The sequence below is a fragment of the Sciurus vulgaris genome, assembly GCF_902686455.1.
Source record: "Sciurus vulgaris genome assembly, chromosome: 6".
Lineage (NCBI taxonomy): Eukaryota > Metazoa > Chordata > Mammalia > Rodentia > Sciuridae > Sciurus > Sciurus vulgaris.
In genome coordinates this window covers 112,748,137-113,250,916 of record NC_136466.1, presented here as the reverse complement: position 1 = coordinate 113,250,916, position 502,780 = coordinate 112,748,137, and the positions used below count along the sequence as shown (strand labels likewise).

At 36.6% G+C, this 502,780-nt stretch overlaps 6 protein-coding genes, 2 long non-coding RNA genes and 2 pseudogenes across 27 annotated transcripts; 4 read left to right on the top strand and 6 right to left on the bottom strand.

The window, feature by feature from the left end:
- Positions 1-153,546: 153,546 nt before the first annotated feature.
- Positions 153,547-190,436, top strand: POC5 (POC5 centriolar protein). Of its 7 annotated transcripts, none has more exons than XM_079145212.1 (13): positions 153,552-153,735; positions 157,789-157,884; positions 162,441-162,582; positions 163,590-163,673; positions 167,030-167,235; positions 169,003-169,179; positions 171,046-171,150; positions 173,246-173,425; positions 176,279-176,432; positions 178,516-178,829; positions 180,904-180,927; positions 184,749-184,925; positions 188,969-190,436. In XM_079145212.1, exons 2-13 carry the CDS (start codon positions 157,801-157,803, stop codon positions 189,110-189,112), a joined length of 1,791 nt encoding a protein of 596 aa, XP_079001338.1. In that variant the 5' UTR covers positions 153,552-153,735; positions 157,789-157,800; the 3' UTR covers positions 189,113-190,436. The 7 variants fall into 7 exon arrangements, with proteins under 7 accessions (XP_079001341.1, XP_079001338.1, XP_079001337.1 ...); XM_079145211.1 differs by having other exon boundaries at positions 163,587-163,673; XM_079145215.1 differs by lacking the exon at positions 171,046-171,150 and having other exon boundaries at positions 153,547-153,735; positions 163,587-163,673.
- Positions 165,533-166,399, top strand: LOC306664401 (small ribosomal subunit protein uS5-like; annotated as a pseudogene). Its single transcript has one exon. The product of its transcript is annotated as a small ribosomal subunit protein uS5-like (transcript).
- A 3,184-nt stretch (positions 190,437-193,620) lies between the features above and the next one.
- ANKDD1B (ankyrin repeat and death domain containing 1B) lies at positions 193,621-283,373 on the bottom strand (the record flags this gene model as incomplete). Of its 3 annotated transcripts, none has more annotated exons than XM_079145219.1 (15): positions 193,621-196,261; positions 197,300-197,431; positions 200,167-200,368; positions 211,807-211,902; positions 215,516-215,614; positions 218,839-218,937; positions 221,459-221,557; positions 229,357-229,455; positions 235,656-235,754; positions 236,739-236,837; positions 244,764-244,868; positions 244,975-245,073; positions 252,624-252,722; positions 254,787-254,890; positions 283,354-283,373. In XM_079145219.1, the coding sequence occupies 14 exons, from the start codon at positions 254,832-254,834 to the stop codon at positions 196,200-196,202; spliced, it is 1,437 nt and encodes a 478-aa protein (XP_079001345.1). In that variant the 3' UTR covers positions 193,621-196,199. The 3 variants fall into 3 exon arrangements, with proteins under 3 accessions (XP_079001345.1, XP_079001344.1, XP_079001346.1); XM_079145218.1 differs by lacking the exon at positions 283,354-283,373 and adding an exon at positions 264,997-265,204; XM_079145220.1 differs by lacking the exons at positions 254,787-254,890; positions 283,354-283,373 and adding an exon at positions 264,997-265,138.
- On the bottom strand, positions 252,689-354,344 carry POLK (DNA polymerase kappa; the record flags this gene model as incomplete). 8 transcript variants are annotated; one of them, XR_013764694.1, is made up of 18 exons in its annotated part: positions 354,123-354,343; positions 353,636-353,779; positions 353,164-353,358; positions 327,491-327,658; positions 324,716-324,835; positions 315,799-315,951; positions 312,596-312,727; positions 304,098-304,251; positions 301,497-301,721; positions 299,623-299,747; positions 297,878-298,044; positions 294,298-294,330; positions 290,504-290,600; positions 288,357-288,528; positions 285,280-286,209; positions 283,354-283,396; positions 254,787-254,890; positions 252,689-252,722 (listed from the first exon to the last, which is right to left on the bottom strand). XR_013764694.1 is itself a non-coding variant. In XM_079145194.1 (18 exons), the coding sequence occupies exons 5-18, from the start codon at positions 327,623-327,625 to the stop codon at positions 265,165-265,167; spliced, it is 2,733 nt and encodes a 910-aa protein (XP_079001320.1). In that variant the 5' UTR covers positions 327,626-327,658; positions 335,861-336,048; positions 353,164-353,358; positions 353,636-353,779; positions 354,123-354,344. The 8 variants fall into 8 exon arrangements, 7 of the variants coding, with proteins under 7 accessions (XP_079001320.1, XP_079001318.1, XP_079001322.1 ...); XM_079145194.1 differs by lacking the exons at positions 252,689-252,722; positions 254,787-254,890 and adding exons at positions 265,165-265,411; positions 335,861-336,048 and having other exon boundaries at positions 354,123-354,344; XM_079145192.1 differs by lacking the exons at positions 252,689-252,722; positions 254,787-254,890 and adding an exon at positions 265,165-265,411 and having other exon boundaries at positions 354,123-354,344.
- Positions 273,834-275,100, bottom strand: LOC306664396 (large ribosomal subunit protein uL4-like; annotated as a pseudogene). Its single transcript has one exon. The product of its transcript is annotated as a large ribosomal subunit protein uL4-like (transcript).
- A 353-nt stretch (positions 354,345-354,697) lies between the features above and the next one.
- Positions 354,698-461,887, top strand: CERT1 (ceramide transporter 1). Of its 3 annotated transcripts, XM_079145210.1 has the most exons (18): positions 354,698-355,091; positions 359,175-359,309; positions 384,855-384,971; positions 408,279-408,386; positions 409,372-409,510; positions 415,544-415,627; positions 425,164-425,321; positions 430,074-430,166; positions 435,745-435,831; positions 438,257-438,349; positions 438,862-438,939; positions 448,290-448,385; positions 451,257-451,389; positions 452,519-452,589; positions 455,174-455,302; positions 456,002-456,131; positions 457,011-457,147; positions 460,527-461,887. In XM_079145210.1, the coding sequence occupies exons 1-17, from the start codon at positions 354,996-354,998 to the stop codon at positions 457,136-457,138; spliced, it is 1,875 nt and encodes a 624-aa protein (XP_079001336.1). In that variant the 5' UTR covers positions 354,698-354,995; the 3' UTR covers positions 457,139-457,147; positions 460,527-461,887. The 3 variants fall into 3 exon arrangements, with proteins under 3 accessions (XP_079001336.1, XP_079001334.1, XP_079001335.1); XM_079145208.1 differs by lacking the exon at positions 438,862-438,939 and having other exon boundaries at positions 354,857-355,091; XM_079145209.1 differs by lacking the exons at positions 456,002-456,131; positions 457,011-457,147; positions 460,527-461,887 and having other exon boundaries at positions 354,857-355,091; positions 455,112-455,230.
- On the top strand, positions 390,235-391,688 carry LOC306663921. Its single transcript, XR_013764590.1, has 2 exons — positions 390,235-390,555; positions 390,608-391,688. It is a non-coding gene; the product is annotated as an uncharacterized lncRNA (long non-coding RNA).
- LOC306663457 (cAMP-regulated phosphoprotein 19-like) lies at positions 399,932-405,111 on the bottom strand (the record flags this gene model as incomplete). Its single annotated transcript, XM_079143794.1, has 2 exons — positions 399,932-402,091; positions 405,088-405,111. 2 exons carry the CDS (start codon positions 405,109-405,111, stop codon positions 401,744-401,746), a joined length of 372 nt encoding a protein of 123 aa, XP_078999920.1. The 3' UTR covers positions 399,932-401,743.
- On the bottom strand, positions 457,962-460,520 carry LOC306664411. Its single transcript, XR_013764699.1, has 2 exons — positions 459,301-460,520; positions 457,962-458,429 (listed from the first exon to the last, which is right to left on the bottom strand). It is a non-coding gene; the product is annotated as an uncharacterized lncRNA (long non-coding RNA).
- A 10,092-nt stretch (positions 461,888-471,979) lies between the features above and the next one.
- Positions 471,980-491,745, bottom strand: HMGCR (3-hydroxy-3-methylglutaryl-CoA reductase). The gene is made up of 20 exons (XM_079145362.1): positions 491,619-491,745; positions 486,915-487,102; positions 486,328-486,439; positions 485,952-486,039; positions 485,428-485,512; positions 484,404-484,509; positions 482,709-482,815; positions 482,487-482,603; positions 481,920-482,080; positions 481,557-481,804; positions 481,266-481,444; positions 477,048-477,242; positions 476,549-476,707; positions 476,244-476,401; positions 475,528-475,633; positions 474,844-475,014; positions 474,364-474,504; positions 474,111-474,269; positions 473,589-473,743; positions 471,980-473,439 (listed from the first exon to the last, which is right to left on the bottom strand). The coding sequence occupies exons 2-20, from the start codon at positions 487,077-487,079 to the stop codon at positions 473,385-473,387; spliced, it is 2,667 nt and encodes an 888-aa protein (XP_079001488.1). The 5' UTR covers positions 487,080-487,102; positions 491,619-491,745; the 3' UTR covers positions 471,980-473,384.
- Between the last annotated feature and the right edge of the window lie 11,035 nt (positions 491,746-502,780).

Here is a 502,780-nt window from a genome sequence, read left to right as displayed (position 1 = left end):
ACATTGTATCTAAAACATGAATCAAAGAAAGGCTGAGAGAGCTTTTAACTTTCCTTTTGTGTGTCAAAGTGGCAAAATGTTTTCATGTTTCACAATATTAACCTTTAAACAAGTCAGGTTCTAACTTTTATAAATACATTTATATTTGAAATTCTTTATCTCAGTGTAAAAAGTAACAAATTTTACATATACCCTATTGATAGCAGGTCCTATAATAACATTAAATGATAGAAATAAATCCCCAATAAAATTTACTCTTTATAAGTTTAAGATTACCATTACAGACAAGTTTAATCTGGAGAATAGCAGAGCTTAATAAATTCCTTGCTTTAAAAACTTGTGTACCTGAAAAATATGAAAACATTTAATATACAACTAGTGACCATTTCACAATTACCTTGACACTTTTATCTTACCAAATTTAGTTTTTAAAGAAAAATTTAGACTCTGTAACACAGTACAATAATCTAACAGTTGTTTAACCATAATTGTATAAACCACAATTTTTAAGACTAATTGTTCTAAAGAATAAAACTTAATAGACACAAAGTTAAGAGTAAATTAGTGTTTCTAAAAAATCCTTGTCATTTTACCATATAGATTAAACTTTGGTTTATATCAGAACATTGGTATTTCACCTTAGGAAAAACCTTAAATAACTTTAGCTGTCTCACACACATACAACCAACTTAGTTTCATGCAAACTTGTTGAAACTTGCCCTTTACTTACACAGACTTTTTTACACTTACTTAGACCCTCATGTATTTCATCACACAAGCACTTTCTAACCCAGAAACATTTCCGTTTTCCTTTTACTAAATATATTTCCATACCCAGAACCTTTTATTTTCTCTTTCCTATTTGTTGACCCCTTTTTGTTCACATTCTGAAACAACTCATGAAATTTCTGAATTTAGATAAATTACTCTATTTTAATAAGATTAAATATTTTGTTGTTTATAGTACTCTAATTGAAGCACTGTTGAAACTTTTGGAACCCTTTGTATATAGAATTGCACTTGTTAGGACATAACTCTTAGTAACTTGTTTTTAGTTTAGTGATGACACAAAGCAAGTTTAGACCCTTTTATTTACCAACCTATGAAAACACCAATAATGTTTAAGTATGATACCCCATGGAATTTAAGGAGTTAAAAGTACTTGATGTTATTTAACAATTAGCATTTTAAGTTTGTAATTAATCCGATGTCTCTACAAACACATTTGAGTAATCCCATACATGTTAACTCTAATTCATTTATTCTGCAAAAACCAAGATATCAGACATGTGTCCTGAACAGTATGTGCTGTCTCTTTCCTGTTGAAGAAAAGTCCTAGAAACAATTGATATTAGACATTTTATTAACATCAATATTTTATTAGCTTGACCACTTAGAGACTTGCAAGTTATTTTCAAAGACATTTTACTTTTATTGGTTTACCCAATTTGAATTGAACCCTTAAATCACGTGAATTAAAAGTATCTTGATTCATTTTTAAATTTTAATTTTAGGAGCACTCAGTTTTGATACAGACACAACATGACATCAGACAGCACGACATACAAATAACACAAAATCAAAGGCCTTGTAACTTTATAGGTGAATCTCCATTGCAATGTAACAGATGTTCAAAAACTCTAGTTGAATAAAAAATAGAACTGATCAAAAAAATCATGAGCTCAAAAAAAAATATAGAATTGAAAAAAAAAAAAAAAGAGTCCTGGAAAAATGATACAGCCATTTAGTAAGGCACCATAAAATTTACTTTTGTGGGAGTTTAGGTAAGGCTCTTTTTTACCTTCTTTTTTCCTTGGGTTTGAGACCGGTCTCCTACTGAGCCTGTAGGCTTCCTTTATTTACATTTCAATGTAAGCCTTGACTGAGATCTGGAAGGATCTAACAGGTTTTAACAGAAACCTTGTGCCTAGGGCATTTTAGCCATTTCATCCGGACAGGTTAGATGTCAAAGAAAATTATGAGACCTTATTTTCCATTACTTTTGAAAATGAAGCTACTTTGCTAAGTTCCTCACTGAGATATGCCATTGGTTATTGAGCTGTCTATGGCTGCCTATCCAGGATTTATTTTCCCCTTTGTGACAAACACGTTAAATCTTGCTTCATAGGTAAGCTGAGGACAGGAGCTTGAAGTAAGGCTCCTTCTTGATATTCCTGGGGCAGAATTTTGTCCTATGGTGGCTAATTCCTGTAGTATTGAACCTGTTGATGACATAATTAAGCTTTATTTTTTGAGATCTTATAATTCCTATCAGCTAAGAAGTTTAGGAGTTCTGTAATGGCCTTTTGATATTCCTCCTGGGTGGAGGCACATAAAGGATGTCATTTACTTACTGGAGAACAATTACAAATGTTTTATCTCTGAATTTTGTTAAGTCCTTAGCTAAGGTTTGTCCGGAACAGGTGAGGGCCATCTAAATCCTGAGGCAATACTGTCTGGGTTAGTTGAGATACAGTATCTGGTTCCTCAAAGGGAAACAGAAATTGCCATTCAGAGTCTAGCATAAACAGGAAAAGTTATCTTTTAAATCTAACTTAGTAAACCAAGCAGCAGTTGGAATCCAAGATAAAAGTGTATGGATTAAGAACTACAGGGTGGGAGAAATAACTGCTTCATTATTCTAAGGTTTTGGACTAGGCAGTTTGCTTTTTAACTCCTAAAATGGGCAAATTGCATGGACTATGGCAAGGCATTAAAAGTTTCTATCAGTTTGAATGATCTATAATAAGTCCTTTTTCTTGCCTATATGTTCCCTTTTCTTTCCTTTTGACGTCTATTTAAAAAACGGAAGATGCAAGCTGGAGAAGATCATCTGAGGATTGATCAGGGCCATGTGCCAATTTTTGTAATTTCCTCTAAATACTTGGGGCTGACTAAATGATAAATTTATACTTTAAAAGTAGGTGGCCCTTTATGCATTCAGGATTCAGAGTGGTGTGTTTTCTTATTGCTTTCCTAAGTCTCTCCATGAAAATAGCAGGACTTTCCTGAAGGCTGCATAATAGTTTTTTAGGCATCCTACTCATTATTCGAATCCCAGTTAGGATGGTTTCTGTGAACTGCCTGTGCTCTAGATGGTTAATAGCATAATTTTCCAGGTGAACTCAAATACGTGGCATAAGTTTTGAAACATCTCAATATTTATTAGGATCCTCTGAAAGCCTCCTTAAATTTGTCTGTCTTAAGTTGGAAGGGTCCCCTCGATTTTCCTCCCTTAGTAGGGGATTCCTCAAGGCTTTCTCCTCTCATGGTAGAAATTATTGATGTCAAACATGGTAACATATGAAAAGCACTTTTCTTGATCATTTGCAATTTAGCAGTACACAGGCTAGTGGTGAACCTGGCAATACTGTTGAGAGAGAAGCTCCCTTCTGAGTTAGAAATATTAGGGACGTCTCCCTAACTTTGAGCTTCCTTACGGTCCAGAAAAACCCGTTTCTCACTACCTGGCTTTGCCAAAGTTATTTCTGGCCTTCTTCAGCAAAGTGCTAGGGTCCTAGTTTGCCCTGTGCTAGAGACCCTGGGAGGATTCAGACTTAAGGGCATTACTGCTTTCCTCCTGCCACTATAAACTCCTAATTACGAAAAACAATGACAAAAGTAAAAAGTGTGCCTTTTGCCTATCTTTTTGCCCTGTAGACTAAAGGAATCTCCAGAGGGTGAGGGGACATCTATTGGTTGTTAGGCGTATAACGCCCTTTGCTTGGAGGGTCTCATGGGAGGGGTTTTTAAATGTGTCCCTCTTGCAGCTTAAAGAGAACATCGTGAGCACATTTAAGCATGGGAACAGTAATGGGGAGACTCTAGTGTCTAGACTAGTGAAGGCTAACTATGCGAACAAAGGGAACCTGGGCATTTTCATACTAATCATCCCAGGCCTTAATCCTACAGTTTGAATTCCTAATGTCTGACCTGCAAGGGAAGGGGAGCATCCAGGAGGGAGTGGATGTGGGGGAGGGTTGTGCACTGTGTGGCCCATACGGAGGCAAAGGTAATTGGCGCTTTCCCTCAGTGCCATTGTCTACCGATCACTCTGGATACCCCTCAGGGCTGTCGGGAGGGGGAGTCCGGAGAAGGAACCTTTGGGGTCCACCCGAGAGTAGCCCGGGCCAAGAACCCCACGGTTGTTCCAACCCTTCCTCCACCTCCACGCATCATGGGCAGATCAGGACTAGGGACACCATGTACTGGCGGCAATTGCGCTCCGGGCCTGGACAGAAAAGTAGGAAACGGCTTCAGCACAGTCCAACATGCCTACAGAGCAGGTGATTGGAAACTCGCCTGGGCCGGGAAACCTCTCACCCAAGTCTTAAGAATGGCGGCTGCACTAACTGCATTTAAGTAGCCGACGGGTGCCCATTTTGCCCTCCAAAAATAAAGAGACAGAAAGATGCACCTCAAACAGATGTGGGGTGCCTGGAGAGAGAAGCTTACTTACCTTGGTGTAGATCTCGGTGGGACCTCCAAATCTGATACCGCCATTTACCGGTGATGAGTTCTGCTCCTTCTAATGTTGAAGATTGAACACTAGAGAAGCACACCAAGGCAAGCATATTAAGCAGGTTTTATTTAAAGGTAATAATACAGACTTCTCCCAGCAGGAAGAAGGGGGCCATGGCTGATGTTCTAAAGTGCCGATATGATGTTTCTTTGTTCTCATTTACCTCTAAGAATTTTTTAATTTCCTTCCTAATATCTTCTGTTATCCATTCATCATATAATAGCATATTGTTTAATCTCCAGGTGTTGGAGTAGTTTCTGTTTTTTACTCTTTCATTTATTTCTAACTTCAATCCATTATGATCTGATAGAATACATGGTAGTGTATCTTCTTGTATTTGATAACATTAGCTTTGTGGCATAATATATAGTCTATTTTAGAGAAGGATCCATGTGCTGCTGAGAAGAAAGTGTATTCGCTCTTGGTTGGATGGTATATTCTATAAATGTCCATTAAGTCTAAATTATTGATTGTGTTATTGAGATCTATGGTTTCTTTGTTCAATTTTTGTTTGGAAGATCTATCCAGTAGTGAGAGAGGCATGTTAAAATCACCTAGTATTATTGTGTTATGGTCTATTTGGCTTCTGAAATTGAGAAGGATTTGTTTGACATACATGGATGAGCCACTGTTTGGGGCATAGATGTTTATGATTGTTATGCCTTGCTGATTTATGCTTCCCTTAATCAGTATGAAATGTCCTTCTTTATCCCTTCTGACTAACTTTGGCTTGAAGTCCACATTATCGGAAATGAGGATGGATACTCCAGCTTTTTTGCTGAGTCCATGTGCATGGTATGTTTTTTCCCATCCTTTCACCTTTACCTATGGGTATCTTTTTCTATGAGGTGAGTCTCTTGCAGGCAACATATTGTTGGATCTTTCTTTTTAATCCAATCTGCCAGTCTGTGTCTTTTGATTGAAGAATTCAGGCCATTAACATTCAAGGTTAGTATTGAGATATGATTTGGTTTCCCGGTCATTTGGTTCATTTTTAAAATTTTATTTCTTTATTTATTTTTTTGACATGACTTGGTTCCTCCTTTATTTGACAATTGCGTTAGGATAATTCCTCCCTTTGCTGATTTGCTTCTTTGTTTTTCATCTCTTCCTCATGGAATATTTTGCTGAGAATGTTCTGTAATGCTGGCTTTCTTTTTGTAAATTCTTTTAGCTTTTGTTTATCATGGAAGGATTTTATTTCATCGTCAAATTTGAAGGTAAGTTTTGCTGGGTATAAGATTCTTGGTTGGCATCCATTTTCTTTCAGGGCTTGATAAATGTTGTTCCAGGCCCTTCTAGCTTTTAGGGTCTGGATTGAAAAATCTGCTGATATCCGTATTGGTTTCCCCCTGAATGTAATTTGGTTCTTTTCTCTCACAGCCTTTAAAATTCTGTCTTTATTTTGTATGTTAGGTATTTTCATTATAATGTGCCTTGGTGTGGGTCTGTTGTAATTTTGTGTATTTGGAGTCCTATAAGCCTCTTGAACTTGATTTTCCATTTCATTCTTCAGATTTGGGAAATTTTCTGATATTATTTCATTGAATAAATTGTTCATTCCTTTGGCTTGTTTCTCTAGGCCTTCCTCAATCCCAATAGTTCTTAAATTTGGACTTTTCATGATATCCCATAGTTCTTGTAGATTCTGTTCATGATTTCTTACCATCTTCTCTGTTTGTTCAACTTTGTTTTCAAGGTTAAATATTTTGTCTTCAATGTCTGAGGTTCTGTCTTCCAGGTGTTCTATCCTATTGGATATGCTTTCTATGGAGTTCTTAATTTGGTTTATTGTTTCCCTCATTTCAAGAATTTGTTTGTTTTTTTTTTCCAGTATCTCTAACTCTTTATTGAAATGATATTTTGCTTCTTGTATTTGCTCTTTTAACTGTTGATCGGTGTGATCATTCAATGCTTGCATTTGCTCTTTCATCTCATCATTCAATGCCTGCATTTGTTCTTTCATCTCATCATTTGCTTCCCTGATCATTTTAATTATGTACATTCTGAACTCCTTTTCTGTCATTTCTTCTGCCATGCTGTCATTGGATTTTATTGATTAACATCTAGATTTGTTTGGGGCATTTCTTCCCTTGTTTTCTCATATTGTTCAGGTATCAGTGGACCGCTGAGATATTGCAGATTTCCTCTATTGACTTATAATGTCCCTGAAGATTTCTAGTATATCCCCTCTTAGCCTTCCATAGGCTGAACTCTTGGAGGAAGTTGATAGTGCGGTGCTCCACAAGGAAGCTGCCTCTCTAGGGGTGGTGGCCTTCAGGTGGGGTATATTCCCTGCTAGTGGGCAGAGGTGCCTCCACTTGTTGACCAATGGTCATCCAAAGGGGAACTAGGCTGCGGGCTGAGGCAAGGCCTGTTTGGGCCTGTGTCTCTGGTTTTACCATCCTTGTGGGAAAACCTCACCCGGCAGGGAAGACTAACCCGGTGGGGAGGTCTCGCTGGTCAGTTCCCCTCCTAGAGGTTCCCCTCAATCCACAACTACCACTGGGCTGGGCTGCCTTCCTCTGCAACGTTCCCAGGGGCCCGGACCTACCTCCTGGGCCTGGGAGCCTCATCCTTCACAGATGAGTCTCCTTAGGCTGCCTCTCCTCAGAGAATCTGCCCGTAGTCTTGGAACCTTCACTCCACCCCTAAGCGTGTCTCTGTGAGGCTCTTCCACCAAGAAGCCTCCTAGGTCCTGGGACCCTGCTCTGCACCTAATTGCCTGGCTATGTGGCCCCTCCTCTGAGCAGCCACCTGGAGCCCTGTACAGTCACGCTGAGTCCCAGTGACCTGCCACATGCCTCTTCCTCCAGACAGCCGCCCGGTGTTCTGGTGCGGTCACTAGGAGTCCAAGCAACTCACTGCCCACCTCCTCCGCCTGCCAACTGCCCATAGCCCTGGGCAGTCACTCCGAGTCGAAGTGACCCGCCCTGTTCCTCCTCCTCCTCCGGGCAGCCCCCCGGGTGTTCAGGAACAGTCGCTCTGAGTCCAAGCGACCCACTGCATGCCTCCTCTGGGCAGCCACCCAGAGCTCTTGTGCGGCCACTCCGAGACCAAGCGACCGACCACATACCTCCTCCGGGCAGCCCCCCGGTGTTCAGGAGCGGTCACTTTGAGTCCAAACAACTCACCACTCGCCTTCTCCTCTGGCAACCGCCTGTAACTCTGGTGCAGTCACTCTGAGTCCAAGCGACCCACCGTGCTCCTCCTCCTCCTTCGGGCAGCCCCTTGGTGTTCAGGAGTGGTTGCTCTGAGTCAAACAGCTCGCCGCACAGCTCCTCCTCTGGGCTGTCGCCCGGAGCCCCAGTGGTTGCTCCAAGTCCAAGCGCTGTGCTGAGCGGCCTCCTCTACGATGCTCCCAGTTGTCCAAGTTCACTGCTCCAGCGGGGGAAGGGGTGTCTCATTGGGCAGCTCTACTTCACAAAGTTCCTGTGTTCTGGGACTACCGCCCCATTCGGGACGCCTCCCCAATGGGAGAGACTCACCCAGTGGCTTTGAGTTGGTCCCAAGTCTCTCAATATCTCTTCTTTTGAATCCTGAGTCCTGGGGCAACATGAAATGCAGCCACTCTCTAGTCTGCCATCTTGAAACCCTCCCCCTATAAAATATTTTTAATTTACATTTGAAAAGTACCACTTATGGATAATATCTGGTGCAAAAATTACTTTGTGTTGATTTGTAAAAAGAAGTTCAATTCTAAGTTCACATAATTATAGACAGAATTTTAGTTCTTTTTAAATTTAATTATTTTCCAATTGATATGTATATAAACACAAAAATTGTACATATTGATGAGGTACATGTAATGTTTTGATACATGTATATATTGTACAATGTTTAAATCAGGTCTAACACATCTATTTCCTCAAACATTTATCATTTCTTTATGATAAAAACTTTCAGAATCCTTTCTTCTAGCTTTTTGAAACATACAGTAGTCACTGTACTGTACAATAGCACACAAGAACTCCTTATTCCTAACTGTATATAAGCAGGTTTTTCACCTACCTGAAATTTCAGCAAAATATTCAAGGTATTCATAAGTTACAAAGATGACATCTTTTATTATAGGAGGCTACCTTATGCATGGCAAGAAATCTATTATCCCTGGCCTCTTTGCCTACTAAATGCCAATTTGTATCTCCCAGTGATTGTGTAAACAACTATTACAGTTTGAATATGAGGTATACACTGAAAAGCTCGTGTTAGCCAGTGCAGGAATGTTCACAGTGAAATGATTAGATTATGAGAGCTTTAGCCTAATTGGTGAAGTAATCAATTTCATGGACTAGTAATTAATTCAATTTGAATGGAATACTGGGTGGTAACTGTAGGCAGGTGGGGCATGACTGGAGGAAGTAGCTCCCTGCAGGAATGCCGTTGGTGATTATATTCTGTCCCTGGCTCCTTTATCTCTGCTTCCTGGCTGCCAGGAATGAGCTGAACAGATTTGCTCCACCATGACCTTCCATCATAATATTCTACCTCACCCCAGGTACAGAACAATGGAGCCAGCTGATCATGGACTGAAACCTCTAAAACCATGAGCCAAAACCCTAAGTTGTTCTTGTCAGGTATTTCAGTGAGAGCAATGAAAAGTTAAAACCCCTCCCCCAATTTCTCAAATGCCCTCTATGGGTAGTGCCATCCCTATTGAGCATCCCTGCCCTAAATGTCCTTTTAAATTATCAGTAAATGTGCAACAACCCATCTCTTCTTTGGGAAACCTTTTTTCTATATATGGCATGGTTGTCAAGGAATCTTCCAGACCTTTCTACCTGCTGGAAAAGCTCCTGAACCACTACTTGAACCCAAGCCTGCTTCTTGCTCCTATTCTCTATGGCTCCTATTCTCTCTGTCCTCTTGTGAGTTTTGCTACCCCCTCATTCCTCAGAGTTCTATTTCTTCCCTGATTGGTTGGAATGTAAGAGAGTCTTGCCAGCTTCCCCTCTTCTTCCTGAGGCACCGTGGTGAAAAGCAGTCTGACGTAGAGCAGGAGCTGTCAGGGGCATTGCAATGGTCAACTTCATGTTACTATAATAAAATACCCATCACAGGACACTTATGAGGTCAAGAGAGGTTTATTTTGACTCGTGGTTCTGGAGTTTCAAGTACAAGAAAGCAGCTCACCATTGGTTTGGGCCTCTAGTGAGGGTGGCCCACTGTGGCCGATGCACAGGTACCAGTGAGTGCTCACATCTTGAGACAGGAAGCAGAGACAGGTGGGAATGGGTAAGATCCTACAGTCCATTTCAAGAACACATCTCCAAAGACCTAAAGAACTCTCATTAGGTCCTGTCTCTTAAAAGTCCATAACCACTCAGAACTGCCACCCTGAGGACTTAGACTTTACATATAGGGCTTTGAGGGTCATTACCTACGTTCATATTGTAGCAGGCGTTAAGGCACACATGCCTGAGTATGAAGTCTGGCTCTGACACGAACTGCCTCTCTCCATAATCACTGTTATTTAAACTTTCTGGACCCCCTTTCATTGACTATGAAGTGGGAGTAATAATTACTACTACAAATTCAAGTTGGAAGAGTAATTGAGTTAATATATTTTTCTTTTCCTTTTATTTCTAAAGTGACTTAACAAGGACAGTGGGGAAACAGAGTACTAGCTCATGATCTAACCGGTGGCAATGTTTGCTATCTGAAGAAACATACCTGGGTACTAAGTCTGGGTACCAGAAATGTCCTCTCAGAGTCTGTGCTTCACACACAGTAGTGGGACACAGATCAAGAGAATCAAAAGAAAGTCAATGATCAGAAGCTGCTCTGCATGCAAAGTACAGAAAAATCATCAAGCAGAAATATGGGTAGCATTAGAACAAAACCCATTGATAGAACCCATACTGAGTCTAGGGTCTTCCCATATGATATCCTATTTCATCCTCTCATCTTATTAATCATCTCTTAATTCTGCCATCTGAGTATTCTCAGCCCATCTTCAGAGAACCAAACTTTCTGAGATTGAATTCTGCTTATTAGCAGTTGACCTCAGCAAATCATGTACCCAACACTCAGCCTCGGTTCCCTCATCTTTGAAGTAGAAGCAACAATTTACCTATTCTGTAGGATTTTTATGAAGAGTAAGTGAATCAATGAATATAAAGCATTCAAACAATACTAAAGCATAGCCAAACCTGCGAAAGCCAAGGTGAACCCCGTTTCATAGGTAGGTGAGCTATCACACAGAGAAATTGAGCAATGTCCCTTCACTGAAAAATATTAGGCATCCCTGGACCCTAATTAAGGTTTGAGGAGAGGCCATGGGGCAAGTGTTTACTTGAACTCTCTAAAATTTGTTTAGTCACAAAGAGACACACTGTGGAACAGTAAGCAGAAAATTCTTTGTATGTGTCACTGCTCTAGGATGAGAAGGTTATATAAAATTTTCACATGTTGAATCATGAATGCCTTACAATACCTAAAATAGCCTTTATTCTATTGTTAACTTGCTTTTGTTGCCTGGAATTTCAAGTATTATTTAACTTCTAAAAGGTTTCTTTTTTCATTACTAATTGCACTGTGAAGATTCAATATTGTCTGTGCACAAGAATAGAGTACATTGTCATTAAGTTCTCTACAATATATATTAAGTTCATCATTTAGGTAAATTTGCAACACAGTTAACATGTGCCAGTTTTATATTGTGAAATAAGTCCCTCAACATTGCCTATGAATAATACCTCCAAGAACAGAAGATATGTCTTCCTTAATGGACATACTGAGTTGCTGGTCTATGACATCAGAGTGTTGCTTCGGTAGGGTCTTATATAGCCATGTAAAAACAAACTGCATTATTTGTTATTAGTTAAAATAGTATCTAATTATGCACAGTTTGATATCAATGATATAAAAGCAATTATGGTGCAATCAAGCAAAATGGCATTGTTGGCAGGTTCCACTTATCATTCCTAAATGACCACATTGGCAAAAATCAAGACTTTATTATTAGTGCCACTATAAAACCAATCAAATAGTCCCCTTTAGTGTTTCTGAAAAGTTGGTGCTCACACCTGGGGAGCATAATTAATTCTCGATGTTGCTTTTCAGTTTCTAGTCCCCATGAAAACCTCTGAAGACTTAGGGTTTATCCTCCCAAAGTTTAATAGGACTGAAAATCACTTTTATTAAGCTCCAATCTTTAGCCATAAGAGTTTGTATTTTCTCACATAAATCCTTAATTATCAGACTGCCTGGTAAATGATATCTTGTGACAATTCACTTGAGTAGAGTGCTCAAATAATTTTCTATTTCAGTCAATTCTATCACAGGGTAAAACAGAAATATAACTTGCTATGGTTTGGATCTTCGACGCCCCCACCAAAAGCTTATGTGTTGAAGACTTGGTCACTAGTACAGCAATGTTCAGAGGTGGGGTCTTTGGGAGGTGATTGGATCATGAGGACTCTGACCTCATGAATGAAGCAATCTGTTTACAGATTTATATCTAATAGTTTGGGGAAGGGACTCTGTTACAAAAGTGAGCTCTCTCTCTACCTCCTGGCTGCCACAGGTGAGCAGCTTTGCTTTACCACATGCTCCCTGCCATGATGTTCTGCCTTGCCACAAGCCTAAAAGCAATGGAGTCAGCCAGCCATGAACTGAAACTTCTAAAACTGAGCCAAAATAAATCTTTCCTCCTTTAAGTTGATTTTCTCAGGTACTAAGACACCTGAAAGAATTCAGTTTATTGAAAACCTTTCTAAAATATATGGTGTACCTCAAAGATTTAATAAGTATACTAATAAAACAATAGCTAACACTACGTAGTACTTACCATGAGCCAGTCACTGTCTTTATAAATATTAATTTGATTCATCATCACAGAAAATCAAGTAAATAGCTACTATTTTTCTCTTCCTCTACTGGAAAAAAAATGGTTAATTTTTTCAGACTAATTGACTTACTCAAGGTGAAATAGATGGATTAAGTTCAAATGAAGATTGAAACTCAGCTCTCTGACACTACCTATTTAACCACTGTGGTAGGTTGTATGGCCAGTGTAGGGTTAATGTTTATATATAAAAGTTTGTTAATGATTTAACATTGTATATTACATGAGGACCACCATGATGAACATCAATTCCCATTAAAAAATAATACAAATAAAGCAGGGTGAGAGGTTAAGTAAAGGGCATGTGCTGGGGAAGGCAAGAAAGTGGTTTAGGGCTTGAGCTCAGTTAATTTGGGGGTTTTAACAAAAGTATAAATAAAAAGAACAAAACTTCCAGTTATTCCATTAGCAGCATTTTATAGGATGTCTTGCAAGTCTTTTTCTGTACAGTATAGATGCCTTTTTAAAATGCAAAGGCAGTTTATAGTTTAGAGGTTAAGCAGATTCTGAGAAAGAAACAGAACTTTCCTAAAATCTCTAGACTTCGGCTTCCTTATCTTCAAAAAGTTTATAATTAGAACTTATATTCGTGGAATCATAGGGAGATATGCAAAGTACTGAGTACAATGCTTGGCACATAGTAAGCACTTCAGAAGAGTAAGACATTGTTTTTAGCATCAGCTTTACAAAGCATTTTCAACTTGCTTTCCTACCCAGGTACAGATTTTGAACTTTTTCTCACTTCACTACATATTCTTCAAAATAATTTTAATTTTTAAATTTTTATTGATACACAAAAACATGAAAACTATACATGTTAATGAGGTCCAATGTAATGTTTGATACACATATACATTGGTTAATGGTTGAATAAGGTTAAGCATATTTATCTCCTCAAACCTATACCATTATTTGGTGGTGAAATCTTTCAAAATACTTTCTTCTTTTTTAGTGTACAGTATATTGTTATCTATAGTCACCCTACTGTGCAGTAACACACCAGAACCTCTTGCTCCTGTCCACCTGTTACTTAATACCCATTCATCAACCTTCCCCCATCCTGCCCCCACTCTACAGCCTCTGGAAGCCAGCATTCTGCTCCCAACTTCTGTGAGATCAACAATTTTAGATTCCACATGAAGGCGATCACCCACTACTTGTCTTTCTGTGCCTCACCATAATGATCTCCAGTTCCATCCATATTGTTGCAGATGACAGGGTTTCCTTCTCTTTTATAGCTGGACAGTAGTATTTCATTGTGTATATGTACCATATTTATTTAGGTACCATTTTTATTTAAGTTTCAAATATGGAACTCAATTGGGTTTTTTGCTGTGATTTTTTTCCTGACCTCAGATTTTTCTTTATGATCACCTTGCTTAATAACCACTTCCCTATCATGTTAAGATCACAAATTTAAAACAACATTTTCCCCTCTGTTTTTAACAGCAGCAGTAGTTCATAAGAAGACATTTGATCTTGTTCTTCATCCTGACCCCTCTATTAAGCAGTAATATCTTTGCATCTATCTGATGGAGTTCATCTGCTTTCTCATTCTTAAAGAATCATCCGTACTTGTTTAGTTTGGGAAATTGAGATGGATTCTGTCAAAGATTATTTGAATTTTTGTCTAAATCTTTAAATTCAAGATAAAAAGTAAAGATTTAGATTTAATGTAACTTTCCATTATGAGTATCAATACTGGACACCCTGGGTCACTAAGTCAAAGATCACTAAACCAGAGCTAAAGTCAGAGCTAAAGGCAGAGGCAGTGAGAGCAGTCCTCAGGCTGACGCTGGGCTCCTGTGTTTGCCCAGCAGCCAGGAAATAGCTGCAGCCATGCCGCAGTTCTGTTTGGCATGCTTGTCCTCATGAGGAGCCAGATGAGGCTCTTCGTCTGCAACAGATGTCTGTGTTCATTGTAAGCCAGAAATAAAATCATCCTTTGCCCCACTGAGTGTGGCATATCCCTGGGGTACATTTCCTCTCCTTGTCACCCTTTGCCAGGCTATCACATCACTAATCCTCCTAAATAGGGGATGGGGAGGAGGTTCTACCAAGAACTCTCCTTCTTGACTTTTCAGTCTTCAAAGGAGAGCCTGGATTCATATTAGTCTCTCCTCCAATTCAATCTGTGCCACAACCAACACAGATTCTAGCAAGTTGGTGCCGCCCTTTCATACATTCCATTATCAGTTTCCAGTACTTCTCTTTGACTTTTATACTCTTGGAAGTGGAACTCTAGGGAAGTGATGGACTTTTTGTCTGTGTTCCACTAGTTTCTTTTCCAGGAATCCCTTAATTTCTTTCTAGCCTGCACTTAAGGAAGTGCTACCGTACATTGCTAATGGGGTGAGGAGGAGACACTTCAACCTTCTTTAGGAAATACAAGCAAAAATGAACTCCTTCACTTAAGGAATCTAGCCGAAGAATTTTTCTAATGTTAATATGAGATCTTCCCAAGCTATCTTTCTTTTTCCGGTTGAAGAAAAGAAAGCAGAGAAACTCAGATGACGGCTATAGCAGGAACTCCACAGATCTTTTTAACTTACTGGACTCACTAAAGAATAAGACTTAGTCCATTCCTTCAGACTATGCAGATATAATGCATTTCCTCAGGTTTGAGACAAAGGGTTACTTCCAGGTATAGTAAACTCTTGAATTTTGAGCCTATTGATAGAATTCAGGGTGAATTAGGGGAAAATTGTATTGATGAGATGGTATTCAAATATAAGATTATTAAAGAAATGTAAAGGATTAAAGAGAAATGTAACCAAGTGTATTCAGAAATTCTTTCTAGTTAGAACCTGCAAAACAATTATTTGCTTTATTGGTTTAGGTTTCACTGGGTTGACAAAAATATTATTTCTGGTAAAGGAAAATTCATAATTATGATATGACTCTCCCAGGCAATGTCTATACCTTTATGTTTATGCCAGGAAACCAGAGATGGCCTCTTGGTGGAGTGCTGGGCCTCTGTACAGGGACTGGCTAAGAAGCAGGAACGCGGAAAGCAGGTCCTTTGTAGCAGCAGGATGGGAACCAACCTGACTTCTCCTTAGCTCTGCCACCACCCAGCCTGAATCCTCACCTCCCATTCCCTTCTCAACCCTCAGCATTGTGTTTTTCAACTTAAACCTTATAAATTAGTAGATTTGAACTGGTGGTCATGTGAAGAGAAAGTTTTCAAGTAAATCTTGATAAGCAAGATCTCTTACTATCTTCTGTTCCTGGAGCAAGTATTTCCTGGAACAAGCAGCTACATTTTGGTGGGTGGGAGTCTAGTCCTGGAATTGTTGAGCACAGAGACCCCCCTCTCTCTAATTTTCTCCCCTCCAACCTACCCTGCGTACAGTAGACCATTTCAAAACACAAATCTGTTGACATTATTTTCCTGTTGTGTCATGGTTATTGCTTTTAAATTCCCTCCTATAAGTGGCAGGGCTGGGAGGGATGCAGTCCCTAAGGAATTCTGTATACAAAAGTCTCATGATTTGACCCTAATCTTCCTTTCAACCTCACCACTGTCTATCTGCTCTGACAGACCCAGGTTATAATAGGAAAGGAAATTCTAGATATATCAGCACTCAGTGCCTCATTTTCAAGTGCTACTTCTCTACTAGAGATGAGTAATGCCAAGGACTGTTTCTCAAAGAGGGTGCAATTCTCTGCAGCAGACAGCACAGCCTTGCTCGCAAACCCTGGGGACCCATTCTGTGATTCTTCCTCTGCAACTTGCCATAAACATCACAGTCAATCTTTTCCTACCACCAACACCTCCCACACTTCAAGTGGCAGTACTACTTGCACAGCAGCCTGGACCTACTACAGAACCCTGTCTTGTTCTAGATCCCACTCAAAACTGGACACCTTCCATTTTACTCATCACATGTACTGGAGAAGTTTCCTTTAATATGAAATATGTTGTCTCGGAACCCAAAAGGCTTTCAGGCCCTGTGTTTTTTTATTTTGTAGTAGGGTTACAAGTTGCAACAATTTGTCTTGGAGGAATTTTCTTGGCATCTGACAATGGGCCTCTGAGAGCTTTACCCAAGTATGAGATCCCCAAATCTTCATATGGCTTGTCTCCTGCCTTCTGGAATGAATGTGCCTTACCCAGGCCACCGCTTGCTCATTCTGCCCAATCAACATGATGTAATGGATCAATGTGATTTTCTGCAGGATGACCACACAGTCCCCTCTTTGGTCTACATTTTAATAGAGGGTAGAAGAGTTAACATAGTCCTATGGTCAAATTTTAAATAAGTTTTCACCCAGCCCATAAGAATATGAATAATTTCTGATTCTCTGTTTTGATTAAAATGGGAAAAAATACCTTTGACAAACCAACAGCCAAATACTGTATACCTAATGAGGGTTACTACTTGAACTTGCCATTCTCCAGGATCCAACCAGTTGCACAGGGCCATATTAGCAAACTAAATGAGGCGATGATAGGGACCATCGCCCCTGCATTCTTTGGATTTTAACTGAGGCAGTATTCTTTGTCATTCTCCTGTGGAAAGACTAGGTATTATTCAATACCTTTGATGGGATATAAGGGACCTGGGGCTCTTTCAGAAGTTTCATCTTCATTTTCCTTTGTGCTCACTTTTATCCTACAGGAAAAGAATGCCAAATTGGTGTTACTCCATGTTAGCCAGGATCCCACTTCTTGTCTGACTCCCACATGCCCCTACTCTAACAATGGGCCTCATTGATACTTTCAGTGTCTGTATTCCAATATCAGCTCATACCATGTTTCAAATAGCCCTCGAAATACTTATGTACTATTCTTTCCCCAGTGTACAATTACCCTATTGAATTGCCATAGGTGTTTTTTTTCTAGAAAAGTAGTGGGGGAATCATTGAAGTGTATACCTGTCATGTTATTGCAGAATTCTTCATTTTGGAGAGCAAGTCACTTCATTCAATCGGTTCCAGATGAGGAAGTTATCTCAAAACTAAGAAAGAGCAAGAATCATGAGCTCTCATTAAAACAATTGCCCCCAGTCTCCCAGTCACCCATCCTGCATTTCTTCTGGGAGTACAAATTGAATAGTACCTTCATTTGCTATTGTCCCTCTAGTGATTCTGTGTTCTATTAATCATCTCTAAAACTTTCTGTGGGTCAGGTTCTTTTGGTTTCCAGGCTAATAATTATGATCATTGCAAACATTACTCTCTTCAATCAGGCTTCTGGAGAATAAATTGATGTTCCCTGACCTATGTTACTTCAGGGCCCTATTAACCACAACCACATTGCTAGCAGTGAGCTTTCTTTAAAAGACTTTTTACCAACAGCATTACCCTCTGAGGACAGGCACCACTGAACTTCTTAGAAATGCCAATGACATGTTCTCTAGCACATTCCTAATGGTCTTTGTGAATGGGTTTTTCTTTAGATCCTCCCATGGAACAACCTTTGGAGTGTCTTTTGAATTCCCATAATTTATCCATTCTAGCACGCCTACTTCCTTAAGTCTTTAAATTTCTTCCTTCGACCTTTGTCACAATGACTCAGGCATTTCAGCTCTGCTCAGTATGATCTATCACTTTCTCCAGACTTCTGTGAATACCAGAAATGTGTCCCATCATCTGGGGTCTTTGTCAAGATATTAAGTGCTATATCCTAAGAAAGTGTCTCTCTGTCAACAAATGGTTGTTGACACAGTCTCTCCAGATATCTTTAAAAATCCAATCATAAGGGTGCTCTCCTGGTTCTGTTGGTACAAACTAGTTAATTCTCACCCTTTCCCCAGAGTGTGATCTCTTTCCCTGCTTATCAGACCCAGCATGCCTCCAACTGGGTTATGCTAGAATTTAATCTAGGTATATGCCTGGCAGCTAAGAGAGGAGGTGGGGTCTCCTGAAGAGAGCACTTGCCAGCATGCTGAGAACAACCCCAGTGTCTCCAAGCATGTAGAAGTATCAGCTTGTGATTGGGTAAGGTGTGCTGCCCTGCAGAGCTGAAGTTTTGGGGGAAACCAGAGAGCCAGATTCCTCAAGCACATCCACCCAGATGTCCTCATCCCCGTTTCAGGGTCCCAGGTTTTCTACGCAGGAAAAATGAGTGTAACAGGTATAGCAGGTCTGCCTTGCTTGATGATTTCTATGTCTTTGGGGATCTTTAATTCTATCAATCCCTATATCTGTCCCTCAGGTATGTCAACTTTTCACTGCAGGAGACAACAAATAGTACATAAGAGGTACTATTTGTTAAGTGGATGGATGGATGGATGGATGGATGGATGGATGGATGGGTAGGTAGAAAAATGAGTGATATTGGACAAGCAGAGGTGTAAAAAAAGTATACAGGGCACTAAAATGTCTTAGTTTTTATTATTTCAAAATAAGGCAAAGAATGTAGATAAGAAGATATGAAAGAATCAAAGTCAATTTTTCCAGAAGAAAATAGACCTCCTTAGCCCTTTCTTGTGTCTTTGTATCTAATAAATAATAACCATGAATTATTCAACAAAACATTTCTTGATATTGTTTGTCATGTCTCTCATAAAACAAAAACCATAAATATGATATATAGAATTAACATGAAAATTATTTTGCATAGAATAATATGATGGGGAAATTCGAGATTACAATGTTTAGAGCTAGTTATAAGATGCTTTCTTTATATAATGAACAAAAAGTTGAATATGTCCCAAGTTTATATTTGTTATTTATTGGAAATTGAAAGCTTGGTATATTTTAAAGACATCTTAGTAAACAAACTGATTCAGAAGAATAAATCAGCAGGAAAATATAGTTTGGGGTTATGAAAAACAGTAGGAAAGAGTGATTTTAATCTGCTCAAAATGCTATTTGGACACAAAATCTTGTTTAGTAAATGTTTACTATCAGAATGTTTGTCTTCAAAAATATCTCAGGCATTAATGTCACAAAGTGAATCAGAACCAACTAGTTGAGTGACACAACAAAATTTGAAGCCAAGACTGCATGAAAACACATCTGAAGAACAACTGAAGATAAAAAGAGCAAATGAAAAAGCTACATGTGAAGAAAAATGAAACTTATTAAATGCCCTACATGAGCAAGCAGATTATCTGCAAATAGTATGATCTTTACCTTTACCTTTATTATTTAATGTTTCCCATATTAAATGCAAAGGTATTTAGTACATAAAACTCATCACTTTTGTCATTTTGCTATAATTTTCTGTTATATTTATGCTCTTGAGAGCTTATCTGCTGCTTCTCTCTGGAATGTTTGCTTCTCTGCATCTCTTCCAAGTCCAAATTCAAAGTCATCACGTTCATAGCTTGAAATCAGCCATAGTGGTCGAAGCTACCACAGAAACTGGCAAACACTGCCCATCAAGGGTTTTCTTTGTTCAGTTGTTGAACATTTATCAGCACAGCCTAGCAACATTCTTTCTGGCCATAAAAACTTGGGAAAGGTCTTTGTTCTCTCTGACCAAGAACTAAATACTTACATGCTTTGGAATCCATGTGACAGATGATCTCTGAGTTTGCACCAACAGTTATTTGATATGTCCCTTCTTCCATGATTCCTGAAGCCGAGAACTGTACTATGCCAACATCAGAAAGCACAGAAACTGTTCTGATCAACAAGAACCAGTTTCGCTTCATGTCCCACGCTACTTGTCACCTAAACTTGTCAAAACAGTTCATCTGAAATTGATCTCTTTGTATATGGTATTAAAAGCTTACAACAGTAAATTTTTTATTTACCCCTTCCTCTCTTTTTGATATCTTTATTATGCATTTATGCTGGTTTTGTTTTAAATAATCAAATGACTTTTAAAGATATAAAGAAATGTTTAAAAATTTGTAATCCCAGTGGCCTGGGAGGCTGAGATAGGAGGATCACGAGTTCAAAGCCAGCCTCAGCAATAGCAAGGTGTGACGCAACTTAGTGAAACTGTCTCTAAATTTAAAAAATACAAAATAGGACTGGGGATGTGAATCAGTGGTCAAGTGCCCCTGAATTCAATCCCCAGTACCAAAAAAAAAATTGTACATTTATCACTTATTTTACTGTTTATGACATTCTTCGCTTACTATTAAAGATTGAATTTTTCTATTGATGCCATTTCTATTCAACTGAAAATGCTACTGAAGAATTTTTGTAGTAAAGATTTTTAGGTGACAAATTCTCTCAACTTTCATTTTCCTGAAAATGTCTTTATTTCACCTTTATGTTTGAAGGGAAATGTTTCCACTGAATATGAAGCTCTAGATTGAGATTTTTTAGCACTTTAAATATGTCATTCCACTATTGTTGTAGTTTGACTTTTTCTTATGAGAAGTCAGTCATAATTCTTGTCAGTGTGTGTTGTGTCTTTTTTCCTTCTGGTTGCCGTTAGGACTTTTTAACTTACCTTTGTTCTCATTGGTTTGACTATGATGTTCTGGGAGTAATTTTCTGTGAATCTATTTTACTTGGGGTAAATCGATGTTTACTTGCCCACACTTTCACCAGTGCCTCTGTTTAAATCAGTCAAGTCCCCTGGGATTTAGCAGACTTTCTCCTCCTACTACCAGTATCCAGTCAATGCTTCTGCCCTGAAGCTGCCAGAGCATACCACTCATGTATGAGGGACATTTTTCTCCCATAATCAATTTGTAAAGGCTTCCTGACACCCAACATGCTTCAAAAGTCCCACAGGTGAATTCCATGTTGTCTGGACTTTTCTATGGTGTTACTATGGGCAAAAAAGTCTTCCACATTCTTTTACATTCCTGGCTGAAATAGAGCCGCCTACACCAGCACACTTGTGAAAAGAATATGGTCTTTTGGATTCAGAGAGATATGAGTTTAAAACTGAGACTTTATACTACTAGCATAATACATAGTTCAGCTAGTTGCTAATATACATATCATCTAGTTGACAAACACTCTTTAAGAGATGCCACTGAAGAATGAGTGACTGTTAAATAACAATTTTTTCTACATTTTGCTGGGTCACCTTGTGGAATTGGAGCTCATAACCACACCAAAACTGAATACCAGGCTGTGTGCTAGCTGGTGATTCAACAATTAAATTCTGACCAGTGTTAGGTAGTCATAGTAACAAATTGGTCACTTTGTTCTTGGAAATGAAAAGTGATAGCCCACTCAAAAAGCTAATTTCATATTGTTCATTAGAAAAAAGAAGAAGCTGCAGTTTCAAAGCCTGTCTTTAAGAGCCTAATAAAAACGTAAGTATTTTGTTATTATTAAAATGAGTACTTTCCACAAAGTGTCATCTTTTTCTGCAGGTATATAACCTGAATTGACAGAATGTCAACTTGCCTGAGAAGTGAAAAGCTAAATCACACCAATCACTGGAACTGACAGCCTGTGAGCATATTTATAAAACATGGATTTTAATTCAGTAAATCATGTTGTACAGAAAGAAATACCTAATAATCACTTGTTGTTCTATTTCTAACATCCCATTTTATTTGCTAAATCTGCTTAATAGAAATTTGCAGTAAATAGAGAACCACCAAACATTCACTAGGAACAATAATCTCTGAGCCTCTAATTTCACCTTACTGAAGACAGAATTCGTCTTCCATTCATTGACATATTGAGATTCTGTGTTAGGAACTAGGCATATAGTGGTTAATAGGACATTTATGGTCTCTGCCCTTAGATAATTGACAGTGTTCCAGACAGACAGACATTGAAACAAATCATCACAATGAGAATGAATGCTACAAAGAACTAAAGGGTGGGCGGAGAATATAGCTCAGTGGTAAAGTACTTGCCTAGCATGCAGGAGGCCATGCGTTTAATCCCCAGCACCTGCCTGCCCCCATCAAAAATAAGTAAAGGGTGTTATTGGAGTGTTGTTATACTAAAGGCTGTCCTAATCTACAGACTCCCCTCCAGGAAAAGAAGTTTAATCTCAGAGGCCAGAGGATACCCAGGTGTTAGTAGGCCCCCATGGGCAAAGGGCCTCTCATGCAGGAAAAAGAATCTAAAAGGAGAGAGCTGACTTCTTAGTTTTATTCCTCTTCACCTCCAGATGTCCTAGGATGTTTGATGGTCTAAACTCCATGCACCCAACTCTCTTAATGAGCTGTCCTTTGAATTAATTTCCTTTCCATCTAATCTTGAAGCATGTCCTTGACCAGGGCTACTCCGAGTATGATCCACTAAGCAGTAGTAGCCTGTAGGAAATGCAAGTTCTCAGTCCCCACCTCTGTTAGTTCTCCAGGCCTGCATGACAAACCACCATAAATGGGGTGGCTTAAAAACAGTAATATATTCTCTCACAATTCTGGGAAGCATAAATCTTAAAGATGTCGGTAGGACTGTGTCCCCTTCAAATCTTTTGAAGGGGTCGGAAGGTAAGGAAAGATTTTTCCTTGCTTCTTCCAGTTTATAGTAGCACCAGGCATTCCTCAGTTTATGACTGCCAAACTCTAATCTCTGCCTTCATATAAGAGTCTCCCTGTATCTTCTGTATCTTCTGTTGTTAGATTTACCAGTCAGATGATCCAGGATGATCTAATCTCAACAGTCTTCATTATATTTGCAAAGATTCCATTTTTCCATATAAGGATCACATCCATAGGTTCCATGTGTTAGAATAGTAATATATCTTTTTGGAGACCACCATTAAAGACTTTACACAATTATTAAGTCAAAATCCTTGGGTATAGGACCCAGAAATCTGTGACTCAACAAAATTTTCAGGCGATAGTTATGGTATTAAAGTTTGAGATTTACTAGACCAAGTTCTTGTTGCTTGGCAGGGTTCTGTTATCGGATCTTCTTTGTCAACCCTCTCCTGGTGCTGGTTTCAGAGGAAAATCTTTGCAGGAAGCATGAAATATTTGCTCTGGATTATTGAATGATGACATACTCATACAATCTTCAAATAAGCATGTATTTGTAATGGTTATTTTCAAAAGACCCTAAGAATTAACATTTTCCTTTTTTCATAAATAAAAGAACATTTATTTAGGGCTTGATGAAGAATGTCCTAATGTTAGGGCAGACTACTTAGTGCAAAGAGCATTCCTTATATGCCAAAAAATGTGGAAATCAAAAGATGAGAATTTTCAAGGAAAACATAATTGAACAGCATCATTTACCATGTCAAGGATATCTCTTCAAAAATAGAAATATTCTTCCTTCATAAAACCATTAGCCATAATTCCCAGGATTCGTGATAAAAATAATAAAAATTATGAATGTGAGATTTTAAAGGTTTTTAATTTGGGAAAAAAATAGAAGAAAAGAAGGAAAATATGTTATATTGTAATCCCATTATCCTTTAAGAGTTTGCTCTTAGTCCAAGGTCAAGTCTGTTAACCATTTGAAAAATGAGCCAGGTCTAAAGGTTAATTGTATTCTAAAAACCTACAGTGGTCTTGAAATGTCAAATGAAAATCTTTTTAAACTTCCTCTATCTTTACAAGCTCTTAAAGATTCATAAAGCATTAGTGCTGACCTTGTGATGTAGTTAAATTCCATTTACTTTTCATACAGAAAACTCAGTTTGCATGTGGTAAATATTAGAGACAGGTGTTAGATAGGTGGAGGGATGGAGATAGATAGTAGATAGATAGATAGATAGATAGATAGATAGATAGATAGATAGATAGATAGATAGATAGAAGAGACCAACCCAAAACAAACTGATAAAATTGAAAAATCTAGTCCAAATATTGTGTCCAAATATTCAGAAATATACACCCAGGTACCTCCCTACAAATGTACATCACACTTTTAGAAGATATAACCAGTGGTCTATTAAGGTAAACTTTTAAAGCTTGAGATTGTTTTGTGTATGTAGATCTTAGATTTCTATTCCTTTTCTAATATAAATGTGTATATGTGATTGTGGTTTTGTTTCCCTCACTCTGATCAAAACCTCCTCATCTGAGACTTATCATTCATTATCAGTTGCTCTTCCATTCTTCATCCCCACTACGGTCTAAGCTTTCTCCTTCCATGTGGAATTTGTGATACAAGTGAGTCTGCTTTAAAAGTTCCAGCTATCTCCCTAGATCTTCCCCTGCCCCAGTTTATCCACTCAACAACTATTTATTGAGCACCTACTTTGTGCCCGACATTACAGATACACAAGTGAATAAGGAAGAAGTTCTACCCATGTGGAACATTTTCTCATGGGGGATGTTGGGGATAGAAGAGGGTGGTGGGGTTAGGGACATGAGAAAAGCACTGGAGATTAGAGATATCATATATTGTAATATTCCAGACTTTATATGCCAAAATTTTAATAAATATTATCTCAAAAACCTCATGACAATCCTATAAGGTTGGATATTGAATATTATATTTTTGCAGATGATGAAAATCAGGATTATTAAGTAATTTGACCTGAAACACCTAACTGGTACTCAATAGAACCAAGGTTCAAGGAAGGACTTCTTGTTTCCAGATAGCCAGCTCTTGGTCATTTCACCAGGCAATACCATATGGGACAGACACCTCAATTCACTCAGACTTGCCTCCTCTTTTGCCTCCTCCCATACTTACCCCTCAACCCTTTCAGTCCTGAGGCACATGATCAGGCTGATCTACACAGGTATGAATTCAACATGGTGCAAAGATGTTCAATTTACTTATAAAACTCAGTAGAATTTGTTCCCCTTGTCAATGTCAAACAACTTGGAACAAGTATTGTCTGTATTTTCTCAGTCTAGCAGTGATTTTGTCTCAACCAAAAGTGACTTGTAATCCAGTCATTTATCAAGCTAAACCTTGATGAACTGAATATTCTTCTTCCAGCCTTCTCTTTGGGGAAGTATCTGAGTCCCAGGGAAGCTTTTGAGAGCACTACAGCCTTGTAGGATATATGTAACTTCTCTAGGTCATGTCTCTGCTAGTACCTACTGATGATGTGGTGTGTCTGCTCTCTTGGTTCACAGAGGATACAGCGATACTTGGGGCAGAGCTTAAAGCTCTTAACCATGTTTCCCTCCTTGTCCTCTGGTGCTACCAGTCCTCTGCATTCAACTCTGTGTTCCATGTGATCCCTGGCTAGACGTACATGAAGTGTTCTTTTGGTGATACCTTCTTAGCCCTGCAAGGTGACCTCCTGGCAGACTTACCAGCTCTCGCTCTTAGCTAACTTCTGTATCCTCACACTGGGCCCAAAGAATAACTGATCTCAGGATCCGTATGAAAAGTTGCCAGGAGGGGGTTTGTTTCTGGCCCAGTCTTCCATATACACCATCTTCAGTTTTGCCAAGCTTTCCTCGCTAGGATTCCTAGGTATAAGAAAGATTTTAGAGAGTGGAGGCAGATACATGGGTGGAGTTCAAAAAGCATAGTTCCTACACTGCTCCGAATTCCTCCCCCCGCCACACTTTCTATAAACTTTACTCTTACTGGGAGGTCATTTATTAAGTATGGGTGTTGGTGGCCAGAAATATAAGCATGTTCCTTCAGTTCCTCAAATCCATTTCTCGTCTCCTCTAGCTTATACCCACCTCAAACTTAGAATGAAAGAGTAAGTCAACTTTCTTCTCAGTTGTGAGCTTTTCCTACATCAATAGGTCTTTCTGACAAATGGAGAAAGGCAGGTAGCTATACAATACGGACTTGAAATAGTGCAGCAATTAGTGATTTGAAATACTACCCTGTAATACTAATAACATATATTTAACTGAATTCTAGTTTTTAACCACAGCAGGGACAGATATAACCCTTAAAAGTAAAGTTATGTGCTAAGGGTCTACATAGACTCTATGTTTTCTGAAACAGCAATATAGATGTTTGGTTAGTAGCCAGAGGTAAAATCAGGGATAGGAGCCATAAGAACATTCAACTGAACATTCAGTGCAAATTTTGATACCCACCAGTTTAAGAAAAAAATTATCTATGGTGTTTGAAAGCATTTAGAATCATTCAGGATGAAAAAAAGAATTTTTGTGATTCTTCACCAGTTTTTACCCTCAACTGTTAAAAAAAAAAAAAGCAATATGAAAAGAGATACAGAAAAAAATAGTAAAAAAAATGACAACATACAGATAATCATTTGGAAGCCTTGCTTTGTTCAAAGACAAATAATGATCATAACAAAGGTGGCTTACCTTAACAGAATTTAAAAGGCAAGTAACTTGAAATAAAAATTGCAGGGATTTTTAATATGTTGAGTTGCTTAGAGAGCAGTCCAATGCAAATTTGTGAGATCAATGTTTTCCCGGCAGAGAAGCAATTACATTTAAGAAAGTTTTAAAAGATGGTTACCAAGCAACTACACTCAGCCTACGCACATTGTTCATAATCTCTGGTAAATTATAGAAAATGACAGCCTGTCATTATAGAACAGAGACATACAAAAATTAGGGCATTGTTATTCTGTGTTCCTCCCACAGGAGAAAGATCAATTATATCTTTGGTACAATGATTAGGTTAAATAACTACAATAGATATTAAATGTTAGCATGTTGTGGTATAAATGTGTAAAAAGCCCAGAAGTTTTTCAAGGAACGACCCTGGTAAGCAGGCAAGCCCTCCCTTGGCCTGACTTCACATCCCATCTTTCCAGTCATATCACGGGCAGCTCAAAACACTCCGTTGGCAGCATTTCAAGTGGATCTTTGGTAGAAAGACTGTAAGAAAAATACACATATAGGTATAACTAACAACTCAGAATTCTTCATTCTTTCTAATAAAACGATGATATTTTTAATATGATAGTCTTTGATGGTGGCATTTTAGGGACTGCCTGCCATTCCTATAGATGAGATGATCATTATGTAACCATAGGTAAAAACAAAATACCCTAATTTAAGATTATTAGGAAAATACCTACTTTTCTGGGTAACAAAATACTTCTTTTTATTGGATCTTTTTAGTTATATATATAGTAGAATCCATTTTGACATGATTATAAGAGCATAGAGTACATCTTGTTCTAATTCGGTCTTCAGTACCTTTTCTTCCCCTTCCCTCCCCTCGCTCCCTGCCCCCTTCTCTCTGTTGTTCTCTCTACCACTCACCCACAGTTTTTTTATCATTGATTTCCTGTGGATGTACATGATGGTGAGATTCACTGTGGCGTGTTCACATGTGAACACAGGAGAGTTAGGTCAGATTCACTCCGCTGTCTTTCCTTTCCCAAGCCCCCACCTTCCCTTCATTCCCCTTTGTCTTTGCCACTGAACTTCTATCTCCTGCCCCCCTTATTGGGTGTTAGCAACCACATATCAGAGAAAACACTTGATCTTTAGTTTTTGGGGATGGCTTATTTCACTTAGCATGACATTCTCCAGTTCCATCCATTTACTGGCAAATGCCATAATTTCATTCTTATTTAAGGCTGAATAATATTCCATAGTGTATATATACCACATTTTTGTTATCCATTCATCTGATGAAGGGCACCCAGGTTGGTTCCATAGCTTAGCTATTGTGAACTGTACTGCTATAAATGTTGATGTGGCTATGTCACTGTAGTACCCTGATTTTAAGTCCTTTGGGTATAAACAAAGGAGTTGGATGACTGGGTCAAATGGTAGGTCCATTCCAAGTTTTTTGAAGAATCTTCATACTGCTTTCCAGAGTCATTGCACCAATTTTCAGTTCCATCAGCAATGTATGAGTGTATCTTTTTCCCCACATCCTCGCCAACATTTATTGTTACTTGTATTCTTGCCATTCATTGCCATTCTGATTGAAATGAAATCTCAGTGTTGTTTTAATTTGCATTTTCTAATTACTAGAGTTGTTGAACATTTTTTCATATCTTTATTGATCATTCATATCTCTTCTTCTGTGAAGTACCTGTTCAGTTTCTTTGCCCATTTACCGATTGGGTTATTTTGGTTTTTGGTTTTTTGGTTTTTTGTTTTGTTTTGTTTTGTTTTGTTTTGTTTTGTTTTGTTTTGTTTTGTTTTGTGTGTGTGTGTGTGTGTGTGTTATGTTACTTGTATTCTTGATAACTGCCATTCTGACTAGAGTGAGATGAAATCTTTGTAGTTGTAATTTGCAAAGCACTTCTTTTAAAAAGTATGCCACTGAATTTATAATCATGTGATCAACATATTCCAAATAAGTGTTCTCACGTTACAGGGAAAACCTATTGTCCACATGTATTTTAAAATTTCATCAATTCCCTTATTAATAAAAATAATTCCTATGGTTGGGTTAAATCAGATCTTTACTCAGTTATCCATTTCCATTTCAATATGCATTATAGAACAATCCATCTTTAGAAATGATGAGGTACTTTCTCTTCTTGCTCCCATATCCCACACCTCTCACTAACCTATAATGACCAAGTTCAGGTGGAAACAATGAACCCTCAGAAGCTCTTTCTTACTGCTCAGCAACAACCATTTCACACAACTGTTTCTCTCTAATATTTCTAATTTCTCACACATGCAGTCAAAATTCTGAAGATAGAAGAAACTTGTTGTGCAACCCAGTCCATTTTGGAGCTATATTATTGTTGTGTGAAACTCTGTTACTGACCCTCTCTCCAGGGCTATGTGATTTTCTTTCATTCCATTTCACCTTTTCTCTTCATTGTGTCTCTGCTTGATTGATGAACAGTTTTCTCATACTTTCTGGCTCTTCATAAGCGTGGTTTACCAGGGCCTTATCTATAATTCATGATATTCTTTCATCTCTATCTGACACTTCTATCCAAATCATTTCTTTATATTCCTTGTTCAAATTTTTGAGGAACCAAAAACAATAGACCCAGTTCATCTTTTTAAGCTAGACCATGTTAAAACAAATAATAATGATAATAATAATAATAATAATAATAATGGTAATAAAAACACTGCCTAGCCTTTGGGTTATTGATTTCAAAATTCTTTGACACTCCATCCAAAGATGGGATCTATCTGTCTCCTCCCCTTGAATCTGGGTTGTGTGAACACAGTAGGAGTGACACAGTAGGATTCCAGGATCAGACCTTAAGACACCAGCAGCTCACTCTTGGAATCCATCCAGCACAGTTTAAGGAAGCCTAGGCTACACAGAGAGTCCAGGCAGGTGTAATGACTGAAATTCCAGGCAACAGCCCGCATCAACCGCTGGAACTATATGGGTAAAGCTGCCTGTAAATGACACCAGTCTCTAGTCACTTAATCACTACTAGCCTTCAAGTCTTTCCTACTAGTGTGTCAAAGATCATGGACCTGTGATAAGCCAGACTCTGTGCCATCTGAATTCTTCATCCATAGCATCTGTGAGCACAATAAAATGTATGCTTGATACCTCTAAGCTCTGGGGCCACTTGTTATATAGCAATAGAAAATCGAACATATTTTGGTTCTATTAATCAATTATCTCTTAGCTGTGTCACAAAACCACACACTTCGGTGTTTTAAACATTTTTTCTTTGGAAAAGCAAAGAATATTTATAATTACTATTTCTATTTAAGTACAGAGGAAAAGTAAGGAAACATATTTTGATCCTGAAACTTGATGTTTAGTTTTATATTTGTGATCAAGCAGTATCCTCAAATTTCTAATCTGCATTTTTCTTTTAATATCATAAGATTTTTGTTGTCATTATAACCTTTTAAATCATGTTCCCCTTTTTTTATTTTATGACAAAAAATTAACAAAATGAAGAGAAAAATTAAAGTCAATAATAACACAAGCATTTTTCCATTTTTATTTAGCATCTTACTGTTAATAACAAAACATTTTATTAGTTATTTATTCTGTTGAAGGATGATCATGATTAATTTTAATCTATTTTTAACATATACACAAAAACATAAAAGTTGTATATATTGATGGGGTGCCACATAATACATGTATATATTGCATGAGATTTAAATCAAATTAAACACATTTACCTCCCCAAACCTCTATCATTCCTACGTAGCAAAACCTCTCCAAATTCTTTCTTCTAGCTTTTTGAAATGTATACTACATTACTGTTATCAATAGTCATCATACTGTACAATAGCACACCAAAACTTCTCGTTCCTCTCTACTGCAACTTAATATCCATTGATCAACATTTCCCCACCCCACCATTCGGCTCTCAACTTCTATGGAATCCACTCTTTCAGATCCCACACCAGTGAGATCATTTTGTACTTGATTCTCTGTTCCTGACTTATTTTGCTTAGCATAATGATCTCCAGGTCTAGTCAAAAACATTTTATTTTTATAGTAAAATTAGGCAGCAAACAAATTTAACTATTTATAACTGTAAGGTATAAAGCCGCCTGCCTCTCCCATTGCAGGAATTTCCTGCCTCCCAACCACTTGTCAATCTGCACTCCGCCGGCCTCTTCCATTACAGGAATTTCCGGCCTCCCCACCACCTGTCAATCTGCGCTCCACCCGCCTCTTACATTACAGGAATTTCCAGCTTATGCTGCTGCCATTTTCCTGCCTCCCACGTTACATCCTAACATGCCATTGGTTCATCAGTCAGCCTGCAAGAATTCTCCTCTGCAATTGGTTCCTTCCAGCCCGCGAGATTCTAATATCTAGGAGAAGCCATACGCCATCTTTCTCTTTTTTCCCTTCTTTTTGCCCTGAGCGGATGTGAATCATCCGCATAAATAAAGTCTCTTGCGTGAGATCTCGTGTCTGCGGAGCATTTTTTCTGGGAGCTACTGGCGAGCCACAACTGAGCCAGCGACCCCTAACAATAACTAATTGCTTCTTTTTATTTCAAGTTTATTTTTGTTTGTTTTGAGAAAAGTTCTTGCTACATTGCCCGGACTGGCCTTGAACTCCTGGGTTCAAGCAATTCTCCAATCTGTCTCAAGTTGCCAGGACACATCATTGCACTCAGAAAGATTTTTTTCCTTAATTTAAAATAGAATACATAAAACAGACAAACTTGGTGGATTTGATATAATTTTTCCCTGTTACCTCCTGAAATCCCAGTAAAAAGCGATGAAAAGAACTTAAACACTATCAATCCATGAAAATAGAGAAATAATGACAGCAGATGAGAGATGTCAACAAAACCTAGAAACTGAAAAAGCAACAAGTGAGAAGTCATCTAATAGACCAGAGGAAAATGAAAACACAATCTGTAACGAGACATTCAATAAGAAGTAAGCTAATACATGTCAAAAATTTGGTAAGTCACTGAACCTTGGAAGTTCTCAAGAACTGGTTAAACTAGATTCTCACTGAATCCAGCAGTTTAGGTTGGGCTGAAAGCAAGAGGAGTGATCAAAAATCTTTATAAAGAGTCCATAGAACCCTGGTGAACTTCACCAGCTCATCCAGATGGGTCAAGAAGAAGAGCAGACTGGGAATCAGAATATCAGGAAATAGATCCAGAGAGACACTGATCTGGAGAAGATCAAACACAATGAATACAGAGATGAGATGACTTATTAAAAAGGCAACTATACAAACTGAATCTGAGTCCCTAATGAGCTCCTAGGATAGTGCTGTCAATCCTATGTCACTCCTGGCAGGAAAGTACACACACACACACACACACACACACACACACACACACACACATACATATGTCTCCATCCACCTCCATAGAATCGCAGAATAGCAACATATGTATACACATGTATGCGTGTATGTAAATATATGTTATATGTATAAGATTCCCCTTAGAGTAAGGTCTAGACTACCTATTTAATCACACAATTTGGGGTTCTAATTTCAAGAAGGACCTAGAACTTCCACTCAGCACACAGAATTTCTACCAAGTATTTTAGGACCTCATTTTAAATATGAATGGCAGTCACTGATTACAAATCATATGAAGAAAAGCCTATTATAAAACACAGAGATCACAAAGATTCACAAAGAAAAAGAACTCTGAGGAAAGGGAGAAAAGGCAGAAAGAAGAAACAACAAAACCTTGTAAATAAAAAATAATAAGATTGTTGGTAGAAATATACATTAGTACAACCATTATGGAAAACAGTACAGACGGCTCAAAAAATTAACCTGATCCAGCAATCCCACTACTTGGTACATGTCCAGAGGAAATGCAATCAGTGTGTTGAAGAGACATCCGCACTCCCATGTTCATTGCAATGTGTTCACAATAGCCAAGGTGTGAAATCACCTAGGTGTCTTTCAGTGGTTGAATGGATAAAGAAAGTTTGTTATAAACACACAATGGAATGCTATTTAACTTTTAATAGAAGGAAGTTGTGTCATTTGCAACAATATGGATGAAACTAGAGGACATTATACAAAGTGAAAAAAGCCAGACACACAAAGACAGATACCACATAATCACACCTATATGTGGCATCTAAAGAAGTCAAGCTAATAAAATCATGATTACCAGTGGTTAATAGTAGGACGGGGAGGTGGCTGGTGTGGGGCAGGGGTGCTGAGATTGGGAAGATGTTAAGTAAAGGATACAGATTTTCAGTTAGGAGGAATGGTTCAAGAGATCTACCATAACACGGAGACTATTGTTAATAACAAATAACGTACTGTGTACTTGAAAATTGCTAAGGGAGGGGCGTTTCAAGATGGCAGCCTAGAGGGTGGCTGCATTTCATGTTGCTCCAGGACTCAGGATTCAAAAGAGGAGATATTGAGAGACTTGGGACCAACTCAAAGCAGCCAGGTGAGTCTCTCCTGTTGGGGAGGCATCCCGGATGCAACGGTAGTCCCGGAACGCAGGGAACTTTGTGAAGTAGAGTTGCCCAGTGAGACACCACTCCCCCCGCTGGAGCAGTGAACTCGGACAACTGGGAGCGCCGTAGAGGAGACCACTCAGCACAGCGCTGGGACTCAGAGCAACCATTGGGACTCCGGTGGCTGCCCAGGAGAGGAGCGAGGAGGAGAGCTGTGTGAACTCAGAACACCAGGGCCTGCCCTGTGGAGGAGGAGGAGGAGGAGTGCGGCCGCTTGGATTCGAAGTGACTGCACCAGAGCTACAGGCAGTAGCCAGAGGAGGAGCTGCGCGGCGAGCTGTTTGGACTCAGACCACTTCTGAACACAGGGCCTGCCCTGAGAAGGAGGAGGAGGAGTGCGGTCGCTTGGATTCGGAGTGACTATACCAGAGCTACAGGTGGTTGCCAGAGGAGGAGCTGCGTGGCGAGCTGTTTGGACTCAGACCACTTCTGAACACCGGGGCCTGCCCTGAGGAGGAGGAACGCAGCGGGTCATTTGGACTCACAGTGACTGCATTAGAGCTCCAGGTGGCTGCTCAGAGGAGGAGGCGATTGGTAAGTGGTTTGGACTTAAAGCGACCGCTCCTGAACACAGGGGGGCTGCCTGGAGGAGGAGCGCGGTGGGTCCCTTGGTCTTGAGTGGCCACACCAGAGCTCCGGGTGGCTGCCCAGAGGAGGCGTGCAGCGGGTCACGTGAATTCAGAGCCACTCAGAACGACCGCTCGTGAACACCCGGGGGGTTACCTGGAGGAGGAGGAGGAACGGGGCGGGTCACTTTGACTCGGAGTGATTGCCCAGGGCTACGGGTGGTTGGTGGGAGAAGGAGGCACGCAGTGAGTTGCTTGGACTCCTAGTGATCGCACCGGAATACTGGGCGGCTGTCTGGAGGAAGAGGCGTGCGGCGGGTCTCTGGGACTCTGAGCAATTGTACGGGGCCCCAGGTGGCTGCTCAAAGGAGGGGCCACAGCCAGGCGATTAGGTGCAGAGCAGGGTCCCAGGATCTAGGAGGCTTCTTGGTGGAAGAGTCGCACAGAGACACGCTTAGGGGCGGAGCGAAGGTTCCAGGACTGCGGGCAGATTCTCTGAGGAGAAGTAGCCTAAGGAGACTCGTCTGCGAAGGGTGAGGCTCCCAGGCCCAGGAGGTAGGGCCAGGCCCTGGGAATTGTGCAGAGGAAGGCAGCCCAGCCCAGGCGGTAGCTGTAAATTGAGGGGAACCTCTAGGAGGGGAACTGACCAGCGAGACCTCCCACCACGTGAGTCTTCCCTGCCTGGTGAGGTTTCCCCAAAAGGACGGTAAAACCAGAGACACAGGCCCAAACTGGCCTTGCCTCAGCCCGCAGCCTAGTTCCCCTTTGGACGACCATTGGTCAACAAGTGGAGGCACCTCTGCCCACTAGCAGGAATTATACACCACCTGAAGGCCACCACCCCTAGAGAGGCAGCTTCCTTGTGGAGCACCGCATTATCAACTTCCTCCATGACTTCAGCCTACTGAAGGCTAAGAGGGGATATATATAGAAATCTTCAAGGACATTGTAAGTCAATAGAGGAAATCTGCAATATCTCAGCGGTCCCCTGATACCTGAACAATATGAGAAAACAAGGAAAGAAAATGCTGCAAACAAATCTAGATGTTACATCAATAAAACCCAATGACAGCATGGCAGAAGAAATGACAGAAAAGGAGTTCAGAATGTACATAATTAAAATGATCAGGGAAGGAAACAATGAGATGAAAGAACAAATGCACGCACTGAATGATGAGATGAAAGAGCAAATGCAGGCATTGAATGATCGCACCAATCGACAGTTAAAAGAGCAAATACAGGAAGCAAAAGACCATTTCAATAAAGAGTTAGAGATATTGAAAAAAAAAACAAACAAATCCTTGAAATGAAGGAAACAATAAACCAAATTAAGAACTCCATAGAAAGCATATCCAGTAGGATAGAACACCTGGAAGACAGAACCTCAGACATTGAAGACAAAATATTTAACCTTGAAAACAAAGTTGAACAAACAGAGAAGATGGTAAGAAATCATAAACAGAATCTCCAAGAACTATGGGATATCATGAAAAGTCCAAATTTAAGAATTATTGGGATTGAGGAAGGCCTAGAGAAACAAACCAAAGGAATGAACAATCTATTCAATGAAATAATATCAGAAAATTTCCCAAATCTGAAGAATGAAATGGAAAATCAAGTTCAAGAGGCTTATAGGACTCCAAATACACAAAATTACAACAGACCCACACCAAGGCACATTATAATGAAAATACCTAACATACAAAATAAAGACAGAATTTTAAAGGCTGTGAGAGAAAAGAACCAAATTACATTCAGGGGGAAACCAATATGGATAACAGCAGATTTTTTTAAATCAGACCCTAAAAGCTAGAAGGGCCTGGAACAACATTTATCAAGCCCTGAAAGAAAATGGATGCCAACCAAGAATCTTATACCGAGCAAAACCTACCTTCAAATTTGACGATGAAATAAAATCCTTCCATGATAAACAAAAGCTAAAAGAATTTACAAAAAGAAAGCCAACATTACAGAACATTCTCAGCAAAATATTCCATGAGGAAGAGATGAAAAACAAAGAAGCAAATCAGCAAAGGGAGGAATTATCCTAAAGGAATTGTCAAATAAAGGAGGAACCAAGTAGTGTCAAATAAATAAATAAATAAAATTTAAAAAATGAACCAAATGACTGGGAAAACAAATCATATCTCAATACTAACCATGAATGTTAATGGCCTGAATTCTTCAATCAAAAGACATAGACTGGCAGATTGGATTAAAAAGAAGGATACAACAATATGCTGCCTACAAGAGACTCACCTCATAGAAAAAGATACCCATAGACTAAAGGTGAAAGGATGGGGAAAAACATACCATGCACATGGACTCAGCAAAAAAGCTGGAGTATCCATCCTCATTTCAGATAATGTGGACTTCAAGCCAAAGTTAGTCAGAAGGGATAAAGAAGGTCATTTCATACTGCTTAAGGGAAGCATAAATCAGCAAGATATAACAATCATAAACATCTATGCCCCAAACAGTGGCTCATCCATGTATGTCAAACAAATCCTTCTCAATTTCAGAAACCAGATAGACCATAACACAATAATACTAGGTGATTTTAACAGGCCTCTCTCACTGGACAGATCTTCCAGACAAAAATTGAACAAAGAAACCATAGATTTCAATAACACAATCAATAATTTAGACTTAATGGACATTTATAGAATATACCATCCAACTAAGAGCGAATACACTTTCTTCTCAGCAGCATATGGATCCTTCTCTAAAACAGACCATATATTATGCCACAAAGCTAATGCTAGCAAATACAAGAAGATAGAGACACTACCTTGTATTCTATCAGATCATAATGGATTGAAGTCAGAAATAAATGAAAGAGTAAAACAGAGAAACTATTCCAACATCTGGAGATTAAACAATATGCTATTATATGATGAATGAATGACAGAAGATATTAGGAAGGAAATTAAAAAATTCTTAGAGGTAAATGAGAACAAAGAAACATCATATCAAAATCTCTGGGACACTATGAAAGCACTACTTAGAGGGAAATTGACTTCATGGAGTGCATTTAATAAAAGAAGTAAAACTCAACAAATAAACGACCTAACACTACAGCTCAAAGCCCTAGAAAAAGAAGAACAGACCAGCACCAAAAGTAGTAGAAGACAGGAAATAGTTAAACTCAGAGCTGAAATCAATGAAATTGAAACAAAAGAAACAATACAAAAAATTGACAAAATAAGTAGTTGGTTCTCGAAAAAATAAACAAAATTGATAAACCTTTAGCCACACTAACAAGGAGAAGACGAGAGAAAACCCAAATCACTAAAATTCGGAACGAACAAGGAAATATCACAACAGACACGAGTGAAATACAAAACATAATTAGAAGCTATTTTGAAAATCTATACTCCAACAAAATAGAAAATTTCGAAGACATCAACAGGTTACTAGAGACATATGAATTGCCTAAACTGAAAGAGGAGGACATACACACTTTAAATAGACCAATTTCAAGTAATGAAATAGAAGAAGTCATCAAAAGCCTACCAACAAAGAAAAGTCCGGGACCAGATGGGTTCTCAGCCGAGTTCTACAAAACCTTTAAAGAAGAGCTCATTCCAATACTTCTCAAAGTATTCCATAAAATAGAAGAGGAGGGAACCCTCCCAAACTCACTCTATGAAGCCAATTTCACACTAATACCTAAACCAGACAGAGACTCATCAAGGAAAGAAAATTTCAGACCAATATCTTAATGAACATCGACACAAAAATTCTCAACAAAATTTTAGCAAATCGCATACAAAAACATATTAAAAAGATAGTGCACCACGATCAAGTGGGTTTTATCCCAGGGATGCAAGGTTGGTTCAACATCAGGAAATCAATAAATGTAATTCACCATATCAATAGACTTAAAGTCAAGAATCACATGATTATTTCAATAGATGCAGAAAAAGCATTTGATAAAATACAGCACCCCTTCATGCTCAAAACACTAGAAAAAATAGGGATAGTGGGAACATTCCTTAACATTATAAAGGCCATTTATGCTAAGCCCATGGCTAATATCATTCTAAATGGTGAAAAACTGAAAGCATTCCCCCTAAAAACTGGAACAAGGAAGGGATGCCCTCTTTCGCCACTTCTATTCAACATTGTCCTTGAGACTCTAGCCAGAGCAATTAGAGAAACCAAAGAAATTAAAGGGATACAAATTGGAAAAGAAGAACTCAAACTATCCCTGTTCGCTGATGACATGATTATATATTTAGAGGAATCTGGAAATTCCCCCAGAAAACTCAGAACTCTAAGTGAATTCAGTAAAGTAGCAGGTTACAAGATCAACGCTCATAAATCCAATGCATTTTTATACATAAGTGATGAACCTTCAGAAAGAGAAATTAGGAGAACTACCCCATTCACAATAGCCTCGAAAAAAATAAAATACTTGGGAATCAATCTCACAAAAGAGGTGAAAGACCTCTACAATGAGAACTACAGAACACTAAAGAAAGATATTAAAGACCACCTTAGAAGATGGAAAGATCTTCCATGTTCTTGGATAGGAAGAATTAATATTGTCAAAATGGCCATACTACCAAAAGTGCTATACAAATTCAATGCAATTCCAATTAAATTCCCAATGAAGTACCTTACAGAAATAGAGCAAGCAATTATGTAAATCATCTGGAAGAATAAGAAACCCAGAATAGCTAAAGCAATCCTTAGCAGGAAGAGTGAAACAGGGGGTATTGCAATACTAGATCTTCAACTCTACTACAAAGCAATAGTAACAAAAACAGCATGGTATTGGTACCAAAATAGAAAGGTAGATCAATGGTACAGAATAGAGGACATGGACACAAACCCAAATAAATACAATTTTCTCATACTAGACAAAGGGGCCAAAAGTATGTAATGGAGAAAAGATAGCCTCTTCAAGATTCTCTTGGTGCTGGGAGAATTGGAAATCCATATGCAACAGAATGAAACTAAATCCATATCTCTCACCATGCACGATACTAAACTCAAAATGGATTAAGGACCTCGGAATCACACCAGAGACCCTGCAAATTATAGAAGAAAAAGTAGGTCCAGATCTTCAACATGTCGGCTTAGGACCAGACTTCCTTAACAGGATTCCCATAGCACAAGAAATAAAAGCAAGAATCAATAACTGGGATAGATTCAAACTAAAAAGCTTTCTCTCAGCAAAGGAAACTATCAGCAATGCGAAGAAAGAGCCTACAGAGTGGGAGAATATCTTTGCCAATCATACTTCAGATAGAGCACTAATCTCCAGAATCTATAAAGAACTCAAAAAACTCTACTCCAAAAATACAAATAATCCAGTCAACAAATGGGCTAAGGAAATGAATAGACACTTCACAGAAGAAGATCTACAAGCAATCAACAAACATATGGAAAAATGTTCAACATCTCTAGTAATAAGAGAAATGCAAATCAAAACCACCCTAAGATTCCATCTCACCCCAATTCGAATGGCGATTATCAAGAATACAAGCAACAACAGGTGTTGGCGAGGATGTGGGGAGAAAGATACACTCATACATTGCTGGTGGGGCTGCAAGTTTTCAGCCACTCTGGAAAGCAGTGTGGAGATTCCTTAGAAAACTTGGAATGGAACCACCATTTGACCCACCTATCCCACTCCTTGGCCTATACCCAAAGGACTTAAAATCTGCATACTACAGAAATACAGCCACATCAATGTTCATAGCTGCTCAATTCACAATAGCCAGATTGTGGAACCAACCTAGATGTCCTTCAATTGATGAGTGGATAAAGAAACTGTGGTATATATATACAATGGAATATTACTCAGCCATAAAGAATGATAAAATTATGGCATTTGGAGGCAAATGGATGAAATTGGAGAATATCATGCTAAGTGAGATAAGCCAATCTCAAAAAGCCAAAGGACGAATGATATCGCTAATAAGTGGAGGATGACACATAATGGGGGGGAGGGAAGGGTTAGTGTTAGGGTTAGAGTTAGGGTTTGGGAGGGGGGCAAGTATGGGGGAAGGAAGGAGTGTATAGAGGGAAAAGAGGGGTGGGAGGGGTGGGGGGAAGGGAAAAAATAACAGAATGAATCAAACAACATTACTCTATGTAAATTTATAATTACACATGGTATGCCTTTACGCCATGTCCTAGAAACAACATGTATCCCATTTGTTTACAATAAAAAAAAAAATACAATATAAAAAAAAAAAAAAAAGAAAAGAAAATTGGTAAGGGAGCCAGGTGCAGTGGTGCATGCCTATAATCTCAGTGACTCAGGAGCTGAGACAGGAGGATCATGAGTTCAAAACCATCCTCAGCAACAGCAAGGTGCTAAGCAACTCAGTGAGACCCTGTCTCTTAATAAAAAAATACAAATAGGGTTGGGGATGTGGCTTAGCAGTTGAGAGCCACTGAGATCCTTTCCTGGTACCCACCACACCCCCGCAAAAAAAGAAAAGAAAATTGTTGAGAGAATAGATTTTAAGTATTCTCACCACAAGGACAAGTAAATTATATAAGGCAATATATATGTTAATTAGCTTGATTTATCCATTCCACAATATATACACATTTCAATTATACCTACATACAATTTTATTTGCAATTAAAAATAATAATAATTAAACATTGTATTGGAAGGTCAGTGTAAACACAAGAAAAAAAATTAATGATATAAGATTGAGGGGAAAAAAGTCAGTGAGAGAAAACATTACCTCCATAAGAACAGAAGGATATAAAAGAGGAATGAGCCAAGAACAATTGAAGCTCCCTGAAATAAAAATATTAACATACTTTTTCAATTAAATTTTAAAATTAGAAGATAAAATTAAGAAAGTTTCCTAGAAAGAAAGATTTAAAAGACAAAAAGAAGGAAAATGCTGGTGGGGAATAAAAGAAAGAGGAAGTGCAGCATTCAATCCAATTCATAAGCGTTTCAGGAATAAAGAACAGAAGAAATGAATAAAAGGATGTCTTCAAAGAAATAAAGCACATTAAAAAGAAAAATCTACCTAGCATGTTAGGAAGCCCTGCATTCAATCCCCAGCACCACAAAAAAAGAAAGAAAAAAAAATCTGAAAGGCATGAGTTCCAATGTGAAAAGGTCCATAGTTTGGACAAACAGTGAATTACTATGACCCTCACCAAGGTACATTATGATCAAATTTTAGCCCATTGGGGAGAAAGAAAAGATCCAAAATTTCCAGAGCGGGGAAAGAAAAAAAAGGCTCACCTAAGAACAACACTCACATCCCAAAGTAACAGTGGAAACTAGAAGAAAGAAACCAATGTCTTCAGAATACCCGGAAAAAAATATTTTCAACCTCAAATTCTTTGCCCAAACAGTCCATCGTCAGTAATCATAAAGGAAATCAAGTTATGCTTCATCAAAGAATAAGACAGCAGGTGGAGGATATAGGATATCTAGAGTAGGAGAGAGGAAACAGGAATTCCCAGGATGATGCTGAAGAATAAAAGGGAGAAAAACAGTCTGCTTTCTCTTCCTTTTGCCATTGGGTTTCCTGACAATGCTTCTCATTGACTCTCCAACAAACAGGGCACCTTGGAGAACTCAGCAGGTGGGCAACAGACAGCACCCTTGTTAGACTACCAGAGCAAGTGAAGGATGAATGGCAGAGCTGAAGCAGATTCCCCAACACTAGCACAGTCCACCTCTAAATAACATGTTCACAATACACCATTTCAGTTTTTCAATTTTAAACCTTACCTATTGACTTCCTCTCATAGAAACACATAGTAGAACTTAGAAGGAAACTTATAGCTTTGAGTTTATAACTTAGACTAGAGAAGGTCAAAACATAAAGCAAAAATTATAAAATTTCTGCATGGAAACATAAAGGAAAACTTTTATGCTTGCAAAAGAAGAAATTCTTACATAGGAAAGAAAAAGCAAGAATCATTAAAGGAAAAGTTAATTTCATTAACCTAATCAAAATTTAAAATGAGTGCTTTTCTAAGTCGTAGGCAAATGCAAACTAAAACTATATTGTTATTCACTACACTACCAGAAGAACAGCTAAAATTAATAAATATTGAATATGCCAAATATTAGAGAGGATGTGGAGCAACTAAGATTCCATTCATTGCTAATGGAAATGCAAAATTGCACAGCCACTTTGGAAAGCAGTGTAACAATCTCTTATATGGTTAAACTTTCTCTTAAATAAGACCTGGCAATTCCACTCCTAGGTATTTACTCAGTTTTTTGTCCACAGAAAGAATTGTATGAGAAAGTTCACAGAACCTCTGTTTATAATAGCCAAAAACTGGAAACAATCCAATTGTCTACAGATATATGAATGGATAAGCAAGTTGATCTATCCCTGAACCAATACCTCCAGGTTTTAATAACTACAAATTACATGTTAATATCTTGCCTGGAAAGTCTTCATTCCTTATTATTTTTTCAGAATTTTTCTTCAAATTCTTGCATATTTTTTCTTCCAATTTAATCTTAGAAGGATTTTTTTCAATCCCCTTCAGCCACAGTAACTCTCACAAGTCTATAAGAGTAAATTTTGGACAAGACTGAATCTTTCTCTCCAAAGATAAAGCATCATCTCCACTTGGTCAGGTATACTTGAGGAGACAGAACTTCTTTTATTTGCTCTCTACCAGATCTATACCAAACCTCACTTCCACTTTCACTTCAGGAAACTGAACTTTCTTTTTTATTTTTTGTTGACAGTAATAAATATTTTTTAAATTATTTTCATTTGTGTATATAGGGTAATGTCTGTCTCACTACTGTCCTTCCCATCCCTACCTTCCCCACCCCTCCCCTCACTCCCCTCTGTACAATTCAAAGTTTCTTCATTCTTCCCTACCCACCTCCCACTATGGATCAGCATCCACTTGCCAGAGAAAACATTTGGCCTTTGGGTTTTGGGATTTTCTTATTTCACTTAGCATGATATTCTCCGATTCTGTCCATTTACCTGCAAATACTATTATTTTATTCTTCTTTAAGGCTGAGTAATATTCCATTGTGTATATGTACCACATTTTCTTTATTCATTCATCTGTTGAAGGGCATCTAGGTTGGTTCCATAGTTTAGCTATTGAGCTGCTATAAATATTATGTGTCTGTCACTGTAGTATGCTGATTTTAAATCCTTTGTTATAGGCTAAGGAGTGGAATAGATGGGTCAAATGGTGGTTCCATTCCAAGTTTTCTGAGGAATCTTCATACTACTTTCCAAACTGGTTGCACCAATCTGCATTTCTGCCAATAATATGTGAGTGTACCTTTTCCCCCACATCCTTGCCAACACTTATTATTCTTTGTATTCTTTATAAGCCATTCTGACTGGAATGAGATAAAATCTTAGAGCAGTTTTGATTTGCATTTCTCTAATTACAAGAGATGATGAACATTTTTTCATATGTTTGTTGATCGATTGTATTTCTTCATCTGTGAAGTGTCTATTCAATTCCTCAGCCCATTTATTGATTGGGTTATTTGATTTTTTGGTGTTAAAGTTTTTTGAGTTCTTTATGGATATTAATGCTCTACCCGAGGTGCATATGGTAACGATTTTTTCCCATTCTGTAGGCTCTCTCTTCAAATTATTGATTGAGGAAACTGAATTTCCTACTGAGTGTTTTATTCCACAATTGGTGCTTCAAAGATGATGGGATTTGGGAATGATCAAACCCATTGATCATGTGCTCAGTGCGAGTTCTTCACAGACATGCTCAGCATTAGAAAGCATATTTGTTACCATAACTGAACTTAGGTTGATTGAATTCTATGCTCATATATTGTGCACCAACTATGTGCCAGCCAAGGTGCCAATTTCTGTGAGGAGTCAAGTCAGGGGCCCCGTTGTCACACACCTTTCGATCTATTATGGTGGCTGTCATAAACCAAAAGCAAAATGTTCCAAGGACACAGGCTGCCTGGGCACAGAGGAAAGAGGTATGTTTCGGTGAGAAAAAGAGCAACACTGTACAGACCAGCTTTAATGTTCTGTATAAAAATGTCGATTCAACGTCTTGTATTTTGTTTCGATCAAACCTGAGGCCTAGGAATTTGCTGAACTTTGTGTCTTGTGATGAACTTGCTTCACTGCTCTTCAACTGTAAGATTTAGGGAACTCAGAGCTTGTGATTTTTGTTTTGCAATCATATTTTTCACACTACTTGTTTAGGTGGTGATTCCTGGAGCTAAAAATAGAACCTGCCAACAAAATTTAATGGAGAAATGAATGCAGGAGTGAATGGTGGGGCAACTCTCCATTCAACATTTTATTGTTAATTATAAACTTGCTGCGGAATTTCAGTTCCTAAGGAAGCTTAAATTTTGTTCTAATTAAAAGAGACAAGTGGTGTGTATCAGGAGCAGCTGCTCCAGAGAGAACTTTTGCTAACAGTCATTTTCAAATTATGCATGTGCAAATGCATTCAGTTTTGCTACTTTTCATTTCAATCTCGATAGTGGGATTGAAATGTCTTCACATAGAATGTACAGGAAAATTGGTTAATATTTCAAAATTTATTGTGCAAAGCTATGCAGGATAATCTCTCCTAGGAATTTAAATCTTGGGTGGAAGTACTAAAATATGGTAAGTGATGCCAGTGTCCCCCGAGAGCCCTACATATATCTGGTAGCAGATTGATAACACTGAATCTCCTCCTTCATGAAAAAAGAAGGAATTGAAAAACAAAAGCAGCTGACATCTATTCTGGATCTAGATTTTCAGCCTATCCCTGTGATGTGGCTGCCAGCAAAGTCATCCATGTACTCACTGAAAGGCACATTCACCATTACGGTATCACATAGCCTGTTGCTTCTGGTCAAGGAGCTCCATCTGCAAGGGGAAGGGGCAATGGGATCACTATTTAATATGACATGTTGATGGTGGTTAATTTCACATTATATAAGTTACAGAATTCTGATGTGAGATTTGCAGAGCTAAATGAAGCTGGATTGGAATATCAGCAAGTGATGAAACTTAACCTGTCTACCTTTTGGGAAAGGACAAGTATACTTTCAAGCATATGAAGAGAGGATTGCATTATATAAAGAGGGAGGAGGTTTCGTGGGTTTCCTACTGTTGTTTGTTGCTTTACTTTTCTTTCCTTTTTTCTTTCAGAATTTAAGTATATGCAGTAAGGTGTGCTTTGATGTTGGACAGCCAATAGAGTGGACTGTAGTGGGGAGGAGGGTGTCAGCATTTTTAGCTGCCCGACATTTTGTATCCCTTTCCTATGAGTCTTAGTGGAAGGCACATGACCTAGAGTATTTGACCTAGGGGAGAGTGTTCAGCTTCAGAAAGTAAAATTTTCACTGTGCAGATAAGAATGCAAGAAATGGAGCCATGGAAAAGTTTTTCTAGTGTTTGTCTCAACCACCTGTTCTAATATCCAGGGCCAGCAAAGTTAGAAAGAAATACTTCTTAATTCTGTTATGGATCCTATTTGTGAGACCTTTTCCTCATCTTGCCTACGATTAATATATGTTACTTCCCAAAATGAGGCAGTAACTATATCTGATTAAAAAACAAACAAAACTTGGTTGACGAATAGTAATTGAGCAACACAGGGGCCATTTTCCCATAAGTTAAGTCATGCTTTTTATACCATGCTTGACCACACAGGAGGCCTTAGGCATCACCATGTAAGCTGGGCCCAGGATTTAAGCTATACAGAGCCCCCATAGTCCTCATGGCATAAATGTTGCTTCAATTTAATAAAGTTACACAAAGTTATTAGTTCTGTACTGATAAATGTAAGCTGAGGCTTGGAACTTTCTTAGGGAAGCTGTTCATACCTATGCTCTGTGGCTCCTTTAGCACCACAGCCTCTCTGGACGAGTCAGTGAAGAAAGAGGAATGGTACCAGGATGGAATCAAATGCCCATCATTTACCTTAAGAAAAATATATTGTTTTATCACCCCATACCAATCCCCTGCTGAGATCTGGGTATAGCTTCAGGATGAGGGTAAGAGGCAACTACTGTGCACACCACTGTGTAATAAAAGACAAACATTTTACATTTGACTCAGCCATTTTGATTTTATGCTTCCAAAGAGCTGCATTAAAACAGCATCATCAAAAGTCCCCTGTGTCAAAATAACCTAACCAAAACCATGGGTCCAAATGGCCGCTTCCCTCCTTGTCCTTACAGCCACTGCTGCTGCAGGAAAGCTGTGGACAGCTCTGAGAAGCAGCTCCCTGACTCTGCCCTCTCCATTGAGTGTGTTAACTGTGCTCCAGGGACAGCGGTGTCAGGGACATCTGCCTCTCTTTAAACTTCCCTTGGTCGGGTTGTCATCTGTAGGTGGAGATGCCCTTGCCATCTAGTACCCCACAATGGGTATGTAACTGCAGCCACTGTTGAAAACCAGAGGTGTGGCTAAGTGGGAACTGGCCTCCTAGCCTATCTCCTTCCTCCCTCCACACAGGGGAGAAGCCCTCACAGATGGACCTCACAGAGAAGCCTGGTGGCGTGGGATTTGGGGAGAGTGACTCAGTCCTAATCCACCGGCCCTGCTCCCTCCTCTCCCCACAGCCCTCTTCCTTTAACCCTGTTACCTCTGGTGTTGCTGCCATATACGATCACAATCCAGCTTCTCCCCTGGTATCCACTCCAACTCCCCAGAAGAATAGACAAGTCAGTCACCACCATTTCCCTCTCAGTCTTGCAGCCTCCACAAGCCCAGCTGTGTCCCACCAGAGGGCTTCTGTTGGTCCCACTACCTCACTGTGCACAAAAACAAGGGCAGATTTTGCTGGTTCTGGGCTGGGGAGGGTACCCTGAGAGGCAGAAGGCATCTTCCACTCCAGGTTCTAGCTCATTTGCTCTTAAAGGATCTAAACTATTAAATATATTTTGTAACCACAAGGGTTAATTTTCATCCTCAAAAGCACATGATAAATTTATAGCATAATTTTGATCTTATTTCACATGAACAAATATCATGATCGTATTACAATGAGAATATTAAATCCTCTTGTCCCCAGTTATATGACAAAGCATCCTACATTAGTTGACCAGAAATTGTGCCATGCCTACATTCTCTCTAATGACTTGATTTTCTCTAATGACTTGATTTTCCCCTATAGTCTAACTATAGGGGAAAGAGAGAAGTTTAATTTGCTCCACTGCATGTATTATGGCAGTCTGACTGGACATGACTTTTTGTCGAAATGTTATAAATTTCAAGTTTGTAAAATAGTATATGATCCTACTCCAAAACTTCAATGTGACTTCAGTGTTCTCAGTTTTATAACGGGTTATCACTGAAGAAATCACCTGAATGGTTTGCCATCAACCTTCAGTATTCTCACATTTTCCACATTTGGTGTTCTCTGCCATTTAATATGACATCCTAAATGTTTCATCTTTCAATACTTAAATAAATCTATACAACTTGAATATGAAATTTTCAGTATTATAATCTTTTGATTGTCAAATGATTGTCAGCCCTGAGTGGCCAGGAAACTGGCCAGCAGCTGCTGACAATCCCATCATATTTTTCACAAGATAATAGCATTGCCTTGAGATGCTGTAGTCAAGACATATAGAAAAGAATAGAAAGACTGAGGTGTTTAGAGCAGATTTAGTGCATTTTTTCTGGCAACAGAGAGCTGTTACTATAAATGTTCCTCAGTTATTTGCAAAGTTCCCTATAACCTGACTACCTCATATAAAAAGCAGCAGTTTAATGGTGTTCTGATATTTCAACACAGAGAAAGTCTCCATAATGGAAGTTTTCAGATAGCAATAGAGGTATCAAACCCTCACCTTTGATTGTGAAATGTAAATCCAATGATGGCACTTAGAAGCACACTTCCATAAGCAAAGTCTCAGTCCTAAACAAAGCAGGTGAAACTAAGACCTTCCTCAGGCTTATGTTTGGGATTTCCAGACTAGCAGCAAAAGCACATGAGTCTTCTATTTTGATTACTTCAAAATAGACTAAACCTGTAAATCACACACACACACACACACACACACACACACACACACACACACACACAAAATGGTGAACACAGAACACTTTTACTTGTCCCCTAAAATACCATTTTACATACATGCAGTATTCAGTTTGCCGCTGAAGAAGCTTACCAGTAGAAAATCCCTGCCAATTGTTTCTAGACTATGACTCTAATTAAACTAAAATATGTTTTGTTAGAAAACAGATGTTTCAAAAAGTAAACCTTAATTTTAAAATGGTTTTAGATTTACAGAAAATTCAAGAAGATCTTATCAGAAGTTAACATGTGGGTATTATTTCCCATATCATTAACATATTATGTTGGCATGATACATTTGTTGCAAGCAATGAACAAATGTTGTTGCATTATTATTAACTAAAGTCTATCATTCATTCAGATTCCCTTAGTTTTCACCAAGTGTCCTTTTTCTGTTTCAGGGTCTTTTCTAGGACACCACATTATATTTAGTAGTCATGTCTCTTTTGGCCCTCTTGGCTGTGACTTTCTCAGACTCTCCTTGTTTCTGATGTCCTTTACGATTTTGAGGAGTACTAATCAGGCATATTGTAGGATTGTCCATTATCTGTTTGATATTTTTCTCAGGAGCAAACTTTTGGGGAGAAATGTCACAGAAATGAGGTGCCATTCTCATCACAACATGACAACCGTCCATACTATCACTGTGATTTATGATCACAGATGTTTACCTTCAGCATCTGGCTGAAGTAGCTTTTGTTAGGTTTCTCCACTACAAAGTTATTCTTTTTTCTCACCCCTTTCTACATTGTACTTTGGAGGGAAGTCACTGTTCACAATCCACATTTCAGTGTGGGATGTAATGTTCCCTCTCCTTTAAGGCAAAGGACCTACATATATTATTTGGATTTCTTCTGCACAGGAAATACTTACTTGTTCAATTCCTGTGAACAAGTATAGCAGGATCAGAATGGTTGATCTTTCTCCCATGAGGCAGCTTTATCAAATAGAGCAGTGCTTACATATACTTCCTTTTGCTTTTAGCTTATAGATTCCTCTCATTTCCAAAGTTAGTTAGAACTGTACCTTTTTTCTCTACCACCTTGAGTGAAGTTATTTCAAACATTTATAATCCATTCAGTTTCTCTCATCACTTTCTCTTGTTCTCATTCTGTGCTGGCATCCCCTGATCTCCTAAATGATTTTTTTAAATTTATATACATTAGGTTTTACTTTTTATTCTGTAAAGTTCTATGGGTCTCAACAATGCATAATGTCCACAATTTCATTATCATATAGAATAATTTTCCATCTTCAATCTCTTGCACATATTCATTCCTTCCCTATCCCTTCCAATCCCTGGACACTACTGATCTTTTAATCATTTTATTTGTGTAGTTTTGCCTTTCCAGCATGTCAAAAGTTGGAATCATACGGCATGTAGCCTTTTCAAAATGACTTCTTTCACTTGGCAATACACATTTAAGTTTCCTTCACGTCTTTTGATGGCTCAATTGTTCATTTCCTTTCAGCATGGAATAATATTCCACTGTATAAACATATTAGTTTGTTTATCCATTCACCTGTTGAAGGACATCTTGGTTTTGCCTAGTTTTATGGAGATGTAAATAAAAATGTTGTTAAGTATTCATTTTGTATGGATGTTTCCTATTCATTTGGGTAAATACCCAGGAGCATTATTGCCAGATCATATGGTAAGACTATGTTCATCTTTGTAAGAAACTGCTAAAATTCTTCCAAAGTAGCTAAACCATTTTGCATTCCTACAGCAATGATTGAGAGTTCCAATAACATTTTGTTTAAATTTTGAGAACAATCAAACCTTCAATTACACAGAATCTCATTACTACAGAACAGCTCTGTCATGGGGATTAGGCAGACATTCAGTCTCTTTGGCTCATGCCTTCTTGGAAATGAACAATGAATTTCGCCAACTGTTTAAAGGTGGCATTTATGTTTAAGGGAACATAAAAGTGTAATTCTTTTTCTCTCTTTCATAGCCACAGCAGAGTGTATTGACCAGCTTCTTACTATAAAAGGTTACTGGAAAAATTAAGCCAATAGTTCTATAATTAATGTCGTACATACCAGTATTCTATCAAAGAGGAAGAGGGTACAGCATTAATATCACCATTTAATTTTTTTATTTACATATTTTGTTGGCAAATCATATTAGTGGAATTTGTTGTTACATATTTGTACATGCACACACTATAACAATGCGGTTTGGTCAATTCATTCCCAGTACTTCCCATCCCCTCCATTCCTCTCTCACCATGGTCCCCTTCCTTGCCCTTCTATTTTCATGAGACCCCTTCCCAACATCACCATTTTAAATATAAGGAATTTCAGGAATTAAAACAGACTAGGTGATTGTCTGCAATTGCTAAATACAAGATAAGTAGAGAAAGATGTTACAATTATGGGCCCTTTACCTAAGTCTGGGGTCAAAATTCTGCCTTTGTTATTTACTAGTCACATGCCTTTAAGTAAGTTTCTTAATCTCATGGCCCTGATTTTCCAAATGTAAAATGAGAATAACAATAATATTACTATTTTATAGTTGGAATCAGTCAGTATACAATCACTGTCAATGCCCAGCCCCTTGTTTCTATCCGGGTAACTCTGAATTATTGAGAGTTCAGGGTCATTCCAGCTCCTGAACTCATAATGGGATCAGTAGAACCATCTGCGGCAATGGTATTTTATTTCAACAGAATCTTCCCAATCCTACTTTTCTCATTCCCTTGTGAGTATTCTTCCTAAAACCTCTTCTTAATAACTGCCTGCATACAAATCTTTGTCTCAGGAAACCTATACACCTAGCATCCTCATCATAACTACTACTATTGTTGTTGTTTATTCCAAGGCCCCGGATCTACTCCAGATGGATGGCTCTGTGTGCACTGCAGCAATACATCCTGCGCTCTTCATTTGAAGGATCACTTTCCCATGGACAGACTCATACTCCCCGAAGGATGAACCACATGAATTGGTCAACCCAGCCCAAAGTATTGGTCCTCTTCTTAGCATAGCTAGTGTTCATGGAGGATGATGGAGCAAAGATGCAGGAAAGAGATATTGAGCTAATGAAAGTTCCTTAGTGCAGCCTTGCCTAAACTAAAAGAATAGAATTGAAAGTGAAATTCAAGGGAAGAGTAATAGCAAAAGGCAATTGATCAGAAAAAACCTCCATACCAAGAAAGCAGATATAACTGGAAGCTGGTTATACAAATAGTGAGTTAATAGCTCCAGAGGATGGAGTATTTGAAACTGCATTGATTTGTACACAGCCAAGGCCCACAAAAGAACCCGAGAGTGCCATCCATGCCTTGGAATGGAAGCAATCTGAAGCACAGGGAAACAAAACCAAAACAAAACAAACGAATAAAAACACACACAAACAAAAACCTAATGGCACTGGAGTCTGACTGACCACACAGAGAAGAAACTGTTAAGTGTTGGAGTTCAACGATTCCCTTTCTTTGCTGGGAAAAAAAAAAAGGTCAACTGCTTCCATTTAGCAATTTACAGGATATACAGATATTTTGTATCTACAAATATACAGAATAGGTCATGTTTTCTTTCTAAACATTCATAAATATTTCTATTATACTTACCCATGTCATCCTGTTTAGTGCATCACTCCCAGAAATATGTGGGTTCACAATTCCTATCAAGTTAAAACTTAGGTCTTTAAGAACAGTAATAAAAGAAACCTCAACACTAGCAGTCAACCTGTCGAAAAAAAAAAAAATTTTTTTTCTTACTTGGATGTCAGCTTCTCTTTTCTGAAGACAGCTTTAATTACCTGATGACTACATTTCCAGAATTACTCTGAATAGTTTTCTGGAATAGTGCTATGAGGGTGCAAACAGTAGACACTGGGAAAAGTTGTGTTCTAAAAAAATTGACACATTTGGTGATCTTTAGGAGTATACTACTTGCAAAGAGTCAATTTCCAAATTTATAAAGATCCTCCCATTTAACATTTCCATCTCATAACCCATACAAAATATATTTATGTTTAAGATACTGTGCCCCTCAACGAATGAAATGAATGGATAAAGAAAATGTGTCATATATACACAATATATTACTCAGCCACTAAGAATGATTTTATGGCATTTGCCGGTAAGTGGATGGAACTGGAGACTATCCTGCCAAGTGAAATAAACCAGTCCCAAAAATCAAAGGTCAAATGTTTTCTCTGATATGCAGAAGCTAATGCAAAATAAGGGCAGGGGTGGATAAAAAAAAAAAAAAGAAGAATAGAAGAAAGACCAGGGGAATGAAGGAAGTGAGGTGGGATGGGATAGGGAAAGTCAGTGGAATGAATTTGCCCTAACTTTCCTAAGTATATATATGATTATACCATGGTGAATCTCAATGTCATGTACACCCACAAGACACTAATTTAAAAAATTAAAGTACATCCACACACTAAAAAAAAAAAAAAAAAAAAAAAACTGTAAATAAATAGCAGAAAGATCAGTAGAGAATAGAGAAGGGAACAGGGGCAGGGGAGGAAGGGAGGGGAAGGGAGAATACTGGGACTGAATTAGAACAAATTTTATTCCATGCTTTTATAATTAAGTCTGTTGTCATGTATAACTAAAAAGAACCAATAAAAAAGAAATTTAAAAAATACTACATACAAAAGAAATACATGAAAGTGTGGAGACAGATAAGAGATTTAATTAAAAATGTGAACCCAGATGTTAAGCCAGCTCTGCTACCCTTGAATCCACAAGACACAAAACTATCCCCTCTGGGCTGGCCCATGGGCTAAAACCCAAGATCATAAATGTGTCTTCCTTTAGAATGAAACAAATTTACTTTTGCCAAGTTCAAGTTTCTCTGTAAAGACCAAGAAGAGGGCATTACTAAGCTTAACCAGGGAAGCCAAAGATTTCATCTGCTAGACTGCTGTGGACCTGTTAGAGGTAATGATGTCTCACTACCTTGAATGCCAACAGGGTATGACACAACTGAATGAGGAGATGCAATGCTGAGCTTGAGATCGCCCAGAAGCAGAGGCAGGGTGATGGGTACCTAAAGTGGAAAACAAGGTCCAGTTTGGCTTAATGTGACTCGTGGAGCATCAGAGGGAAGGTACTAAAACCAGTGGCACCCATTAATGCTTGGTTTCCCACATGTAAAAACTAACCAACAGAGATAACACATATTAAAGTACTTGTTCACAACTTTAAAAGAAAAAAGGCTAAAAATCTTTATTTCTGTAACACCTTTTCCTCTGATGAATTCAGAATAATTAACGCCCACACCTAATTAGTCTTCACAGTTTGAGGTTTCTCATAATTGAGATTTTCCAGGGATGCTATTCATGATTCATATAAGAGATTCTAAAGGCATATTTTTTTTTATCTAATCAGGTCACTTCAGTCCACAGTCTGGTGGGGAAATATGGTCCGCCTTGGGATATCATGAGGGTTCTCAGAGAGGGCACAGCCTCAGGACTTTGATAGGAAAGCTTCTGAGCCAAGGCCCTCATCTGGCAGTAGCCTCTGGGGTTCTGTAGTGAAAGGCATTGACAGACAGAGGTCCACCTTAGTGGAGAACTCTGGGATCAGTTATTATGTCTTGCGCCAACAGAGAACCATTACAAATTTGATGACAAACTTGGCCTAAGAGGTTCTCCTAGAGAAGACTGTCCCAGCTCTGACAATCTCTCCACGTTGCCAGCCTTTAGAGCAGATCAGACCACCATACATTATTCCCCAAACATGACTCAGAAAAGCTGGGCTAGGACCAACATTGGTGCACAGAAGAGAGGCATGGGAGAAAGGTGTCCAGCCTATGGTGTGGGTGGGGTTTTGGGTCTCCTTTGGGTATCTTATTTCTTCTCAGGTAGTTAGAAGTCTTTTTTTTTTTTTAATTTTTTTGTTGTTGTTGTAAATGAACCTCTATTTTATTTATGTATTTATATGTGGAATTGAACCCCGTGCCTCACGCATGCTAGGCAAGTACTCTATCACTGAGCCACAACACCAGCCCCAGTTAGAAGTCTTTTAGTACAATTGGTAAGCCATGAAAATTGATCCTTACTAGTAAGAGAAAGGCCTGCATGTGCTATGGGTACTCCCATTGTGGTGTAGGGCCCCAGGGAGTTGCTTACTCCTAAAGCGCATTGCTCATTCAGTGTGTGACCAGTATACAGTTGTCCTTTGGTACCCTTGGGAGATGGGTTCCAAGACCATCCACTGACACTAAAATCCACAAGTGCTCATGTCTCTCATATAAAATAGTACAGTGTTTGCACGTCACCTACATACATCCTTCTGCATAATTTAAATTGTCTCTAGATTATTTACAATATCTAATACAATGTCAATGTTGTCTAAACAGTTGTTTTACTATATTGTTTAGGGAATAATGATGAGAATAAAATCCAAATATGTTCAGTAAAGATGCAATTTTTTTCTTTGAATATTTTTAATCTGCAGTGGATATAGAACCTGTGGACATGGAGGGTTGACAGTGTTAGTTTCAAATGCCTAGTGTGACAACTTAGAGGCTTAAAGCAACTTCTATTTATTCTCTTATACCTTTGGCTCTGGAGGCTGAAAATCCAAAATCAATTTCACTCAACTGAAGTTAAGGTGCTAGGGGGAAAGGCACACTCCCTCCAGAGACTCTAGAAAAGAATTTATGCCTTTTCCAGCTACACTACTTGCATTCCGTGACTTACCCCTTTATCCATCTTCAAAGCCAATAGAAGAGCGTCTTCAGTCTTCACATTGTTGTCTTCTGTAGTCAAATCTCTCTTTAGCTTTTGTTCTTTTTAACTGAGGATTGAACCCAAAGGTGCTTTACCACTGAGCTACATCCCCAGCCCTTTTAGTTTTTAGTTTGAGATGGGGTTCCACTAAGTTGCTTAGGCCTTCGCTAAGTTGCTAAGGCCAGCCTTGAATTTACGATACTCCTGCCTCAAACTCCTAAGTCACTGGGATTACAGGAATGCATCACCATGCCAAGCAACTGCCTCCTTCTTATAAGAATAATTATTGATTTAGAGCCCACCTGGATAATCCAAGATAATCTTCCCCATTTCAAGATCTTTAACTTAATCACATCTGGAAGATCTCTTGCCCTATTCAGTTGATTTACAGGTTCCAGGAATTAGGATCTGAATATCTTTGGGAGCCATTATTCAGTCCCCAGCCTTTACCACCCTAGCAAAATGGAAGTGGGAATGTGGGGACAGGGAAAGCATAGGAAAGGAAAGAAGAAGGAGCATTAGGACAGGGGTGTAATCAACCTAAGACTGAATCTGTATGACTGGAAACAGCAAAGAATTCCATGTTCCTGACTCTATGCTCCTGATTCTTCTAGACAGAATGATGCTCACTGATGAGGCTTAAATCCATTTTCTTGTCGGAATTACAGGTATTCATTTTTCCTAATTATAATACCAATATCTGTTCATAGAAGAAAATTGTCACTATTAATAATTTGATATAGCTGGATGCAGTAGCACATGCCTGTAATCCCAATGGCCTGGGAGGTTGGGGTAAAAGGATCACAAGTTCAAAGCCAGCCTCAGCAACTTAGCAAGGCACTAAGTAACTCAGTGAGACTCTGTATCTAAATAAAATTAAAAAAAAAAAAAAAAAAAAGGACTCCCAAGATGGTGAACTAGAGGAAGGCTGCATTCCTTGTCACTCTGTGACTCAGGATTCAAGCAGAGGAAATACTGTTTGTGAGACAGCCCTCACTGCCCACCAATCCCTTGCTCTTTGCCTCCTCTCCTATTTGTCTGCCACAATCACCAGCCCTTTACCAGTATATGGCCTGCCTTTTGCATGCAGATCCCTTGCTGATCACTGCCGACAGACCACTGGTTGACCGTTTGCCTGCCCATCACCCACCACCTGACATCCACCCACTGAGCACCAGCCATTTGCCAGCAGACCACCCACAGACCACCCACAGAGCATTCACTGCCCGTTGCTGCCTGAAGTCCATTGTGAGGGTCCCACAGGTTTGGTTACATGTGGCTAACATCATCTAGGGACACCAGTCCGGGCTTGGGAGTCCAGGGCCAAAGGGCCTTCAGGTTTGCCACCGCCACTGCCTCCATCTTGGAGTGCAGCTACCTTCATCCTGGGACACAGACCAGGGCCTAGAGATATATTTTGGGGGTACCTGCAGGTCTGGTTGCACCTGAGATATTCCTGCTGGATATTCTTGTGGCTGTCATCTGGCTGCCTCTTTTGGGGGGCACTCCTTTGGGTGAGCACATCCCTGGTGGTCTGTCCACAAGTTGGAATGGCATTGAGATCTTGGGACCACAGCAAGGCAGAGCCTGGGGAAGCTGAAGCCCAGGTCCATCAGATTCCAGCTGGGTCATTGTGGGTCAGTCTGGGCCTGGTAAGCCTGTGGAAAGCCAGAGACTGGGGGCAGTTTTCCGGGGGGTGGGGGATCACAGGTTGGACAAACTGGAGAAAACCAGGCTCTCTTCAGCTCAGTGAGTCCTGAAGTGTGCGAGGACTGAAAGGCCCAGCTACAATGGATGGGAAGACTAGAAGAGGGCATGAGGGCATCTTGCTATCCACTCACCCAGCTACCCAGTTTGACAACCACCCAACTGGAGCTACCTTTAAACTTCAAGCAACCCCACCTATCAGGAAGCTGAAAAAAATATTTGAAAGCCAATAGAAGCAACTGGTCAGTTTTCCACAGAGAATTTCCTTCCCCACCACTCACATCGCTGCCATCTTTGATTCCAAATATATTTCATGCATCAATTTATTGAGGAATGGGATGTTGGAATCATATATTACACTTTGGTTGTGTTTCTTATATTTTTACTTTTTTAAAAACTCTGTATATGTTTTTTTCTCTCACTTATCTGTCTCCCTGGATTCTCTTTCTCACTTCTCTCATACTAACAGTGAACCTCCATTAATTCCTCCTTTGCTTTCACTATAAATTTTTACCTCTATCTTCTCACCTTCTCCCTCATAATCATCACATCCTATACTACTTCTGTTCCCCCTTTGATCATCAGTTGAAACTGTAAGCCCTTTTAGCAAACATATTGTTTATAGTGTAGAAAATAATTGAACACATCATTTCTGTTTATCGTGAAAAAACTGTACACACCTAAATAGGAGCTATTTGGCTTAAGGTGGTATATTGTTTGCATTGAGTGCTGTTAATATTGGTCTCCCTCTTAAAGGTGAGGTACTAGAAGTCTTCAGAGGCACTATAAGACTACAGGGTAGAAACTGTACTGCCTCTGATTCACACAACTACATGGGAAGACAAACAACATGAAAAAACAAGGGAACTAAGCATCCCAAACAAATCAATGTGTTCCAACAATAGAATCTATAGACAACACAGTAGAAGAAATGTCAGATAAGGAGTTTAGAAGGTACACGGTTAGACTGATCTTTGAAATAAGGATGGTATCAGAGAGAAAATATAGGAAGTGAAATGCACTTCAATAAAGAGGCAGAGATTATAAAAAGAAATCAAGCAGAAATCCTCAAAATGAAGGAAACAATAAACTAATTAAAAAATTTAGTGGAAAGTATCACCAACAGACTATACCACTTGGAAGAAAGAACCTCAGACAAAGAAGACAAAATATATACTCTTGAAAATAAAGTTGACAGCACAAAGAAAATGGTAATAAACCATGAACAGAACTTCCAAGAAATATAGGACAACATGAAAAAAAATTTTAAGATTTATTAGAATTGACAAAGGCATGGAGATACAAACCAAAGAAATGCACAATCATTTCAATTATATAATATCAGAAAATTTCTCAAATCTGAAAAATGAAATGGAAAATCAACTACAAGAGGTTTATAGGACCCCAAATGTACAAAGTTGCAGCAGGATCCACACCAAGACACACTATATTGAGAATGAGTAACATACAGAATAAGGATAGAATTTTAAAGGCTGTGAGAGAGAAAAAAAAAATTACATATAGAGGGAAACCAATCCAGATCTCAGCTGATTTCTGAACCCAGACCCTCAATGCCATGGTCCTGGAATAACATATATCAGGCTCTGAAAGATAATGGATTCCAACCAAGAATTTAATATCCACCAAAACTAAGCTTCATATTTGAAGATAAAATAAAAATCTTCCATGATAAACAAAAGTTAAAAGAATTCATAACTAGAAATCCTGCACCACAGAACATTCTCAGCAAAATATTCCATGAGGAAATGAGAAGGAAGAAAAAAAATGAAAAACAATGAAACCAGCAAAGGGAGGAACTACACTAATGGAAAAGTCAATCAAAGGACAAAGTCAAGTTAAAAACCAAAATAACAGGGAGTACAAATCATATCTTAATAATAACCCTAAATGATAATGGCCTAAATTCATCAATCAAAAGATATAGACTGGCATATTGGATTTAGAAGAAGAAGAAAAAAAAAAATATATATATATATATATATATATTGCCTTCAAGAGACTCACCTCCTAGGAAGATATCCACAGACTAAAGGTGAAAAGTTGGAAAAAAACATATCATTCACATGGACTGCATAAACAAACAAGGGTTTTCATTCTCATATCAGATAAAGTGGACTTCAAGCCAAAGTTAGTCAGAAGGGATAAAGAAGGACATTTCATACTGCTTAAGGGAATCATATATCAACAAGACATAACAATCATAAATATGTGTAAGGAATTCCACGAAAACCACGCCGGACACGGGAAATCACAAAAGGGAGTTTATTAAGCAAACAGTGTCTCCCTGCAGGGTAAGAGAGAAAATGAGAGGAAAAGAGAAAGGAAAGAGAAAGGGCATACCCTAGAGAGAGTGGAAAGTGAGGAGGAGAAAGAAAGCAAGTCAGGAGGAGAGAAAAGCAAGAGAGAAAATATGGTGGTGAAGCTATCTTTAAGAATCCTGCCAAGCTAATAGGGGACCAACAATGGAGAAGGATACTTGCAAGCTGACTGATGAACCAATAGCTAGCTAGGATGTTCACAGACTGACAGTAGTTGAGAGGCAGGGAAAATAGCTGCACAAGAAAAGGCAGGGAAAGCAGCTTTGTATTACAATATGTATGCCCCAAACAATGGAGCATCTATGTACATCAAACAAACCATTCTCAATTTCAAGAATCAAATAAATCACAACCCAATAATACTGGGTGACTTTAACACACCTAGACAGATCCTCCAAACAAAAACTAAACAAAGAAACTATAGAACTAAATAATACAATCAATAATTTAGATTTAACAGCCATATATAATAAGTGTATTTCATACATCAAGTGAATATGCTTTCTTCTCAGCAGCACATGGATCCTTCTTTAAAACAGACTATATGTTATGCCAAAAAGCAACTCTTATCAAATACAAAAAATAGAAATACTACCCTGCATTCTGTCAGATCATAATGGAATGAACTAGAAATAATCCATAAAATAAAAAATAGAAGCTACTCCAACACCTGGAGACTAAATAACATACTGTTGAATGACAAATGGATAGCAGAAGAAATCAGGGAGGAAATTAAAAAATACCTAGAGGTAAATGAGAACACCAATACAACATATCAAAATCTCTGAAACACTGTGAAGGCAGTGCTAAGAGGAAAGTTCACTGTTAATTGAGCTTATTAATTAACAGAATAGAAAGTCAACAAATAAATGACCTAACATTACATCTCAAAGCCCTATAAAAGAAGAACAAATCAACACCCAAAGCAGTACAAGACAGGAAATAATTAAAATCAGAGCTGAAATCAATGAAATTGAAACAAGAGAAATAATTCAAAAACTGACAAAACAAAAAGTTGGTTCTTTGAAAAAATAAACAAAATTGATAAACCCTTATCTACACTAATGAAGAGAAAGAAAGATAAAACCCAAATAACTAAAATTCATGATAAAAAAAAAATATCATGACAGACACTACTTGTATTAATCAGGGTTCTCTAGAGGAACAGAATCAACAGGAAGTATAATTATAAAAGGGGATTTAATAGATTGGTTTACACGACCAGAAGCTGGATAATCCACAATGGCCGTCTGCAACAGGAGAGCTGGAAGAACCAGCAGCTGTGCAGTCCAAGAAGCAGAAGCACCAGAACATAAAGATCAACAGTGCTACCATAATCTGAGACCAAGGCTTCTGGAAACTACCTGGAGAATCACTGGCAGAGTCCACTTTGGAAGAGTGAAGAAGCGAGAGCCTGATATCCTCAGATAATCAAAACAGTAATCAAGAACCTGTTCAAGAAGAGCCGAGCTTGCATCTGCATCTGCTTCCTTGTTCTTCCAACTCATTCCATCCTATTGGGAGGTGCTGCCCATGCTTAGGGAGGGGCTCCACTTCAGTTCACTATCTCACATTCCAGTCATTCCTGACACGCCCTCACTGACACACCCAGAAGCCTCTTAATCATTGGCATTTCTTAATCCAATCAAGTTGACAATTCAGATTTACCATTACACTACTGAAATACAGAAGATAATTAGAAACTATTTTGAAAATTTATACTTCAATAAAATTGAAAATCTCAAAGACATCAACAAATTTCTAGAGACAAAATAAACTACCCAAACTGAATCAAGAGGACATACACAATTTAAGCAGATAATTTCAAATAATGAAGTAGAAGACGCCCAAAAGTCTACCAACCAAGAAAAGCCCAGGACCAGATAAATTCTCAGCCAAGTTCTAAAGATCTTTAAAGAAAAACTAACACCAATACTCCTCAAATTTTTCCATGAAATAGAAAAGGAGGGAACCCTTCCAAACTCATTCTATGAAGCTAGTATCACTCTAATACCAAAACCAGACAAAGACACATCCAGGAATGAAAACTTCAGACCAATATCCTTGATGAATATAGATGCAAAAATTCTCAATAAAATTCTGGCAAATCACATACAAAAATATATTTAAAAGATAGTACACCATGATCAAGTGGGGTTTATGTCAGTGATGCAAGGTTGGTTCAACATGGAAGTCAATAAACATAATTCTGCACATCAATAGACTTAAAGACAAGAATCACATGATTGTCTCATAGATGCAGAAAAAGCATTTGCCAAAATATAGCACCTCTTTATGTTCTAAACACTAGAAAAATTAGGGATAGTAGGAACATACCTCAACATCATAAAATCTATTGATGGAAAGCCCAAGGCCAACATCATTCTAAATGGAGAAAAATTGAAAGCATTACCCCTAAAAACTGGAACAAGACAAGGATGCCCTCTTTCACCACTTTTACTCAACATTGTCCTTGAAACTCTAGCCAAGCAATCAGACAGAAGAAAGAAATTAAATGTATACGAATAGGTAAAGAACTCAAACATCACTATTTGTTGATGACATAATTCTATATTTAGAAAACCAAAAAAAAAAAAAAAACAAAAAACAAAACTCCACCAAAAATCTTCTAGAACTAATAAATGAATTCAGCAAAGTAGCAGGATATAAAATCAATACCCATAAATCAAACATGCTCCTATACATCAATAATGAACCCACTGAAAGAGAAATTAAGAAAACTACCCCATTCACAATAGCCTAAAAAAAAAAAAAAAACTTGGGAATCAATCTAACAAAAGAGGTGAAAGACATCTACAATGAAAATTACAGAACGCTAAAAAAAGAAATTGAAGAAGACCTTAGAAGATGGAAAGATCTCCCATGCTCTTGCATAGACAGAATTAATATTGTCAAAATGTCCATTCTACCAAAACTGTTATACAGATTAAATGCAATTCCTATTAAAATCCCAATGACAATTCTTCATGAACTAGAAAAGACAATCATGAAATTCATTTGGAAATATAAGAGATTAGAATAGCCAAAGCAATCCTTAGCAAAAAAGAGTGAAGCAGGAGGCATCACAATACCAGAACTTTAACTGTGCTACAGAACTATAGTTACAAAAACGGCATGATATTGGCACCAAAATAGACATGTAGACCAATGGTACAGAATAGAAGACACAGAGAAAAACCCACATAAATATAGTTATCTCATACTAGACAAAGGCACCAAAACCTTACATTGGAGAAAAGACAGCATATTCAACAGATAGTGCTGGGAAAAGTGGAAATATATATGTAACAAAATGAAATTAAACCTCTATCTCTTAGCCTGCATGAAAATCAACTCAAAGTTGATCAAAGGCTTAGGCCCGAGAACAGAGTCCCTGTACCTAATAGAAGAAAAAGTAGGACCAAATCTCCACCATGTCAGCTTAGAAAGTGACTTCCTTAACCAGATTTCTAAAGCACAAGAAGTAAAATTAAGATACATAAATGGGATGAATTCAAACTATAAAAACTTCTTTTCCACAAAAGAAACAATCAATAATGTGAAAAGACAGCCTACAGATTGGGAGAAAATCTTTACCATATGCACCTCAGATAAAGTATTAATCTCTAGGATATATAAAGAACTCAAAAAACTTAACACCAAAAAAAATAACCCAATCAATAAATGGGCTAAGGAACTAAGCAGACACTTCACAGAAGAAGAAATATAATTGATCAGTCAACATATGAAAAAAAGTTCATCATCTCTAATGATTAGAAAAATTCAAATCAAAACTACTCTAAGATTTCATCTCACTCCAGTCAGAATGGCAATTATCAAGAATATAAGCAACAATAAGTGTTGGCGAGGATGTGGGGAAAAAGGCACACTCATACATTGCTGGTGGGAATGCAAAAGGGTACAACCACTCTGGAAAACAGTATGGAGATTCCTCAGAAAACTTGGAATGGACCCACCATTTGACCCAGCTATCCCACTCCTTGGCCTATAGCCAAAGAACATAAAATCAGCATACTACAGTGACACAACTACATCAATGTTTTATAGTAGCTCAGTTCACAATAGCTAAAACCAACCTAGATGCCCTTCAACAGATGAATGAATAAAGAAAATGTGTTTCATGTACACAATTCAGCCTTAAAGAAGAATGAAATTATGGCATTTGCAGGTAAATGGGTGGAGCTATAGAATATCATGCTAAGTGAAATAAGCCAAACCCAAAAAAACAAAGGCTGAATGTTTTCTCTGATAATTGGATGCCAATCCATAATGGTAGGGGGGGATGAAGGAACTTTGGATTGTGTAGAGGGGAGAGGGGTGTGGGAATGGGAAGGATGCTGTAATGAGATGGACATTATTACCCTACATACACATATGACTACACTATAGGTGTGTCTCTGCACCATGTTCAGCCAGAAGAAGAATTTGTGCTCCATTTGTGTACAATGTGTCCAAATGCATTCTACTGTCATGTAAAACTTAATAGAACAAATAAAAAAAAAAAGGTTGGGCATGTGACTCAGTGATTAAGTGCTCCTGGGTCCAATCCCTGGCACCTAATAACAATAACAATAACAATAATTTGATCTATTCCCAAACTATTCCTGAGCCCATCTTTCTTGAATCAAGTCCTTGGAACATTTTGGGTTTAGCCCTGCCAAAAAATTCGTACTCAGAAAGTAAGTCTTCACATTTGTGTTGTATTGATGAAAAGACCAAGATATGAAAGTTTCATCCAGCATTATTCATTTGAACCAAGAGTTAACAGTCTCTCCCCTCTCATTGTTGTCTTCTAGTTGTAAGCTCAGGGGCATGGCTAGTGGCCAAACAAAATTGGACAGAAAGTGGCCAAAGCAAGCTTTATTGGAATTTGGCTCTCGGACAAAATTCCCAGCCCCCCGGGATACAGGTCAGGTAGTTAGCCCGAGAAAATTGCACGTGGCCGGGTTGCCCAGGGTCTTTATAGGCGGGAATGGTTGGGGGTCCTTCTGAGTGACAGGTGGAGGTAAAGGTCAGTGGAGTTTTCTTGCCCGTTTGATTGGTCGCTGTGTGGCGCACTGCCCTTTGCCTCAGTTGCTCCACTCTCTGTCATATAGTCGCCCAAATTCCAACCTAACTCTAGTCATCATAAAAGACTTCTTGGTATTCCATATCCAATTAAACACTTCTAAATTCCTAGTTGGGATCATAACAATCCATTTGTTACCCATGTTGATGGCACATCAATGTTCTGACCATTTTTTCCCAAGTCATAAATCAACACCTGCCTTTCCTGAGTCAGAAGCTATATTGCTATTATAAATCACAATGGAATACAAAAGTGACCAATTATTTAGCCTGTCAAATCTCTGGAGAAGAGTAGAGTAAGGATTAGCTTAATTCTATTATTTTGTTCTTGTTGAGCATACTCTTAATAGTTTAGAAAAAAAGTTAGCAGGTATTTTTCCTCAACTATTGGTCAATTTGAATCTCACCTACAAATAAGAATAATCAACTTTAGTGATTAGGCAATAAATCAATAACCACAGTGCTTCTACACTTTAAGGTGGATTCCCCTCTTTGCTAAGCTAAAAAAAAAGACTCACAAAGGACTGGGAAAGTGTTTAATGATGTGGAAATTGAAGTCAATCATTTGATCTGAAGAGATCAACACATTCTCCAGTCATCCCACATTAACTCATTGTTCCTGGGATGAAGAAAACTAGAGATCTCAAAAGTGAAGAGGGCCAGGTCCAAACACCCAGTGTGCAGTAACTTAGAGATCATCATCACTACTGGGTAAACAAGGTCTTACCTCATGATGGCAGGACTACCAGTACCCCAGCAGAGAAGATTCCTACTTGGAGGTATGAACCTACTAGGAAAATAAAAAGTCTGAAAATAAGCAATAAGGAACAAAAACCAAGAGGCAGAAAAGAATTTTAAAAGGAGGGACCTGGTGGGTCTTCTAGTCCTGATAGGACCTGGAACTGAACAATGAAAAAGGCCCAACATATTTATTTAAGGGGAACTACATTAAAAGATTTCAGTGTGGCAGACTTCTTGAGGAAAACAGGATAAAGACAGGAAAAACAAGTTGTTTGGGGCTGAGGAGGATGCGCCGGCCTCCGTGGTTTGAACCTAGGACTGTGAACTCGGGTAGGGTGTCAACTTTAATCCCAGCAATATGCAACCAGTGGATTCACACCAAGAGTTCTCAGAATAGCAACCCCCTGCCTTATGGCTCAGACAAACCCATCATTCATACCCGGCTTCCAACAAGGTGACCCCTCACTTTTCAGCCTGTCCTTCCCACCCTGCTGTCCACAGTCTTTCTTCAGATAGATTTCAGTTCATTTGAACCCTCTGAATCACTGCCTTAATTCCACCCTTTTTCTTTGAGGGTATTTCTGATCACCTTGTTAGCATTTGGACATCCCAGACTGGAGTAAAGGGATGGGATCCCAAGCAACAGCCAGCTGTAATGGGCATTTAAAACATTCTGGACTCAATCAGACATATAATGCATGAACTCAGATTTCCAGAATCAATCCCTTCTGTAATCAGTGAAATGTAATTTGGCAGCATTTCCTCTAAAGTAGAAAGTAGACTCGAGTGAAGGGAGAAAATACTTCCTGCTAGTCAAACCCATGTCCCTTGAGTACTTTTGTGACACAAAAAGTTTATGTGGACCAATAGTCTGTGGCATCCAGCAACACTGAGACTAGCTATCTAACAGAAGTCTAGAAGTTGACCAAACTCCAAAACAAATTAATGTGCAGCATCTGGAAAAAGAAAGAAAAATTCTATAAGGCACCTCCAAATAGCTTGCTTGATTTACTTTCAAAGATAACAGAAGAAAGGACAAAATGCATAAACAGGTGGGAAAAAATAGCTTCTACCATGAATAAGACTCTCACCAGGTCCTTAAATGTTACCTTTAACGATAAAGGCAGTGAAAACTGAGAAAGGAAAGAAAATTTCACACAAGTAAAAAGTTTCTGAATAATCACTGTTAGTTTATAACATTAAAAAGAGTAACATTATTATTACCCATACAAAAATATTTAAGGAGTATTTAAGTAGTATTGCCTTGAAGAGGGCTTTGAAGCATTAGCTTGCCTAGGGACCCACGTCTCAGTTTAGCTGTCTCTAGATCTTTTCTCTGTGATGTGCTTACATGTTCTCTCAATTTTCATTTATAAATGGCTAATCTGACAAGTACAATCTCTGCTGCCAAATCACTGGGCTCAGATCATAGCTCTGCCACTTTCAAATTGAAAGACCTTAGTTAAATTTCCTAACCTCTGTATCCGTCAGGAGCCTCATCTGTAGAAGCTGATAATCATACTACTACTGTGTGTAATTATTGTGATAACTAAATACTCTATACATGCAAAGTGCTTTAAAGAATTCCTGGAAACTGGTAATCAGTCAGTAAATTATAACATGGATGATCATAATAACTTCGGTGATACATGGATTTAGCTCAATTTTACATTACTTTATATTTCACCATAGGTTGATACTGCTTTAAAAATTGGTTTAATGAGATGTAACTGAAATATGACAAGCTACACATATTTAAAGTATGCATCTGCTTTTCTTTGTCAAAGGTCTTTGGGTTATTCTAGATATTCTGCATTTTCATATAAAGTTTAGTAGCTTTAGTGAGATAATCTACATACCATAAAATTCACCCATTTTAAGTATATAATTTGATGATTTTTAGCATATTTGCAGTTTTACATCTATCACTACAACATAACTTTAGAGCACTTCTCTCACCTGAAGACCAAACATCTTGCCCACTAACAGTCATTCCTCACCCCCACCCTCACATCAACCACTAACCCATTTGTTCTCTACGTATTTTTCTATTTAGACATTGCATGTAAAAAGAAATCTGTAATGTAGTATCTTTGGTGCCTGGTTTATTTGTTTTAACATAATACATGTTTTTAGGTATTTCATATTTAAATTGTTTCAGTACTTCATTCCTTTTAATAGTCAGATAGTATTCTATTGCATGGATATACCACATTTTGTTTATCCATTCAGTAGCTGGTAAATATTTGGATTGAAATATTTCTGCATTTTGGCTATAATGAGTAATGGGAATACAAAACGGTACAACCATTTTGGAAAATAACTTGGAAGTTTTATATATTAAACACATACTTATCATATAATCCAATAATCATACTCCTGGGATTTACCCTAGAAAACTTAATGTTCACACATAAATCTATGTAGGGATTTTGTAATGGCTTTATTTGTAGTAGTCAAAACCTGGTAACAAGCCAATGTCCTACATATAGTGAATGGAAAAGCAAACTGATATATACATACTATGGAATATTACTCAACAAAGGAATGAATTATTGATAAAACCAAAACCTGGGTGGATCTCAAGAACATTATGCTAAGTGAAAAAGTATCTCAGAGGGCTATATATTCTGTTATTCCACTTATATAATGCTCTCAAAGTAAAACAAAAAAAAATCACAACAATGGGGAACAGATAAGCAATAGTTCAGGGGTTGGAAAAGAGTGTGAGAATTAAAGGGTACATGAGAGCAGAGGAACTGCGCCTGCCTCCTTGCTGACTCAGCACACCCTTGCTGGGGCTTCCCAGCTTCTTTGGAGGCTGGTGCAGGCATTTTGAATTATTCCTGAGGGCATAGCCATCATCATTGGAAGGGCAGCTCCCTTCCTGAGACACCTACAGAAGACTGAAGGCCCTTTGATAGGTACCTCTATTTACTCACATCCTACACCCTTCCCCATCCTCTTGTTCACAACTAGAAATACTGTAAATAGTAATTGAACTCATCCTGTTTATTACAATAATGTGAAAGTCTTTATAGGGGCTCTCTGGTTCAGGGCTGCATTTTCTCTGTTTGGGTGCTGCTATTGTTGATCTTCAAAGGTGTGATCCTGGAAAATTGCAGGGTCACAATAAGCCTGCAGGGGGAAAACTTCAGAACCTCAGATCTTCACTGCTAGAGGGGAATATACAGAAATAATGTGAAAAAACAGGGGAAGAAAGTGTCCCTAACAAACCAAGATGCTATTTTGATAGAATCCAATGATAGCATGGCAGTCGATGACAGAAAAAGAGTTACAATCTGCATAATTAAATTCCATGAAGCAAAAGACAAGATAAGAGAGTAAATGCAGGCAATGCATGATCATTTGAGTAAACAGTTAAAAGAACAAATGCAGGAAGCAAAAGAACAATTCAATAAAGAGATAGAGATTCTGAAAAAAAAAAACAGAAATACTTGAAATGAAAGAAACGATAAACCAAATTAAAAACTCATTAGAAAGCATCACCAACAGAATAGATCTCGTGGAAGACAGAATCTCAGACAATGAAGACAAAATATTTAATCTTGAAAATAAAGTTGAACAAACTGAGATGTTAAGTCATGAACAGAATCTCCAAGAATTATGGGATAGCATGAAAAGACCAAATTTAAGAATTTTTGGAATTGAGGAACGCATAGAGAAACAAACCAAAGGAAGGAACAACCTGTTCAACAAAATAATATCAGAAAATTTCCCAAACCTGAAAAATGAAATGGAAAATCAAATACAAGAAGTTTACAGAACACCAGGTGCACAAAATTACAACAGATCCACACCAAGACACATTATAATGAAAATACCTCACATATAAGATAAAGATAGGATTTTAAAGGCTGTGAGAGAAAAGTGTCAGATTACATATAAAGGGGAACCAATACAGATATCAGCAGATTTCTCAGCCCAGACTCTAAAAGCAAGAAGGATCTGGAACAATATATTTCAAGCTCTGAAAGAACACAGATGCCAACCAAGAATCCTATACCCAGCAAAACTAACCTTCAGATTTGACGATGAAATAAAATATTTCCACAATAACAAAAGTTAAAAGAATTTACAAATAGAAAGCCTGCACTACAGAACATTCTCAGCAAAATATTTCATGAGGAGGAAGTGAAAAACAACAATACAAGTGAGCAAAGGAAGGAACTACCCCAAAGGAAAAGTCAATCAAAGGAGAAACCAGGTCAAGTTAAAAACTAAAACTAAGCCAAAATGACCAGGAACTCAAGCCATATCACAATAATAACCCTGGATGTTAATGGCCTAAAATCAATAATCAAAAGACATAGACTGGCAGATTGGATTAAAAAGAAAGACCCAAAAATATGCTGCCTTCAAGAGACACATCTCATACAAAAGGATATCCACAGACTAAAGGTGAAAGGATGGGGAAAAACATACCATGCACATGGACCTAGTAAAAAAGCAGGGGCCTCCATTCTCATATAAGATAAAGATGACTTCAAGCCTAAGTTATTCAGAAGGGATAAAGAAGGACATTTCATACTGCTTAAGGGAAGCATAAATCAGCACGACATAATAATTTTAAATATTTATGCCCCAAACAATGGAGCATCTATGTACTTCAAATAAACCCTTCTCAATTTTAAGAATCAAATAGACCAAACACAATAATAGTGGGGGACTTTAACATATCTCTCTCACCACTGGATAGATCCTCCAAACAAAAACTGAACAAAGAAACTATAGAACTAAATAATACAATCAATGATATAGACTTATGGACATTTACAGAGTATTTCATCCATCATCGAGCAAATATACTTTCTTCTCAGCAGCTCATGGATCCTTCTCCAGAATAGACCATAAGCTATGCCACAAAGAAGTCATTAGTAAATACAAAAAATTGAGATACTACCTTGTATCCTATCAGACCATAATGGGAATGCAATTAGAAATCAACAATAAAATAACAAACAAAAACTACTCATACACCTGGACACTAAATAATATGCTATTGAATGATGCAATGATAACAGAAGACATCAGGGAAGAAATAAAAAAAAATTCTTAGAAGTAAATGAGAACAGTGATACAACATATCAAAATCTCTGGGACACTGAAAGCAGTACTAAGAGGAAAGTTCATTGCATTGAGCTCATACATTAAAAAATAAATAAATAAAAAGTCAACAACTAAATGTCCTAACATTACATCTCAAAGCCTTAGAAATATAAGAACGGATCAACATCAAAAATAGTAGAAGACAGGAAATAATTAAAATTAGAGCTGAAATCAATGAAATTAAAACAAGAGAAACAATTCAAAAAATTGACAAAACAAAAAGTTGCTTCTTTGAAAAAGTAAACAAAATTTATAAACCCCTAGCCTAACTAAGAGGAGAGAGAAAACCCAAATTACTAGAATTCGTGATGAAAAAGGAAAGATCGCGATAGACACCATTGAAATAGAAGTACTTTGAAAACCTATACTCCAACAAAATAGAAAATATTGAAGACATTGACAAATTTTTAGAGACATATGATCCTCCCAAACTGAACCAGGAAGACATACACAATCTAAACAGATCAATTTCAACACCAAAATAGAAGAAGCCATCAAAATCCCACCAACCAAGAAAAGCCCAGGACCAGATGGATTCTCAGCCAAATTCTACAAGACCTTTAAAGAAGAACTGATACCAATACTCCTCAAAGTATTCCAGGAAATAGAAAAGGAGCGAACCCTTCCAAACTCATTCTATAAGACTAGTATCACTCTGATACCAAAACCAGACAAAGTCTTATCAAGGAAAGAAAACTTTAGACCAATATCCCTGATGAACATAGATGCAAAAATCCTTAACAAAATACTGGCAAATTGCATACAAAAATATATTAAAAAGATAGTGCATGATGATCAAGTGGTGTTTATCCCAGGGATGCAAGGTTGTTTCAACATCCAGAAATCAATAAATGTAATTCATCACATCGATAGACTTAAAGTTAAGAATCATACCATAATTTCAATAGATGCTGAAAAGGCATTTGATAAAATAGAGCACCCCTCCATGCTTAAAACACTAGAAAAAAATATGAATAGTAAGAACATACCTCAACATTGTAAAGGCTATCTATGCTAAGCCCACAGCCAACATCATTCTTAATGGAGAAAAACTGGAAGCATTCCCTCTAAAAACTGGAATAAGACAGGGATGCCCTCTTTCACCACTTCTATTCAACATTGTCCTTGAAACACTTGTCGCTGGCTCTTTGCGGTACAAAATCCGTGGATATCTGTCACCGCTTGCAGCAACAACTTACACGGATCTTATGGATGGTGGACTGGAAACTGAGCTACTTCTATCTTTCTCTTTAGTGCACTGCTTTCTTGCTTGTTTGTTTATAAAGGATAGAGGAAATGAGGTTTACTTGCTTTGAGAGGAGAGAGAGAGAGACTTCGCTTATCAGAGAGAAAGAGACTTTGCTTAAGAGAGACTTTGAGAGAAGGACAGGCTTTGCTTAGAGCTTAGAGGAAGAGAGACTTGCTACGCCTCACTTAAGTTCTGCTGCTTCCCATTGGTGCGTCCTGCATCCTGTGAACTAAGGGTAAGTATACCTAAGGTGGTTTAGTGATGCGTCTCAGTTCTCCGTTCTGCGATCTGCCTTCCGCCGCTGCCTCTACTCGCTGCTGCCGCGTGTGTTTTTCCTTTCTTCTGGCTGCTGTGCGCGTGTGTTTTTCCCTCTAGCTGCTGCCGCACGTGTCCTACTAGCTGCTGCTCTGTGTTTTCTTCTAGCTGCTTTTCTGCTAATGGCTGCTGCGTCTGTCTCACTCCACCTACGCTTATATCACCTCCAGGAGGCGGAGAGCAGGGCCATGCCTCTTATGCAAAGATCAGGCACAATTAGGAGTGCTTGAGAACACATGCGCATACATTGTGTGCGTGGACGATAAAATCACCTGAGTGTGCTTATGTCAATTAACCTCCTCGCTGCCGATGTGATCAACATGGCACAGCCCCCAACAACACTGGCCAGAGCAATTAGACAGACCAAAGAAATTAAAGGGATACAAATGGGAAAAGAACTTAAGCTGTCACTATTTGCTGATGATATGATTCTATATTTATAAGATCCAAAAAACTCCACTAGAAAACTTCTAGAACTAATAAATGAATTCAGCAAAGTTTCAGAATATAAAGTCAATATGCATAAATCTAATGCATTTTTATTCATAAGTGATGAATTCTCTGAAAGAGAAATTAGGAAAACCACTCCATTCACAGTAGCCTCAAAAAAATAAAATAAAATAAAATAGTTGGGAATTAATCTAGCAAAAGAGGTTAAAGACCTATTCAATGAAAACTACAGAACGTTAAAGAAAGAAATTGAAGAAAACCTTAGAAGAGGGAAAGATCTCCCATGTTCTTGGATAGGTAGAATTAACATTATCAAAAAGGTCATTCTACCAAAGGCACTATACAGATTCAATGCAACTCCAATTAAAATACCAATGACATTCCTCATAGAAATAGAGAAAGCATTCATGAACTTCATCTGGAAGAACAAGAGACCTCAAATAACCAAAACAATCCTGAGTAGAAAAAATGAAGCAGGAGGTATCACAATGCCAGACCTTCAACTATACTACAAAGCAATAGTAACAAAAACAGCATGGTATTGGCACCAAAATAGACAGGCAGACCAATGGTACAGAATAGAAGACACAGAGACAAAACCACATAAATATAGTCACCTCATACTAGACAAAGGAGCCAAAAACATACAATGGAGAAAAGATAGGCTGTTCAACAAATGGTGCTGGCAAAACTGGAAATCCACATGCAGTAAAATGAAATTAAACCTCTATCTCTCACCCTGCACAAAACTCAACTCAAAATGGATCAAGGACTTAGGAATTAGACCAGAGACCCTGTACCTAATACAAGACAAAGTAGGCCCAAATCTTCATCATGTTGGCTTAGGATCAGACTTCCTCAACAAGACTCCCAAAGCACAAGAAATCAAAGCAAGAATCAATAAATGGGATGGACTCAAACTAAAAAGCTTATTCTCAGCAAAGGATACAATCAAGAATGTGAAGAGAGAGCCTACAGAGTGGGAGAAAATCTTTTCCACATGCACTTCAGATAGAGCACTTATCTCCAAAATTTATAAAGATCTTACAAACTTTACAACAAAAATACAAAGAACCCAGTCAATAAATGGGCCAAGGAACTAGACAGACACTTTACAGAAGAAGACACACAGGTGATTAATAAATATATGGAAAAGTGTTCAACATCTCTAGTAGTTAGAGAAATGTAAATTAGAACAACTCTAAGATTTCGTCTTACTCCAATTAGAATAGCTATTATCAAGAACACAAAAAATAATAGATGTTGGAATGAATATGGGGGAAAAGGCACACTTTTACATTGCTGGTTGAGTTGGAAATTGGTGCAGCCACTCTGAAAAGCAGTATGGAGAATCCTTAGAAAACTTGGAATGGATCCACCTTTTGACCCAATTATCCAACTTCTTGGTTTATACCCAAAGGACTTAAAAATCAGTGTACTACAGTAATACATCCACATCAATGTTTATAGCAGCTCAGTTCACAATAGCTAGATTGTGGAACCAACCTAGATGCCCTTCGACAGATGAATGGATAAAGAAACTGTGGTATATATATACAATGGAATATTATTCATTATTCAAAAGAATATTATAGCACTTGCAAATAGATGGAATTGGAGAATATCATGCTAAGTGAAATGAGCCTATCCCAAAAAACCAAAGACCAAATGTTTTTCCTGATAAGTGGAGAATGATATATAATGGCAGTTGTGGGTTTGGGAAGTAAGAAAAGAATAGAGGAACTTTGGATTATGTCGAAGGAAATGAGAGAGAGGTGGGGTATGAAAAATGGTGGAATGAGACAGACATTATTACCCTATATACATGTATGATTACATGAATGGTATGAATCTACATCGTGTACAACCATGGAAATGAAATGATGTACCCCATTTGTGTACAATGAATCAAAATGTAGTCTGTAAAAATTTAAAAAATAAAAAAGATATCAAAATATAGTTGATTATTTGCAACATGTGGTATGACTTTCATATATTAAAGCATAAGTTATTATTTTTCTGACTTATTACTGTTAATATTGGTTTATCCTTAAAAGCACTTTTTTGCTTTGACAGGAGAAATACTCCTAAATTATTTATTCAAAATGTATCATCACTCTTATTGGATCAGTGAACTGAATGACAGCTCAATTTGAGGCAGGCAAAAAAAAAAATCCTTTAGGGAAATCATATGTGGTTTTGGCAAAAAAATTATATTGCCTTTCAGAATCGAGATCATGTGATACTGAATGAGAAAACTGTAGGAGAATAAATAATTGTGTGAGAGTAACATGCCTGCTCACTGAAATGAAATGTGTTTAGTAAGCAAGAAACAAGGGAAATGAAAAGGGGATAAAAATATATTTTAAACCAATTCAAAATAAAGTTTCAGAATTTAGGAAGCTTGAAACTAATGCTCCCAAAATTTAATTGCCTGCTCACTGAGATGTAGAAAGTCTCCATAGATGGTATAAGTAGAAATTGGAATAATTGCTAGAAAGCAATTTTGATGTAATTATCAAAGAAAGCAAGAGAAAAAGAGTCTTAAAAATGTTCATATTGGGGCTGGAGTTGTAGCTCAGTGGTAGAGCACTTGCTGAGCATGGGTGAATCACTGGATTTGATCCTCAGCACCACATTAAAAATATATAAATAAATAAAAGTTAGAGTCTTTAAAAAACAGAAGTTCATATCTTTTAATATGGTTAGGTTATTCTAGGTATATAATCCTAATGAAATAATATGAAAAATGGTTGGAGATATGTACACAACAATGTTAACTGCAGCACTCCTCATCAGCAAAAACAGGAATAAAATAAATTAAATATCTACTGTATTTCAAGCAATGTGCTAGATGCCAGTGGCTGAACAAAACAGGTGTCAGCAAGGAAGTGACTTTTATGCTGATACCTGAAGAAGTGGAGTTGTTCATCAACCAGAGTCCAAGAACAAGTGTTCACATGAAAGGAAAAGTCACATGTCTCTCACTGTAAATCAAAAATAGCAGTGATTAAACTTAGCAAGTGTTATGGTTTAGATATTAGGTGTCCCCCAAAAACTCATGTGTGGGACAATGCAAGAAAGTTTAGAAGTGAAATGATTGAGTTTTGAGAGCCTTAACCTAGTTAGTGTATTAACCCACTTATGGATTAACTGGGTGGTAACTATAGGCAGGTAGGGTGTGGCTGGAGGAGGTGTGTCCCTTGGGGGTATCTTTGGGATTTATATTTTATCATGATGAGATATCGCTCTCTCTCTCTCTCTCTCTCTCTCTTTCCTTCCTGATGCCATGTCCCCAGCTCCTTTCCTCTGCCACACACTTCAACCATGATGTTCAATCTCACTTCAGGCCCTGAGGAAAAGAGACAGACCTCTGAAACCATGAGCCCCAAAATAAACTTTTCCTCCTTAAAATTGTTCTTGCCAAGTCTTTTGGTCACAGCAATGAAACAGTTAAGACAGCAAGGAAGTCAAGTTAAAAGGGAGGTAGGCAGAGAGCTAGGCTTCTTGCACAAAATAGCCAAGACATGAATGTAAAGAAAAAGTTCTGCTACTCCAGTGCACACATGAATGATTTAAAAAAAAAAAAAAAAAAAGCAGTTTTCTTGCTGATATGGAGAAAGTATTAGTGGCCTGGAGAGAGGATCAAACCAGCCACAACATTTCCTTAAACCAAAGCCTCATCCAGAACAAGACCCTAACTTAATTCTGTGAAAGCTTAAAGAGATGAGAAAGCTGAAGAAGGAAAGTTTGACGTTGACAAATGTTTGTTCATGTGTTGGGGGCTATGCCATGTGGACTACACCAAGATGGCGCCTGGCAGCCAGCCAGAGGTTGTTTTGATCACATCGGTGGTGAGGAGGTTGATTAACATAAGCACACCCAGGTGATTTATCATTGGCTATATTCAATTAAGTCCACGCACACATCGCGTGCACAGGTGTTTTAAACTTTACCATGATTGGACAGATAGCTCCTCGCCTAATCTTCGCAAAATTGGCGTCAGCCCTACCCTTCACCTCCTGGAGGGGATATAAGCTGGCTCTCCTCGAGCGCCAGTGTTCCCGGGTTCATGAATCTTCAATAAACCCTTCCAAATTCAAGAGCCTCGCTACTCGCTACTCATTTGTCTCCCACGCCAAATTGACTCTGCTGGATGCCGTCATTCATGAGGTTTACAGACAGAGCCATCTCCCCTAAACTAAAAGTGCAAGGTGAAGCAGCAATTGTTTATGGATCCAGAAGATATGGCTAAGATAATCTATGAAGGTGGTCACACTAAATAAGAAATCTTCAATGTAGATGAAACAGGCTTAGATTGGAAGAAGATGCCATCTTTTTGGGGGCGTGGTGGGTACCAGGGATTGAACTCAGAGGCCCTCAACCACGGAGCCACAACCCCAGACCTATTTTGTATTTTATTTAGAGGCAGGGTCTTACTGAGTTGCTTAGCACCTTGCTTTTGCTGAGGCTGACTTTGAACTCGGAATACTCTTATCTCATCCCTCCAAGCAGCTGTGATTACAGCCATGTGCCATCGTACACAGCAAAATGCCATCTTTTAGAGCTAAGGAGAAATCAATGCTGGCTTCAAAGCTTCAAAGAACAGACTGACTCTCTTGTTAGCAGTTAATATAGCTGGTGACTCTATAAGTTGAACCTAACTCCTTTACCATTCTGAAAGTCCTAGGGTCCTTGAGAATTACACTAAGTCCACTATATTGTGCCTGTTTCTCTGGAAGTGAAACAACGAAACTAGGATGGCAGTACATCTGTTTCCAACTTGGATTACTGTATATTTTAAAGCCAATGTTGAGACTTATCACTCAGTAAAATATATATATATCATTGATGATGTACCTGGTCACCCAAAGGTTCAGATGGAGCTAGACAAGATTAATGTTGTTTTCATGCCTGCCAACACAACATTCATTCTGTAGCCTATGGATCAAGTAGTAACTTGAACTTTTAAATCTTCTTACTAAGAAAAACATTTTGTAATGTTCTAGCTGCCACAGATAGTGATTCCTCTGATGGATCTCTGCAAAGTAAATTGAAAATCTTCTGGAAAGGAGTCACCATTCTAAATGCCATTAAGAACATTTGTGACTCATAGGAGGTCAAAATATCGATATTCACAAGAGTTTAGAAGAAATTGGTTCCAATCCTCGTGGATGACTTTGAGAGGTTCCAGACCTAAGTAGAGAGAGTAACTGCCCATAAAAAACTGACCTTCATCAATAATGTTAATGTCTCTCTCTCTCTCTCTCTCTCTCTCTTTTTCCCTCTCTCTCTCATAGACTTAAAAGAATGGAATATCTGGGAAGGCAGATGTCTCTTTCTAGACACCTCACTTAGTTACATCTTCCCCTTCCCCCAAACCCTGCTGCTTCTCTTTGCTACTGGTAAGTCTGATTCATGTACTTGGAAATTCATCAGGTTTTAATAATTGTTCTATTATGTAGTATGTCAACATAAGGGGGAAGTTATACATATATACATAACCTTGTATGTAGTATGCTACCATCTGAAAAAAAAAAAAGGTAGAAGAGAAGTCGAAATATGAATGAGATTTTGTATGTTTAGAATATCTCCCAAAACTCACGCAGGGAACTGGTAACATTGGTTCACTTTGGAGAAGGTTGATAGTCAAGGGTAAATTTTCTCTGGGTACCCTTTATGAAGGCTTTCAATATTTTACCATTTAAGTATTTTACCTATTCAAATGATTAATAAAATGAAAATTGGACAACTTGGGAAGGCCATTCTAGCTCCAGAGTTCTCTAAAAAGTCAGCAGAGGCAACCCAACCACTCTCTACCCAATCTTGCTTTCTTGTATTTCATAAGTATTGACTCCAAGGCCACTTGCTAATAATAAATACATGCTAAAAACATGAGAAATCAGAGTATGCTTCCCATGGAGTCCATTTTGAGACATTAATCTTATACTCAATCTTTTGGCAGTTTGTAAAATCAGCAAAAGTAAGATATTTTAATTAACTGCAGTTGGTTTAAGTTGTCGCATTTTTAATCTCAACACCTCCTCCGTTAGACTTCTCATCACATTGTGCCATGTTAGAGCACCCATGGGCATGTGGGGATACAGTTAAATTTGAGTTGGAGGTACGATTCACCTGGGTTGTTGGGACACAGTTATGTGAACACAGGCACTTCCCTTGTAGACAAGTCATGGACAATTATCCTGCTGTGGGAATGGTTTCTAGAAATAGTCCTAACACCCACTGTGCAGTGTCATGACACAGCAGTTGCCAGGGCAGATATCATATCCAGAAGTGAACATCATTCTATGACACTCATGGAATTTGGCAGGTAGTAGTGGAAAACAGTGATCTCTAAGGATCTGGAGCCAATCTGTGGGAAATGCTTTTAGCATCAGACATATAGAATAGTAAGTAAAAGATATGATTCCCATCAAGGCCTGGTCAAAGTGGAATTTCTCTCCTATCAGATAGCATAAAGCTCATAATATGCAAAGACAATAAGGACAAATGATGATGAACTGGCAACTGAGTGTCACCTGTTTAAAGAATATTTAAAATTAGTTACTGCAAAATAAAACATGAAATAGCCTAAAACATAAGTTCATGTATAAAAAAAACTTGACAATTTTCCAATATTTAACACTACTAAACATTACACATTACCAATAATGAGAAGTGAAACTGAAACTTTTCTGTTATTATAAATTTTGATCAACCATGATAAAGATTAAATTGTCTTTTTTATTTTCTCTACAGAAAAATTATATTACAAAATCATTGTCATAGGAAGAGTGTGGTTAAAGATTATGCAGCCAAAAATAATGTGGGGGGTGGGGTACTATAGAAGATGTGTCAAGCAATTAGTTCACTAAAACACCATGTCACATTTCCTGGGTTTTTATGATATTTGTTTATTTTTCAGCTTTTATAATTTATCATTTGCATTCATATCTTCTCTTCGTCTAAATAAATTTTCACAGTTGCCTCTGGCTATGCATTCTTTTCCTTGAAAGATCTTAAAAATTTCATTAGTTTTCAGGCCTTACAAAATCTAGGTTCACCCTTGAGAGCCTCACTTTGAAAAGAAACGTGTAAAATATGATTACTACTGCATTAGAAGTCTATAACAGCCAGAATCTCTCTCAAGATAGAAACCCTTGTATTGAGAAAATCTTGTGTTTCCAGGGTAGGCTGGAAGCTATAGAATAAAATAACACAGCATTTTCCTGAATATTAGTACATGCTGCTCAGGCATGATACAATGATTGATGGAGGAATTATTAACATTTCTGCTTTCACATCATTTACACATTCATTTTATTCTTTTAACTATATCTTATAGTCAAAGGCACTGTGCAGTAAAGTTCTAAACAGTGCTATTTAGCAATCAAGTGTGGTATACAGCCTTGATAAAATTCCCTTATTGTTCCTATTTCTTTTTCCCCTTTTCCATTCCTATCAAATTTACAATCTCCAATTCATATGCATTAACTAAGATAATAAACATATGCCATAAATGTTACCAGGTAAGATGTGAAAAAGAAATAAAAGCCTCGTGTTTCCCATGATTGTTGACATGATAAGACAATGGGTGTTGTGATTCTCATTGGGAGATGTCATATGTTTCAGCTCACACATTTGCATACGAACTGGTCCCTATCAAAACTGGATGGCATTGTGAATTGAACAGTGTGAATGTGCATTAATATTACACTGAACAAGAAGAAAACAAGACATCTCTGGTTCTATCATGGCAAACAGAAAAAGTCTAATAGCAGGAGTGGCAGATTCTGCAGGGTTTCTGTCAGTATTCATTCTCCTTCCTTACCCTCACTATCCTGATTTTCATGGAGTGGCCATGTATCCAGCTGACAAACTATTTTGCTCATTGTTCCTGGAAGCCAGCAGTGACAGAGTTCTGACAAGAACATATTGCTGGGTGGGGCTCCTGGGAACACTCTAAAGTGAGCAGACTCAAAAACCTCTTTTGCCTTTCCCCTTATTTCTATCAGGAACTCAGAAGCAGCCATCTTCCAACTAGAATGCAACAAAAATGAAGTCAAGAAGTCACACGACCCCTGGCTCTGCAGGTGGTGGAAGCGTTGCTGGCCTCCCCTGGAATTTTTGTTAGGTTTAAAATGCAAATCCTTACTTGTTTTGGTCAACTCTAGTCCAGTTCTGTCATGTGTAACTATATACTAATTCCCATCTGATACAAGAGATTGAACTCTATGCTTCCTTTTCTTAGTCTATTTATGAATACTTACTAGTCCTAAAAACTAAGATATTTAGAGAGTTAGTTAACTCAAATTCTGCAAAGTATTACTAACACCTACTTCTGCTTTTTCCCTCTTTCTCCCTCTCTTCCTTTTCCTCTCTCTTCAAATGCCTAAGTCGCTGGTCAGTGTGGTCCATGGAGCATCTGAATTACCTGGGGCGGGGATGGAGGTTAGAAATACAGGCCCCATCCTTGCCATTTTCAATCAGAATCTGCACTTTAACAAGAATCCAAGTGATTCATAAGCCCATTAAAATTCTAGAAGCCCTGCCTTAAAGTATTACATTGCTTTTCTACCTTACAATTTCTGTTCAGAGACAAAATTCTAACCTAACAGTCTTTGGAATAATCTTATAGGTTTATTGTGTTGGATTTAATTTTCATATGTAAAAGACCATAAGGAAAACTATTGCATGCAAGGCTACTCTGAATATCCTACCAAATGGACATTCTTCTCCACTGAGTTAGATCAAGAAATCTTTCTTTTCCTTTTCTTATTTATTTATTTATACTGGAGATTAACCCAGGGGAGCTTTACCAGTGAGCTACAGTCCCCATTTGCTTTTGTTGTTGTTGACAGGGTCTCTCTAAATTGCCCGAGGCTGGCCTTGAATTTGCAATCCTCCTGCCTCAGCCGACCAAGTCACTGAGATTATAGGTGTGGACCACCAACCCTGGCTAGAACAATAAATCTTGATGATAAAATGAGTTCTCTTGGCAAGGACATTTTAGAACTGTTATTTTAGTAGTTTTTTCTGAAAGTTCCAATCCATTTACTCCACTGTGACCATCACTACTCTGAACCATTACTGGTAACATAAAAGTTGTTAGACCCTATTGCTTCTGACCAGAGAACTATGATTACATAATTCCTCAACTGAGTTTAAGGAATCTGTGGACAGTAACCTTATCAGAATTGTCACCCCTCATGTTTCATTATTCTCAAGTCAATAATCAAGCCATGCCAGAAGAATGATACATCTTCTAAAGAAGATGGTCAGAAGCAGTTTATTGAAGCAAATTTCCCCTAAAGCTTGCTAGGTTTCTCTGCACACAGATGTCACTCTGTTCAATACTAAAAGGGTAGCTTGATCTATTCTTTCCTAGATTAAATCCCTTTCTATTGAATTGAAGGTTTATAGGACCATTTTATATGATATCCTGTCTTTGTCTGCCTTCATTCAATTCTTTCAATGAAATTGTCTTGTTTTATTTTTTTCAAGTTAAAAGGTAACTAGGGATAGAAGGAATTCATCTCAACATCATAAGGCTATACATGACAACATCATACTGAATAGGGAAAAACTGAAAGCATTTCCTCTAAAATCAGGAACAAAAAAAGGATGTCCACTTTCACCACTCCTATTAAAACATAGTACTTGAACATATAGCCAGAGCAATTAGATAATAAAAGAATATTTAAAATATACAAGTAGGAAAAGAAGAGGTCAAGTTATGTTTGTAGATGATATGATCCTATACTTGGAAGACCCAAAATTCCACCAGAAGATTTCTAGAGCTGATAAATTCAGCAAAATAGGACACAAGATAAACACAAAAGTCAACAGCTTTTCTACACACCAATAATGAACCTGCTAAAAAAAGAAAAATAAGGAAACCAATTACATTCACTGTAAGAGGTTTAACTTAATCATTGCATTAATCCCCACTTTGGGATTAACTAGGTTTTAACTGTAGGCTGATAGGGTGTGACTGGAGGAAAGTTCTAGAATGTTCTTGCCAAGAGAACTCATTTTTTTCATCAAAATTTATTGTTCTAGCCAGGGGTGTCCTGAGCCACTTTCCTCTACTACACCCTTCCACCATGATGTTCTGCCTCACCTTGGGCCAAGAGCAATGGAGTTGGTCATCTATGGATGGAAACCTCTAAAACTATGAACTCCCAATTAACCTTTTCCTCCTCTAATTGTTCCTGTCAGATCTTTTGGTCATAGCAAAGAAAAAACTGGCTAAAACAGATGGAATTGGAGAACATCATGCTGATTGAAATAAACCAGACTCAGAAAGTCAAGGGCCAAATGTTTTCTCTCACATAAAGAAGGGAGAGAGAAAAAAGGAATTTAACAAAAGTGTGGCAGGGATCTCATGAAAATAGAAGGGATATCAGTAGAGTAGAGGTAGGGAATTAAGGGGGAGGGAAAAAGGGAGGGAAAGGAGAACAAGAGAATAAAACTGAACAAATTATGCTATATGCATGTATGAGTATTAATTCCATTTTTATGTTAAATTACCATGCACCAATGGAAAAACCAGAAGACTAGAGAGAGGAAACAGGTGGAAGGAAGAAGGGAGGGAAAGAGAAGTACTGGGGAAAGTATTGGAGCAAATTGTTATGTGCATATACGAAAATGTCACAATGAACCCCACTGCTATGTATAATTATAATGCACTAATAAAAATATTAAAAGTATAAAAAAAATGGAAGGGACACTAGAGAGTAGAGGAAGAGGATCTGGTGAGAGAGGAGGGGAGGAAATGTGAAGATGTGGGGTAATAAGATTGGTCAGATTATATGCATTAAGAATATGTCAGGCAGTTGCGGAGCGAGCGAGCAGGTGAGCCAGGCTGCCTACATTGTGGAGGTAGGCGGCGGGCAGCTATCCTGCCCAGCCAGTAGGTCAAGGAAAGACGACATAACTGAGCAACCCCACCTGACCCCTGCACTTAGGTTGGTGCCATCACTGGCTGGTCGCAGTCGCAGAGCGCTCGGGCGGGTGAGCCAGGCTGCCTACATCGCGGAGGTAGGCGGCAGGCACCCAACCTGCCTACCTTGCGGAGCTGGGCAGCGGGTAGCCAACCTGCCCAACCACCAGGCCAAAGTCAGACACCATCACTGAACAACCCAGCCTGACCACCTCACCGAGGTTTATTGCCATCCGGAGTTAGCCAGAGGCTTCATTATAGGCTGGTGCAGGCATTTTGAATTACTCCTAAGGGAGTGGCATTCATCTTTGGTGGGCAACTCCCTTCCTGAGACATCTACAGGAGGCTAGAGGACCTTTGACAAGACCCAGGAGCCAAGAAGAGGAGGTATTGAGAGACATGGGACCAATCAGGGCCACCAGGGAGTATACCACACCTGAAGGCCTCCACCCCTAGAAGGCCAACTTCCTAGTGGAGCACTGTATTATCAAGTTCCTCCAAGAATTCAGGCTTCTGAAGATTAGGAGGTGAGTTATTGGAAATCTACAGAAACAATATGAGTTAATAGAGAAAATCTGCAATATCCCAGATTTTCACTATTAGAGGGGTAGATACCTGACCAATATGAGAAAACAAGGGAAGAAAATGTCCCAAACAATCCTAAATGGTATAGCAATAGAATCCAATGACAGCATGGCAAAAGAAATGTCAAAATGGGAGTTCAGAAAGTACATAATCAAAATATCATGGAAGCAAATGAGGAGATAAAAGAGCAAATGCAGGCATTGAAGGATGAGATGAAAGGGTAAATGTGGGCATTGAATGATCGCACCAATCAACAGTTAAAAGAGCAAATACAAGAAGGAAAAGATCAATTCAATAAAGAGTAAGATATATTGAAAAAAACCCAAACAGAAATTCTTGAAATGAAGGAAACAATAAGCCAAATTAAAAACTCCGTAGAAAGCATAACCAATAGGATAGAACACCTGAAAGACAGAACCTCAGATATCTAAGAAAAATATTTAATCTTGAAAACAAAGTTGACAAAATAAGAAGATGGTAAGAAATCATGAACAGATCTACAAGAACTATGAAATATCATGAAAAGGCCAAATTTAAGAAATATTGGGATTGAAGAAGGCTTAGAGAAACAAATCAAAGGAATGAACAATCTATTCAATGAAATAATATCAGAAAATTTCCCATATCTGAAGAATGAACTGGAAAATCAAGTACAAGAGACTTATAGGACTCCAAATACACAAAATTACAATAGACCCACACCAAGGCACATTATAATGAAAATACCTAACATACAAAATAAAGACAGAATTTTAAAGGCTGCAAGGGAAAAGAATCAAATTACATTGAGGGGGGAACCAATACGGATATCAGCAGATTTTTTCATCCAGACCCTAAAAGTTAGAAGGGCCTGGAACAACATTTTTCAAGCCCTGAAAGAAAATGGATGCCAACCAAGAATATTATACCCAGCAAAACTTACCTTCAGATTTGATGATGAAATAAAATCCTTCCATGATTAACAAAAGCTAAAAGAATTTACAAAAAGAATGTCAGCACTACAGAACATTCTCAGCTAAATATTCCATGAGGAAGAGATGAAAAACAACGATGTAAATCAGCAAAAGGAGGAACTACCCTAAAGGAACAACCAAATAAAGGAGAAATCTAGTAGTGTCAAAAAAAAAAAAAAAAAAAAAAAAGAGCCAAATGACCAGGAATACAAATCATATCCCAAAAATAACCCTGAATGTTAATGGCCTGAACTCAACAATCAAAAAACATAGACTGGCAGATTGGATTAAAAAGAAAGATCCAACAATTTTCTGCCTGCAAGAGACTCATCTCATAGAAAGAGATACCAACAATTAAAGGTGAAAGGATGAGGTAAACCATACTGGACACATGAACACAGCAAAAAAGCCGAGTATCCATCCTCATATCAGATAATGTGCACTTCAAGCCAATGTTAATCAGAAGGGATAAAGAAGGACATTTCATACTGCTTAAGGGAAGCATAAATCAGCAAGACATAACAATCATAAATATCTATGCCCAAAACAGTGGCTCATCCATATATGTCAAACAAATTCATCTCAATGCCAGAAATCAAATAGACCACAACACAATACTACTAGTTGATTTTAACACACCTCTCTCACCACTGAACAGATCTTCCAAACAAAAATTGAACAAAGAAACCATAGATCTCAATAACACAATCAATAATTCAGACTTAATGAACATTTATAGAATATACCATCCAACAAAGAGCGAATACACTTTCTTCTCAGCAGCACATGGATCCTTCTCTAAAATAGACCATATATTATGCCACAAAGCTACTGTTAGCAAATACAAGAAGATAGAGATACTACCTTGTATTCTATCAGATCATAATGGATTGAAATTAGAAATAAATGACACAATAAAAAACAGAAACTACTCCAACACCTGGAGATTAAATAATATGCTATTGTATGATTAATGGATAACAGAACATATCAGGAAGGAAATTAAAAAATTCTTAGAGGTAAATGAGAACAAAAAACAACATATCAAAATCTCTGGGAAACTATGAAAGCAGTTCTTAGAGGAAAATTTATTTCATGGAGTGCATTCAATAAAAGAAGAAAAAATCAACAAATAAATGACCTAACACTACAACTCAAAGCCCTAGAAAAAGAAGAACAGATCAACACCAAAAGTAGTAAAAGACAGGAAATAGTTAAAATGAGGCCGAAATCAATGAAATTTAAACAAAAGAAACAATAGAAAAAATTGACAAAATAAATAGTTGGTTCTTTGAAAAAATAAACAAAATTGATAAACCCTTAGCCACACTAACAAAGAGAAGAAGAGAGAAAACTCAAATTACTAAAATTTGGAATGAACAAGGAAATATCACGACAGACATGATTGAAATATAAAACATAATTAGAAGCTATTTTGGAAATCTATACTCCAAAAAAATAGAAAATCTCAAAGACATCAACAGGTTTCTACAGACATATGAATTACCTAAACTGAACCAGGAGGACATACACAATTTAAATAGATCAATTTCAAGTAATGAAATAGAAGAAGTCATCAAAAGCCTACCAACAAAGAAAAGTCCGGGACCAGATGGGTTCTCAGCCAAGTTCTACAAAACCTTTAAAGAAGAGCTCATTCCAATATTTCTCAAAGTATTTCATGAAATAGAAGAGGAGGGAACCCTCCCAAACTCATTCCATGAAGCCAATATCAGCCTGATGCCTAAACTAGACAGAGACACATCGAGAAAAGAAAATTTCAGACCAATATCCTCAATGAACATTGATGCAAAAACTGTCAACAAAATCTTAGCAAATTGCATACAAAAATATATTTAAAAGATAGTGTACTACGATCAAGTGGGTTTTATCCCAGGGATGCAAGGTTGGTTTAACATCCGGAAATCAATAAATGTAATTCACTATATCAATTGACTTAAAGTCAATAATCACATGATTATTTTGATAGATGCAGAAAAAGCATTTGATAAAATACAGCATCCCTTCATGCTCAAAACACTGGAAAAAAATAGGGATAGTAGGAACATTCCTTAACATCGTAAAGGCCATCTACGCTAAGCCCATGGCCAATATCATTCTAAATGGTCAAAAACTGAAAGCATTCCCCCTAAAAACTGGAACAGGGCAAGGATGCCCTCTTTCACCACTTCTATTCAACATCGTACTTGAGACTCTAGCCAGAGCAATTAGACAAACCAAAGAAATTAAAGGGATATGAATTGGAAAAAAAGAACTCAAACTATCCCTGTTCGCTGATGACATGATTATATATTTAGAGGAACCAGAAAATTCCACCAGAAAACTTCTAGAACTCAAATATGAATTCAGTAAAGTAGCAGGATATAAGATTAATGCTCATAAATTCAATGCATTTTTATACATAAGTGATGAATCTTCAGAAAGAGAAGTTAGGAAAACTACTCCATTCACAATAGCCTCAAAAAAAAAAATAAATAAAATACTTGGGAATCAATCTCACAAAAGAGGTGAAAGACCTCTACCATAAGAACTACAGAACACTAAAGAAAGAAATTCAAGAAAACCTTAGAAAATGGAAAGATCTCCCATGTTCTTGGATAGGCAGAATTAATATTGTCAAAATGGCCATACTACCTAAAGTGCTATACAGATTCAATGCAATTCCAATTAATATCCCAATGATGTACCTCACAGAAATAGAACAAGCAATCATGAAATTCATCTGGAAGAATAAGAAACTCAGGATAGCTAAAGCAATCCTTAGCAGGAAGAGTGAAGCAGGGGGTATCGCAATACCAGAACTTCAACTATACTACAAAGCAATAGTAACAAAAACGTCATGGTATTGGCACCAAAATAGACAGGTAGATCAATGGTACAGAATAGAGGACATAAACCCAAATAAATACAATTTTCTCATACTAGACAAAGGTGCCAAAAATATGCAATGGAGAAAAGATAGCCTCTTCAACAAATGGTGCTGGGAGAATTGGAAATCCATATGCAACAGAATGAAACTAAACCCATATCTCTCACCATGCACGAAACTAAACTCAAAATGGATTAAGGACCTGGGAATCAGACCAGAGACCCTGCAGATTATAGAAGAAAAAGTAGGTCCAAATCTTCACCTTGTTGGTCTAGGATCACACTTCCTTAACAGGACTCCCATAGCACAAGAAATAAAAGCTAGAATCAACCACTGGGATAGATTCAAACTAAAAAGCTTTCTCTCAGCAAAGGAAACTATCAGCAATGTGAAGAGAGAGCCTACAGAGTGGGAGAATATCTTTGCCAATCATACTTCAGATAGAGCACTAATCTCCAGAATCTATAAAGAACTCAAAATACTCTACTCCAAGAATTAAAATAATCCAGTTGACAAATGGGCCAAGGAAATGAATAGACACTTCACAGAAGAAGATCTACAAGCAATCAACAAACATATGGAAAAATGTTCAACATCTCTAGTAATAAGAGAAATGCAAATCAAAACCACCCTAAGATTCCATCTCACCCCAATTAGAATGGGAATTATCAAGAATATGAGCAACAACAGGTGTTGACGAGGATGTGGGGAGAAAGGTACACTCATACATTGCTGGTGGGGCTGCAAATTAGTGCAGCCACTCTGGAAAGCAGTGTGGAGATTCCTTAGAAAACTAGGAATGGACCCTCCATTTGACCCAGCTATCCCACTCCTTGGCCTATACCCAAAGGACTTAAAATCAGCATACTACAAAGATACAGCCACATCAATGTTCATAGCTGCTCAATTCACATTAATCAGATTGTGGAACCAACCTAAATGCCCCTCAATTGATGATTGGATAAAGAAACTGTGATAGATAGATAGATAGATAGATAGATAGATAGATAGATAGATAGATAGATATAGATATATAGATATAGGTAGATAGAGATAGATAGAGATAGATAGAGATATATACATACTGTGGAATATTACTCAGCCATAAAGAATAATAAAATTATGGCATTTGCAGACAAATGGATGCAGTTGGAAAATATGCTAAGTGAGATAAGCCAATCTCAAAAAACCAAAGGACAAATGATCTCACTGATAAGCGGAGGATGACACATATAGCGGGTGGGAAGGGGGCAAGAATGGAGGAAGGAGGGACTCTATAGAGGGATAAGAAGGGTGGGAGGGCTGGGGGGAGAAAAAAATAACAGAATGAATCAAAAACTATCACCATAGGTAAATGTATGATTACACAATTAATAAATAAATAAATAAACTATGTTTATTTAATATGTCACAATGAGTCCCATTATTATCTATCATTGTGGTGCACCAATAAAAACCAAAAAAGAAGGGTAACACATTCAGACAAAAATTACCTTTGTTAAAGCAGTATTCTGGAAGGGAAAAAAATTAGCTGACTTTGCCTACTTTGAGCAAGAGAATTTTGACTCTAATTTACAGAGAAGAACATTCAATTCATTATACATACCTATATGAAATATTTAACTTTGCCTTTATAGTGCCAACAAAAGCTTCACTGAAACAACAGAGTCCAAACTGTACAATTTAATCAGAGGTTTTTAAATGCTAGTCCAAGCAACCCCGAGAAGTTGCTTCATTAGATTAACCTGGGAGAAATTTAAAATTGATAATAGCTTTATTGAGATACAATTCCCATTCAAAATGTTCAACTCAATGTACATTCAGTGTCTTCACGGAGTTGTGTAACCATCACCACAATCAAGTTTAGAATAGTTTCACTGCCCCATAAGGAAACCCTGAACTGTTAGCAGTCATTTCCATTTTTTAAGACTTCACAGGGGTTGGGGAGATAGCTCAGTCGGTAGAGTGCTTGCCTTGTAAGCACAAAGCCCTGGGTTCACTCCCCAGCACCCCCCAAAAAAAGAAGATTTCACATCTTTATTAAATTGTCCTATAAACAATGGGGCATTTAAATTTATACAAATCTTCTATTAGTTCCCAACCCCATTGTTTCTTGTTTTAATGTACACATAAAAACTGTACATGTTCCTATGATCCCAGTGTCCCTGGAGGCTGAGACAGGAGGATGGGAAAGTTCAAAGCCAGTCTCAGCAGCAGTGAGGCACTATGCAACTCAGTGAGACCCTGTCTCTAAATAAAATACAAAAAAGGACTGGGGATGTGGCTTAGAGGTTGAGTCCCCTGAGTTCAGTAACTGGTACAAAAAAAAATTGTACATATTTACAGGGTCCCATGTGACATTTTGGTACATGTCTACATTTTGTAGTATTCAAGACAGGGTAAGCTTCTCTATCTACTCAAACATGTACCATTTCCTTGTGGTGAAAACATTCAAAATCTTTTCTTCTAGTTTTTTAAAAATATGCAGCACATTATTGTTAGATATAGTCACCCAATTGTTCAATAACACACCAGCACGTCTTACTCCTAATTATAACTTAATGCCCATTAGCCAAAATTTATTCATCCGTCCCTCCCCCCAACACTCTCTCCAGTCTCTGGTAACCATCATTTTACTCCCAACTTCTATGAGATCAACTTTTTAAAATTCCACATATGAATGAAATCATGCAGGGGAATCGTTTTTACAATACTGATCTATTAGAGTTCAGATGAGGTATACCCCAAAAACTCATGTGTGACACAATGCAAGAAAGTTTAGAGGCGAAATGATCAGGTTATGAGAGCCTTAACTAATCAGTGCATTAATCCATTTGAATGGGTTACTGGGTCATAACGGTAGGCAGGTAGTGTGTGGCTGGGGGACAGCCTTAGGGTTTATATTTATCTGCTTCCTGTTGCTGTGTCCTGAACTGCTTTCCTCTGTCATGTTCTTCTACCATGATGTTCTACCTCACCTTTGACCCAGAGCTGTGGAGTCAGTTACCTATGTCGACTGATACCTCTGAAATTGTAAGCCGAAATAGACTTTTCCTCCTCTAATTATTCCTATAAGTTCTTTTGGTCAGAGTGATGACAAAGCTGTCTAAAATAAGATCCTAAAGTTCTATCATCTGGACTCATATTTTTGAGGCTAAGGACGAGATCTGGAATAGGCCTGTCTTACAGGCTCCACCAGATTATCCTAATGCACAACAGCTGGGTACATACACAAGAACTCTAAATGCTACTCATTTGGTTCTGGCATCTACTTCTTACTCCTTCACACCACAAATTGGTAACTGCTCATATAGAATATCCATACTGTATTCAACAGAAAATTGTTCCTATAAGAACCAATTAACAAAATGAGAAGAAAAAATTAAAGTTTTGTAAAACACTGATTTTAAATAAAGGTAGACCATTTTCTTTTCTTTATGTCTAATGTATATTATAAATCTCTACCTGGGAGGACATAATAGAAGCATTTTCCTAATATACTTGACCATTGAGCCCTCTTTTCAGTGTGACATATCATAACATCTTGCAGGTCTGGTGTTCTAAAGTCCACAGTTCAGGAAACTGTCTCAAGCAGAGTGGCTAGAAGTGGTGTCTGGGATGTTGCTCTCTGGATCCTCCACTGGGGGTCCCATTGTTCTTGTCCCACTCCCCTACGTTATGCCTCCCCTGTACTTATTGTTTCCTTCTCTCCCGAGCTCTTGAGTTTAGTCACACACAGCTCTCTATTTGTTCATACACTTGCTTGTGCCTAGTCACCGAAGACTCAATCACCACAACTGATGAGCACTGAAACGCTTTTCTTCCCTTCAATTTCCTTCCCTTCAATTTGCTCTGCAATATTCTTATGGTGGTTGTGTTGACTGGACCTCTCTGATTCATATATTCTCTCTCTCTCTCTCTCTCTCTCTCTCTCTCTCTCTCTCTCTCTCTCTCTCTCTCTCTCTCTCTTTCTCTCTCTCTCTCTCTCTCTTTCTCTCTCTCTCTCTCTCTCTCTCTCTCTCTCTCTCTCTTTCTCTCTCTCTCTCTCTCTCTCTCTCTCTCTCTCTCTCTCTCTCTCCTTCTTTCTCATGTTCTTTCTTGTATGCTGAATGGACAGCTGAGAAGGAACACTCCATTCAAATTTCTCCATCACGCTTCCTGTCTGACATCATTAAACACCCACAGGCAATACCACCATACCGTAATTTTCATTCTCCATTGTATAGATGAAATTAAATATTGTATGGGTGAAACTAAAAATGTTACAGGAACAAGAACTCATTTCCCATCAACCACAACCTGAAAATTCATAGGGTAACTTAAAGGAATACAAGAGGGAACAGAGCCTATTATTTGGATGGAAAGGTGCTAGAAGATTTCTTTAGACAGACTATACCCTTCATATAATGAGAATTAATGTCCTAGTCAGAAACAGCCATGTAGCCATTATCAGCTTCCAATGTTATAGTTCTCTCTCAGTTCTACTCATCTTCTATCACCGTGGCAATCCATAAGACAAAAGGGAAATCAAGGAAAGTTTCTGAGCTTGTCTTGACCAGGGGTCTTTATATTCCTTTGACACTGATGCCACATGTGAAAAACACACATTCCTCACAGTTCTCAGTCCATACACTACTTCAGTAAAATCTACAAACAGTCCAGTGTGAACAGTCAGGAAATGAGAAAGAAAAAAGAAACAGCAAAACCATCGTGGAATTACATAACTACTCAAAACCATGCTGCCCTGTGGAGGTAATGTCAGAAAACATGAGAGGGAGCAGGTCTGAAAGATGTTATCCCTCCGTTTTGTTTTAATATCAGACCCTCACATAGTTAATATGAGAGTTCTGTGTGTTCACCTCATAATTCCATAGACCCAAAAGAGATTACAAAAATCAAGCCCTGTGGAATCTGGGACCTGCAAGAGCACGAATTGATTGGTGCAGCATCACTGTGGTGATAATGCTTGAAATTATTGGTCCCAAGGTGACTTGATAACGGATAGTAGCAGAACCATTAACAAAACTCCTCTAGAGACAACTGGAACTGATGGCTCAGTTATAGCTACTAAAGACAGATGAAACCCCAAGAAGACAGGAGCTATTTTCTCTGCTCCCTGTGAATACTAACATATTATCCCTTGGTCTCCACACTTCTCCAAAATGGACCTCACTGCCAAGTTATCATCCAGTGGAATTGGAGGTGGTTTTATAGTTAACTGTATTTGTATTTCTGTTCTTGGAAGACTCATTACTTGTTACGATATTTTGGAGGTGGTGATCCCAGAGAGCTTGTATTATAATGAAAGACTGCTTGCTAAAGCCCTGCCTTTATTCCTCATTTGTCTTTCACTGTTTCTTTACCCAATATTGGAATAACCAAGTTTCAGTTATAAATGGACTGTAGCCACAAAGAAATGAAATCCTTATTGTCAGGACTATGCAACTAGCCAATGACAAATAGCAGTTAAGTCTGGAAGCCTGGTGACATCGATTGAATAAACTCACCCTTTGTCAAAGAAAAATACACCCCACACATTATGTTTTAGTCAGCTTTTTCACTGCTGCAACTGAAAGACTAAACCAGAACAACTGTAGAGGAGGAAAGGTTTATTTAGGGGCTCATGGTTTCAGAGGTCTCAATCCATAGACAGCAGGCTCCATTCCTCAGAATTAGAGGTGAGGCAGGACATCATGGCCGAAGAGTGTGCTCACCTTATGATCAGGAAGAGGAGAGAGACTTCACTTGACAGATACTAATATATATACCCCAAAGTCACAACCCCAACTAACCACTTCCTCCAGTCACACCACACCTGCCTCGTTACCACTCAGTTAATCCCATCAGGGGCTAATTCTTTGATTAGGTTAAGGCTATAACCCAATCATTTCTTCTTTAAAACTTCTTACATTGTCTCACACGTGAAGTTTTGGAGGACACCATATGTATGCCATAACATATTACAGAGTCAGGAATAGAAAATGCAAACTCTGCCCCCAGTCCTGGGTAGACTAACTTGTAAATTAGAATATAGTGGTGAAGATGATGCTCCTCAAATTTTCTGGGTGCTACAACCATGAAAATGTGCTGGATCTCTTGCTATAAGGAGCAGAATGGACCAACAACCCTAGCTACACCCCTCTGAATATATCATCACATCAGCACTAAATCTGTGCTCCCCCCAGATGGCCCCAAGTCTTGACTCTGTCTAAGACACTAGTGCAAGTCTGTTCTTATAGGATGCAACCTCCTCTAAGGTGACTTGACCTGGAGACATCAATCCACCTGACACCTTCTTAGAACTGCTCTGCCATCTGAATTCCTTCCTGCCAAATCCTCCTTCCTTCCAAGTCTTCTTCAACAGGAGTCTGGTCTGCATCACAGTCTGTAGGCTGTCCCCACCCACTCCTGTTCTCTCTCTCCCCTATATCTTTCTCAGACATATTTTCTAATAAATCTCTTGCAAATCTATCAGAATTTTGATGATCAATTCTTAGAGAATGCAAATTGACACAGATTCTACACTGTCGATTTTTCAAAATTGATTTTATCTCCTTCAAAATCTTTTATTGTATGTAATTTTATTTGATTCGTGTAATTGCTTATAAGGTTTTCTTGGTTATCTTTCAAGAACATACAAGTCTCTTCCTCCTGAAATGAAGAATTACACTCTACGAGTATATGTGATCACATACTACTAAATGAGAATAAGCTATATGGCTCATTCATCCAACAAATATTAAGTTGCTTCTATGCACACATCTCTGTGCTGTACTCCCTTAAGGATATAGCAGTGAGCAAGATAGAGTCACTATCATGCCTTTATGCCATTTACAGTTTAAGAATCAATTTTTAAACATCACAATTGTTTCATGCAAGGTAAGAGAGAAAGGTTTCATTTCATTTTGCTACACGTGGCTTTCCATTTTTCCCAGCACCATTTGTTGAGTAGGCTACCTATCTTCACTGACTGTTTTTGGCACCTTTGTGTAGTATGAGATAGCTATATTTATGTGGGTTTGTTTCTGTATCTTCTATTGTGTACCATTGGTTTACATGTCTGTTTTGGTGCTAATACCATGCTGTTTTTATTACTATAGCTGTGTCGTATAGTTTGAGGTCTGGTATTGTGATGCCTCCTGCTTCACTTGCTAAGGATTGCTGTGTCTATTCTGGGTCTCTTATTTTTCCAAATGAGTTTCATGATTGCTTTTTCTAATTCTATGAAGAATGTCATTGGAATTTTAATAGGAATTGCATTAAATTTGTATAATGCTTTTGGTAGTATGGGCATTTTGACAATATTAATTCTCTCTATCCAGAAGAATAAGAAGTCTTTCCATCTTCTAAGGCCTTCTTCAATTTCTTTATTTAGTGTTCGGAAGTTTTCATTGTAGAGGTCTTTGGTCTCTTTTGTTAGATTGATTCCAAAGGTCTTTCTTTTTTTTTTTTTTTTTTTTTTTTTTTTTTTGAGGATACTCTGAATGGAGTAGTGTTCTTAATTTCTCTTTCAGTGGATTCATTACTGATGTATAGGAATGTGTTTGATTTATGGGTATTAATTTTATATTATGCTACTTTGCTAAATTTATTTATTAGTTTTAGAAGTTTTTTGGTGGAATTTTTTGGATCTTCTAAATGTAGAATCATGTCGTTGGCAAATAGTGATAGTTTGAGTTCTTCTTTACCTATTCATATACATTTAATTTCTTTCTTCTGTCTGATTGCTCTGGCTAGAGTTTCAAGGACAACATTGAGTAAAAGTGGTGAAAGAGGGCATCCTTGTCTCGTTCCAGTTTTTAGGGGGAATGCTTTCAATTTTTCTCAGTTTAGAATGATGTTGGCATAGGGTTTAGCATATATGGCTTTTATGATGTTGAGGTATGTTCCTACTATCCCTAGTTTTTCTAGTGTTTTGAACATGAAGGGGTGCTGTATTTTGTCAAATGCTTTTTCTGTATTTATTGAGATGATCATATGATTCTTGTTTTTAAGTCTATTGACGTGATGAATTATGTTTATTGATTTCTGTATGTTGAACCAACCCTGCATCCCTGGGATGAACTCCACTTGATCCTGGTGCACTATCTTAATATATTTTTGTATGCAATTTGCCAGAATTTTATTGAGAATTTTTGCTATGTTCATCAGGGATATTGGTCTAAAGCTTTCTTTCTTTGATGTGTCTTTGTCTAGTTTTGATATCAAAGTGGATCAAAGCCTTAGGCACTAGAACAGAGACCCTGCCCCTAATAGAAGAAAAAGTAGGCCCAAATCTCAACCATGTCAGCCTAGGATCTGCCTTCCTTAACAAGACCCATAAAGCACAAGAAGTTAAATCAAGAATCAATAAATGGGATGGGTTCAAACTAAAAAGCTTCTTCTTGGCAAAAGAAACAATCAATTATGTGAAGAGAGAGCCTATGGACTGGGAGAAAATCTCTATCACATGCATCAAAAAACAAATGATCCAATCAATAAATGGGCTAATGAACTGAGCAGACACTTCACAGAAGAAGAAAAACAATTGATCAAGAGACATATGAATGCTGGGGAGATAGCTCAGTTGGTAGAGTGCTTGCCTCGCAAGAACAAGGCCCTGGGATCAATCCCCAGCACCGCAAAAAAAAGAAAAAAAAAATTAAAAATTAAAAAAAAGAAACATGAAAAAATGTTGAATATCTCTTGCAATTAGAGAAATGCAAATCAAAACTAAGATTTCATCTCACTCCAGTCAGAATGGCAATTATCAAGAATACAAGCAATAATAAGTGTTAGCGAGGATGTGGGGGAAAAGGTACACTCATACATTGCTGGTGGCACTGCAAATTGGAGCAACCACTTTGGAAAGCAGTGTGGAGATTCCTTTAAAAACTTGGAATGGAACCGCCATTTGATCCAGCTATTCCACTCCTCGGTTTATGCCCAAAGGACTTAAAATCAGCATACTTCAGTAACATAGCCACAATATTTATAGCAGCTCAATTCACAATAGCTAAACTATGGAACCAGCCTAGGTGTCCTTCAACAGATGAATGGATAAAGAAAATGTGATATATATATTTATCACATGGAATATTACTCAGCTTTAAATAAGAATGAGATTATGGGATTTGCTAGTAAATGGATGGAATTAGAGAATATCATGCTAAGTGAAATAAGCCAAACCAATAAAACCAAAGGCTGAATGTTTTCTCTGATAGGCGGATACTAATTCACAATAATGTGGGGGCAGGGTGCTAGGGAAGAATAGAGTTACTTTAGATTAAGTAGAGGGGAGTGGTGGAAGGAGAAGGGATTTCGGGGTAGGAAGGATAGTAGAGTGAAACACATTATTTTGATAAATCACACATAAATGGAGTGTAATTTCTCATTTTTCTGATTGTACGTATTGTAGGATCACATTGTTCATGCAGTCATACATTACATGCTATGTACAACTAATTGTACAAATTAGTCATGTACAACTAATTAGAACAAATGAAAAAAAATAATAAAAAACCACAATTATGATAAGAGATACACAGGAAAGGAAGGATCAAGGTATCATTGGGACAGGGGCTAGCCTAGGGAACCTAACTTTGGTAAGTGGCATGGGAAGGGCTTCTATAAGACTTATCATTGAAACTTGGTTCAAAAGGTTGAATGGACATCATCTGTTAGGAGTGGTTGATCAAATGTTGGGGGCAAAGTGGTGTTGCTGAATACATGGTAAAGGGCAAAACCCTTGATCTGGAAGCATCTGGAAGCATTCAAAGAGCTGTAAAAGGACCAGTGTATCTCAACAGTAGAGAGCAAATGGGAGAGAAGCACCTGGCAAGGCTGGAGGGGCAAAAGCTGTCACTAAGTACTTCCCTGAGGAGTTGCCAAGATTTTGCTTTAAAATACCTATGAAAAATTATGTATCCACTCACACATTGTCAATTCACATCTAAGTTTTCTCCTTTTAAATCTAAATTGTTGCAAAATATTTGATTTCTGGAGTATTATCAAAATTGATATTTTGATAGAAGTAAGAAACTATGTTACCAAGGAATAGCTTAATACCAAAGCTATAATACCCAATATCATTCACTGAAAAGATGTATTATTAACAAGCTCATCTTTAACACTCAGAAAATTATATCATTCTTGTTTCTCCTTGAACTTGCATTTTGATTCCATTTTCCCATATAATATCTTAATATGACATATATTTATACTTTCACTGGTCACTTTTCATCTTTCTCTGCAACAAATATAAGTCTCTTGAAGATAAAATTTTCCTTCTGGGTTAAACTATTACTACTATTATTATTAATATATAGTTTCTCAAAAGCGATATAAATACATTTTAAATTTTACACATAAAAAGAAAAAAGTTAGAAAAATTTTCCTTAATGGGATAGATGAGAATATTTTTATTTCTTTCATGTTTACTTACTGCTAGACAAGATAGTGTTCAGCATCAATTCTAATGTGTATTTTTAATAAGTTCTGAGAATCTTTGTTCATATGTATAAATAGATGGAACTGGAGCAATACTTGCTGTAGAAATGTCAATCAACTCTTTGAACTTCTTCCACTTTACATGCCAAAAACCACACAATGGCACATACTTAAATATTATTTTTGTGCTCTATTAACTGACAACTCAGTTATATTTTCCTCAATTTTATTGAAAGAAATGGAAACCATCATAAATTGTGAAGAGATTTGTTACCATCATTAGAGATATCAGTTTCTTAATTTCTGGTAAATAAATCAAAAAAAGGTCCAAAATTTAGCAAATGACTATCAATTATACTTAAGTCTTTTACTTTGAAGCATCTTCTTTAACCTAACATACTCAAAACAGGTTAGGAAAATTAAATATTGTTAATTACATTCAATATTTTTAACAAGCTTTTAATAAATTGAGTTCAGGATGCACCTTGAAGTTCTAAACAAACTATTAACAGCAGTACTTTGAAAATACCCATCACATAACCTAATTAACAATGTTATTCTTCACTGTCAAGTCTAATAACCAATCAGAATTCTGACTTTATTTTTCATTTCAAATAACTGTGACAGCATCTCCCTTTTGAGCTTTAATGGTAGATATTTACATAGAGAGGCATGGAGTCCTCAAGAGGACTGAGCAGCACCTCAGAAGGCTGAGGCAGGAGGATCATGAGTTCAAAGCCAGCCTCAGCAACTCAGTAAGGCCATATCAAAATTTAAAATTAAAAAAAAAAAAAAAAAAAAAAACAGGGCTGGGGGATGTGGTTCAGTGATTAAGTGCCCATGGGTTCAATCCCTGGTATCGGAAGGAAGGAAGAAGAAGGAAGGAAGAAAGGAAGGAAGGAAGGAAGGAAGGAAGGAAGGAAGGAAGGAAGGAAGGGAGGGAGGGAAGGAGGGAGGGAGGAAGAGAGAGAAAAAAATGGGCAAAGGTAAACTCGAATAACCATCATCAGCTACATGAAAAGTAGCTTGTGTGGTCACCAAGGGCAGCAATTTACTTTCAATCACACCAGTCCAATTTAATTCACCCATAAAACCCAGCTAGAATTTGGTCCATGTCCTTGCAGAACTTGTGTTTTCACTGAGGAAACAATTCATATTCTTATCCATATGAAATTTAAAACAGAAAATATAGAATTATAGTCCTTCAAAAGACAAAAGGGGTACCTGTGAACTGGTGTAATCAGAGCAGTCTTCAAAGATCCTGATCTGATACTTGAAGGACAGGTTAGATGGAAATACAGCAGTTGAGGAAGAGGGAACAGTATATGGAAAGGCTTAGAGGTGCTTCCAGGATTAGTGAAAAAAACAGTTAGTCAATTATAGTGGCTTTGAATTAGAGAACAAAGTAAGAAAATGTTCAGATTATAAAGAGCCTAAAATAAACCCATAAAGACTTAGGCTTGATCTCACTGGCAGTAAAGAGCCAGGGAGCCTTGTGCAGAGGACAGATAGAAAGACCACAAAATATCTTATGTTCTGTAAATGGGGAACTGCAACAGAGAGACTAAAGGTTACTAAGAAAACATTGCAATAAACTGGGTGTTAGGAGGGTAGTGAGGAGTTTAGGTGATGTAGCCAAAAGAGCACTCAACTTCAACTTGATGTCTAGGGCCAGTTCTGCACTGACTTCATTATTCTGGAAAGTTCACTTAATCTCTTTGGATATTTATTTTTTCCACTCCAAGGATCCCTTGAGGTTAAATGACATTTTTAGAGACTACAACTAGCTAGCAAGATGCCAATAGGCAGGAGGGTTTCAAGATGGCGGCCTAGAAGGTGGCTGCATTTCATGTTGCTCCAGGACTCAGGATTCCAAAGAGGAGATATTGAGACACTTGGGACCAACTCAAAGCAGCCGGGTGACTCTCGCCCATTGGGAAGGCGTCCCGGATGGGACGGTGGTCCCGGAACGCAGGAAACTTTGTGAAGTAGAGCTGCCGGTGAGCCACCCCTCCCCCCGCTGGAGCAGTGAACGCGGACAACTGGGAGCGCCGTAAAGGAGGCCGCTCGGCACAGCGCTGGGACTCGGAGCAACCACTGGGGCTCCGGCGGCTGCCCAGGGGAGGAGTGGCGAGGAGAGCTGTGTGGACTCAGGACACCGGGGCCTGCCCTGAGGAGGAGGAGGAGGAACGTGGCCGCTTGGATTCACGGTGACTGCACCAGAGCTACAGGCGGTTGCCAGAGGAGAAGCTCCGCGGCGAGCTGTTTGGACTCACAACGACTGCTTCTGAACACCGGGGCCTGCCCTGAGGATGAGGAGGAGGAAGAGGAGCACGGCCGCTTGGATTCAGAGTGACTACACCAGAGCTACAGGCGGTTGCCAGAGGAGGGGCTGCGTGGTGAGCCGTTTGGACTCAGACCACTTCTGAACACCGGGGCCTACCTGGAGGACTAGGAAGAGGACGAGGAGGAGCACGGCGGGTCGTTTGGACTCGCAGTGACTGCATTAGCGCTCCAGGCGGCTGCTCAGAGGAGAAGGCGAGTGGTGAGTTGTTTGGACTTAAAAGGACAGCTCCTGAACACAGGGGGGCTGCCTGGAGGGGAAGCATGGTGGGTCGCTTGGTCTTGAGTGGCCTCACCAGAGCTCCGGGCGGTTGCCCAGAGGACCCGTGCAGCGGGTCACCTGGATTCAGAGCCACTCAGAGTGACCTCTCCTGAACACCCGGGGGGTTACCTGGAAGAGGAGGAGGAACGGGGAGGGTCCTTCGACTCGGAGTGATTGATTGCCCAGGGCTACGGGTGGTTGGTGGGAGGTGGAGGCACGCAGTGAGTTTCCTGGACTCCTAGTGACCACACCGGAATACTGGGCGGCTGTCTGGAGGATGAGGCATGTGGCGGGTCTCTGGGACTCAGAGCGATTGTACAGGGCCCCAGGTGGCTGCTCAGAGGAGGGGCCACATAGCCAGGTGATTAGGTACAGAGCAGGGTCCCAGGATCTAGGAGGCTTCTTGGTGGAAGAGCTGCACAGAGACAGGCTTAGGGCGGAGCGAAGGTTCCAGGCCTGCGGGCAGATTCTCTGAGGAGGGGCAGCCTAAGGAGATTCATCTGTGAAGGGTGAGGCTCCCAGGCCCAGGAGGTAGGGCGGGGCCCCTGGGAACTTTGCAGAGGAAGGCAGCCCAGCCCAGGCGGTAGCTGTAAATTGAGGGGAACCTCTAGGAGGGAACTGACCAGCGAGACCTCCCCACCGGGTGAGTCTTCCCTGCCGGGTGAGGTTTCCCCACAAGGATGGTAAAACCAGAGACTCAGGCCCAAACAGGCCTTGCCTCAGCCCGCAGCCTAGGTCCCCTTTGGACGACCATTGGTCAACAAGTGGAGGCACCTCTGCCCACTAGCAGGGATTATACCCGAACTGAAGGCCACCACTCCTAGAGAGGCAGCTTCCTTGTGGAGCACCGCATTATCAACTTCCTCCAAGACTTCAGCCTACTGAAGGCTAAGGGGGGATATATATAAAAATCTTCAGGGACATTGTAAATCAATAGAGGAAATCTGCAATATCTCAGCGGTCCACTGATACCTGAATAATATGAGAAAACAAAGAAAGAAAACGCTGCAAACAAATCTAGATATTACATCAATAAAATCCAATGACAGCATGGCAGAAGAAATGACAGAAAAGGAGTTCAGAATGTACATAATTAAAATGATCAGAGAAGCAAACGATGAGATGAAAGAGCAAATGCAAGCATTGAATGATCACACCAATCGACAGTTAAAAGAGCAAATACAGGAAGCAAAAGATCATTTCAATAAAGAGTTAGAAATATTGAAAAAAAAACAAACAGAAATCCTTGACATGAAGGAAACAATAAACCAAATTAAGAACTCCATAGAAAGCATATCCAGTAGGATAGAACACCTGGAAGACAGAACCTCAGACATTGAAGACAAAATATTTAACCTTGAAAACAAAGTTGAACAAACAGAGAAGATGGTAAGAAATCATAAACAGAATCTACAAGAACTATGGGATATCATGAAAAGGCCAATTTAAGAATTATTGGGATTGAGGAGGGCCTAGAGAAACAAGCCAAAGGAATGAACAATTTATTCAATGAAATAATATCAGAAAATTTCCCAAATCTGAAGAATGAAATGGAAAATCAAGTTCAAGAGGCTTATAGGACTCCAAATACACAAAATTACAACAGACCCACACCAAGGCACATTATAATGAAAATACCTAACATACAAAATAAAGACAGAATATTAAAGGCTGTGAGAGAAAAGAACCAAATTACATTCAGGGGGAAACCAATAAGAATATCAGCAGATTTTTCAATCCAGACCGTAAAAGCTAGAAGGGCCTGGAAAAACATTTTTCAAGCCCTGAAAGAAAATGGATGCCAACCAAGAATCTTATACCCAGTAAAACTTACCTTCAAATTTGACGATGAAATAAAATCCTTCCATGATAAATAAAAGCTAAAAGAATTTACAAAAAGAAAGCCAACATTACAAAACATTCTCAGCAAAATATTCCATGAGGAAGAGATGAAAAACAAAGAAGCAAATCAGCAAAGGGAGGAATTATCCTAAAGGAATTGTCAAATAAAGGAGGAACCAAGTCATGTCAAAAAAATAAAGAAAGAAATAAAATTTTAAAAATGAACCAAATGACCGGGAAACCAAATTATATCTCAGTACTAACCCTGAATGTTAATGGCCTGAATTCTTCAATCAAAAGACACAGACTGGCAGATTGGATTAAAAAGAAAGATCCAACAATATGTTGCCTGCAGGAGACTCACCTCATAGAAAAAGATACCCATAGACTAAAGGTGAAAGGATGGGGAAAAACATACCATGCACATGGATTCAGCAAAACAGCTGCAGTATCCATCCTCATTTCAGATAATGTGGATTTCAAGCCAAAGTTAGTCAGAAGGGATAAAGAAGGACATTTCATACTGCTTAAGGGAAGCATAAATCAGCAAGATATAACAATCATAAACATCTATGCCCCAAACAGTGGCTCATCCATGTATGTCAAACAAATCCTTCTCAATTTCAGAAACCAAATAGACCATAACACAATAATACTAGGTGATTTTAACACGCCTCTCTCACCACTGGACAGATCTTCCAGACAAAAATTGAACAAAGAAACCATAGATCTCAATAACACAATCAATAATTTAGACTAAACGGAAATTTATAGAATATACCATCCAACTAAGAGCGAATACACTTTCTTCTCAACAGCACATGGATCCTTCTCTAAAATAGACCATATATTATGCCACAAAGCTAATGTTAGCAAATACAAGAAGATAGAGACACTACCATGTATTCTATCAGATCATAATGGATTGAAGTTAGAAATAAATGAAAGAGTAAAACACAGAAACTATTCCAACATCTGGAGATTAAACAATATGCTATTATATGATGAATGGATAACAAAAGATATTAGGAAGGAAATTAAAAAATTCTTAGAGGTAAATGAGAACAAAGAAACATCATATCAAAATCTCTGGGACACTATGAAAGCAGTACTTAGAGGGAAATTTATTTCATGGAGCGCATTTAATAAAAGAAGTAAAACTCAACAAATAAACGACCTAACACTACAGCTCAAAGCCCTAGAAAAAGAAGAACAGAACAGCAGCAAAAGTAGTAGAAGACAGGAAATAGTTAAACTCAGAGCTGAAATCAATGAAATTGAAACAAAAGAAACAATACAAAATATTGACAAAATAAATAGTTGGTTCTTCGAAAAAATAAACAAAATTGATAAACCTTTAGCCACACTAACAAAGAGAAGACGAGAGAAAACCCAAATCACTAAAATTCGGAATGAACAAGGAAATATCACAACAGACAGGATTGAAATACAAAGCATAATTAGAAGCTATTTTCAAAATCTATACTCCAACAAAATAGAAAATTTCAAAGACATCAACAGGTTTCTAGAGACATATGAATTGCCTAAACTGAACGAGGAGGACATAAACAATTTAAATAGACCAATTTCAAGTACTGAAATAGAAGAAGTCATCAAAAGCCTACCAACAAAGAAAAGTCCGGGACCAGATGGGTTCTCAGCCGAGTTCTACAAAACCTTTAAAGAAGACCTCATTCCAATACTTCTCAAAGTATTCCATAAAATAGAAGAGGAGGGAACCCTCCCAAACTCACTCTATGAGGCCAATATCACACTGATACCTAAACCAGACAGAGACTCATCAAGGAAAGAAAATTTCAGACCAATATCCTTAATGAACATCGACGCAAAAATTCTCAACAAAATTTTAGCAAATCGCATACAAAAACATATTAAAAAGATAGTGCACCATGATCAAGTGGGTTTCATCCCAGGGATGCAAGGTTGGTTCAACATCAGGAAATCAATAAACATAATTCACCATATTAATAGACTTAAAGTCAAGAATCACATGATTATTTCAATCGATGCAGAAAAAGCATTTGATAAAATACAGCACCCCTTCATGCTCAAAACACTAGAAAAAATAGGGAGAGTGGGAACATATCTTAACATTGTAAAGGCCATTTATGCTAAGCCCATGGCGAATATCATTCTAAATGGTGAAAAACTGAAAGCATTCCCCCTAAAAACTGGAACAAGGCAGGGATGCCCTCTTTCACCACTTCTATTCAACATCATTCTTGAGACTCTGGCCAGAGCAATTAGACAAACCAAAGAAATTAAAGGGATACGAATTGGAAAAGAAGAACTCAAACTATCCCTGTTCGCTGATGACATGATTATATATTTAGAGGAACCTGGAAATTCCCCCAGAAAACTCTTAGAACTCATAAGTGAATTCAGTAAAGTAGCAGGTTACAAGATCAATGCCCATAAATCCAATGCATTTTTATACATAAGTGATGAATCTTCAGAAAGAGAAATTAGGAAAACTACCCCATTCACAATAGCCTCGAAAAAAATAAAATACTTGGGAATCAATCTCACAAAAGAGGTGAAAGACCTCTACAATGAGAACTACAGAACACTAAAGAAAGAAATTAAAGAACACCTTAGAACATGGAAAGATCTTCCATGTTCTTGGATAGGAAGAATTAATATTGTCAAAATGGCCATACTACCTAAAGTGCTATACAAATTCAATGCAATTCCAATTAAAATCCCAATGACGTACCTTACAGAAGTAGAGCAAGCAATTATGAAATTCATCTGGAAGAATAAGAAACCCAGAATAGCTAAAGCAATCCTTAGCAGGAAGAGTGAAACAGGGGGTATTGCAATACCAGATCTTCAACTCTACTACAAAGCAATAGTAACAAAAACGGCATGGTATTGGTACCAAAATAGAAAGGTAGATCAGTGGTACAGAATAGAGGACACAGACACAAACCCAAATAAATACAATTTTCTCATACTAGACAAAGGTACCAAAAATATGCAATGGAGAAAAGATAGCCTCTTCAACAAATGGTGCTGGGAGAATTGGAAATCCATATGCAACAGAATGAAACTAAACCCATATCTCTCACCATGCACGAAACTAAACTCAAAATGGATTAAGGACCTGGGAATCAGACCAGAGACCCTGCAGATTATAGAAGAAAAAGTAGGTCCAAATCTTCACCTTGTTGGTCTAGGATCACACTTCCTTAACAGGACTCCCATAGCACAAGAAATAAAAGCTAGAATCAACCACTGGGATAGATTCAAACTAAGAAGCTTTCTCTCAGCAAAGGAAACTATCAGCAATGCGAAGAACGAGCCTACAGAGTGGGAAAATATCTTTGCCAATCATACTTCAGATAGAGCACTAATCTCCAGAATCTATAAAGAACTCAAAAAACTCTACTCCAAGAATTCAAATAATCCAGTCGACAAATGGGCTAAGGAAATTAATAGACACTTCACAGAAGATGATCTACAAGCAATCAACAAACATATGGAAAAATGTTCAACATCTCTAGTAATAAGAGAAATGCAAATCAAAACCACCCTAAGATTCCATCTCACCCCAATGAGAATGGCGATTATCAAGAATACGAGCAACAACAGGTGTTGGCGAGGATGTGGGGAGAAAGGTACACTCATATATTGCTGGTGGGGCTGCAAATTAGTGCAGCCACTCTGGAAAGCAGTGTGGAGATTCCTTAGAAAACTTGGAATGGACCCTCCATTTGACCCAGCTATCCCACTCCTTGGCCTATACCCAAAGGACTTAAAATCAGCATACTACAGAGACCCAGCCACATCAATGTTCATAGCTGCTCAATTCACAATAGCCAGACTGTGGAACCAACCTAGATGCCCTTCAATTGATGAGTGGATAAAGAAACTGTGATATATATATATATATATATATATATATATATATATATCACAGTTTCTTTATCTATATACAATGGAATATTACTCAGCCATAAAGAATGATAAAATTATGGAATTTGCAGGCAAATGGATGAAATTGGAGAATATCATGCTAAGTGAGATAAGCCAATCTCAAAAAGCCAAAGGACGAATGATATCGCTAATAAGTGGAGGATGACACATAATGGGGGGGAGGGAAGGGTTAGTGTTAGGGTTAGAGTTAGGGTTAGGGAGGGGGGCAAGTATGGAGGAAGGAAGTACTGTATAGAGGGTAAAGAGGGGTGGGAGGGGTGGGGGGAAGGGAAAAAATAACAGAATGAATCAAACAACATTACTCTATGTAAATTTATGATTACACAAATGGTATGCCTTTATGCCATGTACAAACAGAGAAACAACATGTATCCCATTTGTTTACAATAAAAAAAAAAAAAGAATGTCAATAGGCAAGGGTCTGTTTCCCACCACTCTTGCTTGAGCCAAACCAGCTTCATTTTTATCTGCTTTGTTTTTATTTTTATAAGTAATTTTGGGCCTTCTATGTAACATTTGGAGGAACGTTTCTGCTGCTTAAAATGTGTTGGAAAAAAAAAAACTGGACTACAGGCATCCCCTTCAAAGACATTAAATTCTGAGATTCTTGAAGAGAGCAGTTTTATATGAGAAGATTTGGTAGACCTGGTAACTGATTGGACAGAGAAGCAAAGACAAAAAGTTGTCAGAGTAGATTGGACAACTGGAAGACAGGAAGAAAAAAAATGAGTAAAAGAAACAGGAATTAATTCCTAGGGGAATACAAGTTTTCCCTAAAGTGCATATGTGTCGCTGGCTCTTTGCGGTACAAAATCCGTGGATATTTATCACCGCTTGCAGCAACAACTTGCACAGGTCTTATGGGTGGTGGAGTGGAAACTGAGGCACTTCTATCTTTCTCTTTAGTGTACTGCTTTCTTGCTTGTTTGTTTATAAAGGATAGAGGAAATGAGGTTTACTTGCTTTGAGAGGAGAGAGAGAGAGACTTTGCTTATCAGAGAGAAAGAGACTTTGCTTAAGAGAGACTTTGAGAGAAGGACAGGCTTTGCTTAGAGCTTAGAGGAAGAGAGACTTGCTATGCCTGCTAGCTGCCGCCACTTTTCCCTACTAGCTGCTGCGTTTTTCCTTCTAGCTGCTGCTGCGCGTGTTTTGCTGCTTCCTTCCTGGTGCGTCCTGCATCCTGTGAACTAAGGGTACATCTACCTAAGGTGCTTTAGTGATGCACCTCAGTTCTCCGTTCTGCGATCTGCCTTCAGCCACTGCCCCTACTGGCTGCTGCGTGTGTTTCCCTCTAGCTGCTGCCACGCGCGTCTTCTTAGCTGCTGCTCTGTGTTTGTCTCGCTCTGCCTACGCTTATATCACCTCCAGCAGGCGGAGAGCAGTGCCACGCCTCTTACCCAAAGATTAGCAAGACGCTAGATGTCCGAGCAGGCACAATTAGGAGTGCTCGAGAACACATGAGCATACATTGTGTGCATGGACGATAAATCACCTGAGTGTGCTTATGTCAATTAACCTCCTCGCTGCTGATGTGGTGAACATGGCACAGCCCCCAACACATATGAAGTGCTAACTAGTTTTCTCTTCATTGTTTTCCTAATCCTCACAAAGTAGGTCTTTCCCTATAATCTATAACATCCAGAAAAAAAAAGAAAGAAAGAAAAGAAAAGAAAAGGGCTGGGGAGATAGCTCAGTTGGTAGAGTGCTTGCCTTGCAAGCACCACGCCCTGGGTTCGATCCCCAGCACCAAAAAAAAAAAAAAAAAGAAAAGAAAAAAGACAGTTTTCTTCCAAGCATAATTTAAAATATCATATCACCATTATCTAGAAACAAAGTTGATAGAATCTCCAACTAAAAATAAAATTTTTAAAGAATTTTTTAAATGCATGATTAGGTAAAATGCTTTTACTTCAGTTGACACAGTTGGTAATGATATTTGCAATAAACCAGTAGGGTTTAAATGAATGGTCTGAATTTTCTATTTCACACATGTAAATTAAGTCAAACCCTCAAGAAGCATTTTTCTAAAATATTTCTTTTAAAATAAAAGATACATTAATTTGATCTAGACTTCTGAAATGGTTCCTTTGCCCGGATTATTCATTCTACATTCTGTGTGCTCTATTCAAGAATGCTTTGAACAAATTGAAACTAAAACCCTTCCATGTGTAAAGTCAGCATATATTTTAAATTTTCTTTTACAATTATAGTATCACATGCAACTGGGAACAAAAGCTACAGGGAACAGAGTGTAATGGATCATGATGACTGTTTTAGAACAGCTTGAGCCTTCTTGTAGCCTACAAGAAGGCTATGTGAGCTGAATGCAGAAGCATAAAAACGGATTTTACTGCAAGCCACACAGTTGGTGGGGAGGGGGCAAATATGCTTTTTTTTTTTTTTTTTTTTTTTTTTTCATTTACAACAATACAAGGATTCCCAAGTTAAAGGATTTACCCCAATGAAAAAATGTGTTACTCCCCAAGCCCCCCATTGTGTGCATTTCTTCTTCATATAAATACACACAGAATAGATTCTAAATCATTAATATATTTTGTTCCAATTGCTCACCACTAATGCAACCAATTGCATTTTTTTCTATCTTTTTACTGATGTTATGGTCCTTCTCTCTTGTAAATAGAATTATTTCTGTAGCAAAACCATTGAATTTTAATGCTTGAGGCAAAAGAGAGGTCAAAAGAGTGATTATTTGATTCGTTGTCTCCATGTTCTAAATGTACCATACTCCTGTTTGAAATAATTGTATTAAGGACAGAAGAAGAAGGAAAGGAGGAAAATGTACCACAGTTTCATTCTATTCTAGATTTTAACATCCTCTGTGTATATTGCCCTTGTCCTATTTCCTTGACAGTAACTCACTGAATACAGGCCCTTGTTCAAATTAAATCTTCAAACTATGCCCAGCATCAGCAGGACCTTAATGAGCAGAAACCTCCCTCGCCCTGGAAAATCATATCCTCCTTTCAGTGTAACTGGGATGATATCCTTCAATTCCTTGCTGAAGGATTATAAGCTAGTGGAAATGAAGAAGATAATGACCAAGAATATTTGGCATTTGGCAAAGCTGTTCTGCCACTAAGATGGTCCCACCCAAACCTTACTCACAGGCTGGGAGCCTGCCATGGTCAAATGGACTGCTTCATCAGCCACTGCCAAAAGAATGCCACTGTCAAAAGGCTCCTTGGTTGCTTGAGAAGCGGGATAGACTGAGAGATTTAGTCACTCATCAAGCATATTTATCTTTTTTCTTTCAAAGATGAAAATAAGACCCTTTTCCTTAGTCCCATTTCTCTTAGTCTGAATCCTCCCAAGCAAAACCTTCACACTTTTTCTTTCTTTCTCTCTCTCTCTCTTTTTTTTTTTTTTTTTTTAACTGTGCTGTGACTTCCCAACCATTTCTGATGGAAAGACATGAACAAGAACTTAATGGTGCAGAACAAGCAAGTCGGTCCTCTCTGCAGTGCACCTCATCACAATGAGAATATGCTCCCCATGACTCAGAGTGAATCAGATGGAGAAAAAAATAATAGCACCAAACTGCAGCTTAAGAAATAAATGGCAATGTGTGACGTGCAGAAAGGAGACTGCGCTGCTGATCATGGCTACCCAAGAGCTAGTCATCTGCCTGCTGCATTCTCAAAGGAACAGTTAGAATGTGGAGCAGCTTTTCTCCCAGAGGAAATCAAAACACTGTTATTTAGACTCCTCTGGTAAAATAAATCATTTACCTCTATTCTTCAAGCTACATGCTATATCAATGACACGGGTATCTGTCAAAACCTGTTCTTTGCATTTATACTTTAAACTGCCCTGTTTTTCTGCCCTTTATATGAAACCTGAATATATGGATATGTACACACACACACACACACACACACATATGTGTTAAAGCAGCCAGCTCACACTGACCAGGACCTACCCTCTCATTCTGTTTGCTACTAGAATTTTCCTACTTGCCAGCCTCCCCTCTCTCCTCAATCCTGTTCTCCCACCTCTACAGTCCAAATTCCATGTCCAATCTTTACTTCACCCCACAGTTGATGAGCGATGAAGTTAATGGTAGGGGGATGAAGCTGCCAAGGAAGGAGAAGGGAAATAAGGACAAGGAAACTTCACTGAACATCTGTGCTTTTAACCACACCCCTGTACCCTCTGCAGGAAAGCTAGGAGAAAGAATACCCCACTCTTTGCTGCTCCTCCTACCTAGCCTCTCCCATTCCTGTCTCATAGTTGACTGGTTCAACCACAGTTGTGAGGTAAGAGAAATAGAGAGACAGAAGAGAGAAGAAGACACAGGGTCCAATATGCCTCCTCTATCCCCATGTCTTGGCACCGTGTAAGTACCTTCGGAAGAGAGAGGAGAGGCCCTTAGCTAACTGAGATAAAGGTCTTGCTCTCTGTCAGGAGAGAAGCTCAGAATACAAATTTACTTCAGTTTCTTTTCTTGCACACCTGAGTTTGCAGCCTGAGAATCATATCTGGTGCTCTGGAAGGAGGATGAATCTTCAACAGGCTAAGAAAAATTTACTTGAAACCAACAGCCAACACAATGACAGTAAAACACCAGCAGCATCCCCATTAAAAATAAGGGTCCAAGCAAGAAAATACACTACTATTCTTCTGTAAAACTCAATTTTAAAAAATAAAGGCATAGAAATAAAAATAAGCACATCACTAGAAACAAGAATATAAAATCATTATTTGCAGCCCATATGAAAATCAATTGAAAATGTTTTCGATTAATTTTTTTATATATTTCAGTAAAGTAGTCAGACAGAAGATAAATCATGAACCAAAATTGATTTCCAAGCACGTATGAGGTTGTTGGAATGAACCGAACAACTCTATATAACTACAAAGCTTTAATTAAAAAAATACTTTAAAAGTTACATTTTTAAAATGTTTTAGATGTTTATGGACCTTTACTTTATCCATTTATTTATATGCAGTGTTGAGAATCTAACCCAGTGCCTCACACATGCTAGGAAAGTGCTCTACCACTGAGCCACAATCCCAACCCTAAAAGTCACAGTTGAAAGAGAGATATCACATTCAAGGATGGAAAGACTGAAACTAATGATAATAAAAGACACAAGAAAGGATTTGAAGGCAACCAGAACAATGAGAGTTATTAATATTTTGCTATTTTTTAATGAGCATCTACTATGTATGCCAAGGATTATTTAAGGTGTTCAATATTTTTTAACTTTCATTTCATCTTTCCAATACACTGATCAAGTATTGTTATCCACATTTTATAATGTATGTTAGAATACAAAATTAAAATTTTATACATTTTGATACCTTAACTCGGTAAAAATGTCTGGATTTCTATCATAATAGCTTATAGATTTAACAAAACACCTAAATAAAGTCCATGGAATTTTCTTAACATGTTAAAATTAAACTTCTGAAAGGTTATTGAGGGTAAAGAAAAAAATTTAAAGAATACATCACAGAAGAATGAACAGAGAAGTAAAAAGAGAAACAGACACTAATATATACAAATTTTAAATATTTGGTCAAAAAAACATCACAAATGGAAGAAGCATTGATTGTATTTAAATTATGCTGATAAAATTGACTATTTTAAAAATTGCTCCTTGCTTCACATCACACATCAGACTAAGTTCTAAACTTCTAAATAATTAATTTTCAAAAACACACATCATCATAAACTTGAAAAAACTATATAAGAATAAATTGAGAATAAAAGCAAAACAAATAGCAAATAAAAAGTTCAGTGAATTTAACTATATGATAAAATACTGTATAAAAGTAAAAACACTGGGGCAAATATTTGTAACATATTTGACAAAGAGTTAACAAGTAAAAAAGTTACATGAATCTAATTTTTAAAAAGATAAACATCCCAATAGAAATATGGACAGGCCATTGCTGAGCTAGCCGGCCTGCCAACCCCCACGCCAGGGTTGGACGCCATTGCTGAGGCTGCCTGCCTGCCCCCCTACTGCAGAGGGACACTGCACTTGCCTCTGTGCTCACTCAGCGGACCCTTGCTGGGGCTCCCCAGCTTCTTTATAGGCTGGTGCAGGCATTTTGGATTATTCCTGAGGGCGTGGCCATCATCATTGGAAGGGCGGCTCCTTCCTGAGAGACCTACAGGAGACTGGAGGCCCCTTGATAGGACTCAGGAGTCAAGAAGAGGAGGTACTGAGAGACTCAGGACCAACCCAGAGCCACCAGGTGAGTCTCTCCCACTGGGCAAGTCACCCTGGATGGGTCAGTAGTCCCAGAATGCAGTGAACTTCGTGGAGTAGAGTTGCCCAGTGAGACTCCCCTGCTGGAGCAGTGAACTTGGAAAACCGGGAGCACTATAGAGGAGGACCAGCAAGAGGCTTCAGCGCAGAGCGAGAGTCCCAGGCCTGGACAAGAGGTCCAGTCCCCAGGGAACATTGTAGAGGAGGGCCACTCAGAGAGACAGTCCCTCCCAGGGCCAGGCCCCCCAGACCTGGTGGTAGTTCTGGGCCCCAGGGAACATCGCAGAGGAGGGCTGCCCAGCCCAGTGGTAGTTCTGGATGGAAGGGAACTTCTCACAGGAGAGCTACCCAGCGAGACATCCCCAATGGGTAAGTCTTCCCCGCCGGGCGAGGCTTTCCCATCAGGGTGGTAGAACCAGAGACACAGGCCCAGACCAGCCATGACCCAGTCTGCAGTCTAGCCCCCCTTTTGACTGACCATCAGTCAATAAGTGGAGATGTCTGTTCCCACCAGCAGGAAATATACCCCACCTGAAGGCCACCACACCTAGAGGGGCAGCTTCCTTGTGTATCACTGCATTATCAAGTTCCTCCAAGACTTCAGGCTACTGAAGGCTAGGAAGCAAGTTATTGGAAATCTACAGAGATAATATTAGTCAATAGAGGAAATCTGCAGTATCTCAGAGTTTCACTACTAGAGGGGTAGATACATGACCAATATGAGAAAACAAGGGAAGAAAATGTACCAAACAAACCTATGTGCTACATCAATAAAATCCAATGACAGCATGGCAGAAGAAATGTCAGAAAGGGAGTTAGAATGTACATAATTAAAATGATCAGAGAAGCAAAAGATGAGATGAAAGAGCAAATGCAGGCTTTGAATGATCTCACCAATCAACAGTTAAAAGAGCAAATGCAGGAAGCAAAAGAATATTTGAATAAAGAGTTAGACATACTGAAAAAAAAAAAACAGACAGAAATCCTTGAAATGAAGGAAACAATAAACCAAATTAAAAACTCCATAGAAAGCATAACCAATAGGATAGAACACCAGGAAGACAGAACCTCAGACATTGAAGACAAAATATTTAATCTTGAACACAAAGTTCAACAAACAGAGAAGATGGCAGGAAATCATGAACAGAATCTACAAGAATTATGGGATATCATGAAAAGGCCAAATTTAAGAATTATTGGGATTGAGGAAGGCACAGAGAAACAAACCAAAGGAATGAACAATCTATTCAATGAAATAATATCAGAAAATTTCCCAAATCTGAAGAATGAAATGGAAAATCAAGTTCAAGAGGCTTATAGGACTCCAAATATATAAAATTACAATACACCCACACCGAGGCACATTATAATGAAAATACCTAACATACAAAATAAAGACAGAATTTTAAAGCCTGTGAGAAAAGAATCATATTACATTCAGGGGGAAACCAATAAGAATATCAGCAGATTTTTCAATCCAGACCCTAAAAGCTAGAAGGGCCTGGCACAATATTTTTCAAGCTCTGAAAGAATATGGATGCCAACCATGAATCTTATACCCAGTAAAACTTACCTTCAGATTTGATGATGAAATAAAATCCTTCCATGATAAACAAAAGCTAAAAGAATTTACAAAAAGTCAGCACTACAGAACATTCTCAGAAAACATACCATGCACATGGACACAGCAAAAAAGCTGGAGTATCCATCCTCATTTCCGATAATGTGGACTTCAAGCCAAAGTTAGTCAGACGGGATAAAGAGGACATTTCATACTGCTTAAGGGAAGCATAAATCAGCAAGACATAACAATCATAAATATCTATGCCCCAAACAGTGGCTCATCCATGTACGTCAAACAAATCCTTCTCAATGCCAGAAATCAAATAGACCAAAACACAATATTAGGTGATTTTAACACACCTCTCTCACCACTGGACAGATCTTCCAAACAAAAATTGAACAAAGAAACCATAGATCTCAATAACACAATCAATAATTTAGACTTAACAGACATTTATAGAATATACCATCCAACCAAGAGCGAATACACTTTCTTCTCAGCAGCACATGGATCCTTCTTTAAAATAGACCATATTCTATGCCATAAAGCTAATGTTAGCAAATACAAGAAGATAGAGATACTACCTTGTATTCTATAAGATCATAATGGATTAAAATTAGAAATAAATGACACAATAAAAAACAGAAACTACTCCAACACCTGGAGATTAAATAATACGCTATTATATGATGAATGGATAACAGAAGACATCAGGAGGGAAATAAAAAAAAATTCTTAGAAGTAAATAAGAACAAAGACACACCATATCAAAATCTCTGGGACACTATGAAAGTAGTACTTAGAGAAAGATTTATTTCATGGAGCGCATTTAATAAAAGAAGAAAAAATCAACAAATAAATGACTTAACACTACAGCTTAAAGCCCTAGAAAAAGTAGAACAGACCAACACCAAAAGTAATAAGACAGGAAATAGTTAAAATCAGAGCTGAAATCAATGAAATTGAAACAAAAGAAACAATAGAAAAAATTTAACAAAATAAAGAGTTGGTTCTTTGAAAAAATAAACAAAATTGATAAACCCTTAGCAACATTAACAAAGAGAAGGAGAGAGAAAATTCAAATTACTAAAATTCGGAATGAACAAGGAAATATCAATACAGACACATTTGAAATACAAACATAATTAGAAGCTATTTTGAAAATCTATACTCTAACAAATAGAAAATCTCAAAGACATCAACAGGTTTCAGAGACATATGAATTACCTAAACTGAACAAGGAGGACATACACAATTTAAATAGATCAATTTCAAGTAATGAAATAGAAAAAGTCATCAAAAGCTTACCAACAAAGAAAAGTCCGGGACCAGATGGGTTCTCAGCCATGTTCTACAAAATCTTTAAAAAAGAGCTCATTCCAATACTCCCCAAAGTAGTCCATGAAATAGAGAGGAGGGAACCCTCCCAAACTCATTCTATGAAGTCAATATCACCCTGATGCCTAAACAAGACAGAGGCACATTGAGGAAACAAAATTTCAGACCAATATCCTTAATGAACATTGGTGCAAAAATTATCAACAAAATTTTAGAAAATTGCATGCAAAAATATATTAAAACAATAGTGTACCATGGTCAAGCGGGTTTCATCCCAGCAATCTAAGGTTGGTTCAACATCCAGAAATCAATAAATGCAATTCACCATATCACCAGACTTAAAGTCAAGAATCACATGATTATTGTGTTATGAGCAGAAAAAGAATTTGATAAAATATAGCATCCCTTCATGCTCAAAACACTAGAAAAAATAGAGACAGTGGGGACATTTCTTAACATTGTAAAAGCCATCTATGCTAAGCCCATGATCAATATCATTCTATATGGTGAAAAACTAAAAGCATTCCCCCTAAAAACTGGAACAAGGCAGAGATGCCCTCTTTCACCACTTCTATTCAACACTGTCCTTGAAACTCTAGCCAGAGCAATTAAACAGACCAAGGAAATTAAAAGGATATGAATAGGAAACAAAGAATTCAAACTATCCCTATTTGCTGATGACATGATTATATATTTAGAGGAACCAGGAAATTCTACCAGAAAACTTTTAGAACTCATAAGTGAATTCAGTAAAGTAGCAGGATATAAGATTAATGCTCATAAATCTAATGCATTTTTATACATAAGTGATGAATCTTCAGAAAGAGAAGTTAGGAAAACTACCCCATTCGCAATAGCCTCAAAAAAAAAAATTAAAATAAAATACTTGGGAATCAATCTAACAAAAGAGGTGAAAGACCTCTACCATGAGAACTACAGAACACTAAAGAAAGAAATTCAAGAAAACCTTAGAAAATGGAAAGATCTCCCATGTTCTTGGATAGGAAGAATTAATATTGTCAAAATGGTCATACTACCTAAAGTGCTATATAGATTCAATGCAATTCCAATTAATATCCCAATGATGTACCTCACAGAAATAGAACAAGCAATCATGAAATTCATCTGGAAGAATAAGAAACTCAGGATAGCTAAAGCAATCCTTAGCAGGAAGAGTGAAGCAGGGGGTATCGCAATACCAGAACTTCAACTATACTACAAAGCAATAGTAACAAAAACGTCATGGTATTGGCACCAAAATAGACAGGTAGATCAATGGTACAGAATAGAGGACATAAACCCAAATAAATACAATTTTCTAATACTAGACAAAGGTGCCAAAACTATGCAATGGAGAAAAGATAGCCTCTTCAACAAATGGTGCTGGGAAAACTGGAAATCAATATGCAACAGAATGAAACTAAACCCCTATCTCTTACCCTGCACAAAACTAAACTCAAAATTGATTAAGGACCTCAGAATTAGACCAGAGACCCTGCATCTTATAGAAGAAAAAGTAGGTCCAAATCTTCATCATGTTGGCTTAGGATCTGCCTTCCTTAACAGGACTCACATAGCACAAGAAATAAAAGCAAGAATCAATAACTGGGATAGATTCAAACTAAATAGCTTTCTCTCAGCAAAGGAAACTATCAGCAATGTGAAGAGAGAGCCTACAGAGTGGGAGAAAATCTTTGCCACTCATACTTCGGATAGAGCACTAACTTCCAGAATATATAAAGAACTCAAAAACCTCTACACCAAGAATACAAATAACCCAATCAACAAATGGGCTAAGGATATGAACAGACACTTCACAGAAGAAGATCTACAAGCAATCAACAGATATATGAAAAAATGTTTAACATCTTTAGTAATAAGAGAAATGCAAATCAAAACTACCCTAAGATTCCATCTCACCCCAATTAGAATGGTGATCATCAAGAATACAAGCAACAATAGGTGTTGGAGAGGATGTGGGGAAAAAGGTACACTCATACATTGCTGGTGGGGTTGCAAATTAGTGTAGCCACTCTGGAAAGCAGTGTGGAGATTCCTTAGAAAACTTGGAATGGAACCACCATTTGACCCAGCTACCCACTCCTTGGCCTATACCCAAAGGACCTAAAATCAGCATACTACAGAGATACAGCCACATCAATGTTCATAACTGCTCAATTCACAATAGCCAGACTGTGGAACCAACCTAAATGTCCTTCAATTGATGAATGGATAAAGAAACTGTGGTATATATATACATTGGAATATTACTCAGCCATAAAGAAGAATAAATTTATGGCATTTGCAGAAAAATGGATGAAATTGGAAGATATCATGCTAAGTGAGATAAGCCAATCTCAAAAAAACCAAAGGATGAATGATCTCACTGATAAGCAGATGATGATACATAATGGGGGGTGGGAGGGAGGCAAGAATGGAGGAAGGAGGGACTGTATAGAGGGATAAGAGGGGTGGGAGGGGTGGGGGGAAGAAAATAAATAACAGAATAAATCAAAAACTATTACCCTATGTAAATGTATGATTACACAAATGAAATGCTTCTACTTCATGTACAGAGAAACAAGATGTTCCCATTTATTTACAATAAAAATAAATTAAGCAAATGGTATGCCTTTACGCCATGTACAAACAGAGAAACAACATGTATCCCATTTGTTTACAATAAATAATTAATTAATTAATTAATTTTAAAAAAGAAATATGAACAAAGACTACAAACAGCTGACTTGCCAAAAAAAATTTTCCTATTTTCTACTTTTGTTTATGTCAGAAATAGATGTCAGTTTTGATAAATTATATCTTACTAGGAATAAGGTTATTGCATTATTTTTTAATTCACTGGAATAAAATTTTATAATATCTTCATACACTTTTTAATTTCTATAGGATCTAAAAGTGATATCCCATTTTAATTCCTGATATTAGCAATTCATAGCTTTTCTTTTTTTGTGTTAATATTCTAGCACAAAACCAACTTTTGCTTATGTTGATCCTTTCTATCATATGTTGATTCTTTCTATATTTATTTCATTAATTTCCACCTTTGTCTTTCTTTTTCCTTTTTTTTTTTTTTTTTTTTTTTTTTTTTTAGTGCTGGGGATTGAACCCAGGGCTTTGTGCTTGCGAGGTGAGCACTCTAAACTGAGCTATCTCCCCAGCCCTTCTTTTTCCTTTCTTTGGATTGAATTTGCTGTTCTAACCTGCCCAGATGGACTCTTCAATCATTAATTTTCATCCCTTCTTGTTTCTTAACATATGTATCAGGTATTACAAACTTCCCTACAGGAAAGGAAAGCTACATCTCTAAATTTACTAAGTAAGTATAATAATTTGCCCATTCATGAAGGGAAAGTCAGTTAACTAGGTGAATTAATTTTTTAATACCAATAATAATGAAAAGATAATGACAAAGGAGACAGAAATTTTGGTTAAAGGTAAAAATGGCTATAGTAAATACAGATAATAAAGCAAAAATTTCTGAAACTAAAAGAAGGTAATGAGATGATTTTTCCTAAATATGAATCAGATTTTGTCTTTACTTCCTTCTTAAGGAAGGTAGTTTCACAATAGATATCCCATCCTCTGTTTTTTACTTTGTTTTGTTTTCTTGATACTGGGGATTGAACCTAGGGTCACTTAAACACCAAACCACATCCCCACCCCTTTCCATTTTTTTTCTTAATTTTGAGACAGGGTCTGGCTAAATTGCTAAGGGTCTTGCTAAATTGTTGAGGCTGGCTTTGAACTTATGATCCTCCTGCCTCGGCCTCCAGAGTTGCTGGGATTACAGGCACGTGCTACCACATCCAAGTCCCATCCTATTTTACTATTCATGATCCCTATTAGCAACATGAATAATAGTTTGTAAGATCATTAAACATAGTTCAACAGTGAGGACACGCAAGAGATATTTCTGTTGACATTCCTTAAAATTTTGCAGAAAATGATGAACAGAGGAAAAGAGAAAGATGCCTACAATAACTGAAAGAAATTCACATCTACCAGTAAATAAATCTGTCTACTTTTTGGAACACAGCTCTGTTACACCACACACACACACACACACAGGCACATGCACATGCACACACATGTGCACCAGAGTTTTCAGAAAAAAATGAAAACATTTAAGTTGGAACTGTTATCTTCCAGAAGTGCATTCTATTCTCTCATGTTGTCTGATAGTGGAGTCTCCCAAGGCCCAGTCTTTGCTCCTCTTTCTTTCTTGATCTATATCCCTGTCCTTGTTGACTTTACCCACACTTGTGGTTTTAAATGTCATCTCCCAAATGCATATCATACCAAGATTTCTTTTCCAAACTCCAGACTTTGTACACAAGCATGTGCAGTAGACATCTCAAATTTAGAAAACAACTCACATCCTCTAAGATCTGCTCTACTAGCAGGCTTTTCCATCCTGGTTAACAAAAACACTTTTATCTTACCCTAAAGTAAGATCTTAATATAATTATAAAAAAATAAGATATTACCATTAACTAAACTACAGACCTTATTCAGATTTCACTAGCTTTTTTGTGCACTCTTTTCCCTGACTTTGGTGTCTAGTTAAGGGAAATGTAATTACATGTTTGGATTGGTTTTTTCTCACCTTTTTTTTTATTGGTGCATTATAGTTGTACATATTGATGGGATTTGTTGTTACATATTCATACATGCACACAATATAACAATATAATGTAGCCAATATCACTCTCCTGTACTTTCCCTCTCCCTGCGGGCCTCCCAGAGTACCCTACCATTATTCCTTCCAACAACATGAGATCCAATTGTTCCACATCCTAACTTGCAGTTGGTATGGTATTTTTTTTTATTTTAGGTGTTCTAAGAGGTGTGTGGTAGTGTTTGGTGGTGTCTTTGTTTCCCTACTAGCTAATACTAAGCATCTCTTCATGAGCTTGTCATCAATTTGATTAAATATGTGTGTTCGACTCATTTTTTAATTATTTCCTCAGTTTTTATTGGTACATTATAGTTGTACATATTGATGGGATTTGTTGTTATATATTTGTGCATGCACACAACGTAACAGTACAATTTGGATGATATCACTCCCCAGCCTTTCCCCACTCCCTCCCTGCCTCCTATCCCTTGGCCCTTTTCCTCTACTGATCTCCCTTTGATTTTTTTTTAATTGTTTGTAGTTGTAGATGGACAGCATGCCTTTGTTTCATTTTTTTATATGGTGCTAAAGATGGAACCCAGTGCTTCATACATGCTAGGCAAGTGTTCTGCCCCTGAGCCCTCCACCCTGTGATTTTTAGGAGATCCAACCTGTGTTCAAATCTTGTTCCTATCTTCATATGGGACTCTATATTCTGGATCATACACATTTATATTCTGGATAGTATGTTATCATGCTTTTGGTGTCCTATTTTAAAACTCTTTTGCCTATCCATAGATAGTTCTTCTTCTGTCATTTCTTCTAAATTTTTTTTTAATTTTGCACTTGTATCATTGGAAAATTGAATTAATTTTTGAGATAATAAGAGATTAACTTTCCAGTTGTTCAAGCCAATAACTTTGAAGTTTATCTTTGACTTCCCTCTTCTCTTACACCCCACATGAAAACCATTAGGAAGTTTTACTGACTCTACCTTCTCACCAATTCCCCATCTACCACTCCTGCCTGATCCACATCATCTCTTTTTCAGATTTGCTACACAAGTCTCTTACTAATCTCCATTTTCTAGACTTATCCTGTACAATCTATTCTCATACTAGTAACAAAATTGATCTTTTCTTTTAAGTGTAAAAAATCAGAAATCATTCTTCTACTGAAATTTTCAAATGGCTACCTTTTCCCTACATGATCTGCTCACCCCTTTACTTCTCTGACCACACATTCTGGTTTGTTCCATTCAATCACTCCACTGTCTCCTCACTGGGAATAGCCCCACTTTATAGTCTTTGTCTGGGGTGCTCCTTTAACTGATATTCCCCCACCAGATAGTGACATCGCTAACTCCTCACCTCCTTTCTTTGTTTAAACGTCACCTTTGCCTTGAGGCCTACCCTGACCACTCCAATCTTTCAACCTCCTACTGTCACTCACCAGCACTCCCACTGGCTCTTCCCTTATAGTACTTTTCATTTTGCCTATAGCACTCATCATCTCTAATGCATTTCCTCATTTATGGATTTATTTATCTATTGTCCTGTTGTCTACCATTCCCACCCCAATAGAAAACAACCTTCATGAAAGCAGTTTCTTGTTTTGCTCACTGACAAATCCCATGCACTCAAATATGCCTCGCAGTGAAAGGTGCTCAGTAAGTCATTTATTGAATGATAGAATGATAGCAATTTTTAAATCAGTGATTCTCAAAGTATGGCACAACACTTGGGGATTCCCAAACACTTTCAAGGGATTCACAAGGTAAAAAAAAAGTTATTTTTATAATAATACTGAGATGAGTTTTGCCTTTTTCACTGTGTTGACATTTTCCCTGATGATACAAAAGCAATGATAGATAACATTGTTGTCACTTTTGAATCAATCAAGCAATAGCACCAAACTATTTTAGTAGTTGTATTCTTCAGTGCCTTACACTCACATTTTAAAAGAATAATAAAGCCAATTTCACTCAGTGCCTTTAAAAATTTACTAAAAGGTGTCAATTCTCCATCCTTGAGCATATACCTTTTAACACTCTGTTATGAAATGGGAAGTACTCACAAAGCACTTTGCCGCATGCCAAGCTACAAACGAGTTGTGTGAGTACTGAAGTTGCAAACTGAGCTGGACACTTTTTTCATGGAATATCATTTTTTCCTTTTAAAAAAGCACTGACAATGTATGATTATTCAGATTTGGACCTTAATGGATATTTTACTTCACATTTCAACCTCTTTAAGGAAAACAATAGGCAATATTTGTTGCCAATTCCAAAAACCAATCTTTCGATACAAATTAGAATACTTACTCTAATTTAGTTTATCCATATCCTCCACCATGAGTTTGTCAGCTTGCTAACTAACAAGTTTTTCTGTTTTAACTTAACATATATGTTTATAATTTTAATTGCTATGTATAACTTTATTTCCAGAGCTAAGGGATTAGGGTGTGCAATGAATCCCAAACATAAAAACATTTGCTGATGTACAATTTAAAAGGAATAATTTTGAATAGTATTTAATTTAATATGGTCAAAGTCTTATGTTTTAATTTAATATGGCAAAAATCAATAGAAGCAACCCAAACAAAACCTGTTAAATTCTTTAATAATTTTTAAAAGTGTAAGGGCTCTCGAAATAAAAAAATGTTTGAAAAACAATTGATTTGTCCAAATCATTGTGTGACACTCCTTGCTCTTTACAGCCCTAGCTGCTTTCATGGGTATGGATATGAAAGGTCCTGGCCCAATGATGCTCTATGAATCGTTTACTTTTGTTGTACAACTAAGGGTTGCTTTTAAAGAAGTATATCTATAGCTGAGATCATTGTTGGGTCTCTGATCTTTAGCAGTGATCAGGAATTTGCTGCAATACTCACCATCCAGAAATAGACCTTTGGGATTTCCAGGGCTTGACCTCAGATACTATCTCATGGTTTTCTGATAAATTCTCAAAGGAATTACAAGAACCATTTGATTTACTATAAAGTATGTTCCCCTTTATACTGCACATCAGCAAGTATTTTCATGTTTGGGATTCATTTCACATTCTAATCCCTTAGCGTTGAAAATAAAGTTATACATAGCAATTAAAATTATAAACAAATATATAAATATATATGTGTGTGCACATATATACATGCAAATGTGTACATATAATATATATGTATTTATATATAAGTACATAAACTGACTTGCCAACTTTTTTTTTCATGAAATAAATTTCCCTCTAAGTACTGCTTTCATAGTGTCCCAGAGATTTTGATATGATGTTTCTTTGTTCTCATTTACCTCTAAGAATTTTTTAATTTCCTTCCTAATATCTTCTGTTATCCATTCATCATATAATAGCATATTGTTTAATCTCCAGATGTTGGAATAGTTTCTGTGTTTTACTCTTTCATTTATTTCTAACTTCAATCCATTATGATCTGATAGAATACATAATAGTGTCTCTATCTTCTTGTATTTGCTAACATTAGCTTTGTGGCATACTATATGGTCTATTTTAGAGAAGGATCCATATGCTGCTGAGAAGAAAGTGTATTCACTCTTGGTGGATGGTATATTCTATAAATGTCCGTTAAGTCTAAATTATTGATTGTGTTATTGAGATCTATGGTTTCTTTGTTCAATTTTTGTCTGGAAGATCTGTCCAGTGGTGAGAGAGGCGTGTTAAAATCACCTAGTATTATTGTGTTATGGTCTATTTGGTTTCTGAAATTGAGAAGAATTTGTTTGACATACATGGATGAGCCACTGTTTGGGGCATAGATATTTATGATTGTTATGCCTTGCTGATTTATGCTTCCCTTAAGCAGTATGAAATGACCTTCTTTATCCCTTCTGACTAACTTTGGCTTGAAGTCCACATTATCGGAAATGAGGATGGATACTCCAGCTTTTTTGCTGAGTCCATGTGCATGGTATGTTTTGCCCCATCCTTTCACCTTTAGTCTATAGGTATCTTTTTCTATGAGGTGAGTCTCTTGCAGGCAACATATTGTTGGATCTTTCTTTTTAATCCAATCTGCCAGTCTATGTCTTTTGATTGATGAATTCAGGCCATTAACATTCAGGGTTATTATTGAGATATGAATTGGTTTCCCAGTCATTTGGTTCATTTTTTAAATTTTATTTATTTATTTGTTTGACACAACTTGGCTCCTCCTTTATTTGACAATTCCTTTAGGATAATTCCTCCCTTTGCTGATTTGCTTCTTTGTTTTTCATCTCTTCCTCATGGAATATTTTGCTGAGAATGTTCTGTAGTGCTGACATTCTTTTTGTAAATTCTTTTAGCTTTTGTTTATCATGGAAGGATTTTATTTCATCGGCAAATTTGAAGGTAAGTTTTGCTGGGTATAAGATTCTTGGTTGGCATCCATTTTCTTTCAGGGCTTGAAAAATGTTGTTCCAGGCCCTTCTAGCTTTTAGGGTCTGGATTGAAAAATCTGCTGATATTCTTATTGGTATCCCCCTGAATGTAATTTGGTTCTTTTCTCTCACAGCCTTTAAAATTCTGTCTTTATTTTGTATGTTAGGCATTTTCATTATAATGTGCCTTGGTGTGGGTCTGTTGTAATTTTGTGTATTTGGAGTCCTATAAGCCTCTTGAACTTGATTTTCCATTTAATTCTTCAGATTTGGGAAATTTTCTGATATTATTTCATTGAATAGATTGTTCATTCCTTTGGTTTGTTTCTCTAAGCCTTCCTCAATCCCAATAATTCTTAAATTTGGCCTTTTCATATTATCCCATAGTTCTTGTAGATTCTGTTCATGATTTCTTACCATCTTCTCTGTTTGTTCAACTTTGTTTTCAAGTTTAAATATTTTGTCTTCAATGTCTGAGGTTCTGTCTTCCAGGTGTTCTGTCCTACTGGATATGCTTTCTATGGAGTTCTTATTTGGTTTATTGTTTCCTTCATTTCAAGGATTTCTGTTTGGTTTTTTTTCAATATCTCTAACTCTTTATTGAAATGATCTTTTGTTTCCTGTATTTGCTCTTTTAACTGTCGATTGGTGCGATCATTCAATGCTTGCATTTGCTCTTTCATCTCATCGTTTGCTTCCCTGATCATTTTAATTATGTACAATCTGAACTCCTTTTCTGTCATTTTTTCTGCCATGCTGTCATTGGGTTTTATTGATGTAACATCTAGATTTGTTTGCAGCATTTTCTTTCCTTGTTTTCTCATATTGTTCAGGTATCAGTGGACCGCTGAGATATTGCAGATTTCCTCTATTGACTTACAATGTCCCTGAAGATTTCTATATATATCCCCTCTTAGCCTTCAGTAGGCTGAAGTCTTGAAGGAAGTTGATAATGCGGTGTTCCACAAGGAATCTGCCTCTCTAGGAGTGGTGGCCTTCAGGTGGGGTATATTCCCTGCTAGTGGGCAGAGGTGCCTCCACTTGTTGACCAAAGGTCATCCAAAGGGAAACTAGGCTGCAGGCTGAGGCAAGGCCTGTTTGGGCCTGAGTCTCTGGTTTTACCGTCCTTTTGGGGAAACCTCACCAGGCAGGGAAGATTCACCCGGTGGGGAGGTCTCGCTGGTCAGTTCCCTCCTAGAGGTTCCCCTCAATTTACAGCTACCACCTGGGCTGGGCTGCCTTCCTCTGCAAAGTTCCCAGGGGCCCGGCCCTACCTCCTGAGCCTGGGAGCCTCACCCTTCACAGATGAATCTCCTTAGGCTGCCCCTCCTCAGAGAATCTGCCCGCAGGCCTGGAACCTTCGCTCCGCCCCTAAGCCTGTCTCTGTGCGGCTCTTCCACCAAGAAGCCTTCTAGATCCTGGGACCCTGCTCTGCACCTAATCGCCTGGCTATGCAGCCCCTCCTCTGAGCAGCCACCTGGAGCCCTGTACAATCGCTCTGAGTCCCAGAGACCTGCCACACGCCTCTTCCTCCAGACAGCCGCCCAGTATTCTGGTGCGGTCACTAGGAGTCCAAGCAACTCACTTTGTGCCTCCTCCTCCCACCGACCACCCATAGCCCGGGGCAATCAATCACTCCGAGTCAAAATGACCCTCCCTGTTCCTCCTCCTCCTCCAGGTAACCCCGGGTGTTCAGGAGAGGTCACTCTGAGTGGCTCTGAATCCACGTGACCCACTGCACACGTCCTCTGGGCAGCCGCCCGGAGCTCTGGTGTGGCCACTGGAGACCAAGTGACCCACCGCGCTTCTCCTCCAGGCAGCCCCCCTGTGTTCAGGAGCGGTCGCTTTAAGTCCAAACAACTCACCACTCGCCTTCTCCTCTGAGCAGCCACCTGGAGCTCCAATGCAGTCACTGCAAGTCCAAACGCCCTGCCGCGCTCCTCCTCCGCCTCCTCCTACTCCTTCGGGCAGGCCCCGGTGTTCAGAAGTGGTCTGAGTCCAAACAGCTCGCCACGCAGCCCCTCCTCTGGCAACCGCCTGTAGCTCTGGTGCAGTCACTCTGAATCTAAGCGGCCCCGCTCCTCCTCCTCCTCATCCTCAGGGCAGGCCCCGATGTTCTGAGACCACACAGCTCTTCTCGCCGCTCCTTCCCTGGGCAGCCTCCGGAGCCCCAGTGGTTGCTCCGAATCCCATCGCTGAGCGGCCTCCTTTACAACACTCCCAGCTGTTCGAGTTCACTGCTCCAGCGGGGGGGGGGGGGGTCGCATCTCGCCAGCAGCTCTACTTCACAAAGTTCCCTGAGTTTCGGGACTACCGCCCCATCCGGGACGCCTCCCCAATGGGAGAGACTCACCCGGCTGCTTTGAGTTGGTCCCAAGTCTCTCAATTTCTCCTCTTTTGAATCCTGAGTCCTGGAGCAACATGAAATGCAGCCACCCTCTAGGCCGCCATCTTGAAAACCTCCTGACTTGCCAACTTTTACAAACATTTCTAATTGGAAGCCAGGAGGCAAAAATACCTGAGTAGTTTTCTCCTCTGCAAATCCACATGAACATCAGCCATCCTTCCCCAACACCCACCCATGGATATTATACAGCAAGAGCCACTGAAGAGGGCCGGCACAATTTCACCCATACTCTGGTTTCAGAAACTATCTTGCTAGTTGATATTAAATCAATTTATATAATGTTTCAGGAGATTTTTTTTTTAATCATCAAGTTGTGTCTCTCCAGTTTTTTCCTGATAATAGACATTTTCTCCTTGTCTTCAGGTTTTGCCAGTTCTGAGTATGTATTTCAGTCAAAACTCTATTCCTCCTAACTTAAAATAGCTTAAGCAAAAAGAAGAAATGGGAAGAAGCAGAAAAAAGGAAGGAGTAGGAGAAGAAAAAGAAAAGAAAAAATAGCTTACAGAAGGAGTGACTCAGACGACCCTGAGGTCAAGTTTAAGCACAGCCAGATTCAGAAACTAAAGCCTCCAGAACTTTTTGTCTCTGTTTGGAGGCATTCTGCAGGCATCCTGCCTCCTGGCATGGGGAGTAGACAGGGACCACCATCAGCCGGTCTTACATTACTCAAGACTGCAGAAAGAGAACCCATCCTCCCACTATCCATGGTTTTAATTTTCTCAGTCCCACTGCCTCTCATGCATGTGTGCATACACACACACCCTGATTGGCCATGAACGGATCCTGTTTCTGCCACAATGTGCCCAGCCAAATAATGTACTCAAGATTGGTCCACCCCTAGTCACATTGCACCCCTGAAAATGGTATGTATATTTGTAACCTGTGACACACATGCTCACACACATGCACTCACACACACACACACACACACACACACACACACACACACATGCTACGTGGATTTGGGAAGAGATGGATCAAAAAAAAAAAAAGATGTAAGCTGATATAAACAGCTCTCCACTATAAAATGAGACAGAGCCCCTCCTTATTTATACTCATTACTTCCACAGCTGAGCATCTTTTAAAGACATTATAAAATTGTTACAAACAGGCAATGACTGTTTTCAAAATTCAAAAAAAGCATTGTTTTCAAAATCATTGCTGCATAAATTCAAGAACCTCTGATCTGAGGACGTGAACTAGTGCAACACTGGAAAACCATCACCAGTCACTCACCCCACCCCTACCTGACTATTAAAAAGAGAAAAAAAATTCAAATTGGTGGTGTTTACATTAGAATAAAAGTAAGAATAGGTTGAGTTAAACAATTCATTGACTAATCATTCAGGATATAAGCCAGAAAAGGCTACACAGATAGGTAGAAGGTAGATCTACTCAATAGCAATTGTTTTTCTTCCAGAAACATTGTGGAGTAATGTTTCTAGATGCTAGGATGGTTAAAGGAAAGCCTTAGCAGTCCCTTAGCTCATTCTCAAAATGAAAGTCTTCCCACTACAAGGCTGAGAACAAGGGGCCATTTTCATGTCAGTGTCTCGAGCTGCGGTGGATAGAGCCGGTGGCCCAGCCACTTCCCCTCACCCTGACCCCTTCAGTCCATGTTGCCTGACTGCCACTTTATCAGCACCTGCATTTCTTTGCCTGAGAACTCTTCTTTGGTATTTCTTTTATCTGACAAAATAAACTACTTTGATTTGAATCCTTGTTTCAGGGACTGCTTCTGAGACTTAAAGTCATGACTTTTTTATTCTTTTCTGTCTCCTGACATAGAAGAAGCCCCTGAGACACGTTGATCACATCATGTTTTTATGTATATATGAATATGCCACAGCAAAACCCATCATTCTGTATAATAATGTGCACCAATTTTTAAAAAGTAAAAAAACAAAAGCTAATCCAAAAATAAGTGGTCATATATCGGGTGGGCCGTTCGTGCTTTTCCTACACTTTGCAGAACATGTGCAATATGCCATGTATCCCTCGGTCACTCTCTGACTAACTTAAATGAACTAAAGGACCTAGATGAACAAAATGGAGAAAAGTTCTATGAATCTATGCACTTGACTCCCACATGAAAGCATCTGGAGTCAGCCTCCTGCCCCCTAATCCCCTTCAAAATCAAAATGCTAAAAAATGTAAAATGAAGTTAGTGAGGGAATAACCAAGGTCATCTGGCTCCTTGAATCAACCTTAACCTACCTGAGTTCAAATGAACAGATGATTAGAAGAAAATGCATGTGGGAGGGAGGGAAAAGAGAGGAGAGAGGAGGCAGACATGTCATTTAATAAATGGTCCCCAACTGCTACACAGCTTCATTTTCTGATCTCCTCCTTTGTGTCTGTACACTTTAATAAACCTCAAGGGCAGAACACCCCTTGGTGAATTGACCTGCATAATTATCAACTACCAAACCTGTAAATTATATGCTATATGTTCTGCTTAAGATGGCAGGAAATCAAAAAAATGTTACATCTTGAAAAAATGTTATTTAATTGGCTAAAAGAAAAGATAACTCTTGAAGGTTTAAGCTCTAGGCATTCAGAAAATTCATTCTAACACATCTTTTCCCCCAAAGTCATAAATGCCGCTCACATTTTGCTCTAGAATACTTCCCCTCCATTTCTTAATGAAATATTTTAAGGATAAGTTATAAAGCACTGTGTTTCACATGTTATAAGCATTCATTTAAATGATGTTTGGTGAATTCTATACTAAATGAGCAATTTATAGACAGAAGGTATTTTACTCACAATTCTTATAGATATTCAGTGTAGATGCAAATATACAAATGAAAGCCTACAAATATTGAACTCCTGTCACAAAAAAAATCAGACTTTAAAATACCAATTTACCATAATAGTCCAAGCAATTCATGAAAATTCATTGTCAGGGAAGAACTGAAATGAGTCAGGAGAACAATGTGTTCTTTTCCTTTTACTTCAATTATCTTTACATAATTCCTAATTTTGTGATGAGACATTTTGGAATATTGATTGCTTTCTTAAAAATCTACTGATTATCTCAGTACATGCCAGAGGCTCTGTCAGGTATTTAAGAATTATGTAGGAAAGAGAAGTTCTAATAAATTAGACATAAATCTTAATTTTAAAATTGAATTATTTACTATGGAATACATACTTTTTACTTTTTGGGAACTTGACAGATTTTAAATCAATAGTATCCCAGAGATATTTCACATTTAAGGAAGAGAACAACAAATCCAGCTGTCAACATATGTAACTCCAGGGATCCAAGGATGACTGTGCTTCCCTCTGTATGCACCTTTATGGGTAGTGGTTTGGTGATTATACTGCGTGACCAAAACCATCTGCTTTATAACATTTAAAATTGTACCATTAGCCCCCCTTCCCAAAATATGCAGCATTCCTCTGATGAGTCTATTTCTGTGTTTCCACTAGAAGGTGGTCAACTTAAGGATGGGTTGCTTAACAACATACTTAAATATGCCCTCCTAAGAAACAGAGATTGGAAGGAGTACAGGACAAGGTCATTTGGTACAGGACAAGGTCACTTAGTTATGAGAGTAAAGTACTGTGGCCTCTGTATTTCTGTGTGATTCTTCATTGGCAAGGTCCCATTATTCATTTTTAATGCCTTTCTTCCTGTAATGGATGCTTCCATCTGGTTTTTGTACATTTTTGTTCAGTTTAAATGTTTTATAGAATCAAGGGACTGAAGTATTGCTATGATGGCTCCAACACAGGTGAAGAAGAGCCAAAGAGTTGGTTTCACCTTGACCTCAAAGGCCCTCAAAGAGCAAAAACTAAATGTTTCTCCACTTGAATGATAATTGTGGTGACTTCTCTGGGCTCCATGAATATAGATAAAAATAATTATTCAGGGCCGGGATTATAGCTCAGTTGGTAGAGTGCTTGCCTCACATGCACAAGGCCCTGGGTTCAATCCTCAGCACCACAGAAAAAAAAAAAAAAAAAAAAAAAAAAAAAAAAAAAAATTATCCAAACTGGAAACAGCCAAATACCTATCTACAGATGAATACAGAAACAAATTGCGGTCTATCTATACAGTGGAATACCACTCAGCAATAAAAAGGAATAAAGTACAGATATCCAGAGTACCATGGATGAATTTCACAGACATTACACTGAGCAAAAGTGGGCAGCATAAACAAAGAGTACATACTACATGATTCCCCTTATATGAAACACTAGAATAGTTAAAGCTCACTTATATTTTTTTTTTCTGGTACCAAGGATCAAAACCAGGGACACTTAACCCCTGAGCCCATCCCCAGTCCTTTTTATATTTTATTTAGAGACAAGATTTCACTAAGTTGCTTAGGGCCTTGCTAAATTGAACTTGCGGTCCTCCTGCCTCAGCCTCCCGAGCCGCTAGGATTACAGGTATGTGCCTCCCCACCCAACTTGGAGTGATTTATTAACAGAGCAGTGTTTCACTGGTACAAGGGTGTAAGGGACTGACTGCAAGGAAGCACAGTGATCTATGGAGAGATGGAAATCTACATTTCAATTTTGACAGTATTTTAATAGGTATATATTTTTGTCAAAAGTTATCAACCAATACACTCAAAATATGTAAATTCCATTATAGTAAATTATACCCTTAAAAGTTGATTTAAAGTAAGAATATTATTAAAAAGTGATGAATAAACAACCTTTTTTATTTTTTTACAAAAAGTGTTTTTAAATCTCTATTTCAAAAGTGTTACTCTCTGGCCACCACCTTCTTTGCCTCCTACTCACTTCTTATGTTAATAATGTAAGAATTTTCTGAGCCCAGGGAGCTTGCCAGTTTTTCACTCTCTCTCGCCTAACTCATGTCCTTCCTTTTCCCCTTATGCGTCTAAGATTCCGTGGTTTATCATTAGAATCATTCCACTGCACCCTTCACCATTCTTGCCCAGCATTTTAATTGGATAAACTGTATCTCAGATTAGGTCACCCTGCCTACACACACCTGCCCCTAATCAACTGAATGTGGTTGGAGAAAACCACATGGTATAGTTTAGAAATGAGGTGTCTCAGAAAGCTTATGTGTGAGACAATACAAGAAAGTTTAAAGGTGAAATGATTGGGTTATAAGAGCCTTAACCTAATCAATGTATTAAGCCATTTGAATGGATTAACAGGGTAATAACTGTAGGCAGGTAGTGTGTGACTGGAGGAGGTGGGTCCCTGAGGACATACTTTTGGGATATATATTTAGTCTATGGTGAGGGAAGTCTCTCTGCTTCCTGATTGTCATGTCCTGAGCCGCTTTCCTCTGCCACACCTTCTGCCTCGATGTTCTGCTTCCCCTCAGGCACAGAGCAATGGAGCCACTGTCCATGCACTGAGACCTCTTCAACTGTGAGCCCCCCAAAAGATTTTCCTCCTCTAAAATTTTTTTTGTCAGGTCTTTTGGTGACAGCAATGAGAAAGCTGACTGAAACACCACACAACCAGGTTAACTGGACTTATTTTAAAGTCATGACCACTAACGCCTGGGGGTCCCTAGTGCTGCCAACATTGCCCGATTCAACCCTCGGTCCCCTTTCTCAACAATTATTTCAAATATTGTTTTCTTAACAACAACTCAAAGTTCAATTATCTCTCTCCTTCCTTACTATCACTGTCGACTCTACCTCTTATTCCTCAAGAAGGTAGAAGGAATTAGAGAAGTTATAAGCACAACCACAACACAAAATCCACGTGTCTAGGCCCTTATATTCCTGCTATAGTCAATAAACCATCTGTACTCCTACCTAATGCCCATCCTTTACCTGGAGATTCAGTCTCTCTCACTTATCAGGGACATTGCTCTAGCAAGTAGTCCCTGTCCTTCAACATCAGGGTCTCTGACTGTTCTAGACATTTCCAACACCATATAAACCATTGTAATATCTTCCATTATCAAAAAAATCTTCCCTTGGACTTGAACCCACTCCATTTCCTTGCTTCCCTTCACAAAAACACTACTCAAAAAGTAATTTCTATCATTACACTAAAATTGCTTTTGTCAAGGTCATAGTTTCTTCCAAATAGCCAAATTCCATGGCTTTTTCTTGACTTCAAAGTCACAACTGATTTCTTTCCTTACCCTCCAGAATTTTTCTCTCTTGGTTCTTCTCCTTTTATAGTCACTTTTTTTTTTTCAGTTTCCTTTGCATCTTTTTCTTCATTTCTCAACCTCCAGACTTAGAAGTACCCCTGACTTAACCTCAGGAACTACTTTCTTCTCTTTCTTTAATAATCAACCATCCCCATGGGGGAAGGGAACATTTTTCCCTTTCTACTGTGGAAAGGAAAATTTTCCTCTAAGTGCTAAATTGATCCACTCCTCCATCCTCCTCTATATTTATGGCTGTAACTCACCAAAGCCATTGGGATAACTCCAGAATGTCAGCAATGTTCTGTCCTTCGGGGAATATAGCCCTTTCCCCAAATCTCTGCACTTATTAGCTAAGAATAATGTCAACAACTCAGGAATTGCTGGTGCAGAAGAGAGACCTGCATCTCTGCTGCTCAACCACTATGGATATTAAGTACTAGAATTATGGTGTCTAAGAGAGTAGTGACCCAGAGTCATCCTAGAGTATCCAACTTAGCGCTAATAAGTTCACGTTGAAGAGGCTAACATCAGTGTATACTTGTAAGCTGAAATATTATTCAGCCACAAAGAAGAATAAAATTATGTCATTTGCAGGTAAATGGATGGAGTTGGAGAAAATCATGCTAAGTGAAATAAGGCAATCCCAAAAAAACCAAAGGCCAAATGATTTCTCTGATAAGTGGATGGTGATACATAATGCAGGGGGCAGTAAGGCAAGAATGGAGGAAGGATGGATTGTGTAGAGGAAAATGAGGGGTGGGGAGGGGATGGGGGAAAGAAAGATAATAGAATGAGACAAACATCATTACCCTATGTACACGTATGATTACACAAATTGTGTGACTCTACCTCATGCACAACCAAAAAAATGAAAGTTGTACTCTATTTGTGTACAATGAATCAAAATAATAATAAAAAAGAAGAAAAAAGAATTTCATATATACATACATACAAATATACACACATATACACGTATATGCTAAGCATGCACACACACACACACACACACACACACACGTATGTTTATATTCCTTAAATTTATTTTTGATAGCTACTTTAGTTCTCAAAGCCACTGACAGATGGGGCATCTAGACTCACCTTGTATAGGCCCTAAGAAGAAGGGGCAATAGAATTCCCTTTAGATAGTGCATTTTCTAACTCTTCCAAGCTAGTAGTATTAGAACATAAGATGCAGGGCTTATTTTTTCCACAAAAGTCAACCCTGAAGCCCTGACTGGTAGGCCCATTAACGTTTGAACTGTCTTCTAACAGGCTTCTTCTTCACTTCAACCTTATTCTGTCTCCTGTTCCATACAGTATGTCTTAGTATCTGCTTGGTATCCTATAGTCACATTAGGCGGAATTGGTAAAACAAGCATAACCTTCAACAATACATCTATTATACTGTCTTCCATCCCAAAATGTATCAATGAGGTAGAATTGGTAGGAGAGAACTAATGAATGAGGGGAGACATTTTTTCTCAATCTTTGCTCACGTCTTGCTGGGAAACATATCTGATATCTGTCACCACTCACAATTCTGACACTTATCAAGTAATGGTTTTTTGAATATGACTCCCCAAAATGATTCGGCAACTTAAGAACATAGTAGAAAAAAGTTAATAGCACACACACAAAAATCACAATTTAATATTAAATTAGAAGAGCACATTATGACACTGTAGTAATGCTCCCAATTGTCCACGTACATAGATATGTGGAATTATTTAATCAAAGTTGTCTTTTTCTGCGTGGTAAGCTTATGGGTTGACTGGTTTAACATTTCTCATGTATACTCATGCACCTTTTAATCTTTTCCAAAGCCTCTATAGTAGGCATTTATTATTTTTTAAAAATATTTTTGAGTTGTCAATGGATCTTTTATTTATATGTGGTGCTGAGTATTGAACCAGGGCCTCACACATGCCAGGCAAGTGCTGTACTATGAGCCACAATTCCAGCCCCCATTTATTATTTTTTAAGTAAAAAAAAAAAACCTAGATTTTTTTTTCTCCTTAGTTTTGCTGAATGCGTAATGCAGATGTGACACTAGGAAAAGAGTAAATAAGTAACAGAGAACAACAGGTTCATTACATTACCATGGCTCTTTTAGATTTCAACTGACAAAAACCAAATCAAACAGCTTAATCAAAATTGTTTAAACACAGCTGAATCAGAGACTCAAAAAAATGTTATAAGGGATTGCAGGTTCTCCATTTCTCATCTCATTTCATATTCTTTGCATGTTGCCTCATTTTCTCCTACTATAGGCAGCTTCCTCTAAGTGGCTGGGGAGAGCAGCTTACATAATGCATAGAGCTTGCAATCCCAGTGGACAAGAGACCCTCAATTCCAGAGATCATACAGCCAAATCTCAGATTTGCCCTGCTTGGATCATGTGCCCATATGTGAACAGGGGACAGGCAGGAGAGTATTCTGATTAACCAGGGAGAGGTCACCTGCCTTCTGTGGGGCAATGGAGAAATGGGGAGAGAGAAGCAAACTGGTACTGGCCCCATGCTAAGCTTTCCCCATAATAAAGAGGGATTCCACAGCTAGAAGAGAGATGGGGTACTAGTTGGACAAAAGCAAAACTACTTCTTTTTTAAAAGAGTTATATTGAGCTTAATTTAGGTGTTTCCTGGGATAGCTCTAGTCCTAAAGATTAAAATTACTCCTCTCCTATTTATAAAAAGCATACTTATAGATGTAAATATAGAAATGTTTTACTTTTACTCAGTTGTATTTGCTTTATCTTATTTGTTGGCTCTATTTGAGATTGCAATTATTATTTTCTTTCTTCCTTTCTTATTATCATATGAAAATTTCCCTAGATTTATAACATGATAACAGTTTTACAAGTTACACCCAAATCTGTGTCTTCTCCCTGTTCAAATATGGGCACATGATCCAAGCAGAGCATCTCTGAATCTTTCCTGAGGTTTAATTGATGTATGAATTCTGAGAGTGAGAGTTTCTTGTTCACTGGAATTGTAAAATCTAAGGACAGTGTAACATGGTTTCTCTAAGTACGGCAGAAGCTACCTATAGTTGGAGAAAATGAGATAACAGGAAAAAAATAGCATGTCCACTCATTCCTATTTCAGTCAGGGTTTTCAGTAGCAAACAACAAAATCAGCCTTGGATGGCTTAAATGAAAAAGGAATTAATTAAGAGCTAGTAGGTGGCTCACAGAAGCTCTGGTGCTGAGCAGTCAGGAACAATGTCCAATTACTCTGCAGGAGCTGCTACAGCTAAAATGCCCCAGCTGCCACACTCAGTTTCTAAGCCATGACTTGTCAAATGCTGACCAGCTCATGTGGTGATGCTCAAGACCAGATGCTGGACTGGATGCTCCTAAAGAGTCCAACACCTCTACTGACCTCCTTGCCAGACAAGAAATTCTATATGCCCCCTTTCTTCCACTGCTCAGGAATCAAAGTCACATACAGGTGCATCTGATGGGTAGAATCCAAGACACACACCTGTGCCCCTGTAGCAAGGGGATCTGGGAAAGCAAATTTCCTGCTACAACCTGGAGAAAAGGGATACAAATCTGGAAATTTCCCAAACATGAGAAGACAGTTTAAAGGGCACTAGGCAATCAGAAACATCCATAATAACATATGTCCACAATAACCTCTACAGGAGAAATTTCTCTTTTGTCCTTCCTCTATTTTACAGTTCCAACAATACTCAGAAGACCACATGAAATGGAGAGCAATGATACCTGCCAAGTACTGTAGAGCATGCTGCTTCATGGAGGAATATGTTACTGATATCAGAATAATGCAATTAATTGTCCTTTATTTCTTCATATCTCAAATTCAGTAGGATCTAAGCTGATATCCTAACTTCAAAATAATAAAGGTATCTATCTATATGAAAAAATATTTTATGCAAATCATTCATCTGCATCAAAATTCAACCATTTTATAACTAAAAATATTGTATCTTGAAAATTGGATTGATCCCTTGATTTTTGACAGGTAAAATAGTCTGATCATTTTAGTTTCAAAGAATAATTGTACCTTTTACAGCTATTCTTATATGTACTAAATAGTCTAATAATATTAACTTTCAATATGATCACTGCTATCCCATTAAATAAATGCCAAGGTTTACTCTTGTCTGGAAGGATACATATTTATTTCTATGTACCTGTTGACAGTATAATAAGAAATTTCATTTTTTATTCTTCCCCATCAGCAGCAATCCTATAAATCATGCAAATCTTTGAATCTCTGACTTAAATCCAGAAAATTGTGTTCATTTACCCTTTCACGTCAGATTATTTTCGAATATTTTCTTTGTAGAATCGCTGCATTGTTTTTCCTCCTGCAATGACTTGATGTCTGTGCAGGCGTGGGTCACACTGCCACCTGGTGTGGCTGGGACAAACTTCTTTGTACTCTGAAGCCAACAGGGCAGGGACACACACTGACCCTGTGCTGCTGAGTCATGCCGCAGGCTGAACTTTGTTTTAGAGGCATCTATAGGCCTCCATAAAATGAAGAGAGAGATTTGAATCAACTGCAACCACAAATCACTTTATAGTAAAGAGATGAATCCATAAGTATTCAGCTTTTTTTGTTTTTTGTGATGCTGGGGATTGAACCCAGGGCCTTGTGCATGCCAGACAAGCACTCTATCAACTGAGCTATTTCCCCAGCCCAGTATTCAGCATTTTTAATTCAGTTAATATTTAGGGCTTACCAAACATAAGGTCTGTGATTGGTGCCACAGGTGACACAAAACTAGGGAAATGTAGTGCTGGGGATATGCCTCAGTGATAGATCACATGCCTAGCATGCACAAAGCCCTGGGTTCCATCCCCAGTACTGCAAGAAAAGAAAGAAAGAGAAATCAACAATGTCCATGAGAGAAAATGGACAGTTTTTATACTCCATTATGGTAGAATTTTTCTCTTTAGAAGAGGAAAGATATTTAATTAACAATACTAGCAATTAAATTTTGCTTTCCTCAAAAAGTAATTCCTAAATTATTATATTTGATAACTATACTGCCATTAAGTTTCCCTCAAATCCTTTGCCTAAAAAAAAAGATAAAATCCACCTATAGATTTTCCATAATTTTAGTAAGACAGGATTATATATAAATTAATTCATATTATATATGCATATTAGCATTATCATATAATTAATACTATGTTTATATATATATATTATTCACTGTCCACAAATGAGTTAACACTTTATTTTTAAAGCTTTTAAATGAATGCTCAGATAATCTATGTGACTGCTAATTCCTAGAAATTCAGGAAATCAATCTTACCTCTTCTTTCATTTTCATGGTAAAAACTAATGCCTTTATTCTGCCTATTTTTCTGTCAACATCTTCAACTATAATTTCAATTATTTGAATTATAACCTAGACAGGGTTATCATAGTCTCTTGTAATTTAAATTTAAATTTTAATTTAAAGAAGAATATATTCTTGACGTGACCACCTCCCAGTAGCACCACTAGCTGGGGACCAAGCCTTTAACACACAAGCCTTTGGGGGACACTTTGGATCCAAGTTATAACAACCAAAATTCATTATCATTTCATTAAAATTTTTTCATACTGGAAAATACTCTGCCTGAACCTAAAACCTTGGAAATTAAAGCTGGATTTAATTTAATTTAAAAATGAATTTAAATCCACAACCTAATTGGAGCCAATTTATTGGATTATGAAGATGGTCTAATTCGCCAAGGTTGTCTGTACCAAAATGCTTTTCATTTAAAGGACTTAGATCAGAAGTATGATCAGGAATTTACTACAGGGTCAGCATTTCCTATTTTAAAATACATGGTGAAATTTTATCATTATTTTTTATATACACATTAGTAGAACTTAAACTACCATATTTTTAATCTAAATTTTTGGTGACATGGTTTAAATGACTTTGATAGTGTTTTATAATCAACTGTGTTAAAACAATAAAATCTAAATATTATAGGTTCCTCACCACCACCATTATTTGTAGCAAAATCATTATGCCATTGTCTAGTAATTTGAGGAAGATAATAAAACGAGTTAATCAACCCTACCAACATAAAAATTTGTATCTGAATAGTTATTTGGAAGCATTACTTTAGCAGAAATTGCAAAGTCAGTGACTTAGGTGATACTATTTCATTTTTCTATGAATCTCATATATTGACTGTAGAGGACAGATTCAGGGCCACCTACCTGGAGCTTTCCATTTCCTATTGCCACACTTATTGCTCTAAGATAAGGCACTTGATTATCTTGCTCATGAAGATTAATGTCTCCATTAGCCAAAATTAATATAGCCCCAAGTAGTAAGCAACATGATGGAGCCTATGAGCTGGGATCCCCAGTCTTCTTTTACCTATACCCCACAAATTCTGAAATGGAAAACACATTAAGACACACCTGAAATCTGTATATAGTGAGATTATTATGCCAACTCATGCAGCAACTTGTGTAAGATTGGTGGGTATGCAGGTTCACAATCGGCTGGGAGCATGATAGCTCCAGGACATGTCTCAGAGCAGGAAATACACATCTGTTTCACGCCAAGCTTACCTTGTCTGCTCCTCTTCTGCCAGCTCCCCATTAATTCCCTAAGCATTCAACACATTTTTATGTAGCTTCCTCTACATAAACAAGTATATCACTACTCCTACCATATTGCCCTTTTTTTCTTTTGCATTAGCACTCAAGAAAAATACACAATAAACTCTCTTATTCTCCTTGAATCTATAGCTTTGCAACAGTATTGTTTTCTACTTCTTCATTACTTGTGAACAGTATTTCAGCCTTATCATGAACTTGTAAATGACCTGACTGCAAAGATACATTTTCATTTTTCTGTAAGAAAATGTGTTTCACATTACAAACAACAGATTTACAATTGACCTTTGGAATGTGTTCCCATGATTGAGGGATTGTGGAATGTGAGGCAGAATGATTGGCATCACCTCTCACACACAAAAGGGAACAGAAAAAAATGTCCAAATGGTGTGATCAAAAAAATGAAACAAGTTCTACCACACATTTTAAATCAGATTTGGAATACTGGATCTAGCCTCTCTTTCCTTCCCTCCATTAAAAAAAGGAGTGGATGGGGATAGAGGGAAAAATGGTATAAGGGAGGGAGAAAGCGAGGGAGGGGAATCATAATTTAGAATTACAGGGATCCTTATTACTGAGCCAAATACCCCTGCAAACTCACCCTAAAAATCCAAAAATACAGCAGTTGTAAAGTACTCAAAACATCAGAGGGACTCAGTTTTCTCTGAAAACTAATTACTTGAGCTCTCACAGCAAGTTCTAGATTGTTTTATAGGAAAAACAAATGATAAGGGTAAGGAAGTTTTTTTATGAGTAGAAGATGCTAATGGTGAGACTCAAAAATGAGTTTTCACAATTAGGAAGAACAGAAGGCTAATAATGAGAGCCAAGAAACAAACCCTCTTCTGCAATAAAAGGGCCAGGGGGTGCTGTGTAATAAAGTGCAACTGTGACATCCAAAGAATCAAAATGTTCTGAGTACACGCCTAACACACTGCCAAGCGGTGAGCTGCCTCGTGGGTACACCACTGCACTGATGTTCTCTGCCATCTACCCTGCATTTCTGCCTCTGTTCTGCCTCAGTTGACCATGTTCAGTGAATCCATTTTTTTCATCTTTCAGTGTGTAGAGGGATTTGGAATAGATTGTGTAGTCTGGCTACAGCAGTTCTATGTGAAGACATGCTTTGTGAGTCACTTGCCCAAAATTAATCTATTGCCATCTTTCTGCCTGAGGTCAGTTTCCACCATCAAGTCACTTTTCTGGCTTAGAAAAATAAGAGCATTGTTTCCAGAAAGGCAAGTCAGTGCTCAAAAGTTCACAGGGCATGAGACCTCCAGCAGCTTTGCCTTCTAATCTGTGGAGATTAAATTACTTTCAGTCATTTGTAACCTAAAGAAATAGTCCAGACTGAGGAAATGTGACAAAGGCAGGCAATTCTAAATGAGGGATAAGTGAGATAAAAAAGAAAAGGAGGAGCCAGGAGCGGTGGCACACACCTATAGTCTCAGCACTCTGGAGGATGACAGGAGGATTGCTTGAGCCCAGGAGTTCAAGACCAGCCTGGGCAACATAGCAAGATCCAGCTCAAAAAGAAGATGAAGGAGGACGAGGCAGAAGCAGAGGAGAGAAGAAAAGTTGTGAGTCTAGCATCTGATGGAAAAATGGCCACAGTTTAGCTCATAAAGAAACAAGGACACAGGGATCATCACAGCAGCCTTGATCTACATGTGGGCCCTGTCGAGGGCTCTGTTCCTAAAACCTGTCTGCACCTTTACCCCCATTTCCTTCCTTCTGGACTTTCCTTTTTATTTATTTATCCCCACCCCCACCCCAGATTGCAACTTTAGGAACGTTAGCAGAGTTCTTTTAGATCTCATCATGGATCTAATTTTCTCCACCATAAAATGAAAATGATGAACCAGATTATGGTTGGTACCTTGGACAAGAATTTTCAGTGTTGAAGATCAACAAGGTGAGGTATGTTCCCCAAGAGTCCCAGAAAAACAAAGGTGAGGAAAGGGAAGCCTGTTCAGATGAATCAGGGATTACCTGAGGAAGAGCAGATTTCAAATCAGTTCCCTAACCCAAATCCAGATTAAAAAAAAAAAAAAACCACACCAATTTCAACTCTTTCTACCAATAATGGTATATAGTCCAGATAAGCTCCCCAGCAGGCACAGGCACCTAGAGCCACCTCAGCTTTATCCCTTTATCTTGGGGAAGTTTAGACCGAGATCTTATTAATCCAAAACCAATGTTCTTTCTATCTCACTTGGTTGACTTAAAAGTAAGCAAGCTTTTTGTTTGCTTGCTTGTTTGACTGTTTTTGCAATACCGGGGATTAAACCTAGTGCCTTAGACATGCTAGACAAGGAAAGTGCTCTACTGATTAACTACATCCCTAGTCATTTTTAAATATGTAACTTTATTTAGTTTTTTATGTTCTGCTGGGGATTGAACCCAGTGCTTCACACGTGTTAGGCAAGTGCTCTACCACTGAGCCACAACCCCAGGCCCCAGCCCTTTATATTTCAGTTGAGACAGCATCTCAAGAAGTGGCTGCATTGATCAGTTTTTCATCGCTGTGACAAATACCTGAGAAAATCAATTTATAGAAGAAAAGATTTCTTTTGTCTGACAGTTGCATATGTTTCATGGTTGACTTGTTTCTTTGCTTTGGGCCTGAGATGAGGCAACACATCATGGTGGAAAGGCATGTTGGGGAAATTTTCACCTCGTGGCAGCCAGGAAGTGGAGAGTAGAGAGAGGAAGAGGACAGGGACAAAATATATTCTTCCAGGGGATATCTCTGGTGACTACCTCCTCAAGTTTCCATGACCTCTCAGTAATGTTATCAGAAGATGGCAGACTAGAGGGTGACTGTATTCCATGTTGCTCCATGACTCAGGATTCAAGAAGAAGAAATTTTTTTTTTTTTTTTTGCCTCCTTCTTTTTTTTTTTTTTTTTTTTTTTTTTATTATACACAAATGGGATACATGTTGTTTCTCTGTTTGTACATGGCGTAAAGGCATACCATTTGTGTAATCATAAATTTACATAGAGTAATGTTGTTTGATTCATTCTGTTATTTTTTCCCTTCCCCCCACCCCTCCCACTCCTCTTTACCCTCTATACAGTCCTTCCTTCCTCCATACTTGCCCCCCTCCCTAACCCTAACTCTAACCCTAACACTAACCCTTCCCTCCCCCCCATTATGTGTCATCCTCCACTTATTAGCGATATCATTCGTCCTTTGGCTTTTTGAGATTGGCTTATCTCACTTAGCATGATATTCTCCAATTTCATCCATTTGCCTGCAAATGCCATAATTTTATCATTCTTTATGGCTGAGTAATATTCCATTGTATATATATACCACAGTTTCTTTATCCACTCATCAATTGAAGGACATCTAGGTTGGTTCCACAGTCTGGCTATTGTGAATTGAGCAGCTATGAACATTGATGTGGCTGTATCTCTGTAGTATGCTGATTTTAAGTCTTTTGGGTATAGGCCAAGGAGTGGGATAGCTGGGTCAAATGGAGGGTCCATTCCAAGTTTTCTAAGGAATCTCCACACTGCTTTCCAGAGTGGCTGCACTAATTTGCAGCCCCACCAGCAGTGTATGAGTGTACCTTTCTCCCCACATCCTCGCCAACACCTGTTGTTGCTCGTATTCTTGATAATCGCCATTCTCATTGGGGTGAGATGGAATCTTAGGGTGGTTTTGATTTGCATTTCTCTTATTACTAGAGATGTTGAACATTTTTCCATATGTTTGTTGATTGCCTGTAGATCTTCTTCTGTGAAGTGTCTATTCATTTCCTTAGCCCATTTGTTGACTGGATTATTTGAATTCTTGGAGTAGAGTTTTTTGAGTTCTTTATAGATTCTGGAGATTAGTGCTCTATCTGAAGTATGATTGGCAAAGATATTCTCCCACTCTGTAGGCTCTTTCTTCACATTGCTGATAGTTTCCTTTGCTGAGAGAAAGCTTTTTAGTTTGAATCTATCCCAGTGGTTGATTCTAGCTTTTATTTCTTGTGCTATGGGAGTCCTGTTAAGGAAGTCTGGTCCTAGTCCAACAAGGTGAAGATTTGGACCTACTTTTTCTTCTATAATCTGCAGGGTCTCTGGTCTGATTCCGAGGTCCTTAATCCATTTTGAGTTTAGTTTCGTGCATGGTGAGAGATATGGGTTTAGTTTCATTCTGTTGCATATGGATTTCCAATTCTCCCAGCACCATTTGTTGAAGAGGCTATCTTTTCTCCATTGCATATTTTTGGCACCTTTGTCTAGTATGAGAAAATTGTATTTATTTGGGTTTGTGTCCGTGTCCTCTATTCTGTACCATTGATCTACCTTTCTATTTTGGTACCAATACCATGCCGTTTTTGTTACTATTGCTTTGTAGTAGAGTTGAAGATCTGGTATTGCAATACCCCCTGTTTCACTCTTCCTGCTAAGGATTGCTTTAGCTATTCTGGGTTTCTTATTCTTCCAGATGAATTTCATAATTGCTTGCTCTATTTCTGTAAGGTACTTCATTGGGAATTTAATTGGAATTGCATTGAATTTGTATAGCACTTTAGGTAGTATGGCCATTTTGACAATATTAATTCTTCCTATCCAAGAACATGGAAGATCTTTCCATGTTCTAAGGTGTTCTTTAATTTCTTTCTTTAGTGTTGTATAGTTCTCATTGTAGAGGTCTTTCACCTCTTTTGTGAGATTGATTCCCAAGTATTTTATTTTTTTCGAGGCTATTGTGAATGGGGTAGTTTTCCTAATTTCTCTTTCTGAAGATTCATAAGAAGAAATATTGAGAGAGCCAGGGTCAGTGCAGAGTCACCAGGTGAGATTTCCCTGCCAGGGAGGTAGGCCCAGAGAGCCCGGACCAGTGCAGAACTGCTGGGCGAGACTTCCCTGCCAGGGAGGTAGGACCGGAGAGCCAGGTCCAGAACAGCCGGGCCCCAGCCTGCAGTCTAGTGCCCCTGTAGTTGACCATCTGTCAATACGTGGAGGCACCTTGCCCACTAGCAGGGAATATACCCCACCTGGAGGCCACCATCCCTAGAAGGGCAGATTCCTTTTGGGGTCACTGTATTATCAAGTTCCTCCAAGACTTCAGGCTACTGAAGACTAGGAGGTGAGTTATTGGAAACCTGCAGGGACACTATAAGTCAATGGCAGGGGAAACTGCAGTACTTCAGATTTGTACTCTAGAGGGGAAGATACCTGAGCAATATGAGAAAACAAGGGAAGAAAGTGTCCCAAACAAACCTAGATGCTACATCAATAAAATCCAATGACAGCATGGCAGAAGAAATGTGTGAAAGGGAGGTCAAAATGTACATAATTAAAATGATCAGAGAAGCAAACGATGAGATAAGAGAGCAAATGCAGGCACTGAATGATTGCACCAATCAACAGTTAAAAGAGCAAATGCGGGAAGCAAAAGATCATTCAATAAAGAGTTAGAGATTCTGAAAAAAAAATTCTTGAAATGAAGGAAACAATAAACCAAATTAAAGACTCCATAAAAAGCATATCCAATAGGATAGAACACCTGGAAGACAGAAACTCAGACATTGAAGACAAAATATTTAATCTTGAACACAAAGTTCAACAAACAGAGAAGATGGTAAGAAATCATGAACAGAATCTACAAGAATTATGGGATATCATGAAAAGGCCAAATTTAAGAATTATTGGGATTGAGGAAGGCACAGAGAAATAAACCAAAGGAATGAACAATCTATTCAATGAAATAATATCAGAAAATTTCCCACATCTGAAGAATGAAATGGAATATCAAGTACAAGAGGCTTACAGGACTCCAAATATACAAAATTATAATATACCCACACAGAGGCACATTATTATGAAAATACCTAACATACAAAATAAAGACAGAATTTTAAAGGCTGCGAGAGAAAAAATCAAATTACATTCGGGGAAAACCAATATGGATATCAGCAGATTTTTCAACCCAGACCCTAAAAGCTAGAAGGACCTAGAACAACATTTTTCAAGCTCTGAAAGAACATGGATGCCAACCAAGAATCTTATACCCAGCAAAAATTACCTTCAGATTTGATGATGAAATAAAATCCTTCCATGATAAACAAAAGATAAAAGAATTTATAAAAAGCCTGCACTACAGAACATTCTCAGCTAAATATTTCATGAGGAAGAGATGAAATACAACGATGTAAATCAGCAACGGGAGGAACTACCCTAAAGGAATAGCCAAATAAAGGAGAAACCAAGTCGTGTCAAAAAAAAAAAAAAAATGAGCCAAATGACCGGGAATACAAATCATATCTCAATAATAACCCTGAATGTTAATGGCCTGAACTCATCAATTAAAAGACATAGACTGGCAGATTGGACTAAAAAGAAAGATCCAACAATATGCTGCCTGCAAGAGACTCATCTCATAGAAAGAGATACCCACAGACTAAAAGTGAAATGATGGGAAAAAAATATACCATGCACATGGACTCAGCAAAAAAGTCGGAGTATCCATAATCATATCAGAAAATGTGGACTTCAAGTCAAAGTTAGTCAGAAGGGATAAAGAAGGACATTTCATACTGCTTAAGGGAAGCATAAATCAGCAAGACATAACAATCATAAATTTTTATGCCTCAAAAAATGACTCATCCATGTACATCAAACAAATCCTTCTCAATGCCAGGAACCAAACAGACCACAACACAATAATACTAGGTGACTTTAACACACCTCTCTCACCACTGGACAGATCTTCCAAACAAAAACTGAACAAAGAAACCATAGATCTCAATAACACAACCAATAATTCAGACTTAATGAATATTTATAGAATATACCATCCAACAAAAAGCGAATACACTTTCTTCTCAGCAGCACATGGATCCTTCTCTAAAACAGACCATATGTTATGCCACAAAGCTACTCTTAGCAAATATGAAAAGACAAAGATACTACCTTGTATTCTATCAGATCATAATGAAATTAAAAATCAATGACAAAAAAAAAAAAACAGAAACTACTCCAACACCTGGAGATTAAATAATATGTTATTGAATGATGCATGGATAACAGAAGACATCAGGGGGGAAATAAAATTCTTAGTGGTAAACTAGAACAAAGATACATCACATCAAAATTGCTGTGACACTATTAAAGCAGTACTAAGAGGAAAATTCATTTCATGGAACACATTCAATAAAAGAATAAAAGTCAACAAATAAATGGCCTAACACTACAGCTCAAAACCCTAGAAAAAGAAGAACAGATGAACACCAAAAGTAAGAGAAGACAGGACATTGTTAAAATCAGAGTTGAAAATCAATGAAATTGAAACAAAAGAAACAATTGACAAAATAGAAAGTTGGTTCTTTGAAAAAAATAAACAAAATTGATAAACCCTTAGTCACACTAACAAAAAGGAGAGAGAAAATTCAAATTACTAAAATTCAGGATGAAAAAGGAAATATGACAACAGATACTATTGAGTACATAACATAATCAGAAGCTATTTTGAAAATCTATACTCCAACAAAATAGAAAATCTCAAAGACATCAACAGGTTTCTAGAGACATATGATCCACCCAAATTGAATCAGGAGGACATACACAATTTAAATAGATCAATTTCAAGCAATGTAACAGAAGAAGTCATCAAAAGCCTACCAACAAAGAAAAGTCTGGGACCAGATGGATTCTCAGCCGAATTCTACAAGACCTTCAAAGAAGAGCTCATTCCAATAATCCTCAAAGTATTCCATGAAATAGAAGAGGAGGAAACCCTTCCTCAATCTATGAAGGTATCACCTGATACCAAAACCAGAGACACATTGAGGAAAGAAAATTTCAGACCAATATTCCTAATGAACATAGATGCAAAAATTCTCAACAAAGTTTTAGCAAATTGCATACAAAAACATGTTAAAAAGATAGTGGACCATGATCAAGTGGATTTTATCCCAGGGATACAAAGTTGGTTCAACATTCGGAAATCAATAAATGTCGTTCACCATATCAACAGACTTAAAGTCAAGAATCACATGATTATTGTGATAGATGCAAAAAAAGCATTTGATAAAATACAGCCTCCCTTCATGCTCAAAACACTAGAAAAAATAGGGATAGTAGGAACATTCCTTAACATTGTAAAGGCCATTTATGCTAAGCCCATGGCCAATATCAGTCTAAATGGTGAAAAACTGAAAGCATTCCCCCTAAAAACTGGGACAAGGCAGGGATGCCCTCTTTCACCACTTCTATTCAACATCATCTTTGAAACTCTAGCCAGTGCAATTAGACAGACCAAAGAAATTAAAGGGATACAAACAGAAAAAGAAGAACTCAAACTATCCCTATTTGCTGATGACATATTTATATATTTAGAGGAGCTGAAATATTCCACCAGAAAACTTCTAGAACTCAAATATGAATTCAATAAAGTAGCAGGATATAAAATCAATGCTCATAAATCTAATGCATTTTTATTCATAAGTGATGAATCCTCTGAAAGAGAATTTAGGCAAACTACCCCATTCACATTAGCCTCGAAAAAAATAAAATACCTGGGAATCGATCTAACAAAAAAAGGTGAAAGACCTCTACAATGAGAACTACAGAACACTAAAGAAAGAAATTAAAGAAACTCTTAGAAATGGAATAATATCTGATGCTTTTGGATAGGCAGAATTAATATTGTCAAAATGGCCATACTACCAAAAGTGCTATACAGATTGAATTCAATTCCAGTTAAAATCCCAATGACATACCTCATAGAAATAGAGCAAGCAATCATGAAATTCATTTGGAAAAATAAGAGATCCAGAATAGCTAAAGCAATCCTTAGCAGAAAGAGTGAAGCAGGGGTATCACAATACCAGAACTTCAACTATACTACAGAGCAATAGTAACAAAAGCAACATGGTATTGGCACCAAAACAGACAGATAGATCAATGGTACAGAATAGAGGACACAGCACAAACCTAAATAAATACAGTTTCCTCATACTAGACAAAGGTGCAAAAAACATACAATGGAGAAAAGATAGCCTGTTCAACAAATGGTGCTGGGAAAACTGGAAATCCATATGCAGCAGAATGAAACTAAACCCCTATCTCTTACCCTGCACAAAACTCAACTCAAAATGGATCAATGACCTTGGAATAAAAGCAGGAACCAATAATTGGGACAGATTCAAACTAAAAAGCTTTTTCTCAGCAAAGGAAACTATCAGCAATGTGAAGAGAGAGCCTACAGAGTGGGAGAAAATCTTTGCCACACATACTTCAGATAGAGCACTAATCTCCAGAATCTATAAAGAACTCAAAAAACTTTACAACAAGAATACAAATAACCCAATCAACAAATGGGCTAAGGAAATGAGCAGGCACTTCACAGAAGATCTACAAGCAATCAACAGATATATGAAAAATGTTTAACATCTTTAGTACAAGAGAAACACAAATCAAAACTACCCTAAGATTCCATCTCACCCTAATTAGAATGGCGATTATCAAGAATACCAGCAACAATAGGTGTTGGCGAGGATGTGGGGGAAAAGGTACACTCATACATTGCTGGTGGAGTTGCAAATTAGTGCAGCCATTGTGGAAAGCAGTGTGGAGATTCCTTAGAAAACTTGGAATGGAACCACCATTTGACCCAGCTATTCCACTCACTGGCCTATACCCAAAGGACTTAAAATTAGCATACTACAGTGATGCAGCCACATCAGTGTTCATAGCTGCTCAGTTCACAATAGCCAGATTGTGGAACCAACCTAGATGTCCTTCTATTAATGAATGGATAAAGAAACTGTGGTATATATACACAATGTAATGTTATTCAGCCATAAAAAAGAAGAAAATTATGGCATCTGCAGGCAAATAGATGAAGTTAGAGAATATCATGCTAAATGAGATAAGCCAATCGCAAAAAGACAAAAGATGAATGATCTCTCTGATAAGCGGATGATGATACATAATGGGGGGTGGGAGGGAGGCAAGAATGGAGGAAGGATGGATTGTAGAGAGGAAAAAGAGGGGTGGAAGGGGTAGGGTGAAGGAAAAATAACAGATTGAGACAAACCTTATTACCCTATGTACATGTATGATCACACAAATGGTATGACTCTACTTCATGTACAACCAGAGAAATAAGTTGTACCCCATTTGTTTACAATGAATCAAAATAAATAAAGTATTTAAAAAATAATTCAGCTATGAACCCATCAATGTATTAATCCACTGATTAAGTCAGAGCCATCATGATCCAATTACTTCCCAAGAACCCCACCTCTGAACACTGCTGCATTGGAGAACAAGCCTTTAACTTATGAGCCTTTGAGGAGCACTCCAGAACAGTTATCCCACACTCGGTTTATACTCAAAGGACCTAAAATCAGCAAACTACAGTAACACAGCCACCTCAATGTTTATAGCAACTCAGTTCACAATAGCTAGATTATGGAACCAACCTAGATGCCCTTCAACAGATGAATGGATAAAGAAACTGTGGTATATATACACAATGGAATATTATTCAGTCATAAAGAAGAACAATATTATGGCATTTGCAAATAAGTGGATGGAATTGGAGTTATCATGCTAAGTGAAATAAGGCAAGCCCAAAAAACCAAAGGCCGAATGTTTTCCCCTGATAAGTGGAGAATAATATATAATGGGGGTGGGGAAGTGGGGAATGAGAGAAGAATGGGGGAACTTTAGAATATGTAGAAGGAAATGAGAGGGAGGGAGTATGAAAAATGGTGGAATGAGACAGACATCATTACCCAATGTACATGTATGATTACACGAATGGTATGAATCTACATTGTGTAAAACTATAGAAACGAAATGATGTACCCCATTTGTGTACAATGAATCAAAATGCAGTCTGTAAAAAATTAAAAGCTAAATTAAAAAAAAATTACATAAAAAAAATAGTTGTTCAAGCTGGCCTCAAACTTGGAATCTTCCTGCCTCAGTCTTTTGAGCAGCTAGAATTATAGGCATGCAGCACTGCACCCAGCAATTGGTTAGTTTTTTTAAAAAAATTTCCGAATGCTTTTACACACATTGCTTCCCAACAATTTTATATACCTATCTATACAGATGTACATGTGGTATTAGTTAAAGGGAACAGATTGACCCCGAAACATAATGATAGGGGGTGGGGGGATGGGAAACAAAATTTGTCTGTTTTCTTGTTTACAGAACTAGCAGAGGAGTTCTATTCCATGTGGTCATTCAGCCCAACAGTGAGAAAGGAGAATAAGGCTTGAAGAAAGCACACCCAATGTCTCAAATCCCAGTTCAGGCAGTGACACACTTCACTTCTACTTGCATTAATCCATGGTCTCACTTATCTGAAAGTCAGGGTGGAAAATGTTGTCCAGTTAGGCAGGCATACACCCACCTTTGGTTATTTTAATATGAACTAGATATAAATTAATAGATTGATTTAGGTTCCAGTTTAGGTTTAGATTTAAATTTATATATGTTCTATTATTTTCTTAACACTGAAGAGATAAAACTTTATACTTATAAAGATTATGCAATTTTCCCAGTTTTGCACCTAGTAAGTGGTAAATTGAGGGACTCCAACATACACCTTCTGCTATTTGGTGGGGTTCGGCTTACAAGAGCTTTGAATGCCTGCAGTAATATGGGAAACTTGAGAAACAAGTGACACAATCCAATCCAGTGACATTTTAAGAAGATAATTTATGAGCAGTATAAAGAGTGTAATGTAGAAAGAGGAAATAAAGGCATGCAATCAAGAAACACCAAGCCAAATTCAACAAAGGCTTAACCAAAAAGAGTGGGGATCAAAAGAAGAAAGACACTAGAGCAAATCTGCAGTAGTCAAGCTGCTGGTTTTCCTGCCACTTTCCAGCACCTTCTTCTCAGTCTTCGCTGATTCTTTCATTTGCTACCAAATCTCTAAACACTAGAGAACATCAGGGTTCAGTTATGAATCCTCTTCTATACCCACTTTACTTCATTCGCCCACACTTTCTCACCTAGTTCTTCAGCTCTAAATAGTACCTTTATCAGTTCTATATTGCTATAATAAGTCCACATAACAAACCACCCTAAACACAGCGGCTTTAAACAAACACTCATTTAGGTTGTGACTCTGCAGGTTTACTGAGTGGTCCTGCTGGTCTTGATTGGACACACACCACTCTGGATATCAAGTGGCTACAGGGTGATCAGATGGTTTTAGTTGTGATGAATGGGACAACTGGCTGTACTATGTGTCTTTCTTCATTCCGAAGGTTAGTCGCCACATGCATTCATGGTTATAACTGAGGGCAAGAGCAAGCCGAGGCAATCACACAAACATTTTAAAAGTTTCTGCTTGCATTGTGTTAGTTAGCACTCTCCAGATCATTAGTGGGAAAACCGCAAAGTTACAAGGCAAAGGACATAGACACAGGAAAAATTGGAGCCATTTTTGTAATTCTCCACAGTATCTATGTGCAAAAGCTTTGAAGTTTATATTCTTAGGCCCTGAACTATCTTCTGAGTTCTATGTCCAGTGGACAAATAGACAATTCATTTGAATATCTCCCAGGCATTTCCTCTGTCAGGCATATTTTAAATTAAATTTTGACCTTCCACTTTCAAAACCTGCTCCTCTTCCAGTGTATGATAATGCTGTATGATACTCTGATAATGCTGTATGATATCAACACTGTATGATAATGCCATCCAGCCAGTTGCTCAAGCCTGAAACCGGTAACTAGGGCTCCTTGACACTTTTATCTCTTTCTTCTCAGATAGTCCATCAAGTCCCGTCAACACTACCTCCAAAATTATCTCATATCTGTTTGTTCTCCATTTCCCTTGCAATTCCTCTAGTCCATATTGTTTTCATCTCTCCTTTGAACATCTAAAAACATCCCATTGAACTTGAAATAAAATCTCATACCCTTAACAAGTCCTGCACAGTTGGTCCTCTACCTCCACATATAGGCCCCTCCTCTGCCACTTTCTTCTCATCCACTAAGCTCGAATCTAACTGGCTTTTGTTCCTTGGTCAGATACACTCTCTTACCTCAAAACTTTGGCTATGCAGTTCCCAACAGTACATATAGAGTGATAAGCATATGGACTCCAGATCTGCTCTTGTAACTGTGTGATCCTAGGCAACCTACATAACCTCTTTGTGTCTAGTTTCTGTATCTGTAAAATGAGGATAGAAATAGCACCTATGTCACGGAGATATTCTAAGAACTGAGTTGATGAGTACCACAGTATAGTTTCCTGAACATACTAAGCACTATATGTGTTTATGAGATAAAATAAGTTCTTGACTGGATAACTTCTACTCAGTTATGTCTTTATTTCTCCTTATTTGAGAAAAAATTTGTAATTATTTATTCTTTATTCTTGTTTATTTATATCTGGTTTTTACAAGTAGACTCTAAATTCTATGTGGGCAAACCATATCTGCTTTGCTGACCACTGTATCCCTACATCAACAAAATGCTTCACACATGATGGTTGCTAAATATTTGTTGGATGAATAATTACAAAGAGTTCAAGCTGGCAATTAAATTATTGTGGGTTTGTTGGGTTTAAATTCTCTATTTCTAGGAACCTTTGGGAAAGAATCAGTTCTAAATTTGATCTCTTTCTTTCTGTAGCTTCAGACAAGAACGGGTTTGGCTTACCCAATGCTTTTTTGCGGAAGTCTTCCTCTAAAAGGGAGATAAGGAACAGAAACTTGGAGCCTATAGCAGGATGGCACATGAATAGTAAATGATAACAATTACAGTGAATGGGGTCCACCAAATGAAAATCAAATTAAAAAGCAGATATTAGGATGAGGTATGATTTTTATCCATTAATAGCAATCTGTCTTTTATAATAAGTATGGGGAAAAGAGAAAACAAACATCATTTATGCCAAAGAAATTTCTGGTGGATCTTCTTACCTCATGGTCGAATAAGTAGACGTCTAAGTCTACCGACAGGAAATAAGTGAGACCCAGATTATTACACTTTTTATTATTATCTACAGAAGAAATCTCATCTTCCAGGTAACAAAAGGAGGTAAATTCACCAAGATTATCTTCTTTTTTCTTCAGATTGGAGTACCCCAGGGCTGGACCCCTTACCACCTGGTTCTTATGTACTAGCAATATCTATTGCCAGTACAAGCTGAAAGACTAATTTTTTGTCTATGTGACTGGTGCTTAAAATATATTAGCTCGTTTAATCTCCCTACTACCCTTTTATGTGGATAGAAATTATCCAAGGTGACAGTAAGTAAGAGGTAGAGCCAGATTGCGATCTGACTGTAAAGCTCAATACTCCGCTAAAGTGCCTGCCTTTGCCTTTAGGTCAGAAATTTCTTAGAGCATAATCCGCACACCTCTGCATCAGAATTAATGGCAGTGTTTGTTAAACATTCAAATTCCCTGTCCTTATCCAAGACTCGAGGCATGGGTTCCGGATTTGTACTTCCTCAGGTGATTCTGTTGTAAGGTAGCTGTGGGCCCAGAGGATTCTTACGCAGACTCAACCATGAGGACTCAGCCTCGGCGGCCGGCGTTGCTGACAGCCAGTGGTAACTGTCCGGACAGACATCGGCAGCCTCCAACCAAACCAAACCTGTCCGGGGAGCCACCGCTTCTGCAGAAGGGCACTGAGCACGCGCCACACTCAGCCCAGGGCGCCAGGCGGGGCTCCCTAGGACCCCGCCCCCAGGAACCAGTCCGAACCAAGGGGCGGAGCTCTCTTCAATCTCCTAATTCCGGTTTCTCCCGTTGCAGCCCAAAGCCCCGCCCCCGACCCGCGGACCAATCAAGCCTCAGATTGCTGAGTCTGGAGGCCAATGCACAGGGCTGTCTTTAATTCCTCCGTGCAGTTTGAAACTGTCAGGTTGGTACTAAGGTAGCAGCTGGGCTTGCTGTGGTTTCAGCGGCGACGCAGCGAGGAAACCAGAGGGCGGCATCGAGATCTGGTGGAGCGCCCAGGCAGTGGGGTAGTGGCGCCCCGGCGGGCCCCGCATCGCTGGCCGAGGTATGGAGGGGAATTTAAAGTTCATCGACCCGGGAGACCCTGAGGGCCTTTTCCCCAGGAGCGGATTCAGCGGTTGTGCCTCAGGGTCCAGACATTTTTCCCTCCGAGTTGTCCGAGAAGAAAGGATAGGAGGGAGGGATGCTAAAGTGAACCAGTTACTGTCGTCGTAGATTCTGATCATTTAAAAAGCAGGGGGGAAATAACCACGTATAACGCTTTATTGTTTTAAATACTGAAACAGGACTAGATTGGAAGGTGATGGAAGAAAGCTTATATCCCTTTACTTACTTGCGACTGTTTTTTCCCTCTCCTTCTAGTCTCTGACCTGAAGACGGGCTAGCACTCTCCCCCCTCCTTGCAGCAGCTAGGACCAGTGAAGGGCACTGGGATCGTAACCTTGCTGCCAGTTTGCACGTTAGCTCTTTTTTCCTCTGCAGAATTTGAGGTTACATTTGAATTCCCGGATCCCTCCTTCCCTGTCAGCTGGGTAATTACCAGGACATTTTATCTGTGGAACTGAGAACCATTTAAAACTTTTTTCTTGTGGATTCTGATACCTTATGTTAAGGAATACTGAAAATGTAGTGAAATAATGTACATTTGCCACCCGTTAAAGCAAGTTTAATTTTTCAGCTTTGTTTCTGAACCTAGAAACAGTACGAAAAATGCTACTGGTTGTAGGATTTTGAATTAATTGTCACACCTTGTTAGCATAAAGCAGGGTAGCTGGCAAACAGCAAATTTCCAAAAGAGTAATCATTACTTTTTGTCGTCCAGTATCTATATTTAAGAAACAGTGTTTGAGATTTGTCCATACTTACCAGCTTATTCATTTTTTAACTGATTGGTATCACTTCAACTCCCTCCCCTTACTTACAGGATCTGCAAACAAATCCTAAAGGAAAATGTGAATGACAATATAAAAGAACCAGCTTACCACAGTGGAAGTATTAAAGTCAGTAAAGCAGCCATTCCTTGCTGCAGATATGTGTTCATTTGTTCCTCTCTAATTGGCTTAACTAAAGACAGTCATGCTGAGTTTTGGTTTACTTACCATGCATATACTCAGTAATGCAGATTAAAACTGAAGTTTTCTTTCCACAATCTAGTTGCAGCCTATGTTTCCATTCTCATATTGCACTTTTTTCTGTATCTGCCCTTTCTAGTTCATTGTCCTTGTCTCTCATGTGTTTTTCATCCCTCTGATAGAGACCTATTCCAGTTCCCACGGAAATTGTTCAAGCAAACGTCCTAGCAACTATTTGATTACTAAATTCAGGGCAGTGCTCATTTTTCTTTGGCATGTGACTGACTCATCCCTTCTGGAAGTCTTTGTGATGCTGCTCCCATAGTTCTGCTCTTCTGACTTCCTTTTCAGATTTCATTGCTGACTCTTCTTTTCCACTTTAAATATTAGCAGCTATGACTTAAACCCTCTTCTTGCTTGCAGCAGTGGTCCTTAACTTTATTAGGGTTATGATCCCCTCTGAACACATACATACTGGAAGCTTATTTTTTAGAGAAATGCACATGTGCATTTATGCTAAAAATGCAACTCAAATATATGATCCTCAGCATAAAGAATTTTCTCACTCCTTGTAATAGATCTTCTCATCCATTCCCATTTTTTGGCAGACCCCATTATGCTAATGATTCCTCAAACTGGATTTCCAACCTATACTTCCATTACAGAACTCCCATATTGCTTCACTTTACATTCATAGTACTTTACATTCACATTTTAGTAATCATAAATGGCAGTCTTTGGAGTTTTGTACTGTATAACCTGTGAAGCCATACACAATTGTCCCTCAATTTTAGTATGATGGATTGACTCCAAGAACTGCCCCCACAACACACACAGAGACAACTAAATCTGTAGATGCCCAAGTCTCTTATGTAAAATAGCATTGCAGGGCTGGGGTTGTGGCTTAGTGGTAGAGCACTTGCCTAGCATGTGTGAGACACTGGTTTTGATTCTCAGCACCACATATAAATAAATAAAGGTCTGTGGACAACTAAAAAAAAATTTTTTAAATAGCATTGCATTTGCACATAACTTATGAATATCCTTCTGCATGGTTTAAATCATCCCCAGATTACTTAGAATGCTTAACACAATGTAAACCCTAGTTAAATAGTTGCCATGTTATATTTTTTAGGGAATAATAACAAGAAAAAAGTCTGTACACTGGGCGTGGTGGCACATGTCTGTAATCCCAGTGACTTGGGAGGCTGAGGCAGGAGGAGAGCAAATTCAAAGCCAGCCTCAGAAACTTAGTGAGGGGCTGGGGAGATAGCTCAGTTGGTAGAGTGCTTGTCTTGCCAGCACAAGGCCCTGGGTTCAATCCCCAGCACCAAAAAAAAAAAAAAAGCAAAGAAACTTAGTGAGGCCCTAAGCAACTTAGTAAGACCCTGACTCAAAATAAAAAAGGGTTGGGGATGTGGCTGTTGTTGATCACTCCTGGGTTCAATCCCTGGAACTTAAAAAAAAAAAAAAAAAAAAAAAAAAAAGAGGAAGAGAAAAGTCTGTACTTACATTCAGTACATATGCAATTTTAAAAAAATACTTTGGACCCTTGGTTAGTTAAATCCACATATGTGGAACCTATGGATGCAGAAGGCTGCACACCTGCAGCTTTATCCCAGTGCTTCAGAGGCAACTTGAAAGGAAGGAAATATTGATGGCTTCAAGGTTTCTGGCTTAGGTAACTAGATGGAATGATAGTGCTACTCACTAAGGTAGGGAATATAAGAAGATGAACAAATTGGGAGGAAGAACAACTAGTTTAATATCAGATATGCTGGGCAAGAAAAAATACTCAATTCCAACATAAGTGAGTTTATAGTATAGTCAAATGCATGAAAGGTCAAAGAAAAATGCTTCCAAAATATCCCCAGTAGGGCCTGTTTAATAACTTCTGTAGAATAAAGGCCTAACTTTTTAATATGACAAATCATGCTCTTCCATGATCTGATGGCTCCTTACCTTTTCATTTCATCCTTAGCCAAGCCCTATTTGTACCCTTTGCTTCAACCTTACCAAACTTCTTGTTGTCCTTGGTATTTGTGCCATGCCTCTTTATCTTTGCTGATGCCACTTTAGTGCCTAAGAGTATCCTTTTTATCTTTGATCCATCTCCCAGGATGAGACCTACTCATCTTTCAGTTCTCAATGCTTGGGCCATCTTTTCTATAAAAACTTTCCTTGGCTCCTTTCCCAATTCCTTACTCATATAATCCCACCTCATGAAAAATTACTTCCTCTGTCTCCCTACTTTGTACCTCTGTTATTTTAGGGTCTAACAGCAGGTTTTTCATCTCATTTATGTTATATAAATGTAAATATATAAATATTTGTGTACATATGTCTATAAGTGTATATATTTATGTTTACACGTGTATAGACTTGAATACGTATATGTGTGTGTGTGTGTGTGTCACACTCCACAGATGGTTTATAATACAAGGACTTCATTTCACAATTCCTCACCAATGTCTTAACATTAACTGGTGTTCAGATAGTTTAAATAATCACTATTTGTCTTTAAAGTACATTTATTTATTTGTTTTTTTAGAAATTTCAATGATTTTTCTGTATGTGTATTTGAATATGTTCTGTATAAGCTTGCTTTTCATAATATAATATTCCCAAAAGGTAAGTTTCCTCAGAAGGGAATTTATGCAAATTGTTCATTTTTTTGTTGGTTCAGTTTCTCACAGGAAATCACATAGTACTCAGGTTGTCACATAGTGCTCAAGAACAGTGATCACAATCTATTCTCAGTACACCCCACTGGGAATCTCTCTGAAGCATTTTTCTTTGATTTTGCATGTATTTGATTACATATAAATGTGTTGGAGTTGAGTGTTCTTTTCTTGCCCTGTGATTTTTGCCTATAAGTTCTCAATATAGTAAATGAATAGTTTTTTTTAAACACATAACATGAAGATTGTTTGTAGGTTAGAATACTGTTGTACTTATATATATTTAAACCATTTTAATTTAAATATCAAGGGAAAATACTAAAATTAGCTTCTATCATTTTATAGTATTTTTGCAGAATGTCATCAGATGAGGACAAATCCTCACTTCCAGTTGTACAAAATGACTCTGATCCAGGCAGTTCTGTCTCTACAGACCTTCAGGTAAGAAGATATGTCATGACTTATTTTATTTTAAACAAGTGATAATTTATGGGAAAAGCAGGCGGACATTTTTCATTCATTTCATTTACTTTGGAGTGTCTCAGATTGCAATATCAAACTTTAGCAATTACACTTTACAGATTTTTGGAAGTTACTTCACATTTGCTTTAACTTCAGAAAAAATAGTCATGAACTCATCAAACATGTTTTTATACAAAGAATTCAGCTAACACAGTGAAAAAAAAAATGTTTTCTGAATCTTCTCATTTACTACCTGTTATATAGCTTTCACTTTTAATGCAAGTTAATACAGTGTCCAAGCCATCTAAAGTTCTGGAGCCCGAGAGTCCCTTGTGTTCTACTTGTTCAGGTTCTAATCCTTGTTGCCACAACATTCAGCACAGTCTGCTGCCCAGGACCTGGACATTGACTGATAAATTGACTACAGAAGGTGTAGTGTTTACATGAAATATTTTTTATTTCTTTTATTTCTATTTCATCATCAAAAACACAGACTAAGATTACTATATATTTTAAATGAGAGGATATTGATCTGATATACTCTAAGTTTTAGTTCCATCACTTAAGAGTGGAAAAGCTACACATCGTGTTTATATATAAGTGTCATTGATTGTGTATGAGATAAACCAGAAAAATTATTTTATTGAACAAATGGGTTCTTTTTATTATATGAAATTATAAATATAAAAATGGAAAAGTACTGAAAAAAATCTGAACATTTTCTAGGATGAATTGGTCTAGAATTGTATATAGATATGTCATCTTGGCCTTCCCTTTTGATGGTACATTTCCCAGGTAGTGTGCTATCTTTTGAAGTAACAGTGTATTTTTGCACCCTTCATCTCTGCTTCATCCAAACTTCATTGAATAAAGAACTTATTAATTCATTTTTACTAAAATATGAATATCCTGTCAAGTCTTAAATTGCCATTTTTGTCTAGAGTCAAAGTTTTAAATCAAAAGAATAAATATTGGGGTTGAGGATGTTGCTCAGTGGTATAGCACCTTTGCCTAGCACGGCAAGGCCCTGGGTTTGATCCCCAGATCACAGTTGGTCATTCAATCTATGAATAAATCTTTAGAGTGTAATTTGAGAGAGGTAAAGGGAAGAGCCCCCTAGACCTACCAGAAGTCATTTTATATAATTGGTTACCTGCTTATAATGTCAGTCCAACTGAGAGTCTGTTTATTAGTAATCCTTAGCTACTGGTTGTTGATCCTCCTGGTGGACTAAAGTTGAAAGCCTGTGTATATTCCCTGTGATTTCAGTGTTATCGTTTTGGATTCTAGTACTAGAAACACTTTTAAATAAAATATTAAAAAAACTTAAAATGTCACAAAATAAATACTTTTACATATATAGTAAATATGTAAAATCAAACATCTAATACAAAAATCCCTCCCAAATTAATATTCCTCTTAAGGGATTTTTGGTCACCATCTATGTTATGTGATGGCTTCATAAAGCAGAAGATGGTAAATTCTGAGGCATGGGCAGTATCCATGGTGCTTATTTTATGGTGATAACTTCCCATAAGCATAACTCTGAACTGTGGGCAAGTTGCCCTAACTCAGGTGGTTAAAGTATGGTTTGAGCTATATTTCAAGGTCATATCAATGCAGCCATTGGAAGTTGGGGGTCAGCCAAAATTAAAAGCTTTAGTTCTTACTCTAGTGTTATTACTTACCTTGAGACAGGTTATCTTTAACAATTTAGAAAAGCAATGTTATTTATTTTAATCCTTAACTAAAAACACCCCATCTACATATATGAAACTCAAAAGTAGTTGTTTAAATAGTTTATTTTTCAAATCTTTCTTTAAAATAAGTCAGAATACTTATCATTGAATATTATTGATGTATACCCATTTATCTCCCCTTTGAGTCTTAGTGATTATTGTGAGAACTTTAAAATATGTATTTGGATTTTTTTTTCTTCTTCTTTTTTCTTTTTTTTTTTTTTTTTTTTTTTTTTTTTTCTTCTTCTTCTTACTTCTCTGTTCCAGGACAGAAGTCACACTAGGGAAGCCACAAATGAAAGCCACTGACTTCCACTTTCCCCTCCCTGCCTACTGGTTGTGGAGTAGTATTAAGCTAACCTACTGAGCAGAGCTGATTTGGCTAAATCTAATTGTAACTGCCACCAGAGGGAAGAGAGCCTAAAAAGATTATGGATCTCAAATATAAGATAGCATTCTTATTAGTCAACTTGGACTAAAAATACAATAGAGGGCTGGGGATGTGGCTTAATGGTAGAGAGCACTTGCCTGGCATATGTGAAGCCCTGGGTTGGATCCCTGGCACTGCAAAGAAAAAAAAAAAAAAATAGATAGGTAGATAGATAGATCTGGGGACTGAAACAACAGAAATTTATTTCCTCAGAGTTCTGGAGACAAAAGTGCCAACTCAAGGTCCAGCCAGTTCAGTTTCTGGTGAGGTCTCTCTTTTGGCTGTCTTCTCACTCTGTCCTCACATGAACTTTCTTCAGTGCAGTAGGTGAACATGAGGGAGAGAGCACAAGCTCTCTGGTATTTCTTCTCGTAAGAACATTAATCAGGGACCCATCCTGTGACTTATTTGACCTTAATTACTTCCATAGAGTTCCCATCTCCAAATACGACCACACTAGATTTTAGAGCTTCAGCACATGAACTTTGAAGGGACACATTCAGTCCCTAACATCCATACTTTTATATATTCTTAGCCAAAATCAAAAGGTTGTTTGAGAAATATAACAGGGGTTTGGTTTGGTTTGGTTTGGTTTGGTTTGGTTTGGTTTGGTTGTTTTGTTTTGTTTTGGGTTTTTTTTTGACTGCTTTAACAGAAACAAAATAAGAGTGTCTTGAATATCTTAGTTTGTTCTCCTGTAAATGTCTGAACTGGTGCATGGTCCTGAGATCGTCTGAGGACCTGTGTCTTCTCTTGTTGCTCTGCCATGCCCTATAGGGTATTGATTGTGTTTGCATTATGATTGTGTTTGCTGACTCACTAACATTCTTAGTCCATGGGAAGACAGGAACAGGAGCAATCAGTTTCCTTTTTAAGGAATTCACCTATAGCTGTACACATCATTTCCATTCAAATCCCAAAGACCAGGTCTCTTTACCATACCTAGCAGCAAGGAAGGCTGGGAAATGTAGCTGGGTGACCTTTTGCCCAAGTCAACCCCTGGGACTTTATTAACCTAAAAGGAATAAAGGGGAAATGGACCACTAGCAGTCTCTACCATAGGAATCAGTAAATACCTTATGTATAACCCCAACTTATCAAACTCTTTGGGAGTTTTATATTATTTTTATATTAATAACTAGAAAACATGTTTCAATAAGTATATTTTTTAAATTTAAGGGTATTTAAAGAATGATAGTTACTTTCATCAACATAAAAATTGAGTTGTATTTTGATATTCTAAATTATTTTTTTCTGTTAAGAACCTTCTGCCATAATGATAACCATAAACTAAAATACTGAATTTTATTTTCTGTCAGAAAATGTTAATTTAAAACTCAGAAAAGTCTTTTTGTTGTCAGAAAGGGACATCACTAACAAAAAGAGTTGATTATAGCCAGTTGCAATGGCACACATCTGTGATCCCAACAACACAGGAGGATAAGAAAGGATTGCAAGTTCAAGGCCAGCCTGGCCAACTTAGACCAAATAAAAATAAAAAATAAAAAACGGTTGTGGGTGTAGCTCAATGGTAGAACTCCCCTGGGTTCAGTCCCCAGTACAGGAAGGAAAAAAAAAAAAAGTTGATTATAGCAATATAAAGGGAATTCTGGGTGATTGAATTTTCTAAAGGTTCTCTTTGGGATGTCTTTATTTCTCTTCTGTTGTTAACATATACTTTTAAAAAAAAATCTGTATTTGCCATATCTAATATTTACTGAATGTAAATATCTATGTTAAATATATAATCTAGGTTAACCCTCACTCTTTTACATTAATTGCCATAAAGACTAACAGTTTTCAAACATTTTTATTTAGTTTCAACATAAAAAGCAGATTAAAACAGAACTATATAGATTTATAAGCTCAAATTTTGACATTTACTTTTCAAAATCAGTGAAACCAATTTAGCTGCTTGATAAATGTGTATTTGAAATTAGATGGAGATATAAAGCCAGTGCAGGTTTATGAGCTGAAGTATACAGTTTGCTTCTTTTATTTTGTTTGAGTTACATAATATCAAGGTAAAGTTCCTGATTCTCAATAGGAGGAGGTGAAAATGGTAGCTTTTTAGTTGCATGCCTCATCTTCAGTTAAACTGATCTGAAGCATAAGGAAGAAATGATAGGAAATTTTGATTGTGTTGAATCACAAACAGAATCTATCACCTTTTCAAGCTTCTAAGATTACATTTTTAATCATAAATGTAAAAATCACTCAAAGGACTCAAGCTTAAAATAAGTACTAAAACTCTATTGTGATAAGAGTGTGATAATTATAGTAATTAAATTTATTAAAAAGATTCAGTCAGGTTGAATATTTTATGCAATATAACTGTTAAAATATTGACTATTGGATTCTCACAGGAAGAATATGAAGAACTGCTTCGTTATGCTATAGTGACTCCAAATATCGAATCTAGTGCATTACAAACATCTCATCCTAAGGGAGAAGTGGTGCCAGATGTTAGAATTCCTACTACAACTGATAATAGTCTTCATAATCAAGGTTATGTATGTTTTTTAAAATATCTCTTGGTTTATTAATGTTACTGACTTATGACTATGAAAATGTCTTTCCAGATCAGCAATTCTTCTCATCAATATCATGTGGGGGATCTTTTTACATTTTACCATGTTATTCTGACCAGGATTTTATTTTAACTTCATTTAACTCTTTTATAAAAAGTAATATAGTTAAAGCAATACTATAGCAATTGTATGTCTCTTAATAGAATATGTTGCATCTGAGTTCTTGTTCCACAGTTTTATGACTGGATTAAAACTAAATGCCCTAACGCTGCATTAAAGATGGTCCTTAGGTATCCCTGAATCCCTCAAGTTACTTTATGAAACACATTCTAGTACTGTGTCAGCAGCATTTAGGCATAGAGGACTGTTCATGGAATTCTTAGCACAAAGATGTACCCATTTATGAGACTGTGTCAACAACAGAATTAATAGCTGATACAAATGAGTGAAAGGTAGAGAAATGAGGATAAAACTCCTTTTACCTCTCCATTTTTTAGTTTCTGATCCTCACCCTCTATAGACAACAGTGTTTCATTGCTCATCAGTCTTTAGTCTATTGTGTTCGAATAACAAATAGGATCACAGGACTAGATCCTTAAAAAAACTTTTTTAAATTCTGATAAAATTTTCTACTTAAATTTTATTATCTTCCAAAGATAAGAACCTTGGGGTTTTTTCATTCTGCATCAGTGGTCTAGATCATGTTTTGATTACATTGAGTACTTCAACTTGCATTTCCTACTGAACAAACCCAAAGCACTACATACTCTCTTATACATTTAAATAGGCAAATCAGCACTGTAGCTTTGTAAGCCTCTACCCTCAAGGGATTACCAAAACTCTGTCTCCTCTCATGTTGCTAGCAGTACTGCTGGTGTTACTATTGACACAACTTACATACTACTGCCTTCTTTAATTAGGTGTATATGATTAAGCATTTAAGAGTAAGTCCATTTAATAAAAATAAATCTTTCATTTTAGCAGGAAATAGCCCTGCAGTAAGAGAAACTGCAATGGAAGTTGGAAAAGGATGTGATTTAAATATTTCCACTCATTCAAAGATAGATGGTATGACTTTTCCTTAACTTGTTTTTATTAATATGTAACATTTTGTGGTTTGATCAACATTATCAGTATCACAAGAGAAATAACATCAACATATTACTTATTGGCAGTGCTAATGTTGCTAATTTATTTTAAATGATAATATTTATAATAACTTAGTAAGATTCCAAAATAGTACAATTAAAACAGGTTAAGGAAGCATAGTGTGCAGCATTCTGTTTTAATACTGCTACTTTAGAAAGCTAGTAGTTTTTTTTTTTTAATATTTTTAGTTGCAGATGGACACAATACCTTTATTTATTTATTTGTATGTGGTGCTGAGGATCAAACCCAGTGCCTTGCATGTGCTAGGCAAGCACTCTACCACTGAGCTGCAGCCCCAGCCCAAAAGCTAATAGTTTTAAAGATTTAATGGGATGTTAGACAACTTGATCAATTTAAATCTTTTGTAATCCAGTGCACTATTTCCCAGCTTTCAGATATATGTGTACCTAAGTAATGACTTTTGTCATATCTTTTTACCATCCGTTCTCTCATCTACTGTTTCTCTTTATGTATATTCACTCTTTAGCTTAAATTCATTTTAAAAGGAAACTGTTTCAGTTGTTATTGAATATAAAATTAATATACATTTGTTACAATGTGAATGTAATGGTTAAAAAAATACATTGAAAACAAAGTATTAAGTTTTATCACAACATTGTTGGTGGTGATGTGTTGGGCCTGAAATCAGCTTTTTTTTTTTTCTTTTTTGAAAGGAGAGATTAGCAATATTTATGGTCTCTAAGTGAAACAAAGTATTGCAGAAATGGCAAGGTTTTTGATATTTAAAATAAAATGGAGAAATGAGTTTTTCTGAAACATGAGGCTAGAGAAAACTAAGGTTTTAAAAGCATACTGGAACCAGATTGAGAATGCTTTTTAAAATAAAAATAGAATGTTTTCCTTATGTGATTCAGTGTTACTTTATGTGGAAACCATTTAAGCCACCATTTTAAAAATGCCTCTACCCTTTGGTTTCCTTACTTGTAACAAGTCCTTGACAGTACAACCTCAGGAAGGCCTTCTAAGTTCTTAAGTTACATGGTCCAATTTCTTAGAGGGTACATATATTTTTATTTAAACAATTAAAAAACTACAGAACTCCAGCAAGTTCTGTGGTAGTTTTGTCTTTTTGTTATTGTTGTAGATGAACACAATACCTTTATTTTATTTATTTATTTTTATGTGGTGCTGAAAATTGAACTCAGTGCCTCACACGTGCTAAGCAAGCACGCTGCCACTGAGCATTAACCCCAGCCCTAGTAGGTTTGTCTTCTATTCATTAAGGAAGACAGCAAAGTCCTTCAATCCTGGCTATTAGAACACTTATAACAAATACGAGATACACGAAAAATGGTGATAGCCTCTAATTCCAAGCATAAATGTGTGACAAAAATGTTAGACTTTCTATTTTGTGCTTTTTAGAGATAGCAAGAGTTCTCTTTCTGCCTCTGACTCTTCCCCACATCCATGTATAGAAACAAGTGATGGGAGTTACATATATATGTACAAATGCATAGAGAGTTGTATGTATTTCTCACCCAGCAGGTTAAAAGCTAAAAGGGTGCCTTACAACAGAGTATCTGGTAAACTAAAATATTAGCCCCTTTCTATTTATATTGTTTAATCTTATCAGTATTAAGACCTATCCTAGCGTTACCATATTTCACCACATAATCATTGCAGATTTTATGCCAAATATTTGTGCAAAAAAGAGGAGTACAACCATTATGTGAAGCTCTTTTTTTTTTTTTTTTTTTTTTTTTAATGTACCAGTATTACTTCAAAATAATTTAGCTTCTTCTCTGGGAAAACACCAAATGGCGGATGACGCCAGTGCAGCCGGAGGGCCCGGGGGCCCGGGAATGGGTGGCCGCGGCGGCTTCCACGGAGGCTTCCGCGGCCGGGGCCGGGGCCGGGGCCGGGCCGGGGCCACGGCACTCGCGGAGGCAAGGCCGAAGACAAGGAGTGGATCCCGGTCACCAAGCTGGGCCGCCTGGTCAAGGACATGAAGATCAAGTCCTTGGAGGAGATCTACCTCTTTTCCTTGCCTATCAAGGAGTCTGAGATCATTGACTTTTTCCTGGGGGCATCACTGAAGGATGAGGTTTTGAAGATCATGCCTGTACAGAAGCAGACTCGTGCTGGCCAGCGGACCAGGTTTAAGGCATTTGTAGTTATCGGGGACTACAATGGTCATGTTGGACTGGGAGTGAAGTGCTCCAGGGAGGTAGCCACTGCTATCCGAGGGGCCATCATCCTGGTCAAGCTCTCCATTGTTCCTGTGCAGCGAGGCTACTGGGGGAACAAGATTGGCAAGCCTCACACTGTTCCTTGCAAGGTGACTGGACGTTGTGGTTCTGTGCTGGTGCGGCTCATCCCTGCCCCCAGAGGTACTGGCATTGTCTCAGCCCCTGTGCCCAAGAAGCTGCTGATGATGGCTGGTATTGATGACTGCTATACTTCTGCCAGGGGCTGCACTGCCACCTTGGGCAATTTTGCTAAGGCCACCTTTGATGCCATCTCCAAGACATACAGCTATTTGACTCCCGATCTCTGGAAAGAAACTGTTCACCAAGTCTCCCTATCAGGAATTCACTGACCATCTTGTGAAAACCCACACCAGAGTCTCTGTACAGAGGACCCAGGCTCCAGCTGTGGCTACAACATAAAGAGTTTTTATACAAAAAAAAGAAAAATAAAGTGAATGAAAAAAAAATAATAATAATTCATTGCTAAACTGTCTTTGGGGCAAGATTAGGATGCAGTGGTGATGATTATGCTGTGAAATACTTTAAACACAAAGTAGCAATAACCTATATAGAATCATTCTGACCTTAGTCAAATATTTAATTCTTTCTGAGCTTTAATTTTCTCATCATTAAAATAAAGATAATTATACCTACTTCTTAGGTATTGTTAGAGTAACAAGGATAGCACGTGTTCTAAGAGTTAACCTTTCAGTATTTTTATTACAGGAACTTCGAAAGCACTTAGTTAATGTTAACATGATGATATGGATGGTAATACTTGCAACTCAGGCTGGAGTAGGATAAATTAAAGAATCCTTATTTGGGATAAGGGTCATTTGTTGGGGTGAGGGAAATGTAGGAGACATCTCATGCCAGTTAGTCCTAAGTCAGTGATAATACTGAAACTTAACACAGCCAGATTAAGGTATACCTGAAAGGTAATTTCTCTGTATTTTTCTCAGCCTCCATAGACAACAGACGTCTTGTAGCCTTTCAATATGACTCCCTAAAAGTTTGGCAAGTTTTTAATTTGGCTCGACTACGACAGTTTTTTGTTTGTTCTAGGATCATCACCAGTGTTGTCACCAAGGAAGCCTTCTCACCCAGTCATGGATTTTTTCAGTTCACATCTTCTAGGTGACTCTTCCTCATCAGTGTCTAATTCTACTCATACAGACGCCCATGAAATAGCTATGGGCGATAGTCTTGTTTTTGATGAAAACCTTCAGAAGATGGAAAATATACTTGATCTTTGGAGTTCAAGTCTTAAGGTATTGGCAGTGTTCAATTACAATATGCAGTATAGTAGTTTTACTCTTGATTCTATTTATTGTCTTTTAAAAGTTTATCTAAAAAAAAAAAAGAAGTCTCCAGCTTCCTGAGAAGATCAGTACAGTGTCTTAGATCCATGCTTCTTGGTCTTCAGTGTCCATGTGAACCATCTCAGGGTCCTGTTAAACTATAGCTTCATATCAGTAGGTCTTGGGTAGGGCCCAAGATTATTTATTTCTATTAAGTTCCCAGGTGATGCTAGTAGTTTAGAAACCACACTGTGGCAGTTTTCAGAAGTTGTTAAAACTGTTCTCTATGTTCCATTGAATTTCTCAGATATTTTGAAAGACTTAGCTTTTGTGTAACTGACACCTGTTGAGCTTTTATCACATCACAGTTCTAACTGATGGAGGCTGGCACCCATTGTCCCAGCTATGGGGGAAACTGAGGTGGGAGGATCACTTGAGCCCAAGAGTTCAAGACCAGCCTGGGCAACACAGATAGACCCTATCTCAAAAACAACAACAAACTGAGCATGCTGGCACATACATACGATTTCAGTCACCCAGGAGTCTAGGGCAGCATGATCACAAGTTCAAGACCAACCTGGGCAACTTAGCAAGACCCTGCCTCAAAATAAAATAAAATAGACTGGGGATATAGCTCAGCGGTACAGACCCTCTAGGTTCAATCCCTAATATCACAATAGGTAAGTAAGTAAACAAACAAATAAATAAATAAATAAATAAAGCAAATCTTAGAGATGACTAATAGAAATGTTTCCTTTTACGTAAAACAAAAGTTCCAATTTTAGCAATATATATTTCATTTTTACCCACTTTTATAACAACTACTACATATAATGTAAATCTGTAAAATTAATTTTTTTATTTGGTGATATTAATGGCCTACAAGTAGTAGTATGGCAGAAGTGGCAAGTTTTTTGTGTTTTCAAAAACATGGAGAAAATGACAGTTTTTCTGAAACAAATAGTTTAAGAAAATAAAGTTGAATATTTACATACATGAAAAAATTATGGTTGTGTGAGTTCTGAAGAATTCATATTTCTCTGTATTTGGAACTTCATATTCTAGAAATAATGTTTTAGCATAATTTTTACCATTTTTCTCCCCTTGAAACAGGTTTCATATTTCTAATAATAGTGTAAGTCCATTGGAATAATGAATAACCAACATTCAAATTGTTTTGTGTTCAGTAAACCTTATTTGTTATCCAAGTTGTATTTTTTAATAACAAATGATTATTTGGTCTTTTATTTACACCAGTAGGGTAAAAAGACAGCAATTTATCGTTAAGGTGACCATTGTGATAAATGGTTTGGGGAAGAAAGCTTCAACTCCCATGGTTTCCACTACACCTCTGTCTAAATAAAACTTGACAGTCATTAGGCTCAGCTTAGCCTATAGTCTTAAATTTCTTTTTAACCTGCTCCATTTTAATATGGACATTTAAGTCCTTGAATAAACAAAGAGGTTTAGTGAATGAGACCTGAAAATTTTTTTAAATGACAAGACTTCATATCAAATAACTTAAAATAGGAAAAAAAAATCCCCTGATGTGGTGAATGTGAACTACGTAAGAGCCATGACTGTTGAACTTATATCATCAGTGTGTCATTATTTGCATTTTTTTTGATGACTCATGTTGACTGCTTGTTCTGACTTTTCTAAATGTTTCTTAACTTTAGTTTTAAGAAGTGGTATTAAGGAACAAACTACCTAATTGTCAGTATGTTTATTTTTCAGACAAACATTTTATCTGAACTAAGTAAATGGAGACTTAATTTTATTGACTGGCACAGAATGGAAATGAAAAAAGAGAAAGAAAAACATGCAGCCCATATAAAACAACTATACAACCAGATCAATGACTTGAAGGAGCTGCAAAAAACCTTTGAAGTTTCCATTGGGAGAAAAGATGAGGTCTTATTGTTTCTATCTCTTTTTAATTGAGATTCAGTAAATGCCTTGCTAGGTAGTATATTCCAGGAACTAATGATTATTTAGCTCATACAAGATACAAAAACAAAATCATTTCAGAAACTGATAGAAAATTAAGTACATAACATAGGATTTAGTCTTCCTATTAAATATACCAGTATATTGTCATTTGACCTTTGCCTTTTTTAAATTTTTTTTTATTTTTTCTATGTATTCTTAGTTATCTATGGATCTCTGTTATATTCATTTATTTCTATGTGGTGCTGAGAATAAAACCCAGTGCCTCACATATGCTAGGCAGGCGTTCTACCACTGAGCCACAACCCCAGCCCTCACCTTTGCCTTTGACTTTGGTGTTCTTGATGTTTTAAGTGTCTACTAAATGTAGGTACATTTGTCTTTTTGTGTTTGTTTTTTTTCTTCTAATCTTTTTTTTCCCTTAACTCCCCTTAAGAGAATATTAAGGAATCAGCATTACCCACATTTTATACTGTTCAAGATAATATTTTAAGTATCCCAGATTCTTTCTATGACATGTCTTTCTTCCTTGATGAAGATAATTCAAGTCAAAAAATACTTTTATTTCACTTTCTGTTAGCTTCTTAAGAACTTGAGAGTAGAGTTCAGGTCTGTTATGTTTTTGCAACCAGACAGCACCTTGAACAAAGTGGATGTGCCCTGACAGACCCCATATCATTTTTGGATAAGATGGTGGCTTTCAGAGAAGGACAACTCAAGGCACACACCTCAGCTGCTTGTCTACACAAGCAGTTCAAGTGCTTCAGCAAGTCAGATAAAGATTATGTTTTTTGTTAAATATGCATTGCTTTTACGTTTACAGTGTATAATGTAAATTTTGAAAATTTTATGTTTTTTGAAACAATGGATATTAATGTCTCTATTACCTTCAAAACCCTGTTCTAAGGTTTTTAAATTTTTTTAAATTTAATTTTTTATATTTTGAAGTATCATACAAAAAGTTATGTATTGTTTAGTTAATGAAAATGAATAAAGCAAACAGCCATGCATCACCATCCATCTTTAGAAACAGAATATTGTACCCCTTCCTCCTTTGTAAAGAATAGGAATAAATGTCTGCAATTTACTAAGTATCTTTTTAATGTGGCCATTTTTATAAATGGCCATTTTTATAAGTATTTTTAAATATTTCAGTTACTCATTTCTTTATAAGAGAAAATATTATCTTAGGATTTAAAAAACCTTCATAGATTTTTTTAAAGGACACAATAACATCCCTGAAGAAGTGCATCAAATATCACTATTATTTGCTTTTAATAATTTGTTGAAACCATAAAAATCATTAAACAGTTACTGATAAATTTATATATCCAAGGTAATAGTTGAGACTAGAAAGATATTTAAAATCTGGCCCTGCTCACAAGTCTAGGGAATAATAACTTTTTTGAATATGTAGCAAAACTTTCAAGTATACATTTGTTTTTCCTGAATTAAATGTCAATAACTATATTAATTTTCATATACATAAACTTTTTGTTGGTGGTTAACAAGATATATACACAATGAAGATTTCTTTCTTCTCATTCTTCTGTATTCATTAGTATTTTTTTTTTTTTTCTTTTGTGGTGCTGGGGATTGAACCCAGGGCCTTGTGCTTGCAAGGCAAGCACTCTACCAACTGAGCTATATCCCCAGCCCTATTCATTAGTTTTTAGAGTATTAATGTGGGGAACCTTTTTGGTCTTTTTAATAATGAGATTGAATACAGTACAGATCCATATCTATTCTAACATTTTTAATATATGAGAATTAATTTCTCAATTCTTGTTATTGTAATATCACAATAATTGGGCTAATTGCTATTTACAGGTGATTTCCAGCTTGTCTCATGCCATAGGCAAGCAAAAGGAAAGAATAGAGTTGATGAGAACATTCTTCCACTGGCGAATTGGCCATGTCAGCTCCAGACAGGATGTAAGTGTGAAAAAGACAAGACCACTGACTGATATTAGACTTCTGAAAGGGTTTAGTTCACTTATTAGAATTCTTATCAAAGTCAAAAATTTGTTTTCTTATTTCAAAAGAATTTGATTTTGATATAGTTTGGAAAAAATAGAATTTATAAACATAGGATATATATTATGATAGATATGTCATGTGCTGCTTCATAGCAGTTTAATGAGGATTGTACCTAAATTATAAATGTCCTGATAGTAAAACCTCTTTAATAGATTTTACCTCAGATATGGTTATATGGAAAAAGAATTATAATCATAAAAATATCATATTATTCCTATGTTGTTTCTGCTTCTCAAATACCTGTCTGAGTTCAGTGGCTCATGCCTATACCCAGCTACTGAGTAGGCTAAGGCTGGACAACACAGCAAGACCCCATCTCAAATAAAGTAAAATTCCTAAATCCAGCCTCATCATAAAAAGACATTACTACATTTGTAATATATTTGTGCTTTAAAAAATAGTGCAAATGTCTATTTTGTAGACTTCCCTTAGTATAAGAATTGGAGCCATACCTGTTTACCTTTTCTTAGTTTGTGTATAATTCTAACCTGAACATTTTTTTTATTTTAATTAAAAAAGAACTGAATTAGTATATCAAAATAGTGAACTGAGAAAATAATAGATTATGGTATCAAAGGTAGAAAAGTGTAAGAGAGAGAGTGTATGTGTGTGTGTATCATACAAGAAAACAGTATGGAAACCCATGAGTACAGGGATGGATTTTTTTTTTTTTTCTTGTGATCTCTGGAGTAGTCTCTATGCATTTAGTTTTTAAGAGACTAATATTGAAGGAAAAAGCTATTATTGTGGAATAGAATCTCTCCTTTAAGACTACTCTAGTGTTTTCATTGTTTTATTAATCCCTATGAATTAAATCCACATTAATCATATTGAAACAAGCTATTTAAAATGACTATACCATCAGGTATGGTGGCACATGCCTGTATTCCCAGCAGCTTGGGAGGCTGAGGCAGGAGGATCATGAGTTCAAAGACAGCCTCAGCAAAAAGCGAGGCACTAAGCAACTTAGTGAGACCCTGTCTCTAAATATAATACAAAATAGGGCTATGGATGTGGCTCAGTGGGTGAGTGCCCCTGAGTTCAATCTCCAGTATGATAGATAGATAGATAAATAGATAGATAGAAAGACAGACAGACTGACTGTTCCTTATTTTGAAAGTTATTTGTTAATTGAAACATAATAAGAATTAATACTTATTGTTAAATGTTGGCTGGGGGACTGGGGATATAGCTTAGTAGGTAGAGTGTTTGCCTGTCAATCACAAGGTCCAGGGTTCAATCCCCAGCACCGCAAAAAAAAAAAAAAAAAAAAAATGTTGACTGAAATAGTTGAGGTGCCATCATTATTTGGATAGTTTTTCAAATTTAAGCAAATTGTGAATTGGAATTATTTCTTCAGAAGAATTCACTGATTATCCTAAAGCTGAGATCAGAAAGGAGACAATGGCACTGTGGCTTGTTTTTGATGTGAAGAAAAGGATGGGCGTTAACATAGATAGCCACTTGACAATCTGAAGTACTGAACAGCCCTACAAGATTCCTCCTTAATGCCATGCTTTCAAAAAAGAATGCATAGAATGTGCACATGAAATTGGTAATATCTGATCACAGAAAGAGTACAAGATAGAAAATGATAATGTTATAGAATTTTGCTTCAGCAAAATGATGAAACGTGAGTGCCATCAAGAAGCAGCTAGATAAGCTCATAAAGGAAGGGAAGTACACCCCTCCACATTACCACCTGGACAAGGGGGACCCTGAGCCCTGAGCAGAGCAGGGCAAAAGACTGATTTTCATGTTCTCTCTTTACCACTGAAAGATTGAAAGATTGTCGAAAACCTCAAGGTGTATAAGTGTATAAAATAAAGGATTGTTCCATCCTAAAAAAAAAAAAAAAAAAAAAGAATTCATTGATTAAAAACAATACATGCTCCTGTTATTAATGTAATATACATAACACATTACCACTATTACTACAATACATTCACCATCCCCTGTGTTTTTGAGGTTGTACATTACTTTCTTTCAGGTTTATGAATGTAAACTAGCTGATCAGTACTTTCAAAGAACTTTACTAAAGAAAACCTGGAAGGGCTGGCGTTCCATAGTACAAAGACAGTGGAAAGAAGTGGTAGAACGAGCTTGTCAAGCAAGAGCTGAAGAAGTTTGTGTTCAGATTTCCAATGATTATGAAGCCAAAGTTGCTATGGTAACTTCTCTTTTAATTTTACTTTCTTTTAATGTAATAGATTAATAGATTCACTATTTATTTATAGTTAAGCTTTTTTAGTCTTTATGTAGCCAGGAATAAAAATTAAAAATGTTTATCCTATATTAATTTAAATTATGTTCTTTTAAGCAGATTATATAAATCTGAAATTATTTTCCTTTGACTTTTAATAATAAGTTAGCATTGTTTCCATGGTAAAATATTTGGGACGCAAAATGAAATAAAAACTATTCTGAAGAATATAGAAGGCCTCTTGAAATCAAATATTAAAAGGAAAAAAATTTAGCATTATTGCACAAATTCTTAATGATATATAAAATAAATTTCATAATACAAATAATTTTCTCCCATTCAAAAATAACCTACAAAAAATACAGTTTAAGTTTGGTCTATGGGAAAGTGGGTTGTTCACTTGGCACTTAAAATTCTGTAGATAATTGTCAGGTACAGAGCTACATACCTTTAATTCCAGTGACATGTGAGGCTGAGACGGGAGTATTGCAAGTTGGTGGCTAGCCTCAGCAACTTAGCAAGATCCTATTCTCAAAATAGAAAACAAGAAAGCAATGGGAATATAGCTCAATGGTGAAGCACCCCTGGGTTCAATCCCCTATACCAGCAAGGAAAAAAAAAAAAAACTGGTGGAACTGGCTGCCTGGGTATTCAAAAACCAAGACTTGGAGTCTAAAGCCAGGGAAAATAAAATGTTTAGGAAAAACAGTCAGTGTTGTGTTCTTGCCCTCCAAAGTCACCCAGGACCCAGGGAACAATGGGACCTACCTAAGGACCCTACAATCTGATGAGTCATTCGACCTCCCGATCAGGGGAATCACAAGGACTCTAGAAAACAGGAAGCCAGCCAGTGAACATTTTGCCAAGAGGAGGGTCATTGGAGAGGAAAATGTCCCTCTAATGCTTTCAAGGGAAACCACTTGTGGTCAGCAAGACCCCTACCCATCCTGGAAAGATGGCACAAGTCATAGAGGAAAAAGACTGAAGGGCTAGAGGTGCCTCTAAAGTTTCCAAAATTCACCTCTGAGGAGTCTTGATTGATCTTAACAATAGGAAAGTAAATAGGTTTTAGTCAACACAAGGGTCACCTACTTGATCTTAAATAAGGAAGTATAACCAAAGACAAATATACTAATATGAGAATGAGAAAAAAGTTAAAGGACAGTCAAGTGTGGACAATTAAAAGGGCAAAACAGTGGCCCTTTAAAATGTAACTTGAGATGTGCACTGTGTCTGCCACACCAGAAGTTAGCAAAGCCTAGAAGTTTTGCAGAAGGGGTTTTTACACATAATTGCCTGACACTAAAATCTTTGCAGCAGGCATCTATATACAGAAGGTGGAACTCAGAGCTTAGAAAAGGACCTTCTATTTAGTCGGAAACAAGAAGATACCTATTTTGTTTCCTGATCCTAATTTTAATTTTTTTTAGTAGTCCATTCTCACAAAAATATTTAAAAGGAAGGAGAACCCCTTATACAGTTTATTCAGTTGGGTATCTTCAGATTTTAACTCTTTTTTGTATTCTGCTTTATAATTTATAATGGTACTTAATACTTTTAGGTTTAAGCATCTGACTCTTTTTGCTTATATGCTTCAGTCCTTGTTCAAGACTAGTTATCATCACTGGGCACAGTGGTACATTCCTGTAATCCCAGCAGCTCAAGAGGCTGAGGCAGGAGGATCAGTAGTTCAAAACCAGCCTCAGCAAAAGTGAGACACTAAGCAACTTAGTGAGACCCTGTTTCTAAATAAAATACAGAATAGGGTTGGGGATGTGGCTCAGTGGTCGAGTGCCCCTGAGTTCAATCCCCAGTACCAAAAAAAAGAGAAGACTAGTTATCACCAAGCCAAGAAACCTGCAAAGTCAGATTGGCAGAAACCCTAGATTCCTCAAGATTGAGGAATGGACCAAAAATAGGAGGGAATTGTAACAAAGACTAAGACTCTGCTTTTGCCCACAAATGTCCGATGGGTAGTAAAAAACAGGATTAAAGACTTGATATCTCTGCCTCCATTTTGCATCTGTCTCCCTTGGTCTGAGTCACCTTGGATTCCTAGTAAAAGGTCTAATCTGATAAACATGTTATAATGAGTGGAAGCTCTCCACCCCTGCCCCCACTCCCCCAGGCAACAGCAATTTTCTTATTGGAGACAAGACCCTGCCTGACCAACCCTGAGGTGGGGACAGAGAGAGACCACACCTGATCAAGATCACCTGCTTTGGCAGCTGTGAAAAGCCTCCAGCTGTCCAAACTCTCTAGCCCTTGCCCTCTTTCTATAAAACCTGGGGGTCATTGTCAGCTTCTCACAGCCAGGGCTAAGGACATGTGTCCCCGTGTCTTCCTAGTGTAATTGCAATGATTAATGTTCCTTTTTAAAAAATTTTTTAAATAAATTCTGTAGGTGACATTCACATTTTTAAAAATTCTGTTAAATTGCGGGCATTTAGCAATTATTTTCCACAAAGGGATAAGAACTATCCATGACTCATGTAAGTGTATTTTGTTTAATATCCTATATAAAAGCTTTATGGTAAGAAATAACATTTTTGCATAATGAAAACATTTGCAAACTTTATTGGGGTTGGTATAAAATTCTGCTTATTTGAACCTGACTTTGTGGTTAGAAACAAAAATGATTGTCAGTGGAGACAATAAAGGTAAGATGCACCTTTGCAAATAAATTGGATCATAGAACAGGTATGTGGCAAATGTTTTTAGGATGTCATATAAAAGTTATCTCACATCTCACTATATACATATTTAACAGTAATATTCTTCCTTGTATCTCAAATATTTTTCTTTTAATTCTTATTTTAGTTATCTGGAGCTTTGGAAAATGCAAAAACTGAGATTCAAAGAATGCAACATGACAAAGAGCACTTTGAAGATTCCATGAAGAAAGCTTTCATGAGGGGGGTGTGCGCATTAAATCTTGAAGCCATGACTATGTTTCAAAATAGAAATGATACAGGTTAGTCTCATTGAAGATTCTCTGCCTATTTTCAAAAAATAATTTGAGGCTGTTCCAGTGATTGGTGTGGTTTGTCATGTTACTATTCTGCAATGGGGCTGAGGAGATAGCTCAATTGGTAGAGTGCTTGCCTCTCAAGGTCCTGGGTTCAATCCCGAGCACAGCAAAAAAAAAAAAAAAAAAAAAAAAAAAAAATCTGTAATGGATGCGTCATCTAGGTACTGGTTAGTTTTAGTTTCATGGTGTCATATCCAACTTTAAGTCTGCCATGAAAATTAGTCGTAGGTACTTATGGTATTTAAGCTAAGTAGTTAAGCTGAATGTTAAAATAATACTTTTAATATGTGACATTATTTGAGATTCTTTTAACTAATTATTTAATGCCTCCAAAATGGAAATTTGTATTTTTGGTTTTTCCTAAGTATTCAAATTCCTTTGACTAATTGTTGATTAAGTATTTCTTACCTATTCATGGCTACCAACCACCCAAAGAGAGATACACAGCATCCCTTTCTATCAAAAACATGTTAAAAATGTTGTGTGTGTGGGGGGGGGGGGTGGTTTAAAGCAGTGATATTTTATATTGAATTGGTCGCTTTCATCAGAGATTTCAAAGGATCTAGGCACTGTAAACAATTAAAATTTGTTAACAAGGTGACTTTATTTTCCCCGTCCTAGTGTTGAACCCAGGGGTGCTTTACCATTGACTACATCCCTAGTCCTTTTTATTTTTTATTTTAGAACAGGGTCTCCCTAAGTTATCAAGACTGGCCTCGAACTGTGATCCTCCTTGCAAATCATTAGGATTACAGGTGTGCATCACTGATGGCCACTGTTACTCGTTTATACACAGCTAGTTTTAAGAAAAAGACTTGTGCAGAAAACCAAATTTCTAGATGGAAAAAGATCAACATAGATAATTTAGAGTATACATAATATCCTATATCCTGTCTTCTGAATCATCTCATTGAATTTCCAAACGCTTGAACTGATGTGTGATATCACAGAGATATAATCTTAAGTAAAAACTAACCACTTTCTAATACTTAGGGAAAAAAAAACCTCTAAAATTGAAAGAATTTTAATTTGTCCTAGCTTCTAGAAATTGACATCATTTACTCCTTAGATCATGGTTAAGATTCAGCTATGGGGAAAGTTTACTATATGGAGTATTACTACAGTGAAGTAGATTTGTTCTTTCATGATATGCTGGTTCAAGATTTTTATAGTCCACCTGCAAGAACCCATTTCTTTTTTCTATTTTTTTTTTTTTCTTTCTCCCAGTGCTGGGAATTAAACCCAGGACCTTACACATGTTAGGCAAGTGCTCTACCCCTGAGCTATACCCCCAGCCCAAAAACCCATTTCTTTCCACACATGGTGTTGTGTACCTATAGTCCCAGCTACTTGGGTGGCTGAGGCAGGAGGATTGCTTGAGCCCAAGAGTTTAGGACCAGCCTGGGCAACGTAGTGACACTCCAGATCAATAAAATAAAAAATTGTTTTGAGGAATCTATTTCTTTCAAAATTCTTCTTTTTAATTCTTATTTTAGTTATCTGAAGTGTTCAAAGTGAAGGTTTTAGTTTTACTTGATTGATTGATTATTGCTTGCTAGAAAGTCAGGAATAAAAATACAATGTTTTTGTTAATAGGATAGGAACAAAAAATGGGAATAAAGAGATAGGATGATATCAGAAAAGTTATATAGATCTAAATATGTGGTAATTTTATCAGGATATGAAATGCAAAAGAACATAAATCCTTAGGCCCTGTATGACCATGTATATTACTATAATAGTTGCAATGGTGAGACAACTGAGCACATAATTTATTTTTTTCTGTTACATAAAGCAAATCATTAGTTTTATATGTTGAAGGAAGTGGTCTCAAGTGTTTACTAGTTAATGCTGACATCAACCAGTTAATACTGACAGACTATTAACTGAATAGTTGACTCTAGTAAGTGACAAATGTCTGTATTTTTGTTAGGACCAATTTTAACCATTATATATTTTTATTGTTTAGGGGAGAATAATAATCTTAATTTGAAAGAATTTAATGAAATAAATTTGTGATTTGTAGGGATAGATTTCACAAATAATAAAAAAGAAGAATACGGCCCTGTTGTTCAAGGAAAAGAACACTGTATTCATTCTCATTCGGATTCTTCAGTACCTCCAATGCCCTCAGCAGTACCATTGCATCTGTTGCAGTCCTCACCAGCAGTGACAGTCGGAACAGCCAACGCCACTGCAGTTCCTTCTGCTGTGTCCATGACTTCTGCTGGGGCTGCATCTGCTTCTGCTGGGGCTGCATCTGCTTCTTCTGTTCAGGTTCATGTTCCAGTCTCTGTTCTTGGTGCAGGATCCTCAGTTACTACTACATCTGAAGAAATGGTTAGTGCAGTTTATGCAAGTGCTACATTATGAAAGAATTCAAAATCTTGTTTGTAAACTGGCTATTTTATTGCATTTGTTATTTTAGTGTGTGTGTATGTGAGTGTGCTAGGAATTGAACCCGGAACCCGGAGCCTCGTGCATGCTAGGCAAATACTCTACCACTGAGCTACGTCTCCAGCCCTGTAAATTGGATATTTTGAACTCAGAATTTTTTTGTATTTGTGTGGAGAAAAATATCTTTGTATTTAGACCAACCCATACAAAACAGTCAGTATACAAAAAAGCTAAAACATTAATTTGTCATGTAAAATAGTAATCCAAAAGTAGTGGTAATTAAAACAAAGAACCTTTCTTTGCCTTTTTTCAAAAAACACTCAGAAAAAAATAGTTCAAGAATTTATGACAGATTTTTTTTTTTTTTCAGTTTGAAGCAAGCTAATAGGTATTTTCAAGGGTTTGGGAAGTTAATATATATTTAATTGCCCATTTTCTGTTCAACTCACAGCTTTCCCTTTTCCTGGATGCACATAAAGCAACCAGCGCTGCTCTGTGGTGACTCCATCTGGATTAGGTTGTAACTTTGAAGTTGTGATTGGAACCCAGAAAGGAATAGTTTTTCCTAGACTCACTGAGTTTCTATCAGAGAAGTGCCTAGAGGAGAGTGTTGAATGGGGATATGAGCACTTGCCTGGAGTGAAATTAATCCGGCCATTGACACAGTGCATCATACTCTGATTCCTCAGTCTCCTGCTCACCTCATTGTATTCTTCAAACAGTGTTTCTCAAGAGGTAATGAAGTAGGGACTTCAAAGTTTAGCTCAGCTAAATTTGTCAAACTCGCCTCTGTGGAGCTTTTTAAAAATAACAGTTTGGCCGTCTTCCCTACTCTGACACAAAGGCTTTAGTTTCATAAAGCTCCTGAGATGATTCTCCCTAATTCCTAACCTCTCACGTAAGAGAAAAAATGATGAGAAAATAGATTGTTGGTCTTAAAGCCCCCCTGGTGGGCCACCAGCAGGTATCATTTCCCTGGAAAGCTCTAGCAAAAGGAGGCATCCAGTCAACTAATTACTAGTATCAGTCTTCCAGCTGATTTGAATTTCTACCTTTTGTGAACTACTAATGTTAGAGAAAAATATATTGGGATCTGCTATTTATCATGTTTGTCCTTGACTCAGGTTAAAAAATATGTAGCACATGGCTGCTAAGAGAAATTTGAATATGTGGGGGCATTTTGATTTAGAAATAAGACACTAAAAATCAACCCTGCCATATGTTCAACTGTGTTTATTTTCCATGATTACATATTTTGAAGTGTAATCCTATACAGATGAGCTCAGTGAGTTTATTTAAATTTTTGGTTTATCATTCATGTTGCTAAAGAAGATAACACACAGCTAGATTTTTCAGAATTCACTTCTTAAAATATGACTACACCAGTATATCTGCATTTATATATAAACCTGAGTGCATGGGGAGAACTCAGTGTTTGTTCACCACCCTTTTTTGTGCAACTTTTTAACATTCGACCATCTGAGATAATTTTGAAGTCTTGGAAACATGAAAAAAACAGTACTGTGTAGACTATCCTTTTCCATTCCCCCATTCCCACACAGTGTATCCGCCTCTTCAAAAACATTCAATTTCATTCATCTAAGTACAGCTTTTAGCGTTAGGGAGAAAGGAGAATTATAAGTAAATCTCTCTTTTAGTATAAGACTAGTGTTCTTCCTTCCATATATAACTAGAATATCCAGACTTATCTCAAATGTGAGTTGCTTTTTAAAAGAACCATAATAACAAATGGTAGGAACAAATGTCAGCTGACTTAATATGAAACCAGTCATTGTTGGGAATAGGAAAAAAGAGATTTATGTCCCAGACCTGGTTATATCTCTTCATTTTAATCACAGAGGCTTCCTATGAACATTTTAAAGTTTACCTAGTCTCTTGATATTTTAGTGGCTTGAAGGAGATCTGTTTAGAAAATGTAGAGAATTAGGAAACAAAAGAATCAAGAAGTATTCTTTTTGTAATGTAATAATATCTTCATCTTGTTTTCTGTCTACAGACATCTTCATATATTAAAGAAAATGTAAGTATTTCATAGTTGAAAACATTTTTTTAAAAAAAATAAGCAGTTATACAAGCAAATACGTTGCAGTTTTCAAGGTTGAAAAATAGGTGGCAGTATACTCTAACTCCAACGGGAATAGTTGAGGGAAAGTGTTTTCAGTTGGATTTTAAAGCTATTTGATAAAGCTATTTTATAAGGTTTCTTTTCTAACTGCCTTCCTTATCAGAATAAAAAGTGACAAGGTATCAATAGTCAGTTGGCACTGCCTCTTCCATTTTACAAATGAGGAAATTGAGGCTTAGAGCATAAGTAACACCTCTGGACACAACTAGGACCTAGTAGAGTTGAAGTTTCTCCTACTCGATAATCTGTATTGTCTCCCTCTCAAATATTAAGATACAAATATTGGGTTTTTAAATATATCATTGCCCCCCCTTCAGCCCCTGCATCCTTTTTGATTTTGTTGTTTATGATGATACAACTTAAAATGCTAGAATTTTTATTTTTATAGAATTAAATCAGCTAAGCTGATAATCTCTAAAATGATTGGAAACAATAAATGGTTATTTACTAAAAAAATCAACTAAAGAAAAGAATGTTTTTTTAAATGACATATACAGATCCATTATTTAATTGAAAAACATATGTCTTGATTTGCCAATTTTACTATGCAGCCATCTGGATATAATCTGTAATTGAAATTGTCTTTCTAAATATAAGTTACACTCAATGTATTTTGTTTTCCAGTGTTTCAAAAAAGTACAACATGAACTCGCAAAACTTTCAAAGCTATCTAATTATAAAATCTTTCAAGGTGTTTTTTCCTCCATCTAAGTTAGCAACAATTTTTTCTTATAATGTATACTTATACATTCTTTCTACAATGTTCATAAACGCTTTTAAAACAACTTTTTCATCATTATATACCATTTTACTTATGTATTATTAACAAGTACAAGTGACAACCATTTGAAAACAGCTGATAAATATGCAAGTTATTTAAGATAACTTCTGTTTAATTCAAATGAGAATATGGAAATATAAGTCTTTTTTTACTGGAGTACATATTTTCTTCTTACTGGAGTCATTATTCTCCATTAGGTTGAGAATCACTTGGCACAGTTTATGATCTGTGGGTATTTTTTCAACTACTCTACTGTTTCTTAGTATGAACTTCTCCAGTCTTATGCACTCTTTCACTTCCATATGAAAATAGCTGCTACGGAAGGCAGTATTTATACCCCTCAAGTGAGATTGGGCAGGAATAATATTCTAAGCTCTATTTTACTTCAGTTTTCAGTTGTTGGCAAAAATTTTGTCAGCCATTAATTTTTTAATTTTAAAATAGTGTTTATTAAGAATCTTCATTAGGGACTAGAAGTGTGTACTCAGTGTTAGATGGTGTGCTTTTAGCATGTGTGAGGAGGCCCAGGGTTTAATCTCCAGTACTCCCCACACCCCAAAAAAGCCTTCATTCATTTATAAAATCCTTCTTATACCATATATATATATATGGTATATAAGGTACCATATATATATATATATATGGTATATATATATATATATGTTTTTTTTTTTAAGATGTTGGTAGACCTTTGTTTCATTTATTTATTTGTATGTGGTGCTGAGAATCAAACCCAGTGCCTCACACATGCTAGGCAAGTGCTCTACCACTGAACCACAACCCTGGCCCCTATACCTTATTTTTATAATTAAAAAATAGGGTATATAAGTTTTCCTAAAGTCAGAAGCATGAATTTGATCAATGGAAATATATTTGCAATATGTTAAAATGTGAGATTTGATTTCTCAAATTCATAAGATACATAAAAGTTTATAGTGTAAAAATCCAAATAATTTCTCTAAGAATTATGAGAAACAGCTCCCTAAATTGTTAACTATTTGTTCTCTTTATCATTTTTTCCTAAATATGCTCATATAATTATTGCCACATTTATTACTTTCAATCCATCTCTTGACATCCTGTAATGAATAAAAGGATTTGGCTTTCTGATATCACCTTATTCTCTCTCTTCTGTCTCCACACCCCCATCCTCCCTATGTATAAATATTTAGAATAGATATTCTAGCTTTAGATTAAATAATTACTTGGGAGACTGGGTAAACATAGCTAAACCATGAATGTATACTAAGACTGCATTTCCTTTCTAGTAAATTTTTGTTTCTAGCATTTATTGCGTCATTTTTTGCTTACTTTTCTGTGCAACTATAATGAACTCTTTCTAAACTCCTCAAGGAATTGAAAAACCCCATTGGATGCTATTTTCCTTAAGGTTTTCTCAAACCATCAATAATATGTCATTTTAATTTTCCCAGAGCCATCTCTCCTATAACTCACTCTCTGATTTCAGTCAACAACTGTGAACATCTCTAGCTGGATGCAGATATTTAGAGACCACAGATGGACTATAACAGTGGGGAAAAGATCAATATTTAATAAAGGCTTTTAGAAAAAACATTTAAAGGAAAAAATTAAGTTAATATCTCACTGAAATTTCAGACATTTGAATAAATATAAACAAAAATAAATGTTAAAAGAATTATAATTACCTCTCCAAAGCAGGTTGTTTTAAATTATGGATATAAGAAAAAAATGATGGGATAAACTATGATTTTAAACATTTATGTACATTTTAAAAAGTGAAATAAATGAAAGAAAATTTTTATTAGATAAATATCTAATTATTAGATGAGCATAATTTTTATCAGGTGCTATTAAAATGTTTAACAGCAAATACCTTTTCAATTTCTAGCAAATAATTGAACATGGGTAGTTGACAAAATATGAAGCATTAATAAAGAATCAAATTAACTGGAATCATAGGTTTTAATTCAAACTTAAGCAACTATGTAATTGACAGTAAAAAATTAGTATACTTATGCATTACTCCTGATGTAAATATGATCTTTCTTGAGTATCAGCCATTGGTAAGCAACAAAAGCTGTAAAAGTTGACAGTACTTTTTAATATGATCACCCCATTTTTTGTAATATATTCTATAAAAATAACTCAAAACAAAGGAAAAATCAATTTTTACAAAATATGTGCTATGTATAATCAGAAAACTGAGAAACACAAGCTGGTTCATTATAAAAGTATCTTATTAAAAATTATAGCAAATATCTGTATTCATGAAAAAGTGTATTATTCATTGAGAAGGAAAAAATGCAGACCACAAAAGCATACACGTAATGATAATATTAATTATGCCTGAGGATCAAAGAGTTCATAGTGATTGACAGGGATGAAAGATGGTTAGGGGAGGGACAGAGGAAAGACTATAAATGGTGGCATGAGGGACATCTTTTTGGTGTAGGAATAGTCTGTATCTTGATTGTAGTGACAGTTCCAGGAATCTACACATGTGATAAAATGATACAGACCTATACAGAAGCTTTATATCAGTATAAGCTTCCTGGCATCAATGGCATTATGTAGTTTCATTATGTAAGGTGTAATCATTGCAGAAACTGAATGAGGAAGTCACAAGACTTCACAATACTGTCTTTGCAACTTCCTGTGAATACATCATTATTTCAAAATAAGTTTTTTTAAAGTTCCTAAAATCTTATAAAATTGTGGGTATACCAAGGGGTGTTTTGAAGTATTTGATTTTTTGTTTTGCTGTTTGTCAGATCATTTATAGTTTTATTTTTTCTTTATAAAAGTTGACTGAATATACAGTTATTTTTTAATTACTATGTGTTTCCTTTGTAAGTTATAGAGCTAAAGTAATTTAGATTTTGCCCTGAATTTTCTGCCAACAGTATATTTTTTTGTTTTTCATTTGTTTGGGGTTTTTTTGTTTGTTTTTTAGTATGTTCCAAGAGTTGTAACTTCAGCACATCAGAGAGCTGGAAGAACAATTACAGCCCGGATCACAGGGAGATGTGATTTTGCTTCAAAAAACAGAATTAATAGCAGTTTAGCTATAATGGGAGTTTCTCCTCCTATGAGCTCAGTTATTGTGGAAAAACATCATCCAGTCACAGTGGTAAGTCTACATCTGATGATATATTGTCAAAAAATCTTTGTCTATAGACTACTCAACCCTTTAGTAGTGTTTTTTAAGAAGAAAAGAATTCATGGATCAGTCTTGTACTGCGACAGTTTGGACATACTCCCTCTTTCCAAATCTACCCTTTATAAGCAATTGATTTAAGAAACATTGTTTCTTCCAAACAGTATAAAAATTATCATATACAAAAGTTATCCAGTATCTGGGTGGTCAAGACAATAAAATATGTAATGACCTAAGACAAAAAAAGCCAATTACTTATGAACCAGTTATTCATTCAATGGATATTTAATTATAAGAAAATTTTCCTACTTTTATAGTTTTTAACTTTTGCTTTTGTGTGTGTGTGTGTGTGCGCGCCAGGGATTGAACCCAAGGTCACTTAACCACTGAGCCACATCCTCACCCCCTTTTATTTTTTATTTTGAGACAGGGTCTTGTTAAGTTGTTCAGGCTAGTGTGGAACTTGTCTTCCTCCCGCCTCAGCCTCCTGAGCCTCTGGGATTACAAATGTGTACTACTGTGCCCAGCTTTTCTTTTCTTTCTTTCTTTCTTTTTTTTTTTTTTGAAGTCTTCTTCCCCATTTTTTTCATTTCAATTGTCAGCATAACTTTAGTATTAAAATCAAGTTGCAGGGCTGGGGTTGTGGCTCGGTGGTAGAGCGTTCGCCCAGCATGCGTGAGGCCCTGGGTTTGATCCTCAGCACCACATAAAAATAAAATAAAGGTACTGTGTCCACCTACGACTAAAAAATATATCAAAAAAATAAAAAATAAAATCAAGTTGCAATCAATTTATGTGATATAAAGAAAATTGGACTGGGTGTGGTGATGCATGCCTGTAATCCCAGTGACTCAGAAGGCTGAGGCAGAAGGGTCAAAAGTTCAAAGCCAGTCTCAGCAAATTAATAAGGCCCTAAGCAAATTAGCAAGACCCTTTCTCAAAATAAAAAATAAGAAGTGCTGGGGATGTAGCTGGGACTCAAGTGGTTAAGCACATCTGGGTTCAGTCCTCAGTACCAAAAAAGGAAAAAAGAAGAAAGAAAGGTACATGAATTTGAAGCAAAAAATACCTGACTTAATACCTCACCTTTGCTACTTATTGTCTTTGATACATAAAAATCAAGTAAAATAATTGATTTGTATTTAACTCCTAGGGTTGTAGTAAAAATTCAGCATTAAATGAAATAATGTGAAAGTTAAATGGGATACAAATATAACTTTATAAAACCATAAGCAAATTTAACTTACTAAAATTTATCAGAAAAGGAACATGGGATATCTGTTTTATTTCTTACAATAGCATGTGAATCAACGATTATCTCAAAAATTATAATTTTTAAAAAGAATTAGAAGAACATATCCCTAAAAATAAATACTGATTGACTTTAAAAGAGAATGCCTCTGAGCTAGACATATGGGAGAGCAGTTGCCTGGGATGCAAAAAGATCTAGATCCCCAGATCCAGAAAAATTTTCTAAAACATTAACTTAAAAAAAAAAAAAAAAAAAAGAGCTCTAGAAAGAATGCCCTATTTATAATTCCTCAACATTAGACAACATTTCTATCTACTAAGATGTCAAAGTATTAACAAAAAAGGTGTACAGATTTTTTTTTCTTGGTACCAGGGATTGAACTCAGGGGTTCACTACCACTGAGCTCCATCCCCAGTCACCACCCACCCCACTTTTTTGGAGACAGGGTCTTGCTAAGTTGTTTAGGTCCTTGCTGGATTGCTGAGACTGACTTTAAACTTACTATCTAATTTGTGGTCTTCCTGCCTCAGCCTCCCAAGTGTCTGGGATTATAATCAGGCATCTGCCACCATACCTACAGAATGATTTTTAAGTCCTTTCTGTTCTGGATACTATGTGGTTACTAGATGAGTAAATCAAAGAAACTGGATTAAATTAAACCTCAGGTGAAGTTTGGCCTTCGTGAAGTAGAAGAGATGGAAGAACCAAATTGAGAGATGTGGAGACAATGGAGAATTTATTTTAGGATTATGTTGGGTTTCATAAGTTGGACAGACCCTGAAATCTATAGATGACTGTCACTTTTATAAATTGTTTTATGTGTAAGATCAGTTATCAAAATTGACAAGAAATGAAACCATTTCTGTTTTTATCAACACACAGAATGTGTATAGATACCCAAAGAGTGTCTATTTGTGAGATAAGGCATAAAGAGCATACATATGTGTTTATTTTTAATTGGGACAACCTTTGTTTTTACAATAGTGATAGGAACTTTTTTTTTTGGTACCAGGGATGGAACCCAGAGGCACTTAACCACTGAGCTACATCCCCACCCCTTTTTAGTTTTGAAACAAGGTCTCTAAATTGCTTATGCTGACTTTGAATTTGTGGTCTTCTGCCTCAGCTTCTCGAACTGCTAGAATTACAGGCATACACCACTGTGCCCAGCCAGGAACTCATGTTTTACAGAAGAAAAATCATGGAACTAAAAACTTTCAGCCCCATTTCTGATATTTCTTCCTAACTGCCCTCTGCTTATCAATATGTGTAGTATTTCTCTAGTAGTTATGAATTAGATAGCCATAAAGTGCTTCCATTATTTCGTAACTTGTATTACGTGACAGTCAAAATTGCAGTCATCTGAACAGTTTCATTTTTTTGTTAGGAATTAAGACCTGGAACTAACAGAAACAGTTCTTACTAATAAACCAAGGCTCAAATTTGTAACACCTTAACCCTATCTGCTAGATGATTGCTTGCTCTTGGTGCTACTTCATTCTCTGCCATATTTTGTATATCATAATACCAAGGGCAACTTTAATCTATTTCACAGTCCCTTCTTGCCTGTTCTCCTCAAGGAGAAATAGCTTATTTGATGGGTCAGATTAGGTAATTGACAACTAAAATTTTATAACTGCTACAGGAATATCTCTAATTTATAATGACTATCCACTTATTTAGGAACAAAGAAACATTTATATAAGATACTTTTAAAATGGAAGTTATTTTTCCATTTCTTTAAAGAGGAGTTTTCTTATTTTTAAGGCAGAATCTGACATACAGTCCTTTTGTTTTTAAGGAAAGTGTATCCTAAGAATTTTTGAAATATATATTAAATGTTCTGACCAATTGCATATAATTTAAGTATTTTAAAGATGGAAGAGCCTAACAGAAACCTGTGTGTACATGAATGAGAACTTAATTTGATATGAGAACTTACCTTGCTTAAAAATCCCACTGTTGGCTACTAAGAAGTTGTGTCAGGTATAATAGAGAAAAGTCTGAGTATTCTTATGTATATGTGTAATGTGTACTTGTGTACATTACATGCACCTTATACATTTTACATGTATATGAGCATATACATGTAAGTGCCCTGACCTTCATGTTTTGATGCTCATGTCCAAGATGTTCCCCTGAGCTCTAAGGTGGTGGACATATCCTCCCCCTCCCCATGTGTCCTCAACATCTAGTTGTATTCTTCTTTAGAGAGTTGTGGTCCATATTAAGGGAGCATCAGGCTTCTGGGAATACATACTCTTGTGTTACTATAGAAAGTTTAGTCTGCTTCCAGGTGTACCAGGTGAAATATGAGGCCCCTCCTTACTCTGATTTGAAGCAAGGACCAGACAGAATGCTCAGGGTTCCCCATGTCCCCACAATTGGACTCCACATATTAATCAGAGAGGAGGAAACTGGATGGAATGAGAGGATAGCTTGGGACTGACCCTCTTCTACACATCACAGAATTCCTTTCTGTACTTAGTCTCTATAACCCTTAGGCCTTTCTACTTAGGCATTTTTTGAGGCCTCTGGCTCTGAAATACAGCTCTGATATTAAATTACAGGTGTTGAACACAAGCCAACTACATATGGGTTCTTTTTGGAGAACCCATAGTCCTTTTGGTCTTGTTTGAATATTGAATTCATTGGTATCTATTTGATGCTTAACACATGTTTGTTGGGATAAATTATAAATGAAAAAATGATACTTTATAGATATAGTCTTTGGGATTATTAAAGCTGATTTTTATCTTTCCAGCAAACCATTCCTCAAGCATCAGCTGCAAAATATTCACGCTCCATTCATCCCGAAGGTAGTACCTCAGCTTCCAGATCTCTTGGAACCAGATCAACCCACACCCAGTCTCTCACAAGTGTTCAGTCCATTAAAGTGGTTGACTGAAGTGAATATGTTCACAACGAGGTCCTTTAATTCCTCTGGTAAGGCCTGTACCAAGAATTGCAAGTCTTTAGTTTTTAACATTTCTGAACTATGGATACATCATGTTCATCTTTTCAAAATTATAAGAGACTTTTTCAAGATATACCATCCTTTGTAACTATATTGTAGAAATTATTTTAATGTTATTTTTATTTAAGCAATTAAGTAAAACTTTTTTAAATTAAAAAAGAAACTTCATTTTTTAATATGTTCAGCCTATCACTAATTATTTCATCATTACATAATTTTTTTCTCTATTATTTCTAAAAAAACTAAATCATTTCCAATGTTACTGGACAATAATTTATATAAAACTTTGAGCGGGAACTTACTGAAAACATTAAAACTAATAGAAACTAAGCTATTTTTACTTTTACTTAATTTATTTATTTTTATTCAGTGCTGAGGATCAAACCCAGTTCCTCACACGTGCTAGGCATGTGCTGTACAACTGAGCCACAACCCCAGCCCCTATTTTTACTTTTAAATTAAAAAGATTAAAACCAAGAATAATAATGTTTTTCTCATAAAGCTTTTTGTGACTTTACTGTATTAGTCTTCATCTTTCTAGGACTCTTAACAGTTACAAACAGAGGGAAATGGCAACGCTTATGAGTAATTTTTCATGTTAAAAGGAAAAAAAGTACTTAATATTAGCACAAAAGTAGAGTTACATAAATATCAAAAAGAAATTTCCTATTGGAATTGTTAGGTATCCAGTCAACCATGAATGGATGAGCAGGGAAAGGACAATGAAGGCTGACTGAAAACTGTGGGGAGCCTTATCTGACAGGCAGGCACCTAGAAGATGGGGGTCTGGAACATTAAAACCTCCTCCAGTCATAATTACATTCCCTTAAGAAAAACTGTGTTCCAAGATCACGTCACACCCGACCAGGTGACCTGGACCCTCTCTTATCAACCCCCACTCACGCTGGCAATCAATATCAAGACCCTCCATTTCCTGCCCCCCCCCTTAATTGGATAATAAACCAATTAAGGGGGGGGGCAGGAAATGGAGGCAGAAGCAGGGAGACTCAATTTCCTTAACTCCAATTTTGTGAGCACCACACCCTCTTCTCTGCAGGCACCTCTGCTATGCTATCAGTCAAGTCAAGTGGTAGACCTGGATGGGTCCCTGGAAACTTCCTTGGGATCCCCAGTAAAATTGAAAGGCAGGACAGGAAGGCCATCCTCCTTTCTGAGAGAATCCACTGTTTTCCTTGAGAGTATACCCTTTTCCCCTTTTCTATCCCTTTCAATAAGTTCATGCCTGTTACTCTGAGCCACATGTCTGAAATCTTTCTGGCATGATTACAGCAATCAGGGTAAAAAGGGGACCTCTATGGTTGCTTTAGCTTTACAGCTGGCCAGTGCCTGTTTTTCATGTTCTTTCCTGCCTGATTGAAACTACAGCCCTGAACCAGTGTTTCTCTCTGAACTTACAAACTCTTGTCCTGTAGTGGTGTAGCCTTGGGCAATTAGCAAACCTGCTAGCCCTGGGCAGAAATGCTTTGGTGGTTGACCAATATGAAGAAAACATCTGGGCAGAACTGATTTAGGAGAAAAAGACCTGGCTTCTCAATGGCTTTATTACTGGCTGTGTTATCTTGGGCTAGACACTTAATATAAAGAAATCTCAGAATCCTCCTCTACCTACCATACTTATTTCCCTTCACACATAAAAATGAGTTTGTTTTGAAGAATCCGAGTAGGGCTCCAATTTCCCTATCTTTAACAGAAGTGGATGGGTTTAATAATCTGAAACCTCCTCTTCGAGTTTGAACATGATCTGGTTCTATTCTGTAACTTTGTTGTAGGAAATAGTTCTCTTGATGCCTCACATTAAGAGGATATCAGAGAACAAAACTGATACAGGCAAACAATTCCTATTTTCTAATGGAACACCTTAAGGTTTTTCTGAATTACAGAAGTATCAAGCTAATTCTTAATGTGTATTAGATACTTAAGCAACACCTGCTCTGGGTCCTGGCCCAGTTCTTACTGTAAACAGGTTCATTCAGCATGGGCTTCAAAAAGCTATGCAAGCCCAAAGCAGCAGCACCTTATCTCACATCCTTTTTGTGGACGTGTCTTCCCCAGGGCTTCTCTGTTGACTACCCAGAGATCCAGGAGAAACAAGCCTCCTCTTATCCCAGTCCTATGACCCACAGATCAATTCTTCCTCCTTCCTCCCTTATATGCATTATCCTGAGATGCACTAGTCCATTCCATCTCTTGGAATAAGAGTATCCTCAAACTCAAATAATTTGTGAAACTTGATAGCAAGTAGTAGCCAATTTAGTAACACCTCATCTTGATTCTCCTCCTTCCCCAGATCTTTTCCTCCATTCCTGCCCCCCTAGATTGACACTGCTGAAAAAAAGGTGTTGCACAAAAACCTTTGTCTTAGGCTCTACCTTCTGAGGAACTTAAGACTGCAACTAGGATAGAGCTTAGTATCCAAGCCAAAGCCATAGAGACAAACTAAAGCAAATATTAATGAGTGTTATACTTGAGAATATTGGACAAACCCAAAGACAACATCATGGTGAATAAGGAAAAACCAAAAGCATTTCCTTGAAAATCTGGAACAAGACAAGGATGTTCACTCTCACCACTTCTATTCAATATACTACTAGAAATACTACCCAGAGCAATTAGGTAAGAGAAGGAAAGGATAAAAATAGGAAAGAAGTCAAATTATCATTGTTTACAGATGATATGATCCTATACTTAGAAGATCAAAAGACTGGTAGAGCTAATAAATTTCACAAGTAACAAGTTACAAAATCAACATACAAAAATCAGTAGCTTTGCCATACAAAAATAATGAATCTGCTGAGAAAGAAATTAGGAAAACTATCCCATTCACAATAGCTTAAAAAAGAAAAACTCTAACAATGAAATCATTGAAGAAATTGAAGACCTCAGAAGATGGAAAGACTTCCCATATTCATGGATAGACAATATTGTTAAAATAGCCACACTACCAAAAACAATATATAGAACCAATGCAATCCCCACCAAAATGCCAATGACATTCTTCACAGAACTGGGGGAGGTCCTGAATTTCATTTGGAAGAATAAAAGACCCAGAATAGCCAAAGCAATTCTAAGCCAAAAAAAAGCAATGTTAGAGGCATCACAATACCTGACTTCAAATTTTACTATAGAGCTACAGTACCAAAAACTGCATGGTACTGACATAAAAACAGACACATAGACCAATGTACAGAAGGAAGACACAGACAAACCACAGAGATACAGTCATCTGATCCTGGGCAAAGTTTCCAAAAACATACTGGAGAAAAGAGCCATTTTTATAAATGGTGCTGGGAAAATGTGATATCCATACATAGAAAAATGAGACTAGACCCTTAATTGTCACTGCACAAAAGTCAACTCTGAATAGATCAAAGACACAGGAGTTACACCAGAAATTATGCAACTCCTAGAAGAAAATGTAGGGTCAACACTCCAACATATAGACACAGACGACTTTCTCAGTAGGACCCCTAAAGCTCAGGAAATAATGCCAAGAGTTAGTAAATGGGATAGCATCAAATTAAAAAGCTTCGGAGTGCTGGGGTTGTGGCTCAGTAATACAGCACTTGCCTAGCATGTGTGAGGCACTGGGTTCAATCCTCAGCACCCATAAAAAATGAATATAATAAAGTTATATACTTCTCAAAAGAATAAATACAAATTACCAACAAATATGCGAGAAAATATTCAACATCCTTAACAATTAGGGAAATGCAAGTCAAAACTACACTCAGGACTAGGGCTGGCTCAGTGGTAGCGTGCTTGCCTAGCACATGTGAGGCACTGGGTTCGATCCCCAGCACTACATAAAAGTAAATAAAAGGTATTTTTGTCCATCTACAATTAACAAAAACATTTTAAAAAAGAAAACTACACTGAGATTTCATCTCACTCCAGACAGAATGTCAGCCATCAAGAATACAAAACTATAATAAAAGGTGTAAGAGGATGTGAAGAAAAAGAAACACTTTTACACTATTGTGGGATTATAAATTACTACAACCATTTTGGGAATCAGTATTGAGCCATACTGATTTGGAACCAACATATGACCCAGCTATACCACTCCTCAGTATTTATCCTAAAAAATTAAAGTCAATATGCAATAGTGGTACATGCATACCCATGTTTATAGCAACACACTTCACAAGAGTCAAACTATGGAACCAGTCTAGGTGTCTATCAATGGAAGAATGAATACAGAAAATGTGGTACATATACAAAATGGAGTTTTACTCAGCCATAAAGAATAAAATTATGTCATTGGCAGGAAAATGAATGGAACTTCTGAGAATATTATGTTAAGTAAGCCAAACTCAGAAAGTCAAGGTCCACTAAGAGTAGATAAGTACAAGGTCTATTTTGACCAACTTGGTCGTAAACTCCTGGCAGTATAACCAAAGCAAAGTCATACATGGATATTTAAAAGGAAAAACAATGTTTTTTTAAAATATTACTTAAAATGTATACTTGTGTCAGCCCAATCAAAAGTAAGTAAAAAAAAAAAAAAAAAGTAAGTAAAGCTGGGTTCTTCTGTGGGAATGCGTAATAATAATGATCTCAAAATACTCTAGAGCCCAAAATTTTTCCTGAGTTAATAGGAGCCTGATCTCATAGACCTACAGATCTTCCCAACCCCTTATATTGAATAAACTTGATCTCTTTTTCACTGGTATGATTATGAGTTACTGTCTTCATGGTTTTCTGAGACTGACTAAATTGACTAAATACTAGTTGTTTTTGTACTGATTATTTACCAAAAAAAAAAAAAAAAAGGTAATGCTTTGCTATCTTGTTTGTTGTTGCTCTAGCATGATCCCTGCCCTATGTATGCCTTGTCTACTCTACTCACCTGCCATCTGCCACTGTGGTCCTCTGGACTGCCGTGATGTTGAATACCCTTAGCTGTCCATACCCTACCTGATAGAAAACAAGGACTTTGGGTCACTTCCCCTAACTTTGCCCTCTGTCAGGAGGAAGCAGCTAGGAAATGTTGCCCATTTTTCCACAGAAATGGATATAGAAATTGACAGGAAATGTAAGAGTGGTCCACTTATGCTTGAATATTGCCCTTGCTGCTTGGCCACTGGGACTTACTTTTTAAATGGACATGTTTCTTTCTCTTCCTCCCCCTGTCCTAGTCTTCCCCTACCTAATCTTGGGGAAACAGGATTACCTTTCTTCCCCATCCTAGGCAGTCATGTTCTTAGTACAACCCACTACAAGAACAAAGTAATTCAGACTTGACGATGGTACCAGAAGATCTCAGAAATGACTTCTTCCAAATTAACAAGTGAATTACAATTCTGGACAGAGAATATGTAGAATGTAGCCCTTGAATCACCTCTTTAAAAATAATTTCCCTGATGGGCAGAATCATAGCCTCTGGGACAGGAATCCCTTGTGATTCTCCTTTGCTAGTAAAGCAATAAAACTTTTTTTTTTCCTTTTTCTCAAAATTAAAAAAAAAAAAGGAAAAGAAAAAGAAGGTCAAGGGCATTGTTTTTGCTCACATGTGGAAGCTAGAGAGGAAAAAAGAAAAGAAAATTGGGAGGTGGAGCATCTCATGAAAACTGAAGAAAGATCAGTAGAGTAGAAGAAAGGAATGTGGAGTGGGGGACACGCCAGGGAAGAAATTGTGGGGAATGATATAAGCCAAATTATATTGTTATATTGTGGACAGGTACAAATATATACACTATATCCCACCATTATGTACAACTATAATGAACCAATAAAAAATATGGAAAAATGTAACTATTTAGATTTATTTAAGCTCTACAAGTTTTGTTATGTTGTCTAAAGCATGAAGGAATTAATTTTGGCTTAAGTAAACATAAGTTCAACAATTAAAGCACTTTATACAATAAGGATATATATTTTCTTATTTTTACTGAAAGAGGTTACTCAGGTCTGGGAGAAGAAATGGCAGCTAGAACAGGAAGCAGATCATAGTTAAAAACAGATGGAGACCAGACTTTTCACTCAATACCTTTAAAAAAAACTCTTTGGAATCATGTAAATATATTACCAGTTTCAAACATTCGTAGCATTAAGTGAACCATGTACAATCAGAATAAGACAAAGATGTAAAATTAAAAATTCATGATAGAATAACTATGAAATCACTCATGATTACCAATTTTATAGATGTAGAGTCAGAACTTGAGAATGGAGGACATAAATGATAATAAGTAGGGGAACATAAACTAATACAAACTGATACTTGATTTCACATTTATTTCTTAGATTACAAAAATAATGTATGTTCATTGTGGAATATACCAGAAAATACAAAGGAAATAAAAATCACCTGTAATTACATCACCAAAAAAATGAAAAAAAAGATATTCATGTATATACTTCTGGTCATTTCTAAGTAATATATTACATGTATGTGTGATTTAGAGCCACCAGTGACAAAACTTCCAAACCCTTACTGAGGAGAAATAACAGTTTATGGTTTCTATGCAGTAGTCAGAAGGTCGGGCATTTCACAGGATTCTGCCTTCATCTTCTCCCCAACCCTGTGGAACAGATATTTCCCACTTTATAGAGAAAGAAAGTGAAGATCTGAGAACTTAAATAATGTTAACATGTCCAAGGTTCACAGCTAATAAGTGGTAGAACTAATTTCAAAACTATCTCTATTCTAAAACCTTTGGGTTTTCCATAAATCGCCATGCTGCTCCCACTATCAGATTTTTTAAAACATGAGGTACAAAACTCTTATAGATCATGCTGTTATATGTGCTGCATCAAATGGGAAAAGTGAGAAAGACACACACAACTGGCTATGAGCAAAAAACAAAAAGAATAGGCCACTTCTCTGTGGTGGGAAAGTGTGATAGTATTAATCTTTTCTCACTGTTAGCAGGTCTGGTCACCACCATCTTCATAGTTAAGAGGAAAATCAATAGTGGTGGAAGAAATAAGAAACGGCATTTAAAAGAACCAAATGCTGAGGAAGAAGTCCTTTAAATACAATTTCTTTAGGCTTTTATGAAAGTGTGCACTGCTTGGAGCTTGAGCCAGTTTTTCTTTTGACTTGACGAATCTCATCTGGAAAACATAGGGTAGCATTAGTGATCAATAGCTAACACTTTGTAAGCACTTACTATGTACTAATCATTATTACTCATTTTATCCCACAACAGCCCTCTGAAGTAGATGTTTTCATTTCCTTCCCTAGATAATCACTGGGAACACTGGCATAGTAAGGTCATAGAACTTGATCAAGGTCATATAGTATGTGTTAGAGTGCAGGGGTGAGCCCATGCAGTCTTGCTTCAGAGCACAGATCCTTCACCACTTCCATGGTCTTTCCTGAGAGTTTTTATGGACACTTTCATAGGAAGGATTAAATTTAAAGTCAAGGGGGAACCCCAAAATTATGATGGAAATGTTCTGGAAGGTATTTTCAATCATCCACACACTCTTCCTTGTACCTACATTGCTGGAAACAATACCGAATGGGTGATCTGATTAACTCATTTATGGCCTCAGCTCCAGGTGAAATGGTTCCAGTGAAACAATGTCAGATGCCCCTGTACTTTGCTTCAATGATTGCTATTACACAAGAGTTGTAACACTACCTAATATATTAAGTTTTCAAAGTACCTCCCCTGACAATATGATCAGTGATGTTGGCAGAGTGATTTTTAGCAATAACCTAAGCAGGCACAGTAAAACCTGTCCTCTTTTCTCTAGAGTAACATTTTCAAATACACTAACTTGCAGAGCTTCCCAACAGGAACAAAACGGCATTTTGAGCAAGATAATTCTTAGATGTGGAGAACCATCCTATAAAGATAGGAGATTGTTTAGCACTTTCAGCCCATTCCACCTACACACACACACAAAACCTTCCATACTTTACCAAATGCCCAGTAGAGAGTTGGCCCTGAGCATCACCTGGCTAAAATGTGATTGACTGGGTCCCTCACAGAAGCAGAAGCCCCTTCCACAGCTCTGTTTTGTGTGAGCCACAACTGATTCCAGCTGAGACTGCTACTATTCAGGGTGGGATTTCTGTTCAACTATCCCCTACTATTGGGGGCGGGGGGGTGGAGTTTCTGTTTTTGAAAAACGATAACTCACCAGCAAGCTCTGGGAAACCGGCGCGTACCAGCTCTTCATACAGGTGCTTGGCAGGATCGGGCTGCGTCATAAGGGTCCCATGCAGCCAGATGAGCAGAGCCCTGTGGCCATGCTCACGGAAGCTTTCATTTCCTGCACCAAGCACAAGAGGTCCAAGGTGACATATTATCACTGATGTCTCATTCTAATGTGATCTCAGTTCTAACTAAATGTTCATGGTCACACATTCATTCCTTTTTGATAGCTGTCAGTTCAAAAGCCCCGTGATGAGAGGAAGCCTGTCCAGCTCCCCTCAACAGAGCTGCTTTATGATGACCAGCATTCCCATCCACTTCAGTGCTGGCCAGGGAACTATTGTGCTGGCACGTACCCAAGGAGCAAATAAAGGACAGAACAACTACAGTGCCTGGCTGGTGGCAATGTCAATCTTAATGAAATGTGGAGTTTGGAGGCAGTACATCTCAGACTCAAAGTGTGTACTTCACTGGGGCATCTTGTTAAAATGCAGATTCTAATCCAGTATGTCTGGGTTGAAAATCTGCATGTCTGACAAGCTCCCAGGTGTTGCTGCTGGTCTTGCTGCTGGTGATCCACAAATCACACTCCAAACAGCATGTAAGATACCACCACTCTAGTTTCAAGAAAATGACTCTGATATGTGTCTGCAACTTCCTTGGTATTCCTTCCTTGCAATTCACTTGGTAAATACTCCCTGAATAACTGCCAACCCCTGAAAGATGCTGGGATGTTGAGATGCTAGATGAGATGCAGCGCAGAAGCCTCTGTCACTCTCAGCAAGAGTTCACAGTTGCAGACACATAACAGGCTCCCTTGCAGAAGCAGACAACTTTCACAAAAGGAAGGGCCTGAGCTTTGGAGAGGGTGGTGAGGAGGAAGTTCACTGTTCACATTAGAGGGACAGGCATTTCAGGAAGAAGAAACTGCATACATGAAGAATATACTCCTGGGAAGGCAAATACTCTATTCCTTTCTTAGTCTTGTTCTTGACAAACTTTTCTTCAGTGCCATCAACATGTCACTCTCTGCCTCAAAAGCCCACAAACTCCCCAGTCAGTGCCAGTAGTCTTAGCATGGATTACCACATGCATTTCTTGTGAATGTTAATGTTATCATGTCAACAAGATTATAAACTTGCACATGGCTTAGTATTCCTTGCTTGGTGCAGACATATACATTTCAGGTACTCCATAGAGGTACTGTTTCCTAGCAGGACACTGTGGCCCATGCCTGGAATCCCAGCAGCTCAGAAGGCTAAGGCAGGAGGCTTTCGAGTTCAAAGCCAACCTCAGCAAAAGCAAGGCGCTAAGCAACTCAGTGAGACCCTAACTCTAAATAAACTACAAAATAGGGCTGGGATGTGGCTCAAAAAAAAAAATTTTTTTTTTTGGTCTTCTGTTTTGCAGTCCTGGGGTTTGGTTTGATCACAGGGCCTTGCACATGCCAGGCAAGTACTCTACCACTGAGCTACACCCCCAGCCCTTTCCATAAAGATTTAACTTAATCACTTTTAAAATCCCCTTTATTCTGCTGGCAAGATTTTTTTGTTTGTTTGTTTTTGTTTTTTTTTCCACTGGGAATTGAACCCAGCAGCACTTTACCACGGAGCCACATCCCCAGCCCTTCTTATTTTTTATTATTTTGAGACAGGGCCTCACTAAGTTGCTTAGAGCCTCACTAAATTGCCAACACTGACCTCGAACTTGTGATCCTCCTGCCTCAGCCTCCTGAGCTGCTAGGATTACAAACATGTACTACCACATTCAGCTCAGGTAAATACTCTTAAGATACACTACATTTTCAAGTCATTTAGGTTAAGAGAGATTTTCAAATTTAGCTCAAATTTCCTGAAGCTGTCATAGAACACTATGTGTCTAATTAGACAAAATATTAACATAGTGACAAAAAAAGAAATATTTTCAGAAACTAGTCAATATTCCATGTTTCTAATACATTTATCTTTCATTTGTTCATCTGAAAACGTATCCTTAGAATTAGCAATAAAAAGCTGCATAGTTTACTTGTGTGTGGTGTGAGTAGCCTGCATTCATGGAGCTGGGGTGCTGCCATTTTTAATTCTCAGGAATAGCTAATGCAAATCAACCTCTGAACAAGGACACCTTCCCACCTCCGAATATCCTTGTAAGGGGAATACTCTGAATAGAAAGCTTTGCAAGAAAAAAAGGTGAACAAAGTTGACTAAAGCCAAGCAAATTTTTCTGTATTTCCTAGGTTTGGGTCAAATCATAAAAAAGCAAAGCTAAGGAATCCAGCTGAGCTAACCTCACTAATTCTGACAGTTTAAGTCTGGCTGAAATGATTTCATTGCTTGTAATCATCTAACCCTCTGAGTCTGTGTATATCATGGGATAGCCACATCTTCCAAAGCCTCTAAGAATCTCTTTCCCCTTGACCTGGTTGCAGGAATTCCCTCCTAGAGTATGTCCTAAACAGTGAGTCATTCGACTCATTCACCCCAGTACAAACTGAAGGGACACCAGAAATTAGACTGGCTTCCCAAAGGCACACCACCGGTTAGACCCTTGCTTCCTAGTGTCTATTCAATTGGGAACCTTAATTTCTTTTTAGGTCAAAAATCACCTTTTCTCAATATGGCTCAGTTAAAATAGTCACCTTTTGAAAATTTCACTTTACTGCAGATTTCCAACTGTAGGTTTTCTGCAAAGTTTCCAATCACTTCCATGGACCTACGTTAAGTTATCTGTCACTCTCCAGGGAGCCCCTGGACTCTGCTCTTCCAGGCACTTACTTCAAAGATCCAACAACAGGAAGGACTGCTGCTTCTAACACTGAATGTCTCCTGCCCACATCATCTAGTCTACACTCACCTGACCACTGCTCCTCAATGGCTCTGATCTGGTCCTCTGTAAAGTTCCAGAAGCGAGCCAGCCTCTGCCACTCATTGGTTTTCAGTTGATGGTAAGCCAGGTTCCAGAGGAGCGTCCGAATGTGCCTTGTCTCTAGACTGTGGTCTTGCTTGAACGTCAGAGTAAAGCCTGCTCGTGGTTCCCTGATGTTTTCAGGATGCTCCTAAATTCAAAAATAATTGTACCTGATTATTTCAGACATGCCCACATAGTGCCTCACTTCAGAACGTATGTTTTAGATAAAAATTGGTAAGATTTTCAATGTCACCTAAGACTGGATCATTTTTTGCCACCCAAGATGGAGATATCTATCTGAAATAAGAAGCTTGAATACCATCTGTCTGACAGAAAATGTGAGGGATTTTACAGTCATGTGCCCCATGCTGCAGTTATTTGCCCACCCCAAAAGCAAATAGAGGGAATATCCCGGCAAAGAGAATGTCACAACAAACATACTATTAATGACCTTACTTTCAATCCATAATCCCTTCTTCTTTGAGGTGTTTGATATTCTCATATTGAACCTTCAGTGGAGCCTAGATTGAGTCTACCTCTAATAAGACCCCATAGCTGGTCCCTTGATCCATCCTGTTCTCTGATGAGTCTGAGGAGAGAAACTAAGAGCCTAACTCAGGGAAAGGGGAGGAAAAGAGGTGGCAGAGAGAGAGACAGAAGTGGCTGTCTTTTTGCTGTAAGCCACTACGGTCATACTCAGCCCAACAGCACTATGCCTAGATTGATATATTGTTCTTTGACTTTTCAAAGTTTCCTTTTGTGCCTTCTGCAGAACCAAACCAAAAACACGGGAGAAAAATCTCAAAGTAAAAGCAGGTGTTAAGATTTCCTAGAGCTGTGTGTCATGTACACACCAACAGGGCTCAGATAATCCTGCTGCAGAAGGCTACAAATCAGTTAAGGACATGTGGGACAGCCCCCCAAGAGGCTTGGGACTTTCTATCTATTCTTTCCTTTATTTTTGTCTTTCACTTAAAAAAAAAAAAAAGTAAATCTTAGTGAAAGATATCTGAACAACATGATGGGAGTTAATGCTGGGGCAGGAAATGTACAAAAAGGGTATGGAACCCAAGTTTTCAACACCTACAGGAAGAACTTGGTGGGGCTTGCTTCTCAGGGGCTTGCTTCCTCATCGGGGATCAGCTTGTACCCTTCACAGTATCAGAATTCCTCCAGGAAATTCTACCAACTCCTGGAAATGGTAGCTAGAAAGGCAAGACCTTTCTTAGGATCTATACTTTGTATACAGAAGTTGGAATAGGAATGGGAGATATGATTTACCCAATAATTGTCTAAGAGGCTAAAAATGCAAGATTTTCTCCAACTCAGCCTGAATTTTATTTTCACGGTGCATAGCTTCCAGAAAGTAAGGTTGAGGGTGGGACGAGCCAATAAACCTGGGAGCTGTGGGTACTTCACCTTTTATCCTCATTCCGTGTACTGAAACAATGATGAGCTCACCAAGACTCAAAACTCCAAACAACCAAGGTGAAAAGAAGAGGGCAGCAAGATTTTGCATTCATCTTTGCAATACAGCGTTCATGGGAGCAGGATGGGTACTAGGGATGAAACCCATGGCTTTATGCGTGCTGGCAAGCTCTCTACCACTGAGCTACATCACCAGTCCTGTATTTTATGAAAATTTAGAAAAACTTGAATTTTTCATGCATTCCAGGATAGGCTGAGTGGAATTTCAAATCTCCATAAGAAAGGACACAGGATTAAGAAGGCCCAGGTCTTTTCCAACCGTGAAAGCATTAAATAGATAGCATATCTGCCAAAACAGCCAACTACTTGAAGTAGTAACACAAGCCAAATCAGTAGAAATTAAAATAACACTAGCCACATTTTAGGAGGCTCCCTTTTGTCTCTGAACCACTGAATTTAATGATGGATGATTTAATGATGGTTAAATTAATATACAGTTAATGAATGTGAGAGGAAATTTAAATCATATCTTCAATCTTTTTATTAGAAAACATTTCATATGAGGCCAGGATATACATTTGATAAACAAAGATTTAAAATAATACAAATGCATTTGTTTTTTAAAAATTAAGGCTATATATTAAAAAACAAGTCTTCCTCCCACCCCAGACCTCAGAATTCCAGCTGTCATCAAGATTGATAAATCTTCCCAGGGCAGTCATGCATGCCTATAATCCCAGGAAATCAGGTGGCTGAAGCAGGAGGATTGCAAGTCCAAGGCCAACCTCAGGAACTTAGCAAGACCCTGTCTCAAAATAAAAAATAAAAAGGGATGGGGATTTGGTTTGCAAGAATGGACATTTTTTAAGTTGTCTGTTTTATCTCAGCTCCCTAAGGTCTCCCTCCCAGTGACGGGAACAAAGCCCTTAAAGCTGTTCCAGGAATCAGCCCCAAACAGAGAGTAAAAGAGTAAATTGAGCCAGATAGCCAGATAGTGCTCAAACAGTAGGATTACCAGAAACTATTGACCAGAATCTACACCCTGTTGTAAAACATTGTGAAACATGTTGTATGTTATCAGCAAACCCAGACCCCCTTTGAAATTTCCCGGCAGCTTTGTTCCCCTTTTCCCTTTCATGTGGGACCCCTCCCGATGTGTGGTTTCTGCCTTTATAAACCTACAAGATTTTCTGCTAGGGACTCGACTCCTCGAGTTGGGTCCCAGTGCGCTGGAATAAACACCTCTTGCGGTTTGCATCAAGTGACGCCTCCTGTGGTTGATTGGGGTTGCCGTCGATCCATGGGACAGAGTTGGGGTTTCCTTTTTGGGGGCCTTACATTTGGGGGCTCGTCCAGGATAAGACGGCCCCCCCTCATCCGCGGAGTTGACCTTGGAGGTAAGAAGGGGTACCCCGAAGTTGTCTTTGTCTTGTGTTTTGTTAGTTGGTCTGGTTCTGTGAGCGTGCTTTCGGTTTCGGTGGCAACCGTTCGGTGACTCGTGAGAGTGGCCGAATAGTGGTCAGTAGACGTGCCTGGAGGGCCACAAGTTGCAGCCCTGGGGGACGCCCTAAGGGTGGAGGAGAGCCAGGGACGCCTGGTAGTCTCCGTCGGTAAAGGCGCTGATCGGGTTTAATTGGTGGATCAGAGATTGGCGCCCGTCTGGTTCTGGTTCTGTTGTGTGTTTGTGGCGGAGGTGGAGGAAGGGTTGGAACAACTGCAGGGTTCTCGGCCTGGGCTACTCTCGGGTGGACCCCAAAGGTTCCTTCTCTGGACTCCCCCTCCCGACAGCCCTGAAGGGTAACTTAGCAAAGCAGCTTCAGTCTCAAAAGTGATGAAAAATAAGGTCTCATAATTTTCTTTAATATCCAACTGTCCTGATGAGATGGCTAAAATGCCTTAGACACAAAGTTTCTGTTAAAACCTGTTAGATCCTTCCAGATCTCAGTCAAGGCTTACATTGAAATATAAATTAAAGAAGCCTAAAGGCTCAGTAGGAGACCGGTCTCAAACCCAGGGAAAGAAAAGGTAAAAAGAGTCTTTAAAACTCCAGCAAAGTAAATGCTATGGTACTTTACTAAAGTAATTAACAGCTGTATCATTTTTCCAAGACTCTTGTTTTTTAAATTATATGTTTTTTTGAGCTCATGATTTTTTGATCAGTTCTATTTTTATTCAACTAGAGTTTTTGAACATCTGTTACATTGCAATGGAGATTCACCTATAAAGTTACAAGGCCTTGATTTTGTGTTATTTGTATGTTGTACTGTCTAATGTCATGTTTTGTCTGTATCTAAACTGAGCGCTCCTAAAATTAAGATTCAAAAATGGATCCGGATACTTTTAATTCACGTGATTTAAAAAGGTTCAAATTGGGTAAACTAATAAAAGCAAAATGTCTTTGAAAATACCTCACAAGTCTCTAGGTGGTCAAGCTAATAAAATATTGATGTTAATAAAGTGTCTAATATCAATTGTTTCTAGGACTTTTCTTCAACAGGAAAGAGACAGCAAATACTGTACAGGACACTTGTCTGATATCTTGGTTTTTACAGAATAAGTGGATTAGAGTTAACATGTATGGGATTACTCTAATGTGTTTGTAGAGATACCGGATTAATTTACAAAGTTAAAAATGCTAATTGTTAAATAACATCGAGTACTTTTAACTCCTTAAATTCTATGGGGTATCATACTTAAACATTATTGGTGTTTTCATAGGTTGGTAAATAAAAGGGTTTAAACTTGCTTTCTGTCATCACTAAACTAAAAACAAGGTTACTAAGAGTTATGTCCTAACAAGTGCAATTCTATATACAAAAGGTCCCAAAAGTTTCAACTGTGTTTCAATTAGAGTACTCTAAACAACAGAATATTTAATCTTATTAAAATAGAGTAATTTATCTAAATTCAGAAATTTCATAAGAGTTGTTTCAGAATGTAAACAAAAAGGTGTCGACAGAAAGGAAAAAAGAAAATAAAAGGTTCTGGGTATGGAAATATATTTAGTAAAAGGAAAAAGGAAATGTTTCTGGGTAAGAAAGTGCTTGTGTGATGAAATACATGAGGGTCTAAGTAAGTGCTAAGAAAGTCGGTGTAAGTAAAGGGTAAGTTTCAACAAGTTTGTGTGTAACTAAGTTGGTTATATGTATGCGAGACAGCTAAAACTATTTAAGATTTTTCCTAAGATGAAATACTAATGTTCTGATATAAACCAAAGTTTAATCTATATGGTAAAATGACAAGGATTTGAAACACTAATTTACTCTTAACTTTGTGTCTATTAAGTTTTATTCTTTAGAACAATTAGTCTTAAAAATTGGGGTGTATACAATTATGGTTAAACAACTGTTATAGAGTATTATATTATGTTACAGAGTCTACATTTTTCTTTAAGAACTAAATTTGGTAAGATAAAAGTGTCAAGGTAATTGTGAAATGGTCACTTGTTGTATATTAAATGTGTTCATATTTTTCAGGACCACAAGTTTTTAAAGCAGGGAATTTATCAAGCTCTGCTATTCTCCAGATTAAACTTGTCTGTAATGGTAATCTTAAACTTATAAAGAGTAAATTTTATTGGGGATTTATTTCTATCATTTAATGTTCTATTACAGGACCTGCTATCAATAGGGTATGTGTAAAATGTGTTACTTTTTACACTGAGATAAAGAATTTCAAATGTAAATGTATTTCTAAACAGTAGAGTCTGATTTGTTTAAAGGTTAATATTGTGAAACATGAAAGAAACATGCAAACATTTTGCCACTTAATCACACAAAAGGAAAGTTAAAAGCTCTCTCAGCCTTTCTTTGATTCATGTTTTAGATACTATGTTAAATTGTGTTAATTATAAAGTTTATATAGACTCAGGAAACAGTATATGTAAACTACTTAATGATATTTAAGGAAGAAGCAAAGATCAACATCAGAATTAGAACACTTAAGATCTGTAAAGAGCCCTGCCTTACCTGAGATAAGGCTCTGCCTCCCACCTTACTGCATGTTAGAGTGACTCCAAAATAAGTCAGACTTCAGGTTATTTAAAGTTATAGTCAAAAGATTGGTTCTTGTTGTAAAAGTAGTGTGATCTCAAATAGGGGATATAATGTGGTTCTCAGTCAAAATTCAAGATAGCTATTATACAAGCTGAATATATTTTTACTCTTGCTAATTTCATTTTGTAAAACTGTTACCTGTTAATGTTTTGCAGAAGTAGCTGCTTCAAGAACATACAACCTAGGTAACTTGTGGATAATAAGCCATCACCTATAGAATAGATAGTGGTAACTTCCAGTACTAATAGACTCCAGTTAGATAAAAGGGTAAATAACTGTAAAGTAATAGACAATGAAGTTAAAGCCCAGTACTCTTACTTTATGACTGGTGAGACTGGCTTGCTGGATGATTAAGATCAAACTTAGAAATTGGAGTTAAATACAGAGGTCAAGAAAAGTCCATATTTGGGTCTTGCCCTCAAAGTTAGCCTGAACCCAGGGAATAAGAGGACTTCTCTAAGGAGTGTTGCCACTCTGGGTCACACAAACTCCTGATCAAGGAGATTGTTGAGACTAGAGGATGAAAAATCACTCAGTGCATCTGCTGCAGAGGAAGGTCATGGAAAAGCATGGTCCTTGATGCTTCCAAAGGAAGTCACCCCATTAAGAGACCCTGCCTAACCAAAGTCACTGGTGGAACTAGGAAGCTGCTCTTAAGTTCTCTATGAGTGACCCCTGTGGGAACTCAGCTGACTCTTTAACAAGACAGGAACCAGGTCAATTTGACCAGCTTGATCTTAGACACCCAGCAAAACCAAATTATAAGCAAGTTAAAACCAAAATATAGCCATTCTTGGGCATTTAAAGGAAATAATAGTTAAATGTAACTTAAGATTTACACTTGTATTAGCCCACTAGAATAAAGACTGGAAGCTACAAATGAAAGAAAGATTCTTCAGCAAATGTGCCTGATAACTATCAAGAGAAACTGCCAGAGTCAGAAGTTTTTTTGTCAGTTTAAGGCCTGCAGACCTTCCTAAGTTACACAGGTAGACTTAATCTATGTTTGCTAGTATGATTATCTATTCCTAAGTAACAGAAGTATAGAGATCTCTATTAAACACAGGTTATACCAATAAAGGGATATTTTACAAAATCAGGTGACATTAAGTAGCTTAACTATATTTCCTGGGGACATCAATGACATTAAGAGTTAAATGTTGTGTTTACATTCCTGATAACCTGGACAATGTTAAAGTCCCCAAATAAAGGCCTTGTCCTCTCTAGCCTTTGCTAGGCCTAGTTATGGGAACAATTTCTCAGTTCTTTCACCTCCTGGTGAGAGATTAACTTCTGTCATTTTCATGATACTCAGTGGCATGTTTCAGATTTCAGTACTCATGTCTTTTTGTTCTTCTATCATAGAAGCACCCACCCCCAGATGACTTTACAACCTGCTCTTCCCCAACCAGGCTTCTTCCTGAGACCCCTCAATTGACCCGATTTTTTAAAAAAAAGGAACTCCAAACTGCTTGCCCCTTGCTGCCCCCATTCAGCTTCGAAGCAGCCAGAACGACCGACGCCCCTTTTCATTTCCTTAACAAGCAGTTATGGGTTCCTAAAGCTAAAGGGGGGAATGAAGCCAGAATTGGGAATAGGTAGTTAGTGTAGAAATAGGGGATCGGGTCAAATAGCGGAAATGAAGTCATAAAGTCACCTGCCTCTGCAAGTTGGAGACTGCCCCTGGAAGAATGGAATGTCAAGGATCTCCGGAGGCCATTGATTACCAAATTTACCTGCCTTTATCAAGGACTGTTTATCAAGGACTGCAAACAAGGGGCTGCTAATTGGTGCCCCCTGGGCCCTTGCCTGCCTGAAAAGTCGATGGCATCGCCGCCTGGATTCACGCTTTGCATGTCAAGCCTGCACCACCACCAGACCCAACGTGGAAAGTGGAAAAATTGGACAACCCCCTTAAGCTCCACATCCACCGTGTTCCTGCTCCTGTTGACGCACCTCCCGCCGATAAGTAGTCCCAACCCTCATGCCCCCCAATGACTAACATGGCAGGTCCTCTCCCAGACTGGAGATATAATATGGAGCACCACCAGGGAGAAACCCCTTTGGGCTTGGTGGCCGTCCCTAACCCCAGACATCTGCGCCTTAGTAGCTGGGTTAAATAATTGGGATATCCCTACCCTGACTTCTGAGGAGGCCCATAGACGTTGGCCAACATCACCCAGGCCTTTCGGGGGAACAGAATACCGCCTAATTGAAGGGTACAACCCAGGATGTAGCTACCCACACTCCCCTGACAATCTAAAACAGACCCCTTTTTATGTCTGCCCCCAGGATGGGAGGTCACGGAATATGGCAAGGACATGCAGAGGTATAGACCATTATTATTGCTCCACATGGGGGTATGAAACTACTGCAACACTTATTGGCGCCCCACCTCCTCCTGGGATTTGATAACTGTACAGCAAAATCTTACGGCAGCCAAATGTAACAACCAAGGGTGGTGTAACCCTCTGAACATCTCCTTCACGGAGTCACCTTCATCAGGGAGAGAGTAAGTGATATACAGGTACTAATGTTCAGGCAACAATACCAGTCCTTCCACCAAGGAAATAGCTTTGGAGCAGAGTATATAGAGACAGAAGTTCCATGATTAGAACTTACCAGAAAAGAAAATGGGGAAATGAAAGAATGGACATTTTTTAAGTTGTCTGTTTTATCTCAACTCCCTAAGGTCTCCCTCCCAGTGATGGGAACAAAGCCCTAAAAGCTGTTCCAGGAATCAGCCCCAAACAGAGAGTAAAAGAGTAAATTGAGCCAGACAGTCAGATAGTGCTCAAACAGTAGGATTACCAGAAACTATTGACCAGAATCTACACCCTGTTGTAAAACATTGTGAAACATGTTGTATGTTATCAGCAAACCCAGACCCCCTTTGAAATTTCTCGGCAGCTTTCTTCCCCTTTTCCCTTTCATGTGGGACCCCTCCCGATGTGTGGTTTCTGCCTTTATAAACCTACAAGATTTTCTGCTAGGGACTCGACTCCTCGAGTTGGGTCCCAGCGCGCTGGAATAAACACCTCTTGCGGTTTGCATCAAGTGATGCCTCCTGTGGTTGACTGGGGTTGCCGTCGATCCATGGGACAGAGTTGGGGTTTCCTTTTTGGGGGCCTTACAGGTTCAGTGGTAAAGTGCCTCTTGGTTCAATCCCCAGGGCCAAGAAAAAAAAGATTAATAATTCTTACCATATCTGGGTGCCTCCTTCAGTTACATTTATAAATCATATATGGTTTCTAAAGTTTCTCTCTTTTATCTTAAAGATTTATTAGGAAAAAGAACTTATTCATTTGGTAGAAAAATAATTTATTCCCATCTAGCCACCAAGAATCTTAAAGATGCTATCAGGCATTAAAAATAGAACCAATGACTATATCTATTTTTAAAGAAAGTATAGAAACAATAATTTATTTTTTCCCTTCCCAATCCTGGGGATCAAACTCAGTCCCTTGCACATGGATCATGAGGTCTCTTTGAAAGAATGGACATTTTTTAAGTTGTCTGTTTTATCTCAACTCCCTAAGGTCTCCCTCCCAGTGACGGGAACAAAGCCCTTAAAGCTGTTCCAGGAATCAGCCCCAAACAGAGAGTAAAAGAGTAAATTGAGCCAGATAGCCAGATAGTGCTCAAACAGTAGGATTACCAGAAACTATTGACCAGAATCTACACCCTGTTGTAAAACATTGTGAAACATGTTGTATGTTATCAGCAAACCCAGACCCCCTTTGAAATTTCCCGGCAGCTTTGTTCCCCTTTTCTCTTTCATGTGGGACCCCTCTTGATGTGTGGTTTCTGCCTTTATAAACCTACAAGATTTTCTGCTAGGGACTCGACTCCTCGAGTTAGGTCCCAGCGCGCTGGAATAAACACCTCTTGCGGTTTGCATCAAGTGACGCCTCCTGTGGTTGATTGGGGTTGCCGTCGATCCATGGGACAGAGTTGGGGTTTCCTTTTTGGGGGCTTTACATCTTGTCCTCAGAAGTGGAATAATCCATTTGATGGATTAATCCATTGAGAGCTGGTAGACTACTGGGAGGTAGGATCTAGTTGGAGAAATAAGGTCACTGGGGGTATTGTTTATCTTATCCTCAACTTCTCTCCCTTGCCCCTGTCTCTCTCTCTTTATCCCCTTACTCCCCCCATCTCTCAGCTTACCAGCCTACCATGAACTGAGCAGTTTTCCTTGCCATGTTCTTCCACCACCCATGAACTGAATCCTCTGAAACCATGAGCCAAAACAAACCTTTCCTCCTTTAATTTGTTCTTGTCAGGCATTCTGTTTGCAGCAACAAATGCTGACTAACACAACAGGCAAAACAGCTTTTTTGGTTAACTAGGCAAAAAATGTTGCAAGGAGGAAGGTATGGCCTTTAAAGGGATCCAGGTATAGTCAAGTACTGCACAACGTTTTGGTCAATGATGGCCCACATGTGCATGACAATAGCTATACCATGTATCATAGGGGTGCGGTGGGTTAAACCATCTAGGTTTGTGTAAGTGCACTCTAAGATGTCCACACAATGATCAAATTGCCTATTGATGAAGCCAGCATTGAGGACAGGCAGTTAGTGTAAAAATAGGAAATCAGGTCAAATCAAGAAAATGGAGGGGCTGGGGAGATAGCTCAGTCGGTAGAATGCTTGCCTTGTAAGCACAAGGCCCTGGGTTCTATCCCCAGCACCGCAAAAAAAAAAAAAAAAAAAAAAAAAAAAAAAAAAATGGAGGCCCTGAAAGCCATTTGCATCTGGGAAGTTGGAGACCCCTGGGAGAATGGAATGTCAAAGAATTCCAGAGCCCTTTGGTTATCAAATTTACCTGCCCTTTTTCAAAAGACTGCTAGCAAAGAGTTGCTAATTAATGCCCCTGAGCTCCACTTGGCCCCTCCCCACTGCCCATCTGCTTCTCACTTTTTGCCATCTCACTGGCATCTCCTGGGCCTAGTCACACAGGCAGGAAGGAGAAAGATAAGGGGGGAAAGAACAGGAGAACAAAGGAGACCCTAATCTATAAAAGATGCAGGGTGCACTCACTTCTTGGGATTCTAGAACATCAGCCATGGCCCCCTTCTCCCTCCCAGAAGTATGTGCTACTACTTTTAAATAAAACCTGCTTAATATGCGTGCCTTGGCATACTTCTCTAGTGGTATACTTCAATAGCTGAGGAAGCAGAACTTGTCCCCAATAAATAGCAGTATCAATAACACATTTCTCTGAAAGTATCCTTATTCTTGCGACACATAACTGCATATCCAGACTACTGAGCCAAATAAACAGGACTGTGAGAGAGCAATTTTTTCCCTTTAAGATTTTAAAGGAAATTTCCCAGGATTGGCCAAATGGACAGCAATTCAGGTTTGTGGCTCCTCTAGGGGAGACGCCTACATGATGAGAACCTGAATTCTGGTGCTAACAATGGACTGTGGGTAGCCATGCAGCCTCAGCTGGAAATGATGCATCACTAGAAATTGAGGCTGGTGTCCGATACCATCCTTCCTGAAGGTATACGTTGGAATCTTGGAGGGAGAGTTGTCTATGGAGAAACTGCACACATGATAGATATCAGAGGAGATAAAAATGAAAGATAGGCAAAAGTTGAGCTAGAGACAAGATTTTTGTGTTCTCAGATGAAAAAGTTTCTGAGAATGTCACAGAATACTCGAGTGGTGGAGAGCCAGTATAAGGGTGCATTGAAAATTGCAGAGCCATAAATAGGAGCCTTTTAACCAGCCATTAAATCCTTCTGTAACAGAATATGGCCAGAGACCAGAGGACAGAAGGCTCAGTCAGGGTGTCACCCTTTAGGGACTTGCCACCGAACCCATTAGAACCAGCATGGTGAGGTTGCTCAGCCCACAGGACTCCCTCCACAGCCTACTGCTGATGCTGGCAAAGGAAAAGGAGAGGGAGGAGGCAGCTGTTCATTCCATGAATGAGGGCAGCACAGGACATAAGGGACAATTTTAATTATATTGGTAAGGGTTTCTGCCCATGAGAGCAGAAAAAAAAACTACATGTACTCCAAACTGCCCAGCAAGAAGACAGGGGTTGCCAGAAGAGCCTTCTGCTGTGCTGAAGTTGCCTTTCTTACCTCTCTCCAGGCGTAGTATCTCTCTGCTTTAATAATCATGTCCACAACAAGGCTGTGGCTGCTCCTGGATGCCACAGCCAGTGCAGTCTTTCCTTGCTAAAAGAAAGAAAAGTAAGGGTCAGGTGCTACCGCCCGGTAGTCAGGAGCTCCAGCTTTGCATCAAGGGATCTGTGTTCAGATCTGATCCTACCACTTGCTTGTTGGGTGAACCTTAGCCAGTCCTTGGCTTCTTTGGGGCTCCATAATTATACCAAGGTGTAGTGGTGAGGGATAATGTGATAATATATATAAAGCCCTTAGGGCATGTGCCACCTTTAACCTCCCTTGCAGTTAGGTAAGTGACCCACATTCTGGCCAATGGTATGAAAATGGAAGAGCATAGGTGATTTATGGGAAATATCTTTTTTATTTGATACCAGGAATTGAACCCAGGGGCACTTTACCACTGGGACACATTCCCAACCCTTCTTAATTTTGAGACAGGGTCTAATATGTTGCTTAGGACCTACTAAGTTGCTGAGGCTGGACTCAAACTTGCAATTCCCGCAACCTCCTGAGTCACTGGAATTACATGCATGCACCCCCATGCCTGATTATGGAAAGTAATTTTAAAGAGAGGAGAGATGTCATTCTCCTTCCCTTCCATCTCTTCCTGAACAGAATGCTGACATGATGGCAGGAGTTTAAAGTGGAAGTCTCAAAATATGGCTTCCGTTCTCTGCTCTGAAGTTTTGAGGTGGGGAGACAGAGAAAGGCTGCATCTTGTTATGAACACTAGGATACTATCAATAATCACAACAAACTAATTCATGTATAAAATTCACTTCACTGGACTCATGGCTAGAATTTTCTTCTTTCCTTTTATAGCACACTCCCTCTAACAAAAAGGATGAGGTATTACAATCCCAATCAAATGGAATGAGCTAAAAGGACTGTCCTAGACATAATGCAGAGCATGTGTTTCTTGGAGCCCATATGGGTGTCTTACACAAATTACAAAAAGGTGCTCCTTTCTCAGCATGGATATAGCTGAAAGCCAGGGTACACAGCTTTGCAAACAGCATCCCTCAGGTTTTATGCAGCACAAAACTTCCATATCTATACATTTTTCCCTGACAAAGGATGGTAGTTCTTATTTGTTTTTCAAATTACCCATGAAGAATTCACTTAGGAATCCTGAAAATAATCAGAATCAATGGTTGGTGATAACTCTAGAAGTTCTACTCTTAGGAAATTATGGGTCTAACCTAACAGATCTAATCTATTCCAATAATTCTCTTATGTGTCTGGATAGTGACAGCAAGTACAATTTCCAATCACACAAATGACTGGGCTATTTGTCCAGGCACTAAAAATCCAGGTGAGTTGGAAAATTAGGGCTGAAAGTAATCAGCCTCTAATCAAAAGAGACAGTAATGAAATTACGAAGAACTGCATTTTGCAGGCATTTAGCAAGCCTCTAATTGCATGCTGCCTAAATTCTGGCTTATAAAACCATTTGAATCCCATAATTAGCCTATTTTGGGAAGGCAGCATCTGAAAGCCAGAGTTTTCAGGCTCAGGAGAAAATCTTCCTACAGAATGTATGCTGGTGTGAAAGTCCCAGCCCTTGCAGGTGAGGGAGTAGGTGGCTACAAGACCCTTTGGGAGCTTTGTGACACCTCAGACCCAAAAGACAGGCTTCTGGGAAAGTCAAATCAACAACCAACCTTTGCTCCCTTTTACCCATCCAGACTTCAATGCAGCTTTAGAAACACTTATCTTTGGTAAAAATTGTGGGAGCAGGTAGAAAAGGCTGTTTTTATTTACTAATTAAATATGTGTTGGGTGCCAACTATGGGCCAGACCCTGAAAAGAAAGAGGTGGAGGGAAGGGAAATCTGGGAAAATCGAATTCCAGTTCAGTTCTATTTTGAACACAAAGTCAAGCAGTAGCATCAACCATGATTACTGGAATATCCAGTCACCTAGCACCAGAGGTCCCACCATGAATTTCTACCCAATGCTATGGATCCTCTACCCACAAAATTGCCCCGGGCTTGTTAGGTATGAATGATAAAGTTAAACAAATTAGCAAAGAATGTGTGGGGAAACACTAATAGTAAATGTTAACAAAGTTAACTAGCCACAACTGGGGAAAGTGGTGGACTTCACGCAAGTGATGGAATTATGGGCGGTTGTGTTTTTCTTTCCTTATGCTTTTTCTGTTTTCCAAATTGTGGACTTGTTACTTTTATGATTTAAAAAAAATCAACCAAATTATGTACATGTGTGAATATATACCAATGAAGTCCACTATTATGTACAATTATAATACATCAGTTTAAAAAAATCTTTAAAATGCAAAAAAGAAAAAAACAGATACAGAGAAAAGCAAAGTAACATCACTACTTCAGATTGTATAAACATAAAATGTGTGATTTTGAGGTAGAATAGAGTGAATTAGGGAGGTGCTGAGCTAATGCACTGTGTAGGTGAAGACAAAGAAGGAACAACTGTAAGTTTTGAACAGGGTGAAGTCCTGGGTTTGAACCCCAGCGCCAAAAAAAAAAAAAAAAAAAAATAAGATGGTTAACTTTATGTTTTGTGTATTTACCACAATTGAAAATTAATTAAAATTTGAAAAAACAAGTTTAGATACATATAAGTATGTTCATTGCAGCTCTATCAAAAGTTTAGAAACAACTTAAATATCTATCAGTTGAGGATTAAACAAACTATAATATGCCCATGCAGCTTCAAAAGAGAAAACAAAAAACTCTTCATGACTAATATAAAAAGACCAACACTTTAAAATTCTTAATACTTGAACAATATATATAGCTGCAATATATATAGCTATGTCACCACTGTCTTAAAAAGATGGAAGACTTGGGGACTGGGGAGATAGCTCAGTTGGTAGAGTGCTTGCCTCACAAGACCCTGGGTTCAATCCCCAGCACCACAAAGAAAAAAAAAACAAAAAAGATGGAAGATTAGAATAAAGGTACAATATACTTATGCTTGTTTACATATTCATAAAGAAACTCTGGAAGGAACAGGAGAAATTTATTAAAATGACTGCATTTGGTCAGAGTAGCACAGGATCCTGACAAGTAAGAACAAGGATGGGTGTGAAATTTTTACTACAAGCCTTATATATGTGTGTGTGTCTGTGTGTCTGTGTGTAGAGAGAGAAAATATATATATTTTAGAAAATATATATGGAAAAGACAGTAAAATATATATAATTTTAAAATATTATAAATAATATACTATGTAAATATATAATGTGTAAATATAATTATATGCCATATAAATATAATTATAATATATCATATATTATAATACATTACATATTTAAAATATGTATAATATTTATACGTTATATATATAATACATTAAAATATACATTATAATTATAAATATACATATTTTAAATATATAAGCATATTATATAACTATATAATATAAATATAATACATAAATACATGTAATATGATACACATAATTTTTGAGCCATATGAATCTATGATCTTTTTAAAAAGTTCAAGGAATAATTTGAATCTTAAAAGCCCATATTTTGTTATTTAGAGTAAAAATTCTTACTGACATCTCAATCAAACGTGGGATGTTTTCCCCATTTACTAAAGGGAATGCTGATGCTGCTGACAACGGGCAGAGATCTCCAATACCATCTCCACTGACCTGAGTCAAGTAGATGTAGTTACCTTGTCAACGACTTTCAAGTCACAGCCGGCCTTCAGCAGGGTTTCCACCAGTTCCACATTTCCAAGATCAGCAGCTACATGCAGAGGAGTTTGCTCCCTCTGCCATAAGAAATCATAAAGAAGTAATGGAAGTACATTAAAGAGGGGTGAAAACATGCATAGTAAAAAGACAAGGGGAAAGTACAGGTGTGCTATATAGGCTTGTGGAAAAATGGATACAACCATGTGTTTTTTACATGGGTATATTCATTGCAGTATTGTTATAATTTTTTAATTATTTATTTTTTTGGTACTGAGGATTGAAGAGAGGGGTGCTTAACAACCAAGCCACATCCCCAACCCTTTTTTATATTTTACTTATAGACAGAGTCTTGCTGAGTTGCTTAGGGCCTTGCTAAGTCACTGAGGACATATATGAACTGGAGATCCTCCTGCCTCAACCTCCTGAGCCACTGGGATTATAGGCCACCCTCCCCGGTTGCAGTATTATTTTTAATAGTGAAAAAATGAGAGGAAGTAATATATTTAACAAGGAGTCATCAGACAAATTATACTACATCTATATATTGGAATAGTAGGCAACCATTAAAAATGATTTCAGAGCCTGGTAGAGTGGCACACATCTGTATCCCAGCTACTCAGGAGGCTGAAGCAGGAGGATCACTTGAGCACAGGGATTTGTCACTAGCCTGGGAAAATAGTGAGATCCCATCTCAAACCAAAGAGAGAGAGAGATTTCAATATGAGTCGCCTAGGGTAGCCAAATTTCATAAAGACAGAAAGTAAAACAAACAGTGGTTGCCAGGAGCTGGGGCAGAAGGGAATAGGGAGTTACTGTTTAGTGAGTAGGGAGTCTCAGTCTGAGGAGATGAAAAAAGCTCTGGAGTGGATGGTGGTAATTGGTTGCACAACATTGTGAGTGCAGTTTACATCGCAGGATGATATGCTCAAAACCCAGTAATTCTTATTTGTATTTTACCACAATAAAACTATTTCAAACGTTATTTTTATAGGGCTGGGGATGGAGTTCAGTGGTAGAATGCTTGCCTAGCATGTGAGGTCCTTGGGTTCAATCACCAGCACTGCAATAAATAAATAAATAAATAAAAGATTATTTTTACAAATAAAAAATATTTATGATGTTAAGAATCTCAGGAAACAACAACATTATATTTAGCTGAGTTTAAGATACATTCAGAGAAAGGGAAATCTATCAATGATATTAACAATGCTAATGTCTACATGAAGGGATTAGAGGTTGTTTTTATTGCCTTCTTGATGCTTTTCTCTGTTCTCTAAATTTTCCACATAATAATGCATAAAGGAATGCAAGACATTTCTTTTGGGGGCAATCATTTTCCTATATAGAAGATGAGAGTATTTCAAAAGAAATGTGTGCTATCATAAAGAAAATCACTCATCTTAATCTTCCACTGAAAGTAATGCTGATGTAGAGACATTTCTGAAATACTAGGACAGAAACTTGGATATGATCTAACTCAATCCCTTAAACATAGAGGGGAAGCAACTTCTCCAGGGTCACGGAGCTGGGCAACTGCAAGAAGCCCAGTACTCTCTACCAGAACACAAAGCCAACTTGAGGTGTTGACTTGATTATCAAAAAGCGCTTATTAAAGATCCACCTGTAGATGGCAGCGTGCTCCACTGGAGGCTCCATCATTGAAGACACCACACTTCGCACAAACCTTTCAAAGGTACACACCAAAATAGAACAGAGACACAACATAATGCCAATAAAATTGCATTTGAACATTAATGGTCTGAAAGTCTAGAAGGCATGAAATGTACCAAAACATTTACAAGCATTATCTTTCTTTGGTGGGGACTACAAACATAATTATGTTTTTACCATATTTATGTTATTTTGTATAAATATTTTATATGTACAACATGAATTTTCTGTTGTAGGTGGTGGTGTATGCTTATAGTCCCAGCAGCTTGGGAGGCTGAGGCAGGAAGATTGCAAGTTCAAAGCCAGTCTCAGCAATTTAGCGAGCCTCTAAGCAACTTAGCAGGAACACTGTCCCGAATTTTTTTTTAAATATTTTTAGTTATAGATGGACACAATACCTTCATTTTATTTATTTTTATGTGGTGCTGAGGATCAAACCCAGTGCCTCATGCGTGTGAGGCAAGCACTCCACAGCTAAGCCCCAGCCCCAGCCCACCAAAATTTAATAAAATAGAAAGGGTTTCAGTGGTTAAGCATCCTGGGCTTATTTTCCGATGTTACATGTGTATTTCTTCTGGTCTAATAAAAAGATTAAAGTGATCAAATCTAGTTCTATAAATACTTCTTCCCTAGACTGCATTCAGTTAGTTCTGGGGAAACGGACCACACATGAGCACAAGGTTCTGGGTATTTAGCAAACATTTTGCCCATTAGGATAGATTCATGGCATTAACATAGTTGAATAAGTAAATGTATTTAATAACAAGAGGGTTTTCCCTTCACTCAATCTTTTGCAATTGTGAGGATGTAAGAAAGAGGAAAAGTTCCTGGAGGAAGAAAAGGACAGAAATAGAGATAAATCTCCATTTGGCTCAAGGCAAAAATTAACTCAGAGGTTGGAGGTGGAGAAGACCACAGAGATCTGAGTCATGCTCTGGTTTTGCATAGGAGGATGCCCAAGGTGGGTTAGAACAAACATGCCCTCTGTATTGTGGCTTCACCCTAACTTGGAGGGCAGAGATGGTGTTTCCTTCCCCCAACATCCCCTGGAAGATGGCAGCTCAGCCCCAGAAAGCAGCCTGGCCAGAAGGTTCTGCTCTGAGTTGGCTGTGTTGTTCTATCAGTGACTGATTGATAGCTTTTATGAGGCATTTGATTCTGCTCCCTTTGATTGAATTTCTGGCCATGTGTGTATTCCAAGAGGTCTCTTTCGCCCTCAGGCAAAGGAAGACACATTTACTGTCTCTAATGTAGAAACAAAGCTTCCTTCTTGTGGGAAAGGGCTCCAGGCCAAGGACAACATTTCACACGTTTCACACAGCAGGAATGGCTTTTGATTTAAAGGGCCTCTGGCAGTTTACCTCTGAGCTACTGTTTATCACAAGTGCTAGCTACAGCTGTTAAATATGAACAATTTGATCATGAACTGGCTGAACCCCAGTTGCACCCTGGTGAAAGAGAGAGTATGAGGGTGTGGTGGATACAGAAAAAAAAGGGTAAAAAAAGGTGCACATGCTCCTCCTAGGAACCTTTAAAGTAACTTGAACTCCATCAGAAACTCCCCATAAATACACACTGTGTTGAAACATTAAAAAAATAGACTCCTCAGATTCTGATTGGTTTGGCTTACCTGATTTAAGATGTCAATATCATGCTGTGCACTTAATAAGCTGTTTACGACTGTGATATGGTTGTTGATAACTGCTAAATGAAGAGGGGACTCCTTAGGCTGCAGAAATTAAAAAAAATTTCAAATCCAAAAGATTTTGGTTTCATCATTTAAATCACAAAGCAACTCATTTCAGCAGACATTTCCTGATCTTCTCCAAGTACTAAAATTGCCCAACTCAGTGGTGAGCCCATAGTTAAGAGTTTCGCAAATATTATCATTCTGAAGGCTGTGTGTGAAGCAAGCAACTCTCCCCCTCCATTGTCCTGGAAATACTGAGCACCTACTATGGGCAAGCCTCTTTTCAGGATGCCAGGGATTTAGTAGTGACCAGAGCCCATTCTCAGAAATCTCCCAATCTAGTGGGGTAAATAAATGTTAACTTTTTTTTTTTAAGTCACATAATATATAATTAGAAATTTTGACAAGTGCTTTGGAGGAAAGGTCGAAAGTGCCATGAAGGTATGTGTGGTGGTTGGGGAAGGGCTGACCTTTCAGGAGGACAGAAAAGGCTTTCCTGAAGAACTGACAGCTGACTTCAAATATGGATAAGGAAGTACTAAATGGGCTGAACTGCAGGACTTCTCAGAGCCTTCAAAGAGCCAAAAGACAAAGAGAATAGCCACAAAAGGGGAAATGTCCACACATTCAGTATTTCCTGAACCGATATGATCTAAAGCCCTCAGTTCCTTGAGTGTCTTGCAGGACGGGTGTCTCCACTTACTCAGAGGCCAGGTTCTCAAGTTCAGCCCGCCTGCCTCTCTAGAGTTCTGCCACGTATTCATCAAGCCCTTTGCAACCTTCTCCCTGGTCACCTGCTTTGTGGCTAAACTGTCTCTCTTCTGAGCTCGTGACCCCTCTCACCCATCCCTACCCAGGCTTCTTACCAGCCCTGCCAGACTGCAGAAACACCCCCATCACCATCACACACCTCGTTTCCAAGCTCCCCTGCTGCCTCACCCACCCAGCTGCACAGGCTCCTGAGGCACTTGAGAAAACATGTCTCAGGGAGAAGTGAAGGAAGCTGGAAGGGGGCAAGAGGTAGGGAAAAAGTGGTGAAGCAGAGGCGGGAAGAGCAAAAACAATTAAGGCAGGAGGTTGGGGGGAAGGAACATTCAGTGAGGGTGATGAGCGGGGAAGGGGTGCAGGTGCAAGAAAGCATGGGTGGAAGATCCAGGGAGATTGTGTGCAGGGGCAAGGGTAGCAGTAGGGGAGACAGAGGCCGAGTGAGCGGAGAAATGGGACACAGATGAGTTCGAGAGCCATAGGACAGAAGAGCGTTGCACTCGTCGAGTGTAACAGGTGATGATAATAAGCATCAGCTGGGCACATTCCACACATTCTCACAATGTACTTATGACGCACCTCCCCAACAGTCTCTGTGCTGTTTTAAACACGGGGTTAACTGACAGCTTTTCAGAAACCATGTCATTCACAACAATCCTAGCACTAGATTTTATATTCCCCTTTTTATACCTTAGGCACAAAGAGGATCAGTAACTTCCGCAAGGCCACAGAGCAAGAAAATGGGAGGGACCAGACTTGAACCAAGACTTCCTGACTTCCCTATGCAGCAGACTTCTTCTCAGGAGATAGGGGGAAGCGGATGGAAGAGAGATGGAGTGAGATGGCAAGTTTCACCAGCACACAGAGGAAGAGGAGAGCAGAAGAAGGGCAGGTCAGAGGCTGGCTGAGGGGAAAAGGAGACGATGGCACAGAGGAAAGCTGGTGGATGCGGTCTGAAGGGAAGGCTGCATAGGCCTCCTTTGCTCAAGAATACCTTCTCCCTTGAAGCACTAAGCATGAACATAGACGAAGCATTTTTCATCTCAAAGAAGAGGGCAGCATCCCTCTTGCCAGGGCCACCCGCCTTGTGGGGCCCAGCTCCTCCTGAGAAACAGGAAGTATCCTTGGCCTGAACGTGGTTAGTTCAGAGCCAATTTCCCTAATTCCATGCTCCAAAAACCATCAGACATGGTTTGAATCATATCCCTTACCCTCAAGTTAATGCAATAAATAGTAATGTCTCAGCAGGATCAGAGGAAATAATATTCTTACAAGAGAAACAAAAATACAGTGAAAAATAGAGAAAACCTTCCCATCCAATTCCAGCACAGAGGCCTTTTGTTAATTCTACCAAAGCCAATTCAAACTTCAGAAAACCTAAATCATTATGAAGGATTGTCTTTCCAAAAGAAAAACAAGATCGTTCAATGAGGTGGAAAAATTACCACTCTTCATGTTTATAGCAGCTTCATTTTTCCAGACTGATGAGATTCTGACAAGAATCACAGCATTTCTAGACACATGAGAAAGTTTTATTGCAACAAATACAAATATTTAAAACACAAAGATTTCGTTTTGCTCAGGAACTTAAATGACTTTCTAAAATACATCCCTCGGATTGTATTTCTCAAGATTAATACTTAACCTCCAAAAGATGTCAGTCAGGCTTCCCAGAAAGAATCCCTCCCTTGTGAAACATCTCATCCCCCATGTGTATCTGCAAAGGACATCTCCCTCCTGCCAGCTTCAGGGCGCCAGGACCAAAACCTGTGTAAACTAGAATAGACTCACTCACTTCCATCCTCTGGTGCAGATCAATGTTCTCACTGAGAAGAAAGTTCACAAGGGATGTGTGGCCATTCCGGGTTGCAATCTGCAAAACACTGACATTGAGCTGCAAGAGACAGGTGGAAAGAGCAGAGAGGATCTCCATTAAAATCCAACATGCTATTATGCAGTGTTTATCATACGGTGAACAATTAGCCCAGTGACAAAATGTAACTATTTTAAAAAGGAAATCCAATGTGCTACCAATTATTTGGTGGACAAGGACTGCTACTTCAAAGTGTCTCCCATTAAGCTGTCAGAGTTCAGGGACATATGTGCAATGGACTACATGTATCCCTCAAAATTCATATAGTGATACCCTAATCCCAATTGCCACACATCTTTTGGAAGTTGGGCCTTTGGGAAGTGATAAGGTCATATGCGTAGAGCCCTGGTGAATGGGATTCATGCCCTAAAAAAAAAAAAAAAAAAAAAAAAAGCGCTTGAGAGTCCTCTTTCTGCCATGCAAGGGGACAAAATAGCTGTCCATAAACCAAGATGGCGCTCTCTAGAACTCCACCCAGCTAGCTCCCTGTCAGACTTCTGGCCTGCAGGAATATGAGAAATAAATGTTTGTTAAAGTCACCCAGTTGATGGTATTATCTTTTAGCAACCTGAGTTAAGACAAATTTGCCTCAGGTTAAGAGTTAAATCCCTGCTTGGAGAAGTATGAAGTGAACTGGAACCAAGTCTTCTCTCTGCGCTGCCCAGCGAATGCCTTCCTTGAGTAGAAATAGGTGACTTGGTATTAGCCTCAAAAAATGCCTCAATGGTTTCCTCCCTCCCTGTCTCTGTTGACTACCAGATCTCCTCTTTGCCAGGTACAGTTTCACAGTTCAGTATGATTTCCACCCATGGGAAGCCCTGCCTTTCTGCCACTCCTTTAGCACCTCTCCTCTGCTCTGCTTCCGGCTGCCTCCTCCTACTTCCCTATGCTCATGTGTCTTCACTTAGCGACCAGGTTAGAGGGTACCCTGTTCCAGGCTCAGCCTGCTCTTGGTAATCCTTGAACCTCCAACCAGCCCAGTATGGTACCTTGCAATAATGCAAATCAATTAATTAGTTGACTGATTAACCATAAGACTGGCACGAAGTATTTTCAGGTGCTACATAAAAGGATATGCTTAGAAAACTGCTTTCCCTAATGGCTGCATCAATATCTTGTCCCACATGCTCTGCTGCAATATGACTTTGCTATTCCCCCAGCAGGAGGTAAGGTTTGTTTCTTCACTCCCTTGAATCTGGGCAGACTCTGTAACTGCTTTGACCAACAGAATATGGTAGAAGTGATGGTATGCCAGTTCCAGGCATGACCCCTAACCAGCCTGGCAGCTTCTGCTCTCTGCCTCTTGCAATACTTCCTCTTAGTCCAGCTGCCGTGATGTAAGAAGGTTCATGCACGCTGAGAGACCAAGTGTTGGAGCTCTGGTCAAGAGCCAAATCTAAGCTCCCAACTGACATCAATTGCAAGGCATATGAGGAGCCATCTTGGATTCCAGGCTTAGTTAGGTTTTTAAATTACCAAAATCCTGGCCAATCAGACTATAAGCACATAATAGGCTGGAAGCCCACTGGGAAAGTTGTCAGAATCAAACAGAGTCACTTTTTCCAAGGCCTCATAAATAGGTTTGTCAAGATAGGAGGTTGTGAAGGAGGGAACTCATGCATATTTGCCTGATAATAACTATTCACTAAAGACTCTGCCAGAACCACAACCTTGCATTAAGGCTACTGCAATCGTACACACACGCAAAAAAATACTTCGACAAGGACACTTGCCCAACAAAAGTCTATTTAATCTTGGATTGCAGCCACCTTTGTTATTAATCCTTGTAGCCAAAGATTATTGTTTCAAATAATTTTACATAAACCACATTTTACCCTTAAAAAATTTCCCCTGACCTCAATCTCCTTGAATAAGCACATAATGTACTACTATGACACACATATTCCCATTGCAATCCTCTGCTATCCCATATAAAATTAATATTTAGATACTCTTTCTCTGTGTGTCATTTGGGCTAACACCACAAAGCTATGAAACACAATAACACACTATTGTTTTAAGCCACTGAGCTTTGGGTTGCTTTGTTATGAAGCAATAGGTAACTGGAACAGATGTTAACAGGAATGATGTGTATATCTCTGACCAATAGAATCTAGCTTGGACTGAAGATAAATGCCTACGTGACCCACATTAAGTGGCTTATCAAATATGGGCTCCTTCATCTTCATCTAAAAATGGCCTAAAACCACCTATATTTGTTTTCTCTGCTGCTATAACAAACGACCACAAACTTAGTGGCTTAATACAAACATTATCTTATAGTTCTGGAAGTCAAGAAATTTGAAATGGATTTCACTGGGCTCAAAAAAAAAAAAAAGATGTTTGATTGAGGTTGTGTTCCTTTCTGGAGGCTACCAGAAGAATCCATTTTCTTGCTTCGTCCAGTTTTTAGAAGCCTCCTACATTCCTTGACTCACATGCCCCTTTTCCCATCTTCAAAGCCAGCAGTGGTGAGCTGGGTCCTTCTCACACTCATCCTGACCCCCTCACCTGCCTCCCTTTCCCACTTCAAGGGAGCCTTATAATTATATTAGGCCCACCTAGATGATGACCCAGAATAATCTCATTTTAAGATAGGCTGATTAGTGCTGGGCTGGGGTAGTAGCTCAGTGGTAGAGTGCTTGCCTGGCACGTATGAGGCCCTGGATTTGATCCTCAGCACCACATAAAAATAAATAAATAAAATAAAGATATAAAAAAATAGGTATTTTTAGTTGTCAATGGATCTTTATTTTATTTATTTATTTATGTGTGGTTCTGAGAACAGAACCCAGTGCCTCACACATGCCAGGCAAGCTCTAACACTGAGCCACAATTCCAGCCCTGGTAAACAAATTTGATAAGAGCTCTAATATTACATTCCAATGGGAGTGAACAATCAATTGATCCAGATTGGTAGACTGGAAGATCAGTAATTCAGGAAATCTAGAATAAATGTATTTAATAGGGGGCTGGAGTTGTGGCTCAGTGGTAGAGCACTTTGCCTAGCATGTGTGAGGTAGTGGATTTGGTTCTCAGCACCACATATAAATAAATGAATAAAATAAAGGTCTGTATCAACATCTAAAAAATGTTTTAAAAATAAATGTATTTAATAGATTCTGGATATTATTTAAAGAATGATATTAACTAGTTAAAAGTGCTACAATGAGAAGCATGACTGGATGGCTGTTTTCTAGTGAGTGACCAAGAAAGCCCTTCTGAATAAGGGAACACTTTGATCAGAATGGCCAAAAATTGGGGCTGAGTTTGTGGCTCAGTGGTAGAGTGCTCACCTAGCATACCTGAGGCCCTGGGTTCAATTCTCAGCACGACATAAAAATAAAAAATAAAAATAAAAGGTATTGTGTCCACCTACAACTAAAAAATATACATATAAAAAATGGTCAAAAATGTTCCCACTGGGAAGATCCAAGGCGGCCTAAAGCAGAAACAAACTTCTCAAGGACTCAAAGCCAGATTCCTATGGCAGGAGGAGCAGGGGGAGTCTGCAGCATGCTACCCCTGAGGCACTACAGGCACATGTGTAGGGCCCACAGACTTTTTAAGAGACAAAGGAATATGTGAAACCTAAAAATATATGCATTGGTTCCAAGATACCAAAAGAAAACCACAAAATTGAAGTGAATAAATATTTAAGCAACATCTTCATACTTCATTGATTGTTAAATGTAATATTCATAAAATATTCATTGCATTTTGTAAGCAATTTATAGGTTACAGCTAGATCTAAGATGGTGGGCTAGAGGGAGGCTGCATTCCTTTTCACTCCATAACTCAGGTTTCAAGCAGAGGATATCTGTTTCTCGGTGAGGTAGTTTTTGCTGCTTATCAATCCCCTGCTGTTTATAGGTTACATTTTTTCACCTCCTTCAATTCCCAGTTATGCATGGAATCAGAATCAATCATAAACTAGGTGTTTATTGTGGTCAAATAATTGTAAAAGCAAAAATATAAGAGCCCTTTAGAGTAATTAACAGCAAAAAGAAAATTATTTAAAGCAGAATGTGGGGGCACTCAAATGTATTTGAAAGAATGTGAGGTAGGGCCTTCAGAAATATGCATTCTTAGGGTCTACAAAAGTCCTCAATGGACCCAGGGCTGTTAGCTAGGCCTAGGCATTCCCTCCAATCTAGCACAAATGGAGGAAGCCTGCTATCAACCAAATCCATATTCTTACTCCAATTGTCTCCTCAGAAATGACTCAACTCTGTACCCTCTCTCTTAGTGATAGGGAGAGGGTAAGAGAATACAAAAGCAGTCTCCTGGAAACCAAGACAAATCAGTGTCACCAAGTGAAACATTTCCAGGATCAAACACATATAGAAGTGAAAGTAAAATAAGTCCAACACATCTGTGATCACATGTGTCCATGTTGCTGGCTTTTTGCTTCACACTACTTGTTTCCCTGCGATCTTCTCTGGGATGGTAGAAATGGGTAGGTAATGGTGGCACCAGTGGTTACTGATCTAGGAAATGTGCTAATGAACTTAAGCTGAAACTCTAGAAGAAACTATGAGTCAACTTTCCATTATTATAATTAAGAACCCGAGGCAAGCAAAGTTATAAAGAAAAGAGATGTATTTAGCTCAAAATTTTTGAGGTTAGATGTCCAAATTACATGGAGCAGGCTCTGGTGAGGGTCCCTCATGGTTTTATCATATCATGGCAAAACTTTGTGTTTATTTCAGTCTATGTGGTCTCTCCCTCTTCTTATAAAGCTACTACGATACAATAATCATCAGAATACAATCACCCTAGTGACCTAATCTAATCACTTCCTAAAGACCACATCTCTAAACATTATAGTCAGATTACATTTCCACCCTCTTATGTTAATGCCATTAACATAAGATTTTGTGATTAAATTTCTTCATGAGCTTGGGGGCCAAGCTGGTAAACCACATTCAAATTCCAGTGCTAGTAAAAGCTATGAATGGACTTCTGATAATTTCTGTCTAGAGGCTATTAACAAAGTAGCTGAGGCCATGGCTATAAGGATACGGACAATGGGGATCCTGCAGTCAGTCAAGTAGGGAGAATGTGTGTCCATGCACGTGAAAATCATTACAAAACAAAATCTCTATGAGAGAAAAATAATTATGCACAGATGTGAGAACAGGTACAGAACAATGGAGTGAGCCCAAGAGAGTCTTACTAAGCAGGGTGGCCTTCCCTGGGACTTGAGGGTGGATGGAGATTGTGGATAGGGGAAGAGGGGGTTGTACAGCAACTGAGAAGCAACATAGCTCTTCCATGCTGTAGCTTCCATGGCCCCACAAATTCTTGATGTTGTGTTTCTTTATTGCATCAACAAACTTTCAACATCAATGAGAAGCAACTTACTATCTTCATTTTCTATTCTCTCTTAACAATCCTTGTCCATGTAAGTATAAATCTAATGTTGTTATATTACTATTTTATTATGTACTATATATTAGTATTTTAAATTAGCATTCTATGATATTCTTATATTGCAATATGTTTTTAGTATTTATCATTGTAATTTTAATGGCTACATAATTTTCCAAGAAATAGATATGCCATTTTTTTATTCAGCCTTATCCTATTGCATCTATAGGTTGTATCTAATTCTTTGGCTAATGATAATAAATTCATCATCTATCTTAACACAAGTAGCTAGCTTTTCCCTACTTTTAGATTATTCCTTTAAAATAATTTCCCATACATAAGTAAAAATAAAGTGACAAACTGCTTTTCAAAAGGGTTGTATGAAAGTATACTAATACCAGCAGACTACAAGGGTATAAAACATTACCTGTTTGGGACTTTATCTTTTTTTAGTTGCTAATAGACCTTTATTTTTATTCATTTATTTATATGCAGTGCTGAGAACTGAACCCAGTGCCTCACACAAGCTAGGCAAGTGCTCTACCACTGAGCCACAACTCCAGCCCTGGGACTTTATTCTCGATTTTAGTATTTAATAGTATTTAACTTTGTACCTTTTTTTTTTTTTTTTTTTTTTTTTTTTTTTTTGGTACCAGGGATTGAACTCAGGGTCACTCCACCACTGAGCAACATCCCCAGTCCTATTTTGTATTTTATTTAGAGTTTCACTGAGTTAATTAGCACCTCATTATTGCTGAGGCTAGCTTAGAAGTCGCTGGGATTACAGGTGTGTGCCACCTCCCTGGCACTTTGTACCTTTTGAAAAGAAACCGTTTACACATTATGCTGATACAAAAATCCTAAGATATCAGCAATTAAAATAACAACAACAACAACAACAACAATCAGGTGTGGTGGCACACACCTGTAATCCTAGTGAATTGAGAGGCTGAAGCAGAAAGATTGCATGCTTGAAGCCAGTCCCAGCAATTTAGCAAGACCCTGTCTGGAAATAAAATATAAAAAGGACCAGGTATGTAGCTCAGTGGTAGAATATTGCTGGGTTGAATCTCCAGAACCAAAAGCAAATAAATAAATAAAACAGGATACAGATCAGTATATATGCTACCATTCATGTGGTATTGGTGTGTGTACAAGTATGCATTTATTTAGTCAAGTCACACTTTCCACATGAATGCATGGAAAATTCCTGGAAGACTAAATAAACTATTAATGATTTTAGTTTCAGGGAGTGAAACTGATGTAGGGTTGGAGTAAGATACTTTTTATCATACACCATTTGGTACTATTCAGGTTTTTTGCCATGAGTTATTTTCATTATAATTTAATATTAATTGGAAAACAAAAAGAAAGTAAACTATCTGAGGACAAGGCCACTGCAGTGGTTAAAAGGGCAGGCACTGGAGTCAGGATAGGTTCGAATCCTTTTACTGCCATTGACTAGTTGTATGATCCTGGATGAGTTCCTGTTAAGGTTTAGATATGAGGAACCCCCCAAAGCTCATGTGTGAGATAATGCAAGAAAGTTCAAAAGTGAAATGATTGGGTTATGAGAGCCTTAACCTAATCAGTGCATTAATCCACTGATTGGGATTAACTGGGTGGCAGGTAGGGTGTGGCTGGAGGATATAGGTCACTGGGAGTGTAGTCTTGGGGTTTATATTTTGTATTTTGTCGGTGGTGAGGGAGTGGTCTCTCCGCTTTCTGGTGGCCATGTTCTGAGTGGCTTTCCTCCACCACATTCTTCTGCCATGATGTTCTGCCTCACCTTGAACCCAGAGCAATGGAGCCAGCTGTCTATAGACTGAGACCTCTGAAACCATGAGCCAAATAAAGTTTTTCTCCTTTAAAATCGTTCTTGTCAGGTCTTTTGGTCACAGGAGCAAAAAGGCTGACTAAAACAGTTCCTTAGCTTTTCAAAATATAGTTATCTAATCTTAAAAAAAAAGTGAAGATAATAAAATAGTCTTGAGAGTTACAAAGGTTCATGGCATCATCACTAAATACAAAAGCATTCTGTATGCAGAAGCAGGCCTGCGTTCTTCAGTCCCCAGGCTGACCATTTGAGTTTTCACCCAACAAACTTTGTTTTTTTAATATCTGTGGTGCATGAGACAGGCATGTGTTAGTTGCTATGGAGAAAACAAAGTAGAATAAAAGCATCTGTCTTTAAGAGGTGACGAGTACTTGCTCCTTTTGCCCTATTTTCATTTATTCCTTCCCCAAATGACTGAAGGAATGGCATTGCTTTTGAGGAGATGTTAATGGAGAATGTCAGAGGTAAATCATTCTTACCCCAAACAAAACATATTATAAATATTAATTCTACAAGAACACAATGAGTGACCGATGAAGGGCCAGAAGTACCAAAGAAGCTTCTAAGTCCCCCACCCACTGTGTAAGTGAACGCAGCCCAGGGCACATACTTTATTTGGAATATTGATATCACTTCCTGCTGCCAGGAGCACTTTGCTGCATTCTTCATGACCTCCTTCAACAGCCAAAAAGAATGGCGTTTCTCCATTCTGACAAAAGGAAAAATAAGTTAAAAATTAATTGCCCCTTGCAGAGGAATTAAATCACTTTGAGAAACAGTGTGCTTTCTCTATATCTTTTGTATGGTAATTTTTTAAAATGGACATATCATTGAGTATCTCTGTGCCACTTTATACTACCAAGATGACATGCTTTGGCACAGCCAAATCATACAACAATCTTGTGAGGTCAGGGTTAATATTATCTTCATTTTACAGATAAGAAAACTAAACCTCAGATTAAAACTGACAAAGCCAGGACATAAGTCCAGTGTTTGACTTCAAAGCTGACAATCCTACTCTGTTATGCTGCCTCCTTTAAGACTTTCCATCTACCATTCATACTTGACCTCTACTAATCTTTCTATCAAACACTTATTAGGCTATATGAAGTAGGATTGGAAAGATGGATTGGACACAGACCCTGCCCACAAGAAAGTAACAGTCTTTTAAGAAAGATAATCTTGGAAATAAGGAAATATAATGCAGAATGAAACATACAAAATTAGAAGTATATTTGTACCAAGTACAGCTTTAATCTTTACAAATGACTTAAAATGTTGCATGTTGTTTAAAAAGTAATATTAGAGAGATTCAAGATGGTGGACTAGAGGGAGGCGGCATTCCTCGTTGCTCTATAACTCGGGTTTCAAGCAGAGGATATCTGTTTCTTGGTGAGGCAGTTTTTGCTGCTTATTGATTCCCTGCTGTTTACCCTATTTGTCTATTGCAATCACCTGCAGTCTGCCAGCCCCTGAGTGCAGATTGCTCACTGTCTAGCGACTATTTGCCTCCATTTGCCTGCCTCTTGCCTGTCCATCACCTGCCTTTCACCTAACGATCACCCACCCTCCGAGGTTCACCTCCCAATCATCCGAGAGCAGCCAGAAGACTGACTGCAGGCCACCAGTGGAGCACCAGCTGCCTGCTGTTGCCTGGAAGTTCACTGTCGCAGTACCTACAGGTTTAGTTATCATAGCTGCCGCCATTTTGAGATGACAACCAGAACCTGTAGGACCCCTGGCCAGACTGACTGAGCCCCATCTCCAGGAGCCCTCAGCCCAACCGACCACTCCCTGCCTCCGGGGCCCTCAGACCAACTGACTGCTCCCCGCTGCCAGGACCCCCAGACTGACTGACCACACCCCACCTCCAGGACCTCTGCCATAAAAAACCGCACCCGCCTCCAGGACCTCCAGTCAACCACGCCCACACCCGGAGCTGCAGCTCCCCATTTGCCAACACATTTGGAAGCCAGAGCAGCCTCGTGGATAATCCTGGAAGCCTTATCTTCCATCTTCAGGTGGGGCAAATCCATCCTGAGATGCCTGCTAGAGAGGAAAGCTCATTGTCAGGTACCTCTCATGCATCAGGCTACTGAAGACTGGGAGGTTTGAATACTATGACTGTTACAGTGTAGATTATTTTTTCTCCTTATTGAAAAATTTTGTTTTTATTTCTTTACTTTTCTTGCTCTCTTTTCCTTTTGTTTACCTGTTCCCTCAGAGTCTCTTTCTCCCTTTTCACATGTTAACAACCAACTTCTTTTGATTACACTCTCACTCTTTCTATTATCTAGAACTTCTATATATTCTTTTCTTATCTCATTAACAGCTACATCCTACACTCCTCCCCATCCTCTTTGTCCTCCATTAGAAACTGCAGACCTTATTTCAAATCTATTTGTTATACTGTAGATAATAGTTGAACTCATTCTGCTTACTATGACAACATTGTTAACATCCTCATAGGGGCTATTTGGTTTAGGGTTGCATATTGTCCCCCTTAAAGAGAAGGTTTAGGAAACCTATAGGGTCACTATAAGCCTATAGGGGGGAAACTGCAATACCTCAGATCTGCACTGCTAGAGGGGAAGATACATGAACAACACGAAAAAAGAAGGGAAGAAAATGATACAAACAGACCTAGATTCTATATTACTAGAATCCAGTGACAGTAAGGTAGAAGAAATGTCAGAAAAGGAGTTCAGATTACACATAATTAAAAAGTAATATTAGTCTTTTATAAAGTAATCTCGGTACTCCAGTTTTCTGAAACTTATAAACACAAGTGGAAAAAGTTAAGACTTTGGTTTAGACCAAAACAGAGGAAAATGAAATAACTGGTCTCACACAATAATTGCTTCCTCATACAAAATCTTTTCCTAAAAACATGAAAGAAATGCAGAATGCCCTCCCCACTTCCTAACCATTTATCCCTAAAACATTATTCTGCTTAACAAGTGCATTTGTAAGCCCATAGGTTGTACCTGTAGCTGATTAGGCATTAACAATCATGTTAACAGGGAGGCAGGAGCACAGAACCAGTGTTCCCATCCCATAAGGTGGGACCACTACATCATAGTGCCTAAGGTCAGCTGTCTATGTAAAAAGGAATCACTCCTCATAATCTGTCTTCTCATTTTTCCAGGAAAAACAGATGCTGAAAGGCAAACTCCAAAAGGAAAAACATTTGCAAAAAAAAAAAAAAAAAAAAAGGGAAAAGAAGGAATTAACCTCTTTACTGTATCAAGAGTCTAATCAATGTTCATCTTTTTCTGTTCTTTTTTTTTTTTCTTTTCTTTTCTTATTTAACCAGGAATTTAACCCAGAGCCATCTCCAGCCCCCCCCCCCCTTTTTTTTTTATATTTTACTTAGAGAATCTCACTTAGTTGCTTAGGGCCTTGCTAAGTTGCTAAGGCCAGCTTTGAACTCACCATCCTCCTGCCTCAGCCTCCTGAGCCACTGGGATTACAGGCATGCACCACTGGGCCTAGTAATATTCATATCTTTGACCCAAAAATCTATCTCTAAGAACATACTGAAAAGAAAGAGTAAGAAATTCAAACTAAGGTTTATATACAAAGAGGTTCTTGCGTATGCTAGGTGAGCGCTCTCCAAGAGGAGCCATCTCTTCCGCTCCTCAAAGAGGTTCTTGATAACATAAAAAATTGAAATAAACTAAATGTCCAAGAGCCTCAAAGATTACTTAAATAAATTCTGGGCAGCTGCTTATATATATACACACACACATACACATACACATACACACACACACACACACACACACACACACACACAAAGGAAACTGAAAGGGCAAAAGTCAGATGAATATAAGATAATTCCTTTCAGTGTGGAGAAAATGTAAAACTGCTATTTATGTTTACTTTTTAAAAAAATTCTAGTTATGGCATGTTTTATAATACATTAATTAAATTATAAATGTACATAATAGGGGCATGCCTGAACTTTCTTTTTTGATGTGAGTTTGCTACCAAGAATGTTTGGAGACCACTGCTCTGGAGCATGATATTATGGGCTACCCTAACTGATCTGGCAAGAGCTTAGAACAGGAAACAGACTGCAATGACATATGAATATTAACAGGTCTTATTCAAAAGGATAATATTATCACTGTACACTTTTACTTGGGCAACTGAAACTTATCCTAATCTGCAATTAAAGTGTGTTGGACTTTGAGTTCTCCCCAATGTATCTTGACTCTAAAATAGCTAAAAGGTGGATGAAATTCATGTGCACACATTCCAGTGGTAAAGTACTTGATCAGAGTGAATATGAGTAAGATAAAGTAAGATTTGTATTCAATCCTACAACTATAGATATTGATTTCTGCTATGACTTGAATGTTTGGTTCTTCCAAAATTCATATTGAAGTCTAATCCTGAATGCAATAATGTTCAGAGGTGGGAGCCTTCAGGAGGTGACCAGGTCAAACAAGCTCCATAGTCATGAATGCATAGTCTCTCAAAAGCTCATGTGTTGCCAATGCAAGAATTCTCAGAGGTAAAATGGTTGGGTTATGACAAGCTTAACCTAATCAATGAATTGATCCACAGATTGGGTGGTCATTGTAAGCAGGTAGGGTCTGGCTGGAGGAGGTAGATGACTAGGGGTATCCCTTTAGGGTTTATTTTGTCCCTGCTGAGTGGAGCTCTCTCTGTTTCCTTGTTGCCATGTCCTGAACTGCTTTCCTCCCCCATACCCTTCCACCATCATGTTCTGCCTCACTACGGGCCCAGAGCAACAGTCAGTTGTCTGCAGATGAGATCTCTGAAACTGTGAGCACCAAATAAACTTCTTCTCTAAAATTGTTTTTGTCAGGTCTTTTGGTCACAGTGTGAAAAAGTCGACTAAAACACCTGGAATCTTCTTTAAGTAATTTAAACCAACTAAACTTGATCATCATTATGCCAAGTGGTCAGACAAGAGTGAACACACACAATGATAAATAAATAAAGGCTCTATTTTTTTCTGTGATCCTTGGCTGAATGCCTGGCTTACATTCTCCCAAGAACTGGAAGAGAAGAAATATGCTTCATAATAATGCATATTACACATACCTACGGCAACCATTATCCCACTTTTTCTACCTATGACAACATCAATGAAAAGAATAAATTCCACTTGGTTTACACAGTGTGCTCAGCACTATTCCCTGTATTAAGTGTACGACACAGACTTTCCATTCAAACCTCATTATCTTCCTACAAGGCTACTTTACAGATGAGGAAATGGAGGCTGAGAGGACCTATGTAATGTGCCCAGGACCATCCAAGTAGATAGTGGCAGATCCAGGGTAGACTCAGGCAACCAGAGTCCTACTTTTAATCTTTGTGTCCCAAGGTCCAGGGATGCATGGGACCCTCCTGGGTGGGTATCTCTGGACCAAATGGAACAGTGACTTCTCCCAGGCATCATCATGCTCACATGTATAGCCTTCAATTTTCATTATGTTGTCCACAGTTGCTATTTGTATGATCACACTCCATCATTTCTGACATACATTATTTCACATGTGAATATCTGAAATTGAGATTCATCTCACAATCTCAGTAAAGCAGATGGCAGACATGAGGTAGCTGTCATTGTTGGAGCATGTGCATTATTTCAGAATGGGTGTTGGTGGCCTAGAAGAAAACCTCAGAGATAAGGTGGGTCATTCTTATTATGTGGACACGACACACAAACACAGCATCACACACACCTTTGAAGGCAATGGCAAAATGGTTCTGCATGAGAAAGTGATTTAGAAGAATCAAAGTCAACCTGAAGTTAAGGAATATTTAAACAACTTATTTACTTATTTTTCCCATATAGGTGTATGATTTTTTTAAATATAAGATGAAAGTCTAAACACCTCTTTCAAGAAGCGTAAAATAAATATTCTAGGGGCTAAGAAAGCTTTTTTGTGTCATAGTTCACAGTTCATAGTTAGCTGCTACACCCAAGATGGTTTCCATCCTTCTTCACTTTTAAAACCCTTCAAGATCTCTCCTGGCAATAGGTCAAAGCCAAAGCCTCTCTGGTAAGCAGAGCCCTTCATCATTTATCTGCCTCATCTGGCTCAGCTGCTTCCTTTCCTAGTCTCCTGATTCTCAATCTGAGAGTAACCATCCCAAGACAAACGATGCTCTTTCACATATCAGTTCCTTTACTGGGCTCTTCTCTGAAAGACTCTACACCCATGCCCTTCTCAAAGCCCCTCCTGCCAATGTCCATTCAAATGCCAAGATCCAGATGATACATCACCTCCTCTGTGAAGACTGTCATTTTTGTGTGTGTGTGTGTGGTGGTGGGGATTTGAACCCAGGACCTTGTGCTTGCAAGGCAAGCACTCTACCAACTGAGCTATATCCCCAGCCCAAAGACTGTCATTTCTGAAATAATCTTCTTTTGTGTCCCCATGGCATGCTACAGGTACATCTATAATTGCATGTAGCCCAATACATTATTATTTTTCTTGCATGCCTTCCTTGCCCTGCAGGCTTCTAGCATAAGAACACAGACTTCGTCTACTAAACAAATCACTTTTTGAATGAGTGGGTGAATAAAGGAATGGATTAACAAAGTGTTGTGGGATACATTGAGTCAAAAAGTAGAAATCTTTTAGCATCACATTTTCACAGGCCATGGCACTAATATCTTTGTCTTCCTCCCATTCCTTTCCTTTTTTAAAAAATATTTATTTAGTTGTCAATGGACCTTTTTTATTTATTATTTACTTATTTATTTATATGTGGTGCTAAGAATGGAACCCAGTGCCTTACATGCTAGGCAAGTGCTCTGCCTCTGGGCCACAACCCAACCCTCCCATTCCTTTCTTGAAGCTGTTCCTCTGACCCTTCCCCATTTAAGTCCTGAGTCCAGCTGGAATGAGCATTTCCACATACCTCATTGGTCTCATTGACTTCCTGCCACTGAGTTAGCAGCACCTGCACTGCAGGACTGTGGCCATGCATCGCAGCCAGGTGCAAGGCAGTGTTTCCTTCCTGCAACAGACACACAATGGGGGTAGTACATCTCCTGTGCTGAGGATCACACAACTCCAATAGTCAGGGCTGCAGGGCTGCAGTGGGTTTTCTGGAAGCTTTCTTTTTGGTTAAAGCTGTAGTCCCGAATGTGGGCCACATTATCCACAATTTTAAGTTAAGATTTATGTATTTTTAAGTGAAAAGACATAGCTATGTGAACGAGTAAGGAAAAAAAATCATTTATTTTCCTTTTTTACCTTTCTTATCAATTTGCTAGCAAAATGTGGGAAAACAAAAGTAATTCCACTTAACCCATTCGAGGTGAACTAGTAAAAGATTTCTCAGAGGTAATTTTTTTTTGTAACATGTATCAAAAGAATTTTATTTTCTTAATTTTATTATTTATTGTTTATTTTTTATGGTACCAGAGATTGAACCCAAGGATGCTGTACCACTGAGTCACATTCCTAGCCCTTTTTATTTTTTATTTTGAGACAGGATCTCACTAGGTTGCTTACAGCCTCACTAAGTTACCGAGGCTGGCTTTGAACCTGCTATCCTCCTGGCTCGGTCTCCTGAGCTGCTGGGAGTACAGGCATGTATCACCACAGCCTGCTTCAAAAGAATTTTAAACGTGCAGAACCCTTTACCCACAATTCCACATCTAGAAATTTCTCCTAAGAAAATCATCGAAGATGTTCATATAGATACAGATGTCAACCCTGGGGGTTTTCCCTCCCCAGTTATGTGAGACTTGAATCCACAGCAGACCTCAGGGGAGGAAGGGAGAGCATTGCAGTGGATGGTGGGAAAATATCCATGTAGTCAACTGACTTCAAAGTATTTATGGAACAAAACTGCCAATCTGGATAATCCACAGCAAACCTGAATGAATTTCACCTGGGTAATTCTCCAAATCTATGGGTGGACCGAAATGCCATCACCAAATCTGCACACCAATTGTTACTCTCCTCTCAGCAAAGAAATCAAAGTCCAGCTCACCTTGTCCTTTTCCAGAGTATGCAGATTAAGGAAGATGAGTTTTTCTATCATTTCAATGTGGCCTCTTTCAGCTGCCAAAAGAAATGGTTTTCTTCCTGTCTGAAAATCAATCACAGATTCTAGCATTTATTTACATACTCAGCAACATTTTAAGGGTAACGAGGTGGTCAACACAGTCCTTCTGGTCATAGCATTTCAGACTAATTAGAGGAGGAGATGACAAGATCTCTGGTCCCAAATCAGATTCGATTTAGGACTGGCATTCAAAATATGGACTCAGTTTCATGGTAACAAGAGAAGCACTGTTCAGAAGAGACCCTCCCAAGCATCAGAGGAGGTGCTTCCTCACAGACAGATGACAAGATTCCATTATAAATGTAGCAAAGTTATCATGGCCACATGCCGCATCTAGCCAGTCACAGTCAATTGTGGGTTGGTTTCCTTCCTTTCTTCTTCTTCCCTCTGTGTCTGTCTGTTTCTCTCTCTCTCTCTCTCTCTGACACATATTATTTTCATTCTAGAGTCATCATTTTAGCTATTAGTAGCCAGCAAAGTGGAAAGCAAAGTGAAAAACAGAAAAAGATAAAGAGCTCTGAAGATATCATTTGAGTTCCTGGATTCAGACATACCTGAGCCATTCATGACTGCAGTGACTGAATCAATAGTCTTTTTTTTTTTTCTTTTCTTAAAATAGTTTGGGTTGGGTGTCTGTCATGTCACTGAAGGGTTTCCTTAAAGCAACACCCCTATGTCACAGAACTATGAGAGTAATTTAAACTAGGGGATCATTTTAGGTTCAACTAAATACTTGAGACTCATGCAATCATCACAGGCCATGTAAGGCAGCAAACTACTCAGAAGATGTAGGACAGGAACTACAACTTATTGGGGTCAGCAGTGCCTCTTCATACCATGGTCCATGCAGCTGCCCAGGAGTTGTTGTCTTTGGCCCTTCAGATGAGAGTTTAGTTGCAAAGTGACTTAGTTGTAAAAGCCATATTGCATGAGTGTGGCAGCCACCTTGGCTTAGAAGGCTCATGCCACACAGGAACAAATATTTATTATAACCATCCCTTAGATGCACCTTCCAGGCCCCCCACAAGGTAAGTTGCTGGTTAAAACAGTCACTATGCACAAGAAAAACCCACAGTCTGGCTTCCTCTGGTATTTACAATTCATCTTTAGCTCCTCCCACCCCAGACACAATGCACTAATTAGTGGTCCTTTTATCAGAAGCAATGCTGCTTAGTAAGGTAGTCAATCTTCTATCTTTACCTAGTTTGCAAGTCTGAGAAAGCTGCAGTTACTACAGATGAAGCATCTTCCTCTCCAAGAAAATAGCTATGACTTTGAACTTTGGATGCCCTTTAAAAATGTAATCATCAAGAAAAAATGTAAAAGCCGAAGCACACAAAATAAGAATGTTTACTATCTTATAAGTACATCAAAAGGTAGCATAAATTAAGATGAGGTCATAGTAAAATGAAATATAAATCTTTTCTTCCAACTAGTACATGTTATTAGGTAAAATAACAACAGGAATTGCAAAGACTTATGTATTTTTTTTTTTTCAAAGAATAGTTTCCTCTTGTTAGGAAGAAGTTGACACAGGCAACGGTATTTTGAAACAGTCTCTGTCTTAGAACAACAGTCACCTCAAGGTTACTCTGACTCAGCCTGTCCTAAACCCCACCAATACTCCATTATCGTGTAGAGAAACCCCAAACACTTTGTCTTCATGAGAAAGGAAATTGTTATCTGGGAATGAGATCCTGAAAACACATGAGAAGACCCTTCCTTAATTCTCCCTTCCCACTTCCCCAGGCTATAAGTGGGGTCTCATTCTCCACTAGGCCTCCCTCCACAGGCTTGTCCTGTATAAAAGTGTGTTGCTCTTGAGCCGTCTCTCCTCTTTATTTCCTTCTTTCAGTTCTTTCCTTAAACTTCTTGTGTCTTATGTTATTGTTTTAACCACCGAACCCATTTTAATTTGTTTGAGTAGGCCTCTGTCCAGCACAGTCTCATAGGACTTCCCTCATTTGGAAGGCACTTTTCAGCCAGGAAGGTTAACTGACTGGTGATAGAGCCCCAGGCTTCCGGCTGTCACAGTGGTCCACTTTGTGCTCTGAATACAGCCCTTGCTGCTCTGCCACTGCAACTGAGTTTTTAAATGGTGGTTTCTTTCTCTTCTCTCCCAGTTCCTCCCTAATCTCTCCCCCTCCCAAGTCTCAGGGGAAACAGGATTACTTTTCTTCCCCATTTTAGGCAGATTTATCTGACCCTGAGTACACACCCACCATAGGAACGAAGTAATCCAGACTTTGGGGAGGTATGGTACCAGAAGGTCTCAGAAATGACCATCTACCAAATGTACAAGTGATTACAACTCCAACAGAAAACATGTGGAATGTAGCCTTTGAGTCACCTCTTTAAAAGCCCCCTGTTCTTGTCTCTGGGACAGGAATCCCCTGTGTTTCTCCTTTGCTAGCAAAGCAATAATTCTTCTTTTTCCTTTTTTTTCAAAACAGTGTCCTTATTATTGGCTTGTCATCAGGGACAAGGATGGAGCTTTCAGCAACAAGGAGTGGGACAGATCACCATGCTGATTTTATTTCCTAATTAAAATAAGGAGGATACAGGATTCTTGTGTCAGGTCGGGATTTGAGCAGCTGCTCGGGAGGGAGCAGGATGACTGGTGACCCATGGCAAGCAGAGAGCCAGGGCATCAGGCAGACCACCAAGGCGCCGAAGAACAACCAATCAGAGGCTGCAGATAAACCCTAGTGGTGTCTTGCAACCACCTATCAATCAGTGGGAGTCCCCAGCCAACCCCAGGGGAACACTAAACCCTCAAGCCTTCCCCCACCTATTCCGGCCTATAAAGACCCTGGGCACTCGGGGCCATGGGCCATTTTCTCCAGCTCTCCACCCTGACCTTTAACCTGGAGGGCTGGGAATTTCGCTTAAGAGCCAAATTCCAATATAAAGTTTGCTTCGGGCTCCCTTTGTCCCACTTCTGTTTGGCCACCGCCCTTGTCCTCGTCCTCGAGCTTACATCTTGTTCCTTTTTTCATTAATTTTCAACGAGTATTTAACCTAATGTTTTAACTTAGTGCATTTCATCTTTAAACATTTTTTTGCATGTAAACAAGTTTGAGGGGCTGAAATTGTTTAATAATTTTTTTTTTTAATTTCTAAGTTTAGAGCTAGGGTTATCTAACTCAGCAAAAAATCGTAAACAGACACCCAAAGTCACACGCGACTATTGTTTATCATAGGCATCCTTGAGACGCCACCCAGGGAAACCTGGACAAAGTGCCACAATTTCTCTTGTGCACATCCACATCCCACAAATTTTTCCTTACTTGGGATGAGGAATTTACAACATAATCCCAGCATAAGGTGAAACCCTGAATTACTAGAGATTTCAGGGGGAAAGAATCTGTGGAATGGGGTCAAAAGCACTGAGAGCTACTTCAGCATGAACCTTTGGCCCTGATGTGGGTGAGGAGTATGGCACTGGGTGAATTCTTCATACATATTGCAGATCACACGTTTAGCTAAATGTTGCCTCAGGTCTATGTAGTTGGGCCTTTGTATCTGTGGGTTTCACATCTGTATATTCAACCACTTGGATATCCAAAGTATTTGGGGGGAAAAATATCTGTACTAACTATGTACAGTCATTATTCCCTAACAATATAGTATGACAACTACATAGCAATTGTATGACAATTACATTATAAGTAATGCAGAGGTGATTTAAAGTATCCAGGAGGATATATGTAAATTGTATGCAAATACTATACCATTTTATATAAGAACTTGAGCAGCTGTAGATTTTGTCATCCAAGGAAGTCCTGGAACCAATCCCCTGTGGATACTGAGTGTAAGGAGTCCCACAGAAACCACGCCGGACTCGGGGAATCACATAAGAGGATTTATTAAGCAAACAGAGTGTCTCACTGCAGGGTAAGAGAGAAAATGAGAGGAAAAGAAAGGGAAAGAAAAAGGGCAGGCACAAGAAAGAGTGGAAAAGTGAGGAAGAGAGAGAAAAGTGAGTCAGGCGAGAGAAAAGCAAGAGAGAAAAGGTGGCAGGGGTAGCTACCCTTAAGCAGTTGAATTCTGCTGGGCTAACAGGGGACCAATAACGGAGAAGGATACTTGTAAGCTACTGATGAACCAATAGCTAGCTAGGATGTTCACAGACTGACAGGCGTTGGGAGGTGGGGAAATGGCTGCATCGGAAAGGGCGGGGGAGCAGCTTTGTACATTACACTGAGGGATATGAGAAAATGTATGTCTTCTTAAATTCCCTTGTGCTTATTATTTCCACCCCACCCAAACAGGAAACTTCTTTGCATTTGCCTTCCAAGTCTTCCTGAGACCACTAGATAAAAAAAGAAAAATAAATGAAGAAAAAAGAAAAAAAAAAAAAAAAAAAAAAGAGAGAGACCACTGGATATTTCCTAATATCTGTAGCTGGAACCAACCCAACATTGTAAGCACCAAATTCTTATAAATGCCCAACCAATATATGAACAGCTGGCGAGGCCTTCCTTTCTATTTACCTCCCTCCTCAAACATTTTAGTCGAAGTATTTAGTTTTGATCATCAGATGGAAGTTTGCAGTAGATTCAAAATATCTAGACTACTTTACCTATAGATTCTGGCTGCTATAATCTCTCTCCTGTTGAGAGCACAGTGATTTCCAGGGCTATGGGACTGAGAGAAACCTCAAAAGATTTCCCAATGTCCTGCATGTCTCCAGCCCATCCAAAGTCTCTTGTGCCCAGTTAAATCCATTCTCTTTAAAAAGCCTCCTCCTAATAAAATTGTTCTTGCCAGCATCTGGAGTTCCCTCCTGGCCTAAGAGGATTTTTACTAACTCTGGCAAGTAAACAGGAGCTCCATACTTTCAGTTGATAAGAATCAAGGCAAGAGGGTAGTGCTATGAAGATAGCTTTGTCTTTTCTATCAAATCTATTTTGTGACCTCCACAACACTTTTATACAAACAAAGATGTGAGACCCAATGATGCACTGATAGACTATAACAGGGAACCCCTTGAAATTGTTCTTTGTTCCCCTTCCTTTTTGCCCTTACACCCCTCTCTAAATCTTTGGCTGAAAGAAGCCCAGCTAGATGTTAACTGCTAAACCTTTGTTTACAGTCTCAGAACCCAGATGGGCTTTGTAACACAGGTCCTTAGTAACTGCAGGAGGCTGAAATCCATTGTGATGCTCTGGAGAAGACACTGGCCTTCACAGAGGAGGGTAATATTAGGCCCAACCTGCAACCTCTCTATCTCCTCACAAAATAACCTATGCTGTCCTGAGCTCAGGAAGACAGAGCCTTGAGGAACTAGCCCTTCTACCTTCTTCAGGGCTGGCCTCATTCCTTCCTACCAATACTCATCTCCCTAACATTGGTACTCCAGTTGTCTGGATTCAGAGTCCAGACATCTGAATCCAGTAATGTGATAATGAGTTCCTGATTCCAGCTCTATATTGGCTTCTTTTTTCATGTTTTTATTGTGGTAAAATATTCGTAACATAAAATTTACCATTTTGACCATTATTAAGTATATAGTTCAGTGGTATTAGGTACATTCATATGATTGTATAATGATCACAACCATCTAGCTGCATAATCCTTTCATTTTGCACAAGGGAAATTCTGTATCCATTAAACAATAAATCTCCATTTCCCCCCGAGTCCTTAGCAACCATGATTCCAACTGGCTTTTGCCAACATATTTGACCTCACTCACATATCTTAGTAAAAAGAATAGATTTTGTTTGTCATTCCCATCGAATGACCCAAGATTCTTACAAGACTAAAATTGGACTTAGTCTTCTTTCCCCACAAGACCCAGGGGTCTTATTTTTCACTCATTCCTTATGTGTCTCCAAACCTATCTTAACTTAAGTTATCTTAATGGACATATGGCTCTGCATAGTCTCTGCCAGGGATCTTCAGTCTTTTCTTCAACAAAGAAAACAGGATGAGCCCCAAACCAGCTGAAGTGATAATGGACAGGAAGCTGCTAACCAACTGAAGCTCAAAAAGTAGAAAGACTCCCTGTAAACCTGCTTTGGCCTTTGAATTCAACAGCCTGCCTGACCTTTCCCACATACTGCTGTCTCCCATGAGAATCAGAGTTCACTGAGAGGGGAAAGAGAAACAATTGTGTGTATCATACATAACAGGCCCTCAAAAAATATCTGCTGAATTGAACTGAATGGAATTCATTCATAGGCTGTATCCCTGCTAAAATAGTCAGCTTTCCATCACTATGACAAAATGCCTGAGAAAACAATTTAAAAGAGAAAATACTTATTTTAGCTCATGATACTATTTATTTACTTATTATCATTATTATTTTGGTACTAGGGATTCAACCCAGGGGCACCTGACCACTGAGCTACATCCACAGATGTAGATTTTATTTTTTTATTTTGAGACAGGATCTTGCTAAGTTGCTGAGGGTCTCACTAATTTTCTGAGGCTGGCCTTAAACTTGCCATCCTTCTGCCTCTGCCTCCTGAGACACTGGGATTTCAGGCATGCACCACCATGTGTGGTTTGGCTCCTGTTTTATGGGTTATAGTCAGTGGTCACCTGGCTTCATTATTGTGAGTATCATTGTGGAAAGGCATTCCAATAGTGACTGCTCCAATATTGCTACATAGGAATGGCTTAGGGGTGATGTATGACTGGAAGGTAGAGAGGCTAGGCATAAAGCTAACTTACAAAGGCACTTTTACATAAGACTGAGGAAGTATCAACCACCTACATCAAAAAGTGGAGGTTTGCCACTAAAGTATGTGTGGCGGGGAGGGGTACTTCCCTCACAAGAGATCTTGGTGATACCATGAAGTAGATCTTATTATTCCCATTGTACAAATGGAGAAACTCAGGCTTTCAGCAGTTGGGGAACTCGCTTCAAATCACATAGCTAATACAGTGGCACTGCCTAGAACACCTCTGTCTATCTGCATCTGTAAGTGTATAGTTGTCATATGCTAAAGACGTAAAAGAAATTTATAGATCTCCTGTGAAAAAAATAGTTTTTGTTGTTATTGTTGTTTCTAAGGTTGAAATCAGGAGAAAATGTAAATTTTTTTAAAAAGAGGTGAAATGAAGTAAATAGTACTGACCAATTTCTAGCAAAATGTTATGAAGAATAATATTCTCATGGCACAGAGAAAAATAAGTCTCATTCATGAAGTATAATTCACTGCTGGGAAATCAAGGATATACTCTATTCAAAAGGCCTAGGAGGGAGATATTCCAGGGAAAAGACAGTCCTTAACATGCAGGCAACATCTACTATTATCTGAGAGGGGACAGCATGATGACACACCTGGATTCAAATCCTGATTCTGTCATTTTCTAGTTTAGAGACTCTGGACCAAGTACTTTGCTTCTAAGACACTCAGTTTCTAAAAATGAGCAAAATATTTCTCCCTTATCGGATTACTGCTGGAATTAATGAGATCATTCATTCATTTGGTGATAATTTATAGAGCATCTATATATTCCAGGCCCTCTCTTCATGAGTGTGGTAGCTGGTATTATTATTCACATCCTTAAGAAAAGAAAAAGAATATAGACAAATACAGTATAATAATAGCATTATATTCCATAACTGGTTACTTAATAGCTTTGAATCAAATACATTCTTAAAAGTTCATACATTAAAGAATAAAATTTAGGCACACATTCTAAATACTAAAAGGGGTGGACACTGTCCACATCCTGGCCTGGATGAGGGAATAGAGAAGGAAGAAGGAATCTAGGTGCTTCCTCCATACTTACAGTCTTCCCCACATGCAAGGGCCATGGTCACTGCTAACAGCAGCACTTCCCTTCTGTGCTGTGGTCTGCACAGTGATGGAGAAGCTGGTGACCAGCCCAGGTCTGTCTGTGCTTGCTATTGTGGCAGCTCCACCAGAGGCAGGAAGAAAGCTGAGTTCAGTGGGGGCATATATGAACCCTGTTTCCCCACTGCAAACACACCTCATCTGGCTGGTTCAGGTCCTTCAGGTGCAGGTCTTGAATGAGGTACTCCACAATGTGCACGTTATTATTCTGAGCTGCAAAGTGGAGGGCATTCATTCCATCCTGAGGAAAGCGGAATGGAGAATACTTAACCACTGTGGCCTTGGAACTTCCCCCTCCTGCACTGGTGACGTGAGAGCTCACATCCATGTGTAACCCACAGACCTACCTGGTTCTTGGCTCTCTGGTCTGCTCCAGCTCTAACCAGCATAAGCATGATCTCAAAGCTTCCAGACCAGGCTGCAAGGTGAATTACAGTCAAGCCGTGCTTCCCAAGAAGAGAGAAGAAAAGACTCTATCACATGAATGAGCCACCGCCTACTATCTCAGTCAATAAAGGCCTATTTAACACCGGATTGTTGAAAATTAAGAAAAAGATAATTTAATACACAGAAAAGTAAAATTCCAATTTTATGGGGAAAGTGGGTATATTTAATAAGTGATGCAGGCACAAGTGGTTCTCTGTTAGAAAAAAATATAAAATAGAACGTTATCTAATATTGTATTCAAAAAACAAAAGAAAATATATTAGGACAAAAACTAGATTATAATATATACTCTCTTAATTCAGATTTATAAAAGGAAAGATATAACATAAATGAAGACAATAAACAAATGACACAAAAATGTATCGTTAATAAAGATAAATCACAATTCTCTAATATATGAAGTACTCTCACAAATCAACAAAAGAAAACTGTTTTCATAGCATAAGCTGTGATCTCTGCTACTTGGGAGGCTGAGGCAGGAGGATGGCAAGTTCAAGGCCAACCTTGGCACCATAGTGAGACCCTGTAAAAAGGGCTGGGGATGTAGCTCAGTGGTAGAGCAGCCCTAAGTTCAATACCTAGTGCCATCAAATAATAATAAATAATAATAATGATAATGATAATATTAATAAAATAAATAAAACAATAAGAAAAATGTCAATAGAAAAATGCTTTCTTGAGGTGTTAGAAGACACGGATACCATTATTGCCTAATAGCCTGGCAATATCTATGTAAATTTAAAATACGACTAGCAATCCCATTCTTGGGAATCTATCCCACAAAAATAAACTTTTAGGACCTAATGTTACATATGTGAAAATATTGTTAGCACTAAAAACTGCCAACAAGGTCCATGTTCATCAATATGGGAATGTTGAATAAATTATGAAATAGTTATATCTTGCAAGCATTAAAATAATGAATTAGCTCTATAACAATGGACTTGAAAAGATTTCCATAAGCTTTGCTGAATATGGAAAACAAGATGTAGAGAAAATATAATCCCATTTTATATAAATGATACAGTGAACAAAACCCCCATATGTGTAAAAGTATGTATCTGTATCTATCTATAGGTGGGTTGGTAGGTGGGTAGAAGTACTGACATAGATATGATCACATGTGTAGATGTTCTGAGACGGGTTTACTGAGGGTGAGGACAGATGATGCCTACCCTTCCCAGCGTGCTTATTCAGGCATTGGAGATCGAACTCTAAAGGCACGAATCTAATTTTATTTAGGGTTGCACAGGACATATATAGACACATTATCCAAACAGGTTAACATGCTTGTTAAAGTATAACAGAGTCAGCCTATAGATGAACTACACATCGAGGGTCTAGGTAGTATAAACAAATCAAGCACGCCTAAGTAATTCTGCCCATCAACAGGTCTGAGACAAAGGACTCGGGGAATGGCAAGCTCCAGCACCCAGCATGAGGCAAGGCAGTGCGGGCAAGCTCACATCACAGCTTTCTGTGATGCATGTCAGAACGAGGCCTCCCCTCAGCTCAAACTCAGCCTCAACAGCTACAAAGACCTTCATTCCATGGCGCATCTTTACCATTACCTCAGTTTCTCTGTTCAGACTGTTTGGCTTACTTAGACCATGGTGTCAGTGACTGCTGTCAGATAAGCTTGAGGAATGTTCCCTAGAAACATGAGCATGCAGATAAGTACAGAAACAAACACACACCTATCTCAGATTGTTCAGTACAGTCGCTAGAAGGTGGATGTTATACAGAAGATAAGAAAACCAGAAAAGAAAAATTATATAAGGTTCCCATTTATATAGAATCTATCTAAAAAGACTCTGTCTGCACAAAATTATATAGATGTGTGCACAGTGTATGCACATGTGTTGTGCATAAAGGAGTTAGGCTGAAAGGGAGATTCAGATCAGTACTTACTCACCTGTCAGGTTATTCTGGGCAATTGCATGCAAGTAATATAATGAATTAGGAGGGAGAAAAGTGTGGAAGGAAGCAGCCAGCTGTCTATCTCAGGCTATCTCAGGACGGTGGGCTGAGGCAAGTGAACTGAGAAAACCTCATCTGCACCTTCTGTGCCAGGTTAGTAAAGCAGTACACAGTAGTCTTTATGATCAAACAGAACTGACCCCAAACTCTGATCAGTTCCTATCACTTTCAAGTACTGTGATGTTGGTCAACTTAGTTAACTCTCAACTTCACATTTCTTATCTTAAAGTTCCTCTTTGTTTTTTTCCTATCAAAATGTAAGCCATTACCTCTATACAACTGCCTGCCAAAGGTAAGCCATCTCCTTACATCTCATTTGTCCTCCAAATTGGCTGTGCTTGTGATCCAGGAAAGCTGTTTGTTAGATGCACACAGTGTAAGTAAATAAACAAGGAATGAGGGTCTGCGGGCACACCCTGCCCCATCCTGTACTGAGGTCTTACACATGCTAGGCAAGTGACACTGAGCTGTGTCTCCTGTCTCCAGTCCTTTAAATTCTTTTTTCTTTTTAAATTTTGAGACAGGGTCTCCCTAACTTGCCCAGGTAGTCTCAAACTTGTGATCCTCCTGCTTCAGACTCCTAAGTAGCTGGGATTACAGGCATGTGTCAGCAGGCCTGGTTGTGGGGCACTTCTATACTTCTATTTGTGAAGTGTATATACCCATTAGTGTCTATTTTGGTTTCCCCAGTAATCACATTCATGTATTCTCTAATTCTCAGCAGAGTTCAAGTTGGATGAGTGAAATAGCAAATTCCAGTTTACTGAAGTTTAAATTTTAAATCTGTGTTCCAGGGAACATTTTTAAGTGTCTCAAGACATTTTGCACAGTAATGATGGAGGGGTAATATTGGCACTTAGTGCAAAGAGGCCATGGATGCTGCTAAATATCTACAATGCACAAGAAAACCCCACAACAAAGAATCTGGCCCAAAATGTCAATAGTGCCACTGTTGACAAACCCCGCTCTAAATGTACATATCCTATTAAATTTACATTTCAGCTGTCACACTACACAGTGAGTTATTCCATTTACCTATTTAAAATTCCAGTATGAAGACAACTCTTAACAACTTCTGCACTCTTTTACAAGGAACAATGACATATGACCCCTAGTTAAAGTTCTTCTAAAAATGTGCACTAACCACAGGTCCACCTCTTGATTTAGGCTTCCCTACAAATCAGTGCTCCATATTCAGTACTACTAAATTGGGTTTTAAATATGGTCATAAAAGACCAGAAATATTTGCACAGGTGATAAATCATGTTTTGATAGGAGCTCTAGTTCTTCCCTAAGAGGTCATTCCTAATTTTGAACAGGCAACGTTTAAACATTCCAAGCACTGATTATAAAATCTATAAGCTGGGAATTGAATCTCTGAAACCACAAATTCTGAGTGGAGCCCTTGTTCCTTTGAGATCACTGTACACTGTAAATTCCCTCAGAAGAACCTTCCTAAAACAAAGTCTTCTCCTATAAACTGGCATGCTTAAGAGCAAGTGTCATGGATTACACTCACAGTTGACTCACAGGCTCTGGAAAGTACAAAATGCCTGTCACCGACAAGTTGTCTGCATTACCAGTCTGGTCATAGGTGAAATCAGTAACTTGCCCTGGGAAACACTTAAATTTGAAGAGTTTTCCAGAGAAGCAACACAGAGAGCAGATACTTGTCATCTCCTAAGCATCCTGTGATTCCTTTTATCTGGTCTGCCTCTTCTCAAAACTCAAAGATGCCAACCACCTTGACTCTGGAGGTCCTCAGTGGTGAGGTCATGCATTTGACCCTGAGCATGTGATACCTTGCATAGTTCTCATATCTTACAGTCCCTGTCCTTGCTCCCCAGGTAGTTAACAGGAGACTCAAAACCAGGACTACATCTCATAACAAATACAATCACCTGGGGATCCTTTTTTCCCCCTTTTGGTATGGGGGATTTATCCCAGGGGGTGCTTTACCACTGAGCCACATCCCCAGTTCTTTCTTAAATTTTTTATTTTGAGACAGGATCTTGCTAAGTTTCTGAAGGTCTCACTAAGTCGCTGAGATTGGCCTTAAACTTGCAATCTTCCTGCCTCAGTCTCTTGAGTCACTGGGACTACAGACATGCACCACTTCACCTGGCACTGGGGGAATCTTTTTAAATTAGATTCTGAGTCAGAAGATCTGGGTTGGGACCTGAAATTCTGCATTTCTAACACTCCCAGGTGATGGCCATGATTCTGGTTGAATTCCCAGTAATTGGCATTGAGACTTATGATAAACACTGAATATACAGATGGTGAAGGGGTTCAATTGTTAGTTCTTTGCAAATGGGTGTTAAAATTTAGAAGACAGATCAATCAAATCAAACTTGAGGCTCATCACTCAGATAAGTTAGCTTCCAGAAATGACAAAACATGACAGTGCATGAATTATGAAAAACATTTTATTAGTTATGTACCAACATTACTGTGATTGATTAAATTCATTGCAAAAATCTTTGGTGAAACTTCCTGGGCTTAGCCTTGAACTGTATATGGATGAACTCAACATTAGACAAAGACTTAGGGAACTGAATTATGTGTTGACCACTGCCAGTATCAGACAGTTCCTGGGACAGTTCTGAACAGAACTTCAAAGGTTTTGAAAACTGAAATGACTGAAAAAGTGTTCATCCATGTGCAAAAAGAAAAAAAAAAAAAAAGAATTGCTACCCTGAATTAAAATTAACTCAGAATGGATCATTGTCTTGGTCTGTTTTGTGCTGCTATAACAGAATATGACAGATTGGGTAATTATAATGAACAGAAATGTAATTGACTCATGGTTCTCAAGGCTGGGAGACTGAAAACAGAACTATCTAGTGAGGGCCTACTTGCTACATCATAATACGAAAGAAGGCATCACAAGAATGAGGTGGGGAAGACAGCCAAACTCTCTATTTTATCAGAACCCTCTCCTGAGATAACAGCATTAATCCTTCCTAAGGGCAGAGCCCTATGCACTAATGAGCTTCCAACCCTGTTGCACTGGAGATTATACTTCCAACACATAAACGTTAGAGGACACAGCAACTATAGATCTAAATGTAAAATACAAGACTGTACGATTTTTAGAAGAAAAATATGAGAAAATCTTCATAACTTTAATTTAGGCAAATCATCTTTACATATAACACCAATATTAGGATTCATTTTAAAAAATAGGTACATTGTATTTCATCAGAATTAAAAACTTTTGCTCTGGGCAAAACACTGAAAATACAAGCTAGAGATGTGACAAGATAATGCAAACCACATACTAACAAAGGATTTGTATCTAAAATATATATATACTTTTTAAAACTCCATAGTAAGAAAACAATCTGAATTTTAGAAACGTTCAAAAGATCTGGCTGGAAATATTGCTCAGTGGTGGTGCTTATCTGGACCTGGGTTCCAACCCCAGCACCACAGGTGGAAAGTGATCTGAACAGGCTTCACCAACGAAGATATAAAAATGGCAAATAGCACATGAAAGATGTACCATTAGCTGCTGGAGAAACGCAAATTAAAACTGCAATGAGATACGTACATAGCTGTGAGAATTGCTAAAATTAAGGGGTGACACAGCAATACCAGTGAGGATGCAGAACAAGTGAAACTCTTCTGCATGCTGGTGAGAATGAAAATGGCACAGCCACCCTAATGAACAGGCTGGCAGCTCCTTGCTAAGTTACGCATGTATATACTACTTAGCCCAACAGTCTCACTCTTGGGTATTTACACTAGAGAAATGAAAACCTAGGCATAAACAAATTCTTATATGTGAATACTTATAGTAGCTTTAATTAAAATAGTTAAAAACTAGAAACAACCCTAATGTCCTTCAAATGGTAGTGAATAAATTTCTGCCACATCCATAAACTATATAGAATACTATTTAGCAATAAAAAGGAGGAGTTCTTGACACATACAACAATACAGATGAACTTCAGTCATTTTACAGAATGAAAGAAGCTGGTCTCATAAGGTAATATACTATAATGATATCATTTATGTGTCATTCTCATGGACATATCCTTGAGAGTGCTTTGGCTACAAAGAGGCAGAATGAAGGAAATTTCTGGATATTGCAACTGTCTGCATTTTTTGTGGTGCTGGGGATTGAACCCAGGGCCTTGTATGCTAATTACACATTCTACCACTGACCTACATGCCCAGCCACTTTGATCTTCATATTGATTGTGGTGATTACATTAATCCATAAATGTATTAAAAGTCATAGAACTGTACACCAAAAAGAAAGTAATTATACAGTATGCGAATTTAAAAATTAAAGAAAAAACAGAAAGATAGTGTATCAGGTTTTCAATGTCTGATCTATTACCAATGCATCGTTTGCAGGTTAAGTAATATGCAAAATAATCAAATTATAATTTCCAGACCTGAAGGACACATCTGTTAATTACTATAGCCACTAAAACAACTAATTATACTCACAAAGTCAGAGTGCTTTCAGTGGTATTTTTTAATTTTGATTTTGTTACACAACAATAGACTCACCTACCAATATCGCAGCAATAAACTAGAAAGGGATGGTGACACAAAGAGAAACTCCCACCATCATCAAGTCTACATCTTGTGTATGATCATTAACAAAACTGGTTAATGCTAACTGGAACAGCTGACTTCATTTATCTTCCAAACATTTACTTAGCACACACTAAACCTAACCCCTATGAGATATGAAGGTAAAGCCATGCTGAGCCTTACCCTCCAGGGACTCCCAGTTCAGAGAGAAGATAAAATAGCTCTGGAAGAACCTTCTGAACAGTCAATTTGAGAACCATAGTCCATGGAATTAATTAAGATTCAAGATCTTTATAAGTCTATCATCTTCTGTAACTAGAGATGGTAAACATGATGTTGAATCTCTACAGCTGGTTTCCTTGTGCCATGAGAAAGCATTAAATGAAGGTGGGAATCCTTAGGGTGGGTTTTGAAATCTAGGCAAACAAGTAATTAAGTTGACTGGTAGCTAACAGCATGGTCTCTGGAATCAGACAAACTGGGTTCAAATCCCGCCTTCTTAGATATAATTTGAAGGGGCAAGATATTTAATCTGTGTCTGAGTCTTCCTACCTGTAAACTAAGTATTGCAATACTTTTATCATAAGGTTAACTGGGAAGCAGCATTAAATACTAAAGTCCTACTACTTGAGCCTGGCTCATAGTATGTATTTAGTAAGTTTTATTTATTATCAAAGTCCACAGGGCAAAGTCTAGATTTATTGTCCCTGGGGCCAGTTAGCTTCTGTCTTCCATGTGCCAGATTAGGGTCTAGACAACTATCATGTTCTTGTAAATGCATGCTAATGGCCATAAAGTCAATACGGGAAAATAAGTAAAGCCCAAGTCCTGGAGGTAATGTGTAAACAATTTAGTCACCAAATGATATATATATTCTCTAAAGAGATCTCTTCAAAATGTACATTGTCAATGGAAGTATTTTGTAGGCATGTGAAATGATCAGATTAGAGTGATCAGATTCTCCCTATACATTGGTTATGCTATAGATCATTCTGCCAACTCAAGATGAGCTTACCTTATCAGCAATGTCGACCCTGGCCTTGTGATTCAATAAGAAATCCACCGCAGATAAATGATTTCCCCCCACTGCAAAATGCAAGGCTGTGCGGTTCATCTGAGGAAACATAATTTGTGTCCTTGGTCATCTGATCATTATTTAACGGTTTTTAGGGTTCCTGTTTCTTGAATTACCATAATTTTCTGTTGAGTATTTGCACATTTAGCTCCACTTTTCGCTGTAAAAATTATAAGAACCTTGTTCAGCAGAATCCTGTCATCTATTATCAGATGACAGAGAATTTGGCAACATGCTGAAGGGTACACCAATATAATGGATTGCATTCAGACAGCAAAAGTTGTATTTTTTCCTGTATGCAATCATTAATAATGATTTTTTTCTGCTCAGAATATGTTAGTCAGCTTTCCATCACTGCAACAAAATACCTGAGATAACGTATAAAAAGGAAAGATTAATTTGGCTCATGGTTTCAGTCCATGGCCACTTGGCTCCACTGTTTCTGGGCCCAATATGAGGCAGAACATCATGGCAGGAAGTACATGGTGGAACAAATGTACGCATTTGAAGGTGGCCCAGAAGCAAAGTTAGAAAGAATGGAGAAGCTAGGGTTCCAATGTCCCCTCCAGGGCATACCCCCAGTGACTTAACTTTCTTCCAGGAGGCCTCATCTCTTACTTTTCTTTTTAATAGTGCATTATAATTACACATAATAGTGGAATTTGTGTTGTTACATATTTGTATTAGCACACTCTATAACAATATAATTTGGTCAATTTCATTCCCCAGTACCTCTCCTCTTCTAGCCCATGGACACTTTCCTCTACTCTATTGGTCTGCCTTCTATTTTCATGAGGGTTCTCCCCACATTTTTTTTTTCCTTTTTGCTCTCTATCTTCCATTTATAAGGGAAAAACATATGACCCTCAGCTTTCTAAGTTTGGTTTATTCTGTTTAACATAATGTTCTCAAGTTCCACCCATTTTCCTGCAAACTGCATAACTTCATTTTTCTATATGGCTGAATAAAACTCCAATGTTTGTTGTGATCCCAGAAGCTTGGGAGGCTGAGGCAGAAGGATCTCAAGTTCAAAGCCAGCCTCAGCAATTTAGCAAGGCCCTGAGCAACTTACCGAAACCCTGTCTCAAAATTAAAAATTAAAAACTGGGCTGGAGATGTGGCTCAGTGGTTAAGCACCCCTGAGTTCAATCCCTGGTTAAAAAAAAGAAAAGAAAAGAATAAGGAGGTCAAGAGGAGAAGGAGGAGGAAGAGAAAAATAAGGAGAAAATGAAGGAGAAGGAGGAAGGGCCTGGAAAAGGACCTGGAAACTTATGCTTCATTTAGCACTAAATCCACCTTTGCTACCCCATCTTGAACTACTCCAATAATTATCCTAAGCGTTTTGATCAGCTCCTAACCTGTTCACTTTGATATATCTTGTATTAAGGGGCTGTCAAGAAAGTCTCACAAAATCAAGCAGTAGGGAATCCATGTTTCTGACAGTGGACTTCTATTCCAAAATCCAGGCACTTAAAGAACAAGCAAGGAGGGCTGGGGAGATAGCTCAGTTGGTAAAGTGCTTGCCTTGCAAGCACAGGGCCCTGGGTTTGATTGCCAGCACCACAAAAAAAAAAAAAAAAAAAAAAAAAAGCAAGGAAGAGCCAGGTTTCAGAAAAGGTCTCACTGCCCAATATGTCTGTACTCTGTATTTCAAAAACAGTACAATGAAAATCCACACACTCCTTTGGATTTTAAACTTGAAAACCCAACCACAAAGGACATTGTTGAAGAGAAACAACCCAGATTGTACAGCAAAAGATGTTCTGCCTTTACAGACTATGTGAGGTCAAAATGATCCACAGGGAACAGTCTAGGACCAAGTCCATAACTCTGACAATGGGTTCTACTGCTACCCACAGATTTTGCACAGATGTGCATAAAGATTTTGCATTCCCCCTTTCATAAGATAAATTAAAACATCCAGAGCCTTTTCTACCACCTGATTTCACATTTCACTTAAATACTCTGGAATTAGCAACAAGTAGAGCTCCCAAGTCTCAGCCAGCCCAATCTTTTAAAATTTTATTATTATTTCATTTGACCTGTGTAAACCCAAGCCACCAGTTAGAATAGTCACTTGTCACGTTTGTGACTTCTACTCACATTGTTCACAGCATTAATGTTAACCTTCTTTTCAAGTAGCTTTTCCATAAGATCCAAATTATTGCTTTTAGCAGCATTCTGAAAGCTTTTCTCCTTTGGCAGTACTGAAAGAGAGCAAGCAAGCATGACTGTGGGAATTGAAGGAGGCCACAGAGAAATCGCATGTCATGTGGCAAAGCTAATAATTCTAAACACTTGAAAAAACAGCTTGAGTCTTTCACATTCTGCTTTTTAGGACATGGGAACTTTACTTCAGTATTTTATAAAGTTGTCGTTGCAGGATTCCACCTTCTCCTCATGCTGCGAGTGTTTTCACAGCCTTATCATTGTCCCTGGCCTCAAACAAAACATTATTCATGAGGACCACCCTGAAGTCAGTAATGTGATATATGCTTAGGAGCTCACAGGGTGGCCACAGACTTCCCCATGGGACATCGTTTGTAACACGTCTGTACATTAGGTGGGGAGGAGTCCAAATGCTTTTATAACCTACAAAGATAAAACTTTGTCTGCAGAACTCTGCATAGATGCCTAACCTGCAGGAACGAACCTTAAAACAAAAGACACACAAAGGCTAGCATGAATGAAGTAATTTTATTCTCATTTATATGTAAGGACATAAAAGTAGAGTCACACCTATTAAACTTTACACATCACACACATATACGTATTCAGATGGCAGGCTTTATTAACTAGTATAGAGAAAATTCTGGGATTTTTTGAAGTTTTGTCATGTAAGGGAGTTACAGGGTTCTCAATGGAAAACCCCAACCTGGGGGATAAAATCAGAATTGAGGTTAATCAGAATCAACAATAGACTATCTCCAAAAAACATCCTTCAGAACACTGCCAAGTCTAGTCAAAGAACAAGGAGTATCTTCATGGAAGATACTATTATGGGCTAAACTATGTCCTTCCAAAATTCATGTGTTAGAAATCTGACCCCTAGTACTTCAGAATGTGGCTTATTTGGAGATAAGGCCTTTAAAGAAGTAATAAGGTAAAATAAGGCTACACAGGTAGATTCTAACCTGATATGACTCCTTTACCTACAAAAAGAGAAGATTGGGACACAGACATACACCAAGAAAAGATCATGAAAAGATGGAGAGAAGGAGGCCATCTACAAGGAGAGAGCTGAGAGGAAACCAACCTGCTGACACAGTGATCTTTGACTTCTAGTCTCCAGATGTGTGAGAAAACAAATGTCTGTAGTTTAAGCTGCCCAATCTATGATATTTTGTCTGGATGAATACAGATTTACGTGTTTGTTCTTTCTATCACCTGATCACTCTCCTGCTTCCCATCCCTACTCTTGTCACCTTCCTAGACAACTTCAACATCCTAGTAGATGATTAGCCCAACACCTTGGCCACTTAGTTCCCCAACTCCCTCAAGTCTGATAATCTTTCTCTCATCTGACCTCCAGATCAAATTTCTGGAACACATTCTTTTTTAAAAAATATATGTATTTTTTAGTTGTAGGTAAACACAATACCTTTATTTTTATTTTTATGTGGCACTGAAGATCAAACCCAGGGCCTCATGTGTGCTAGGCAGGTGCACTACCATTGAACCCCAACCCCAGGGATACATTCTTGACCTAATTATCAAACTAAACTGCCTCTGATATCCTCACTTCAAGAATCCCATTCTCTGACCACTACTTCTCATCCATTCACTCACCTGCTCCAGTTCAAGTCCAGAAATTCTGAAACCTCATCAAGTTTGTCTATACATTATTCAACCATCTTTTCATATTATTCATCACTAGGTCCTTCCTTCCTTATGCTGTTTAGAGTCCATGATATCTGTGTGTTTCTGTTACTATAACAACATATCTGAGACTGGGTAATTTATTTATTTATTATTTTATTTATTTTTTCATTAAAATCTTTATTTTTACAGACTGCATTTTGATTCATTGTACACAAATGGGGTACAACTTTTCTTTTCTACGGTTGTACACAATGTAGATTGACACCATTCATGTAATCATACATATACATAGGGTAATACTGTCTGTTTCATTCTACTATCTTTCTGTCCCCACCCCCTCCCACCCTATTTTCCTCTATGCCATCCAAAGTTCCTTCATTCTTCTCTTCCCCCCCCACCCTCCCTCATTATATATTGTCATGCACTTATCAGAAAAAACATTTGGACTTTGGTTTTTTGGGCTTGGCCTATTTCACGTAGCATGATATTTTCCAACTTCATCATTTACCAGCAAATGCCATAATTTTATTCTTCTTTATGGCTGAGTAATATTCCATTGTGTATATATACCACAGTTTCTTTATCCATTCATCAGTTGAAGGGCATCTCAGTTGGATCCACAATCTAACTATTGTGAATTGCGCTGCTATGAACATTGATGTGGCTGCATCACTGCAGTATGCTGATTTTAAGTCCTTTGGGTATAAACTGAGGAGTGGGATAGCTGGGTCAAATGGTGGGTCCATTCCAAGTTTTCTGAGGAACCTCTGTACTGCTTTCCAGAGTGGCTGCACCAATTTGCAACTCCACCAGCAATGTATGAGTGTGACTTTTCCCCCACATTCATGCCAACACTTATTATTGCTCTGTTCTTGATAATAGCCATTCTAATTAGAGTTACATGAAATCTTAAGTTGGTTTTAGTTTGCATTTCTCTAATTACTAGGGATGATGAGCACTTTTCCATATATTTGTTGATGACCTGCATATCTCTTTCTGTGAAGTGTCTGCCCATTTCCTTAGTCCATTTATCGATTGGGTTCTTTGTATTTTGGGTGTAAAGTTTTTCAAGTTCTTTATAAACTTTGGAGATGAGTACTCTGTCTGAAGTGTGTGTGGAAAAGATTTTCTCCCACTCTGTAGGCTCTCTTTTCACATTATTGATGGTTTCCTATGCTGAGAAAAAGCTTTTTAGTTTGAATCTATCCCATTTATTGATTCTTGCTTTTATTTCTTGTGCTATGGGGGGTCTTGTTAAGGAAGTCTGGTCCTAAGCCAATGTGATGGAGATTTGGGCCTACTTTTTCTTCTATTTGGTGAAGGGTCTCGGGTCTAATTCCTAGATCCTTGATCCATTTTGAGTTGAGTTTTGTACAGGGTGAGAGATAGAGGTTTAATTTCATTTTAGTGCATATGGATTTCCAGTTTTGCCAGCATCATTTGTTGAAGAGGTTATCTTTTCTCCACTACATGTTTTCGGCACCTTTGTCTAGTATGAGATAACTGTACTTATGTGGGTATGTCTCTGTGTCCTCTATTCTGTACCATTGGTCTACCTGTCTATTTTGGTGCCAATACCTTCCCATTTTTGTTACTATTGCTCTGTAGTAGAGTTTAAGGTCTGGTATTGTGATACCTCCTGCATCACTCTTCCTGCCCAGGACTACTTTGGCTATTCTGGGTCTTTTGCTCTTCCAGATGAATTTTATGATTGCTTTTTCTGTTTCTATGAGAAATGTGAGACTGGGTAATTTATAAAGAACAGAAATTGATTTCTCACTGTTCTCTATATGCAGAAAAGGCCAAGATCAAGGTGCTAGCAGGTTCAGTTGTATGGAGGCTGATCTTTGCTTCTAAGATGCACCTTGTTGTAAGTGTTATGCCCTCACATGGCAGAAGGTAGGAAGGCAAAAAGGGGTGAACTCCCTCAGTCAAGTCCTTATTATTTAGGGTTAATTTTATTTTTTTATCTATATATGACAGTAGGGCATATTTTGACATATTTTACATACCTGGAGTGCAACCCCTTCCAGTTCTGATCCCATTCTTGTGGTTGTACATGATATGGAGTTACACTGGTCATGTATTCATATGAGCATATGAAACTTATGTCCGAGTCATTCTACTGTCTTTCCTATTCCCATCACCCCTCCCTTTGCTTCATTCCCTTCTGTCTAATCCAATGAACTTCTATACTTCCCTCCCTACCCTCCCTACCCTCCCTTGTTATGGGTTAGCATTCACATATTAGAGAACATTCAACCCTCCCTTGAGTTCACATTCCTTCATTTTCAATTTCCCATTACCCCACACTTACTTGTAAGTGTTGTATAAATGCTATCTCAATTTATTTATCTCACAGTCTCATCTAAGCTTATCAGACATTTTTTTCCCCTCCACTCCACTGAGTTGCTCCATCTTGCCAAAATCCAGTCATGACTTCTCCACCATGAACCCTTGACTGACTTTGACACCAAGGACCACAGTCGCCTTGCAACCACTTGCTGCTTTCCAGTCTCCTATACTGGTTCTTCCTCCTCTGCTTTACCTACAAATGTTGGAGTCTGAGAAGGTTTTTATAAAATAAAATATCTGATGGCATAAGAATTTTCATCCCCATCCTCATATGAAATTTCAAAACAGATTTAAAAGTTAAATCACTTGCTTATGTCTTAAAAGATAATCAGTGATTAAACTGTCCCAGGAAGTCAGAATCAAACCCCCGAGCTTTCGAACACCCCATATGTCCAGGGTATGAGTTTGAGGGTATACTGCTGAAGTGGAGAATCAAATCACCCACTCCGTCATATGCTTTAGCTAAAGCTTTCTGCCAGTGAGGCCAGACTTGTCTCAGCTCCCTCTCCTGGTTCCCATACCGCTCTAGCCTCTTTATCCCTGTGTATTAATATAATGGGACACAAGTTCATCTTCCATGTCCTTGTCCCTCTTTGGTATGATCCAAGACAAATGAAGACACTACTATGTCCTGAAATATGACACACGGATTCTATTCTCTTTTGTCCCTTAAGTTGACTATCTTTCCCCTTTTCTATTACAATCTATAAGGAAAATGAATTTTAAGATTGCTTCCTAGACAGTAGGGAGCATCATAAAAGACTTTTTTTTTTTTTTTTTTTGCGGTGCTGGGGATTGAATCTAGGGCCTTGTGCTTGCAAGGTGAGCACTCTACCAACTGAGGTATCTCCCCAGCCCATAAAAGACTTTTGATTCATTAACTCAATAGTTCTTAGCTCTAGTTTCACAAAGAAAAAAAATCCATGTCAGGTTTTCAGCCCAAGTCAATTACATCAGAATCTTTAGGAGTTCAAGGTGTTCAATGACTTTTTCATAATTTACTGATTATATAATCTTGTAACAATTCTGAATTATAGTATCCTAATTTATGAAATGGGGATCATAAAACCTACTTTTGGGTGTGCAGGAGCTAGCTCCTACAGTCTTAAAAGAATTGATTGCATATTCCCAACTGTGTTCAGTGATATCATATTTCAGGTTGAAACCAGCTAGGAGGAAGAAGTACACGAAGGAAATTGGAAAGTGCTACAAAAAGGACTTCTCTCTCTTCAAGCCCAGAGAGCTAGTAGTCAAACATTAATCAGCACACCACTGATTACTTTCAGCTACTAGGTGACAGAGTTGAGAAAATGACCCAGATGAATCATAAACATCAATTTTCAACTTCGCTATGTAATATTTGTAGGAATATCTTACAATATATGCTTTTGTCAGTTGCAATGTGTACTATCAAGGAAAGGTTAGGTGATCAAACAGTTAATTCTTTAGGTGTCAAAACTCCAATGCCTTCAGGAGCTGGGCAAGTATAAGGAAAAAGGGACAGGAGAGGAGGGAACCTTGCTGAACTAGAAAACAAGTTGAGACTCCCTCCCTCATTTCATTCAGGTCCCTACTCAAATGATACTAGCTGTGAAAACTCATATCTGACCATACAATCCTCTTTCTCCTGTCACTCACCCTTTATACCATGCCTCTCTTCATTTTCTTCCTATTTCTTGACATTATGTTTGTTCACTTGTTCATTGTTTCTTTCACCAGAATACAAATTCCATGAGAAAGCTGAAGTAAGGAAGTACCTCATGTTACTCATGTTAGTGGGTGTTCAATAAATATTTGATGGATGGATGGGAGGGTGGGGGGGTGTATGGGTTTTGCCCAGCTCCAGAAGAATATTGCTAGGGAATGTAGGTCTGGCATTATCAGATCTTTTTTTTTTTTTTTTTTTTTTTTTTTTTTTTTTTTTTTACTTCTTCTTGTTTTTAAATTGAATCATGAATAAAAAAAAAAAAAGCTCCAAAGGAAAGTAGAAACTATTTTGAACTGAATGAAAATTAAAATATGTCAAAATGTGTGGGATGTAGTATTTAGAGGGAAATTCATAGCATTAAATGATTACATTAGAAAAGAAGCAAGGTCTTAACACCTTAAGAAAGTGAAAGGAGAAGGGCAAAATAAATACCTAAAGCAAGTAGACAGAAGAAATGTAACACAGGTAAAAGCAATAACCAATGGATTGAAAAATAAAAATAAAAAACAAAAATCAACGAATACAAAAGCTAGTAATTTGAAAACATCAATGAACCAATAAACACCTAGACAGACTGACCAAGAAAAAAGAGAGGAGACACAAATTACCAATGTTAGGAATAAAAGAAGGTATAGCACTACAGACCCCATAGACTATTTTTTTTTTTTTTTCAGTGCTAGGGATGGAACTCAGGGACTTATGCTTGCAACGCAACCACTCTACCGACTGAGCTATCTCCCCAGCCCAGAACCCATAGACTTTAAAAAACAATAAGGGAATATTATGAATAGCTCCACCCACATAAATTCAACAATGAAACGGAATAATTTTAGATGAAATGAAATATTTTTCCAAATATAACATACCAAAATTCACTCAAGATTATATAACCTGAATAATTCTATAACAATTAAAGAAATTAGGTTTGTAATTTAAAATATTCCACAACAAAAATCTCTATGCTCATGTGGTTTCATTGGTGAAATTTTCCAAACACTTAAAGAATAACACCTGATCTACACAATCTCTTTTATAAAACAGAAGAGGAGGCAACTCTTCCCAACTCATTTTAAGAGACAGCATTGCTTTGATTCTAAAACCCCCATGAAGACAGTATGCAAAACTTCTCAAAAAATAATCAACTCAAATCCAATGATATATAAAATGGTGTAATACATGATGATCAAGAGGGGCTTATCCCAAGAATACATTCAATATTTGGAAATCCATTATGGAATCTATCATATAATAGCCTAAGGAAAACCACATGATCATATTAATTGAGGCAAAAAATACTTCGAAAAATTCAACACCCATTCATGAAAAAAAAAACAATTTAAAACAAAACAGACAAACCAAAACACCCAAATCTTTCTCAGCTGATTAGGAATAAAAGGAAACTTCTTTAATCTGATAAAGAGGAAATACAAAAAACTGACAGTCAATATCACATTTAATCATAAAAGTCTGAACATTTTCTTTTTCCCTAAGTTTAGGAATAAAAAGAGATTCCCACTCTCACTACTCCATTTAAATAAATTGGAATAAGTAAGTAAAAAGGCATATAGATTGAAAAGAAATAAAACTATCTCTGCTATAGTTTCAGACAACCTGATTGCACAAAAAAGTTCAAAGGAATGTATAAAATGTCTATAAAGTTAGTTAGTTTAGCAAGGCTCCATTATACAAGGTAAACACATAAATATCAATCATATTTCTATACACTGACAGTCAACAAATAAAGCTAAAATTTTAAAAACACAATTTATACCAGGTGCAGTGGCACACACCTGTAATCCCAGTGACTTGGGAGGCTGAGGCAGGAGGATTGCCAAGTTTGAGGCCTGTCTCAGGAACTTAGTGAGACCCTGTCTCAAATAAAAAATAAAAAGGGTTGGGGATGTAGCTCAGTGGAAAGAGCCCAGGGTTCAATCCTCAGTATAAATAAATACATTAATTAATAAAATAAAAAACAATTTATAATTTATCAAAAAATAAAAATACTTGCATATAAATCCAACAAAACATGTACAGTTTCTCAATACTACAGAAATACGAAAGGTCAATGAAAGAAATCAAAGACTAAATAAATGAAAAGGTAAATCATGGATTCATGGATTGACAGATTGAAAATCATAGATGTCAATTCTCCACAAATCAATCTATAAATTTAATGCAATGCCATTTGTAGTTACAGACAAGCTACTTCCAAAGTTTATAAAGAGAAGCAAAAAACTTTGAGAGGCCAAAGAAACTTTGAAAAAGAAGAATTAAGTTAGAAGTGTCATTGTACTCAATGGTATTTTAAATCTGCGATAATCAATACAGCAGAATATTGGAAAAGAAAGAAATATACAGATCAACAAAATAAAATACAGAATCTAGAAACAGATGCACAGTATGACCAACTGATTTTTGACAAGGGTTTGCAAGCTTTGACAATGGAAAAAGGATAACACTTTCAACAAATGCTATTTGAACAATTAGATATCCATATTAAGAAATATGGACCTTGATGCAAACTTCATACCTTATACAAAAATTAGTTCAAAATGGATGACAGACATAAATGTAAAACACAAAACTATAAGCTTTAAGAAGAAAAGAGGAGAAAAACTTCATTGCCTGAGGTTGGGCATGTTAGGAATAACAATGACAATAAAAGGTAAAAGTGATAAATTAGTCTTCACCAAAACATAAAACTTTCACTTGGGGCTGGGGTTGTGGCTCAATGGTAGAGCACTTGCCTGTCATGTGTAGGGCACTGGGTTTGATTCTCAGCACCACATATAAATAAATAAAATAAAGTTCCATTGACAACTAAAAAAAAAATTAAAAAGAACTTTCACTCTATGAAAAGTACTATTAAGAGAATAAAAAAGACAAGTTACAGGCTAGGGGAATATATTTGCAAATCACATATCTGACAAATTACCTATAACCAGAATATATAAATAATTTTCAAAATTCAACAGTAAGAAAACAACAATCCAATTTAGAAAAAGAGAAAAGACTTTAATGGAACAGGGAAATGCCAATTAAAACCACAATGAGATACCAATATACATCTATTTGAATGGCTAAGACTTAAAAAAAAATACTGACAAGATCAAGTTGAAGTTACTTTCTTAGGGAATCAAGGCCCTTGCATGAACTGGTTCTGCCTACTACCCTATATTAGTCAGCTTTCCATTACAATGACAAAATACCTGATATAATCAACTTAAGAGGATGGAAGGCTTATTTTGGCCCACAGTTTCAGAGGTTTCAGTCCATAGTCACTTCATCTTATTACTTTGGTCCTATGGTAATACAGTATATTATAGTGGGAGTGCATGGCAGAGGAGGCCTGTTTGCCTCATAGCAACCAAGAAACAGAGACCAAAAGGGGCCAGAGTCCCCTCACTTCCCATGTTACAGCAATGCTGGTCATTTTCCTCTTTCTGGAACAAATCAATTTCAATTCTGTCTTGCATTTGCTTATCTCTTGCTTATGTTTTTCCACCTCAGTAGCCTTTTCCATGTCTACTGTCATTCAGGTATTTGTAAAATGTCCTCTCTGCCTAAGTCATCAAATCTAAGCCCTTCTGTGCCCCTGTCTCAGTCACATGACCATTTCATGACCTTCATAGCACTTAGACCCGTCCCTTAAATTATCTTATCCTTTGTATTTCCTTACTTGCCTTTCATCTCTTCATCACAACAGAGTATGAGCTCCATTAGAACAGGAGCTGTCTTGTTCTCTGCATCCCCACATCTAGAACATGTCTAGCAAAGAGTAAGATCTTGAAAATATTTCTAGAATAAATGAATGAATGAACTACTTGCATGTTATATTAAGGAACTGGCATACAGCTCCTAAGGCTGGTCTTTAGGAAATGAGGCCATCCCGGCCAGTACAGGGTATGCTCTTGTTAACAGACTCTAATCACTTTCAACTTTCGAAGACTCTTCAAAAGTGTCCTTCAATTTATGCTATATATTATTCCCAAGGCAAAGATAATCTGCTCCATGCTTTAAAAACTTATGTGCAAAAAGCTTAAGTAACTTATGTCACACATAAATCAGTGTCTAAGTCAGGATAAAAGATAACATGAAACTCTTTCCTTATTTGTAAAAGGGCTTAATCATTTCTTTAAATAGGCTCCTCCTTAATTTGGAAAAGTAGTACTTTCCCTACCACCTACCATGGTGGTGGGGACTGTGACTCAAAACTGGGGTGGGGGAGGATTCCAAAGCTGAAAAGCAGCCAACAAAGGGCGCAGTGTTGGAGGAACTTGAGAGTCTTCAGGGCCGAATCCCCCGCACTGCTTGCTTCTCACCTCAGGGCCTCCGCACTGGTACGCTCTGAAGTCCTCTGGACTCAGGCCACCCCACTGCCCATCAGGAGGGCGCCGGCATCACCTGAGACCTCGTTCCAAGACTTACGGAACTCGTGTCCAGCAGCTGCTACCTCCTCCTCTCGAGGCCCTTCCTGCGTCGGGATCCGGGAGAGGCCCTTCCAAGGCCGAGCGGCCACGCCCCTCAGGTCTTCCCGAAGCCCCTCGGCCGCGGTCGCTGCCCCGTGGAGCAGCCGCCTGGCCCCGGCCCCGGTGTTCACAGCCCCGCGGTCGGCGGCGCGCCGGGCCGGGTCCATGGTCTCCCCGCGGGCTGCTGAGCCCCGCCGGGGCCTGACACGGCGCGGGGCTGCCGGCGGAGGTCCGCTGCGGCGGGAACGCTGGGCAGAGTCCGCCCGCCGGCCACCAGCTCCAGGTTCTCCAGCCTCCCCGCCCTGCCCTGCCTGGGGCGGGCCTGGGAGAATCGCCTCGGGCGTGGCACGCGCCCTGCTGCGGTTTGGGTCCACCTGAAATGAAACCCACAGCTCTGTTAAGCTCCCGTGTTATACTCCACTAATTCTTTGTACGATTTTGAGAAATATCCATGTTCCATTTATATCCGACACTACCGGAACTTCAATATCAAATAATTTCTAAATAGGCTTTCGGAATTTTCTTGGGAATAAAAAACACGTCTTTTAATTTCTCATTTGATGATCACGCAATTATCATCTTTCTTGGTTGATTCTTTTAAAAAACTAAATACAGAGGCAGGTCAAATATTGAAAAAAAACTAGAATTCAAATCTTTTTAAAAATATCTTTATTTAGTTTTATATGGTGCAGAGGATCGAATCCAGTGTCTCACACATACTAGGCAAGTGCTCTACCACTGAGCCACAACCACAGCCCCAGGTCAGATTCTGAACACCCCTCCCCGCCCCCCCAGCCATGGGAGATAATTTGCTTTTCATTTATTTTCTATTCTTATGAATTTATGAAACGTTCATTTCAATATAAATTATATAATTTCAATGGTCGTTTCAAACTTATTTTCCTTTCAAATTATAGTGCCAGGATGTTATTGTATTCAGAACACCAACTATAACTTCAAACTTTCTTTTTTTCTTTTTTTTTATAATGTATTTTTTTATTGTAAACAAATGGGATACATGTTGTTTCTCTGTTTGTACATGGCGTAAAGGCATACCATTTGTGTAATCATAAATTTACATAGGGTAATGTTGTTTGATTCATTGTTATTTTTTCCCTTCCCCCCACCCCTCCCACCCCTCTTTTCCCTCTATACAGTCCTTCCTTCCTCCATACTTGCCCCCCTCCCTAACCCTAACTCTAACCCTAACACTAACCGACCCCATTATGTGTCATCATCCACTTATTAGCGCTACCATTCGTCCTTTGGCTTTTTGAGATTGGCTTATCTCACTTAGCATGATATTCTCCAATTTCATCCATTTGCCTGCAAATGCCATAATTTTATCATTCTTTATGGCTGAGTAATATTCCATTGTATATATAAACCACAGTTTCTTTATCCATTCATCAATTGAAGGACATCTAGGTTGGTTCCACAGTCTGGCTATTGTGAATTGAGCAGCTACGAACATTGATGTGGCTGTATCTCTGTAGTATGCTGATTTTAAGTCCTTTGGGTATAGGCTAAGGAGTGGGATAGCTGGGTCAAATGGTGGGTCCATTCCAAGTTTTCTAAGGAATCTCCACACTGCTTTCCAGAGTGGCTACACTAATTTGCAGCCCCACCAGCAATGTATGAGTGTACCTTTCTCCCCACATCCTCGCCAACACCTGTTGTTGCTTGTATTCTTGATAATCGCCATTCGAATTGGGGTGAGATGGAATCTTAGGGTGGTTTTGATTTGCATTTCTCTTATTACTAGAGATGTTGAACATTTTTCCATATGTTTGTTGATTGCTTGTAGATCTTCTTCTGTGAAGTGTCTATTCATTTCCTTAGCCCATTTGTCGACTGGATTATTTGAATTCTTGGAGTAGAGTTTTTTGAGTTCTTTATAGATTCTGGAGATTAGTGCTCTATCTGAAGTATGATTGGCAAAGATATTCTCCCACTCTGTAGGCTCTCTCTTCGCATTGCTGATAGTTTCCTTTGCTGAGAGAAAGCTTTTTAGTTTGAATCTATCCCAGTTATTGATTCTTGTTTTTATTTCTTGTGCTATGGGAGTCCTGTTAAGGAAGGCTGATCCTAAGCCGACATGTTGAAGATCTGGACCTACTTTTTCATCTATAATCTGCAGGGTCTCTGGTGTGATTCCAAGGTCCTTAATCCATTTTGAGTTGAGTTTTGTACAGGGTGAGAGATATGGGTTTAGTTTCATTCTGTTGCATATGAATTTCCAATTCTCCCAGCACCATTTGTTGAAGAAGCTATCTTTTCTCCATTGCATATTTTTGGCACATTTGTCTAGTATGAGAAAATTGTATTTATTTGGGTTTGTGTCCGTGTCCTCTATTCTGTACCATTGATCTACCTTTCTATTTTGGTACCAATACCATGCGTTTTTTGTCACTATTACTTTGTAGTAGAGTTGAAGATCTGGTATTGCAATACCCCCTGTTTCACTCTTCCTTCTTCACTCTTCTTTGCTTTAGCTATTCTTGGTTTCTTATTCTTCCAGATGAATTTCATAATTGCTTGCTCTACTTCTGTAAGGTACGTCATTGGGATTTTAATTGGAATTGCATTGAATTTGTTTAGCACTTTAGGTAGTATGGCCATTTTGACAATATTAATTCTTCCTATCCAAGAACATGGAAGATCTTTCCATCTTCCAAGGTGTTCTTTAATTTCTTTCTTTAGTGTTCTGTAGTTCTCAATGTAGAGGTCTTTCACCTCTTTTGTGAGATTGATTCCCAAGTATTTTATTTTTTTCGAGGCTATTGTGAATGGGGTAGTTTTCCTAATTTCTCTTTCTGAAGATTCATCACTTATGTATAAAAATGCGTTGGATTTATGAGCATTGATCTTATAACCTACTACTTTACTGAATTCATTTATGAGTTCTAAGAGTTTTCTGGTGGAATTTCCAGGTTCCTCTAAATATATAATCATGTCATCAGCGAACAGGGATAGTTTGAGTTCTTCTTTTCCAATTCGTATCCCTTTAATTTCTTTGGTTTGTCTAATTGCTCTGGCCAGAGTCTCAAGAACGATGTTGAATAGAAGTGGTGAAAGAGGGCATCCCTGCCTTGTTCCAGTTTTTAGGGGGAATGCTTTCAGTTTTTCACCATTTAGAATGATATTGGCCATGGGCTTAGCATAAATGGCCTTTACAATGTTAAGAAATGTTCCCACTCTCCCTATTTTTTCTAGTGTTTTGAGCATGAAGGGGTGCTGTATTTTATCAAATGCTTTTTCTGCATCTATTGAAATAATCATGTGATTCTTGACTTTAAGTCTATTGATATGGTGAATTACATTTATTGATTTCCTGATGTTGAACCAACCTTGCATCCCTGGGATGAAACCCACTTGATCATGGTGCACTATCTTTTTAATATGTTTTTGTATGCGATTTGCTAAAATTTTGTTGAGAATTTTTGCGTCGATGTTCATTAAGGATATTGGTCTGAAATTTTCTTTCCTCGATGAGTCTCTGTCTGGTTTAGGTATCAGTGTGATATTGGCTTCATAGAATGAGTTTGGGAGGGTTTCCTCCTCTTCTATTTTATGGAATACTTTGAGAAGTATTGGAATGAGCTCTTCTTTAAAGGTTTTGTAGAACTCGGCTGAGAACCCATCTGGTCCCGGACTTTTCTTTGTTGGTAGGCTTTTGATGACTTCTTCTATTTCAGTACTTGAAATTGGTCTATTTAAACTGTGTATGTCCTCCTCGTTCAGTTTAGGCAATTCATATGTCTCTAGAAACCTGTTGATGTCTTCAAAATTTTCTATTTTGTTGGAGTATAGATTTTTAAAATAGCTTCTAATTATGTTTTGTATTTCAATCCTGTCTGTTGTGATATTTCCTTGTTCATTCCAAATTTTACTGATTTGGGTTTTCTCTCATCTTCTCTTTGTTAGTGTGGCTAAAGGTTTATCAATTTTGTTTATTTTTTCAAAGAACCAACTATTTATTTTGTCAATTTTTTGTATTGTTTCTTTTGTTTCAATTTCATTGATTTCAGCTCTGAGTTTAACTATTTCTTGTCTTCTACTACTTTTGGTGCTGGTCTGTTCTTCTTTTTCTAGGGCTTTGAGCTGTAGTGTTAGGTCGTTTATTTGTTGAGTTTTACTTCTTTTATTAAATGCGCTTCATGAAATAAATTTCCCTCTAAGTACTGCTTTCATAGTGTCCCAGAGATTTTGATATGATGTTTCTTTGTTCTCATTTACCTCTAAGAATTTTTTAATTTCCTTCCTAATATCTTCTGTTATCCATTCATCATATAATAGCATATTGTTTAATCTGCAGATGTTGGAATAGTTTCTGTGTTTTACTCTTTCATTTATTTCTGATTTCAATCCATTATGATCTGATAGAATACAAGGTAGTGTCTCTATCTTCTTGTATTTGCTAACATTAGCTTTGTGGCATAATATATAGTCTATTTTAGAGAAGGATCCATGTGCTTGCTGAGAAGAAAGTGTATTCACTCTTGGTTGGATGGTATATTCTATAAATGTCTGTTAAGTCTAAATTATTGATTGTGTTATTGAGATCTATGGTTTCTTTGTTCAATTTTTGTCTGGAAGATCTGTCCAGTGGTGAGAGAGGCGTGTTAAAATCACCTAGTATTATTGTGTTATGGTCTATTTGGTTTCTGAAATTGAGAAGGATTTGTTTGACATACATGGATGAGCCACTGTTTGGGGCATAGATGTTTATGATTGTTGTATCTTGCTGATTTATGCTTCCCTTAAGCAGTATGAAATGACCTTCTTTATCCCTTCTGACTAACTTTGGCTTGAAGTCCACATTATCTGAAATGAGGGTGGATACTTCAGCTTTTTTGCTGAGTCCATGTGCATGGTATGTTTTTCCCCATCCTTTCACCTTTAGTCTATGGGTATCTTTTTCTATGAGGTGAGTCTCTTGTAGGCAACATATTGTTGGATCCTTCTTTTTAATCCAATCTGCCAGCCTATGTCTTTTGATTGATGAATTCAGGCCATTAACATTCAGGGTTATTATTGAGATATGATTTGGTTTCCCGGTCATATGGTTCATTTTTTAAATTTTATTTATTTATTTATTTGACACTACTTGGTTCCTCCTTTATTTGACCAGTTCCTTTAGGATAATTCCTCCCTTTGCTGATTTGCTTCTTTGTTTTTCATCTCTTCCTCATGAAATATTTTGCTGAGAATGTTCTGTAGTGCTGGCTTTCTTTTTGTAAATTCTTTTAGCTTTTGTTTATCATGGAAGGATTTTATTTCATCGTCAAATTTGAAGGTAAGTTTTGCTGGGTATAAGATTCTTGGTTGGCATCCATTTTCTTTCAGGGCTTGAAAAATATTGTTCCAGGCCCTTCTAGCTTTTAGGGTGTGGATTGAAAAATCTGCTGATATCCGTATTGGTTTCCCCCTGAATGTAATTTGGTTCTTTTCTCTCATGGCCTTTAAAATTCTGTCTTTATTTTGTATGTTAGGTATTTTCATTATAATGTGCCTTGGTGTGGGTCTGTTGTAATTTTGTGTATTTGGAGTCCTATAAGCCTCTTGAACTTGATTTTCCATTTCATTCTTCAGATTTGGGAAATTTTCTGATATTATTTCATTGAATAGATTGTTCATTCCTTTGGTTTGTTTCTCTAGGCCTTCCTCAATCCCAATAATTCTTAAATTTGGCCTTTTCATGATATCCCATAGTTCTTGTAGATTCTGTTCATGATTTCTTACCATCTTCTCTGTTTGTTCAACTTTGTTTTCAAGGTTAAATATTTTGTCTTCAATGTCTGAGGTTCTGTCTTCCAGGTGTTCTATCCTACTGGATATGCTTTCTATGGAGTTCTTAATTTGGTTTATTGTTTCCTTCATTTCAAGGATTTCTGTTTGGTTTTTTTTTCAATATTTCTAACTCTTGATTGAAATGATCTTTTGTTTCCTGTATTTGCTCTTTTAACTGTCAATTGGTGGGATCATTCAATGTCTGCATTTGCTCTTTCATCTCATCATTTGGTGTGTGCATTTGCTCTTTCATCTCATTGTTTGCTTCCCTGATCATTTTAATTATGTACATTCTAAACTCCTTTTCTGTCATTTCTTCTGCCATGCTGTCATTGGGTTTTATTGATGTAACATCTAGATTTGTTTGCGGCATTTTCCTTCCTTGTTTTCTCATATTGTTCAGGTATCAGTGGACCGCTGAGATATTGCAGATTTCCTCTATTGACTTACATTGTCCCTGAAGATTTCTATATATATCCCCTCTTAGCCTTCAGTAGGCTGAAGTCTTAGAGGAAGTTGATAATGCGGTGCTCCACAAGGAAGCTGCCTCTCTAGGAGTGGTGGCCTTCAGGTGGGGTATATTCCCTGCTAGTGGGCAGAGGTGCCTCCACTTGTTGACCAATGGTCATCCAAAGGGGAACTAGGTTGCGGGCTGAGGCAAGGCCTGTTTGGGCCTGTGTTTCTGGTTTTTTCGTCCTTTTGGGGAAACCTCACCTGGCAGGGAAGACTCACCCGGTGGGGAGGTCTCGCTGGTCAGTTCCCCTCCTAGAGGTTCCCCTCAATTTACAGCTACCACCTGGGCTGGGCTGCCTTCCTCTGCAAAGTTCCCAGCGGCCCGGTCCTACCTCCTGGGCCTGGGAGCCTCACCCTTCGCAGATGAATCTCCTTAGGCTGCCCCTCCTCAGAGAATCTGCCCTCAGTCCTGGAACCTTCGCTCTGCCCTAAGCGTGTCTCTGTGCGGCTCTTCCACCAAGAAGCCTCCTAGATCCTGGGACCCTGCTCTGCACCTAATCGCCTGGCTATGTGGCCCCTCCTCTGAGCAGCCACCTGGGGCCCCGTACAATCGTTCTGAGTCCCAGAGACCTGCCACATGCCTCTTCCTCCAGACAGCCGCCCCATATTCCGGTGTGGTCACTAGGAGTCCAAGAAACTCACTGCGTGCCTCCTCCTCCCACCAACCACCCATTGCCCTGGGCAATCACTCCGAGTCGAAGTGACCCACCCCATTCCTCCTCCTCCTCCAGGTAACCCCCCGGGTGTTCAGGAGCGGTCGCTCTGAGTGGCTCTGAATCCACGTGACCCCCTGCACGCCTCCTCTGGGCAGCCACCCGGAGCTCTGGTGCGGCCACTCAAGACTAAGCGACCCACCACGCTCCTCCTCCAGGCAGCCCCCCTGTGTTCAGGCGCGGTCGCTGTAAGTCCAAACCACTCACCAATCGCCTCCTCCTCTGAACAGCCGCCTGGAGCTCTAATGCAGTCACTGCGAGTCCAAACGACCCGCCGAGCTCCTCCTCCTCCTCCTCCTCCTCCTCCTCCAGGCAGGCCCCGATGTTCAGAAGTGGTCTAAGTCCAAACAGCTCGCCACACAGCTACCTCCTCTGGCAACCGCCTGTAGCTCTGGTGCAGTCACTCTGAATCCAAGCGGCAACACTCCTCCTCCTCCTCCTCAGGGCAGGCCCCGGTGTTCTAAGTCCACACAGCTCTCCTCGCCACTCCTCCCCTGGGCAGCCTCCGGAGCCCCAGTGGTTGCTCCGAGTCCCAGCACTGTGCTGAGCGGCCTCCTTTACGACGCTCCCAGTTGTCCGAGTTCACTGCTCCAGTGGGGGGAGGGGCGTTTCGCCGGCAGCTCTACTTCACAAAGTTCCCTGCGTTCAGGGACGACCGTCCCATCCGGGACGCCTCCCCAACAGGAGAGACTCACCCAGCTGCTTTGAGTTGGTCCCAAGTCTCTCAATATCTCCTCTTTTGAATCCTGAGTCCTGGAGCAACATGAAATGCAGCCTCCCTGTAGTCTGCCATCTTGAAACGCCCAAACTTTCTTTTTTAAAAGAGTGAAATGAGCTAGTCATGGTGGCACATGACTGTAAACCCAGTTACTTGGAGGCTGAGGCAGGAGAATCGTCAAGTTCAAGACCAGCCTGGGCAAGTTAGTGAGACCCTACCTCAAATGAGAATATAAAAAGGGATGGAATTCAACTTACTGGTAGAGCACTCATGAGTTCAATAGATATTGAAAAAATAAAATGAAATTTAATTAAATGGGCCTCATGTTTATAAATGGGATATGATCAAGACAATAGCAAATACACTGACTTGAATATTATACAGCAATATCAGATTGTACTAATATGAAAAATATATGTAATATATATATAAAATATAATAAAATGGAAAAATAGGACAAAAAATTACATGTTTATATAGTATGCTTACAACTCAAATTCTAAGAATCAGAAGAAAATACGCGCTGTAAAGAATGACAATGGAAACTGAAGGATATGGTTACCTACCTGTCCTCCCGCCTGGCCCTAAATGAATATGCCACAAAATTCCTCCCACAATCTGGCCCTGCTGACTCCCCACCAAAACAGTTCACCAAAAGTAACCAACTCCTCCCATGGCCTGGCTCTGCTAAGGCTGTATATAAAGCCCAGAACCTCATGGCCAGCAGCAATTTTACCCCTGGGAACTTGAGCCAGGTCAGATATTTAACGGATTGACCCCACAGCAGAATAAAGAAGAGCTTGCTTCATCTATCCTTGCTCTGAACTTACTTTGGTTTCCCATATTTATGCAGTGTTAACCTATGAAACTCAGTGTCTTGAATATTATTTTGGATATTATTTCTTAGTCATTTCTAAAATAGAGAATTGATGAAATGCAGTTAGTTGTCTATTCTGGGTGATTATATGCCTAGATAAAGTTTTCTTTGTTTTGTTTTGTTTTAGTTTTTTGGTCACTGCCTCTCTGATCAACTCTTTATTCAAAATAAGCTGTCCAAAATCATTTCATTTCATAGAATAAAACATCTTTAAGAGTTAACACACAGGCTTCTTTTCTTCTGAGGCAGGTTTTTTTTAGCTGTTGGTTTCTTGGTAGGTGCAGCCGTTTCCCCCACCCACAGGCTTCTTTTGCTTCTTGTTTCTTTACCACAGGCTTCTTGCCTGCAGTCCCCTTCTGGTCTGACTTGGCTGCTGCTGCTACTGTTTTATCCACCTGGAGTTTGTGATTCTTGGCCTGGCAAGAATGGTATTCCAGTGACTGGTCTTTGCATATGGATTTAGCTGCAACAAGAAGCTCAGGTTTTTCAATTACTTCATTTTCAGGCTCCTGAATGGTCTTGTGTTGGACCCTGAGGACTCTTTGGATCTCTGAACTTTTCAAGATTCTGCTAAGGTCAGTGTTGATCATCTTGTGCACAGGGAGGTTATAGTTACTCTTGAGGGAAGCAGTTTTAGACCAAGTGCCACACAGTTTGTCTAACTTCTGGGAAGCACTTTCAGTCCAAATGCAGAAACGTCCCACATGCCCACCAGGAGAAAATTTCAAAATTTTCAGTTTGCTTACATGGAGTAATTTCAGGGATATTTCTGAAGGCCTTGATGATACCCTTTATGCATTATTGATGATACAGGGCACCCTGAATGGAATATGGTGATGGTTTCTCATTTTGCCCTTGCCAGCTTTCATTCGTTGAGAGGCATAGACTTTCCTGAAATCATTCCAGGCTTAAAGTTTCTTAAGAAGTAGAACAGGCTCCTTGGTCTACTCGTAACCTTTAACTTTACCTTTAACCACCAAAGGAAGTTCAGGAATTTCCTCAACGTCATGACCTTTAGACATGACCAGATCTGGTAAGGCCGAGGTGGCCAAGGCAGAGCAGACAGCATACTACTTTTGGGTTGTGTTCACTCTATAGTGCCAGATTTTGGTTAGTGCAAACATGTGGCCACCTCTGTACATATTTCCAAAGACATCATGGCCAGAATGGTAGGTCCTGCCACCTCAAACTCTGGGAATTTGAGTCACAGTTCTGTTGGAACCCAAAGACTCAGCACTGGTGTGATGACCTGCTAGTTCACTCACAGCATAGACCTGCCTGTTGTTTTTACACAAGTTGGTGTGGACAAAGTTCACAATATTTGGTCAAACTGGAGACTTGAACACAGCAGGCAAAGTAACATTTTTGCCAGATGATTTACCTTTTCTTGGAGTCCACTGATATCAGGAGTTGAGTACACGCCTTGTTCTTAGTCTCAAATGTTTCCATTTTTCTGGCAGAATTCAAGTTTTCTAAGATCCAAGGAAAGTTGGAATCCTAAAGGTCTGAGAACCAAGATGTTCTCCTGGGTTGCTTCCAGATGCACCCTTGTTCAACCTCTAAGGTGGTCACCAGGTCCCATACAACCTGGTTCCCTCTAGAAATAGACATCGTTGGATGATCTTCTCCTCGATTCCTCCCCTGCAGATTTTGTGTCCAGAACCCTCCACCCTTCCCTTCTCGCCCTGGAATCAGGGTAAAGTCCAGCCAAGATTTCCACTCACCATAGCAGGGAGAAAAGTTCTAATAATAGAACAGAAAAGCAGAAACATTAAAGGAAAAACAGAAATTTCTACCCTGAACCCCTAGCTTCAAAGCAGTGTGTTTGATGAATGAGTTACAAAAAAAGAAAATTAAGCCGGGCATGGTGGTGCATGCCTGTAATCCCAGTGGCTCTGGAGGCTGAGGCAGGAGGATTGAGAGTTCAAAGTCAACCTCAGCAATGGTGAGGTGCTAAGCAACTCAGTGAGATCCTGTCTCTAAATAAAATACAACAAAGGGCTGGGGATGTGGTTTAGTGGTCTAGTGCCCCTGAGTTCAATCCAAGATATCCCCTGCCTGCACCCCAAATGAAATATTGGCACATCTCCCTCTGGATGGTTTCAGAGGTCAAATTGGAAGTGTAGCATATTCTAGGAGTGAAAAAACTTTTCAGCTCTCATTAAACAAAACTAGATTTGACCCACCATTTTTTGTCTGTGATTTAGGGCTCTCTCTTTCGTATCCTACCTCTTCCCCTCTGCTTGTGTGTGTGTGTAATGAGATCGTGAAATAATGTTAGAGACCAAGGCTATAAGTATTGCTATCATTTGCCTCTAGATTCTCTACCTCCCTCAACTTTCTACGGACTGCAGCAGTTACAGATAAGACCGTCATAATCAGCCTCACACTTATAAGGGGAACAGCTCAATATTATGGTTTGTTTCATAACTGGATTGTTTTCAATACTATTCATCATATTAAAATCATTTTGGGATTTCTTTAACTAATAATCCAGTTATGTATTACAAAGCAAAAGTGAGTATTCCTTAATTATACAAGAACAGTTTTTACTCTAGGGGAATAAACATTATCACTATGAAGTTCACTAAAATCCTACCAGCACTAAGCATGTTCATATCACTGTTTTTCAAAATGGAACATTATTTAAAAAAAAAATTCAGCCACCAGCTGCAGGTAGTTTTCAAAATGGAATATTTTCTCAAAAATTTTTTTTAGCCTTACTCATAGTTTGAGCCCTTGTTTAGAAATTTTCAATATACCCCAAAAGGACATAGTAGTAAAACATGTATAAGGCCAGGTATTATCTAATTACAGGAAAAATAATGCAATTCTTTCTGGAATGTCTGTCCTTTAGGGTGCAGTTTGAATGCAGCTACTTGAGTCAGCTACCACCCTATTTTCCCAGAGAAAACAATAAGGTAGTAATAGGCATCACTCTTTGGACATCTACTGCTCATTCATTTGTGATTGTTAACATCTATTTTGTGCCAGTTCATACAGTTCATACTTGAATTTCAGATGGGCCTGAATCTCTCAAGAGTCTGTACTGCGGTAGGGAGAGATCTACATGGGAAACCACAGCAAAGAAAGTTTCAGGGTCTTTATAAAGAGAAAATGAGAAATGGGAACATAGAGAGGTGACTGATCAGATTCTCCCGAGGGCAAGGGACTCTTTTGTGAAGGGGGCTGAATTGAAAGATGAGCAGTTGTACATGGTGGCAAGGTAAAAGAGCATTCAGAAAGCACAGTCAGAGCAAAAGGAGCAACAGGGTACAGAGTCAAAGGGAGAAATGGCTTGGCCTATTCAGGAAACTACAAGCTATGCAGAGTGACTGGCCCTGAGTACCAAGCCAGTATTTGGAGTGCATCATGGACAGTGATACATGGGAAGCTAGCTTATATTGGTTTGCAAGAGTTGATGGTTAAACTTGGAGGAGTTTCATGAAGTGGTTGACATCACATAGCTTGAGATCTGTCAATGTGGGAGTATGTATACCACAGACATAATCATATACTAAAATTCACTCACTCCCCTCTTCTCAGGAGGCAGGCCTCCTCCTGAGAGAGAGTTTTTGCATTTTTTGCAACTCGAGTGATATTATAAAAGCAGGGTTTTTTTAAACTAATAATCTGTAAAAACAATGCGTAAGATGGTTTAGAGAAGAGAAAACTGAGAAATGAATTAGAAGGGTTTTACAAAAATAACAAAGAAATGGATGCTTCTGAAAGAACCTACAGGTTAGACAGAATTTGGTAATAGCTTTGGACAGACAGAGGTAGAGATGGAAATAAAAGGTGAATTAAAAGATAACTAGTATTAGATATTTTTAAATGAGGGCAATAATGTTATCTCCTATTAATTGCTGTATCTCCCTTTTATATAAACATGCTCAGTGCCTACATTCTCTTAGCACAAAGTTCCTTCTTAAACTCTTAACATGGCTGGCAGTACCAAGGAGGATGCTAATATCTCTTATGCTTGAAGGTTCCTTTTTCAATACAGTCGATACGTCACAGGAGATTGGGGAGCTGAAAGTCTAAACAGATTCTTATGTTCCAACAAAAGAAAATTTAAAGTCAGACACTAAAAGCCATGCAAGAGAACTTTATTTTATGAGAAAGTGAAAGTAAAAGGAAAATAATGCTCAAGCAGAGAACACTCCCAAGGACCTCGGTGGACTGTCAAGAGTTAGTTCCAGTAATCCTTCTTTCTTGATGCATTTCCCCAGTTAGCTCCTTTCATTTCTATTTGTTTACTCTCAAGGTCTGAGTACCAATGTTTTTCTACAGGTTATCTGCTACAAGTTATTTACTCATCTGCTTTGGCAGTACTTCAACTAAACCTGTGACCCTGCCTTGCATTTCACTACTCATTGCTAGCTACTATCGAACAAACATGCAATTCCCATACTAACTTTAAAATGAAAGCACTTCTGGCAGAATAATTTGGATATATAAATTCTTCTTACAATGCTTATTCCTATCACATAAATTTGAGGTAAAATGTACAATGAAATGTTTTGTGTTTTTTTGCTGGTGCTAGGAATTGAACCCAAGGCCTTGCACATGCTAGGCACACACTCTACCAACTGAGCTATATCCCCAGCCCCTACAATGAAATGTTACAGGAATACTAAAAGAGGTCTTTGAATTCCATTGAAGAGGGTATTATACAAATGCACATAATCATTAGGCCTTATTTATTCCATTTATTGTATTATATACTCATAATGACGTATTGCAAATACATAGACTATCCTCCTTATCTGAGATCCCCTAAATGTGTTTTGGATTTGAAATTTCTCTGCATTTCAAAAAGGAAGCAGAAAAAAAGTTGCCCCTAAGTGATTCTTACCTTTTTTTATACTACATCCTAATGCAATTCTAATAAATGGACATTTTGTAAGTGCACAGTGAAGGGTTAACACAACAGGCTCAAGTTGTTCAAAGGAGCTCTCTTCAATACTGGCCCTTGACCATCTTGAGATATGGCCTCTTAGCCCTTGAACTACCCAGCCTGGTAAGAATATTGTAATATGCCCAAGGCCTGGAGCCATATTGCAGTAGTTTGATGACACAATTCATATTAAAATTATAACTTATGGAAAATGCATGGCTTTGAAGCCTGAGGTCCTGGGCCAGGAGGTATCATTAGATCTCTGGATGGCTCAGGACTAAGGTCAATCACATGGGTGATGCATGCCTATGTCACTGACTTCCAGTAAAAACTGTGGACACCAGTTTTGGGCAATCTTCCCTGGTTGGTGATATTTTGCATATGCTGTCTCATGAAGTGTGTCCTCATACGACTCCATTAGGAAACACCTGGATACTTGTGCCTCCTTTCTCTTGGACTTGGCCCTACTCCTTCTCCCTTTGCAGATTTTGTTATCTTTTCACTGTTACAAATCTTACCACAAGTATTACAACTTCTGAGTTCTGTTAGTTTTTTTTAACAAGGTTAAAAAAGTTCTGTTAGTCTTTTTTAACATGAAGATAGGGCAGGGGTTATAGCTCAGTTGGTAGAGTGGTTACCTCACATGCATAAGGCCCTGGGTTCAATTCCCAGCACCACCACCACCAGCACCAAAATGAAAAAAACAAAAACAAAAACCCTGGAAGATAGTCTTGTGGACTACTTACACAGAAAGGTAGGGATCAAGTTTGTTTGTCATCTATGGATAATCAATCATACAAGGACCATTTACTGAGTCAATACTTTAAAAAAAATTTTTTATTTGTTCTAATTAGTTATACATGACAGTAAGATGTATTTTGACACATCATACATAAATGGAGTATAACTTCTCATTTTTCTGATTGTGAAGTCAATATATTTCATACTGACATTAAAAATGCCTGTTCCTGTGCCAATAACACTCTATTAAAATGGTATTACTTACTACATATTGATAGCTGATAGGGCCTATTCTGTGTTTTTATTCTTGGGCTTTTGTTGTTCTATATCAAATTTAGGTTCTACTTGCCAATTTCTAAAAAATCCATGAGGGGTTTTGTTTTGAATTTTATTGAATTTACAAAATAATTTGGGGGTGGGTTACTAGATAGTCATTCTCCCTGTTCACAAACAGGATTATTCTTTTCATTTACTCAGATACACTATCTTTCAATATTTTGTAGTTCTCAAATTCTTGCATATTTTTTGATAGTTTTTTCCCCAAGTTACCTTGTAGACTGTTATTCTCATGATGAGAGTACTTTTAATGTTTCTTCTAATTGGGTATTACTGTTTTATAGGAATGCTATTGATTTTATACATTGACCTTATACACATAGTTTTTTTAAACCTACTTATTGTAGTTTTTTAAACGTAGGTAAGTAAGTCAGAATAAACCTTTTCTCTTAAAAATAATAAAACTATTAAAGTGTAGGTTAACATACCATCTGAAAATAAAAGTTTTATTATTTATTTTATTCTTATTTGTTTCGATTTTTTATTTACCTTATTTGTTGAATTTACTAATTACTTATTGTTTTTCAAAGTGATTATTTTCAGTTTACATTATCACTAAAACCTGAATTATTTCATCTTTGAAAATGGATAGGGATGAAATGATACCCTTTGTAGTTTTATGTTTCATTTCCAGATGTCAAATGTGGCGGAGAATGTTTTCATGTTTTTGGTCATTTGAATTTCCTTTCACATGAAGTGCCATTTAAAGTCTCTGAATTTCTATTAACTGTCTCTTCTTTCTGATTTATAAGAATAATTTAACTTCCCGAATAGTGTTTTGCTTTTGGTTTTTACCAGTAACATATATTGCAGTTCTCTCAGGTGGTTCTTTATATTTTGACCCTCTATGTAAGGTATTATGGGTGCTTATTCCTTACAGTTCAGCTATATCTTCTAAAATGCTTCAAACCAAAATTATAATAAAAAGGGAATGGGTTGATGCATTAGACAAAACAGATAGTAAAGGATGTAGAGAGAATTCTAGGCAGAGAAAATAAGAGTAAAACCACCAGAGAGAGAGAAGAGTAGAAAAGTAAGGAAACCATCTCTACTGGCTAACTGATTGTTTTAGTCAGTTTTTATGTTGCTGTGACCAAAATACCTGAAAATAACAACTTAAAGGAGGAAAATTTTATTTGGAGCTCATGGTTTCAGAGGTCTCAGTCCATAGAGGGCCAACTCTATTGCTCTAAGTCCAAGATGAGGCAGCATGTTTTGGGGGAAAGACCCAGTGGAAGAAAGCTGCTCAGTTCCTGGTGGGATCAGGAAGCAGAGAGAAAGAAAAGGGAGAAAGGAGGGGGCTGCAGGAACAATAACCTACCCAGGGAACATCCCCAGGGACCCACATCTTACAGCCACGCCCCACTCCTCTACAATTACCACCCAGGCCATTCAAACCAGGATGGACTAATGTAGGCCACAGCTCTCACAATTCATTTTACCTTTAAACAGTTCTGCAGAAACACAGGAGGCTTTGAAGAACACTTCATATCAAAATCATAACACAGATCAATTAAACTTTTAAAATTTTATTTTAATTTCTATTAAATACTACCATGCTAGCATTCCATTAAATCATCTGAATGAAAATAATTTAGTACTTGATGTTGAAAACAATAAAAATATTTCAGGCAAGATAGAAAACAATTAAATATGATGTTATCTACTTCTCAACATATTAAATCAATTTCACTGAATTTAATTTTGTACATTATTAATTTTGTACATAAGGAAGTCACACAGTCAAGAATCATAATGCTATAACTTTCTTCCTTTCTATTTGTCATGGTGTATAACAACATCAAATATGAGGCTGGCAAGCTAACAAGCATTAGGCCTAATTTAAACAATCTAGCAATTAAAAGTCCAGTTACCACTTTGGTCAAAGAATTCTCCAATATTATTTCCTACTATATTCATATAGTGAGCTAAAATACGAAAAGAAAATAACAACATGGGAGAAAAAAGATTCAGTTCCTCAAAGCAGCACAGAAATGATTTCCATTTTATTTCAATTATGTAATTGGTTTTTGATAAGAATTAATTAATAGTACAAAAGTATTTGGAGCAACTACGTAACCTAACTACTATTAAGCTATCTTCTTTTACAAATATTAATAAGAATGTGATAGAAAACCATAATAGAGATTATTTTTTTCTTGTAGAATGAATTTTTTTTTTTTTTACAAATCTGTGGAAAGTGCAAACATACTTGTCAAGGAATGAAATACTGTCATTTAAAAGTCCTACATTAGGGCTGGACATGGTGGAACATGCCTGTAATCCCAATAACTTGGGAAGCTGAGGCAGGGGAATCATGAGTTGCTAGCCTTAGCAACTAGGGAGGCCCTAAGCAACTCAGAGAGACCCTACCTCAAAATACAAAATAAAAATCACTGAGGATGTAGCTCAGTGGTAAAGCACTCCCTGGTTCAGTCCCTAGCACCCAAAGGGAGTGCTATAAGTCCTATAGTAGGGTTGGGGATGTAACATAATGGTAGAGCACTTGCGTAGCAATGTGTGAGGCTCTGGGTTTGATTCCAAGTACCTCAAAAGAGTAATAATAAAAATAATAATAATAATAATAATACTAAAAAATGGACCTTATACTAAATATTTTTTTAAAGTGAACCAAGTGCTTATTCAACAAGATAAAGAATGTTAAATAGAAAAAAATGAATAATATTTTAAGCAAAACTCCTTCTAACACAGTACTATATATTATTTTCCTGAAGTTAACAAAATCACTCATGCTGTTAAGCTAATATTCTTCATAGAACTGATGATAAATTTTAATTATGAATGCTCACGAAGTACCTGAAGATACAGGATCAAACACAGTAGTTCAATACCTATAAAGAAGTTAAGTGCTGAAAAATTCTTAGGCTAAAATAGGTTTATATGAATCTCTAAGATCCCTTATCATTAAATATGCTTTTATATTCACTAGAAAAGTAATAAAGAAGTCAGGCACAGAGGTATATGCCTGTATTTCCAGTGACGCAGGAGGCTGAGGAAGAATGATCACAAGTTTCAGATCAGCCTCTGCCACTTAATGAGACTTAGTGAGACATCTCAAAAAAGACATAAAAAAGGACTGGGATGTAGCTCAATGGTGGAGTGTTCTTGAGTTCAATCCCCGGTACTGAAAAAAAAAAAAAAAAAAAAAAAAAGGGAAGGAAAAAGACAATAGATGACTTTCTGATCTCATTTCTTATTTTCTTTTTAAAATTATTTCTAACAGAACTGATTTACAATTGATGTGTAATGGAAATGGAATTCTCATTGTTACAAAAAAGGTATAAAGAAGTAAATTAGCCTATATTCTAAATTCTTAGAAAAAGAAATATTATTTGAGAGGAATTATTATACTTGTCTTCACTAAATGAATCTATAAAGTTAAAATGAGAAAGAATAAATTCATTTATTACAAAATAAGAAGTTTCAATTAAAATTGCTGATAAAATGTTCAATGTTCATTTAAAAAATATATCAAGGGTGTGTCTGGGATTATTTGGCTTTATTTTCTTTGATGCTGAGTACTTTGCTGTCAGTCCTAACCTGGAATGAAACACACACACAATTAAAATACAGGAGATTTTTTAAAATAATTTTTCAAATAACTTCTAAAATTGATGATTTATAATTCTGACATCTTTTAAAATTTAACCCTCAAAACATGATGTTTTTACAGATAATTTTATTAAAGTTCAAATTATTCATACCTTTTTGTTCTTGCCACAGTCTTCTGTACTCTGCTTGAGTTACCTTTAGAGGAAAAAAAATTCAAATAATTCCATAAAATAATTGAAAAGCTATGTAAAAATTTAAAATGTTAAAGCTGATTGATTAAAGATACTAAAAATTTCATTGGTACTATATAGCTCATATTTCACATACCAGAAAATAACTCTATAGCATATCTTCATAATTTACTTAGTTTTACTAGCATTATGACTAATTTCACTTTTTTTGGAATTTGGTAGTCAGCACTACCAAAAACAAGTTAAGAGATTTATTAACTATGTAAATATATATGACTTGCCACTGTGCTTTGACAAATGTTCTCAGAAGGAATTTCTTTTTTAATTATCTGAGAGCTCTTTAAACTTCTTTAGTTTATTTGCTAGATAAAGCCCGAACTGGAGTTTTTCCTAAATTTAAAGCTACTGATTTGAGTTAAACCACTGTCCAACACAAAGAAAGATGTTCAACATCCTTAGGAACCAGGTATATGCAAATCAAAACTACATTGAAATTCCATCTCATTTCAGTTAGAATGGCAATCATCAGGAATACAAATAGCAATAATTGCTGGTGAGGATAGGGGAACAAGGTCCACTTACAAGCATTGTTAGTGGGCTGCAAATAACTACAACACTTTGAAAAACAGTATATAGATTCCTAAAAAGGCTAGGACTATAACCATCCTACGACCCAGCTATCCCAACTCCTTGGTACTTATTCAAAGGAAGTAAAATTAGTATACTATAGTGATACATACACACCCACATGTATAGTGGTGCAATTCACAACAGACAAGTTATGGAACCAGTCTAGGTGCCTGTCAACAGTGAACGGAGAAAGAAAACGGCATATATACACAGTAGAGTTTTACTGACCCATAAAGAAGAATCAAATTGTGTCACTTGCTCATAAATGGATAGAACTGGAGAACATGATGGGACATGCTAAATGAAATAAGCCAGACTCAAAAAAGTCAAGGGGTGAATGCTTTTTCTCTTATGTGGAAACTAGAGAGAAATAAGGAATTAAAAAAGGAGATCTCAAGAAAACAGAAGGGAGAACAGTTTCATAGAGGAAAGGAGTTGAGGGGAAGAGAGAAGGGATGGGAAAGGGGAGGAACTACAGAATGAAATTGACTACATTATGCTAGGTGCATGTGTGACTATATCACAATGAATTCTACTTTTATATGCAACTATAACACACCAATTAGAAAACAAATATCAGGAAGACCAATAGAGTAGAGGAAGGAATCAAGGGGAGGGAGGAGGAAAGGGAAAGTACAAGGGATTGAAATACAGAGCAAATTATATGAATTTATGAATGTCAAAATGAATGTCACTATTATTTATAAATATAATGCACTAATAAATATGTATACAAATATAATATATTTACATATTATTATTATATATTATATAATTATATATACTATATTTGATTTTTTTATAGGTATTCCACATTGAGGATGATGGAACAAAATGGGTTAACTCAAACTAATGGCTTTAAAAACAATTATTCTTATAAAATAATAAAAATTCTTATATAATAATTGAATATTGACATAATTATAGTACACAATTATAAGAGCTATATTATGCTATATAATAATCATATTAAAGGGTATAACAATTATGATAGAATATTAATACGATGCATATAAGCTCTAGGTTATAATTTCCAAACTATTTTAATGCACCTGTGTCAATTTTGTTACAATAGTCAGAGAATTGAAAATTTGGGAGTTAATGGGTTTAATGCTAATCTATGGTTGGGTAACCTTTTTCTAGCTGGCAGCATATACAAACTACCCTATTAATAGTATGTGTTTCAGAATGAACAATCTTAATAAGTTAGATAAAAGTCCTAGAAAATCATGTTCTTTCAAATGACTACGAACTCACCAGTACTTCTGGAGCTGTCTTTGGGTTGATTTAGAGATTGAACTTTATCATTTTTCAGTTCTTGAATAATACCTTTATTTAAGCAAACATCCACATGTACATTGAACAGTGTAAGATCTGAAGTTTTTTGTTCTAGGTTACAAACTGGACAAACTAGCGCTTGGCCTGCTGTCACCTGATATATACAAGGTTGGAGTGGTTCTTGTCTACTTAGTAATTCAGCATCTTCATTTTCCAATGAAATAATACAAGACTTGCTTGGAAGTCTAGAACATTCCTCCTTGCTATACTCATTCCTTAAAGAATCTACACTTTCTGCTTTAGATGAATTATTTCTAGTTTCTTCCAAATTCATACAATCTACTGAAGTGATTTCTACATTTTCCTGATGAGTTTCATAATGTTGCTTCTCACAAAGTGAAAAAGAATGGTTTGTGTTTTCTTTTAGGCTAACTTCAGTAGAGGAAGCATTTGAAGAAGAGAACATTTTCGAGTTCTCCCTGATTGAAGGTCTATCAAGACACACATCTACATGTTTATTAAAGGCTTCCAGACTGATGCTTCTTTGCTCCCTAAAGCAAACAGGACAGGTAAATATCTGGCAATTATCTGAATTATCTGATGTTTCTAAATTCTCACTCATATTCTTCTTTAAAACCTGGAATGGTTGTGATATCTGTAAACTTTGTTTAACCACCGTTTGACATTTAGATGAATCCTGGTGGCTCCATTTCCTTTCTGATCGTTTTTTATCAAAGAAACTCTTCTTATGAGACATTTCTAGAGGTTTAACAAACTGATCTTTGTCTGTTTTCTCTAGTATACACCCAGTGGCTGACAGGGCTTGATTTCCAGTCTGTAAGAAGCCAATGATGCTCCTTTGTTGGTGTTTCTTGTCTTCTTCATTGGGAAAACCAGAAATCCGAACACCTAAATTAAACCAATCACAAAATAATTACAAATTTGACAAAGCCAATTGATGTATTAAAAATATTTTACATAATACTGTTGTAACATCTATATAAAAGGTTGATTAGAGAGAAATAATAAGCAATGCTATATTTATTTTCTGTGTGTGTGTGTGTGTGTGTGTGTGTGTGTGTCCTTGTGCATGTAAGAATAAACTCTACCACAGAGCTACTTCCCCAGCCCAAAGTTTTCTGAACTAAAGAATGTGTTTTCAAAGCTGATTTTGTAAATGGAAATTTACTTTCCTTTACACAAGTATGTATCATTAAATATTAGCAATCTATTGCAGTTGACAGATGACAGAACTTTCAGTTAATATCTACATACAATGCCATTAAATATAAAACAACAAATTGAAATTAACTTCAACTTTTTTTAAAAAAAATAGACTTTATTCTTTTAGAGTAGTTTTAGGTTCACAGCAAAGTTTAGCAGAAGGGCAAGGCTCCTGCCTATAATCCCAGAAGCTTGGGAAGCTCAGATAGGAGGATCAAGAATTCAAAGCCAGTCTCAGCAATGGTGAGGTGCTAAGCAACTCAGTGAGATCCTGTGTCTAAATAAAATATAAAATAGGTCTGGGGATGTTGCTCAGTGGTTGAGTGGCCCTGAATTCAGTCCCCAGTAACCAAACCAAAAAAAAAAAAAAAAAAAAAAAGCAGAAGGTAAAGAATTCTCATATATTCTCTGCCCCCCATTCATATAAAACCTCTCCTGCTAGCCACATCCTACATCAAAGTCAAACATTTGTTACAAATGATGAACCTACCTTGATTCATTAGAGTTCACACTCTTGGCATTGTACATTCTATGGGTTTAGATAAATTTCTAATGTCATATCTTCACTATTATAAATCATACACAGAATAGTTTCATTGTCCTTCTATTTCTTTGTGCTCTGCTTATTCATCTATCTCTTACCCTCTAACACTAGACAACCATTGATATTTTGTTGTTTGGTTTTGTCCTTTCCAGAATTGTCATGTAGCTGGAATCATATGGTATGGAGCCTTTATAGATTGGCTTCTTTCACCAACAATATGCATGTAAGTTTCCTGCATATCTTTTCATGGCTTGATAGCTTCTTTCTTTCTTTCTTCCTTTTTTTTTTTTTTTTTTTTTTGGTACTGGGGACTGAACCCAGGGGTGCTTTGCCTCTGAGCCACATCCTCAGCCCTTTTTTTTATATTTTATTTAGAGAAAGGGTCTTGCTGAGTTGCTAATGCTGGATTTGAACTTATAATCTTCCTGCCTCAGTCTTCTGAGCTGCTGGGATTACAGGCATGTGCCATAGCGCGTGGCAATAGCTTATTTCTTTCATGCACTGAATATTATTTCACTGTCTGGATTATTCCCTAATTTATTTATCCATCAACTGAAGGACATCTTAAGCAACTATGAATAAAGCTTCTATATACTTGTTCTTTGACTCTTTTAATGAACATACTTTATTTAATTGATTCAGGGTATGCTAATTTTATATGAAAGTATAACTAATGACACACTCTTAGCAGTGAAGTGGACATCTGAACTGCTTATCCATGTAACATTCTTTTACATAATTCACTTTGGAAACATGGCCTATTTGTTTGTTTTTATCATGAAGTGGCTGGAGATGTGGTTTCATGGTGTTTTAATCATTTATTCCATAATTCTGAAATCCAAAAAGTTCTGAAAATTGCAAGCAACAAGTGATAAAGGATGCCTGAATTAATGTGAAATTATTTAGAGTCCTTTCAGTATGTGAATTTTTTTTGTTATGCTACAAAAATATTAATGTGTTCCAGACTCCCAAAGGAGTATTACATAATACACTTACTAGGCACTGAATCTGCTTTCTAAAATCTGGAAAGTTTCGAATTTTGAAATCTTTCTTGCCCAAATTATTCCAGTACATAAAAAGAAAAGAAAAACTTCTATTGATTCAAAATGGAATCAAACTAATAATAATGGCTTCACATGCATCAGGTTACAATAAATGGCAGGAGTACAGAAAGTACTTCGTAGACAGGTTTAAGAAATAAAATAGAGGCGAAAATATTTCCAAAATTAATTTTTTTGGGAAAATCTAATAGCTTTAAGAAAAAAAAAAAAAAAAAAAAAAGCCATACCCATAAGTCTTAATCTCAAGGGTTTTGGAAAATCAGTATCAATTTCTGTCCTTAGCAACTCCTTAGCAATGGCAAATATTTCTTCTGCAGTAGAAACAACAGATGAAACTGTAGATGCACGAGTTTTCACTTCAAAATTCACATTCTTCAGCTTAATGGTAACAGTTCTACCCTATAACACATACAATACATTATTACATAAGGGTTTCTAATATTTAGAAAAAAGTTATTTACAGGTTAGAAAAATTCAGAAAGGTCTTTTAATAACATGTAAGAATGTGGAAGTATAACCAATTATTTATAAATCATGATAGTGAAAACTATCACAAAGAATAATTAAAATCTTTAAGTAATCTGAAAATTCCACTTTAGCCAGTAACTATTATTCCCATCCCCAACTGAATTTTTATAAGATACTCTTAAATAAAGGGAAAGTTAACTGATCACTTTTTTTTTTTTAACTGAATCTCTTTTAGTTAATTCAATTCCTAAAAAGGGATGAAAAAAAAATTTTTTTTAATATAAAAGTGCCTCATTGAAGAGGTCTCACTGATAGTTCACATTTACAGTGTGCCTGCTACATGCCAAATACTATGTCTAACAATTTATGTGTAAGAATTCCCTGTGCAGTTAGTGTCTTCAGGGTATAGAGTTCCATTTGGGGATGATGATGGATGATGGTGATGGTTGCAAAACAGTGTAAATGTTCTTAATGCCACTGAACCAAACACTGACAAATGGCTAAAATTGCAAATTTTATATTAAGCATATTTTAGTATCTCCTGGAGGTGGAATTTAATTCCTGCCCTCCTTCATTTGAGGATGAGTTAAGACTAACTCATTTTCAAAGGCAAAATCAGTAATTTCATAGGGAAGCAGAGTAGCAATCACTACCTTAACCAAGTGATAAAAACTAGCGTCACCCATGATGTCATGTGGCTACTATATACCACCTGGCAGGATGTAATAAGGGCACTTCATCTTTGTGATATTCTTTCTAAAAACCTATATCCTTGTCTAATCATTAAAAAAAAAACAAAACAAAACAAAACAAAAACAACAACAAAAAAAAACCACTGAACAAACCCAGATTGAGGAGGATATTTGACAGAATATCTGACCAGTACACCTCAAGATTTTCAAAGTTATGAAAAAGGAGGATAGACTGGGAAACTGACAGACCAAAGGAGACTAGGGATACATGACAATTAAATGCAATGTAGTTCCCTAAATTGAATCCTGGAACAGGGAGGTGATTAACAGAAAAATGAGCAAAACCCAAATAAAATTTGAAGTTTAGTTAACAATAATGTGCTAATAATGTCATTTGCTTCGTTTTTAACAAATGTACTATGGTAACATAAAATGTTAATAATCAAGGAAACTGGATGAAGTTTACACTGGAAATCTCTATATTCTTTTTGTAACTTTCCTGTGAATCTAAAATGTTTCTAAAATTAAGTTTATTTAAAAAATATTTTTAAAAAGATCTCTGTATTCATCAAATGATAGAGAGAAATTACAAGAAAAAGGCTCATCTGATACTCTAGTTTTTCTAATAACTTTTTAATATTTTTCTATTACTTTAGAATAACTCTACTCCTGGTTTGGGATGGTTGGGAAATACTAAACATGAATTATAGTGAGGGAAGATTATAAAACAGAAAGTTCAAAGCATTTCAGGCTCTTTTTTTTTTTTTTTTCAAGTAAGCAACCTGGATTAGTCTTTGAAACAAAATGCCTATTATTCTAGAAGGTCATTGTCTACATGAGAAAAACATTAAAGGATAATTGGAAAGGCATTTATAATATGTGAATACAATTCTAGGGAAATTCTTCTTTGCCTTTCTAAGGCCAATATAACACTGATTTTGTACTTAATCAAATGTACTCTGGAGGTAGAATAAAGTTGTGTGTAATGATATTGGAACCATTCCAGCATCACAAGTTTCTTTTTCAAAAGAATGATCTCATCATAGACCTCAGATATGGGTCAGAACTAAATTTATTCTAATTGTTGGGGATAGAATATTCTGTTCCAACATTAACTACTTTGTATGGAGCTTTAAGAAATGGGTAATCTAACTCATTTCAAGTAGCATCATTAACATTTTTTAAACTAAGAACATCAGATCAAAATAAAGTACCTTAAGCCCTTCTTTCTGGAGATCTTGAGCGAGTTCACTGCAAAGTTCTTGACATAAGATATACTGTTCTTCTGCTTTACTTATTTCACTGAAGGTCCTAGAGCAGCAACAAAGATTTTGATGCAGAAAGCAAAATGTAACTCAAAATAATTTGGGGATGATCTAGTATATTTAAATGGTCTAGCATTAGTTTATCTATTCTGTTGTACGAAGTAAAGTTTTCAGTTGAACTAAGACATAATTAAGTAGAAACACCTATGGTCTATATAAATAATGGAAAACCATGTAGATAGGTAAACTGATCTGCAAAGAAGCAATTTTATGCTCTTGCTCTCTCTACAATATTTTTTAAAAAGATGATTAGTTACCAATGCCCTAACTTATAACACATTCAGATATATATGTATAAAGATTCTGCTCCAGAAGACTATTTTAAGAAAATACAGATGAGAACATCATAATGCATATGAATTTTATGAACAGAATATCTTTTTATTTCACTCCCACCCCCTTTTATTTTTCATTTTGAGACAGGGTCTTGCTAAGTTGATAAGGTTGACCACAGACTTGCAGTCCTCCTGCCTTAGCCCCCTAAATCATTGGAATTACAGGTGTATACCACTGTATCTGGCTCTGGACAGAAATATTTTTAAGTAGATTTAATGGGTTGGCTCAGTACACAAGCAGGGGTTGTCTAGTAGATAAGTGGAAATGGAGGGCTGGTAAGAATAAATGCAGAAATCCTGAATTCATCTTCAAAAAGATGTTGAAATAAATATTAATATAAAAGAGACACTAAAGAGAGATCAGAGCAATGAACACAAAATCCTGAGCAAATGAGTAAATGGTGATTCAGTAGTGTCCCCCTCTAATCCTATCCCTAGCTTCAGCACTCTTCCCTAGTGGCAACCATGTTTCTGGCCTCTTATTCATATGAATTCCTCCAGAAATATTCCCCACTGCTATGGTTTGAATGTATCTCCTAAGGGTTCATGTGTTGAAATTTAATCCCCAGTGTGAGATATTAAAAAGATACAAACCATTGACTATGGTTTTTTAGAGAAGGAGCTTTAAGGAGGTGATTGGAATTAGACAAGGTCATCAGGGGGGAGCCCTCATGATTGAATACTGGTGGCTTTATAAGAAGAAGGAAGAGCGACCAGAGCAGACACATAACAGGGCTCTGTCTCTTGCTATGTGTTGCCTTACACTGCCTTGAAGCAATAAGGTGGCCATCAGCAGATGTAGGCCTTTACCTTTGAACCTCTAGGCTAAATGAATCTCTTCTTTAAAAGTTATCTAGCTTCAGGTATGTTGTTACAGAAACAAACAAATCTGGGCTAATATGTATACATATAAGCAAACAGCAAAAATTTTTCCCTTTTTCATATAAATAGAATATTACATATATTATTTAGCATCTTGTTTTTCTCAATTTGTCTTGGTGTTACCAATGAGAAATTAATATCCTCACTTTATATGGCAGCATAACATTCTAATTTAAAGATGTAACAATTTAACCAATTCTTTATTCATGGATATTTATTTTCAATCTTATGCAGCATGAAAATGCAATGAATGACCCTGCATACATCTAAAATGACATATCTTATGTCTGAGGAATGAATTCCTAGAAATAGAATTAAGGGACCAAAGTTCATATTCATCTGTGATTTTGACAGATATTACCAAATTTCTTGCCCTTTGCTGTAGATCAAATAACGGTCTCTGAAGATGTCTACCTGCATCAGTGAATAATGCTATCTCAGAGAACTTTGTTCTTTAATTGTGAGAATATTTTCATGATACTAACAGTCATTTCTTGTTTCCTTTTCTCTTAACTAATTAGTTACTCGTTCATTTTTTTTTAAATTGGTATACTGGTGCTTCTTATTGATTATATGAGTTCTTTATGTACTAGAGAAGTTAGGTCTTTATATGCGATTGTGAATCACAATCTCGCTCTCTCCAATCCCATAACAAATTTGATGTTCTAATGCAATTTTCAAAAAGCCAAGAAGTGGAAAGCAGTGTGAAGAATCCTCAGAAAACTTGGAATGGACAACCTTTTGACCCAGTTATCCTACTCCTCAGTTTATACCCAAAGGACTTAAAAGTAGCATACTATAGTAATGCAGCCACATCAATGTTTATAGCAGCTCAATTCACAATAGCTAGATTGTGGAACCAACCTAGATGCTCTTTAACAGATGATTGGATAAAGAAACTGTGGTATATATACATAATGGAATATTATTCAGCCATAAAGAAGAGTAATATTATGGCATTTACAGATAAATGGATGGAATTGGAGAATATCATGCTAAGTGAAATAAGCTAATTCTAAAAAACCAAAGGCCAAATGTTTTCCCTGATAAGTGGAGGATGATATATAATGGGGGTGGGAGGGTGTGGGGAGTGAGAGAGGAATGGAGGAAACTTAGATTATGTAGAAGGAAATGAGAGGGGAGATATGAAAAAATGATGTCTGAGACAGACATCATCACCCCATGTACATGTATGATTACGCGAATGGTATGAATCTACATCATGTACAACCATAGAAACGAAATGATGTACCCCATTTGAGTACAATGAATCAGAATGTAGCCTGTAAAAAATAAAAAGATTTTAAAAAAGCCAAGAAGTGAGAGTTTTCAGAAAGAAAACTGGAGAATATATTCCTGCATATCAATAATGTTCTCAGTAACAAAAGACAAATATTTGTTAAACTGTACAATATTACACAAGTTTGGATGATTGTGTTCTCTCTCTCTCTGATTGCTTTTATGTAAATCACAACCTAAATTTTTACCAAAGCTATTTATTGAGTATTTTGTCTTGTAAAAGTCATTCCGCTTTTTTGATCAGAAATAACATGTGTGAAATACAAATCCAACCCTCTACTAGGTCAGGGCAGAGGTTCTTAAATGTCTGTGACATCTTGCTGCTTTGAGGAAATAAAATTGAGAGACTTTTAACAAACATTTTCTCAAACAATAAAGTTACATCAGGATTTCATTTGACTTGCAAACAAGATTGTAATCCCACTAAACTAGATAAACTCTAAACTCTCATTCACCAAGAATATAATAATACAGGTTGAGGATCCCTTATCTGAAATGCTTAAGAAGATGAATTTGGACTTTGGATTTTTTTTTAAATTTTAGAATATGTGGATGTACATAATGATAAATCTTGGGGATAGGATCCAAGAATAAACCTGAAATTCTTCTGCTTCATATGCACATTATATACTTAGCCTGAAGGAAAATTTATACAATATTTTTAGTATGCCTGTGTTTTGACTGCAACCAATCACATAAGGTCAGGTGTTAAAATTTTGTATTTGTGCTGACATGTTGGCACTTAGAACGTTCTGGATATTAGAACATTTCAGACTTCAGATTTTTAGACTAAGGATGCTCAATCATTTAATGCCTCTGCTCATTCAACCAATATTTGATGAGTTTTAAGAATTTCCAAATAAATCTTAATTTTCAAGACTAGAAATTAGAAACTGGAATCCTAAAATGCTTAGTTTTCAGTGAATAGGAGTAAAACCAGCATGCATAAAAGCGATTGCAGTTATTTTTCTCCCACTGAGGGTGGGACAGCCAAAGATAATAATGCATTGCACTGAAGTATATATTATAGCATTGTAAGCTGCTGAAAACTGCTATTGTGATATGCAAATAATTTTTTTAAATTTCAGTGCTATTTTACTAAAAATTAATTTAAAAATTAGTTTAAAAAACATTATGAACAATTAACAATAAATCACAAAACATTACCTCTCAACGCTCATACTTTTCCTTTCTCCATCCCTTGAAGTAAAAAAAAAACACAAACAAAAAAACAAGTCTTAATTTTCTATCTCAGAAAAGACTGAGTTCCTTCTTGTCAACCAAAAGGATTTAACTATCAATTAGCTTTTAGAGATCTAAATTTTTTAATTAAAATTTATACAACATGAAAAAGTGAAGATTTTCTTTTTAAACTAAAAACAAAACTATAACCAAAAAACATACTCCAAATGCCTGTAATCCTTGTGACTTGGGAGGGTGAGGCAGAAGGATCATAATTTTGAGGCCAGCCTTGCAACACCCTCAAGACCCTCAACAACTTAGTGAAATCTTGTCTCAAAATAAAAATAAAAAAGGACTGGGGCTGTAGCTCAGTGTAAAGGTGACCCTGGGTTCAGTCTCCAAAACCAAAAAAATAAAGCAAAACAAAAAACATAATAAGATGCTAATATGACTACATGTGTCATTGATCAAGTCTGTATCTATCGAAGATAAAAAATCTGAAAATAGATATATGTTATAAATTGCTTCAAAGTCTAAATTTCAAAAACCAGAACTTATAAGAAGCAATAGGAGATGGTAGTACAGTTATAGGATACAATTAAATTTTAAATAATTTAATATCAGTTATCCAGGTTTTGGGCTAAGCACATTAACTCCCTCACCTATAAACATATTCATTATCCATTTATACAATACTAGAATAACTCAGAATTTGATACACAGTAAAATGATGAGGATTAGGAATCTGAACTAACTAGTTTGACCAGATTCTAGTTGCTGTAAGTAATTAATACCAAAAATTTCAAATGATATATAGATTATTAATTTTCGAAGTATTTAGTGAACTTATTTTGACTTAAGTACTGTTCTGGAACTTGGGGATATAATAATGAATAAAATAGACCCAGTGTCTATGTTTAAAACTTACACAGAAGGACACAGAGGGACAAATATAAAAGTAAATATGGAATACCTTAGAAGAGGAAAGTATTCAGATTAAAAAACAAAAGCACAGTAGGGAAATAGAGAACATGGATTGAATGGAAGCAGATCTGCTATTTTATCATCAAATACCTGCAGATTTCTCTTAAAAGCCTTACCTGCATCTCTCTAAATACCAATATATGCTATATTATATCAGAATTATATTGCTTGTAGCAGTATGGAAATTAAAAGGATAATTTTTGGATTAGAGAAGATGTTTTTATTTCCTAATTCCTTCAAATACTAAATGTAGTGCTGTGATATTGTCATCTTTCATTTTATCTACTCAAGATCAAAATGAGCTAACTATAAATTCAAAAGAATAAAGAGCAGCAGGAAAATTATAATACAGCCTTGCAATCTGTTAATATTTAGCAGGTTTAATTGGTTAATTTTATAGACATTTTCAGCAATTTTATTGTTATCTTTTTATTTTAATTACAATAATAAAAAGAAGTCATGTTGAGTGCAGGCTGACAGGATGATGACAAAACTGCAAAAAATAGTGTCTAGGGTTGACTTCTGTGATTCCTATTCTTTCTTTTTAAAATGTTTTTATTAGTGCATTTCAGTTATACATATTGGGGTTCACTTTGACATAATTATACATGCATGGAAAAAATTTGCTCCACTTCAGTCCCCAGTACTTCCTCTTTTCCTCCCCTCCTCCCTCTCCCTCTTCACCTTCATATACTGTTAGTTTTCCTTCTATTTATTTATAATTTTTAAAAATTGGTGTTTTATAGATATACATAAGATGAAATTCATAATTTTGTTAATTTCACTCTGTAGTTCCTCCCTTTTCCCATCCTTTCTCCCTCCTGCTCTACTCCCTTCCTCTACACCACTGATCTTCCTCTGTTTTCATGGGACCCTTACCCTACCCTCCACCTCGCCCTGCTTTTTCCCATTATTTTGCCCTAAATTCACATATGAGAGAAAACATTTGACTCTTGACTTTGAGTTTGGTTTTTTCACTTAGCATAATGTTCTCCAGTTTCATCTGTGGACCAGTAAATGCTATAATTTCATTCTTGTTTATGGTTGGGTAAAACTGCACTGTGTATATATATATCCCATATTTTCTTTTTCCATTTATCCATTCATCTGTTGACAGGCCCCTGAGCTGGTTCCATAATTTGGCTCTTGTGACTTTTCTTGCTATAAATATTGATGTGCCTGCATTACTACAGTATGTTGATTTTAGTTCTTTAAGATAAATACTGAGGAGTAGGACAGTTGGGTCATATGGTTTTTTTGAGGAATCTCCATACTACAATGTGTGTGTACCTTTCTACCCACATCCTCAACAGCATTTATTCATGACTGCCATTCTAACTGAAGTGAGATGAAATTATAACCACCCATTATAATTCTTGCCTGTTATCTATTCTGATTGCTAGTAATGTTGAGCATTTTTTCATGTTTGGTCATCGGTATTTCTTCTTTTGAAAAGTATCTGTTTATTTCTTTCTTCTTTTCATCCATCCCTAACAATTTACCCTTCTTGCTATAGGGTACCTCTTGTTAAGACCTAGATGAAAAAGAGATGGAGAAAAACACCCAGGGCCTTTTCTTTAGCTCTTCCCTTATCTTCAAGACCTTTGCATGGTTGGGTTCCTCAGTTTTCTGCTTCTGGATGACTGCTGCCAACCCCCACTCAGCCTCAAGTCATTTTCTTTTTCTTTCCTTCTGTCTCTCTCTCTCTCTCTCTCTTTTTTTGTTACCAGGAATTGAACCCAGGGGTACTTAACCACTGAGCCATATCCCTAGCTCTTTTTATTTTTTACTTTAAGACAGGGTCTGTTAAGTTGCTAAGGGCTTTGCTAAGTTGCTGAGACTGGCTTTGAACTCATAATCCTCCTGCTTCAGCCTCCCTAGCCTCTGGGAACTACAGGCCTGGACCATGGTGCCTGGCCCCAAGACACTTTTTGCTCCCTCATTCTGCTTTACTTTCTCCTTTTGTTTAATGGTTATTTTCTATCTCACACACTAGTCTGCAAACTGCATGAATATAGGACTTTGTCCTATTCACTGTCATTATCTCTAATTCTTCAGACAATGCTTAACACAATATTCAAAGAATGAATCATTTATATATCTGGAAAAAAATGAAATAAGGTCAGTTCATTAAGACTTTCAAAGAATCATTAAAGCCTGGCTTGAAGGGTGAATTATGGACTATAAGTCATCTTTTTTTCCCTCAATAATCTGACAACCAGCATTTCTCTTATATTCTGAACAAAGAACATGACAGAGATAGAAAAGAAAATAACCATTGTTTCTCTTGTCCAACCACTCAACTGCTTAAGTGTCTTTATTCCTCTTTTCCTTTTCTTCCACATCCAATCTGTTGATTTTAACCAAAACATTATACTCTGAATTAAACTGGTCTTAGAAGATTTTAAAACATGTTATCTTTTTTTTTTTTTGCGGTGCTGGGGATTGAACCCAGGGCCTTGTGCTTGTGAGGTAAGCACTCTACCAACTGAGCTATCTCCCCAGCCCTATCTTTATAGTTTCTAAGTCAATGGTTAAAACTGACATTTTGGCAATTATAAAGCAGAATTACTATATATACCTTGCCAGATGTGTTGAACCTAGACCCAAAGAGATGTGAAGGAAATAATGCCAAGATGTTTCAGAGAAAAGGAGAGAAAGTAATGCTCTCTGTTGGTAGAGTTCTGTACAAGTAACAATTCCAAGGGCCTTTAACATTTTCTCTGTAACTTTTCCTATTCCAGAAACCTAGAAGAGAATCAACGTTTATCATTAATTTTAAGTTAAGATTGGAACTGAGAGGATAACTTTATTAACGATATGAAGAATGTTACTATCATCACAAATCTTGTAAGAAAACTGTTTTTATTACTTTTTGGTCACATTTCCTAAATAGCATTACACTGAATTTTATATATTATATATATATATATATTTAGTTATTGATGGATCTTTATTTTGTTCATTTATTTATATGCGGTGCTGAGAATTGAACCCAGTGCTTCACATGTGCCAGGCAAGCACTCTACCACTGAGCCACAATCCCAGCCCTGCATTTAATTTTTAAAGGCATTAAAAAAGGAGTTGTTTGTTATGTATACAAATTTAAATGGAACCTTTTGCTGCAAGAGTAATAAATCTTTAATATACTAATATATAAACAGTGACCTACCACTGATGTCACACTCCAAAGCTCTTTGACCCCAGACTTTTTTCTTTTTTATTTAGCTTTTAATTTTTTACAGACTGCATTTTGATTCATTGTACATGAATGGGGAACGTAATTTCGTTTCTATGATTGTACACAATGCAGATTCATACCATTTGTGTAATCATACATGTACATAGGGCAATGATATCTGTCTCATTTCACCATTTTTCATACCCACCTCCCTCTCATTTTCTTCTACATATTCTAAAGATCCCTCATTATTCTCTCATTCCCCACCCCCACCCCATTATATATCATCCTCCACTTATCAGGGAAAACATTCGGCCTTTGGTTTTTTGTGCTTGGCTTATTTCACTTAGCATGATATTCTCCAACTCCATCCATTTATTTGCAAATGCCATAATATTATTCTTCTTTATGGCTGAATAGTATTCCATTATGTATATATACCAGAGTTTCTTTATCCATTCATCTGTTGAAGGGCATCTAGGTTGGTTCCACAATCTAGCTATTGTGAACTGAGGTGCTATGGAGCACCTATTTACTCTTTGAAAAACATATTAGAAAATACTACTTTATAACTACGTCTTACATTACATATATTATCCAGTAATCATTATACATTGCATACTTTGATAAACTTTTTTCTGAACATTAAAAAATATTTATTTAAATCCATTCACATAACTTGAGTGAAAAAAGCAAGCCTAGAACATTATATAGTAGATAGAATATCCCTTTCTGGAACACCTGAGAGATAATTTTATTTTTTTTTATTATTTTTAGTCATAATAATAAAAATTCTAAATCTCTTTTGAAATATACCTTTTTGGTAGCACTCTAGACTTAAGAATTAACAGTATTAAGTTACAGTTGAAAGGACTTCTCTAAGTATTTTTCTTTCTTTCTGCAGGAGTCCACTTAAAAGCTGTCATCCATTATGCTCCTAAAAATTTCTACAAATAAGTTTCTTAAATCTGATTTTTAGGGTTTTACAGAAAGATTTCTTCAAATCCACATTTAACCATCCATAATTCTAGCCTGTTAACTGTTGTTTTAAAACCTTCCAGCAAAGAATTACTATCAGCCTAGATAGTGTCTCTTCAGAATTCAGAGTACACGTACCAGATCATAAATTTTGTATAAAATCTTACCTTTCTAATGGGTAAGTCTTTAATGAAGTCCATGACAGCTTGTCTGTTGGGAAGAATTTGATATTGTCCATTTGGCTTATTCTTGTCACTGCAAACTTTGGCTAACATTGTATTGGGAGCAATTCCTTAAAAGAATTAAAAGAAGAACATTGTTCTCATAAAAGTTCATATGTACAATTTTTAACTAAGTGATGACAAAACAGAAAAAATAAATGCAATTAATCTGAAATGATACATAAGGTTACTTTAAAGATAACATTAAAAAAATTTTTTTAGTTGTAGATGGACACAATACCTTTATTTTATTTATTTATTTTTATGTGGTGCTGAGGATTGAACCCCGTGCTTCACATGTGCTAGGCAAATGCTCTACCACTGATCTACAATCCCAGCCCAAAGATAACATTTTATTATCATCTGTCTTCTCAGGACTTGCTGTGGTTTTTTGTTTTGTTTTGTTTTGTTTTTCTTTTGCTGTTGTTGTTTTGGTATTTGGAACTGAACCCAGAGGTGCTTAATCACTGGGCAACATTCCCAGCCTTTTTTATTTTGAGACAGGTCTCACTAAGTTGTTTAGGGCCTCGCTATTTTGCTGAGGTTGGCTTTGAACTTGTGATCCTCCTGCCTCAGTCTTGCAAGTCACTGGGATTACAGGGGTGTGTCACCACACCTACTTGCTATGGTTTAAAGAAAAGGAATGTTTTAGTTATTGGGGCAGGAGAAATGAGGAGTATTTAATTCTCCATGATATTTTAAAATCTAAAAATAATTTGAGTTGAGTAATATTAAATGTTTACTTGTTGTAGTTTACTTACTATCTTTAGTAGGAATACAGGGTTGTTTACAGTGGCCCTATAACCACCACTTAGAAAAGATCCAGAAAAGAGTTTGTAGTGGATGTTTACTCTTTGAAAAGTTGTTTTTAAAATAAATTATTCACATAAAGAAAAAAATAAAAGATTCTGAATTGCAGTATATTTATTTAAAACAATGATAATGACAATTTTTTTCATCCCTTTTGCTACTCACAAAGCAAATTACTTTTCAGAAAGGTGTTTTATAATTTCTAGAAGTCTTAAAGATTAAGGTAATTTGAAACAGATATATTCAAATATAGCCACTAAATAGTTCACTTTAATTTTATGCATCCCTTCCTAAATTTTACTATTTGCTTTCATGCTTTGGTAAAGAAAGATTAACCTAATCATAACATGACTTCTGGGGCCAGGGAGATAGCTCAGTCAGTAGAGTGCTTGCCTTGTAAGCACAAGGCCCTGGGTTCGATCTCCAGTACCCCGCCCCCCCCCCCCCAAAAAAAAATGACTTCTACAAGATAAATTCAGGATCCTCATGATGAGTATTAATTATTATGCTACACAGTGCTGCCCTTATGGGTTACTGACACCTGCAAAGCTGTTTCTTTTTCTTTTACCAGTTGGTCCTAAACTGCTGCATTGCTAGCTGGTGTTTTGGATGATGATGATGATGATGATGATGATGATTATTATTATTATTATTTTGTCTTTTATCTTGATATCTTCTGGATTCTCTCCTGCACATATTCTGAGACAGGATTGAAGTCCCCTAAGGAAAAACTAATCATGTATTATGTGAAAAACCAATTATAATATATTTTTCATTTACAAAAGGAAAGCTACATAAGATTTATGATAGGTTTTTTCCTTTGGATTTGTGCTTTTCTGCTAAATTCCTACTTACTGTAGGTTCACAGCTCTTCTGAATAGGTAAAGTTTTAGAAGGCAAAAAAAAAGAAAGGATAAGTAAGATGATACTATATCCTTTAAAATGAGAAATTTTACACTTGAATTAGTCAGTCCAAAACTTATAATCACAGTGTGCATCAAGATCCTAACCTGCACTGGCTGTCAATGTTGTTTTTTGTTGGATTCTGAAACGAATTTCCTTTACCACTTCTTCAGCCGATGTTCCAAAAACAACTGAATTTTGTAGTATTTGAGGATTGTTTTGTTCTTCATAGTTCAATGGGGGCTGCAAGTCAGGAGGACTATCTTCGAAAAGTAGTGGAGAGATGGGCCGCTCATGCTCACTCAGTTTATCAACTTCCTTTCCTGGTTGATCTAAATTATAAACAGGAACAATAACTCATGTTCACTTTAAGAAGTGTATATTTCATAAGTTAGATTTCACTCCATTCTTTCTTTAAATATTTTTCTTTTTTCTACCTTTCCTTCACATTATTTCTGAAGACAAAGCAAATTTAATAGTTTCTAGAAAACATAATCAGAAATACTATAAGTTATATTTTATAACTGTTTAATCAAGAAAACACAATCCAGGTTTTTCTTAAAATTATGTTATCTATTTTCATAGTATACATTTTAAAAGGATATACCCTATGTAAAGTTCATTGAATTTTGAAACCCATTATTATTATTATTTTTTTTAAATCCCTTTATTCTTCTATAGGAGGAAGAAAAGACCCTTACTAGATTAGAATTTAGGAATGAGGGAAAAAGGCATTAAGAAAACAGAATAATTATATCTGAAAAGTAAGTTCCACTTTTAGAAAAAAAACTTAATTTTTCTTCATTCATGGAAATAACTTTTCAAATGTTCTTCTTTCATATCTGATTTTTATTTTGACTTGCTTGTTTGCAAAGTATCATTTTTACTTAGGGTACATTTGTAACAAATACAAATTACCCCTGAAAGTTATATTTCTTTATACAAATTCTTAGGGTTTGACTGGATTAACCAATGTCTAAGTTTAAGGCAAAGAACATTTACTGTTGCTAGACAGCAAACTATAATCATTAAAAAGTAAAATAAAAATATGAATTATTACCTCATCTTACTTGCATTTTCCAAAAATATAGTGTAAAATATACTTAAATCTATATTCATACTAAAAATGTTCTCATAAAGCCATTAATAAATACTTTCTAGGGTTAATGTAGGAGAAACAGTGAAATGTATTTATAACAACTAAGATTAACAACAGACTTTTTCAGATCCTATTTCATAATTTTACTGCATATAAATGCTTTTCAAATTAAGGTGAATGCAGAAGCAATAATTAAATTTCTTAAGTTTCAAGATATGTATGAAAGCATATTTCTTGAAGAATAAATTTAGTCTTTTAGGAAATTTTTCTAAAAGATAACACATTATATGATGAAAATCTGATTAGTTTTGAATTTTAAGGTATGTAATAGAAATTACATATGACCTCAGAATTCTGAGGTCACATAAGCCCTATTTTCAAACATACATTAACTGTTACTTATATGCTTCAGTTCCTTTTCATTTTCTATACTCTGGTTTTAAAATTCAGAGTAACTCAGAGAGGATTAAGAGTGTGGAACAGTTGAAATGATATTTACCAGAGCCCTTTTCCCTAATGGATGAGTGGAAACCAAAGTAATAAGAGCTGAGAAAAACTGCAGACTAGGTAAGTTATCTGTCTTGTTCATAAACCCCTTCTGCAGAGTTCCTTATGCTGTGATTTACAGCTAATCCCTCTCACACCCTGCCCTCAGGTGAGTCACTGCAATAGCAGAAAGCTACAGGAGAAAGCAAAGAATGCTGCCTTCTGGTACACTATTAGAGCTACTGCAGAATGGTACATTAACCTTTTCAATCTCAACTGCATTTTTCTCCATTGAGAGGCCTGGTTATGTAACTAAATGCTGAAATTGTTTATTTCCTTCCTGACTGAAATATCTTTATAATCCCCATAACTGAGGTAATCAGGGTACACTGTGTGGCATTACCAGGATTAAAGCATTCCATCTGGATTGCAAGTTCTAAAAAGTGATTGGTATTCAGTTTCTTACATAACCTGGCACCCACCCTCCAAATTTATATGACAGAGTAAATACAAAATAATATGTGTAGCATCTGTATGTTTCTTGGCATTGCTTTAAATAAATAATAAAGGGAATGTTTTTAATAAAATTTATGAAACCATGAAACCTCCAATTCTTTTTATTTTAGAGTTATAATAAGATCTAAGGCAAAGAAGGGAAAAGGAAATCATTAATTCTGGTAGAGTACAAAATAGTAATAACTGCTATACTAGAACCAAATTATAGAAAACTTGGGAAATAAAGAAATTAAAATCACTCAAGGTTTTGATATCTTTTTTTAAAAAATCTAATTTCTATCAACAACAATAACAAAAAAGGCTACCTTACACAAATAACTTCCTCAGTTTCAATGCAATCTAAACCCTTTGTTAGATCTTTAGAAAACACTGCTATGATATTACTTTGTACAGGGACTCAGCATTCTTAGTGCTTAGAGATTTAGCAATGTTATTTTATACATTTAACTTAAAAAAACCTAGTATATTTTAAGTTTCTGATTTTTCATTTTTATACAGATATATCCAGTTCTACCACCTACACATGTTAATGAGTTAACCAGATTGATTCAAAGGGTTATTTTTCTGTTCCTTTGCTTTTAGTTTGATGTTCTAATAAATTACTTACCATTTTCTATGGCATTTTCAGTTTTGACGAAATACTTTCTTTTGTCCTCAGGCCAATTTCGTCTTTCCTGTAAGTGCTTTGTTATATTCAAGTAAGCTTCATCAAGACTCATGGCCATAAAATTGGGATCATAATCAGCAAGTATTTCCTTAACCTTCAAAAGGAACCAAAAAGGCTTAATTCTGCTGCCACAGCAAAACCTCCAGTCACATATAGCTGATGAGAAACATTAATATTCTTTCTCTGCAACTACAGTAATGATCCTGAAGTCAATAGCTCATGGATTTAAGGAATAAATAATTTACTACCAGTGCATATTTGTCAAATTCTCTTCTGTCTTAAAATAGATCATGAAGGTAGAAGACCATGAAATAGCTTCATCTGATGCAGTCTCTCTTTAGCCACCTACATCTAGATATAGTAAGTGATTCAAATAAATCTCAGATGACATCATTATGGTAGACAGAAAAAAAAATGGTTAAGGTTTTAGGAAGCTAGCTAAAAGCAATTCTACTCTCATCTTTTAGGATGATTTTTGTTCATTTTAAAAAAGGAAACACCTTATGTAAAGGTACCGTTGTTTTAGAAAGTAGTTTATTCAATTAATTATAATATACACATAAAACAACACTCAATACATACATTAGTACATGTATCCATACAGGGTAATGAAAGTTTACTGTTTACTGGCATCTAAAATGGAAAAGATGTCAAAATTTGTAATGTGATTCAATGATTACATTATATGATACAGAAAAGTCTGGAGTTGCTTCATGGAATAAAGGAAATACATATAGAATTAGAATTGCAGTGATATAATGCAATTGATGCAAGATGATTTTTATTACATGAAACAAAGTTTTTTGGTGGTTGTTTTTTACAATTGAAGTATTAACTGTAATTAGAGGGAATGATTGCCAAAATAATAACATATTAGAAAATGTTGGCTGAATTATGTTATAGTTCATCTAGCATTTAAAAGTCCTCTATATCACAAGAAAATTTTTGTTGTTTTATAAAAAGAAAGTGTTTTAGCTCAATGTAACTATGAACAGCTGAGTCAAGGGGAATTTCAGAATAGTTTTACTCAGAGAGGGCCAAAAATAGCTTTGTTCTTGTAGAAAAACCATTTTTATAATATACTCAAACAGAATCTTTCTAGTAAAAATGAAACTCTGGAAAGTCTGTAGCTGGCAGCCAACTAAGATTCTGAATGAGAAGTACTCCCTGGAGACACTTTAGTACTTACTTCCTTTACATAGGCGACTGCTTTAAGAACAAAAATAGGTAAGTTCCAGGTAAAAATCAAAGCACTTAAAGCTCTAAGAAGTTAAAGCTACTCCAATATTTTGGACAAAACAAAAATAGATCTTCCTTAAACTTTCTAACCAAGTAAAAAATATCTATAGTTGATTTTTTACCTGTAAATTAACCAGGTAGATCTTGCTCGAATCTTAAGATTTTTCCAGCTTATATAAATAAAGAAAATTAAAACCAATTTAGTTCTTCTTTGTCATACTTCTAGTTTTACTGAGAGTAGGACTTAAAATTCTTTCTTATAGTCTTTGTAGGACTTTTAACTTATTAAAAGTCTATATTTATGATTAGCATTTTATCTTTTAATTAGAAACACAATAAAAGGGATCAAAAGTCATCAAATGTGAGTGTGCTCCCCCTCCTTTTCCACTATTTCTAAAGTAGGACAGAACACTTGCTTTAACAGACTATTTTGAAGAATAAAGAATATTCTTTTAAAACTTGGATGGGATGTTACTTCTTGGCAAAATGAGATGGAGTACAAATAAAAGGATGAATTTAAAGGTTACTTGCATGTCTAAATGATTAACAAGTGGCAGACCTTAGTTTTTAAGTGCTTCCATTCAGACAGCTAAAAGATGGCATTTACTATTGTAAGGTTCCATATGCAGTCCGATCCACACCAAAGTGGCCCCTGAGCGGCTTCTTCTTCCCATAAGTCTCGGCTTCCCGCCACCTATTTTCCTGCCGGCGGCAAGCTGGACCAATCAGAAACCCACACGTCACTTTCTCCCTTAACCCGGAAGCCCCAAGAGTATATATGTAAGCCTCATCTTGTAATAAAGCGGACTTCTCCGGTGACTTGCCAACCGTCTCCATCTTTTATTGGTGCCGAAACCCGGGACGGAGTTAGCCTTCAACGGCACTCCGTTCCTCTGTTGGCAGGCCACCCTCGTCCTCTTGTTCTGGCGCTGGCTCTTGACACTCAACACCGGCTTCGAAAATTCGTAAGTTTCCCCCTGGAAGAGCACACCTTACCTCAGCTATACGCGGGAGTACTAGCCGTGACCGTCCGGTAGCCTCCCGACGCTGAGTTAAGGGGGGACAACCTCCCACCACGACCTTCACGGTCACAGTGGACCCCTGTGCCCTTCCATCAGAACACAAAAGAGGCCAATAGAAGACACTTTATGAGGAGTGAGGAGCTTAATCTATCCCCGGGGAACCCCAGTCACCTTTCCTCTCCAACTGCCTAAATCCAGTACCGGTAACCTCGTGGCCATCCGGGTTCCTTACCCCTTTGGGAATAGCGATCGAGGTGACGATCTCCATCGCGCTTTCCCTTCCGTTCCGTCTCCGAAACCTCCGGATCCTTCTCAAGGCATTGGGGACGCCCTTTACCTTGTAGATTGATCCCCCTCCGGATCCTTCTCAAGGCATTGGGGACGCCCTTTACCTTGTAGATTGATCCCCCTCCGGGTCTCTCTCGAGGCATTGGGGACGCCCTTTACCTCGCAGACTGCTCCCTCCTCGCCCGAGGTCTTCCGCTCCCTACACCCTTCTTCCCTCTAACCATGGGGACCTCCCCATCTTCCCCGGTGGCAGACACACCCCTCCAGTGTCTCCTCAAAAATTTAGGACCTCTTTCCCTTAAGCCTGACATCAAACCCAAATTATTGACAAAATTCTGCACTCAGGATTGGCCCCATTACCCTCTAGATAACCAGAACAAATGGCCTCCTGAAGGCTCTTTAGATCCAAATCTTTTAAGGGACCTTTTCAACTATTGCCAGCGCCTGAACAAGTGGAAGGAGATCCCTTATGTCGATTGCTTCCCCATTGTCCTCCCCTCCCCCATCTTCCTCTCTTGATTCTTTTGACCCGGCCGATGAGCTTCCCCCTTATAGGGCCCCTCCTCTCAACCCTATACTCCCGGAGCCACCTTCCCCCCGCCTTGGCTCCCGCGCCCATAGCTCCTACACCCACCGCTCCACCTATTTCCTTCAGCCCGCCGCTCACGCGCTCCCATGGACCCCCTCCGGCCCCTCCCACTTTTATGGCCCCATTAAGGGAGGTAGCTGGAGCTGAAGGTATTGTCCGTGTCTACGTCCCCTTCTCCCTGGCTGATTTATCTCAGATGGAGCGCAAATTGGGCTCCTATTCCTCCGATCCTACCACTTACATAAAGGAATTCCAATGGATTTTACAAGCCTACAGCTTAACTTTTAAAGATATATGCTCCTCGCCAACACCCTCCTGACCGAGGAACGGCGACGAGTTTGGGATGCAGCTCAAACTCATGCGAATGAAACACATCGCACAGACCCTACTTTCCCTCTAGGGCCTGAAGCGGTCCCAGAAATCGATCCACAATGGGACTACAATACAAATCAAGGCATACAAGCCCGAGATCGGTTTGCCTCGTGTCTCGTTGTGGGCCTAAAGAAGGCAGCCCGCAAAGTAGTTAATTTTCAGAAGGTCCAGGAAATTATCCAAAAAAAGGATGAAACCCCCACTGAGTTTCTAGAGAGGCTTACTCAGGCCCTCAGGCAATATACCACACTGGACCCGGACACAGATGAGGGCCGTCATATCCTTATGACCAGTTTCCTAGCTCAGTCCTACCCCGACATTAAGGCCAAATTAAAAAAATTGGAACATGGACCGGCAACTCCTCAAAGTGAGATTCTGTCGCTGGCCTTTAAGGTTTTCCATGGACGAGATGACGAAAAAGAACGCCTAAGGCATAAGGCCAGGCAAACTGATTTACTAATGGTTGCTCAAATGATCAGGGGGACTCCTCATCCTGTTCCCCATTCACAGAAATTCCCGATCCCTACAAGGGCCCCTCCTGGAGCTTGCTTTAAATGTGGAAAAGAGGGTCATTGGTCACGCTCCTGTCCTCAGCCACGGCCCCCCAATAAACCCTGTCCCAAATGTAAACAAACAGGACATTGGGGCTCCGATTGCCCCTTCTCCCGAAGGGGTGAAGGGCCAATCGCTAGAATGCCCCCCTCTTGTCCTCCGATAGTGGGATTAGCTGAAGAGGACTGATGGAGCCCTGGGCCACACCCGACCCTCAATATCACCACTCGCGAGCCTAGGGTAACCCTTGTAGTGGATGGCCGGTCTGTCACCTTTTTATTAGATACAGGAGCAACCTTCTCACTTTTGACAGAGTTCCATGGTGCCACCACTCCTAGTTCCACTCCTATTGTCGGGGTAGGAGGGAAACGCATATATCCACTCAGAACTCCCCCACTTCTGTGTCGCCTTAAGAATTCCTCTTCACATTTTATCCACTCCTTTTTAGTCATGCCTCAATGCCCAATTCCCTTGTTGGGACGGGACATTCTTTCCCAATTCAAGGCGTCTATTTCCTTCCCACTTTTCGATGCCTCTACTTCCTTTTTTATGGCCCTATTGCAGGATCCTACCTCCTCACATCCACGTATCTCCCACCCTGTTAACCCCTCAGTTTGGGACACGGACAATCCCTCCATAGCTCAGTGCCCCCCAGTCTCCATCCAATTACGGGACCCTACCAAATTTATTCATCAGCCTCAGTATCCCTTAACCACCTCTACCCTTCTCGGACTTTCTCCCATTATTTCTGACCTTCTTCACAAAGGATATCTACGTCCCACTCAGTCCCCCTATAACACCCCCATTCTGGGTATAAAAAAACCTAATGGTTCCTACCGTTTGGTACAGGACCTCCGCTCCATAAATGCCGCTGTCATACCCATCCACCCTCTTGTTCCCAATCCCTACACTCTACTCTCTCTCATCCCAGCTTCTTCCACTCACTTCTCAGTTCTGGACTTGAAGGATGCCTTCTTTTCCGTACCTCTAGACCCTTCCTCACAGGACCTTTTTGCCTTCACATGGACTGACCCCCACACACGACACTCCGAACAGCTCACTTGGACGGTTCTTCCTCAGGGTTTTAGGGACAGCCCACATCTATTTGGACAGATCCTCTCCCATGACCTCAAAAATTTCTACCCCACTTGTCCTCTTTCCACACTTTTGCAGTATGTTGATGATCTCCTTCTCTGTAGCCCTTCTTGGGATATCTCTCAACGGGACATGGCTGCCTTGCTTAACTTTTTGGCCCAACATGGATACAAAGTGACACCTTCTAAAGCTCAAATCTCAGCCTCCCAAGTCACTTACCTAGGGTTCTTACTCACACCACAACATAAATCCATTACAACTGACAGGAAACAAGCCCTTTCGTCCTGGCCCGTACCTAAAACCAAGGCTGAAATTCTCTCTTTTTTGGGCTTAGCAGGGTATTTTCGTGCTTGGATCCCTAACTTTTCTCTTTTAGCCAAACCCCTTTACGATCTCTCTAAAGGAGACCCAAATGAACCACTCCCCTCCTCCCCTAAAACGCCTTTTAATAACCTACGTCTCAAACTCCTATCTGCCCCTGCATTACACTTACCAGATTTAACAAGGTCCTTTCTTCTCTATGTTCATGAAAATCAGGGACAGGCCCTAGGGGTACTGGGACAAATGCAGGGCCCCACATTTGCCCCAGTAGCCTATTTATCAAAACAACTTGACCCCACAGTAAGGGGATGGGCCCCTTGTCTCAGGGTCCTTGCAGCTGCCCAAAAACTATATGCTCTCCACACCATCTAAAGGATCTCCTAGCTTACAAGTCCCTGCATACTTTACCCCCCTCACGAGTTTTAGCCCTAATTACTTCCTTTTTAGAAAACCCTTCTATATCCTTTCAATCCTGTTCTCCTCTCAATCCAGCCACTCTTCTTCCTGTTCACCCTACCCCAGATTTCACACACATGCCTCCTGTTCGCCGACACCGGTACCTCCTAGTTTTCCTAGATACCTTTAGTGGCTGGATTGAGGCATTTCCTACTACCAACAAAAGGGCCTCCACTGTCGCCAATCACCTCCTTACCTCCATCATCCCACGCTTTGGGATGCCTACCTCCCTTCAATCGGACAATGGACCGGAATTCACAGCTCAAGTAATCCAATCTCTAGCCTTACCCTGGCATCTACACTGCCCATATCGTCCCCAGGCCTCAGGTAAGGTTGAGAGAGCAAATCGGTCCATAAAGGAGACTCTCACCAAACTTTCCCTAGAACTCCACTTAGCCTGGATTCGCCTCCTCCCTCTGGCACTCTTTAAACTACGCTTACTTCCAAAGAAACCTACCAATTTGTCCCCTTTTGAGGTGATGTATGGAAGATCTCCCGTACCCCCCGGAATCGTTCCTACCTCCCTAAACATCCCAAATACCCTCAGCCTTCCTCTCCTTTCTCACCTTAGAGCTGAACTTTGGAAACATCAAGACTGGTTACTTCCCCGTCCTCTTGCAACCTTCCCTCCTCCCTCCTTGAACCCAGGGGATCTTGCCTATTATACTCCACCAACCACACCTGAACCCTTATCTCCTAAATGGCTGGGACCATACCCAGTAATCCTTAGTACCCCCACCGCAGCTAAACTCATCCTACCTTCTAACGAGACCACTCCTTGGATCCATATTTCCAGGTTAAAACCCTGCCCGGCTGACCAAGGAGACTCACCCCCTACTCCTCTGAATCCTGACCCTATAAATACGGGCAAGCCGAACATCTACACTAGTTCCGTGGATCCCTCTAATCCTTTGAAACTCCGTCTCTCGCGCCTCTCACCCATTCAGGAGGAATGATAACTTCCTACCTTTCTGCTTTTTTCCCCTTCTTTTCCCTGACCCTAGCTGGATTTGGTCCACCTGTCAACAAACTGGAACTCATTAAAACCCTATATGGACAACCCTGTGCAACTTGCAAAGGGGCCTCAACCCCGGGAGCAGTGACCACCACAGGGAAAAATTATGTAGTTGCCTCCCTCTATTAGGTCCACTTATTGGAGTTCTTTGCATCATTTTCTTCCTCCCCTGTCTCATAAGGTTCGTTAGAGACCAAGTACAAAAAATTTCTAACCAAGCCTTTAACCAGCTTCTCCTCAGGATGATGGACTTCCCCCAACTTCTTCCAAGGCTAATATCCTTTCTACGGACCTTGGACACTGATGCATGGCTCCTCCACCCGACTAATGACTACAATGAATTCCTAGACCAAATTGAGGACTTATGGCTCCAAGGGAGTTTTATGGACTTTACGGGGGACGAAGTAATATCTGACATGGCTTATTATACAATATAATAGCCAACGCTTTGTTCTCCCCTCACAACCAACCCCCCTGCCCCGGGCCCCTTGACGACGCCCCTGATCAGCAGGAAGCAGCCAGATTGAAAATCAACGTCCCGAATTCCCATAAACCAAAGAGGGGGGAATGTAAGGTTCCATATGCAGTCCGATCCACACCAAAGATGGCCCCTGAGCGGCTTCTTCTTCCCATAAGTCTCGGCTTCCCGCCACCTATTTTCCCGCCGGCGGCAAGCTGGACCAATCAGAAACCCACACGTCACTTTCTCCCTTAACCCGGAAGCCCCAAGAGTATATATGTAAGCCTCATCTTGTAATAAAGCGGACTTCTCCGGTGACTTGCCAACCGTCTCCATCTTTTAACTATAACGGTCTAAAAGTGATGCAGATGTAGCACTCAAATTAAATTCCAGCACTGCATGATAGGCCGGTTTTTATAAAAAATAGAGAAAACAGCTATTTTTCACATGAGATACTTTGGAATTTCAGTAAATAATCAAATCTTTACACTTCAGAGATCCTTTTCAAAGCAATGAATTATTCCCTTTTCTTTTTGATTTAATGTTTCTAAGATACTACATGTTCATGTATCTTCACAAGGTTGTGGGACAAGGAAAGCAGCTAATCAAGATAAGTGAATCTTGTCACTGCTTAAAAACACTGATTAAAAATTTACTCAGAAGAGATTAAAGTTAATGATGAGCAGATTCTGTTAATTATAAGGTAGTTCTAGAAGAAAATATATTTTTCACATTAGGAAAAAATAGTTAATTTTAAGTTACTAAGGTTACTCAAAGTTCAGGAAGATGAGTTTTTTAAGCAAACGAAAAAAATACATGGAAAGGCGAAGAACTGGGAAACAGAATGGTCTATTTTAGTACTACAAACAGCTCAGTATTCAACATATATAAGATGAAGAAGTGGTTGAAGGTGAGACTAAAGGAATAAGCTAAGACCAAATCCTGATGTGCTAAGGTATTCAGAGTTGACTCTGTTGGCAACAGAAAATCAGTGAAAGAATATTAAGTAGGGATGAGATAGGAACTTACCTCTTTACTCACAGCTCTGTATTTGTCAAAGTTTGGGGGCACTATGATAAGTTGTGGGCAGAGTCTCTTAGCAATAAATCCTGGCATGGCTGCACGAACGCCAAACCTCCTTGCATGATAATTTGAAGTAGACTGAAAAAGAATTGACCACATGGAGAAACAATAAATAAACCTAAAAGGACATATTGATCCATGCATTCATAAGAAACATGCTATTGATATGCATTTTCAATTCAAGGACATTTCTATTATAGGCCACTATCTTGGATCACTGAACCACAATTTGACTTTACTCCATCATGGTATGATGATACTGTCACCCTCTCTCACTGCTGTTCCTATATTTATAATGTGATACCAAGTAGTAATAAAGCTATGCTAATAAACAGATTCTTTCATAATTCCAGTAAATAAACTTCATTTGTTTTAAGTACATACCTAAGTCTGGATGATAGTGGATGTTGTTATGTGAAAGTAATACTATAGAAAATAGTACAGAACAGTTATAAAGTAATAGAATAGTGCAAATAGTATAAATATTACATAAAAGTCACAGTGTAGAAAGTAATAATATAGTATAATACAGGTTGAGTATCATTTATCAAAAATGCTTGGGAATAAAAGGATTTCAGATTACAGAGTCTTTCAGATTTTGAAATATTTGCACAGATTTTGCCAGTTAAGCATCCCTGATTTGGAAATCTGAATTCCAAATGCTCCAAAATCAGAAAATTTTGAATTGGATTTTGGATTTCTGGGATTAGGGTTGCCTAACCTGTAGCATATTTTTGAAGTTTGCTCAATTTGGAATTTGAGGAAATTTTTACCTAAAACAACAACAACAAAAATTAAAGGTCTCATATCTGGTCAGCCAAATTAAGTCTCCCAAATGAAGTGATTAAAGTTTTAGAAGAACTTTAAAAATTAAGTTTTATTTCTCAAAGCTTGAATGTGTTTTTTGGTAAAACCATTTTGACTAGGAGATGGAACTAAAAAAGTCTGAGAGTAAAACAGAGAATATAACTTATTAAATCCTTGGTGATGATATTTAACAGTAGTGTATATCAATGTGGTAGACCACAGTACCATTTACTAACAAAATTTTTATCACAAATAAATTCTTTATATGGAATCTCAAATGAAAATTCAAAGAAAAGCAGAACAGAATCTATCAAATGAAGGAATTATCTTAAAATAATATTAGTTTTTCTTTAATAGCTTTCAAAAGGTATTTTAAAAATATTGGTAGTGTTTAAAACTATGTTAATTTTCCCTCAGTATTCTGGAAAGGAAAATGCAAGTCACACTCGAAAGACAAGACAATTCTATAAATATAAATAAGTGGTACTAGAACTAATATGAAAGCTATATCTACAGTAGAAACAAAGTTTTGAGTTCCTCTAATGTTTGTGGTAGGTCATGAATCAGAGTCATAACTCAAAAGGTAGATTTTAGTTCCTTATACCAAATGACTTGCCTTACAACTAACTGACCAAAAGAATGTGAGGTAAATGCCATGGTGTGTCCTAAAGCCTAGATCTTAAGAAGCCTTCAGTTTCTACTCTTGCTTTTTTTGTGATAAAGCAACCATTGTAAAGACCTTGTGGTAGATTACTAAACAATGAGTCACTACATGGAGAGAAAAAAGTTCAAAGGCTGGAAGTCACTCTAATCACTTTAGTGGAAGTGCTAGAAGTAAGTGAAGCCATTTTAGAATCTCTGGCTCCAATTAAATAGCCCTAGCTAACCCTTGGTAGAGTTGAGCTATCCCCATTGAACTCTGCACAAACTATAGAATCATGAAAAAAGACATTGTTGTCTACAAAGTACTGAAGGGGTTTCTTATATAGCACTAGAAAATGCTACAGGGTCTAAGTTCCTATTCTCAGAGTCAACTCAAAACATTTCCAAAATCCATTCAATTCACCAAAAAAGAATTATTGGAATAATCAAATATGTGCCATCATACTCATTAATTTGTAGATACACTTTTATGAGTTCACTAAGACAAAAACAAGTTGCTTTGAGTCTCATCAGAAGGGAATTTAGTTCAGCATACAGAAGGGGAAATCTTTGTTTAAATATAGCAAATAATCAAGACAGATATTGTTTGAAAGAAATTTTTTTATAGATTTCAAAAGTAGTGTGTATAGTTCTAACAAGGTAACAGTATGTGTATATGCATAAAACACACATATATAAATATAGAGCATTATATCTTATTAATATAATTAAATATTTTTCCCAAATATTTTTTGGTGATTTGTAGGAAAGGAGAATTAAGTACCCTTTCAATAAACATTATTTTAGAACCAGTCTTGTCAGTTGCGTGCATACACATAGGGATAGAAATAGGAAATAAACAGATTATAAATCTAAAATAATAACTCTGTAGGGATTAAGATATAGCTATCTAAGGCACTGGAAAGAGTCAGCCACAGGGAATAACTCTCCTTGTTTCATTAGGTTTTGGTATAAAAAAACATACTATCTATCTATACAGCTACTTTTAATTCCTAACACATTTTTAGCCACACACAGCTATCCTGTATCCTGGTCACCTTTACCTTCTATAGTCAGGGAAGAAGAAAAAAAGATTCTAAGAAAAACTATTGAAGTGTGTTCTAAATGTACCATGGTAATGAAATAACTTACTTTAGAACTAGGTTACAAACCTTTTCTGTGAAAGTTCAGATAGTAAGGAATCACTTTAAGCTTTGCAGATTATGTTTTCTGTTGTAAGTACTCAATTCTACTCTTTAAGTGCAACATAAGTAATAAATGGCTGTAACTTTGTTCCAATAAATGTATTTACAAAAGAAGGTGGCAGGGTGGACTTGATCTGTAGGCATAGTTTGAAAAACTCTGCTTTAGAATGACATTCCCTTTTTCTTTCTTCAAGTAGAACACTTGTGAAAAATGTAATTTGCAATGAAAAAGAACAATGTCACTACCATTTTACCGGGTTTGTTATTTTGGGCAAGTTATTAATCATCTGAATTTGTTTTCTTTTCTATTAAATGAAAATAAAAATTAGTACCTTAATGTGTGTTGAAAGAACTCAACTTAGCATTTATAAGGCACCCAGAAAAACACTCTACAAATTGGTAGACCTCAAAAAGGTTTCTCCCTCTGTGAACTAGTAAGGCCTACTTGAACATGCTATGAAATTTTCTTTTTGTTTTTGATCTTTACCTACTTACCAACATACTCATTGATCCTACAGCAATGGGTTTATCCTTTAATTCTGGATTGTCCCTCATTTCTACCGCTGCATAGAAAGCGTCCATGTCAACATGCACTATGGTATTGTTCAAATTCCGGCTCTGTTCTAATTCCATTGCAAATCTGTCAACCTTAATTTAAAGAAAAAATGAATTAACATACTTTAAGACAACATAATATTGAAACATTATTAACCACATTAATTTTAATTTAGTTGGCATTTTATCTGTCTCCATCCATCTGTCCATCCATCCATCTATACATACATACATACACTTAATGATATATGGATGCATATTTTATGGCTGTTCATGAGTATTTATGGTTATATAATTTCTTGTTGTTTATTAAGGCTGGTTGGTAACTACTTTTATTTTCACAAAGACAGCTTGTTCTCAAATGTCATTTCTTAACAACTCTTTTCTCTATACATCCTGGCATACATAGTAAGAACTTAATAAATATTTATTGAATGAACTATTTCACCTACTTATATCAAATATTCTATTGCTTTATAAATTTGGAGAACTTACTATCACTGAAAGTTTCAATTTAGGTAAAATAAACAACTCCTATTAGACTCAAAATGTTAATATCTTAAAATAGTAACAAGGAAATGTACAACAAAAGATTATACCTCTTTGGCATATCTTTTTTTTTTTTTGCGGCAAGGGTAGGGGAGGTACTGGGGATTGAACTGGGGCACTCGGCCACTAAGTCATATTCCCAGCCTTATTTTGTATTTATTTAAAGACAGGGTGTCACTGAGTTGCTTAGTGCCTCACTTTTGCTGAAGCTGGCTGTGAACTCATAATCCTCCTGCCTCAACCTTCCAGCCCGCTGGGATTACAAGCCATAGCACCTGGCTCTTTGACATACCTTGTTATATTGAACAGTAATGTATAACCCAAAGTATAATGTAAACCCAGTAAAATGGTAGTGACATTGTTCTTTCTCATTACAAATTATATTTTCCACAAGTGTTCTACTTAAAAAAGAAAGAAAAAGGAAATGCCATTCTAAAGCCAAGTTTTTCAAACTATGCCTACAGATCAAGTCTACATACCAAAGTATAAAAAAACATTCCCTTTGCAGAAATGCTGTCATAATACATTTGATAAATGTTAGTTGATACAAATAAAATTGAAAAATTTAGAGGTAATTTGTTCTTCATAAGCTTCCATATATATGTCAAATTATCTTAACCTTTGACTCTTCAGAGAAAAATGGGTTGAAAAGAATAAAGAGAAAACAAAGGGGTAGAAATAACCAAAATTAGGCAAGTAAGAAAAGGTTCTATTAAACAGACATACTCATTTATAACTTGCTTTTCATGGCTTGCCTCTGTTAATGCTAAATACTTTTCCAGCTTTCTGGGCAGCTGAGGGTTGCTGTGTGACAATTTTGATCTCTGCAACATGTAAGGAGGTTGCCAAAACCATTGAAGTAAAATCATAAGAGCATGTAAAAGAGCAGGGAACAGTGGCAACACATGGTACAAGTTCAATAAATGCTAGCTGTTACTAAAAGCATCAGCATATAGCTACATAACAAAGCAATCAAAAACAGAAAAAAAGCCCAAAATTGGCAAGTCGGGGTGATTCCTGGAATAAAATCAACTTCCAGCATGTGGAGGCTGGCTCTGAACTCATGATCCTCCTGCCTTAGCCACCTGAGCCACTGGAATTACAGGTGTATGCCACCATGCCTGGCTGAGCAAATTTCTTTGAAGATGCAGAGATAATGGGTATGGTGGCTCACACCTGTAACCCCAGCTACTAGGAAGGCTAAGGCAGGAAGGTCACAAGTTCAAGGCCAGTCACTGCAACATAGTGAGACCCTGCCTCAAAATTAAAAGAACTGGGGGTTTAGCTTAGTGGCTGACTGCTTGCCTAGTATGCACATGATTCTGGGTTCAATCCCCAGTACCATCCTGCCACACACACACAAAGGTGGAGAGACAAGGGGTACATAATGTAGCTTTTTTCTCCATGCTGGTCTTCACTTATCTCCACTTTGCAGAATTTTTTTTCATGGCCTTCCTTCTTAGCATTATTGTGACACTAGCTGTCCACTAGCCATAGATTAAAACTATAATTCCTCTTTTAGAAACAATCACCCTGAATCACATCTGTCTGTAGCAGCCACAAAAAGAATCCCCAGAGGGCTTGCTCCTGTTTAGTCTACAACTCACTCAGGTGCCTGAGGTGTTCTGTGTGTTCCTGAGGCTGTTCCTTTGTCTAGAACGCCTTTCCTATCTGTCACAGACCTTCAAGGATCAGCTCAAATATCTCTCTATAACTTAACTAGATCCCTTTCCTTTGTGCCAAAGAATTTAATATTCCTTCATTTGTTTTCTGCTCTTACTATGGCACTTATATTAGATATTAAATTGTGAATACCTTCAGGAGAAAGTTCTTATCTACCAGTGAATCTTTCTCCCTAAGAAAAGACAGGAGGAGAGACTAGTAGGAGAAATGAAATTTGTATCAGTATATTAAAGTTGGTTTCAAAAACCAGTATTAGAAAATTTTGGAGAAGGTTAACTTTTTGCAGTGAGACACTGTACCTAATAAAAGGAACCTTTCAATTTTATCCAGATTTATTATCCTGATTTCAAACTGTTTCTTCTACTAGAAACAGTTGACTTTGGACAAGAGAATGACATTCTGACTAGATGTAAACAAATCATGAAGACTAGTAAAAACATGGTAGGCTAAAAACTAATCTATATCAACCCAGAAAATATGCCTAGGATATGAGTGGAATAAGAATAAGGGAGTGGTGTCTGAAATATTTTAGCCTAGAATCATCTAGAAAAGAAAATGATAATAAATAGAAAGCAAACCAAATAGGAAAAAAAATCTCCTCAGACTCATACATTAATGCTATGACAGTCTCTTTAGCAATGTATTTTCTTTTCTTAACTCAAGTGTGCAGTGCCAAAAGGAAATGTCCCCACTGCATGACTCATACATTCCACTTTCCTTTACTATCTCTCATTAGTCACCCTTGTCTGAACTTTTCATTTTACATCTACCAGATGCACACCACCACTATTTTGCTTGAGTTTCTTCTCCTTAAGTTCTCATTTATGTTTCCCTTTCTTCCCATCTTTCCTCCCAGTGATTTTCAAGCTCTGATCTGAGTCTGTTCCCTCTGTCACTGTTGAGAATCAGTGCCTGTCACAGGGGTTAAATATAAGGGCTTTGGTTCCGCTACTCAATAGTTACATGACAATAGGTAGATTAACCCCTCTCTCATCATTACTTTCTTGATTTGTATAGTGGGACTAAACTAACTTTGAAAAGTCATTGAAAAGAATTAAGAGCCCCTAAGGTAATGAACTTATCTAGGGATACAGTAAGAGTTTAATGATAATACCTCTAATTTTAAAATTATAAGTGATATTTATTGATTATATTATATCATATAATATGCTAAGTGCTTCCTAAATTAATCCATTTGTCAAAATAATTCTGAGATGATAATTATTACTCCTATTTTGTAGATGAGGGAACTAAAGCTCAGTAAGATTAATTTTCCCTGAGTCATACAGCTGGTGAATGGTAGAGCTAGACTTGGAAACCAGTTTATTCCAACGCTTTTGTTCTTTTTATTATCTTATGATGCTTCCCTAAAATAGATTTTTTAAAGTCTTTAACATTTAAGTTCAAGTAAGTTCAAACAGAATTCTAATGGCATATTTTATATCCATAATTGCCTTATTTACTTAAAAAAAAATCCCATTTCTATTATATTTTGGGGACTATTTTAGAAAAAATGCTTTTTTTTTTTTTGCGGGGGGCGGGGTACAGGGGATTGAACCCAGGGACACTTAATCACCAAGCCATATCCCCAGTCCGTTTTTGTATTTTATTTAGAGACAGGGTCTCACTGAGTTGCTTAGGGTGTCACTAAGTTGCTGAGACTGGCTTTGAACTTGTGATCCTCCTGCCTCAGCCTCCTGAGCCACTGGGATTATAGGCGTGCACCACTATGCTCAGCTGAATATAATGATTTTTATTTGCTTGACTGAGTATTTCCTTAAAGACTAATGAGTAAATATGAGTTAATAAAGTCCATTATTGTTAAAATGCACAAAATGCACTGATTTGCTGTGTAGTTGCAACATGGCTATTTGTTTATATAATTTATGAATTCATGTTGTTATGATATATTTTGAGTTATAACAACAATTATAACAATTGTGTCTTTAGGAGGTCTAATGAGGTCAGGATAGGGTGGAAAAACTTAGGTTCTAAATGAACATCCTGTGAGTTCATGCCTGCAGAAATTACTTATATCAGTTTGACTAGCAATAGTCCACATTATCATATCACACAAATAAAATCTAGCACTTGGAAATTTTATAACTTGAAAATAGAAACACATTTCCCAGGAAAACATCTCTGTTCATGCAAAGCTTCTCGACTCTTTAGGACTTCCTCCCGTTTATACAACTTCTTTTAGAGGAAGTTCAACAAACGAAACAATTCAATAATCAACATAAAACATATTTCCTGCCATTACTGTTGCAAAAGATGCCAGAGAGCTTCCCATTAAGCAGTTGACTAAAACTGGAACAAAATCTGAACTTCTTTATACAATGGAAGGCATTTTCTGTTCCTTCAGATTATTAGCATATTTTTAAAGTATACTTTAAAATGAACAGCTAAAAGTTGTTAGCACCACTCCTATGTACTTTATATTTTTAAAATTTACATTAAAAATATTTGTGGGGCTGGGGAAATAGCTCAGTTGGTAGAGTGCTTGCCTTGCATGCACAAGGTCCCAAAACCACAAAAAAAAAAAAAAAAAAAAAAAAAATTGTGGACTACAGATCAATGAAACTTGCCATCAATGTCTAGAAAGTAAAAACTGCTTAAGGAATAAGATAACCTTAAAAACTATGTCATTTTGAATATATGAATTTTTTTTTAACTTAATAAAACTGATGCTTAAGTTTAATTGAAAAAAACACTGCTGGAGAAAAACAACAAAAAATAGTTGAAAGATTAGTTATGAGAATATTAAACTATATTTTTACTTTTAAATAAATAAAATTATATGGTACTGATAAAGGAAGAGTCAATTGATTAGAAGAGTCTAGAAATAAAGCATAAAGAGAATTTAATATTTGAAAGTGCTTCATTTCAATTCAGTGGAGAAAGATTTCATGATTCAATAAATGGTGCTGGGAAAGTGAATCACCATTTAGGCAAAATATAATATCATTTAAGAAAAATGATATTATACCTTACATCAAAGCAAATTCCAAATTTCTGCTCTATGAAAGACACAAAGAGTGAAAAAATAAGCCACAGACCAGGATATTTGCAAAAATATTTGCAAAAGACATAACTGATACAGGACCATTGTTTAAAATAGACAAATAATTCTTAAAACTTGACAATAAGAAAACAAACAACCTGATTAAAAAATGGGCCAAAGACCTTAACAGACACCTCACCAAAAAAGATACACAGATGGCAAATAAGCATATAAAAAGATACTCAACATCATGTGCCATCAGGGAAATGCAAAGTAAAACAAAAGATACTATTATTTTATACATCCACTGAACCAAAATCTAGAAAATTTGAAACAGCAAATGTTGGTGAGAATGTGTCGTTGCTCGTGGGAATGTGAAATGGTACAGATACTTTGGAATAGTTTATAAATTCCTTATAAAACTAAACATTCCCTTACAATATGATCCAACAATTAAAAGGAATTGAAAACATGTCCACACACAGAACCTGCATATGTATATTTGTAGCTGTTTACTCATAATTGCGAAAACTTGGAAGCAATCAACCTGTTCCTCAGTAGGCAAAAGGATAAATAAACTGGTACATCCAGATAATGGAATAATACTCAGCACATAGAAGAAATGAGCTATCAAGCCATTCAGTGATCTTAAAAGCATACCATTAAGTGAAAAAAGCCAATTTGAAAAGGTTTCATACTGTATAATTACAACTATATGGCATTCTGGCAAAGGCAAATCTTTGAAAGTTGTAGTAAGACCAATGATTGATTGCCAGGGTAGTTAGTATAAGGGAAGGACAAATAGGCAGAGCACATGAAGGATTTTTAGGACAGTGAAACTGCTCTGTATGCTATTATAATGGTGAATACATGTTGTTATAAATTTGTTCAAACCTATAAAATGTACATCACAAATAGTGAATTACTGATTTTGGGTGATAATGATGTGCCAGTGTAGGGTCACAGTCAGGAAGGTGATGCCTGTGCGGGGTAGTGGTATATGGGAAATCTTTACCTTCTGTTCAATTTTGCTGTGAACTCAAAAGAGCTCTAAAAACAAAGTCTCAAAAAAATATGGATGTGATTATATAAACATTTTTAAATTGTATAGGGAAAAAACTCCTGAAAAATTAAAAGACAACATACTGGAAGCATATTTACATCAAATGGCAAGAGAAAAATCCTTAAGATATCATAAGATCTATAAACCAAGAGAAATGGATATAAACTCCCCTAGAAATGTGGAGAAATGTGGGCAAAGGATATTGCTTGAGACTGCAAGTTGACCCTCCAAATCCTTCCTTCCTTCCATAGTACATATTTTTAGCTGAGCACATAGCCATCCAGCTAGAGAATATATATTACAGCTTATCTTACAGTTATGTGTGGCCCTGTAACTTAAACTATTAAACTTGCAGTCCCTCCACTTCAACTTCCTGTCACTGGGATTACAGGTGTGAAGTCATTGCACCTGGCTTAAGTTGCCTTCTAATGTCATCAGTTAACATGTTCCTCCAAATATGTCAGTTTATCTTGTGGCCTTTTCTAATGTCAAAATATGCATGTAATATAAAGAACACAAGCTTTGGGATGAATCCTAGCTCTTAAACTATTGCCAAAAGAATGTGGGTTTAAGTAATGTATGTAACTTCTTTTCACTTGTTTAATAGAAAATTACTTGGTTTTGATATTTTTCTCCTACTTTCTTCCTTACTAGAAAATGTAATAATGGATTGGTGATAACCCAGTTTTGTCAGCCCAAGTAAGGATAACACCAGGAGATGACAGAACAACATGATTTATAGAATCTGGGTCTCTCAACCACTATGGTACCCCACTAGTTGTGACCACTTACCTATTATGTGAGAGAGAAATAGCCTTATCTTATTTCAAGTATATTTTGGGGCTTTTTGTGCCAGCTACTTGACCTACATCCTCATAAACAGAATAAAAGAGGACAGCCTCACAATAAGGAAATAATAATGGCTAAAATGTGAAAAGATGCCCTTTTTCTGGTACAACAAAAGGAAGATAAATGAAAACAACTATGAGGTAATATTTTGGACACTGTAAAATCAAAACCTAAAAGATTGATAAAACTGATAAAATCTAGGTTTAAACAAGTATAGGGGAATAATGTTGAAAATGTAAAAGAGTACTATCTATGGTGAAAATAACTACACTAGAGTGCAAAGAGAAACAAGAATGATCACCACCGGGTTGTTCTAAAACAAAAAACTGGAACCAAGGTGGGGTGAAATAAAATTATGGTATTTCTACAGAGTGAAATGCTAGGAAGCATTAAAAGTGAATATCTAACAGACAAATCAACTTTTGTCACCACAATACACTACTCAAAGTTATCTTGTACTTTAGGAAAGCATATATCAAAAAATGATACATAGTTTAGCAAAGAAAGCATAATTTATGATCTCTGAATTCTATCACAAGAAAGATTTCATAGCATATTAGATTAATAAATTAATTTTATTACTATGTATAGTATAGTGCTTTAGCATTGAATCAGATTTTGATAAGAGAATAAACTTGTCTAGCTATGACTTAAGCTTTACTAGCAGAAATGTGATTTGCTTTGTCAATCTACCACATGGTGCCCTGTACCTTGGTTCCTTCCTAACTTTTCTAATGAAAAAACTCTTTTTCTTAGCACGGGGGATTGAACCCAGGAGCACTTTATCACTGAGCCACATCTCCAGTCCATTTTATTTTTAGTTTGAGACAAGGTCTCACTAAATTGCTTAGGGCCTTGCTTAGTTGTTGAAGCTGGTCTCAAACTTGCAATTCTCCTACCTTAGCCTCCCAAGTTGCTGGGTTATAGTGCCTGGGTCTAATGAAATAACTCTTACTAGCACAGGGAACTTTGAGTTATTTATTCCCCCTAAATACTGAAAAACACTAAGCCTCCATGTTTTTAGAAACCTTGTGTTTTATTTTAAAAATTCATGTACATTTGGCATTCTACTGATAGTGCAAATTTTTGTTTTACTATAACATGTTTATGCTTTAAGTTACTTTCTTTTTCATTTATTTTTGTGGTGGTACTGGGGATTGAACCCAGCAGCCCTCTATCACTAAGCCACATCCCCAACCCTTTTTTTACTTTATTTTGAGACAGAGTCTCACCAAGTTGCTGGGACTGTCCCTCCACTTCAACTTCCTAAGTCACTGGGATTACAGGTGTGAAGTCATTGCACCTGGCTTAAGTTGCCTTCTAATGTCATCAGTTAACATGTTCCTCCAAATATGCCAGTTTATCTTGTGGCCTTTTCTAATGTCAAAATATGTATGTAATATAAAGAACACAAGCTTTGGGTTGAATCCTGGCTCTGCCAACTACCTGTCCTATGATGCTGGCAAGTTACTTATTTAAGACTCCATTTACTCTTCAGTACAATGGAGGTAATAAAGTCTAGGTGTAGAATCTCTTTGTAAGTGAGTACAACAATGCTTAGCAAAGTATATACATTTGCTGAATGTGTATGCTTTACACTATCATGAAAATTCTGATTTCATCTTGTTTGAAGTTATTACTCCATAATAATGTATTTCAACTGCCAATTACTATCCCATCAACTTCTACTCTAATGATTGAATTAATACCTGTAATTGTGCTTTCCTTAGTTGCTGGCTGGTAATTTGAGCTTTTTGTTGCATCATATTTTCAATTCGTTGGTTGACTTGTTTTTCCTTCTTGAGTTCATTTCCGTAATATTTGGATCCCTATGGAGAAAACAAAGCATAAGAATAAGAAGTATGTCTGAAGGAAAGCATCATTGTAGTATAACTTGTTAGCTAAGAGTGCAGACTCTGGAATCAGATGAATTTAAAACTTAGCTCTACCACTTACTAGCTGGGTGAACCAAAAATTACTCTTTTTTTCCTTATCTAGAAAATATATTCATTAATCGTAGAATTAATAAATTCTAAATCATAGAATTATTGTGTTGAGTACAGATCTGAATTCAGAAAAGAGCACTGTGTTGTAGGTAGGATCTACGGGCCATATTCAAGGCCTTAGTTGGCTGAGTCATCATTTATCTCCACCAAAAATCACCCCAGAAAATGTATTTTCAAAATTTCAATATAAGCTACTAAAGAAAATGTAGAAAATAGTTTAAACTACTTATCATTCCACCACTCAACATATCCGTTCTAATACTGAACACAGTCTCTATCCATTTATCAGGTTAATAGGTTAACAGACACTAGATTATTTCTACCCTTTGACTATTATGAAAAATGCCATTATGAACATTTGGGTGCATGTTTCTGTGTGGACATACACTGTCATTCTTCTTGGATATGTACCCGAAGAGTGGAATTTCAGCCATACTTAACTCAAACTTGCAATCCTCCTGCCTTAGCCTCCCGAGTTGCTGGGTTACAGTGCCTGGGTCTAATGTAGGAACTGCCAGACTGTTTTCGAAAATGGCTGAACCATTATTTGATCCCACCAGCAATATATGAGAGTTCTAATTTCTCCATATCCCTGTCAACATTTGTGATCATCTGTCTTATTTATTATAGCCTTTCTGATAGCTGGGCTCAGTAGAGCACTCCCGTAATCACAGAGGCTCGGGAGGCTGAGGCAGAGGATCAGGAGTTCAAAGCCAGGCTCAGCAAAAGGGAGGCACTAAGCAATTCAGTGAGACCCTGTTTCTAAATAAAATACAAAATAGGGCTGGGGATGTAGCTCAGTAGTCTAGTGCGCCTGAGTTCAATCCCTGGTAACCGCCTCATACACTGCTGCTAAAAAGTATATATTGGTATTTAATTATAGCCTTCTGAATAGTAGTTGAATAGTATCTCATTAAGGTTTTAAAATTTCAATTTCCTCAATGATACTGAGTATCTTTTCATGTATTTATGAGCCATATGCATATCTTATTTACTTATCCTGAAATACCTACTCATATTTTTGGTCCATTATTTGGTTGGATTGTTTGTTGAAGCTACATTATATTACCTCAGCTTGGCAAATTCAGAAGTTTAGTAATATAATATGTTAGTGCAATTTTGGTATTAGTAATACACACACTCACATATCAGTGGTAGAAGTAAAATTGATACAATCAATGTTTGAAGATTTAACAATGCACAAATTTATACTCTTTCATGCTATCTGTACTTTGTGAAGCAATTCTACTTCTAGGAATCTCTCCTATAGGTGTACTTGTACACATGCAAGGTTATGAAGTTTAAGGTTATTCAGTGTTTATTGTTTATAAAAATTAAAGTCTAGAAATAACTTATATGTCCATCAGTAAAGATTCTGACTGAATCAATAAATTATACCCCCACATGTGGGCATAAACAACAATGTAGATCTTTACTTATACAGAAAGGCCTTCAAATTACAATAACTGAAAACAAAACAAAACAATTGCAGTTATTTGGGGGATCTCGCTCAGAGGTAAAGTGATTGCCTACTATGTTAAGAGGACCTGGGTTCAATCCTTAGAACCACAAAAACAAAGACAGAAAAACCAATTATAGTATTCTCCCGTTGGGGTTAAAAAAGAAAAGAGCAGCTGGGTGCAGTGCCACAAACTTGTAATCCCAATTATTCAGCTGAAGCAAGAGGACTGCAAGTTTGAGGCCAGCCTGGGTAACTTAGTGAGACCCTATCTCAAAATAAAAAAGGGCTGGGGATGTAGCTTAGTGGTGAGTTATTGCCTAGCATGAGCAAGGACCTGGGCTCCATCCCCAGTACCTCAAAACAAAAACAAAAATAAAAACACACCAAAACAAAGAAGAAAAGAAAAAGAGCATGTACATGATTTTGCTTTTACAATCTCAGTACTGGGGATTAAACCCAGAGGCACGTCTACCAGTGAACTATAAACCTGGTCCTATTTTTTCTGAGACAGTGTACCCCAGTCCTTTTATTTTTTTGGAGACAGTCTTGCTAAATTGTCCAGGTTGGCCTTGAACTTAATAAACTGGGATTATAGGCATGTGCCATTGAAAATGGAATGGCAAGAGCAAAAAACTAGAAGGGAGATTATGCTGGGCATAGTGGCACATGCCTGCAATCCCAGCAATTTGGGAGGCTGAGGCAAAAGGATCTCAAGTTTGAAGGTAGCCTCAGTAACAAAACAAGGCCTTAAGTAATTTAGTGAGACCCTATCTCAAACTGAAAAATAAAAAGGACTGGAGATAGCTCAGTGATAAAGTGTTCCTGGGTTCAATCCCCAGTACCAAATAAAGAAAAAAAAAAATTGAAGGGAGCTTATTTCATACCCTTTCAAAGCTTAATAATATATGCTAAAATATTAAAAAATTTAATAAAAAGGATATTCAAAACAATTTTCCTTGAAACAGAAAGTCTACAAGTAACTAAATCACTGATATTGAAGGAAACAAGAGACATACCTTTGTGGCCTCCATTATAATTTTGTTAATTTTCTCTTTATCTAATCCTTCCATTCCTGCTTTATTATCATTAAGTCCCATCCTAAGCAGAAGATCATCTTTGCAATGGTCATTCTTCTCCTTTGTACTATGCATGGTGTAAACGTAAAGTGTCTTCTTTTTTATTATCTGAAAAAGCATACAAAATAAATACTGCTTTTAAAAGCATTCATGGAGAGGAAATTTAAAGATAAAATGCTAGGGAAATCAGTAAAAAAATTTTAAAAAAAGATAGTTAAGAATTTTTAACTCCTGAAAAATTACCATTCAGATTTTTATAATTACTATTCCAAGGTTACTATACTCTTGAAAGGAAAAAAGAAATTAACATTTTCTGCCTGCTTTGTGCCAGCTACTTACTACACTTGAGGCTTTATATGTGAACCCCATAACAGCCCTGAAAAGTAGATATTATTATTCTCAATATAAAAAGAGAAGAAACAGGTCTTAGAACATGTCTACTGAAACAATTAGCTATAACATGGCAACATCTTCATTGAAAACCAAGTCTGAGTCTAAAACTCTATAGATTAACACTATAACGAATATAAAAGAACACTTTCTCTACTATACATGTTAATTCTACTATATACAGTATTATTATTATTTGGTACTAAGGATTTAACCTAAGAGTCACATCCCTGGTTCTTTTAAAAATTTTTTGAGACAGGGTCTTGCTAAATTGCTTAGGCCCTCACTAAATGGTAGAGGCTGGCCTTGAGTTTGCAATCCTTCTGCTTCAGCCTCCCAAATCATTGGGATTACAGGCACAAACCACTGCATTTGTCCAGAGCTCCATTCTTAAGACAGTGGGAAAAAATTTTAAAAAATCTATTCATTTCCAGGAAACTTTTACATTGTACAATGCTATGTCACTTCTAAGGTTAAGAAAAATCCTTTTGAAGGCCAGGTATGGTGGTACATATCTGTAGTATCAGCTACTCAGGAAGATGAGGCAGGAGGATCACTTGGGCCCAGGAATTCAAGACCAGTATGAGCAACGTAGAGAGACCCCATCTCAAACCAAAACAAAAAACTAGAAAAATCCTTTCAAATAAATGCTTTAATATCTCCATATGGATCTTTGTTGTTTATCTCCACATACATTAGCTTTAAAAACTCTTCATAACAACTGTTACGAACTCTGTAACAGAGCCCCCCACCATGTTACTGAGAAAAAAAAAATTGGAATTTCAGCAAGTTAAATGAATTGCCCATCATAACTCTGCTAGTAAGTGGAAGAATTTCAATTTGCATCCAAGTCTTATTATTCCAACTCTAATACAGTTTCCATAACATCACAGCTGCCTCCAATTTGGGGTTCATTTATGCTAGACACAAATGGCCAGTTGCAACTAAAAAATGTAGAAAAAATTAAAAGTCCAGGTGAACAGATCTACAGCAATGATAGTAACTTATTTGCATGATTTAGTGAGAACTCATTTACCCCAATATGTCTTGAGGACCTTTTCTTTTTCCTAATGGAAAATAAGTGCTACTTTAATAAGGTCTGCTTATGCAAACTTAATATCAATTTCTCATTTTATATATGTCACTTTTCTTTCCTTTTGTGTGTGTGTGTGTGTGTGTGTGTGTGTGTGTGTGTGTGTAGCTGGGGATTAACCCAGGGCCTCACGCATGCTACGCAAGCATTCTACTACTGAATCTTGTCCCCAACCCTTTTTATTTTTTGAGACAGGGTCTCACTAAGTTGCTGAGGTTAGTCTCAAACTTGAGATCCTTCTGCCCTTCGCCTCCCAAGTCGCTGGGATTAGAGGCATGCACCACTAAGTCTGGTTATTGAGGTCTTTTTCTTTTCTTTTCTTTACTTTTTTTTTTTTTTTTTTTTTTTTTTTTTAATAATTCAGCTTCCATTTTGGGCACCAGCAAAGAATAAAAATAATTCTAGTAGGGTACTTTGAACCCTATGACTGTAAGTGGCAATTCCATTAGGAAAAAACATGGACACCATGGTAGTTCCCAAATTTCATTGTACATTAGATTCCCTGGGGAAGCTTAAAAATCTTTTTTCTTTTTTCTTTTTTTTTTTTTGTGGTGCTGGAGATTGAACCCAGGGCCTTGTGCTTACGAGGCAAGCACGCTACCAACTGAGCTATATCTCCAGCCCCAAGCTTAAAAATCTTGATGCCCAGGTCTCATTATATACTAAATATATCAGAAGCTCTGGGAGTAAGAGTCAGATAGATAGCTGTTGCAAGGTAGATTGAAGTAAATGAGTTCTCATTAAACCATGCAAATATTTAGAGAAAAATATAAAAATTTTTAGAGATGCCAGATGATTTCAATGTGTCCCCAAAGTATAGGAACCAGTGGCATAGATGATTCTGAGTGCCCAGGTTGGTTTTCTGTTTTCATTGTTTTCCCTTAAACTGTGAGATTCCATCTAATATGACCCTGTATTTTGTCTTAATCTTCAGTAATTCAATTAGTTGGCATTTCCTAGTAAAGCAGGCAAATGTAATTCAGTTTTAATTTCACCACACCCACACTACTAAAAGTGAGTCGAGAAACTAAATGCAGACCTTCACCTCTAAGCTGCCTTGCCCTTTAAATGATGAAATATATGAAAGGAAAATAAACACTACTGAAAGGAAAAGAAACACTACAATTTTTATTACTAATTAGTATGAGTATATTATATTAATATACTCTAAGAATTGGTTTGGATTCTTAACTGGGTCAGAAGTGGGCTATCAGAAATAGTGGCACTGGGAAAAACTGTGAGACAGATACGGTTAGTTTTCAACTACTTTCCCCTATTGAAGACTACTTACCATTCAACTGAAGTCCAATTTCATAGGTATACATTTACTATCATTTATATGCCAATGACTTCCAAGTTTGCAGGACCAATTCAAATGTATGACATCTCAAATTTAACATGTCTCAAACTGATTTTCTCATCTCCCTTCATCCCCCAAACCAGCTCCACTGACTTCCTCATTTCAGTTAAGGACAACTCTAATCCCTTTCAATTGCTCATGCAGATTAGCCTGTCATTCTTGACCCTTTCTTTCTCATCCACTCACAACCAAACTGTCAGGAAATTCTACGGATTCTTTCAAAATGCATCCTGAATTTAACCATTTCCAACCATCTTCAATGCTTTCCTGTAGTCTGAGCCACCATCACCTCTTGCCTGGATAACTGCAACCGTCTTCTAGCCTCTCTGCTTCTGCCCCATGCTCTTCTAATTATGGACACTGCAGCTCGATTCTTTTAAATCACAAATTAGATCATATCATTCTTGTGCTGAAAACTGTATAATGCTACCCCATCTCACTTCAACATTAAATGCAAAGTCCTTAAAATGACCTTCAAGGTCTTAAAGAATCTGAATCCTTCCTACCTGTTTACCTTGTACTTTCCTAATACTCTTCCCGTAGGTCGCTACTCTTCCTCAAGGCACACTCCAGCCCAGAGGTTCTTTTCCGCTGGATGGTCAGATAGCCCCTTGACTAAATTCCCTCTTCTTCTTCAGGTCTTTGATTAAATGTCACCTTCTCAGTGAGGGTCTACTCTGACCTCTCTATTTTAAATTGAAGCCTAATTATTTCTAAATCAAAGAAAAATTATTAAGACCAAGGTACTGTAACTTGGATTTTGAATGTTCCTTAAAGGCTTGGTCCCCAGGATGGAGGTAATGGGAATTGGTGGGACATTTAAGAGGCGGGGCCTAGTGGGAGGTTTTTAGGTCATTGAGGGGTGTGCCCTACAAGGGGATTGTGGGACCCCAGTTTCTTCTCCCTCCTCTCTGCTCCCTGGCTTGAAACAAGATAAGCACTTTTGCTGGGTCATATACTCCTGCCATGATGTGCTCCCCTGCCACAGGCACAAAGCAACATGCCAACCCATCATGAACTGGAATCTCCAAAATAAAGAGCCAAACTAAACTTTCTGTCTCCCTCTCTCTTTTATTTAAACCGACAATTGAACTCAGGGGTACTTCCATCACTGAGCTACATGCCCAGCCCTTTTTATTTTTATTTTTTTTAAGACAGTCTAAGTCTTGCTAAGTGGCAGAGGCTAGCATCAAACTTGCAATCCTCCTACATCAGCCTCCCAATACACTGGGATTACAGATGTGTACTAGGACTCCCAGCTAACTTTTTTTCTTTATAATTTGATTAATTCAGGTATTTGTTAGAGTAATAAACAGCATACTAGATTTTGGTATATCTGAATCACTATGAGTTTCTTTTGGTCTAACATTTATGTCTGTGGTGAGCATGCTTTTGCATTTTTATGGGTATCTCCATAATCATTTCAACTTTTCTACAATCTCTATTAGTCCTGATTATCTATATTTTTCCCATTAGTTCTTCAGTGAGTTTTGTTATCTAGAAATCCATAAAGTTAAAAGAGGGCTCCTAGCAGAGATATTTACATGATATTGCAAAGTATGATGATTTCCCCTATGTTCCTATGAAAAAAGTTTTACTTCAAATGGCTTTCTGAGGACAACAGATTGTGTAAAAGTGTTGTCTGGTACATGATAAGTTCTCAGTCAAGAGTTATTATTGTAATTATTATTATTAAAGTTAAGCCAACTTTTTAGAGCTATGAAAATCTCTAATCTTACTTTTCTTACCTCTCTCCCCTTACGATAAAGACAAGCAACTATAAAAAGGAACCGAGTAAGCATCCAAAAGAAAAAACAAAGTTCACAGATCACATAGATGAATTTTATTTGTTTTGCTTTCAAACAAGTATTTGTAGTAGGATTACTATCACATATAAAGCCCAAATTGTTTGAATGGATGTAGCTGTGACTTTATAAACAAAAGTTGGGAGGGGTTTCTTTTCGAAAAGGAAAATAGGCAAATACAGTCTGTTTTGCTTCAACTAAGAAGCACAAACAGTAACGCACAACTCAAAGGAAAGAACTTCGTGTTCCTGTGGTTTAGTATATTGATTTAAAGGCACATATTTCTCTGAAAATATTCAAAATTCTTCCCAGTATGATTCTACCACTGACTATTCAGGTTACCACTTTAAAATATAAGGCATAACTGTTTCTGGTAAGAAAGGATGGAAACTTAAGACTTCAGAAGGAATTCTAAGGAAGAACTTTCAGTGTTCTCACTATAAAAAACATAAAATTATGTAAACAATATCACAAGCACTTAGCATATTGAGCAAAGTCACCTAGAATTATGCAAAATACATTGAAGGTAATAAGATAGGGGGACTGAGCGAAAGAGAAGTATAAATACTGAAAACTGAACTATGTGGAGGACTGGGGGTATAGCTCAGTGATAGAATACTTGCCTAGCATGTGAGGCAGTGGGTTCAATCCTCAGCACCACATAAAAAATAAATAAATAAATAAATAAATAAAAAAGACATATAGAAAATGATGTTTAAAAACAAAAAGTTCCTACATGAAGCTTGTTGCCCATTTCTAATTACTACAAATAAGCAAAACCCATTAATTTATTCAAAAACTTTAATATATACAAAATTATCATTATCATTGTTATCAGTAGTAGTTGTAGTAGTAGTAGCAGTAGCAGTAACAACAGTACCGTGGATTGACCCAGGGACACTTAAACACTAAGCTTCATCCCCAGTCCTTTTTATTTTTTACTTTGAGACAGAGTCTCCCTAAATGGTTGAGAGTCTCATTAAGTTGCTAAGGCTGCCCTGAACTTAAGATCCTCCTGCCTCAGTCTCCCAAGTTTCTGGGATTACAGCTGTGTGCCACTATGCTTGGCATGAATATTATTTTTAAATCTTCCAAATGGGGCTTGGGACTCTGGGATCCATTCCCAGCTAGGCAGAGGGCTGGGAATTAAATCTCTCAAATGTTCAAATATTTCATACTTTTGTTTAACAAAGTAAACATCTAGCATAAAACTTGATTTTTTTATTGTTCAGTTTTAAATATAATGATACTGCTCTAAAATTAAGAGTATTTTTCAAATTAATATATCTTTCTTAAAAATATTTTTTAGTTGTAGATGGACACAATACCTTTATTTTATTTACTTATTTATTTTATGTGATGCTGAGAATTGAACCCAGGGCCTCACACATGCTAGGCAACTGCTCTACCACGGAGCTACAACCCCAACCCCAAGTAAACACATCTTAGATGATTGACTTTTTAAAAAGTTCTTTTCATTTTCACTTATTGTAAAAATAGTTTTCAAAGCTCAAAAGTTGTAAATTATAACCCAAGACTTTAACAGATAATTATTTTTCTATATTCCTCTCTAATTATTTTATATACATATAAATGAACACATGTATTGAAATCACATGCCAACAAGTTTTACATGATGAGAATGAAAGCACAGATGCAACTTTTCATTTTTAGCTTCCACCTTCAGAGTGAGGCCTACGCATACAGGAACCACACATACATTCTCTTCCACTGTCTTTTCCCCTCTTCCTTTTTCTGTTCATTTAGCTGGTTCTAATGAAGAAGAATGGGACAGTCAAAACATCAACACTACTTCATTGTATGGACATAAAATTCAGTCTTAGGGAACAATAAGTTGAAACTATCTTTAGCACAAAATGAAGACTATTCTGAAACACAGTATCAATTCAAAATTCTCTATATAAAGCACAGTGTATATATTTCAATTTTGATGATGAGCTTAATACTTTATAACACAAAAGGTAGGCTGAGAGGTTCTTTCCTTACTAGATCATGGAAGCAAAAATACTTATCCTTGTAAATATGATGATGAACAGACCAATTGTTTCAGTTGAGGTATGTGATAAAGGGTGCAAATCTTTTTTTTTTTTTTTTTTTTTAATGATAACATGCGCTAATCTTAAGGGATAGTTGATACATATGTCCTTGGAGAGAAGAAACACATTCTTCTGCAGTACCTTTTTGATTACTATTCTACAATCTAGAATTTTATTATTTTAATGTAAAATTACAAAAGAAGTCAGGATAATAGGTTAGGGTTACATTATTGAGCTAGGATTATCTGTTTATTACTATACTACATTCTATATTATTGAAAGGCAAATACCTAATAATATCAGAAAGTTATATAAGGTATTATTTTCCTGTCACAAAATGATGATCCCTTCAAAGACCCATTTGCTAAATTGTTTCTAAGTTTCTTCTGAATCATAAACTTGATAATGTTTCTTTTTTTTTTTTTTTTTTTTTTTTTTTTTTTGGCAGTGCTGGGGATTGAACTCAGGGCCTCACACATGCTAAGCACACCCCAGTGAGCCATATTGTTTCCTTTTTTAATGGGGGCGGGACACGGGATTGAACTCATATCCCCACTGAGCCATATCCCCAGTCTTTCTGTGTATTTTATTTAGAGACAGGGTGTCACTGAATTACTTAGTGCCTCATTTTGGCTGAAGTTGGCTTTGAACTCATGATTCTCCTGCCTTCTTTCTTTTTCTTTTCTTTTTTCTTATTTATTCTCCCCTTCATATTTCTTAGCTTCTTAGATATTTTCCATTTTTTGTTTCTGTGTTGTATTCTAGATGTATCTAGATATGTCTGAACAAATTACTGTTGGCTCTGCCCTTATGCAGTTCTAAGTTTTCTTAAAGTGTTAATAGTCTATGGCAGGGGTTTAAAACACTTTAGCAACATAACTCTTTTCCCATGAAATTTTAGGGGAAACCTCAAAACTTTCCCTTACATTTTTGTTCTACTAACATGCAGTTCTATAATTTCTTCATGTATATTCTATCACTAAGGTAAAAGAATGGGTAAACTACAGAGAAGGGAAAGTTCATAGTAATCTTCCTTTCTTTGGAAAAATTTCCTCCAAATTTCTAGGAAATAACCATATGAACATAGATATATATGTTGAAATTGTTACTATGCAAAGCCTCCACTAACAACTTACACAAAAAAATGACAGTTGTTCACTATTGATGAATTTTAACAAATGGTTTTCACAAAAAGGCTCTGAGAATCATTGTTTTTTTTTCTAATCATATCATACATGCCTAAAACCTAGAAACAAAAAAATTAAGTTCCTTAACTTCTTGCTTCAAAATCTTTGCCTGAGAGTTCCGACATTATAACATCATTTTAAATGACTGTGTCATATTACAGTGTATGGCTGGAACATATCTTAACAGCTCCCTAAGGACATCAATCAGGTTACTACCAAATTTCCCCATTAGTAAAAAAAAAAAAAAAAAAAAAAAGCTGGGATGATTATCTATGTTCATAAACTCTTAGGAACTATCCCATCAGACAGATAACTTTAAAACAATGGACAAAAGGAATATTATCAGGTTTCTGCCCAGTAAAATCTTAACATGAAAAAAGGAAACACATGGAAATCTTATAACAATTGGTCTACTTACCTTCTTTTCTACCTGATATTCTACTTCTCTATTTCTTTCCCAAAAAATTTTGTGGTAGCTTATAAAAAGAATTCAAGATTAAGTGAAGTGAGCCAGGAATGGTGGCGCATGCCTGTAATCCCAGCAACTCGGGAGACTGAGGCAGGAGGATTGCAAGTTGAGGACAGCTTCAGCAACTTAGCCAGATCCTGACCAAAATAAAAAACAGTAAGGACTGGGGATGTAGCTCAGCAGTAAAGAAATCCTGGGTTCAATCCCCAGTACCCCCCAGCAAAAGTTTAAAAATGTAAAAGAAAATAGATTTATATACACTTCATTTCCTATTCTTAAAGTACCAAAATAACCGCTTTTGCTCTATAAAGTATAGCTATTCCACATGTTTAGACAGATGTTTGTTGACCACACTGACTCTTCTCCAAGATCCAAAGAAAGAATAACAGCCAAGTAAACTCTGTATTCCTCAAAAATTTTAATCCCAGATTGGTTTCAGCTGGGTTAAAACACTCACTCAACCCTAAAGCATTTAAGGGAGGTACTTGGGATAGACACAGTTCCTACAATTGAACCTAGCTGTTTGAACTGTTCATCTCTTCCTTTGAAGAACTGAGCTATGGAGCTGGGGTTGTGGTTCAATGGTAGAGCACTTGCCTGGCATGTGTGATGGCCCCGGGTTCAATCCTCAGCCGACATAAAAAGAGAAATAAATAAAATAAAGGTATGGTCCATCTACAACTAAAAAAATAAAAATAAAAAAATAAAAAAACTGAAAAGAACTGAGCTAATCAGCTTCCTGTATTTTCCGATGAACACTTTCCTCAAGTCCTGCTTCCTCCTCATTTACCCATTAAGATTTGTTTTTCTATTTCAGACAAGCAGCAGGACGGTCTTTCTCATCCCACTTACAACTCTTATATTATATATCATACCTTATTCTATTTTTCAAAATAACCTCTCTTACTAAGGAAGAGGAAAAAAGGTCTTTAAAGGCTTCAAAATTTCCTATATCTTTTTTCAAAATGACCTATGAAATCTGTTTGAACTGTGGACCTCTTTAACTTAATCTTAACCAAAAAATAGTTTGGGTTCTTACTGCACAAAAAATCAGCAATAATCCCTAGACAGAATCACTTTTTTTGTTGGAAGGTCTTTGTCTCCAGAATTAACACAGGCATTTCTTCATTTCACATGTCTTCTCATGTGTCTGCCTGATAGCTAAAATATTACTATACATCAGCCATGATCTCCTTGACTCACTTTAGTCTTGGATAATTCTCTCTGATTGTGATTTAGACAATGTGGTTCTACTATGAACTGCTTGCTGCAGCAAGATCTACATAATAGCTTTTCTTATGTTGAAACCTGAAAAATTCTTTTTAATATTTTAGGTATTTTTAACTAACTAAAATGGTCTATTTAGATATTGTAATGGGCAAATATTACATCTTTTATATGTGATATTATTTTCTATTTAAAAAAATTTCACTAGACTAAGCAAAGATGTTAAGATGTGCTTTGATTTTTAAGAAATACCTCATTTGGGCAAATGATTATTATTTTGGCATGAATTACAATAGCTAACCCTTTAATGTGGGAAAGGAAAAGGAAATAGTTCAGGTTTAGTTGTGAAAAAGGAAGGAATGTGGTTTAATAACCCTCAATATACCCCAAGATCTATAAGGCCTAATTTTAATGCTTGAGTTCCTTCTTTGAACAACTTCATTTGTAAGCATTGATAATTCAAATCTTATTCTTAGAAGTCTTCCAAAAAACAGAAAAAGTACTCATTTTTTAACAATAAAATTCCTTTCATTTTGTGATTACTGGATGATCTATCCGATCCCTCTAGAAATTGAAGACATACATAATGATATCTTAGGGGTTTTAATTTTTCTATATCTTGAGTATTTTCCTATTTCATTATCCTTAGAATTATTTAAGCACTAATCATCAATTACTTTTTAGCAGCTATCCCCAAAATAAATTTAAAAAATAAATATTGTGATCACCTAGAAAGATAATCCAGTAGGGAACATAAGTCATGATTATATCATCCTTCAGTTTTTATGTTTTATTGCTCACAGTATCATGTTTTTGAAAATCATTTTTTGTAGCTTTCACTGTACACATTTCAGTGTTCTAAATTTTTTCATTTTATATCTATAATGTCAAAGATATAAAACTAACCATTTTCACAATTATTAGATAAATCAGGATGCAAAGAATAGAACTATGGATTATGACAAAATTTATCAGAGAAATAAAATCTCAGACTATGAATTCTCAAATGATTCAGGGATGATATTTCTCAAACTCAAGAATAAATGAGTGAACAACTGATTTTAGGGACAAAGAGGAAATATGGCATTCCCATTCAGTTAGTCATCCAACAGGAAGGACTTCATTATGGTGTGTTTTGCAAAGGAATGCAGAACATTGCATTTGGCTAAAAGGATGCTGTATGATAGTATTCTTGCATCCTTGATTATATTTGTGCACTAAGTTACTTGATATGGTTGTTTTATAAGTGAACAGTGCTTAAGGAAGATTTATACACAAAGGGAACAGGAAAGAAACTGATAGTGTGAAAATGAGAAATTTACCAGACTTATAATTTTAACCAGTGTTCATAAAAATACAAATGAAATGTTTCACAATCAGGATGAGGATGGGAGGAACATGGTTGTTTTTTCTTCTTAGCAAGATCATGAAATGTCAAGATTTTCAATGTAGTTGGATTTTGATGACAAGCACAAGGAACTAGAATAAGTTAAAATCTATTAAAGATACATATGAGATCTGGAATCTTTATTTATAGGTTCAAACATAAGATACAGTGGACAGCTTGTTGCTTTCAAAGGACATCATCCATTTCAGGAAAATACAGTTAACAAAAATCTGGGTCTGCTATGTTTCAAATGTATTACAATTTATAATAAAGTTGTTTTTTCACCCTAGTATTCTTACTTCTCCTGATTATTCATAAAATGACTCAAAATATAAAAAGATAAAATGATGGTAAATGCCAATGACTATTTTTTTTATATACTAAGTGTTAAATCAACACAGCAAGGCATGGTGGTACACACTTGTAAATCTACTGACTTGGGAGGCTAAGGTAGGAGGATCACAAGTTTGAGGTAAGTCTCAACAAGTGAGTGAGACCCTGTCTCAAAATAAAAATAAAAAGGGCTGAGGATGTGGTTCAATGGTTAAGCACCTCTGAGTTTAATCCCTAGTTCCAAAACAAAAAACAAAAAAAATCAATGAGCTATTCCTTTATCAACATAAGACAAGGAGATAATTCCAGCAGGTACCAGAAGTCATTTAAATTTTTTATGGGTAATCAGAACACAGACTTGTTTTTAGTACACATTAGCAAGAAAAATATTTAAACTAGCTACATAATATGCTATTATAGCTTAAAAAGGTCTATGTGGGGAAAAAATGTGAATGAATTTTCATTTAAGGAACCTGTCAAACTAAAAACAAACAAAAAAACCTTATGCAATCTGGCTTGACAGACGCTGAAATGTTTAATCATTTTAAATAATTGAGGATAATAGCTTTTTGTCTTTTTTTTCTTAAATCTAATATTAATTCTAAAGATTTTTTTAAACTAGTATATCCCCAGCCTACAGATGTAATAACAGTATACATAACAAGTTTCTAACGGTCAAAGTCTGAGATAAAGTATTCACTAGATATGACCTTTGACAACTTATTTTAACTTCTTTGAACTTTAATTTTAATTTTAATAAGTAAAATAAGAAAAATATCCATCGATAGGAATATTTTTACAAAGAGTGAATAATAAATGATCCTAAAACAGTGTCTGACATTGGATCCTCCTAACAAATAATACATTCTCCTTACAGAAACCTATGACAGAATTTGATTCTTTGGTCTTTTGTTAATTGTAATTGTGCTAGTGAATTTCCCCCCTAAAGGTTCCTTTCAATCATCAACCAACTTATTGCACTCACCAATAAAGATTTACCTAAAACCTATGTGATAGGCAAATTTTAAATTTGATCTTTAATAATAATAATAATCATCTGTTGAACACATATCAGCACTTTAGTACACCTTATAGTCAGAATTCTGGGACAGTAAAATATTAGAAAGTAGTAAAATTTATGGAAGACAATGGTATATATTTCATTTTTATAGCACTTGTCAGGAATATCAAATAGCAAGTCTTAATAAACATCTTAAATGGGCATAAAGACAAAATTGTATTTCTACAAACTGTGTAACCATAGTAACATTTATGTTCCATAAAAATATTTTTAAGCTTGTTTGACTAACAAGAGGATCTGAAATTAGAATAAAAGTGAAATGATGAATGGACTAGGGACCAAAACAGAGCAAAACATATTTACAAAATAAGTATCATATGGATTCTACCAATACCTAAGAATACCACACGGCTCAACAAAATAACACATTCTCATAGGGGCTATTTGGTTTAGGGTTGCATATTGTCTGAACTGGGAACTGCTAATATTGATCTCCCCCTTAAAGAAAAAAATCTGAAAACCTGCAGGGTCACTGTAAGCCTATAGGGGGAAAACTGCAATATCCCAGATCTGCACTGCTAGAGGGAAAGATACATGAATGAACAACATGAAAAAACAAGGGAAGAAAATGATCCAAACAAACTTAGATTCTATATTAATAGAATCCAATGACAGTATGGTAGAAGAAAAGTCAGAAAAGGAGTTCAGATTATACATAATTAAAATGATTCGTGAAGCAAAGGATAGGATAAAGAGAGCAAATGCAGGCAATGAATGATCACTCCAATAAGCAGTTGAAAGAGCAACTGCAGGAAGCAAAAGATCATTTCAACAAAGAGATAGAGATTCTAAAAAAAAAAAAAAAAAAAATCCAAATGGAAATCCTTGAAATGAAGGAAACAATAAACCAAACAAAAAACTCAATGGAAAGCATCACCAACAGACTAGACCACTTGGAAGACGGAACCTCAGACATTGAAGACAAAATATTTAATCTTGAAAATAAAGTTGCCCAAACAGACAAGATGGTAAGAAATCATGAACAGAACCTCCAAGAACTATGGGACATCATGAAAAGAACAAATTTAAGAATTATCGGGATTGAGGAAGGTGCAGAGATACAAACCAAAGGAATGAACAACCTATTCAATGAAATAGTATCAGAAAATTTCCCAAACCTGAAGAACAAAATGGAAAATCAAATATAAGAGGCTTATAGAACACAAAATGCACAAAATAACAACAGATCCACACCAAGGCACATTATAATGAAAATGCCTAACATACAAAATAAAGATAGGATTTTGAAGGCTGCAAGAGAAAAGCATCAGATTACATACAGGGGGAACCAATACTGATATCAGCAGATTTTTCAGCTCAGACTCTAAAAGCTAGAAGGGCCTGGAACAACATATTTCAAACTCTGAAAGAACATGGTTGCCAACCAAGAATCCTATACCCAGCAAAACTAACCTTCAGATTTGAAGATGAAATAAAATCCTTCCACGATAAACAAAAGTTAAAAGAATTTACAAATAGAAAGCCTGCGCTACAAATATTCTCAACAAAATATTCCATTAGGAGGAAATGAAAAACAACTATGTAGGTCAGCAAAGGGAGGAACTACCTTAAAGGAAAAACTATTCAAAGGAGAAACCAAGTCAAGTTAAAAACCAAAAATAAGCCCAAATGACTGGGAATACAAATCATATCTCAATAATAACCCTGAACGTTAATGGCCTAAACTCATCAATCAAAAGACATAGACTGGCAGAATGGATGAAAAAGAAAGACCCAAAAATATGCTCCCTTCAAGAGACTCATCTCACAGAAAAAGACATCCACAGACTAAAGGTGAAAGGATGGGAAAAAATCTACCATGAACATGAACTCAGTAAAAAAGTGGGGGTTTCCATCCTTATTTCAGATAAAGTAGACTTCAAGCCAAAGTTAGTCAGAAGGGATAAAGAAGGACATTTCATACTGCTTAAGGGAGCCATAAATCAGGAAGACATAATGATCGTAAATATTTATGCCTCAAACAATGGTGCATCCATGTACATCAACAAATCCTTCTCAATTCCAGGAATCAAAAAGACCACAACACAATAATTTTGGGTGACTTTAACAAACCACTGTCACCACTGGATAGATCTTCCAAACAAAAACTAAACAAAGAAATCATAGAACTCAATAACATAATCAATAACTTAGATTTAACAGACATATATAGAATATTCTATTCATCAACAAGAGAGTTTACTTTCTTCTCAGCAGTACATGGAACTGTCTTGAAAATAGACCATATGTTATGCCACAAAGCAGTCTTCAGTAAATGAAAAAAAACAGAGACTGCCTTGTGTTCTAACAGATCATAATGGAATAAAATTAGAAATCAATGACAAAATAAAAAACAGAAATTACTCCAATACCTGGAGATTAAATAATAAGCTATTGAATGAAGCATGGAAAGCATCACCAACAGACTAGACCAGAAAACATCAGGGAGGAGGTAAAAAAAATTCTTAGCAGTCAATGAGAACGATGATAAAACATATAAAAATCTCTGGGACACTATGAAAGCAGTACTAAGAGGAAAATTCATTGCATGGAGTGCATTCCAGAAAAGAATAAAAAGTCAAAAACTAAATGACCTAACATTACAGCTCAAGCCCTAGAAAAAGAAGAACACAACAACACCAAAAGTAGTAGAAGACAGGAAATAATATCAGAGCTAAAATCAATGAAATTGAAACAAAAGAAAGAATTCAAAAAATTGACAAAACAAAAAGTTGGTTCTTTGAAAAAGTAAACAAAATAGACAAACCCCTAGCCACACTAACAAAGAGGAGAGAGAAAACTCAAATTACATAAATTCATGATGAAATAGGAAATATTATGACAGACACCACTGAAATACATAACATATTGAGAAGCTACTTTGAAAATCTATATTCCAACAAAATAGAAAATACCGAAGATACTGACAAATTTCTAGAGACATATGAACCTCCCAAACTGAACCAGTAGGACATACACAATTTAAACAGATCAATATCAAGCAATGAAATAGAAGAAGGCATCAAAAGCCTACCAACCAAGAAAAGCCCAGGACCACATGGATTCTCAGTCAAGTTCTACAAGACCTCCAAAGAAGAACTCATTCCAATACTTCTCAAAGTATTCCAGGAAATAGAAAAGGAGGAAACCCTACCAAACTCATTCTATGAAGCTAATATCACCTTCATACCCAAACCAACCAAAGACACATCGAGGAAAGAAAATTTTAGACCAATATCCTTGATGAATATAGATGCAAAAATCCTTAACAAAATCCTGGGAAACCATATCCAAAAATATATTAAGAAGATAGTGCACTATGATCAAGTGGGGTTCATCCTGGGAATGCAAGGTTGGTTCAACATCTGGAAATCAATAAATGTAATCCATCATATCAGTAGACTTAAGGATAAGAATCATATGGTAATTTCAACTGACACAGAAAAAGCGTTGGATAAAATACAACCCCCCTTCATGCTCAAAACACTAGAAAAAACAGGAATAGCAGGAACATACCTCAACATTGTAAAGGCTATTTATGCTAAGCCCATGGGCAACATCATTCTTAATGGAGAAAAACTGAAAGCATTCCCTTTAAAAACTGGAACAAACAGGGATGCCCTCTTTCACCACTTCTATTCAACATCATCCTTGAAACACTTGCCAGAGCAATTAGACAGACTAAAGAAATTAAAGGGATACGAATAGGAAAAGAGGAACTTAAGCTGTCACTATTTGCTGATGACATGATTCTATATTTAGAGGATCCAAAAAAGTCCTCCAGAAAACTTCTAGACCTCATAAATGAATTCAGCACAATAGCAGGATATAAAATCAATATGCATAAATCTAAAGCATTTTTATACATAAGCAATGAAACATCTGAAAGGGAAATGAGGAAAACAACTCCGTTCGCAATAGCCTCAAGAAAAATAAAATACTTGGGAATCAATCTAACCAAATAGGTGAAAGATCTCTACAATGAAAACTACAGAACATTAAAGAAAGAAATTGAAGAAGACCTTAGAAGATGGAAAGATCTTCCATGTTCTTGGATAGGCAGAATTAATATTGTCAAAATGGCCATACTTCCAAAGGCGCTATACAGATTTAATGGGATTCCAATTAAAATCCCTATGACATTTCTTATAGAAACAGAAAAAGCAGTCATGAAATTCATCTGGAAGAACAAAAGACCCAGAATAGCCAAAGCGTCCTGGGCAGGAAGAGTGATGCAGGAGGTATCACAATACCAGACCTTAAACTCTACTACAGAGCAACAGTAACAAAAATGGGAAGGTACTGGCACCAAAATAGACAGGTAGACCAATGGTACAGAAATGTACCCACCTAAGTACAGTTATCTCATAATAAACAAAGGTGCCAAAAACATACAGTGGAGAAAAGATAACCTCTTTAACAAACGATGCTGGCAAAACTGGAAATCCATATGCACTAAAATGAAATTAAACCTCTATCTCTCACCCTGTACAAAATTCAACTCAAAATGGATCAAGGATCTAGGAATTAGCCATGAGACCCTTCACCAAATAGAAGAAAAAGTAGGCCCAAAATCTCCATCACATTGGCTTAGGACCAGATGTCCTTAACAAGACCACCATAGCCCAAGAAATAAAAGCAAGAATCAATAAATGGGATAGATTCAAACTAAAAAGCTTTTTCTCAGCACAGGAAACCATCAATAATGTGAAAAGAGAGCCTACAGAGTGGGAGAAAATCTTTTCCACACACACTTCAGACAGAGTACTCATCTCCAAAGTTTATAAAGAACTTGAAAAACTTTACACCCAAAATACAAAGAACCCAATCGATAAATGGACTAAGGAAATGGGCAGACACTTCACAGAAAGAGATATGCAGGTCATCAACAAATATATGGAAAAGTGCTCATCATCCCTAGTAATTAGAGAAATGCAAACTAAAACCAACTTAAGATTTCACATAACTCTAATTAGAATGGCTATTATCAAGAACAGAGCAATAATGTGTTGGCATGGATGTGGGGGAAAAGTCACACTCATACATTGCTGGTGGAGTTGCAAATTGGTGCAGCCACTCTGGAAAGCAGTATGGAGGTTCCTCAGAAAACTTGGAATAGACCCACCATTTGACCCAGCTATCCCACGCCTCAGTTTATACCAAAGGACTTAAAATCAGCATACTACAGTGATGCAGCCACATCAATGTTCATAGCAGCTGAATTCACAAAAGCTAGATTGTGGAACCAACCTAGATGCCCTTCAATTGACGAATGGATAAAGAAACTGGTATATATACACAATGGAATATTACTCAGCCATAAAGAAGAATGAAATTATGGCATTTGCTGGTAAATGGATGAATTTGGAAAATTTCATGCTAAGTGAAATAGCCCAAGCCCAAAAAACCAAAGGCCGAATGTTTTTTCTGATAAGTGGATGACAATATATAATAAGGGAGCGGTGGCGGGGGGGGAGAGAAGAATGAAGGAACTTGGGATGGTTTAGAGGAAAATGGGGTGGGAGGGGGTGGGGGACAGAAAGATAGAATGAAACAGACAGTATTACCATATATATATATATATATATATATGATTATATGAATGGTTGAGTCTACATTGTGTACAACCATAGAAAAGAAAAGTTGTACCTCATTTGTGTACAATGAATCAAAATGCAGTCTGTAAAATTAAAAAAGATTTTACTAATAAAAAATAAATAAATAAAATAAAAAATAAAACTCAACATATAAAGTAGTCTCAGATACCTAAAGTCATCTTTAGGATCAAAGTAATAGAATAAGGCAAGTCAGTATAGCATAATAGAATAATAATTCGTATTAATAAAAGAATTCATCAATTTAAATAGAATATGGATGATCCCAAACCAAAAGAGAAAAAGTAAGCAAGGTAAACATTAGTAGTGCCTACTTAAATATCCATCTCAATAAAAGGGATAGCCTAGCTTAATGCTACTATTAACCACTTAACATCATAATTAATTGCCCAAGTTGAAGATAAAAATATGATAGACATGGAAAAATGACATCAAGCCAGGTGTGGTAGCATAAGGCTATGACTCCAGCTACTTTGGAGGCAGAGGCAGGAAGATGACAAATTCAAGGCCAGCTGTGGCAATTTAAAATTGCAAAATAAAATTAAAGAAAGAGCTGGAGATGTACTCAGTGCTTGCCTAGCATGTGTAAAGACCTGGGTTCAATCCCCAGTACCACCCTCCCCCCTACAAAAAAGTCTAGATTTGAGACCAGGATAAAGGACAGAAAAATGGAGAAAGGATTAGGGGTTCTTGGGATACTGAGGTGGGAAAACAGGATCGAAGTAAAAACTAAAAATAGTCAGGGGGCCGAGTTGTATGTAGCTCAATGGTAAAATACTTGCCTAGCATGTGAGTGAGTCTCGGTTTGATCCCGAGCACTGAAAAAAAAAAAAAAAAAGCCATGACATATTTTCCTTCTCTAGTTCTATGAGTCAATTAAAACAGGAAGACAGGTTATAGAAGTTTCAATATAGTGTGTTTTTCTCCTAGTAATGCTGGAGAAGGGGAGAACAGAGGGTAAAGAAATTAACACCAGCATAAGCAAAAAGGAGAAAGAACTCTATTAATATATAAAGAACAGAGATCATGAACTGGTGGAAAATCAATGCACTTTAAAAATTTTTTTTGCGGTTGTAGATGGAGAGAATGCCTTTATTTTATTTATTTTTATGTGGTGCTAAGGATCAAATCCAGTGCCTCACACAGGGTAGGCAAGTGCTCTTCTACTAAGCTACAGCCCCAGCCCCTACAATGCACTTTTTATGCAAGTAGTTTGGTTTTGATTTTCTTTTTCAGGACTCAGGACTTCATGTACTCTATCAGAGCTATTATTCAAGTAACTTTTAAGTCTGGCTTTCAGTGTTCTGTACAACTGGAAAAGATTGTTCTATCATTTAAAATGATAAATCCTTTAAAGTTCATTCACAGACTAGCAGACTTGGTTTATTTACATTGGACATAAACATACCTGTTAAGATCGAAGTCTAACTGAAAACTATTAATTTGGAAGACATGAATGCCAGATGATGGTACAATCATTTTTGTATCAACACAAAAGATCAAGATACACAGGTAAGCAATTCTCTCAAGCACTTTTTTGAGCACCATTACAAAAATTTTATAAGAATGCTGTATAATGTCATTAAAAATAAATTATATGCAAGTTTCTTGCAGCCCCTTACTATTTATTTAGCATACCAGAGTTTCCAACATCAGAAATAGAGGTAGATGCATTCACATTTTATATAAATGAATATACACTTTTGCAAATGTCAGTTTATAAATGCATATAACAGCACAACAATTGGAGTGTACACATTAATAAAGAATGGTTATACTAACGATACCATTTAATAAGCAATTCTTTATTAAATATACATCTAAAGTCACACGGTTATTAGGGATGAAGTTAGCTTGGTTTCATACCTATGACTGTTGTTAACTCACTCTGAACTTAAGGCAATAACCATAGCAGCAGAAACTTCAATGATTTAAAGGGCGTGAGAGGAACATTGGGAGAGGTTAATAGGATCTATTAGTTAAAACGGGGGAAATATAATAAAGGGTCAAGTAGTACAGGTTAAATTGGAAAAGACAAAGTTTGTAAATCATTTAAATTTCTGAACTTATTTAAGGGAACATGCCAAATGCCATATAAATGGCAACAAGTCACAAAAAGACCTACAAATTTATAATACAGTAATTTTAATATGACAAGACTTAAACAGTTTACTCAATAACTTTCTGGAATAGGATCAGGAAACATGGACAATTCTTTCTTTTTTAGAATTCCAAATTACTACTTTTTGAACTAAAAAAGACCTGGTCAAATAGTCTAAAGGAAGCCAGTGGAAGGATTAGATAACAAGACTAGATAATGGGTTTTAACAATATCAGATGGTAAGAGCAAAGGTTACCTTTGAATTTACAAAACACTGGTTACTATAGTTGTGTGTGTACCTTTCTAACTCAGTTTTCTTATTCTAATCTCCTTGAGATCAGGAGTGCCACTCCCCCATCTCTCTCTCTCTCTTTTTTTAACTTTTACTATCTTTAAAAAAAATTTTTTTTGGTTGAGGATTGAACCTAGTGCCTCACACATGCTAGACAAGTGCTCTACCACTGAGCCATATTCACAGTCCCATAATTTTTATTATCTTAAAATCCCCACAGTAATCAATATAATACCTTGCATGATGTATACTTTCTTGAATTTTATAATTTGAAAGATAAGTTCTAATACATTCATCAGTTACACTGAATGTCTATGTGCTAAGTAAGCAGTATTCTAGGGATGAAGGACCAAAAAAAAAAAAGTTATGGAAAAAGAATTTGAATTCTTGAGATTATGAAACTCAGACTCTAATGGGAGAAGGTAATATATGCAGTCTAATACATTCATTTAAACATTTATCATGTCCTATTATGTCCTTGACAAGGATATCTGCATAGAGCTTGACAATGGGATTTTCATATATGCTCAACTTTTTTTTCCCTTGGAACTCTCTCCTGGCCACCAGTTAGAAATAAAGTATAATGAAAATAATATGCATTAGATATGCTGCCTATTGCTTCTAGTCAGGCTCCAACTCCCAACAAACCACAAAACCTTTTTTTAAATTTTTGGTCCTTCACCCCTAGAACACTGCTTGGCACATAGAAGGCATTCAGTTTAACCAATGAATGTATTAGCACTTAATAAATATAAAGCCCTTATAATTGCTTACTTATTTTCTTTTATCTCAACATGAGGAGGAAGGGCTAAGAAGCACTACTGGGAAATATAAACAACATAGCTTTCTGGAAAACAATTTGAAGTATCACACTATTATAGTCTTAATTTCAGAAGACCATTACTGAACACTCACTCCAAAAGAATCAGCCAAGTGCACAAAAATAAAGTCTGATGTCCCTCATACAGTATTTTTGTAAAACCAAAAAGTTAAAATTTGTGATTGCCCAGAAAGAGGATTTTATGAAGTAAAAACAATGCACTGGGCACAGTTGTGCACGCCTGTAATGACAGCATCTCAGAAGGATGACACAGGAAGATCTCAAGTTCAAGGCCAGCCTCAGCAACTTACCAAGGCCCTGAGCAACTTAGTGAGACCCCCAACTCCTAATAAAAATAAAAAGGGTTGGGGATGTGGCTCTGTGGTAAAGCATCCCTGAGTTCAATCCTCAACACCAAAACAATAATAAAACAAAAACCTCTAAAACCAAAAGTAAATTCCCCAAATATCATGAAATAGATATCTACCATATTAAGTTAAAAATACAATTTGCACAGTATATGATAACATGCTTTGAAAAAAGCAAGTATCATATTTCATTGCTTCAAGGATTCATAATTTTTCATAATTTAACATCTTTAAAATTGGGATGCCTGGTGTAATCCTTGTCAGAAAGGCAGCAGTTGTGACATAATTGTCATTACCTATATGCATCAAAACATGAAGAATGGGAGTGGGACTGTAGCTCAGTGGTAAAGCACCTGCCTGGCCTGTGCAAGACCCCAGGTTTAGCACAACAACAAAAATACAAAAACAAAAACAAAAAAAAAAATGTAAAACGTGAAGAATGAATGTCAGTAGCTTGGGGTTTGAAAAAGCCTGGAGATAATGATGGGGCATTCTTAAGAAATATTATATCATCTAGTGAAGAGGAAAATGTAGGGAAAAACAGGGATATCAACAATTCTTGTGTTGAAATTAATATATAGAAGACTCTGTACTAGAAACAACTAATACACATACCTAGATGGGTATATTTTGGGGGTATTTTTCCATACAAAATGATATAGAAGAAAAATGGTCCATAATGTCACCACCCAGATAATTATTCTAGTTATTAACATAAGGCAAATAAATATCCTTTTTTTTTTTTTTGGTACTGGGGATAGAATCCAGGAATGCTTTACCACTAAACTATATCCCCCAGGTCTTTTCAATTTTTTATCTAGAGACAGGGTCTTGCTAACTTAACTCAGTCTAAGTTGCCCAGACTGGCCTGGAGCTTGTGATCCTCTTGCCTCAGCCTCCAGAGTTGCTGGTGCCTCAGCCAGCTTACATGTTGTATTTTGTTAATTTTACCTTCTAGTTTTCAGACCACTACTATTCACAGGTTATTACCTCTACTTCATAGATTAACACTTCTAAGTTTGTGAAATCATGATTCTAACATAAATCCCCAATTTTTTTTAATTCCCCATTTTTAAGTGGTTATGGTTCAGTTTGGAAGTGGGAACAATGCTATAAAGAACAAGTTAAATTTTCAGTTTAGTTAACAAAGCACTATTTTATTTAAAATTCATCTTTATTATAATAAATCTGAAATACAGAAATATTGAACTAAAAACTGTTCTGAACAGAATTATGTTCCCCCACCAATTCATATTTTGAAACTAACCTTCAATGTAAGTATTTCAACTTAGTGCTTATAAGAAAATAATCAAAGTAAATGAAGTCACAAGGGGGGGATTTAATCTGACAGATTTGGTGTCCTTATAAGAAGAAAATGAGTGATCAAAGCCCCTACTCTATGGCATGTTTTTATGGCAGCTTGAGTTCACTTAACAGTGGAGTATTTTTTTTTTTTTTTTTCTTGTAGTGCTGGGAATTGAACTCAGGGCCTCATGCTTTCCAGGCATGTGCCATATGACTGAGCCACATTACCAGTCCCTAAGAAAGGCTCTTTATAGGATCATTTTAAAAATTAGTGTTTTCAGTTTTAACTTGGATATCCTCTCCTTCCATGAATGCCCCCTTCCCTCTATCTGTTGATCAGTATAACTCAATCCAAATTCCAGCACAATTTTTCATGCAATTTGACAAACTAATCTAAAATTCATCTGGAAGATAGAAAAATATCCAGATGAAAAAGAAAATCTGAAGAATGTCGCTACTACATACATGAAAATAGTACAAAGTTAACAAATAATTAAATTTGTATGACATTCCCAGTTGGAAAACCATTGGGCTTTCTGGCTTCTGTATCTTGGCAGTGGAAGTACAGGGTAAATATGAAGACTTTGAAATGGTTATTTAGTGGAAATCTAGCTAGGTAAAGGAGATGAGGTAGAATAAGGAGACAGAAAGGAACTTCAGGGGGATGAGAATGAACTCTGGAATCATACTTAGCTCAAACTCAACTATGTCCTTTACTAGCTATATGCCTTTGGAAATTATTTAATTTCCCTGTAATTCTGTTTATTCATCTGAAATATAAGAAATAGATTATAAATAATAAATTATACAGAATTGTTGTTGAGGTTAAATAAGAAAGCAAAAATTTAAGAGCTAGACAAATGCAAGACATTAAAAACATTAGCTGAATTAAGACCATCATGGCTACGATGCACCTATCTACAGAATACATTACTAATTTACACAATTTCTCCCACTTTTAGAAGTATTCTGAAGCAGAGAAAGGGGTATGTATGATCTGTGAAGACTGGAGTTCAAATCTTAACTCTGCCACTTATTAGCCATGTGACACTAGGTTACTTAGCCTCTCTGAGCTTTGGTCTCATTATCCTCAAAATGGGACCAACAAAGCTTACCTATTATGGTTTTGATCTTAACTGTCCCCCAAAGGCATATGCCAGATTTGGTTGCCAGCATCTGGAGCTATGAGAGGGGGTGGGACCATCACCAGGTGGGGCCTAGAGGAATAAAGTTAGGTCACTGGGGGAGTGTAGTGGAAGAGCAGGATGTTGGGACCCTGGCCCTTCCCTCTTTCCCTCTGCTTTATAGACACCATGAAGTGAACAGACCTCCACAGCAAGGACTGTCTACATGCCCAAAGTAACAGGGTCAAACAATCAACAGAGGAGGAAACCTCTGAAACTGAGAGTCAAAATAAACCCTTCCTTCTTTATGTTGATTCCACTATTTTCTTCAGTGATGGAAAGCTAGCACAATACCTTATACAATTTTTAAAGAATATGTCATATCACATATTTAAAGTGTCTGATAAATGCAAATAATATTGTAAAAGTTATTTCTTCCCAAATGAAATACATTCTCAATTTAAATCCCAACACAATTTTTCATGCAATTTGACAAGCTAATCTAAAATTTGTCTGGAAGATAGAAAAAAAAAATTCAAATGAAAAAGAAAATCAGGAGAATTTTGCTACTATATACATGAAAATAGTATAAAGTTGACAAATAATAAATTAATATAACATAAGCATAGGCAGAAATAAACAGATCAATGAAAAAGAATGGAGTCCAGAAACAACCAGATAAAGGGATTTTGCATTTCATAAATGTATAAAGGTAAAACAGACTATCAATAAAGTGTTGGACCAAATGGTCATCTTTAAAAAACTAAATTCCTACCTCATTCCACATACCAAAATAAAATTCCAGGTGAATTTAAGTTCTAAAAGTAAAAAACAAATTGTTAATAAAATAAAATTTAAGATATTTATAAGAGGGTTGGGGAATGTCCTAAGACAGAAAAAAGTTATACTAATCAATGAATACAGAAAACTCATATATTTTATTCCTGCTTTACTCTTTCCACTAATAGTAATGAAGTAAACCTCAACCTCTAATGTGGCATTCTAATGATACAAAAATCTTCCTGTACTTAAAAATATTTTAGACCTATAAGTAAAAGGAACAATGCAGCAAGAATCTTTTTTTTTAAAAGGGCAATTTCTCTCACATTAATACTAAACAGAATAAAGCAATTTCACCGTTAATAGGCATATTAGTGACTCAAGAGCTGGTGATTACAATCACACACAAGTTAGAAATGTATAAAATACAAGATAAAATTCAATTCAAAAGCAAACAGACACTATGCTTCCACAATTGTAAATTGACTTACGAATGTCTCAATTCACATTTACTTAAAGAGTAATGATCTTAAAACTGAGATCTTAAAAATTCAGAAATTGGAAATCTAACCATAATCTGGCAATCACAAGACAAAGCAAAACTCAATTCAACATTCTAAAGGTGTACTTTTTGTAATTCAATGAAGACAGAAAATGTGCTAAGTGGGATTTTCTCCTTTGACAACCGTAGGATTGTGTTTTAGCATGCTGACAAAGTATTTCAAAAGCTTTATCTCTTAAAGTTTTATTCATTTGAATGGCTTTCAATTATGCATTATCATGATTTCACAATGGGAAAATGATTTATAACTGACTTACTGAAAATTTAGCATCTAGAAGTGTCAATCTAGAGATATGAAAGGTATCACAGGTACTTCTCAGAGACATTTCCCATCATTCCGTTTGTTCCTGAAGATTCCAGTAAAGTTGTCTTGTCTCCACTACTACCGGAGTAGTTTTTCAGCCACTGAGCGTTTTCCCTCACACTTAAAATTTCCCTTAGCTTTCCATTCACTATAGAGAGAAAATTAAAACCTATGGTTTAATAAGAATTTTCTTATTGGCAATTATGTGGAATCAACAAGATATAAAAGTAGTTAACTAGAGGAAAGAACTGTCAAAGCTCTCACAGTAAAGTTACCCTTATAATGTACATGATATTAGATCTTCAATTGCTCTTTCCACCAATTCCAGCATTAAAGTCATCCTCTATTGCCTAATCCCTTATTATTCAATAAAACAATGGCACTTTGGTCTTTCTTATACTAGAAAGTTTCTACTACAACCTTACCTATCTTTCAGGGAGCGGTATAAGTAGAGATGACTAATATAGGTCTTAGAAAGGTAATCATTTTCAACTAAGAGCAAACTCCAGGATATTGCCTGATGTTCTTATTTTACTTAAATTTTTTTTTCTCCCGCAACCTCAAGAAACCTTATAATGCAAAAAAAAAAAAAAAAAACAAAAACACCTCACAATTACTTGTGAGAGGGAATGAAAGAATTCTTTCTTTAAAGGCGGGAAACGTCTAACTTACGGAGCTAGATCGAAGATCAAGATTTTTTTACAGTGATGGTTTGTTTTCTTTAGACGTGGCGGGGTAGTGAGCGGAGTTTGGAGGGGAGGGGGAATCCCTGTCACTAGAGAGGTCACAAACCCCTACCGGCCAGCCCGTGGTTGAGGCGGAAGCGCCCGGTACATTCCTGCCCGGGCAAGCCTCAAGATGTTCCCGGACTTGCCCCAAAACCGCCATAGAAGGCAACCCCGACATCCTTACCGGAGAGTTATTTCACCTTCTGACCCGCAACCCCGCAGGGTTCGTCACAAACACGCTAGGCAGGGGCAGAGAAGCGAGGTCAGGGGGTCGGCCACGCAACTCTCAAATGAGCATCTGCCGTTTGACAGTCCCCAAGGCGATAAGCCTTACCGGCGCCGGACACAAACCAGTTGACTAGGATCGTGACTACAACTCCCAGGAGTCTGCGCGACGTCCGATCAGCACCCTTCCCAGAATGCAGCTTGGCAGAGTCCCTATTCCGCCCTCTCCTCTCTCTGCCCCTCCTACTTTTCTACCCGTCGTCACCCGCGAAGGCCGGAGGTAGGATGCTCGGGTGGGGGGACCTCGAGCCCTTGGCGTGTGGCGTCAGACGTCGGGAGGGATACTGGGCGGGCAGTAGCGGGAGAATGGGAGGACGGAGGGGAGGGGAGTGGGGTGGGGAGGGGAGGGTAAATAGTAGGCCAGGCAGGAAGATGGCGGCGGCAGCGGAGGTGTGAGTGGACCCGGGTCTGCAGCTGGATTTTCTCTTCCCTTCTTCCTCCCCCTTTCCTTCCCTGACTGAGGTTGGCATCGAGAGGGCCGAGTTCGGGTAGCGGCGCCGGGCGCAGCGCAGGGGTCACGGCGACGGTGGCGGCGGCAGCTGACGGCTGGAAGGGCAGGCTTCCTTCGCCGCTCGTCCTCCTTCCCCGGTCCGCTCGGTGTCAGGCGCGGCGGCTACGGCGTCGTGGCGGCTGGTGGACTTCGTCCCACCTTCTTTCCCCCCCCGCACTCTTCGCTTCGCCATCCCCCGACCCTTCACCCGCGGGACTGGGCGCCTCCTCTGGCGCAGCTCACGGAGCGGGGGCCGGTCTTCTGCTCGGCTGTCGCGCCTCCATGTCGGATAACCAGAGCTGGAACTCATCGGGCTCGGAGGAGGACCCGGAGACCGAGTCCGGGCCGCCTGTGGAGCGCTGCGGGGTCCTCAGCAAGGTGAGCAACTCGCGGGTACAAGGGCCAGCTGTTCAGACCTCACCTGCCGTGAGGCTAGGAGAGCCGAGCTTCTGAGGGCATGGGGTGGGGCTGGGCAGGAGGCACGGTGGACAGTCCCGGGGCGGGGGCTGCGGAATGTGCCGGTGCGGGGCTGTGTAGTGCCGCAGGAGTGCCTGGGCTTTGGGTGAGGTGTGGGGAGAGGTCTTCCTCGCCTGGGCTTCCAGGTCTTCCAGGGACTTGTCAGTAGTCACCGAGGACCAGAGAAAGCATGTATTACCTCCAGATCCAGTTTAGAACGCGAGACGCGTACCGTGACTTGGGACCCGTGGCGGCAGCTGTCCCGGGTATAGGAATCTGGGTTGGGCAACAGTGGCGTCCGCACTTCTGGGCGTGAGGGCGGTTCACATCGGACCTTTCAACGGAGATTAGTCTGGAGGTGCACGACCGAATAGGGTTAAGGGCTCGTTGACACGGCTTTTTTAACAAGCCAATTGACTCGTTTTAGTCCTGAAATCTAAGGTGGTAAACTATTAGGTGGTAGTAATCCTAAATGCACTGAGAGATGTGAGTGTGGAGCACTTTTATATTTTCCCTCTTACCCCTTACTGAAGTTCAGAAAAGATCTATTGAATTAGCACGTGATAAGTATAAGAAATATTAATAGTAACTTGGAACGTATCAGAGACCGTGTTTTAGTCCAGGAAGAAGAGCATTATTTAATAATAAAATATTTTTGCAGTAATATTTCCAGGGTAAGGAAAAGACATCTTAGTTTTTATGTATTATGAAGAAAATTTTAGCAAGGTAAATAGTTATTTAAGACAGAGGTGTGTGTTCTTTTGATATTACTTTTTAAAAAAAGTTTTTGTTATGGGAATACTTGCATAGCCTTTTTGACTTCCCTTTCTGTTAAACTTTTAGAAAAGGCTGGAGTTAGCAGTTAACTTGGAGAGTGGGAGCTGGGGCCAGTACTTCAACAAGCTGGTCATAAGATATCAGATCATGTGTAACCATGGCTATTAAGAAATCATCCTGCTTCCAGTATTCATATTAGAATCATTTTGACATCATTTGTGGAATTGTTTCATGTTAGACTTTTTTAATGTCTTTAGAAGGCTAATGAGAAAGGCCTAGAAAAGGCATGAGTCTGTCAGATATACAGCTTACAATTGTTAGCTTTTATTTGTATAGCAGAAAAATTATGGCGTTTCAGTTGATACTCTGTTATCGCTCTTAGAATTTCTCTTTAATAATACAAAATTATAGAGACATAGTTGGGAGACCTCATCTGTCACTTTGAATAGGGTCTGTTCTAGTGAGAGACATTGAAGATTAAGCTTCATTAACTCTGCATAACTTTGCCTCAAACTGAGAAAATAGTACATGTCTAAGCCTATTCTTGCTTAATCTTAACTCTGAAATAGAATTGACAGAGAAACCAACACATGAGAGGGTAAGTACATAACTTGACCACAGTCAACATAGTATCTAGCCTCATGATGGGTAGTAATGGGAAATAAGTTCTAACCCATCTGTATAATAGGCAATGGGAAGTTGTCATTTAAGTTTTGGAGCTGGCTTCTCAATGAGATGAATGTGTAAGAAAAGTAAACAAATATGCTTAATAAGTAAATAAGATTATGGTAAATTATGAAAAAGCAGAAGATAATAGAAGAAATAAGGTTATTAAACTTTCTCAGGAATCCAGGAACCTGGTAATTTGATAGGAAAATTGGGAAGAGGAAAAAATTTAAAGGTTTAGTATGAAGGACCGATTGGTAGGATTTGTTGATGAACTGTAAGGAGTGAGTCAGAACAGTCACATATTGATTATCTTCTTTGACTATGCTAGGCATTTTCATTATGTTATTTAGCATACAGCAAGTTCACAAAAGTTAGGTGATTTGTCAGAACTCTCCTTAGTAAAGTAGGTGAGTCTGTTGAATCCTTTATCTCCCACTCTGTTCATGTTATATACTAATCTATTTTTTTGGTCATATTTTTTTTTTTAATTTTTACAGACTGCACTTTGATTCATTGTACATAAATGGGCTACATCATTTCGTTTGTATGGTTGTACATGATGTAGATTCATACCATTAGTGTAGTCATACATATACATGGGGTAATGATGTCTGTCTCATTCCACCATTTTTCTTTACCCCCCCCCCCCCATTTCCCTCTACATAATCTAATCCTCCGTTCTTCTCTCACCCCCATGCCCATTATATATCATCATCCACTTATCAGGGAAAACATTCAGGCTTTGGTTTTTTGGGATTGGCTTATTTCACTTAGCATGATATTCTCCCAATTCCATCCATTTATCTGCAAATGCCATAATATTATTCTCCTTTATGGCTGAATAATATTCCATTGTGTATATATACCACATTTCTTTATCCATTCATCTGTTGAAGAGCATCTAGGTTGATTCCACAATCTAGCTATTGTGAATTGAGCTGCTATAAACATTGATGTGGCTGTGCTACTGTAGTATGCTTATTTTAAGTCCTTTGGGTGTAAACTGAGGAGTGGGATTACTGGGTCAAAAAGTGGGTCCATTCCAAGTTTTCTGAGTATTCTCCACACTGCTTTCCAGATCCTGGTTTGAGTCTACATGACTGTAGAAGTAGCAAAAGCAGTCAGGTAGGAACATAGGAAGGAAATATACTTTATAGGGAGGAGGTAAGTTCAGTTTTGTTTAATCATTTCAAGTTGGTAACTAGTGGTATTAAGTCACAGTCAGAAATAAGAAAATAGCAAATAGTCCATAGAAAAAAAGTATGGGTGAGTTCCCAGAGAGATTGTAATAATGGAGCTTAGAAAATTTAAGGGTTGAACCAATTTCAAACATGCTGCATTAGGGAATGGGAAAACAAAGATTTCTCAATGGTTAAAAAGCTTGAACCAGTTTATTACATTTTAACAATCCATTTTGAATTAGTTTTTGGAATTAGATAGTTTGGGGATTGTTTATACTTAAAACCTTGGAACATAAAAAAAAATTGAAATTAAGTATTCCTGTAGAGGTTACTTTCTACCTTTGCCAGTTTATTGGTTGTGATCTTCACTGTACATCAAGACTTAAGCAACACCGAAGTCACTTTTAAGTACAGTATTAGAGAATAATCTTAGTATGTTTTTAAAAATATTTTTTAGTTGTTGATGGACCTTTGTTTTATTCATTTATTTATATACGATGCTAAGAGTAGAACCCAGTGCCTCACACATGCTAGGCAGGTGCTCTACCACTGAGCCACAACCCCAGCCCCCTAGTATGTTTTTGACATCCAATTTTGTTTGTATTTTTACTTCTGGGTTTAAAAAAATACATCCTCAGGGAAACTTAAAAAGTGAATTAATCATTTTCAACTTATAGTGTGGAGTTCTATAGGGGAAAATTTTTAAAAATATATTTTCAGTTGTAGATGGACACAATACATTTAATTTATTTATATGTGTGAGAACCCAGGGCCTCACACCTGCTAGGCAAGTGGCTCTACCACTGAACCTCAACTTCAGCCCTGTAGGAGAAAAAATTAAAGTTGATATACACTTAACTAAAGATTAATGATTTAGTATTTTATTTCCATGTAGTTAAGGCCATCATAAATTTTCATATGAGAATAATTTACAATAAAAATAGAATTTTGACAATGATTGGCATCATACTACTGTTGGTTTAGGGGACTATGCAGTACTTGGTGTAGGAGAGAGACATTATAATTAAACCTATTTATTTTTTATTACACATATTAATTATGACAACCAGGACAATTTAAATGTTATGAAGGTGGCAAGGAGCTGGGGGATACAATTTTTAGCCAAATTCCTGCTTTGATTTTCTTCAAATGTTGGAGAAAAGAAAGACTATGTTGTATTTCTTATCTATTTATTTAAATATTATAAAAACTACTGAAAATCATCATATAGTCTATAAAATCTCTACCCCTTATAATCATGCTTATTAAGACTTTTCGCATTTTGATTTTAAAATTAGATTGCTTTTTCAAAAAGTTTGGATTTCTTAAATACTGACTTTTTTTCCCATCTCTCCTTTCTTCCCCCAACCCTCCCCAGTGGACAAACTACATTCATGGGTGGCAGGATCGTTGGGTAGTTTTGAAAAACAATACTCTGAGTTACTACAAATCTGAAGATGAGACGGAGTATGGCTGCAGGGGGTCCATCTGTCTAAGCAAGGCTGTGATCACAGTAAGTTTCTGTTCTGCAGGTATTCATTAAGTGTGTTCTATACAGCAGCAAATAATCTAGGTATTTGATATATATATGTCTCTGAACAAAATAAAGATCCTTGCCCTTGCGGAGCATATTATAGTCTAGTACTTTTATCATAAAGTTATTTTTCAAGTACTTATTACTACATACTGTTCTTTTGTACAGGCATGTAGTATTTACTGTCTGATGAGACCAGGACAGTTACTTGGTAGGTTATTAAAAAAGTTAAATCAGGAAAATCATAAAAAATATACAATCTTATTTAAAATTTTTAACTTATATACTATATAGTCATTTGCAATCTCTTTGTGAGGTTGAGAAGTTGTTTCTATGCTTACTATATTCATATGCATAATGTGCAGTTTCCAGCTTTAATTTCTCTGAAGTGGAACAAAAGTTTCAAAATACTTTTTAAAAACCCTAAGTATAAGCTCTTTTTGGATTTTTATGATTTTTCCTATTTGCAGTTGTCATTTTTAATAACTTTTTCATCTTAGTTTACAGAGAAATAGTTCTTTCTTTTTATACTCTAGTCCACATTACATAAGGAGTATAACAAGTTAACAGGTAAAAACAGGTTCGGGAATGAACAACTAACTTTTTAACCCTGTAATACACCTATTGGGATCAGAAGTGCCTGATTATTACTAGTTGAAAAGTGGTCAGCATGCCATGGACATTTTCAATAAAGGTCAAAAACAGCAGTGTTGGCTTAAGACAGAACAGTTAAATGGAGATGAGTTAAGGGAACTCTTACAGTTAAAATCTAAAAATGAGTATGTTAAAATAAAAATACAGATTTTATTGACCCATTCAAAGTCACATTTTCTTTTTTTTTTTGCTTTGGGGGTGCTGGGGATCGAACCCAGGGCCTTGTGCTTACTAGGCAAGCACTCTACCCACTGAGCTATCTCCCCAGCCAGCAAAGTCACATTCTTTTGATAGAATTTCTGTTGCTCATAAAAGAAAAAGGTACACTTTACATTTGTTACTATCTAAATCTGATTTATGTCTTGTTTATGTTATGCGTTTAAGGAAAATCTTACTGTATTTTTGTATCTTTTTTGTACATTCTGCCCCAATTGTATGTTCAGTTTTAAAACAAAAGCTTGATTGAATGTCAGTCTGTTTTGAAAAACAGGAATTGTTTGATATTGTTAATGAAACTGCTTCTACTCATTCTAGAGACAGTTTTAAAGAAATATTTTGAACATAAAGGCTCAGTATTTGACTGGTGTATGGTACATTGTGGTGTGTTTTGAGGTTGTATCTAGTTTAATATTTTGGTGTTTTTTCTCTTTTGAGATAGATCATTATTCATGTCAGGAGAAAGAATAATGGAAACGTACTTTATAATCTTGAAGTGTCTTTTCCCATCCTTCTCTACTTTCCTTGTTTTTTATTGTCAATTGCTTATTAATTCAGTGTTTGACTTTTTGAAAATAATGTGTTGATTGTTGATGTGAAAATTAAATTTTATCTTGTTTTCTAAATAGTAGTATTCCTAGAGGACCATTGCTAGTTTCTGTAGATTAAAATATAATTATCCTGTCTTGAATTATGGACTGTCGTAATAGTGCATGGTTCATTTGAAGAAAAAAATTAATAAACATTTTCATTGTATATGCTCAGGAAAAATATTAGTTCTTTGTCCATGTTTTTTGTTAAAGCTGTGTTTGTATGCATAACTTTAAGTGTGGTACATCAAAACAATGGGTAGGAAAGTGAAACAACTAGAAAGCTGTAGAGGAGGAGATTTAGAAGTAACCAGTAGAAATAAATGTTCACTTTGCTCATTAATATTAGAAAAGATAAAGGTGAATGAGACTGCAGAATCTAAATGGTAGTCATTAGATACAGTGAAACAGATGATAGGGAAAACACAAGTAATAATGCATTTCTTCAGCTTTCAGTCTGTTCTTTGCTTTGGGGTTTTACAGGCTCTGTGTTACTTATTTCAAGGAAATTGCAGTCAACTTTTCAGGATAAAATTTACAAATAAAAATTATTTCATTTAAATAAAAAAAATTAATGTTAATGATCTTGTTAAGTAAATATCCTTTGCTATTTTTATTCTTAAATATGGGCTACTACCTATATCAGTCTCTGAAGACAAAGAATAAATATTGCTGTTGAATTTGTTTACCATGACACCCTTATATTGATGATATTCATATATGAAGAACCTGGGCTTGAATAGTTGGGATTTTGCCATAACCATTACTAAATATTATTAGTTTGTTGACCTAGTATCTGAGCCCATCTCTTCTGAGAGATCCTAATTTGTTGTTAGCCTAATTCATTCCTATTTTGGTTTTACAAGTCCCTTTTTATAAAAATCACGTTCTTCAGCTATATGTTAAAAATCGGGTGAATAATTTTAAGTAATAAGTATTTCCTGGGAGAATGTATTTTTTAATGTGAAGAGATTGGGAATAAGGTTATGAAAAGATAAATAGTACTCTTTCACTTTGTGAGGGGGAAAAAAGTAGTACTTGTGTATAGAAGAAATGTTTCTAGAAAGGAAGTCGAATTTCTCTAGTTGCTTGCTTAAAATCCAGCCCCTGTCATATAGTAGATATTTGGAATATATTGGTTATAATTATTTCAATCGAAAGCAAATGTTTATGAAATATTTAACTTTATTTTTAAAATTCTGTTTTTTAAAATGCACCTGATAAAAATATAGTTTATGCTATTTAAAAGTTAAAGAGTAAACACTTATCCTCCTCAGTCCTGTATGCAAAAATCTGAAGGTGAATTTCTGGTCATTCTGGTCATTCTTCCTGAAAATTCGTGTGCTTTTACAAGCATTTATTTGTTTATAGTCTACATTTTTATTTACACAAATGGTATTATATTAAACCTATTCTGCCCTTGTTGTCTTCTAATACACTGAGATGTAACTACTACATCCATTGAATTTTATGGATGCCCTCTATCTTACTTATTTCCCTCTGTTTGTCATTTAGATCGTATCTTTTTTTTTTTTTAACTACAAACATGATTGGAGCAAACATGTACACTTCCAAATTTGTTTTTAGTCATTGTCAAGTGTTCTATCAAAAGTGTAGTACTTTTTGCTCCAACCAATAGTGTACAAGTTCCTGTGTTTCCCCTTACCCTCAAGTATTGAGAAAGAGGGGTTTTGGGCATATGTTAAAATTATGTCAAACTGTTAGGTTAAAATGGTGTCTTATTATTTTAAATTGCATATTTTACTCATGAGCTTGAGAAACTTTATATGTTTATAGCTTGTTTATGTTTTTTTCCCAATTGTTCATCTTTTTTTGTTGCTTTTCTTTCCTTGATTTGTATAAGCTTTTTATATGATATTTGTCATATTTATTGCAAATGTTTTCTTCAGCATTGTCATTTGTCTGGTTCTTTTTCGCTTGTTTAGTTTGGTGGGGTTTTTTTATTTTTTTTGACCTTCTAGAAATTTTTTCCCCCCTAGTGCTGGGGAGGCAAGCACTCTACCAACTGATCTATCTCCCCAGCCCCCTTCTAGAAATTTTATTGACCTTTTCCTCTATTTGGTTATGTTCACATAGGCTTTTCCCCTTGAAGATTGGCTCTCTATATAAATGTAACTACACTTTCATCTAGAATTTACATTTGAATTTTGATTCCTATTGAAGTTATTTTAGTTTAAGAAATGATATAAGATGTAACTTCATTTCTTGTCCAAATGACTAACCCTGTATTCTAATACCATTAATTGAATAATTCACAGTCCCCCATTTGAAATGTCATTTTCATCATATATGATAAAATGAGGTTTTTCTTACTTTTTTTTTTTTTTTGGTAGTGAGGATTGAACTCAGGGTCACTGGACTGTTGAGCCATCCCCAGCCCTATTTTGTATTTTATTTAGAGACAGGGTCTCACTGAGTTGCTTAGCACCTCGCTTTTGCTGAGGCTGGCTTTGAACATCCTGCTTCAGCCCGAATTACAGGTGTGTGCCACTGCACCTACCTGGTTTTTCTTACTTTCTTCTCTTTATTTAGTTTGCATATGAAAGAATTGATTTGCTTGTATTTACTGATATTAGATGTCTTTTGGAATAAGTGTAGAATTTTTGTGTAATAGAAAGAGTAATGTCTTTAGTATTGGCTTACCCAAGTTCTGTAGTCCCAGCTCTTACCTTAGACATCTGACTTTGTATACCTAATAATCTTGTAGACCTTTTTAAATTAGTAAATTAGTGGAATTCATATTATTCTTATCATAGTTTGAGTTGTAGGGAAATGTAACATTTCATATATTATTTTCAGAAGGAAACCTTAGAGGTAATAAAAGTGTTTACTTGTTGCATTAAAACAAAACATTAAAGCCAAATAGCTCTTGTTAAATAGGGATTGCAAGAGGAAAGTTGAAAGACCCTAGCAAAATTAAAGAGGTCAATGGGAGATGTAAAAGCAAGGGAACTGAATGTTCAAAATTGAAGAGAACCATAAAAATAAACAAATTTTAGAAGTGCCACACAAAGAATAATTGGATCTAAAAGTTTTTTGAATATAGAATTTTCAGAAACAGTGCTATAGAAATGTTCAACAAAAAAGGTCTCACCAAAGATGATTAGTACAATAATCATTATACAAGGAACTCTAGATTAATGAAAAAATCCAAAAAGTAGGCCTTCTATCAAGTGTGTAATTTTGCCATATTGAACTGTATTTGTGAGAACTAAAGAAAGAGAGGAAGATACATGCGAAAGTAAAACCACTGGTTAAGAAATTAATTATACTTCTCATTTGAGGAACATTTGCCAATGAATTTTGTGTTTATTTTATTTATTTATTTTGACATGGGATCTCCCTGTGATGCCCAGGCTAATCTTGAACTTTTGTTCTCAAGTGGTGTTCCCATTTCAGTTTCTCGTGGCTGGGACTACTCATGCCTGGCTCCTTGACAGTGAATTTTTAAGGAAATTAGAATCTTAACTCTAATAAGATTTATGCCTTAAGAGACTAGTAATACCTGTTCAACTCTTTCATTTGGAAATAATGTCTTCCTTCTTTTGATAACTTTTTTGTTTTAAGGTTTTTTTTAAACCTATTAACTTTATAAAGCACTCAGCCTCAGACATTTTTTATAGTGACAGAAGAAACAGAATACAGTCATTTATATCCACATCTATATGCATTTCTAAGTTTGGTGGGTCAGGCTTCCTAGTGTATAGCAGAGGAACTTTGGCACTCAAAGCAATTTCCATTATACTCGGGGCAAATACTATAGCCATAGATAACTTGACTATAATTCAAATACCATTAATGTAGGAAATATTTGAAATATTTAGAAAGAGGTCTTGGAAGAGGAAGAACATAAAAAAGGATACCTATTAAAATTTGGAATACAGAATGTTGAAATAACTTATTGAAAAATTACAGTTACAAAATGCAGTAGTTTTCTAGGGCCACCATAACATGGTAGGTGGCTTAAACAACAGAAATTTATTGCTTCACAGTTCTGATTGCCAGAAGTCTTGATCAGAGTGTGAGCAAGGCATGTTCGTTCTGTTGGCTGTGAGGGAGAACCTGTTTCATTCCTATTTCTGGTGGTTTGCTGGCAATTTAATATTCCTTGGCTTGCTTATGAATCTCTCCTTTCTCTGCTGTCTTCATGCTCACATTCTCAGGGATATTCTCCCTATGTGTGTGTCTTTATCCAGGTATCCCCTCTTTATAAAGGGGGGCCTGCCCTTAATACTAGGTTAAGGGCCTACCCTACTGCAGTGTGACCCCATCCTAATCATATTTGCATGACTCTTTCCAAATAACATCACATTCTGTGGTACTAGGTATTAAGACTTGGACGTATTAATTTGAGGGAACATAGTTCAACCCATAACACAAATTATCAATTAAGACTAAAACCCAAGTCTTCTGTTCCCTTCTGGTATTATTTTATTACAAGCCATGAAGATCGGAAAATTGCATATATGTTGCATTTTATTTTGAGTAGAACTTGCATGAACATGACTGTTAAATATTTATAAAGCAGCTCTTTAAAATTTGAGGCTTACTGTTAATGCCTTCTGTTAAATCTCTGTAATCTGTTAAATCTCTGTTTTAGCATTCTAGTTTTCTTAAAAAGGGAGATACATTTTATCTTCAAGATTTGCCTGCTTAAATTAGTTAGCAAGAAGCTTACTAGTTTTTCTAAAGGTCTTTTAAGCTTCATAAACATCAATTGTTACTATTTTTTAATTTTGCATTTTATGTTAATTTAAAAAGTACTTGAAATATTATGCATGGACTGTGAAGTCCAACCTGGGTTCAGATCTTATCTCAATTTCTTATGGCCAAAAGGTAACTGTAGGCAAATTATTGAATTTCTTTGAGCTTCAGCTTCTGTAGTTGATTAAAATGGGTGATAAGATCCAAGTATGGAATGATTATGTGATTAAAATAAATAACATTATTTTGTACAATTCTTGGCACATAGGAGGTTGTCAAAATTTCTTTATTTTGTGAAATATTTGTATTGAAAATAAAGCCTATGTTTAAAAAAAAAAAAAAAAAGGGATAGGAGAAGCTGGCTTTATCAGAGGGAGGGCAAAGATGGAGTTGCCTCATTAGAGCCAGGTTATGTGGTGTGTCATGTTTGAACAGATTCTCATGCATTTCCTGTAAGATTTCCTTCCATCAAGTAGTTCTATTTCACGATGTTAAAAGTATATATTTATATATAAATATTTAAAATATAAATATACTTATTTAATATATAAAATATATTAACATGTATTATTTAAATATATAATATGTAATATATTGTATGATATATATATAAAATAGAAGCATATTTATTTGTAAACATATACATGTTTAATGCTTTAAATGCTTTCTACATATTTGTGTGTGAAAAGGGTACCTAGGGGCATCTACCACTGAATTAAACCCCAACCCTTTTTATTTTTGTTTTGAGACAGGATCTCACTAGGTTGTCCAGGCTGACCTCAAATTTGGCAATCCTCCTGCCTCAGCCTCCTCAGTAGCTGGAATTAAAGGTGGATTACAGATATGTGCCACCTTGCCTGGTTTCTGTTGCTTAATTAAAGTGACAGAGCTTTAAAGTTACCTGCTGATAAGTCATCATTTATTGAATTCACCAGGGAAGTTGATATTATCATTGAGCTTTTTCCTTCAAGTGAGTGCTGTGTAGACTTGACCTTTGTCATTTCTACATTGAAGAAAGTAAAAAGAGCTGAAATATTTTCTTGGTCCCCAAGTTAGAGAATATACTTTTATCCAACAATTATTTATTTTAAAAATATTCTTTCCCACTAGTGAGTAATCATCATTTAAAAAAATAGATCATCAAGAGACTGGTTCTTTGTGATCCAAGCCACGACCAAGCCTTGACCAGTTAGTTGACCTCATCCAGAAATTAAGGCATCTCTAAAGTGATAATAGCTTAAAGATAAGAAATAGGTTTGGGTAGGGATTCCTAAAAACTTACATATAGACCCAATTTCATAAAGCAGTGTTGTTTCCTATTATAAAAAACTTAAAGTGGGGCTAGTATTGTGGCTCAATGATAGAGCATTTGCCTTGCACATGTGAGTGACTGGGTTCAATCCTGAGTACCACATAAAATGAATAAATAAAATAAACATATTGTGTCCATCTACAACTAAAAAAATTTTAAAAAGACAAAGTATTTTCATTTAGCTTTTAAGAATTTTAGGAAATTCAGCCAGGTAAAGATGCATCTTTTTTCTCTCCTACCCCATGAAAATAATCATTGTGGGGTTAAACAGTTTTAAGTCCCAAAAGACAAGACACAACAGGAGAGGATACAGCAGGAGGCAACATCGTAGAATCTGGAAAGCAGATGGGAAAATGCTAAATTACTTAGTAAATCCAAGAAACTGAGTTCTTAAACTTTCAGTTGAAAAAACTGAGAACTAGATTTATGTCATAGTCATATAACATTTTAATAGTATTGGATACCTTCTGAAATGAGAATTTTGGGGTGGAAGATGTTAAAAATAAGGAGGATAAGTTGAATAGCAGTTTAAGAAGCAATCAGATTCCCAGATTCTTCTTTCATAACTGGGCATCTGTGGAGAGTATAAAATTGTGGGTCTTTGGACTGCAGGGTAGAGATGTAGGCACCACACACAATAGAAAATACGGAACCAAGGAATGAATACATGAGGATCAAGGAATTAAGCAAACCAAGACCTCACTCTACTACTCCTTCCTATTCCCACTTCCCACTTCCAAATTTTCACCCTCAGGGCTAGAGGTTGGGGGGGTGCGCTTTAGAAAATTTGGCCAACCCAACAGGATAGCCCTAAAATTAACAACAGCGCTTGCCCAACAAATTAACTTCACTAGATTCTCCTATAGCAGAGCCCATCTTTGGTAAACTACCTACAGCCTTAGGGTTTCCAATCAGCTTTGTAAAGAGACTCCCACTCTTAAAAATGACCATGTCTGAAGACTACTAAACATGATGGAAGTTTCCAATTTGAAAATGATCAAGAGAATAAATGCAACACTAGGCAACAGACGATTGAGGTATTAAGAAGAAAATTTGTCAGTATTTTCAAAGAGGTAAGAATATTTAGAGTCATGAACCAAAAATGTATACTATAATAAAGGAAGAGGATTAAAAAGAGCTCTTGGTAATTTTAAATGTGGTAACAGTGATAGAAGAAAAGTAGAAAGTTGAAAGATAGAATTATAGACATTTCCTAGAAACTTAGTGAAGATTTTTTTTTAATCTTTTTTAAAAAGGCGATACAATAGAAAAGTTAAAATTAATGGAATGATTAAAGAATTCTAATATCTGAACAGTAGGAGCTTTAGGAAGAGAGAGCAGAAAGGAACTTCCAGTGAAAGAGTACCAAAAAAATTTATAGAAATAAGTGACATGAGTTTTCACATTGAAAGGGCTAATGAAATCCCAGCATTATAGAAGAAGAAATACTCACATTAAAGACAGATCGTGGTGAGTCAGACTTGGGGGGAAAAAAGATAACCAAGCTTCCAAAGCTACGGGGAGGACAAATCACAACAAAGGACAGGAATTCCAAATGACCATAGATTTCTCAAGAACTACTCTGGAAGCTAAAATACAATAAACTGTGCCTTCATTCTTTAAAGAATAGTTATTTTTAGTACTGAATTCTGTACCTAGCCAAACCACTGAACAAGTATCAGGATAGAATAAAAGCATTTTAAAATACAATCCCAAAAGTTTACCTCTTATGGGTTTTTAAAATGTTTCATTTTAGAGATACAAACTCAACTCTCTAGCTGTGAAATAATATGCTTCAAAATGATCCATTTAGGAGGGTGTAAATAGGTGAATATGTAGATGAAACAAGAATGACCACCAGTTAATAATTACAGAATCTGAATAGTGGTAATGGGGTTCATTATCACGTTCTTGAATTTCGCAAATGTTTGAAATTTTCCATTAAAAAAATTTAAAAACATCCATAAGCATCTTTCTTCAGATAATTATTAGGAGATATGCTTCATCAAAACGAAGTATTAAATAAAAAAGAAGATGTGCCAGAGGTCATTGTCCTCAAAGTGAAGTTTCTAGGGCAGTAGCATCAGTATGAGCTGTGAACTTGTAAGAAATGCAACTTCTCAGTCCCTGTCACAGACTTAATGCATCAGAAACTCTAGGTGTGGGTCCAGATCCTGTCTTCCAAAATGTTCAGGTGATTCTGGTGCATACTGAAGTTTGAGAATCACTTTCTTAAACCAGAAAAAATAATTGTGCTGATGTAAAGAATGGACATGACTAATAGTTTAGATCATCTCATTTTCTTGACTGCTTACTCTCTGGACTTTGATAGTTGCTTTGACATCTAAATTAATCTAGTCTTTATACATAAAATTAGCTGTGCTATTCTGGCAATCTGAATAGACAACGGATATAAAATGTCAGAGTTAGGGAAAAATTGCCATAGAAATGGGGAGAGTTATGAAAAAGAGATGAACATTCCCTGTATCAACCTGGCTGTCTGATTGGTGCCTTGCTACTCTTTGCTGATTTTGCTCCTTCATTTCCCCATTTTCTGAAATGCCTTTTTTCTCCTCCCTATCGAAAACCTGTCTTTCTTCCTGAATCTAACTTAAGCCACATCTTTTCAATGAACCACCCATAAGGACCCTTCTCAACTTTTTGTTCTTACAATTTTTAAAAAAGCAAACAAGAACTTGAACAGCTATTATGTGCTAAGAATTGTGCTAAGTATTTTACAAGTTATCAGATAAAAGATGAAACTAATTGTTTTAATGGGAAAAGGAAAATGAAAGTGTGGTGGAAATACTGTTGTTTTTCTTTTGTTTTTTCATATTAAACCTCAAAAAACCATTTAATTCCTTAAACTTCCAGGTAGCTAAAGACAGTGATAGTTAAAAATAGTGGTAAACAGCCTCCCAAAAAGTTATCCCCTGAAAGACTAGAAAATAACTTCATATGTGTAAAATTTCTGGTCAAAATAACACCTTTACCAATCCTCGTAGACAAATAATGCCAAAACTACAAAATGGTTACATGTGTCAACCCCAGGCTACGAGGTGTTGTGAGCAAAATTAAAACCAAGGTATGTCACTAAAAAGGACTGCTAGTGAAGGGAGAGTTAGAAGATGTACCACAAAGATTGCTTCTAATCTGTAAATCAGCAGGACTACAGGAAAGAGATTCAAAGTATGAGGTTTTTGTTTTCATTTTTGTTTTGTTTTGTTTTTTTTGTTTGTTTTGGTGGCAGTGTGGGGATTAAACCCAGGGCATCACATATGCGAGGTAAATGCCCTACCTTGGAGGTCCATCCTCAGTCCTTTTAAAATTTTTATTTTGAGAACTGGGGTTATAGCTCAGTCACCAGCACCACCACCACCACAACAACAACAACAAAATTATTTTGAGACAGGTCCTCACTAAATTGCCCAGGCTGGCTTTGAACTAATGATCCTCCTGCCTTCCTAGGATTATAGGCATGTTCCCCCACAACTTGCAATATGAGCCCTTTTAATTACTAGGCAGCCACTCAAGGGATAGACTCTGATAAAGGAATAAATGTAACTTGGAGAGTCTTCTAAATACATAGCTTCTGGGAGAGAGAAAAGAAAGATGAAGAGTCCTTTGAACATTAGATGGTAAAGAAAAAAATATAAGGACCTTAAAAAAAAGAAAATCAAAAGTCTACCAACCATCTCCCGGCTACCAAAACAAAACTCTGTTTTCAACATCTATAGTTTAGCAGATGACAGAAAAGGGCATTATTGAACTAGAGTATTGTAAAGTGCTCCACACCAGAAAAGCATAATGAAAGGAAAGTAAAATTTATAAACATGTGGTATATAAAATCAGGGAAAAAAGTTTAATCAACTGAGGAAAATTCCTCCACCCCAACCCCAGAAAATAATCATGAAGCGATAGAATTAGACTTCCACTGAGGTTATGAAAAATGACTTTGAATCAGAAATTCAAAATTTAGAACAGAAACTTACCGAAGAACAGGGTGAAATGAAAAGAAGTATTTGCTCAAGAAAGAAATGAAAGAAAATAATAAAAAACTATATCAAATGAAGAAGAAAAAAAATACCAGATATTGAAGAAGAATAGATTGAAATGAAAATTTAGTAAAGATGTAAACTACCAAGAGAATGAAAGTAAGGTAAAAAATAAAAAGAAAAAAGAAATTGGTGGAAATGGAAGATGGGTAAAGAAAGAAAATATTCATATTATTGGCATATCTGAAAAAGAAAAAAAATTTTAATGAAACAGTATTCAAAATTGTAATCCAGGAAAACTTTCTAGGAACAGGGAAAGAATTGGATGTATACGTTGAAAAAACTCACCTGATCACTTGAAGAAATTAGCCCAAGTGCTACAGTGTGGATTTTGAATGTTCTCCAAAAGGCCTGTGTGTTGAAAGCTTATGGTGCTACTTGGAGGTGGTGGAACTTTTAAGAGGTAGGCCCTAGTGGAAAGAAGTTAGGTTATTAGTGGTATGTCCTTGAAAAGAATATGAGGTTTCTGGCCCCTTCTCTCTTTTTATTCCCCACTTACCATGAGATGAGCAGCTTGCGTCAACACCTACTCCCCACCATGATGCTTTGTCTCACTATAGGCCCAAAAGCAGTGGATCCAACTGCTTTTTGAATCAGAAATTCAAAATTAAGAACAGCAACTTGGGCTGGGGATATAGCTCAGTTGGTAGAGTGCTGCTTTGCATGCACAAGGCTCAGTTGGTAGAGTGTTTGCTTTGCATGCACAAAGCCCTGGGTTCATTTCCCGGCACCACAAAAACAAAACAAACAAAAAAAAAGAACAGAAACTTACCAAAGAACAGGGTGTAATGAAAAGAACATGGACTGAAACCTTTGAAACTATGAACCAAAATAAATCTTTCCTCATTTAAGTTGATTATCTTAGGAATTTTGTCACAGTGATGAAAAGCTGACAAACACATCCAGAATGATTAACTTTGAGAAATATATTAAAACTGTTAGGTTTCAAAGATAAAATCCTTCAAGACTGTCAGGCAAAAGGGACAGTTATAAAAGCAGAAGAATTAGATGAGCAACTGACTTTACAAAGACAATGAAGAAGGTAACAAGGCATTTTTTTAAAAACTCAAAGAATATGTGAACCAGGGATCTTATATCCATCCAAGTAGTCCTTTAAATATTGAGACTTTAGAGGAAGTGTTTAAAATTATAAAAATTAAAAATTTAAATTTAGCAGAATTGTAGTAAATATATTTGCTAAGAATTTAATAGTATTTTTTTTTAATTCATACTTTGGTCACAGTCAAACCTACTTTTTCTTCCATTTTTATTATAAGCATACATAAAAAAGGATTTGTTGTCACATATTCATACATATACATGATATAGCAATATAATTTGGTGTTATGGGAACTTTTAATCATAGAGTACTACCAGTAAAATTTGAGTTCAGGAAGTACATAATTGGATTACAAACAGAATGGAAAAAGAATACATATTTATTTTTAGTGATTGTCAAATGAGATTTTACATTTTCTTTGTCAGTGTAGCAGAAATCATGGCCATATTGTTAGTACCTGTGACTTTTTCACTAACCAAAATTACCAATATTGTCACATGGAATTACATATATTGCAGGTATCTCAGGTATCTCAAAATCTTTACTACTGGTTACCAGATATTAATGTATTAATTTAAATCAACATATTACATCTCATTTAAAGCTTTTTTGTTATGAGTTCTGTATAGTGGTTTCCTTTATAATTTTATGTTTTGTTTTATACTTGGAAAAACGTTCTGAGGAGTCTGAAGATTTCATCTGATTTCCTCTGAGTTGTTAGGAACCTTGCATTACAAAGGTCTGCATAGGACTATATAGAACATCTGTCACATTTGAATTTTGTTTTATTTGCATATATTATTGATATCTTTAAGATGAAAGAATTGATAGCTGAATTTCTATCTGAAATTCAGATAGAAAGGATATCTTTCTATCCTTTGAAAGGATATCTGGTCTAGTGATGATTAAAAAAAAAAGTTTTATCATCTCTTGTCTTCTCAGCTTTGGACTCTCCTGTATTGCCAGATCTTCTATGGTCTGACCACTGCCTTCCTCTTAAATCTCATATTTTACCAGGCTTCCTCTCACGATCTTACCTCTACATAGCATGCTGTACTTCTTTCAGTGTCTTTATCTTTCTAGACTTGCTCTTTCCTGCCACACATTTTTTTCCCCCTGTTTGTACTGGGGAATGAACACAGAGGTGCTTGACCACTGAGCTACATCCCCAGCTGAGTTGCCCAGGCTGACCTTACGATCCTCCTCCTTAGCTTCCCCTTTTTCCCTTTATTACAAAATTCACTCCAGAATGTATATTGCATTTAGTTATTATGTCTCTTCAGTTTCTTTTCATCTGGAGCAATTCCTTAGCTTCTTTTTCTGGGATTACATTGATATTTTTGGGAAAAAGTACAAGTCACTTATCTAATGTAATATTCATTTGGAGTTTTCTGATTGAATCATAACCAATTTATACATCCTTGACAGAGTACTACTAATGTGATATAGCATCCTTCTCCAGGGTATTATATCAGAGACACAGATGATACCTGCCTTTCACTTATGTCTTTAATTTCAGTCATCAAAGGGTCAAGGGGTTGTCTGGATTTTCTGCTGCAAGTTTACTGTTTGTCCTTAGAACTAGAATATAAGCTTCGTGATAAGATATTTTAAGACCATGTAAAAATTCTATTCCTCATCAAACTTTTCTTTTTTTGATTCAGCAACAATTTATGATGCTTACCTACCCAGTCTTTTCTCTAATGGTTGCAAAATGGTTATTTTCCAACTCTGCAAATTTCTTCCATGTTTATCAGCTAGCATTCAGATTTTCAGGAATAACCTAAGAGACTTCAAAGACTATAACAGGGGAGATTTGGTAGTATCATAGTTCAGACTGAATAGGATGTAGTTTTATGAAAACTCAGCTATGCAAGTAGAAAACTTAGACAGTTGTATTATATTTTATCTAAAAAGGAACTAAGCTGGGTATGGTGGCACACACTGATAATCCCAATAGCTTAGGAGGCTGAGACAGGAGGATCAAGTTCGTTGCCAGCCTTAGCAATTTAGAAAGGCTCTATCCAACTAAGTGAGACCCTCTCTCAAAAAATAAAAAGGGCTAGGGACGTAGCTCAGTGGTAAAGCGGCTCTAGGTTCATTCCCCAGTACCAAACAAATAAATAAATAGGAACTGCTGGGTCACACACAGACTTTTCACCCTGCCCTGTTTTTAGCTACAGCTATATACTTGATGTATTAGACAAGAGGGAAAACAATAAACAGAATCAAATGAAAACATATCTAAAGCTTTTAGAATTTTGCTTACCAAAACAGTTTGGAAGGGAACATAGATTTTAGAACCAGCTCCCTGGATAAAAATATTATCAATATTTAAAGAGGGAAAATAATATTCCAGGGTTTATAGTCCTAGTTTCCATGGCAGGGGGAAGCATCATTGTTTATGTGTATCATATCTTCAGAGGTCATCAGATATCTTCAGATACCATCTTTGTAGAAGTCAAGAATAAATTGGTTTTTAAGGAGTTAGTAGTTACTAGAAAGGCTCAAGATCTTGTTTATTTGGGGGACTTTGAATTAGAAAGGACAACTCTAAATTTTTTCCCCCATATCTCAGGTTGCAAAGTACCCATCCCCCATGTGTTAGTCAGCTTTTAGGTGCTGTGATCAAAATACCTGAGAACAACAGTTTATAGTAGGAAAGTTATTTTGTCTTCACAGTTTCAGAGGTTCAGTCCATGGTCAGCCAGCTCCATTGCTCTGGGCAGAATATTATGGTAGAGGGTGTGGAGAAGGAAAGTTGCTTTGCTTGTGGCCCTCAGGCAGGAGAGAGAGAACAAGAGAGGGACCAGGGATCAGATATAGTCCCCAAGTCCATGCCCCTAGAGACCTCCACCCATGCTCTACCTGCCCACAATTACCACTTAGTGGTCCATTCAAATCATGAATCTATCAGATGATCTACTGATTATGTTGAAGCTCTCATGATCTAATCATTTCACCTCTGAACATTCCTGCATTGCCTAACACATGAACTTTTCAGGGAACATTTAAGTTTCAAACCATAACACCCTATCTTTTGGATAAGATGTACAGATTTCTTCATAATGACACTGGACAAGGCATCAATCAGTACCTCTGAGAAAAGGTATTACACATGCAAAAGGGACCAAATAATTTTTATCTCTACTGTTGTTTAGGGAAGGAAGTGCCCTGGCCAACAGATACATTTCAGTATTCTAGTCTTTATAGTTTTGGTATACTCAACAGGCTACCATTTTGATCACCTAACTTACCAGCTTTGCTTATAACTGAACTGGATGGAAAAGATACATGGGTGAAGAGGTGATAGTAGAGGTAGAGCTTGAAATTTTAGATATGATGGCAAAGGAAAGAGTTCACTTAAATCAAGACCTGAAGAAAGAAAGACAGTAGAATTAATCAGTCATAACTTTCCTATCCTTGTATTTGAATACACAACCAGGGTAACTCCACATCACGTAACCCACAAGAGTGGGATCCTAAATAGAATAAATCATACTCTATGCATGTATAATGTGCCAGAATACATTCTACTGTCATATATAACTAAAATGAACAAAAAAAAAAAAAAAAAAAAAAAAAAAAAGACCTCCTTAACAGGCTAAATAAGCAATGAATGAATTTCTAGGAAAGTGTTCCAGGAAGAGGAAAGAGCAAATATAAAGGCCATGAGGTAGGTTGGAAGAGGTATACGGCTTTGTGATGCATAGTTATTGAAGGGTTTTGAACAGAAGACTAATGTGATTTGATTTTCCTTTTCTTTTTTTCAGTGGTGCTGGGGAATTGAACCCAGGGACTCATGTATGGCAAGCACTCCGCCACTGAGCCACATCCCCAGACCTCGTTTTCCTTTTAATAATCATTCTGTTATATATACTAAATATTAGAGGTAGTGATAATTACAATGAAGAAATCAGTGTCAAGATTTCTAAGCTTTTAAATTTCAGTAGAGTTGGGGCACTATTATCTGAAGCCCCATGTCAAAAATTGGAAGTAAGAAGAATTTAACTTAGCATTTTATACACATACAACTTAAAATACTTTATACTGACAGATTATCTAAAATATTTTTCATTTTTCCTCCTATAATTCTGTTTTCGAGTTATACATTTAGATAATCCTTGTAGATGGAGTTAAGTAGACGTTTTAGAGATTAAACTGTTTCACAGCTGAATTAGAATTTTAAAATGCCTGATTTTATTTTCTCTTGAAGGTAATTATAGTTATGCTGTCACATACACAATATTTTTATATGCATTTGAGTGCTTTTGCTGTCATATATCATTCAAAATGCTTTCCACATTTCCACATACAAAATGTTTATTACACTTAATATTCTGAACAATCCTATAAAAGAAGTATCACTATTACCCCCATTTTAATAGATAAGGAATTGAAACTTGAGAGATTAAGTAATGCCAAAGATCACAAGAGACCATATACCATCTCTGGATCTTGATAGGCTAGAAATTAACATGTAATAGAAGAGTTCTTTATATGGGTATATACCAGCTATTCCAGGAAAGGCTCAATTGAAAATTGGTAATTGGTAAAATAAAATTAGCTGACAGTTAAGTTCCTAGACAGAAAAATAGGTATCAAATAAAAAGATCTTTGGCAAGTTTAGGAAAACCCTATGGACAGCATACTTTTAAGAGTGTATTGAACTATTTATTGTTTCTCACCATTTTGTAAAGTATCTCAGAAGTCATTAGGGGAGAATGGCTATGATATTGAAGGGAAAAATACCTAGTAGGGCTTTTTGTTTCTTCCCCCATTCATCTAGTTTTTTATTCATCTATTATATGTATGTATGTGTATGTATCTATCTATCTATCTATATATATATATGTACAAATATATATATATATATTTTTTTTTGGATGGGGAATTGAACCTGGGCATTTTATCTTTCTGAACCATATCCCCAGTACTTTTTATTTTTTTATTTTGAGACTGGATCTCTTTGAGTTTCCAAGGCTGCCCTCAAGCTTCAATCCTCCTGCCTCAGCCTTCTGAGTCACTATGATTATAGGCATACACCACTGTGCTCAACCATGGAATTTAATTATATATATATAATAATTAAATATATATATAAATATATATATATAAAATTTAAGTAATGGACAGATTCTCATTTAAAAGGAAAGATGGAAAAATATTGCATTATGTTTGGTGTTAATAGCCACTATATGTCTTCTAATTTTCCTTACTTTAATTCCATGCTGAAACATTCATATTATCTTTTAGTTTTTCTGGGTAGAATCTTATAAGGGTCACATTTACCAGAAAATTGAAATGTCTGATTATAGTATTTGTTCCTTACTGAAATAATTAAATTGGCAGTATATGTTTATTGATACATACCTAAACCTCTTAGCAACATAAGACTTAGTCCCTGTCTATCTGGGACACTGACAAGATCTAGTTTCTGTATTTGCAAAGCAGTGTTTTCATTCCTTGGACCGTGGGGACTTTCCCAAAATCATGACTATGGTAGGTTCTGAATATATAGCCAGTTAGCCTTCTGTAATATCTCTGTCCTCACTGGTGTTAACTTGCACAGTCATGAATATCTCAAGTAGTCCATCAGGGAATGGCTCAACCATAGTGGGGCTAAATTCAGTATTCTTAAGATTGAACAAATATCATCATTTATTTTTAACTAACTTTCATGATATAATACTAATTGAACAAATCATCTGCTTGATCAAGCTGTATGTTGTACTGCCAAGTAATTTCATTGCCATTTTACTTAACCAAGCTATAATGACAAGACTGAGAGCCAGCCCTTTTTCCTTTTAAATCTTTTCTTTGTGTAAAAGTAATGCCAGTATCAAACACTTAGAAAACATAGAAGAATCTGAAAAAGAAAAATCACTTGTAATTCCAACACTAAGAGACAAACTTTCTTTGCATTTTGATTAAATTTATTAGTATTTTTTACTTAAAAAACTTTAAAAATTCTTTCAAATAATTATACATTCATGGACGCTTGTAAAAACAGTACAGAGGGTCTGTATATGCTACCTCCAGTTTCCCTCAATGATAAGATCTTACATAGCTGTAGCAAGATATATGCAAAAGCAGGAAATTGACAGTAGTACTATTTACAGACTTTAATTCAGATTCTGCCAATTCTAACATAGTCTCTGTGTGTGTGCATATGTGTATAGTTCTGTGCAGTTTCATCATTTGCTTAGATTCATGTAACCACCATCATGGTCAAAATATAGAAGATTCCTTTTGCTGCCCTTCTGTAGTCATAGCCATCATCTTTCTGTTGGCATACTCTAAATTCTGACCTCTGAACCACTCATCTGTTCTCCACTTCTATAATTTTTTCATTTTGAAGATGTTATAGGAGAATCATACCTTATATATGCTTTTGAGATTGGCTTTTTTCTATTAGCATAATTTCCTTGCGATCCATCTAGTTGTTGAATATGTCGATAATTTGTTCACTTTTATTGCTAAATAATATTCCAGGTGTGTTTAGCATTCACAAACTGAAGGACATTTTGATTATTTTCAGTTTGAGTTTTTTGTGATGATGCCATTATAAATATATGTGTGCTTTAATTTTGTATGGACATTTGTTTTCAGAATTTCATTCTCAGTATTCAGTAAACAAATGTTTATTTGGTTTCAAGAGTCATGTGCTCAGTCTTGGAATATAATTGTGTGTAAAAGAATCTGTATTCTCTTGGGTGTATAGTTTAGTGGGAGAGATAGTCTTTAATCACATGTGCATCTACAGGTACAAACCACAGTGCTATTGAGGCAACAGTATGATTGGGGTCACATTGTACATATATTTTAGTTACCCCCTTATTTTCTTTCTAAGTGTCAAATTAAATTTCTGAACTTTGGAAACATTTTTTTTTAATGCTTGTATAATATTCTATCATGAAGTCAACATTTGGCAATTTTAGTCCAAAATAATCTATCAATCAGAGGTCTACTTGAGACCAGAAACTACTTTAGTATTTCAGCAGATTTCAGGAGATTATTCAGGAGATTATTATTTCAGGAGATAATAATAACTTCAGGAGATTATTATTAAATAGATGGAGGAAAATGAAAGAATAAAAGAAAAACACTGAGGTAATATAGAGCCAGTTAACTATAAGGATCATTTATTTTTTAGGTTAGGGGAACAAAGGGAAACAACTTTTCGGAACCTAGAAGTTTGGAAGGGAGAGCCTTGTAGAATAGGGACTCACTCAGTGCACTGAAGAAAAGGTACTGCCTGCTGGTACTAGGACCAGTATCTCAGGAACCTCCTGAAATGAGACTTAATCCTCTGAGTTGAAAGAGCTGCCTGGCCAGTGAGTACTTCTAAAAATCCAGAAGTACTAAAGAATTGAGGCTCAGATAGAGAAGGACAAATTCATCTGCTGTTACCAGCAGAGCTATAGAGGAAATGCGCTCTGCAGTTTCATCTCAGACATTTAGAAGGTGGAATATACACAGTATAATTGGTACTAACAGTCTCAGTAGTCTGAAAGGGAGAATATTGTGGAGCTTACCTCACATATGTAAGAAGTGACACAGTGAATCCCACCATCATGTACCTCCACAAGAATGGGATCCTAACTGGAATAAGATATAGTCCATGCTTGTATAATTATATAAAAATGAATTCTGTCAAGTATAACTAAAAAGAAATGATAAATTTAAAAAATAATTAATTTAAATGTAAAAACAAAACTTTCTTACATAAAAAGTTTATATGCAAAAACAAATCCAAAAAACTATATACCAACATATACAATTTTGGGAACACAAACACTTAACCACTGGTGTAATTATGATGTCAACCCCTTTCTAGAATAGCTTGACATGTATCAAATTCTCAACTGCTTAACGTCTGTTTTCTATTAAATTTGTGAAATTCCCATTTGATGTCAGTCCACACATTATAGTATTTGAACCCCTTCTCCCCCCAGGAATAAGTGACCTTTGAATAGGTGGTACCTCTGAAGTAGCTAGATGAAGCTGGTATAGAGTTCTAAAATGGTATATAGAGTTCTAAAAGAGTTTGGAGAGTGGAAATAATGGCCACTGTCAGGGCTAAGAAGTTTTGCTGGGCAAATGCTGATTTTAAAAAGTGTGCAAACAAAATCAAAAGTCTGTCTTCTTCCTGTCTTCTGGTCTCTAGCTAGTGCCCCACATTGGCAGACCCTAACAAAGGAGAAAGATAGTTTGCAGAATATTGATTTCAGTAGCACAAAACAGTATAGAAAGGTGTATTAAAGATAAGCGTCATACTTATCATTCAAAGTTTCCTTGCTTTTGAGTATTCCCTGCTGTATGAGTAAAATGTATCCCACGTATAATTTATGAAGGCCAGATACTTAATTTCCTCTCCCATCCCACCATCCCTATATATATATGGTCAACTCCCTTTAGCATATGAGAATGCGAATTAGCCATTTAGAGTGCTGTTCTGTTGTCTTCTCTCTTTCCTGATTTCCCTCTCCAGCTTTACTTTGATTCTACAACAAAGAAACAGAGACTGGAAGTTTTTCTTCCAGTCTGTACTGGCACAGTAGCATCCAGTTTCTATCAGCAGCAGTGCCAGTACTGACTTCCTTTGTCCAGAGGGGGAAGCAGCTTTATCCATACAAATGTATGATACCTGTAGGTGGGATTTTGTCACCTAATCTCCCCTGGCTCCTTTCTCTTTTCTAATTTCAGTTCTTCAGATTTCTTAGCTATAAGAGCTGCCTGATACTTTTTAAATAAATTTCTTAAGTGAACAAGAGTCAGTTTCTGTTGATTGTAATTTAGAACACTGATTCATGTTGTCTCAATCTGATAGGATTTATTTAACTGTCTTGTTGGGCATAGAAATTTTAGTACTTTGTAAGTAAGAGTTAGGTGCTAAACTGAGATAATTGTAAGTGTTTGGTCTTCATTAGTATTTAGCAGTATATTTGAAAACTGGATAGAATTAAAGTCAAATCTCAACAGAAAAAAAAAAAAAAGAAAAAGCTGCCAAATTGGATGTGGTTGTGCATGCCTGTAATCCCAGTGACTCAGGAGGCCGAGAATCAGCTAGTTTGAAGCTGGCTTCAGCAACTTAGCAAGATTCTATCTCAAAATAAAAAATCAAAAGCGCTGGGGTTGTAGCTCATTGGTAAAGCACCTCCCCATCCCCACACCCTTCCCGCCCCACCCTAGTCCAGTCCCCAGTGTTTTGAGAAGAAAAGAGAAAGAGAAAAAAACAACTGACCATCTTTCTGACTGAACCTGGGATAATTACCTGTTACAATCAAGGGTGCTATAAAATGAGGTAGGGACCTCAAAAGAGGGGAGAGCCAGGAAAGAGGAACCCCAAATTCTGAGTTTAAAACTTTGCCCAGTCTCCCTGACTTGAGGGCAGTAACTGTGTGAGAAGGCCAGATTGAAAGTAATCTGAACTGAGATCCTAGTTGTTGTCTGTTAAACATGTGACAGACTTGACAATTTGATTCTAAGCAAGTTAATTGCCAGCAAAACAAAAGAAATATTTTTCAGAGTAATATAATAGACTCCAGAGTTCACAGTCTAACATTGTCTTCCTGAGAAATGCCTCTGCTTCTGTCTTCTGTTGCGTTCTTCTTCTCCCAAATCTTGGTTGCCTCTTTTCCCTTTTTGTTACTCCATTGTTCTGGTGAAACACATCTTCCAGTTCTGAAAGGTAAATTTTTCTTCACAGTTTAAAACTTTCATAGTGATAAGGTGCCCTCAAGTATCATTAACTCATGCCCACCTCCCTTTTTTTTTTTTTTATTTTTGATTAGTTTTCCCATAGACTATTCTTACAGAGGGTTTTAGAAGGAGTAAGTATTGGTCCTAGCCTTCTGGAAGTCAAGAAAGAGATCGGAATACTTTATCTACTTTACTGCTGTCTTTAAAGAGCCCACCCTCTGCTGTGTAGGAATTCATGATTTAATCTTGTAGCGGAGAAGAGAGTGGAGCTTCTGGTTATTTATTGCGTAGCCTTAAGTGGATAGTCATCAATGCTTGGGATGGGCATGTGGAATTCCAGGAACCTCTTTGCATCTTTTAATGTCTCAATCAGTTTTATTTTCAACTCCACCCATGTCTTTACCCTTAGGACCAGGTTCCCTCCCTTCTCTAGCGTTGCATACAATTTGACTTGATTCTTTGTGTTCTTTTCCCTTGTAGATATTTAATTTTCAGCTTTCTCAGACCTACCAAGTCAATTACTACATTCCATTACTTTCTTTCATATTTTTATTAGTGTATTTATGCCTCTTTTGTTCCCAGAAGGTTATTTTGGTAGATAGTAGATGTAAGAACCATACATTCATTTCACCTTTTGGAATATTTTTTTTGTCTTTAACAATGAATACTGACATCAGATAACATGAGACCTACCTCTTATAGATGACTTTCTTCTGTAGCATGTGTTCTCGGTGGTAGTGACACCTTGGTTATTAGGGGAGTAAAACTTTAGCTATTACAGTGGTTTGTTAAAAAAAAAAAAAAAAACAAAAACAAAAAAACTGGCAGATAAAATCCTATTCCAGGAGGGAGAGTCTGTGGGAATAATGTGAAATATCTGAGAAATAGTGACTAGCACTTCCTTTATTTTCTTTACAGAATGTCTTTGTATTGATCTTTCTGGGTCTGTTTTTCCTGGTTATAGTGTACTTTTCTGTTAAATGTGTTGCATTCTCATCTTTGAAAATACCATTTAAAGTATTTGCTTTCTCTGTTGTCTACTCCTTTGCCAAGTATTGCTTAATGGGACACTTTCTGAGAAATGTGTCATTAGGTACTTTCATAGTTGTATGAATATTCCGGTGTAGTTACATAAATCTTGATGGTATAGGTCACTCAGTGTGGCCTCTGATGCTGTGTAGACTGCTGGTAATGTAACAATGGCATACCTTTTTACAGTAATTTTTTTTTTTTTTAAGTAAGTAGTTGGAGTGCTCCAGAAAATAAATACAGTACAGTAAATGCTTAAACTAGTAACAAAGCTTATGTTACTAGTTTATTATAGTCCCATATTATCTTGCCAAATATATGTACTGTACATAATTGTTATCTTCAATTTATTCTCTTGAACACATGCTGTTACCAGATCTGTCATTTCCTTTGCCCTACTTCTCATTTTTTTACTTTGTTTAGATTTAAGACTCTTTGTTCACAAACTTTTTATATATTTTGATCAATAGTGCATATGTATCTTTTTAGGTACCTATTTTGCAGATTGATGATAGAACTGGTTCTTTGCATGCATAAAAAAGTGTTTGCTGGAATTAGTAAATTATGAACTTTTTTTCTAAAGCTTTAATGAGGATATTGAACACAATACAGAAACATTTTGAGAAATAAGGGATGGAAATATAATAAGAAAGATCACGGAGTAAAAGTTTAAAAACCTCTGGGCTAACTTAAAACAATAGACTGAGGTAGAATGCTTTCCTAACATGTTTGAGAGTCCCAGGTTAGAGCCCAGCACTGCAAAATATTAATTAATTAAAATTTTTAAAAAATAAAAAAAAAACACTCATCATTTTTAATTTCTTTACTTGGTTCTTTTTTTTTTTTTTTTTTTTTGCGGTGCTGGGGATTGAACCCAGGGCCTTGTGCTTGTGAGGCGAGCGAGCACTCTACCAACTGAGCTATCTCCCCAGCCCCTTGGTTCTTAATGTAGCATTACATTTCATTTCCTCCAAGGAGTTTTTCTCAGTATATAGCACAGAGTTAAATTTATAGCCATTATTTTCTTTGTGAATGTTCAACATTGTCTTATGTCCTTTGGTATTTGTACTTACTGAAGCAGGGTATGCATTATCTTGTTTTTCTCTTTTACTTCTTTGTAGCCTACTTTCTCACCCACTATAGTGCTGTGAGGCACAGCATATAGTAAGTCAGGCAGTGTTTTACTTGTTTGCATGTTTAGACAATTAGAACCATGATTTGTTGTCTTAAAAGAAAAATCATTTCATAGGCAAAAGAACATTGTGGAAAGATTGATGTTGTTAAAGGAGGTAAAGCATAAACAATAATCCCCGAAGGTACAATTCTGTAGACTATGTTCAACAAATAAGTTAGTTATTACCCTGACCAGAGAGGATTCTCTCCCCTTTAAGGATAGAATTGCTCACAGGAAAGGAATTTGATTCTACTATACTTAGTAGAAGAGGTGGTAAATTTGGTGCAGTCCTATCATATTCAAATTCATTTTTTTGAGGGCAAAACAAGAATATAAAACACTTATTTTACACATTCATATGAAGAGTCTAAAGCAAAATCAAAAGTTGACATTTTCACTAGATGCATCTACTGTGGTGCAGAGAGTTTCCTCTGGCTTTCTCACATACGTCTCTTAATGTTCATTTTATTTTTGATCTTCTTTGGAAGCTTTTCTGGCTATCACTGTCAAAGACTTGTAAAAGCCTAGCATTTAATTTTAGACACTTGGGAGGAAATATTAACACTATTTTATCCTGTTGTGTTAAATTTTATAAAATTTAATGAAATAAAGTTATTCATAATGGGAATTTACTTCTGAATAATGGAGTAAGGAAAAAAATAGTAAATGTCTTTCTGAAACTTACTTTTTGTCCATTTAAAAAATTGTGCTTTTGGTGCTATTCCTACAAGTTAAGCTAACTTGAAGTATTTGGTGAACAATGTTAACTCTGTTTTTTAAATAGATGTTCATGGTGTATATGTCACCTTATTTGTAGGAGTTATGAATGAAACTTGGACTTGGTAACTATGACATGTTTTCTGTTTTCTGAGACATCTACAAAGAAGTTATTTGAGTAGAAAAATTAAAAAATAACAAGTCTCCCAGTAGCACAGAATGAGCATGCTCATGTTAACTAAGAATATAGTTAACTTTGCTTTTCATTTTCTTCTTTTTCTCCACAGCCTCATGATTTTGATGAATGTCGATTTGATATTAGTGTAAATGATAGTGTTTGGTATCTTCGTGCTCAGGACCCAGATCATAGACAGCAGTGGATAGATGCCATAGAACAGCACAAGGTGAGATCTCTGATGTTTATTGTTTTTGGAGGGTTAGTCCTGGTGATAACTTCTTTAAAGCAGTCTTGATATGTTATTATTGAAAAATTGAGCATTATATGAATTATAAAGACTAAAGCAGTACAGAAGTAAATTTTTGAAATAATTTAATTTCTGATATTTGATTTACACTAAGGTATTGTTAGAATGAATATTTTTCATTGTTGGTTGAAACAAAAATATACTTTTTCATTAAGTATACCTTAATTTTTATGTTGGGATTGGCTTTATGATAAATACCTTTTAAAATGTCTAAGTAAAAAGGATTTGAAATAACATAAGATTGTAAAATCCTAATACTTAACAACTTCAAAGTTAATTTTTATAGTCACCTTACAACCATTTGGGTAAATTCTTAGTGCAAACATTTGAACATTATTAAATCTTTATAAATATGAAGCTATCTAATGATAAACATACAAAAAGTTTTTCTGATATAAATATCACATTCTTATACACATTCTTATAATTTAAAATCAGTCTTTGACTTCTGCTGTTAGTAAATGATAAATAGATTAAAACATGTTGATATTAATAAATTTGCCTTACTAATTCAGTAATATTATAAAACAAGATATAGGTAAAGTTCTAAAATCACCATGCCATTCTTGTGTGTGACTAAAGAGAACTTTATGCCTGTTCATATTCTTGCCTGTACTTGCTCATATGAGTTTCACAGACTTGTAGTTGAAACACCTGTTTTGGTTATTTTTATCAGTCACAGCACATACATACTACAAAACAAGAAAAACCTGTCTGATCTGAAATGCCATATGCACATTCTTCTTGATATTGATCATTTGTTAGCTTTTCTTTCTTGATTTATTATGAGTTTCCCTCAGCATAATGAAAACTTTACTGATGAACTTTTTTTTTAAACTTTGGTACTATATTGATTTAAAATATTTTCTAAGTCTTAATAATCTTGGTATTATTACTATAGGAAAGAGTCTAAACATGGAAAAATTAGAATCAGTTTTATATTATTTAAAAGAGATAATGAAGTCAGGATTACAGAATCTCAGTGATTTGGAGCCAGGCTGACCTGGATGGAAACTTTAGCTTCTGCCATTTGTGACATTGGGCATGGAATTAACCTCTTAGTGTGTATTCTCAGCTCTCAGCGTTGTAACTTTATACTCAAAGTTATAGTAAGGAATAAATAACATATAAAGTAAAGTTATTTACCAAAGTTACTATATATCCCCATTTATGGCATGGTGGGAAAAGGAAGGGTATTGAAGTCAAACTAAATTCAGTAAATTATACCATGTTGTTCCTGGAAGAAGTGTTTTACATTTAGTGAGAGTAGCTAAATGTACATATAAGTAAAGTAGACTATTTCCATTTATTTATCAGAGCCAGTCCTCTTGTCGTTAATTAAAGATGTTATTAAGTAGAACTCATTTCTGTATTTTTACCAGAGATGACCTTTTGAAGGCTTAATCAGTTAATTTAGATTTTAGGACTAGTTTTTTGTGTTTTAATTAAGTCATTTTTATTTTGCTTACCTTCCACAGTAAAGTCCAACCAGAATTCCTTTGTAAAAGTTCCCATTTTTATTTTCTCTCTTGATTAAAGATGAATGAATGCATGAAGCATATGTTTCTTTCATATATTGTTGATTTTTTTTTTTGTCCCATTGAAAATTGGGTAGATAAAATCTTTGGGTCTCTCTCAGAATAATGGGACTTAAGCTAAGATTACACATTTTGGGTGATTTTAAGTTCTTGGAAGGATTCAACTACATGTTTGCAAATTCATTGCACATACTTTCCCTTTCTTATTTCTAGAGTTTGTTGATTCATAGACAAAGAAATTATTATTATTTATTTAATGCACAAAAGTAAAATATGTGATATATGCCAACAAAGCAGCACATCAGTGATTTTTTAAGTAGAATATAAACTCTGAAAATAATATTCAGCTAACACAGGTAGAAATTTCCAATGCTGTCACCAGATATAATCAGCAAAGTGTTCTTATTTTTTTTTTCTTTTTACCCAGGGGTAGGGAGATAGATGCTTCCTGATTCATTCTTCAGTATCATTAATGAATATTGAGTTTTGAATCTAAATTGAGTAATTTTACCATGTAAGCATGCATCTTAATGCATGTTGTCTTAATCTTCACTATTGCTATCAAATTGTTAAGATGTGATAATGATAGGATCTACTTTTTTAGTATAACAAAATAGTCATTATACTAAGTGCAATATGAGTTTTATTTTCTCTCTGGCATCTTGAAAAGTATGGAAAGTATAGTTTTACAGAAGAGGAGATAGGTTTAGATTAAAATTAAGCACCTTGCCTGAGACTATACTGTCTTTAGTTCATGGTGTGTTAGGATTTAGTTTTGTGTTAATTCTCTTTTCTAACAGTTGTTAGAAAACACTTTTGTAAGTCACTTCTGAGTGTATCATCTGAGACTCCTGCCTACATATAAAAGATAAATATGAGTTCATCTTTCTGCTTATGGATTGTCAAAAAGGGCAGTAATGTTATATTGGTTAGTGCTTCAGTATTAGATTCTGGAGTCTGGCAAATATGGATTTGAATACTGGAATTACTATGTACTAGCCGTGTGACCTTGATAAGTTAATTATAGGAGGAAAGGTCAATATGACATATATGTTACCACCCCTCATCCCCAAACAAAAACAAACAAAACAACCCAGTCATAATAAACAAAGACTTGTACTTCACAGCTAGCCTGGGCTCCCATAATTCCAGCTTATTCAGTTCCAATTTGCAGTTAACATCCTCAGTATACTCGCTGCCCTTAGGATAGCTCGACAGAACATTTGGAATGGTAGACTTATCTTTTTCTGTTCTGTTATTGGATAGGCATTCAGAATTGTTTTTTTCTTCTTCCTTCTTTTTCCCCTGTTTGTCAGAATTTCCATGACAGGTTTTAGTAATTTTCAAAAATCTAAGAGATTGACACCTCTGTTTGCTATGTCCAGGGTGTCTGTCATCTTCTGAGCCCTCCTTCAGACTCTGTCTTGAAAAGGAAGACCCAGACTTTGCTTCCATTTATCTCCAGTCTAACATCTCAGGATGTCACACTTTTCTGTCATAGTTAAATAATCTTATTCCTTGAGTTCTTTTCATTTTTAAAGCTTGTTCAAGGTTTTACCTTAAAATATTTATTTTTAATAAACTTAGAGTGTTTTATGAATATGAAAAAATTAAATTAAAAAAATCCTTCCATGCAACAACAACCAAAAAAAAAGAAGAAGAAGAGGTTGAAGAACCATTCTTTCCTTCCAGGAGGCCTTTATGTTTATTATAATAAGTTCTTTGTATTGATACATTTCACTTGCTTCACCCCCTCCACACACGTCATGCACAGAAAACAGAAGTTCTATCTTCAGAACATGTTCAGTAATAATGATGATGATAATAATGTTAGCTAATATTTTCGAGGATGAATGTATGCCTGATATGGTAATAAATACCTTATCTCATTTTATCTACACATTTATATAAACATTATCCTATCTTATAGGATAATAATTGAGGCACAAAAAGGTTAAGAAACTTGTTTAAGGCCAAACCAGTTAGTAAAGGAGCTAGCATTCACACTAGGTTTTCTAACTTGAGGACCAGGCTTTTGACAAGTACTTCTTCCCTTTTGTAAGAATGTATTCATATGAAATACATTTTATTAATTTAAATCATGGACTTCTTAAATCACAATATTCATGTATTTTTCTTATCTATGGTGTTATTTTAGATTGCAAGCTCCTTAAAGACTTAGACATCATTAATAAGGAATTAGCAAAGCATTGGTCACACAAAATTTGCAGTTGAAAATAATACACACTATTTTAAAACATTTTATGGGGAAATTACTTAAAGGCTTTTCTCCCCTTTTAAATGTTTACTGACAAATACATTAGGGGTTTATACTCTTCCTAGCTCTGTTGATTTTTTTTTCTCCTTGGTATTTATTCCAGAATGACTTGTTCTTTGTAAGAAAAGTCTTAGATGATTCTATAACTCATATTTTATCCATATATCAGATATCGCATAATTTAGTGTGATATTAAAGAGTAACCCCTGCAGGAGAAAAGTATTCTTAAGGTTATTCTGAAATTCAGAGATTCTTTGTCAGTTTAATACATGGAAAACGGTATATGTACACTAGAACCATAGTTTTATTATGAAATTATGTGCTGACTTTTTCAAGTAGGCTCCATTAATATTCTGCATTTCTCCTATGTCCTGAGACAACACTAAGTAAATTATTTTCGAAGATGGGATTTTGTTTTGGTTTTTTAAAATCTCTTGGCCATCTGCCATGTTACCATTCAAATGAGATGGTATATGTAAACATTCTTAATAAAATAAAATCTGTATTAATGTTAAGATGATTGTTTTTTATTTGGCTTAAATGATCATTTTTTAAAAATAAAGCTTGCATATATATTATCAAAAGACCTATCTACTCATTTCCTAACTAGTTCATCAATGAAATGCGATAAATCATCTGTAGATGGTGTTATTTTAAAAAAAAAAACTTAAGATCATTCCTAGAATTTTCTGTCATTAGAGTACATAAGATGTTGATTTGACAGTTTCTGTTTATTATGAAAGAAGTATGCTCTCCCACCCCAACTCCCCATAAAAACAAACAAATAGGCTTTCCTGGTACTAGCACATTTAAGAATCTTCTTGAAAAAGTTAAGTTTTGGGGCTCTGACATAGTTTGTGGTAATCACAGTATTTCTTTCTTTTCATATGGGAGCAGCCTTAGCACATCCCAAAATTTTGGTAATCATGGACCACTCAGACTTTCTTCACATTCTGAAAATTATCCAGGACATGAGGAATTATAGCAAAGTAAATAATTAGGGAGGAAGACTCCAAGAAGTAAATTTTACATAGATACTGATTTTCTGTAGTGGGAATCGACAGACCCTTGTTTCTCAATTTAAATTTGTGGATTTGTTTGTATTCATTTGTGAAGACCTAATTTATGTGTGAAGCATTATTGAATAGCTTTAAAGGAAAGATTTATTATCAGTCTGAGGAAATTATGTGGAAAACAGTTTTTTAAAGGAATTTATGCCTTTTACTCGAAGTGGAGTTTTTTTGGCAAAAAAAAATTCCCATGGCTTGAACCATCTATATGATGCTCAAAACTCCTAAGTGATGCCAAGACTCAAGGTCTTTTTTGGCATCACTCCTAAGTGATGCCAAGACTCAAGCACTGTCACTGTGCTGGGCACAGTGGTAGACACCTGTAATCCCAGCGGCTTTTCACTCGGGAGTCTGAGGCAGTAGGATCAAAAGTTGAAAGCCAGCCTCAGTAAAACTACAAGACTCTAAGCAGTTCAATGAGACCCTGTCTCTAAATAAAATACAAAAAAGGGCAGGGGATGTGGCTCAGTGGTTGAGTGTCTCTGAGTACAATCCCTGTTACCACCCCCGACCAAAAAAAAAAAAAACCTATGTTGCTGGGACTGGTAATATAACTCAGTGATAGAGGTTTAATCACTACACTGCCAATAAAAAAGAAGAAATAGTTTTAGTTTGTAGTATTGAGGTTTAATCCCTACACTGCCAATAAAAAAGAAGAAATAGTTTTAGTTTGTAGTATTGAATTTTCTCCATGCTTTCTCTGGATCAGCTTGACTTTGCTGTAATTTTTCTAATTTTAGGAGCAATTTTTTCTTGACACCTTGGACTTCTTTTGTCTTAAATTTGACATCATCTTAGGAAACTATTTTAAAATAGCTAAGTATTTGTTCTCCAGAACCAGGACCACGGTAGGGTAAGGAGCTAGATAGCAAAATTACCTGTTACTACTTAGCAATTTTTAAATATCAAGGACATGTAAAGTCATATTGTCTGTGTGTGTGTGCCAGTTTTAATCAACTATAATAGTAGAAAATTTTCTTAACCACTACATGGATGCTTCTATATTTGCCTACATTATAAATTATAACCATATAAACGTAACCTTGAATTCAAATCTGGTTTAATTGGTCAAAGCTTAAAAATGCAAATATAAAGCCCAGTACAATGGCACATACCTATAATCTTAGCTACTTAGGAGGCTTAGGGAGGAAGAAAGATCTCAAGTTCTAGCTCATCCTGGACAAGTTAGTGAGACTTTGGGTTGGAATAAAAATAAAAAGGGCTGTAACTGTAGCTAAGTGGCACAGTATTTGCCTAGCATGCATGATTCCCTGGCTTTGATTACCTCCCTCCAAGTACTGGGGGGGGAATGCAAATATAATTTTTTTTTTTTATAAATTTTTTTAACTATCATTTTTAAAGCACACTTTATATGAGTAATTTCATGAGTATATTAAAACTTATCCACTTACTATTTACATAATATGATGATGGTGGAAGAAAAAAGTTAAAGTCTATTTTACCTCCCATTTAAGGGTTTTAAATTTTGAGGGAAGGGCAAATATAGTAGCTGCCAGAATAGTTAGAGCCCTACCATTTTCTCAGATAAGTTGTTGAAAATTAGTACGTAGGATCACAACTGACCTAAGTACAAAAAACCTTATTTTGTCACTTGATGTTTTGCTCTTTAAAGTCAGTAATTTGTTTTCTTTTTAATAGTGGGAGTTAATCACTAAATTGTATGTAGCAATCCATGTCACATTGTTAGTAAATGATTTTTTCTTTTTTCTGTTTTTTTTTTTTTTTTTTTTTTTTTGAACAAGGTAGATCATTTCACACTATTAGCCCTGTTGAAAGTAATGAAATCAAGAAGGAAAACAAGATGCCCTGCCTCTTTAGTATTTGTAGTGTTCTGGAATAAAATAATTGAACTCTCAAGGGCTTATAGAGGAACTTTATATTTATTTTTTATTTGTATTTGTCAGTTTTCATTGCCTGCTATTTTTGAGAGATGGATTCATCTGAACCAACATCTACAATTTGAACTTTTCTTACCTAAATGCTTAATAAAGTAAATCATCTTAGTGGGAACAAGGATCAGTAATTTGTGGAGTTTTCAGCTAGGCTCTTCTCTCTAGAAAAGGTGGTTATCTTTTATCAAGTTGTCAAAAACATTTGGGAGTATTTTATACTGAACAGTAAGGAAAGACAATATTTAGACAACTAACCGATATATACCATATAGTCAGTTGAAGGGATATAACTTGACAAATTTTATTTCTTGCCAGGGAATTTCTCAGAAATCAGTATAATGAGTTTAGAAAACTCATTCAAGGGGGTGGGAGGGAGTAGGCCAGGGTTTGGGGATATAACTCCGTGTTTAAGTACTTGTCTAACATGTTACAGAGCCCTAGGTTCAATCCCTAGCACAGACTCAGGTCAGGGGAGAGAGCTAAAATATTTTAACTGGTAGATCCAAATAGATAATAAACATTTGAAAAAAATACCATACCATTGGTTATACCTGTAATGCAGATTTAAACCTTAGGGAGCTCTACCTTGTACATCCATTGAATAGCTTAAAAAATAAAAATAAAAAACAACTACTTAAAACCAAGTGTTGGTAAGGATGTGGAGCAACAGGTAATCTTATACACTGCTAATGACAGTTGAGCAGATACTTTGGAAAAAAAATGGCAGTATTTACTAAAGTCGAACATAGATGTCTGCTAAGATCTAATAAATACTGAAAATCTGAAGATCCCACAAATGTTGATGTCATAATTTTGACTAACCCTTTAGGTTACAGAGAAAGAAACCAGTCTATGTTAACATGAAAATGGTAAAATTACCCCAGACCAAGAAAGTTTAGAATGCTCTGCCTGCAAAGAATGTTGCTATTATACACTTAATATTTGTGTGGTCTTATTGTTAACAAAGTGCAATTACTGTCTAGTCACCTGCCTCTTACTACCGTTAATGTAGGTTACTTTCATCATCTTATTTCTTTTATCTGTCATAGTTCCTGTTTATTCATAAACTTTGCTCTCTCCTTCTACCTTTGGTTTTTGTTTCCTTAGATTGTCACTACCTATTTTCCTATCTTGGTTTTGAAACAGCTTCAACTCTTCCTGACTCTCTTGGAATTTCCCAAAGTTTAAAAAAAAAAAAAAATCTAATTTCCTTTTCATACCAGATTACTATGAATTGACCATCCTATCCAGTTCTAGTTAATTGTGTAGTTATATATGCCTAAAGGAAAGAATAGGGTTGGCAGTTACACAAGTAAAATGTCCTAGAAATATATTTATAATTTAGTATAGAGTTTACCTGATATGCACGTCTTTAATCAGGAGGGAAGATTTCTGACAGTCATTGTGACAGATATGACCCTACTTTTTTTGTATTTTTTTATGTGGAAAAATAATGATGGGTGGGATGACTTACACCCTGACAGCAGAGGAAATGTTTTCTAATTTTACTTACTGAGTATATTGGACGTTAGCTAGGAGAAATGTTTCTTTAAAAATCAGGAACATAGTGCTGGGGTTGTGGCTCAGTGGTAGAACATTTATATATGAACCATAGGCAAGTTAAGTCGAATTCATTCTACTGTCTTTCCCATTCCCATCCTTCCCTTACCCCACTCTGCCCTGTCCAGTCGGTGGACACGCCCCCCCCCCCCCCCCCCCCCCCCCCCCCCCCGCCGCACTACCACCAAACGCACACCTTCATCTTTAGAGTTTCAGAGTTTTCATTGTGCAGGTCTTCTACCTCTTTTGTTAGATTGAGTCCCAAATATTTCATTTTATTTTATTATTTATTTATTTATTTTTTTGCGGTGCTGGGGATTGAACCCAGGGCCTTGTGCTTGCAAGGCAAGCACTCTACCAACTGAGCTATATCCCAAGCCCTATTTCATTTATTTTTGAGGTTATTGTGAATGGGATCGTTTTCCTAATTTCTTTTTCATTTGATTCATCTCTGATATCTAGGGATGCAATTGATTTCTGGATGTTAATTGTATATCCTGCTACTTTGCTGAGCTTATTTATAAGTTCTAGAAGTTTTCTAGTAGAGTTTTTTGGGTATTCTAAATATAGAATCATGTTGTTGGCAAGTAGGGGTAGTTTGAATTCTTCTTTTTCTATTTGTATCCCTTTTATTTCTTTCTACTAATTCCTCTGGCTAGAGTTTCCAGAACTATATTGAATAGAAGTGGTGAAAGAGGGGGCATCCTGTCTTGTTTCTGTGTGTGTGTGTGTGTGTGTGTATACACGATAAGGATTTATTTATTTATTTATATGTATGTGGTGCTGAGGATCAAACCCAGGGCCTCAGACATGCCAGCGAGTGCTTTACCACTGAGCCACAGCCCCAGCACCTCGTAGCAGTTTTTAGAGGGAATGAATGGTGTTGGCCTTGGGTTTGGCATAAGTAGCTTTTACAATCTTGAGGTATGTTCGTACTATCCCTAGTTTTTTTTAGTGTTTTGAACATGAATGGATGCTGTATTTTGTTAAATGCTTTTTCTGCATCTATTGATACAAATCATGTGAGTCTTGTCTTTCAAGTATATTGATGTGAGGAATTACATTTATTGATTTTCTTATGTTCAACCAACCTTGCATCCCTGGGATGAACCCCACTTAATCATAGTGCACACTATCTTTTTAATATGTTTTTGTATGTGATTTGCCAGTATTTTGTGAGGGTGGGGTGCTATGGATTGAACTCAGGGGCACTTGGCCACTGAGCCACATCCCCAACCTTGTTTTGTATTTTATTTAGAGACAGGGTTTCACTGAGTTGCTTAGTACCTCTGTTGCTGAGACTGGCTTTGAACTCCCAATCCTCCTGCCTCTCAGCCTCCTGAGGCGCTGGGATTACAGGCATGTCACCACACCTGGTCACCTTATTTTTCTAAACTAATATTTTTTATTAAAAGGGAAAGAGTATTAAAAACTACCTTCAGTCTTATAACCCAGACAGTTACTCTTCATTTTTCTATATTTTCTTATTCTGTGTACATTTTCCCCAAAACCATTATAGATAGAAGATTTGGAGAAATTAGCAAGACAGGAAGGAACAGGAGTTTTGTCTCCCCACCTTGAAAACTGGCAGAATCTGTCTGATGTAACTATTTTAGAACTCTGTAAGCTCTTGAAGGCTTGTAGCTTCTGGAAGGGAATGGTAGCACTTAAATGGTAAATTGCTGATAATTTTGGTTACAAAATTCAGCTCCAGCCTCATGGCAAGCAGCTGTCCATGTTCCTTGAGCAACCTGTACTACAGCTTGTGGAGCCAGGGTGAGCACAAAGAACCCTGTCTTCCAAATACCTGGATCTGTTCTCCAAACTGATTGTTGCTTTTATAATCACAGAGTCCTAGACAAAGACTTGAGCAACCATTGACTTGAGCAACCATTGTTGTTTTGCCTCCCTCCCCCCTCATTTTGGCAAGATCCAGCGGAGAATCCAGTTTCCAGACTTGCCACATTATTAGATTCCAAATGTTCCCAATTTTCAACAACAAGAAAAACAAACAAAGCAAACCAGAAAACACAGTTCATACAAAAAAACATGAAAGTCTGACCCTTTTAATCAGTAGAAACTACTCCTTGAAGAGATCTGATGGCTAATCTACTAGACAAAGATAATTAAGCAACTACCTTAATGATGTTCAAAAGAACTAAAGGAGAATCTGAAGAAAACAGAAATATCAATTAAGAGAAATCCTGAAAAGAAAGCAGAATGAAATTCTGGAGCAGAAAATTATCATAACTGAAATGAAAATTTCTCTAGAGGAATTCACAGGCGAATTTGACAAATGGAATCAATCAGTGAGGTTGAACGTAGGACAGTGGAAATTTATCTGAGTAACAAAATGAAAAAGATGGAAGAAAAGGGAACAGACCTGTGGGAGTTCTGGGACACCTTCAAACAGACCAGCATAAGAAAAGAATAGAGGGACAAAATGAATATTCAAAGGAATAATGGTCGAAAACTCCCCACATTGGATGAAAGAATCAAATGCCAATCTCTAAAAAGTTCAGTGGACTCCAGATAAGATAAACTCAGATATACATTAAGACATAATCAAATTTTCAAAAGACAGAGAATCCTGAAAATGACTAGAAAGAAGCAACTCACCACATCCAAGGGATTCTCAGTAAAATTATCAGCAGATTTCTCATCAGAAACTTTGGAGACCAGAAGATAGTGGACTGATATATTCAGAGTGCTAAAAGGAAAAATCTGTCAACAAGAATCCTGTATTTGATAAAATTGTTCTTTGACATTAAGATGTTCCCAAATAAAGAAAAGCAGGAATTGGTTACCAGTTTGACCTGCAGTGACAGAAATTCTTGAGAGAGTCCTGTAGGGTAAAGTGTAAGCAAAGTAGATGGTAACCAAAAGCCACATGAAGAAATAAAGATCTCAGTAAAGGTAAGTAAGTACATGGGCAGTAATAAAAATTAATAGCAGTGAAACCAACAGTTTGTAATTCTGCTTTTTGTTTTCTATATTATTTAAGAGACTACTGTATTTTTTTCGAAAACAAATAATAATCTAAAAACTAGTAGGATTTTAACTGGTTTGTAAATCCACATTTTGTTTTCAGTATAAGAAACTAATGTATATTTAAAAGACATTAGTTAATGTTTTGGGGCACAATTATATCTAATACACATATACCCAACAATAGCTTGCACATTCTTCTCAAGTATACATGGGACATTCTCTAGGGTAGATCATGTGTTAGAATACAAATTAATCTCATTAGATTAAATTGATGTCATACAAAGTATCTTTTCTGACCACAAAGGAAACCCGTAGCAGAAGTAAAACTGGAAACTTCATAGAATTATGGAAATTAAACAACACATTTTTCAACAATCAATGGATCAAAGAATGAATCTCCAGGAAAATTAAGAAATGCTTAGAACCAACTGAAAGTGAAAGCACAACATATAAAAACTGAGATGTTACAGCAAAATTAGTGCTCAGTGGGAAATTTATAGTCAGTCATAAATGATTGAAAAACAAAGATTTCAAATCAACATCCTAACTTTCCAATTTAAGACAACACAGCCTGACCCAAATCTAGCAGAAGAAAAGGTCCGTGAAATAGAGAATAGAAAATAGAGAAAGTCATTGAAACTAAAAGTTAGTTCTTTGAAAAGATACAAAACTGACAAACCTTTAGCTAGATGGAATAAGAAGAAAAGGAGAACACTAAAATTATAAACAAGAGAAATGAAAGTGATGACATTATGTTGCTACTAATTAAAAATAAGGATTATAAAAGTAAAATGAAAAATTAACAAATTAGATAAAGTAGATAAAATGGAAAAATGAAATACATGGTTTATCCATACCAAATCAATCAGTCAAGCTGAGTAGACCTATAACTAGTAAGGAGATTGAATCATTAATTTAAAAATCTCCCAACAAAGAAAATCCTTGAACCTGATGACTTCACAGGCAAATTCTACCAAATATTTAAAACTAACACCAGTCCTTCTCAGATTTTCCCCCAAAATTGTATTGGGTGGAATACTTACTATCTCATTTTATGAGATCAGCATTACTCTGATACCAAAACCAAAGATACCACAAAAAACTGCAGATCAATATTCCTTAAGTACACAGATGCAAAAAATTCTCCACAGAATACTAGCAAACCAAATTTAGCAGTGTATTAAAAGGATTATATATCTGATCAAGTGGGATTTATTCCTGGACTAAAAGGATAGTTCATCATATGAAAATCAATAAGTGTAATAGTATACACTACATTAACACGATGAAGGAAGGGAAATGCACAATCATCCAACTGATGCAGAAAAGACATTTGACAAAATTCAGCACCCTTTCATGATTAAAACATTCAACAGTCTACGGATAGAAGGAAACTACCTTGACATTTTTATGTTTGTGTGTGTGTGTGTGTGTGTGTGTGCGTGAGAAAGAGAGAAACCGATAGTGAACATCACACTCAGTGATAAAAGACTAGAAGTTTTCTAATTTCAAGGTGCCACTTTTCACCACTTCTATTTTGACATAATAATGGCAGTACTAGCCAGAGCAATTAAGACAATATATATGAACGGCTTCTACATTGGAAATAAAAGAAGTAAAATTATCTGTTCACAAATATTTTATAAATAGAAAACCATGAAGTTCTACACATGCACACACACACACACACACACACACCTACACCTACACTCCTATACCTATTAGAATTAACAAGTGAATTTAGCAAAATTGCAGGATACAAAGGTGGCACAACAAAGTTAGTTGCATTTCTATACACTAACAAAAATAATTCACTTATAATAACATGAAAAATTACTTAGAAATTAACCAAAGTAGTAAAAAAAAATTGTACAATGAAAGCAATAAGAACCGCTGAAAGAAATCAAAGAAGGCATAAATAAAAAGGAAATAACTCATGTTTGAAAATTTTTATTTTATTAAAATATCCATGCTGTTCAAAGTGATCCGTGTGTTCAATGCAGTGCCTATCAAATTCCTAATGACTTTTTTGCATAAACAGAAAAACCCATTCTAAAATTCATGTGGAATCTCTATCCCAAATAGCCAAAAATCTTGAAAAAGACCAATGGTGGATGACTTACATTTCCTGGTTTTCAAAACTTACTACAAAGTTGCAGTAATCAAAACAGTTTGGAAAAAAAAAAAAAAAAAACCCAGTTTGATACTGTAATAGATAAATATATGGACCAGTGTAGTGAAACAAGAGAGCCCAGAAATAAAGTCTCCAGTGTATAATCAAATTATTTGGGTCAAGGATGCCAAGACCTTTTAACAGGAAAAAGGATAGACTTTTCAACAAATAGTGCTAGGAAAGCTGAATATGCACATTCAGAAGAGTGAAGTTGGACCTTGCCTCACACTATATACAAAAATTAACTCAAAATGAATCAAAGATCTAAAGGTAAGACCTAAAATAATACACTCTTTGAAGAAAACAGATCAAAAGTTTTAACAACATTGGGTTTGGCAGTCATTTATTGGATATGACACCAGAGTCTAAGGGAACAAAAGAAAAAAATAGACAAACTGGATTACATGGCAAAAAAAAATTCTGTATCAAAAGACATAACAACAAAAAGGAAAACCTCAGAATGGGAGAAAATATTTGCAAATCATTTATTTGACAAGGAATTAATGTCCATATCCTATTTTAGAAGTTTTAAAGCTCAACAACAAAAAAATTTAAAATGGACCACAGACTTGAATAGTAATTTCTTCAACATAAATAAATAAGTGGCCAATAAGCACAATCCAGAGGTACTCCACATCACTAGTCATTAGGGAACTACAGATCATTACTCCTCTGAGATATCACCTCACACCCATTTGTCTACTATCCAAAAAGAAAAAAGTGTTGGCAAAGATCTGGAAAAACTGGAATCTTTATGTGGGAATGTGAAATAGTAAAGCCAGTGTGAAAAAACAGTATGGCAATTCCTCAAAAAATTAAGAGAATTATCATATGATCCAGCAATTGTACTTCTGTTATAAAGCCAAAAGAATCAGAAGAGGATTCTTAAAGATATGTTTGTACACCCATGTTCATAGGAGCATTTTTCACGATATTTAAAACATGGAAACAACCCAAGTATACATCAGTGCATGAATTAAATAAGCAAAATGTGTTATATCCTAATAATGGAATATTAGTCTTAAAAAGGAAGGGAATTCTGCAATATGTTTCAACATGGATGAAGCTCGACATCACACTAAGTGAAATTAGCCAGTCACAGAAAGACAAATACTGTGTGATTTTACTTATATAATAAATTCATAGGGACAGAAAGTAGTTTTTGCCAAGTACTGAGAGAAGGGAGAAATAGTTGTTTAATTGATACAGTTTCAGTTTTGCATAATGAGAAAGTTCTGGAGATCAGTTGCACAACATTGTGGACATAAAACTACCAAACTCTGCTTAGAAATGGTTAAGATAGTTACACTATTTTAGAACAGGTAATATCTTCTTACAACAACTATATGCTAAAGACTGATAGTTTAGTTGTATTTCTGCTTCTAACAAGACCTTCCTTATAAGTAATGTATGCATTTGCCCTAAGAGAAATTGGGAGCTGAACAGGATTTAAAACAAGTGAAAGAATTAAATGTCTGTTTTTAAAGAACTACTCTGCACTAGGGAAAATTTTGAGGAGGACAAGTCTAAAACCCATTGAAACCTTGTAGATTAATCCAAATGAGATACTTAGGGACCAGAACTAGGAAATATCAATGGAAAGAGTGAAAAAAGAATTTGAGAGAAGTAGAAGCACAGTTTAGCTATTGAGGCAGCATAGCCTAATGGCTAGTGTCATTAGCACTTCAATCTGGAATTGAATTCCAGTTTCCTTATTTCATAGTTGTGTGATTCAGAAGACATTACACAAAACCACCTATAAAATGAGTATAATGATATATTCCTATGTTACATCGGCTATTAAAGAATTAAATGAAATAAATGCTCTTAAAGCACTTAGTATCAGCGATGTCTGGTGCAAAGTAAATATTAGCTTTTACTCTTGTTTTTTGTGTTTATAATTTCCAGGATAGCTTTCAGGAATTAGTATATAAAATATCCATTTTAAATTACTCAAATATTTCATTAGCTCTTCTCTCAAAGCAAAACAAAAACAACCTCCCTTATAGTATTTGTTTTTGTAGCTAGAGTGGGAAAATGTTTACCAGACTTCCTTTAAATGGCCTCATTTTTATTTATGTAGTTGTTTCATCCATTTTAATGTCACTAAGAGAAAAAGACCTCTAGACTCCCACAAAGGAAAAACAGATGATTTAGGCACAGTGGCTTATACCTGTAATCCCAGTGACCTGGGAGGCTGAGGCAGGACTCTCACAAGTTTGAGACCAGCCTCTGCAACTTAGCAAGACACCATCTCAAAAAACAAAAAAGGTAGGTAGCTAGTTAGGTAGAGTGCCCCTGGGTTTAACCCACCAGTACTGGAAGGAAAATAAAAAAGAATTTCAGAGTATCAATGTAATCAATGTAGGTTTATTTAGATTTACCTTTTGTGCCATAGACTGGGTTTTTTTTTTTTTTTTTTTTTTTTTTAGGTTGTGCAAAATTATTTTCAAAAATGGCACAAAAATGAATTCAACATTTGATGCACATGCATACTTCATTCACCTCTTCAACAACGAAAAGATATTTGGCACTACAGAACTAAATAAGAATACTAGCTTCAGTGGCACCTGTTAAACACTGAAGTCATAAGTTACATCAGAATGGGCAAATATTGCCCAAGTAAAATTCTATTGTTAAAGCTGAAACAGGTTTAAGGCCATTCAAGTTCAAGCACAGTTATACGAATCTTTTGAAGTCCCTTCTGTTTATGTTTGAATTATGTGACTTCTCTTCCAACTTGTGATCTTAATTAAACTTTTGTTTCACAAAATTTAAAAGGAAAATACAGAAGAAATCAATACAGAGGTTACATTAAATAAGAGTAACATACAAAGCTATAATTAAGATGAAGTGAGGAAGACCGAAATACTAAAATTATAAAATTTGCTTGTTACTTGTTGGAATCTACACTTGGAGTTAGGTAATGTATACAGATATTTTCTAGTAGATTACTTATGTTGCTCTAACATGTCCTTTTTATCAGTGCACTGTTAAAACTATTCAAAACCTCTACACATGTATATTCCCTTACAGTAGCACACACTATCACCTGCAAAACCGTCAGTCTCAAATGACTTAAGTGAATGAAAGGAATAAAAAGTGGATAAATAACATATGAGGAGAAATAATGAGAATTAGAAAATTATTGCTGGTCAGCTCTTTTAATTAGGCAGCCAGCTTGCTATCAACAAGGGATGGTTTCCATTGAGGAAGGTCCTGTGGAGTAGGAATGTGGTCACAGTGACCTGTCTTATCCCAGGCTGCCAGTAGGAACTTGCTTGTTCTTTGTGCTTTTGCCATATTGTAATTCCCAAAATCAAAATATTTTTGCCCTTTCTGCAATTGTTTTCTTAAAAAATATGAAGCTCCAGGCTTTGATCCCAGGTGAGGATACCTTGCTTTTAATTTTGATTCTTCAGCTTTTTCTGGACTAGTCACTTTATCTTCTGTTTCCTTCTGCCCTCCACCCACCGCCGCCGTTGTCCTCCCCTCCACCTCAGGGACTTCCTCTGCCTAGCCCTGCTCCTCCAACTGTGCCACAACCTAGCCCTTCCTCTTACCCCAGATTGGGTTCCTAAACAACTTATGGTACATAGTGTGGACTTAATAGCTTTCTGATAAATCTATTTTAATTCTCCCACCCTATAAATATAGAAATATATTATAGAATCAAAAGCTCTATAAGTGCAAGAAAGAAAGGTCTGAAATCTTAGAGAAAGAAAGGGTAGCTGCTATGTTTCCTCCTCTTCTTTAGTACCATATTGTGTTTGGGCAGTTGTAGTTCTTTGAATGGTGATATTGAATATTTTTTCCCCCTCTTTCCTTTATTAAAATGGAGACAGATAGTGTACTTGGACAGGACAGGGGAGAAAGAGGAACTGTGTCACTAATAACTAAGTAATTTCTGACAGCATGAGGAAGTTACTTAATTTCTTTCTCAATTTCCTTGCTTTGCTTCTTGCTAGAGATTGTTACTAGGAAAAAATAAATATTTCAAAAGGTAAGTGCTATTAAAAAATTAAAAAGCCAACCTTTTTGCTGTATTTTATACCACTTCTTTTAGGGCATAGGTGGACTAATATTTATCTCCCATATGATTAAACTATGATTAGTTGTGACTCAAGGGAATTTTTTCAAATCAGTTTTTAGGCATTTCTACTATGTTACTAAATTTATTACTTTATAAACTATAAGCTATAATTTGTAAATACTTTTAAATGTTTTTAAAATGTAAAGGTATACAGGATAAAGGTTTACCTAAAAGGAATTAATCCAAAGGTTACTGTTGTACTTTGACCAGTAGTAACCTTTGTATCAGTTTCCCAAGCGTACATTTGAAAAATGCTTCTGACTCCCTCTACTGGCCAAGAGGTCCATCCCCCTTTTTTCTTTAAATGAAGAGTGCTTTAATATAACAAAGGTAGTCTCATTGTGGCATTTAGAAGTTAACCTTATTCTGTGTGGAATTCTTTCTATAAATTTTCGTTGAACCAAAATGGCATTTCAGGTTTATGCAAAATGTGTTCAGGAACTCTACTTACACAAACACTAGCAAATTTGGGAAAGAATTTTTTTGCAAAACAATTTGTATGAGGGCTTAAGGCAGATTTTTTTGAAAGGAAAAAACATTTCTGTGATAACTGTTTTTGAATTCCACATTATTAACTTTGGGTAGAATTTGATGTTTTTCGTTCTATCAGTGATTAGAGGTTGTGAAGGAGTGCAACTTCTTTCTTGAGGAGCAGTGAGTGGGATTAAGAAAAAGCAAGCATGCTTTTAAAATATTACCCCTAAAATTGTACCAATGAGATTTTGAAAGCATTTTATAGTTTTTTTTATTTAAGTATTAAGTTTGAACAGAAAAGAACATTTAGCTGTGTCATAATGTGTGTGACCATAAAGTAATTTCTTCCCATTTTCATCCTTATTTCCTTACTCCTCCATTCCACCCTTAAAAAACAAATTCAAATTAGTGTTATTGCTTTCAAAGTCAACATCTTGGAAGCCAGAATAGATGTGTCAAGCATTGCTACTTTTCAAAATAGTTCACTAACTTCTCTCTTGAAGTTATTTTTGTCCCCTATGTCAACTTTTTTTTTAACATATCTTTTATGATAAATTTGATTTTTGAGAGAAATCTAAAGCAAATAGCAAATTTAGAACTGTATCTAAGGATAATCAATTTAAAGTATTTCTTTAATATAATGATAATTCTTTATTTCTTTGTGACTCATTTTGATTATAAATTAAAATTATATTAGTTACTAAAGAAGAGCCATGAATCTTCATTATTTATACTGAATAACAGTAGAATTGGGATTCATGAGTGTATAGTATTTTCTTTTTCTTTGGAATGATTTCTGTAATTTATCTTGGAGTTTATTTAAATGAAATTAGTTAGAAATAGTTACAGTGAACTATTCACAATATAAACATTATCTATTACTTAACGTGTTGCATCAATATTGCTGTAAATGGACTTTGGTTTTATCATGTCTTTGTTGTAAGATGTTACCTATTTTGAAATAGTGGAAGTAGATAAATAGAGATATAAGAAGTTGTATAGCAAAAAAAAAAGTTAATAACACTATAATGTTTGTGTTTATTTTAGACCTTTAAGAAAATCAATAGTTTGACTTGTTCTGAGACTCATTTGTATGAACAAGTAAATGGTGATGATAGAATCATTTGAATTTAAATTTCAAATTGTTGGATTTTAAGTATTTTTCAATAGGATGTCCAAAATGTTTAATATTATAAAATTGGATCGTAAATATAAGGAGTTGGATTTAGATAGGTAATTCAGATTAATTTCTATTTAGAAATGAGTCACACTTAAGTATCTGAGATACTTTAGTTTCTGAAATCCTTATATTTGTCATCTATTACAAAGATTGTTCCTATTTCTATTTCTAGTCCTCTAAGTTTAAATGGAACAGGAAAACTTTACCAAAGACAACTAAAATATAGAAATGCTACACTGATAAAGTTAGCATTATTGTGAAAAGAGAGAGGACAAAGATACTAGAGCCATTTAAGGTGAAAGATCACGCATGACACCTTTGCTCAGTACTTTCAGAGTCTCATTATTTGATAGGAAGTCTTATTTTTTGTGTGAACCGTTCTATTGCTATAATTAGGATTCCCTTTGGTACAATTCTATGATATTTAAATATGCTTACTTTTTTCTTTATCAGTCTTATTTGAGTATAATTTACATTCTTAAAATGTACCTATTTTAACTGCACGGTTTGAGTTTTAACAAATATACTCTGTACCCCTACAATTTTCTTGGTACCTCTTTATGATCAGTGCTTTCACTGCACCCTGATCTGCTCTGTTTTGTCATAGATTAGTTTTACCTTTTAAAATCAGTTTTCTTGAGGTATAATTTACCTGTAATCAAGTTCATGCTTTATCCTTTTTTTAAATTTGTTCTAATCATACATGGCAGTAGAATGCGTTTTGACACATAAATGGAGAATAATTTCTCATTCTTCTGGTTGTACCTGGTGTAGAGTAACACCAGTCATGTAATCATATGCACATAGGGTAATAGTGTCCCATTCATCCTACTATCTTTCCTACCATTATGCCCCCTCCTCTCCCTTTACTCCCCTCTGTCTAATCCAGAGTACCTCTATTCTTCTCTTGCCTCCCCCTTATTGTGAATTCATATTTTGTCCTTCTATTAATAGTTTTCTAGTCACCAAAATACTTATTTTACTGTTTCTCTTTAAGATGTGGAGTGGTAGCTATGTGTAGTGATGCAGGTACATCCCTACTTTAATCCCAACTACTCAGGAAGCTGAGGCAGGATTGCAAGTTCAGTGCTAACATGGGCAACTTAGTGAGACCCTGTCTCAAAATAAAAAATCAAAAGAGCTGGAGATTAGCTCAGTGGTAGAATACCCCTGGGTTCAGCCCCCAGTAATGTGGGGGATGGGAGGGATATAGAATGGTGTAAGTCTTGGAGAAGAACTCTGATTCCATCTAGTCTTACATATTTAAAGATACCTTTTATAGATAGAATGGGTTATAAGCAAGCATCATCGAAGTGTGACAGTTCTACTTTGGTGACTGGTGTGTGCTGAAAGTTGAATTTTAAGAGGCTGTTCATTTTTATATGAATACATTTCTAATGTCTTTGCCTAATGATATTCATTTCTTTTTCATAGCTGTATAGCTTTTTGTTTTGAATGTCTCCTCTTCCTTTCCACACCCTCTGCTTTCTCTTCCTTTTCCTTTTCTTTTTCCTCCCCTCCCGCTTCTTTTTCTTTATCAAAGCTGTCTTATTGATGCTGGTAGTTGACAGCAAGTTTGCTGAAGCTTTGAGACTGTCACTGTTGTATCTTCAGGGTATCATTCCTCTTTTCAATTTCTTACCACTTAATCCTACTTCTAATCTCTGTTCTTTTCCCATTGCTCTTTCCTTTTCTTTTTCATTTTTTTTTTAATATTTGAATGAACTTATGGAGTATATGATTCCAGTTCTTAATAGCTTTGAGGCACTTAATTGTGGCAGTAACCAGACTTTTGGTGACCATGGCTCCTACAGTTCTGAGGTAACAGAAAAAGTCAGGCTATTTAAAGAACTGTGTTGGGTGCGGTGATACACACCTATAATTCCAGCAGCTCAGAAGGCTGAGAAAGAAAAATCGCAAGTTCAAGACCAACCTCAGCAACTTAGGGAGACCCTGTCTCAAAGTAAAAACAAAAAACCTAGGAATATAGCTCAGTGGTAAAGCACCTGTGGGTTAAATCTCTGGTACACCTCTCCCCACCCCCAATAAAAATAACTCTGGGACATTTTGTTTATCTCCTGGTAGGGAAGTTGGGGATATTTATCTTGTCTGTAATTTCTGACATCCTGTGCTTTGTATATTTTCCACAGAAAACATGTTCTATGTAATTTTAATGTTTTATAATCTTAATCTTGAGAATCAAGTAAGCTAAAACAATTTCTAATTGTTGCTATAAGTTTGATACCAAAAGTAATTAGATGTTATTTTACCTCTTAAATTTAGTGACTGTGATTAAAATAATACATAGTGTAGTTTTTTGTTCCTTTGTTTTCTGTACTGATCTCTAATATTAAAAATTTTGAATGTTTGAGAAATGGGATTTTTCCTACATTCAAATGAAGAAAAACTGTTAAATATAAATGCCTATTTAAAATCTTAATGGACATGATATTCTGTTAAATGATGTAATACAAATACCTTGATTTTTTTCCACAGAAGCATTTCTTTTCTTTTACCTACTAGGGATTGAAGCCAGCAGTGCTCTACCACTGAGCTATACCCTCTAGCCCTTTTTATTTTTTATTTTGAGATGGGATTTTGCTCATTTATTCAGGCTGACCTCAAACTTTGAATCTTCCTGCTTTGGCTTCCTGAGTCACTGGGATTGTAGGGGTGTGCCCAGCTCCACAGACACATTTGATTCCCTCTGCTTTTTAAAAGTAACAGAGGAAAGCATCAGAGATCCAGAACACATGATTTTAGGTACACGGAAGTAATTTTTTTCAAACATTTAGTTCCTTTATCTTACTAGTACTGCATTTGTATTAAAGAAGGTACAGTATCAAACTGATGGTCTGAAAAATACCAGTCCTTTTAAAATGAAATGTATTACCACAGCACTGAACCTATACCTATTCACCCAGAAGTTCCACTTGGTTCCATGGTGTGAAAGCTTAATAGACACAAAATTCAACTTTTCTTTGTGCATGAACTTTGAAGGTGGCTATAGAAATGAAAAAGATGCAGTCTTCTTCCATAAAGATCTAAGTCAAGTAGTAATTAAATGTAAACTGTTATAATTCATTGGTAAATCCTACAACTATAATGTGTTATGAAAGAACTTTTGAAAATAGCTGAACAGAGTGCCACAACCCTATAATCCCAGAAACTCAGGAAGCTGAGGCAGGATTGCAAGTTTGAGGCCAGCTGGGCAATTTATTAAGATACTGTCTCAAAATTAAAAGGACTGAGGATGAAACTCAATGGTAGAGCACCTCAGGGTTCAATCCCTAGTACCAAAAAAAGAAGAATGGTCAAAAGTAAAGAGACAAACTACCTGGTATAAAAGAAACTTAACTGGGGCAGTGATAGTTGAGCTGTCAGGATAACTGACTCATCTATAAAGAAATAGGGCTGGAAGTTTTCCTATGATCTTTTGTCCTATTCATTTTTTAAAATTACAGTAAAATATGCATAATATAAAATAACCATTTAATCCATTTTTAAGTATACAGTCTGTGGCATTAAGTACATTAACACAATTGTTCAGCCATCACTACCTTGCATCTCCAGAACATTTTCATCTTCCCCTACTGAAACTGTACTCATCAAATACTGACTCTATTCCTCTCTCAGTTTCTGGTAACTACTTTTCTACTTTGAGTCTATGAAATTGACTTTTTTCATAGTTACTAATAGGAAAGAGACTATTATTAAACACTTCTATATTTCATATTTTTAAACACTCAGCCTCCTAACCCAGCATGTAGTATTTATTCAATAAATTTCTAAATTAGATGGCAGTTAGGTATTAAAAGGAATTGCTTACGTCAGTGGATTGTGTCTTGTGTGAATCCAAACAGCTCACTATTGTTATAATAACTTTGTTGATTTCTTTGTTTTCTCTTAAAATTTTTTATTTAAAAATTTTTTCATGTACTTCATTTCCTTCTTAGACTGAATCAGGATATGGATCTGAATCTAGCTTGCGTCGACATGGCTCAATGGTATCACTGGTGTCTGGAGCAAGTGGCTATTCTGCAACATCCACCTCTTCATTCAAGGTTTGAGTTTATGAATGTTTTAAGTTAAGGCAACATAACTTGACTTTAGTATTAGATGTTGTGATCCAAATTTATTTGATAGGTTTTTGAAAGAACTTTTCTACAATGTAATTTGAATTTGTTATAAAATAAATTTAAGGAGTAAAATCATGACTCAGAACGAACATATATAAGATTTTATTTCACTTATTAATGAGCTAAAATATTAATATAAAAACTGTTTCAAAGGAGACTCTAAAGAATACTAAAATGAATTTGATCAATACTAAAATGAAACTGATCAATATACACAGGCGAACAACACCTCTTTGAAGGACAGAGTTACTTTGCATCTTCATGGACCAGAATCACATCCATAACTTAGTTTTCTACTTGAAGAATTGTAAAATAGCTCAAATGCAAAAAAAGGCAAAACTTTTACGTGATTCTTGTCACCCTCCCATGAGGTTTCCTAAAGGACTCTCACATATACTGTACAAGTACATCCAGGAATATTTTTTCCCATTTCAAAGTCTGTCAGTTTCTCCTCACAATGTCTAAAAATATTAAAACGTTGTGTTGGAGCTAGTCATGGCGGTACACACTTGTGATCCTAGCAACTCAAGAGGCCAAGGCAGGAGAATCACAAGGTCAAAACCAGCCTCTGCAACTTAGTAACACCACAAAACAAAAAATCAAAAGGGCTGAACATGTGGTTTAGTGGTAGAGTGCCCCTGGTTTCACCCCCCAGTACAAAAAAAAAAATTATTAGCAAGTTGTCACACATTATTACCTTATATCCTACAGGTTTATCATTATCAAGTCACTAGATTAATCAGCTTCAAGCCTATTCCTGGAAGTATGACCTTGAACTTGGTAGCATTCTTTATCCATTCTTTTAGTGGCAAGGTACATACCTTAAATGGTGATAAAGTATCATAGGACCAAGTAAAGTCCAGTTTTGTTTCACTTGAATTACAGTGCCTTCCCTTTTTGTGTCATGCAGAAAGGCCACAGTTTACGGGAGAAATTGGCTGAAATGGAAACCTTTAGAGACATCCTATGCAGACAAGTTGATACTCTCCAGAAGTACTTTGATGCCTGTGCTGATGCTGTCTCCAAGGATGAACTTCAAAGGGATAAAGGTTAATTAGGCTATTACCACTATTTTTACTTGGAGAATGAATGGATTTAAAGCCTCTTGATCTTAACGGGTAATGTCTTTAAGTAATAAAGGTGACTATAGTCACTTTTGCTGCAAACTCCCCGTGTAACAGATCCCAGCATAAATGTAACTTGAGTACATGTTCAAATTCTTTTATGATCATCCATACCAGATACTCTTGAAGACTTTTAAGTGATACTCTTTATTCAATTAAAAAATAGTATCTGGTATATTGATAATATGGAGCATTTTACATAATTATGTCTAATAAATTTACCCCTTGATGAGTCTTACAGGGTGCAAGCATATATTAAATTCTTCATATCTGGAATCAGTTGATTCCTTTCTTTTTCTGTGTTCCTCTCTCCCTTTTGTTCCTCCTTGACTCTCCTTTCTTTCACTGTCTTTTTTTGTTTAATCTTTCTTCAACCCTTTTTTCTCTTTATCTTTCCTTCTGCCCTTTTTTTTCATAGAAGAAACCTTCTTCATTATATATACATTTAAAATTAGTTTTAGTGAGTGTTCGAAAAGAAAGATCAGATGGATCATTGGTTAACTTTTTTGTTATTGTTGTAGATGGACCCAATACCTTTCTGTTCTATTTATCTATTTTTATATGGTGCTGAGGATCAAACCCAGTGCCTCACAATATCCTAGGCAGATGCTCTACCGCTGAACTATAACCCCAGTTCTCATCATTTAACTTTAATTTGAGATTTAAAATTACTTTCCCTTTGCTTGTGCTGAAGATGTTGCTAAACTCAATAGACATGTCCTTCAATTTTTTTCTTAATTTACTGTGAAGACAAAAATAAATACTTTTTTGTTGTAGTACTAACTAGCATTAAGTTTATCACTAGTATAACTAGGTCACTTGGCATGGTTTTGTTTCTTGGTCTTGCTAAAAGTATATACTCTGAATTCAAATTCTTCTTGTATTTTTTGTTCCCTTTTTCCTCCTTTTGATTTTTTTTTTAATAACAACATTTATCTCCTTTGTTAGCCTCTTAGCTATAACTGTTATGTTATTTTAGTGGCTACTTTAGGGTTTGCAGTTTGTATATTAATTGTATATTGTTTATAGTTTGCATATATAGCACATTCTGCCTTCAAGTAATATTATGCCCCTTTATGTATAGCATCAGAACTTTTCAATAATATATTTTCAATAATATATTTCCCTTTTTTCCCCCATTATTAAGACAAAACTTGTCTGAGTTTTCCAACCAGCTTCCTTTGAATTAGGAGGCTTCCCAGTCTGCCTTGTGGGAACAGGTACTCTTCTCTACCCTCACATAAGGTTTGAATATTGTTCCTTGGAATCCTTTTCAAAGGTTCTGTACCTGGCTTCTGTGGTTCCTTCATCTGTGTGTACTGTGAGTACTCTGCTGGATACTTAAAGGATACCTCCTGATGGCTAATGTTCTCTGTGTAGCTTTCTCCTTTATAGTACTCTCCTTGAGAATTCTAGTTACCTTTGTTTGGACTCTCGGCTCCATCTCTTCATCTCAGGAGTCTACTGGGTTCTTCCGTGGGTTCTCGATTCTTTTTCTATAGCCTAAAAACTCCCAGGTCAGTGAGCTGGAGCTATCATAGAGCTCACATCTTTTGTTTCCCTTCTCTGGGGGATCACCATCATTTATTGCCTAATATCTTGAAAACCATTGTTTGACCAGGTGTGGTGCAACACACCTCTAATCCCAGCAGTTCAGGAGGCTGAGAACAGGAGAGGTTGGAAGTTCAAATGCCAGCTTTGGCAACTTGGTGATACCCTATCTCAAAATAAAAAATAGAAAGGACAGGATATAGCTCAGTGGTATAGAGCAACCCTGGTACTCTCCCTCTGCCCCAGAAAAAAGAAAGAAAGAAAGGAAATCGTTGTTTCACTTACATTATTCAGTTTTTTTAGATTCATGCTAGAGTAAATTCAGTTGTTTTTTATTTCCTCTTGCCCCGAAGCGGAAATCGTATTCCTGTGTCAAAATTAAGTACCTTGAAATTCTTTATATTTGATATACATTAAGTTTTGTTTTTTTTTTTTTTTTAACATTTCAGGTTTTTTTTTTCTCTACCATTCTTCTTTTCTTTTTGTTTTCTTTTTAAAAAATAAGTGTACCTTTTTATCAAATTAAACATTACATATTATCTTTTTTTGTTTGCAAATAAATAACCCTTTAAAAAAACAGGATGCATACAGAATTGAGTTTTTTGTTTATATTCAAATTATTTACACTAACAGTGTTATAATATTTAAGTGACAAAAAGTGATGATGGAAGAAGTAAAAGTTGGCATGCATGGAAAACTTGGAAAATAATTTTTAAACTGAACTCTGAATCCTTTCTGTTACATGTTTGAAAATAGCAACAGCATAGACTAATGTTTTAGTTTGCTAGCGTTACCATAACAATAAGTACCAGAGAGTAGATGACTTAAACACTGATATATTTTTTTACTATTCTGAAATTGAGGTGGTGGCAGCATTGATTTCTTCCAGGGATATTAAGGGAAAGATCTGTTCTAGGCCTCTTTGGCTGTTCTCCATGTGTTTTCACATCTGTGTTTATGTCTGTGTGTGTGTCCACATTTCCTCTTTTTATTAGGATACCAGTCTATTGGATTAGGGTGCACCTGGTGACTTCATTTTCATTTATTTAATCTCTAAATATAGTCACATTCTAGGGTACAAGGTGTTAGGACTTTGGCATAGGAATTGAGGGAAGGAACACAATTCAGCCCATAAGAACTGGTTTCCTTACAAATAGCAATTTAAGAAATGGCTGGGGTTTTTAAAAATTTGTTCTAATTAGTTATACATGACAGTAGAATGCATTTATGCACTTTGATATACATAAATGTGGTATGATTTTTTTAAAGACTGCATGCTGGGTAAAGGTGAAATAAGGACATGAACTATAGTTTCTTGCTTTGAGAATTCAGAGTTGCTGACCTTAGTCTAAGGATCTCTGTGGTGCACTTTCATTAAATTACCAAAACTAAGTCATTGAGTTCAATAATTTTAGGAATTACAGTTCTTCATTTTATATTGAAATGATAATCACAAACTTTTTTATATTAAGTATTCAGTGTTTTCATATAAAATGTTTTGTCAGAATTACTAATAAGTGAGCCTGACCCTTCATCACCATCACCACCCCCCACCCAACACACACATGTTCTTAACCCTTTAGGTCTAGATGCACTAGGGATTATAGAAGTAGAAGACATTATCTCTTATATAAATATATTGTTTGATTTTGAAAACAAGACATATATGCCACATTAAAAGTAATTGTTCTCTTCTTTTCACTGTTAATTTAATGATTTGAAGTAAATTATTTAACATTTCTCAACTTCTGTTTCCTTGACTACCACATGGCGCTTATGCCCAGCACTTAGGATTATGAGAATAAAATATGAATATGTTAGCTCTGTGTAATAGCAAAAACTTAAGAAATAATAGCTACTGTTATTAAGATGGTTAATTCAGTTTGTTGCAGAGGTATGGGAACGCAGGAAGTGCAAGATCCGAAGATGATTTGATAATTGATTTGATCATGGTAAAGGAGACCATTCTGATCAGAATGGAGGATATGTATTAAGACAGTGGTTTCAAATCATGTCTTGTGTCCCTAAGAGTTCATTAAAATTGCCTCAAAGATGGACAAGGAGTGCTTTGTTAGGAAGCAAATAGGGAAGGCCACTATTTTCACCACTTAACTCTTGTTTTCATCAGTTTTATATATTGAACATTGGGCCAAAAAAAAGGTTGAAAATCCCTGTTTGTTGTTATTAGGCTATTAGGTTGAGACTGTTAAACCCAAGCTAAGTTGGTATTCAATCTAAAACTTAATTTTCTTATTAGTAATTTGTAAAGTGTTCTACCCCAGTGCTACCTTCCAGCCCAGAGTAATTGTTTAAAAATTCATTTTCTTTCTCAACCAGCTGAAGAGAAAGATGAATGTTTTTTTAAAGTGAGATGGGTCTTTGGTTTTAGAGCCTTATTTAACAACTCTAAATTTGAAGTTTTATATCTGGGTTTACTTGAAGGTTTAGTTGATGGATAATCGAGCCATGTGTAGTTTGTAGGCTTGCTTGGAGATTATAAAGTCGAGAATTTGTATCATGGATAATGAAGAAAATATAGGAGTAGCTAACTATAGAGTTAAAGATATGAAAAGTAATTTTATAAAACTCAGAGTAGTACCAATGAGGCAAATGAAGTACAAACTACTTAAAAGTACTTAACAGTTCATTAGGATGGTATTGAATGAATGTCAACATCTTATCCAAAGATAAGTATTTTTTTTTTTTTTTTAATATTGGATTGAACCCTGAAGCACTCTACCACTGATCTAAATTCCCAGCCCTTTTGATTTTTTGTTTTGAGATAGGTGTCACTGAGTTACCCATCTAGCCTCAATTTTGTGATCTTCTTGTCTCAGCCTCCCCAGTCATTGGGATTACAGCATGTGCTACCACACCCAGTTGTGAGTACTGATTTTAAAACAGCAGTGTGCTATGTTAATGGATTTCTTAGAATTAACCATACATACAATCGATTGAAGAGATAAAGACCCAAGTGTATGAGTTTGTTGTGATGAACCCAGCTACTATGTATAACCATAAAGCTCAAAAAAAAAAAAAAAATAGATTCTGTGAAAATGGTTATTCTTGGGATTAAGGTATCTGCAGAAGCATCAATATGGGTAGTGAAGCCTGTTAGAATGGTGCAAATGGATCAGGTGCTGTGGTACATAACCTGTAATCTCAACAACTCAGAAGACTGAGACTGAAGCTGAGGCAGGAGGACTGCAAGTTTGAGGCCAGCCTCACCAATTTAGTAAGGTTCTGAGCTACTTAGGGAGACCCAGTCTCAAAAAATAAAAAGGTTTGGCAATGTATAAAACTCAGTGGTAAAGCATCCCTGCGTTTAATCCCCAGTATCCCCCCCCCCCGCAAAAAAAAAAAAAAAAAAAAAAAGTGGGTCTGGTGGGGACCCATTTCCAAAAAAGAATGATAAAAACGGAAAAGAAAAATGTCCATTGGATATTGATGTCATCTGTGGGTAGAAATGAATGCAAGGTAAATAATAGGTTATGATTTGAAAATTTTATTTTTAAATGAATAGCAAATTTTTCAATGAAAAATGAATTAGTCCAGTAATTAGAAAATGGCAGTACAGAAAAAAAGGTATTTTAGGTGGTAATTTCTACCATTTTATCAAAGGAGGGAATAAGGTATCAAATTGAGCTTCATATTCATAAGAGAAGTACTTTGATCCTCCTTGCAGGATCAAGGTACTCCTAGGTGAAGAAATACAGGCAGTGTGTAAGACTCTAGTTTAGAATGAAGATTGCTTTGGTAGAGAGTATCTCAAAAAATAATACAGGTTGCTATTGCTGATCCAAAAACTGCTTAGTATCAGAAGTACTTTGGGTTTGGGATTTCTGAAATATTTGTATGTGCATAATGATTTATCTTTAGGATAGGACTCAAGGCTATAAATAAAATCCATATACATACCTTATACACCTAATATGGATATTTTAAACAATTCTTTTTCTTTACTTGGATAAGTTAAATGGGATATTCATGTACTCATGTATATTGGGATAAATGAAAATCGATATCACATCTTGAAGTAGTTTTATTTTGCTTGCATATACAAAAATAGGAGATTTAAGAACTCCAAGAGACTAAGGTCCCTACTGCATGTAAATATCCTTTTGCAGCCCTCGGTCTCCTTCCTAGCCTCAACCTAGGTAGGAGGAGATGGGAAAACTAAATTATTAATCATCCCGTCCCCGTTGAGAATGGATACAGCTTTAAAATAATGTATTTAATGACATTCCATAGCATATTTATTGAGTATACCTTTATAAACAGTGAAAGCATAAAAGATGAATAAACTCTTATACTCACACTCTAGAGTGTAATTGATTCAGTTGAACATAAGAATAATATAATTGATTTCTTTTTAAAATCTAATATCCTTAAATGTATTTTATTTAGTGGTAGAAGATGACGAAGATGACTTCCCTACAACACGTTCTGATGGAGAATTCTTGCACAGTACCAATGGCAATAAGGAAAAATGTAAGTAATATATATTCCCACTCAGCTGAATAATATATTCTTTCTAAAGTTATATAATTCACTGTATAACAAAGAATAATTCTTAACTGAGTAATTTTTAAAAAGCAGTGAAACTCTTGGATCCAAGTTAAAATATCTAAGAAAAATCATTTAGGTAAAATACACCTTTTGATGTTATATAATAATGGCTACTCACGTCTAATTAAAGCTCATTCTAAATTCCAGATATTAGCCCATTTTCTTCATTAGTACCGACAAAATTAATTTCTAGTACTGAAGAAGTTTTTTCTTAAAGGGGAAGTATTGTTATGAAACTTAAACATTTATTTAAAGTGTATTTTTTGTTGTTGTTGTTTAACAGTTCTTCATTTGATAAAGTGGTGTCAAAAAAAGTAATAAATATTACTAAAGGAAAATTACTGAAATAGCTTCATTTTCCCAGTAAAATTGCTTATATACCCAGGAGAAGGGTGGTTTATTTCACATCCTGGCTTATTGATTGTTGCTCTGTTTATAATGGCTAACCCAGTTGGAGGAATTCAGAATTGTTGGATATTGTGAATTATAGCCAGTGCTCTTCTTTTGACATTCCTAAGAAAAAACTAAAATGGATTTCTGAAAGTCTTTAAGATACAAAAAAAAAAAAAAAAGACTTTGCAGGAAAAAAAAATCTTAACTTTGCTGAAATTATTTTTTTTTAAAGTGGAGTAGAATCTATAGTGATAGCATACTTTGAAACTTTTAAAACTGTTTCATACATGGAAATAATTTTCTATTTTTTGAGATCATATTAGAATATGGACTATGGATGCTAAAATCTAATGCTCCTTTCTCTCCTACCTTTTCCTTCTTTTTTTCTCTCCACGTTTCTTATTTTCATTATGATCTCTCCTTCCTTAGAGCCTACTCCTCTGCTACTCTTGCAAACTGCTAGCTTAAAATTTATTATGTTAAGTAGTTCTTTTAACTTTGGGCTAAAATGTTGAAACTTACCAAGTCATCTAGATTAATATATCTTTATGGAATTAGAGGACTATTTGGTGATGGTTCTTGCAGGTACATTTTAATTTCACAATGAATAATATGCTTTAATAGAACAAGTATGTTGTTTGGATTTAGGAAAATATTATTGAAAAAAGTTTTAAAACTCACAGGCTTGATCATTCATCCCACATACACTCAGCTATCCCAACTTCATTTCCAAAACAGAACAGAATCTTATTGTCTTTAGAAATTGAACTAAAGAGTTCTAGATTAAGGAATACTTGGCCCAGCAAAAATAGGTGTATTGTATCAGTAAAGTTACGAACTAGAAATGTACATACATACTGATTGTTGTGATCTTATTACCTCTTCTCCTCATCTCCAAGAACTGTGTTGGCCAGAATGTATGAAAGTCCACATATAGAAGGATGCAGTACCCAACTCCCTTCTCTCAGTCATCAACTGGACATTATTTTATGACAGAGAATTAGAAGGTAACTCTAGAGAATCTGAATGGCCACAGAGGAAAGACCTGTAAATAGAGATTGGGAATTTCACCATGAAAAGGGTTTCTCAACTACCAGATCACCCTTCATGGAAGCCACTAGTCAAAGCCCTGCTAATGCATACAGAGCTTCTAATACATAAATCTTAAATGTGAACATATAGCCCAAATCTTTAGACATTAGAAGAAAGACTCCAACATGATAGATATTGACCAAAACAACAAATTAGAAAAAATCAGAGCCTGGCATTGTGGCGCACACCTGTAATCCCAGTGACTCGGGAGGCTGAGACAGAAAAATCACAAGTTCCAAGGCGGCTTCAGCAATTTATCGAGACCCTCAGCAGCTTAGTGAGACCCTGTCTCAAAATTAAAGATGAAAAATACTGGGGATGTGGCTTAGTGTTAAAACCCTCCTGAGTTCAATCCCTACTTACCAAAAAGAAAAAAGAATTCAGACAATGCAGGAAGCAAAAGAAAAGCATACTTAATGTTTTTTTAATAAGAAAACAAAGGGCATCCAGATTTGAAACTGCCTCTACAGATGCCATGATCTTGTATAAAGATGTGTAAGGAATCCACTGATGACTATTAAAAGTATAAATGTGTTTAGCAAGTTTACAGGTTGTAAGATCAATATATAAAACATAAATTGTACTTTATATACTTAAAATGAACAATTAAGTATTCACTCATTTATAATAACATCAAAAATAATCAAATAAGCATAAGTTCAACAGAAGTACACAACTTCTTTTGAAAATTATAGTACATTATTAAAGAAATTAAAGAAGACCTAAATAAATGGAAAGGCATCTTGTTCAGAGGTCAAAATACTTATATTGTTAAGCAGTCCCTACTTCCCAAATTGATCTACAGATTTATTGCAGTCCTTAAAATGCAGTAGGCTTTTTGAAGAAATTAACAGCCAATCCTAACATTCACATGGAAATGCCAAGGACCTAGAATCATCAAAACAATCTTGAAAAAAGAGCAAAACACGGTATTTCACTGCAAAATCGTTACAGATTTTATGCCAAAATTTTTAACATAAAGTGGGGTGTGACCATTATTGTTTTAGGAAAAAAGTATGCCAGTATTACTTTAAAATCATTTTTACTGAATTGTCCTTGGGGCAAAATTAGAATGTCTGGAATACTCATATACATTAATGCGGTTTTTCACAGTTATGGGTACAATATGGTGTGGGGATTTATACTTCCAAATTTCTTATTACAGAGAAACAGTAATCAAGACAGTGTGTATTACTGGAATAAGGACAGACACATAGATCAACTGAATAGAATTGAGAGTCCAGAAATAAATCCTCACTTGTACAGTCAATTGATTTTATGCAACACGCCAAATCAGATCAGGGAGGAAAAATAATCTTTCAACAGGTGATGTCAGAGCAACTAGATATCCGTATATAAAAGAATGAAATTGAATTCCTTATCATACTAAATACAAAAAGTCTAACTTAAAATGAATCAAAGAAAAACTCTATGAAGAAATCTTCTGTAGGTTAGGCAGACTCTTCCTAGATATGATTCCAAAGTGACAAAAGAATAAATAGATCAATTTACCTTTATCAAAATTAAAACTTTTGTGCTTCATAGCATATCATCAAAAAAACTGAAGATCAAAAAAACTGAAGAGATAACTCACAAAATGGGAGAAATATTTACATATCATATATCTGATAAATGATTTAGATCTAAAATATATAAAGAACTCTTACAAATTAGTAATAGACATCTCATTTTGAAAGTGGACAGAGCACCTGAAGACATTTCTCCAAAGAAGATATGCAAGTAGCCATACATAAGTACATAAAAAAAAAAGATCCTAAACATTATTAGCTATAAGGAAAATACAAATGGGATGCCATTTGTCTACTACAGTGGCTTTAATCAGAAAGAAATACAGTAATAGGAAGTACTTGGGTCTGAATTAGCAAATTATATTTCATGCTTTTATAATTATGTCAAAATGAATCTGATATTATATATAACTAAAAAAATTTTAGAAGAAGAAATACAGTGTTGAGGATGTGGAGAAATTGGAACCCTCATACACTGCTGGTAGGAATGAAAAATGATGCAGCTGTCTTGGAAAACATGGCAGTTCTTCAAAAGATTAAACATTAAAGTTATTTGATATAGCAGTTCCACTGCTTGGTCTTTGCAGGAAAAATGAAAACATACATCTATATAAAAATTTGTACATCAATGTTCATAGCAGCATTATTCATAATAGCCCCAAATGGAAATAACCCAAATGTCCATCCACTGATAGTAGATTTACAAAATGTGATATATCCATACGGTGGAATATTATTCAGCCATTTAAAGGAATAAAGTCCTGATATGTGCTATATAATATGGATCAGCCTTGAAAACTTGCTAAGTAGAACTCAGTCACAAAAGACTACTTTTATATTTGTCTTCATGAAATGTCCAAAAGAGGCAAATTATACGGGTAGAAGGTATATTAGTGGTTGCCTAGGGCAGGGGACATAGGACTTGGGGAAAGTGGTGGAAGGATTTTAGGGGGTTTTGATGAAAATGTCCTAAAATTGATTATAACTGTGAATATACTAAAAACCATTGAATTGAATGTGTTATGAGTGAGTTTTATGGTATTGGAATTATATCTCAATAAGGCTATATTTTAAAAGTCTAAAATGTATTAAATAAACTCAGAACTTTGAGACTCTAAATTTAGATTAAATCAATCTAAAGTCTATTATAGTGACTTTTTGTACCTACCATGAAATTGTACCAAATATTTCTAAACCCTCATTTCTTTTGATTAAATTGCAATCAATGTTGAAGATGGCTACCTGTATAGGGTTTTTGTATGTATTTTATTTTGAAGCTGTAATATTCAACTATATTTCTAACCATATTTTCTGACTAGTTTTCCAACTAAGTCACTTCCTACTTTGTAAATAAGTTCCAAGAGCATTTTGTCAGAATATCAATATAAAATGGAGGTATATTGATTTATCAAATCAAAATATGCTTTTATGAATCTCATTGAGAAAAAGTTTAGTGTTAATTGAACATACATTGCTCATTCAGTATTACTATCCTGTCTCCCCCACACCCCAGACCTATTCTGTGTACCCATGCTTGTACATTAATTGTCTAAATAAAGAATTTGGATCACAAAATCATATTTGGCCCCCTTTAAGCTCACAGCTCTTTCATATCAGGACTAGTTTAAGCTCAGTTTTTCAACCAATTTATTTTGTTAGAATAATCAGATCTGAAATAGGCCATGTTATAGTTTAGATATGAGGTATCCCCAAAAAGCTCATGTGTGAGACAATGCAAAAAAGTTTAGAAGTCCAGTGATTGGGTTATGAGAGTTTTAACCTAATCAGTGTATTAATCCCCTGATAGGGATTAACTGGATGGCAACTGTAGGAAGGCAGGATGTGGCTAGAGGAGGTGGGTCCCTGTTGGTATGCCTTTGGGTTATATATTTTGTCCTTGGTGAGAGGAGAACTCTCTCTCTCTCTGCTTCCTGGTACCATGTCCTGAGCCACTTTCCTCCACCACACACTTCCGCCATGATGTTCTGCTTCACCTTGGGCCCAGAGCAGTGGAGCCAGCTATCTGTGGACTGAGACCTCTGAAACCGTGAGCCCCCAAATAATCTTTCCCTCCTCTAATTGTTCTCGTCTGGTCCTTTGGTCATAGTAGTAAAAAAGCTGACTAAAACAGACCAGTAATCCCAAACCAATTGATTGTCTAACCCAGTATGGTTATTATCAGGGCTGTAGTCTTCAGTCATGTTTCCTCTTTGTTCTAATGGACAGGTGAAGAGAGGTTGTAACAAAGTTGCCATTCTGTATGTTCCTTTTTTTTCTACCCTGGGTTACCTGGGGTACCAGGGTACTCTACCACTGAACTATATCCCCAACCCTTCTTATTTTTTATTTTCAGATAGTCTCACTAAGTTGCTGATGCTGGCCTCAAACTTGTACTCCTCCTGCCTCAGCCTCCCAAGTTGCTGGGGTTACAGGTGTGGTTGCATCTGGCTGCAATCCTCTACGTTCATAAAGACTTCTCCAGTAATCTCTTTCTACTCTGCACCATACATGATTATTTGGAATATTTCATGGGAGGAAATTGAAAAATTCCTCATACAACTAGGAAATCCCCCATAGTTTGTCTGCAATGATGTGCAAGAGTGCACAAGCCAGAGGCTTGATTCCTGGCACTCTGTTCTCTCTAGACCTGGCAGAAAAAGTTAAAAACTTTTTCATTATTACCTTAATTGCATCAGCCTCTTTACCTATTTAGAATATTATCTTATTTCATATTTTCATGTCCATTAAACCTGGGTTTACTGTTTTTACTAATTGCAATAAAAATGAATAATCTTTTGCTTAAAATATGTACAGATTCTTTGGACATACATCCAAATTTAGAAAAAGTTAGTGAAAATCACGTTTACCCTGTTACAATGAAATAGAAAAACCTTTATTGTTACTTTCTATTTTCTCTCAAATAATACTTTAAAGAATAGGTTGTTGCCAGGGCTGAAAGATAATTTATTCTTTGATAAACTCTTCATATTTCACACCAAAAAAGTGTCTCTTCTGTTCTTTCTTACCAGTCCTACATGGCTACTCTTGTTTCTTTGCTAGGCTGTTCAAGGAACATTGATGATGCCAGCATTTACTTGTTCCTATTCATGCTGTCAAAGCAGTCTCTAAAACTGTTACATTTTATAGATCTTCAAGAGCCACCAACTTGATTAATTGGCATTAATTATATTGTATTTTTCTGAATATCCATTGGTGGTAAGCATTGTTTAAATGGAAATAAAATGTAGCATGGTAAAAATAAATAGAGTGTAAGAGTCTTAAGGAAATGAAGGGATTCTAAATCTTTCAGCTTCTGTCAGAATTTATTTTTAGTTTTGACATGTTTATGTTATCTTATAAGTTCCTTGATTTTCTGAGTGCACAAATGGGTAAGGTCACAGTTCAACTAAAAGAACTATAGATCTGAATGATAATCTTAGGAACCTAAGTACTTACAAATCTAGATTAATAGGTTATTTTTAATTTCTTCCATTTCTTCCCTTTTTACACATGGTTACAAACTTTCAGTGTTCTCTTACTGCCTGGTATCATTTTCCCAGAGAAAATTCAGGCAGGTCACCTTGTTTCTTGAATATGCCCCCTGCCCCCAGCCTGTCTTCGGTGGAGGCATTCAGATAAGCAAACTAGGGGCTGGGGAGATAGCTCAGTGGGTAGAGTGCTTGCCTTGTAAGCACAAGGCCCTGGGTTCGATCCCCAGCACCCGAAAAAAAAAAGATAAGCAAACTAATCAAAAACTATTGAGTACTTAAGGGTTTTGCCTAAGTTTTTTCTTTGAGATTAATATAGTTGTGCATTATAAGGTATAAGAGACCCAGAGCATCCATATGTAGAGAAACCTATGATCAAAAAGCACCTGTATCTAGAGAAACCTATTGAATGGCAAATTAAAATGATGTTTTGTCTTGATGACTTTTATTTCCTAACATGAGAAATGTTTCCTTACATAAGGAAAGTGTATTTTAGTGGTCTTATTGTGTAAGACCCTTATTTTCAGTTGTTTAAAAAAACTTTAAAAACCTGTTACATAACTGTATCATTCTGAAAAGAACTTGAGGTGGTAGTAAGTGCTGTGAAAGAGATACTTATTTTATTTCTTAGGTGTTTTCAAAAGATATTTTATGATGCCTTTTCATTTTGCACTGACTCAGGTATACAAATTAACAAACATTTAGCAGTGAGAACCCATTCTTAAGTAGTTGCACACATTCTCTTACACAGATGTCTTTGAATTTCTGTTTTTGTTTTTTTGTGGTTTTTTTTTTGTTTGTTTTTGTTTTGTGTGTGTGTGTGTGTGTGTGTGTGTGTGTGTGTGTGTGTGTGTGGTGCTGGGGATTGAGCCCAGGGCCTTGTGCATGCAAGGCAAGCATGCTACCAACTGAGCTATATCCCCAGCCCCGTCTTTGAATTTCTAAGTTGATAATTAGTAAAAAGGATAATTTGTAATAAAAAAGCAACCTTGGTAAGAGTAATGGAAAATAAAGAAGTAATAATGATAGAAAAGGTAGCCTTATAGGGCTGGGGAGATAGCTCCGTCAGTAGAGTGCTTGCCTTGTAAGCACAAGGCCCTGGGTTCGATCCCCAGCACCTCCCCCCCCCCAAAAAAAAAAGAAAAGAAAAGGTAGCCTTATAAATAACTGTTTTTTTAAAAAGCTTTATTGAGGTATAATTAAATTTGCTTTATCCACTTTGTTTCCTTCCTTCCTTCCTTCCTTCTTTTTTTTTTTTTTATACTAGAGCTTTTGAACACAGAAGCACTTAACCACTGAACCATATCCCAGACCTTTTTAATTTTTTATTTTGAGACAGGGTCTCATTAAGTTGCTGAGGCTGGCTTTGAACTTGTGATCATTCTACCTCAGCCTCTCTAGCCACTGGAATTACAGACATGGGCCACCATGCCTAGCTCTCCATCCACTTTGTCATCCCTCCCCACTCCCTGTTTCCAAATAGCCACTGATCTATTTTCTGTCATTATAGATTAGTTTGCATTTTCTAGAAGTTATTGTAAGTGGATTCATATGGTATGTATTCTTTTTGCCTAGTTTCTTTCATTCATCATTATGTTGCATGTATCAGTAGTTGATTTCTTTTTATTGCTGAGTAGTGTTCCATTGTATAGCTATACCTCAATTTATTTATCCACTCATTTGTTGATGGACATTCGGGTTGTTTATAGTTTGGGCTATTACAAATAAAACTGCTATGAACTTTCATATATAAGCCTTTGCATGGCCATATATTTTATTTATTTCGGGTAAATACTTAGGAGTGAAATGACTGAATCACATGGTAGACTGTATGTTTAACTTTTTTAAAAAACTGCCAAACTGTTTTTCACCAGCCATTAATGAGAGTTCCAGTTTTCTACCACCCCACCAACAGTTGGTATGGTGAGTCTTTTTTTAAATTTCAAACATTTTAAGAGATGTGCAGTAGTATCTTATTGTAGCTTTAATTTTGCATTTCCCTGGTAATATGTATCTTTTCATGTACTTATTTGCCATCTCTGTCTTTCTTGGTGAATTGTACTCACATTTTTTGCCCAGTTTTTTTTTTTTTTTTGATTGGTGGTTTATTTACTCAATTTATTGATGTATTTTTAGGTTACTTGTTATATTCTGAATATAAGACCTTGATTACTCTATACCATACAAAGATTTTTTTTCCCCAGTCAGTGACTTTTCTCATAATTTTTAAAAACAATGTCTTCAAGAGCAGAAATTTTACATTTTGATGAAGTACAGTTTATCACTGTCCTTTTATAGATTGTACCTTTACTGTCATATCTACATTTGAGTTTTTAAAGGCAGAAGTGTCATTATTTCATTTCAAAGGTTCTTTCAGAATATTTTCTTAATAGCTATAGAATAATAAACTATTATCTCCTATATCTTGCAAGTTTTAAGATTTTTCATTTAATTCAAAGGCTAACCATGAATTAAAATTATGAAATATAAAATTATAAAACATTAAAGTTATTTAATATATTCCTAGACTTAATTTTAATATTTTCTTTTAAATGTTATATTATTTTATAAGTGAAGTATATCTTCAGGTATTTCAAAAATCTCAGATTTTTTAAAATGTAAGGTACTTCTTACCATAATTAGGTCCCTTTCTAAGCTGTCAGAATGTTATTGTTTAAGTATTACTCCTCCTACCACTTGATTCACGGGGCGCAGCACAGCAAATACATTTCAGGAAATAGAATCTTTAAAAAAAGGACTTGAACGTACATATGTTGCCACAAAGCTTTATTCACAGAGTATGGATAGGATATTTTTCAATGTTGGTCGACAGGAGAGAATCTATCATTGAAAAACCTGCTCAGATTTGCTAGTTTTATAAATATTTTCTAATCTTAAATTCTGATGAGTTATTTCTTCATTTGAAAGATTTTTAGTGAATAACTTTCTTTTTCAGTATTTCCACATGTAACACCAAAAGGAATTAATGGTATAGACTTTAAAGGGGAAGCCATAACTTTTAAAGCAACCACTGCTGGAATCCTTGCTACACTTTCTCATTGTATTGAATTAATGGTAAAACGTGAGGACAGCTGGCAAAAGAGACTGGATAAGGTAAGACTGGTTTTTCCTTTCTTAAAAATCAGATTTTAGGACTGGGGTTGTAGTTCAGTGGTAGAGCGCTTGCCTGGCACTTGTGAGGCACTGGGTTTGAGCCTCAGCACCACATAAAAATAAATAAATAAAAATAAAGGCATTGTGTCCATCTACAACTAAAAATATTTTTTAAAATCAGATTTTATCAAGGTTTTATATATTGATTGAACACTTAAACCAAACTGAGTTCTTAGGCAAGAGTCCATTGGGTTGATAGAAATTGCAAGTGGTACTATTCTCTGATACTTTAAGGAAATCTTAAACTCATTTTCCTAAATAAGATTCATCTGTTATTTTTTAGCTACTATAAAATACGCTCTTTTGATTGGATTTAACATAAAAAGTTTTTAATGGTATTAGTAATGCTTTGAAATAAAAGCAACAAACTATTTAGCATTACTTACCTTTATTATGTGTTATATGAAATTGTATTCAGGTTATATGAGCTAACTAAAACCCCAAATTATGCAGTTAAACATTTACTTTACATTCATAGGTGTGTATTTTTCCCAGGGTCATTGTGATATCATTAGTGTACATTATGTTGTTTGAATATTTGCCCTAGTTCCCATTTTCCCACCTTTGTTTAATAAGCAGCACTGATGATAATATTAGAATATGAACCTCTAGTTTTTAGCATAAAGTATGGCTCACTAGATTTACTTAGTAGGGAAACTTCTGTTCATACATAGTTCAACTTTAGTGAAGTAATAAAATGTTAAAGAACTGTAACATACCTTAAAAAATCTCAGTTGTAGTCCAATACTACCATTTTATAAAGAAGGAATTAATAAGCCCAGAGATTTGTCCAAAGTTGGTAGGTAACAGAACTAAAGGGATTTTTCTCTGTTCTGATACATCAGCTCTGGATACCAGGCTAGACAGCAGTCAGAATCTTATCATTCATCAGAAAGTTTTATTGTTTGCAGTGTTTGAAGGTCTTTCAATTTGAGCAAGACACTAAGGAAAGCAATGTCATCTGATGTAATGGCAGAATGGCCACAGGATTTGAATAGCACTATGTGTTTGAGAAGGTTCTCATGTTTTAGAAGAGAAGAGAACTGTTCAGAATTCTCAAGTACAGGTGAGAGTAAGACATATTGACTAGGGCTGGGGGTGTATCTCAGTGGTAGAGTGCTTGCTTAGCCTACATAAAGACCTTGGGTTTGATCCCCAGCACCCAGGGGGAAAAAGATGTCTTGACTAGCAGTATATCCCCCCTTATCTGCATGGTATATGTTCCAAGACCATAGATCATATCAAATCCTATATATACTATGGTATTTTTGTTCTTATGCATTCAGATCTATGACAAAGTTTAATTTATAAACTAGGCACAGTAAGAGATTAACAAAAATAATCAATAAAATAAAACAATTGTAACAATATAGTATAATAAAAGTTGTGTGAATATGAGATCTCTCTCCCTCTCTTTCAAAATCTTATTGTACTGTACTCACCCTTTCTGTTGACCATAGATAACTGAAAATTGCAGAAAGTGAAAGTGCAGATAAGGGGGGACTACTGCATAAGCATTTCATTATCATTCTGGAGCCAAACTATTTTCAAAGTTCAATTCTATACTCAATGTGGATCAAGTTTAATTATTCGATTTAAATAATCTCTGTGCACAGAACAAATAATACATTGGAAAACAGAACAACTCCTTAAATTTATTATGTCAGTTATTCAAGAATATTATTCAACTTGTTCAGATGAACTTATTTATAACTTTTTAACAACTTTCTCTTAAGGTTTCATCTTTCACTGAGGGGTTATATTCTTCAATCACTTTTACTAATCACACTGCTTCAAAAGATACTCATTTAAAAAAAAATTTAAACCTTCTTGCATCATGTAATATGTCTTTTCCATGTTTTCATCATTTAAGTGTCTCATTTGCCTGCCATGTTGCATAGGGAGGTGGACTTCTTATTGCCTTCATTGTTGATAATCTTATCCTTTCTTTTTCTTTATTGAGTAGCAATACATGGAACAAAAGAACTGTTGGGGGGTGGATAGCGACTATATTTGCTGCTTTTCTATGCAGCACTCTTAAAGAAGAGCCAGAAAGCATGGCAGTATTAATTGAAATCTGAAAACTACTATATTTTGTGGCTTTCTTACAGTGTCAAATTTTATTTACTATTTTCAATATAATTTTTTCTCAAGGTTGAAATAACAGGATCCCAGTTATATTTTACATGAAATGTAAGAGAGAGTGTCTGTGTATACACAGTGTGTATATATATATATATATATATATATATACACACGTATATATATATATATATATATGTTGATAAACAACTCGCTATTCAAGAACTTTCTAGTTTTCTTTATTGGATGTAGCATATACACATTATTGAATGTATAGTCTATACACACACAATAAGAAAGCCTTGAAAATTGTTAAATACAGATAATTGTTTGTTAATAAATATCTTTTAGGTGATCCATAGAATTCAGAAAGGAAATACACTAACAGTGTGGTTCCATTGATAATATTTCATTCAAGAAGTATTTTCATACCTGCTCTAAGATAGAAATGGGGTAATAGTGATAAGTAGGAAATAGTCCCTTAAGGAGCTTAAAATCTAAGGAGAGCAGTTAAATATGTAATGATAATAGCAACTATTTAATAGTAGAATGATTTAAATTACACTTTCATGTAGATCTATAATGTCAGTTTCAGTATTCTTTAGGCTATGGAATATTATTATTATTTAGTGGTGATAATTTTATGGTTGCCTGTAATAAAATCCCTTCTGTAGAAGTATTCTTAATTGTTAACTAGTCATATCTAAAAATACTAGTAATTCTAAGTTAAAACAATTTTAGTTAACAGTGTTAATAAGAGAAAATCTGTTCATTGAAGATAGTTTGCTTGCACTATTAGACTCACCAGGTATGTAATTTTATGTACTTTTTTTTACTTTCTCCTACTTCTATTCTAATAATATTATTGCTATGTTGTACATTTTTATTTGTTTTCTTTTTAAAAAATTAAGGTATAGCATACATATAGTGAATATACCAAACCGAAGTATACTACTTGATTTTTTTTTAACATACCTTCTAAAGCTCTATAACCACACTTAGGTCAAGATATAACTTTTGTAGTATACAATAAGATTTTTTTATGCTCCTTCCTAATCCACACCATACTGCTGCCCCAAGAGGTAACCATAGTTCTAATTTACATCATCATAGATTAGTTTTGCCTGTTCCTGACCATTGTATAAATGAAACCATACAGTATATTCTTGTGTCTAGCTTTTTTTCTCCCCTCAACATTGACTATGAGATTCCTGCTTATTGTTACATTTAGTGGTAGTTTTTTTTTTTATTATTCTTATATAGTATTACATTGTATGACTTCAATTTATTTATCCATTTTCCTGTTGATGAACATTTAAATTGTTTCCATTTTGGGGCCACTGTACATAAAGCCGCTCTAAGCATTCTCATACATAATCTTTTGGTAAATACACATGCTCATTTCTCTTGGGCATATTCTTGGGAGTGCACTTGTTGGTTTATGGGGCATGTGTATAGCTTTAGTGATACTGGCTGTTTTCTAAAGTGGTTCTATTAATTTTGTGTTCCTACCAGTAAGATGAGAATTCTAATTGCTTTTCACTTCTGACACAGTTTAGTATTTTTAGGGGTATATGCGTGTATTGTTACCGTTGCTCTTGTTTTTAATTTTAGCCTTCTTTGGATTGGTTCCATTTCTTTTGAGTACATAGCAATTGATTAATGAAATTTTGGGGTCTGATGAACCTGATTATTGATTTATACTAGCCTAGGTTCAGGCATGGTATTTAGAAGTCATTAACATCATGTGAATTCTGTGTGGACTTTAACTTAGTCATTAAGTACTTGTGAGGGAATAAAAGCTTTGGGGTTTTTTTTTGTTGTTGTTGTTTTTTAAATAAGCTTGCTAGACTTAAGTACTGTATTAGATTTAAGCCCATGAACCCCATTGTTGTAACAGTAGTTTGAGATTTAGTCAGCCTTTAGTGTTGACTATCTTTTAACTCTTTTTTTTTTTTTTTTTTTTTTTTTTTGCGGTGCTGGGGATTGAACCCAGGGCCTTATGCTTGTGAGGCAAGCACTCTACCAACTGAGCTATCTCCCCAGCCCCTCTTTTAACTTTTTAGAGTTGTAGGCCCTGTCTGTAAAAGGAAAGGGCTAAAGTAAGTTATCTAAAGTCTTTTTCACTCAAATGTCTTCTTAGCCAGCAATGACAAAGTAAATGAAATTTATCTTTTTTAGAATTTCTTTTTTAAACATTCACTATACCACCTATTGAGTTTTTTTATGCTTAACTTTTTTTCTTCATACCAAAGTAAATATAGCACTTACTGAAAAAAGTATAGGAATCTAGACTAGGTATTTCTCTGGTGCTGATTTTTTTTTTCTTTTTTTTTTTTTAATGTACTTTAGACACTTGGACAGTTCATCATTGAATATATAACCTACCTAAACAGTAATCTTAGCGATGATTGAAATTACAGCTTATTTGAAATATGTAGCCCAGAGAAAAGTATTTTCTTTGATGGAATAATATTCTTATTTTTCACAGGAGTGGAATTATTTTTTTGGTTGAATTATAAAATTTTACTAAAATGCAGAGGAAATCAACCTAAATAACTTCATTATAATTAAAATGCCCAGTTAAAATAATATTATTTTCTCTCATAGGAATATGAGAAGAGAAGACGAATAGAGGAAGCATACAAAAATGCAATGACAGAACTTAAGAAAAAGTCACACTTTGGAGGACCAGATTATGAAGTATGAACTTATATTTTGGTCTTAGTAAGAGAAACACCTAAGTCATGTATCTGTCAAAAAAGTGACTTAAGTTTTAAATAATGCTTTCTAACCCTTAAGTATTATAAATATATAATTTATTCTCAGAGTTAATTTAAATGTATATAAATGGTAAGTTTTCTCTGAAATAGATATTTGTAACCTACGAAGTTTAACCTATTAAGTCCCAAGTTTTTAATTCTGTGAATATTTCAAATTGACAGATGCATTAAAATAGATTGTAAATCATGATTAGCATATATATTAATTACTCTTATTATATATAATTCTTAATTTTGCTATAATTACATTTTAAATTATATATACTTAAGTTTTTATAGTTGTTCCACAAAATGGGTTAACATAGGCTTTAAAAGGTTCAATACTAGACCTGTCACTTTATAGGACAAGTTTTTATCTCTTATTCAAGGATGATCATTTTGAATGTTATCCACTTACTCATGAAAAACAAAAAAGAAAAAAGCATCCTCTAAAGGAAAAAGCTTAGCACTTTGCAGGCAGAAGATTTAGTGTGTACTACACTGTGAGATGTTATCTATTGCAGAGCATGAATCATTCTAATTACTTTTTTGTTTGAAAATATGTGAAATCAACTGCTTTCTCCTTTTATTTGCCAAGCTATTAATGAAATCACTCTATCCATATATACACATACACACATATACACTTAACATTTATATAAGCTGTTTTTCTATGCTGTCTCTTAGGGAAAACGTAAGAAAAACATTGGTGTCATAAACATTGGATATATCTGAAAAGAACATTTTAAAAATAAGATGACAAGAGTATCATTGAGGTAGAAACAGAATAATAAAATGGCTAGCTTATGTTTAAAAAAAACAATAATCCCAGCAACTCAAAAAACTTAGGCAGGAGGATTACAAGTTCTAGGCAAGAGTCAACAACTTAGTGAAACCTGTCACAAAATAAAAAAACAAAAAGAACTTCAGATGTAGCTCAGTGGTAGAGCACCCTGAGAAGAAAAATTTCTCACCATTTTACTCTGGAAAGAGAAGAGTCGCTACTGGTTGAATATTTTTTATGATGGAATAGATTTCCAGCTATAGGACTCCATAAAGATGAGACTTAAGTTATAAAATTTAAAAATTACTATCAATTAGTTCCTTCTAAAATGTATAATAATCATATAACTCCACTGAAGTTTTAAAAATCTAAATTACTAGAAAAATAAACCATTATGATGACAATTTTTATTCTAAAGCTAAGTTGACAGTTTTATCATTTTAGGTTTATTTGGGGAGAACTATCAACTTTCTTAATTATTTTTTCACATTGTAAGATTATAGAAAATAAAAATAATCCAAAAAATTTCATGTTTTTACTTTAACAATATATGCTACTTTTTATAGCCTACCAGCAGTATATAAGCAAAAATTGTGTACTTGCTTATTTCTCCTTTTTGTCAACTCAAGTTTTTTTAGGGGAAGAAATGAGGACAGAAGGAGGAAGAGAAGAGGCCTAGGTATTTAATGTGTTTACTATTTCAGAGCCAAAAATCATGTTGTTTGTAGATTTAAAACATTTTTTTATTGGCTTTGCCGTATGCAGGTTTTAACCTTCATGTAATTAATTCATGTCTTTTGATAGACTTGTCTTCACATTTGTTATCATGCTTAGTAAGGCATTCTCCATTCAAATAATTACTTACATTTTAGCAGAAACATTTAATTTTAATTGAAACATTCTCTTTTAAATATATTAGTACATCTGGACTTTTTTAAATTGTGGTATAACATAGGAGTCTATATTTTATTCCACTGGTATTTGTTGAATCAATAACCTTATTTTACCTATTTGAAATGTACTTTTTCACCTTTCTTAATGAAGAAAATAGGTAAGGGACTCCCAATTTTTTTTTCCTCCCTGTGAGTTTAAATACTAAATTAAACACTTTAATTCCTAAATAAATGGAATCTATTTTTATGCTTTCCTTCAGTTTTGGATTTTCAAGCTATTTTTTATTGTTTTGCATAGGTTTTAGATTGCATAGATTTTAGGCACTAAGTCAAACTTTGACTTTATTTTGGTTATTAGATTCTCTTGATGCTCTAATTATTAAAGTTTAAATGTTTCTGTCATCTGTAGCCTAAGAAATTACTTTACAGCTGTAAATCCATTCTTTAAGACCACTCTACTGGGTATAGAGGTGTAGCAAGGAATAAGGAAGACAAGAATCCTGCTCCGAAGGTCAGCCTGATTATATAATGGAAAGAATGACTAAGTTAGTGAATTATAGTAATCTGTGCTATGAAGCACCCTCAACCCACGGAAGTTACTAGGCCTAGCTCTCCAATGGAAATATCACTTCAGCTGAAACAAGTGAATAGACTTTTGACCAAGTGAATAGTAAAGTGAACAGGCTTTTGACCAGGTGAATAGTCATCAGACAGTGTTTGCTTTAGGGGCTGGGAAGGAAGAAAACATTTTGTAGGTCAGAGCCTTTTGCCAGGGAACTGAAAGTACTTCTGTGGAGGGTGCAACTGCTACAAATTGAGAAGAGGGAATGATAAGACTGATTATTAAGTTCTTCAAGAATCAGTTCAGCTCCTGAGGCAATGGGTTTTAAGTGAAGTTTTCAGATTTACAGTTTAGGAAAATCATTCTTGCCTTCTGTGGTGGAAAAAATGGGTCGAAGGTGACAATTATAACGAGGTACTTAGAGTCTTTTTCCAAGTCAAGTAGCTAGTTAAAAGAATTGAAGATAGCCTAAACTAGAGTATAAGCAGGAAGAACAGAGAGAAAATGGCAAATTAGATATTTGGACGGTAGAATTGAAAGGTATGTTGATTGAATGAGAAGAAGGGGAAGAATCCAAGATTAGGTTCTGGTTTCTACAGATTTGGTGTGGAAGGAGAAGAGCAAGTTTTAGACATCTTGCAGCTGTAAAACTCTTATCTCTTAGAATAAAGATGACCTGGCTATGATTTATAAGACGATGACTGAAGCCTTAGAAATGAGTAAGAATCTGTGGAGAGCAAGTACAGACAGTCCTCAACTCACGTTGGTTCATCTTATAATTTTTAGACTTCATGATGGCACAAACACAATACTATTTTGAATTTTGAATTTGTATCTTTTCTGGACTACCATTTTATGGTACTTTCTGTCAATGCTGGGCATCTGCAGCGAACTTTAGCTCCCAAAAAGCCATATGTCCACAAGCATAAGCAACTGATATAGTTGCATATAAGCTATGATGTTTGTACAGTTTGGTGCATTAAATACACTTCAACTTATGATATTTTCAGTTTACATTGGGTTTTTCAGGTGTAACTTCATGATATGTTAAGGAACATTATCGATGTGGGACTGTAGGAGCACCAACATTTAAAGGCAAAGAAGGAGGAGTTTGCAGAGGAGCCCAATAAAAGTGCTTAGAGAAAAGGGGGAAATTAGGAATTTAAACCTAGAGAACTTAAGAATATTAATTAGGAATTATTTAGGAATTTATAAAGGTAGAATCCTTAATAAAAGAAAAGAAGGACTATAGTCCTATAGTTTTAGCAATAAGTTGCTGTTTCCCTTACTAAGCATTATGAGTTAAAATGTTGCTTTTAAAAGTCATTTTTAATAAAGAAAATTTCGTTCTACTTTAGTTCTTCATCATATTTGCCTTAAGGAAAAACCATTTCATTTAGCAAAGTAGAATTCTACCATCTCCTTACTGAAAAAAATAGGATTTTTTTTTTTAAAGCTGTGGATCCCAATTAGTAAACCAATGTGATCGCATAAGGACCAGGAATCCAAATGCACTAGTATACTATAGATTGAATTATTATTACTGTTTTTTTAAATGCAGATGTGGGGGCCTGGGGTTGTGACTTAGTGGTAGAGCGGAGAGCTTGCCTAGCACATGTGAGGCACTGGGTTCGATCCTCAGCATCACATGAAAATTAATAAATAAAATAAAGGTTAAAAAAAAGAATGCTTTTCCTTTAAAAAATGCAGATGTGGTTATGACCAAAAAAATTTTTAAGTCATGAAAAAATAAATTTGGAGTAAATTTTGGATATTTTGTTTTTTCTCTGATTGGCAGAGACCACAGTTATACTGCTGTCAGGTGTGTCTTTGAAATGTTTGAACTTTATAAAGTGAATCCTGTAGAAAGGAGGTTTCTAGAATATTTGTTACTGTTTTCAGGACCTCATTCATGTCCCAGCTGGCCCTTAGATGGGCATATTCACTTTATGATAATTACTAGAGATGTACATTGTTCTGTATGTATATTATATTTGAATAAGAAATTGAGGGGGATTGATGTGGTTTGTGGGGGAGTCCTTATAACTCTAAAAGAGTGATTGCATTAAATCAAGATTTCTTATATGCCTGTGCCAAGTTACAAAAGCATTATATAAAGTAACACACACATACACTCACCCTCTTCCAGTGTGGTTCCATGTTATGGTAAAGATTGAATATTGTTGCCAGACATTTTTTAATGAACTGATGGTGACTTGGGATTATTAATCTGAGAAGATTCCAGCAATATTCATGTATCCCCCCCTCCCTTTTTTGGTGGGGGTGGTTTGGTTTAAATTTTAGGGAACCCTAAACCCAAGCCTACCTGTTCATGCTCTATTTGTACCATAATATGAAGTTATTATTCTGTTTACATTGCACTTACTTGGTTCATCATAGCAGGAACATACATTGTTTGTTTCCATTTGCTGCTATTCTTTATAATTTCATCTTCTATACAGGTGAGGTTCTATTTGCATCAGAATCACTTTGGAAACTTTAATAAGTTAAAGTTAAGCTCCACCCAAAACCCAGAAAATGAATATCTGAAACATGAGAGTCTGAGAATTTTCATTGAAACAAGTTCCTCCAGGTGATCAATGACCATTACTCTGCCATCTTATGAGGCTTTCAAGCATCAGCTTAGCTTTTCTTTGTCTGAAACATTTGCCCCTAATATAGGAAGAACTTTCTTAAACTCTTTCTACCAGTACTTCCCATTGGCTATAGATATTTATACATCCCTTATCTCTTGCAAGTACTCAGCTCTACAACTGCAGCACAAAAGCAGCCAAAAATAATATGTAAACAAATGGACATGATTATACTTCAACAAAACTTTATTTTTGGCATTAGAATTTCAAGTTTAAGTAATTTTAACATATCATTAAATGTTACTACTTTTTTGTTTTTCCAACTTTGTAAAATTGAAAGTCTTAGCACACAGGCCATATGAAAGTAGGCAGCAGATGAGATTTGATCCATTGGCCATAGTTCACCAACATCTACTCTAGATTAATACCTAAAACAATATTGATCAATATATGTTAAATATGAGTGTTGGATGAGTTAATTGTAACACTGATAGGATTTTACAGGGCATATATTACTTACCTTTGTGATAATCTCACCTAGTATACTGACTGGTTCTAAAATATGTGTTTAATAATTAAATGTTTATTGAGTCAGTTTTCAACTTTTCTCTAAAGTTAATACCAAGATTATCAGTGTTTTCTATTTCTTTAAATTAACTGCTTTTTTCTCCTGTGTATTTGAATAGGAAGGTCCAAACAGTCTGATTAATGAAGAAGAGTTCTTTGATGCTGTTGAAGCTGCTCTTGACAGACAAGATAAAATAGAAGAGCAGGTATATCTATTATTAAAAATTCTAAACAAATTCATTCAAACACTACAGTTATTCTTTGATGTATATTATTTCATATTAATAGAGCTTGATATATTCTAAAAAAAAATTAACTGTCTATATTGAGTCAATTCCTTTATGTATTAATTTCCAAGCAGTAAATTAGAAGACCAATAATTGTTTAAAGGAAGTATACATAATTAACATGAACTTAAATGGAAATGTTCTTCTTGTTCCCCTTGAAGTGTCCCAACTTTTTAATCATTCTTTAACCTTTATGATATCAAGCGTATATTTAGTTTGAGCAAAAGTTTCTTTAAATTTCTCTTCATCAAGTACTATATGAATTCAAGAGGAAAATAACCAAAACTTTAAGGTGGTTCTTTTTTTATATTGGTACCACTCAGCTTTAATTAACTTCTTTATTTCTTTTAGGATCTTAACCATTAGTTTCTTCCTTTTACTTTTCTCTGTTTTATCATCATGATTGAATTTATAGCATTTATAACAAGCTCCCTCTTTGGAAATTGAAGGAAAGCATTTCTTAAATCCTTTAATTCTAGTTTCAAGATTAATTTGATAACTTGCTTCAATTGTGTATCAATGCAGTTACCACATTGTACCACTAGATGGTATTTAAAGATGAATTTTAGTTATTTCCTCTCCTTGTGTCCCTACAGCATCTTTAACTGTATTACTTGTGGTAGAAACTACTGCCTTCTTAAGCAAGCAATGTGACTGTAAAGTGTCTTGCAAATAATCATTTGTATATCAGGTTTATACTACAAATGAACTTGCAGAGAAATGTTGATTTATTCATTGCCTGTCATTATTAAGGCAGTCATGATTATTATAACCACTTGCTGTTCTAGTAGCCAAGAGTAAATCACCTAAAGTAAGTCACCCTATTGGTTTCAGTATATTTTCATTATATTTTTTAAATCACATTAATTTGTAAAGCTTATCACTCACTTTTTTACACCCAAAAGATGCTACATAGCACTCAGTAACAAGAGTGGGAACCTTCAGTTCTTAAGTGGACTTTACTTTTGGATGCCTAAATTAGTTCCTGAAATACCATCATTGTGTTTTGAATGCCTAGAGTACTTATCTGAGGTAGCATCATTTGTTTCCCTTCACTTTTTTTTATCTCCATTGAAGGTGCTATTTGGGGAAGAGTAGTGAACCTATCCAGTCAAGACATCTTGGTCTTACCACTAACGTCATAACTATGAGTTTTAACAAATTCTCTGGACTTTGGTTTTCTAACATGTGTAACAAGGAGCTAGACAAGATGATTCAAAGCTTCCTTTCTGGCTCTAAAATGCTAGTAGTATAGTAGTAGAGTTGGGTTTAAGAGAATCAGTGAAAACTTCTTTAAGATTTAGAAAAAGAAATATTCATAGGGCTATAAAATCTACTTCAATCCATTCTTTAACACTCTGGCAGGTGTTAAGAAAAGCTCTACAAAATAGCCATTGAACAGACTCCAATTTTCCTTGTCTACTAGCCATGCACATCAATATGACAAAAATAATCACAGTGTGGTAATACTTTTCAATAGTAGGCTTTAAAAATCCATGAAATAAATTCCATTGGTTCAAATCATTTCCCTCTTTTCGCTCAATGTATATATTGCATTTTTTTAACAACTACTACATCAGTATTATCCCAGTCATACTCATGTTACACACTTTTGAGTTTATTTGTTAACATAGGGAGAGGTAAATACGATACATTGGTGAGTGAGGAAATGAAATTTTGTGTTGTGAGACAGCTTTGAATAGAAATTACCAACTATATCTTTATAAGTTAAAAGATGAGTACAAACACAACAGCACAGTTTTTATAGATTACTTTTAGTAAATACTTATTGAATAGTGAGAAGAAACTAGATAAACTGAAGAGGAGGAAGGAGGTTGTCTCATCTTAATAGGAATAAGATGATGTGTTGAAGGCAGAATGCCTTCATGGAAAGGAGGCAAAGACACCATATGATGTGCTGTTAGGAACATAAATGAAGCAGACGATGTTGGTTCTAATGACACATAAGCCAAGGGGCCTGATGAAGTAGAATAATTGAAATGATTTGGCCACAGTTAGAATAGAAGAAAATTGGCAGCAGTGTTAAGATTGATTTGTGATAAATAATGCTATGCAGGGGAAGAAGGGAGCTTACTAAGAGCAAAATCAAAGAGCTAATCCCTATCTGATGTAATTATCTATAGAGTCAAAAGGAAGAGACTATATTAGGATATCTGAAGTTGGTGTTGGGCAAGACTTGGGTCTGTGGAGGAGTTTCATTATTCATATATTTTTAAGTACTAAAGTGTTTACCAATTAAATGTTGATAGTTCCAGATTATAGAATCGTTATTCTGCAATTACACTTTAAAAACATCACATCTTAACAATATATGCTTTTTTAGTCACAGAGTGAAAAGGTCAGGTTGCATTGGCCTACATCATTACCATCTGGAGATGCCTTTTCTTCTGTGGGAACTCATAGATTTGTCCAAAAGGTAAAGTAATATCAGAGTTTTCTCAAAGTGTATCTTATATTCGTCACTGGTGATGGAACTATCTTATAATATAGATTTTCTCTCCTTTTCATGAATTTAGGAAGTTTTTTTGAAGTGTATGTTAAATTCCATATAAAACTAAAACTCTTGTTCTCAACACAAAGTTTTTATTACTATTACTACTGCTACTACTGGAGGAAAAAGCAAGGGGTGGGCAGGGAGTAATTAGTCTAAATTAGTTAATTAAAAGTATAACCAATTTTATTAATATATCTCTTTCTTCTTGGGGGTTAAGTGGTCTTATTTGGTATTATTGGAAGCACTACATTCTTTTTGGAATGATTTTAGAGTATAATACATAATAGGTGCATGAAGTCAGCACTTGCTGCTGTGCTTGTTTCATATAGTGCTTTGTTTTCTCTTTCTTTATCTTGTGTTTGGAAGTTGGTACTGAATGCTCTGTTGTGCCTTTGTTCTGATTACTTGGTTTTTTCTTTGTCTGTCTCTGGTAGCCCTATAGTCGCTCTTCCTCCATGTCTTCCATTGATCTAGTCAGTGCCTCTGACGATGTTCACAGATTCAGCTCCCAGGTACTGTATGAATGTATTGAGTGGACTTGACTCTTTCTGTGCTTTATTTCAACTTGCTTGCCCTGTTCCTAGACATCTTTTGGTCAGGCCACTTGTTTTGATTTTTGAATCTTAAATAGTAATAAGCATTAAAAAGGTCTTCCTTATCCACTGAATAATTTCTCTATCAGGCTTGCATGTGTTCTTTACTTTATGTCCTCTACTGTTAATAACTTGGAATTTTGTCTAATAGAAGGTACTCCAGAAAGATTTTCACATAGAATTGAAACAAATAGAAATTACCTGATTTTTTTTTTTATATGTTATGTATATGTTTCTTCAGATAGGATTCAACAACTTTCATGGACACAAGCTACAGGATATGTTGTGGCATCAAAGATTTTTAGCAGTCTAGCATTTAATCTAACTTAAATTATCTCCTTACATTCAGCAAGGAAATAACTTTTTAAATAATATTTGTCTCAATACCACTATAGTACCAAGTTCCATTGAGCAGATTTTATTTTCCTTCTGTAAATTACCTGTGGATACTATGAATTAATATTTGTTTATATGCTACATCTATTGAAACTGGTTGTAAGTTCATTTAGCATTTAGTTATTTAGTTATGCTAAATGAACTTATAACCAATTTCCATTGGAATTTAAGATAGGAAGCTGGGTATGCAGTCTCTATCCTCAAAATCATATTACCATAAGATGAATACTTTTTTAGTAACATCATGAGTTTGTTTATTCATGCATTATGTGTATGTTCCTAGGGATTGAACTCTGCTCAGCAAGCACTCTATATTAAGCTACATCCACAGCACTGAAAAAGAATTTTTTAATCTTCAAATCTTTATCATTCAATTTTGTGTTTTTATGGTGATTGCATTCTTTTGGATTGCATATGTTATGTTAAGAACCTGAGCTATGGGGCTGGGGTTGTGGCTCAGTGTGGAACACTGGCCTAGCACATATGAGGTACTGGGTTCAGTTCTCAGCACCACATATAAATAAATGAATAAAATAAAGGTCTATCAACATCTAAAAAAATTTTTTTAAAATAAATAACCTGAGCTATCTAGTAAAATGACCATTTTAAATCCTAGTTAGATGCATGAGCTTTGGCAAGTTCTCCCAACTTTTCTGTGCTTCATTTGTGATTTAGCTAGATCCTGGAACATAGTAAGCACTCAATAAGTTGTCATTATAATAATTTCTTTGAACTAATCAGTTATATATGTTATTTTTAAAATAATGTATAAAAATGTTTTAAAAACTTTTAAGTCATAGTTTGAATCTATATTTTCTATATACAAAAAATTTGTATTATTAATGTGCAATAGAAAAGATTAAGATTTGAAATGCACTTTTCTGACTTTTGTAGCTTTTTTTTGCCTTGACAATCTAGCAGTTCTTGATTAGATATCATCCACAACCAGATATACTATTTCTTTTTTCCTTATTTATGCATGCCTTTCTTAAAAAAAAAAAAAAAAAAGACTCATTATACAGTGAATCAATGACAAAACTAGACTGTTTTAACTAACAGGAGTCTGTTTTATTCTGCTGACCCCACCTTGCATTAAAATAATAAAGTGATAGACCAAAAATCTATCAATACTAGAGGTCATCATTTTCCCTTGAAAATGGTATAAATAAAGGAAACTAAAATGAAAGCAAGGGAAGAATATAAGCCATATAAAAGGGATGCCTCAGAATTTGGGCTTCAGAATCCAAACTCAGACTCTAGCTATAGAGCCATAGAATAGTTGAAAGCCTTTAAATACTATGTGCCTATATTTTAACAAGACTTTCCCAAATTGTAACTTTTTTGTTATTGTTGTTGGCTCTTTTTAGTTACACCTGACAGTAGAATCCATTTTGATATACAAGGATGGAATAGCTCTTTATGTTATTTATCTGTGGTGCTGAGAATTGAATCCAGTGCATTACACATGCTAGGCAAGCACTCTATCACAGCTGTAGTTGTAAGTTCTTTATGGAACTTTTTATGTAACTTGGTGTATACATTGAGAGAAATTAATTTTGCTGGTAAATTTTTTTCTAATATATGGTGATTACAATTGATCAGGTCTCATTTTGGTATTTGATTATTTTACTGTTTTATATGCCAAAAGAATAAAAAATGAAGAAAATGTTTATGACTTCAGGTATTTTTTGTTCTTGGTAAAAACTTTGGTTTTCATTAGCAAACTTGGGCTCTACACTGTTGATTAAACTGCACCTCATGTTTAGCAGCGCCTCTAGAGTAAAGAATTCCAAGTTGATAAGATTATTTCAGGGGATATTGACTGCCTTATCTCCCATTATCAAATGATCTAGCAAATTGATTCTACATAATCACAGTTGAGAATGCAGTATTGAGTTGGGTGTAGTGGCACATACCTGTAATTCCAGTGACTCAAAGGCTAAGGCAAGAGAATCTCAAGTTTGAGGCCAGCCTCAGCAATGTAGGCTGTCTCAAAAATACAGCAAAAGGGCTGGGAAAGTAACAGAGTTAGAGCTCCCCTGGGCTCAATTGGCAGTCCCCAGTGAGAGAGAGAGAACGAATGAGAATACAGCATTGAATAAAAACCTAGAGTTTATATTAACCTAAAAACTGTTACCTAGGATGCTCTTCCAGTTCTAACACAAGTGAAATTACACTAGTGACTAAATTGAGTTTGTACATTTTACAGTTCTCACATTCTGAAGAGACTTATGTATTAAACAAATTAAGAAACTCCCTAAGTATTTATTACCATTTAGAACCATGTTACATTATATTGTGTTGTATTATATATAATATACTAATATACACTAACTCCACTGCATTCCTTAAAATAATCAAGGTACCCAAATTCTTCATTTTGTAATATCTTGATAATTAGTTTAAAAATGAAGTCAAAGTTTATTATCACCCTCACCCCCCAAGCTCATATTGGTGATTGAATCAAGGGGTACTTCACCACTGAGCTATGTCCCCAGCCCTTTTTAATTTTGAGACAGAGTCTTGCTAAGTTGTCCAGACTGACTTCAGACTTAGAATCCTCCTGCCAGTCTCTCTGATCTCTGGGATTGCAGGTGTATGGAGCTTTGCCATCACTTTGAATAATTTGCCAAGTGTTAGAACACTTGCCTAGCATGTACCAGGCCTTGAGTTCAATCTCTGGCACACATACACACCACAAAATTGCCAAATACTATTTAAACATAACACCACAATCAAGTCATATTTACTCTAATGAATCTTTTTAAATTCAGAATATTCATACAGATATCATATATAGATTTTCTTAAATCATTGGTATCAGTTCCCATGTAGAAGTATTCTAAACCTGTGTAATTTTGTTTTGCTTTCTATATAAGTGTTGGCTCATGACTATCTTGTTCTTGTTGAAATGATATCCATAGGCCTAATTGGGTAGGATATTGAAACAGAGATATAAAAGATGCCCTGAAAAGAGCTTCAAATAAAATATGCTTCATCAAAACATGAATCTTTCTGATGAGCAGATATTAGGAATGGATTTGCTCCAAATCTGAGAAATTGAAATTATAAAGAACTATAGGTTTTTTTGAAATAATTAACTGTAGCACAAACTGGAAAATAATTTTCAGGTGTTCAGAAAGTAGAAAGAACTTATTTTTTTGGATCTATTTCGTCATATTTATTTATAACACAGTTAACATTTAAAGATGTTTCCTCCTGAGTCAGTGGGTAAAAATCATTATTGAAAAAGAAAGAAATCAAAAGATGTGAAGTCATCTACAGGTTAATTTGTGGTGTGACCATCATTGCAAAATAAAGGGTTCTGTGTAAAAAAAGCCTTTCCCACTCTGTTCATAATAACACATTATTGTTGGATAATTATTTCACCCCTCCCTTTGTTTATTATACAAGTAATACATCTTTATTTTAAATAAATAGAATTAATCACATTTAATATTCTTGTGTTTATCATATAAAAATAAAGCCTGATGCGGTTATAAATGCCTGTGATCCCAGGTACTTGGGAGACTAAAGGCCGGTCTGGGTAACTTAGGGAGACATTGTCTCAAAATAAAATTTTAAAAAGTCTATAGATATAGTTCAGAGGTAAAGCACCTGTCTACCATGTGGGAGACCCTGAGATCATTGCCTAGCACCACAAAATAAAAATAAAAAATAAAGTAAAAACACATGATGATAAATAAACACGCCCTAATAAATCTTTTTTCCTATCAAAATAAATAACTCTACCAAAATTATTTTATAACCTTTTTTTTAACTTTCAGGTTCATTTTCCACCAATAAATGTAGGTCCATATCTATATATATTTACTGATATATATGCTGGATTTACCTGGTCAATTAATATAAACATTTAGATTTTTATTTTCTTTGTTACACAAGGAGCATCCTTGCACATAGTGTCTTTTTACGTCTTCACACACTTACCCAATTATTTCCTTAGAATATATTGCTAAAAATGGAATTACTAGAACAAAGACCATGAAAAATTTTAACTGATTTTTATTCTTATTGCCACGCTGTTAATTAGAAAAGTTGAACCGGCTTACATTCCCAGACCAGTATTCTTGAACTGTATTGATACCGAATATTATAATTTAGTTAATTTTTTGGCAGTCTGATGGACTACAGGTGACACCTCTGGTTCTTAGCTGTTTGCATTTCTTCCGTGAATTGACTATGTCTTTGGCCTTTTTTTTTTTTTTTTTTTTTTTTTTTTTTAAGCCGGGGATTGAGCCCGTGGGTACTTAACCACTGAGCCACATCTCCTTTTCTGTATTTTATTTAGAGAGAGGGTCTCACTGAGTTGCTAAGTGCCTCACTAAGTTGCTGAGGCTGGCTTTGAACTTATGATCCTCCTGCCTCAGCCTCCTGAGTTGCTGGAATTACAGGCATGCGCCACTTCAACTGGCTTCATTGGCCATTCTTAATTCAGGTTAACAGTACACTATTAATTTGTCATTAATTTTTCCCCCTAACAAGCCTCTTTATGACTTTGTGACTGGGTAACAATAAGCATAATTGTATTTCTTTCACATGGCCAAGAGAAAGAGATCCAAGCTGTTTTTGAGTCTTTCTAGACTTTTGTTTGTATCATCAAAAGGCAATATTCTTTTCAAATTTCTGTTTTCATAGTGTTAGAAAAATCCAGTTTAGTAGTCTACCAAAATGGCATCAGACTGAGTGATTTGAATGTGAAATGGGAGAAAAGGTTAAAATAGGAGTAATGACCCCATATCTCAAATGTTTTTTGTATCCTTTTTTTCATAGTTTGTTGGTCTGAAGATGTTGTATATGTGGGCTGATTTTCAACTGTAGGTCCATAAAAATCAAGGGCATTATTCCTGAAATTATGCTTAGCCTAATTAAAATTTGCAAATACTATTCATCTGCTTCAATGACTTTGATCCAGTCTTTTGTTTTGTTTTTTAAAATACTAGCAGATAATCCTGGTAACAGTATTTCCTGGAATATCAAATTTGACCCTAATAAAATGGTACATTTGACTTTCTGTTGTTGTGGAACTAGGGAAGTGCTCTACCACTGAGCTACAACCCCAGCACCCCTAGCCTATTTTATTTTTTATTTTCAGACAGGATCTCATTAAGTTACTTAGGGCCTCAATAATTTGCTGAGGCTGGGTTTGAATTTGTATTCCTCCTGCCTCAGTCTCACAGGTTGCTGAGATTACAGGCATGCACCACCATGTCCAGCTCCCAGCCCTTTTTAAATTTTGAAATAGGGTCTCAACAAGTTGCTCAGACTGTCCTCAAACTTGCAATCTTCCTGCTTCAGCCTCCCGAGTAACTGGGATTACAGGTGTATGCCACCAGCCCCAGCTGGCTACTGTTTATTCTTGTCATCAAACTTGATAGCTCCTTGTTTCCCACATCTTTTTGACAGAGTCAGAACTGTATAGTAAACTGAGCAAATCATTAGGTTAAATGTGAAGGATCAAGTGTGATTCCAGGTGCCTGAGACATTGCCTCCGTAGTCATCTTGGTTATTTCATATTTCATTGCAGTGAACATAAGTGAGATTTTTTTGTCTTGCTTGTCTTCTTAACCTTAATGCTCTTACCCCAAGGAAGATAACATAATGAATGAGGATTCCATGATGAAAGCTTTATAGAGGTTGCCACAGTAATTTAGTTCTTTAATTTTCTGGAAGCATGGTAATGAATATATCATGTTTCTTTGTTGTACTTTTTTAAGCCCTTTTAAGTGAAAGAAATAAAAGACTTTAGAATTATTTTTCTATGGATGGTGGTAGTAACTATTATAGGAATATCATTTTTTAATTCATCTAGAAAGACAGTGTTAAATGTGCTTTCTGTGTATTGTTTAACTTATACTATCTCCTATCAACTTGTATTTGTGAACTCTGGTTTATTTTGGACTAAAACAAAAATCAAACACATCTGGTTTCATAAACATTTAGAATACCTAATTCAGGAATACTTTCTCAAGAAAAACCATAATTACTTACATAGTTTGCAGCAAAAAAGCTACATGGTACTAAAAAATATTTAAACCAAACTCTGTATTTTAACAGAATAAAAATATCCTCTTCTTCATATTCTTCCCTCACAAGTTACCGACTTAAAGTAGGGTTTTTCTTGGAAGCATTTCTTTCTGCCTCTTGCCTGCCTCATAATAAACACAGGTATTCTAAACTCTTAGTTTCTCTCCTAAAACTGTATGTTCAAATCTAAAGATTTTTTAATCTTGGCATGTAAAGGAGGCAAAAATTTCTTCAACTCTCAATGTGACAGACAAATGAGTTAAGGCAACACTACTGTGGTGCATACTAAGTGCAACTTTTCTTATTCTTTCTTTTAGAAATCAGATACATTTTATATATAACTTGGAATCTTGCCTTAGTCATCCTTGCCTTCTCAAAGCAGAATTCAAAGTTCTTATAAAGAAACAGGTTTCTCTAGGTAGCACCTGAAGTTATGTTTTATATTTAAAACTTTGTAAAATTATAGTTAAAATTTTTAAGTTTCTCTCAAATCTGAAACCCAGCATCACTTCCAGTGTCTTGAGAATTAAAAATAAAGGAAAAAAATAGTTATTGTTTACTTAGTACCAAAAACATAATGTAGAATCTCAGAATTAACATTTTAGTTATTCTTTACATAGTACCAAAAACATAATGTAGAATCTCAGAATTAACATTTTTCTCAAAAAGTTTTTTTGGATGATGATTGCCAAATCAACAAACCAAGTTTGAGTAATCAAAAGTGCATTCTGAGCTGGGCATGTTGATGCACACCTGTAATCCCAGCAGCTCTGGAAGTTGAAACAAGAAGATTGCAAGTTCAAAGCCAGCCTCAGCAAAAGTGAGGCGCTAAGCAACTCTGTGAGACCCTGTCTCTAAATAAACTACAAAATAGGACTGGGGATGTGGCTCAGTGGTCGAGTGCCCCTGAGTTCCCCAGTACCTCCCACTCCAAAAAAGTGCATTCTGAGATCTAGAAAACATGATGCAGCAGAAGTGCACAGCACTATAACATTGATAGCATTCTTTTTTTAAAGTTCTTTCTTTTTTCTTTCTTTTAGTTGTAAATGGACACAATACCTTTATTTTATTTTTATGCGATGCTGAGGATCGAATCCAATACCTCACACATAATAGGCAACTGCTCTACCACTGAGCCACACCCCAGCCCTGATAGCAATCTTTAGTACACAAAAATTATATAGTGGGACTAATAAGTTTAAGATAGTCTGCTTCAAAATCATCAATCTGTTTATCTTAAGATATTTTTAAGCAAATTCTTGTTTGTTGTCCCTAATAAATGCAATAGACTTTATAAGAAATTAGTTTAAGTTAGAAATAATTTTTTAAATAAAAGTATAATGTACATATTTTAACCGTTTTCTTCTTCTTTAATGTATTTATTGCACAAAATTATTTTTCTGCCACAATTCTTTATCACTTCAGTTCTGTTTAAAAACATTTTAGCCTGGTCACATCGGCGCACTCCTGTAATCCCAAGCTATTTGAGAAGCTAAGGCAGGAGGACCTCAAGTTTGAGGCCAGCCTCAGTAATTTTAGCAAAGTCCTCAGAAACTTAGCAAGACCCTGTCTCAAAATAAAAATTTTAAAAAACAACTGGGGACCTAACTCAGTGTTAAAAAATGCCCCTGGGTTATATCCCCAATACCAAAAAAACAAAAACAAAAACAAAAAATTTCAAACTGGGAGATTGCAGAAAATAAGTGTGAAATCTTAGCAGTAAGTATAATTAAGGATTCTGGGATTGTGAAATATATATTCAACTTTTTTTTTTTTTTTTTTGCTTAAGATGTGTAAGCAAAGTTAAAGCTGAAGTTGCTTTTAAATTTAAGTAAAAGAAATTTAGTGGTACTAAGACAGCCCAGTCAGTAGTAGTACATTTGCCAGCACATGTGAGGCCCTGGGTTCACTCACCAGAGCATGAGCACGCGCGTACACACACGCACACACACACACACACACACACACACACACACACACACACACAGAAAGAAAAAAGAAATTTATTTAGACACTTTGAAAGAATAAACTAAAAGCTGATTAGAAAAATGCTTTCACTTAAGAGCATTATTAACTTTGTTCCTAAAAGAATTTAAAACAATGAAATTTGGATCAAATAAAAGGAGATTTGTTTATTTTTAAGTTGGCTTATATTTATCATAAAAAGAGGTGGAATGATGTTTAAATTAGTTTTTATTTTCAAAGCTAATTAAACATCAGTAACTGAAAGGGCTGATGGTACTTACATGCACTTTCTAGTTGACCTGGACCAACTGTTGTTTATAGTAATATGTGAAGAAGAGAAGATTATTCTTCAGTAAAATCCTAAGTTAAAAAAAATTAGAGGTGTATGAGTGAAATAAAGTTTTTCACTTTTTTGTAGGGAAACCTTTGACATAAGGTATCTGATTTCTCTACAATCTTAAGTATAGGAATACTGAACTAGATGATTTATTTGTACCTCTTTTACCCTAATTCCATGATTTTATGTTTTAAGACATCATCTCTGTATTCAATAATGAAGTGTGCACTATTTCATTTTTCCGGGAAAGAAATGCTTATTTCGTTCAGTCACTCGATACACATTAGCCAGTCTGGTTACTTGAGTGAAGCATCTTCCTTCCCTGCATTTTCCCCTCCTATCATTAATCTGGATATCTGGAATGTGGACTAAACTCTCTAACACTATGTAAAACCCACTAAACTAACCTCAGCTTTCTTAGAGTACCCTTTCTGAACTGCAGTAAACTGAATACCCTTCTGTTTTAGAGATTATGACATAACTATTATGTGTGGATTCTCATAGCTTTATTTTTCTTTTCAAGGTTGAAGAGATGGTGCAGAACCATATGACTTATTCATTACAAGATGTAGGTGGAGATGCTAATTGGCAGTTGGTTGTAGAAGAAGGAGAAATGAAGGTAATTTCCACTGAAATGTTATAGGTTGCTTGGTATAGATCTCTTTCAGCAATGTTATCATTACTATTAAGACAAATAAGGATTGCATTTTCTGATTACTTTAAAATAAGTTATATAAATCAAAGAAGCACCAGATATTGAAAAAATAAATGTGTTTGTTTCTCTGGTTTTACTTTTATAATTTCTCTATGATCATAATACAAACCTGTGACAAAACTGTTCTGTTTTGCTTAGGCGATAGAAAAATAAATTTTGCATAGGCCATGGAGAAAATAAAATTTGGCTGTTCAGATGTAAATAGACCACAATTACCGGACAGCCCTCTATTTGGTATTTTTTAATCTTATATTTTAAATACTGAATGTCGTGTTCAGGTGTCATTTACTTTCTTTCCCCTTTGTCCTGTTTTTTTGGACACTGGTCAAGTAATATTCTTCATATCCCTAAACACAAGAGACAGAATAAGAGCAAGAAATAGACACAGGACACAGAAGAAGATTGAAAAGCAGAAACCATTGAATTTTGAACTGTCTCATGCTGAAGGCACATATTAAGTTAATCATACCCCCTCTAAACTAAAATTTTAGTCAAGAAAGAGGATATTGACATTTAAAAGATACTGTTACTTGACTTCATCTGATAATGTATTGAATGAAGAATACGTATGACTGGTGAAGAAAATTAGAGAGCTCTGTGATTTGAAAGAACTCAATTGTTTTAACAATGAGGGAGAAGCATTTGAACTGCATCTGGAAATGGAAATAAGGTGACAAATGTGAGGAGAGGACATTGTAGACAAGAAATAGTAGTAGAAGAAATAGTAGAAGAAACTTATACAAATTTTATATTTACAATATTTTCATAGACTATGGCAACAAAAATTATTCTAGCAAGTGAGATACAGTATTAATGCTGAGGCTTCCTCTCCTCATACCACCATGGAGAAATTAAGAAGTAATTAAAAAATAAGAGGAGGCAACCAGACACAGTGACTCACGCCTGTAATCCCAGCAACTTGGGAAACTGAAGCAGAAGGATCACAAGTTCAAACCCAGCCTCAGCAACATAATGAGACCTTGTCTCAAATTAAAAAGGGCTGGAGATGTGATTCAGTGGTTAAGCACCCCTGGGATCAAATACCCCGTTCAAAAAAGAAATAAGAGGAGACAGACAAATGAGATACCAGAATATTAGTCACAATTCTGATAAGTTGACTGTAGAAAATGGCTTTAGGTCAACGCCACAAAGTTTCTCTAATGGTACTGCAGAATTAAACATAATGCTTCTAATATTGCTAGATAATCACAGCTCTTCTCCCAAGGATTAGGCCCCCAAAGCAGACTAGAATGTATGCTCTCTGCAGAAAAAGGGTTTGTGCCAATCCTCCTTTTTCTTTTTCTTCCTTCTGTACTCACCTTTCAGATAAGTCACTATTCCTGCCTTAGGGTAGAGGAAGTGAAGAAATGAAGAGAAACCAGGAGTGATCGTCTAGATGAAGTCCCTCCACCTGAAATGAGGAGTAGTGACTAAATTCCCCTTCAGCTTATAACATTAGAGAAAGAGAAATTGGGGGTAGATTGTGGAAAGCATAAAGTAGCCCACAAAGGAGAATATAGCCACTGTATGCAAAGTATCATTTTAGGAAGATGAAGCAGGTAGGAAAGAAACGAGAGTTGAAGGAGACCACTTAATAAGTCAGGCTCAAGGTGATGAAAGCCTACTTAGAATAGATAAGCAACAGTAGAAAAGTCAAGTTATTGGATGTCTGAGAGAAGAGTAGTAAAAAGCTTAATAGTGGGCTGGGGCTATAGCTCAGTTGGTAGAGTGCTTGCCTTGCAAGCACAAGGTACTGAGTTCAAATCCCCAGCACCATAAAAAAAAAAAAAAAAAAGCTTAATAGCTATATGAACTGTGAGGGGAGAAATCAAAAGTGAGTTTTCAGTTTAGGTGACTGGGAAAATAGTGTTTTCAATAAAGTGAATAAATAAGCATTTGGGGAAAAGTAGTTTGGCAAGAAAGATTGTTAAAGAGAGAGCTGTGTGAAATGCCTAACAGTGTTCTGGTCCCCTGAGCATTTGGTAAATTTAGAGCTGGTTCTCCCCATGTTTCTTAATTTCTTGAAAGGATTATTGGAGTTCTTTAAATTATTGGAGTTTTATAATTTTGAAGTCATTTTTACTAAGCTCTGAAGGTAAACAGCCTTAGTATTTAAAACAAGATTAATCTGTTATCTTTTTTGCCATTTTAATTTTCATTGTTTGATTCAACAAATGAGTGTCTACTGTGTTTTTTTTCTTTAATGGGGTGATATGAAGGATTGAACCTAAGGGCACTCTACCACTGAGCTACATCCCCAGCCCTTTTTTTGTTGTTTACTTGTTTTTACCTAGGCTGGCCTCAACCTTGTGATGCTACTGCCTCAACCTCCCAAAGTAGCTGGGATTATATGCGTGCTCTACTGTTTCTGATAGTATTCTAGATCCTAGGGATATAGCATTGAATAAAGCAGCCTTAAAATACTATCATTAAGGATATTTTATTGTACCTAGGCTTATTTGACCTTCTAGGCCATGTTAATCTCTGAGAATGTTTGGCAAATAATGTCTAATTTAAATTAATATATTTATTTTTAACTCATAGTAATTAGATTATTCATCATATATACATAGTTGAAGTTTACCTTGGATTTGTCATTTTAAATATTTTTGTCTGCTCATTTGAAATTTTTCTTTTTAGCAGAATATATTCTGTACATAGATTTTCATAAATAAAATCTAAAAAGCAGCTAAATTTAAAAGCGTGCCTTCAAACTTCTGCATTAGGGGTTTGATTTCTATTTTTCAAACAGCTTTTTAAATATGCCTTCTTTAGGTGTACAGAAGAGAAGTAGAAGAAAACGGAATTGTTCTGGATCCTTTGAAAGCTACACATGCCGTTAAAGGTGTTACAGGACACGAAGTCTGTAATTACTTCTGGAATGTTGATGTTCGCAATGACTGGGAAAGTAAGCCATCATCATTAATATATTTAAATCCAATTATTGTTTTGAATTTAAAATCAAATGCAGCCTTGTTTTCTGAATCTGACCTGTCATCTACAACATAATAAAGAAAATATCTGGAGAATCATATAGAGAACTGATAATTCCTTACTTACACTTTATTTGCAGTGTTGAGGTTTGCACCCAGGGCCTTATGCATGAAAGGCAAGCACACTTATCACTCAACTACATCCCCAGCCTCATACCTTTATTTATTTATTTTTTTATGTGATGCTGAGGATTGAACCCAGTACCTCACATGTGCTAGGCAAGCACTCTACCACTGAGCAACCCAACCCCATACCTTACTTTTAAATAAATCTTTTCATTGTTCAGAATGTTTCCTAGATACCATGCTATCATTTACCTCACTAATGCTGCATGGTAGGTAGGTATTTTACATACAAATAGAATAAAAATTCAGATAGGTCCAGTGACTTGTCGACAGAGCTAGTTCTATAGCAAATTGGCCTCAGAGGTAGTGCATTGACAAGCAAGGACTGAAATTTAAGATTTCTCTGCTACGGACTATTCTTTCCTTAAATAGTTTTTCTTCTATGGTAAATCCTAGATAAAATCATGCTGTGGATAATTTAGAATTATTTCTATTGTGCATTGTTCCCCTAAGACATTAAATTTCATAAATACAGATACATGTGAACATCATGTTTATCACTGACAGTTTGACATTCTCCTTTCACAAATATAGTCACCCAAGCCTACCTAGAACAATTTAACTTCAATAAATTAGGGAGGAGGGGTCAGGGTTGTAGCGTCAGTAAATTTTTGAGACTGAGTTATGTACTAGTGAATTGAATTGCTTTCTTGCTATGGAACATAGATATTGGGCTGTAGAAAATAAGACTGACTTCCTGGTGATCATACCTGACAGCACCATCTAAAGAATGAAAGCAAATCTGTAGTACTAGTAATATTGACTATCTTCCATTTGGATTTTGCCTAGGTAGGGCAGGATCTTGTTCATTTTGCCATACTGTCCATTTGTAATTGACTTTCTGCATAAGTAAACTGATCACATTATAGAAAAGGAACTATAACTTTTTCACTTCTAACATTATTCTCTTCATTTCAGCAACTATAGAAAACTTTCATGTGGTGGAAACATTAGCTGATAATGCAATCATCATTTATCAAACGCACAAGGTAAAGATCTCTTCATCTGTCCCAGAAGATGCCAGTGTAATTCAAATTCAGACATACGTGTTTTCTGAAGTTAAAATGTGGCAGAAATGTAAATGCCACAAAAGATCCAAAGAAACTTATTAATAATTCATGAATGTCAATATATTTGAAAGGTATATCAGCTCATTTAGAGCAGAAATGTGTGTAGGCCAGAATCAGTAATATAGTCCAAAAACAATGTTTGCTAAAGCTCCATATTTAGTTTATCTTTAAGTCTAGAAAGAACCTTTGAAATCCATTTAAATACTTTTCTAACATCTAGTCTCTAAAGGTAATAAATGATGGTTACCAATTATGAAAGTGAATCTCAGTTTCCTCTGATAGCAATAAATGCAAGGGAATGAAAGTATGTTACTAGCCAATGTGAGACCAATAGATTTGAAAAGCAAGGAGAAGCTGCTGAGTTCTGAGAGGTTGGTCAATACATCAGGGAACATAGAAACATGATAATTTAAATTAGTTTCCATTTCTCCCTTCACTATTCTAGATATTCAAAAATACTGAATTAATATTTATTTCACCTTACTCTGCTGTTTCTCTTCTGAAAATTGCCAAGTAAGATATTATATGTAGAGTAATAAATGGAATTAAAATTTTGGAGATATCCACCAAAAACAGTACTGTTTGTTATCTAAGAAATAAGATGATTCAATAGGTACTTCATTTTTCAATTCAGTGGGGACTTCATTGTTCTCTTAAGTTATTGTTTAATTGAGTAGGATATATGAAAATAGGGCTTTTTATTAATTTACTGAGCCCAGTCTGATTATTTGAGATACACCTAATAATTCCAAATTATACTTCATTTTACCTTGTTTCTGCTCAAGAAATGTAAAATGAGATTCTGTGTCAGGATGCAGGCTTTGGGGTCTAAGGTGAAATCTAAAATTTTGTAAATGTTAAAGTATCAGTGAATTGCCCTATAATTTATAATGAAGATAAATGACCAATAATTCAGAATCAGAAGAATCTCATTACCAGAAGATAATTAAACCTGGGAAACAACCTGCTGAAGATACTCTGCCTGATAAATAGTAGGTGGAGGGGGAGGATCCTATAGATTATGTTAGGATTGAAAAATAAAACCAAAAAATATTAAAATAATATATATCTTATATAACAAAATTTAAGTTACAATTATTTGCCAATTCTTAGAATAAACAGATTGTTCTGGAACAATTTTTCCAACAAGATCAAATAACACTGTATAATATCTTTCTCTTTAATTTGCCTGGGCGCAATGGTGCATGCCTATAATCCCAGGAACTCAGGAAGCTGAGGTAGGAGGTTCACAAGTTCTAAGCCAGACTCATCAAATTATTGAGGGCCTAAACAATTTAGCAAGACCCTGTCTCAAAATAAAAAAATAAAAAGGCCTGGAGATGTGATTTAGTGGTTAAGTACCCCTAGGATCAATCCCTGGTACCCAAAAAAAATTTTTTTTTAATACTTCTTTTATAATATGATCTTAAAGAGGGATACTTGTCTCCTGATATTTAACTCACTTGTTCTTATCATTCTGATATATTTACATTCACTAGTTGTATTCTTTTGTTTGTTTTCGAACTGGGATGTCACTACATTGCCCAGGCTGGTCTTGAACTCCTGACTTCAAGCAATTCTCCTGCCTCAGCCTGCTGAGTAGCTGGGACTCAAGCATGCCACAATGCCCAGCTTATTCACTAGTTCTGAAGTAATGTTGGGCAAGTATATTTGAAGCCTGTAGTAAATTTTCATTTACATTGCTTCATGTACATTTCCCCAACACTACTATGATCAGCTTCATGAAATTTTGCATCTTTAAAAGATGAGCCATTTCCCTTTGCAAATGCTTTGTGATGTATTGACAGTGAATTGTTGGCTATTTATTGCAGGCAATAATCTGGAAAGATACTGCATACTAAAGACTAAGTTTATATATATATATGTATATGTATATACAAATTGTAACTTAAAAAGGATAAAGGCTATTTTTCTGTCATTTGAAAGTAGACCTAAGCTCTGTGTCATTATCACAGCATGTTTTTCTTTGCATTCCTTATAATGGAAATATTTGATCTAAATAATGTATAATACTTTCAAATGTATTTTATCAAAGGAATAGTTCTCTTCCCCCTAAAATATGATTTTTAAGCCTCCATGTCTCTACCAGAGAAATGGGAAGGAAATGGGCCTGTTGCTTCATGGTTTTAGAGTTTATGTTGGGGTGACAATAAATTTCAAAAATAGATAATGGATATGGTTACATAACATTGTGAATATAATTAATTCCACTGAATTGTACACTAGAAATTGGTTAAAATGACAAATTTACTACAATTAAAAAAGATAGAACATTATTCCTATAATGTGCTACAAAGCCATTTACTTGGTGTTCATATTAGTCGTTTGGTAGGTATTCCCTGATTCTTTCCAGGTATAATTTGACAGATTTTACCTTCATCTAAGACACTTAATTGCTTTTACATTTGTTTCTCTTTTAGTTCTGTGTAACATCTGAATAAAAAGTAATTAAAATTTTCAAAAAGATTTAATTCTTCCACAGAGAGTGTGGCCTGCTTCTCAGCGAGATGTATTATATCTTTCTGCTATTCGAAAGATACCAGCCTTGACTGAAAATGACCCTGAAACTTGGATAGTTTGTAATTTTTCTGTGGATCATGACAGCGCCCCTGTAAGTACAGTGTGTAAATTATATAATTATACAATGTGAAAATAAATACACAATGCAGGGTAAAGGAGATAAACACATACCTCCCACACACATGCACAGATATTTGATTTGATAGTGATTCTTAGGTTTTGTTTTATATTGTATCAACTACTTGGAACAGTGTAGTACATGTGTTATCTGAGGACAAGAGGCATGCTATGAACTCATCCCACCAGGGCTATTTTCCTTTCCTTCTAAGGTTGGAATGAAATGAATGAGTGGTATATATGTAAGCAGCTTCCCACAGTTGACTCTTAAGCCATTATCAACTACTACAAAATCTCTATAGTTTCTACATTGATTCACCTCCATTTACTACTTAAGAGGAGGGAAAATTCTGGTGTCAGATCAGTGTGGCATGTACTATTTATTGGTGCTTATAATTTCATTGGAGATATTTTTTTCTTTTTTTTTTTTTAGTTTGCAGATGGACACAAACCTTTATTTTGTTTATATATTTTTATGTGGTGCTAAGGATCAAACCCAGTACTTCACACATGCTAGGCAAATGCTTTACCACTGAGAAAGTACCCAGCCCCTCATTGGAGATTTTGATAAGAGTTGTAGTTATGATTAAGCTAGTATATAGTCTTAGGCCAACAAAAATTACAAAATACTAAATATTTACTATACTGGTGCTTTGTTGCTTTCATTTGGCAGCTAAACAATCGGTGTGTCCGTGCCAAAATAAATATTGCTATGATTTGTCAAACCTTGGTAAGCCCACCAGAAGGAAACCAAGAGATAAGCAGGGATAACATTCTATGCAAGATTACATATGTAGCAAATGGTATGTATATTTTGTTTTTTTCTAATTGATAATGTGGAGATTCTTATTCATAACCTGTATAATACTGATATTTTGGACAAATGTCTTTTTTAGTTTTTATCCTTTAGATTAGTAATTTTTAATTTAGAGAGATGTTTATTAAGAGTTATCTGGTAGGTTTTGAAAGTTCACTTGCTGAATTTCACCCTAAACCCTATAACATGAGAATTTACAAATTTTAAAACTTTATCTCTAGGTCACTATCCATATATATATTCTTGATTTTAAGAATCATTTTATTAGATTTTCCTGATAGAATGTATTTATACTTAGGATTAGAACAGTGGGGGGAAGATAGTTTTTTTCTTGTGATCAGGCTTTTATTATTCTGAATCACTGTTCTCTCAGTCTTTATTAGCTGTTGGTTTCATGTGTATTTCACTTTGGCATACTGTTGGACAACCCTTTTCATCACTTGCCTTTGCTCCTCACTACACCCACTTTGCACCTGCAGTAGTCATTGCAGTCTCCCTTATCAAATACTTAAACCTCCTTCTTTACTCAGGGCCATAACTACTAATATGCTTAAAGAAACAATTATATCTGAGTTACTATTTAATTATATTAGAGGTTGATGAACAAGTACACCCTAAATTACTTAAAATGTTTATGTACTAATATTTGCATATAATTTAGAGAACTAAAAACTAAGAAAGATAATAAATGCTTTCTTATTTGCTTTCTGATGATATCTGATGGGTTAGTATTAAGGAATTAATAGTGACTTTAAGAGATGTTCCAGCATGAGGAAGCTTTAAAAAGCAAAGGAACAAAGTAAGTATGTTGCATGTATATGGAGAATTAGGTCTTAATAGGATTTAATTTTCCTTTATCTTGCAGTGAATCCTGGAGGATGGGCACCAGCCTCAGTGTTAAGGGCAGTGGCAAAGCGAGAGTATCCTAAATTTCTAAAACGTTTTACTTCTTATGTTCAAGAAAAAACTGCAGGAAAACCTATTTTGTTCTAGTATAAACAGGTACTGGAGATATGTTAATTTTATTTGACTAGTATTACTCTGCAGATATTTAAATTTAGTTGTTGAAACTAGTTGCTGTATTTGTGATGTTCCCAGATAAGGATTGTAGGTTGTAACTTTTAAAACTCATTTGTTCACCTCCACTAAATGCTTACTTAAAGGAAAGGAAGGAGTACAGGGAATTTGCATATAACTATATAACTTTAGAAATGCAAATTCACAAAGTTCTTTCCTTTCCTAGAAACTGTTATTCTTTGTGTATGTTCTTCCAAACTTTTCTGTGCATATACTGACATATTTTCAAGTGTTTCAAAAAATGCATTTATTCTATACTTAGTATTTTGCAGTTTGCTTTTTTCATTTAACAATAATCTTTACTGTATGTCCATATGAAGAATAAAACTCATTCTTTCAGTATCTATTACAGGAATTTACAGAATTTATTGACTAATATCATAATAATGCCTGGGTTGGTTCTATATTTTTATTGCACTGAACATCTTTATGCAAGGAGCTGGAATCTTTAATTTTTTTGATAAGTGATACTTTAACATTTTTTAAAAGTCACAAGTGTGAAGTGGTCATCCCCTATTCATTCATTTTGCCCACCAATAAAAAAATAATTATGTATTATGTAATTATATACTGTGTAATCTATATAGAGTATCATATATATATCGTGATATATGATATATACTGGTTTCTTGAGTAACTTCCTAGAGATTTGGTTTTGTTTTTTGTTCTCATGGTACTGGGAACTGAACCCAGGGGTGCTTCACCTCTGAAGCACATTCCCAGTCCTTTTTTATTTTGAGACAGAGTCTCACTAAGTTCTCTAGGCTGTTATCCTCCTGCCTCAGCCTCTACACCTGGCTCCTAGAGATTTTTTTTCTAATGGCCTGAACAAGCAAATGCAAGTGCCTCTTTCACTTCACTTTTTAGTGTTGTTAAAGAGAAGGCAGCATTCTGTATACTGTTCTGCATCTTGTATTTGCACTTATTTTATCTTGAAGTTCTTACCATAGTGGTAAGGACCTTTTTAGTTATTTTTTTTATGGCTATACAGTATCCATTATATGGGTATACATAATTTAGTTAGTTCTGTATTTGGTATAAAATATTTTTCTAATTTTTACTAGGACAATATTACAATTATATTCATATGTTATTATAGACTTGAAATTTATATATAAGATAAATTACTAAATGTACTGCTGCTTCTACTAGGGGTTCTTGCATTTGTAGTTTAGATATCACCTCCATAGAGGGTTTATTAATTTACCTTCTCACCAACAATAATGGATTGGAGTGCCTATTTCTACATACTCTCTCACACAGTGTATGAAATGAAATTTTCAGATTTTTTCCCATCTTGATAGACAAAATATATTCATTCTGTCTTAGTGGAGTTTTAATGGTTTCTCTTACTTTGAGTGAAGCATATTTTGGTCCAATGAGTCTGATTTCTAATGCTGTTTTGTCTTTGTTTAAAAAAATAACGCTAAAGGCTAAATTTACTTTCAGACGTTAGCATGACGTAGCATATTGATATTTCAGATATTTAGTTTGTCCCAGGGAAAAGGTTACTGAAAATATTTAACAGGTTCCAGTCTTAGTTACTTGAATATTAGGATTTGTTAATACAACCTAACGTTTAAGGAATTCTTTCTCTTAAAGCATTAAGTGTGCCACATAAGTACATTACTATTTTTAGAACATTTTGTACTTCAGGATTGTTAAAGCTAGATCTGGACACATTACTTATTGATTCTGTGTCTGTGCCATTTTTATCAAATACACCAGAAAATTTATGACTCATCTAGGTAGCACACTTGTTATTTACTTAGCTAGATGTCTCTTGCCATGACCTTAGGTTTCTAAAGCGTTTGTTTTACCCTAACCAAGACTAAACATCTGCCTTTCCTCTTCTTCACCTCAACCTTACTAGAAGGGCCTCCCTTTTGACATTTTATGTTGACTTCCTTACTAAAGCAACCTGGATATTCAGTTAAGCAAGACAAAATATAACCTTGTATTAGACAAGAGAAATCACAATGTAGTTGTATACAGAACATGTAAACATTTTTAAATAAACATGCCAAGATATTAATAGCATTTGCCTCTAGAATGTTGGATTTGGAGCAGTATTTTACTGGGTGTGTGATATGCATGTATATACATACATGCATATATATTTTTCATTTGTGGACCTAGAAGGGTCTTTTTGTAAAATTCCTCTCTAGGGAAGGGACATAGCATTGTTTGTGGATATTTGTGTATGTATAGAAAGATATAACTGAAAAGATTGTCTGGCTGAATCTCAGCCCTGGTTGAGTCCAGTTTGAATTTTTTTCTGACAAAGATCTAAATTTAAGCCTTAACATATGGTGAAAATCTTAGAGTAGCAATTTTTCACAGCAGTTATGAAAAATGTTTAAGGAGATCCTAGCTTTGAAACCCTTGGAATGCTAACACACTTAATTTAGATAGTAAGTTTCAATAGTGTGTATCATCTTTAGAGAAGTTCTGTAAAGTTAATGAGTTCCAAAAATATTTAATAGAGTCAGAACTCTTTGTCAGTGGATTTGAGCATGGTTGTTTGTTTCTTTTTTAGTTTTTAGTTGTCAGTGGACCTTTATTTTATTTATTTATTTATTTATATGTGGTGCTGAGAATTGAACCCAGTGCCTCACACATGCCAGGCAAGCACTCTACCAATGAGCCACAATCTCAGCACCTGTTTGTTGGTTAAGTAAGATAGACCCTTCTTCCATAGTTTGAGTAAATTTTTAAAATGCTTGATAAATGGTATTGTGTGACATAGTTTTATTGAAAGAGGAAGAAATACCAGTTTATGGCATAAAACTGCAGAGACCTATGCTGGTTGATTTCTTCTTTGTTTACGAATAGCATTTTGCTCTTTTTAAAGTTTTCTCTCATCACAGTTGGGCACAGTGGCACCAGCTTTTATCCCAACAACTTGGGGATCTGAGGCAGGAGGATCACAAGTTCAAAACCTGCGCCAGCAACTTAGTTAGACATACCCTAAGTAACTTAACAAGACCCGGTCTCTAAATTAAAAATAACAGGCAGGGGATGTTACTTAGTGTTTTAACTCACCTGGGTTCAATCCCTGATAGCAAATAATGAAAGTTTTCACTTTCAGAAGATTATATATTCTATTCCTTGCTGAGATGAACTTCAAATATGTAAGATGATAATTTTACATTCGTGAAGGTAAAAGTTCATAAAAGGTAAATTTTAATAGAGATTCTATGTATTCCATGAATTTCAAAGGTGGGAGGAGGCTGTTCTGGTAGTCTTGCAGCTATTAGTAATATAGTGCTGAGGATTCTCCTTGTCATTTTCTTTTCTGCAGTGTCTGAAGCAAGGCTGTGTGACATTCCATGTTGGAGAACAAAAAGAAAATATTGAATGCTCTAAGCTGGAACATAGGATCTACAGCCTTGTGTGTGACCCAAGACCTTGACCTTGTGTACAAAAATGAAGAAATATTGCAATAGTAAAGCTGAACATCTAACACTAGCTGTCTCCTGCTAGATCTCCTGGCTCAGCATTTAACTATAAATACATGTAAAATTACATGTATATGGCTATATTTTTATTTGCTTGCTCAGAAGAGAAAAAAAATCAAATTCAGATCACAACTAGAAATTGATGCTTTAATTTTGGGGAACTTTTTCAGAATTTTTAATTTTCCTATGGTCCAGCCTAAGATCCTTGGTTGTTTCAAAGTTTGTGCACAAAAGAAAAGCACAAAAGGTAAATGCACATGGGGCATGTGCTTTCTGTGCACCAAATATCCATATGGGGTTCTTTTTTCAGGCCCACAGTCAAATCTGTGTCCAGAATTTTTTTTTAATTTTTGCTTTGTATAATCATAGAATTCATTGCTGCTGATTTCTATAATGATTCATGTTGTCATTTGTCTCTTAATAACGAGGGCTGTCAATAACTTGTGATTTTGCCTTTTCTATAATCTTACTCCTATGAAGAACCTTAGTTCTGATGGAGAAAGAGTGAAAAGCTTTATTTTTCCCCCAGATAACTTCATATTTCTATTGTATTTTTTAGTTGTGTACTATGCTACAAATTTTTTTTTCAGTTTGTTGCAAACACAATTTAGTAATTCCTAAATTGGTTCTACCTGCCTTCAGACAGAAATATTTGCACAAATCTTGTGGTAGACTACTTTCTAGTAAAATGGTCATGATAAAAATGAGCTCATGTTTTCATGAAATTTCTAAAAGAATTTATGGTATTACTTTTTAAAGCAAATCAGACTGTTTGAATTTGACATTTGATTCAGTATTTCTAGTATTCAGTAACATGTTTGCTATAGTTTGGGTTGGTTTAAAAAATATGTGGCAAAGGTATACATAGAAAACCTGAGCAGTGCTCCTCTCTGCCTCTTGATCAGAAACTTCAGCCAGCACTAAAGGATTTTACATGATTCAAATTGAAATGCTTTCCCTAGTTGCTAAAAGAACTTAACATGTATAATATCTTTTTTAGTTTTAGTTCTCTGTGGAAAAAACCTTGAAGCATGGAGTTGAGGCAAGGAATGGTACTCATTGAAGTCAAAATGACTGCCCACTTCAAAAAATCTTCATTGTGTTTATACACAAATGTATTTATATAAATCAGAGGTATTTTGTAGATGCTTTGCTGAGTTGTTTATCTCTTTAGAAACACAGAAATCAGACCCATTTTGTAAAGGAGAAAATCATGTCACATAGAACATGCCCTGTATATATTCCATACGTGATAATGGAGTCTAATGATAAATGCAAGGTGATAATTTAATGATGGGATTAGTCTGATCACTTAATATGCACAATCCTGGAAGTGAATTACTTGCATCAGATATAGTGATATTTATTATTCTGTACAGAGAGAAAAATACATATAAAACATATGCTTACATTACATGCACGCAGATTTCACGCTCCATAAATCTTTTCTATTTTTTAATTTACCTTTCTTTAAATGATGTGCATGGAATATGCCTTATTACAGAAAAATACTGTTCATAATTTGACTATGTGGAAAAGTGCCTATATGGTGGTAATGCTAGTAAGGCAAATAAGACAAATTATCATACCAGTTTACGACATCACCAGTTAACATTTTATATTGTGACATTTAAAAAAGAAAAGTTTATACCTCAAATGTGTATTTTATTTTACAATCAGCTGTGGGGTTGGGATGGGAGAATGGGAGGGATTGGGAGGGAAGATTTACTCACCATAGGCGCTGATGGGTATCTTTAAAAACAAATCTCCCACTATTAATGTTTCTCTGCCATTTCTGGTAAATACATGAACACAGACAAATAGCTCTTTCATAAATAAATTGGATAGCTTTATTTTACATAGATATGGAAAGTTTACAAAACAGTATCTAAATCTAATCATTAGTTGCATTTGCACTAAATGTGATATACTTTTGCAATTTCTTCTGTAAATAAAATGATTACACTAAAAATATTTGTATTAAAAAAAAGGAAGAAAAGTAAAGATACATTTTACATTTAGATAACTGCACTGGTACTTCACCGGAGTAAATCCTGCCTCATCAGATTTAGAAATGAGTTCCAGAATATGAAGAGTTCAAAAGAGGTCAAAATTTGGAGAGGCACTGGCCTTTTAGACAATATTCAGACCCTCTAGCATCATTTCATTTGGCCAATTCTATATGCTGAATATTCCTGATATTTTCTCATCCATACATAATTCTCTTTCCCCCACTTTTACACTCACTTTTGTGCCATGTTAGAAACCTGAAAAATATTGATGTTGTGGGGATTTTGTCCCTGAATGCCCACTCAATTGAGGAAGCAGTGTTGGAATTCAGGACTTCCAGTTTTACAGTGGGGAAGGATCATTGCAGCACTTGATTTGGGATTGCTGCAGAGGCAGCAAGACCAAAGACGGGGATGTCTCTTAAGAGGTGGGAAGAAGGCAAAATGGGGGAAAGGAAGAATGAGTTTCCTGTTTGTTAAGTTTCATCAACTAATTTGTATACCTATACATCAGTGTCAATTGCTGTTGAAAAAATTTTAGTTGGGCTGAGCTCTCTTGTGAAATTGTGCTGGTTATCTTCAAGCTTATCAGTTGTTTGTCCAATTAAACACTTCACCAGTATTTAGTCCAGGTTGTACAAATGATGTATTTGGATTATTGTCATTGTTCATCTACAGACTCAAAACATAATCATTTTAAAGTACCTTGGGAGTGTGTAGAGTGTAACTATAATAGCTTTATGATTCTGATGATTTTTTAAAAATAATAAAGTTGGATCTTCCATGTTACAATCACAAAATTAAAACCAGTATTTAAAAGTGGAAAAGTATTAAAAATATTATGGACAAATGTTGCTTGGCTTGTTTTCCTTAACCCCAAGATATTGTCTTTCTTACATGATTATCTGAGTAGTTAAAATCTTTCTTGAAATATTCCAATTCAGTTTTCTTCAAACTATAGGTTAGGGATCAAGAAAACTATTTGTGAGTTTCAACCTAAATATTTTTTAAACAAAATAAAACCGGATAAGTCAGGAACATGGCACATAATAAAATATGTAAATATTTTGTTAATCTTTTGTCATATGTACATGTGTGTGGTGAGTTACAGTTTAAAATGAATTTATTACTTTGGGTCATGTTCAGCATTTTATATAAGATTGCTAGAGAGTGAAGCCATATATGTAGCTATTTCTAAAACGGAAGCACAGTGCCATTGAGTCATACATTACATTTAATTTGTACTTGAACTATATGCACTTAGCCATAAATATATAATTCTCATTTAAATAGTATGGTCAGCTTCACTTGTTGAACTCGGGAAATTATGCCCTAGACCAACCATCTGACGAGAAGTGTGAATTTGCAGTTCATCAGTGGGATCCCTCCATGGTTGTATTCAGAAGCACTGAGCATGTTGCTTGTGTTAAAAAAATATATCCAAACAAGGGGCTGGAACTCAGTGGCAGAGCACTTGCCTAGCATGTGAGGTACTGGGTTCAATCCTCAGCACCGCATACAAAAAATAAGCAAAAGCATGCTGTCCATGTCCAACCACAAAAACAAATTTAAATACATATACACACAACACACAAACATGACCAGTAAACACAAGCCAACTATTTAATGTGTGTTGTGGTTCAGATCCAGAATGTCCCCCAAAGTCTCATGTTTCAAAGGTTTGGTCCCCAGTGCAGCAAGGTTCAGAGGTGGGTCTGGGGAAATTATTGGATCATGAGGGCATAATTCATCCATGGATTAATCCATTGATACCTGAATGAACTGTGTTGGAAAACTAGGCAAGTGGGCATGGTTGGAGGAAAGGGATCACTGGGGGTGGGGGCAGCATGCCCTTCAGGACTCTACCTTATCCCAGGTGTGGGTCTCCCCCTTCCCAATTCCTCTTCCTCTATTGCCTGGCTGCCACGAGCTGCCAGTTCTCCTTTCCCATGATGTTCTGCCTCACCTCGGACAAAGCAACAGAGCAACAGACCATGGACTGAAACTGATCCAAAATAATATACTTTACACTATTGATGTCTGGTATTTTGACAAAAACTTAACTGGCACAATCTGGGATGCTGGCAGGGAAATCTGACTTTTGAGCTGCTTTTAAGAGAAATATATGCATATGGTCCTCCTAGTGGGTTTTTCAAGGGCAACTTTAAAGTTTTTGCCTTAGCAACTTAACTTTGGCTTGACTTTGGAATATGACCTCCAGATAGGTTTATTTCTAGCAATTTCAAATTGGATTGCTTTTTATAGTGTATTCTAGGTTTTGTCCTTCCTTGGCAAAATGTATTTGAAGTATTTTTATTGATGTTTAATTTGTTCACAGGACAATGCACTCATTTTAAGAGAGTTTTCTTGCCATTTTTTTGACCCTCACTACAGTAGGACTCATCATTTGCATATACTAAAACAAATTTTCTGTCAACCTTCCACATCTATGTTCTTTGAATAACTTTACACAAATATGAAGTAAAGCTATTTCTGCTCTTCATAGAATTCTGTGAGTTTAGTACTAGAATAAATTTTAAAGACCTTTGAGGTTGCTGAAAGATGCCCAATCTAGCCAGTCACGGTGGTGCACACCTGTAATCCCAATGGCTCAGGAGGCTGAGGCAGGAGGATCACAAATTCAAAGTCAACATCGGCAACTTAGAGGCCCTTGTCAACTTAGCAAGTCTGTCTCAAAATGTAAAAGGCTGAGGATGTGACTCAGTGGTTAAGCGTCTCTGGGTTCAATCCCTGGACTTGGAAAAATAAAAGATGCCCAATCAAAATTTTCTTATCACCCAGGCTTTATGAGTTGCCCAATAAGGATGTTTCCCTGTGTCTGTACCGGGTACTGTGCATGCTTTTCTGACTTCTCCCCACTCAGCAATCCTGCGAGGTAATAGTGGTGGTTGGTGGAACCATGTCTACTTTACAGATGAGGAAACAGGCTAGGGTTCGACTATCTACAAGTCTGGTTTCTTTACTCTGCTACTTTTTAATGTCTTTAGCCTCTAACATCTAGGATACAGTATTTGATGGAATACAGAAAGCTAACACCTTATATTTCAGTATTGACTCCACAAAATCCCAATGTATGAATGTCTTACAAAATCCCATCAGATAAAGGAATGTCAATGAAGAATGAAATTTAGATCTGGGATTGTGGTTTAGTGTTGAAGCACTTGCCTCGAATGTGTGAAGCACTGGGTTTGATCCTTAGCAGTGCATTAAATAAATAAAGGTCCATACACAACTAAAAAAACATTTGTTTTTAAAGAATGAAATTTGACCACCATTTGGTGCCTCAGTTGCCTTCCTGTCCTCCAGCTTAGAGGAATGAAAGCATACACCACCACTACAAACAAGCCCAAGGAGCGTATTTTATCTCAGATTTTTCAATCCATGGATAAGTTCAACTAGGTATCACTTTTGTGAGCCATTTTCCACAAAATGACCAGAGGATGTGAATGAAAACAAGCTTTGGCTTTACCCAAGTCAACTTGCCATGATTTCTGTTACGATTTCTTAGAATTGTGAGACTTAAATGGTAGATAGAGCCAGCAGCAGGGAATCAACATCAGCTAACAAGATTTAGTCAATGTCCAAATCATCTAGCAATGTGATAGCTATTGGTGATTTCCTAGTACCCACAACTGTTTCCAGAATAAATTTTTGTTTTTGCAATGCTGGGGATCAGACCCAGTGCCTTAAAGTAGGTACCAATAAGCTACCTCAGCCCAGTATTTATCCATCACCTACTATGTGCTGTGCCCTGCAGTGTTCCAGGATTGGGGATAGAGCAATAAACAATATCTGGCCTTTATTTTTTTTAGTTGTCGATGGACCTTTATTTTATTCATTTATTTATATGCAGTGCTGAGAATCGAACCCAGTGTCTCACACATGCGAGGCAAGTGCTCTACCACTGAGCCACAACCCCAGCCCCTGGACTTTATCTTGACATAAAGACTTTATCATTTTGCCATAACCAAGCTTTTTAGAGTGCACCCTAAAAATTAAGACACTCTAAGGTTAGGTACATTAAACACATGTGCAAAGGTCTTTTGATTCTTCATTCTTAGATGTGTTCCCAAAAGGTAGATTAAGAAAAAAAAAAAAATGGGTTTTTACCCATGCAGTGTTTTAATATTAATAGGTTCACCAACCTCTGTGCACATTGATAGTTTCGAATTAATGATTTTTATCCCTTTTGGTGGTGCTGGGGGTTGACCAGAGCCTTGTACATGCTAAGCATCCCAACATTGAGTTACAAACACCCTTAGCCCCCTAAGGATTATTCATTTTAAAATTATAATTTATGGTCAATGACTTTTTTCTTTCATTCCTAGCATCCAATGCTTTTTGTTGTTATTTCTACGTGAATTTCCATGTTTCTAGTTAACTATAAATTAAACAAACTGAGACAGATGAGAAGACTGAGGCTTTCTAACTCTCACTTCAACAACTTTGATCTTGGGCAAATAATTTCACACATCTAAGTCTATTGAAGACTTTTATAAAATAATATGAAGCCAGCTACCATAGTTATAAAGTCTTGGGGGAAGAACAAGATACACGCAATGTGCAAATGTGAGGAGTTACTAAGGCAACTACAGATACATTCTAGGTACTATTTTTTGTTACAGAAAGGCACATTAATATTGGCAAAGATACATTTGGGGGCTTTGAGCAGAACTAAATCACTTGTTTGGGGTTTAACCTACCACCACAAGAATCTATCTGTCCTATAACAGATGTGTACATATCAGACTATCAGTGGAACTTGGTGTGCATATATACACACACAAAATAAATACAGCACTTCATAGAATATGTAGAGCTAGATAAGGTCTTGGAAGCCAACTAACCCACTGCTCAGTTTACAAATAAGGGAACTGAAGGCAAGAGAGAATGAATGACCTAAAAAGTGTCCCAGCCAGTTAGTAGCAGTGCAAGGACTGGAATGGAGGTCTGTGGATTCCCAGCTCCCTCAACACAGCCTTTCTCTTCCTATTGTAAATGATTTATTTTCTCTCCAGCGTAAGTGCTAATTAGTGTCAGCCATTTAAAAAACATTGAGGACCTTTAAACGTAAGGTACTTGTTCTAAGATAACAAGAGAAAAAAATCTCAGTCCAGAGGATAATGTGGGCAAGATTTGCCACTAGAGTGCAGAAAAAAAGATTTTCAACTTTAGTTATATTTGTGGTGCTAGGGATCAAATCCAGAGCCATGAATATGCCCAACAACTGCTCTACCACTGAGCCACACCCTTAGCCCCTATATGTATAATAATGTTTTGATAATGTGCATAATTAATTCACCAAGAAACATTTATTGAAGACGTGTCCAGTACTTTTTATCTCACGGGGGCTTGAGGGTTTGAATTCTACTGGCCTAGGTAAGCTCTGTCCTGAGCAAGTTAAAGACTGGCTTTTCCCCAGGAGCTTTCCATCAAAATTGCAGTTTAGACTAGCAAGTCAGTTTTAAGCTTTGGATACTTAGCAAGTGTCGTGTGGTGTGGGTAAAAGCTTTCAGATCTGCTAAAGAAGCCATGACCTGGGGTGGGTGGACTGCCCCACACAGAACTAAGTGTATTTTGCTATTGAGAGGAAGGTTTAAGGAGGGCTCTCAGGTTTGCCCTACATAGCAAGAGGCTGAGGCAGGTAGTGATAATTTCACTGAAGAAGCCCTACGAGGTCATAGCCAAGTCTAGATTGAAAATGGCACTGCAGAGTCAAAATGAGTCTCAGGGCAACAAGAAAGTTGGTGAGGTTCTTCTACCATACATCAGGCAGGACTAACACTCTGGGTTTGCTTTAAAATGTCCAGCTCTTCTGATTTTAGAGAGCTAAGCCAAAATTTCTCCCTTAACTGTCCCCCACCCCAACACCCTCCACTAAGCCCTGTTTACCTTCAGTTTACAAGTGACTTGAAAGCAAACTAGTTTCATAATGAACACAGGCCAGATAGATGGCAACAGTCCCTCCACTTTGGATCATTTCCTGATGCTTTCTTGCCAAGTTTCCTCAAAAAAACACATAAGGTGCCTGCATGCTCTATCACCTGGCACAAGGCCCTCCCATTTGTTTCCCTTGAGGAATTAACCATTAAACATGTCCAGTTTTTAATGGGCTTCTCTACAATCTAGGTTAGTTAAAGTACAGAGTCAAACTTCAGCATAACAGGTCAGGTGGGATGAGGATGATGAGTGGGTGGTGCTACGTGCCACCCTCTAACAGTGGTTCAATTTTGTTGTTCTGTTGTCCTTTGCTAGTTTTTATTTTTTGCAGTATGGAGATTGAACCCTGGGAGGTCTACCAGTGAGCTACATTCCCAGTCCTTTTCATTTTGAGAGTTTCACTAAATTGCTCAGACTGGCCTTGATGCTATCCTCCTGCCTTAGCCTCCAGAGACACTAGTCATAGACACGCCCCACCACATCAGGTTTTATTTGGTCTTTTGCAACAAGCTAACAAGGAAAGAGGAGAGGAAGAGTGTCTGAAAGTGTCTCCCAGGGCAGTCAGTCCGTCTGTGGAAGATGCAGACCTTCAGCGTTGTTCAGGGATTGTGGTGGTAGGGTTGGAGAAGTACCAAATCCCAACATTTTAAAATTTATTAGTTAATCTCCCCTAATGAATTCTAATCTTTAATTTCCCAGCACTTGGTTTCTATACAGGTGTTTCCAGCTGTGTGCTTCTGAATGAACACAATTTTCTAGTATTATTCACACTGAAATTTAAGTGTGTCAAGAGTACCAGCATGGGGCTGCAAATTAGTGCAGCCACTGTGGAAGCAGTGTGGAGATTCCCTAGAAAACTTGGAATGGACCTACCATTTGACCTAGCTATCCCACTCCTCAGCCTATACCCAAAGGACTTAAAATCAGCATACTACAGAGGTACAGCCACATCAATGTTCATAGCTGCTCAATTCACAATAGCCAGACTGTGGAACCAACCTAGATGCCCTTCAATTGATGAATGGATAAAGAAACTGATATATATATATATATATATATATATATATACACATACATACACACACACACATATACACACAATGGAATATTACTTAGCTATAAAGAATAATAAAATTATGGCATTTGCAGGCAAATGGATGAAATTGGAGAATATCATGTTAAGTGAGATAAGCCAATCTCAAAAATCCAAAGACGAATGAATGATCTCACTGATAAGCGGATGGTGACACATAATGGGGGGTGGGAGGGGGGCAAGAATGGAGGAAGGAGGGACTGTGTAGAGGGAAAAGAGAGGTAGGAAGGGGGGGGAAATAACGGAATGAATCAAACATCATTACCCTATGTAAATGTATGATTATGCAAATGGTATGCTGTTACTCCATGTACAAACAGAAACAACATATATCCCATTTGTTTACAATAAAAAAAAAAAAAAAAAAGTACCAGCAGCAGGAAGTTAGAGCTGCCAAAGTCCTGGCCTCCACCCCAAACCCTGGGAATCAGAAATCCTGGAGCTGGCCCTGGAATCTCATTGAACAGGTTCTCTAGGTGATATGACACCCACTTGTTTGAAAATTAATAGAAAACGCTCTTGTACTCCACCTCCTAGCTCCAGTTGCTGATGTAAGGTCTTCAGGAGCAGTTGTTAGAATCTAACTCACATCGTGACCCAAGGGTGCCCATACCTTCTTCAAGAGCCCTGAATTGCTGAGGAGAGGAAATCAAGGGGAGGGAGGGATGTTCCATGTACCATAGTGAAAAATTTATCTGTTAATCTTAAAACACAACTCAGTAATCTGCTCTCTCCTCTTGGCTTCTGGCATAAAGTTTACCTCAACTTCCTGTACAGTGAATTCGTATTGATATTTTGCTGTTCTGTGTACTTGTTTGAGCTCAGGCCCTTCAATGTGAAATGTTCCCTTTGGATTCAATTCTATATCTTCTCTGAAAAGGCAGAAAATTCTATTGCTATAGTTAGTATATGACATGTCCCCATTGTTAAAGGCTTGGTAACCAGCCTGAGAAGCTATTAGGAGTAGGGAATCTCTAAGAGATACAGCATTGCACAGAGGTCTTCTGGTCATGGGGCGTGCCTTCAAAGGCTATCAAGGAAATGTGGTCTTTCCTTTTTAATTCCCAGTCAGAAGGTGAAGGGGACTCTGCAACGATGTACCATGCAGCCACAGGCCCAAAGCAACAGTCAGTCATGAACTGACACTACCAAAACTGTGAGCCAAAATAAGTCTTTCTTTTTTTAAGTTGACTTACCTCAGGTATTTGTTACAGTAATGTAATACTAACATGCCTGTCCTGCCACATGCTTATCATCCAAGCAGAAAGCAGGTTTCAAAGTCTTTCGCCATCTTGTTTAGCCTGCTCCACTCAGGAGGGAGTTGACCCAGGTGAACCCAGGTCAGTTCAGGAGAAAAAACTCAAACCCACTCTCTAATATCTGGGATCATGTTCTTAAAAGTTCATGCACACCACCTTCACCTCTAACTACAGTAGAAGTGCTGTCAATAACTATAAGTAAATAAAAGTCAGCTCTTCTAAAGAAGCCAACCTCAGCTATATAAAGCTGTACAAGTGCCCTTCTGATACAGCTTAAACAATTGAAATAGCTACTTGGTTTTGGCTGCCTGATCTTCATTTTCTCTTCTTTCAACTAAAACTCCCACCTTGATATTCAAAAGTAGTCAAGTTGAGATGATAGATCTGAACTAATCAAACCCTCTAAGTGTAAGAAAGATCATTTTAATGCACACAAAACAGTGGCCAGCCATTTATGCTGCAGAGTTAGATAACATAATGAAGAATGAAAAATGACTGTGACCCAATGGTATGAATTATAGATTACCATTCGCCAAAACTTTGCAAGCTTCCAGGCCTCAGGCCTAGACTTAATTCAAACAAAAAAGGCTACTGCTTACACTTTTTCATATTAACTTCCTTTTCATAATTTACTGGAACTGGAAAAAAGTACTCTGTAACAAAATGTATACAATTCAGAAATTGTACAAAACATTAATTTAGCAAGATGAAATTGGTTACAGTCACCAGAATTAACATTCAACATACTGCCACTTCCATGGAGAAACTCAGATAAATAAGTCACTGGCTGAAAAGTCACAATAGGAGCTATTTAAACGTTATGTAGAACAGAAAAGATCAATCTTCTACAATAATACTGCGAACATGATCACTAAGAGGCTCTCCATGCTGCCACGCCATTAGTGGAATGTTTTTCAGAGTCCATCTTTTACATGAGATATCAGCTTTCTATGACCAACACTGGAAGCATTAGATGTAATACAAAATAAGGAGTTCTTTATTATTTATACAAAACTCATACATTTAAAAAAAAAAAAAAATTAAGATTCAACAACTCTGCTGACCCCCTGAGGAAGCTAAGAGCTTTTATGGGTCCATTAAAAAGCCCTGTGTGGGTGATTCCATCACCAGCCTCCTAGCCACAGGAACAAGGCACACAACTCCAGGCCGTTCACATGGCTCCATCAGTGGCTCTGCAGGCTGACTTTTCCTATGTTAGGCTTGGCAAGCAAGCAGGGTTTCCTGGACAACATTAAAGAACACTATCTTCTCTGGCCCAAACTAGAGTTTTTTTTAATCATCATACAAGTTGATTTTTCTTTACTTCTGGAACACTTTCAATAAACTCCTAGCATAAGAAGCTTTATTACAACATATACAGATTTGATACAGTTTACAAAAAAACTATCTAAAAATTTCAGCTAAATAAATTAAAATGTCTTTAAAGAAATTAAAGTTGGCTTAGAGAAATGATATTTTTCTTTCACAATTGTGTTTCTACATTCTAAGTTTTGAGAGAGGTCACAGACTTGCTTGTACTTGACAGAGTCACCTTGTCTAAACAACATTAAGAGATCTGATTAAGATATCCTTAGTGAAGAGCATAAAACTGTTCCTAAAAGCCTAATGCTGAAAGACATGCTGTAGCCAATCAGACAAACATTTATATTTAGACAAGAGGCCTCTGAACAAACCGCCTACAGAGATAAATGCAGTGATTTGTTTTCTTCATAGAGAACTATTTAGCACTGCTTAGCACATTATTCTGTAGTTTGAGAAGAGTAATTCTTCCCTTAAAGAAGCAGGTCCCCTTCTGAAGAATAATATTGGTTACAAACCCATCAAAATAGACCAGCACCAAATGAATTATTAGTTTACAAAAAATAAACTTAGGTCTTATATTGTCAAGTAGTCTACAACTCAGACTAAATAAATTAACTATAAAATCAGAAGTTTTGTCAGCTACAGTATAATTTAAAAATCCATTTTTAACCCGTTAGAGGTTGGGGGAGAACAATCTCACACTGATCATCAACTTCATCATTTCATCAAAAGAAAAAAACACCTTTTTTTCCAGCTTGCATGTGCTTTCAGAAGTGAGCTATAGATTACCACCTGTGATGCTTTAAAGCATTATATCCATATTGAGATCTTTCCAAAGAACACAGCATATATAGCACTAAAACTGTTTTCCAATATGAGGATTCTGCATGGAAAGGACCTCAAACCTCTCTGAAAGCGAAAAATTAGCAGTCATCTCATTGATCATATCTATTCACCTTCCACTCAAGACAATGCATTGAGATTTTTAATTCACAGATTTTATGTTAGTCCTTTAGAACCCAATGCCCATGTTTCAGTTCAGAACTGTCAGCCTATTCAAGCTGCCTTCTTGGTGCAAGTTCCTTGAAGGTCTTGTAAATTTATCTTTGACCTATGCAAAAAAAGACAAAGTAGCGATATAAAAAATGTTAGGAATGTAAAATTTTAATTTGAGAGTATGGTATCTGAATAGTAGTAAGCTTTCATACTGCAATTTGTTTTAAGTATAGGGATAAAACATATTCAAGCTATCTGTCTTACCTGTTGTGAATCATGTGACTTCTAACAAGATGCCCTGCAGCCAGTGCTGCCATCAATGACAATTCCCCAGCCATTACTGTACCACACACAATTCGGGCAAGCTGCCGGGCATTCTCTCCAGGATTATCTTTGCACGCTCCTTGAACACCTAGCATCTGTGGCCAGAAGAGAAAGATACAGGCGATTCACCCTTAAAATCAGGAACAACCATTTATTACAAAAATAAGGGCAAATAATGACAACAGAATAGAACTAGACTCTATTGGAAGTGCTAAATTTCCAAGAATTTACAGCTAGGACTGACAATTTATATACCACAGTAACAAAATCCACAGGTTGGCTAAGTGTACATTCATGTGCTCTTTTAATCTACTCTCTCAATTCATTAAGCACATGCTCAAGAAGCTATGTTTACTGGACCCACTGGGTTAGGCTGGCAGGAAACAAGATCAGCTAAAATATGGAGGGGAATGATACGCAGTTTCAGGAGTTAGAGCTGGGCTTGAGTCACATGTGTCATACCTGCAGACAGGCCTGCTGAGGTAGGAGGTTAGTCCCACCACCCACGGTCCCTATTTCTATAGATGGCATGGTGCAACTGATATACAAATCTTCATTTGTGGGACCACTTGCTTCCATTAAAGTAATACAGTTTGAACTACCAACATTCTGTGCTGCATCCTGGAAAAATAAACAACAACAAAAAAAAATACAGTAAAATTCCTTCATTTAGAACGATGTAACAGAGAAGTGAAGTGCAGGCTGGAGAACTCACCTGTCCACAGGCAATGTAGATAGCAGTGACAATGTTTGCAGCATGGGCGTTGTAGCCTCCTATGCTCCCAGCCATGGCAGAGCCCACCAGATTCTTGTTAATGTTTACATCAATCATAGCTTCTGTTGTTGTCTTTAGTACCTAAATCACAATTACATACTCTTTATATCTTACCCCAGGGGATTCAGGGGAGTGTTATTCAGATCTACCTTTCTGGACCTCCAAAAGCAAAAGTCTAGATGTATCCCCACTGAAACCCAGTCCTCAAAAACAGAGTATCAGTATTGTTTGCTCCTGTGCCAGAGAGATGGACAAGGTACAATAAAACAGCCATCTTTAATGGAAAAGATAACCTTGTAAATTTAGCTTTATTAAAAATGTTATTATTCCTTTCTCAAAATGTTTTTAATCCAATTAAAGATAAAGGAGGAGGAGGAGGACAAGGAAAAGAGAAGAATAGAAAGCAATCCATTCACTTACTTCTCTGACGACCTTGGCTGGAATGACAGCTTCACAAACAACAGTCTTTCCTCTTCCTTCAATCCAATTTATGGCAGCAGGTTTCTTGTCAGTACAGTAGTTACCACTAACTGCTAGAATTTGCATTTCAGGGAAATACTCATGAAGTTTCAAAAGTGCTTTTTCTGTACCCTATTAACAAATAAACAAACAAACAAAAACCCGCCAAAAAAAAAAAAAAACATTAAAATGCATTAGGTATTCATCTTTTTTTGAACCCAGGGCCTCACATATCCATTTATTACTGGACTATACTCCAGCCCCATCCACACTTTTTTTTTTTTAAAACAAAAATTTGAAATTTTAATCCCAAGATTCTTCTCATCCCCTCTGAATAGACTTAGTGCATGTACAATGCCACATCTAAATTAAATATATCAAATATAAACACCAATCGACAAATGCCTGATACATAATAGGAGTCAAAAAAATCAATATTTAGCCCTCGGTGGATTTAAATCAATTAAATCCTTGAGTATGTAACATATGTATGAGGTATATCATGACAAAATACAGATGGACACAAACAGCAAGTCTGCTCCTCATATCTCTGTCTTGACACCCAATTCCACTTCCTGGGACAATCATTCCTACAAGTTCTAGGTCGACCCGTGTATCCTTCAGATACAGTGTACCCACATTCACCTTTGAAATCATGTTCATTCCCATGGCATCCCCTGTCCTGGCCTGGAAACGGATATAAAGGTTGCGTCCCGCCATACTGATATGAAGTTTCTGCAAACGTGCAAATCTGTAAACAAAACCAAAGATTTTATATTATTCCTTTAAGATGGAAATTATCTTAAAATCTATTTCAGTCACTTCAATTCATACTTAAGAACTCATGACGAGTTTTTTTCTTCTTTAAGCACATGAGGTATACTATTTCAACTGTCTCACTTTTAGATGATGAAAGAGTGAGCTATAGACAGTTGTTTCTAAATAAACTTTAAAAGTCCAAATAAAAACAAACATACTAGCTTGAACTATAACCAGGATTATCATCTGTAATGATTATGCTTCTTTGTAAACTTAACTTTCTGCATTCAAAGCAAACCTACTATATAAAATACTTCTATCTTGCTTGGAAAATCTATCAAGACAACTCTACGGTGGGCAAAGTAAGAATTTAATTAGATTTTCTAGCTCATGTTTTCTGTTTTTTTAACTAATTAACTCTATGGGGGCATTCATTTGAATTAACACTCTATGCCCCAACCAAACATAAATTTTAGTCATTCTAAATGAATGAATCCTAAGTTCAATTATTTTATCTTAAACAGGCCATATATTACCAATTACATTTAGTAATCACAGGGCACTGTTTCTAAAATAAGCATATCATATAAATCCACACACACCTGCTGGTGCTATCAAAAGCCTCCTTTATCACTGCAAACCCTTCAGGTGTTTCAAGCCAGGCCTTCACTTCTGCAGAGTCACAAGCACGGGGAAGACGCACCACTGGGCCACGAGTCATACCATCTGCAAGAACTCGGCTGCTGGCACCTCCACCAAGCTACACAGTGTTTTTCAAAAACATATATTAATCCAGAAAATACTTCTGTTTGTCCCCCAAAGATGTACCTGATGGTTCCCCAATCTGTTTTGGTTGCCTTGCCAAGGGTTTATTTTAAAACACACAAATAAATAAATTTCAACTTACACCTATTGCTCGACAGCCTCTATTAGTGCTGGCCACAAGACAACCTTCTGTTGTTGCCATTGGAACCTGAAACTCTTTTCCATCCAAGCACAGAGGTCCTGCCACACCGACAGGAATGGGCATATACCCGATAACATTCTCACAACAAGCTCCCATCACCTAAAAGGTAAAATAAGGCACCACTGTAAATACAAAGTAACTCATTCTAGGCCCTGTCATTAATAATGTTCTTCAAACTTAATCTTTTGTTTTTCAACAAAACTTTAAATTTGCTCTTTAAAAATATTGAAAATACTTAAATTTCAGAAATAACTATAAACTAGGAAAAAGATTTTTTAATTTCTATGGCTCCATTATAAGCAGAATACAAAATCAAATTAAAATAATTTAAAAAGGAACATGTCTTATTAAACTATGTACATATAACAAAAAAAAAGTCAAAGGGGAAAAAAAAGACTAAATAAAGTCATAAAGCACATCTCTAATCAAGAAAACATACCAGGGAATAATTATAATCCCTATAAGGCAGGTACTGCAGTGAAGAAGGCTCCGAAAGTTTTTCGGAAAGTAACTGTCGACGAATAGATACACCTCGTTCGTGGGTTTCCATCAGAGTTTCCAATTTATAAGCTGGGATATGCTTAGCATTGACCAACTGGATGATCTCAGCATCACTAAGGAATTTTGCTCCTTTCTAAAACAATGGAAAAGCAAATGGGAGAGAGGTCAGAGAGGGAGATGACAGAAGTCTTGAAGGAATACATATTATAATGCTAAACTAAAGTAATATAAATCTTTTCTATTACATCCCTATATAGTTTATAATATAAGGATATCCCAGAAGGTAAACATTCATTTAATATTAACAATGCCAAATTAAAATGACATGAATACCATACAATTTTTAGAATTATAAATATTAATTCATATTAATTATACCAATTAACAGGTTTCACTCTGACATTTCCGTACATGCATATGTCATGTTTTAATATCCGCCCTTGCCCTCTCTGCTCTTCACCATCCCTAGGTCCACTTTCCCTTCCCTAATAGTTTCTTTTCTACTTTCAGGCCTTTATTGTTTTCTTTTTAGATATATATGACACTAGAGTGTACTTGGACTTATTATATATACATAGAGTAGTGCATGGAGCGTAACTTCCCATTCTTGTGGTTGTACATGATGTGGCTGTGTACGTATACATGAACACAGGAAAGTTATATCCAGTTCATTCTCTTGTCTTTCCTATTCTCATCCTCCCTCAGTCCTTCATTCTCCTTTGTTTAATCCAATGAACTTCTATTCTTTCTACTCCACCCCCCCTTATTTTATCTCAGAAACTACAAATCAGAGACAACATTTAGCCTTTGGTTTTTTGGGTTTGGCTTATTTCGCTGAGCATGATATTCTCCAACTCCATCCATTTACTGGCAAATGCCATAATTTCATTCTTCTTTAAAGCTGAGTAACATTCCATTGCGTGTGTGTACATATATATGTAAACATCACATTTTCTTTATCCATTCATCTGTTGAAGGGCACCTAGGTTGATTCCATAGCTGAGCTATTGTGAATTGAGCTTCTATAAACACTGATGTGGCGGCATTACTATAGTATGCTGATTTTAAGTCCTTTGGGTATATGCCAAGGAGTGGGATAACGGGGTCAAATGGTGGTTCCATTCCAAGTTTTCTAAGAAATCTCTATATTGCTTTCCAGCATGGTTGCAAATATTTGTAGTCCTACCAGCAATGAATGAGTGCACCTTTTTCCCCACATCCTCCACATCCTCCAACATTTGTTGTTACTTGTATTCTTACTGTCAGGTCTTTTTTTTTTTTTTAAATTAAGTTTCCACATATGATATAAAACATGGAATATTGTCTGTGTCTGGCTTATTTTGTTTAATATGATGTCTTCCAGTTCCATCCACTTTCGACAAATGACATTATTCCATTCTTTTACAACAAACAATAATTCCATAGTGTATATGTCATATTTCCTTTATCCATGTATCTGTTGACAGGCACTTATCTGATTCTATAACTTGGCTATTGTGAACAGTGCCACAAAAAATATCTGGTATGCAGGTTCTCTCTTTTCTGTGCTAACTTCATTTCCTTTGGGTATATACACATGAGTGGTATAGCTGGATGATAAATAGTAGTTCATTTTTAATTTTTTAAGGAACCTCTCTACTGTTTTACATAGTGGCTGTACTAGTTTACATTCCCACTGTATTGAAAGATTCCTTTTTCTCCACATCCTCACCAGCATTTGTGAGTTATTTTTTAAAAGCACCACCATTATGACTGGGGTGAGGTGGAATCTCAAAGTAGTTTTGATTTGCATTTCCTTGCTGGCTAAAGATATTGAGCATTTTTCCATATATTTATTGGCATTAACAAGGGAACTTCAGGAGAGAAAGGTCACTTATGTTTGGAAGTGGGGCAGCTTTTACAGAGACGTTCACATATGCCTTAAAGATATGACCAACGGAAAGGGGAGGTACCCTAGGTGACAGGGACAACAGGAACCCAGAGCTGGGACCTGTGTGTTTATAGAACAATGACTAGGTTCAACTCAAATACGCATGATTAAAGAATGCTGATAAAACAGATTCAAGCATATGGCATTTTGCTTAACCAAAATAAATCTTCATGTTGAGTGAAGGTAAATGTAGTAGCTAACTGATAAAGACTACTTTCATCTTTCAAGTTGGAAGTTCCAAACTTCAGATATTCTGAAGATATAAAATTATTCAGCTCATAAGTCTTGCTCAATAGCAAACCTCTTTAGATAGAAGATAAAAAGACGAAGAGATTACAATATTAAGCTCTCTCAATTACAGTAGAGTGGTACCCTGGACCAGTTTATTTTAGGAGGCAATAAAGAAAGGATCCCAGGACAGTAGATTTGGACTCAGTCCAGCTTCCCTCCTCTGCAGTACACTTGCTCTCTGTAAGCCCCAGACACTTATAAATTAAACCGAAGTACTTCATGGGCTTGATCGATAGAATTCAACCAATATTTATTGCTTACAATATTATAATGTGATAAATAATTTTTATGTACACAAATACTATATAGTCCTGCTGAGGAGACCAGCTCTCAGGAGAGCTAAGACACAAGCACTAAGCACTCCAAAAGAAGAACTCAAAATTCTTTGGCTTTCTCTAGAGGGAGATGAACTGGGGTGGGGATGCAGCTCAGTGGTAGAGTGTTTGCTTAGCACAGGCTAGGCCCTGCATTCAATCCTCAGTACCAGAGGGGGTAAAAAATCTACGTGTGTGTGTGTGTGTGTGTGTGTGTGTGCGCGCGAGAGAGAGACATATCTATATTTATGTATCCATACATACATATATATATAGATAGATAGGGAAATGATCAGAATAGAAATAATATCAAAATGAAAGCAAATTATTTATAAAACTAAACAAATGCCAGACCAAAACATGAATATATCCTAGAGAGTTTCGGGAAAAAAAAAAAAAAAAAAAAAAATCTGTTAAGATTCTATGTCCACCCAGGAAGTTTTGCTAACCCTGTGTACAGCAAAATAGTGTTTTGGTACACATGTAAAAACAAACACACCTCCACTCTTACACATATGCACATAAATTAAGAATTAACTTCAAAAGAAATACTGCACGATTTCACTTATATATGGAATCTAAAATAGTAAAAAAAAAAAAAAAAAAAAAGCACAGTAGAATGATGGTTGCCAGTGGCTTGGGGAATAGGAAATGAGGAAATGTTGGTTCAGATGGTGGTACAAAGTTTAAATTATGCAAGATGAATGAGCTCTGGAGATATATGACTACAGTTAACAATACTATATGTAGACTAGAAATTTGCTAAAAAGGTAGATCTTAAGTGTTCTATGAGAAGGAAGGGAAGAAGGGAGGAAGGAGTACCATAATTAGCTATTATTCACCATGTATGTGTATCAAAACATCAAATGTACACCCCACATACACAACTCTCAATTATACCTTATTAAAGTGTGTGTTGGGGGACACATATTACCAATAAACATATGAAAAAAAAGAATTAACCAGATATGAATGGAACATAATATTTTTGTTGAAGCATGAATGGACTCATGGTTATGTAGGCAAAACGCCCTACAAAACGCCCTTCAAATCTCAGGAAGCGGGGGCCTGGGGTTGTAGCTCAGTGGTAGAGTACTTGCCTTGTATGTATAAGGCAGTGGGTTTGGTTTTCAGCATCACATATAAATAAACAAATAACACATTTAAAAAAAAACACTCAGGAAAGAAAGCCAACTTCCTCTTGAGCTAGCTTACAAAACCAAACCAAAATAAATTTTCTTCTATCTTTTAAGTTCATCTCCCTGTTAAATATTTCTCAGACCTCCACACATGAGATTACAACAGTTGCTCATCTCTCTGAAAAGAGCAATAAGGGAGAAAGAGTTTTGACTCTGAAACCAGAAAATTTCAAATCCTACTTCTAACTACCATTTCCCTCATGTATTACTTTGGGAAATTACTTAAACATCTTGAGCCTCACATTTCTATCTAAAAAACAGAAATAATTCCACTATCCAATAAGGTTGTGGGGAATAAAGACAAGTAACACAGTGCCTAGAATTTAGTAGTACTCAGTACGACTAATAGCTTCTTCTTTCTTTAGTAAAAGAAGATGTTTTTAAAGAAAAATTCCAAGCTTGAGTCTATGCTATTTCCTCACCTCTGCATTCCCAAGTATCTGCAGACACTCTTCATTAGGCCGAGGTTCTCTGGGAAGTTCAATTTCAGACTCCTGTGTTGCTGGTTCAGATGAAGTATCAGGTAAGGAAGGGCCACCAACCACAAATGTAGCTCTATTTGAGGTGTCGGTTTCAGCCACTAAGGGTTTAATAACTTCAACTATTCAAGAGATCAAAAGAAATCTCAAAACACTAAACATAATTTTTTAAATGGACAAATTTTTGACAAATCAGCAATGGAAGAATTCAAAGTAAGGAAAATAAGAAATTACCTTTTCTTTCTTCGTTTATCCCTGTCTCTTCTTCCATTGACTGAAATTTCTGGTTATTTCTGATGAGTATAGGTTCACGTCTACAACAATTATCTGGTACTTTCTTTTGGGCCACTACAGGAGATGTGATAGGGTTTTTTAGCGAGAGTGTAGATTCTGTCTCTGCTTGTTCAAAGAAAATGTACTTGACAGCCAAAAGGAGAGCTAAACTTAGGGTAATAACTTGTTCAATATCCATGCTGATCATTCTAAATAAAGGAAAGCAAATTAAAATAATAAGAAATAAAAAAGGTACAACTTAAACTTACAGTAGCATAGAGTACTATGATTAATATACAACAAAGCAGATTTCAGTTAACTTACTTGGAGAGATAAAATTGCCAGAGGGAAACACTTGGTTCAATTCTCTTGGACACATTTTCATCCAGTCCTAAAGAAACCTTAGAATGTTCTGCTGTACTGTTTTGAGGAGAAGGATCAGCTATCCAGCGACTATGAGCATGAACGAGAACCAAGCCTAAGGACTGAAATAAAATTTTTAAAATTGTATCTTCTGTTTATCAATAGAACTTAAATTTCTCATTCTTAGCAACTGGACAAGCAACCACTATCTTCCACAGCCCCCTCCTTAAAATGATAAAGAAAGCCCCAAGCTTGTTAGTGTGGCTAAAGTGTGGTCCCATTAATAATGAAACGTTCTAAAGAACACATTTTCAAAAATGAGATGGAGGAACTTGAAAAATATATGTATGTGAGAGAGACTAAAGACCAGGAACCTCAAAGAAATAAAGAACAAGAAAAAAGGGAAGAATAGAACTGAAAGAGCCAAAAATTATATTTAAAAAAAAAAAAAAAGTAAAAAACAAAAATGACTGAAAAAATAACCTTGGAACTATGACTGTTAAAGGCAGAAGAAAACTATGTCTTTACCATAATCATCTTGACCCTCTGAGTTACAGGATTTGGCTTATTTTCTTCTTCTTCTAAAACTCGGGCAAAATGGCTGAGCTGCCAAATTGGACGACCTTCTCGGCTTTCCCGAGAAAGCTACAAAATAAGTTAATATCATGTTAGAAGGTACTGATTTTGCTTAGGTGACCTAATGTAAGGCAAAATATTACTCTAATACTATGTCATAAGAATTGTTCTTACCTCTAACACCAAGGATACACAAGCTGGGAAAAATGTCATGAACACGAAGTAGTTGGCAAGAACTGACATGCAGCCAAAGCAGCACATGATTTCAAGCTGACGCACCCCTGCTTAAAGAAAAATTCAATGTGTAACTAGTAAAGTATATGTATTTGCGATGCTACATATATCACAAGGACTCTTACTATAAATATGACTATTAAGCTCTTTGCCATCTATCAGAAACAGAATCAGCAACTCAAAAGTGATGCCGAAGTTTAGTGAACAAAAACTATGGGGCTAAAAGACCTTGTCTTTTCCCATATGCCTAACGCATCACTGTACCAGGCACAGTAGTAGTGTTTAGTATACATCTGATAAACAAATATGTTTCCAATCCTCTTTTATCAAATGATAGTTTTGAGACAAGGGCATAAAGAACAGGATCTACTTAAAGAACTTCCCCCTTCCAATTTATACTATTGATCAAATGTTACCAAGGACTTTTTAACAAAAGTAGAACATATTGACAGTCATGTGATTCCTGATACAGTATCAAAATAAATATTCCTTGTGAACACTAATTTCCATATAATTTCTATGGTGTCTCCTCATGTTCTTATAATTTTCATTATTTTATTGATCATTTTGAAAAATAATAGAATAAATAAAAATGCTAATTCAAGATTGAAAATTAACAAATTAACTTCCTTTCCTCCCTCACTCCTACTCCCTTCTTTCTGGTGCTGGGGATTGAACCCAGGACTTTTGCACTCTATCAGGGAGCTATATCCCTGGCATCAGGTATTTTTATCTTTAAAATTTAAAAACATATTTTCTTTGCTAAATAAAATATTTATTGAAAGAATAAATAATAACTTACCATCAAGATATTTAGAAGAAACATTATATATATATATCTCCATCTCAACCAACTACTCCCTTAAAAGTTAGAAAATTTACTTCTCAAAGAATAAGCCTCCTTATTGACAGCCATAAAGTACCCAGGAGATTCACTTAGAACTGTAGTTAACTAGCCAAGTGTGGTCTTCATGAGGAAGTCATAAAATTTAGTCCTAAATATATTAGGAAACCTCCATAACAACATAACACATTCATTCTGATAAATTTCCAAGCCAAGCATAATTTTTATCCTACAAAATGAAGTCCTATGTTGAATATTTAATATTTCATACTCAACTATGCAATTAAGGATAAGGAAACGTGTTTAGGCCAATGCTGGGTACTTGCTAAGAAGTATTGCTTAGTATCTTATTAAATCTTCCTAACCACCCTGTTAGGTACATCTAACTCAAATCTGTTCAATTTCTGATTCTTACACTGTCTCCTACATGACAATTGAAACACAAGGAACCAAGTCACTAACTGAAGTCTAGAAACAGCAAGGAGTAGAAAGGAGCTTGAGATCAGCCTTGGAATACAATCTTGGTTAAAAACCAACAACAACAAAAACGCACCACAAACAAAGTGGAACATGGAAAGGTAAGATGGCAAGAATAAAACACAAGTCAATAATTTACTACTATACATTTTCACTAAGGTATAAGGATGCCAAGTCAGATATACCCACACACAAAAGTTTTTGAGAATAATTTCAAAGTCAGAATTCAAGAGAAAACAATAGAATTCCAAAAAGTTCTTTTTCCTCTTTAGTGACATAGTTATTTTAAAACGTATTAGAAATTGCTCACAAACCTGACATGGTACCAACGCCAATCACAAGACATTCAACAAGAGCATCAAGGGTGAATGTGGGACCCAAAATTGCCATTCCACGAGCAATATTTTCCCTTACTTCATCCTAAAACACAGACCAAAAATTATCAATGAGAACAAGCTACAAAAATAACTTTAAAAAATGTTAGAGAGCATTCTAGGACTTATACTAAAATCTAATTTACTATTCGATGAATAAAATAAATATGATCAAACTAACATATGTTCAAGATACAAAGCCTGGTAATATAGAGGATCAAACAAAAAACATAGTATTCTGCTTCCTTTATTACTGAATGACAAATTTCTAAGGAATATTCCTTTAAGGTAGTATGTTAATTCTGTCATTTAAATTCCACATAATTAAATCCTACAACATTTATATTTTGGCTATCATTGATAGAAGTTCTTAGGTGTAAATGTTTTCTGAGATCATATTAGTATTATAAAACACGCTCAAGTGATCATAAACAGTTTTCAAATATATAATTAGGGAAGAACTATTAACTATTTTATATTTGAGATACTCTGATGCAAGATTGTTTAAAAAATAATAGGTTTTAAAAGTGACAATGAACATCAAGATGAAACTTAAGATGGGAAATAATGCTAGTGTTATTTCAAGGGATTTAAAAATGAACTGGTTCTGGTGTTCTCCTCCTCCATTAGATCCTATCATGCTCTTTGTGTGTTTTGCTAGGTAGATATTTTTATTTATCCAAAAGTCATTTTACCATAACTTCTGAAACTTTCAAAAAGAAAAAAGGAGAAGATGCAAAATCCAGCAGCCATGGAATTATATGAGTCACTAGATACATAGAACTATTCCGAGGGTATTTATGCAGAATGGTCTTAGTACCTAAGAATTAAATTTAAAACTTCAGGTGTAACTCCTAAATCTTGATTTATGAAGAACCTCTATTAATCCTTCTTTTTAATGTAAACTTAAAAAAAAAAAAAAAAAAGAATATTACTCACTTTCTGTATTAAGAATAATACTTACCTGTGAATTGGAACTCAGGGCAAACTTTGCTAATGCACTCGCTCTGGAAAGGTCAATCAAAAGTAGGAAAAAGGGCAGAGCTTCACTGGAAAATAAATAAGATGAACACAGATACATTTAATAGAATATCAAAAAGTATACCTTTACTTCTTTGGTATCCTCAAAGCTAAACATAATAGTTGCCCAAAACATTTTTAAAAAACATTTCAGGGCTGGGAAGATAGCTCAGCTGGTAGAGTGCTTGCCTCGCAATCACAAGGCCCTGAGTTCGATCCCCAGTACCGAAAAAAAAAAAAAAAAAAAAAAAAATTTCAATATTAAAATGTAAATATATTTACAATGAAATACTTCTCAATGTTTTATTAACTGTATAGCAACATATCATTCTTACTTTTAAAATCTCAAATTAGCACTAGGAAAAAACTAGGATATATAAAAATTGTGTTCACCACTGTGAACAATAAAATGTAAAAAGAATAAAAATATATTTTCAAAGAAAGTGTATTTAAGATTTAAATACTTACTTCAAGCCTGTCAATTCTTTATCTAAGAAGTGAATGACAACTGTACTGAACACAAAACTTGAGAAAATTGTGAAGAGGCCAGCAATACCTAAAACAACAAAATTCAACTCTGAAAAATCTTTATGCTTTATTACACAAATAACAACATTGAGTCTCAGGCAATGTTCTGAGGTTTAATATATTTTTTTCTAGATTATTAAGGTCTTAAAATTTGAATGTCTAATTCCCAGTAATAATAAAGCAAACTAGTAAATGCATGCAGCACACTTTCAGCAATATACACATTTCCAAATACATGATTTGAACAAACAGGCTGAGTCCTAAATAAAAAAATTTGATGGCATGTGAAAGAAATTTAATATAAAAAAAGCATTACCCAAAATATATTTTGATCCAAGTTGACGTAAATTCTGGAACTGGAAGTAAATATACAGAATTGCTATGCATCGTGTTATTGTTAGAATTATTATGTCACTGCTCAAAACATCCTGTTGGGAGAGGGAAAAGAAAAATCTAACAGTTTTGACTTTTAAAATAAGTGATCAAAAATAAGAACTTTTATTTTGTATGTCATTAGTTTACATATTATCATGAAAATATAAATTTAGGCATAATACAAATCAAATAAAATATCAAACATACAAATCAAAAAATTAACTCCAATTTTTAAGAGATCAATCATTAAGCCAATTTATAATAATCATTTTTCACTATAGTCACTTCTAAAAGATACATTTCTCAAATAAAGTCATTTATACTGATTTGTGTACAAAAGGCAAAAGAAAAGTATTTCTAGAACATTTCCATACCATGTAAATAAATAGGAAATTGAGACAAGGTCAAAAATACTAAAATAAAGATTTTACTCATAATTTTTTATGTTATTTTTTTTCTAAAAGGAGATATTCTTTAGAAATTAAAAGCATAATCTACTTTAGTCCATATCAAATTAATTTCACTAACCTCTTCAAATTTTGGACACTCATAATTCCAGCCACAGATCTTGTCATTACCAGTAAACATGTTCATGGACATCATACAGATGGTCAGTGTTACTGTCCCCACTATGACTTCCCAAGGATGTGAGGCCACAAAGAGGCCATGCATTCGGAAAAGTCTCGACAACATTGTAGCTACAGATGCCTTGGATCCTGGAAAGAATGAATATCAAGTGTGAAAATTTAGTATATACCTCATTATACATCTAGGAAAAAGTTTTAAGAAAAAGTGTACAGTAAAGCCTGCTTTGTATGCATAATGTCCTATAAATGACTATTTTATAATGTTCTTCATAATTCTGAAAAATAATTATAGTCAAAGTACCCTGTTATTACCTCCTTACTCAAACACTTAAATCCTTTAATACTCACTGACAACCAATTTAAAAAGCAGTCATTTCTTAAAAACTGTATGAATTCAAGCATTTATGATCAAACCAAATAAATATCTCAGCTCTTATTATTATCTGAGCCAAGGAGGAGAGCAATAAAGCTGAAATCAAAAGTGAAAACCAGTTATTCACATTTTCTAATTACTCAGATACAAAACACATAAAAACACCCTCTTCGCTATCCACATTCGGGTTACACAAAAGGCAAATGTCAGAGTCTATTTGTTGAATGAGCTCCAGTAAATCATGTTAATTTATAACCTCCTCGAAGGCGGGAACCCATTATACTATTTTATTCTTTTAAACATATAGAATAAAGCCACTAGCAAAATGATGTTTAATAAGTCTCTCTATTGTTGCTGTCACCAAAGAAAAGCCTCTCCTGATGTTTCTTCCTTAAATAAAAGGATAAGAATTTTACTGTGGTGGCTGCTTTTTTTCCTAAAAGAATCATCAATAATGGGTCTAGAAAACTAGTGCAAAAGCATTATACGTGAAGTCCTCCTAAATTTTTACAGCTAATCAAAACTAGAACAACAACAGAAATGGATGGATGGCTGAAATATATGTTCATAGAATGCACAAAGATTCCCAACAGGACATAGAAGACTGTGAGTTAACGAATTACATGACTAAACCATGTTTGTTGGCTCAATAATCATTTTTATAGACATTTTTTTTAGTTATAGATGGACACAACACCTTTATTTAATCTATTTTTATGTAGTGCTGAGGATCGAACCAAGTGCCTCACACATGCTAGGCAAGTGCTCTACCACTGAGCTACAATCCCAGCCCCTCAATAATAATTTTGATATTCTGATTTTGAAAAAGAAATTTATAGTAATTGGTGTTTACAAAGGAACTTGGAAACCTTACTTCTTACATGAAAATGAACACCGATGATAAAACAGATTACCTATAAAATCATTTAACATTAATATTTAAAAAGTCCACTTGTAGCCCCTCTAGCAAGAATTCAAACAAATCTCACACTTACTAAGGAAGGAGTGATTCATCCATTGAAAACAATGTAGAAAGACAACAAATTAAGTAAAAGAAGCATTGAACTATCTAAAGGGTTAAGGGAAAGAAAAAAGTAGCTTTAAGAATGAAACCAATTACCAAATATCATCTCTTACTGTATCACTCCATGTTCTCTACATTTCAACCACACCAGGACACCAGCCAGATTAACTGGTTTTCAAACTGCAGGTCACAAGCCTTCACTGTACTAATCAGATCACAGAAATCAATTCTGTTGGTCAGACAGGCATTTTTAATAAAATAGAAAATAATATAAAAGTACTTTTTGGGTAAGATGCACAGTAGGGTATTATTTCTTGAAACTCTGTGTGTGCATATATGAGTGTGTATTCTGGCTTCCAACAAAACAAGCATTTCCAACTGCATGTCACAATTTTAAAAGACTAGCAGTCACAAAAGTATATAAATGAGGCCTCCACCTGCCTGTGTTTAAGCATGCTTTCCAACTTTACACTCTGAATCTTATTCATCATTTTCCCTCCAGTATCTTGCACTCATGAATAACACCACTCAACAAAAACCTGGAAATTGAACAAAATACTCTCTATTTAATTAGCAGGAACTTGGCTTTAAAGTACTGGATAGCTTTAAATGTACCATAGGTTCAAATCCTTCTTAATTACAACCAAAAGCCTCATAAGAAGTTAGATGTTCATGATGGTTTCTATACATAATTTCTTTCCTAGATTTAAAACAAAACATAAAACTCTATAAAATGATCTGAAGGATCAACTGTCAACATTGCAGAGAGTAAATCAAACTAAAGCCTCAAAACTAAATCAAAATGATTCCTAACTCTCCACCACAACAAACAAAACGGAAACTCCTTCAACTTGGATTCTTCCAAATCAATACTCATCAGTATCAAAAAGTTATTCAGATGAATTAAAATGTGAACTGCTATCAGGAAGGAACCCCAATTTGATTACAAATGATTTAGCATAACCTATAATTATACATTAGGCACATTATGTTTTCTTGAAGTTTTCCTGGTGGTATTGTCAATTTTGCAACCATTTTTCCCCCTAGGTGTAAAGTCATCTTTTTCAACATTCAGGGTTAAAAAAAAAAAAAAAAAAAAAAAAAAAAAAAAAAAATTCACATTATTCTGTGAGCCACCCCAAATGCCAAGAACCACACCTATTTGGAAATACAAACTGAGCAACTTTACAAAGGTGTGTCAAAAGTAACTATAATTATAATCAATGTCATTTCTCATAGCACCCTCCCCATTTCACTGTGATTATGCAAAGCATTTACATGCCACAGAATCCGATCTTCCACCTTCATCAGCACTTGGGAGTAGTACTAGAAGGCTATGGGATATCTCAAACAAATTCAATAAACAATTTACACCATGCTGCAATAGTAAAAATGTCTTTTAAATAAAACAAGAGAAATAAGCAACATGTTTTATTTCTGACTGACGTGTGCTACAAACATTTCTAAAATATGGATAATTGAAATTTACTGGAATCCTTAAATTCTGCTACTGAAACCATCTACCATGGCCAACTGCTATAAAGGGTACTTCAGCACTGTACTCTGATTCTTTCTTCCCATTCAGCACTCATCCTGTGTTATATTCCCATATTTGATTATACAGTATCTGTATCATTAGTCTCAAAGTAATTAATATATACATGTTATCCCTTTGAAGGTAAGAACCATATACTCAACCTACTATCCTATAAAATCATCATCATCATCTTGCACTAGAAATTAGGAAACCTGCATTCTACACTCATTCTATTACATATTACCTGTTTGGAAATCACAATTCTCTTCATTTACTTATGAAGTTAGAACTTCAAAGTACTCTGACAAAGTATTAAGTGGAAGGAACCATATGAAACTGCTATTTTTGTAGGCAAAAAAAGTTGTCTTGTAGTAAAAACATTGAAGAATAATGATAATTTCATACGGTTAACCAAAATAGATGTGGACCCCATAAAATGGCTGTCTGTCCATGGTCTACAAATCTGACTAATAGTGTACAGACATGCCACAAACTCCCTCATACACACACTTCATCTTGAAATGTCATGCCATATACACAACCATTTAGTGTTAATTTGGTAACCTATGCACAATTTTTTAAACCTTCATGTTAATAATTCCCATTGTCCTTACTGCCAAGTTATCACGAGTGCTGGAAAGACACTACAACAAAGCAGGCCTGCAAAATCTAGTCTATCCCCCAAATATTCTTCGTGCCTTTGCTGGATTACCCAGTAAATCAATAAAATGTCTTCCAGTGCATGGTGAAGAAAATAAGTCCACAAGCAAATAAAAAATACATTCACTACTTTATGAGACACTGAAATTATGCCCGATTATTTAGTATGGCCCAGAAGCAAATGTTTTCCCATGACTGCGGGACCAAACCCAAGAAAGGATATTCTCAAATAATGAAATATTCCCTATTATAATTTAAGATGGAGTACACTGACCACTTCCTATCACAGAAATCGATTGTTTTACCTTCAAGGAACACTTTGCCTAACCCAAATCAAATAATTCCGGAAAACCTATCGGGTTTGAACTAAAGGACTGCAGCATCAAAGAGACTATGCCCCTTAGGACCAAAAAAAAAAAAAAAATACTCCTTGCAGTTTCTGGGTAAGCCCTTCATTGGGCTCCACATCCACCGGTTCTCATGGAAATAGAGGACGTTTACGCGACTCCACAGCTTTGGGTTAGTTGGCAGCATTCAGAGAGATCTACCCTGTTACTTAAAAGAAAGGTCCCGACTAACAGCAGTCCCGGGCGTGAAAAGCCTGGACCTCAAGACGCTTCTCCCGTCCGCTCCGCAAGCTGCCCGCCCCGCTGCCCCTCCAATCCCCAGCATTTCTCGAATTAAGGGGCCTCCGGATCGCCCTGCCTGGCACCCGTTCCACCCCGATGATCGCGACTGCCTGGCCAGCAGAGCCTACTTCGGAGACGGCCAGCGAACGGCTACGCCCTGCGGGTCCACAGACGGTGATGGCAGCCACGAAAAGGCCGGACCGCCGTCCGCCCGGCTGGGCCTCAAGGACGTCTCCTCGCAGTCCCCGCGGGACCCGGACGCCACACCGGCGAAGCGCAACCGAAACTCCCGCTAGGTCTCCGGGGCTGCCCGCAGCCACTCCCAAGGGTCGAACGAAGTTCGAGAACCTCCGCCGACACAGTCCCAAATCCCGCTCCCGCCCCATTCCGCCCTGTTCTTTCGCGACCACTGCCGGTCTCACCTCCGGATCTCACTAGAGGCCACCGAACCCGGACGCCGGTGTTCAGCCTGTCTCCAGTCAACGGAGACACCGAGCGGAAGGAACTGTGGATTTACGCACGCTCGGGGATGACGAGACTGCGACCAATAAGAAAGGATCGTCCGATCGTCCAGCCAATCATCTGGGGGCTACTCGGCCTGACGGCCTACGTCACGAACGGTCGCCTTAACAACCGCCCACAGCTCTCACCCAGGCCGAGAACCAGCACCGCACCATCTCTCACCACGTCCCAGCCAACCAATAGTTAGTCGAGCCCCAGCACCAGTGCTTGCCTATTGGCCGAAGAGCCATGGGGGCGCAAGCATGGAAGCTGCCTAGGCGAAGGCTATAGGGGTTCTGGCGGGTGGAATGTCCTGCAGCCACTGGACCTGACCCCAGTCATCCTGGCTGTGAGTTTACTATGAAAGACAGTAGTATGAAGCAGAATTGGAGCGTGAGGAATAACGCAGGGTCGGATTGAGGATAAAGAACTCAGTTACTTAGTGAGAGAGATGGGGGTAGAAGAGATGGCCAGGAAAAAATTGGAATATAAAAAAGGGAGGTTGACAGCGAGGGGCAAACCAAAACTCAAGCTGAATTTGAATCAACACCTCCCTGAGACTTACCCATTAGTGTAAATGGTTACAGCTATCTATGTCTGTCTCTTGTGTAAGGCACCCGTTGCACACCGTTAATTCTTTCTGAAATGCGCCACTCCTGTCTTCTCTGAATTCTCTCTGCTCCGAGTCTGGTTGCAGGCCTTTATCATCTCTTACCTAAAATAGTGCACAACAACCTCTTTCAAAACTGATCTTCCCACTCTTGGGTGCTTCCACCTTCCACTTTGTCCTGCACTACTGCTACAGTAATTTTCCTATTATGCCATAGGCCTGCCCCTAAATCATCAGGAGTTTTTCATGGCTACTGGACTCAAGATCCTGAGACTGCCAGTATGACCACTCCCCACATTGCCTGTGTACCTCTCACAACTTCTCTGTGTGAACCCATTTCAGCCAAAGTAACTGGCCCTTCACATTCAATAGCTTTTTATGTCCTTTCTTGAGATCTTTTAGTTTAACCTGGATATACCTACCAATTTTAAATGTTGAAATCTTAATTATGTCTCAAGGACCTTTCATATGCAACCTCCTTTAGTGATTCACTCAAACATGTCATCTTTCCCTACTTTGAACACTCATAATATTTCCATAATATTCTGTAACTTGTCTTATTATTTTGTGTGGAAATTTCTTACAGATGGGAATTGTACTTCACTGGATTTTAAGGCCCCATTTTTTTAAACATGGTAACTGGAAAATACTATACACTCTGTAGTAGTTTTAATAAACTATTATCTGGACAGATTCTTATAATCCTTATGTGTTATCCTCATATTACAAAAAAAGAAAATGGAAGTTTGTTAAGCAACTCGAAGCAACTAGGAAAACTGGCATTTGAGTTCAGATCTAAAGTTTATGTCGGTTCTACTGCACTCCACTACTCTTATTATAGGACCTTTATTCATATCTCTTTACCAAATACTTTGAAAAACATGCAGTGCACTCTGGTTGGCACTATCTGCAGTGATAGAGCAGCAAACATGACAGACATGGTAACTTTTTTTTTAAAATGTCTTCTTATTTGTATCTTGAGATCTAACCTTTTGCATAGCATAGAATAAGTCCCCAGTAAATATCTCTTGACATTTGGCAAGAGGGATAATCAATCATATTATCTACCAAAAGCTAAGTGTGACCAGTTATCAATTGCAATGTACTAGTTTAAAAAAATCATCCTGAAATTTAGAATAACAAAATAAACCAAAAAAAACAAAAAAACAAAAAAACAAACAAAAAAAAACATTGTGCAGGTCAAAGAGAGAAAAAAAACTTCCTAAGGCTGGAATATATAAATTCAAACACAACTAACCTGTGATTGGAAATAAATAAGTACAACTCTTCATTGAAGTTATGAAAAATATCTTTTGTAATGGAGCATTAGAAGCTTAACCAATCACACAGTATGTACTAATACAAAGTATTGCATGTTATGTAATGCAAGAGGACAGTGGCATGGTTTAGAACACAACAGTGTTTACTGGAGAGTGTGCACACAAAGATTTCTGCTGCCCTTCAATCCTGTTCTCACTGTTTAACTGTGATTTTGTTTGTTTATTTCCTTACAGTTTCCCATTCCTCTCTTTAATCTATTCCCTATCCTTGTGGAATCTGTTGGGAAGCAGATACAAATTATATTTGAAAAATTTTAAGGGAATTTCTTTTCCTCAGGAAAATGCTTACACAATTTAGAAATGGCAATATGTAATGGGGTGTGAGTGAGATTCTTAGGGATTTTTGGCCAAGATGATTGATTCACAAAGGAGTTCATGAAAGACAAAAGAGAGGACAAAGAGCTAATTTGATCCAAGTGTAAGCATCACTTCTCACTAAACAGCAAACTTTGTCCTGCTCCCAACAGATAAGAGTGAAGTGAGCCATTTACTGCAAAGGCTGTATCCAGCTCAGTTACCAAGTCCCAGCTCCCTCTTGTTAACCTTCATTCTCCCAGTCCCAGCCTGTCTCTCTAGCTGACTCAGCATTCCTAGCCAGTTTCCACATTCCTAAAGCTTCTAATAGAAAAAGCAGTTGAGAGAGGCAGAAGGAAATGGTAATGGTAGGAGGAATAATTGAGCTTGGAAAGAACTGGATAGGATCTTGCCAGGCAAGCGTGAAAGAGGATAGAAGAATAATGGTTCAAGGGAACCATTCTCAGCTTTCCTGAGTAACCCTATTGAAGGAGAAGCTGAAGAACAATTGCTCAGGGCAACACACAGGTAGGCAATATTTTAATACAGAATTACTGTTGCTCATGGGGGGAAAAAATGGTCTAGTATTTGAGACCCTAACTTCATCTGTTGCAAATCGTTATAAATTTGGCTACATGTAGCAGAGAACTCCAAATAAAAGCAGAGTAAGCAAGATAAGCATTTATTCCTTTCTTGGGTACAGAAAACTGAAGATAGATAATCTAGACTGGTGTAATAGTCCATGATGATTTCTGGGATCCTTCTGTCTCTCAGATCCACCGTCTTCATGCATCTTCATGCTGTGTCTTCCATTCTCAGGGGTCATCTTCTAGTCCCAGATGGCAGCTGGAGCTCCTTCTGGGAAAAGAAAGTTTCAAAAGGGGAAGGAAAAAAATAGAAGAAGAAAACTCTTCCCAGTTGAGTCAGCTTCCTTTTCACAGTTTTTATCTCAATTGCCAGAACTATAAGACCATACTTAGCAACAAGGGAGCTGGGGGGTGTAATTTTTATTTTGAGCAATGATGTGCCCACCTCAAAACTGGAGGTTTCCATTTCTATATTTTCCATGGTATTCCCATACTGTGTGAGTACACAGAAAACACTTAATATATTTGCTGATCACTTAAGTTAGAAACAGGAAACAATTTTACTATCAAGGTTTTGGGGACATAGAAAAATATATAAATGAGTGAATTCATAGATTAACAAACTAACTACTCTTCTCAATCAAGATATTAACAAGGTCTCTGTACCTCTTCCAGAAAGTCAGACTGCATATCTTCACCCAGGGAGCAGAACATAAAGTATCTGCAGAGTCTGCTTAATGCCTCTTGGTTAGAATTCCTGTTTGCTTTGATATACGTGTCATTATAAATAATTTAGAAATAAATTTGACCCATGAAATAAAGTTAAAAAATTATAATTGATGTCACAATGGGTTAATAATTTTTGCCTTAAGAAGATAATGAACATTTTTCATATCTTTGTTGACCAATTGTATTTCTTCTTCTGTGAAGTGTCCAGTTCCTTTGCTCATTTATTGATTGATTTATTTGTTTTTTGGTGTTAAGTTCTTTGAGTTCTTTATATATCCTGAAAATTAATGGTTTATCTGAGGTGCATGTGGTAAAGATTTTCTCCCACTCTGTAGGTTCTCTCTTCACATCATTGTCTCTTTTGCTGAGAAGAAGCTTTTTAGTCTGAATCCATCCCATTTCTTGATCTTAATTTTACTTCTTATGCTTTAGGAGTCTTATTAAGGAAGTCAGATCTTAGGCCTACATGATGAAGATTTGAGCCTACTTTTTCTTCTGTTAGGCACAGGATCTCTGTTCTAGTGCCTAACTCTGATCCACTTTGTGTTGCGTTTCATGCAGGGTGAGAGATAAGGGTTTAATTTCATTTTGTTACATGTAGTTTTCCATTTTTTTTCCAGCACCATTTGTTGAATAAACTATCTTTTCTCCAATGAATGTTTTTGGCATCTTTGTCTAATATGAGATAACTATATTTATGTGGGTTTGTCTCTGTGTCTTCTATTCTGTACCATTGGTCAACATGTCTGTTTTAGTGCCAGTACCATACTGATTTTGTTACTATAGCTCTGTAGTATAGTTTGAGGTATGGCAACATCTCTAGCAATTAGAAAAATGCAAAACTACTCTAAGATTTCATCTCTCTCTCCAGTCAGAATGGCAAATATCAAGAATATAAGCAACAATAAATGTTGGTGAGGATTTGGGGGAAAAGTTACACTCATACATTGCTATTGGGAATGCAAATTGGTTCATCCATTATGGAAAGCAATATGGAGATTCCTCAGAAAACTTGGAATGGAACCACCATTTGACCCAGATATCCTACTCCTTGGTTTATACCCAAAGGACTTAAAATCTGCATGTTACAGTGATGCAGCCACATCAATGTTTACAGCAGCTCAAATCACAATAGCTAAACTATGAAACCAAACTAGGTGCCCTTCAACATATGAATGGATAAAGAAAACGTGGTATATATATATATATATATATGATGGAGCATTACTCAACTTTAAAGAAGAATGAAATCATGGCATTTTCCAGTAAATGGATGGAGTTGGAGAATATTATGCTAAGCAAAATAAACTAATCCCAAAGAACCAAAGGCCAACTGTTTTCTCTGATATGCAGATGCTAATTCATAATAAGTAGGGAATAATATAGTTACTTAGATTAGGTAGAAGGGAGTGAAGGGAGGAGAGGGGATATGGGAATAGGAAAGACAATAAAATGAAACAGACATTATTATCTTATGTACAAATATGACCGCATGACTGATACAATCCTGTAATGTGTACAATCAGAAAAATGAGAAATTATACTCCATTTATGTATGATTTATCAAAATCCATTCTACTGTCATGTATAACTAATTAGAACAAATTTTTAAAAATAAAATTTAATTTTAAAAAGAAGGTAATGAAAGCCAGATGCAGTGATGCATGCCTATAATCCTAGTGACTCAGGTTGCTGAGGCAGAAGGATAGTAAGTTTGAGGTTAGCCTGAGCAATTCAGTAAAACTCTGTCTCAAAAAGGCTGGGGTGTAGCTCAGTGGTAGAGTACCCCTGGGTTAAATTCCCAATAACACACATATACACACGGAAAGAAGATAATGAAAGCCACCAGGGGGGTTGCAAATTAGTGCAGCCACTCTGGGAAAGCAGTATGGAGATTCCTCAGAAAGCTTGGAATGGAACCACCATTTGACCCAGCTATCCCACTCCTTGGACTATACCCAAAGAACTTAAAATCAGCATACTACAGAGATATAGCCACATCAATGTTCATTGCTGCTCAATTCACCATAGCCAGATTGTGGAACCAACCTAGATGTCCTTCAATTGATGAATGGATAAAGAAACTGTAGTTTATATATACAATGGAATATTACTCAGCCATAAAGAATGATAAAATTATGGCATTTGCAGGCAAATGGATGAAATTGGAGAATATCATGCTAAGTGAAATAAGCCAATCTCAAAAAACCAAAGGACGAATGATCTCACTGATAAGCAGATGATGGCATGTAATGGGAGGTGGGAGGGGGCAAGAATGGAGGAAGGAGGGACTGTATAGAGGGAAAAGAGAGGAGGGAGGGGTGGGGGGAAGGAAAAAATAATGGAATGACTCAAACATCATTACTCAAAAAAAAAAAAAAAAAAAAAAATGCATAACAGGAAAGAAGGAAAAACCACTGTAAAATGCATTACTCAGTTACCCTGTGAGCAACTGGTGCTCAAACCTGCTGGGCCCCTCTGAAGAACACTGTAGAATGTCTCTCTGAAGGATGGGTGGAGATGAGGCAGCACATTTATCCAACTCCCAGTCACTGTTTGGCTCCAGCTTTGTGTGTGCAATTGCTGAGATACTGAGGTTTTGGAAAAGGCCTGAAGTAGGAAGGTGAAAGACTTGGCTGATGGTGAGCACTTGAGGGGCAAAGGCTTTAGGTTGCCAGGAACTGTCTACCACATCTGCAGCTAAAAATTAGGTGTGACCAGATGTGACAAGGGGAATCATTTCTACTAGAAGGACAGCATGATGAGTTATGATATCAGTCTTTGTTCCCATTGGACCTCTTCAGATTATAAGCCCTAAACTGTCTTAGAAACTAACCTTGTTCTCACTGAGAATTTTTATAATTCCTTCCTAATGCCTAGGCAATAGTATTTCATTCACAAACCAAATTCTAAAGGCCTTTTTTTCCACTCTGTTTGTCCTTGGCCTCTGAGTAAATCTGATTACCATAACTGGTGGCTTTTAATGTTTTAAGCTTGCAAGTTCCATGGGTCACACATGGAAAGTGATCAGTATGTGTATTTGTTGATGATTCTAAAAATGGTGAAACTCTTTTTGCAAACACCATTAAACAGGAGTTTGTCTAGTCAAGTAAAACAAACAAGGATTCTTTCAAAGAAAGGATGGGAGCTGATGGGTAGAATAAGTAATTCATTAAGCTTCTACATATAGTTGGAATTACTATGTTTTTAATGTCTAACATCTCATCTTCGTCAGACAGAGGAAGCATATTGTTTGCAGCAGTTAGGTTCTAAAATCAACACAAAATTGGAACTCCAGCAGGATTTCAATCTTTTTAACAACAACAACAACAACAAAGAAAAAACCTATGTGGGGAGGAAAATATCAGAGTTAAAAATATCCTTGAAATATCTTTATATTTCCTCAAAATAGAGAAATACATAGTTCTAGACTGCCTAGAACCAAAATATGCATATTTTGTTTTTATAGATTTGACAAAAAGTCTTATGTGTACTAACTTGAAATCCTCTCCCTGACTATTTGAAGAAGTCTATCTGTTGATAGTCAAACATTCCAAATTTTCTGCCTTTAAGATTTAACTATTAAATCCTCAAATTAATGGACGCAAGAAAGGCTATGTGAAAAGATTCCTGTTTTCTTACAGTAATCTATGTCACCAATACTCTTCTATTTGCTAGGATTTAGGCTTTCCTTGTTGTCAAGAGTATTAACCCATTATTTGTGATAGATTTTGCAAATATTTTCTTCAGGTTTGTTACTTATATTTTTTATTTTTATTTTTTTGCAAGTGCTGGATATCCAATCATTTGCCTTATACATGCCAGGCAAGTGCTCTTCTGAGTTATACCCTGAGCTTGTCTTGATTTGGCTTATGGTGGATTTTGCTATGCAAAAAAAAAAAAAAAAAAAAAAAAAAAAAAAAAAATTAATATGGTCTTTCTCTTGTGGCATCTGGATTTTGAATTGTAGTTACCCTTTCCCTACACTCAATTATAAAGAAATTTGTCTGTGTTTTCTTTTAGTACTTGTTTGATTTCATTCCTTACCTAATGTTTCTAATCCCCTTGAAAACTATTTTTGTATGTGGTATGAAGTGTGGATCCAATTTTATCTTTTGCCAAGTAGCTTTATCCTGGCTTTTTATATACAAACCACTGTTTTTTTTATTCATGTATTTATAAATCCTCTCTCTCATGGTGAATCACTTACAGAGAAAAGTGAATCATGTTAGTGTTTTATTTGTTTATTTGTTTGGTTTCAAAGAGTACTATTTTCTGAAACTTTCTACAGATTCTGGGGATGTACTTTATACCCTTGTACCTCATGAAAATAATAATATATTTTAAAAGCACTTTTATGATTGTCTAGGCCTGCCCAGGCATTGTGAAACTTTAAATAAAGTGAATAGTTTTGTTCCCATAATTAAGGAGTGCAACTTGTGGAAGTATATGTAGAATAATTACAAAACAATTACAGGCAGCCTAGAACCAGAGAGATTTACATTTTGAAAAAAAAAATTTACACTTGAGTCATTGCCTAAATGTCAAAATTATTTCTTTTCTTCCGTTGATTTTGTTAATATTAGCTATACATAACATTAGGATTCATTTTGACATAATTATAAGTACATGGATTTGCTCCAGTTCAGTCCCCAGTTCTTACCTTTTCCTCTCCTCCTCCCTCCCCCGTTCCCTTTCCTCTACTCTATTGATCTTTCTGATACTTATTTACATTTTTTAAAATTACTGTCTTGTGTGTATGTATATATATATATATATATAAATAATAGGAAGATGCACTGTAGTATATTCATATGTGTACATAGGAAAGTCAATTCAGATTCATTCCACTATTCAGAATATATTTTTCTGTACTAAAACAATCAGTTTTTATGGAGGAATTATTTTTAAAGTATTCCTTTCAGCTGAAAGTTCTGGAGAAATTAACTCGGAGTGATTTAAACTTTTTAAACTCGTATCATAAAATCTGTAGGTAGTTGGTCAGTCCTTGAAGACTCAATTTCTATTTCTCACACTAAAGTACGTGATTTCTTGGATAAAAATCCCATCTGAATCATTAGTTTCAAAGTTGGTTTCTCCCATTTCTTTCTAGGTAGGTGGTATTTACAGATTTCTTCTAGGAAACTTTTCTCCTCATGAGTTCTTGCTTATAGCCTCCTCATGGCTACCCATAGGTAAACTCCCTTAAGTATTGCTTTCTGTTGGCCTGATTTTCTAAAAACATCAACGATAAAATAGTACCAAGGTAATAAAGTATTGGGTCTAGGATATTGTAATATCTACTGCAACCAAAAATGTCTTCAGATATTTCCAAATATTGTCTGAGGGCAAAATCACTCTAACATGAGAACCACTGCTCTAAAAGGTAAACATTAGTCCACTTGAGGCATGTGCTCTATCACTGAACTTCATCTCCAACGGGCAGCCCACTTTAAGCATAAACAAGAAGAAAACTGAATAGCATGGCAACATCTACAATATCAAAATAATATATGAATTTTCAAAGGACGCTAGTAAGCAAAACATGGGCAATGAATATGCCCTAGAAGAAAACACAATTCAAGGAAAAAGAAGGAAATATTCCAAAACCCTTTCTCATTATAATATTTTAAGAATATAAATTTAATGAAACAAGTTCAAAAGCTAGAGAATAAAATAAAATGGATTGAAAAGGGAGATTGTAGTGCTAAGGAAATGATATGGGTTCCAAAACAACACCACTATACAGCTAATGAATTATAAGTATCAAGGAACTAACTGGACAAAATTAAATATAGAACTACAGACAAAACAGAAAGGCTCAAGATAGTATAGAAAATGCATAGGAAAATGATGATTAAAGCAATTAATAATAGATTATAAATATGCAGGACAAACGATTATCATCTAATGTAAGGATAAGTTGCTATCCTTAAAGCAAGAACTCTCCAAATGAAGGCTGGGGTTGTGGCTGGGGATATGGAGCACTTGCCTAACATGCACAAAGCCCTAGGTTCAATCCCCAGTATCACAAACAAAAAACAAAACAAAACAAAAACTCTACAGTGAAACAAAGGAACTATTCAGAAACAAGATGTGGGATATTGATAAATTATGATGCTGGATTATGGGTACCTGAAACACCATTATATTATTCTTGTATATTTACATATGTTTTAAACTTTGTTAAAATAAAATGCTATTAAAAGAATCCAAAAACACATTAGAGAACACAAAGTACTGACTACTAGTTGAAAGGGGTCATGTATGAAGAAAAAATGGAAGAATGGTTATAATTAAGATATCATCTTGGACTGAAGTTGTAGCTCAAGCTCAGTGGTAGAGTACTTGCCTAGCACGAAAAAAAATAAAGGACATCATCTAGTTTTATGCTAAACATCTTATATAAAGATAAACTTGTTTACAGGGCTGGGGGGCCGGTATAACTTAGTGGTATAGCACTCGCCTGGACCATGTGAGGCCCTGCATCTGATTCCCAGAAACCCCCACCTCTCAAAAAATAAAGCTGAAAAAAGGGCAAACAAGTAAGAAAGAGCTGTTTAGATTCCAGAGAAAAAAATATGTTGACCTTAGATAATAATCTACAAACTCTGAGGGAAAGGTACCTCCCAAGAATATAATATCAGACTGAATTTTCATTGTCAATGCAGCAGGCAGAAAACATGAAATTTCTCAAGGAATATAGCACTCATGAATCATTCATAGAAAAATTATAGATGATGAATCTAGTCCACAAAAAAGATGATTTGGGGAATTAGTGTTGAAAGGACAAAAGCAAAATTCCATGATAAGAGGAAGTGAAAGCATACTTACACTATTTGGAAGGAAAATATATGTGACCTAAATCTACCAAAACTAGTCAAGCTATCCTTCAAGTATAAAGGCAAATGCGCACTTTAACATAGGTGAAGAAACTCATGGAATACAGAACTGATGAGTGCTCTGGAAAATGTTACTTGTCTAAGAAATTCAGTGAACCAAGAAATAAATGAGTTGGATCCAAGATGGCGGACTAGAGGGTGATTGCATCTCTAGTCACTCCAGAACCCAGGATTCAAGAAGGGGAGGCATTGAGAGACTCAGACTAAAATAGAGCCACAGGGTGAGTCTCCCCCACCAGGTGAAGCTTGGCCTGGGTGGCAGGCCCGGATGGGACGGCTTACCAGAGCAGGGCAGGGCAGCTAGAGTCTTCCCCAGGTAGCCCTGCTCACTCCCGCAGTGAGCAGGGCCAGCTTCACGGAGCAGGCCCCCCAGTGAGAGCCTTTCCACACAGAGCCAGCTCCAAGCCCTGGAACCAGTAGCAGGACAGGGGCAGCTTTCTTCGGAAGCACTGCATTATCAAGTTCCCCCAAAACTTCAAGCTACTGAAGGCTGGGAGGTGATACACTGGAAATCTACAGGGGCACTATAAGCCAATAGAGGAAATCTGCAATATTTCAGAGTCCCACTGACATCTGACCAATATGAGAAAACAAGGGAAGAAAATGTCCCAAACAAACCTA

What these genes read in the sequence shown, in the direction of transcription:
- POC5 (XM_079145211.1), top strand. Translation starts at nt 157,801, where the DNA reads ATGTCATCAGATGAGGACAAATCCTCACTTCCAGTTGTACAAAATGAC. An exon ending in ATGTCAGCTCCAGACAGGAT is followed by an intron (nt 171,151 to 173,245) that starts GTAAGTGTGAAA and finishes ACTTTCTTTCAG; the next exon opens with GTTTATGAATGTAAACTAGC. An exon ending in CTTCATATATTAAAGAAAAT is followed by an intron (nt 180,928 to 184,748) that starts GTAAGTATTTCA and finishes TTTGTTTTTTAG; the next exon opens with TATGTTCCAAGAGTTGTAAC.
- CERT1 (XM_079145210.1), top strand. Translation starts at nt 354,996, where the DNA reads ATGTCGGATAACCAGAGCTGGAACTCATCGGGCTCGGAGGAGGACCCG. An exon ending in TAGAAGAAGGAGAAATGAAG is followed by an intron (nt 448,386 to 451,256) that starts GTAATTTCCACT and finishes TGCCTTCTTTAG; the next exon opens with GTGTACAGAAGAGAAGTAGA. An exon ending in GATTACATATGTAGCAAATG is followed by an intron (nt 456,132 to 457,010) that starts GTATGTATATTT and finishes TTTATCTTGCAG; the next exon opens with TGAATCCTGGAGGATGGGCA.
- HMGCR (XM_079145362.1), bottom strand. Translation starts at nt 487,079, where the DNA reads ATGTTGTCGAGACTTTTCCGAATGCATGGCCTCTTTGTGGCCTCACAT. An exon ending in AGTGTCCAAAATTTGAAGAG is followed by an intron (nt 486,440 to 486,914) that starts GTTAGTGAAATT and finishes CTCTCCCAACAG; the next exon opens with GATGTTTTGAGCAGTGACAT. An exon ending in AGATACTTGGGAATGCAGAG is followed by an intron (nt 477,243 to 481,265) that starts GTGAGGAAATAG and finishes CCATTGTTTTAG; the next exon opens with AAAGGAGCAAAATTCCTTAG.